The 551,863-nt window shown below is 43.3% G+C and overlaps 3 protein-coding genes, 1 non-coding gene and 1 pseudogene across 8 annotated transcripts; 3 read left to right on the plus strand and 2 right to left on the minus strand.

The window, feature by feature from the left end:
• Nucleotides 1-4,537: 4,537 nt before the first annotated feature.
• Nucleotides 4,538-470,205, plus strand: Palm2akap2 (PALM2 and AKAP2 fusion). 5 transcript variants are annotated; one of them, XM_071600827.1, is made up of 11 exons: nt 4,538-4,575; nt 129,002-129,047; nt 199,663-199,743; nt 207,905-208,035; nt 251,472-251,586; nt 252,650-252,671; nt 268,241-268,936; nt 324,868-324,953; nt 438,421-440,833; nt 455,721-455,899; nt 466,257-470,205. In XM_071600827.1, the coding sequence occupies exons 1-11, from the start codon at nt 4,571-4,573 to the stop codon at nt 466,353-466,355; spliced, it is 3,873 nt and encodes a 1,290-aa protein (XP_071456928.1). In that variant the 5' UTR covers nt 4,538-4,570; the 3' UTR covers nt 466,356-470,205. The 5 variants fall into 5 exon arrangements, with proteins under 5 accessions (XP_071456928.1, XP_071456930.1, XP_071456929.1 ...); XM_071600829.1 differs by lacking the exon at nt 268,241-268,936; XM_071600828.1 differs by lacking the exon at nt 455,721-455,899 and having other exon boundaries at nt 466,257-466,347.
• On the plus strand, nt 198,235-198,307 carry Trnaa-ugc (transfer RNA alanine (anticodon UGC)). The gene has a single exon. It is a non-coding gene; the product is annotated as a tRNA-Ala (tRNA).
• A 13,542-nt stretch (nt 470,206-483,747) lies between the features above and the next one.
• On the minus strand, nt 483,748-489,096 carry C13H9orf152 (chromosome 13 C9orf152 homolog). The gene is made up of 2 exons (XM_027943030.3): nt 488,901-489,096; nt 483,748-484,989 (listed from the first exon to the last, which is right to left on the minus strand). The coding sequence occupies exons 1-2, from the start codon at nt 489,094-489,096 to the stop codon at nt 484,466-484,468; spliced, it is 720 nt and encodes a 239-aa protein (XP_027798831.1). The 3' UTR covers nt 483,748-484,465.
• Nucleotides 489,097-510,818: 21,722 nt separating this feature from the next.
• Txn (thioredoxin) lies at nt 510,819-522,408 on the minus strand. The gene is made up of 5 exons (XM_027943037.3): nt 522,274-522,408; nt 516,396-516,500; nt 515,889-515,948; nt 511,537-511,602; nt 510,819-511,030 (listed from the first exon to the last, which is right to left on the minus strand). Exons 1-5 carry the CDS (start codon nt 522,295-522,297, stop codon nt 510,968-510,970), a joined length of 318 nt encoding a protein of 105 aa, XP_027798838.1. The 5' UTR covers nt 522,298-522,408; the 3' UTR covers nt 510,819-510,967.
• An 11,642-nt stretch (nt 522,409-534,050) lies between these two features.
• Nucleotides 534,051-537,771, plus strand: LOC114098765 (cAMP-regulated phosphoprotein 19 pseudogene; annotated as a pseudogene).
• Nucleotides 537,772-551,863: the final 14,092 nt, after the last annotated feature.

The raw sequence follows: 551,863 nt of genomic DNA on the forward strand, positions 1-551,863 counted from the left end.
AGACTGTGAAGCAGAGAGATAACCTTCATCCGTGTTTAACTAAAGGAAAGATCTATTTGTATCTTGCCAATGTCCTTCCTGTCAAAACCCAGGAGCTACTTTTCCCCAGAGTCAGTAGAACTATAAGCAAGTATCTGAGGTCACATGTTTCAGAGGGCACTTAGGGCTAGTCACAGAAGATCAGACATGAAAGCTAAAAGTGACGCCATGATATGAATCCCAGCTCTGTAAACCAAACGGAAATCTAAAGATCAACAAAACTCAGTAAATTATTCAGTTACACAATCAAACCCCTAGTTCTAGATGAACAAATATCTAGTTTCTGTTAGAAATATGTTTCTTTCCTACATGGCTCTAATAATATTACTTACCTGGAAGTATAAAAAGAAAGCGGAGTATGTTATAAAATCTTTAAAATATGGAAAGTGACTGGCGTGGTGGCCCACGCTTGTAATCCCAGCAGCTCGGGAGGCTGAGACTGGAGGATTGCAAGTTCAAAGCCAGCCATGGCAATGGTGAGATGCTAAGCAACTCAGTGAGACCCTGTCTCTAAATAAAATACAAAATAGGGCTGGGGATGTGGCTCAGTAGTTGAGTGCCCCTGAGTTCAATCCTGGCACCAAAATAAAAAAAGGAAAGCTTTTTAGACATAATGTTTCTGGTTGAAGGCGTATAATTGAAATCCAGTCATGACCAGCAATGACAACACTGTACCTGTTATGATACTTTAATTATCAACCCAATGGTTTGCTTTTGGCTTGTTAGTGTGTTGGGATGGTGCCTTAGTCATGACCCTGGGCTTGTTTTGCTCCCTTGTTCTTCAGTTAGACATTTAAAATTATAGTAAAATCTCCATGTATCCAGCACTGACAAGGGACACAGTGCCACACGAACACTGAAGACATTTTCCAGATAGCTAAACTTCAGCCTTGCCGAGTACAGACACCAAAGCCTACCATGAACAGGGATGTGGAAAACCTATTCAGTCTCCACCACAGGTGCAGAGCAGGCACCCTGGGATGACGGGGTGGGGGGGGTGGGGGGGGTGGGGGGGCAGGCTGTGCCGCTCTTCCAGACCCAGCCCAGACCGGTGTGGGTGGCCATGTTATCTTTGTGTGCCGATTTTCACACTTTTCTGCCTTGCGTGTGGATAGTACTGTCTGAAGTGACCCTTCTCCTGTCTCCCTCCAGCCCCTTCTAATTGTCTGTTTCTATTTATAGCAAACCAGAAAGCCACTGGACCAAACATGCTTCCTAGTCAGTTCAGAGTTGTGTTTGTTTTGACTTAGGGAACACTGAGACCTGGAGAAAGCCAAGAACCCTAATTCTCTACCCACCTCTCCCTACATCATCCCCAGCTGTAGTTCTGCCTAGAATCTCAGGTCAGTCCCTGAAGTCCATCAGTGGCCTCCAGTTTAAGAATTCCTGGTCTAGAGTTTATGCATGACACCTATAGAAACATCCTACCAGGATGTTTCTATAGGTGTCTCTCATTCTGGCTCATTCTTTTTGAGACCAAGGGGTTGAAATTTTTGGTTCTGGTGATGAATTTGACTCTTGCTAACGTATGACCTGGGCAAATTATCATTTGACTACTCTAAGTTCTACTTTCTTCATCTACAGAATGGTGAGAATATTGTAATGACACATATGTAAGAGAGTTGCAAACTCCTCACAGGTTCAATGGCCTGAGGTCCACATACAATGGAGGGGTTTTGGGATCATCAAACGATCTGCTGCTATTGGGGGGGCTGGGGATGTGGCTCAAGTGGTAGCGCGCTCGCCTGGCATGCGTGCGGCCCGGGTTCGATCCTCAGCACCACATATAAACGATCTGCTATTGGAAGCAAAATGTGGGTTGGTGCCACCTGTGTGTTTTTTCTGGAAGATGGGTCATTAAATAATGAGCCAATTAATAGTTGATTAATTGTTATTAATATTTAGTTAGTTATTAACTATTTTAATTATTAATTAGCTATTAACCAGCTAGTTAATAAATTAGCCATTGGACAATGGGCATCAATGTATCTGTATGGGCTTTCCTTGCTATGCTACTTTTATGAATATATCAATATCTTTTAATAAACCTATAATCTAGGTTCATTCTCTCATTTCATCTGTTCTCAGTGTCTGTTATCTGTATTGGTTTCCCTTCTTCAAAGGGATACTATGAAGATAAATAAAAATAATAGCTAGCCAGGCGCGGTGGTGCAAGCCTGTAATCCCAGCAGCTCAGGAGGTAGAGGCAGGATTGTGGTTCAAAGCCAGCCTCAGCAACTTATCGAGACACTAAGCCACTCAGTGAGACCCTGTCTCTAAACAAAATACACAAAAAGGGCTGGGGATGTGATTCAGTGGTTGAGTGCCCCTGAGTTCAATCCCTTGTACCAGAAAAAAAAAAAAAAGCTAGTAAAATGTTTATAATTTCAGAAGAAAGTTCTACTTTGACAACAATGATCATAATAGAACTGCTATTTATTGCGAATCCACTAAATACTGCATTTAATAGGCACTTACTATACATTATATCTAATTTTTTCAGAACAACATTAAAGATAGGCACAATTATAGGGAAAGAAACCTGAGACTTAGGTTAATTAATGGGTTCAAGCTCACAAAGCTAGCAAAGAATATGATGGAATTTTAAACAGTCTGTTGAATCTAAAGCTGTTTTTCCAACAGTTAAAATAGCAGAAGCTATATAAGGTATATAAGGTATAGCCCAGCCCTATAAAATGAACACATTCTTGTTTTTCTGTTGCACTTGAAGACTATTACACTCAATCTATTAACTTAAAAGAACTTAGGATGTACCTAATTAACTTAATTTAACCTTTACTTTTTTTTTTTTTTTTTTGGTGGTGCTGGGTATTGAACCCCAGGCCTCTACCAACTGAGCTATATCCCCAGCCCTTTTAACCTTTAATTTTAATTCAATTTAACCTTTCTCTTAAGGTTAAGTAATGTCCAACTGAAAACTTTTAGGCAAGGAAACAATATGATTAGATCTGTGTCTTTGGAAGCTTGCTGTGCTCTGGGCTTGAGTGAGTTGGAAGAAGATGTGTTTGGAGGCAAGGAGGCCAAGAGGGAGGCTGCTTAAACACTGCAAGTAGGACTGGAGAGAAGTAAAGGGCAGTGTTTCAGAACTGAAAGCGCCACCCCAGGTGTTTTCCCAGAACAACCACAACAGAAAACACTTGTCAACCCAAAGACCTGGACACCAACGTTTATGGTGGTTTTATTTCAATTTGCCACAAACTGGAAACAACTTTTTTGTACTGGGAATAGAACCCAGGGGCACTTAACCACTGAGCCACATCCTCAGCCCCTTTTATATTTTATTTTAAGACAGGATCTTGCTAAGTTGCTTAGGGCCTGCTTAAGCTGTAAGGCTGGCTTTGACCTTGCACTTCTCTGGCCTCAGCCTCCCAGGCTCCTTATTACTTAACTTTTATACCAATATTTTCAGCCTTTGTTTTTCTCCCGTCTGTGCGTTGTCTTTCTACTTTGGCTGGTGAGCTCCACTTTGGGCAGGGACTGTGATGGCTATTCGAATGCTTCGTGCTGCCTCCTCAGCACCCAGTAGATGCCAAGTCAGGGACTGGGCGGTGAGATACAAGGGAAGCTTGAAGCTTGTCCAGGTGCTTTTTATCGCAGCCGCCGGGCACCTGGAGGGGAACAGGTTCCTGCTCTGAAAACTGTTAACACAGGCTTCCCGAGGGTGGGGGTTGCTGTAGGCAGGGAATACACATCCCAGAGGAGATGATTACACGGGCGGGGGCTGCAGTAATTTGGGGAATCGCATTCAATATACCTTTTGTTTTTCAAGAAACAGAGTAGGGAATAGTTACATCGGACAAGCATCTTGCTGGCAGGCGCGAATACGGAGTGCCACGGGGAAGGACGCGGGGTCACCAAAGTGATGAAACACCGCATTAACTTGCCGCCACGCAGCTGGACTTTTCCTTGGGAAACTCAGACAGATGCCCCCGGGGCTGGCCCAGCGGGGCTCCCGAGCCCGTGCCCAGCCCACTGGGGGCCGGCCTTGCTGGTTGCGGAGGCCAGGAGCCTCTTGGCAATTTCCAAGCGGCGAGAGCCGCAACCTTGCCAATGACTCAATCATGTCCCTGCGCCCTCTGGGCTGTGCCACCCGCAGCAGCCGCCCCTCTCCCCCTCCCAGCCCGCTGCTGCCCCCAGGCTCGGCGCAGCGCCGCCTGTCCCAAGGGAACGCCGGGCGCACCTGGCGCCGCGGGCGGGCGCCTGGGCACTGCGCGCGGGTGGCCCCATCGCCTGGCGCGCAGCTGCCGGCGCGCTCCCTCCCGAAACCCCGAAGTGGAGTGGCTTGTCTAGCGCCCGGCGAACAACATTATCCAATTGCTTCCCGTTTTATTCGCAGGCTGGGAGCCGAGAAAGCCTGAGCGTTCACTTTCAACCCTCCCGGGGAGGAGGGTGCGGCGGGCGGGCGGGCGGGGAGGGCAGACGACTCCGGCTCCACCTCGCGCTCGGCTCGGGCAGAGCGAGCAGCGCCGAGAGCCCCGCAGCAGCGCGCCCGGCCTCCCGGAGCCCCGCGATGGAGTGAGTATCCCCGCGCCGCGCGCCGCTCGCTGCCTACTCTCGGCTCGTTGCCATGGTGACCGAGGCAGCAGGCCGATCCGGCTCGGTCCCCGTCCAGCATGGGTGTTTCATTTCAGCCCAGAGTGTACGCCTCGCGTTTCTATAGCAGCCGCCAGGGCGGCAGGAGGCCAGGGGTAGGAGCTCCGGGGTGCGGGGGTTTGGTGCGGCTCCCCTTGGCCGGCAGGGCCTCCCCGGGGAAGATGCTGCTAAGGAGCGAAGCACGTTCTAGGCGTCCCCTAGACTGCTCAGGGAGTTGGCCGCAAGAGCCATTACTTCCGATTCCCACCCTTGTCAGCATTATTGGACTGCAGTTAAAAGGGGGGGGGGGCGGTCACTGCGGATCGGAAGCAAATGTGGCTCCGTGCGAAGCGCGTAATGGAAGGATGATGAGTTAGTGGGTGTAGGAGCCAAGGCTGCAAGGTCCTGGCTACCAGAAACCAGGGGAGGACCCAGAAGAATTGATTTGCTTCTGGGATAATGGAGAAAAGGGACAAGAAATGTACTACCGGCGGCCAGAGGTTCAATTACAAGGTTTGGCACCACGCACACTGACTGCATGGGAGGGGTGGGGAGGAAGTGGCATGAAGACAAGAGAGGCGTCACCCAGAAAAAGACACAATAAAGGGCCCCAGCGGTGGGTCTGGGCTAGGGTTCCCCTCTCCTCTGTCTTTGCATCCCTGCGTTGCTTTTTGGTCAGTCTCCCAGCTGCTGCCGCAGCAGGGCCACTCTGACAGGCGCCAATCCCTCCCAGAAAGGTTCAATTTTGGAGCCAGCTATTAGAGCCCCGCTCACTTGGTCAGCTTCTCCCCTTCCTGATCTCCTCCCACGGATACTCCCTGACATTGGAGCCGCATGAAATCATATTTCACATTGGAGATAATGTCATGTTTTCAGGTATCAGGACCTTCATGCTAAGCCCCATACACCCGAGATGCTGCTTTTATTCTCTGCGTATCTGATCGTGTGGATGCAATTTAATCCTCACCAACAAGCTCGCTAAAGCATGGTGAGAGATGCTGTGGCCTTAGGAGTGGTGGATTTCAGGCCCTACCTGCTACTGGTGCTATTGATGTCCTATGCCAATATTTTAATATCTCTGAGCCTCAGTTTCCCCATTTGTACAATGGAGACAAAGATATTTCTTACTCCCTATTAAGCATGACTAAGAGGATCTGATAATTTTTGTATATCTCCTAAAGGGCTTTGTAAATTATAAGCTATGTGCAAATCTAGAGAGCAGTTAAGAGCTGGGCTCTGGAGTCAGAGTATCTGGGTTTGAGTCCTTGGACACATTGCTGAAGGGGGTTAATCTTTCTGAACCTCATTTGCCCCATCTGGAAAATTAGAATATTAATAGTAACTATTTCATGTGATTTTTGTGAACATTAATTAAGACAAATTAGTGTGTGTGTTGGGGGGGGGGTGATTCTTAGGACAGAGCCTAGCACAAAATATACTTAATATCACCTATTTTCTGTAACTACGATCTGTTATTTATTATCATGACTATTTTTTATTATGACTATGAAATGTCCAGCATTTTCTACTGACATTTTATGGGGAAACAGGTTGGCAGCTAGCTTTTTTTTTTTTTTTTTTTTGAGATTATACAGAAACAGAATGTCCAAAGGGCAGTGAGAATAGCACAGTCCCAAGTCACCATGGTCGTTGTGGGCAGCCAGTCAGAAGCGATAGTGGCATGGTGTACAGGACAGGGACTGGTAACGTGGCCTCTGCCTGCTCCATTCTGGCTCCTCATTTGTTTTCCTAGGCTGTCCGTAACAGGAGATTGACAGTGGCCCTGTCACCTTGCTGTGTGGGGTTAAAGGGCAGTTCCTTTCATCCTCATGCTCTGCTATTCATGTCATGTACGGTGTATTTCCTCTGGGCAGAGCACATGGCCACTTCCTTCTGTGGAACAGTGCTGAGAGCCACGGCTGAGTCTGTATGGCCCCTGTCATTTTGCCAACAGTATTGATTGACAGGCGAGGCATTACTATCCGCCTCTGCCGCAACTTTTGAGTTCTCGCACTATTTTGGAGTTCTCGTGGGGATTTCCGGGGATTCCCCGAGAGTTCCCATTGGTTGGGGAAGTGCAGGAGGAGGGATTTCCAGGAGAGATATTTCCGGCTGGGGGTTCCTGGACAAGCCTCGTGGCGTTCGGGACGATTCCCCGGGAGCTGTGTGGAATGTATAAATACCTCTGTTGTCCTGCAATAAACGGCTCCCACTCCTGCTGTATCAACGTACACAAGTTATTCGTCACCCCCCGGGTTATTTTGCTGCAGCCAGACTGCGGCAGAACAGCATAAGGCTTGCGTTCAGTTTGCCTCCTTGGAACTTTCCACCATTTCTCCTGGACCCCAGCTAAGGTTGCTGCAGGAGGCCTGTCCAGCCCTCTGACTCCTGTGCACACGACTTCTCTCCCCTCTCCGGGTCCAACAGCCTCCTTCTCACCCGATCAACCTGGCCTTGACTTTCCCCATTCCACTTGACATTCCAAAGTCCTCCTGACCTTTCACATAACCTCTCCAATTTCCAGTGGTCCATCTGCTCTTGGCCCCACTTCCTTAATACAAATAGTTCTCCCCACCCCCTTCCGAATAACACCTTTTCTGTCCTTTCTTGGGTCTAACACTAGTCCCCATGTGCCAAGTCCTGTACTTGCCCTCAATCCAAATCCTCACCTCTAATCTCCCCTGTAGCACACAGGTTGCTTTGAATTATAAGTGAGAAAGGGACTTGGTTTCCCTCACTCACTGTGTCTACCTTCTAAATTAATTAGAAGAGGGAATGACATTTACTTTTTATTTTTTTCATTTAACCAACAAATATTTGTTGAGATTAGCAATGGTCAGTAAAACAGTCATGATTCTCATCATCTGGAGTTCAAAGTCTAATAAGGGGTAAACTTCAAACCAGTAAGCCAGGCACAATAACTTCCACAAAAGGAAAGGACACATACACACACACACAAAAAAAAAATTACAAGAAGAGAAAATAGGTTAGATTAGGAGCTCAGAGAAGCTTCTCTGACAATCTGATTGTTTTTATTTGGTACTAGACATTGAACCGAGGGGTGCTCTACCACTGAGCTACAGCCCCAACTTTTTTTTATTATTTACTTTGAGAAAGAGTCTCACTAAGTTGCTGAGGCTGGACTCGAACATGCAATCCTCCTGCCTCAGCCTCCCAAGTCATTGGGATTACAGACATGCAGTGAGAAGCTGATATTTAATTGGAAAACTGAACGATGAGTAGGAATTGTCCAGGTAAGAAGTGAAGGGAGAGACTGGGGTTGTGGCTCAGTAGTAGAGTACTTGCCTAGCATATGAGGCAATGGGTTTGATCCTCAGCACATAAAAATAAACAAATAAAAGTATTGTGTCCATCTATAACTAAAAATATTTTTTTAAAAAAGAAGTGAAGGGAAGAAGCATTCTGGGCTGATACTAAGGCCCTGAGGCAGGAGCTACCTTGGCAAGTTGGATGAATTGAAAGAAGGGTAGTTGCCGGAGCTTGTTGTGTGGCGGAAGATGGGCTCAAGGTGAGACTGAAGAAGGAGGCCAGGTAGATCACAGAGTGTGGAATAGTCCATGCAGGGACTTTGGATTTCACCCTGAGTGCTTCAGAGGGCCACCAAAGAGATTTGTACATGGGCATGATGATCTTTGTGTTCTATAGTACCACAACTCAGAAATTTAAAAAATAAAGAAAACATCTTTTCTTCTGAAGAGATTTAAAATACCTGACATGGAAAACGTATCATAGCTCAAGGAGAGGGGACTATCGATTTTCAAAGCCAGACCTTGGTTGGGCGCCAACATCTGAGAGTTGGGAGTAATCCTAGGTTGTCAATGAAAAGGAAATGAAGTGAAAATAAGAACAGATAGTCATGCATTCCCGAGCATTATTGGTTTTGATAAAAACAAGAGGTTCTTCAGTAAGAAAAGCGTCTGATAATAAATAAGCAACCAGGACACCATGTGACTGGATCTCAACCTTTTCTTGCTGAAGTGTCCTTTTCGGGATGTTTGGATCAGAGAAGACTCACCCCTGGAGAGCCAGAGGCAGGGATGTGTCGCGTTGCGTTCAGTGCCCGTGTTCTGGGGCAGTACCTAAGTATCGGGCAATGGCAGGTCCGTGGCTGGCTCCTTGGTGGGCGGGGTGTGGGGCTGATGTGCTTGGGAGAACACACTTCAGCACATGCAGTTACTAATGAGACACCACTTGGAAGCTTTGCCTCACACTTCTCCGGAGCAGTCTTCCAAACAGCGTGGGCTGAGAAGCCGCACAGAGAGTACAACACAGGGAGCCTTCCATTATTGCCATCCCTGCAGCCCCGGGTGGCAGCCTCAGACTGGAAGTGACATGCCCCACCTGCTGATAGGTACCTGTTTTTCACATGCACCTATGACACAGAACGAGCTCAAGGCATCCAGAAGAGATGGTGAAGCCTCTACGTGGGGTTTTGCAAATGAGCAAAACTGGGCTATGAAAGGGTGTGGTGCGACTTGGGATCACAGATCAACCCAGGTCCTGACCAGAAGCCTTCCTTTGCTCACACAGCTCTCCGCTTGTTCAGCAGGATTTACTGAATATCTTCTATGTACCGGATAAATGGGGGCCATCCCTACCCCTGACCCGATCTTCAAGGACCTTCCCGTTTGGCCTGTGTGACTATGGAGGCGAGGTGCTGTTGAACTGGTTTCTTGCTAACCCTGCCCTGTGGCATTTTGTGTGTTCAGCATATGGTGAGCTTTAAAGAAATGTGTTTAAACACACATGTAGGGGCTGGGGCTGTAGCTCGGGGAGTGGAGCACACACTCAGCATGCTAGAGGCCCTGGGTTCCAGCACCAGCATCCCCCCCAAAAAGTGTGCAAAGCTTTTGAAAGTTAAATTTTATGATAACGTACGGCTTTTAAAAATAGAATGCTTTGGAAGTTTGTAAAGTAAACCTCCCCATTTTCCATTCTTTCCTTCAAATCTCAGTCTTAGAGGTAGTTACCAAGAACAGTTTGAAAATATCCTTCCACAGAGTCTTCCAGCAAACCACAGAGTTGGGAACGCATAATGACATAGGTTAATATGGGTGACACTCTTACCTATGGGATGCCATAGACTGTCTGCAGCTTGCTTTTTCCACTTCTTTTATATTGTGTATACTTTTATGTATCAATATACACATGCCTACTTCATTTGCTTTTATTAACTGCTTAGTGTTTACTTTGGGAATATAGTTAATCAGCCCCTCTTTTTTTTTTTTTGTACTGGGGATTGAACTCAGGGGCATTCGACCACTGAGCCACATTCTCAGCCCTATTTTGTATTTTATTTAGAGTCGGGGTCTCACTGAGTTGCTTAGCACCTTGCTTTTGCTAAGGTTGGCTTTGAACTTGTGATCCTCCTGCCTCAGCCTCCTCAGCCACTGAGATTATAGGTATGTGCTACCATGCCTGGCCCCAATCAGCCCCTCTTTAATGGAAACTTATATGCAATGCTACAACAAACATCCTTGTAAACCTTGAAAATGAATCTGAATACTATTTTCCAGAAATGAAATTGCTGGGTGAGGGCATATACACATTAAAAAATTTTCCAGGTTATTTTCAAGTCTCTAAAAATCTCACATCACCACCTTTAACCTTTGAGAGCACCTATGACCCCCCCAATCCTTGACAGTCCTAGCCACATTATATATTTATGTCTGAAGTTTCTGTTTGGCTAGTCTGGCGTCCTGCATTGGTGCTGTCAGTGGTCACTGGTCCTCACTACTTGTTGGTATCTCAGAGAACACTAGCCAGCCGTAAAATATGAGGATCCAACGGAGCCCGGAGATGATAAAATTCACAAAGGCAAAACTCAAAACATCTCTTCAGCTTTTGAAAGTGGTCAAGGAGGCTTTTCTAGAATCTGTCGGATTCAGACTTGGTAGATAATGATTGCTTACTCTTAAGGTTGAGGAAATCTTTCATCCTGCATTTACCCTCGGTGGCCGTTGTATTGTTGGTTTGACATTTCCAAGGTTTTTAGTATTTGCAGTTTCTAAACATTTATTATTCAATCAACATTTTTTTTGAGTACCTTTTTCATCCTCAGCACAGTTCCAAGCATAGAGAACACAGCAGTGAACCATTAAATACTATTTAATTAGATGAGACAGACAGTACCTGCAAAGTTCAATGTCAGACAGTGGCAAACGTTAAGAATAAAAATAAAGCAGGAGGACGGGGAGAGTCCTTTTTCGTAAAGTTGTCAGGGAACAGGATCCAGGGGTGGAGAGTTTGAGCGGACTTGAACAAAGTGAGGGGCGAGCCTCACTGTAGAAGGAAGAGTCGTCGCAAAGGTCCTGAGGCAGGCCCATGTTTCTGGCTTAGCATCCCTCTTGGATCTAAATGGAATCAGATCACCAGCAGCCCTTTCGTTAACTGTACTCTTTCCTGAATTTCTTATATTGATTCAGTATTTAGCTGGAAGACTCATTTTTAAGCAGAGACCAAAGGTATTCTTTTTGCTTCTATAAACAAACAAATTGTGGATGAAATGATAGAATCCTGTCTTTCCCCCTCATAATTCTGTAAGACACCATTCCATTGTGTTCTGGTATCGACTGCTGCTCTGGAAAAATCTGAGGCTCGCCTGATATCTCCTCTTTGTAGGTGGCTTGCTTTCTACTCTCCCTCCCTGGCCCCTGTGATTTTTATTTTTATTCTTTTGACTCATCATTGATAGAATTATTTTTAAGCACTGAAAGCTTTGTAACTTCTCTGTGATATTTCTCACTGCAATCACTCTGTTGGGTTTTCCTAGACAATGGTCATTTTTTTTTTATCGGAAAGTTGTGTTTTCCTTTATTTTTCATAAAGATATTTTCTTCCTGGTGTTCAGTTTTAAAAAGATCTATTTGTTCTGTTATCTACGCAGGGGCATCTCACGGTTATGGCTGCCATTAACTATTCATTTTAAATTGCTTTCTTTCCCTTCTTGATTTACCCATGAGTTTATTTATCTTTAAAAATCTATAGGTAATTGACTATCTTTTAAAGCAACATTTGTTTGATTTTCATTCTAATGTAGCTTTCATGTCTGAAATAGGTTTTATTTTTAATTTTTTTTGTAGTTGTAGATGGACAGCATGCTTTTTATTTGTGTATTTTTTTTTATGTGGTGCTGAGGATCGAACCCAGTGTTTCCCACGTGTAAGGCAAGCACTTTGCCACTGAGCTATAGCCCCAGCCTGAAATAGTTTTTTTTTTTAAATATTTTTTTAATTGTAGGTGGACATGATATATTTATTTATTTATTTTTATGTGGTGCTGAGGATTGAACCCAGTGCTTCACACCTGCAAGGCAAGTGCTCTACCGCTGAGCTATAGCCACAGCCCTGTAATAGTTTTATTCTTACCTTCAATTTATTTCCTGACTCTGCTAATTCAGTTTGCACTTGTTTATTTTTTTTTAAAGAGTTCATAATTTCAGGACTGGGGTTGTGGCTCAGCAGTAGAGTGCTTGCCTAGCTCGTGTGAGGCCCTGGGTTCAATCCTCAGCACCACATAAAAATAAATAAGTAAAATAAAGATGTTGTGTCCAACTACAACTAAAAAATAAATATTAAAGAAAAGAGTTCATAATTTTTTAACTGCTTTGTATGGAGAAGAATTTATCTGAAAATTTTATGTATTCTTGTGCTTGTTTCCTGAAATATATATATCTGCTTATAAACCTTCCTTAAAAAAAAAAGCAGTAACTATGCAAAATAGAATCTGTACCTATTGAAGGATTTGCATTTGTCACCCATTTGCAAATGGACACAGATCTATCGAGGAAACCTGTTTGCCTGGGAATAAGGTGGAGACTACCATTAGGGGAAGACATTGACATTAGATCAGATATTTTGTCTCATGAATGTTTTTTTTTTTTAAACTCTGCAATGTCTTTTGTTTAAGAAATGCTTCATGAGTGATCGGATTACTCAGGTGACATATCGCTGCTGTGTGTGTGTGTGTGCGTGTGTGTGTATGTGTGTGTGTATGTGTGTGTTGGGATAGACAGATATTGGTGCTTATTTATTATAACTCAGTTGACCTTGATTAGCATCTATGGAGCAGGGTGGGGCAAGTCATCCATCAAGGTAATTGTGATTCCCCATTTCTTTCCCTATCTCTTGTCTCCGGACTATTCTTCCATGTTACATTTTAAGTTTTAGGGTTTCATGGATAACAAAGATGCAGAGTGCACACGGAGCCCAGTTGCTGTCACTTCCTGCATCTCTGTGGGGTGGAACCAGTCTCTCCACATAGATTACCCCATGACTTACCTGTTCCCTACCTCCCAATCAACCCTGGTACCCCCTGTATTCTCTCCTTACTTGGAGAGAAATTTTAAAATCAATGGAGATCTGTGGAAGTGCATAGCACTTTTTAGGGTTGTTCACTGATTTAATTAAAAAATTTTAGTTACTCTTTTTGGCAGATGATTGTCATAGCCTGTGATATGAGACTCTTAGTTCTTTGCTACTTTCAAAAGTAACACACTTTTTTTTCATTTTTTATTTATATATGACAGTGGAATGCATTACAATTCTTATTACACATATAGAGCACAATTTCTCATATCTCTGGTTGTATACACAGTATATTCACACCAATTCATGTCTTTATACATGTACTTTGGATAATAATGTCCATCACATTCCACCATCATTGCTAACCCCATGCCCCATCCTGTCCCCTCCCACCCCTCTGCCCTATCTAGAGTTCATCTATTCCTCCCATGATCCCCCTCCCTACCCTACTATGAGTCAGCCTCCTTATATCAAAGAAAAATTGGGCATTTGATTTTTTTTCTAAATCTTTATTCATTAGTTCATCTCTTCACGTTTCAAGCAGATGGAAGACTTCCCTTTACCATATCTTTGAGCGAATGAATCCATGAATCTTGCTTTCCTATAATGATAGGAGCTATCAAATATTGTTTTTGACAGAGTAATTCTGTCTTTTTTTCCCTCTCAATTCTTAGGAATACACATGGCATAAAAGCTCATGAATGAGACAGTAAATGCTTTGCAGAAGTTTTGGGGAGGGGTGTGGATATTCTCCATCTCACACGCCCCTCTCTGCCCACCTCAGCTCTGTGCCCAGCGAGGCTGACCTCTACGCATTGCATCAGCTTGGCTTTCTTGCCTTTGGACTTCCTGATGGGCCTGTCAGTGGAGGGCACCAGCAGGAGAGCCAGGTCTGGGGACAGTGAGGTCACTGCACTTATTGTACAGTCTCCCTTCCTGTAGGGTAGTGGGTGGGCAGCTGCGGCTCTCCTCTTCTGAGGGCCAGAGCACCTGCCTGAAGCCCTCCCTACAGTTTTTGCTGTAGTTCTCTCTCTGACCACTTCCTTCCTGGGCTCCTTTAGGATGATGTGTGGCAGGGGCTCCTCCTGATGCTGGGTTAGCCCCTGAACTCTCCCCCATCCCTGTTGATTTCCTTTAGCTCCCCACGGCCTTGGGAAGCCATCCCCTTGTGAAACTCATCTCAGTTACCCAATCTGACTCTACCAGCTCTTTCTAGCTGGGGTCCTAACAGAACATAAGAAGGCTGGGAGTATTTGAAGACTTACGGTAACATGTTTTGTATTACTGAGATGGAACTTGGGAACTTTTGCTTGTGTACATGTTCTGATCACCAGTTTTCCAGGCTCCAATGGTGGAAAGAGATACTTGAGCATTGATTGTTAGGAGCACACTTACAGGCTACCAATGAGTTCATTTGCTTCTCATTGAAGATGTCATTTTTCTTATAATAAAAATTTCCCCTAATTTGATTCCTAAGAGGGAAATCCTGTCTCAGTTATGAGGAGGCTTAATTAGAATTTTGTTTTATTTAAGGAATTTTTATTTTATTTCTTTTTGTTAAAGGAAGGAATTTTCTTAGTCAAAATTCTGCTTTTGTGAAGGGACCTTCAAAGTGTTTGACCTACTGTTTGAACAGAGGTGACAATTTAACCTTTCCATAGTGTCCATGAATGCTTCCTAAATTGCTGCCATGTCAATTAAATCTGCACCATCTTATTTAATCTTCTTTTTCACAGATAGTGAAAAAGCATAAAATTCAGTTTAATCAAAAGCTATTTTATAACTTCTGAATTAATATGCTCTAAATTAAGGATATTACAGTCCATCTATTTTAATCTAGCATTTCACACTTGGATAGTTAAGTTGTTATTTAGGCTGCTTGTTCTGCTTTCAGAACCTCCATTTCTCTGTCAATTATGTTATTCCATTCATTCCTTCAACCTGCAATTATTATGTACCTACTATGTTCTGGACACTGCACTGGGTACCTGTAATATAAACATAAATAAAACAAAGTCCCTGATATTACAGGGGCCACATTCTAGGGAGGACCAAATTACTCTAAGTAATTGCAATGAGATATTCTGTGTTTGGTGTCAGGGGAAGGTTTGACAGGCTACTGTCTGTGAGAAGCACAGAGCAGGGGGGAGAGGAGCCACGCTGGATTTTAGGAGTCCAGATATTCTAAGAGGGGATAAAATTCCAAGCTTGTCCTTAGATTACTTCAGCATCAAAGCATTGTGCTTAATGTCTACACTAGTTATCTTACCCCTGGCTAAGCCACTTTCTAGAAAGAAGAATCCAAGTCAATTCCAACATTAAAACTGGCTTGAACAATTGACCTAACCTTTGCATGTTTCTGTCTGCACTGCTGAGTCTGAGTGACAGTTCCCCGTGGTCCCTGGTGCTGCAGCACTGTGGGGCTTGTCTGCCCCCCTGGAGGAGTCAGAAGCTGTTTTTCAGATGACAGTGCAAAGTGGGATCACCAGTGAGACAAAATAAAGAACAAAAAGCAAACAAAACAAAATAACAAAGCAGAAGAAAATGTTGCCTACACATGTGGCTTTGTTCTCTATAATTCATATGTGCTAATAAATAAAAATAAAAACCAAACAACAACAGACATGAAGATTTGTTGGGCACTGCAGAACCTTGTTAGACGCTTGGTTTGTTTTAGCATCTTTGATAAAATCACATCAAAAGTCTCTGGACTTTTAGGAGTCCAGATATTCTAAAAGCGGATAAAATTCCAAGCTTGTCCTTAGACTGTCCGGGGTTGTGGCTCAGTGGTAGAGTGCTTGCCTAGCACGTGTGAGGCACTGGGTTTGATCCTCGGCACCACATAAAAATAAATAAATAAATAAAATAAAAAGATATTGTGTCCATCTACAACTTAAAAAAAAAAGTCTCTGGACCATTGAAAGACATTAAAATCTGCCAAACTGTAGCTATAACCCATTACGAGAAGCACTGAAGAAGTGGGTCTGGAAACGATTTTGAAGTCCCTTTAATGCCTGTCTCACCTCTTCTCTTCCAGAGGGAGGTGCACAGCTTTGAAAATTAAGGACATCAATAATAAGGTCTCATTTCCTAAGACAGCCCCTCTCACGCTGCAGTGTGCACAGGGATCAGCTGGATCTTGAATGCGCAGGTCTGGGTGGGGTTCTGTTTCCAGGCTCTCAGTGAAGGTCGCCCAGGGTGCTGCTGCTACTGCTGCGGCTGGTTGGCGACCACATTTTGACCATGCATGTTCACAGGGCAGATGGTGCAAGGCTGGATAGAAAGCTATAAGTGGGGTCTCCTCCTTTTACACTTCCCCCAAACAACTCTCCTGGTAGGGAATTTTGCCCATGAACTAGAATTTAGCAATCCTTGGTCAACCAGGTAAATAAATATACAAAGCAAAACCTACTTCATTTTATTTGGCGTAACTCAGCAGTTCCAAAAGAATGAGTTAAGAAAAACAGATTTAAAAATAATTAAAGCAGGATGGGGATGTGTAAATGCTTATAAGGTAGATACAGGTAATCTTATATTTTAAAATACAAATCTGAAAAATTTTGTGGTCATAAATTATTTAGAATCTAAGCATATTTTCCCTTGGGTAGATTTTTTGACATTAAAAAAAAAAAAACAACAACTGCTGAATCTAATTATCTGTGGCCTCATGTGCCTGAAAATCAGTAAGAAAACACTTGGTGTAACTGTGAAGTTGTAATTACATGACTGTGGTGGTTAGATGAATAGGATGTGCTAGACCAGGAAGCTTATGATATTCTCTTTTCTGAATAAGATGAACAAATGTGGAGATCCTTCCGATTAAGTGCAAGGGAAAGGCAGCCTACTATATAAAGGATAATTCAAACATGTTATGGTTTTAAGTTGTGTTTTCATTTATGTAAGATGGGATTCACTACTCAAATTCTTTCATTTTCAATGTTTCAAGCTAAACATTCTAAAGATATTTGAGAGGTAAGCGTCATGAAACAAAGTTCAGGTATAGGTCCTCGATTGCCTAATGAAATGATGGTTCTTAGGATGTGGGCAAATTAAAGCAGAGTTTCTCAGGATGCCCAGCGTGTCTTCCCTTCGTCTTGTCAGTTATCATTACAAGTGTGTTACTGTATCAGGTGGTATGTGTCTGAATTCAGTACAGTAGAGCAGTAGTGACCATGCTTGGGAGAACAAAAAACGTGTGTGTGTGTGTGTGTGTGTGTGTGTGTGTATGAGACTCTCTACTTTGAAAAAAAATCATCTAAAGATTTTATTTTTATTTATTTTATTTTTTAACATTTTTTAAATTGTAACACAACATCAACATCCACCTTGACATAATCACCAAAGCATGGAACCCAACCTGCTCCAATTCAGTCCCCAGTACTTGCTCCCTGCTGGCCCCCAACCCGCTTCCCTCCCTTCACTCCACCAATCCTTCTTGAACTCCACCAATCCTTCTTGAATCCATGTACAGTTTACTTAAAAAAAAAATACTGTCCCGTGGACACACCTGTTGCTGGACCCAGCTTGTCCCATCCATGCACATACAGAAAGTTCGGTCAGATCATCCCACCGCTCTTCCCTTTCCCCATCCCCTCTCCTGCCTCAGTCTCCTTGTCTGCTCTATTCACCTTTCCTCTGTTTTGATGAAGTCCCCCTCCCCTCTTTGTTTTCTTCCTTTCTCTCTTTTTATTGGCCCTCACCCCTCCGCCCCCGACCCTGGCCCCAGCAGGCCTCGTTTTGGATTAGCTTCCACTTATCAGAGAAAACATTTGACCTTGGTCTTTTGGGGTCTGGCTTGTTTCACTGAGTGCGATAGTCTCCACTGAGACTCTTTTAAAAGCTTCCTTCTTAAATGCCACCCTTCCAATATGCATCTCTTTGTCCTATTTTGGCACTTCCCTCCCAACTTTTTTCCACATTTATCCTTCTCTTGGGAATTAGAAAAGGATTCTGAAGACCAAAATCCCAGGTTGTTGGAAAAACTTTGACACTTGTCAATCTCAGCCCATATTTTCCAACTGAATGAGATTGGCCCAAGGTATTCATGGACCCTCTGGGTAACCAAGACCAGAGTTTTCTTTCTTTTTTTTTTTGGTAGTGCTGGGGATCAAACTCAGGGCCTCATGCATGCTAGACAAGTGCTATACCATTGAACTACATCCCCAGTCCCCAAAGAGAGACTTTTAATAGTCTATTTCACAAAATAGGTTATTGTATATAGAGAGAATATATCTATACAATAAGTATATGTACAGAAATATAGGTGGCATAAAATTTAACATTGTAACCATTTACATAAGTGGCATAATTTACCATGTTGCACAGCTACTACTTTTCCAGTGTGCTTTTATTATCCCAAACTGAAACTCTATATTCATTAAATAATAACTTCTTATTCCCCCTTCCCCAGTCCTCTCTTCTACTTTGCTATGAATTTGCCTAATCTTGGTACCTCATGTAAAGAGCTTTGTACAGTATTGTCTGTTTGTGTCTGATTGATTTCACTTAGTATAATGTTTTCAAGGTTCATCCATCTTTAGCATATGTCAGAATTCTACTCCTTTTAAAGGCTGAATAATATTCCATTGTAGACTATACTACATTTATCTGTTCATTGGTTAATGGACATTTGGGATGCTTAGACCTTTGGGCTCTTGTGAATAATGCTTCCATGAATATGAATGTACAAACATCTGTTTGAATCCCTGCTTTCAATTCCTTTTTTGGAGGTGGATACCAGGGATTGAACCCAGGGGCACACCAGTGAGCCACATCCCCAGACTTTTTCTCATTTTTTATTTTGAGACAGGGTCTTGCTACGTTGCTTAAGGCCTGGCTAGATTGCCTTCAGCTTGTGATCTTATTGTCTCAGCCTCCCCAGCCTCTGGGATTACAGGTGCATACCACTGTGCCTGGTCCTGCTTTCAGTTCTTTGGGATACAGGGGTCATGAATCATTCTTGAATGCCTATTATGACTCAAATATAGTATTTTCTAGAAGCTCAAGTCACAGAGGAACTGGACAGAGTCCCAGCCATCATGTGCACACATGAATGATACAAGAACAATTTTGTATACCAATAAGTGGTACTGAAAAAAAAAATTGAGGACCTGATTAGGTTATCTTGGGATGCAGCAAGAGGTAGATTTGGGCAGCCTCACTTAAGATAGAGCAGAAGCAGCTGGTGCTATATGCACACCTGTAACCCAGTACTGAGTCCCAGTGTGAAGCTGGTGATGGAAATGAGCACATGGTGGTGGATGAAGATGAGGTCAGAGACGAGGTCAGGGGGACCTTCCAAGCCACTCATGGGTGTGTATGGGTGTCATGAGGCCTTAAGCTCATGCAATTTTGGAGACCCTTTCTAAGAGAAAGGACACAAAAATCTCTCCCTTTTGCAAGTTTTACCAACACACCTTGGACCATATAAATACCAAGTTCCTTCCAGAGCTTGAAGGGACTGCATAAGAGAGGGGCTGTGACCTCAAGCATCAGCAACGCCACAGCGACCTGCTTCTGAGTCCTGAGAGAGAGGGGTTGGGTTTTTGTTTTTGCCTTCAACTATTTTCTGTTGCTATAACAGAATATCTGGCACTGGGTAATTTATAAAGGAAAGAAGTTTGTTTTGGCTCATGGTTCTGGAGGCTGAAAAATCCAAGAGCAGGTTCTGGCAGCTACGGTGTTTCTGGTGAAGGACTTCTCACTGCTTCACAGCACAGTGGAAGGAAAGAGCCACACAAGTGGAACTCACTTTCGTGACAACCCCCTCTCGTGAGAATGTCCCCACTCCCATGAGAACTCCCTCCCTTGGGAAGAACGGTATCATCCAGTCATGTGGGCAGGGTGTGGTTAGAGGCTGTTCTGGTGCAGCAAGTGATATTCGATGGTGCCTGAGTTGAGGGCTACGGCAGCCCCGACAGCAGGAAGTGGTTAGATTTCCTAAGGTCTCAGAGGAGAATTCCAAGCTGGGATCCCTGAGGACAGCCGGCATCATTAACTCACTGTTTCTTCTCCGCCTCCTGGAGCCCGGGTCTCAGCACAGCACTGCAGCCATATTCAGCCGAGTTAGGAGCTCACTGGGCCCTCCAACTTTCTCCACGCTGTATGACATTAACCTAGACCAGAGCCGCCTGCTCTTTCTCTTCTCAGGTTTCATTGTCTCATGACGGAACGCCTGGGACATTGAAAGATGAATTCTCTGTAAGGGAGATGCCCATATATCACACCAAAGGTCAGAGGCCCCGGGGCCAGGATCTTTGTGGTCCACTATCCACACATTTTTCAACACTATGAGATGGCTTCAGATTCAGGAGGAGAGCTGCTATTTGTCATTTGCAATTTATGACTGTTCACTTCTTCAGCCACCAGAGGATGGCCTTTCGTCTGGGCTGTGAAACATCATGACTGATTGGTTTTCTAAGGCGGGAGAATGCTCCCACTTTCTAAACCAGCACATCCGGGAGCTGAGGAAAAGCTTTGCCTGTGAGGAATCCGCCTGTTGCTTAGCGTAGTGTATTTATGTTTGGTGAAAGTAAAAGTGATATGGTGTGTGTGTGTGTGTGTGTGTGTGTGTGTGTGTATGTGTGTGTGTGTGTGTGTGTGAGAGAGAGAGAGAGAGAGAGAGAGAGAGAGAGAACAGGAGAGAAGACAAAAAAGCAGAGACTTTCCCTGCTCAGAGCAGCTTTTCTGTGGGTCTCAAGAAGTCCAGTGAACTGTGGGGACACGGGACTAAATCAATCAGGGTCACTCCAAGTGAATTTGGGCTGACTAAATAAAGACACAGACACAGAAAGTACCTTTTTCTTTGAGTTCAGTGACTGCTCCTCAGCCACAGCTCCCACATGGCGGGCAAAGCAGGCAAGAAAGAGGAGGAACACACCTCGAACCTGAGTTTTATTAATGGGAGGACCTAATGCATGGAGCATTCTATTAAAAAAAAATGGGCAGAAGGGCAGGATTACAACAAACAGGTGGGTATAATTCAACCCCTTCAGGTGACCCCCACTCCCAGAGCTGCACCTTTCTTTTCCCAGTGGAGGTAAGGTCCAGCTGCATCGCAAGGTGCAGTACCTGCTCAGCACCGCTTTACTCAGGACTTAAAGGTGTGTGCAAAGCTCCTGAACAGGGCGGCCCCGACAGTAAACAGTGACGATGGTTGGCAGCCAGGGCGTGGCAGTGGCCTCGATGAGAAAGGTATATGCTTTGAAGACTGACTCACAGAGAAACTTTTTTTGGCAGATTCTTTGTGTATTGTGGCAGGAAAAGAGAACTCAGGACGAAGGCCAAGGTGTTTGGCTTTGAGTGGCAGATAAATGATGTGCCATTTGTTCAGAGAGGGAACCCCTGTTTGGGGGTGGGGAGGCAAGGTTGGGTCCGGGCCAAGTTTTGTTTGAGATGCTTGTTAACATCCAAATAGAAATGTCAGGCAGGCAATCAGCTGTATGAGTCCCGTGTTCAGGGAGGATAAGGCATTCAGCTGGGGAGTCTTCAGGCCATAGATGGTGTTGAAGGTCATAAGAATAGATGGGGTCATGTTGGTAGAGTGTAGACAAAGATAAGACTCCCGTTGATAGTCAGAACTTTCCAGTGTTCCATCATCAATAGTTTTTATGTCCTTTATCAATCTGACCATTTTCATAAATATCTCTTCTGACTATTTAAAAAATCTTATTTAAAAGCATGCATATGGCACATATATAAATAATGCCTGCATATCTCAAGAGAATATATGGAAATGGGTTTAGCACCTCTGTGCCCATTCATATTGAAACCCTTTGGTAGACCAGAAGTAGAAGAATTTTGTATTAAAACCTTACAGCAAACACAATACTTAAGGGAAACAGTCCCTTCAAAGGAACTTTAATTAATTAATTCATGTTTAATAGATTTCCCTATTCTGGAAATAAGGGGAAAAATACAATATGTGGTGCTGTGTGTCTGGCTCTTTGACAAGCATCAAGTTTTCAAGGTTCATTCACATTGTAGCATGTATCAGATTTCATTTCATTTTTATTGCTGAATAATATATCATAGTTAAGCTTTTAACACTTGAATCAGCTCTAGGCAGAATTATGTCATCCATAATTATAAATCATATTTTATTCTAACTCAAAGTATGTTGTCCCATTAAAACACTTTTTTGTAGAAAATTCAGAGAAAAACTTACATAAAAGAATTGTACATTAACAAATAAAATGAATTCACAAGGGAAGAAAACTTCTAGAGGAATGAGTTTATTTTAACAGTGTTATCACTGACTTCTTGATACGTGAATCCCAGCAAAGTATCTTTCGAATGTAATGGGAGATGCCGCTTCTGGGTGAATCTCAATTTAGAAAACAAACGCTGTATTTTCTGTATTTTCTCTGTATTTTCCATGGGCTAGAAGGGTACGGGCCCAGGTGAATGAATGGGAGTGCTCTTACATTCTTGTTTTGAACAGAACTTAGACGTGACATCACAAACACACACCTTCCACCTTGGTTGGTGGTAGTAGATCTCACTTTTCTCCCCTCTCACTGGGAGGCTGACGCCATACTTCATCTTCCTGGTTCCAAAAGTGCGTGCTCCCATTGGCCATTTGGATTTGTCCTTGCGGGTGTCTGTTCCCTTCACGTCTATCATCCTCATTAACAGAACCCTCCAAATCAATAGCCAGTCTGGGTTTCCATCGAGAAGTGACAACTGGACAAGGGTGGTGTCCTCAAGGAGAACTGTGTGTAAAAGGCAGCCCAAGGAAGAAGCCCAACAGGGATTCTCAGTTGGGTGGACCCTCTGTGTGCAAGCAACAGAAGCCAGTTCTGACTATGCAGGAAAGAAATGTTTGGGAAGGATGTGCGGATATCTAGGAGACTGAAGGAAGAGCGGAAGCACAGTCTCTGGGAAGGACCGAAGCCAAGGCAGCTCCTGGTCTCCAGCACAGGGTGCAATGGACAGGCCAGCAGCTGGGAGGAACAACTTCCAACCCCATTCAGACTCTGAGCCACTCAATTCAAGAGTCATAGGTCCACCCTGGAATCAGAGGGAGAGTGGAAGAGAAAATAGGAGAATAAGGAAATGTGGGCTGTGTTGCCAGAAGAGAGAAGGATGATGGATAGATCAAAGGAACAGCTGTCCCCAAGGGAGGACCCAGACTCCATTCTACCAACACCAGGGGTGACCTGAGTGAGTTCCTGTGGGCGAATCCAAGAGTCTCCTTCGGAGTTACTTTGGATTTTCTCTAAAATATAAAGCCATGGATGATCCAGGCTCAAAGTTTTACTCCAACTGGGTGTGGTGGTGCATGCTGGACATGGTGGCACATGCTTGTAATCCCAGTGGCTCAGGAGGCTGAGGCAGGAGGATTGTAAGTTCGATGCCAGCCTCAGCAACTTAGCAAGGCACTAAGAAACCCAGTGAGACCCTGTCTCTGAATAAAATACAAAATAGGGCTGGGGATGTGGCTCAGTGGTCGAGTGCCCCTGAGTTCAATTCCCAGTAGCCCCCTAAAAAAGTTTTATCCCAGAGAACCTGGATCAGTGCAGAGCCAACCTATCAACCAAGCAAAGCCTTTAAAACACATGAAACAAGAAAGTTATAACTCAGGATAAGTTAGCTGTAAAATATAAACGAATGAGGTAATATACAGGGAATTATTGGGAACATGGTTTTTTAAATGATGGCTTTGGTTTTAGAATAATTGAGTGACACATCTTTTTTGCCAGTTGTTGGGAGCTGCCACATAGGAGTTGAACGCCCCCTAGCTTTGAGTGATGGAAAAGCAGAGACTGGTTTCTACTGCACAGGGAAGCAGGTGGATCCCCATCTCCCCATCTCCACTCAGCAGGGGAGTAGACGGTACCCAATGGGAGTGGGCTGCCTTCTTGCTCCTTTATAATACTACCCCTTACGTTTTTTGGATGGAATGTTCTATGGAACATGGTCTCAGGCATGCGCTCTCTCTTTTATCTGCCTCTCTTGCTTCCCTTGTGGGAGCTGGAGCTGAGGAGCCGTAACTGAACCCCAAGAAAAATGTACTCTCTGTGTCTGTGTGATTATTCAGTGTCAGCCCAGTTTATCTGGCGTGATCCCATCTGATTTAGTCACGTGTAGCGACAGCCAATAACTACAGAGAAAAATTTAGAAACTCACTATTAATCTGTTTATAAAACTATCATTTGCATAGAGAGGAAATTTTGGTTTGCTGTTCTTTCTAGCAGGAGGGCTTACAATCAGCTCTTGCAAAAGAGGAAGGGCCAAAACACATCCTTGTTTTATCCAGGAGGCAAATATCATGATATCTATTAAGTGTAACTCAGACTTTTAATCAAAGCACAGCTGGGGCTTAATCATATATGGGGGAGATTAATTAGGCATAGGTTGTGTTTGTGGGCAAAGGCAGAGATGGGATGTATGGAAGGGAAATCATGGTCTGGGGGGGGGATGGCTAAGCAATCCCCAAGGGGTGTGTTGTGAGGGATGGGATTTCAGTTCTCTGAGGGCTTCTGGGAACGCTGTGATTTCATATGTGGAGGGTATGTGAGGTGCAGTGGCCCTTCCCTGACACAGTGCCTCCACCTCCACCTTAGTTAGACCTGATGGACTTTAGGACCATCTTAAGGCTTATATATCCCCAGACCTTGACTTTGCAGGTGACATTAAGATGCAGGTTCCATGTGAGCCTCGACAGCAGGGGCCTTGTCTTGATACTCTCAGGATTTGGGGTCATTGCTCATTTTTGTTCCTTGAATGAAAGGTCTGTGGGATAGAAAATCATAAACCAGAAATCAGAGATAATACTATTGCCTGAAGTCTGCCTAGTAATGCAGAGGAAGCCAAAACCTCACCAACGTGGAACGCTTATAAATAGATCTACATTTGGAGTAAAAGATTGTCCCCTTTTCACCAGTACGTGTGATTTTAGTCACAGGCTTTTTTTCATAGATGCCCTTTTTACCAAATCCTGTATGTTTCTTTCTTTTCTTTGTTTGCCGACAGTGGTTTTTTCCCATTTACATTTTTAAAAGAATAAGTATTACATTTGCTAAATCCACTTTTCTAGATCCAATGAACTACATGGATTCTCCTTGCTAATATTTTGTAGAGGCTTTTGTATCTATGTTTATGAAAGGTATTGCCTGTGATTTTCTTTTCTCCTAATCCTTTTGTCAGGTTTTGGTGTCAGTGTGGTGTGGCCTCATAAAACCAGCAGGGAGGGGAGTCTTCCTTCTCTCTTTTCTTGAAGAGTACATTTAGATGGGGTGTTATTGTTTCTTCTTGAAATGTTTGTTGAAATTCAAAAGCAAAATGGACCCCATTGAATTTTCCTTGATGGAAGATTATAAGTGCAATTTCTTTTCTTTTTTTTTTAATTTTTATTATTGGTTGTTCAACACATTATAAGTGCAATTTCAATTTCCTTAATAGATAAAGGTGTACTCAGACTTTAAAATTTCTCTTCATGTTAGTTTTAGTAAGTTGCATTTTCCAAGAGATTGGTCCATATCATCCAAGTTGTTACATTTGACAAAAGTTTTTCATAATAATTTTTATCTTTTTAATGTGCCCATGAATCTAGGCTGATGTACCGTCTCTCATTAGTTTTTTTCAGATATAATTAACTTTATCAATTTTTCTAACATACCATCTTCTGTTTTTATTGATCACTTTATCGTTTGTTTTCCATTTCATTTATTTCCGTTTTTTTTCTTTTTCATTTCCTTTTCTTACATGTACTTTGGGTTGAATTCATTCTAAAGCATCTTAAAATGAAAACTTAGATGATTGATTTGCACAACTGTTGATTGTTGTGATTTTGTTGTCATTCAGTTTGAAACATGTAAGAGTTTCTATTGTGATTTCTTTTGTGACTTATGAGATACCATTCGGTATTTTTTTCCTCTCCTGCAGAATTTCTTTAGCATGTTTCTATGTCACATGTCTATGCTGGTGACCACTTCTCTGGGATTTTGCTTATACACGAATGTCTTTATTTCACCTTCATTTTTAAGGAATATTTTTGCCGTACATACAATTTTAGGTGGACAGTTCTTTTTCTTTAAGCATTTTCAGCAGCGTTTTATGTGATTCTGTTGGTCTTCATTTTCATTAATTCTGGTGAGAAGTCACTCATCATTCATGTCATTGTTCCCTTGTATATGTCTTTTTTCTTTGATTACTTTTAAGATTTTCTTGTGTTTCAGTAGTTTGACTCTGGTGTGTCTAATCATCATCTTGTGATTTTTTTTTTTTTTTTGCCTGGGGTTTAGAGAGCTCTTAATGCTTTTTTTTTTTCTTTTTTCTTTCAAATGCCTTTTCCACCTCTCCTCTATCCTTTTGTCTGGAACTCCAATCATTCATATATTAGAATTTTTGACAGAAATTCAAATAAATATTTAAATTTTAGAATAGTTTCAGATTTATAGAAAAACTGGAAAGATAGTTCAGATAGTACCCCTGTTTATTATGTTAACATTTATTATAAAAAGGAACTAATAGTGGTATATTTTGATTATCTAAACTACACAGTAGATTCAGATTTTACTAATTGTTCTCTACTGTTCTCTTTTCTGTTCTAAGATCCCATCCAGGATACCACATTGCCTTTAGTCACCACGGCTCCTTAGTCTCCTCTGGTCTGTGACAGTTTCTCAGACTTTTCCTGGTTTTTATCATCTTGACAATTTTGAGGAATACAGTTCAGGTGTTTTTTAGAATTTCTTTGCATTTGGGTCTGTCTTGTGTTTTCTTCATGGTGAGAGTGGAGTTATGGGTTTGGGGGTGGAAGACCACAGATGTGGAGAACCAGTCCCATGGCACCACCTCAATGGTACAAGCTAAAAGCATGACTTACTCCATTACCTGCCCAGTTCACTGTTTGCCAGTTTCTCCATTGTGAAGCTACAAGAAGGGGCAAGAAGTTAAATTCTATCTCTTAAGATGGGGACTATCTAGATAATTTATTTGAATCTTTTCTGTATGGGAAATTTCTCTCTCCTCCCCATTTATTCAATCATTGATTTATATCAATGTGGACTCATGGGCATTTATTTTATACTGTAGGGTATAATTAAGTGCTACCTTTTTCATTTTGTTGCTCAGAATCTTCTGTTTTGATCAGTGGGGGCTCTATCAGGTTGGCTGTTATCTGCCTAGGTTTTTCTATATTTTTACTTTTGGGAACTTTGGGAAACTCTTCACTTATGTTTTTTTCAAATGTGTTTCCATTTCTTTATTATTTTCTTGTAGGACTCCAATTTTTTATACTTTAGAGTGCTCAATATTATCCCATAACGCAGTATGAGGTGATGCTCATTTTTTCTATTTTTTTTCCTGTTTGTACTTCCACTTTGATAATTTCTCTTGACCTATCTTTAGGTTCAGTAGTTTTTTTTCTTCTGTATTTTCCAATCTGCCATTGAAATTTTGTTGCCAGATATTTATTTTTAGTTCCAGGGTTTTTTTATTTTTTTATTCTCTGTTTCCACATTTCTACTGAATTTTATTATCTTTTCTTGTTCAAGTTACATCAATATGCTTGTAGATTCTTTGACATATTTTTCATAAGGTCCTGATGTATTAATTTCAATATTTATCATCTGTAGGTCTATTTCAGTTGACTATATTTTCCTCATGACTCTGGGTCACATTTTCCCCATGTCCAGTAATTTTTGAATTATGTACTATAAATGAAAGATAATCCATATAAGAGGTTCTGGGTTCAGTTACGTTTTTCTGAAGACTGCTATACTAACAAGCAGTTAATTACTGTTGGCTTCCCTTAACTTTGTTGAAGGTTGATTTTAGGATTTGTGAGGAGGTGTTGCCCTTTGGCTTAGGGAGGACCCACTCTTAAGAAAGACCCTCCTGAGATTTTGGTGGCATGTCCAAGGTGTTTAACAAGCCCCTTTATGTAAGTAATTGTTTAAATAATATATTTAAACAAATTGGTGGGTGTCTTCTAAGAAAATCTGGCCTGCTTCTATTCTGTATAGACTCTGGGCCTGGTTTGTTTGTTTTAATCATACATGTGTGTGTGTGTGTGTGTGTGTGTGTGTATGAAATATAAATAAATAAATATATATATATATATATATATTTATGAAAATATGAATAAAGGAAAAATATCTGAATAGAGGAACTCCTATGCTCTGTGTTCTTTTTTTTACTGTTATGCAAATGACATCCATTATATTCTGATTATTTCCTAAAGCTTTTTCTGAACCTCTAATCATAGTTAAAGTCATACCAATAAAATAATATGACAATTTATTTAACTAATCCCTTATTAATGCACATTTAGGTTGTTCCTAGATTTTTTCGTTACTACAAACAACATTACAATTCTTGACACACACCTTTGTATATGTATTCAAATTCCTAGAAGCAGCATCGCTTAGCCAAGAATTTGTGCTTATACAATTTTATGATTTTTGCTAGTATGCTTTCTTTTTTTTTTCTTTATTAAATTATTTATTTACTCTAATTTGTTATATATGATGGCAGAATGCAATTCATTTCATAGTACACATATAGAGCACATTTTTTCAAGTCACCGGTTGTACCCAAAGTATTTTCATACCATTCGGGTCTTCATACATGTACTTAGAGTCATGATGTCTAACTCAGAGCTCTATGTTCTTTTAAACACTTTGTTTTGCTTGTAACATTTCCAAATGCCCCAAGCCTATCATCTATTAAAAAACACTAGGACACTTAAATTTTATTTTGAAAAATGTACCTATATCTTTCTAGCAGTGGCCATCAGTTAATCACCAATTTGGGTGACTATGTATTGATAGGCTACATGCTACTCTGCTAATCTAATAATGGGAAAAGCTCTAATTAACCAAAATGCTCCCCCATACTTTGTTTGGCCATCATGGTTTACATGTTGATTCTTTTTTTGATTTTTAAGCATCTCTGATCTTTACTACATATTGACAAAATATCTTATTATTATGTTGGCATAATTAGAAGCACAGAACAATTTGATTTCAGCTTCTCAGTCATCCTGGGCAAAGTTCACTCTTAGCAACTTGCCATCATTGTTTTAATTTAATATATGAGGACAGCTTGTGGTTTACAGGACCCAATTTAGTTCTCCTTATCAGCAATATTTTGCCATCAGTCTTTGCTCAATCAATACTTTTTCTTTCCAGTCTTACCTGGACGCAAGTGGGTGGGCAATTGGTACCCCTCTTGTCCAGTTGACTGTTCAGCACTCACGTATGCCTTGCCTCCCTGTCATGGTGGTCTTCACTTTTACTATATCTATAGAGACATTTGGAATGACAAAGGAAAACTCCCCATTAATTGGTATTCTAAAAGCATTTAAGTCCACCTGCCATGCTAAATTTCTTTAAAAAAAAAAACTCAGAAGAGATAAAAAAGATGAAAATTTTTAGTCCATAAAATTGAGACAAATGACCTCTGGAAGCAATTCTCACTAATTATAGAGTTTGGCAGAAGAGCAGTCAGTGTCTTGTTTATGCTTTGCTTTGGGAAAGATCAACTTCACCTCCCTAAAAGAGGGAGCGAGATCTCCTCCCTCCCTCCCTCTCTGCCCCGTCACCTGTACCATTCAAAAAACTGGGCAGCTTTATGTCTGTTCATTTCAGGGCACAAATTCTTTGACTGCTATGCCAAGGAAACAGGGAAGAAGATAGGGAGGAATTACTTTTTGTCCACTGTAGTCTTGGTGTTTAGCTACGAGAAAGTAGAAGAAGACAAGGGAGAGACAGTTGGGTCCACGGTGGTGTCTTTGTTGAGACAGCGACTGTAGGAGGGAGGGCAAGTTTCCTTGAACAACGATGAATTCAGTTTTGTACCTGCTCAATTTGAGGCTCAGATTGTTAAGATTTGAGGTGCTGTCATTTCATTATAATCATTGAGACATTTCAAAGAGACTCAGGGGAAATGACTGGGAGGAACTTGGACATGGGATCAGAGTTTTAAGACAGAATTGATATGGATTTGTAAAGCATATAGTAGCTGAAGCCATGGATGTAGAAAAGAGAAAAGGGCCCCTGAATAAATCACCACGGAGAACCAACATGTGAAGCACAGGCAAAGGGAAAGAAATAAGCGAAGTTGGGGTGACATAGAAAGAGAGATGGAAAGAATTCAAGGACAGAATGATGGCATTATGGAGAACCGCTTTTCTTAATTTCGACACTTGAGAGACATTTCTCTCTCGTGTTTTCTCTACATTTCTACAATAAATACACAAGCAGATTTTGTAGGAATTTCCTTACAATGACCCTCATTGAAAAAAAAAATGGTAAAATAACTGTAGGATCATCTTTTGTAGATGGAAGGCTTAGCAGGGATCATTTAATAGGTGCTAAATACTTAAAAGATTTTGGCCATTTTCATTGGTCTGAAGTACTTCTCAAACATCTGTCCAGTGTCCACTCTTAATTTTCATTCCTCAATAAGCCCCTAAATTAAGATGGTTTCCATTTAATTTCAGAATGGATTAAATGTATTATCTCCATTTCTAAAGTTGCCTTTTTCAATGTTCACCATAGTTTACACTCAAGGTAAGATAAACAAAGCACTTGGTAGTAGGAGTAGAGGAGAAGGTTGGGTTTCATTTATAATCATTAAGATTTTCAAACAGATTGCCATTTCTCAGGACACATACTTATCTAGGAGAGGTGATCGATGGGCTCTTCCCAGTGTCCAACAGAGACAAGGTACAAACAGAGGAAATTAAAGCTCTGGAAAGAGGAAATCACTGTTAGCCAACTGTTATAGTGGCTTTTTTTTCCCAATGAGAGGTAAGTCAAAATTTAATTATATCGCTGATGGCTTGGGTTTGATAAGTGTAATGGATGGTAAGTCATAGATGGCTTGAAATCGATTTTTTTTTGTTCAGTGAGTAATAACATGTTTGCTTTGAAATATGTTATCTATATAAGATTCAATGGGTAAAGCTGTCCACCCGTCTCTGAGGAGAGAACTCTTGAGAATTGCAATATGGCAGCATCAAAAATATATGAAAAATATAAAATATATCTTAAAAAGGAGAAATCTATGCCAGGAACCCCTCCAGATGCCATGTCTCTGGTTACTGGAGACAAGCTCTCTGTTTGTCTGGACCTTTATTGGCTCTCCACTTGCTGCTGCTTCCCACAAATATTCCACACCACATATTGCCAAACTGTGGCTGCAAAGGGCTTCGTATGGAGAGTGCTAACTTAAATGGAAATGCTCTCACTTTGGAGCTGGGCCAGAGTAGAGGAAAGACAGTCTTAAAGACAATTGTTTCAGAAGTGAGAAGAGCAAAGCAAGAGATAAAGTGGGACGAGATGGGGAGGGAGAGTGTGGAGCCAGAAGCCGTGAGAAGAGCCCCATGTGTCTCCTTCACCAGCCAGATGGCCACAGTCTCTTCTGTGCCGCAGACACAGGCCTTGTCCTTCACCAGGAGTGAGAGCCTCACAGGGGAAGAGAGATTCTTGTATTTATGTTATTTTATATTTCATTGATATTTATTCTGGGAACTATCCAGTTTTCATCGATGACTCACATTTGCTTTATGATCCACCAAGATGCTCAGGTGCTTCTGGCTGCACCTGGGTTGTCAACTTCCTCTCACCTGGGATTTATGTGGTTTGGTTTGGAACAAATGGTGCAGATGCTATTTAAATGCTGTTCTCTGGTAATGAAACCCAGGTATACTCAGACAGCCGCAGACTCAGGTGCACATGGGTCCATTTTTTCTCACTGGTGGTCATGGTGGGATAGGCATGGGTGCAAAGACAGGCAGTGTCTCACCTGCTCCCAACATGTGCTGTTCCACATCAGGTGAATGGTCCACATTTAGCTTAAGCCTCATAGCTCAACCCTGTCTTTGAACGTTACCTTAGAGAAGATTTCAACTGTGTGCTAAGAATAACCACTATCAGGACAGAGATCAAAAGCCTCGCTTTCTTCATGCCACATATCACTTTGCCAGTTAGGTGAAGGCTTATGGACTCCTTAAAAAAAAAAAAACCCTACAAATATATAGGATTATAACTTTTAAAAATCATATTGATATGTAGTTATTACCATTTTCTAAAAAATAATCTGTGATGTTGTAAGGCAGGTGGTTTTTATTCATGCACTAAATACAAAGCCTAACGGAGGATCAAATAACTAGAAGTTGTGATGTGGGTAACAGTTAGTTCAACCTATCTGCAACAAGTGTAATAGAATACAAAAGAGGCTTTGACTTCATGGGTAAAAAAGCCACTGGTGCTGCTAATCCCACTGTGGTTTATTATCTACATTCATTATTGAAAAAAGCAAAATTTCAGTTAGAGATTAGTGAAAATACGTAGCTTTTTTTTCTCTCCAAGTTCAAGGATCCCCTGAATTCTATCCAGGGTTAAGAATTCTAGATTTAAACAATAAAGAAAATGGGAGAGAAGAGAAGAACAGAAGAAAACAGTGGGAGACCAACCTTACACGTGACTGAGTCACACTCCCCGGCTGGGTGCTGAGGCGCTCAGTCGCAGAAGTGTGGCAGAGTTTTCCCCACCCTTTTGGGTCCGAGAGTCGGGGTCTCGTGCATGAGTGTGTCTTGCTACAGCCCCATGGGTGAAGCTACGCTCACCTGTTCCTTTCTATTATAACCCCTTGCCCTGTTTAGGGTAGAATTTTCCATGGAAGTGCCTTGTGTGTGTCCCCTCCTCTTACTGTGCCCTTGGGTGTGGCCTACCCAGATGTCAGTCAACCTGCTGACAGTGGACATCATGAAGATAGACTCAGCCCCCTGAAACCTGACCCCTTGCCTCATTTGAATAGCTTCTCCTCAATAAAAGGGGTCAGCGTGTGCTCTCGCTCTCTCTCTTTCTGCAGACCCTTAAGGTCAGAGAAGCCATCACAGCGACCCCAAAGAAAAAGGTATTTGTGTCTCTTGTGTGGTTATTTCATGCAGCCCAATTAGCCCAGTTTAACTGGAGTGACCCCTGAGCCTTTTAGCTGTGAGAACAGAAACCCGGCAATTACCTTATATTTCAATGTACAGTTATCAGAACTTTTAATTGTATTTCAAACCAATGCAATAATGTGACCCAGCTTAGTGATTGGCACAGCTTTTTTTGCATACAGTCATCTCTCAATAAATATCTGTTGATGGGACTAAGAAAAATATTGCTTTGCTACTGCAATTTACCCACAGACATGTCTTGGTCTTCCACTGAACTCTGAGCTCTTCAAGGGCACGTTAATAGTATTGTGGCACAGGAACTTAGTAAATGTTTGTTAAATAAAAAAATTCGTGTCATTCATATTAAGAATTATACATGTAATTTATATCCAAATGGTATGTTGTGATTGTTTGTATAATTGTGATAGAATGCTTGGATTGTCAGAACATCTTCAAAATGTCACCTTTGTAATATCTGTCAGCTAGGAAAGGGAGCTCTCACTAATTTCTGGCAGAATTCTGTTTCATAGCCCCCATTTATTATATGTCAGAGCTATACTGACATTTAACACAATAAGCTTGCAGGTGTGCGTCATCCGTTTTCAACAGTGCAATTCAAATGCCATTGAGGGCTCACGCAATGATCCATGGCAGGCATTGCGCTAAGCGCAGTGGCACAATGTGGTAGAAATGAGAGACAATTCTCGTCTGCAGATGGCATGCAGTCCAGTAGGGTGGAATGACATGTCTAAGCCCAGGTATGAGACAAGGCACACAGGGCAGACTGAGGGATCCGAATGACAAAAGACACTGAGGCAATATAGGGTATTTTTTTTTTTCTGGAAATGGAAGACTTTTCAAATTGCTGAATTGTAGACCTAAGTGTTTTAGACTTATGTAAATAGTTCTTAAATAGAAGGTACCTCTGCTACCTTCAAACTATCTCCCAATTCCATGTCTCACTCCGAGTCTTGTTATCTCAGACGATAAAGGTTTTGTAGGAACTTCTCAGAATTTTGATGTTCTCAGGTTAAGTTTAATCAATACCTATGTCACCATCCCCGATGGAAGGATTGCTCAAAGAATTTAGGCAACTTCAGATGTCTGCATGTAAATGCTTTCTTTCCATTACCAACCCAACAATGCTATTCTGAAGCTCTGCTTTGCTGTCAGACACTCAGTGGTGAAGCAATATAGTAGGTGTTTGTAGTAATTTTCACAAATCAAAAATTTAAGACAACATCACAATTTAATCTGGCTTTGTTCTCTTGGATTAAGTGAAGCAATTAAGAAGCTGTCATCTGTGCCATGCACTCTCGCTGGAGTACCCCGAGAAGCTCCCTGATCCATACTGGACACTGGCAGCTTAATGTAGATCAAAACATCATTTGTAAACTCTAATGACCAGAGTGTTAGCCATAAGAATGGTATAAAGGGAACCATTCCAGAGGATATTTTGTGTGTTAATGTTTCTGGATTACTTTGCTTTGCCCACACTAGGAAAAATGTCTTGTATACAGGTCACTAGATAGTCAGTCATATCTTCTCCTGAAAATACATTTCTCATAGAATCATTTGCCTGTACATCTTTGACCTTTGAATGCATAGAGTCATGGAATATTTGATTAGGAAGGGGCTTAAAAGTTCTCCAATGCAATTGCTTTATTTTTACAAATGAAGATTCTGAGGCCCAGGGAAAGAAAAGACTTGCCTAACATCAAATGATCTGTTACCAGTAGATCTGGGATAGAACCCAGGCCAATGCATTTGCCCTCACATGTGGGCAGATTTTATAAGGCACTTGATTTTTTTTTGTTTATTTTTGGAGTACCTTTCGCTGTGTGATACCATTAATTCTCTGTCATGTTGCTAGGCCTTCTGACCAAGTACCATTTTGTAGTTTGAACTAAGTGGGGAAGTGATCTCATTGATAAAGAAGGCTCCTTTCCTTTCCTCTGATTTCTTGCCTTTGTTTCTGAATTTATTTCCTGGGTGGATTGAATAGATGGCTTTCCAAAAAGATATAGCCACGTCCTAACCCCCAGAACCAGTGAATGTCACTGTATTTGGTAAAAGGGCCTTCACAGGTATAATTAAGGATCTCAAGGTGCAGTTATTCTTGATTTAGGGTGGATCTAAATCCAATGCCAGTGTCCTCATAAGAGAAAGGCAGAGAGAGTTTTGAAACACAGCGAGCCATAAGAGAAAGCAGAGATTGAAGTTCTGCAGCAACAAAGCAAGGAACACAAAGGATTGCCCACCGCCACCAGAAGTTAGGAGAGAAGCCTGGAACAGATTCTCTCTCAGAAACTCCAAAAAGAATCCACCTGGCAGACACCTTGATTTCAGACTTCTGGCCTTCAGAACCGTGAGAGTCAAGTTCTAGTGTTTTGAGCCATCTAGTTTATAGTTATTTGTTATGGCAGTTTTAGGAAGCCAATACACTTCCCAAGCCCTTTTCCTTGGGCTTCTCTGAGGTCAAGAGTGTGAGTCCTGAGGGGAACCGGCTCGTGTTTACACTCTCTCTCCCACAATGGCTGGGTGCAAGACCCTGAGTTGGTTGAATTACTGCTCTGTGACTCAGGTTTTTCTACTGTAAAATGGGGATAGTATCAGTTATAGTGGCTCAATGAAATGCAGTGATCTCACTTACCCACAGGAATACATTCCAAGACCCACAGCAGATCTCTGGAACGGCAGATAGTGCTGAACCCTGTTGTATACTATGTTTTCCTCTCTACAAACATAAGTACGATGAAGTTTCTGAAATAGCACAGTATGAGATTAACAATAATAAAATAGAAAACTTATAACAATACACTGTGAAAAAAATCACATGACTACATGCCTTCTTTCTCTCATAATATATTACTTCCTTATTGCACTATAGTAAATTTTCAGACTGCAGTTGACCATGAATAACTGAAACCGTGGAAAGCAAATCCACAATAAGGAAGGACTAGTGAATATACACAAAGTTCTTATCCTAGGGCCGGGAATGCACTCAATGCTTCAGAATGTGAACTGATATTGTAATGTGCCCAACCTCCTCTGCTGGCTCCTTGGCTTGTGCAAAGGAGATGTCTAAGCATTTCCTAGGCAGATGAGCTGTGGATGTGTTGCTGCGTGTTTGTGTGTCAAGCTCTGCGTGGGGAGGAAGACTTCTCTGACATGTGGGCCCTTCCCTCTTATCTGCTGGGGGCTTCTCATAGCCCCAACACGTCTTCAGAACTGATGGGCCTCCTCAAGAGCATCTCTCCTTGCCATACCTAGGGCAGTGGTTCTCAGCTCTGGGTACATGCTGGAACTATCTGCAGGGGTTTCAATGTGCCAATGCACAGGCCCCACTTCAGAACCCCCGAATTATATGTATATCTGTTGTTTATAGGACAGGTTTAGTGTCTACAGTGAGGAGGACTTGGTTACATTTTAGGCACCACCTCTTTGGAGTTTCTAATCTGAGACAGGAAGTAGGAAAGACAAGTGAGTTGTCACCCAGAGTAGAGGTTTGCCAACTGTGGTGAGTAATCAACATATAAAACATTTCTCATCTCTCAGAGCCAATGTTTTAGTAAAATACAATAAAAAGTGAATTGCACATCCTATAAGATACTTGGCCAGTTCTCATCATTGAATGAAAACAAAATGAAATTTGTTTATTTCTCAAACATGAAATTTTAAAGATATACTCAATAAAACCTGTAAATTTTTTATTATTAAAGAGATGTAAATCATTTTGTCAAATTGCTAAAATCAGATTTAAATGTATACTTACCATACGATCTAGCAATCCCATTTCTGGTATTTACCTAAAGGAATAGAAATATAAGCATAGACAGAATTGCCCATGAATGATCATGGCAGCTTCTTTTGTATCAGCCGTAAACTTGGAGGAATCCAAATGTCCGTCAGCAGATGAGTGGCTAAGCAAACTATGGCATATCTATACAACAAAATAGCCTTTATCAATAAAGACATAAATTACTGACCCACACAAAATGTGGATGAATCTTAATGCTATTGTACTAAGTAGATAAGCTAGACTCCAAAGACTATAGTCTGTATGATCCATTTATGTGGGTTTAGAAACAGCAAAAATTTAGTGATGAAGAGCAAATTGGTGATTACCTGAGTCCAAGAATTGGTCACAGGGAATGGACTGCAAAGATGCAGAAAAAACTTTTTGCATGGATAGAAATGTTCCATATTTTAACAATAAGGAAAACCCTGTGACTACATATATTTGTCAAACTTACTGAATTGTACACTTAAATGGATGAATTTTATTGTACCTAAATTGTATCTTAATGAAGCCGATTTTACATTTCCTATAAAGCTTTCTAAACATGTATTCTTGATTTTTGCACATATCTTGTTGCTGTTGAGCAATAAATAGTTTGGCACCACTTGTTGGACCAAACTTTGTGAAGCATTGTCCTGGGAGGTAGGGCCCCTAAAGGCTGACATGCACAGTCTTGCTGTCTCGAGGCCCAGTGTCTTAGGAGCTTATTATCAGAAACTTGAGAATGAGGGGCAAGATAGTTGCCTGATCCTTTAAGATGGTCCTGCAAAGAGTTCAAAAGAGCTGCTTGGGTGGATCCTTGGAAACACCACATTGGGTATTGCTTGAGTTAGGAGGAGGTCTTTGGACCCTCATTTTAAGAAGGTGATTAAATTTTGACCTCCCTGAAAAGGGGCAGCAAGATCAAGCCTGCAGCAGAGACTAGACGATACTTTATGGAAAGTAGATGCTAGTAAATATTTATGGGTTGAATAAAAGGCTAATAAATGCCTTCTTCTGAAGGGCACAAAATGGCCCAATTCATCAGGTTGCCAAGAAATTAGGCACTGCAGAGAAGATAATAAAAGGTTGAAACTCAAAGGAGAGGCAAATTCCATTAGAGCCTTTGGGATTCCAAATAATTCGTAATGATTGGTGATGTGAGTTTGAGGCTGCAGTTGCTATTGTCATCTCTGCAACAGCCCATGTTTTTCCACACCTGTCCGCTATCAGTCAGTTGCGGGATTCATGAATGTCCCCTCCTCAAGGCGGAGTAAGTGCTGCAGAATCACGTTCCCACGAGAAGGCTACTGGTGATATGAAAAAAGTTCTTTCTGCATCTTTGCAGTCCATCTCCTGTGACCAATTCTTGGACTCAGGTAATCAGCAAAACTAAATGAACTCAGTGAGTGGTTGGTGCTGGGTCCCTTGGTCCTTCTAATCTTCAAATTTTCACCAATAAAATGGACAAAAATAATACCCTCCTATGTGCATGTATGAATATGATATAACCAATCCCACTATTATGTATAATTATAATTCAATAATAAAACAAATTTAAATAAATGAAAACAAAACCCTCCTGAAAGTCTTGTTGAGGTTACAACATGAAATCAATGTGCTGTGTGTCCTCTGGAGGGCACAGAAATAGCGTTCCTGTTACTCACCTGAGTTATGAAAAATAAGACAGTGAATCAGTAAATGCAAGACAAAAGTATCTCCTTTGTGGTCAGTGAAGGCTAAGCTGGAGTCCACAGCTAGGGCGAGACTCACGTGAGCTGCTATGCCCCAGCATGGAGAGACCTTACCTTCCAGCCTTGGGTCACTCTGGGCCCTGCTGTGGAGCAGAACCGGTCCCTGGCAGAGCTGTAGCTCTTTCTTCTTGATAGTCTGAGCAGAAAAGGCGTGTTACACAGGTTCAATTCACCACTTACCTGAGAGACTCCCAAGGGGAAGAGTGAGAGACAGGTGGACCAAGGACAGCCAGAGTGTCCTGGAAATGGCACCTCTTCCACATGCAAAGGAGAGCTTACCCACCAGGCCTACCCTAAGCCTGTACTCCCTTGTGGCCTGGCCACCCCCTGCTGCAGGGGTATCCTGGGTCAGCAGGAACCTCCTGCTCCCACCCTCCCAAGGTTTTTCCCCTCACCAGCTTCTGCTCACTGGCTCCCCATCCTGGCCCATTATATGCCCACAGTAATATTTTTAGTTTACTTTGCAATCTAGAAACATGAACTTTGAAATTCTGGAGTCGTTGGTTGCCGCAGTCTGCCTGGGCACAAATCAGAGCCACTGAAGCAGGAACAAACTTTATTTTTGAACTCCACCAGCAACTCCTCCCACACGCCATGCAGCTGGTCCAGGAACCAGCCACCGGAAATGTCTCCTCTGGAAATCCCTCCTCCGGAAATCCCTCCTCCTGCACTTCCCCAACCAATGAGAACTCTCGGGGAATCCCCAGGAATCCCCAGGAGAACTCCAAAGTAGCTGGAGAACTCAAAAGTAGCGACCGAGGCGGATAGTAATGCCTCGCCTGTCAACCAATACTGTTGGCAAAATGCCAGGGGCCATACCAACTGGGCTGTGGCTCTTAGCAGTTGGTAAAAGATCTTGAAATCAGTTGCAGGTAAATATACCTTGATAATTACAAAGTTCAGAAGAGTACATCTTTTCTGGATGTTGGCTAAAAAATAGAGGCTGGGAATTTTCTCTCCCTTTCTCTTCTTTCTCCAAAGACCCATCTGATTTCCACTCCAACTTTTTATCTACCAATCTCAAAGAATCCAGTTGGTTTTAAAATGCTTCATAATTTTGAAATGGTTTATTTTCCTTTAGTTGTTATAGCTCAATAATCCATAATCAGGAAGACCACCTAAAATTCATGATTTGTAATAGATATGCAATTATAATTGAGCTTACATCTGAATGTAGAGTTCTCTCTTCTCTGAACGGAATTCAAAGATAAAAACCAACATAGGGATGTATGGACACCTGGGATGGAATGTTCCAGATAATTAAATATATATTTGTTCAATAAGTACAGCTTACAAGTGTGTAAATTGCAAAAATTCTCATCATGCATGTTGTACATACATGGGAACTGGTTATACAGTTGTGATCACACCCTATACCATCCCGAGATGCAGCAAGATCTTAGGGTTTTCTATTATTTATTCTACAACAGCAATTCTGCCCCACCTGACAATTCTCTCACTTCAGTGTGGGCACCCTGGCCACTTCTCAGCATGAAGAATGGATGTATATGTTTCAACACAAAGACTGTAAAAATGGCTTTTAAGAGACTTCAGGAGGGGCCTGGAAAATTTTGAAAGAAGCAGAGAGGGTAGAAACTGAAAAGGGAATGGGAGAATTGGCATAAAATCCGAGAAAGTTAAAACATGACCATAGTATACAATATACAAATGTTCTCCAGAGTATTTCGATCTCTAGACGTATGTGTGTTCGTACTCTGAATATTACACACACACACACAAACAAACACACACGGTGATTCATATGTTCTGCAGCTAACTATAATCTGTTAGCACAGAGGCAGAGTTAGAGAGAGAATGAGATTGGATCAGTATCTGATTGCATAGTGGAGGATAAAAATTCCTCCCCATCTTCTTTTGAATTCCACTGTGAATATTTTAGTTATGTATATTAACAACATTGCTTTATGGATCTTGGAAGGTGGAAGGAACCTTACTTAGAAATATTCGAGTCTTATTTTCCATCAAATTTTGGAATTATCTCACTAGCATTCCAAATTCTGGTCTTCCTACTTCTACTTAAGAAAATCCAGGAATGGGAGCTCTAAGTCATAAGGACACAGGTGCTGTATGTAGACAGGCTACCGTTGGAAAGTGCTTTTACATCCAAGTTGACATTCCCTCCCCGCCCCCACAGTGTCCATTCTCGGCTCTTCATTCAGACTTTTGTAAATAAGGAATTTGGAAGAATAAATTTAGTTCCTCCTCCTCTCTCCTTCTTACAACACTCGGAAGTTAGACGAAATCCTCATATTGCAATGACCACCCCAACTTACATTCCAGTCTTGGCAGTTCTAGGGGAAAATTAACATCTTTTTTTAAAAATTTTTTATTGTTGGCTGTTCAAAACATTACATAGTTCTTGATATATCATATTTCACACTTTGATTCAAGTGGGTTATGAGCTCCCATTTTTACCCCATATACAGATTGCAGAATCACATCAGTTACACATCCATTGATTTACATATTGCCATACTAGTGTCTGTTGTGTTCTGCTGCCTTTCCTATCCTCTACTATCCCCCCTCCCCTCCCAAAGACATACATAGGCTGAAGGTGAAAGGTTGGGAAAAATCATATCACTCATATGGACTTTGGAAACAAGTAGGAGTGTCCATACTCATATCAAATAAAATAGATTTCAAGCCAAAGTTAATCAAAAGGGATAAAGAGGGACACTACATACTGCTTAAGGGAACCATTCACCAACAAGATATAACAATCATAAATATATATGCCCCAAACAATGGTGCAGCTATGTTCGTCAAACAAACTCTTCTCAAGTTCAAGAGTCTAATAGACCACCATACAATAATCATGGGAGACTTCAACACACCTCTCTCGCCACTGGACAGATCTTCCAAACAAAAGTTGAATAAGGAAACTATAGAACTCAATAACACAATTAATAACCTAGACTTAATTGACATATATAGAATATACCACCCAACATCAAGCAGTTACACTTTTTTCTCAGCAGCACATGAATCCTTCTCAAAAATAGATCATATATTATGTCACAGGGAAACTCTTAGACAATATAAAGGAGTAGAGATAATACCATGCATCCTATCTGATCATAATGGAATGGAACTGAAAATCAACGATAAAAGAAGGAAGGAAAAAGAATACATCACTTGGAGAATGAACAATAGGTTACTGAATGATCAATGGGTTATAGAAGACATCAAGGAGGAAATTAAAAAATTCTTAGAGATTAATGAAAACACAGACACAACATATTGGAATCTATGGGACACATTGAAAGCAGTTCTAAGAGGAAAATTCATTGCTTGGAGTTCATTCCTTAAAAAAAGAAAAAACCAACAAATAAATGATCTCATACTTCATCTCAAAATCCTAGAAAAAGAAGAGCAAAACAACAGCAAAAGAAGTAGAAGGCAAGAAAATTAACATCTTAACAATACTGAGTCTTCAAATTCACAGATTATCCATCTCTCCTTTACCCCTCAGTATTATTTAGTTTGTCTCAACAATAATTTTTAAAGCTTTCCGGTGTTCAGGTTTTGCACAATTTTGTTAAATTAATCTCTATGCATTTCATAGGTTTTAGATATAATTCAGATATAATTCACATTTCATAATATTTACTCCCATTAAAATGTGTCAGTATATTCACAAAGTTGTGCAAAATTACCATTCCATAGTTTTTTTTTTACATTTTTTTTTGTAATTATAGAAGGACAAGAATGTCTTTATTTTATTTCTTTATTTTTTTATGCAGTACTGAGTATCGAACCTGTGCCTCACACATGCCAGGCAAGCGCTCTACCACTGAGCTAAAGCCCCAGCCCCATTCCATAGTTTTTAAGTGCTTTTTAAAATTTTATTCCCTACTATTTATATATAGTACATATAGTTGCTACTACATAGGTATTCAATTGATTTTTGCATTTCTACTTTGTGTCTTTTTCTTGGTAAACATTATTAGTGTTAATAAGAAATTTAAATATTATTAGTGCTAATAAGGATTTTCTACATAAATTATCATGTCATCTTTGAAAACAGCAGTTTTAATTCTTCTTTTTCTATCCTTACCTTTTACTTCCTTTTCTTAAACTGCCAGGAAACTGTTGAATATTGGTGGTGAGAGTAGACGTCCTTACCTTGTTCCTGATACTAGGAGGAGCCACTCAGTTTTTTCCAGTAGGTATCATGTGGTTTTCAGGTTTTCAAAAAAACACTGTTGGTCTGGTTTATGGTTTTTCTTTCATTGATTTCTGATTTCATTTTTATTATTCCTTCCTTCTGCTTACTCTAGTTTTAATTTGATTTTTTTCTGTCCCCATAAGATGGAAGCTTAGATCATTGATTTAAACTTATCTTCCCTAATATTGATATTTTGTGCTATAAATTTCCTCTAATCATTGATTTTGATGTATTGCACTTTCATTTTCATACACTTTTAAGCATTTTGCAACTTACTTTTATTATTTTTGACCCATGCATTATTTACAAACGTGTTGTTTAATTTCCAAATATTGGGGGACTTTTCCAGATATTCTTCTAATGTCAATTTCTAGTTTAATTCTATTATGGTCAAATGTCTGTCTTTAAGTTGATTCAGACATGTTTTATGGACTAGAATGTAGCTTTATATATGTGTGAAAAAACTTATTCTGCCAATACTGAGTAGTGTGTTCCATAAAAATTATTTAAGTCAAGGTGGTTGATAATGTTGTTGTGGTATTCTATATCCTTAATGATTTTATTTAGTTACTTCTATCAATTATTGAGAAGGGAGCATTTGAATAACCAGTTACAATTGTGGATTTGTCTGTTTCTCTTATTATTTCAGTTTTAGGTTTATGTACTTTGGAGCTCTGTATTTTGGTGCATATACATTTAGTATTGCTATGCTCTTTTGTTGAATTCATTCCTTAATCTTTGTGAAATATCCCCCTTTCCTCCATGGTAATAAATTCCTTGCTTTAAAGTCTCCTCCATTTGATTTTAATATAACCATTTTAGCTTTCTTTAGGTTAGTGTTTTTAGGTTATAATATTTCCATTATTCAACTTTTAATTTATATCTGTCTTTATACTATAGTAGGGATTTGGGGCAAGCAAAATAAAAATTTTATTTTAATCCAGTGAAACAGTCTCTGCCTTTTATTGGGATATTTAGATTGTTAGTCTTTGATGTAATTATTGATTTGGTTTGGTGTAAATATATCATTTTTGTTTTCTATTTGAACCATAAGTTTTTCTTTATTTTTCTCTTTTCCTGCTTTCTTTTGCATTAACAGATATTTTTATTATTCTATTTTATCTTCTGTATTGATTTGTTAGCTATATGTTTTACTTTTTTTCATGTGATTGTTCTAGTGGTTTCAATATACATTTTTAACTTATTACATTCTACTTCAAATATTATACCTCTTTAAAAATAATGCAACTCCTCAGATAATTAATTATACTACCAGTTTCTCCTAATATTTAAGCTATTATTGTCATTCATCTTATTTTATATATGATACAAACCCCTTATTATATTATTATTATTATTCTCCAAGGAGTTGATTAAAGAGATTATTAAAATGAGAAAAAAAATCTTTTATATTTATTCACATCTTTACAATTTCTGTCATTTTTCACCCCTTGTGTAGATCCAAATTTCCACACAATGTGTTTTGTTTCTACCCAAAGAACTTCCTTTAGCAATTCTTTTTTTTTTTTTTTTTTTTTTGATGGGGAGTGGGATTGGAGATTGAACTCAGGAGCCACTGAACCACATCCCCAGCCCTATTTTGTATTTTATTTCAGTACAGGGTCTCACGAAGTTGCTTAGCACCTCACTTTTGCTGAGGCTGGCTTTGAACTCAAGATCCTCCCACCTCACCTTCCCAAGCTGCTGGGATTACAGGTGTGAGGCACCATACCCTGCTTCTGTTAGCAATTCTTGTCATTCAGGTCTGCTGCCAATGAATTTTCTTAGCTTTTATTTTCTGAAAAATATTTATTTTAACTTCATTTTTCAAAGAGTTTTCAATATTTAAGAATTCTAAAATGGCTATTTTTTTCCTTCGGGTACTTTTTTTTTTTCTTTCTTTTTGGTACCGGGGATTGAACTCAGGGGCACTCAGCCACTGAGCCACATTCTCAGCCCTATTTTGGTATTTTATTTAGAGACAGGGTCTCACTGAGTTTTTTAGTGCCTCACCATTGCTGAGGCTGGTTTTGAACTCGTGATCTTCCTTGTCTCAGCCTCCTGAGCCGCTCGGCCTTCGGGTATTCTAAAGATTGAATGTCACTATCTTCTTGCATAGTTTCTGATGACATGTCAGTCATCTCTGTGATCCTCTATATATGTGTCTTTCTAAATGGTTTAATGGTTTCTCTTTAGAATCTGGTTTCAACAATTTGGTCCTGATTGCCTTGGCCTGGTTTTATTTTTATGCTACTTGGGGTTGATTGAGACTTTTGAATCTATAAGCTTTCAGGGTTTTGTTGTTGTTGTTGTTATTTTGGTCTTTGTACCAGAGATTGAACCCAGGGGTGCTTAACCATCGAATACATCTCCAGCCTTTTATAATTTTTTGTTTTGAGACAGGGTCTCATTTAGTACCTGGATAAATTGCTGAGGCTGGTTTTAAACTTGTGATCCTCTTGCCTCAGCTGCTGGGATTATAGGCTTATAGTTTTGATTGAACGAATAAATGGGATCATGTAATTTTCCTTAAAACAGCAAGGTAATTTGTATGTTAGAAATTATATACAGGCTACCCTAAGTACATGTATGAAGACACAAACGGTGTGACTCTACTTTGTGTATAACCAGAGACATGAAAAATTGTGCTGTGTATGTGTAATATGAATTGAATTGCATTCTGCTGTCATAAATAACAAATTAGACTATAAAGCTTAGATGAATATTTTAAAACTTTTTCTCTTGAATTAGAATTAAAAAATGTGAACACTTCTGTCATGCATATATTTACCTGAAAATAATTTACCAAGAAAATATATTTTATGTATCATATACAGTTGCCTCCTAAATTACTTCTAGATGATCTTTATGTCATACACAATTACTTTTTAAATGTAAGAGTCAAGAAAATCACGATCCACTTTGTTTACAGAAACTTATTTATAGAATTAGAAGGAAAAATGTAGATATAAACCAGCTATACAATATAATGTTAAAATTATAACAGCAACATGTAAAATCAAATATTCAGTAATAAACTTAACCAAATTGTTTGACATACATGTGAAAAATTTTCAAAATACTATTAAGAGATACAACACTTAAACTAAATAAATGCCTATTCTTAGGGAAAAAATCTCAATATCAGAAATATATTTACACTAAATTAATCAATACATTTAAAATAATAACAAAAGAAATACTAAATATTTTTCAAGTGTCTAAAGAAAAATAAATCTGCCAGAGTGAGTAGGAAAATTCTGAAAAAGAATACCAATAATGACTAGCTCTTCACAAATTAAAATTTATGACTGTTGCGATTAAAACTGTATCGTACCGAGGCAAACTTGGCCAATGAAGAGATCACTGGAAAACGGAGAGTCTAGAAATATGTCCCAACACTTACAGAAAACTTGCTTTTTTCATTTTAGTGAACATATAAGAATTAATTAATGCATGGTATTAGAACAAGTGGCGTGTGCCATCTGGAAAAAAAATATTCCAAAAAGTTGGATGCCTACTTTTTATCCTTATACCACAAGAAGTTCCAGCTGGATCAAACATTTCAGTGTAAAAAATGAAACCTTAAACATCAAGAAAAAAATTACTGAAGATATTTTTATAATCCTGGAGGCTGGGAAGCATAAAGCAAAATGTAATGCCATCAAAAAAGAATAACAGCAACAAAAATAATAACACACTCAGTTATCAAAATGTTTTAAATTTTCTTATAAAATTCTACAAGGAAAATCAAAGGTTTCTTTGGAAAAACATCTTTTTTTTTTTTTCATCAAATGAAAAAATATTGGTAATGTAAAGTAGGTTTCTGAGCTGGGCTGGGTAGGCATTTGCCTGGAATCCCACTCTGGAGGCTGAGGCAGGAGAATCGTAAACTGCCTGGGCAGTTTAATGAGACCCTCTCTCAAAACAAAACAAAACAACAAAACAAAACAAAAACCACATGAATCAAAGAAAAAGCCAAGAGCCAAATTTTCAAAATGGGAAAAGGGCATAAACAAGCAGTTCTTTTAAAAGGAAATAAAAATCCCTTTGGAACATATTAAAAGACTTTCAAAACATCTCATAGTAAGAGAAACATGAATTAAAGTGGCAGCAAGATGCCATTTTCTACTAGATTGGTAGAGATTAAAAAGTTTGGTAAATTATGTTTCAGCAGGGTGAGAGAAGGCAGAAATTCCCATATGTTTGCATAGAAGTATAAATTGGAGAGCAATTTGGCAATATCTACCCGATTTTTTAGTGCTTATAGCTTTTGCCCCCTTACTCTATCTACCTCTAGGCATTGATCCCTTCAGTGGCACAGGCACATGTGTCCCAAGGCATATTTCTACAGGGACATCAGCATTGTTTATACTTGCACAATGGAATGGACTTAATGACCAATGGAGTGCTCCACCCATCCCTTCCCTGGCCCACTACATGCTCTTCAGCCCCCTTGAGTGCTGGCTGCTAATGACTGACAGTTCACTCTTCTCCAGAGAATCATCCTCAGTTAAGTACCCTTTTTACCTGGAAAGGGCTGGGTGTTTACCCCAAGGTGGCCCAAAGCCAGGGCTTGTAGTAATTGTGGTTCAAAAGCCTGTCCTGTGCATGCTGCCAAGCTCCCCATGGGACCCAGAGAAGGTCAGACTTAACTAAAACCACGTATTGGCTTAGCTTCTCCCCAGCCCATCTTTACTTTCTGGCTTCTGTATAGGACTCTCTTGAAAGCACTTCTCAATAAATCACTTGCCTAAGAATCTCTCTGGCTCTGCTTCTAGAAGATTCAATGTAACACATACATCAGTAAGACGGGTTAAATAAATTATAGTATTATAGTATTCCGTGTAGTGGAGTAATACCTAGAAGAGGGGCCATAGTTCTCTCTTTTCTGGTATAGCATGCTTCTCCAAAATAGAGTGGAAAAAGCAATTGCAGTTTAATGTGTGAAAACAAAAGGCAATTTACAGTATGGTTGAATAAGCATAGAATGTCTCTAAAAGTATAGCCAAGAAGTAGCAGCGTTTGCTCATGCAGCAAGGAGCCCAAAGCGGGTGTGTAGGATGAGCTGGAAGTAGACAGCATGCTTTGCACTGTATTCTTATCTCTGCCTCTTTAATAGTCCATCATGTAAACAAGTTACCCATTAAATAATATTTCAATAGTATCAAAGCAAAAATCATTAGTGCTAATCAAATAACTGAGGGTTCAGAGAAAGTTACTTATCAGAAGTCTTCTGACCCCAGGAATTGGTCAGTATTTTTACAAATTAACATATCAGTACTCTAAATGGAAACATGTGTGTTTGGAGTCCCTGGAGTGTGCAAAAATTATCTAATTATCTGTATCTTAAGGATTCTCTTTGCAATTTTGTTAATTTGCTTGGTAAACACTCTCCTTACAGTTAATGCCATGGCAACTTCCAACTGGCCCTCTCCAAATTATCACAAATTGCCACTTGTCTTCATTCAAATGAATGTGCTTTTTCTGAACCCAAATTTAATTACTGTTCATTTTATTGAATTAATTATAGTAGATTTCCTGCTGCCTTCATACCTGTGGTCACATAGATATTACTCTGTTATTAGTTACTGCTGACCTTTGGTTACAAATTATACACACATCTGCTGTGAAGTGTATGTTATATTAAGGATCAAGCATCCTGGACTTAGGTTATATACACAAAGTGATGTCAATGCACAGCCCCGAATCCTGAGTCTACACACTGTCTCTGCCTCATAAAACAGAGGTCATGACTGACTATATAGAAAGCCTTTTAGCAGCTGAAATGTTGTCAAAAAGATTTCAGATTTCTCTCCCTGTCTATTCCTTGAAACCAGAGTTTATACACCCCCAATGACCTTCTCCTTCACCTGCATGGGTGTTATTTTTCTGAGGCAGGCAGATGTTCTTGTAAAATGCCTCACCTTACCACCTCCCTTCCCCATCTCTCGCCCCATCTTGTTTTGTATCCATCTGGACATGGCACAGGAAATGCAAGACAGGAAGCTGGTGTGACTGTGTCACTTGTTGGTTCATTTGTTTTCTCATTCAGTGACATTTAATGGATCCTTATGCTGAGCCTTGCACTGTGCTAAAGTCTGGGAAAACAGGAGCAAATGTGGTCTTCAGCTTTGAGGATGTGGGAGTTACTTTGAAAGTCAGACAATAGGCAAATGTCTTTCCCCCCCCCCCCACCTATTAAGCAGTGAAGTTTATTTCTTTCCTGATTTTTATTTGTTCTAATTAGTTATAATGACAGTAGGATGCATTTGGACACCATTGTACACAAATGGTGCATAACTTTTCATTCCTCTGGCTGTATTGGTGCTGAGTCCCCCAGTAGTGTAATCCTACATGTATATAGGGTAACAATGTCTGTCTCCTTCTACCGTCCTTCCCACCCCCCGCCACCCCACCCTTCCCCTCACTCCCCTCTGCACAGTACAAAGTTCCTTCATTCTTTCCTACCCTGCCCCCCCCCCCCACACACACACACACATACACTATGGATCAGCATCCACTTATCAAAAAAAACATTTGGCCTTTGGTTTTTGGGGATTGGTTTATTTCACTTAGCATGATATTCTCTAGTTCCTTCCAGGCAAATGTCTTTTTAACATACAAAAGGAAAGAGAGAGGGCTGGGATTGTGGCTCACTGGTAGAGTGCTTGCCTCACATGGGTGAGGCACTGGGTTCGATTTTCAGCACCATATATAAATAAATGAATAAAATAAAAGTTCATCAACAACCAAACAAAGGAAAGAGGGAAACATTATAAAATTAAACACTATATATATACATATACATATATATATATATGTATATATATATATATATATATATATATATATATATATATATATATATATATATATATATATTATTGGAGAAATATGGTAGGGTCTGTAAACAAGTCAGGATGGCGCCTGGCATTTTGCCAGAGGGAGTGGTTTGTGAAGTAACACCAGCGAGCGATTAAGTGTGGAGATTCCTTATTGGTTGACTGCTGTATCTAGTTTATGTTAATTAAGATAAGCTGTGTGGAATGTATATATACCCCTCCTGTCCTACAATAAACGGCTCCCACTCCTGCTGTATCAGTGTACACAAGTTGCTCGTCACCCCCCGGTTATTTTGCTGCAGCCAGACTGTGGCAGAAATATATAATTATGTATAATGTATATAATTATATATAATTTGAGAACATAAAAATTTAAACTTTTGTGCATTGGAAATAACAAAATTGAAAGGCTAAAGATGACACCTGATGTGTCACATAGGACACAAAGGGTGAGTGGTTCTTAAAAATAGAGGAAAGAGAGCCTAGTAGAAAAATGAACAAAATGCAGCAATGGGAAATTCAGGGGAAGGACCACCTTAAGTCAGCACTAAAATACTGATTTCATCCACTAGACTGGCAGAATGTTGTAACTGTGTTTCCTCACAAGGCAAGAATGTGGTTGACCAGACAGCACAGCTGTCAATAATAGATAATTGGTACCTCTTTTCTGTGACCTGTCTGGTGGACAATTATATAGTATAAATCAAAAACTGAAACCAGTTCTTGCTATTTGACTCTAATTCCACTTTCAGAATTTTATCTTGAGGGAATTATCAGAGGTGTAAGTTAAGACTTTTTGTACAAGGATGTTTATTGTAACATTTACTTATAATCATGAAAACTGGCCAACATTCTATTTCAAAATTGGATGGCTAAATTTACTCACAAAATTATAGAATGGAAAATTATTTCACCATTAAAATCTGTATTTTCAAAGAGTAAGGATATGGAAAAGCACATAAGACACATTATTAAGTGAAAATAACATGAAAACCCAGTAAGAATCCAAATGGTTAGCAATGTGCATGTGGACAGGAAGTCAGCAAAGTGCATGTGGACAGGAAGTCTCAATGTGCACATGGACAGGAAGTCAGCAAAGTGCACGTGGACAGGAAGTCTCAATGTGCACATGATAGGAATCAGCAATGTGCACGTGGACAGGAAGGATGGAGCCAGAATATTGAGTGGTTCTTTATATCTGATGGAAAAGGGAGTGATTTTAATATCTATTTTGTGCTGTATTTTCCAGTCTCACCTGTGAATAGTCATTATTACTTTGATGATATTTTAAAAGATCATACCAAATGGGAAGAAAGAGACCTGAATACCACCAAATTCCTTCTTCTCTCAATCCAGTTATTTACACACAAAAGTGTTCTAAATAACTTTTTGCTCAAACTCTTTGAAGATTCTTGATGTACTTCAAAATAAAACTGTCCCACAACTTCTCAAAATTCCCCTAGAATATGATTTCTTGTTCACAACGACACCTCCAGAGCTTCCCTGGAAATCTTTCCTAAAAACTTACTCTAAAGAGTTCTTAGCATCCTCCCTCAATACTGATTTGAAAATGTTTGCTGGCTGCTCTGTCTCTTTTGAGGTTCTTTGAAGTTCAGGGTGCTTTAATCCAGGAAGGCAGATGTATGATTCCTTTATTTCCTTTTTCTCCACTCTCCCATCTTATGTTTTCAGACTTTGCATTTTAACACCAAATAAAATCATCCTTTCACCGGAAAATCAAAACATGAATACAGCTGGCAAAAATTTATTGAGTCAATAATATGGAGTTATAACAAGGATAAAGTATGGGACATTACAGATGGTAGACGTGGAAATTGAAATAAGCATTTTATAGCTGGAAAGAGGGAAGGTTTAAAAGAAGATTTTTGCACTAAGTATTAAATTTTAAGAGATAATGTAAGGTTGGGATATAAAAATGATAGCTGGAGACAACAAAACGTTCTACAGCATTTTATGGCTATAAAAAAATCCTTGGACATGATAATGGAATAGTTTTTACTCTCTCTTAAAACCATTTATCATGTGGTTGAATTTAGAAATTCAAATGTACACATAGAGAACTTTTAGTTCTTTTTTTTTATAGTGTTATAGGTATTCAGGTCAATATTCCCAGTAAAATGTATTCAGCACAATATAACTTAACATAAAAATATTTTCCAGGCTTTGTCTGGAAGGAACAGCTTCAGTTTGGCATGTGTTTGTGTTGTGACTAAAAAGGACAACTTTTCTTATGATCTAAGTTTTGATATATAATATTTTAGAGTGATTCTCATTTATTAAAAATGAATATATTTCAGGCGATGTTTTTATGATAATCCTAATATGTCTTAAAAATGTCTTAAAATGGCCAGGCATGGCGGCACATGCCTATAATCTCAGCTACTCAGGAGATTGAGGCAGGAGGATTACTGCAGGGTTAAAGCCAGCCCGAGAAAGACCTTGTCTCAAAATAAAAAGGGCTTTGGATGTAGCTCAGTGTGACAGTGCTGGCCTAGCATGTGCAATATCCTGAGTTCAATCCCCAGTACCTCAAAAAAGAAAAAGGTCTTAAAATGATATTGAATAATGGCAAAAATTTTGGCTAAATTCACATGTATGTACTTTCTCAGAATAGCATCTTTATTCTATGCCAAAAAAGAAAGAATTGAACAAACCCTCTTGTCAATTTTAGTGACTAATTTAGAATCACTGAGAATAATCATGCTTATTTATTCAAATCAGAAATAAAAACATTATTGAAAAGAAAGGAAGATGGTGTCAGTGTGAAAGATTCTGCAGTTTGGTTCATGGAATGGATATAAACTATGTATGTGTACACACACACACACACACACACACATATATATATATATATATTCATTATGAATTAGGATGATAGATGGCAAAGATCTTTTATAGCACTCACAGAAGGGGAAAAATCTTTGCCTGACTGATAGATTGAAAATAATTAATCTATAGAAGACATTAACTTAATTACATAACCGTTGGATATTAAAAATTCCATATTCTTTTATTTCCTAAGACTATATTAATCTGCTCTGAGCCTCTACACCTGTCTGGGGGAAATTTGATCTTAGTTTGTTTTGGAGCTAGTCTCCACTCCCCTTGACAAAGGGTCACACTAAATGTCCTGTTCTCCTGTAGCCCAGACCACTGGAGAAGGAGCCACCTGGCTCCAGTTCACACTGGTCACTTTAGAAAAGCTCCTTGGCCAAGCCAAGAACCTCAATCCAGAGTCTTCCAGCTTTGGGACAGTGGTGAGGTGACATCTCTCACAGAACAGAGCGAGGACTTCCTGTTTTGAGATGTAGCTGGAGCAGAAGGTACAAGTGCCCAGGGCCAGAAGGAAGAACAGAAGGTGTTGTTCCTGGGGAGAACAACTCAGCTGGACTGGAGAGCTGGTGCCCAGATGTAGCAGGTCCTCCGTCATGACCATGAAGCCCTCAGATGTGGGTTTCTTCCAAATTTCCCCACTTTTTAGCCCCGAAAACCACAGTAAAGTGAGCCCATGGCTCTGAATTAGCTCCCTAAGTGCAATCTGTAAATGATTGAAATCAGATGAGCCGTGACTGTGAATTCACTGGTACAAATGTGTAAATTATCAACATGGATCTGATTAAGTGTGGAAAGGCAGCAAAAGGTAGTCCCTGGTGCTTCAATGCAGGGAGAGGAGGGTCCAGAGAGCACATAGTGCACAATGGGATGCCGATAGAATGTTCCTGCCCTCATGGATCTTACGTTCAGGAACACCATACTCTTCTTTAGAGAGACCAGTGAGCCCCAGGGAGCTTGGTGAGGTCTAGCAGGTGGCCCTGGTGACCGTTTCAAGGTTGCTCTTTCCATCAACTTGTGCCGTTTACCCATCAGTCCCCTTTTACACGTGTTATAATATCCAAACCCAGTTCTGTCACCATCTACCTACCCCATTCCTTTCCCTCTGTCCCCAAAGGATCTGGGACCATAAAGACCCAGCTTCCCATGAGCTGCCTGTAATCCCATCTACTCAGGAGACTGAGCCAGCCTCTCACCAGTGTTGGACAAGTCTCCTCTCCATTTCTGCTTAACAAGTCTCCAAACACTGGTTTTAAACCATTCCTTCTCCTCAATCCCCCAGTCCCAGCTGCTGAGAGTCCAGAGAGGTAAATGTGTGAGAATGTGGTGTGGGCATCAGACAGAGCCTGCACGCACCAGGGGCAGGACGTTGGCGGGTTTCCTAACGCCATCTGGAAAATGACAGTGATAACGCTTAGAACTTAACTGTTGAGAGCTTCATGAGCCTAAAGAAATCACATGTCTGGGAAGAACTCAGCCCATGAGGGCAGGGCCTGATGAGTGTCATTTATGATCATGATTACCTTCTCTTCAAATGAGAGACCAACTTCCTTTCTCACTTGGAAAAGGAAGTGTCCATAGCTTGTTGTCCTTCAGCTACTTGATATTAATTCCCCACACCATTGTCAACAATGCTTTCCAAAATGCACCTCCAGACCTGTTTTCTTGATGCCATTGTTCATGCTTCAGCTTTCTGGTTATCCTTACCTGTACCTTCTCTGGGATCTTCTTGGCCTCCTGGCAAACTTTCTTCTCTGAAGCAAATGTCTCAGAATGCTGTCCTCCCATGGATTTTCTTGTACTGCACACTGCCATGTGCCACTGTGTCCCCCACTTCTTCCTGTGTCACCTTTCATGGTTCAGTGCTCACCATTTTGGTCTTTGCTTTTGTAACAATTCATTCGGAGGGCTTCCAGAGAGTGTTGAGTCGGACCAGACATTACTATGTGTCCCACATTCTAAGAAGAGCCAAAGAGTTGAAACTAGATACCATCCATGCTGACCAGGGGCAGGGAGAACTGTCCAAGCAAGTAAGGCGAGAGTTGTCATTTTCTAAATATAGTCTAGTGGTTAACAGCATAGGTTTTTGGAGCCAGATTACCTAGGTTTGAATCCCTGTCTCTGATACTTAAAATTGTATGCCTTCAGTTGAGTTACATAACCCAGTTGAATTATTTAACCTCTGTGTTTTGGATTTCTTATCTGTAAAATAAAGATAATAATAGTGCCTACTCCATAGGGTAATTGAACTAAATGAATTCATTATTAAGAACAGTCATAGTGGGCAGAGGTTGTAGCTCAGTGGTAGAGCACTTGCCTAGCATGTGTGAGGCACTGGGTTGTAGTCTCAGCACCACATATAAATAAATAAATAAATAAATAAATAAATAAATAAAATAAAGGTCCATCGGCAACTAAAAATAAAATGTTTTTTAGAAAAAATTGATAGTATCATTATAATTCTCCTAACTATCCAATCCTTCTGACCTGCCCTACTCCCACTGGAGTAAGAAAGGAGGAAAGGATTAAACCACTTCTGTCCTCAATTGGAGTCTTTTCAGCAAGGGGTCAAACCTGTTTTGAAGGGCAGGGGCGGGAGGAGATGAGATTTGAATCACACTGGAGATAGAAAGTTTAACTGGCTTGAAATTTTAATACCTTTTCAGAAAATGGAAATCTATGGGTTTGGTCCAAGATGTTATTAAGATTTTTTTAATAAAAGACTTTATTGCAATTTTTTGAGAAAATGAACTATTTCATATTTTTTCTCTACAAGTTGACTCCTTGATGATGATGAGGGATATGCATTGGGTCAGGCTTTCTGGCATATTCACTACGATGGCAAATTATCAAGCTTAAAATCCAGTTTAGCATTCAGACATACTAAGATGGCTATATTAAAAAGCACAGACAAGAGCAAATATTGGCAAAGGTGCAGAGAAGCTGGAACATTCATTCATTACTGGTGGCAATGTAAAATGGTGCAGCCACTTTGGAAAACAGTTTGACAATTTCTCAAAATGTTAAACATGGAGTTACCAAATGACCTGGCAATTTTACTACTAGGTATCTTTCCAAGAGAAATGAAAACTTATGTCCACACAAAAATTTGTCTACCAATGTGCATAGCAGCATTGTTCATGATAGCCATAAAGCAGGAACTATAAAAAATGTCCATTAATGGATAAATGGCTAAAGCATGGTATAGTCACACAATGGAATACTATTCCGCCATAAAAAGAATGAGGTACTGATATATGCTACAGCGTGCTCCTAATGCTCAGAAACATGTTAAATGGAAAAAGCAAGTCCTAAAACTTTATGTATTATATTCATTCCCATTTATTTGAAATGTCCTGAATAGGTAAATCTTGAGACACACAGGTAGATGAGTGGCTTCTGTAACTTGATATGATTAGGGTGGGAAGTGACTACTAACAGCACCAGCTTTCCTTTTGGGGTGACGAAAACAGATCACATTTGGATTTGATGGTGGTTGTATGATTCTTAAATATGCTAAAACCATTGGATACAACACTTCAAACAAGTGAGCTTTATCATACATAATTTCTTTCTGAATAAAGCTGCTAAAATCAGTTTATTATTTTCAACCTTTTGAAAATAGAGCCATAGTTTCCATAACCTTGGGTTTTTCACTTTAGGATAAATGATTTTTTCCTTCTCTTAGTAATCAGTGATACCAATGCACAGTTGTCATTTTTCTAGCTTCCCAGATTTTGAATCCATTTCCATGTTTTGGGAGACTTTATTATGATCTTGGAAGGAAGGCAGCAACTACTTCTGCCATAGTCTGAATGTGTTGCTCCCCCTCTTTCAAATTCCTATGTTGAAATATAATTACTAATTAGGAGGTGGGGCCATTTCAGGGAAGTTGTTAAGTCATGGATTAGTGCCCTTAAAAAGGGTTGAAGAGAGTATTCTAGTGTCTTTGCCCTTCTGCCATGAGAGGAGGCAGAAAGAAGGCCCTTACAACTCTCCAAATGCTGGTGCTGTGATCTCAGACTTCCCATTCTCCAGAAATGTGAGAAATTCTTTTCTTCAGGTAATTTGTGATAGGCAGCATAAATGAACTAAGACAATCTCTCATTGGAGAAAATACCAGATACTTTCTTGTAGCAGGGTAAGAGACACCCATTCCAACCTAGGCTAGGCCAGCCTACCCCAGAGTTGGAATCAGGCAGGAGGAATAGATGAGAAGAATCAGGAATGGTGGGGCATCTGTTCTGGCAATGGAAGCAATGGAAGGCAAAGGATGCAGCCCTGAGCAGTGGTGGTGATCTCACTGGATTGACTCATGGCTTGATTTGATCTGTGATCAAATGCTGCTAATCTTCTGCCTGTTCTGCAAGCCTGGTTATCCAAACTTCAGCAGTTGTATGAGCCAACAAATGTTCCTTCCAGTCAATTCCTTTCCTTCCATGATCAATTTCTCTGGTTGCAACTAAGAATCCTGTTTGATAGACTCAGCAGATGGGATGATTTTCATCCCACAGTGTCTCCAGGACCCTTCAGACACCGTCAGGTCTATTCATCCAGTGACGACTTTGTGCCATTCATGATCTTATTTATTCCTCATACTGACTTAGTGATGTAGATACCAATAGTTCCTGTTTTACAGATGGGGATCCTTCCAGTTAGCTCCACTGCTTCTGTATTTTGCCCATTTGTGGAATAAAAGGTCTCATTCCTCTCCCCTCCCACTGTTCTCCTCCTCCTTTAAATCATTGCATGCATTACTGTCATATTTCTTTATAAAATTATTATTGATCCCTCTGTACAAGAGCCCATAAGAGCTCCCCATTGTCTATGTTGAAATGCCACAGGAGGCATTCACTGCTGCTTTCTGATGCCTCCTACACGGTCCACATCTCTTACTAATTCTAAAAGAGTCCATCAAGGTTGAGCTCTGTTTTTTCTTAGTCTGGCTTTATTTACTAGAGACAGTAAGCCCTCAGTAAATATCCTTAATCTTGAGACAGACTGAAGACAAAATATTGAATTCACTCCTCATGTTTCCATCGTAAACTCCAAATTCTGTGGCAGTGATGATGGGGGGAACAATAAAATAAGCATCAAGCATCATATGGCAGAATGTATTGGAATGTGATATTCTTGGCAGGAAATCATTTCAGAGTGGAAAATGTTTGCTAAATATAAACACTGTAAAAAACATGTGCAACCTCCAGACTTTATTATTAGATTCCCAGGGATTCTTATTTAGAAGCCGAAGAACTTGTGAAGCTATACAATTCCTGGAATGGAATTTAGGTTTGCTTTCTGAAATCAATCCGGGCAAGCCTTTTTGCACATGAGCATTCTTAGAAAGTCTTTGAACATCTATTCTTACTCACTTAACTGGTGGCAAAAAGTCCAAAAATAAAATCACCACCAAGTTCTGCTTGCTTCCTGCTTTAGTTGTACTGGAAATTTTCCAAGGAAAGCTCACGAGCTTTAGAAGTTCTCCTTTGCCTCTCCTATTGCCAGCACCATGTCATTGAAGCCTAGGCTCAGGGAAACATCTGGAATGGTATGAACCAAAGTGAGTCAAGGAGACTGAGAAGGAAAACACAGAGGACTGGCCCATACCTGCCAGGGGCAGATCTAGAAGGCAAGGGCAACTGTGGAGGGTTACTCAAGAGGGACAGGGTACTGTGTCTGTCAAGGGTCTGAGCAGAGAGGCCTCACCTGGCTCTTGCCTTGTTCTACTTCTATTCCTCCAAATGGGACTATAAGGGGCCAAATGGATCCTGGCCACCAGCAGAAGATATTGAACAGACTGCAGCCCACACTCTGGGACACTACAACATGTCTCTTTTTTTGATATGTCTGGCCATACTTTTTATCACTGAATGTGATACTCTGTGAAAGTTTCTTATTAAATCAGTCTCCCTTGCAAGACCCAGCCTAGGGCCTCGAAGCCCAACTCCCTTCTCTCATTACACTTCCTACCGCCTCCCATGTGATTTTGCAAGACGGCAATTACTCCATTTTTGCAGCTATGAGCTTTGAGCCCATTGGGAGACTCTCCTAGAAGCCGCTTGCTCACCTGGGCCACTTCCTATTGTTAAGGTCATGGCTTTCCATCAACTGTCTGTTACAGCCTGGGTCCTCAGGCTTATCTTCCTTCATATGATCCTGCAGCAATTCCAGAGGCTGAGCACATTCTAATTGTCACTAGGCTCTACTCTTTACACAGGTATCAGTGGCTGTCAGTGGCCCAGCTATAGCTTAAATGTTTTGAACGGAAAGAATGGGTTAAAACCCTAGACTGATGCGCTGCAGAAATCAGGTAACACACAAAGGAGACCAGGGCTCCCTTAGCCTATATAGATGTCTTTGTGCTAAAGATAAAATTGTGTCCCCTTTGGGTAGAACAGTTTTTAAAAGGTGCTTCTCCTCTGAGTGTTATAAATGGTAGCCCCAAGAAAATAGGTGCAATTTTTAACCCCCAGTATCTATGCATTTGTCTTACTTGGAAAAAGGCTCTTTGAAGAGGTAATTAAGTTAAGGATCTTGAGATGCCATCATCGTGGGTGACTCAGATGAGCCCTAAATCCAATGACAAGTGTCCTTATAAAAAGAAGAGGAAGACAGAGATGGAAACAGAGACTGCAGTGGTGTAACTATAAGCCAAGCAACTCCAAGGATTGATGGCACCTTGTAGCCTCCAGCACTGTGAGGATAAATATCTGTTACTTTAAGTCACTTTGCAGTAATGTGTTACAGCAGACCTAGGCAACTAATATACAGCCCTGAGAAGGAGACATAATTTTCTGGGCAGAATGCAGACTGGCTTCCAGCCTCTTCCTCCCCTTAGCCTGTTTTTCTGTGCAAGGCACAAGCTACACAATGACTGCCCAAGGCTGTGATAGAGTTAAGGAAGTAAAGCCCAAATCCATATAAACATTAAAGAGAGACTTTGTATAGCAGGTGGAAAACTATGGATTCTGGAGGCAGATGGAAGCACGGGATTCTGGCACTGTCACAAATTAGTAGGACTTTGAGCACCATTTTCTCATCTAAAATGGGAGTAGGGAGAGAATTGGTACTTATTGATCACCTGCTGAAAATTAATACTCCTCTGACTTCACTGAATGGTTGGCAGAACTGGATGACAGTGCACAGTGCTGTCCTCAAGAGCTATTTGCTTCCTTTCCTCTCCCCACCTTGGGTAACTGGTGTCAGCACTGTGGGAGCAAGAAGGCTGCTTGGACCTGTGGTGTAAGTTTGGGGTTTCTTGAAGTGGTATCTTCCCATGGTTTCTTGGGCCTTACGGGAGAAAGAAATGAACATACCTACTGGAGAGAAGAAGAAAGAGATAAAGTAGGAGCTAAAGTTTATCAATATTGTTTCCCTAACATAGCCACAATTTGAGTCTATCCTGTATATTTATTTTATATTCAGCTCTAAGTACATTAGAAAGTGGTTTAAGACAATTTCCATGATGAACACAAGTATTATAGTTGCCAGGTAGATCTCAATAAGAATTTGAGTGGAAAAAAGAGTTTTTTATTCCAGGAGGCCCAGTTTGGATCTTGTTACTTTTGCAAGGCAAGAGAAAATGACTTTTATTTTCATTAAAAAAAAGTAAAGTTGGTGGTGGAAACCTGGGATTAAAAGAGAATGAGTTCATATCTACCATGTGGAGTCAGTCTGGCCATTCTGAAGCTTAGGGACAGTTCGAATCTTCTGAACCTGCACAGAAGAGTGTATTAAAATGCCAGTAGTAATATGCACTATGAAGAGGATTTTGGTGGTTCATAAAACTCTTGTGAAGCTTGTATGAGAATGAGTTACTGATGAGTCTTCATAGATCAAGTCATAAAATATACAAAACAGGTCCATTTTTCATTTGATTATACTTTGTTGTTACAGATATTTGATGGGTAATGCAAATATTTTTTAAAATGACTCTAGTATGACACTGGAGGATAGTTTGTGTGTCTGAGTTGGAGGATTTTGAGAGCCTCAAGACTAGTCCTGAGTGCTCTGGTCATAGAGATACTCGGGCAACCACCACGGCAGAGCTATGATCTGGAAATGGTCAGGAGAGGAATGGCCACACCTCATGCCTCCATGAATCTATAGCAAAGCTAAAGCTCCACCTATGGTGGAGCCAAGGGTGGCTGAGGAGAAAGCTAAGCAGACATTGGCTTTTCCATCCTGGGAAATCCTTAGAGGCCTCTGAGAGAGCCCTCAGATTCATCAGGCCCTGTCTGAGATGATGTTAGACTCTCCAGCAACTGGAGCCTTGCAAGTCCTTTCATAGCAGAAGATAGCAAAACCATGACCTTTTTTTTACCTTGATGTATGTAGTTATTGATGAAAACTGATTACAAATGAGTGGTGGTTTACTGAGCTGTGACAAATGCCTGTCCTTTGTGCACGCTTGGGTGTGTATGCATGTGTGTGAGCTACTCACATTAAAAGTAAGCTCTACAGGATGCAGTTCTTCTGTTTAAATTGGCACAGACATATTTTAGAACTGTGAACTTGATCACTCAATGAAGCAGGGTTAATTAATATAAGAGTCTTTTATGTTGGGGCTGGGGTTGTAGCTCAATGGTAGAGTGTTTGCCTTGCACGTGTGAGGCACTGGGTTCGATCCTCAACACCATATAAAAATAAATAAATAAAGATATGGTGTCCATCTGCAACCAAAAAAAATATATTTTTTTTAAAAAAAAGAATTTTTATGTCTTTATGTTCCATGTCAGCATTATCAGGAACTCTCAGGGAAAGTTCATTGCTAAAAGATAGTTAAATAAAGATTCAAAAGGGTTAGGTAAAATATTAGTCATGTGGTATCCCCAATTCAGTGGTAATATCTACTGGCAAAAGAGAAGATTAATCTCAGGGTCTTTTGCTAAACAGCATGCTGATACCCAAATCACATTTTAACATGTTTCTTTGCAGGAAGGATGTTTTATCTCCATCCAAGGTGGGATTGATAGACTCATGAAATGAATTTTCCTGGTCTGCAGAAGCATGTCGACATCCAGTGACATGTTTTTTCAAATAATTCAACTAATCAGGCCCATCTGGAAATAGTTGTTTTGATGCCTCCTGTCTTTCATGTGACCCCCTACTTAAAGGCTGCAGAAAGAATATGGTTTGCAGAAAAACTGAGATGTCCCAAAGTAGTATTTAGTGCCCCGCTGACAGTCAAACAAGCCAGCAGCTTCTTTGGAAGTTCAATATTGGCAAAAGGAGCCACAGGAGCTTGGGGGTATGGAATGTTTAGCCCAGAGGGGCTGATAGGCCCCATGCATACCTTCACAGTTGTGAGATGTGCCTTCTGTGGCTTCCTGTGTAGGTGGTCTCCAGCCATGGTCTCTGCATACTCAGGGGAAAGCAAGCTCCTGCTTCCCAAAGCCACTGAGTTTTTAAGGAAAGTTCTTCTGTAAAGCTGAAATATGCTTATGTAATACTTGGTCCTAGTTCTGCTTTCTAAAGCAACAAAGAATAAATCCCTCTCTCTATGATGGGCCATACAGTGTAGATAAATGGATGGAGATGTTGGGTTTGACCCTGCACCATCACTTACATAGCTGGGCAATTTAGAATCCTGCAGCAGCTTGGCTTCCTGATATCTTAGATCAGAATCCCCATCACCTGGGCTGTTGTGGGGTTTGAACCAGATAATGTAATTTAACCATCCATCATAGTGCTTGGCACTTGGTGGGCATGTATTGAATGCTCCCCTCCTCCCTCTGCTTGGCAGCTCTTCAGACACTTGGAGGCACCAGGCCTGTTTCCTTTGGTGTTGTTTTCCCAGCCACTGTGCTGCAGATCAAAGGGAGGGAGATGAAACTGGGGGCTGGGGAACAGCTAAGTCAATGTCTTCTCAAGTATGGGCACCAACAGGTGGTAAGAAAGACTATTTTTAGTTGGCACATGGATCATCATTTCATAATTAAATTTACATCTATCTATCTAAATGATATATTTGTAGATGTCCTCTATTACGATGTAAATGTCCTCTATTATGCCCTCGCCTTCCCATGTATGATACTGTCTGCTTTAAAAATAAGCTTACTTGAGAATAAAGGCGAATCAAGTACAAAAAAAGGCTCTTATTATTATCCTGTTTAAAATCAGCCACGTGTGGCGGCATATGTCTGTAATCCCAGCGACTCCAAAGGCTGAGGCAGGAGGATTAAAAGTTCGAGGCCAGCCTCAGCAATTTAAGGAGATTCTGTCTCAACATGAAAAGGGCTGTGGATGTAGCTCAGTGGTAAAGTATCCCTGGGTTCAATCCCTAGTACCAACAAACAAATAAAATGAATTCCCAAGCAAATCAAATTCTATTTCAAAATCTCATTAGCAAGGCAATCTGAAAGGCTACCGACAATATGACTCTAACTATATGACATTCTGAAAAAGGCAAAACAGAGAGACAGTAAAATAAATGATCAGTGGTTGCCAGGGGATTGGGAGAAGGTGGGGGATGAATGGAGGATTTTGAGGGCAGTGAAACTTGCCGGTATAATACTCTGAGTTGGATATTTTTACATATTACATTGTTGAAAATCCATGGAATATTCAACATAGTGTGTACATTAATGCAAAACATAGAGCTTAGTAATGTATTGATATTGGCTCATCAGTTGTAACAAATGTGCCATGCTAATGAGAGATGTTAATAGGAGTAACTGGAGTAAAGGGCTATGGAAACTCTGCACTTTCTGTTCAATTTTCCTGTAAGCCTAAAACTATATAAAAAAAAACTATTAATTAAAAAAAATCTCATTAGTTTTTCAAAGTACCAATTTGATTATTTGCTTCCATTTTACCATCTGTCTGGAGGACATTTCATGTCAAAAACCAAATTAGTCATATTTCTCATTTCACATTAAAAGTGGTACCCAGTTACACCAGTGGCCAGCCACTGAGATGTTCAGACCCATGGTCTCAGAGGATACAGCGCTCCTCTTCCTCCTTAATTTGCCACCTTGCATTCCGTGCCAACTCCTGCTGTCCCTCCTCTCCCTCCCTTTGCTCCTGTGGACTCTGAGCCTCTTTAATTTACATGACTGCTAACATGGACCGGGAGCTCCCCTCACTCCATGCCTGGGCTACTCTGACAGCCTCCTGGGTGGTCCTCTTATCTCTAATTTCTCCCCCACTCCAAGATCATCCACCCAGATCTGTTAAAAAATCATGTTTTAATTCCAATTTCATTCCATTCCTTCTTTGAGGACATCCAAACCTCGGTTTCCAATCATCCAGGTGAGTGGAATGATCATAGGCCTGGTGTTACCTGTCTGAAGTCAGGACAAGCACTGGGATGAAGATCAGCATCCGCTGATCCACACAGACAATTAACAAAGATGATCATAATTATTTATTGAGCACCGTAGTGGATCTGTGGTGTGAACCCAGGCCAGGGTACTCACTCCCCTGCCCCTGGTTTGTTTATCCCCTATTATTCACATATTGGAGACTTAATTCCCAGTTCATATGTTAGTGGTATTTGGACGTAGGGTCTTTGGGAGGTAATTAGGATTACATAAGGTCCTGAGGTGGGGGTCCCCTAATTAATGGCTTCATAAGACGAGTCAGAGAGCCAAACTAGCACACCTGTTTTGTCTCACCATGTGATGTCTTCTGCCGTGTTATGATGCTGCCAGAAGGCCCTCACCAGATACTGGTAGCATGTTCTTGGACTTCCAGCCTCCAGAACCATAAGCTAAATAAACTTCTCTTCTTTATAAATGACCCAGGCTGTGGTATTCAGTTACAGTAACAGCAAGTGGACAAAGACACTCACTCACTACTGGGAGTGTTGATGGTCAGCAGCACTCAGGAGAATTCCTCTCTAGAAATTGCTCTCACCTGAAGACAGCCACCCCCAGGGACAGCCTGCCCCTGAAGACTGAGGATAAGGTATACAAAGGCTTATCTCCTTGCCTTTAATCTGGCATTTCAGAAAGATCACCTGAGTACTAAAACGCCTATTGTTGTGCTGTATCAAAACTCAGCCTTCACCTCCTCCCAGCTCTTGCTCCCCAGCGTACCCGCCAATAATCTTCCTGCACACAAATCTCTGTCTTGGCATCTGCTTCCTAGAGAAGGAGGCCTATGACAGCATCACACCCTGAGCCATCTCTCCTTCATCATTCAGATCAGTGTCCAGTGGTCTACGCTTTTTAAAGTAATAATAATTATCTGTTGTTAAATACTTTCTAGATTCCGGGTGCTTTAGGATATTTTATTTTTGTGAGTTTTCTAATCTTTACATCAACCCTGTGACATGGATAGGTCTGCTTTCCAGATGAAAATATTGGCAATTAAAGAATTTGAAAATAAGCAGAATTGATTCACAGAAGCGAAGCCCATACTGTGGCCCCAGGGAGGCCTGGAACAGGCCTTGACTTGAGATTGAATTACTCACCTAAGGCTCCTTGACGTCTCCCTGCTCAGGGGCAGACATGGTGCATGGGCCAGGAGACGAGCTCCGCGGGGTGAGAGGGCTGGCAGGGGTCCCCTACACCCTCATTGCCGTCTCTCTTCCAGGGACACAGCCTGGCTCACTCGTACTTCTTTCTGCACACAAGGCCTCTGTCCTAAGCCAGCTACTCTGCTTTCCCTCCCCTTCCTTAACGTGACCCAGCCTTTTGTCCATGCTGGGTCACTTTTGTATTTGGAAATGCTCATTCTTTCAGTTGATTATTATAAACAAAACAAACAAACAAACAAACAAAAGTCTATCTCCTTCAACAAGGTTTTCCTAACACTCCTCAAGTCCTTCAGCGGGCAGAGTGCTCCTAGTTCTGTCCTCTTTCGCATCCCATAGGAGCTTGTCCTCAGAATTGGGAATGCTTCCTCTGGTGAGGTCGAGGATTTGCTTGAGTGGAGGGGGCTCTAATCTTCTAAATCCATTGAGAAAAAGCAAAATAAGATAATTACAGCACAAATTTGTTATGCTAAAATTCCGAGTTTTGGAATACTGGCTTAGAGAAGGAGGCCCTGGTCTCTTTCTCATTCCTCAAATCTGGCCCCAGGACCCAATGCAGGTGCAGCTATCACAGTGAGCATGAGCAGGAGTCCAGCCCCTGTGAGATCCAGCGGGTCCAAAAGAGAACAAGTGGTTAGGGAAGGAAACACAGCCAGGAGGGGGCGGGAGTCTGAAGTGTTCCTGGGGGGAGGCTGGGGGAGGCTTCTCTCTTCTGTAGAAATAGAGGAAAGGGGTAAAACACCCTTTTAGCCTGCTTCAGAGCAGCAGTGGGCTCTGATGAATGGACCAGGGTGTGTGCTCCCGGTGGGCAGCTGGGGTCATCCTCCATTTCTGAGCTCTTGTTGCCCAGCCTAGAAGGTTGGGAGCATCTCAAGAATGGTGTCACCACGTGTCACTTTCATCCAGTGCCAGTGCTCCTTTGAAAAATAGACCCCAGAATGCCAATCTTAACCCACTCTGCTAAGCACATGAGCTCGTCTCTAGGTATTCCCACTTCTAGGGTGCCTGGTGAGTTCTCTTGTGTTTTTCAAATGCTGCCAGGCCAGGACTCTCCTGCCGGGGTGACTGGAATGGCTAGAGCATTCAACACTAGCAGCTGAGGAAGCAAGGAAGAACCGTCTGAATGTTTTCCCACATGAGCGGCTCTTACATCACCCAAGGCAGAAGGAAGATTTTAAATAAGCCGAAACTGTTCCATGATGTGATTCTAGGAGTGAGAATTGTGCAAATGTGGAGAAGAAAAGTTCCGTGTTGTGATAAGGCGGCTTGGCAGAACGAACGCTCTGCCCTTTATGTCAAGCCATTTGTGAGGAAGTCTTAAGGTGTCTTCTTATATTTACAACATTATCAAGAATAAAAATGCGTAAAGCAAGGCATGAATCTTTTGAGCCATCCAATCCCCAATGGACAGATGAATCCTAACATCCAGAGCCAAAAAGAATGTTTTAGTTACCTGTTGTCTGGGTCCCACTCATTAGGCTGGACAAGGGTAGGTAAGATGCAGGATGCCCAGTGACATCTGAATTACTAGTAACTAGATATTTGTTGTTGTCTGGAATCCAAGTATCACTGGACATTCTGGGTCTCCCCCTGCCCCGCCCCCAAATCTGACAATGTAGGCTGTCAAGAGGGATCAGAAGGACTCCAAGGAGAAAATATGGTGGGTGAAGACTTTAGTCTGGGAAAGCAGGGAAGACTATGCTTTCAGTAGTAGCCAGGATCTAAGTCATGCGTGTCTCCTTTCTCCCTTTCAGAAACAGAGGCAATTTTCAGGAAGGTGGGCATAGCCACAGTTCTGGAAGGCGGAGAGCAACACCTGCGGGCACTTCTAGGAAGTCAGTTGGCTGATGAGGATGGGTTTGGCCATGAGTTGTTCTGAGATTCCAACCATGTGCTGGGGAATCGAGGGAAGATGGACTCCTAGGGAGCTTGGATAGCAGATCTGGCTGGATTGGGGGCTGGTTCCTGGTGAGTTGTCTGATTATTTAGTATCCATTGTTCAAAGTTATAGGTCAAGCTTGGCCTTGATTTGGTGGCACTGAAATCCAACGAGATCCAACGTGGCAGCCCAGTTTTGAGAGAAAGCCCCCGTTCCTATAGGGAGAGGGCTGTCAAGAGTTAGGATCAGAGTCAGGACTTCTGACCCAGTTGGGTCCTGGAGGACATGGCAGGTAACCTTGAAAGAGACGGAGTGTTAGATAATGAACTTACTAGTGTGGGCTCATGGGCTCTTGGATTTCTCCCCACACCAAGGACCCTGCCAGGGGAGACTTCCTGACTGTGGGCCCAGCCCAGTGGTTGAACTGGGGCAGCTCATAACCTGTCTTTTTTAGCCGAGTTGACTCAGGGTCCAGGAGAGGGCAGGCCTGTGGAATGGGGTGGAGGAGCCAAGATCTGAATTGCTTACAGGAGGCTGGGGTAACAGCCTCCAAATTGCCTTCCCTGGTGCTCAGAAGGTGTGCAGGGCAGGGAGCAGGCTGTGTACCAGGTGCCACATGAAGAGCTGCAGAAACAGAGGGAGAGGCAGGTCGGACTGAAGCAGGAAAGTGAGTCATGGTACAAAGATAGCATCAGGTGCCACGAAAGGTCTTCCTCTGGAAAACAGAGATGGGATAGGCTACTGTAGTCTGAATGCAAGCGCTGGCTGGACTCAGGAGCCCAGCAGGAACCTGTCCTAAAGAGGCTGCCCCTGGAGAGAGCCTGCAGGTTGAGCAGCCCGTGCCCTCAGCAGAAAAGCACATCTCCATTGGGTCTGAAGTCTCAGCTGCTTGCATGGAATGCAATTTGCCTTATGCAAAGACCCAGAAAGAAATCCAGGTGCACCGTGGGCACTGGGCACTGAAGCTGAGAAAGAAGAGGGTTTGCCGAAGGGAAAGAGAGAAAGCGAGGAGATCAAAGGAGAGATGAGAAAAGACAGAAAGAGGCCGCACAAACACGATGGTATTTTTTTGTTTTGTTTTGTTTTTTTGCCTTTGATCCACTCATTTAGGCATTTTGACTGATGATTCTGAAGATGAGTGTTTGCTAGATCTTCTGTTACCTAAATTTTCAGTTTAAAAAAAAATTTTTGTTTTTCAGTTGTAGATGGACACAATACCTTTATTTTACTTTCTTTTATGTGGTGCTAAGGATCGAATGTGGTGCCTCACATGTGCTAGGTGAGCGCTCTATCACTGTCACCACCCCAGCCCGATTTTTCAGTTTTTAGTTTTCCATTTTTACATAAAAAATGTGTGCAATGCAATTAACTTCTGTAAGGTATTTCATACTCATGTAACTTTCCACTACGTTGATTTATATTAAAATGTTGAAAAGTTCACTGGTTGAAAGTGTTGGCCCTGAGTACTTCCTGGCCTAACTCCTCCATGAACTTCCAATTGCCCAAGTTTTCAGGAGTGGAGAAACCCTCAGCCCACGCCGATGTTTTCCCTCGCCCTGGGAGCCTGGATTTGCCCACCCTTGGCTTTGGTATCAGTGTGTGGTCCCTGGGCAAGCGGTGTTTTCTTTTCACTTATTTGATTTTTGTATTTACTACATCTCCACTTACATTCTCAAATGTAAAATAAACTATTTCAAAATGATTTTTTCACACTTCTGGAGTTGAAACCAAGGCAAAAAAAAATGCATTGTTCTAGCAAGGAAAAATATTATCGACAGGGGTAAAATAAAAACACCCACTTTCCAAAGATCAGGCCAAACTCTGGAATTTAATCATCTCTTATAAAAATAAGCCATTTTTGAAAATTACTTCATGTAACACTGATTTAGTCTGGAAATTGGATATCAAGAAGCAAAGACAATAAAAGCTCTGTTAGTGAGCATGGACAGACAGAGCATGTTAGTCTAAGTGTGTTTAGGCTAATAGACAGTCTCTGTGTGCACATTCTCCGCAAAAGTTCAGTTCTCAAGGCGGCTCTAGCGGGCGTGTCAGCAAGGTGTGAGACTTGAGAACGCAGCCTGGGAATCCACTTCTGCCTCTTGGCCTGACCTGCCCTGAAGGCTTTGCCGTCATCTGAGGCAAGTGATTTAGCTGAGGCAAGTGACTTCACCTCTGGGCCTAATATCTTTGTCTGTAAGTGTGATAGTGAGAGAGGTGGTTTAGGTTTTCTCCAAATTCTAGACTCTGATCCCTTCGTGAAGACAATTAAAATTCCATAAACCCCGAGGAGTCCAATGGAGTATTATGGATGGTTCATGAGGCAGTTAGGCTCTTGCTGTGGATGAGGTCACCCATATAAAGAAGGTTCCCTGAGGGGCTGGTGAAATGTGTTGATGAGAATTCATGGGGATTTGGGGGACAGAAGACAAGGTCAGTGCTTTTGGACCTCTTCACGAGGTGGCACCCATGGAAACCAGGGAAACAGATGAGGATGCTGAAGCCCAAGGCACCTGGTCTAGGACCTCGAATCCCGAGGCTCTACCCGGATGCCCCAAGCTCTGAGAAGATTGATGCCGTGGGCACCAATCCACAATCCAGTCATAGCATACACGAGCACAATAGTCAGGAAGCTCAGACTAGAAAACAGAATTTATTCTAAAATAGAAAATGACGTTTTCCACAATAAACATGACCACTGCTAGGGATAACACTCTCTTGTTTTTTATTCTGTAGTTTTTGTTTTTAAAAATACAGCATGAATAAGAAGGAACAGATTTGAAAGGGGTGAGAGAATAAATCAGTTGATAATACCTTGATTCTGAGGCACCTCTCAAACATCTGAGTAGAGATATTGAGATGATAGGTAGAGATCCAGATCTGGAAGCCGTGAGGGAATTCTGGGATAGAGAGGGTTTTGGAAGTCAGTAGCCTACTAGTTGAGAGTTGAATCCACCATGAGAGTTAAGACGAGAAGGCAAAGATAAAACTCAAGGGAGCACTAATATTTAAGGGGGAGGCAAAGGCAGGGAACCAGTGAAATCTATAGAGCTCGTGTGGAGCTTATAATGAACTGATTTTAATTGTTTCATAAGCAAAAAGCACAAGACAAATTGACATGATTTGTATTACATAATGATACGTGTAAATATCGGCAAGGTCCCACACCTTTGGAATTGTTCATTCATTCACTTGTTCACAGTGAAAGCATTCATTCTTTCAACCAATGTTTATTGAGCACCTACTATGTTCCCAGCATTACTGTAACCATTGAGAATACAGCAATGAGAAAAAAATAAGTTCTTTCTCTTGGGGAGATTTATTGTAGTCACACACACACACACACACACACACACACACACACACATACACACACAGGCACAATACTTTAGAACCAAATCCCCAAGACATAGACCATAATGTCCTATACTCTTACAGGGCAAGAATACTCTCTCATCCTGAAGAATTGCCTGTCATTACCCCCAACACATAACTTTGGCTCCATTCTTATTTTTGTCTTTTATCCACTTAAAAGGTTAACCGGATGGTTAAGTTGCAGGATTCTAGCCAAAGCATGCTCCCAGCTAGTCAGGAAGCTGAGCAGATCTGGCATCTGTCTCACATTATTACTCAGGAGCTGGGCATCTGTAGGCTGAGCTCATGCTGCGGAGGCCTCGGCAGGACCTTGATCTCCCTCCACATGGTCCTTGCTCGATGACAGAGAGTGGCAGAGGTCATGGTTCAAACCTGAGATGATGGGTTCTGAGGACAAAACTTTCAAGGATCACTTTTATTGAAAACACTTTCATTTTAGTCTATTGGAATTCTGCGACTTCAAGTCTTCCAAAGGTAGAAAAAGTGAAGGCATATCTTTCTGCCATTGTATTTCTTACAGATCAATATTTTTATCATTATCAATTTTTTATTTATACATGACAGTGGAATGAATTACAATTCTTATTTCACAGATAGAGCACAATTTTTCTTATCTCTGGTTGTATACAAAGTATATTCACACCAATTCGTGTCTTTGTATCTGTACTTTGGATAATATTGTCCATCACATTTCACCATCATTAATAACCCCATGCTCCCTCCCTTCTCCTAAGATTAATATCTTTAATAGGTTTTTTAGTTGTAGATGGACACAATACCATTATTTTATTCATTCATTTCTATGTGATGCTGAGGATTGAACTCAGCACCTTGTACGTGCTAGATGAGTGCTCTACCGCTGAGCCAGAACCCTGGCCCACAGATTAATATTTTTATTAAAAATTTCTTAGATAAGTAGGAGACCAGAGATTTTCTTCATTTGGGGGTCAGTATATTTGGGGTTTTCGTTAGCTGTTCAGTTAATCCCATGTTTAAAACATTTTACCAGTAGCTATCCCATAATAACCTCTAATCTCTGTGGTTCTTTAAAGTAATTCCCATACAGGACACTCCCTGCCTTTCACCTACCCACCCCACCTGCCCTCTTTCCATCGTCTGGTTGAGACCTGGTGGAGGTTTACATGGTGGTGGAGATGGGACCATTTAGTTTACAGGCAGGTTGGATGTCCTGATTTTAATTGATGAACTTGGAGTAGCCACACACTCCTTCCTCTTCCATCATCTATCATGTGAATTTTATTTCTTTTCTCTTTTTACCCACCCTTCCTTCCTTCCTTCCTTCCTTCCTTCCTTCCTTCCTTCTTTCCTTCCTTCCCTCCCTCCTTCCTGTGCTGGGGATGGAACCCAGGGTCTCACACATTCTAGGCAAGTGCCCTACTGCTGAACTACATCCCCCATCCTGAAGTCTATGCTTAAAATACTGTATGAGCACACATTCTTTGGCCAGTAACTTTAAATGCATCCCTATCACAAATCAGAATAAAAATTCATTAGCCCATCCTTTGACTTAATGATGAAAGAACACTTTTAGGAGTTTTGTTTGTTTGTTTGTTTGTTTTACAAATATGATCATACACATGCACAGTGACCAGTTTGCAGTTATTTACTATAGCATTGCATATAATAGTAAAATATAAGAAAGCACTTGAGTTTTCTATATTTTTTTCTCTATCTAATATTAAATTTCCATTCATTAGGAACTGATAAAATTGAATCATGATTAATCCATACAGTGGCTTTACCATGTTAAAAGAAACGTCTATGTTTTGATGGTAATAATCTCTAACCTATATTGAAAAATTTAAAAGTCTACATTTGTGAGAAAAGTATATACCCACACATCCACATGTGCACATATTCTCTTGTACACATTTACTGTCTCTGCATGTAGAGGAAACATCAGTTGTCCCTGTCCCAAGGGAGCCTTTTGATTTTTGAGTGATGTGGACTATTATAAATAAATATGTAAACAAATAAAAATTTCAAATTTAAACTTTAAACTCTTTCAACTGACCCCTCACAATCATGGCCTTTGACGACATTTCAAGTGTATTTCCCAAACGCCCATCTTCCCTTTGCAAGCCGTCTGCTCTTGCCAAATTGATCTTCCCGCCAAAAGACTTCCTAATTGGAGATCCATCTAGATCCCTTCAGGGTCAAGTGGCCAGGTTCCAAGTTGTCAGGCTCAGTTCCTTTTCCATCCAACCCGCATCTTCTAGGATCTCAGTGAGATGCGCCCTGTCTCAGCCACATGCTATTCTTTCAACTTAGATTCTGTACAGCCTTTGGGTTCCCCAGGCTGGGGACATTCGTAGGACAGCATGCATCCCACCTTCCTTTCCTTAAGGTGGCACATCCTGACTTAGAGAAGATAAATGAGGTAGGAGAGCAGAACTTATGCTGTAAGAGGTGGCTCCTGAGTCCAGATGCCCACCCAACCCAGCTCTGTGCCAATGCCACTTTGTCTTCCCCCGAGGATGACATGCACGTGAGGGACTACTGCCCCTGTGGGTGAGGGGCCTTAGTTCTCAGGGAGGAAGTCCTGTCTTTCCCCACCAGGGACAATGTTGCTCAGCAGGTCTGAAGGTACACTTGTCCCTTTTGGAACTTGCCTTGACCCATAAGTGGCCCCCCTGCTCCAGTTAATGGCATATCCAGTGTCTCTCTCTCTTGTTGGGTCTGTAGTGACACTCACTTTTAATACGATCTCAGAGAAATTTTATGATCTTCACATGGGACTTAACCTATAAAATGGCAAAACTCTGTGTATGCTCTTGGTCCACCAAAAACAACACCAGACGAAAGGTAATATTGGGATGAAGATGAGGACGAGGATGAGGATGACGCAGTAATAGGTGACAAATATTTAAGTGCTCACTCTGTGCCAGGCACTGGACCAGGCACTTAATATGCATTAGCTCATCTGATCCTCCCCATAACCCTGTGGAGTAGGCAACAGATACAAAATCGAGACTCATAGAGGTTAAGTCCAAGGTCACACAGCTATTTTACAAATCAAATATTGAGACTCCTAGAGGTTAAGTCACTTGCCCCCAAAACTGGAAATCCATATGCAACAAAATGAAACTGAATCCCCTCCTCTCGCCATGCACAAAAGTTAACTCAAAATGGATCAAGGAGCTTGTTATCAAATCAGAGACTCTGCGTCTGATAGAAGAAAAAGTTGGCTCCGATCTACATATTGTGGGGTCGGGCTCCAAATTCCTTAATAGGACGCCCATAGCACAAGAGTTAATAACTAGAATCAACAAATGGGACTTACTCAAACTAAAAAGTTTTTTCTCAGCAAGAGAAACAATAAGAGAGGTAAATAGGGAGCCTACATCATGGGAACAAATTTTTACTCCTCACACTTCAGATAGAGCCCTAATATCCAGAGTATACAAAGAACTCAAAAAATTAAACAATAAGATAACAAATAACCCAATCAACAAATGGGCCAAGGACCTGAACAGACACTTCTCAGAGGAGGACATACAATCAATCAACAAGTACATGAAAAAATGCTCACCATCTCTAGCAGTCAGAGAAATGCAAATCAAAACCACCCTAAGATACCATCTCACTCCAGTAAGATTGGCAGCCATTATGAAGTCAAACAACAACAAGTGCTGGCGAGGATGTGGGGAAAAGGGTACTCTTGTACATTGCTGGTGGGACTGCAAATTGGTGAGGCCAATTTGGAAAGCAGTATGGAGATTCCTGGGAAAGCTGGGAATGGAGCCACCATTTGACCCAGCTATTCCCCTTCTCGGACTATTCCCTGAAGACCTTAAAAGAGCGTACTACAGAGATACTGCCACATCGATGTTCATAGCAGCACAATTCACAATAGCTAGACTGTGGAACCAACCCAGATGCCCTTCAATAGATGAATGGATAAAAAAAAATGTGGCATTTATACACAATGGAGTATTACGCAGCACTAAAAAAATGACAAAATCGTGGAATTTGCAGGGAAATGGATGGCACTAGAGCAGATTATGCTAAGTGAAGCTAGCCAATCCCTAAAAAACAAATGCCAAATGTCTTCTTTGATATAATGAGAGCAACTAAGAACAGAGCAGGGAGGAAGAGCAGGAGGAAAAGATTAACATTAAACAGAGACATGAGGTGGGAGGGAAAGGGAGAGAAAAGGGAAATTCCATGGAATTGGAAGGAGACCCTCATTGTTACACAAAATTACATCTAAGAGGTTATGAGGGGAATGGGGAAAAAAACAAGGAGAGAAATGAATTGCAGTAGATGGGGTAGAGAGAGAGGATGGGAGGGGAGGGGAGGGGGGATAGTAGAGGATAGGAAAGGTAGCAGAATACAACAGTCACTAATAGGGCATTATGTAAAAATGTGGATGTGTAACCGATGTGATTCTGCAATCTGTATTTGGGGTAAAAATGGGAGTTCATAACCCACTTGAATCTAATGTATGAAATATGAGATGTCAAGAGCTTTGTAATGTTTTGAACAACCAATAAAAAAAAAGTCACTTGCCCAAGGTCACACAACCACTAGGTAGAGAAGCTAGGATCTGAACACATAAAGTGTCTCCCATGCCCTTTAAACACTGTGCATGTTATACCCAATGCTTTGTAAGCTGTTAACAATTCAGTGATCTTCTTGGGGTGATTTTTTCCATCTTTGTCAAACATCCCCCTCTTTGAGGGCACTCTTTTGTTCAAGACTTCACACACCTAGTAAGTGGAGGACCCAGGGCGTGGACCCAGCTAGTCTAGACCCCAAGACCAAGAACTTGCTCCCTCTGCTCTTCTGCCTCTCTGGAGTGAGAATGGCATGGTGGTGTTGACCACCCAAACCCCGTGTAGAGTTGGAGTGATGTCGCGTCCGAGGAGCACAATGTGAGAACTTTGGCAATCGCAAGTCTGGCTTCATCCACTTCCTCCTGAAAGAGCACTCATGAAGCGAGTATCTTGTTGAGAGCGGTGCTATGGTTTCCCCACATAGGTATGTCAATGCCCCTTGCTGTGGCCCCAAATTCAGACCCCAGAGTTGTGGTAGGAGGACGTGGGCTTTGGGGAGGTGATTAGGTCAAAAGGGTGGTGCCCCCAGGAAATGGATTGCAGAAGGACATGAGAGAGTTTCTTTCTTCTCTCTCTTTGCTTTTCACTATCTGAGGATACACAGAGAAGATGGCTTTCTGCAAACCAGAGAGAAGGCCCTCACCAGACACCAGGTCTGCTGGGATCTTGGTCTTCTACTCCAGCCTCCCAGAAGTAAACGTGAGAAATAAATGTTTGTGATTTAAGCTACCCCATCTCTGGGATATTTGTCATAGTATGCCCAGCAGACTAAGATACCCTTCTGACTTCGCCCCTGTTCCAGTCCTACACATGTGTCCCACTAGTGACCTCAGACATAGGCATAGCCATCCCTTTCTTAGGTGGGAGTGGGAGGTCTTGTCTTTGATTCTAGCCACATTTCTGGGGGAAAGGAGAAAGAGTAGGGTGGAAAGAGCTGACAGAAGCCTCCAGCTTCTTCAGTGGCTGTTTAAAGGCTCATCTCCCACAGGCACCCAAGCCTGCCCACCCAGCCACGGTGATCTCTTCCCCTGAGCAACTGTCAGTCTAGCTTTGACAGCCCATACCAGGCCCAGAGCCAACACAGATGATGATGATGTCAGGGTGCTCACCTGTCTATACGCGTAAGCCTTCAACAGACACTTATTGAACACCACCTGGAACCGTGTCAAGGTAGCAGAACAATGATCTCTACCCCATACCTGCCCTCTAGGAACTCAAAGACCAATAAAGGAATAATCATACTTTAAGAAGTCATTGCTGAGACCAGTGGGACACGAGACCTCTGTCGTGTGTCACAGGATATTGACTATTCTGGAAGGCTCCAATAGAAACGTGTTTGGGGAGAATTACCACCAATTCAGTACAGCTGAAGAACAACAGTGTCTACAAAGAAGCAAAGGCAGAGAGAATGGACCCCTAGACATAGTGGATGCTCAGCAGTAATTCCTTCTAAATGTAGGTCATAATAACCAGGATTTTTATCTGTTTATGGATGGATCTCTGGTATTCCACAGTGTCTGGAAAGGAAGAGGCCCTAAACATGTATTTGTCATCTGGAAAAAAAAAAAAAGAATGTTGGAGATAGATTAATGAATGTATGTTGGGCAAAGTTGGAACTTTGTCCTGAAGGGTTATTGAAGGACCTTAGGCAAGGGGACGATGGATGGGTTAGATATGCATTTTGCATAAGCACATAATCAACTGCAAAAACAAAAGTGATGAAAGGGCTCAATCTGAAGGCTGAAATAAAATGTGCAAACATCATCTGTTTATAATATGTAATTGTTAATAAAATAAATAGCAGTGAAAAATTTAAGAGACCAAGAATAAGAATATGTGAGAGGCACATTTTTAAAAATTGTGAACTTGATAGAAGAATGAGAAGACTTAACAGATTGGAGTAACACCATGTTTCTGGGCAGGAAATTTCATATTGTTAAGATGTCATGCTTCCCCATTAAATTAATATATAAGTTTAATACAGTTTCAATGGAAATCCCAGTGAGATTTTGTGGTACTTGACAAATAGCCTTTAAAATTCATTTGTATGCATAAATGAATGAGGATAGCCAAGAAAAATGTTAAAAACCAAGAAAAATGAGAAGGGAGCATGTTTAACCAGATCAAAAGACACTATATAAATTTACAGTAACGAAGACAGTATGGAATGGATTAAAGAATCTAAAACCAGACTCTTGTGTATATATAGTTAGCATGTGAGGCTAGCTAGCATCGAGTGTTTACTGTGTGCCTGGCCCTGTTCTAAGCATTTTGTATTACTCATTTAATTCTCACAAAACCCTCTGAAGTAGGTCCTAGTATTGTCCCCATTTTTTTAATGTGATAAAGCACATACGTGTTTTGATACATGTCTATGGTTACAGAGCTAGTGGATAGCATCCAGGCTATCTGACCCAAAAGTCTTCATTTAAATCACACACAAAAATGGTCCTTCTGCAGATAAAAAAAAATGGAGAATTCAAAAAAGTACTAGAGATTGGATGAATTTAACTATACAACATTTAGAGCATCTATTCCGAAAGAGCAATTTTAAAATGGAAAATAAAAATCTAGGAAAACGTTTGCAAAACATATGATAGCAAAGAGTTACTAGCCTTAATATACAAAGAGTTCTTACATATCAATAAAATATGAACACCCAAATAGAAAAGGCAAAGGATCAAAATGAACAAGCCAATTCATAAAAGAAGTGATGAAATGGCCAATAAGCATATAAGATGCTCAATCTGAATAATAACCACAGAATGAATTAAAATGAGATATTTTCCTCCTCTCAGAATGACAAAGAGTAAAAATACTTAAAAATGCCAAGGGTTGGCAAGATCACATTGTTGTGAATAGCAATGTTAGAGCTTGAGTTGAAAGGAAAACTGCACTAATATTGATCCTGCCTATATTTAAACTTTTGACATTTTGTTCAGTTTATGAGTCTGCTCTCCTCTCTAGAAACCAATCCTGTTATTCTAACGTCCCTTTCAGCTAGACCATAGGTATGTGGTCTGGCCCAATCTGCTGTCCCTGCCCCAGATGTGGAATCAGAAGCTGGTGACTCAGAGCAGCTGGAACTACCCAGGGTCCAGTCTGGCCATGGTGGTAACAAAACCATCAGTTTTCAGACGCAGCAGTGGAAGGGGACCCTTTGGAGATACCCAGTGCCCAGCATCTGTAGGTCTCTTCTAGGCCGGTTTTGCAGTGTTGTGGTGACTGATATCTGATTACACAGCTTCTAAGCCCAGGTTGCTGACCCTCCCAGAAATTCTATGAGTGACCTGACATTCTTTAATAAATCCTTCTTCTGCTCACATTAGCTAAATTTGCTTTCCATTGGTTGCTATGAACAATCCTGATGGATACTCATTTATGTTGGGCGTGGCCATATTTTGTGGAAAAACCTGATTTCGATACACATTATTACACACTCCTCCCCCCCAAAAAACAAGTTTATAGGTCATGTTATGTTGACAAGATGTTTGGGTCAGCTTCCTTCACCTAGACCTCGTAATCTGATACAGTAGCTCCTGGGCACACATAGCTATTTAAACTTAAATTAACTAAATGTAAATAAAATAAAAAGTTCAGGCACCCTGCAAGCATTCAGCCACACCTGGCTAGTGGATGTCCTATTGGGCAGTGATATTTAGAACATTCCCATTATCACAGAAAATTCTGTTGGACAGCAGAGTCTGGAAGGATCTTAAGGTCTCACCAGCCTACCACACCGAACCATCACAGAGAGTAGATCGCTTTGGGATACACTCATTGAACTATCTGACCATATTACAAAGATTTTATGTTAACCTAACATGCATATGTTATGTTTTATTTCACCATTTAAATCGATCTTTCTTGCTCTCTGCCTTCCAACCTCCCATCCTCCCTCTCTCTCTTTGCTAAGTCTGTTGGTGAATTCATTCAAGTTATTTGGGCCTATGCTCTTTGTCTTCTCTACAGTACCTGTCTTGCCAACTTCATGGGATTGCTATGAGTATGATAAAGGGATCCAGGAGGGGACTTCATGTTCATGATTGGTCTGGAATGAGCCTTAATATCAGGTGAATCTAAGATTGTAGCCATCTGACTTTGAGCAAGTCATTCAACCGCTCTGGATTCCAGTTTCCTTATCAGTCAATTGAAAAGATCAAATGGGATCATTTACGTTATGTCACCAACATTGAAAAGTTCTATGATCCCATAGAAAACCCCAAAGACATTATTTAAAATGACTTCAGGGGAGCTGAGAATAGAAGCTGGTGGGCGATAGTCGGGGAGGTAGAGACAATAACCAAGGCCTCTTTATGCGAGATTGGATGGGCACTAGCCCATTTTACTGTTAGCAAAGCTTAAACCATGAGAAGGAGAATGATAAAGCAAAGAATTTATACCACAACCTCTATCCCTCTGAAATCACTCCCCGGTCATATTTTAATGTACTGTTAATGTTTAAATGTTCAGAAGCAACTTGCAAATAAGTTTTAAATCTGCACTTTTCTTTTTGGGTGGCCCAGTCATGCTTGGCAATTCATCGCTTGCTTTGGGAACACAGTCTACCCGAAAAAGATGAAACTGGTCCAAATAACTAACTGTGTGTTCTTCTAAAAAAAAATCTCAAACTCACATTTCAAAGTCACCACTTTAGATCAGCCACCTGGTGCATCCCAGAGAAAGACAGCTCGAGGCCCTTCCTATTCAGGAATTCAAATGCCCATAACACAGTCAGCCTATTGAGTCTCCCGCCCTGACAGTTTCTAATAACAGATTACAATGTTAGTCCAAAGGTTTTTGAGAAGCAAGTTTATTCTAGGTCAAAGAGTGTTAAGCCCTAGCAGATCTGATAGCTTACAGTGTCTTGTTAGAACTTTCTACCAGGAAAATGGACATTCCGTTGATCTCCAGTAGACAATCAACCGTGCTACGGATACAACAGTGACACTCATTAAGCATTTTCTACATGTTAAGCACTTTGTATGCCTTGCAGTGTTTGCTCACAAGCTCTACCCCATTTTATAGATATGGAAACAGAGGCTCTGAGAGGTTTAGCAACTTGTCTTGTTTGATACCTCACCGTTAATCAATGGCGTAAAGATGGGAGGATTCAAAGCTCAGAGCTGCTGTCAACAACTTGACCCCCACACAGATGGAAAATGATCATAGCACACAGAAGAAGAGACTGGGAAAAATCTTGTCCTGATGACAGCAACTGACTCCTGAAGTCCGCTGTGCCCGAAGCCACCTGGCACCTTGAAACTCTGGAGTGGGTCAAGTCCCATCTAACCTCAGCTTTTCTGGGTCAATTTTTCTTTCACATGTACTTCAAGAATCACAAGTTCTGCTTTGATTATTGTTGCCAATACAAATATATATATATATCACCTCATCAAAGGAATACATTTTAATGCAGGAATGTGTAGGGAAATAACTCAGGGTTTTCCCCTGGGTACGGCATGGGAAGCACATCACCCTCATGGTGGCCTCCAGTGCCTGCTGGACGTGGAGGTGTGTCAGACCCGCCATTTCCTCATTCTGGAACTTAAGTCCTGAATTGCACCGGAGGGATAATTTAATGTGGCAATTCGCTGAAACATCCTGTAGATATTTTAGGTATTTGTGCAGGGAATTTTTTGACCTTTGAATAATATATGTGCTGAGAAAGGTCTTGGGATATTTTAACATGTTAAACTGAGATAGACCCAAAGGGGGTTTATTTTGGTCTCTGTGGCTCCTACTTTTATTTTTTATTTTTTTCCCCAAATCCTATTGGATTTTTAGTTTCTATGAGGATGGTTACACAGTTTTTTTTTTTCCTTAACTACAGAAAGTTTCATGCTATTTGGTAGACACTTTTTCAAAGGGGACAGTCAGTTGCTAAGCTCTCCTTATCTCCTGGGAAGGCCTTTTCTCCATTAATACTCCAGGTGTATTACTACTGACCTGCTGTGGACACTTGGGCCTCCAGTAATCACCTCCAACTTAACATGTTCCAGACTGGGGAGCTGGATACAAATTTTTCTAACATTTAAAGCTGCTGCTCAGTTCTTTGAAAATATAAGTACAGGTGATCACAGGCATCAATAAGCCAGTGTAGCCAAAAGCACCGTGAAGGCTGGATCTCTTACATAGAAAGTTTATGAATGAGGAATAAATATGATCAAACCTACCTTATTAGCCCTTTGGCAGAGGAGATGGGAAGTACTTCCGCTCAGTGTGATAGAACACAGCTGAAAGTGGGGATTAATTAGCAGCATGCATTTTGATGATTCTGCCCAAACTACAAGGGGACTGAATCTCCCAGAGTATAACATGGTTCCTAGCGAGGGTTTGGCATCTTTGGAGAACCTGTTAATCTTTCTCTGTAATTAGGCTGCCAAAACACAAGACTTCCCAGAGGACATTTTATGTCCTCAAAAAGAATAATGTGCATTGTGGAAATTTGTGGGTGAGAGAGCAATGATTTGATGAGTTATGTTGTTTGATTTTCTTCCGGATTACTAAAAGGATATGGACTGAACCTCCCTTGCTCATGACTGAATTTCTAGAATCTGTTATACTGATTGCATACATCAGATATCCAGCAGTTATTTATTGAATAAATAAATGCACTAAAGTAGTGAGCACACGCCTTGAGAAGATGGAAGCCACCTGGCAGAGGAGACTTTGGGACCAGAGTATTAAAAAATGAGCAGCAGTTCTCTTGGTGAAAGGAGGGAGAAGAAGAACCGTAGTCCAAGGATACAGAACGCACAAAGGAATGGAGACCTGGATTTTAAGCATCTGATCATTCTTAACAGGAACCCATGAATAAAATCTTGCACCATGTAATAAATGACAAACTTTCACAATAAAAACGCAAACAAGATCCTAATTCATAAATTGGCCTGCTGTGAGTATTGGCCAGAAGTCGGACTGCAGCTAAAACATAAGTATTGTATTAGGACAATTGCTTTTGGGAGGTGAGGAACCATTTCTAGAAGGTGGTGGGTTCCTCCCTGCTGGTTTTATAAGGCTATTACATAGTACGGACTTTCCAGAATTTTGCCTGGGGCTGCATCACAGAGAGTAATGACAACTTGAGGATTCATCAGGAAAATGCACTAACTGGCTGCATCGGGTACCGTGGGAAGTTCTTCCATACTTGGTCTTTGGCTGACTGCTGTGCTGTTGTTAGTACTTCTGAGACTTTGGATTTGACTTAAGCCATCGAAGACCATTTTTAGATATCGCCAGGTCTTAGATAACACCTTCATCTCCTTTTGTAGAGCTAGTATATGCAGATTAGGAGTCCTTAAGGAAAGACATCATCCTTTTCTCTGCCCAGTGGGATGCTTTGCAGAAGGGAATGGGGATGAACTCATTTCCAAAGGTGTCAGGCTAATGGGCTTACCAGATGATGGGTCCTACTTGTGCAAGTATAGAGAAATCTGTAATCTTTCTAACCCACAACATATCTCAAATAGCACTCATTTGCCAATGGAAAAAAGAAGTGTAACGTAACATCCCTTACACTAATTAACAAACCATCTGGCGCAGATTTAGATAGCTAGTCTTAAAGTGCTTGACTCTGTTTTCCAATTAGGGACAATCAAATGCTAACCAAACATCCTGGAATTTGGATTTCATATTAGGTACTACAGATGATAATCGATTATACCTACAGTATGTATTGAAGTTAACTTGGGAGTAGTTTAGTTTCCAGCAAATTTATCCATTATCCTCTCTGTCCCATCTTCTTGCTCGCCCTAAAATAAAGATATATAAATTTAAGAAAAAAAAATTACTCATGGTTCTAATATCCAAACACTATCACCTTTTGAAATTCAGTGAAGATTATGGTGAACTACAATGTTTAAATTAAAGTGAAACTAAATTTGAATAGAATTTTCTTTGCATAATCGGACTGCCTAATTGTCTTTTCTCCCACTAGACCTCAGGTGTAGTTATATTACATCTAATTTATTACTAGTGGTAATTAAATACTGAAGATTGTGAAAAAAAAATTTATGATATAAAATATAATAAATCACAGCCTCAGCAAAAGCAAGGCACTAAGCAACTCAGTGAGATCCTGTCTCTAAATAAAATACAAAATAGGGCTGGGGATGTGACTCAGTGGGCGAGTACCCCTGAGTTCAATCCCCTTCACCCCCCAAATATATATTGTGCAAAGACTAATGTACAGATCAGTGGAAGAGCTATTACACATAAGACTAGCTGTCCTTCACTTCCTCAAAAGACTAGGCATGGAACCACTATATGACTTAGCTATCCCATTCCTTGGTGTTAATCCTAAAGAACTGAAATCATCATACTATGGCAATACATGTGTACCCATGTTTATATTCACAATTCATAATAGCCAAAATATGGAACCAGCCTAGGTGTCCACCAACAGAGGAATGGATAAAGAAAATGTTATACACAATGGGGTTTTATTCAGCCATAAAAAAAAAATGAACTATGTCAGAAGATCAAGTGTTGTATGTTTTCTGTCATATGTAGAGAGGAAAAAGGAAAAGAAAGGTGTGTGTGATTGGGGGATCTCATGAAAATAGAAAAGAGATCAGCAGAATACAGGAAAAGGACCATGGGGAGGAAGGAAGAAAGACAGGGGAAATACTGAGAGTGACATTGGCCAAATTATATTGGTAGGTTGTGTGCATGTACAAACCTAACAACAAATCCCACCATTACGTACAACTGTGATGTAACAATTTTAAAAATGGGAGAAAAAAATTAGTTGTCCTTCCATGTAAACCCTGCTCCAGGATCCCCTAAAGCTCTTTGGTACATTGCCTCAGAAGAATGGGAACAAGGCCAGCATTGGGGTCAAAAAGTCAGAAATCCCATAGCAGCTCCCTCCCACAATGACCTCCCCCATGTCCTCATGAGTTCATCAAATATGAGAATATCTTCATGACAAGGTTTCTGTGATGACTAATGAGATAATTTGGGGGGGGGGTAAAGAGATTTTTATCCAGTGGTCAAACAATAAAATATATTTATTAATGAAACCTTGTACATAATTTATTGCTAATTATCCATATTTATTCATTCAGCTATACTTGTCACTTTGGGGACAAGGCTTGACCTGAGGTTTTTGGACTGTGGTCTGATACTCATTTTGAACTCTATTGTCCGTGCACTTTATTTCTTTTTTAGCACATTATAGTTATATATAATAGGTTCATTTTGACATATTTATAAATGCACATCACATAGTTTTCTCCATTTAATCCCCAGTATTTCCTCTTCTCCTCCCAGTTTCTCTTCCCACAATTCCTTCCTCTACCCTATTGGTCTTCCTTCTATTGATTGATTGATTGATTTTAATTGGTGCATTATAGTTATATATATATATATATATATATATATATATATATATATGACTGGAATACATTGTGATATATTCATGCACATAGCATAATTTGGTCAGCTTCATTCCCCAATGCTTCCCCTTTCCTCCCCTTTGATTCCCTGTTCCTACTCTACTGCTCTCCCTTCTATTTTCATGAGATCTCCCTTTTTTCTCCCTTGCTTTTGCATCTGAGAGAAAACATTCAAGCCTTGACTTTCTTTTTTGGGGGAAAAGGGTTACCAGGGATTGAACTCAGGAGCACTCGGCCACTTCAGCTCTATTGTGTATTTTATTTAGAGACAGGGTCTCACTGAGTTGCTTAGCACCTCACTTTTGCTGAGGCTGGCTTTGAATTCACGATCCTCCTGCCTCAGCCTCCCGAGCCACTGGGATTACAGGTGTGTGCCACCGTGCCAGGCGAGCCTTGACTTTCTGAGTCTGGCTTATTTCACTTAACATGGTGTTCTCCAGTTCCATCCATTTATCAGAAATTATATAATCTCATTCTTCTTTATGGCTATATAGAACTCCATTGTGTATATATACCACATTTTCTTTATCCATTTGTTAATGATGGGCATCTGGGCTGATTCCATAACCTGGCTCTGGTAGACTGTGCTGCCATAAACATCGGTGTGCATGTGCTGGGGATAGCATTAAGTCAAAAAGATTCTGTGCAACAAAGAAACAATTAAGAGCATGAAGAGAGAGACTACAGAATGAGAAAGAAATCTATGCCAGCTATTCTTCCAACAGGGGATTAATAGCAATAATATATAAAGAACTTAAAGTACCAAAAAAAAAAAAAAAACAAATAAAACCATCAATAAATGGATGAAACATATAAAAATACATTTCCCCAAATGAGGTATAAATGACCAACAAATATATGAAAAAATGTTCAACATCCTTAGCAATCAGGAAGTTGCAAACCAAAACTACACTGAGATTTCAATTTACCTCAGTTGGAATGGCAGTCATCAAGAATACAAATAATGTCATTGCTGGCACAGAGGTGGGGGAGAGGTAGGTACACTTACATTGTTGGACTGCAAATTAAATACAACCATTTTGGAAGGCTATATGGACATTAAAAAAAAAGTAGGAATGACTCAAATACCCTACTTCTTCATATTTATCCAAAAGAATAAAAATAAGCATACTCTACATAAAAAAGGAGCTTTTATTTATCACTGATTGCTATCATCTGAGGATAGTGGATGATAATAATCGGGGGACTTTGTTTGCTAATCAGATGGATAAATGGAAGAACTAGGAAAGGGCTAAGTTGCTCCCACTCATTCATCCAGCACAGGGATGTTTGGGATACAGGCCAGGAAAACAACCTGATCATACAGTTGACCTGCTAGTGGGGGCAGGAAGATAATAAATAGGTAAATGGAAAAATAATATAATGTGGGTAATGATGGGTCTAGAGAGAAAAAGAAAGCTGGGGAAGGGGTTAGAGAATGACTGGAAGAGGAGGAGTAAAGGGGGAAGGTGACTGTTTCAGGATGCTTAGAACTCCCAACTCACTGTTGGGAGGGCAAGTCCTGCACCCCTCGGGGCTGAAGAGTGTACCAGACAGAGAGCGCTGAGGGGCGAAGACCCCACAGTGGTAAATTCTCAGGGACGAGCTACGGACCAGGAACAGAGCGAGGGATACGTGCTAGGAGGTGAAGTCTGAGAGAGTGAGTCAGGGCCCAGATAAGGTAGAGCCTCTGGCAAGGAGTTCAGATTTTATCCTAAGTGGAATGGGAAGCCACTGAAGGGTGTTGAAAAGAATGCTCCCCTGTACGTGTATAAGAAACCAGGAGGGATTTAGTGGCCTGGAAGGGGAGATGAGGGAATTAGCGACAGGAAATAGGGTGATTTTGATGCAGCCTGGAGAAGGATTGAGGGAAATACATCCTGAACCTTATCTTCCCACTGTCTTGACCAAAGAGGGATATTGAGGAGGAGAGAGATGGACAGGGAACCCTTGTTAGATTGTTCAAAGTATAGTGCATGGTGTGACTTCTCACTGCCACCCCACCTGTCCTACAAACATGGAGGACAGTGCTCTAGGGTGAATGGATCTTGGATGGCAAGGCAGGAAGAAGTGCCAAGTCTGGCTTAATGCCTAAGCAGGGCGGGTGAGGAGAGAGCCTGGGACCCACGTAGAAACCCTGGTGTGGCACATGGTGGAAACTCATGGTGTGCCTTTCTTTCTCCTTCCCTCGACCTTGCTTTGTTTCCAATTAGTGTGTTGGGTCATTTCCTCGTTTGTGGAAAGACATGAGCCAGCCTGAGTCCCTTTCAAGGCTGACAGTTTACAACCCTATGGCTTTTATCTCCCACAGAAGGGAACTCACTATGTGTAAGACTTCCCTTAATTTTCATCAGAGCATTTAACACAGTCCTTTGGGGAATCAATCTGGAAACCATCAGGGATTCTTTTTGCTTTTGACTGCTACCACAGATAGCGATTGTGTAATGGAAAGGGGGAAAGATTTTTTTTGCTTTTGATGTAGCAATAGCAGGAAATGGAAAGTTGCTGCTGTCAGCTACTTGATCAGAATCACAGATTTCTTTTGCACCACAAAAGAGGGCTCGTAGGAGACTGGAACGTGGTTCCAAGTAGCACAACCATACATCCAATGATGGATGCGCCATTGCATGGGGGAGGTACAGCCATGTTTGCATAATTTGATTAAAGAGCAACTATAACAGATTCTAGATGATTTAACCTTGAGTTAAAATAAGCCCAAGGGGAAGACTGCAATTAGAACCAACTTCCCTTTTCTTGGCAGAGAAAAGTCCATTTTGTTTTCATTTCACTTAAGGTACCCCTGGTACTCAATTATCTCCTTTTTAGGTAAACAATCACCTCTCTCCCCCTGCAGTAGTTTTAAATGTTTTAAGAATCTTGTAGTCATTTTTCCTTTCAGCTATATCCTGAGGAATCAATCTAGACTAACGTTTAGATATAAGCAATATATCATAACTGGCATCTTGGAGCTAGCAAAAAAAAAGAGTAGATTCCAAATGAATATTGAAAATAAAATAGAACTGTATTAACAGGTCGCCGTTCAGCACATGCATCTATTTAAATTTAAATTAATTATAGTAAGCAATATTAAATTTTATTTATAATAAAATTTATTTCTTCAGACATACAAGCTACTTTTCAGATACTCAGATAGCCCCATATTGCTAGTGTCTACCATATTGATAGAATATTTCCCTTTTCAGAGATAAATCTACTGGACAGACTTATTTAGAAATTTTAACCGTTGGAGTCAAGAGAAGAATTCTTTAGGATGTATAAAGCGGCAGGGGGGGATTGTGAAATGGTTTCCATGACATTTTAATTTCCTATACTTTAGCCACAGACATCTTTAGCAATAGATTTAGGTACTAGAATCAATTAGTTACCCAGAGGAAGAAAAGTGAAACTAACTTTTCTGAAATTTCCAATGTAATGAGATACCCCAGATCTTAGGGTAGTTTTCAAAGTGGCCAGCAACATTTGCAGCAGGTGGAAAGAAGACCCATCTGCCACACCTTCACAAAGCTCTGTCGCAATGAATTCAGTTATCCCCATCCCCAGAGAAGCAGACCAAAGCCCTCCATCTTGTCAAACTGATATGGGAAGCAAACAGCTTTCCCAGTACGAGACTCTGGTGTCCCCAGCTGTATATGGAACATAGAGAAATGATAACAAGGCCACTCAAATATTACTTCCGGTGACACAAGGCAAATGGTAACATAACCTTGTTTTCCATGGTTTAAAGAATGTGTTCTTTCTAGCTGCCTGGGTTTTTCTCTCGACTAGGGCTGAAGGCCCACTCAGGGCTATTGCCTTGCACATGAGACCCGTTGCCAATTTCCTGAAGCTCCTGGGTGACTCAGGCTGACCTTGATCTCCAGCAACTCGAGGTCATGGAGAACTTTGGCCTCTTCTCCTGCACAATCTCTTTGTGCCGTGGGAAGGGTGCAGCGGGGTGTAGGAAGCATGCTCTCTGACGGATGTGGGAGGCATGTTCCGGAGGCTTCCTGCCTCTGGTGAGTCTGGATTAAAGACAGCTTCATGGGACAGTATCCCAGCTGAAACCATGTGGCACAGGGAGTTGCAAGGCTGAAGTACAGTGGTTTCCATTTTTAAGCTGTGGAATTGAGTCCAGAAAGGCTAAATGAAATTGCCTGTAGTCACATAGCAAGTTAATTATGGAACCAGGCAATGACTTTTTAAATCAAACGTTTCTTCTCTTCGCTTGGCCCTGCTCTTTATAAAGGTGCTTTGTGTGCTGAGGGGGAAAGAAAAGAAAGTGTTGATGTTGATTTTTGCTTAACAGAATTTCCTTGGGGCGTTTTTAGTTTTTTTCAAAGCATCAGTAAAAAGGTGGCCTTCATGCACTTTTCCACCCTGCTAAAGGCAGGAAGAAGAGACGCAGAAAAAAGAATGGTTCTTTCTCTGCTTTTCAGCACGGCACTTGGGTTTGCTTTCTGTTTGTAGGCCACAGGCTTGGGAAGATAGGCCTTCCCTCTGCTTCTCCAGTGTTAAGACTGGGGCCAAGTGTGAAGAAAGCCAAGGAGACATTTCTCCCACGGTGGTTATCTTTAGTCTCTGCTGAGGTCATTGCCTGCTCATGGGCTGTGAGCCAAATTCACACTGATTCTGTGGATCTGGGAAATCAGCAACCATCCCAGCATCCAGGACCAGGCTTCTTCACAGGCAGAGAAGGGTTAAAATCCCCTTCATTTTGTTCTTGCCTTTGAATATCTATGTGGAAGTTGGACCCAGGGGGCAAGTCCTGTACAAAGCAAAATGAATGATCATAAATGCATACCTATTTGTGAATGTATGTATGGATAAACACCCTCCAGAAGCAATCTTTTTTTTTTTCTACAGTGACTATGAACATGAATGCAATAAATCACTGACATTTGAATTGGATGGATTGATCATGTATTGAAAGACATATATTCCAGAATGGTCTAGGTGTTAGGACAGTGGTTAGTCTTCCTGACAAAACAAAGTCAGACCTCCACTAGTCACCCTGGCCAACAAGAATGCAAGCAAGATGAGTGACCCATTCTCTTAGTAGATGGCAGTGACCACACAGCCACTTTTGCTTCATAGTTTAAAAGCTTTGGCTGGCACTTCCTGAAGTCTGGAGAAAGCATTTTTCCCGCTTGACCAAAGCTAAACCATTAGTGTGAATGTGTAGCCCCTGAGCAGTCCACAGGAAAGGGTTAAATAGCCTCCAAGAGTGTAATCACTGCCCAGTGTGGTCATATCTTTCACATATTGAGTTGCTCACTAATGTTTAACATCCTTGTGAACCAGAAAGCATTTGACAGTCTGTTAGGAGGAGAGCATAGCACAAGATTTCGTTTCTCTAGGGAAACATCAATTGGGAAAGTTTGCTGAGAAGTGTTCTTTCTCATTCTGAATCCTAGAAGATACAGGAGGAAGGTCGGGGACAACTGTTGTGGATCAGAAGAATCCAAAAGGATCCCGGGAACGCTAGGGTCAGAGTGGCTTACGGAGCTGTGGTAGGAAGGACGGAAGGACCAGTGGGAAGTAGGACCACCCAGGGGCCAGCACACTGCGTAGCCTGAGTGATCATCACTACTGGGAAGAAGTGACCAGGATCCATTTGTCCTGTGACAGCAAGCAAGCACTGTGTCCTTGAAAATCTTGAGGAAGTAACTGATGAATCACTGACTCCCTGGCCATAAGGCCAAGGGTGACCTCTGGCTGGATTGTGCAGAGAAGTGTCACTCCCCTGAGAGTATATTTGAAAAAAGACAGAAACCAATGAAACAGAGACAGCAGCAGCCACTATAAACTGGAAAGAAGCGCCCCCGGAGGCCTGTCAGAGCAGAAGGAAGCCAGGTCCACGGAAGGAAAGTTTGAAGGAAGACAGGACCCAGACTGAAACCGGGACTGTGCTAATTTTAGCGGGATGCATTAACTGACCTCGTTATTGCAGCAACTGACAATCCAACAGGAATGATACCAGTTAGCTCACGATACAGTGAGTTCCTCTTGACTCCACATGGTTCTGCCAGGCTTCTAGAAGTCTACCCACTGGGTTCCAAAACTTAGGCTTTCAAAGAACCCAATGGAAGAGCCCCATTCAAACGTGATTATTTATGTTAAGATGGGCAGTCTCTGTCAAGCTTGCAGGTTTTACTCTAATTGTGCATTCCTGAAACCTTTACGATATTTAGGTGAAGGAACCAGGAAAAGTCTGAGTCCTGGTACATCGACACCAACCTGTAGAGCATGGCTTTGATACCTTGGAGTGGAAATCTCGGTTGAGTCTTCCTTCAACGTGAGAGACACTGACAAATATCATGAAATTTTCTTGCGGTTGTCTCCAGAGCCCCCTGCTCAGCACTTGGAGTTTGCAAAACTCCCATTAGGGTCTTGCTACTTGATCCCCTCTTTTTGAAAAACGAACAGAAGTAAGACATAGTTAGAAACAGAGAACATTGTCTTCATTCACAGAATAATGATTGTCAATTGAGAAAATTCAAGAAATCTACAAAAAAAAAAGTTGTTAGAATGAAGAAGTGAATTTAGCAAGGTTAAGATTGATCTACAAACATCCACTGCATTTCTAGACACTAGAAATGAATACTTAGAAAATGACACTTTAAAATGTTCTATTCAGCAGGACTGGGGATGTAGCTCAGTGGTGGAACACTTCCCGACCATGTGCAAGGCCCTCGGTTCAATTTTCACCACTGCAAAAACAAACAAATAAATGAATAGACAAAATGTTCTCCCTTATGAAAACAGAATTCCTGGAAAACATTAAGATCTGATTGACTTATTATGAAGGGAGTCCGTTCTCCAGAAGGAAAAGAAGGTCAACAGAATAGTTGTTAGGAAAACAAAAAGTCGTTCATATTTTATTTCCAAGGAGTTGGGCTCCCTCCATTAAGCCCTTTACACAGACCTAGGAATACTGGATCACTTGCCCAGTCACACAGTGATTAGGGTCCCAAACTAGCCTTTGAATTTTGGTCTCTTTAACTGAAAAATATTTTTCTCTCTCTCTTCTTCCATAACACCTCTGCCAATTAACAGAATTCTTGCCCTGTGTTTGATGAGTGGTGCAACATGGGCTATCTTCTATTCCAGGTGCCCAAAGGTTCAAATCTTCTCTTTGAATCCCCAGCATTTCCACTTGGCTTTCAAAATCCGATTGTAAAAAGTACCATTTCATATTTGAGTAACTTGTTTTACTTAAGCTTTCCCAGGTATTATCTCATTTGATTCTCACAAAAAAAAAAAAAAAAAAAACTTGGAAATAAGGAGCCTAGAATTATTATCTCAGTTTTATAGCTACATATAGATAAGCTCAGATAGGTGTTTTAATTTTTTATTTGTTCTTTTTAGTTATACATGACAGTAGAGTGTATTTTATCATATTACACATACATGGAGTATGAATTCCCATTTTTGTGGTTGTACATGATGTGGAGTTACACTGGTTGTGTATTCATATGTGAATATAGTCAAATGTTTCTTATTCCCTTCCTCCTTCCCTTCATTCCCCTTTTTCTAATCCAGTGAACTTCTATTCTTTACCCTCCTGTCCCGCCCCCACTTACTGTGAGTGAGCATTCACATATCGGAGGGAACATTTGGCCTTTGTTTTTTTTCGGGATTGGCTTATTTCACTTAGCATGATAGTCTCTAGTTCCATCCACTTACCAGCAAATACCATAATTTCGTTCTTCTTGATGGCTGAGTAATATTCCATTGTGTATATGTAACATATTTTCTTTGTCCATCCATCTGTTGAAGGGCACCTAGGTTGGTTCCATAGCTTAGCTATTATGAATTGAGCTGCTATAAACATTGATGTGACCGTGTCATTGTAGTATGTTGATTTTAAGTCCTTTGGGTATATGCCAAGGAGTGGGATAACTGGGTCAAATGGGGTTCCATTCCAAGTTTTCAGGTAGGTTTTTGTATCAACCAAGATCACTACTTTTATGTGACAGAGCTAGGAATGGAACCAAAATCTACCTAAAACTATAAATTTACAAAAAGTACCAGACTTGATTGACACCGATAAAAATTTCATTAGTTGAAGTAGTCACATTTCCAACTTGGACAATGTCTGACACCGGAAGTATTTGAGGAAATGCACATTGTTACAGCCACTCGCTTAGAGCAATAGCCTAACAAAGATGGGCAAAGAGACGCAAGGCCTCCTGGGTAGAGAATGCCATCCATTTTTTTAAAGAAACAGCAACAGAGATGTTGTAACTGTAGGCTTAGCTCATAAAAAGTTGAACTCTTCCTTGGTTTATAGGTGCAGAGATTATGGATTCTAAAACCAGAGATGGAGGGGGTCTTGGAGGTCTTCCAGTTGAACTCCCTCTTTTCTAGTTGAGGAAGCGGAAACTCCAAGTTTTGAGTTGGTCTTAGAATCCAGAACCAGATTTCAGTACAGTGCTGCGACACCATATCCCAAGCCTGGGAATTACCTCCCCGCAACCCCCATTTTTAGTTATATGGGACCATTTTTTTTTTAAGAGAAAGAGAGAGAGAGAGGGAGAGAGAATTTTTTAATATTTTTTTTTTTAGTTTTCGGTGGACACAACATCTTTGTTTGTATGTGGTGCTGAGGATTGAACCCGGGCCACATGCATGCCAGGCGAGCGCGCTACCGCTTGAGCCACATCCCCAGCCCCAATGTATGGGACCATTTTAATAACCTTCAGGTCTCCAGTTCTGATTGGCTGTGACTTTGAAATGCCAATGATGGCCACTCAGAAATTCTCTGACTGACCCTCTGCAGAGACCTGTGTGAAGGGCTACAGAGTGAAGGTCACTCCCAGGGGCTCATCGGCCCTGAACGCAAAAGACTCTTCTGGATCCTCTCGCCCCGTGACTTCTCATCTTAAAAGCTTTGTCAAAGCTGGCTGCGTAGGCCCTAGAAAATATCATGGAGTACTTTGAAATAGGTTGTTTATTTTTTCGGAAACACATCTGCTCTTCATCTTATTTGTGTTTTAAAATGCAAATGTTGTTGGTCAGCAATTTGAAAGAGAAGTCTAATTTTTTAAAAAAGCACAAAGCCATGGTTTTCCTCTGATCTACCACCACCTTCTATTCATTTGTTCATTTATTCATTCAACAACTACCTAACGGGCTTCACTACATGCCGGAAACTATTCTAGCTGTTTAGGAAACAGTGGCCAGCAGGACAAAGTCACCACTGTCCAAAAACTTTCTTTGCGGGAAAGAGACCAATAGTAGGCTCAATCTTGTACCCACCAGACATTGGTGAGTGCTGTGGCTGGGTGAGTGGGGAGGGGGCCCGGAATTTCATACAGGATGGTTAAGGAAAGCTTCTGTGCTGGGGTGGCTGGCACTTGTGCAGAGACCTGATGGAGGTGGGAAGCAAGCCATGTAGCTAAAGAATGGAAGAACGTTCTAGAAAGAGCCAACAGCAAGGACTCATCCCTGAGTTGGGAGACTGCCTGATATGGTAAGTAGCAAAAAGTTCTGCATGGCTGGATCGGAGTGAGGTGAGGTCTAGGAGACAGCAGGACCAGGTCACGTTAGACCTTATAAAAAAATGAGGACTTTGGTGGCTTTTAAAAAAATTTAATTGAGATAAGATAAAACGTACAGATATTAAACATTCATTTTGCAGAACTTGGGCAATTATATACACGCTGTACCCATCATGAAAGACCAGATGTAGGTTTTGAGCTGTTTCCATCATCTCAGAAAGTTCCTTCCAGTCAATTCTCCTCTCAACCCAAAGATAACCATTTCTATTAGTATTCTAGAACCTTCTAAGAATGGAATCATGCAGTAGGTATGATTCTGAGTCTGGATTCTTTCACTCAATGCATTCTTTTGGAGACTCATGCATACTGGATCACCAGTCTTTTACTGAGCACTATTCCATGGTGTAACTGTGTTACTGTTACGTTACCCATTTTCCTGTTGTAGGGCAGTTAGGCTGTGTCTTGTTTTGGCTATTTTGAATATTCTTCAACCAGTCTTTTTGTGCATTTATGTTCCTATTTTTCTTGGGTACATACCCTGGAGTGGAACTCCTGAGCCATAAGTAATATCTGTTTAGCTCCATAGGAAACTGCAAACAATTTCCCCAGGTGATGGGACCATTTTACACTCCTACCAGCGGATGAGAACGTTCCTGCTCCACATTCTCACAGGCATCTGGGATTGTCTGGTTGGTTTGAGTTGGTTTGGTTTTGTTCTAATCACTCTGGGCAGTTTGAAATACACCTTGTTGTGGTTTTAATTTGCATTTCCCGGCTGACTTCTGACATTGAATGTTGTTGTCCGCTCTTTTGGTATCCATATATCCTTTTCTGGTGTAGTGTCTTTCATGTGATTTGCTCAGGCTTTTAAAATGGGGCTGTTTGTATTTTTATTGTTTGTGGGAGTTTTTTTAAAATATACATTCTTTTTATGAGTCTTTTAACAGATCTACATCTGTATTTACCTATCTTTTTACTTTATATATATATATATATGTACATATATATAATATATAATGTATTATACATATTATATAAGTAACATATAATATATACTATCAGTGATGTTTATGTTATATAATATTATGTATAATATATAGTATTTTACCCAAGTCTGCCACTTAGATATTTATTGCCTTAATGTAACTTTTTAAAAAAATATTTATTTTTAATGGAACACAATACCTTTATTTTATTTATTTATTTTTAAGTGGTGCTGAGGATCAAACCCAGGGCTTCGCTCATGCTAGGCAAGCACTCTATTACTGAGCCACAGCCCCCGCCCTTAATGTAACTTTTGATGGGCAGAAATTTTTAATTGGGATGATTTGATTAGTCTACTTTTTTCTTTTGTGATTAGTACATTTTGTGTCCATACCAGAATTGCTTGTCTACTCCAAGGCCATGAAAGTATTTTCTTCTTGAAGTGTGTGTGCTCTTACCATTTAGGTTTAGTTCTAAGATCCATCTTGAATTAATTTTTGTGAAGGCAGGAAGGTGGGGGGAACATGTAGACACCCAATGCCACATCATTTGTCCAAAACATTTTCTTATTAAATCATCTCAGCAAAAGGAATCGACTTTTACTCCAAGTGAGAAGAAAGCCACTGGAGAGTCTGAAGCCTTTCTTAAGGCAATTAACACTTTCTATCCTGCGTAATAGTTGAGTGCGCTCTTAATACACCCACATTTATACACACTGACAGGACAAGGACCATGTCTTGTTGCATTTTTATCCCTAGCTTCAGCACCTGGCACAGTGTTTGGCACCCAAGAGATGCTCAATGAAAGAAAGAATGAATGAATCCCAGCAACTGACAAAGTCAGCTTTCTTTTCCTTTTTTCCAGATGTACTCCTCTGTCTGTTCTATATGGCTCTCACACGGGCCACGACCGTTTCCATTTAGGGCTGTGAGTCTCAGATTTACAGGGCATTATAATGTGTGTGCAGGATTATATATTTCTTTGACCCACACCACATAAACATATGGTGGGCCCTTGCTTGGTTAGCCTAGCTTCTATTTTTGTTTTCATTTCTGCTTGTCATATTTGGGGTAGAGAAGATTAAAAAGCATATGTGAGCAGCAGGGAAACAGCATCTGGAGAGCAGCCCTGGTGCAGCTCTTCCAGCATTCCTTAAAAATGCCCAGATAGATTCAGGAACGAGAGGAAAGGGTCACCCCTGCATTTACTAAAAAGCGTGATTTTCAGATGGCCTATGGTCTTGATCCAGGAGTGGCCTCCCTGAGAGAATCACAGAAGTGGGAAGGGCTGGAGAGGGGCTTATATGTCAATTCCAGCCAGAAAGTGAAGTACCCTCCTCCTACTTCCAGGAAGCTGCTTCCTTTTAAGGCAGCCAAAAGCTTTCTCATTCACCCTTCCTTCTCTCTCTAACCTCCAACCTCAGATTCTGCAAACCGACAGGATGAAAGAAGAGAGGGATCTTTCCACCTCCCATGAAGCCTGTGTGGGGGGGGGGTGTGCAGTTGCATCCTGGGAAGTGTAGTTTCATAAATTCATCCCAGAGATGGATCCAAGAAGGAAGATTGATGGCAGAAATACTCTGTCAGCTGGAGTTGTGGTTTTTCATGTAGGGTGGGTCAGAATCTCAAAGAATCCGAGCTGCATTAGAATCGGGAGTCTGGATAGAAGCTGCGTATCCACCTGTCCTCCAGCTGCTAGGGTGAGATCATTGTGCAAGTGACAGGTGGGTAGTAACAAGCCAACCCATCCCATGCATGGCTGCTGACACCAAGCCTAGAGAGCGCTCACCTTATTGAAATAATTATATTGGAAAAAGTTACATAAAAGACTACTGTATTTGGAATCGGTGAAAAAAAATTTTGCTAGAGATCTTAGAAAAAAGGAGCATTTATCTTAAAAGTTTAGAAGAAAATGAAACTTCTGAAAATATCTATTGCAGGAATCAAAAGAAAACATTTTAAGGATATATTACATTCAAAACACCCTCTGAGGTTTAAGCCATACTCAAGGAAAGTAGCACTTTCTACCTTACATTGTGATTGTTTATTTTTATTTTTTAATTTTTTGACAGTACTGGGGATTGAACCCAGGGCCTTAGGCATGCTAAGCAAGAACTCTACCACTAAGCTACATCCCCAGCCCATGTGTTGTGGTTGTTAATGTGACCTTCTTAATATACATGCACTTGGATAACAGGAAACAAGTCCTTTTGCCTTTCTACCCCCAACATCAAAATTGAGCAGAGTGCTTGTCATGTCATAAATACTCAGTTAATGAATTCCAGCAAATGACAAAATTTGCTCTTTGGGTCTTATTGAGTGTGTGGATGTATCTTTTGTCTGTGTTTCTCCAAAAGCAGAAAACCACAAGGTCACAGGGATGACGGGAGGAAATGAGGTAGAAATAGAAATGCAAGATGGATAAGATGAGCCTGGAAGCAAAAACCTCAAGAGCAGAATTAAAATTCTTATTAGATGCAGTAAATAACTGAACCGAACCACTAGGAGATCAAATCATTATTGGAGAAGATAAATCTGAAATTTCCCTTCGAGTGGAAAGAAAAAGGAAAAAGATATGCAAATAATAGGAGAGATGTTTAGATATACAGAATAGAGAATGGAGTTTCTACCTACAAATTAAAGGGTGCTTCGAGTTAGTCACAACAACAAGGATCAATATAGACTTTTAAGAAACAATTTTCTATACTGAAACACAGAACATGGGTGTCACACTCCAAGCAAAGTGAATGACAATATTTCTCAGTTATGAGGATGAAGAACAATATCTTGCAGATCTCAGTGGACACTGTCTAGCTGCATAGCCTGGGGCCCTTTGCTGAGCCTCAGTTTTGCTTCTTTAAAGCAGGAGGTTATCAGAGGGTGCTGGGCCTCTGCTAGACCTGAATGTTTAATGATTTCATAAATGTTTTGAAAACTATAAGGGCTAAGACAGTCACTGACTACTTAACATCTCATTTGAGATAAATCGGGCAAACAGTGGTTGGAAGTCTCCCCCAGTAAATCTTTATTGTCCCTTAATATTATTTGCTCCAGTATGTTAATTTGGATTCCAGGAGTGTCCTAAGCAGGCCAGATGTGCTTGTACTCGCATCAGGACCTCACAGCTCTGGCCACGTTGCCTGCCTGCATCCTCAGGTGAGTAAAACCCTGCTGATCACGACGACTCCTGCCAAGTCCAGCATTAACACTTTGGACTCATGGAGCCCAACCGTCTATCAGATTTTTGGTCCACTTCTTGTTCTTTTTCTCTTCCATAATACTCTAGGAGCAGGCATCTTCTCCATCAGCTCCCTCAGTCCTTGCAATGCCCTTAGCCACTATTGTTTTTTTGGCTCCCAAAGCCCCTTCCTCTCAGCCCAGGCACCAAACACCTTTTCCAATGATTTATTCAGCATTTAAATCAAGCCTCGACAATGAGCACAGGTTTAATTTTTGCTCATTTTTGGAGCCCAACAATTTCCTAGAATGGTGGATCCAAAAACCATTTAGACCTCGCCATGACCACAGATAGACACGGGCTCAGGTTCCTTCCCAGTCCTGGCTTCCTCTGGGGCATGACTCTGTGGTTGTAGGGTGCTCATTTCTCTTCTTCCCTGATCCCTTGATTTGGCTCCACTGACTCTGAGTGTGTAAGTGTGTATGTGAGAGGGAGAATCAGACAGGGACAGACAGACAGTTGCAGACACACATGCTTAGCTCCAAGATGGAACAGACAGGAATTGCAGAACAGACTCCCACACCCCCTCCTGTCTTACCACATCCTACTTTAGGTCATCCAAAATGTTATTCTGCAGCCAAACTTTTAGCAACAACAAAAACGTGCAGAAACCATCAACCCTGTGAGCAATAAACATGTTTAGGGGGAAAAAAATGGTAGACCGTAAGGAGTGCTGGGAAGCGTCTCCAGATTCTTTTCCTCACAGGAGCAAGCTGCCAGACCCCTTGGCTTCTGCATTTGATTTATGCAGAGGTCTGGGTGCCGCAGTTGTGACCATGCAGACTGGCTCTGGCTTCATAAATTCAGACCCTAGAATATAGTTTATTTGTGTTATGGCTCCATCCAAAACATGGCACAGAAACCGACGCCCCTCATTCCATTAAAAGGGTGGATTGCGTGTTTTTACTAGCCCACAGGGCTCAGCACGCAGGGGCAACAATATTCACTTTGTTGCTGCCCAAGCTGGCCATGATGGGAGCTGTCATCCTTGCCAGGGGTGTGCTGCTCTTTCCCAAGAGGGGTCGCAGCCCCAGGAACACTTCAGACTGCTTAACGGCCTGCTCAGGACTGGCCTTATATGGAATTTTCACTTCTGCACAAAGGAATGACAGCCACTTAGAGTGTCAGCCAGCAGGGAACAGATGACAGCAAAAATTCCCCTCTGCTCTTAGTCCCAGGAAATCCTATCTGCCCTGAACTATTGCTCTTTGGACCCACTCTCTGATAATGAATTTGGAAATGCCAACTGGTTTGAAGGGAAATACTAATCACTTCCAGAAGGTAGCCCCATAATTCCATGTCAGAAAGCACAGAGAAATGTCCCTTCGGCACTGATAAGTTCTTTAATAAGCACGAGAGGCCTCCAAGAAATAGAAAGAATGCAGCAAAATACAAGCCACAGAGTAGGTGCGTGGCCACATTCGTTAATATTTAATCATGTGATTAATCTTCAGGTCAAAGTTAACAGAAGTAACTATTAATTGTTACTTATTTTAATTAGTGCAACCATACAGAAGTGGCCTCCCACTCACAAAGTCTAGTGTGCCATTCCCATAGAAAGAAGCACTAGCAATATCCCCAGGAGGTTGAAGGAAGTTGAGGCTCTGTCCCAGGCACTGTTTTAGTGTTTCACATCAGTATTTCATCTCAACATCACAGCAACCTATAAGGGAGTACTATTTTTATCTTCTATTTTGCAGATGAGGAAACCAAAACACAGAGAGGTTAAGAAACTTTCCCCAAGCCACACGACTCATTTGTGGCAGCTTAGAGTTCAAACCCAGGGAGTCTGGTTCTATCAGGATTTTAACAGGCACAGATAGGAGGGGGGCATGGGCATGGCAGAGATGGCAAAAAGAACATGAGCAAAAGCAAGGTGGAGGGAGGGGAGACAAGTCCATTTGTACTGGAGCATGTGTAAGAGCATTGTAGGCCTTGAATACAGATGTAATTGTATTACTACTATTAATGAAAGTCGGCATTGTAGTAGGGTTTTTATTGTTTATATCATCTATAGTAGTCTAGCTTTGCTTTTGCAGGTGCCTAAAGAGGCCCTAGTGATAGATTCAACAGCCTCATTCTCTGTGCCTTTGTTTAACAAGTGGCTGATGTCAAGCCAGCACCCTGGCCACCACCCCAATTTACAGTTAAAAAGCCTCAGGTATTGGGCCTGTTGTCATAATTGCCTCCTTAAATAGGTGTTTTACTCTAGAGATGTTTAAAAAAATGTTATTCTAGTTCATTTCTCATAATGGCTAACAAATTTGCCTGGGTAGTAATGTCTTGGGGGTCTCAGAATTGGGTATAAAATCATACACCACAATGCAGAATCATAAGAACCAAACTATTCTTCTTGCCAGTCATTTGCATCTTACAAAGGAGCATTTCTGAGTAGAAAGTATCATGGGACACGATTTCACTAAACATTGCTCATGTGAGTAGGGGTCACAAATATTAGATCAAATGTCATGCTTTTCTCATTTCTCAAATACTGTCACTGCATAATTCTAAACACCACTAGTTTCCAAATTATTCTTTTGACCAGTGTCATAAAAATATTCATCAGTTGAAAGTGATTTTTATGCTGTTAGAAGCTAGTGGCCTTGTTCTCAGTTACACGCTCAAATCATTTTAGGACACTTATTTGATTCATTGGAATGAAGTAGGATTGTGTTTTTTCACCTTAATGTAGTGTCCAGAGGGAAAGGGGATCTGACTATGACAAGCACCAGCCTTGTGCTCTTTCCACTTGGGCTTGGAGAACTGGGCTGCCCTTCTGCAGGGGGTACACATCACCAACCGTCCTCCCGTTTCCTATGGGGATGCTTGATTGGCTTCTTCCAAGTCCTCTTTCTGTGGCTTGTTGATGGCCACCTTCCCCCGGTGTCTTTACTGATCTTCCTTCTGCTCAGTCATATTGGAGTGGTGCCTACTGTGATAACTTCCATTTTAACTTAATTGCCTCTTTCAAGACCGTATCTCCAAACACAATCACATTCAGAGATGCTAGGAATTAGGGCTTCAACATACGGATTTGGGGAGGACACAAATCAGCCCCTACCAGGTATATTCTCCCTTTGGGCCTCCAACACAACTGAGGCATTAAATATGAGGTGATAGGAGCTGCTCTTGTATTTATGCCTTTATTTTTCTGGCTTGCCAACTAGACTTTCTAGAGGGTATCCACCCGTCAAGCCACAACGCCTTTCAAAAGTACTGGCTCTTTCATAGTGTGTAGCAGGACATCTGCAGGCCACTACAACAGGCTACTGGAGTTGGTCATGCACCTGCCATGTTAGAACCACTTTCTAGCCTGGAGCAAGTCCCTAGTACTGGGAAATAATCACTGGACCAAGAACCAAGAAATTGGTTCTCATATAGACTGCCACCAGCCTCCTTTTGGCAAATCTTTTACTCTTCTTGGACTGGTTGCCTTACCTACAAAATTATAAGCTTTGCAATTTCTAAGCCTGGCTATATGTGAGTTGCCCTAATGTAAGCAAATACGTTTTCATATATATATATAGTTTTCATATATATGTATTCTAAAACTTGAGTTTTTGAGAACTTGCAATTTTATAAAATACTTTCATTATAAAAGTTCAAATATTAGGTAATCTTGTAGAATAGATGTAGGACCATTTTGCTCTTGTCTAGAATGGAGCATATGATCTCCATCTTAGTTTGACAGATATCTGCTGGAAGCCAATTCCATGCAAGGCTCAGTGCTGAGCATTGTAACCAGAATGTAGGAACTGAGAGGTGAGTAAGTCTTGATTCCCTGTTCCCAAGGAGCTCAGAATCAAAATGGACCTGTTTTCATCTTTCAATGTTTTGGAGTCTTGGTTAGTATCAAAGGTCTCCATGTTAGAGAACAAGGGCTTTAATTCCTGGCTGGCCTTTGCCATTTTAGAGGCTAAACAGCTCCAGGCTGGTAAACATCACCAACACTACTTTATTGCTCCCAAAAGTGAAAATTGTACCCTTCAAGTTGCATGAGTGCAGGAGTGGTGATTTCTGGGTGGCCAAAATTGAAAAGGTCAGAAATCAAGATTATAGGTAAACCCCTAGAGGGTTATACTTAAGGACAGAAAGATAAGGAGCTGAAAAACCTGCATGGTCGGGCTGGGGATGTGGCTCAAGCGGTAGCACGCTCTCGTGGCATGCATGCGGCCCGGGTTCGATCCTCAGCACCACATACAAACAAAGATGTTGTGTCCGCCAAGAACTGAAAAATAAATATTAAAAAATTCTCTCTCTCTCTCTCTCCTTAAAAAAAAAAAAACCTGCATGAAATAGGAAATGCCAATAAAAGACCTGTAGCTTCTCAAACTCAAGAGAAGGCTGTTCACAAAAATGTTCCCTGGTCGGCATGTTTGTATTCTAGAGGAAGAAGGAGGAGGGAGAAGAGGAGGAGGAGGAGGAGGAGAAGGAGGAGAAGTATAGTGTGTGTGTGTGTGTGTGTGTGTGTGTGTGTGTGTAGCATTCATATAGTTCTGCAAAAGTAATGTAAAGAAAGTAGAAGTTCTACCATGTTGTAAAAGGAAAAATTACACAGTACCAAGTAGGGTACCTGAATGAGAATGGCCAAGGTGACTGGCCAAGAAAGACAAACTCTTTTGCTTTCTGCACTCCAGGCTGTGTCCTGGAATGTGTATACGTGCACCCCAGAAAGCTAGCCTGAATGAATTAATTGCCTGGGCTAGATGAAAGGAAGTGTTTGAACCTGGAATAATCTAGAATGTGGGTCTTTTCTAAAGGTGTCGATGGCTACCAGGATCCAACCAACTGTTGATATGCAGAATGTCTTCAATGTTGGCAACTGAATTGAGGCCTTCTTTTTTGAGACGTAGTGTGGCCCAGACAAAACAGCCGCTAATTTGCAATCCGTGTTCTAGAGTATTAGTCCTATCTATGTATTTTCCATTGAGGATCTAAAACAACAAGTGCAATCTAAGACAAGTTTCCACCAAAGAAACTCTGGACAGAAGCCAGAGACTTCTACCTCCTGGCCCTTCCCCAACCTCACTTCTGGCTTCCTCGGCAAACTGTGTAATCCACTCAAGGTGCGGTGTTCCTGTGTGTCTTTCAAAATAAACCAGGATCTAGCCAGGCAACCCTGGGTTTTTGCTGGCAGTTCATGTGCTTTCAAATGTTTCTCTCTTGGTACTGCACTCAGAAAATGTCTAAACAGAGGGGGGACCTGTGGAGAGCTGGACATACACAAGGATATCCTCGGTTCTGCGTCTTCACTAATATCCATGGGGGGGAAAACCACTTTAATAATAAATTATTCAAATGCGTATTCATTCTCAAAGCATTTTAAGGATGTTTACATTGAAACCAGATGCTGGCTGCACAGACCAGGGGGGCCCCCATTTCTGTTGATTTTACAGCTTGACTGCTCCTTGAGTTTTCTCAGTAGGGTCTTTGTTTCACTCACAAGTAGAAAGAATGTTCCTTTTGTTTGCTTTTCTTTGCCATCAGGGCTGGCCAGCCTCTGGAGGGAACCCCAGCCATGCTGCACTTTGGCGAGCACCCCTTAGGCTTCGCTCCTGAAAGTGACATGTGCCCAGGATGGGTGACCATTTCTGAGGCACTGGGTGCCTGGGCTTTTGCGAGCTCTTTTTACCTCCATGTGGTTGGGATTTTGCAGTAGCTTGAGCAACAGTTAGCTAATGCTCCTAAATAGAGGCGTTGAAGCACTTCAGGAAACCCATCTCAGAGCAAGGTGAGGCAAGGATTTCTAGGGAATTTCTGGGCTTTCAAAAATGTCATCTGAACCCAAAGGTTTTATTTCTAAACTGAGCTGAATCCAGAGCTGGAAGACTCACTTGTTCAAACGCCTGCAGCTATTGGCCTGAGGGAGTATGTGCAGGATGCCCTTGATCTTGGCTGGCAGTTGAACCTGTAACAAGAATCAGAAAGGAGAACCATCTAAGTCTAGGAGAAAGTAAAAGGCAGAAAGACAACCGAGCAAAACTTTTCAGCTCACACTTTCATTTGGCCTGGTTGGTCCTTTCATTTATTCAAAGGAGGTTTATGGAGTGCCTACCATGTTCTGTCAGGCTCTTTGCCGAGTACTGTGAGTACAGGAGCACATATCTCCTGATGGCGTGACAGAAGATTCTAGAAGAGTATAATGTGGAAAGTGATATGCGGAGAACACATAAGAGAACTGGAAACTAGAGAAAGGCATTCACCGTAGACGAGACAGACAGAATTGAGAGAAGACTTTGGGACCAAGATGGAACCTCAAGTGACCACGAGTGAGAATTAGCCGGGCCACAGCTGGTCAAACTTGGATGCGTTTAGCAATCCTTTAGGAATCTTGATTTATTGACGATTCTGACCCAGGAGGTCTAAGGTAGTGCCTGAGAATTGGCATTTCTAAGGAGCTCCCTTGTGACACCATGGGTCTTAGTATTGAGGAGATAAGTGATGAGATAAAGCGCCCCCACCCCACCCCGAGGAAAACCTTCCGGGCAAAGGAATGGTGTGTCAGGAAACGTGGAGGTCCAGGAGCACTTAGGAACAGGCAGGAAACCTCAAAAAAGAGGGGGAATGTCACAAGATGAACTTGCTACTAGAAGCAGCAGTCAGATCACCAGGGGCCTTGATGGCAGTGCTGAGGGCTGGGGGCTTTCCCCCCAAGGGCAAGAGGAAACCCCAGAAGAGTTCTAAGCAAAGGAATGACCAGAACCACTTCACTGGAGAAAGGTCACCCTGACTGCAGTGTGACAGATGGGCTGGGGGCAGGAGGTCCATCTCAGGGCAATGGTATCTATCCACTTGAGAAAAGATAAGGTCCAGAACCCTAGCAGCACTGTGGGTAGACAGCAAAAGCCACCAAGCTTGGAGGGTGACAGTGATGGCATCACAACGTGGAGACGGTCAAGGGAGGGAGAGGCGAGCTGAAGACCTGCCTGAAGTTCACCCATCCTCCATCTCATACTTCCACAAAGTAATGATGGGTGAACCAAGATGCCACTTGGAGTTTCCAAGATAAAACATGAGAGCCAAGATTTGCACCCAGGACTCCTTGACTCACAGCCCATGTTCTTTTGCCATACCTTCTGCTTCTCAGAGGGCTTAACTCAAAGCCAAAGAAGAGAAAGTAGGACGTCTTCATTTCAAATTCAGCCATGGAGACCCTGCTGGATGCAACAAGGCTTGGGTGAGAGCAGGCTCCAGAGTACAGGAGGACCTGAGCTATGCATGTTATAGGTGCTCCCAAAGCATTCAGCTTCTGCTCTCACAGATGGAGAGGGGAAGAGGGGAGGCCCTTCTTCCCTCAGTTTGTCCAGAGTCTTCCTTTTCCCGCTTCCAAAAACATATTAGATAAATAAGGCCCTATTATTTGGAGACCATTTGTGACAAAACATGAATTTCTGCTTCTTGGTGCTTTCTGTGAGTTTCTGGAGGTGTCTGCATTGAGGATCTGGCTGAAGCAAGCCAAGTCTGCAGTTTCTAACATGTTTCAAACTGCTTTGAAGGGCTGGGGTGTGGCTCAGTGGTAGAGCATTTGCCTAGCATGCCCAAGGCCCTGGTTTCAATCGCCAGCACCACAAAGAAAAAAGCCAACCCTGCTTCATGAATTTCTCAGATGTATTTTGGATGTTTTTCTATAAATGATGGGAACTTTGATCTGCATACACCAAAGTCATTTAAAGTTAATTCACCAGGGCATGTGGAAGTCTTTCCCATGCCTTATTAAATGATGAAAGGTCATCCAGATCGCAGGGTCTTCAAATGATGCAACATCATTGAGTCTTTAACTTTTCAAAAGTCTAAGATAGTATTTTTTTTCTGATTTCAAAAATAATACCAAAAATATAAAAACATGTATAACTTTAAAAAACCAATTAAAAAAAATATTTATTATTTTTTACTTATAGTTGGACACAATACCTTTATTTATTTATTTATTTATTTATTTTTATGTACTGCTAAGGATCAAACCCAGGGCTTCGCACGTGCTAGGCAAGCACTCTACTGCTGAGCCACAACCCCAGCCCTAAAAAGAACCAGTTTAAAAAAGATTACTGTGTATACTTATACCACTAAAAAGAAAAAAAAAAAAAAACAAGTTTAGGGTGGAAATTTCAAAGAAGAGTACAGAAAAGACAAAAGAAGTAAAAAAGTACTATATAATTTCACAGCCATGGTGCAGCCACTATCAACACAGTGACATGTACCCATTCATCTTGTGGTTTACTCATGTTGACATGCTTATCTTTTCAATGATTGATATCATACTCTCCATACCGATCATTCACTTACAGTATGTGTAAATGTTTTCTCTTGATCTTTTTAAATTAGATTTTATTGGAATATCAAGTATAAAACACATGACGTAAGAGATGATGCAGAAAGGATATCTTCCAAGATATGAAAAACAGCTTGAACTCTAATTTACAAAATTAGGGCCAGTTAGGCTACTACTTCTCTAAATACGTTAAAATGAATTAGGGACAGGGCAGAACAATGATCTAGGTACTTATATTAGCCAATTTTTTCATTATTACAATGAAACATCTGAGTCAGGCTAACTTGATTTATTTACTTTTTAAATAGGGCTATTTGGCTCCTAGTTTTGGGTGCTATAAGTCCAAACAGCTTGGTGCTGGCTCTGACCCCATCTTAGTGCTGCCACAGTGGGCATGTATGTGGGGGAAGAGATCACAACAGGAAGCCAGAGACTGACCGAGGTTCCACAAGACGTTCCAAGGGCACATCCCACTTGCCTGTGAACCTTTCAACACTCGACCTCCTAAAATTCTCACTTCCCAACACCACAACCCATGGAACTTTGGGCCTTAGTAATATTCTTCAAATAAGTCTGGTGTCTGGTCTACTACAAATCCCATAGCAGAGTCCAGGAGCTGAGAATTGAAAGGACTTTGAGAAATCATCATATTTCAGCTCTCCTCATCCCCATTTTCCCTTCCTTCCATCTTTCCCTCCTCCTTTCCCTTTCCTATGGTGGTAAGAATACTGTGGATGGCCATCTTCTGGTGTGTTCTCACATGACTGAGTATAGACAGAGGAACTAAGCTCTCTGGCATGTCTTCCTTTCAGGACACTAACCCCACCAGGATAGCACTACCTTCATGATCTAAATACTGCCCCCAATGCCCCGTCTCGTTCAGGATTGGGATTTAAACTTGTGAATTTGTGGGGGACACCAACATTCCATCCATAGCATCATCTTCATAAATGGCACCACCATGCCACCCCAAACCTAGACCTTACCCCTGACTCTTATCCCTCTTGTTCCATGGGAATCCCTTCTGCCTCTCCTGTCAAAGCCAGTGCCCCTCAGCACTCACACCTCCACCACCTTCACCCTGCAGCTGCACAAATCCACCAGCCTCCTCACTCTTCCTTCCCCTGCCTCCAGTCCCCACTCCCAGGTGCACAGCAGCCAGGAGCATCTTTAAAATGTAAACCAGTTAATGTGTCTTCTCTTCTCACCCTTCCAATGGCTTCTCATCCAGAAAAATGCAAACTCCCAATCAAGACCAAGGCTCTTTAGAATTGGCCCTGCCAACTTTTATCCCTCACCTCTCACACTTCCCCTCCATTCATGTTGCTCTGGCCACAGTGGTCTTCAGGCTCCTCCTCCAAGATGCCGAGCCCATTCTGCCCAGGCTCTTGGTCTCGTTGTTCCCTCCGTCTTCCCCCAGATCTTTGCAAGGCTGACCTCCTCACACCATTCAGACCTTTGCTTGTCATTAGAAGACTTAACTTCTAACTGAGCTGAATCCAGAGCCACATAAAGAGCTGGAAGACTCATTTGTTCAAACGCCTGCAGCTATTGGCCTGAGGGAGTGTGTGCAGGATGCCCTTGATCTTGACTGGCAGTTGAACCTGTAACAAGAATCAGAAAGGAGAACCATCTAAGTCTAGGAGAAAGTAAAAGGCAGAAAGACAACCAAGCAAAACTTTTCTGCTCACACTTTCATTTGGCCTGGTTGGTCCTTTCATTTATTCAAGGGAGGTTTATTGAATGCCTACCATATTCTGTCAGGCTCTATGCTAACCCTGAAAATATCATCTAGCCCCCACATCCACTCCTGAATATCCCCTTACTATGCTTTACTTTTCTGTAAAGTCCTCAAGCAAATATTCATTATTTATTTATTTTTCTATAAAGAGAGCCCCACTCGAATGAAAACTTCACGAGCACTTCAATCCACAATTTGCTGAACCCATGACAAATTGCAGCACCATCTTTGATCACATTAGCATTTCATCAGGAGCCTCAGGCTGATGTGAATTTCTCACTACTGCAGACAATGCCTGGATGACCTTCTCAGACACGAATCCTTGCATCCTGAAATCAGTTTCTTTAGCTATTCCTAAATACAGAATCACCTACATCAATGGGTATTTATTACATGTCAGGTTGCACCACCAAATAGACCCTCAAAAGCTTGTACTGATTTATATCCACACTCATACCAATAGGCTATGGGACAGTGTAGAATCACTTCTGAAATCTGGTCAAAAGAGATGGTAGTCAACACAACAGCATCACATGATTGCATCTTTGAATACCTGTGCAATGAACGTTTCCCTCATGTCTGCTTGCCATATGTATGTAGGATTTTTAATGCGGGGGATTGGACCCAGGGCCTTGCACATGCTAAGTATGCACCACATATATTTATTTTTATGAGTTGGTGATTGGACCCTTCATCTACTATTAATCTTCATTTTTTCTTGTTAATTTGTAAGGATTTATGCAGTTGATCTGTTACACATAGATGTTGTAGATATGTTTTTCTAATTTGTTATTTGCTTTCTAATTTTGATTGTGGTACTATTTCTTTGACAGACATTTTAACTGGTTTTGGACCAATTTTATCTATTTGTTTTTTTTAATATATCCTGTTTTTTATTATACTTACAAAAATCTCTTTCATCATGAAATTAAATAGTCACTATTTATGCTTAGCTCTCCAATGCACATGGAATGTAATCTGAGTGTTGATGGTGGGACATGAATCCCGAATGTAGTAAATTTGTCCCAAAGGTGAGCCATATCTTTTACAAATTTTAGTGGATTTTCCATCATTTTGCCACAAATTGAAATTTCAACTTTCATCACACACTAATTGCTTTGAACCATTTGAGATTGTTTCAGACCTGGTTAGCCTTGGGTAATTTTGAGCACCTTTAAATTTTTTAAACATTTCAGAGCAAAGGATACTATATAAGAATGCCATACTGTAGGTCCTTTTTTCACAACCCATGAATACTTTAATATATAATAAACTTGCTTAAAATAAAAAGACTTTGATCTGGTGCCTTTCCCACATCGTAAAGTAACCATTGATTCTCAGTGCTAACAGTCTCTTATGGTCAGAAAGTTCTTTGTGAAAACCTAAAGGCAAAGAAAGAAGGAGGACAACGCCACATAGAAATTCAAATAGTGCCCTGCACAACTCCAAGTAGTGTCTGTCATGTAGCAAGTTATATAAATGGGCCTCTGAGTTTTATATTCTACTGTCTATACAGTTGTAGGTAGTGATACTGAAAAGATGATCCCTGTTCTCATCCCCACTCAACTCTAGAAAAAAACACCACAGATCCTACGAGATCTTTGAGATCACTTCATCATTTTATATAAAAGCATGCCAAGGCCCATAAAAAAAAAAAAAAAGAATGGACTTGTCTATGGTCACAAAACTTAGTGATAGAACAGGAATAGATTCCAGACTTTTCTTCCTTTGCATGATTTAGTTCTTTTGTTTTTGGTTTATTTAAGATTTCTATTTATTTCTGAGTAGGTAGCATATTCACATTGCTCAAATTTCAAAAGACAAAAGATCACAGACTCACAAAAGTATCCCACTCATTACCCCCTCATCCCTCTAAAATCCCTATAAGTAAACCCTAATGCCACTTCCTGACACCTCTTTCCAGAGAGCATCCATACATAGTCAAGAAAACAGGAACCAGTCCCCCTATTTTGCCCTTAATGCTAACAGACTGTACACTCATCTGCATTTCAACTTTTGATTTCCAATATAGCCTGATGATTATTCCTTATCAGCAGGTGAAGAGTTCTCTCAGCCTCTCTTACTGTAAGTGAAGCATATTCTACAGAATGGTATAAACAGCTCATCTAACTCTATTGAGGGACATTAATCTGCTATCACAAACAGTACTACAGTACACAGTGTACTCACGTCGTTTTGCATACAGGTGACCTGTAAGAAAAGTCTCATGTAAGTGGGATTGCTGGGTCAAAATCATTGTGCATTTGTAAACCTACTGGACACTGCCAATGGTCTCCACAAGGGGTGTCCCAAGGGTACCTGACTGTCGTACACCCTCACTAACACCATGTTCACAAATGTGGTCCACTTTGCCCATCTGATGCATACAGTGTAGTTTCCATTTGTCTTCCTCTTAGTGGGGGTGAGTTTAAGAAACTTTTCCTGCATTAAAGGTTATCTGTGGTTTCTCTTCTGGGTTTCTTCTAGCCCATTCCTTTGCTTACTTTTTTTTATTGGAGTGCTGGCCTTTTGTCTTACCACTTCATAGAAAAAAGAAGAAATTCTCACTGGTTGTATTAAAATGGAACATCTTTTCATGTATTTGAGAGCCCCTGTGTTTTCTCCTCTGAACTCTGTGTTCTTTGGGGAGTTGTTAGAGATCTTTTTCTTCTCAGTTCGTCAAGTCACTTTTGAATGATAGAACCTGGATCCTTGGGCCCCTACTCCTAATCTCCCACACTGAAGTGTGTTATATTCTCTAATGACACTGCACTTTCTTTTATTTCGTAGAATGGAAGAATATTTCATAAGTGTATATGTAAAAACTAATCAATTTTCTAAACACCACCAGTTCAGAAAACCTGGTCTTCACACTGCGGTCACTCACTCATTCAAGGCGAAAGATAATGCGAATCATGTAATCCCTGGCAAATGCATCATTATATAAGAACTTTTAGAATTAAAAAAAATGATCAAACTTGTAACAAATTTTGCAAACAATTTATAAACAGTTCTTGATTTCCCTGGATGGATGTTTCTCTTGCCTCTGAATTCCCACAGAAGCTTGTGCCTGTCTTAGGGGGCTTATCAATGTCTGTCTTTTGTTCTAGTTAGTTACACACATGAGTATTCCTAAGAGCGCTGTTGATTTGCTGTACTGATCATAGATTTTTTCCAAAAGGAAACTTCAAAGGTCCCAAACCACAGTCTTTTTTTTTAAGAATTACTGAGGTATAATTTACATACAGTAAAATCCACCCTTGTCAAGTGTGTAGGTCAATGAGTTCTGACAAATGCATATATAGGTGTGTAATCACCTCCCAAATCAACACACAGAACATTTCCCGTCACCACACAGTGTTCTCTTGGTCCTTTGTTTGTCCATCTCCACTCTCCACCATTAGCCTCTGCCAATCACTGATCTGATTTCTGTCCCAGCGGTTTTGCCTTTTGCAGAATGACTTATAAAATGCGTCATGCATTCTGTAGCTTTTTGCATCTATTTTTACTCTCAAGCCACAGTACTTTGCAATTAAACCCAGGGGAAATAATTTACTCGTGGCTCTGTGGAATGTAGGCTGGGTAGACTTGCTCACCAAAATCATGCCAGTGGTTAGACAGCGAGTGGAGGAAGGGGAGGGAGGACAGAAACTGAGGCAGAAATAGAAGAAAACCTTAACATTTCTTATAACATTCTTTTCTCTTTACAAATTGTTATATTCTCTCTGCCACAGAGGACAATGAGGTTCATGTTGTTTAAATGGCTTATCCTCAGACAGACCCAACTCTGATTTGAAGGACTTTGTTCTGTGGACTTTTTCAGGCTCCCTCTTTCCCGAAGTCTAGTGAGGGGGCATTAAGGAAAACACCTGTACACTCATGAAAGAAGTGGTCTCTTTCTCACTCACCCTGTAAACCGGAAATTTACACAAAAGATTGTTAAAGGGATCAACAAGAGAGGCATCTTTTCTTTTGGTCCTTCCAAGACAAATGCATTTCATTTTCCTTCCCAATACCTCACTGGGAACATTTCAACTCTCACATTTTTCTTATTTTCCTTTTTTTTTACACAAATTATTTTTGAATTCCTGTGATTTTTGTAATAGAACATGTTATTCCAACACATGCCACAAAAAAAAAAAAAAAAAAAACTGTGAATGAGTTCCACGTACCTCCTTTTGGACTGTCGTTTGAATGGATAGTATAGGTCAGGTTCATTCAAGACCACTCTGGAGGCAGTATTCTGTTCGCCATTTCTTCCTGTGTTCCCTGTGTAGACCACAGGAGTAAGAATCAACATTTAGTAAAGGAACTAAATGAGAATGCCTAGGAACAATTTTAAGAAATATTTTATGTCTTGGGTCTGTTTGGATATAAAATAAGCTAAATATACAACAGTACTAAAATGAATGGAAACTCTAGTCTTATGGCATTTTAGAATGTCAATAAATCAATAAGGTTACATGGCAAATTTCTTTCCCAATAATGTTATTGCTTTTCTACAAACAATCTGAGTGTTTGAAGGAAGATGGTTAGGAATGATGATAGTAGGCATCACTTTATAGGATGTTGTGAAATGAGACCCAAGAACCAAGATAAAATAGTGTGAAAGAAATCATATTCTATCATATAAACCCAGGTACTTCCCAAAAGAGGTTTCCAGAGTATTCCAGGTCTGTGGGACGTTTATCCTTTGAATTTCTCATGATTCCTTTTTATAATTATGTCTCTGAAAATGGCTCCTTTTTTGACAATGAACTTTGGGCCATGGAAGGAGAGTGGCATCTGGATTGTAAGTGTAAGTTTCTTTCTTTTTTTTTTTTAATTTAAAATATTTACCTATTTAATATTCTGGAAATTTGTAATAAAATTTCTTCCTAAAGTATAAAAAAGTTCTGTTTAATACTGGATGTGTGGAACAGTATTTATACTCACCTTTAATCAATTTTTGGTGCTCACTGGCAAATATGCTACCCCAGACCCACAGAGGGATTGCAGGAACTGCCAAGTCTTAAAAGAGCTGTGTCTCATCACAGAGCAGTAATAGACAGACGCGGCTTTAGCAGGGCAAACCAGGACAGAAAAGGCCCTAAATCATCACAAAGGGGCAAAAATGACCTTTGTGTGGCTTTTGTTTAGTTTGTTGTGCTTTGAGAGAATCACACATTTTCAAAGAAGAAAGAGGAAGACAACACAGAGGAAGTGACCTGTTTTCCTACCAGCCAGGGACAGGGGCAGGGAGAGGACAGGGATGCCAAGGGCAGGAACCAGAGTGAATGTTAGGATTTTAGGTCCAGAAACATTTGAGTATTGGAGAAAGATCAAAGATGGAACAGTGTGCAACCTGCACAGGACCATGGTCAGAACAAGGCCCCTTGGGCCCCAGGGGACACAGAAGCCAAGAGAGAATAGAGTGGAGTGCTGTTCAGACAAGGGAAGGCCACCTCAAGGACAGACTTGTGGAGAGAAGAGGGTTCCTTGTAAAGCAGGTTCCGAGTGTGGCTTGAGGGCTGACATCTAGCACGCCTGAGGGTCAGCATGGCATAGAAAACAGAGGCTGGTGGGTCTCAGGAGGGCAAAGGCACCTTGCAAGCTTGAAATCCAGAAGGCTAGACTTCTCCTGTCTACCCTGCAGGTGCCCAGTTAACAGCCATGTCCTATTAATTCTACCACCTGCTCAAACCTGCACCTTCTTCTCCATCACAGGTCTGATGAAAGAGTCTGGAGTAGGCACCACCGGTCTCCTTGCCTGTTGCCCCGTGTAGAACCCTGCTCTGCCTCCTACCTGTTTTGTAATCCTGGGGGAAAATACTCTTCCTCCCATGCCTCAATTTTCTCATCTGAAATATGGAAGTGATAATTCTGCACCCTCCTGAGGACCTGTCAGGGATGGTAAACAAGCTAACACGCATGCAACACTCACACGTGTACAGTGCTCCATGTCATGGGTATGTCCATTTCCTAGGACTGTCATAATAAACCACCACAAACTGCGGGACTTCAAACAATGGAAATGTACTCTCTCATTGCTCTGGAAGCCAGAAGTCTAAAATTAAGGACTCAACAGGGTTGGTTCCTTCTGGAATCACTGAGACTCTGTTCCGCGCTTTCCTCCTGCCTTTTGCTGGCTGCTGGGGTCCTTGGCATTCCTTGGCCTGTAGACATAGTTCTCCAGTCCCTCCTCCTCTCCCCATGTGGCCTTCTCTCCAGGTCTGTGTGTCTCCAATCTCTATTTCCTTTCTCTTATAAGGAGACCAGTCATTGGATTTAGGGTCCACCCTAAATTTTGGGGGAAAAAAATCTCATTTTAAAATCCTTAGTTTATATCTGCAGATCCTTATCTCCAAATTAGGTTGTATTCACAGGTCCTGGGGTTAGGAATTGGACTTATCTTTTGGGGACCCACTATCTAACTCATAACAGCTGTCATGATTATTTCCCACCTCCACCCCCCAACTGTCATGATTTTTTATTTTATTTTATTTTATTTTTTGTGGTGCTGGGGATTGAACCCAGAGCCTTGTGCACTCTACCAGCTGAGCTCTGTCCCCAGCCCTGTCATGATTATTTTTGATTCAAGATCTTACTGTCTCTGACTGTGCAATTAAAACAGGCTCCCTGCGCATAGTCAGCCCTTAGCCACTCATTCTCAGTAAAGTAGCCCCAGTGATCTTTCCAAAATGACCCCCTGCTTCCCTCCTTCAGTGCTTCCCAGCACCCACAGAACAGGTGGCAGCTGAACGAGGCTGTGATCTGGGGCCAGCCTCCCCTTCACAGTGCCATTCCCCACACCCCTCCACCTCACACATCTTTCTCCCAAGCAGGATGGCTTCCAGTGCCCCCGACACACAGCATGCTTCCCTGCCACCTGGCCTTTGCACAGCTGGCTCCTTCTGCCTGATCACATTCCCTCACCACCACTGAAGGCCTGCGCATTCTTGGAGATTCAGTTCTTATTTCATTTCCTTCCTAGACACCCCCAGGAGCTCCTCCAGACCCAAGAATTGGCTTTCCCCTCTATACACCTACAGCATTTTGGACTGATCCCTGTCGCCAAATTGTGCCCATTTCCTTAAAGGTCTGTTAATGTTTGGGTTGCTCCTTGAAGGCTGTGCCTTTTTCAACTCTGTATCTCCAGTGCTGGTGAAGTAATGGAAGGTCTTGAATGATGAGGGAATTGGTTGATGGGTGGGCGGGTGGATGGATGGAATGAGATGGGATGGATGGATGGAAGAGAGGTGGGGGATGGGGGAGTAGATGGGTCTATAGTTGAATAATAAGTGGAAAGAAGATGATTCAGAGTCAGGGATCCTGTGGAACCACAAAGTGAAGGCCGGACAAAAGCTGGAGTCGTCTGTGGTTAGATAAACTGACCAGTTATTACTGAGGAGGGAATGTGGCTGCTCAGAATTCCTATCTGTAGAGCACAAAGTAGTTCAGCCATGCATCCAAACAGTCCCAGATGCGATGCCCACAGTAACTTGGAAGAACTCGTTATTGCTCTCCAGGCTACATTCTGCTTCAGTAGGTCCAGGGTGGGCCCCTAAAGACCCATTGGATTTAGATTCCATCCTAAATTTGGAAAAAATCTCACTTGAAGATCCTTAGTGTCTATTTGCAGATCCTCATCTCTGTCCACAGACCACAATGGGAGCAGCCAGGCTTTGGGGGGTTCTGGTGTGAGGAAGACCCACAGGCCCAAGAGACACAAACCACAGCTGGGTCAGGAGCTTGGTGTCCACGCCGTGACTGATGGAGGCCTGTGGTTCCTGTGACGCACGGGCTTGTCTCACACCTAGTGCCACTCTCTGCCTGGAAGCTCCTCCAGGCCCTCGCTGAACGGTCACACCCTGGGAGGAGATGCAGGCAGGCGCTCTGACTTCCTGTTAAGATTTGTCAAGTGTCCATCCATCTCGTTCCGGGAGTCCTTTCAGAAAGCACACTTAGCACTTAGCTCTTCAGAGGTGGGGCTCGGGGTCACCATTTTTGCCCATAAAAGGGCCATTTGTGTTTCAAAATGTGGAGTCGATGACCCTGCCAAGTGAGAACAGCTTTGTCGGCCTGGTTTTTGGCACAAATGACTTGAGTGTTTTCCAAACACCATTAAATGCCAAAGCCCCTGGCTTCCATTTGGTCCAGGTGTAGCAGCTCAGAGTCCCACAGCCAAACAGGGTGAGGGAGGGGGTGGAATATGAGAGCAGCCAACAGATGTCCGGCTATTCCTTCCCGGAGGCGGATCTGCATCTTCTTGCAAACTTGTGGTGATTTCCCCCAAGCAGCCTTCCCCGACGGTCAAGCCGGTCAAGCCATAAGCAAAGGCCCTCCCTTGCTGCCCGGGCCTACAGTGTGGACTTGACCTCATCACAAGATCACCCTCAAGGCAGAGCTGTCGGGGGGTTTCATGCCTCATCCTTTAAAGAGCTGCTCACAAAGGCTCTGGCTTTCCACATAGTGGACTTGTCCTTTAGGGTTTCATTTCATATTTTTAATTCCTAAAATCTAGAACAACACTGCTTCATTTTAAAATCCACACATGGATTAGTTATCATCCTCATCACCAGAATAATAAGAGCCGGCCCAGATCCTCTCGTGGATCAAGTGGACGTTGTTATTAGCCTCAGTTTACCCAGGATGACATTGAGGAATGAGAGGTTAATAAGAGGGAGGCCAGTTTTGGACCCAGAGCTTTCTGGCACCAGCACCTTTGGCCACTGCTGATTGCTGTTAACTAGCTTTGTGAGAGTGACCGTACCTGCCAGTACCGATGTGCCATGGGCTTTACATGGCTTACCTCCTTCTACCCCCGAAATGCTCTTAAAGACAACACTATTAACTCCATTTTCTGATGGAGAGAACCAATGTGAGAGAAGTGACGTAATGTCCCCGAGTTTCTGCTCCATCTCAGAGCTGCGGTGTGAATCCCTCTCTGATTCTGTGGCTTCCTCAGTGGACTTTGGCTCTGTGCCTGGCTGTTCCTCTCCTCCAACCAGCGTGGAGGGTCTGTCTGCCTGCTCATCCCATTGGCACACACCCGGCCTGTGCCCACTGTGACACTCCTCCCTGGAAGTCCTTTTTACCATGGAAAGTAACAATCAGGTTCCAGGGTGAGCATCTGTGGGGCCATTTTTCTGTCTACCACTACCATAGAAGTCCAGGGGTGGCACATGAATCCTGAAGGATCCTTCAGCAGGTGTCCCCGCTCACACCTTCTTCCCTTCCTCATCCCTGTCAGCCACAGGGTTGTAAATACATCCCTTCACAGCTCACTTGGCCAAGGCTAACCTCCCAAGGCCTCTGTTGGTCCAGCTTCTCCCCGGCCTTCTCCTTGTTCCCTCTGCCCCCGCCACACTGGCCTCCTTGCTGCTCACACTAAGCTGAGCACAGTCACATGCCAAAGTCTGGCCTCTCAGCCTGGAAAACTTCCCTGGATATTTGCATAACTCTGTGGCTCACTCCATTCAAGTCTCTGGCGGAACGTCATTTCCTCCTTCCATACCCAACCCAGCACCCCACGCCGCTTCTTAGTGGGCTTGGTTTTCTGTAGAACGTTTCTGCAGTTATTGTGGAGATCTCCCTATTTTTAGTTGTCTCTCTCTCTGTCTTAAGTGCAAAATGATGGCTCATCTCCAGCACAAGAGACAATGCTTCTTTCAAAGCATGAGCCCAAAGCGTGTGCCAGAATGGGAGAGGGAAGGAAAGGAGGAAGGAGGGAGCAAGGTGGGGAGGAAAAAGGGGGAACAGAGGAGGGAAGGAGGAAGGAAGACGAGAAATGAAGGAAGGCATTAAGGAAGAAGTTGGCTCAGTTGACTGTCCTTTTTGTGGTTGTTATCTGAGCCCTCATCCCTTAGAAAAGATCATATTCTAAGTACTTCAAAGGAAAAGGAATCACTTTTACCTTTTCTAGGTGCATTTTTTTATGATATTTCTTAATGCTCTCCGTATTTAAATAGTCTCACAAAGGCCCATCCTTCAAGCAAGTTCTCATCAGTTGCCATTGTACCTAACACTTAGAAACTCTGTGACTAGAGGTTCTCTGTGCCTCAGTTTCCTTCTCTGTAACTGAAGGTAATAATACTGTCACCCTCATAGGGCTGTTACGAAGCTTACCTAAGGTGCTTATGAAGCACTTAGAATGGATTCAGGGACCCTAGAAAGCACCATCTGCTTATTAAATTACAAAACATTTATACTTAAATTCAAACTATTATCTCTGATCCTCGCTTCAAAACTTCATTCGGGAAGACACTGGCAAACTTTCAGACTTTTACTTGAGCCTGTTTTTCTCTTTCATATCATAACTCATGGGAATACTAGTTTTGTACTCCTTATTAATATAAAATAGCAAATATGTAATATTTTCTCCACTCATCAGTGGTGATATTCCTACCAAACAAATGTTTTCTCTGTGGGCTAGGGCTCTTACCGTGTTTTTTTAAATAGAGATTATCAGATTTAGGATTTTATTTGCTCAGCAGGCAAGTGTGAAATCTTGAGACCGCTCTGAAGTCCGTGGGTGCTGTGGGAGGCAGGGGGGCTGAAAGCAGATTCTCATTTGTCGCTTGCCTCATTGGGTCACCATGATGGAAGTGCTCAGGCCCCTGGCTGCCGCACCCCCTCATTAATGACACGCCTGCTCCATTTGTTTTGGCTTGAACCAACCTAACAGCATTTTTAATTCAGCGACAGACTGTTTTCCTTGGAAGCTACAGAATTCAATGGTTTTGGATCCAGCTCAGATTCTGGCTCAAAGTTCCCAACTGGAAGTAAAATGACTTCTGTAGTCGGGGACGAAGCTGGACAGGCCTTTGGAAACAGGGTCTAGGATGTTGGAGGATTTTGTACTGGTGCCTAATGAGGCAGGACCCGATGCTGTTTGAGGGTGATGTGGATAAATCTAGCTGATGAGTCTGTTTCAACACTGTGCTGGGATTATTTGTTTTAAATGTTTCAAGTACAGGGTCTTAATAATTGGTTTTGCTTTTGTTGCTACCTGGAATAGAAGCAATTTCAAGCTCACCCTGGGAGGCAAGGATGAATTGGAAGGACACCTACTGGATATAGATGCAAGGTGGGGGAGACTGAGAAAAGTCACCCTCCAGGACTAAAGGGTGGGTAGACACTGAGTCACAGGAAGCCCTACTTGGGAGGAAGACAGTGGAGGTAGCTTAAGCCAGGGAAGGATTCGCTGTTGCTGGCATCTTTGCTCTGCCAGCAGCTGGGCGTGGGAACTAGGGAAGGGCAGCCCTTGGAGTGCAGAGGATGAATGGGAATCTCAAACAGTCATTGGCTGGCTAGATCTGGGGCTGCAGGAGTTTCTCACAATTCTGTCATTCTTGCATTAACAACCAAGGTGAGCTTCCTAGCTCATGGAGATCAATCCTGTCTCTTGTCACTCAGTTTTTCTGATGCTCAAAGTTCCAGAACAGAGACTTTTATTTTATTTTTTTTAACCAAAGATTCATGGGTCTTCTAAGAGTACTCTTGGAAGACTTCAAGGAATTCCTGAAACCCCCCAAATTATATACAGAATGCTATATGCATGTGTATTGGCTGTGGAAAGGAGTCCATCATTTTACCAGATTTTCAAAAGGATTTTGTAACCTACCTTCTCCCCAGAGCTCAGAATCACTGTTCTTGGATGGTAGCAAAAATCCACACAGCAGAACACTTTGAACTTTTGACTTTTTCAGTCTTTCCTGATGAATGCAGGATTTGGCATAGCCTACACATTGCAAAAAGGTTTGCACAGCATCAAAAGACCTTGGATTGCAGCCTCTGAAGGTGAGAGGCGATGAACAGGTTAGCAGGAGTCATGAGCAGTCACGAGCAATGCTGGTCTAGGCTGGAGGGCCACGTTGGGGACATGGGGGCATCCCTAGTGCTGGACCAGACTTGCCACTCAGGAGCTTCCTCTGGAACATTGGCACACCTACATGGATACCTATCCAGAGTGACACAGATATCGATCAACAAATAATATTATGTGCATAATTATGAAATAGAATTTGTTAAGCACCTGCCATATGCCAGGAGCTTTGGGTACATTGCCTCATTTGTCACAAAAATCTTATGAAATGGATACAATTATCCTTTCCATTTACAGAGAGAGTAACTTAAACTAAGAGAAGCCACATGAATTGCTCAGAGTCATGGAGTGGGTGGAAATGGCCGTGCTTCCTCCCAGCCTGCGGAGCTTCATCACATACAAGCAGCCATCATGGGGACAGGGAGCCCTCCTTCAAGGCTATGGATTTCTGCTTTTTTGAGTTAACTGAGAGAATGACAAGCCAAGCAATCAATTTGCAAGTCACACAGGACGCTAGGAATTGGGAGGGACAACCACTTTTCCTTCCCTGGGGAGACAGGCCTACCCCGAGGGGGTGGGATTTCTGGAACTCTGTGAAGTTAACAAGAGGAGACTTGGAAAGTTCCAGAGGGAGGGGGAGGCTGCATTCCAGGCATAGCTCATGGTATGAGAAATCACCAAATTTGGAGTGGGACAAACAGATGAGGAAGGTGTCAAGTTCTCTAGGGAGGAGTAGAGGGTGCTGGAGGCCAATTATAGAGTAAAGCTCTAGCAAGATGCTGAGGCAACTTAGCGGAGCCTGAAACAAAGGAGAGCCATCCCACAACCCTAGGACCCCTCCCCCATCCTAACAAAGGGATGGGAATTTCATACAGCTGATGGGGACTGAGTCCCAGATAGAAATCAACTGCCTGTTCCATAGGGAGGTCTTCAACTCCTTCAGAGAATTCTCTGGTCACAGGAGAGGCTGCATCAATTGCCATGACTTTCCATTTGCAAAGATAACATAACAAGGATTGGCTTTAGGGTGAGTGAGAGGAAGAGGCAATAACTCTAGGGGAGGAAGGGAGACCCTGAAAGACCAAGAGAAGGCACATGAGTGCCAGCAGGGCACCACCAACCATCCTCCATCCAGCTGTGGGTACGCAGCACTTAATCCCACCAGAAGAGTGGAACGTGGCCACCGCCCTCTCCTCCGCCCCACCCCTAGGAGCTGCCCCAACAGAGACACAATGGCTGTGACACCCTAATAGGAAGCCAGCTCAATTCTGTACCAGCAGTGGCCCTGCCAGCCGCTCTTCTCTCCATGGCGACAGACACTGCTGTCACCAGGGAGCTGATGAGCTGCTGAGTCTCCATTTCCCAAAGGCTTGGGCCAGACCTGGGAGCTCAGGGGAGTCAGGGAACCGCTTCCTCTAATCCACAGCTCTGAAAGAGCGCCTGCTCACACCCTTCCCAGAAAGAAGGGTACACACGCAGCTTGGTGAGAGCATCCTTCCATGTGGGGCCAGCGCAGGATCCCTGCTTGGAGCCTCCAGACTGGCTACCTTCCCTGTGGGCTCCCACGCCTTCCGGGGAGCCCCACCGAGCTCCTGGCTTCCTGCCTAAGCGTCTACTGTTGTCCCACCTCCTCAACTATGCCTTCCCCTCTGCTGGGATAAATTTAGCTCTGAATGAATGCAGAAAGCACACATGGAAGCAAACACAGACCAAACAGTCTTCAAATATAGGTTTGGCACACACACAGCTGACCCAAAAAAGATCCAAGCCTTCCCATTTCCTTATCTTTTGCTCTTCTCTCCTTCTCCCTTCTCATCCTTGGATGGCTCTCCCCTTTTCAGCATCTACTTAAGCTAATTAAACGTGTAGATCACAATGTGAGGCTGTTTACCTTCAGAAACCTTGGAGTAGAAATCCTTGGGGGACTAAGGAAAACCAAGGCGTCAAGGAAAGCCCTTGGGGGCTCTGGTCATTTTCATTGCTGGTTTGATTCTCTTAGAAACCCGTCTGTAAGTCAGAAGCACCTTTTGTCTTATACACATGGCACAGGATTTTCTCCTGGTGGGCTGAGCCCGTGGAGTCCCACAAACATGCCCGCCAGCCACCCCCCTCCACTCATCATATCCCTAAGTCCCTAAATTTAAAGCCTTGTCTTTCATAATAGCCTTTCATAATCAGAACACTTATTTATTAAAACACTCTCATTCCTGAGCTCCTTTATTTCTAACAAGAATCCTGTTGGGGTAACTAGCAAACTCTATTCCACACAGAAAAACCTATCTCTGAGTCACAAATAAAAAAGTTCAGCTCAGAGCAGTAAAATGACTTTTCTGAGGTCACACAGCAAGTGGCAGAGTTAGAATTAGGACCTAGAATTGAGCTTTTTGTCTTGTGTTCTTTTTATTGGACCTTGAACTACTTTGGGGAAAGGCAACTTGTCTGAAGAGCCCCAGCTGAAGTAGGGGTGGGGGGTTACACATGAGGAAGGAGCAAATTTTGAGACTGGCCGGCTGTCACCTCTTAGGGAAACAGACTTGGTTTTGCCAGGATATGGAGGGTCGGCAGGGGGTGAGCATATGAGGTCCAGAGCACTGGATTTCAAAGGGCATCAGGAGGACACGGCTTTCCCGATCTCTTTTTTCATTCCTCAGCCAGCAGGGTGGACGGGATTTAGTTGATAGGCCACCATCGCACCACTGCCAGCCCCACAGGAAATCTCCCTCTTGTCAGCAGTGCTGACTGGCAGAATGTGCCTGGCATTATCGAGTCACGGCGAACAATGAAAGTGTCGATGGCCACACTACAGAAAGGGATTCCACGCTGACGGGGCACATCGTGGTCATTGTACTAAGGCAAACTAGAACGGCCCGTAAGCTCTCCGCGAAGCCAGTGACCCAACCGTGTCTGCTGGCATCAGATCACCAGGCTGGGGTGGAACCTAGCCTTCCCAAAGACTTTTCTGGTTTGTAGCTGATTCATGCATGAGCCTAGAATCAACTCTACCACAGAGCACTTTCAATAACTAGGCAAGTAATGCTTTTCCTGATGCTCAAAGGTAAGTTTTTCTTTCCATCTGCTAGGACTTATCTGTCTCCTCTTAAGAAATTATAATTATTAAATTATTATTTATTATTAAGAAATTATAATTATTAAATTATTATTTATTAAATTATTAAATAATCCTCCATAAGATAAGATTGTAGGTGTCTGTGAATCATGAAAATGACACAGAGTAGAATCCTTCCCTTAAAAAGATGCAAACCCCCCCCCCCACAAGAAACAACACAATAGAAATACCTGCAATGCTGGGCATGGTGGTGCACACCTGCAATCCCAGCGGCTCCGGCTCAGGAGGCTGAGGCAGGAGGATCTGAGTTCAAAGCCAGCCTCAGCAAGGCGAGGCGCTAAGCAACTCAGTGAGACCCTTCTGTAAATAAAATGCAAAATAGGGCTGGGGATGTGGGTCAGTGGTCGAGTGCTCCTGAATTCAATCCCTTGTACCAAAAAAGAAAGAAAGGAAAAAAGAAATACCTACTAACATGGGGCATTTTAAGAATATTAACAGCTCACTACTTTAAAAAAAAAAAAGACTACATCAAAGGGTGGATAAAATCAAGCCATTTACTTAATTTGGTCTATGGCACTTATAATGAAGCAACAATTGCCTCAAGTAATTCGCATCCACTGTGGCCAATCATAAGCACTTTGCATCTGTTTTCCTTATTCTCATAATATCCTCTCAGGGGGCCGAGATTTTAATCTGTCTTCAGAGCTCATGTCATTTCTGTGTCACAACCACCTCCCATGTCCTGATTCCACTTTTCAAAACTTTTATCATGAACAAAATTATTCTGAACCAACATTCAACTAACATAGTATTGTCCCCAGGAGCCCCTGATATAACAACCCAGTGAGACTGGACATCATGTTTTTTTATTTCTGTTTATAACTGAGAGAACTGCAGTTCTGATCTATCATGTGATTTGTCCAGGGCATCACCACAAAAGTAAATGTGGAACCATCTCGAAAAATCCAGCTGCGATGCCGGAACACTCTTCCACCACTGTGATCCCTCCTGCAACTCACATCAATCAAGTGACATTGAGATAGCAACCAAGGGGAAAGTTAACCTACTGAAATGCTAATGTTCATTTCTAGCCAGATTTCCAATCATTCATTTTGAATCACTATGTAGAGACCTTAGTCAACATGTACCTTAAGCAACATACAGACTAATTTATTTCCCATGCTGGTATTCTACTTTCTAACTCCTTTCTCTATCTCCTTGCTCCACGGGGACTCCCTATATGGATGTGTTATTGGAATCCCATAGAGAAAAACAGCACATACTTGAAATCCCATCAACTTCTCCAAAGATCTAGTAACCACGTGAGCCAAGAAGACCCCAGGCACTGTTCTCCTTCTTTAGAGACTGTATATTATCAAACAATTCCAAGCAAAAGATAGCTGATAAAAACTTTTTTGGGGACTCTGGCATTCCTTTCAAAAGTCACTTTTTTCAAAGAAAAGCTTCACACTCTTACCTACCATTCCATATTACATTAAATTTTACTCCTGTAATGGGCCTTGGTGAGTCATTTCCCTCTTGGTTTGCTGAGCTCCTGTTTCTCCCACAAGGGAATAAATTCTGATCATTTTGTGGTTCCCAAAGGGCTCATGTCCTAAAATAGATTCTGAAATTTTTATTAATGAAACATTTATTTTGCATATCTACCATTCTGTATTCTCTCCATATAATGCTTTACAACATAGCATCCATCAGAAAAACCATAAACTGCTTGAATGGTGCTTACATGCAACACAATTTAATATCCCTGCAAGAACTAGTGATTTGTGATGCACATTATTCACCATGGTCGTGTATCATTCCAGATTTTAATGTTTGGAGGGCAGATGGTAACCAATATAGTGGTGAGACTAGACTGACTCCTTTGGAATACCAGTCCATAGCCTAACGTCTAGTATGGACTAACTACAAAATAAGTTTATTAAAGAAATGGCAAAATGTGAGGTATAAATGTCTGTGTTTGTAATGGATTCAATGATTTTACAATGTTAAAATTTAGAGATTTGAAGGGAGAAAGGTTGGAAGAGGAAATATTTTCCCTCTACCCCTTGGCTAAGCCTTGGCCACTCTTTTTGCAGGTCTTCTGGTTTCACTTAGGGTACTTAATCACAAGCAACAGAAATGGATTCTAGTTGGTAGTATCTGAAAAGGAATGACTCATGCTGTACTCTGTAGCTCACAGAATAGAGGGGAAGTCTGAAGGAGGAGGCTTGGGCAATGGGCAAGACCAAAGGTAAGCCACCAGCCTGAAATCAAGTGACATTGCAAAGTTAACCAAGGGAAAAGCCATCCTCCTGGGATACTTACTAGTGCATTTATAGAAAGAATCCTCTAAAATACTGTCTTCCAGTTTCTTGCTAGCTCTTGTGCCTAACCGAGCCCAAGTTGCACACCATGCCATACCCTCCAGGGGCACTGGGGAAATGAGTACCTGGCATTTCCCAGCTTTTATGATATAAGGTGTGGCTCTGTCTCTCACTATGGCTTGTAATGTGAGAACTCCCCAAAGGTGGGGAGGGGTTCACAAGTTGGGAAGCCAAAAAAAGATCTGCGTTTGCTACACTTCCTAACTGGCCCAGAAAATGGCACCCAGCATCCTGCATTTTCCTCTCTTCTTTGACTTCTTGTCACACCTGCAGCGACCAGCTCAATGCTGAATAAACACAACTGTTGCTTATCATCTGTCTCAGACACTTTGAAATCACCAAGGAAGTACCCACCGTCACAAATCTTTGGTCTATTCCTAGTAAATTCCATAAGTACAATGATTCCAAAGCCATCCTCTAACCCTCACTGTACCCCGTAGAATTTAATTCTGTGCATGTATTCAGGAAAGTCTAACACAAACTTCTGGTTAAGAACCATGTTTTAATTTTCCCCATTTCTCCCAGCTCCTTTATAAGCCATGTCTATTTTCTGAAGGCCCAGCCTGACCGTTATCAGTGTCAACCAATGACCCTTCCTTCAAAGTCAACCAAGGGAAAAGCCATCCTACTGGAATACTGGGAAAACCAAGGCAACAGATGTAAATCCACTCAATGGCTCTCTCCTGAGACTTCAACTGGAAATTCTTGTCTTTACCCATTCCATCCCTGTGCCCTGCTTCATTCTTCTTCCTTTCCAAGGCTAAACAGCCTGTGATGCTAACCTAGATGCCTTCTGGTCTAATCCAAGACTTTGCCTAACGCTTGTTTTCCCTTTTGACTGATTTTGGCCTTACTTCTGTGTTATCTAATACCTTTTGACCGCACCCTATATCACTTTAGTCTCTAGCTTGACCTAAAATCCTTCAGCTAGGCTCTGCTTCCCAAAGACTACCTTCCTATTGCCATCTTCGTCTTTCACAAAAATCTGAAAGGAGGAGTCTGTACTCTCTCTTCTTCCCCTTCTCTCCTAAGTGTTTCCAGGCATACCCTCTGGACCTGCTGCTCTCCAATGTCACCCTGGCTTCCTGATTTCTGGAGCCAGTGGGTTCCTCTTAGTCTGTACCCTCCTTGGCCTCTTAGAAGCATGTGACTCTGTTGAAATCCCCTGTCCTCCTGCTGTGGCTTTTGGTGTAAATCCCTCCTGATTTTTCCTCCTGCTTCTCAGGTGATCCTTTATCAATCTCCTTTGCTGGACTTTGTGCTCTTCTTCTCTGTTTTCTCATCCTGCCCATTCTCATTTCTTCAGCTATAATTGTGAAGTGACTGGCACTTAGATACATGGCCCAAGCCTGGTTCTTCTATTCTGAAGTCCAGATCTTTCCAACAGTGCTGCAGTCCGGCTGCAGCAAAATAACCGAGGGGTGACGAGCAACTTGTGTACATTGATACAGCAGGAGTGGAAGCCGTTTATTGTAGGACAGGAGCAGTATTTATACATTCCACACCAGCTTATCTAATTAGCATAAGCTAGATACATCAGTCAACCAATCAGGAATCTCCACACTTAATGGCTTGCTTTTGTTACTTCTCAAACCACTCCCTCTGGCATTTTGCCAGGCACCATCCAGACTTGTTTACGAACTCTAACATTCCCCTGGCAAAATGCCAGGTGTTATTTTGACTTGTTTACAGACTCTAACACAACAGATCACATCTAAAGGGTGCCCAGGCCCTTTTCCTTCCCATCTCCCTTTCCATCCCATCTTTTAAAAATTTATTGAGGCTAAATATACATGATATAAAATTTACTATTTTCTCCATTTTTAAGTGTACAGTTTAGCAATATTAAGTACATTCACATCATGTGCCCCATCATTCCTTTTTGATGCCTATAGAGCTGAGGGGGAAAGGACCATTTCTTGTTTGTTTCTTCCTGGGGCCTGCCACACCTCCCTGTCACTGGCGACCCTGGTGTTTAATGGCTAAGAACATAGGCTCTGGGAGTTCTGCTCAGAGTTTGAATCCCACATCTATGACCCTGGCTGAGGTTCCAGCCTCAGAGTGGCCTCACTTCTGCATCTTGGTATTCTCTGCTTTTGTTTGTTATACATTCTCCTGAAATAACAGCTTTGTTTATTTGTGAGGAACTCCCTGCCACAAATAACTTGTCCTGCAAGGGCTCAGGCTGGAAACAAAGAGAAAATGCAACATTTGAAGAAACTTACCCAGAAAGTACAAGTTCCTGATACATTGGAGCGGGATGTCACACTTTGGCATTAGCTTAGATTTATGACACAAACAGCTCCACCAACACACTTTATGAAGAAGAGAAAACAATCCCTCATTTAAAATGCTTAGGTGAGGGCTTTCATCCTCAGATCTCCCAGTGATTGCTCATCAAGTGACAGTTAAAAATCTCTGAAAGTTGAAAGGGCGATTCATTTGAAATGGAAAGAATTTGCCCAGAAAACAGATGATTGGGGGCTGAAATTTCATGTGCATATCTTCTAAAATGCTTTCTTAACTGCTGCACTTATAGAATCATATGGATCCAAAGAGGCCATGTTGGGTTTTTTTTTTTTTTCTTCTTCTTCTTCTTCACAGTATTTATTTCATTCTATAGGGGAAAGTTTTCTTATGAATGTTGGGGATTCTAGCAAGTCCTTACTGATTGTTGAGAGGCATTTTGTTTGCTTTCAGCTTTTCTTTCTTTTTAGTTTTTTTTTTTTAGTTGTAAATAGACACAATATCTTTATTTATTTATTTTTAGGTGGTTGGTGCTGAGGATTGAACCCAATGCCTCACACGTGCAAGGCATGTGCTTTACCACTGAGCTACAGCCCCAGGCCTGCATTTATTTCTTTTATGGATCAAGTCTTATCCATCCGCATAATCACCCCAGGAAATGTCACAAAAGACTCACTTTAGTATAGAAGACCCTCAAAGGTTACCAATACAGAATGTCACAGGATAATAATAAAAGCAGATTTCTGTAACGCCTTTTACAATATACTTTATTCCTTTGTAAGGATACTTCTTTGAGGTAATTCTGGGATCCTCCATGTTTTTTCCAGATGAGAAAACTGAGGTTCAGAGTGGTTAAGTGAGTTGCCCAAGCTTTCACAGCTGTCAAACTGCCCAACCCAGCCTAGCCAGCACTCCAGGACTGCAAACTCTCTGCTTAAGCCACATTTGACCTCACCAGAAGGGTAACTGGACCATTTGGAGATATACCCTGCCCTCAGCTGACTAGATGCTTGAGGACCCTGCCATCTACAGCATGTGGGCGAGGCAGCTCTTCCCTGTTGGATACTTCCCAGCAAGGAGCCCAAGCATCTGGCGTGAGCCAGAAGGCGCCCAGAATACTCGGCGGCCGCAGCCCCCACGTAAGGGCACGTGCTGGGGCCCCGCATTCTGCCAGAGTCCCTTCCACTGGCGTCTGCTCAGCGGAGGCGCCACCTTGGTGGGCTGCGGCCCCAGCGCGCGCGTATCCACCGAGTCGCGAGCCGTGCGCCCTGGAGGCTGGTGGAGCGGCGCGTCCCAGGTGCCCAATCTCGCGCGCGTCGCCTATTCGCGTCCTAGGGACCCTCCGCGGCGGCTGTCCCGGCTTCTGCTGCCTGCCTGGAGCCGCCCGGGCCGCGGCCACGGGTCCCCCACACTCCAGGGGCGGAGCGAGGCGCCGAGACGTCAGGGCGGAGGACGAGCGCGGGGCGAGCGCGCCCTCCCGGCGGCTGCCCGCAGCCCACGTCCCCGGCTGGCGCTGCCGGCGGCGACCGTGAGATGCAGTTAGCGGCGGCGCTGGGGCGCAGCCAGGCGGCCGCGCGGGCGGGGACCAGGGGCTGAGCCCGAAAGACAGCCGTGCGCACAGCTCTGCCCGCTGCCCCAAGCGACCCCGCTGCCTGGGCTCTCCTGGGTTCTAGCTAAGCCCCCCGGGGTGCACGTCAATTTCCTTGGGTGACTACAGCGTGTGTTTTGTTTTTCTTTCCTCTTTCTCCTGCCTGGGTGCCCTTCTCCAGGATGGCAGAAGCGGAATTGCACAAGGAGAGGCTGCAAGCCATAGCAGTAAGTCCACTTTCATTTTATTTTCTTGCTCTATTGTCTGGGGTGGACGGGGACCCGGAGGGTTTTGGGGTGACCGGCATGCCAGCGTGGAAGCCTCGGGCCATATGTTCCCGGGTAAAGTCTGTCAACCCTCAGCGACGTTGTCTTTTCCTTCATAGATCTGTAGACCTAACCCCCCAGGGCGCATTTAGGACTGGGGATTTGAACGTGAAAGATTGGCTTAGAAATAAGATTCTTGACGCTGGGCTTTGGGGACAGACTACTCAGGCTTGGGGGACGACTCCTGGAATATTATCTCCCAGTGCTCAGGAATTCACTGGCTTCGTATGCTGGAGAAGGGAGAGAAGGATGACCTGAACGGAGGCTGCCTTCCTCTGCGGAAGCCGTTGGCCTGTTAAGTGGAAAACCAGGAGTCAGCTACTGGGTCAGCCAGCCACGCGGTGAACCTCCTCCCAGAAACCGGGAGTGTTACTCTCCCCTTCTCTATTTGATATTGACAAGGCCCTGGCCCAAGCCACCACCCTAGAGGGGTCTGAGGACTTCTAACAACTGCTGGATCCTGAGAATAATATTCCAGGGGAACCTCTTCTCTGTGGGGTGTGGATTATCTGCAGACCTCCTTTCGGCATGCAAAAGAGCAACTGGGTTTGGCAAAGTTCATATGCACTCTCAGAAAAGTGCACTCATGTGCATCTTGGGTACAAAAAATAACTCTCTGAGACTGCCTAGATTTGAGCAGTCTTGCCAGAGTGTTGCCAATGATCCACAGATGTGGTATTTTTACTGGAGCCACCACAGCTGGATTATATATTTCCTTTGTGGATGAGGGAATGATTATGGCTGTTATTTGAAATAAGAACAATTAAAAGAGAGGTCTGTTAACGTAGAAGACTCTCCACATATTCTTATACCTAAGTCCTTTTCTTTCCTTTTTTTTTTTTTTCCAGTCTAGGAGTTCCCTGGAAACACTTATAAATTTGTTGGAGAAATACTGTGTATACTGTGTAATGTTTTGGAAGTGAAGTACATGAAAGTATTTTCAAAAGCCTTTGGGCAGATTCTTCTTTGGGAAAATGCACAAAGGCCCAACTTTTTAATTTTTTTTTTATTTTAAAGAAGCATTTGATGTGGTCTTGGTGGCTCTGAGACCTCCTTTCTCAAACTCTTCAAATCTGAAGGGTTCTGGGGACTTTCTCCCTGGAGGCTGAGAGCTGTCTGTCAGCAATGCTGAAATGCTATGGTTTGCCTGTGAGGCTGTCTTCTCTCCCTTTCCCCCTTGCATGTGGATTTGGATGGTTAATGAAATTGTTCATGGTTTCTACAGTTATTGGCAAAGCAGTGTGGCAGTTTGTCATGAACTTGATAAGAATGGGGATATTCAGCTATTGGTGCCATGGAGCTGGTGGGTGTTTTGTATAAACTGGATAATAGGCTGCTTTAACTGTTGACCAAGTGGCTGCTCCAGAGAATGCTCAGTCGCTCCCATGGGCTGCTGTTGACCATTTGCAACAGTTGTCACATTTTCTGCCTTTGCATGGGCAGCTTCCCCGGATGCCTGAGGGACAGCTGAACCCCATGAAAGGACTTACTTTCTAAACACAGAGCCAGCAGCAGCTAATTCTGGGGCCACCCCCTTTCAAGTGGAGTTGAAGAATCCCAGCAGAGGCCAAGCAGATTTTCAAGAAAGATCTAGGCCATCTTTTAGAAATCTCTTGAGTGTGTGAGAAGATAAATACCCACTCGTGCCTATTCAGTGGGGGGATTGAGTTTGTCCTGAGGACCTGTGGAGCTGTTGATGATTCTCATGAGTGGGTCAACATCGGTGAACATGAATGTGGTCAGTAAAGATTTTCTAACAGTGACATCATTGTGTGTAGGGGGGAGGGGATTAAGAGACAGAAGGGTCTGGGGGAACCTGTGGTCACATGAGTAGATGGTTTTATGCCACACTTTGACCTAGAGCACGCTTTCCAGATTGGGCGAACCCTGCCTCTCTCTGCCATTTTCCTAGAGTTCTCAGGGGACCCTGAGGAGCTCATAAGTCTCTCCCAGAGCCTAGCAGGCCTGAAGTCTCTGAGGACATAGGAGGGAAGATAAGAATGAGTTCCTCACATCTTCGCCTGCTTCTGGGCAGTCCTGAGTCTGGGCCTCAGTTCTATGACACGGGCCATGGGTTTTGCCTCCTGGGCTGGCTTAAGGGCCATGAAGAGGCAGGTGAAGCACCTGGCATGCAGCTGCCATTACTTGATGCTGACTGAGGCGCAGCCCTCGGTTCCTGTCTCCTCTGCTGCCTGGTCCTGAAAGTTTAGGAGCAACAACTCTGAAGTGGGAAAACCAGGGACATCCTTTTTTTTTTTTTTTTTCTCTTCTTGTCTTCAATTCTAAGTGAAGGCCAGGGAATCGCCCAGCGTCACTTTCTCTAAGTGCTTCAGGCAAGGGGTGGCGCTTAGGACGTGAGGGTTCATTCACCTATTCATTCAGCAGGTATTTACCGAGTGCCTCCTCCTGGATGATAGGCTGCTTTAACTGTTGACCCAGTGGCTGCTCCAGAGAATGCTCCACGGGCTGCTGATGACCATTTGCAACAGTTGTCCCCCCCGGGAGGGGACTGGCAACACTGAGAAGATGTGTCCCCAAATTTCAGCCATAAGAAGGAAGATTTCACCCTTTGAACACTTAGTTTTCGAAAGGCCGAGGTGTCCCGTGTCCTGAGGTATATGTTACATGATCATGTGTGGGATTCCCCCCGCAAAGGGAATTAAATACTTAGAAACTACAGAACCTTAACTGAACCTTCCAACTGAGTCCAGAGACAATCAATGAGAGAAGATGGCTTTTGTCTTATTTCCTTACAAAAGACAAGCAAGCTCATCTGACGACTGTCTCCACTCCCACCCTGTATGCCCCTTTCATCTCTTGGCACACTCCAAGAGCTGTAAATTTATAATATACAGAACGTCTCTGCCACCGAACAAACATGAATGGTGATTCCAGGGAATAAGAATAATTGCCATTTGTTGAACCTCAAACATTCAGCAAGGCACTGAGTGAAGTTCTTTATTTTTTAACCCACACTTGTTTAGCATCTCATGGAGATAAAAGAAAAGTGCATAAACAATTGCTGTACCTTACACATCTGTGAGCCCTTGAGCACACTTGTGGGACATGCCAGCCAACTTCAAGGACTCTTCCTGAAGAAGCAGCATTTGAGCACATCCTGAAAATTGGGCAAAATAACACAGAACTAATGTCAGAACCTCCCCAATTACTAGAGGGCATTGGTTGATTTGTTGTTTGTTGATTATTTATTTGAAAGGGAAAGCCCAAAGCACTGAGTCAGTAGCTAGTGGCACAAACTCAGTGACAGGGCTGACATGCTTTTCATCTCATATTTTCTTGCTTTAGCCTATGAGCAGGCTGATGAAGTGGGCCTGATTCTGTTCTGCTGTTCTAAGGATGAGGAGGTTGTAGAACTGGCCCAGCATTAAGCAGGTACCATCCAGGATTCAAACCCACCCACACCGCAGGCCACTGGAGCCTGTATTTTGACTACTCCCCTGAACAACCACCCACTTTTGGTAGTAGCACCTCACTTTTCCTGTGAGCCCACCCTCCAGGTGGTTCCCCAGCCCCAGTGAGAGCCCACGAGACAGCAGCAGCCTGCTTTCGTAGCATTGGCAGAACCTGAGGTAAACCAGGAGGCCCCCATCTTTTTTGAGAGTCTTCCAAGCCTGGGTTCACTGCGCAGAAACACCCAACGTAAACCAACCAAATGAGTAACACTCTCTAGGGGAAGGAGCTGTGGAGTCTCTGTGGAAGCCAACTTCGGGGGAGGGTGTTGTTATGTCTACACATCCAAGGAAGGGATAATTTTTCTTGAGCATGAGTGAAAATAGTGAAATGTTATAGAGGTCCTTTTGGGTAAAAGCCCTAAAAACCACAAGGACAAGGCCACAGGCCAGCCCCAGGGACCCACATGGGTGTGTTTATGTGTGCTGAAATATGAAATGTAAATCTAACCTACACTTGTTCTTTAGGGAATTTGGTTATTTACTCAGAACCCACAAGTAGAATAGTAAAAAAGTACTTTTGCTTTTGGACGGTGCTTCTCAGTTTGCATAAGCCTCGCACAGGCACCCTTTGCTCTGAGGTGCGTAGGGCAAACCTTGTTTTCTCCACTGTACAGTGGAGTGTCCAGAGATGTCCACGCTCACACAGTGAGAGATGGAAGCATAGCAAGTCCCAGTCTCTCCTGACTCCCGATTCCCTGTGTTGGTGACACATTCAGCCTTGGTAGGGTGCTTGGACCTAGGCTGGACCTGCCACAGATACTCCTGACCTGAAGTTCACTGGCTGGAGGAGAGGGGTGGGCCTGAATGTGCCTCTGTGAAATCAGTCTTTCTATGGCTCTCACTTTGAGTATCTCTTCATTGAAACTCTCACCTAAAGGGGGCAGTGAGTGAACTCTCACCAGGTTCAGAGCTCTGTCCTGAGTGGGTCTGGGTGTAGGTGGTTGATTTAGGTTGGCTGTGCCCTGGACTCCCAGAGAAATATTTGTGGGCTTCTGCTTGGATTCATCTTTTCATGCCTCTTCTTACCTTGGGGGTGATTATATCTTGGGTTCCAGGTTTGAAGTGGGGACACAGGGACCCAGGAGGCTACCAGCTTGATCCATGCCATTGAGATTGGCCTGCATTGGCTGGGCACAGGTCCTTGCTACCATTTTCCTATAACTAAGCCCAGCATCCCAAGTCAGGGATTTCTCAGAGAGGTTAGAGAGCCACAACCCAGCCCTAGTAACAAGTGTGTATTGTGTGGGGAGCATCTCCATATATGTCCCATGTGGCATTGGTGAACTGCTGACAAAGGACTAGAAAATTTACCATCCTAGTCATTAATCTGTTACCTACTTCCATTTCAAAAACATAGATGTCACTGTATTTCTAAGTTCCATGTGAAGGCCTAAGAAATGGTTTTCTGGGGATATTGGTACTTGTCATATGATCAGGTTCCCCCTGGCTGAGTCAACAGGACTGCCAAGTGGATAGGGGACACTTTGGGCCCTGGCAGGGTCATTGCTGGGTCTGGGAGTGCCAAGGCAACCTTACACAAACATGGTCAAGGGCCATACACATCTCTGGCCACTTATTTATACCTCTGAGCATTTTAGTCTCTTGAGACAAAGATCAGCTTCTCTGGCAAACTTGAAAGTGCTCTGAGGAATAGAGCAGTTATTTAAAACAAACAAAAAAAGTTATTATTACAAAAGCCAAGCCACGGGAGTTGTGGGTTATGATTCGTCAGCATCTCAAGGAAAACCAGAGCTCACTAGAGAGTCTAGTACACTCTGATGGGATCTGTGCAACACTTTTGAGACCCCTGCTCATGTTTCATCACTGATCCCTTTTGGGGATGTTGATTAACTTGCTTGGCAGTAAGAGCTGGTTTTTATGTGGCATCACCTTGGCTAAGACACCAAATAAGCATTGGTGCACAGAAACTGTGGTCCCAAAAGCTGTGAGTGTGTTGCACAACCTGACAGGGTAGTTATGAACGTGGATTCTGGAGTCAAAAAGACTGGGCTAAAGTTCTGGTGTTTTCATTAGCATCTGAATGATGGCATTATCCCTTGGCTTCCTCATCAGTAAAATGGGTGTAATGGTAATGTCTACTTCAGGGACATTGTTGTGAGGTTTTGAGGGATTTCATGGGAAATGCTCTGAGCTGGTCTACAGGAAGCACTCACAGAATTTTCTATTTATAATAGGGGAATAAACAGTTCTTAATGCATGTATCTTTAAATAGAAATGAACACAAAGGGAGAAAGATGAATTCTGCAGTATTTTGCCAAAGAAATTTCAGGTGAACAGAAGAAGTACTAAGAGTTTTCAATGCATGGGGATAGTAATAACAACAACAATAAAAGTCGAGATAATGGAGGATTGTTTGCAGTAGACGGAAGTTGGAAACTTAAAGGGTTGGGGGTGGGGGGCAGTATACAACTTAAATGAGGGACACAGAGAGTGGAAAGTGTGAGGTCTTGGAGAACAGATGCTACTTCATGGTTAAGAGGCAGTTAATTTATGCTGCGCGAGGACGTGGGTCCTATGTTACTACATCAACTCATTTTCAAGAGAAGCCAGAAATCTGATTTTTAAAAATGTAGGATCTCCTGGGTTTTTTTTTAGAAAAAGCACAATATAAATTAGTTTAAAAACTTTCAAAAGATTTGTGGTCAGAGTGCAATTCCTGTTGGTCATCAGGTGGACGTTTTGTGACCTTTATGCATAGGTGGAGCTTTGACCTTGACATTATGCTTTCCATATGCATCGGCTCATTTGGATTTCACAACAATGCTGGTGAAGTAGTCCTCCCAGCGTCCCCTAGGTCTTTCATAATGTTGCAAAATCAGGCTGCTTTCCACCAGGGCTTTGAGAGTTTGGCCTCCAACTCAGAATACTCACATCTAGGTAGGTGACTGTTTTCTAAATTAACAGAAGAATCTGAAAAACAATTAGTACCTTAATGTGTGAAATTTTCATTATTATAGAACAATCTTTAAGAATATTTACCCAAGGTATGCAAATCCTACTCTCAAATTTGAGTCTATCTTGTGTCTGCCAAGATGCGTGAGGTGATCCTGATTTATAATCAGTTTCAAGTAACAATATAGGGTGGCCTTGTTGGCATCAGCACCTATAATGTCAGCAACAGGCAGTTGATATAGACTTTTCATTTTTCAGCCAGATAAATCAGCATAGAACAGCCATTCACAGACTTTTTAGAATCACCTAGAACACTCTTTGCAACACACTCCCAGTGGGTCTGAATCAGGAGAACTGCATTTTTGCCAAGTTCCTGGGTAATGCTCTTCTCAGCTACAATTGCTGGGCTGGGGAACACACTTTGAGAAACACTGGTAAACTAGTAGGAGACCAATAAGAAAAAGAGACTATGGCCTGCGTTTTGATAAGTATCACATGCCCATTGGGACATGCCCAGGAGTTTGTGTGGGGTGTATAGTTTGAAGATATGACATAGAATAAAAGATCAGCACAGCCCCGTTTGACAGTGATGCGGATGAATTCTTCACACGTCAGTTGGCTGATCAAGAAGAGGTCTTTCTTGGGTACTTGTTTTAATCTATTTAAGTAAGTGTAATTTCTGTCTATTGGTCACCTGAAGACACCTGTTGGGAAAGTTGGCCTGGGATTGGCTAGACTGGTTGAGAGGGGTTGCTTGTGATTGGCTGAGCAGATTGGGAGGGTTTGCTTGTGATTGGCTAAGCCAGTTGGGAGGGTTTGCTTGGGGTCCTCTGACCAAAACTGTGGGCTCCAACCGGCCCTTGGGAAGGTCTTAGTGGGCAGCTCTGTGAGATAAGTTGTGTGGTGAAGAAGACTTCCATCAGTGCAATGGAGGGTGATATGACGGTGCTGTAGATGTAGATGTCCTATTGCAGATGAGCCAGAGAAGTCTCATGGAACCTTCTTCAACCTGCAGGTACTGATTCACAGTATGGCGGCGTCTCGGTGGGCAGCTCTACTAGGACACCAGGATGAGCAGAAACTGAGATTCACTTACTTACTGATGGCTAATGATTCTCCTAAGTCGATCTGTGTGTACACAAGTAGGGCTTGTCATTGACGTACCCAAGAGGAGTTTATTCTCCCAACGATGTCATGCTGGCCTCCCTCCTCCTTGTGTGTAGCATCCATTGTTTGAGCCAGTACTTCATTTTTTGAAGGATTCAGCCTCACCCAGTCTCTTATTTGTCTTAAAACACAAAGCACAGAGGCCTGTGGCCCAAGAGAACAAGACTGTGGGTGATGAGCCAGACAGCATAGGGCACTTTGTAGAGGAAAGGTCGCTCATGAGCACTCTGGGTTTGGGAGAATACCACCCAGCTGAGACCTATTTCTGACAGGAAATGCCAGTAGGAACAGAGGTTGGTATGGGGTGGCACATCTCAGAGCTACGTGTGTCCTTGCTTAATTATTGTCAGTATTTTTCAGTAGTCTCATGTTGAGCTAAAATGTTGGTAAGGAGATTATTAAATATAAAACTAGGGGTGAGAGAGACAAACAGAGACAAGACTATAGCTTATTTGCACAATGCTTGAACATGTATTAAAAATATTTGGGGCTAGTCTTTGACACCATTATCAGAGCTTCTGAAGCATCATATGAGCTTAGCCAAAAGAAAGGAACAGGGCGGCTGGTACTTCTCCCTTGCACATGTGGAAGAGGAAAGAAAAGCCACCTGAGTCCCAAGATTAAAACAAACAAACAAACAAAAAAGCCCCTTCTGGAGATGGAGAGGCCTTGAGTCAGACCTCAGAGCACATCTTTCTGTCCCTTCTTTCCCTGCAACAGCCAATTTCATTACCATGTGGGGTTCTTGACAGTCTGTGCTTGACCAAATATCTTCAAGGGCCTTGTAAAACCTGCCCTTACTTTTTTGCAAGCGGGGAGTGGAAAAGAAGCCCTTTCACTGGTTGATTTACTATTCTAGGTGGGTGGGATTTTTTCCCCCCTCTGCTAAACTATAACCAGTCATATAAGGATTCTCTTTATTTTTAAATTCAGGGCTGAAATGTAAAACTTTGAGGGTTACCAAAAAATGTAATTCTTAAGAGAAAAACATGCCTGGAAACTTAACCCCTTGGGTGCTAGGTAGGCGATTTTGTTTCTCCGAGTTCAGTGCTAATGTTGACAATTTTGAGGCTGGTGAATAGCGGCTGCGGCTTCAGGATTTGGGTTGCTGTGATGTTCTGCTTGTCTCCTGTGGGATGTGACAGCAAGGCTGAGATTCAAGGGAGGTGCCTCTTGGCAGAGTGGCATGGACTTGGTGCATCAGTATCCCCCAGGCCTCTGCTTGGTCTGAAACACTGGGTTTCTACTGCCTGGCTTGTCATCTCGGGCTAGTGATGCTTGCTGCCTTTAATGCAGTGGGAAGTACTTCGAAATTTTCTTGTCCCAGTGGAACTGTGAGACATATCTGAAAACTCAAGGTTGACCTGAGTGAGACTTCAGTGGGTGGTTATCCAGGTTAACAAAACCTACTCTAGGATGGTTAGGCTCCCATCCTATTTCTAGGTGGTTTGCAGTCTGAGCACAACGTGTTCAAAACCCAGTGTCGTTGCCATTAGTCAAACACAACAGCAAAACTCATTCCAGGTATTAACAATATATGGCATGAGTTTGGTGGGCCTGGGTGAGAAGATCCTGGAGTCTGGAGGTAGAAGACACTCTCATCCTTCCCAGTACCAGCAGTATGACACTAGTCTCCTGATCACTCCCATCCTTATTCACAGTGAGAATGAAGGATATCAAGCCAGTGTTGGATCTGACAATGAGAATGAAGAAAGAGTGGCGGCTCTGGGAAACACAGAGGAGACGGGGCAAAGGTGAAAGCAGCTTCAGTTTCCCGGCAGGCATCACCTCTGTCTTGACCTGTCTCAACTACTGCCTCTGGCTGGCTGCAGCTCTGCACCCCACTAAGTCTGGGTCTATAGTGAAAAAACTGGAAGCACAGCTGGGTGTGGTGGTGCATGCCTGTGATCCCAGTGGCTCAGGAGGTTGAGGCAGGAGGATCGCGAGTTCAAAGCCAGCCTCAGCAATGGCGAAGCACTAAGCAACTCAGACCCTGTCTCTAAATAAAATACAAAATAGGGCTGGGGATGTGGCTTAGTGGTTGAGTAGTTGAGTTCAATCCCTGGTACCCTCTCTCCTCCCCCCACCAAAAAACCCCAAAAACTGGAAGCAGCCTGTCTTAACGGTGGAGGGTCCCTTCCAGGCCTCTCCTGGCAGAGTGGGTCACCTCCTCTATAGGACTTGGGGTACCCTCATGGTTGCAAAAGCTGTTCCAAAGATGGTTGCTTCATCTTGTAGCTCCTTTTAAGGGCAGGGAGGGAAGCTCCCAGTTCCTGAGAGCATCCATATGGCAGACACCCTGCAGAATACCTTACTTTAAGGAGTGAAACCCAGACACACCAGGTGCCGGGTTGACCTGACTGAGCTTGGGGGGTGTTAATGATCCAAGAGATCAGGCTCCTGAGGGGCAGTTCCCGAACTGCCAACTCATGCTGATTGGTACTTAGTAGGAATACAAGCCTAGGATCTTCTACTTTTACAAGAGAACCTGGGAATCCAGCTTTTGAAAGAAATCTGTTGCTATTTAAATGTTCACCATGATTTAAACTCTATATGGGCCAAACCAAACACAATGAGAGTTTAACGCAGTGTGCGCTGGATTCATTCCCTGCCCCTGTCCCCCTCCCCCTAGGCCCCCAGCCTGAGCCGTTACTTTTCCACTTTTGACTTTCACAGAATATTTTATTTAATTGTAAAGCCAATACTATGTGGGGGTGGGGTGAAGGGGTATTATAGCTTGGAGTTAAGTGAGATGTAGATACATGTTTGTTGGGCAGATCGTGGGATGGAAGCCCATTTTTTGTTTTGTTCTGTGTTGGTTTTGGTACTAGAGATTGAACCTGGGGTGCTTTTCTACTGAACTACATCCCCAGCCCTTTTTATTTTTTATTTTAAGATAGGGTCTTGCTAAGTTGCTGAGGCTGACCTCGAACTTACCATCCTCCTGCCTCAGCCTCCTGAGTTGCAGAACCCCATTTGTCATAGAATTGAGGACCCTCTGGGAACTGGACCTTGTAAGAAACTATAGGTTGGGATCAGAGTTACAGCTACCACTGAAATCAGTTCTTTATCTGGCATGATGTAAGAACTCATGAGTTCTAAGAATTAAAACCTGCAAGCACCTTTTCAAAATAAAAAAAAAAAAAAGTTAATGAACAGAGATCAAAACTGACTTCAACTTTTTTTTTTTTTTTGTACTGGGGATTGAACTCATGGGCACTCAACCACTGAGCCGCATCCCCAGCCATATGTTGTATTTGATTTAGAGACAGGGTCTCACTGAGTTGCTTAGCACCTTTCTGTTGCTGAGGTTGGCTTTGAACTCTCCATCCTCCTGCCTCAGCCTTCCGAACCACTGGTATTACAGGCGTGCGTCACGGTGCCCGGCCTGACTTCAATTTTTGATGTCTGAATTTTAACACATGTATACCTTGTGCTACTACCAGGATGCACAGCGATTCCATCACATCCAAAATTCTGCAGGAAGCACTGCTTTTTAAACTACCACTGGAATGTAAGCAGTTCTGCTCAGCCCCCACCTTGCACCCTGCTTTGAGGGCATAAGAATCAGGAGTGGGAGGACTGACCACAACAGGAAACTGTCCTTCCCGGCCACTGGGAACTGATTCATCGTGAATACACCCCCGTCCTCAGATGACAAGTTTTTGCGTCACCCTAATAAATATCTAAGTATCTTCCCCTCCATCCTGGCTCATCTGTTTATTGTCTTCTACTAGGGTTGTCACATTTAGCAGTTTATGACACAGAGTGTATAGTTATGCCTGGGATATATTAAGCCATCATTTGTCATCTGAAATTCACACTTACCTGGACGTTCTTTATTTTATCAGGAAAGTCCATCTCCATCCCATGCCAACTTCAACACCAGGTTCAGAACCTACTTCTTCTGAGTCTGTGCTCAACTCCTCTGTTGTGGGAGTGAATGAACTTTTTAAATTTTAAATAGCATGCTCTGTGGAGCCAAAGGAGGCGTTGGAAGGGCCGGAGTGCCTCCTCCCGATATGGATGTGTTTTCAAGAAGCTTTTTGTGACCAACTAATCCTATCTTTTCTGAAGAATGAGAAACAGTCCCATGTGTGTTGGAGGAGGGAAGACAACTGGATTTGAGACCTTAGTACATTTCCTAGCTCCCTTCTCTCCCTCTTTTCAGGTCCAACATTTGAATAACATAAAACTGCAAAGACTAAACTAGGAGATTATTCACACCGAGTGAATTTAAAAATAACATTGGAACTCTAGCCTTCAGCAAGCCATAGATCTTCCACTGCGTCGGGCAAGACAGTTTCTTGGGGTGTGTTGGGATGAGTCACATGGCCCAACCAGATCCTTCCCAGCCTGGTTGCTGTGGTGAGGTTGGTACTGTGGTTGATTTGGTTGTCTTGTTTGCTTTGTTTTTCACTCACTCATTTTACTACTGTGATTTCAGAATCACATTGAGACAAGGAGGAAAGTCCATTTCAGATAGCAGCTTCGGAATGACGAATGAATGAAAATGGCCAATTTTTAATCTGGCACACAATAGCCCATGGGCCCAATCTGGCTCACAGCCTCTTTTTATAAGGCCTGAGAGCCAGGCAATGCTTTTCATATTTTTTGAGTGATAGAAAAAAAATTTTTTTTAATTTTGTGACCCCTGAAAACTATGTGAAATTCATATTGTGGTGTCCATAAAGAAAGCTTTGCCGGAACACAGCTGTGCCATTTGCTTGTGTGTTGTCTGTGGCTTGAGTTTGTGCTGTCGCAGTCATTGCAGCAAAGACCATATGGCCTGCAAGGCCGAAAATGTTTACTCTCTGACCGTTTACAGAAAAACTTTGCTGACCTCTGCTCTCTAGACAGCACATTTGCTGTGGTTGTGTTTGTGATTAAGGCTCTAAGAATCTTTTTTCTAAAGAAATAACTGTTGTCTCGTTGCTGGCAGTGTGGAACAATAAAACATCTCAGACATCCTTTCTGCTGTGTTCTGGGCACTATGAGGAGAGGCATTTATTGGAGAGCAAGTATGTGAGCTTTTCCACTATAGAATTTTCCCATTGTGTCCTCACTGCCTAAGCCAATTGCTTGTTGTTTTCTTTTGAAAACCAGAAAAAATCTGATCTCTTAGAGGGAATGGCTTGGCCCATCTAACAATAAGGTAGGACACTTTCTATTGACAAGGACGGAGAGTAGAGATCTTCTGAGTGAATTTTCTTTATTCCCTGGAATTTGCCAGAATCCTCACTTTCCCCTTAAGGGAAAGCAGCCACATTCCCTGAGATTGAGCAAGGAGCCCTAGAGGAGTGGTTTGCAGCCAGCCACGCCTGTGGGTCATTGGCCCTTCACTGAGATCCGTCCCTTCCTGGAACCCACAGGGCCAGGGCCTTGAATTGCTAATAAATTGACCACCAGGTAAAAGCTGCTGGTGTCCAGCAGTGACAGGGTCCATCCTGGCCTCCCTGAATGATACTTCCTTTGTGCCCACTTCCATTTCTCACTTGAAAAGGCCAGCTGTGACTTTGAATCTGGTCTCCTGGAAATTTCCAAAGGGACTTTGATGGATTAGTGATATTTTTGAATTGCCCAAGGTTTTGAGAGACAGCAGAGCCACAGTTGTGAAATCAGGTTAAATAAAAGGTTAATACAGGACTTGGGCTGGCTGCCTGAGCATGGCGGAGTGAGCAGGGCAGACAGTTGCAGTTGCTTTTTCTAGATACGAATGGCTTTTGCCTCTCTGGTCATACATGCATTTGACCCTAAAGTTCTCAAATGGGCTGCTTCCTAGTAGCTGCTTGGAGAATGGGAAGCCACCCACGGTGTGTGAGCACTGTGGACACTGGGACCAGATAATTCTCTGCTGTGAGGGACTGTCCCATGTATTGTGTGAAGTTTAGTAGCATCCCTGGTCTCTCTCCATTAGATGCCAGTAGCATCTCTCACTCCTCACCATGGCAATTACAGAGGTCTCTGGACATTGCCAAGTGACCTCTGGGTAACAAAATAACACCTTTGAGAACCACTGATGTGGTATAACACGATCTGTTACCTGACCAAATGAATTCTCCATATTGTCACCATTAGGGATTCATTCCTTTGAGTCTTGACTTTCATCATAAAGGATTGATTCCTTTAAACTTTAGAGGTTTTTTACATTTTTACAAATGTTTTTACATTTTTCCATAGTCCCTCAGGAGAATACAAATTTCTCAAAAAGAATAAGAAAGGCTTCAAGCTGGGGGCACAAATAGTTTTCATCTCTGATGTCAACTCTGATAGGCATGGTGGCCTGTCGTGCTGTTTGGGGAAGGTCTTTGAAGCTGCATTTTGGTGTTGAGAAAAGGACACCAGATAGATTGGAGTTGTGTTCCAAGGGCAGGAGATGAGGAGGCCACCAAGTGTGTGTATAGAGCCTTCTAACTGACTTCTCTGTAGAGGTTTGTTACATCAGGCCTCAGCCGGGCATTGTAACTTGGCCTCACTGCGGTCAGGGCCCCTGTTCACATGAGGTCCCTGTAATCTGCTGTATTTATTAGGCCAATTTTCCAGCAGGTGCCAGAGGGTAGCTTGAGGAAGGGGCACTTCACACAGTGCCCTGTGGGCTCGTGGAGGTGCTATAGTCTTTGATGGGGCTTTGATGGTCAGGGAACATAAAGAGGTGCAAAGAATTTAACTTCCTGTCTGTTTCCTCCCCTGCCACTTAGCAGCTCAGAGTTCTGGAGATCGCCACAGAGGCAGTGGCAGGGATGGTTTCTTCTGAAGGCAATGAGGTAGGGAATGTTCTAGGCCTCTCCCCTGGGCTTGTAGCATCTTCCCTCTATATGCTGTGTCCATCTCTGTGTCCAGATTTCCCTTTTCCGCCAGGTCCCAGTCATACTGGGACCTGCCCTAATGACATCACTTTGACTTGATGACGTCTGTGAAGACCATCTCCAAGTCGGGTCACCTTCTGAGGAGCTGGGAGTTAGGACTTCAGCCTGTGTATTCTGAGGAGACACAGTTCAACCCATGACGGGGTCCCTGCCTTGTGGTCAGGTGGTCTCTGCATCTCATAGTAAAGGACGTCTGTACCCTGCCCTGCCTCCGACTATGGCAGTGGACATTGGGCCCCAGGGAAATGGTGCAGTGGGGGGTGCTGCCCAACGGGTGCCATTTGCTTCAGGCCTCAGCCCTGTTTTCGTGTTTGTTCCTTCCCTTTAGCCCAGAGCTCTCAGCACTCCATGGCCCTGTCTCCAGCCAAAGCCTTTTATCTGGAAGGTGAAAGCAGGACAGTATTTCACACTAAGGTGTCACGGATATTACACATCCCAAGATTGTTTAGAAATAGTGAGAAAAGCTGTGAACGGCCTCAGCTGCCCAGGCCATCTGCTTTGTTCAGGACCCTGGGCGGTTCCCCTTCTCACCATTAATAATGAACCAAACACTCCTTGGGGTCACAGCTGTCTCCAGTTCACCCAGTTCTCACTTCCCTTGATGTGAGCGTCAGTGAGCAGGACAGGTATTATTTTCCATAGAGAGAGCAGGAGCCCAGCTGAGGGGTTTGTCCGGGGTCACTCAGGTTGTGGCTAGAGCCCACGCCCTCCTCTCTCTGTGCCAACTCTTTCTGCTGCTCCAGTCTACCTGCCCTGCCACCCTCCCTTGCTCCTCCTGTCCCATCCTGCAGTGCAGAGGCTCAGGATCCCCTTGCCCTGATTCAGAGCCCAATCTGGGGCCCTCTGGCCTTCCCCAAGGGGGCAAAAAGCAGCTTAGCTGGGTGGAGTGGGGCCGGGGAGAGGGTATCCTTTGTTCCCACAAGGGAAAGCATGAGCTGTCACAGGGGGGTCAGGGAGCAGAAGTGGTTAGAATGTCCTGAAGTCTGGTGTGGCTGGAGCCTGGGAAGGGAGAGAAGGGCAGGGGTGCTGGGTCGTGGAAGTCTTGTGTACCAGGAAGGGGCTGTGTACCCGGGTGCCACGGGGCCCCTGGAGATGTGAGGCTTCTCAGGTGCTGCTCATGACAGAATGGAGGCAGGATGAGGTGGGGAGCTTCTCTGAGCCCTTTAGTGCCCATTGTGCCAATGCTGGAATATTCCTGGAGGCTTCTAGGTGGCTCTCCATACCATGGTCATCTTGAATTTTTTTCTTTTCTTATTTATTTATTTATTTTTTTGTACTAGTGGGTATTGTTGAACCCAGGCTAGTCTACTACTGAGCTACATTCAGACTTCTTTATTTTATTTTAAGACAGAGTCTCACTAAGTTGCCCAGGCTGGCCTCAAACTTGTGATCCTCCTACCTCACACTGCAGGGATGACAGTGTGCAGCACTGTGCCCGACCACCTCTAGCTCTTATGACCATCCCAATCATTCTCTGTGTACTGCAACTCAGAAACAGCATCTTCACCAACGTCGGCTAGAGGCCTTCGAGTCTTCGGAGAGCCAATTTAGAGATGGAATGTGAGGCTATTTCTGGACAATATGACATCCTGTTCAACTTTCAGAGGAGCCTGGGAATAAAGGGGTGACTCAGCCTGTGTGCTTATTTTTAGGGAAAGCTCAGAAATGGGTCTGGAGCCACTCAGATTCCCCATTGCCCGCCAGTGCAGTGTGCTATTGGAGGAGACTGCTGGGCAGAAGTGCTGTATTTATCATCAGCTGATGGTTACCCGGCACCTCCCACGCACCAGCATCAGGTTTATGGATGTGAAGAGAGGATGAGGAATCCACGTAAACAAACCTTTCGATCAGAGGAGAATATGGCAGGGCAATTACATTTGAGAGAACTAACTTTAGAGCTAAAGAATTGATATCGCAATTACGTGCTTTTGTTATTGGGCACTTAATACATATTACGCATTATAAGTGTTTTTGCAAAGTGACTTCATTTAATGAGAACATCAGTGCTCTGTTAGAGCATTGTTACCAGTGTTTTAATAGGTAAGGAAGGGGGCTGGGGTTGTAGCTCAGTGGAAGAGTGCTTGCCTAACACGTACGAGGCATAGAGTTTGATCTTTAGCACCACATATAAATAAATAAATAAATATCCGCCAACAAGTAAAAAAAAAAAATTAAAAAAATATTTGTGGGAATGTTCATTTCAGAGGTTAAACATAGACCTAAGACCAGGAATGCAAATCCAGATTTGCACTTCCAAGGCCATGCACATGACCCTGCCCAGTTTGTCAAACAGATATCTCGCTTGCCCTTGGGTCCTGTGTGTCACTAATTGATCATGGAAGTATTTCCTGCTCAGCTCAGATTTGGCCTCAGGATCCTTCTCAACGCAGTGCTACAGGTTGCTACTACTCCCAACATAGCAATGGTCATACTTGAAGCCTATCTGCTATCTTTCTTTGAATTTGCTCAAAATAGCAACTTTAAATCTGCAGGTTTATTTTATTTATTTATTTATTTTTTGCTGATTTCTGTAGCTCTGTTTATAATCTGTTTCTTAAATACTTATAGGAAATGGACCATTTGATACATTTTTTTGTTTTATTTTGTTGTTCACTCCGTGGAGACTCTGTGTTGTTTAGTAGGCGGTCCTAACTGCCTTGGACTGAAGAATGTCATTTTAGGAACCAAGGCCTTGATGTGGACAATCAGCTCAGGGGTCAGTGTCTGTGGGCATGAGTGAGGCATGGGGAGTGAGCTGTAAGAACTCAGGCTGTTTAAGGCAGTAAAGCTTTCAAGTGGTCTGTCTGATTAATTACGGCAGGATAACAAGGTGGGACCAGGGAGGTGATGGGGAGGATGAGAATGCAAGATGACGTTGGGGCCGACCCTGGGAACACACATAGCTTCTGCTGCTGTGGAAAATGTCTGCTCAGCAGGCAATTGCTTCGGCCCTGTTCAAGCAAGCCCAGACAAGACAACAGGGAGACAGTCCCCAGGACGGGGGCAAAATGGGGACTTAGGATCCAGCTTTGCTGCAGGATGAGCTAGTACTCAGTCCAGGAGGAAGCCTGTGGACATAACTAACACCCGAACATCAAGAGATGGCAATAGAAGTGTTTGCAAAGAAGCATGGGAGCTACAATGATTCCTTCAGATTCCAAAAAAATGACCAGAAACAGGGTTGAAATGGGTGCACAGTGGCTTTTTTGGATCACCCATGCAGTGTGCATTCAATAAAAATAAAACCATTTTGCTTTACTTTAAAAAAAAAAAAAAAAGAAAGGCAAGCTCAGGTCAGGAGCCTCTGGAAGCCTGTTAGCAGGGAGCAGGACATCACCATGGACCTGGGCTGTGGGGCCAGAGCTCCAGCCCCAGGAATGGGATAAGAAGAGTAGGGCCAAGCTCACTCTGAAATCTAGTCAAGCCGGGGCTGGACTAGTTGCCCAGGTATTGACGTGGAATGTTGGACCATGTGTGTGAACATGCGTATCTGCACGTGTTCATGCACGCACATAGAGGGCAGGCAGGAAACTGCATCTACTTACCTATTCCTTATGCGTTGTTAGGGTTAGCAGATTGACCTGGTGTGGTACATGGCCTGGGCTGCATGCAGCCTTCCTCTGGACTAATAGGAGGGAAGAGATGATACCCATCTGGGAGGGATGATACCCCCAAATCAAGATGGTACCTGTTGGGAGAGATGATACCCCCAAATTAATTAGAATTCCTGATAACTGGGTTATTTGTGGCTGACCTGCTGATCATCCCAATGCCAATGAATATCCCCCAAAGGATGAGAGGGGTTACAGTGCTACTTTGGAGGGTCCATATGTAGACATATCCCTTACATTTTTCTCACTATGGGCAAGAAGGTGCTGAATGTGTTTTCCCAAAATGACATAGTATTCCAGTCTTAATTTTAGCTTCTTCTGACCATTTAGGTTGGGTTGCTACTGGTAACATAATGCTGTGTGCTTAATGTGATGTTGGGTACTCAGGAAAGAGCAGAGCAGGCTTTGTGGGTGTGTGACCTCAGCAAGTCTCATGGGTCCATAGTCCTCGACACCAGACCTTTGTTGAAATTATAAAGAGAATTTTAAATATAACACAGCATACAAATAAGCCCAAATTTTAGTGGGTTTACTCTTTTGAAAGCATTTCCCACCACTTCAGAGTCTTCAATAACAGCTTTCTTCCACGTGGTGATTCAGGTTCCTAATACTGGTGATTTTGTTATTGCTCAGAACCTCAGGATCCTTTGCCTGTAGCCTGTCACAGGAGGAAGAGAGGATGGAGAGGGTGTCCTCACTTCTTAACTGCCTTTGCCTGGAAGTGAATCACATCACTTCCAGTCATGATTGGGAGAACTAGTCACATGGCCACAGCGAGGCACACTGGAGCGGGGAAACACGGGACCTAGCTGCTGAGTGGTGGCTTCCAGAAAGGCGGTGTCCTATGGAAGGAACACAAATTTAGGTGGATCAGTAGCTTTCCATGCCAAGTAGAGTCTTCCTGACAGGGTCCCTAGTGCAAAAGCAGCCACCTGAAAGCAGAGCATTGCGAACTGAAGAGGAAACATGGGAATCCAGGTCTTGTTTCAGCTCCATCAGATAAGAGTTATCACTGCAGTTTCAATAAGAGAGAGAAACAGGAATTGGAGTGGCCCAGGCTTGCCTGCTTGCTTATTTATTTGTATATTTCCAATTATAGGTTTTCAAAAATGAAGGCGCGACACTAACACTCTGCCGTGTACCCAGAAACTCTAAGATGCCTTGCTACTTCACCAATCTACTGTGCTGAAAAACATAAAAGCTTATCACAGAATTAAGGACATGTAGGAAATGTCACCATGGATTGTTGGGTTAGTTATTTTCCACAAACCCTTTTGCTAGCCTCGTGATGTCCCTTGGTAACCATGCTCATAGGCGGATGGCCAGGTACTGGTGCCTCAATCTGGTAGATTCTGCCTGACCATTTGAATTAAAATGCTGATAACCAGAGTAGGCACCCCCTGGAACGTTATCCCCTGCTTGCTGAATTTGTGTCATTGAGCCTTTTGTCTGGATGTGTGTTATGCAAGCTCAGGATCCCTCAAAACTGTTTGGATCCAAACCAGAGAGAGGGCTACTTTGGAAATGGTTTTACCTGCTTTCCTGAAGTGCTGGTGATTTAGCAAGCAGTGGTCAGAGACCAGGCCTCCCAAGCTCTCTGATAAATGCAGCCCATTTGGTGCTTTTGTCATCTCAGCAACTTGATGCAGGTGCTGAGGTGACTGTGGGTGTGTCTGTGAGCTGTACCAAAGGGGTGGGGAAGGGAACATGCAAATTTGCAGCAATGTGAGGAAACAGGTAATCCCTTCTTTTGCCCTGCTTCTCCCTCTCTCCCCAGTAGACAGTGTGAAAGGAGGGGATGGTGGCTTGGAATTCCTAGTGTCTGCTTGGGATGGGTATGTGCACTTTGGGAGTGAAGATGTAAATTAGGTTAACTGTGTAAACAAAGGCAGTGGCTATAAATATGCTCCAGGAAGTGTCCCAAGCCAGGCCCACAGAGTCCAAAGAAAATCAAAGGCTGTGTCACATAATACTTTTTCTGGGTACCCTGGAAGCCCTGCCTTCTCTGAGACATCTCCAGAGAAAGATAATGCCCAGCTCAGCTCTGTTAGCTGAACTGAATGACCGAGTTGTGGCATTGCTGTGACCAAAGCCACTTAGATGATTTCCCCAAGGAGCTTCCAGATGCAGCCAAGTTTCCTGCTTTTCCCTGAGTTAAGGGAAATCTCCACTTGCCTGGATGTTATGTCTGTCGTCTCATCATCGGAGAAAATATATTACAGTCTCCTGGAGTTGCTTTCATGAAATGGAGCATGGCATCGAGGAAATAAGATAGCCAGCATGCCATCACAGCAGGTCGGGCATAGTATCCTCTATGTATTTTGATTACATTTTAAAATTCAGTTTGCACACAATCAGGGTGCATTTAATTAACTGCAAGGCATATTATCAGTCTTGGTTTGAATGCATCTGCATTTTAATAGCTTCTTCCTTCCAAATAATAGAATGATGGCCAATATTAGCCCATCACCCCGATGCTAAAATCATAGGAACTTGGTTGTTTTCTGCTCATTTTAAAAAATATCATTATTTATGCAGTAGTAATGAAATCAAACAGTTATCATTTGGCTTTTGGTTAACAAGTTGAGGCTCATTTGTTAATTTTCCGCTAGACTTCTGTTGTGAGTTGAATGAATACTCCCCAGAGGCCCATGTGTTTGAGGCCTGGTCACCAACATGTGGTGGATGCTATGGGAGGTGGGGCCTGGGGGAAGGAAGTGAGATCCTTGGAGGCATCCGCTTAAAAGAACCATCACCCCTTCCTGTTTCTCTGCTTCTTGGCCATTGTGAGCTAAACAGTTCCCTCCAGCATGTGCTCCCACCATGATGTTCTGCCTCACCACAGGCCCAAAAGCAATGAAGCTAACGGACCAGGGACTGAAACTAAGAGCCAAATAAACTTGTCTCCTTATAAGTTATCCCAGATACTTTATGACATTCATGAAAAGCTAACACAGCTTCCTTTATGTGCATATTTTTTCTAATTAGCTGATGAATCAAAATGCTAACGATAGGAGAGCAAAGAACACTGGCAAAGTTTACTTTGTAGATTTTTACCCAAATCATAATTAGTTGATCTTTTTCTCCTTTAGATTTTCCAGGATAAAGTATTTTACAATTTTCCAATTTTTTTTAAAGTTTTAAACAAAATGAGAAATGTTACAAAAAATGTGGAAGGAATAAAGTAATTTAAAAGTGCCCAGAATGAGGTATCATACTCAATAAATATTTTAACATTTTAAAAGGGAAAAAAAGGCTATAATCTCATCACCAAACAAATGGCAGGAGATTTTCCCTTGTACAGATTTTATAAAGTTGTAATTACACTCTATTTAAATTTTACATCAAGCTTTTTTTTTCCATTTAACACGTTCATAAACATTTTCTCATGCTGTTATAAACTCTTCGTAAATACAATTTTAATTGACTGTGTAATTGCTTATTAGGGATACGTTTGGCTGGGAATACCAGAAACCTGAAGAACAAAAGCTTAAGTGGATTTTTAGTTTCATGGAAGAAGAAATTGGGACAAGAGTGGAGGCTTTTGGGACAAGGGACTGCTCATAGAGGGCATTAGGGAACCAGCTCTTGCAGCTGTGCCATCCCTAATGGTGGCAGCTGCACATAAATCCCAGGGCCCTCCCAGAGGAATCAGGAAGTCCTGCTTCATGATCACCCTAGCTCAAAAAAGAAATTCCAGGTGGGTAACTTTCCCATCTCTGTATTGGAGGACAACAGGTACCTTAGAATAGAGTGAATTAGTACTGTATCAAAGGGCAGTTGGTTTTTAATTTTTCTTTTCTTTCTTTCTTTTTTTTTTTTTCAAAATTCCAATATATTTGCTTACCTGTAAGCTGCAGGGTTTAAAGGCCTGTCTTTTACATACTACCCTCTAACTTGGCACTGGAAGCACAAATGTACAACCGGCCATGAAAGAAAGATCAAAACCAGCAGATACCAATTTCAGGGAGGCAGCTGTCAAAAAAAGAGGGGAAAATTTCTCTAATCTGAGAGCTACCCTGATTTGGGATTAACTACTTCATGGGATTGTGGGTCCCTGGCCTAAGATGCAGGGACTGAATAGTTATTTGGTAAATTGCAAAAGAGGTAATTCATGATCTGGTCTAGTGAACCAGGTGACCTATAAGTTCTGTGTGTCTCTATGATTTTAGATTAGGGTATATTTGCTGCAGTACTTCCCCAGCACACAGGATATGTGTTGTGTGGCAGAACCTCTTGCTAAGATTGCTTTGGATTGAACATAGTTGTGTGACATGCAGATGCTTAGAGTAATTGCCTAAAACAGACACAGTTCACCTCTTAGGCTCCTGGCTCCAATATGGTGGAAGAGCTCTCTCTCGGATTTGGGCACACCTGTGATCTGGGTCAAGCCCTATCTTAAGTGACATACCTTGTTCCTTGATACCTGTTAGTAAGACTTCTTTCTTTCCTAATACCGTAAATTTCCCTTTGTGTGCCAAAGAACATGTGCATGTTCCTTATGTGATGGAAATGGAGGCTCTGTCTTTGGCATCACTCAATTATAAGGCAAGGAGAAACATTAAAATATTGTCCCTTGATTCATTTGCAAAAGAGGTCCTATGGAAATGAAGTTTCACTAATGTAACTCCTTTTATCTGAACTCTTGACTTACTGCTATGAAATCACACACGGTCAGTAAACCTGTGAGTTTGAGTCTGTGTAAGGCAGTAATGATTTTTTTTTTTAAAATATCTATGCTGTAGACACATTTGTGAGTGCTGAGGATGTCAGAGTAAATATGACAGTCTCTGCCTTCATGAAGCTTGCATTCCAGTTGGGCTGTGGGGAGGAACGATTTACAAATAAATAAATGACTCTGTATAATGTGTTGGTTTGTGGTGCAGAGTTGGGGAGTGCTGAGGACAGGGATACCTTTGTGGGATGCTCAGGGAAGGCCTTATGGCAAGGTGATATTTGAGGTATGATGGAAAGCAGGGCAGGGAGTATGCAGGTATCTGGAGGACACAGGGGCAGCAGGTGCTGGCCCTGAGCCAAGAGTATGCTTGATGTGTTCAGGAAGCAAGCAGAAGGCTGTTGGGGCAGGAGTGGAGTGGGTGAAGAATGTGACCACAGGAGTGCTGACTGGCGCTGGATTACGAAGCCACCTGTATACCCGTACAAGGACTTTGCTTTTAACTTTAAGTGAGCTCAAAATCTAGTGGAGGGTGGGGAACACTGGAATTCTACAATCCAACCTTTTTTAAAAAAGATGCCTCTGACTCATGTGGTGAGAATGTGGGGGGAGTAGTTAGTAAGGAGGGGGCAAGAGAGGAAGTGGGAGATCACTTGGGAGGATGCTGTGGTAGTGGGGGAGGGGTGGGCGGGGGCCCTGAGCTGTGAGGGCCAAGCTGGTAGCATTGGATGGACGGACGTAGTGAGGCCTGGGTGCGTCTTGTTTGTACAGCTCAGGTGAACTCTTCATCAGGAAGACGAGTGTGAAGGGGAAAAGTCAAGGATGCGCCAAAGATTTTGCTTAAACATCTAGGAGGATGGAGTTCCATGGTAATGAGATGGGGTGAGCTCTGGGAAGGCCTATTGAGGAAGGAAAATATCTTGGAAATGTTGAGCAAGAGATTCTGATTTGATGCTCAAGCAGAAGTGTTGACTGGCAGTGTCTTGGACTATTTAATCCACTGTGACAGACTTCCATAAACTGGGAGACTCATAACCTACAAAAATTTATTTCAGACAGTTCTGCAGAGTGGGGAGCCCTGGATCAAGGGACCAGCAGATTTGGTGCCTGGTGTGGTCTGTTTCCAGGTTCACAGTGGCACCTTCTCTCTGTGTCCTCACATAGTGGACGTGCAGGGCAGTTCTGTGAGGCTTCCCTTCTTGCCTTTTTTTTTTTTTTTTTTAATTTTTGGAGAGAATCCCAGTGTGTATGAGAATTTAATAAAGACAAAAGTAGTAGTTTAATTCATTGGGAAGGTGATGAATTGTTTAAACACCAGCAATGGACAAAGGAAGAAAATCAACATGGGCTACTGAGACCTCTATAAGGGCAAAGTACATTCATGAGGACTCTACCTTTGCAATCTAATCACCCCAAACACCCCATCTAATACTATCATATTAGGTTTTCAACATATGAATTTTGGAGGTCATAAACCTTCAGACCACAGCAGGCAGGTAGATATGAATCTGAAGTTCTGAAGAGCCCTGAATTGATGGGACTCATCAACATTTCCAGCCAGGAGGTTGGGTAAGATCACCAAAGGGGTGAAGGTAGATGGAGAAGAGGTCTGAGCCTGGTGTGCTAGACTGTTGGGGGAGATGACAAGGAACTAGCAAATGAAAATAAGGAAGAGTAACCAGTGAATTAGGAGAGAACTAACTGGAGACTTGGAATTTAAGAAATAATTTTTCACGTCTATATCAAAGGCTGCTGATATGCCAAGAAATTTGGGGCCTGGGGATTGTCCACTGGATTTAGCAACATGGAGGTTACTCTTGGTGGAAAGGTGGAGGTGGCCCTGTATGGGCTGAATTTAAGTGAGAGAGAGGTGAGATTACCTGGGGACAGCAGGAGTGTTGACTTTTCAAGGAGCTTGGCTACAAAGGGGAGAAGGAAAGGTATCGGAGATGAAGGGGAATGGACCCAGGAGAGACTACTTTTAGATCATAGTTCGTGTGAGAATTGTTGAGGGTGATCCGGAGCCTGGGAAACAGTGATGAGGCAGAGAGAGAGCAGCCTACAGCTGGTAGACAGTCCTTGCACGGGGGTGAGGACACACGTGGAGGTGTGTTCTCCTGCAGGAGCCTGGGAACCGAGGCGGGATGCTGCGGCTGAGCCCTGCTGACTGCTGGTTTTTTGAGTGGAATGGGGAGCAAGGTCATCTGCTGGCAGTGAGGCAGGGGAAAGAGGTGTTAGAAATTTGAGGAGAGAGGAGAAGGTGTGAAGTAATCCTCTTGGACAGTTCAAGAGTTATTGGTCTAGGGAAACGCAGTCAGACTTTGGGATACCTCCAGTGACTTCCATGCTGTTGGGGATCCTGAACTCAAAGTAAGAGCAGACAGTAAAACACAGGTTCTTGTTTGTCTTCCCAGCGTTTTCAACTGAATATGTGCAGGTGCAGTAGGCAGAGACCTGGATTTAATTTGAGCTGGGCTCCTGCCAGATGAGGATGGCAAAGGGAGAGGGGCCAAGGACATTGACAGTGTGTATAGGGTGGGGTGAGAGTTATTGATCATGAACCTGAGAGGTGGCCAAAGAGGGAAGCAAGCGTATGAGGTGGGTTAGGGGCAGTAAAAGGATAATCGGATTATAAAAATAACATCGTGCTTTGTTTTCATTAACTGGATTCCCTTTTATAAATAAAATCATTTCTATGGCACGATGGAAAGTTACTTTGTTAAAAAAAAAACGATAGTAATTTTTTATAGATGAAACCCTGCTATATAATAGTGATATTTATTGCATTTTCTCAACACGTTACGGTCTGCCTGGAAGAATTAAGTGTGAGGCATTATGGACAGATCCTAGTGCTTCAGCAGACAGGGTGCTGCTGCCACACGGGAGCACAAGGTCACTGGCCCAACCCCAAAGGCTGGATTTGAACATGCAGCTGGTGCTCCCTGGCCAAGGGAGCAATCATCTTGGTCACAGTGATAGAGCTAATGATCAATGGGGTGTCTGGTCAAAGGGCAGAGGTTACTAACAGGGAGGCAGGACAGAGCAGCTGGCCATTGGGAGCCAGGATCTGTCTAGTCCAGAAGAGGAAAATTGGCAGCAATTGAGGGTGTCTCACCACAGGGAGATGCTCTTTGAGAAGGAACAGGGGAGTAGACATGTACCAGACACAACCACCCAAGAGGGACAGCAAGTGTGTTGGTGAGCTTTTTATCACTATAATGATATACCAGAGATAAATAACTTATTAAGAGAAAAGGTTTATTTTGGTTTAGTTTTGGAGGTTTCTGCCCATGATTGATTGGCCCTGTTGCTTTACGTCTGTGGTGGAGCACCATGGTGACGTCATGGCAAAGAGCAACTGGCACAAGAGCAAATTTGCTCACCCAATGGCTAGGAAGCTAAGAGGAAGGGGCCTGGGTCCCCAAATCCCTCTAGGGGACATGCCTTTGATGACCTTAGGACCTCCCAACAGGTCCCAACTCCTAAATGTTCCAAAACCTCCCAATAGTGCCTCCCTGGGGACCAAGCCTTCAGCACATGGGCCTTTAGGGGACATTCAGCATTAACTATGGCAACATGGAATCCTGATCTTTCCTCCTGAGTCCTCAGGTCTGAGTCTGGGTCCGTTGATGGCAGAAGTAGCTCAGGTAAAAAGGAAGAATTTGAGTTGATCATTTTGTTGGGGGCACTTCCTACCATAGTCTGGGATGGCTCAGGCATTGGGTAGGACTGAGCCCAGGGGTGGAACCACTGATGGACCCAGCTGCAGGGTCTGGGAAAGGCAGGGGCAGAAGAAGCCAGGAGCGGCTGAGGAGGAACATCTACTGTCTTCCTACAGCACAGATGGAAGTCCTAAATACTAGCACACCATTTATTCCATCCTAGGAAAAATCCATGTTTAGCCCCCTTGTCTGGGTCTCATATGAACCAGGACAGGCTGTAGGGAAAGCACAGGTCCTCTTGTCGGCATCTTTATTCTTCCCTAGGGTAGGTGTGTAAGCCACATTAGTGTCCTGAGAGGCGTGGGGGCTCTACTGGACTGTGAGTCCTCATCCTAATCCAGTAACATCACTACTGTATGATGTCAACTTCCCGTGCTTGAGTCTCCTCATCCCTGATATGGAAACCACAGCCCCCTTTCCCTCAGTAGTGTGAGATAAGAGGTTTGGGAAATGCAACACAGGCTCAGCTGGAAGGCTGCTGTGGTCGGTTGGGATACAGAGGACTTGGTCTTGCAAGATAAAGTGAGGTCAGCGAGGATTAATCAGGCCAAATCAAGTCTGTGATGGTTGAGTGATTTTTTAGAAATGATTACAGGTCTGCACCATTTAACAGGACTGCCTGTCGTGGCTGAAAATATTTTCTAGAGCAGATCAGATAAAGCCAAGTTAAAAAATTGGTTATTGCTATAAATCTGATGGTAGACTATCAATGACCTAGATTTCCCCGGAAGTTTTCCCACAGGGAATGAAAGAAGAACCACTGTGTGGCTGCTGCGGCTTGATTGGTCAATACCTAAGAGATCTCCACAACACTAAAAGATCGCCCGTCACTCAGCTTGCTGTCACAGATCAGGACTCACCTAATTCAGAAGCCAGTGAGATGTGTGAACCACATCTATAGATTAAATGGTCAAATTTCAACTCCAGCTGACAGCAGTACAGAACAGACTCTGGTTGCATTGTTCTTTTCCTAGTTCATAATGCTTGGTTCATTGCTAAAGCTGCTTTTTTATTTATTTTTTTTTTTATTTTACTTGTTGATGGACTTTTATTTTATTTATTTGTATGTGGTGCTGAGAATCGAACCCAGGACCTCACGCATGCTAGGCAAGCGCGCTACCACTGAGCCACAACCCCAGCCCCCCCATTTTTTTAATATATATATTTTATAGTTGTAGTTGGACACAATACCTTTATTTTATTTGTTTATTTTTATGTGGTGCTGAGGATCAAACCCAGTGCCTCACACATGTAGGTGAGCGCTCTACAGCTGAGCCACAACCCCAGTCCCTGAAACTGCTCTTTTTAATGCCTAAAACCATTCAGTCAGGATTCCCCCATTTTCTGCCCTCCATTTAAGTAGGTAGAGTTGGTGAATGGTATTAAAGAGAGGGCTCACTGTGGGCCCAGACCTGGAGGGCCCAGAGCCCTGGACCTGAAGTAGAGACCTAGAGCAGAGCTGAGAATAGGGGTCATTCAGAGTGGCCCAGGGCCATGGGAGCTGTTCCAAGGCATCCTGGAGTTTTCAAGAGGCATATAACTCCTAGGAAGAACCAGGAGCCTGACTTTCTCATCTGTCCTAGATGAGATCTGCAGAGCAGTGTGACACACCTGATAACCCTGTACCCCAACTGATGAAAATCATCCATGTCACGACAAGATGGTTCATAATGGTCCCTGGATCCTTCTTATTGGTTCCCAACTGACTTTTGTGCCAGCCTATCACTCATTCCTGCATCCTGAACTCTTGGCCCTGAAGTTGACTTTAACCTTACCTTTGGCTCTTTGGATTTGTGTGAATATTAGTACTGTGCTGACTCATTTTCCAACTCCCACCACCTTGTGAGGTGGGAGGTTGGAGTGTCCTTGGTGACAATATCACAAAGCTCCCAATATTGCATTAAGACATAGTGGGTAAGCATGTGCACACAAAAGGAGACACCTAAAAGTGCGTGGTTCTGCATCACTGTGCTGTCTCCTTCCTGTGCTCATAGAAGTGTAAATGCGTGTGTGCTGAAGTGTACACCTGTTGCACAAGCATCAATGATAAAATGTTCCAGTGAAGAAAATCTAGAATCATCCAAGTACAGGTCTAGACATATTATATGAGTCTGAACATGATTCTGGGGAGGGTTCTAAGGCTCTAGCTGACCTGTCTGAAGAACTTCGTAGCAAACAGAGGCAAAGATGCAATATTTGGCCCTAGGATGAAATAAGCCTCCTATCATGGAAGAACTCATTTATTCCCCTTGTTGGCTCATGTGTTGAACAAATGTTAGCCTACTGTGTTCTATGAATTCAAGGACAGCCCAGTGGGAAAATGGACTAATTAAAAGAATTTCCAGGTTGATGAAGGGCACTGAGCACTCTGAGCTGAGGGAAGTACGCAGTGTTCCTAGAAGTTGGGTATTTATCCATGGAAACAAACTAGTAAGTGGCAACTTGATTTTGAATACATGTCTCTCTGACACCAAGCCTCATCCATCAACCACTAGGCAATATTACTTCAGATAGTAACTGGATTGAGGGTCTGAGATAAGAATGGTGAACAAGGATGATGGAGAGGCAGACCACGGCTTGTGTGTCTGCTAGGAAGTGGATTTTACACTATGGGTGATGGGACTCTCTCAAGAAGTGGTCTAGTTGGATATGCATTTTTGAAAGAGCAATTTCATTGTGGCATAGAAAGTAATTTGAATTGGGAGACACCAAGCGTGGAGGCAAGAGGATCATTCAGAGGTGATTCTACTAATAGTGATCCAGAAGGGGAGAGGGATAGGCTCAGCAGGAGAGGGTCTGTGGAGATGTTGAAGAAGCCTAGTTGTGACAGGTAGAAGGTTGAATTGATGGGTCTTGGTACCCTTGAATAAAGGGTGAGAAACATGGAGGAATAAAGTTGGTAGCCAGGTTTCTGGCATAGATGAGGAGATGGTTGATGTTAAACACCGGAAAAGGAACATATTTTAGGGAAAGGTGATCAATTTTGTTTGGACATGTTGAGATCCTCGTGCCTTTGGAAATGTATTTGAGATGCCTGGTAGACCACCGGACATACGGGTGGGGGCTCAGTCCAGAGGGTTCAGTAGGTTCAGTAGAGTGAAGGAAGTACCAGTTTTCCTGCAGGTGGTACCAGTGCTTCCCTCACAGCAACACAAACTGTAGGGTGTATCCAACCAGAATTGTTCACCCCTGTTGAGTTTTCCAAATCAGTAAGTTAGTAATTCAGCAAATAAATCTTAGGCACATAAAACGATAGGAATAAAATGACATGCACCACAAGCTCCTCTAATCAATATATACTAAGCTTATAAATCTTTGGTTAAAATTTAGATTGCAGTGGGCACTTAAAATGTGAAAACATTTCAGTTGGCACTCCTCTGGCTGTTTCACTGAGATGAGAGCACAGTTGCTGGTCTTGGACTGATCGGAGGCCAGTTTTGAACTAGAAGTACCCCATACTTAGGCATGACATCCTTCTAGCTCTAACAATGCTTAGCTTTCAAGCCTGCCTGTTGTGCTGAGAATTATCAGATCAGAGAAATGTAAGTAGCTATGAATCAGAGAGGTAGCAAATGTAATCTGAAACATTCAAACCTCTGCAATTAAATAATTCCGATGTCTTCATAGCTGTATTCCCCAGATTTTTAAAATCTGAAAAACAAAACCAAAAACAAAATAAAAATAAAATAAAACCAGATTGTGTGGATTTGCCTTTCTGATGAGCTGTACAGTGTATATGGGTCAAAAAATGAAATCCAGAAAGCAAGTAGTTGGTGGCCTCAGAGCCCGCAGGGATGCTCAGAATTCCTTAGCATCACAGTGGTGACCACTGAAAGTTTCGTTCTGTTTTGTGACTTGACATGCAGCAAAGAAGGTAGCGCAGCTGTAAACCAGCTGTATTTCATTTAGACTTGGAAACAGGGCCCCTTTGTCTGTTCCAAATGTTCTTGGCCCCATCCCTCAATTTCATGGACTTTGGTTGTTGGTGGAAAAGTAGTTGTTGAAATATAGGTTCACTCTTGGAACCTGCCACTCACCAGGACTTCTGGCAACCTTTGGGGATTGAATTTAAGCCTGTGAACCATTTTGTGATATGCAACAAGGTACAGAAGTTAATTAAGTGGGTTTCCCACATGTTCTTCTGTGACTTCATTCATAGAAACGCGTTGACAACTGAACTACAAACCTGCCATCTTCCTAGTGACCTGCGAACATAAAGGATGCAGCGCCCCCTAGTGTAAGAAATTATTTAATGTGTGTTCATTCCACACTTTTTTTTTTTTTTTAAATAAGGCAAGGTATTAAGGAATGCACTAATGGATGTGTTTATTGAACGTGGGTAGCAGTAAAATAGAAAAGGTATAAATAAGCCTTTCAAATTTTTTATTTACTACACAATCCTTTAATGGTGCAGATAATGGCTGAGCCACAGCATCTTATAACTACTAGGGCTATAGAGATTCGTAATATGGAAACAGGTTGTGGTTACTTTTAAGTGGACGGAGAGGGGTTGGAGTTGGCATGAGCACATGGAGAGGCTTCTGGAAGTGGCTGGCAATTTCTGTTTATTTTTAATTGAGTGGTAGTTGTAAAGGTGTTTGCTTCTTGGGAACTCATTTTGCTAAACATTAATTTTATTGTTTTCTGCATTTGTACATAATAAAAATGTTTGGAAAATGAAAATTTTGATTAACCATATCACCTCTTAAGTTTGTAGTCCTTTTGAGAAAAACCTCAAAAATGCTAAGGCATGTATGGTTTTGACACTTTATTTTATCATACTTTCAAATAAGACTTAGGTACCAATGGACACGTATATTGACAGGCCAGATAGCATCATTAAAACTTGAGTTTTATGTTCTGTGTGATGTACACTTTATGTTCTCTGTGAGGCTCTGTGGAGAAGCCCAAATTTAGTTTTGCACTAATATTTAGTTTCTCTGGAAATGGCCATTTACGTTATAAGTTCATTGTTATAAACAGCCAAAGGAAGAAACTAAGATTTACATAAGAAAGGCTCTTACTATTAGAAAAAAGAGTTCCAAATTTAAAAAAAAAAAAAAGGATTTTGCTTTAGAATTGAGAGGCAAACAGATGCTTTACTCTTTATTGGAGCTGAAATATTTGACTGTTTCCTACAAAGTTGAAAATTTCTGCAGAGCATTCTACAGGACACATTATTTAAGAGCAAATCTACATTGGATTGTAACACTGGATCCAACGTAGTTTAATTCCAAGGTATTTAATTGTAACTAATTTTCTTCAAGATATATAAATGCATTCAACATTTTACTGTGAAGGAAATATCAAAAAGGCTTTCACATTTGTGCAATCCAGATGAAAAGTGAGAAAGAAAAAGAAAAAAAAAAAACAATGAAGTTGAAAGACCTAAGTTAATTTCAGGTGCACTTGCCAATTTTCATCTCATTAGTTGTTTGGGAGACGTGGGAATACTGAGGACTCTTTTCCATGTTCTCAGGTTGGGAAATGAGACTATGATCTGGTCAGTCTGGTCTTATATCTCCATTCCTGTCTTTTAACTTGTCATGGACAGATTCCCCCTTCAGAAGCATGAAGTGCAAGGGAAACCTCCCTGAGTGGCCACTCCCTCTATACCTTCCTGAACTCTGCCAGCCTCCCAGTGGCTGGAGTGCTTGCTCACTCTCTCCTGAATCACAGCTGAATCATACATGGGTGTCATGTGTGTTCAATTTTTTTTTTTTTGCTTTTGTCTTTTTTCATTCTCCATCACATTGCATATAGAGAGATCAACCACTCTGAATTGGAATTAACTGTCATGATTGTTTGGTGTCATACCAAACACCAGAATAAAAAAGCCTTTTAAAATGTGCAAATGAGCCAGTCATGGTAAGCACACCCTTGTAATCCTAGCTACTCTGGAGGCTGGGGCAGGAGGATCTCAGGTTCTCAAAATAAAAAATAAAAAGGGCTAGGGATGTGGCTTAGTGGTAAAACATCCATGAGTCCAATTTCCCAGTGCCAATCAACAAACAAACAAAAATTTAAAAAATAAAAAATTCTTAAAATTGAAGTGAGAACATATGTACAAAAAAACGTGGACTTGAAAATTTAGTTTAGAATTGGTGGAACTGTAAATTAATGCAACCATTATGGAAATCAGTGGAGGTTCTTCAAAAGACTAGGCATGGAACCACCACATGACCCGGCTGTTGTATTTATCCAAAAGAATTAAAGTCATCATGCTATGGGGACACATTTATACCCATGTTTACAGCAGCACAATTCACAATAGCCAAACTGTGAACCAGCCTAGGTGTCCATCAGTGGGTGGTTTGGATAAGGAAAAATTAGTGTCTATATACACAATGGAGTTTTACTCAGCCTTAAAGAAAAATGAAATTATGTCATTTTCAGGAAAATGGATGGAACTTGAGAATATTATATTAAGGAAATAAGCTAAACTCGGAAGGTCAGTGGTCGTATGTTTTCCCTGTTTGGTGGAAGATAGAGAGGAAAAAGGAAACGAAAGGTGGGAGGTGATCACATGGAAGGCAAGGGGAAGTCAGTAGAACAGAGGAAGGCGTCCAGGGTGGGAGGAGGGGAGGGAGGGGGGTGAGTGCTAGGAAGTGATATTGGCCAAATTATATTGTTACATCGTGTGCATGTTCGACTATGTAATCACAAATCCCACCATTATGAAAACTATAGTGCACCAATAATAAAAAAAAAACTCTTTAATTTAAAAAAAAAAAAGCTGGGACAATTCAATAGAAAAATGGTTGAATATGACATATCCAGTGTGTATATGGAGCAGTTACAAATGACAAAGTAAGCCAATACGACTGATAGGAAAAAATACACATATACACATACCTTACACAAATGAACCAAGAGGGTCTGGGTGGGATGTTTAGAGGAGGTGGAGAAAAAGAACTTTGATCTTTTCAGTAACCTTAAGTTAGCCAAATTTACACCTTGTGGACATCTCCTTTTGAAAGGTTATTTTATACCACTTGGTAGTAGATATACAGACATGATTGGAGTTTCTATGGTGACCTAAATCCTCAGCCTTGCTGGATGTTTAATCTGAAGATTTTCCAAAGAGTTAGGGAGGAAGTCCATTTGGGGAGTGTCCTCTTGTGTGTGTGTGTGTGTGTGTGTGTGTGTGTGTGTGTGTGATCTCAGCTGTGTTGTTTTAGGGCCTTCTTCTCACTGTGTGCTCAAAGCCCCAGGGCAATGGAAGTGAAATTGTTAAGGACCAGCAGATCCCCAAGTTTCTTGGAACCTTAGAGGAAGATGCTGTCCTGCTCCAGTATTTCTTAGTCAAGAGGTCACCAGCCCCGGACAGTCGATGGAGTGACTTGCCACACAGAGGCTGGGCACGTTAGCTGCTCCCTTGGCATTTGAATTGTGCCTCATGAACAGATCTTCCGCCCCAGACATAAGACAGCCCAGGCCTCCTTCAGTGGTCGACCTTGGAGGAACCCATGGAAGGACTGAAGAAGCAGGTCTGACCTTTTTCTTTGAACATCACTGTGCACGGCACCATCAGTGGCCTTGAAGTCTGGCTTCATGACAGAAATGTAGCATCCTGGGCAGCCACGGAGGTGCTGGCTGTTTCCCTGAGAGCAGTGTGCTGGAACTTGTAGCCTTGAGAGCTCACTGCCTGAGGCTCGTCCTGCTGGCTCCCCACTGCCCCAACTCAGATAAAACACAGCATCCCAGCTGCACTCTAAGGTATGCGTCTGTTTCAGTCTCCAACATTTCAAATCATTTTTAAAGAGCTCCCCTATCCCCATGCCAGGCCTGGATTCCACTTCCACTTTCTATCACCCTCAAGGGAGGTGACAGCCTTGGGAGCTGTAGGAGGGACCAGGTAAATCCCACAGCAGGGGCCACCTGTTATCTCAGCCTGTAGAGTAGGTGCTTAATAATTTCCCCCAAAAAGGCTGAGTGAATGAGCACTCATACAATCTGATCAGATGAATGGACCACCCACTCCTCCGTAGAGCAGCTCCTGGGGTCCACCTCATCCAGGAATCCCACAGAGGTCGCTCTGTACTTATTCTCTCATGCATTCATTCAACAAACATTAAGTTCTTACTCTGTGTTAGATAAAGTTCTAAGTGGTGGGCATGGGGCAGTGGAAAAGACGTGTTACTGCCCACCTGGGCTTTACAATATGGAAGAAAAGATGTTCTGGGATAGATATAGGATGTCGAATAACCCCAATAAGTGGACAGTGATGCTTCCTCTGTGTTCCCTGTTTGGAAAAGGACTGGTGGCTCCAAGCAGCATGGAGCTTTCTTGTGCCCACCGTGGGCCTCAGGCTAGCTCTGTCTTCCTCTCCCGCCTGGACATTACTCCACCAGGCTCCCAGGGACCTTTGTAAAATGAGCTTCTCATGTCAAAAACACAAAATGCCTCAGATTCCATTGCTTACAATAGGCACTTTGGGACCAAAGGCATTTTATTTATTTTTTAAGTGAAAAAAAAAAAGTTTTTCATAAGTGAATGTTTTTCCTTGTAGACCTGGGTGCCTTTCTCTTATTCATCCCCTGCTCATGCAGCTAATCAGATTTGAAGGGTAAAATAATACCAGACTCACAGTTGTATGTGACATGAGAAATGTATTAGTGAAGAGCCTGGGGTTCTAAGAAATAAAGACCAGCTTGAGCTGGCTCGAGGCAGAAGGGGAGGGGTTATTATAAGGGTTCAGGGGTGTCTCACAGAATCAGAAACAAATGTGACTGGGCCTAAGAAAAACACCAATTTAGTGACCAAATGTTTAAAAGAGTCACTATCCCTGCTCAACTTCCTTACATTCCTTCCCTCCCCTTCCTTCTCTCTTTCCCTCCCACTTCCATTCTCCACTTGGCTTCTCTGCTTTTCTGGCATTGGGCCAATCCAATATGGCTGCCCCATAGTTTCTTAAATTCTGTGTCCCAAGCCCAGTCATATCAGAGATTCCCTTCAAATCAGCTGTGGCCAGAGGCCTGGGTCACATTGTTCCAGAATTGCTCCTGGAGGTCATTCTTCTGAAGCACGTTAGCATCTAGACAAGGGGCTAGCAGGGCAGACAGGTGTGAAAGTATACCTAGGTCTGCACTCAGGACATACCTACAGCCCAAACACCCAAATCCTTTGCATGGCTCCACGTCTAACTGGAGATGGTCAGGGGGGCCTACCCTGAATTCTTACGGGAACATGTGCTTCTGACGAGCTGTAGGGTTCAAAAGGTTCATGGGAACAGCCCTGGACCTAAACAGAACACATGGTTCCAGTCCTGGCTCCTCCAGTAGAGAACTCTGTATCTTAGGCAAGTCCCTATCCTGGCAGAGCCTTCATTTTCTGTTTAAACTGGAAGGCACAGGGGCAGCCTTTAATTACTTGAAGGGCCATGTGGAGACAGGGGACAGGTGAGCTGCCTCTCTAGAGTCATAACTTGTGGCTGAAGATCCTGAAGTACCTTCTCCAAGTCAGGCTGCTTAACTGTGGAACTGATGTTCCATGGAGGGTTGACACCTCCTGGCTCTATGAGAAAGAAGCACGAAAAATATCTCCAAAATGGAGATGCTGCCCTGTTTCCTGACAGGATTATTTTTATGTGTTGGGGAGAGATAATGGGAATTTTGAGGGCTGTATGCACATGAATATTTCTTGCATTATGATCTTCACAAAAAAAAAAAAACTATTTTGCTCCAATTTGTACATTCTTCCAAAGCCTTTGAAGCACAGTTTTTAATACTTGTGTCATGGTGTACAAGGCCACTAGGCTGAGAAAGGATAAGGTGGGAATGTAAGTGGCATGCTCCTCTCCTAATGAAGATGATGATCTCTGGCTCTAAATGAGCTGTGGCTCAGAACCTCACCAGTGAAAGGCTTTCCCTTCCCAGGCCAGTGCACAGTGATCTGTTGAACACATGGGGAATTAGCAAACACTTCCAAAGAACTTAGGAAGACGATGCCTTGCAAATCTAGCAAAGGAATTAGACAGAACTCTGAAATTGAATTGAAAATAGTTTTGCTTTGTTTGTGATTTTTTTATTACGACTGTTAGTGCTTGGTGGAGCACATGTTTAATAGGGCACTAACGGGTCCTGAAATGTCTCATTGAACTTCTCCACGGGATCCTTGGACCCCTCAAGAGTTTGAGAAGATAATGGCCCTGGAATTTTATTATGCATCATTATGCTAGAAAATACTTTTTGATATGGTTATAATTATTTCAGTGTACTTTATAATTTGGGGAGTTTTGCCTTGCAAAGTGGAGATAGGGAAGGCAATGTCTCTGAAATAATTGGAAGAAAAGGGAGAATTAGGAGAAAGCTGAAGATGTGTATTTTTGTGAGAACAATTGCCTAAGGTACAAATAGGGTAAGAATGGAGAGGGGAGGAACCTGGCAGCACCACCTGGCCTTCCTGTTAGGGGTGTTTGAAGTTGATCTCGTGTAATTTTTCACATCTTTTGTAAGTGGGCATAATTGATTCAAAACAGCATGATTGGGTTCTAATGCAGTGATTCTCAAAATGCAGCCTTGTCAAAGGAGTGCATCTCTTGACTGCTTATGAACTGAGATATAAATACAAGTCCTTGCCTTGATGGACGAGGAGCAATCCCATAAAATACTAGTTTTCACTTACGATTAAAGGTTGCTGGAGTAACCTACTGAGCAAGATGCAAAGGTTCTTTCTGAACCCAAATTGGCCTGTTACTATAGATGCTCATTAGTCCAAGGACTCTAATTAGTTGTATTGAAAAGTCTGGCTGTGATTCAGTAACAGAGTCCGCATTATGTGACATGCATGCAAACAGCTGGAATTTCCAAAAGGGAGAGGAGCAAGTGGGACATAGAACGTCCAAAGTGAGTAATGACCAGAAAAACTCTGGAGTTGAGAGTGGTTGGTCTAGAAAAGTTGTCTTCACTCCTGGTTGGGCATCACAGTTGTAGTGCTTTAAAGAACTATGTGTTGCTGGACTCCATGATGGCCTTCTGAACGAGAACCATGCTGTCCCCTGGGGACTTGGCCTTTATCTCCTCCATCAACCCAGTCACATGTCCACCCCAGACTAGTCACAAGCAAAGGGAAACAGGATTGTGAAGGTGCATCCCCTGGAGCTCAATTCATTGCTGACAGAAACAACTGAAACAAACAAAAAAACACCATAGCTGTATTTTCAGTGTGGTGGCATGTTAAGATTCAGTTTAAAAACAAAAACAGAAAAAGATTTCTGCCCTCAAAAATTGTTATGGCTTAGATTTGAGATGTCCCCCCAAAGCTCATGTGTGAGACAATACTAGAACATTCAGTGGTGAAATGATTGGGTGATGAGAGCCTTAACCTAATCAGTGCATTACTCCATTGATAGGGATTAACTGGGTGCTAACTGTGGGCAGGTAGGGTGTGGCTGGAAAATGCAGGTCACTGTGGACATGCCTTTGGGGTTTATATTTTGTCCCTGGTGAGGGTATGTCTTTCTCTGCTTGCTTGCTGTCTTGTCCTGAGCTGCTTTCCTCGCCACACCCTTCTTCCATGATGTTCTGTCTTACCCTGGGCCCAGAGCAAGGGAATTGGCCATTGCTATGGTTTAGATGTGAGGTGTCCCCCAAAAGCTCATTTGTAAAACAATGCAAGAAAGTTCAGAGGAGAAATGATTGGGTTGTGAGAGTCTTAACCCAGTTAGTGAACTAATCCCCTAGTAGGGATTAACTGAGTGGTAACTAAAGTGGTAGGTAGGGTGTGGCTGGAGGAGATGGGAACTGGGAGCATAGCTTAGGTATATATTTGTATCTGGCAAGTGGAGACACCTGTGTGTGTGTGTGTGTGTGTGTCTTGATCACCATGTGAGCTGCTTCCCTCTGCCACACTCTTCCACTATGATGTTGTGCCTTACCTCAAGCCTTGAGGAATGGAGCCAGCCTTCTATGGACTAAGACTTCTGAAACCATGAGCCCTCTAATAAATCTTTCCTCCTAAAATTGTTCTGGCCACAGTGGTGTAAAAGCTGACTAAAACAGACATCTTTGGACTGAGACCTCTGAAACTGTGAACCCCAAATGAATTTTTCCCTCTCTACATCATTCTTGTCGGGTCTTTGGGTCACAGCAGTGAAGAAGCTGACTAAAACAAAGATCATATGATTCATTTAGAAAGACTAAAGGTTGTAAGAAATAACTAGACAACTAATCCATACAGGGCAGGAGTAGAACCAACCTGAATTGAGAAGCTGCCCACCTGTGTGCTAAGTACATTTTGTGCCATCTCTAATCTTTAGTCTTCTGAGGTCTGTAATGTGACCTGCACTTAACAAGAGAAGAAAGAGAAGAAGAAATGGAGGTTAAAGAATTTAGTGGATTTGAATTGGATTCTCTCTCTGAAATCGAATAAGCCAGAATTGGTGTCTTTTTTTCATGGTACCTACATTTGGTTTTTGTTTCTTGGTTGTTTGCCTTGTTGTGGCAGCGTAGTGTGCTGCCTCTTAATTAATAAGAAAATGCATCATAACCTCACTCCAGTTTTCTAAAATGTAAGTTGGCCCAATGTATGCTTTCCTGTTCTTTGAGTTTGTGTGCTGGATGGGGAGGGGGCTTGTGTTTCTGTCAGGTTTGACCATGCACCTCTTTGCCTCAGCACAGTATTGTACAGCCTCATTCTCTTTCACTCATCAAATGTTGGTCAGCGACTTATTGACAGTGCCAATAAGTGATCCATTCACAATGCTACTCTCCCCAGCCTAGCTTCTACATCATTCAAGGGTGCTCTGTGATAGAGAAATGATGGGTGTATTGCCAGCTCTTATATATTGGCCTGAAGCTGTATCACTAGCCAGAGATGTTTGTTTGACTTTCACTATTATTTCACAAAATGGGAATTCATTTTGTAAAGAAGACAGGTGTACACAGATACAATACACGCTGGCTTTTCTCAAGAGATGGTGAGTACCACGACACTAGAATAAACAAGTAAGTTCATAGTGTCTGATCCTGTAGAGGAGAAAGAATAATACCAGCATATGAATCTAATAATGGGAGGGAATAAAGTGAGTCTTCAGAAAATACAGACCTTATTGGAGCTCAATTTACTGATTAGAAAATGGATCTTGAAAAGGCCTTGCCAGAAGGTCATGATGTGGGGATAGAGTGTAGAGATTTTCTGGGAATGGACTCCTTAATGACCAATAATCAAGTGAGGTGAAAGAAATAGGATTCATTTAATAATGCTTTAGTTGTTGATATCATAGGAGTTTGCTTTGTAGTTAAGCTCTGGTTCACAGGTGTTAACTGGCATACAGAGGAAATATTGCTTTCTTATGTAAAGATAGTGAATGTTCCCTACAGTTGATGTGGGGGCATTAAGGACAGAGAAAGCAACATATATATCTCAGTTTCTCCAGTACGGTGGAGCAAAGATCACAGCTCATAGGTGACTGTGGCAAATGTGACTCAGGGGATCTTGAGACGGGCCTGCTGGATGTGAGTACAGGAAACAATTGAGGTTTCTAAGCTCTCCAACTGCCCCAAAGTTCTGGGATGAAAAGGTATGAATATTCCTTTCAGCATACAAATCAGTCTTCCATTTTCCATCCACTCTACTGTCTGCTGTCTTCTTGTCAGAGCACACATCCTCTATTCTGGCCAGAGCATCCTTTGAGGTGAGCTGTCTCTAATTAAGGTTTGGGACTGAGATAACTAGTTATGCTTGGTAATTCTGTTCATTTACTAAAAAAAAAAAAATTGAGCAATCATTCATTTTTATGAAAAGCATCAATACAAGAACATTGGTTTAGAATTTGATCATGTAGGCATTAAATAAATGAGATTAATTAGATAAACAGAAAACAAAGACCAGCAGGACAGAGAAGGGCAAGAATGGCCTATTTATGTAAATGGTGGGGTTGACCCCTCCTGAGCATATGCCCCAAGTAAGACAAGATGGGAGACTCAGGAATTTGCGGAAACCTCTTTTGGCCTCTGTTGAGGATTTTAGTGCTCAAAGATACAGACGTGACCAGGCCAGGTGGTGCATGCCTGGAATCCAGCAGCTCAGGAGGCTGAGGCAGGAGGATGGCGAGTTCAAATCCCACTTCAGCAACAGGGAGGTGCTAATAAGCAACTCAGTGAGACCCTGTATCTAAATAAAATACAAAATAGGGCTGGGGATGTGGCTCAGTGGTTGAATGCCCCTGAATCCAATCCCTGGTACCCCTCCCCCCAAAAAGATGTAGATATGTCTTTCATACCTCATAGCCTCTAAACACAGCCATCTTTCCTTACCTGATTACCAGGTAAGGACCTCATGGTAGTGGGAGAAAAAGATGGCTGCAGGGACTCCTGTGAGACAGAGCTGTGGGGCACCTGAGGGACATTTTGAGGAATCTTAAGGGTGCTGTTGACTAAAGCTGATTTTACCTTATACATCAACTAGAAAACATGCAAATGTTTTCTAGTCAATGTATTGAGACTAGAAATTTGTGGTCTGGCCAGACTCTCAGGTTGGCCAGCTGTGTAAATGTGCTATGTATGTGTGTGGAGGACTGTGGGGAGCCAGGGAGGATCTGCCCAGTTCCTGGGACCAGGGCCTGGTACTGATGTTTGATCAACAGAACACATTCATCTAGGCCTAAAACTCTGATCTTGGTCCCACTGCCAAGTGAGGCTGCTTTTCATGCCTGCTTTCCCTGCCTTGGTCAGAGGAAGAAAAGAGCTGTTGAGAAAAAGGCAAGAGCGACATTCGCCCAAGCAGTGGTTCCATTCACTGAGCAGAATGGAGTGTGTTTGTTTAATTTTCACTGAAAGGACTGGGCCAGCAGTTCTGAACCTGGTTTGAAAGAATGGCCTTGGGGGAGGAAGGAGAGGGAGAATACCGGGATCTTTGAGTCCTCTGTACACTGTGTGCTGTGTTTAATGATCAGGATGGTCCTCCATGGATTGTCACCTTTTCACTAGTGATGCACCTGCAACTCGACCATAAGGCTACCTAGTGACAGGTGCGCTTGAGGAACCGAAGTCAGAATCACGCAGGCCCCACGTGGTTGGTTGTAACTGGCATGTCCGGCACTCCTTGATAATTTCTGGGAAATATTGAACTTGATGATGCTTAAAGGAATCGGCCCCCCTTTTTTTTTTTTTTTTTGGTGAACCAATTCTTTATCAGTAAAGAACTCTGTTTTGATTGCTGAATTAATCCTTTGCTTTGTTTTTCTTCTGAATAGAAAAAGATGATCTAAAAGTTTCTCTTTGGGGGTAACTAGAGCTGTCAGTTAAATTTAAAAAGCCAATTATTTTGAAGCAGTAGAGCCTTACGAATTCTAAAGTCACAACCTGCAGCCAACTATCCAGAGTATAAACATTTCATTCTGGGGGAAATACTGACAGACTCTTGTATTTCATTCCAATTCCAGTGGCTCTTGTCCACTAGTGACAAGGGAAAGCATGGCTAATTGGCGGGCTGAGCAGGTGCAAAGGACTGAGAGCCCCAAGAAGCAAGATCCAGAGCCTCTCAAGGGGTCAAACACTGAGTGACCTTGTGCCATGGGAGTTTCCACCACACAGAAGGTGCTAGAAGTTCTCTAGGCTAAGGATTGGCAAGTCTCACTGCCTGGGTTCAAATTCCAGCTCAGTCGCTCACTAGAGTGTGACCATAGTCAAGTTATATACTTTCTAAGCCTCTGGTTCACTATCTGTAAAGTGGGAGCAGTGATACTCATACCTGGGTCATAAGGATTCCATGTTGCCAGGAAGAAAGGAGCCGTCCATGTTAGGCCACAGCACCGTGTGGCCCACACCAGGCACTCAGTGGTGTGAGTGGTTCTTTGGAACTTTCTCACTTTGGTTTTTAGGGTTACATTAATCTCTTTCTTGCCAATGAGGTTGATTGCCATATTCCAAAGAAAAACGTTCTTATACATTGTTGGTGGCCTGGAAATTAGTACAGCTGCTTTAGAAAGCAGTACAGACATTCCTCAAAAGACGAGAAATGGAACCCCCACATAAGTCAGCTGTCCCACTCCTTGGTATTTATCCAAAAGATCTAAAGTCATATACAATAGAGGTACCCACATTTATAGCAGCATAATTCACAATAGCCAAGTTATGGAACCAGCTTAGGTGCCTGTCAAAAGACAAATGGATTTTTTAAAAAGTGGTATACACACACACACACACACACACACACACACACACACACACAATGGGGTTTTACTCAGCCATAAAGAAGAATGAAGTTATGGCATCTGCTGGTGAATGGGTGGAAATGGAGAATATCATGCTAAGTGAAATAAGCCAGACTCAGGAAATCAAGAGTAGAATGTTTTCTCATATGCAGAAGCTGGGAGGGGAGAGATTTTAAAAAGTGGGGGAGCTCATGAAAATAGAAAAAAGATGAATAGGGTAGAGCAAGGGGATTGAAAGGTAGGGAGGAAGGGAGAGCTTGAGGAAGTAATGGTGAATGAAATTTTCAAATTATTCTACGTCCATGTATGAATATACCACATTGAAGCTCATATATATGTATATGAAATTATAACACACTAATTAATAATAATAATATAATAATAATAATAAAAGGGAGATCAGTAAAGTAGAGCAAGTGGATCAGGAGAAGGGAGGAGAGGGAGTGAAATTGATCAAATTATTATTATTTTTTTTTAAAGAGAGAGAGAGAGAATTTTAATATTTATTTTTTTAGTTTTGGAAGGAAACAACATCTTTTGTTTGTATGTGGTGCTGAGGATCGAACCCGGGCCACATGCATGCCAGGCGAGCGCGCTACCGCTTGAGCCACATCCCCAACTCAAATTATATACCTTGGGCTGGAGCTGTAGCTCAGTGACAGAGCACTTGCCTAGCATGTGTGAGGCACTGGGTTCAATCTGCAGCACCACAATAAATAAATAAATAAATAAATAAAGTTATGCTGTTCATCTACAACTATATAAAAAATTTTTAAATTATGTGCATTTATGAATATGGCATAATGAATCCCACTATTGTATGTAATTACGATGCACCAATGAAAATCAATTTTTTAAATTACTTTAAAAATGAAGAAAAGCATGCCTAGAAATCGCATTTCTAATTTAATTGCCATACCTTAACAGAATATCCAGACATCTTAAAAGATTTTCATAAAGTACAGATTTCTGATCTAGAAAATTCGTCAGGAAGCGTGCAGATGTTTTTGCTAGCCCCCCGGCTTTCCTTTTTCCCAGTGGAACCACTCCATTATGCATTGAGCAATTTCAGACTAACTCTGATGGCGGCAGTTGAATTGACGGTGCACTGCGATAGGCCTTCTGCTTCCTTTCATCTCTGCAGCACCTGCTCTTCTTGGGACAGGTGCCTTCTTGTGTTCCTCATGCTAGAACCATTGCCCAATAGCTACGCCACTGAAGACACAGACAGTTGCAACCAGGTTCTAAGCACCTGCTGTATCACAATGACTATGATGGCCTTGGAGTAAAGATGTGTGTGACAAGGCCATCTGGCTGAGTGTGCCTTTCATAAAGGGGCTTCCATGCATAAGGAAGATATCATAAAGCACTGTGATCAGCATTGGTGCGACCACCCTGCTGCCTAAGGCCCACCCAGTGATGACAGCCTCTGGGACCCCTGTGCATCCAGGAATATTCCAAGCATGGTCAGTGGGGAGTGTTGGTCTTCACCACGTAGGACTGGTCTCCATATTGCAGGATATTTAGCATCTCTGTCCTCCCAACACTAAATGCCAATGGTGTCCCCTAGTCATGTGACAAACAAGTAAATACTATCACACATTCCAACCCCACCCCCGCAGACCTGAGAAGATACTGCCCCAGGTTTCAGTCCTCAGTCTGTAACTCTGCTGGGCAGCTCCTCTCAGGGGCCGCTTTCTCATAACCGTAGTTGATGGAGTATGAGGTTGATATATATATATATATATATTTTTTTTTTTAGAAAGAATTTTTTTTTAATATTTATTTTTTAGTTATCGGCGGACACAACATCTTTGTATGTGGTGCTGAGGATCGAACCCGGGCCGCACGCATGCCAGGCAAGCACGCTACCGCTTGAGCCACATCCCAGCCCAAGGTTGATATATTTTAACACACAAATGAAGTTGACATAATATCAGAGAAGGGTAAAAAAGAGTCATTTCACTATAGCAAGAAACTAGTAGAGAGGTACGAAGCCACTTCATTGTTCTTAACCCTTTTTATCTATAATGGAAGGGGTCTTTCCAGTGATGTGCGGGTGAGAGTCTTAGCACGGTTGCCTTAGTAAATAAATCTCATGATTTGTTACTGGCAGATATTGAGGTACAAAGTGGGGAGTCTGCGGGTGACCCTTTGTGGGGTGTGCTCCTGGGGGAAGCTGCCTGGGGAGCAAAGGGAGGAGCCTGAGGCCCTGATTTACAGGGAAGGGGGTTCAGATGACTGTCTTGGTTATGCCTGGAGACACTGCCCTTGGAAGTCCAATAGAGGTCTGATTGCTGAATCATGACGTATGCCAGATGCTGAACGGGGTCCTGTGAGGGGCCTCTTAAGTCCTCACAGCCACCGAAGTGTTAGTATTTTATAGTTGGTGACAATGAGGCTTAACAACCAACCATCAGGAAAGTTAGAGCTGGGATTTTCATACAGTATCTCCAAACAGGAGGGATTCTTTTTGTGTTGTAATGTTTCTGTTGCAATACAGAGGAGCAAACCCGGGCCCTCACACCGGCTAGGCACGTGCTGTACCTCTGGGCTACACCCCAGCCCTTGGAGCCACAATTCTTGACCACTGCATGCCCAGAGTCTTACCCATCTTTTGCTAGATTTGTCCCTTTTAAAAGTTCAGGTTAGGGGCTGGGATTGTGGCTCAGTGGTGGAGCACTCGCCTAGCCCAGGCAGGACCCGGGTTCGATCCTCAGCACCACATAAAAATAAAGGCATTATGTTGTGTCCACATGCACCTAAAAAATAAATATTAAAAAAAAATCAGGTTAGGTGCACTGTGATTTCCCCATTTTTCAAATTCCTCAGAGGTGAGCAAATATTGTCACAGTCACTTTCTACTTAGTGCTGGAAGGAGTCTCTGCTTAGGTTCCTCCATGTCACGGTGCCATGGTGTCTGGGGCTCCTTCACTGCTCAGCTTGTGGCCTCTGGTGCTTTTTTCCCAAGAGCCCTAATGGGTGGCAAGAAGAGGGAGCCACACTGGCAGAGATAAAGGACTAAAAGGAGTGGGTGGAATAAGAGAGGCTGGGCTGGCATTAGGATGCCTGGTTTAGACCCTATTGGAAACTTCCCCGCTGGGCAACATACACAGAGCCTCCAGGCTGCAGTCTCCCATTCACATGTAAGATTATCCAGGGTAAATGGAGGTGCAGCCACAATTCAGAGCAATGTTACAACACAATCCAATGAGCACTGAGGGCCTCCAGGGGGAGCAAAGGACTGTCCTTTGGAGTATGGGTAGAAAATGTTAGCATTTCTATTTTTAAAATTTAATCAGAAGTTAAGTTTTATTAATATTCAATATATGGATGGACCCTGGTCCCCCTTCGGTGTCCTACATGTTCTGAGCATTTCCTCAAAGAAAAGAGGGCTTCTGGAACTGAAAGGGCTTGATAGTTCTCTTCTCATTCAGTCATTTTCAGCATGTTGTGATGTTTTATTGCATATTCTCTCTTCAGGTTTAAGAAGGTATTATCTAGTTTAAACTGAACACACTCTGCCAAATTGAAGTGGTTTAAAAAGGGTTTGCACAGAATCCAAGAACTGGAAGCTAGTAACAAGATAAAATGATACATATGAAATGGAATATTGTTTGGGCATAAGAAAGAACAAGGTCCTCTCATTTGTGTCAACCTGATTGGAACTGGAGGATGTCGTGTTAAGTGAAATAGGCCAGGCACAGAAAGACAAGTAGCACGTGTTCTCACTCATCTGTGAAAACTGAACAAATCAATGTCATGGAAGAGAATGGAATAATAGTCACTAGAGATTGGGAAGTGGGGTGGAATGAGGAACAGAGGGGTCAGGAAAAAGGGCATCAAAACAGGAGGAGGACCGATCTCTGGGTTCTGCACTACAGTGGGGTAACTCGAGTCTGCAGTAATCTGATATATTCCAAAATAGCCAGGGGAGTACAGAGGTCCAAGCACATAGAAATGATTAACAATTGAGGAGATGAAAACACATATTACCCTGATTTGATCACTGCACAGTGCATCTGCGTATAGAATTGTCATGGTGTATTCTGGGGACTACGTAGAGCTCAGTGTTAGAGTGTGTGCCTAGCATGCACTAGACCTTGGGTTTCTGCCCCAGTGTCCCTCCCCCAAATTATCATATTGTGCCCCATAAATATGTACAAATATATCTCAATAAAATAAAATTGCATTATCTATTTAAATAAATGACTCTGTGTTTCCTTGTGATGCCCCTGCCATGTCATGACCCAGGAGGAAGGCCCTCAGCAGACACCAAGAAGATTGCCAGCACTCTACTCTTGGACTGCCCAACCTGTAGACCCATAAGCTAAATAAACTTCTATTCTTTATAAGTTTAAGTAAATAAATGGTAATCACCACACCCACAAAAACCCAAAACCACTGCCATCACCCCAAAACCCTAAGCTAAAATGAACACGGATCACACTCACCAGACAGTGCCAGGGCTGACACTTCTCTCTGGGAAGAAAGTTCTGTGTCAGCCCCAGCAAACTGTGACAGCAAAGACAGGTTCATTATAGTGGACGGGAGGTTGGTCCAAGAAGCTCAAAATTGTCAAGACTGTGTGAACTTGACACCCATGTGCTCTCATTGATAGTTCTATTGGTTTTAAATAACATATTGTTTATTTCATCTGAAGATTATTCCATTTTGGTACAAATTCTTTAACATACAGGTTAGTTCCATAGTACATGTATGTTACTTGTCTGTTTCTGTGGAGTGGGGGAATATATATGGGCAAAATATTTTATGCATGGGGATGTGTGAAAATAATTGAAGACCACTGTGCAGGGCCTGGCATGAGGGACTCTCAATAGATGTTCCTTTGTATCCTCTTTTTTTTTTTTCCTTTGTATCCTCTTTTGTCCAGGAATAGAATTGGCAGGACTCATGTGGACCTCTCTGGTGAAAGGAGGGGGCCGATTTGATTTCTAGAACAAGGTGCATCTATAGCTAACTGGCAGCACTCACTCGCCTGGGTCTGGCCCCATCCCAGCCATTCACTCTGAGCTCCAGACTAATGTGAGAGCAAGATGAGGCCAGCTGGCTGCCTATCAGTGGTCCTCTTCTGTCACCACTCCACAGTTGTCGTAGCCCTGGCATCTGACCACTAGACACAGCCAAGAAGGAGAAGCCAGGATTCCAATCTGTAGCTAGTGACCCAAGCAGCCACACCCAATTCTTTGGCTGTACACAGGAAATACCGTCTTGTAGATTTGAGGGTTACTTCTTAAACCAGTGCCAGCCTATTCATTTATTGGTGAATCTAAACACAGGACATGATAGCTCTTGTTAATAAAAGCTGATTGCAGTAGCTAACATTTATTGAGCTGGGAGTCTGCCCAGCCTTCCACTAAGCACTTTCCAGAATTGTTTTATTTAATTTTCACAACAATCTTGTGAAGCAATTTCTTTGACTGCCCCATTTTACAGAGAAGCAAACTGAGACATGGGTCAAATGACTTTATGCAAAGAAAGTCAACTCAACATGGAAGTAAGAAACCTTGGTATCTCGTTGATCTGAGAGCCATTTTCTGTATCCAAAATCTACTTTCTAAGGAACAGAGGGAGCGTGCCATCCTAGATCTTTAAAACAGAAATGCGGTATGGGGCCCTGGATTGGATTCTGGATCAGAAAATGGACATTCATGGGAGAAAAAAAAAAAAAAAGGCAGAACCCAGAATCTATAATCTGATTAACAGGCCCATGTCAATGTTAAACTCTCTGTTTTGGCAAAGGCAACTTAGTTGCAGGAAATGTTAGCATTGGGAAAAGCTGGGTAACTTTTGTATGATTTTTATAACATTTTTGTAAACGCTAAATTATTCCCAAAATAAAGCTATACTTCAGAAACGGAAATGCCAAACTTGTGTACGTGCCCCTGCACATGGACCTGTCCTTGGTACGTGTCCTGAGCCCACCCCTGCACAGCCCTGCTGCTCCCTGCATGTTGTGTGACTCCAGCAGCAGGACAGTCCCATACCCACCTGGGGCTACAAGATGCCAGTGAGAGAGAAGCCCACACCATTCACATGTGACATGTCTGCCACTCTCCCAACATGCCTCACCTGTGCTGTAGAATTCCTGTGTCACAGATGGGAGTCTTATCCCCCAAAATCAGATGCTAGGAAAGTGTGTGCATATGTGTGTGCATGTGCCCTAGTGAGAGGAATTGAGGAGGTCAGTCTTGAAGATGGATGTAACTAGCATCCACTAGAATAAAATACCCATTTACACTGTGTACTCCTCCCCTGTGGGGCCTCTGAACAGCACCCCTTGCAAGTGCATTGAGGGTTCCTCTGCTTTACCCCTTCTTCACCTCCCAAAAGGAGGCAAAGGGATCCCTTGGGTCACCCATCTGAAAGGCACGCCTGGTAGCTGCTGGCCACTGCCTTTGGCTGTCTCCTTCTGTTGTGTCCATGATCTAATGGCTGTCTCCTGGGTAGTGGCAGAAGGCTGCTCTAAAGACACTCAGCAATGTAGGAGAGAGCATTCACTTCCCAAAATTGCTCTCAGGCAACCACAGAAGTGCTTGGCTTGCTAAAAAATACTGGATTAACTAGACTCAGGGATTTTCAGGATTTATGGGCCAAACTCTGCTGATTTCAATATGCTTCTTGGTGTAATTGCAGAGGCAATGTGGATTCAGCCTGTCCCGCAATGGCCCTTACTGTGCAGGGAAAAAGAGGAAACCCATTCAGCTGAGTGCTTCCAGAGCAACACAGAAATAACGTGTTCTGAGATCTCAGTGGGGACCTGGTCTGTCACCTCAGGGAGAACGCCAGCTGGGCTCAGTTCCTGGCTGGAAACGACTCGCTGGTGTGTGTTTATGTTCATTCATTCTCTCGTTTATTTATTGAGTGGTTGCCATTCACCAGACACCATTCCAGGAATTAAGGACACGGTGCAGGACAATCAGACCCACCCAGGCTCAGGAAGTCCCATCCTAAAGAGAGCAGTAAACATCAACTAGATAACTTCAGACTGTGACTAGTACCTAGAAGGAAAATAAGTGTAAATATAACAGAGCAGGCTGGGGGTGGGGCAGGGCGAGTACGTTAGACTAACTGGGTGCAGCAGGTTGGTAGCTAAAGATGAGAAGATGGAAGAAGCAGCCACCCGAGGATGGCAGGTTCCTTCCCACCTCACTCTGAGGTGCTGCCCAGAAATGGGAAGTGGAGCAGTGGAGAATTCCAGGCTGGGCAGGGAAAGTCACCAGGTCAGGCCAGAAGAGAAGCTCATGGCACCAGGATTAGGGCCTGCGATAATAGGAACCTGCCCCTAGGCTAGGGAAATGGGCAGCAGATTGGTGTCATGGCTGCCCCCCAGATAATTCTAAAGGGCTTCCAAAGGCAGGGCAGTTACCCTGCCAAGGGCTCAGCATGATGAGGGGAGTCTCTGGTGGCTGTGGTTCCTGCAGGAGTGCCCCACATTGGCGCTCACCATCTTTGTGATCTAAGATGCAGGTGTGAGAATAAAGAGCAGCAGGCCCTCTCATCCTATACCCCTGAAGCCTTGGCCTTGGGGAAAATATGGTGTGGGCCCAGAGCCAGGCAGAGCTGGTGCAAATACCAGCCCCACCGGCTCCCTGCACGGTGCACCAGGGAATCCCACCCATTGAGCTTCAGTTTCTTCATCTGCAAAGTAGGGACAGTGCAGCCACCCTCTGGAGCTGTGAGACTCAAAATGATAACTGACAATTCCAGGTGCGTGTAGCCCTCAGTGAGGGTCCTCCCTCCACATCCTCCCCACTCCCTCCTCCTCCAGGAAGAAGAAATGCACTGGGCCGGACTGGTCCTTGTCGTTCTTCCGTGGAGCTCTGTTCTGTAAGCACAGTGCACATCAAATGGGCTCTTTCTGTTTCAGGTTTACAGTCTCTGTTGAGGGCTGGCCGGGACAGCATTTCAGCGTTTAGATGATTTCTGTTTTCCACAGGCTCTGTGATTGATGATCTCACTGGGCATATGGCATTCAGTTCCACCAGCAATGTGGCCAATGGGGAGGAGGCTGTGTTGGTGCCACTTGTTTGTAGTAGGCAAAAAAAAAAAAAAAAAAAAGCCTTCCCTTCCCACCAAGTTGTATCTTTGTCAGATCCCTGGAACCTGTGAATGCGACCTTATTCACAAGGGTCTTTTGAAAATGTCATAAAGTTAGGGATCTTGAGATGCAGAGAACATCCTGGATTATCCAGGCGAGCCTTAAATCCAGGGACAAATGTCCTGGTAAGAGACACACGAGAGATTCCGCAGATAAGACATGAAGGAGGCAGTGTGACCACAGAGGCAGAGATTGGAGTGACGCTGCCACAAGTCAAGGAGTGCCTGCAGCCACCAGAAGCTTGCAGGGGCAGAGAGTGAATTGTTCCCTGGAACTCTCAAAGGGAGTGTCCTGCCCACCCCTTGATGTCAGACATCTGGCCTCCAGAACTGTGAGGAATTAAGATTCTTTGGCTTCCAAGCCACCAATTTGTGATCATTTGTGATGTAGCCATAAAAGGAATACAGCTTGCCAGTACCCTGCCCCACCTGGCTCTCGGTGGCTTCCAGGGCCACCATTTGGCATTTCTTTATGAAAAATTGATTCAGGATCATGGTTCTAAAAATTGTAAACTCCACCCACCTCCTCCTGTGTTACATGCTCCACAAACCAGCACATGCCTGCCCATGTGTCACCAACCTGCTCTGAAAAGCCCCTGTACTGATGACACTTTTCAATCCCTTGTCACCTTTTTTGTTATTGTTCACCTCCTTTTACAGATCTGCCACCTGAGGCCCTGATATGTCCAGGAACTTGCCAAAGTTGCCAGGGGCTATGTGTTGAAACTGGGGCTCAGACCCAGCACCCCCTGCTCTTGGCTGTGGGAAATGGGGAGCAGTGATCCTAGGGAGATACTTTCTCTGCCACATGTGGTGGAGCAGGGAGTGTGTAGTGTCACTTAGGACTTGTGAGTCTTGATGGTTTTTCTCGTGTCTGCTTTCCTGGTGACTTAGCTGTGTGTGCCCACTCAGGGCCTCCACCACCTCCAAACACACACACACACCTCAGTGGCCAGACTGCAGCCTCCTGGAGCCCGTGTCGATAGCAGTTTATGATGCTCTGTAGTGGGGTCTGCAGCTGCAGCCTGGGCTGCGTCTGCTCGCTATGCATGGCCTGTAGCTGATCTCAAGCTATTAGAGCTTGACAGGACGAGAAGTTGAATCATGTACAGAGCTCAGCAGTTGTGACAGAGACTGTAAAGCAGAACATATGTGCTCTGTGAACTTATGGAATAAGTGTGCCAACCCCTGTGATAGAGAATAGATGTGGACTCCTTATAGAGGACATGAAGAGAGAGAGGGAGACACAGAGGGAGGGGAAGAGGAAGATGAGGTGATGAAGGGAAAGGGGGAGAAGATGATGGAGGGAGGGGGAGGAGATGGTGGTGGGAGGGGAAATAGGTGGAGGGAGAGGGAAAAAGATGATGGAGAGGAGATGGTGGAGAGAGGGGGGGAAAGATGATGGAGGAAAGAGGGAGGAGACGATGGAGGGAGAGGAGAGAAGGTGGTGGAGGAAGGAGATGAGAGGGAAAGGAAATGATGGAGGGAAAGTGGGGGCGGGGAGAGAGGGAGAGGGACTGACTTAAAGTTTCACAAAGTACTTAATTTCTTAAAAATGTAATTCCTTTGTGCTTCGTGGAGGCTAAGGAATTAGGCTGGTGTAAGAAGTGGCCATCCAGCTGTGGCAAAGAACGGCCTTCATTGGAGGTGTCCATTGGACTCTATCGGTGTATATTGAGCTTAAAGGTTGTGTCCTTATGGGTATGATGTATGGCACATCCAGGTGGAATAAAGTGATTCAGAAACACTGTAAAAGGTGTTTCGTACTTGACAGTGTCGGGGAAGCCTGCCACCTGCCATGTATTTGACTTCCCATTTTTGCCATCTTTCAAACTTCTCACCAGAGTGGACCTTTGTCAGATATCAGCAGTGGTTCTTCGGTCTTCACCCTGATGGGGAACTTGCCTGAAATAAATACTGGCGAGATCACAGAAAGCGCCTAGGACAGGGATAGAACAGCTCCCCTTGCTCATTCTGCTCTCCTACCCAGGGGAGGCTGAGCGAGAACAGAGACCCCTGTGCTGCAGCCCGGCTGGCTGGGCAAAATAACTGGGGGGGGGGGGTGACGAACAATTTGTGTAGATTGATACAGCAGGAGTGGAAGCCATTTATTGTAGGACAGGAGGGGTATATATACATTCCACACAGCTTATCTTAATTAACATAAACTAGATACAGCAGTCAACCAATAAGGAATCTCCACACTTAATGGCTCGCTTTTGTTACTTCTCAAACCACTCCCTCTGGCATTTTGCCAGGCACCATCTAGACTTGTTTACAGACTCTAACATTTCTCTGGCAAAATGCCAGGCGCCATCCTGACTTGTTTACAGACTCTAACACCCCTGGATCTCGCAGGTCTTTGGTAGAACCAGTTCCTTCTCCTTGTCTCAGATTGTCATCAGCCATGGACGGAGACGGATAGGGAGCTCCTTGAGGCTTTGGAGGTGTTTGCAGGATCTGTTGTCTGTGAACCCAAATTTGCCTGAACTTATTGGTTTTCTCAGGTCCCACCAGGTGTTCTCCTTGGAGATTGCATAGAAGAAGCCCATTCTCAGAGATGAACTGTTTCTTAAATATTGTCTTTTCTGAGTTTTGAAATTTAGTAGAGCATTAAGGCATTTAAATAAAGAATATTTACTGTAATTCAAAACCAGATTCGGTTTCCCCCGTTATTGGTGTTTTTAGCCCCGCCCCTACTTTGTCTCTCCAACCTGGTTTATTACCCCTAACCTGAGTAGTAAGTCTAATGTAAACTAATCCTCAGAAAAGGAGGCTCAAGGGGCTGGGATTGTGGCTCAATGGTAGAGCGCTCGCCTAGCATGGGCGGGACCCGGGCTCGATCCTAAGCACCACATAAAAATAAATGCATTGTGTTGTGTCCATCTACGCCTAAAAAAAATAAATATTAAAAAAAAAGAAAAGGAGGCTCAAGGAAGAGAAGAGAAATCAGACACCCATTGCAATATTGAGGACTCCTGCAATGAGAAGCAGCACCCCTCCAGGTGCTCCCAGACTAGCTCAGGACAGAGCATGGTGACAGTGCCTTGGTGTCTAAGTCCCATTGTCCTGCAGCTCAGACCCAGACTTTGAAGAGCAAAGAAGGCCAGGACTTAGGCTGGGGGTGTAGCTCCGTGGTAGAGTGCTTGCCTAGCATGCAGGAGGCCCAGAGTTCAGTCCTCAGTACTGCAAAAAATAAAAATAAATAAAAAGCCGGAACTTAGGTACAAAAATAGAAAATTGACTGCCCAGTACCGAGTCTTCTAAAAAAATTTACCAAATAGTGAATTTCAGACTGATGAAGGAAGAGTTCAGACACACGTAAGCAAGAGCAGATGCTTATCAGCCTGGACCACGAGACTGTCCCATGACAGGGGTGATTTTCCACCTCAGCTGACATTGAGACTACCTGGTGGCATTTACAGCCTCCCAGTGCCAAGCCAGTGAGAGCCAGATTCCTGGAGGTGGGGCCCGCTGTGGTGCTTTTTAATGTTCCTCAGGTGATCTTAATGGTCTCCTGAAGTTATATGCCGTGGAGAGACTTAAAGTCAAGGTGAGGAGGCATCAAACTGGCTCATGTGTGTTAAGAACTGGATGAGGCTGGAAGCCAGATGTTAGAAGTAGTGGGGTGAGGGTACCCCTTACATGGCATTAATAGCCAGTGGTCTTGAAGCTTGCCTCGGATTGCAGCCGTAACTCTAGAGAGCTCCCCAAGGGAAAGGGGCCCCTGGGGAATAACAGCAGAGAACAGCAAAGTCTCACCACCTTCTTTTTTTTTAATTGATTTTTAAAAAATAAATGACAGCTGAATGCATTACAATTCTTATTACACATATACAACATAATTTTTCATATCTCTGGTTGTATATAAAGTATCTTCACCCCAAATCGTGTCTTCATACCTGTACTTTGGATAATGATGTCCATCACATTCCACCATCTTTGCTAATCCCCTGCCCTCTTCCTTCCCCTCCCACCCCTCTGCCCAGTCTAGAGTTCGTCTCACTTTATTGTAAGCCAGACCTGGCACGGATCTCCACCTGCCTGCCCACCCGCCATGCCTCTCCTGGGGCCGATCTCTGGTTAGCTGCTGTGTGGGAGGGCAGAAGATCAATGAGGGTCAGCCCCAGGCTCGGCTGGCTGCTCTAGTGGCACAGGTTGAAGAGGAAGACACAGAGAACTGCCCTTGTGGGCTTGTCCTTCTGAAGCAGGGTCTGGTCCCCTTCTGTGTGCTAGGGATTCTCCAGTAAGTGATTAATTGAATTAGCAGCTCCTCGGGGGCAGGGAGCATTTGAGGATGATGAGAAAAAAATCACAGAGTTCCCCTCTGCTAGACCCCCGCAGTAGAGTTTCATAAGGCATTTCCACGTCATGTCAACATGCCCAGAGTCTCTGCGGGAGATCCCGCCTGACAATTCTTGATCACCCAAACTTGGACCTGGAACATGGGAAAAGACTGGAAGGAAGATTGGAGAAGATCTGGCCATTGGGCAGTAGGTGCTCACAAGAGGAAGGCGAGCAGGAATGAAGCTCCTTTCACACTTCCTTTTGGAGGGGAGCTCGTTTCTGCCACCTCAGAAGTTTGTGGAATGGGGGCCTATTGGCTCTTTGCTGCTTGCTCTGAACTGGACAGCACTGATGGACACACTTGTCTAGTCCATGAGTCCAACTTTCTGGGAACACTAGAGATGGCTAGCATGGCTGAATGCTACAGAGACACAGACCATGAAGTGACTGCCCCTTCCTTGAGTGGACAATAGAGATGAAGACGGTGCTTTTCCTAAGATTCACCGTGGCCAGAGTAAAAGCCAGGGTTAACAGTGGTGATAATGGCACTCACACCGTAAGTGGAGTCCCATGCCATCTTCTGAGTGTCCTGAACCCTGAGATCAAGAAAAGTAAATCCCCAAAGCAGCCAGCCATTGCTAGTTTCTCCAACTTCAGCATCCTGAAATTAAAGGAACGAGTACTTTAACTGGGCCACCTCTATTAATGGGTAAAAAACTGTGTGGAGATTCACTTCCCCAAAAAAATAGCACATGGTGACAACCAACAGCTGTCTAAGAAGTAGCCATGGGCAGCAAAATGGAAATTACTGAAGATGTCATTCTACCTGGCTCCCTGTGACAAAAAAAAAAAGTGATTATGATCACAAGCTCAGAAGCCACACTGCCGGGTTTGAATTATGTTTGTGCCGCTTACTAACGGAGGGGGGAGGGGACCTTGGAGCAAGTTACTTAGTCTCTCTATGCCTCAATGTCCTCATCTATAAGGAGACAATAGAAGCTACCTCCTATGCTGTGATGAGCGTGGATGAGTTAACTGTGTCAAGCACTCAGATCTGGGTCTGACACTTGTAAGCCCCCCCATACCTTTTTGTGGTCATGATGAGGGTCATGCTGTTTAAAGCACATTGAGACGCAAGTCACACAGCTAGTGACAAAACCTTTGACATTTTCATGTACATCTTTCCACTCTTGTCCATGCCTGTTATTTTTCTTAAAAATAAAAATGAGATCATAACCACACGTGCTCTTTGCTTTTTAAACTGGCTATGTGAGACCATCTTTCTGTCTCATTTATTCTTCTACAGCATCATTTTAAGTGACTGCATAATATCGTGGATATTTATAGTTTCACCAAACACCTATGGTTGAATGCTTAACTAACTTTCCCTTTTTAAAAACCAATGCTGCAGAAATATCATTGAGCAAAAACATTTCTCAAAGCTACAATCCCACACCCTTAGAATAAATACCTAGCAGTCAATTTCTTGTCATATGCTTGGCTACCTTTTCCTCCTGAAGGATTATACCACCTCCGATAAGGAATAAAAAGCCACTTTCCCCTCCGTCTACCCAACACCACACTGTAGTTTTTTTTATTTCGTGCTTGTACTTAACCTAAAGCTGAGCTCTGCTGTTTGGGACTTGGCTTCTCTGAACATGGTGTGATCCTGGCTTTCCATGGAGCCTCCTTCTGGAACATCCCAGGTGGACCCTCCAAGAACAACTCTGAGAGGCTCTTCCTTAGTCTTCCAGGACAAGAGAAGAGCTCAGCCAAGCTGTCCCTACGCCAGCAGCCATCTCGGTCTTGCTTATTTCATCGCCTTATCCAAAAATATGTCTATGCTAGAAATTCTTTGCCCTCAGGGACTTTCCAGGAGCAGATTAGTGAGAACCTGCGCCTTTCCTTTGTTCCCTGATGGACCACCAGGGTTACAACTGGCAGGTATTTCGGCCACTTCCTCATCCCTAGGTGCATCTTCTTAGACTTGAGTGATGACCAGAGAGAAGATATGTAAGGAAAAAAGCAGGAAGAAGCTGCAGTGAGAAAGGACTCAGGATAAGCTAGTCATTAGCAGAGGATTCTGAATTAGAAAACATTTTTTATTTAGGTTTAAACTAAAAATATGCAAAGGATCCTGTTACTAGCCTCTTGGGAACAGCTTTCTAGCCCATGACAGCTCTCACTGGTGGTGCTTTCTCTTGGCTTCCACTTGCCCCCTCATTGGATGCTGAGGACCAGGGCATCTAAGGAGTAGTTTGGGTGGCTGTGGTTTAATCTGCGCTTGGCAAATTATATTGCCTGTGTTAACCTACTGTCGCAAGACGGGTTCATGTAGGAGTACTAGAAAACACAGAAGAACACAAAGAGAAGAGTTAAAAACACTCCAAATCCTACCATCCAGACATAATCTGGTAACATTTAGCACCTCTCTAGACTGAGCTGTGGCATTGACATTCATTTATCTATATGTGTAAGCACACATATTCATATTTAATTTTCACAAAAATGCCATGATACTGAGCGTGCTGTTCTATGGCTGACTTTTAAAAGAGTTTATTTTTGATGATTGTTTTATTTGCTTTTTATTCATTCATTCATCAATAGATGCTTATTCAAAACCATTATGTGTTAGGCTTGGTTCTAAGCATGCAGGTTAAAGCCAAGAGAGGTGGCCCCTGCTCACGTGCAGTAGGCATTTTGTCCATGAAGACAGACAATGAACAAATAAGACTGGGAGAAGAAAATTTCAGGGGCTTGAGATGTGGCTCAAGCGGTAGCACGCTCGCCTGGCATGCATGCGGTCCGAGTTCGATCCTCAGCACCACATACAAACAAAGATGTTGTGTCCGTCGAGAACTAAAAAATAAATATTAAAAAATTCTCTCTCTCTCTCTCTCTTTAAAAAGAAAATAAAGAAAATTTCAGGGGGTGATAAGTTCTGTGAAGGAAATAAAATGGGTGTATGGAGATGTGAGGGGAAGAATGAATGCCATTAAGCTTGGTGACAGGAAGTCAACCAATCAGGCACAGCATTCCAAATGGAAGGACTAGCAATGCACAGACCCCAGAGTCTGGATGAGCTTGTTAGGCTTAAAAAAGTAGCCAAGAGCAGCATGGCTGCTGTGGGGAGTGGAGGGGGCCAGAGGACCAATAGGAGGTGGCTGGGACAGGCAGCCCTGGGATCACAGAGGGGCTTGGTTTTGATTTTATCCCAAGTGGAAAAGGGAGTTTGGGGATGGTTTATAAGATGCCACCTTATTTAAGTTATCATTTACCATTAGATTATTTTTGTGTGTTGCATAGATCTCTGCCTTGAATATTCTTTTACATAATTCATTGAGTATATCAAAGATGATTTTCTCTGGATGAATTCTTTATGATAAAGTCAACAAAAACTTTTAATACGGCCTCACAGAAAGATGGATCTTATAATTCTGTCAGGGATTAAAGAGAAAGTCTTTTTGTCCCACACCGTCCCCAGAAGAAGTGCACATTTCATGTGGGGGTGGCTTTGCAGCTTTTATTTGACATTTCTCTGGTTATTAAAAACACTGAGCATTTTCCTTATGTTTTGTTCTTTTTATGTATGGAAGTATTCATATTTTTCTTTATAGATCACATGATAAGAATCTTTACTTACTTAAGGTCTTAGCCCTTTCACATATATGTTGCAAATATTTTTTCCAAGTTGGTACGTGCCTTTGACATGCGGTGTTCAGTTGGCACCATAAAAACCAGAGTTTTAAATTTTATGTAATGAAGTTTACTAGTTGGATTTTGTGGATTCCTTTCTATGCATTATGTTTTTGGAGTTCTTTCTCATCCTGAAATCAGATAATCACTGTATTTTCTCATGTTTTCACTATATATGTGACCTGAGTCCATCCAGAAGTTATTTTGGTGCGTGGAAACATTTCTCCTTTTAAACCATGAAGGACAGTGACAACAGAAGGGACAAGCTTTTTTTACTATAGACAAGTGGGCACAATTTGGCTGTGAGATCATGCTAACATTAATAGCACAAAGAAAAGAGGCGCAGATTCAGTTTCTCTTGAAAAACCAATAGAGTCCTGGTAGACTTCTGTTCATAAGGTAGCAGATCATCATTTTTTTAACCTAAAAAGTACTTTTTTAACCTGAAAAGACAAAGTAATAGTCTATGATAAGAACAAATAATCCAAGCACATTTTAAGAAAATTGCTGTTATTAACAAAGGAGTAGGCATTTTCTTTTATTTAAAATCTCCTTCATCCTCAAGCTATGGCTAACTAGGGTGAACATGGTTAAAACTCTTATTAGTTGCTCGAGTTTTATTTTCTCCTCAGAATAACTTCTTTAAAAACATTAAAAAAAAATGTTTTGTGGAGGATAGTTTGACCCTATTAAGTTCTAAAGGTTCAAATCTGTCCACTTAGCAGTTCTCCTGTTTGATTCACCGTCCGGATATAGTCACAAAAGTACATCTAAGGTGTACAGAGGGCAAGATTCAGTGCCTCCCTTTTTATGATAACAAAGAAAACAGTGGGAGCCACTTAAATACTCAATTAGCAGTGGACCGTGGGAGAATTACAGTGCATCTGTGCACTGCCACGCCCCAGCTACATGAGGTGGGGTCCCCTGTGCTGAAGCAGAAAACCTCCGAGCCCGTCGCTAAGTGAAGAGGGCCAGCAGCAGAGCCGATCTGTGCTTTAAAAAGACCAGCCTACAGCATGTTGCTGGGTTCATTTTTTTTTTCCTGGTGGGAAACAGAAAGAATGGGAATTGCTGTGCATAGGGACAATGTGGAGTGCGATTCAACCATGCATTTTATTTTATTTTTGCATGTGTTGTGTGAATTTTTTCACCATGTATGTTTATTACTTCCATTTATATTTTTCAGGGCTAACTGTATTTATCTGGGCATATTATGGATTGTTGTATTTTTTTTTAAACTGGGAATTGAACCTAGGGGCACTTAACCTCTGAGCCATATCCCCAGCCCTTTTTTTAATATTTTATTTAGAGACAGGGTCTCAATAAGTTGCATAGTGCCTTGCTACGTTGCTGAGGCTGGCTTTGAACTCATGATCCTCCTGCCTCAGCCTCCAGAGCTGCTGGGATTAAAGGTGTGTGCCACCCCGCCCAGGTTGGTATGTCCTTCTTTACACTTTTCTGTATTAAAAAAGAAGGAGAAGGATATATATCAGTTATATTCATCAGGCATGCACAAGGCCCTGGATTCAATCCCCAACACCCCACTCCCCCCAAAAAAGAAATATTCATCAGGTACTGGTATTTAAGAAACACAAATGTGCCAGGCGTGGTGGTGGCGGATGCCTGTAATTTCAGCAGCTCGGGAGGCTGAGGTGGGAGGATCTAAGGTGCAGAGTCAGCCTTAGCAACTTATCGAGGCCCTAAGCAACTAAGTGAGACTCTGCCTGAAATAAAAAATAAAAATGGGGTGGGGGAAGCACCCCTGGGTTCAATCCCTGATACAAGAAAGAAGGAAGGAGGGAAGGACGAAGGAAAGAAGGACAGATGGACGTGATGGATAAAAGAGAAGGTGTGTACTCTCTGGAAGGATGCTCATTTCAGGGAGTCTGCATTCCTTTGTCATTTTGTCATTCATTTGAGTACCACGCATTGTGTTGTCCACTGTCATGCACATGATTTTGTTCTGCCCCAGGACAGCTATGTCCAGGCGCCTAGTGCCTCTACTGCTCACTGTGAAATCCGTGTAGGGCCTGCTCCACTTCCTGCCCTGAGACTTCTCCAGGATTTACACATCTTCCTAAGACAGGATTGCCAGCGTAGTGGGTCTCTCTGCCCCTTGCTCTTCCTGTCATCTAGTTTTAGGGAGATATTTGCTGATACCCAGAAAGTCTCCTCCATTCTTGGCAAGTGACAGCCCTCCCAGCTGCTGCCCCATCTGCAGCAGTCCCTTTTGGAAGAAACTTTCAAATGGAAGAGAAATATTTTGCATTTGCTCTCGTTATTAGGACATTGAATCCCCTGGCAATATCTCCCACAGGGATTAAAGTAAATGAATATATTGGTTCACCAGGATTTGCTGAAGGTTCCAACACAGCCTTGACTTATTTTTGTTCAAAATTGAGAGATGCTCACAGATGTGGTAAGAGGCCCCACTGTGGTAAGAGGCCTCGTTTTGGGGTGGGGTGGAAGGACTTGACATCAGAATGTTTTGTATTGTCAACATCTCATTTGCTCTGGGAGGCTTAAGGCATATGAATGTGAAGTTGCTGCAGTAATTTGCCTGTGTCCAGAGTGGAGTCCACTCTTGAGAGCTAAACAGAGTTCAGTAGCACTGCACCATGGAAAAATGCTGGAGGGCCAGGCTGTTCACCTTTCAGATCCTGTTTGGCCACTTCTTAGCTTATGACCTTGGGCACTTCACTCATTCTAGCTAAACTTTGGTTTTTTTTTTTTTTAATCAATAAGATGGGGAACATTAAAGGTCCATACCTCAAAGTTTTAAAAGGTTAAAGTGAAAAGCTGAAAGGAACTCCTTACTATAATGCCCAACACATTACAAGATCAATAAATTTAGCTGCCATGATTATATAATTGTCTCTCAGCATCCAGCGGGTATTCGTTCTTGGACCCCTGCAGATACCAAAATCTGTGAGTGCTCAATTTTCTTATATAAAATGGCTCAGGATTTGCATATAACCTATGTACATCCTCTAGTACTTTAAATAGGCTCTAGATGACTTACAATATCTAGTACAATGTTAATGCTATGTAAACAGTTGTTATGCCCTATTGTTTAGGGAATAATGGCAAGAGAAAAAGGTATGCACTTGTTCAGTTCAGACAAAATTTTTCTCCCAAACATTTTCCATCTGTGGTTGGCGGGATCCGAGGATGTGGACCCTCCCTATATGGATGACCAGATGTACTATTAAGGTTTTTACCACCATTGTCATTGCTATTCTTAGGTTCAACCACTAGAAAACTGAATTTTAGTTCCAGGAATAAATTACAATGTGTCATCAAAATCCTAAGTCAAAACCAGGGTTCTAGGTACAAAGGAAACAGCTTTATTTACTGAGTTGCTGCCCTCTATCAGGTGATATGCTTGGTGCCATCTCTGTTTTCCCTTATTTCAGCCCTGCAATGGCATCCTAAGACATTTCTGTTTCCATATTCCATGTAGGGTTATAATTCTGCCTCACACTCATTAGTCATGTGACCCTATATTGTTGTCTCCCTTGGTGTCTCCTCTTTGAAGTGAGGATAAAGATGGAAGCTAACTCATTGAGTTGTTGGGAAGATGAAAAGAATCAATTTATAAAGCACACAGGACATTACCTGGCATACAGTAAGTGAATGCTTGCTGGTATCACAGGTACTTGATAGGTGAGGAAGGACAGCTGTGACAATACAGGACACATTGTGTTCTCCATGGCCTGGTAGAATGTGAGATATGGGAGGAACCTTAGGGCTAAGCTGGTCCAACTCAAGGCCCAAGTCTCCCAGGGAGCTAGTAGCAGAGCCTCTGTCTGAAGTCAGATCTCTTGACCCCAGGTCAGTGCTCAGGAGGCTTCATAGGAGAGGGTGATGTGCCAGTTACATGCTGTGGCTGAATTGAATTGTTACTTCTGGCATTTGGGACTTCCTTGGAGTTCTCTGCCATTCTCCCTCCCTGGATGGAAGATGCTTAGTTTTTTCATCACTAAGTACTTATCAATATGATGTCATAGCAGATATTACCTCCTCATCAGACTATATCAGACTGCTTTCCTTTTCAGTGGTTAGTGAGGAGAGTAAAGGAAGCTTTTGTGGCAAAGAATTTGGTGTTAGGACCAGGAAAGCAAAAGTACAGCTGTATGGCTTAATACTTACTTAAAGAGTAACACTGTGAATAGACCTTATGAAGTAGACTTCAGAGATAATCCATATGGTCTATAAAGTGTCTCCTAAAGACCTTAAATTAAAACTCTGACATCTTGTGTATTTGGCTTGGCATTAATAAGCTACATATATTAACTGTTGTAATTACTAACAGTGTTGCCTGTAACCTCTACAGAATATTTACTCAAATTTCAAGTTTAAAAGTACCCTTTCAAAAGTCAGTTTTAAAATTTGAACCAATTGATGTTGTCAACAGCCATACCGCCCTGAATGTGCCTGATCTCCTCTGAACTAATTGATGTCTATTTAAAAGCCTTCTCTTGACCTTATAATTTCCATTAAAAGTGAAACAAAGCAGGCAGTTTCTTCATTTACCAATAGATGGCAAGCTCAAGGTCAGAATACATGGGATAAAAGAGAAGTTGAGTAAATAGAAATGCTGGTCAAAATTAAGCCAAGAGAAATGAATAGAGAAGTGGAATTCTCCACGTGGTAATGGTGCAGGTTGAGTGGTCGCATGGCTCCGGAGAAAGATGTGATAGTAGGAAATCCAGCTCACTTGTCCTGCTGGTCAGGTCTTTTAAAGTTTCCATTTGAACTAGCCCAGGGTTCTAGTCTTCAGTTGTGTGGGATCAGAAAATCACATACTAACTCAGTTTTCACTATACTCATCTGCAAATCCAAGTGCCATTTCACATTGGATGGACATTGCGGGGCAGGGGCAGGATATGACAAGTGCCATCTCTCTGTTTAGCTAACTGCTTGGGAAGCCTGACTGTAATCAGGATCATGATTGGTGACCTTGACTTTAGAGCCTGGAGAGTGCATTTTAATGCCTAATAGCACTGAGATGAGATAAATGATAGGGACATGACTGCCAAGCAAACTCAATGTTCACTGATAACTGGACAAGACAGCTGGACGAAGCTGTGTGGGTACCTGCTGGATTTTTCTATGCTTGATCACCATGCTTCTCAGTTTTCAGACAATACACCCTCCTTTTCTGTCCTCAGATATAAATAGCTCTGACTCTGCAGCAGCATTAAACAGGTAATTATAATTCAACCATGTCTGAGATGGTGTTCTGACTCCTTAATAGATAAAGCTCCTTGGGTCCATGTTTGCAAGTTGGTTTTCTATCATTTAATTCTCAAAAATGTCAATTCATGCGTTAACATAACCTATATAAAACCTGGGTGCCCTAGTGATCCAGTTGTAGCAAGAAGTCACAGAGGAGCACGGTCTCATTAGCAAAAAGTCATCCCAGTGTCCTTCCTGGATTCTTCTGGACAACATTAGAGGGTTTCATTAACCACAGAAAAATTACCTAAGATTCTCTCTCCCTGATCTTTTAATCTTAATCTCTCAGCCTTTCATTTTCACTCTTGACCTTCAAACTATCTCCACGCCATTTCAGTTCTTTGCTTTTTCATACCTTCCTTTCTTTTGTCTCCTCCCTGCCCTCCCGGATTCCCTTTCCAAGTGCAAACTGTTTAAAATGGCCTGTTGATTGTCATTCTTCATTACTCTTCCCTTTCTCTGATTCTGTTTTGCAAAAGCCTGGGAACTAGCTGGCAGAGAAAGTCACTTAAAATATCAGTGCATTGGGGAGGGACACACAGTCAGTCCCTTCTGGTTCACCCTGGGAAGAGTCAAAGTAGAGTTCTCTTCGTCTAGCAATAGGAAGAAGTAAGATGGCAGCATTTACCATTTCATGTATTTTTCTTTTTCCTCCTCTTACCTAAATTCCAAGCTCTTACTGGCAATTAGTGCCTGGAGTAGGTCCTCTGGTTTCTGCTGTCTGCTGTGCCCTGGGACCCTAGGTATCAGCTCAGGTCGGAATGGAGCTTCGGGAAGGAAGGGAAAAGCCACTTCTCTGCCTCGTTTTGCCCTCCCTGCTTAGCCTCTTCCATGCTCTCCCTTTTTCTCACAAGCTCAGCTGGAGCAACCCCCACCCTATGCCCATTCACCACCTTGCACTTCCCAATGCCCAGGTGACAGCAGGAGAGGGAGTCTCACCAGCCCAAAGGTGGAGACAGCTCCCTGAACTCCTGGGACACCTGTCTTCCATCAGAGTTTTCAACCATCTGAACAGTGTGTGCTCCTTACTATACTAATAGTTTGCAGGTTTATAGTGTTGCAGTGCTTCCAGAAAATGCTTGCCAGGAAAATACATGATTTACAGAAAGACAACGAGAGTGGCTTGCTCGGCCTCCCAGATCGTGGAGGGATCTGGAAACCTTCCTAATGGATTGAGATCACTTCATTCCAGATGTCTCTAGAGGGACGTGTTCCCCCTCCCAGTGGTCTGCTACTGTCAGGGACTTACACTCTTCCCTGCAATGTTCACTTCCCCCACCTTTCATCCCACAATGAGCTTTCCATGATTTTTTCCCCCCAGAAGTAGCTTTTCCAACTCTGTTCTTGTACGCATAGCAACAGTGATGATCTATCTATTCCATGTTGGTTAATGTCTTCATCATGAGGACTCTTCTGGTTTCATGGATGGATGGCTAATGTGTTTTCAATAATATATTTTGCCACCATTGAAATCATGAGTGTCGATGAAGTTAGTTCCATCGCTCAGCTTCCTAAATTATCTATATTAATAAATCTCCTTTTTGCTTGAACTAATTTGACTAAATGTCTGTATTACTTTACAACTGAAAGTGTACCGATAAATAGTGAAGCCTTTTCTGCTCCATCCAAAGAGACCTCCATGACTTCCCCTTTCTCCCTGCTCTGCATGGGCTGTAGATTTGCATTTGAAAGAGGGATACAGACACACACACACACACCACACACAATTAATTTAGAAATACACATGAGTTCATTATGCAATACTCTCTCTAGGCTTTAGAGACGTATCAGCCCAGATTCTGGTCCTCCAGGAGCTTATGGTTTGATTGATGGAGAAGATGTGTAACTGTGAAGTACTCAAGATACTAACGTGGAAAATCTATAGCCCATGCAGAGCAGGGAGAAAGGGGGGGGGGGGCGTGGAGCTCTTTTTGAAGGGAGCAGAAAAAGGCTTCACTATTTATCGGTACCCTTTCAGTTGTAAGTGATAAAGACATTAGTCAAATTAGTTCAAGCAAAAAGGAGATTTATTAATATAGATAATTTAGGAAGCTGAGCGATGGAACTAACTTCATGCGTGACTAGATCTTGGGTCCAAATAATGTATTAGGATCCTGTTTTCTCTGTCTTGAAACTTTACTTCTCTCTTTGCGTTGACCATATTTTCTCCAACATAGGTTCTTTTTTCTATGTGGCTTGGGAAAATTGCCATTCAGATGCATATCATCTCAGCTTAACCCTAGTAAGAAGGGAGAGTTTTTTAAATGCAAATATTTATGCATCTGACCCTAGAATATCTCTTGTTGGTCCCACTTGGGTCACTGAGCCTCTCCTTAGAGCAGTCACTATTGCAAGGGGATAAGGTAGTATGATTGGCCTAAACTGGTACAGGTGCAAGTCCCGGTGACAAGGATGAGCTGGGGTATTTGTGACTGATCATAACTAGCATTCCCACTAACTCCATTTACAGTGAGTGTAGAAGTGTTCCCAGGGGAAGGAAGACTGGACTGATCAAAACTGACAGGTGGTCACTATAACTTCATTGATATTTAAGCTGTGCTGTCAGAGATGAATAGTGTGTGTCAAATGAAGCAGTAAGAGGTATCCATTAGTGTTAGGAGAAACAGTAAGAGTAAAGGCAGAAAACATGAGCCCAGCCTAGCAAGTCTCGATACTTGCAAGCTCTTATTGAGCTTGGAGCATATGGCTCAGGGGTCACAGCTGGAGATGAGGCTGTGAGATAGGAGCCTCAATGGCCATTGCTTTGTCTTATAGGCAGTGGGGAGACACCTGGGCTTTAGGCAAAGGATGCAGATGGTCAGACTTCAGTATTAAAATGTCACTCTGGCAGTAGTGTGGGAAATGGCTTAGAGAAAGCAAGGCATGGAGGCAAGATGAGTGAGGAAATGCCTTCAGTAATCCAGATGAAGATGAAATGCAAGCAGCTGAATTCACTGGGGAGTAAAAGGTCCTGATGAGGAACAGTTCCAATGGGCAGGTAAGGAGATAAAGGGGAACGTTAGGGCAGTGTGGAGGCAAAAGATGAGGAAAATGGCAAGCAGAATCAATGGACGCTGACTTTCAGTAGGATGAATGTCTAGGGTGACAGATATCTGAGTTGAGTAGGGTCAGTTGCTGAGATGAAGAACGTAGAAAGAGGAATGGGCCTGAAGGTAGCCAGCGAGGGATGACTGAGAGAGCGATTGCATGTGTTGAATTGGAGGGATGCCCTGAAAGGTTGCTAGTTCAATACGGGGACCTGGGCCTCAAAGTGGAGATGGAACCCAAGAGCTTTGGAGTGGATGGGAAAGAAGGGTCCAAGAGTCACTGGGTTTGTCTTAGTTAAGGGAGGGAGAAGTCTGAGAGGTGAGGAGCACAGCTAGCCAGGTGAGGAGCACAGCTCAGACCTCAGCCATCCATCAGGCCAATGTCAAGGACCAAAGGTGTGTTCCTCAGTGGGGTCCTACTCAAGTTTACCATGATTTGACTTAAACATAATCCTTTTTTTTTTTGGACTTGTACCTAATTCTGAACAGAGGCTGATTGCATTCTTACCTCTTACCCAATTAGGAATGGCTTCGGGACCTAACCCCATCACTGTGCAAGGGACTCATCTAGAAAAGAATCCTCTTCTGCTGTTGATGCCAAACCCAAGGTCTCACTCAGTCAAACACAGATGGTAACATGCCAATGGCACGGTCTGGTTGTGTATGTTGACAATTCTTTTGTTTAGAACTTGAATCCAGTTAGGTGCTTCCTTAGGGGAAATATTAATACAGCCTACGTGTTTACTTTTCTTTTACAGGAAAAGTATCCCAACCCCTATTCATCCTTCCTTTACACCAACGCCAGATTAATGTTTCTAAAATACAATATCATATCAATGCTCTTGCTGAGAACCTTACAAAGATAGGGCAGTGTCTGTACAATACAATTCAGACTTCGTGGTCTAATCATCAATGGCCTAGTCTTAGTTAATCTTTTGATTCCCTCCCAGTTAGATTTTCCTCCTCATTCTTTCTGGAACATGCATAGCACTTCTACTCTTGCTCACATAGTTCTTTTTGCCTTGAATGAGCTGCCCATTGGTCGACATGTACCTATACCCTACCCATTCTTCAAGGACTAACTTGCAACCTATGTCCACCTTGACCATATCAGTTTACAGGGATCCCTGATGAGTCTACTGCTTGAGCATGTACAGGTCCACTACAGAGTCCAGCTGGTGATATTGTTCCCACTCGGATTCACCATTCCAATGGGCAACTCTGGAGTGAGAACTTTGCATATGAGTGAATGCACAGAGGTGGGAATGCCGGGGAAAGTCTTGGAAGTGACAAGATGTGTAGTTAGCACTCAGTCAACATTTGTGATCTGCATCTTGTATTGTAACACACTATATCTTGTTCTGGATTTAAATGTAGGAAAACTGTATATCTTGATAGTCAATAGCGATGAGCGATAAGGTCCAGTAAACTCATCTAGAGAATTTCTGGGACTGGAGATGGCAGCTGGTCCTGGACATTCTTGCCTTGTCATGTGGTGCCTTTCAGATGCTGGTCAGGTGTGCTCTTCCCACTGGGCCTTACTTTCCCCATTTACTGTCATATTATTATCTGTTTTTGGACATGCTCTGAGATTAAGTAGCATCAATTATGCACCATTGGTTGGAGTCCCTTGGTGAATGATAAGTTCCTAAGATAGGTCTCACTTTGGCAGGGAGATTCTATCCCTGACTTAGGTATTATATTCTAGTGACTCAAGTTTATGAGCTAATATTTCTTTTTTGTTGTTGTTTTGCAGATTTTTTTATTTGTTCTAATTAGTTATACATGACAGCAGAGTGCATTTTGATTCATTGTACACAAATGAAGCACAACTTTTCATTTCTCTGGTTGTACACAATGTAGAGTCGCACTATATATGCAGTCATACATGTACCTAGGGTAAGGATGTCTGTCTCATTCCACCATCTTTCCTGCCCCCATCCCCCCTCCTCTCCACTCCTTCCCCTTTGCCCAATCAAAGTTCCTCCATTCTTCCCATGCGCTGCCCCACCCCCCATTATGGATCAGCATCCACTTATCAGAGAAAACATTCAGCCTTTGGTTTTTTGGGATTGGCTTACTTCAGCATCCATTTTCCTGCAAATGCTGGGCTGGGGATATAGCTCAGTTGGTAGAGTGCCTGCCTTGCATGCACAAGGCCCTGGGTTCAATTCCCAGCATCTCCCCCCACCCAAAAAAAGAGCTAATATTTCTTAAAGTCTCTTCATTGCGTGGAAAACGTTGGCTTTAACACACATGATTAGGACATTGATTTCAACAGCTGTGGTGCAGTCACATCTCAGAAACATGGCGTTCCATGAAAGAAAAGCTTCCATCCATGGAATGGGTGGCCAGACTTTGGCATCCTTGTCTTCCCCAGGAATACAGTGCTGTAATGTCTTCCTGCATCTGTGAGCAAAGGAGAATGGTCCAGTGCTGTACATGGCTCAATAAATCCTCCTGTACACGTTAGAAGACAAATATAAACAAGCAAGCTCTCATAGGGGAAGGCCTTTCTATTCTTATGAACCACATTCCTGTGATGTTTGTTGTCTGCACTGGAGAAGGGTGGAGGAAAAAAAAATATGCAGTATATGCTGTAGTGGAAAGGATGTGGGAATGCCAGGGAAACACATCCCTTTAAAACCAGTTTCTAGGCAATAATTACCTCCCTGGAAGCAAACGTGCAATAGGAATATTAGCAAATAACGATGATTGAGTGCTTACGGTGTGCCAGGCCTTGTTCTAGTCCTTTTGCATATATCCTCTCATTTAATCCACATCCCAACCGTATGGCTTGGGTAGATTTGTTATCTCTACTTGATGTAGAAGAAGACTGAGACCCAGGGAAGTGAAAGAACTTACCAGAAGCCACACAGGTAGCAAATATAGAGCTGGAGGCATGCAGTCAGGTTTCAGATTCATACTTACCAAAATCTCAGGGAGCCCCACCCCCAAGAAACGTTCCCCCCCATGGCTCCTTTAAGCAAAGATCAAAGATAACTTCTCTCATTTACATTGTTTGGTATGCCTCACTGGATAATCTGTCCTACCAAATTTGAAATTGCAGCATATTATTTATGTATATGATTTTGCTAAAAGAAATCTGACCCTGGGGTCCTCCTGCCCTTGTTTAATTCCCTCCTGTTCCCAGTTTGTAACAACCTGTGTCTTTTGGATTGAGATTTTTATTCTTTGTCTCCAAATTAACACTGCACAGCACAGGGCTGTGTGCGTGTGCGTGTGCGTGTGTGGAAACCGCCTTTTCTTCTGGATTAAATCGTTGCAGTCTGGCTGAGTGAGGAGAATTTCTCCCACTGGCCGAGCCCACCGCAGACATGTTAGGAGAAGGCTGCTGCCTGCAACACACCCAGCAACGGTGGGGCAGGTGACGCTGCGTGTGTGCCCAGCATCTCTTGGAAGTGTCTGCACAGATGTGTGCCGCTCCTGCTCCTGCTCCCTGCCTTCACATTCCTAGAGCCAACACCCACCCACTCTGACAGCCTCTCTCTCTCTTTCTCTCTCTCTTTTTATTTTCAAGGAAAAAAGAAAGCGACAGACGGAAATAGAAGGCAAACGACAGCAGCTCGACGAGCAGGTACTCCTGCTGCAGCATTCCAAGGTAAGCGGCTGATCCCAGGAACCTGTGCCATTATTAGCCATGCAGATCACACTCGGGAGAGCTGGGCAGAGCCTGCCCTGCCGCCAAGGCGCTGCAACGGCTGAACCAGCCTTTTTCATTCAATCGGGAAACCATCTCTTGGCTTTTCTTGTGGATTTCTGAGATTCAGGGCATCGTCACAGCATTCTGATTTCTGCAAGCCTCAGATCACAGTGTGCATGTGGATAGGGTGCAGGGTGGTGTGTGCCTGTGAAATGTGGTGGCTATATATAGACATTGGAAGAGCAGACTCCACATGGTCCGGGGCTGCTTCTCCTGTGCCTTTGCTCAGAGGTTCCAAATGCACTTTTTTAAAAAATTAAAAATGTTAATATCTTTCTTGACACGGAGCAAAGGGAGATAAAGCCCTGGGATCTGAGAAAAGAACAACACTGTGCATTGCAGATTACTCTTCTATTTTATTTCTACTTTAGCAATTTTACAAGTGTTCTGTTAAAATGAGCAGTTGGCCAAAAATGGATTTTTGATTTATTTGTCTGGATTGGGTCTCCCTTGCACCGTAATAAAAAGAAAGAGAGAGAGAAAGAGCTGTTTTATTTATTTATTTCTCTCTAAAACATAATGCTCTTAAGCATCATAATTGATTACAGCCCAGGAGAAAGCTCTGTCACTGTCACAGGGACTCCACTGGTGGCTGAATGTTGCTTTGCTCATGTTCAGAGGATAAAGTGACCACATTCCATGGCCATCTACAAGTGGATGCTTGCTTTTGACTGCTCCTGGGCTTTTTTTAAGGAAGATCTTCTGCTCCAGAGAAGTTGCCATGACCTTTGTGTACATAGAATTTCTTTGCTTGGGGGCTGGTTGGGAAGGTGGTGCTGAGTCTCTGGGCGATGCAAAGTAGGGATTATTTGGACATTTTTAAAACAAAGTGAACCTTCATGGTTGCATTTCCTATTCCTCTCTAGAAAACAGGGTTGTGCTAAATGAATCCTCAAAATGAGAATCATGAGCAAGCTGGTGGGTGATTTCAAAGAGCAGCATGACCTATATCTGCTTTGCATGCTTATCAGTTTACCAGTAACTTGAACCAGAGAATTGTGCTTAAAAGGGAGAAACGCAGCATGATACTGAGAATGCTGTCCATTGTGAAAATCCATTTTCAAGTAAGGGCCTGACAAGATCCATATGTTGTTACTCTTTCCTGACAACATTCCCAAGGGAAGATTGAGACTAAAATTAGTATCCTCTTCTTCCAGAGAGGGGGACTTAAAACACTGATAGAACAGAGTGAGTTGCTCAAGGTCAGTCTGGACAGGGCAGGATCTGTAGTTCAGAATACAGTCAATTAGTCAATTCACTTCGGTAAGAGGCTAACATGTACTAAAACCTCTGTGAACTCTTGGTGAAAAGGTGAGCTGAGCCCAATGGGTCAGAGAGGCTGATTTGACTAGACAGCCTCTCTCCCCTCCAGCTTCAGGCTCATCTCTGCTCTCGCATTCTTTGAATCCAAAAATCAGGCAGTGAACATATGTCATAAGACCAGGTTCCTTTTATCCCATTCTCATCTTTCTGGGTGCCAAACGAGATACCAAAGACTCATTCATTGCCTATGTCCATCACAGTGTTAGAATGTTCTATCCATTCTTCATCTGTGCCTCCATTGATCTGTTGATCCGTCAGCTACCCATCCATCCAGTCAACAGAAAGAATAGTAAAAAGGCCTGAGTTTTGTGTGAGTAAGCAATGAGGTTCTTCCAGGGGCTTGGAAACAAGGGAATCCGATAGTTCTTCCTGAGTTTGGCTATCTAGGGGTGCACCCAGCACGTTATCAAGAAGTCTGGAGTGGGAGGACTAGAGGTGACTGAATCCAGTTAAGTGGAAACGAGTGCATTGTCTTGTCTTCTCTCTGGGGAAAGCTTGTGTGGACATAATGAGGATGGATTGTTAGCCTTGAACAATAAAAAGGAGAGCTTAGAGGTTCCAAAGGTGACAGTGTGTCTTGTACCAGCTGGAGAGAGACCCCCAGCTCTGAAAGGTCTTGGGCTTCCGTGCCTGGGGAGGAAGGGTTGCTGGCAAGGCCAGAGGTGTCATAGGCCTCACTGTGGCCCAGGGGACGCCTCCCTCCTGGTTCTGCCACTCTTTGATCTGAGTCCATCCTCCTTAAAATAGTTGCATTATTTTGATAGAAGGAAGAGAGGGCCTGATGGAGGGATGAGGTCACTTCAGACACCAGAAAGGAATGGGTTCCATTTCAAATCATTTGACTGTTGACTGAACTTGACTAGTATGAGTCATCTTCCCTGGAATCGTTAGGTTTCCAGCTTGGTGGCCTCACCCCTGGATGGAAGGAGATTCTCTGGGGTTGTATTTCCTCCTCCGGGAGCCTCAGAGGAGAGCCAGCCAGCTCTGTCCTGGCAGTACAGCAGCCTGGGAACCTCTTATCTATCCTCTATGGTAGTATTTTTTGAATACCCAGCATGTGCCTGATACTTTAAATGCCTGTCCTCAATAGTGACCACCAGGTGGATGTTGGTCTCCCCATTCCACAAGTACAGAAATACATCCATGAGGTCAAGTAATTGGCTCAAGGACACAGAGACTGTAAGCAAGGGAGCCCAGGCTGAACCCCAGGACTGTCTGCTTCCAAAGATCAGGTTCTTCCCAGGACACTCTTCTCTTCCAACTGTTTCCTTATGATGATTTGCTTAGAAAGATGCCAATGGCTGTCACCACTGTCTTTTCACTCTAACTATATTTCTGTGGGCTCCAGAAAGTTTAGACCGTGTGGAGACTTGTCACAGTGATTATTGTAGGTTTCTTAAGTAGAAAATATTAGGAAATATGTCAGTAATTACTACTAATTTCACTAATTTTGTAAAATCCCAGATGCTCTTGAAGGGAAAAAAAAAATATTCAAGTACAAAGAAAAATGGAAAACCATTAGAGTTTGGTTTCCTTTTTATTTAGACGTAATTCTTATATTCTTCATATAATTCTCATATTCCATATATGTAAATCACATATGAGAATTATATATGAGAATCAAGTAGTCTATGGACACTTCTTGTCATGCAGTGAGATATGAATTATTTAGAAAGATTCACTGGTCTCTTGTCAAAGCAAATAAATAGAATACAAGGCACATAGTTTTGATATTTTGATGTTTGTTTTATATATTTGCTCATTGCAATATTTAGGCATATACAGTAGCTTCAAGGAGTGGAATATCATTACTTTATACATGTGAGCAAACTCCTTAATGCAAAGAAGGACCAAAGTATGAAATGTTAAAACATGAGCTGCTACACCACAGTGATTAGGAAGCCTTGAAAATATTTTAGTTTCTGGCCAAATTAAACTTAAGACTTTTTTCCCTTTCCTTCTCCTTCATTCCTTCTTTTCTTTTTCTTTTAGTGGTGCTAGAGATTGAACACAGGGCCTCCTACCTGCTAAGCAAAAACTCTGCCACAGAGCTATATCCCCAGCCCTTTTTATTTTATTTTGCAACACGGTCTTGCTAAGTTACCCAGACTGGCCTCATTCTCTTGAGTAACTGGGATGACAGGCATGCACTATTGTACCCAGCCTCAGATTTCTTTTTAGAAGATGCCTAGCTCTGTTTAGTAACTAATACTTATGATGTAGGAATTCCCAAGAAACACAAATAGAACCAGTAAGCAATTTTGATTGCTGGATTGTTCTTGCTTATTGTAAAAGGAAGAAATGTGTGGTCATTGCAAAAACTCAATTTAAACGTATAAGAACATACCTAGATGAAAATATCAACTGCATCTTCCCCACCTAGATATAACCCACATGGGGTGTATGCTGCTATCCTTTCCCTGCAAGGTACCTTTATAGATTAAGATATGTAACCCTTGTCTACAGGCCTTACCAGCCATTAGTAAAATGAGATCATATTAACATCAGAGTCCTCGTTACATTAACCTTTACCTCTATTTTGATTTTTGCATGTGGATTCCTTTAAATTCCCATACAAAAATTTATGATTTTTTTGTGAAATCACAACAAACCTTGTTTTACTTCATGCTTTCTGACTTGGACGTCATCCTTGGAAGATTTTCCATCTCAAACATTTACCTATGAGATTTCTTATACTTCAGTAGTTTTAACCCACCTAGAACTTATTTCCCCATAAGGTATGAGGTAAGAATCTACATTTCCCTCATCATGAGCCACTTGTCTCAACTTGATTTACTGATTAATTCATCCTTTCCTTCCCTGATTTAAATGTCGTCTATATCACATACTCCCTTACTCTCAAGTCCACTGTTTATGGATTCCTTTGTTCTCTCCCTGTGCCCATCCGGGGGCCGGTGCCATTCTTGCTTAATCCCACGGCTCTTTAATATTGAGATATTTCATAAGGCAAGAGCCATCAACATTCTTCTTTTGAAAAACTGTCTTGGTTTTTTATTCCATGGAAACAATTATTTATTGTTTATTGTTTTCATAATAAGACTTGTGATCATGTGAGTTTTTTTTAATAAATCAACTACAGTGTTACATTAGAGAAGACTGAATTTAATATTCCCTTTTGCCTCTTGGTTGAAGGGCCAGAGATTTGTCTATTTTATTGGGCTGTTTAAAGTCCCAGCACAGAGTGTGAGCTCTGTAGTGCTGCAACCTGTGCTCCGTGGGGACTTTCACGTTTGTAAAGGTTTGTCTGACACCGTCAGAACTGTCAGAATCAAATTGCTAATATTGCAGCTTCAATACATAAGCTGCCTTTGAATGATTTATTCATGAGCAGGGAACCCCAACTAGAGTTTTCTCCTAACCCAAGCTATGAAAATGGTGGTTATATTTTAAAGGCCACAGTCTTTTCTGTAGAGACAACTGAATGGGAAAAAGATGAAGGGCTGAATCATGACCCTGTGAAATATTTATTGTCAGCCCACCAAGGTCATTTGCTGAGCTGGCCTAAGGCATCGGGAACATTGCTGCAAAGAGTCTTTTGCTATTTTGAACTTTTGGCACTAATTTGAGACTTTTCTTGGTTATTAGTACATGTGAAAGAATGATTTTGAATGTAAATATTCAACAGATAAGCATAGCTCACCATATAAAGGAACTTTACATCTTTTCCTTTTTCCCATCAGGTGTCCTCTGGCCCCACAAACAGTTTGAGGGGAGGTGAAACTCTCTTTCTTCTTTCAGGAGTCTTGGGTTGGCATCTCCCTATGTCAAGGGAATCATTTAACAAAATTGCAGAACTAAACCAAGATCATATAAGGTGGCACAAAGGAGGAAGAAAAGAATAAAAGGGTTAGGAGAGAAGGGGAAGAGGTAGGGGCACAAGAAAATGATTGAAAATGCAAACACAACTTTTGCCTCACCCTGAGTTTAACCCGATTAACCCGATTCCAGCCATCATCCACTGTGGCAGCCGATGTTAGCTTTAGCCAGATTACAGGTGAATGGTGGGGTGAAAGGCAAAACATGAAAGTTCCAGAATGAAACACAGATGAATATTTTTATAGTGCAGCGGTGAGGAAGTCTTAACGCCTGACATCAATGCCAGAATTATGAAAGATGGATTGCTAAACTTGATCAAAAAATAGACACTTGTGAGTCCTGATTTGTCTCTGACCTTCACACCTGCCCCACCCACCTGCTCCAGATACTTCTCACTGTTTGCTTAGGTCACCTTCAAAAGTGGCTTCAGGCTGGGCAAGGTGGCACATGCCTGTAATCCCCGTGGCTCGGGAGGCTGAAGCCAGAGGATCACGAGTTCAAAATCGGCCTCAGCAAAAGCTGTCTGTAAATAAAATACAAAAATAAGGCTGGGGATGTGGCTCAGTGGTCAGATACCCCTGATTCATTCCCCCATACCCCACCCCCAAAAAAGTGGCTTTACATCAGTTACCTTATCCGTACATGAGAAAGATTGGGTTAATTCATCTCAAAGGCCTTTTTTAGGTGTATTAGTTGAGGATTTTTATGTTTGTTAAAATGCAGCGTGAAGGCATGGCTGTTCAGAGTCATTCCTTCAGCAGGTGCTTATGACCAGCTGCAGCCTCACATGTCAGTCTCACAGATGAATGAAAAATGCATCACTGACTGCAAGGGACTGAGGGATGGGGTTGGTTATCAAGAAGGAAATGCTATTGGAGAAGCTGGAAAGTAGTTATCCAGGTTAGGGAGAAAGGCAGTGGTGCCTCCCAATTTTGTTAATCTTATTTGGGTGCTTTTTGGCGCTGAGGATTGAACCCAGGGCCTCATACATACTAAGCATATGTTTTACCACTTAACTACACCCCACCCCTACACACACACACAAACACACGTGATTCCTGGGTGAGGCAGGATAGTAAAGTACACCCTGTGGCCAATCACTTTAGCAGTACAGTTAGCAATCACTTATATATGAACAAATTACATGTCTTTAAATCTGTATTGGAAAATTACAGGTCAGTTGCTATAAATTTGTCTCTCTGTGCTGTAAGAATGACCAACAGATCTCTGTAATGATTTATAATGAAATGATTTATAATTAAATAGCAACACACACACACCCCAGTAAAAGCCATGGCTGGCTTTACACCCTCTGCTGATGCATTGCTAACAAAGGGTCCATTCTGGACATGCAGGGTTTCTAGACCAAACTGTGCATCTGGCAGGGTCACCACGGTGATGAATGAGTGGCATCTGGACTTCTCTGTAGAATAGTGAATCAGAACCATTAGGGAACTGTAAATTACTGTTACTAAATACTGGTAATTTAAAAAACTCCTTGCATAGGCTCATAATAAGCAGCCTGCAGTCCAACAGAAATATGAGAGTCTATGGAATTGTGCAAGGTTTGCTCACTAGAGCTACAAAAAGTTTGCTCTGAGTCTGCCTGCCCTGACTGTTGGCCTTTACCCTGCTCATCCTACTTAATCAGACTAAAAAAAAATTTTTGAAAATTTTTTAGTTTTCAATGGACCTCTATTTTATTTGTCTGTTTTTATGTGGGGCTGAGAATCAAACCCAGTGCCTCACACATGCTAGGCAAGTGCTCTGCCACTGAGCTATAATCCTATCCCCTCCCCCACCACCGCAAATTTCTTGACAGAAGTGATGCTAAGGAATTAGGGAAGCTAGTCCTCACTCTGCCTTGACTGATCTCTTAGCTTTTACTCCTTTTGTTCCTTCACTGGCCTCTGTTACTGGGAAGAATCTGTCATGTGCCCTGAGTCCTCATAGGGACTGCATAATATATTATGCAAGGTGAGGTATGTTTTTAATAATGTTGGGGACCACTGCTAGGGAGGTTTTGGAGTCATTAAAAAGTTTTTAAGAAGAGACACAACATAGGTTAATTTTTTAAAAGAACACTTTAACTTGGACTAGACAGTGGATGATTTAGGAAATTTTACAATGAAGTTGTAATTGCATAGAAAAAAAGGTCCTTTTTTTAGAGACTCATACTGAAATATTGATGGGTGAAATGTCATGGTGTTTGATATTTACTTTAAAATGCTTTGGTGAAAAACATGTGGGAAAATATGGCATAATGTTTATAATTCTTTAATCTAGATGAGATCACATGGGTATTTATTATACAGTTCACTTGATTTTTCTTTTTAATAATAGAAAATAGACACCACTCAGGGCCACACTTTCTCCAGATTAGAGTGTGGATGGTTCTGTACTGTGTCCCTGCTCAAATGTAACCTATCAATAAGCCTTTTGGACCCACCCTATAAATATAGCAACACCCTCCATATCCCTCCCCAACCCTTGCATTCCCCAGCAGCCCCATCTGGGGGAAAGTAGGTACACTGATGTGTGTGTGGGTGTGTGTAAGTGTCTATTATGTGTATATAAAATGTTTGTTGTCTCCTGACTAAAGTAGAAGCTGCAAAAGGACAGAGATTTGTTTTGTTTTAGCAGCCAGAATAATGCTGGGCATGTGGTGGGTTCTTAGCAAATATTTAACAGAATTTTTTAAATGTGGAAATAAATCTCTCTGGCGACCCGCTGGAGGTTGGGCTGGAGGGAAATGGGGAGCCAAGTCAGTGAGGAGGTGAAGGCAGCGATCCAGGTGGAGCTGATGAGGGGCGGAGCTAAAACGCCATGCCCTGCTATGGAGAGCAGGATGTGGATGGAAAGGTGTCATCTTGTCTGTTATCCTCCCTCATTCCCACAGTCCAAAGTGCTTCGGGAAAAATGGCTGCTGCAGGGTATCCCCGCTGGAACTGCCGAAGAGGAGGAAGCCAGGCGGCGGCAGTCTGAGGAGGATGAGTTCAGAGTCAAGCAGCTGGAGGATAACATCCAGAGGTAGGTGGTTTGCAGCCCTGGGGCCCCAGGCTGAGGTTGGCCGTGCAGGGACCACTTCTTGCCTCTAGGGGGCCTTTCCCAATGCGGTCACTTTTCCCAGCGCTTTAGAATTACCTTGCTTCAGAGTTCGTAGGGTGTCCCTCAACTTCCCCCATGACCCAGTGTTACTGCTCAGAGTACTGAGTATTGTATTGGGGTGCAATACGGTAAGTACAGTGATGTCTTCCTGGGCCAGTGAGGTGTTGCAAGTACCTTGCCCTTTTGCAGATTGCCCCATTTTGAGTTCTTTTATCAGCTTTTGTCTTTTTCCTCCTGGGATGAGGCTGTCAGCAGTTATTGCCCCAGCAGGGGGTCTGTTTATCAATTTGAAATGGGAAAATGGTAGCTAAGGGTCTTGGGGTTGAAATGAAGACTACCTAGGGCAGGGCAAGTGAGGGTGCATCTGTAGGTAGGTTGTGTGCCTGGGCTCCTCCAGTCCGTTTTGCATTATCCACTTGTGCTACTCCGAGGGCTGGTTGCTTTCTTTATGGATCTCATTTCATTCTGGGAGACAGGTGACCTGCTTGTGACTTCTGGGTATCCATGAGTTGAAATGTACGCTTGCACTTGGGAACTGTTGCAATCATGGGTCTCGATAGAGAACCCCAAAGACATACTTCAGCTTCTGTCCCCATTTTGCCTGATCCTAATGTCCCCTAAACAGCTTTCAGAGTAGCTTGGCTAAACTTTATATGTGTGGGAAATAGGCCAAGAAAAAGTTGGTGTGTACATGTATGCACATACACACAAGCATATATACACACATGATACATATATACACATTTTCTTAGAATACAAAAAAGGTTATGGCTGAACTGTTACCAGCCATTTATGCAATATGTACTTATATATAAGAGAAAGAGTAGGTGTTGTTATTGGCAGAAGGCAGGGGGAAAAAAATGAAGACAGATTTGTGAAATAGGAATAAAATTAGTTTTATGAACTTTTCGAACAAAATTAGCCACTTCATTGTGGCCTGAGCCTGAATATGTTGTCATCATGGTCCAGTAGGTATTAAATCTTATCTGCAAACTGAGCCATGCCATATGGAGGCCAGATTCTTAAAATGACTCAGTTTTGGCTGAATGACCATTGAAATGAGGTGTAATATTAGGGACAGGTTTACTATTCGGGTGGGCATGATCATACTCAGAAAGATAAAGGAAATCTCTTTTTACCTTTGAGGATAAGAACTCACTCAGTGCATGAAGACAAACTGTTTGAGCTCATTTAAGAGTTGGATGTCCAGGCCAGAAGGAATTAGATCACAATAAACTAAAGGGGTGGGTGCTTAGGCCCAGATTCAGGGAACATTTTAGCCCCTGTACTGGCCTTGCCAGGCATTAGCCAAACAGGAATTGGGTGCTCGGGATGAGCTGTGTGCCCAGAGCAGGGCCGCTGTGGGCATCATCTCCTGAGGACTTTCTTCCTACCTCAGAGTCAGTTTTTGCTTCCCCTCGTCTTGCATCTTCTCTACCACAGGCCCAATAATCCTTATCCAAAATGCTTACCCAGAAGTGTTCAGATTTGGGATTTTTTAAAGTTCTGAAATATTTGCATATACATAATGAGATATCTAGAGGATGGGACCCAAGTCTAAACTCAAATTTTATTTATGTTTTGTTTATATACCTTATACTCATAGACTGAAGGTGATTCCATACAATATTTTTAATAATTTTGTGCATGAAACAGTTTAGTGTACATTGAGTCACCAGAGGTCAGGTATGGAATTTTCCACTTGTGATGTCATCTTGGTGTTGAAAATGATTCAGATGCTGGAGCATTTTCAATTTTAGATTTTCAGATTAGAGATGCTCAACCTGTACAGCCTTCAGCATCTTTAGTCCCAAGGGAAGAAAGGATCTCCTCTCCCTCTTCCTGTAGAGGTCACTTGGTCCCCTATGACACCTGCCTAGAGTGGGGCAGAGTTGACTGTAGGGCTCATGGTAAACGTAGACACCCTGCAGTTACAGAATCTGTGGGATTGGCTGCAGACCCTGCAGGCTTCCAATTTTAGCTAAGTGGCTCTAAACTGCAGGTTGGATGTGTCTACTCTTATTTTCTCTTCATTGATAGGTTGCTGTTATTCTGTTTTTATGGCAACAGAAGCAAGGCCTATGCTCAGAACAGTCTATACACCCTTAGCTAACGCAAGTCCATGGTCAAGCCCACAATCCAGGGAAGGAGACAGACAGCTTTTAGTGGAAGAAACACAGATCAGAAAAGGGTGAAGAATGGGGGTGAATATTTCTGCCTTTGATACATGATGGTTGAAGTGAAAACTGTTAGGGAGAACCGAGCAGCCTGAGGGAACTGTAGAAAAGCCAGTTAATAAGAAAGAAGACACACTCAAACAACTCAATAGTACAGAGGGAAGGAAGAGGAAAGTAGACAGAAAATGAGTGGCTTTGGGATCAGTTTCAGAATTTGATCATTATATAATGGGAATTTCAGAAACTATCTAATTGGATGTGGCAAGATCACTAAATAAAGGAATTTCAAAGGAAACTTTCTTTGTTTGAAGCAAAATATTAATTGGTAGATGTTTTGGTTGGGGCCTGCTGGTCTAAGTCACTTGCAAGCAATAAATTAAATACTCCTAAAGAGACATAAACTGCTTTCAAACTGTAAAGTATCTGAGTCCAGTTATTCCCTGAAGGTATTTCAGTCCTCATTGTTGAACCAACAGTAGATTGAAGAAACTGAAGGAAGAACAGAGAATAGTAATCAAAGAACAGGTAAAATTCCCACATGGAAAGATTAAAGGAAATTTTTGCATGAAATCATTTAGAAAAAGAAAAGATGATAGTTACCTAATGCAGAACTTCCAGTACATCTGGGGTTTGTCTTTATCTCTGGACCATTTCAAATATGATAAAGATAAATTTGCATGCTTTCAAATAAAGTATGCGAATTTTCACTAAGACGTATGTCTGTTTCCCTAAATACCTTTAAGAAAAAAGAACATAACCACCTTTCTAATTCTAAGATGCCTTACAATTAATCAATAGCTGCTCCAGAAGAGCCAGGTTCACGGACCTGTTCTCTTCTGAAATGTCATTCCTACCTGGGTGTTTGCCTTGATGTAGAGAATGTTGTCTCTCTTCCAGAACTATTGTTTGTGATTCTTGGATTTTCAGGGCAACCCAAGAAGAAAGATAGAAGGAAAAGAGGAAGGAAGGAGGGAAGGAAAATATAACTAGAATATTAAAGCCCGGGCATTGGAATTACCTGGGGAGCTTTTAAAACATAAGGATTCCCAGGTCTCATTCAGTGACCCATGTAAGGAGACCTAGAATCCGTGCTTTTTTTAAAAGAGTACTCTGATAATTCTGATGTGCATTCAGGTTCAAGAACAATTGCTGCCAAAAAAAAAAAGAATAAGCTGTAAAGGAAATCCCATCTTAATACTTAAGTAAAACCCTGAAGGAGAGGAAGTAAGTAGTATTTATAAGGAAATCAATAACACACACAGGATAAAGAAGGACAACCCTGACCCTTGATTTCAAACTGATTGTGGGCCTTCCTGCTTTGATTCAAGGAAATTTGAAACCCACTCTGGGAATTCCTGGAGGTGAGAAGAGTTCTGGCAGAGAGCTAAGTCCCCTCCTCCCCACGATGGAGCCCAGCTTCCATTTGAACTTGATAAGAAGCAGCCTTGGTTTACCAGGCTCAAAATGATACAGGTCAGGAAAGCTGGTCACTCACCAAAGTCCAAAAACCTCTTACCATTTTTTGGAGATTTTTGGCTGAAATTCAAAGCAGTTTCCAAAGTGGCTGGAAATGCAGAAGAGAAGCTGGTCACCACAGTGGAGTAATAGATCATGATTCTTCTGCTCCGTTTTCTCCTGAGTAATGTCAGCAGTATATTTTTGGCTTGCTGGAAACCAGAGGTAAGAGAGGCTAAATTAGATCCAAATTGTTGAAAGCCTCTGGGCGTGATGGCATACACCTATAAAATCCCAGAGGTCTGGGAGGCTGAGGCAGGAGGATTGCAAGTTCAAAGCCAGTCTTGGCAACTTATCAAATCCCTAAGCAACTTAGTGAGATCCTGTCTCAAAAAATATAAAGGTTTAGGGATGTGACTCAGTGTTTAAGTGCCCCTGGGTTCAATCCCTGGCACCAAAAAAAAAAAAAGAAAGAAAGAAAGAATTATTGAAAGCAAAATCTATTTACCTTAAAAAAATTTTTTATTTTTTGTATGTTGACATCTATTGTATTTCCCGTTGGTGGACTACTATATTGAGAAAGTCCAAGGGGTCATTTCTGGATTGGGCCCATTGCCTACCATTATCCATGTCCTCAGTGTATGTGATGGAGCCCTGGGGGCTGCACACAAGCTCATAGTGATGCTCTTGGAGGCTTTAGCAATCAGATCCACACAAACCTTGTCTAATTCACATCTGCTCCAATCAGCACATCTTATTGCTCATCTTGTGATATTCTTCACTTAAGATTCTATTTCTAATTTCTTCAGGTTTCTTTTTGGAGGGTGGGTCCTGGGAATTGAACTTAGGGCCACTGGGCCACTGAGCCACATCCCCAGCTCTATTTTATATTTTATTTAGAAACAGCGTCTTACTGCGTTGCTTAGTGTCTAGCTTTTGCTAAGGCTGAGTTTGAACTCTCAATCTTCCTGCCTCAGCCTCCCGAGCTGCTGGGATTACAGGCGTGTGCCACCACCCCCTGTTTTTCATTAGTTTTTATTCAAGCATTTAACATATAGTTTTCTTAACTTTCTTTGTTTAGTAACAAATATGGGAAAAATTTGTCCCCCTACTTTGCCTTTTGAAATTACCCTAGTGAAGATAAGAAACCTCATAGAGTACTAAGTTAAAATGAAATGAGCAGTCACAAAGCCAGGGTGTTAATTCTAGCTCTGCCTGTAATTTACTGTGTGACCTTGGGCCCAGGTCTCACTCTCTCTGATCTCGGTTTCCTCATCTCTCAGAATCTTCTAGGCCTCATATTCTGAGGTTCTCTAATTTGAGGACTTGACTGGAAATCTCTTCTCTGAACAAATACCCTGTCGTAGAAGGCAGTGGTTTAGGATGCAGGTCAAAATTGGGGAAAAAGTTGGCTTCTTGGAGAAACAAAAGCCCCATGTGTAAGGAACTGATTCCTCACAGAGATGGCTGATTCATCTGAACAGCTGTCAGTTCTAAAATATGTCACATCAAATATTCATTGAATAGAATACAGAAGTCCCCGTTGTTAACCCAGAGAAGAACATGCAGCATTTTTATTCAAATTTAAGATACAAGTGGACTGGTCCATTTCTGCTTCTGATTTCAGACTGTCTGAGGGCCTCTGTTGGCCTCTGGTGGATATCAAAATTCACTCAATTTTCTACATTATTAAGAGGCTCACAGCAGAAGACAGATGACATCGGGCATACTCATGTGTATGTTATTTTATGGGATTTGGTCACTCACAACTGTTCTAGAAAAATCAGCCATGGAAATCACAGAAGACACTGCTTGGGAGTCATTGTGTTCCTTGCACTGGCTATTTTTAACTCCATAATATGCTGTTCTCTCACAGCAGGGCGTGGAGAAGTCCAGGCTGACATCCCACATCTGTGCACTCCCAGCTTGGGTCCCCATCCCACACTCAATTTGGCAATCCAGCCTAGTTATAGTTTCCACTTTCCCTCTATCAAAATAAAACTGTGTGTACTGTATACACTATAAACTGTGCAGTGATATCACTGTACTGTATGATATTTATTGGTCTCTTATTCTGTACTGGGTACTGGCCTAGATTCTTTGCCTCCATTTAATTCATAATGTTCTCAGTGAAGCCTCATAACCCTCCCCCAAGGTGGGGATTGATGATGATGGTGGCGGTGACAATGATGATGGCAATTATGAAATATGGGACGGACCCCTAGTAACCCTACTAATAAGTAAAAGAAAAATACTTGAACTCAGTTCTGCCTAATTCCAAAGCACGTTCTCAAAACTCCCAACAGACATTATTTTAAGCTAAGTGTTTGGGGACCTGTGATATTCAGTGAAATGACACCAGAGTTCACTCCTTGGTCCCTATGAATCCCTGGTTTTTTTTTTTTTTTTTTGTACCAGGGATTGAACTCAGGAGCACTCAACCACTGAGCACCATCCCCAGCCCTATTTTGTAATTAAATTATTTAGAGACAGGGTCTTACTGAGTTGCTTAGTGCCTCACTTTTGCTGAGGCTTGCTTTAAACTCCAGATCCTCCTGCCTCAGCCTCCAGAGCCGCTGGGATTACAGGCATGTACCACTGCACCTAGCTCGCAAATCCCTCTTTATGAAACAGTGCAACGTAGGCACCATGACCTGGGAGGTGGAGGCATCAGCCTATTGTGGTTGTTTTCATGACTGGTAAGACTGCCTCCTTCAGGTTCTTTCAGGAAATGCATGTTCCATTTTAGATTTGGTTCTCTTCTGTCTCTTTCCAAAGCCCTTTGCTCCCAAATGCACTTTCTTGGGTGGATGCAGCCTGTCTCCTGGAGATGGCATGTGGCCATGTGAAGAACTCCTCATCACACTGATGAGGAACCTGGTCCTCAGAGTTCTACTGAGCTTGGTTTGGGTCCTAGTTTGATTTTGAACAAGCCATAGAAGTTGACTTTCTCCACAGTGCCCACTTTGCAGTCTTTTCGTGATGTGTAAAGGTCATGTGCATTTGTGAAGCACCAAGTACAACAGGTTGTGTGGCTGTTGTTTTGTCCCTCCATCCCTCTAGTGCGAGTTTTCTCAGTAGCAGCACTGTTGTCATCTTGGGCTGGATAATTATCTGTTGCTGGAGCTGTCTTGTGCATGGCAAGCTGTTCAGTAGCGTCCATTGGCTCTACCCATTGCTTTCCAGTACCAGCATCTCCCACCCTCAGTCATGATAATAAAAAAATGTCTCCAGACAATGCTAAGTGTCCTCTGGGGAACAAAATCAATCCCAACTGGGAACCACTGCACTAAAGCCTGTTTCTAACAGGTGTTGATGCTAAGATAAAAATCTCACCATCAAGTAGTGATATACAGACACTAAGAAGACTTATGAAGATAACATTCATGATTCTCAGCGTAGACTGACAGTGTTTCAGTTGCTTGAAAACATAAGGCTTCTCTACAGCACCAAAGCATGCAAGTCAGCTCTGATTGAAAAGAAATGGTGACTTTTTTTTTTTTGCATCCAATGTTGTGCTCATTTTGCAAAGGCAGTAATTTTATGACAGCTCACAAAAGCCATAGAATATTAGCGTATGCATAACTGAGACAGTTATCAGATCAACTCCCCTCTGAAGCTTGAATCTGTAATGAACCCTGTGAGTGGGAGGCAGTAGGCTGTCTCTCCCTGAATGCTGAAAGTGACAGGAAACTCACTTTTATTTGCAAAGTAAAACTCAAGTCCATATCAGAACAACTCTCATTATTACAAAGGATCCTCCTTTGGGAGGAAAGTTTTGTTCCCTGTACTTTCCACCCTCTCTCTGGTTCTGTACCCTCCCCTCCTGGGACCACACAGAAAAGCCCTTTTTATAGTTCATAGACTAAAAATCTGGATGCTTGTGGTTTGTGGTCAGCTTTGGAAGCTGTCACAGATCAGGAAGGAAGCATCTTAAACTGCACTTGGGCAGTTCAACGTTGCACGTCTGTTTCTTGGTGACAGTAGCAGATCTGTCAGATAGAGCCCAACCATTGTGCCTCACTTGGGATTAGTAGAATCCATTATAATCACCTGGTTTGGTCTAGTGAATTGGCTTACTGTTCAGAACTATGAAAGTAATTAGGATTTCACCCATAAACCAAGCCCATGTAAGAGCCATAATTGGGAATTGCTTGCATTTTTCTGTCCTTGGAACAGTTGCTGCAATTGAAGCAGTTGTAATAAAGTCCACAGCTAGCTCCAAGCTTTTGGGCCTATGTTTGCTATGCCCCAAGTCTCACCTCTAGGAAAAGCTTTGAACAGAATACTTTTCTGATTTAAAAATCACTGTGTATAGCTCCTCTAGCTTATAATGTGGCCATTTCTAACCTCTCTATGATCTTAATGGAATGAAAACACTGTGCCTCGTGTTGGTACTCTTCTGTCTTGGTTTTCACTAACTGTGCCTTCTGAACATGGTGTATGAGATAGTGTGTTAGTCAGTTTTCTGTTGCTATAATAAAATACCTGAGGCTGGGAACTTCATAAAATTTATTTAATTTGCAGAAAATCCAAACAACATGGCGTCAGTTCTGGTTAGGGCCCCCCAACTACATCACATCATGGTGGATGGCATTATGGCAGAAGCAGAAGGGAGAGATTACATGTTGAGACAGGAAGCCAGAGAGTGATCACGATGAGGCTCAGTCTCTTATAACAACTTGCCCTTGGAAGAACTCACATAGAGTTCCACATAAATGAGTTCAATCCTTTCCAGGGGCAATGCCCCCAATCACTTGAACCATCTTCTCTAGGTTGCTCCTTTTTTTTCCTTTCAACCTTTATTATTGGTGCATTATAGTTGTACATAATATGGGACTTGGTGTTACATATTCGTACATGCACACAATAGAACAATATACTTTGTAGGCCCCACCTCTTAAAGGTCTCAGCACCCCTCAAGATTGTCACACTAAGGACCTAGTCTCCAACACATGGACCCAAACCACAGCAGATAGTTTTCCAGTGATCCAACAACATGGAGGTCTTATAGTTAGGTCTGGTGGCTGAAGTCTAGTGTCCATTGGAGGCTAGTGCAGGCTTTGAAAGGGAGCAGACCTCCTGGATCTGCTGGGCAGGCATCCTAGTATCTCCACCACAAAGGTCCAGAGCCAGGTTATCTCTTGAGTGCAACTGCTTTCACTGTGGATGCCCCAGAGAAGTGTTCAGTGGGACCCACAACTGCTCAAGGTTCCCACTGCAAGGCAGAAACTCTTCTAGGCTCCCCACTTTCTCCTTCATTTGAGGAACTTGGAGTTCTCCAGGACAGCAAGGGACATACAAGATGCACAACCCCCTTCCATTGTAGGATTCCAGTCCCTTAGCAAGCTCGTGCAAGGACACTAGAAGAAGCACTCCTTTTTCTCCCACTCCAAGAGCAACTGCAGTCATTGAGGATCCTCTGGATCTCCCACCCAAAACTATAAACCTTACCTGGGGGAAATCCAGGCCAGGTGGGAGGAAAAGTGAGTTAGGCTTGGCGCAGGTTTATCAGGAGGGGGCTGACTATATCCTAGGACCCATCTCCTTTTGGAGAAACCATTTTTAGCCCACCTGCAGTACATGTTTAATCATATTTGCAAAGTGAAATATTAAAGCATGGAGGCCTAAGCGTGACTCACCCAGAGCCACAGGTGGAGTGGTGAGACCACTTGCCTCCTGCTGACCAGAGGCAACTCCCTCCTTGCTGCCAAACCTCTTCATCTTCTTTGAAACAAAATCTCTATTGGAATAAAACCCAGTCCAGGAATCCTAAAGGCAAAGGGGAAGAAGAGAATAATGTCTGAATATTGCTGATGCACAGAGGACTGTGAGTTACAGGGACATTTCAGCAAGCAAAGAATGTCACTGTGCCATGCTGGGTAGTATGAGAGCTGCCACCTTAGCTGGATGGATTGTACCTGGATGGACCAGGTATCTCTAAAGACCAGTGGTATTTAGCCATTCTGGATGGGCCATCTGGCTTTTTTGTGCAGGGGACAGTGTAGTTCCATGTGGGGGCCACTGCTTGGGGAGACCCCTGCTTGCACTTCAGCCCCCCTTGCTCCCTCCGCCAGCATCCTTGGGTAGCCGCGGACTGTTCAAGCATGCACAGAGGCCCTGCCCATCTCCTGGCCTCCTGGCCTCCTTGTTGGTCATTAAGGATCCACCCCACACCACCCCATTCTTAACTAGTCTCAGGTAAGGCCTGAGGAGAGGGAGATGGGGCTCTTTTACAGGTCACTAGGGAACACGGACAAGTAACCCATCAATTGGGAGATGGTGGATGAGTTCCTTTGATGGACATGAGAAGGGCCCCAGGAGGGTACTTGACACTGAGGTTAGGCGTTGGGTGGGACTTCCCGGGGGCCTGAGGAGAGGGTGTGTCTGAACTGTTAGGCAGAAGCCTTTTCTTTTTCATGACATGACATGACATCACATTCTTTCACATTCTGTTCATCCCTCCTGGAGTCTAGGAGAGCAAGGACTCTTTGGGACACTGTGTAGTTTCCTGAGGCTGCCGTAACAAATTCCCCACAAGCGTGGTGCCTTCAAACAGCAGAAACGTTCTCTCACAGTTCTGGAGACCTGAGTCCAAAGCCAAAGTGTCAGTAGGGCTGTGCTCTCTCTATGGGCTCCTGGCCTCTCCCAGCTCTGGTTGCTTCTGGCATTCTGTGGCCGGGGGCTGTATCACTCCAGTCTCTGCATCATTTCTTCTGTCTCTCTTTTTTTTTTTTAATTTTAATATTTATTTTTTAGTTTTCGGCGGACACAACATCTTTGTTTGTATGTGGTGCTGAGGATCGAACCTGGGCCACACGCATGCCAGGCAAGCGCGCTACTGCTTGAGCCACATCCCCAGCCCATTTCTTCTGTCTCTTTAAGGACCCTTGTCATTGGATTTAGGGATCTCCAAATGATCCAGGACAATCTTGAGATTATTAAATTCATTATACCTGTAAAGACTTTTGTTGCTGTTGTTGTTATCCAAATAAAGTTGTTTTCATTAGTACCAAGGGTTAGAATGTGGGCTTAGTTTTTATTTTTATTGGTTGGGAGGCAACATCAACACGCTTAAGCTCCTAGACTGTTGGTACCAGTTGGTGCTCAATAAATGTTTTCAAATTTAGTTGGTCCACATTACCCTTAGGTAGTCCATAGAATTGTCATTAAGTTAAAAAGAAAAATCATTTACATCCAGAGATAGTACAGGGCTCTAATTAAAGGTGTGAGCGTCAACCTAACACTTGGTGGGGTCAAATCCAAGGTCTCCACTTGCACCTGTGTGATCTTAAGTAAGTCTTCTAGCTCCTTTCTTGTTTCTTCCATGAAAAGAAGACAGTTGGTCTGAGGGTATAGGTCAGTGGTAGAGCACATTCTTAGCATGCATGGGGACAAAACAAAGACACTAATATTGAGATCCACTTTATCAGGTAATGATAAGTCAATATATGCAGTGTGCTTAGAATAGGTCTTAGCTATGGCCAGGTGCGGTGGCACACGTCTGTAATCCCAGCAGCTTGGGAGGCTGAGATAGGAGGATTTCGAGTTCAACATCAGCCTCAGCAAAAGCACAGTGCTAAGCAACTCAGTGAGACCCTCTTTCTAAATAAACTACAAAATATGGCTGGGGATGTGGCTCAGTGGTCGCGCGACCCCAAGTTCAATCCCCCGTACTTACCCCCACAAAAGAAAAGGTCTTAGCTTTTATTATAAAGGTTAAAATGACACAGCAGTGTATAATAGGCACATAACCCACAATTGTTGGATTTTGCCAGAATCCCTCTGCACTTCAGAACAGCTGAGAGCCATGCCACTGCCCTTAGCTTAGCACTCCACACCCAGAGTCACCTGGAGCTAGGTACAGAGGTCGGGGGCCACCTGTGAAGCACTGGTCCTCACCTCTGTGGTAACACAAGGCTGAAAGAGGGGGAGCAGCAGCCTCGTGGCTCCTGATGGCTTCTTGACTATGGAAGAGGCAGGTGTGGGTGTTGTCACCCTCGAGTGGCGAGTTGCATGTGTCATGAGCCGACTGCTAGTATTGTTCTGCTGTGGACCAGAACAAAGCCTGATCCAGAATACTTAAGAACATTGCTATAAACCAGATGGCAGAGAGACAGATGTATGCCCCTAAATCACATTTTTCCCTAAAAATACTGTCATTGCCATAGTTTTGTACCACTTTATTCTTAGATCTGGCTGGGGGGGGGGGGGACTTGGAGACTCTTTCCGCTTAACCTCTCCCCATACTGCTCATCTTAAAGGTGGAAGAACCTGAGGCCAGAATAGCCCGCAGGACTCTCAGTACAGCCCCACCAGCCATGCTCCTTCTGGAACTCAGCTCAGGTTCTCAGTGTTCTTTCAGAGTCACGGTTCTTTTTCTGTAACAAATGCCAAAGAACATCTTAGGTCCTGAGAAGAAAATCACAAATTCCAAATTAGTGCCTCAGAATGATTGGTTCGAGCAGCTTTTTCAAAAGTACATCCTGGGGGCATCTCAGGCTACTTACTGTACCAGGGCTGGGGTCTGCTATGGACCGCAAACGATGGGAACCTAAGCCACCAGCATTTAATCTTAGCTGCACAGATGTCTTAGTTTGTGATCTTGAGAAAAATCAGTTTAATGTCCCAGCTGAATCTGTAAATAGGAACAAAAAACAAAATCTGCTCTCCCCGGGGACATCCTAAGAATGTTTGTCAGACTACAAGAGGAGGCTTGGAGAGATAATTTGGTTTGGGAAAACAGAAGTGAAACTTGACTCTTCATTCTGTAAGACCCCCCCCCCATGCTTAAAAATGTATCAGGGGACTTATAAAGTCCTCTGCCTTCAGGTAGGACTGTGCTTATACTTTTTCTGAGTGATGCACATTTCTCTGACTTTCAAGGAGAGAAGAGAGATTCTACGACAGTGTCTATTCTTTTGTCCTGTGCTGTTACAATATAAATGGAGTCACAGAGTTGATCAGGGAGGAAGCCTGACTTCCTCAAGGCACTCTCCCTCAGGTGGTGAGTCAGAAGGGACCTCCTCAGATATCAGGGACAGTGGTGCTTAAATTCCAAGTGTGCCCTGTGGCCAGTGGGCTCTGATACTCAGATGTTCCTCAGCTTCTCTGCATTGGGTGAAATCTCACTGGCTTTTACATATTCTAACGGGAGTTTTCTCCACACATCTTTTGCTTCACTCAATAATCAGCCCCTCCTTGGATATGAATCCCATGCTAGATACAGAATTCTAGTAACAGGAAAATGTGGATTTTCCACAAAGTTTTAGTATCCATCACTCCACCTTCTAGCAGGGAGAACCGAGGCCATCCTGGCCTGATTATTATAGGGATGATTGTTCTTCACTTCACCACTTCCGTGCCCTCGAATTGGTTACCCAAGGTTTTGTGCCTCGGTTTCCACATCTGTGAAATGGAAATAACCATAGTATGCACTTAGAGGATCATTGTGAGGAGTAAATGAGTTAACACATGGAGGTTGGTTAATTCAAGAGTCTGAAGTGATGAGAGATGCTGAGATCTGTCGTGATCTAAACCTGTGTCTGCTTCAAGCATATGGAATGATCCTCAGGCCAGATTTTTCACTATTTATTAGTGAAATTCTGAAATGTTTCAAATCATATTCACTTTGTTCAATCTAAAAAACAAGTGTAGTTATATGGCTTTGGGAGAGTGAGGATGATTTGTTGCCATTTTTATAAAATGACCTTTGTTTCTCACACTGTGCATCTTCTGTCACCAAGATTCCACTGCCTGGGCTGGGGATGTGGTGCAGCGGTTGAGCACTCACCTAGCATGAGCAAGGTCCTGTGTTCAATCCCCCGCCGTGCAAAAAGAAAAAAGAAAAAAAAAAACCCACCTAGTTTGTTCAGTAAGAAAAGGAGCGCAGAGAAGCCCGCCTACTGTTTACAGTCAGTGTTATTTAACCACTAGAGCATGAGGAATTGCAATAAAATAAATCATAGGTAATCACATTTACAAGCCAAGAAGACATGATTTAATAAAAAGAAATGATTTACATAAGTGCTCTATGAAATCCATTTGTGGGTTTCTTTATTCTCTTGAGAATTAATAAGCATATACTTTTCAACAAGAAAGAATTTTAACAAATGTCACCTAAAAGCAATGCTACCCTGCTTCCTCACAACAGTTGTGCCCCTCAGGTTGACCCTAGCCAGAGCAGTGTCAAGGTCAAGGTCCTGACCCTTCAAGTGCAGGTACAACTTCATCTTGCACACACCTGTTGTGCACCCACACTCTGGTTCTCCTAGATGTTCTCTCCAGACCGTCTACAGATCAGGAAACATCTAAAAAACAAAACAACAACAACAACAAAAAACCTCTTTCCCAACATTTTTCAGGGTGCTGTATTCATAGTCCTGCTTTTCTGTATGTTAGAAACAAACTCGCCTGGGCTAGTCCATGTTCACACGCGTAGGAGCCAAAAGTCCTTTACTTGGGTCTCCTCCGCCCTTGCTTGTTGAATTACTGCCCCTTTTAAAAAATCAATCTCAAGGTTAGGAATCTCGGTAAGAACAAAACTATTTTGTGAAGATCAAATAGTGATGTCTGACTCTGGAATGGCCATTTGTTAAACCACAACAACTACAACAAAAACCTTTCCTGTCCTTGAGACAAACTGCACCGACTCCATGCCCTTCCCCTGGAGCCCTCCTCTCCCCTCCCTTCGCCCCACACAGCTTGGAGCAGTTGTCTCTGCTGAGCGGCTCCACCCCCCATTCACTGTCCTACACTTGCCACCAAGCAGTGGCCGGTTAGGAGCTCAGCTCAGGGGAGACATTTGGATCCTTACCTGAGTGGACTGTGGAATCCCAGTGGAAGCTGCTGACCGCTCCCTATTTCTTCATGAAACACTCTCCTTGGTTGACCTGACGTCACACTGTCCTTGACTTCTGTCTCCTCTTCCTTGTTCCATCCTTGAAATGCTGGCCCTGAGTCCCCTCCTTTCCTCCCCACGTCTCACACTCAGTCCGAGGGCAGTCACTGGCTGCCGTGGCTTCTTCACGGTGACCATTCGTCCCTCCCTGTTTCACTTTCTGGCTACACATACAGCCACTGTCTCCTGACCGTTGCCATTTGAATGTCCCCCAGAAACCTAGAGCTCAGCCCGGCAGAGCTGGGCTCCTTCCTTCTCCAGCTGCTCCCTTGTCTTGGGTTCTCAAGCTCCTTGAGAAGGCATCACCATGTCCCCCGTTGTTCAAGTCTAAAGCCAGGCACTGTCCTTGATTCCCCTCGCTCGCGAGCTGCCGTCCTCGTCACTTGTGCTATATGGTTCATATTTCTTGAAATCTCCCACTTTTCCCCTCCCGCTGCCGTGGCGCTAACCCAGCCCATCGTTACCGTCCATGTGGATTGTTGCAATGGCCACTCACCTGCCTCAGCTCCATCAGCATTGTGTCTAACTCAAACCCTCCCCAGCCTCCAGGAGCATCTTTCAACCCTTTTATCTAATGATGTTGCTCTTCAGCTGAAAACCCCGTCCCCATTCCCCTTGGACTCTAAGATAAAGTCCTCTCCCTACTGTGACTTAGAAAGCCACTTACGATATGGCACCTGCTGACTAAATTGGCCTTGTTTTCCTTCTTTGCGTCCTGCTGTTACAGGCCCTCCTAGTAACTGCCTGCATTTCTTTGGATACAGCTGTGTGTCCTGTTCTTTGGACATATGTCCCTTCTTCTAGGAATGTTCATCGGCTCCTCTTTATTTGGTTGACCCCTTCAAGCCTCTGTTAACACACTCCTAAGATCCTGCTTCCCTGATCTCCAGGGTTTTGTTGTTGTTATTGTTGTTTTTGTGTTTTGTTTTGTTGGCTTTTGGTGGTGGGTATTAAACATACTGAACCATATCCCCAGCCCTTTTTCTTTTTTATCTTGAGACAGTCTCACTAAGTTGCTGAAGCTGCCCTCCAACTTGTGATCCTCCTGCCTCAGCCTCCTGAGTTGCTGGGATTACAGGCATGTGCCACCACACCCGGCAGTGAGCCCCAATATTTTAATGTTCTGCATGGGCAATTTTAGCCTAGAATTTTAGCCTAGAACACATAAGGAACTGTTTATCTTTCTTTTCTCCTCTAGTCTCAGCTCCCTGGAGCCAGGGAGGGTATAGAATTCACCTGTGTATTCTCAGATCCTGGTACACTGCCTGGCTCTGAGGGCTTTCCTATGTATTTACAAAAAGAAGGAAGAAAAGAATGAAGAACAAGTGATACACCCACAGTAACCCTAGGTATAAATGCTGGTGAGATTTCTCTATATAGATGTCTTCAGCCAAACGTCTGGGCCTTTGTCTCTATTACTCTGATTGAGATGTAATCATGATAGAAACTAATGGAAGGAGACTATTTCCTGGATGTGGCTTTCACTAGCCCAGAAATATGGACAAGTACTGCCACAAACCATCCACACTTACAACTTATTGCTCTGAAGTGACTGATAGACATTCATTTGGATCAGGATTATTAAATGAGTGTCCACTGAGCATCATGCATGTGGCTAGATGTTGGAGTTATGGAAGTCAATATCTTTTCCTCTGCTCTTGAGGGTTGAACAACCTAGGCATCCAGTGGATGGAGTATGCATATAGTAGGTGCTGACAGGTGTCCTATTATTCTCAAGGTAGAAATTCAAAGAAAGGGAGAATCATGGAGGACCTTAGGATTTAGGTTTTATCGCAGTGAGGTTCGACTGAGGTTAACCTTTGTAAGAGTTATTCACCCGCGTTGAAAGCCAGGTGAGGTTAGAGAGGCTGAGATGAGAATGATGTACATAGTCATTACCCTCAAGAGACCTATCATTCACCCAATAATTATGGGAGACAACTCTTCACAGTTTCTTAACTTTGAGTTTTCAGAGGTCTCCTGAAGCTTCTGGACTTTAGGTTTCTATTGCATGTGCATCCCATCATTTAATGTTCGATGGTTCCTTTCTAAGAAAAAATTCTTGCCACCAAGAGAGTTAACTTTGACTCCAGACAGATGTTCTGGTCCCCACCCAGAACCGTCTATTGGAAGATTAATACCTGAATGCTTTAAAACTGTGATGGACCCATTCCAAAAAAAGATTCAAAAAAAAATATCCAGAGTCAGGTTCAATGTGTCTTAATTAATTGGAAGGAAATTTCGGGCTCATAGGAAATGAACTGTGAAGGCTGTGCTGGGACCTGAGCTGTCATTGAGTTGGAGCAAATTGACCCGGATATCACGAGATGCAACCAGAATGGAAATGAAAGCCCTTCCTGGACCAGAGTGTAGCCATGACTCCTTTCAGCCTCCAGCAGGATCCTGTCTCTAGAGCTGGACTTGACTTACCAGATGACGCCATCGTGAGGAAACCGTGGCCACGTGGGTGTTGGAACGGAGCTTAACTGGCAGTGCCATGGAGACTTCGTGCAGACCAACCTCATTTGGCTCTTCTCGGCTCAACCGCCTGTTGTGAACAGCTGGCAGGACTCAGCTCCCCTCGGCTGTCACTGTCTCTGGTATATTAGCTCTTCTTGGAAAGGGAGGGGAGCGTGGACACAGAGAGGAGGATGAACAGCAGATCGCTGCTCTCCAAGAGTCACTTCCTCCATCGGGAGCCTCGGCATGGCCAGCCATGGGATGGGCCTTCTTCCCAGGGGCTGCTGCTCTGGGATAATCTCAGGCCTAATCACAGAAGCAGCTCTGGAGAAAAGACCAGCGTAGCTAATGGACCCAGGTTGTGGAGGGCTTTGAATGCTAATTGGAGGGACTTAGAACTTATTCTGGAGGCTGTGGAGCACTCTTAAAAGTTGCAGTAAACGCAGGGGTGAAGCTAGGATGCTGGTTCCATGCTACAGTTAGAGCAGAAGGGAGGGAGAGAATTTAAAGGCAGACAGTGAACCAGGTGGGCATGTGGCCAGCTTAAGTTGAATCTGGTGCAGTGGAGGAAGACACTCTACCAATCCAGGATACCAGAAAATGAATACAAAAACGGGTCATTCAAAAATCCCAAGGTCATTGGGCATGGTGGTGCCACAGGCAGCAATTTGGGAGACTAGGGCAGGAGGATTGCAAGTTCAAAGTCAGCCTGGGCAATTTAGGGAGACTAATTCTAGGCCTGCTTAATTGTGTTTTCTTTTTAATATCAGCAATATCTTGGGCCCTAAAGGACTTCTACCATGAATTAGAGGTTCTTCTTCCCCAGTAGTTCCCAAAGCTAAACAAGATCTTATTGTAAATGCAACTTTGTTACCAGAGTTCTAGGCCAGAAGCCTGATTCTGGGGGGTTCCAGCAAACCACATTCAGCCACTCATCCCAAAAACCAAGTAGAAAAAGAAATGGTGAAGTCCAGGAAAGGAACTTTAATCGGTATAGCCATATTGGGAAGACAAAGTGAGATCCAGCATCTTGGCCCTGTCTGCAGGGTGCTGACATGAGCTTTGGAGGAAGAATCCTAGCCAGGGCAAGAGGTAAACGTGATTAAGTGATCTTGGTCAGACTGTGGTCTGGTTGATCATTCTCTCAGTTCTGGCTCTCCAAGGTGGCTGTGGAGAAGTCCTTGTCACTTCATAGGGCAATCTCCATTTGCTGCTCAGGATGTATATCTGTCAGACCTGTGACCCTGAAAGGGGGCAATGTGGTTTCTGTGAGAGGACGGCTGCTTAGGGGGCCAGTCTCATCATGGGGTGATCTGCCTGCAAGTCTCCGCTGTTCCTGGAAGGTGTAGGGCAATTACTAGAGACTTCTTGGACCCACGCTAGGGGCCTGAAACAGGATGCTGTAAATATCCTTACAAACTTGCCTTAGTCTTGAAGGGGGACAAGATACACTAGGTAAATTTAGGTCTAAGAAACGTTGTACTATCAGTTTTTAGGTGAACACTCCTTAAATTATTAACATGCTTACATATAGAGAAGTGACTGAGTTTAAGGTCACAAAGTTTAAGGTTATGAAGGACACAGAAACAAAATGAAGGTAGAGGTGCCAAGCTTTATCCTGGTTTTAGTTACCTCTTATCCTTAGGCCTAAGAGTCACTGCTGTTAGCAAAGGCAGCTTTGCTTTTCTTCTTTCTTTTTTTTGCAGGGGTACTGGAGATTGAACTCAGGGGCACTCAACCACTGAGCCACATCCCCATCCCTATTTTGTATTTTATTTTGAGACAGGGTCTCACTGAGTTGCTTAGCACCTCGCCATTGCTGAGACTGGCTTTGAACTTGTGATCCTCCTGTCTCAGCCTCCCAAACTGCTGGGATTACAGGCGCATGTCACTGAACCTGGCCAAAGGCAGCTTTTCTAAGTTCCTATCAGAATGTGGTTTTAGCATCAGCCTGACTTTCCTCTGAATTTCAGTTCCACGCCTTGTTAACTACAGGAGACCTTGGGTAAGCTACTTAACCCATTTTCAAATCAGGAATCAATGATGTGCATCTCATTTGGCTGTGGCAAAGCTTAATTTAGTTAATGTAAGTAGGGGGTCTAATCAATGCTTAGCATAGAGTGCGCCCGCTCACCTTGTTGTTTTCCTCTTATGTTTTTCTCCTTATGCATCAGACAGTTCATCCTCTGTGGATCCTGTTTTCTCTGGCCGGAGGCAAAGCCTTCATGGGAGAGATGTGGTCAGAACAGCAGCATTCTCTCATTGTGTAGTCAGTAGTTCAGTTGCCCTTCATTTGGCATTGCTTTGGGCCCCTGAAAGGCAGTGCCAGGAAGCTGCTTGTCCATTGTCAGGGGCCAGGCCACCAATGACTTCTTCTATAGTGGTTGTTTCTTTTGGGTTCAGTTCTTTTACAGATGGAGTGCATTTATGAACTTGTTTAGCTCCTCAGCCACTTCTCAGCACTCAGAGTGGAGGACACCACAGCCACATTGCAGAACCTCTGTTCCCAGAGATTTAGTATGCTGTCAGCCCTGGCTGGACTTTGGAAATCCAAAGATGCAGAGGACCCATTCATGCTCCAGGAGGAACTCCCTATTCAAGAGGGGACATGGCAGTACCCTTACTGTGGTCCAGATAGGAGGAGAGCATGGGGAGGCAATGTGCACCCCCCTCCATCCCCCAGGCACTCAGGTTGACTTGGTGCAAGTCTGTGCTAGGTGCTAGGATTGCAGAGATAAATGCCCCCGCTCTGCATCAGAGCCCCCTAGCCTTCACGAACCTCCTCTCATGTTTGACCTCACAAGCCAGTTATCACTCCTGGCCCAGGTCAGTGGGTTCCCAGACATATGGGTGAAGGAGCTGCTCCTTAAGCAAAAGACCAGGCACACGTGTTCTGGCGAAGCATACAGAGCCAGCTTCAGGGAGGAGAGGGCTGAGTGGGAGCATGTCCTGTAGAAGGAGCCATGGGGTCCCTGTCAGCACTGTATCTGGTCTTTGTGGCGGGGAGTGTCAGAGGTGTTGGGTCATTGGTTGGGTGGTTCATTATTGCCTTTGTGTAGCCCGTTTGTCACATGGTCCCTGTAAAGGCAAGGTCTCAGTGAAGATAGTTTGCATATTCCCAGGCTCAACCCTCAGGGGGCCCTCTCGGCAGGTTTTACAGAGCATGTGGCAAATAAGGTTTACTGGCTCTGTGGCTCAGCTGGAGGTTTCTGTGTGCAACGCTAGGGGCCAGCGCACTAATCCTGTGAGAACAAGTTTACGAAGTGTTTAGGGCTGTGGACGTGTTAACATCCATATGATGAACTCTCTCTTCCCAGGGAACCTCACAACACCACATTCACAGAAGGACAGCCATTGCAACCAGACACTACCCAAATCCCCAGTCCCTCTGTTTGTGGAGTGACTTTACCTGCCACTAGATGGCTCCCCAAGTGAATATAAGCCTCTCCAGCACAGAGGATTTCACTTTGATTTTCTGGATGAATTTTCTGGTTTATTATTATCATGTTTATATTTTTTTCTTTTTGTAGTTGTAGATGGACAGCATGCATTTATTTTATTTGCTTATTTTTCTAATGTGGTGCTTAGGATTATTTTACTTGCTTATTGTTTTTAATGTGGTGCTGAGGATCGAACCCAGTGCCTCACACATGCTAGGCAAGCGCTCTGCCACTGAGCTACAGCCCCAGCCCTGAATTATTTTTAACACATAGAAGGACACACAATCTTAACTTTTACGATTCTTGAAGCCAATAATTAGTTATTTAATTATTCTTTAAGCATTCAAATGATGGAATTTATTCACATTCTCTGAAAAATTGTTTTAACTTAAAAATCTATAGGTGTTCCTGAATCTTCCCAGCCACCTCCCAATCCTCTTTCAGGATTAAGAAGATGAATTTGAATTTATTTTACTAATAGCATGTTCTGTTTGTCTTGTAAAGTAATGCATGCAGTGTTTAAGATACTAGTCTTTAACTTTTTAACTTTCGTTTTTTTGGTACTAGGGATTGAACCAAGAGACACTTAACCACGGAGCCACATCTCCAGCCCTTTTTATATTTTATTCAGCGACAGGGTCTCACTGAATTGATTACTACCTTGCTAAGTGGCTGAGGCTGGCTTTGAACTTGATATCCTCCTGCCTCAGCCACCAAAGCAGCTGAGATTATAGGCATGCGCCACTGCCCCAGGCTTTTTTTTTTTTTAAAGAACTGAAAGAGGAGGAATAAACATTAAATACTGCCTCCATGGCAAGCAGTATTCTGAGATGTTTTAAACATTCACTCACTTAATCTTCATAATTTTGCAGTTACTCTTCCACATGATTCATTGTAACCATCTTGTATTAGGAAAAGGAGCAAGAAGCTGACCCCAGTGTCCAGCCAGGAAGAGGCAAAGCTGTGTTCAAAAACTCAGATCAGTCAAACTCTTAAGTGCGACTGGTTTGCAGGTACCCTGTTGCTTCCACTGGGCTAAAACAATCAAGGAGACTTAACACAAATCAGATTATAACATAAAAGGTATTTGGATGCTGATTTCTCTGTTCCCCCCCACAACCAATTTTCTTCTCAATAACACAGGAATAAAATAATTCCCAATTGTTGTGAAAGGCCATTGTGAACTCCAAAGCATTGTGCAAATGTTTGCCATTATTGTTGTTGTTGTTAGTAGTAGTAGTAGTAGTAGTAGTAGTAGTAGTAGTAGTAGTATAGGTTTGGATTTTGTGGAAATATGAGGATTCTCATATGTGTCCTGGAAGTATGCAATCATTCATTTGTTCACACAAAATTATTTACTTCTGGTCCCAGGTCATAGCCTCAGTGAGCAACCTCCCATACTAAAGTTTCTGCCCTAGTTCCAAACTAAGTGTAGCCTGCCCTGGAGTTCTGATGGTCAAAGGTAATGGTGAGTTGTCCCTATGCTTTTCAGAAGGTAATTATCCTTTAGTCTCAGGATCCAGAAATGTCAAATATGGTAGAGCAACTTGAGGAGCAGAACCCCTGCTGAATATGGAGATGCCTGGTGCTAATCTTGTGCAAGCCAAACTAGCAGGAAGAGGCAGTCATTTTTTAAAAGAATTATTTGGGCCATCCCTAATCTGAAAATCCAAAATCTGAAGTGCTACAAAATCTCTTTTTGAATGCTGACATGATGCTACAGGTGGGAGATCTCATACCAATGGACTTTGTTTCATGCACAAAAGTATTTAAAATATTTTCAAAAATTACCTGGGGTTGTGGCTCAGAGGTAGAGCACTCACCTTGCATGTGTGAGGCACTGGGTTCTATCCTCAGCACTGATAAAAATAAAAATAAAAGATACTGTGTCCACCTATAACTAAAAAATAAATATTTAAAAAAGATTGGCTGTTTAAAAAAACTTACTTTCATGCTATGTGTATGTGGTATATATGAGATATAAGTGAATTTAATGTTTAACTTGAGGCTCATCTCCAAGATATCTCATTATGCATATACAAATATTTCAAAATTTTAAAATCCCAAAACTTCTGGTGGTCCCAAGCATTTCAGAAAAGGAGTATTCAACCTATCTCTAAGATTTATATTTTAAATGGTCCATAACAGTGGGCCTCAATTAAAAGTGAAAATCTCTGGATAAATTTTGAGAGTGACATTTTTTTCCTTTGGATCTAACATGTTGCTAAAAGCTACTCTAATTTGGCTTTACCCTTTTGCTTTGATCCTTACCAATGAATTATTTTGTACCTGGAAGTTTTTATTGGCAGGCTCCTGATGTAAGGGAACTCTTACAGAGAGCATTTTGGGCTGGAAACCTCAGAATTCTATATTATTCTCAGTGCAACATTCTCAGCATAATAGCTGTGACTATGAATCCAGCTATCTTTTTTACTGAATTAGGGTAAAGTTTATAGGGATGAAGTTCACTAAGGAATATTTTAAACATTATTTTTAGTTTCTAAAGTTTTTGCCTAAAAACTCCATAATAAATGTGGTGGGACATTGGCCCACTCAGCTTGCCATAGCCTCAGAACACTTGGCAGCCTGGACTCCTCCCCTGAGGCTATTCCATCTCTGGGCCTGTGCAGCCTCCAAGCCACAAGGGTGCGCCCAAGAGCCAGAGCCAGGATGGTTCTGCTTCTGCCTCAAAACCAGCAGAGCCCCTGGAAAAGGATCCTTTAGGGCCTTCTCACTGACTTTTTTTTTTTTTTTAATTGAACCCAGAGGCTCTTAACCACTGGCCACATTCCCAGTCCTTTTTATATTTTATTTGGAGACAGAGTCTCAAGAAGTTGTTTAGGGCCTTGCTAAATTGCTGAGGTTGGCTTTGAACTCACGATCCTCCTGCCTCAGCCTCCTTAGTTGCTGGGATTATATCCAGCTATGATTGACATTTTAAAGACCGAATGTCTTATTGTGAAAGAATGGCAGGGGAATGAGAGAGAGGCTTCGTTGCTTGTGCTAAGGGGAAACCAACAGTTCAGGGTTGCAATGTGTAGCACAGGATGCTGATGTAGCCTCCTGACTCTAAGGAAGAGAAGTCTTAGCAATTGCCAGACCCCATAATAATCCTGGAGTCTGTTCCTCCAAACCATCTCTTTCTGTGGCCATGATATAACCCTTGAGGCTGGGGTTGCCCTTGCAGTGGGAACTCATGGGTTTGAGACACTTTCAGTCCTTTATTAGGGCTTGAGGTTCAAGTTCATGCCCTGGCCAAACCTTTACCGTAGACTACCCACGGGAGCAGAAATACCTTTTCTTCAAGAATAGGAGCCTTGTGTGCCTTAGGCAGCTGGGCTGCCAGGGAAGTAGCTGAGAGGTGGGTGAGATGGGGAGGAGGGAAATCCTGGGGTCTCTCTAACCTCATGCAAATTCTAACTACTGGGCAACCTCATCTTTTTTCTTTTGATTATAGTTTCGCAATGTATTGTTGCTTAATTCTTTTCAGCCCAGCCTTTGGGACCACACCACTACCAAAAGATTGACTTAGAGAATCCTCAAAGGTATTATAATGTCAACATCAATAAATGGAACCTTCTTGCTCCCCACTGTAGACCAGGCTATGTGTGGCTTTACCGTCTCTTGCCTGGACAACTTCTAATTGGTCTTTATGCTTTCTGTGCCTCTCTTACACATCCAAATCCATTCTCCTCCCAGACATAGTCTTTCTAGAAGGTAGCTGATCCCCTTACTCCTTTAAAATGAACAAACAGGAAACTCAGATGGCTTCCTGTTGCCTTTAGGATCAGACTCCTTAGGATGGCTTTCATGAGCCATCACATAGGGGACCTGACCCTCCCCATCATGAGTACATTCCAGTCCTCATTCCTTCCCAGATCCTCCTCACTCATTAGGACCCTTCTTGCACATTCTGACTCAGAGCCCGTCATCCATGCTGTCACCTGACCAGACATGCCTTCCAAAGGTGTCAGTGGTTTGTCTCATCCTTCAAGATCTTACAGAAAAGTGTCAAGCTCCTGAAATCCTACCAGGCCCATTCCCTAAGCAGAGTTAGTGAACACTGAAGGATCTTTCTTCCCATCCCACGGGACTTCCAATTAGAGCTTCACTGAGTCCTTTTTCTTCCTTTTGGCACTGGAGATGGGTTCAATCCCAGGCTGGGGTGTTTACCACTGAGTTATCTTCCCCATCCTGATTATTTTTTATTTTGAGACAGGGTCTCTCTAAGTTGCTAAGGGTCTTGCCAAGTTGCTGAGATTAGCCTCGAACTTGCAGTCCTCTTGCCTCAGCCCCCTGAGTCTCTGGGATTACAGAAATGTGCCACCACATCTGGTGATGAGTTTCCCAAAAGAGAGACCCGGCACCACTCTCTGCCCCTAGCTCAACGCTTGCTTGATAAATATTACTAAATGACCCAGAACACTTCATACTTCTCCTTCAAGTTCACAGAGACCAGAGACAGGTGCTTCCCAAGCATTTTAAGTGCTGTGGCTTCTTCCCTGGCCACCTGGGCCCGGAACCCGCCCCCCCCCACACACACCATTTTCACTTCAGGCCCTGGTCTCCCTGCTAGGTTCCCAATCTCTGAGCCTGGTAGACCTTGACCCACAGCAGGGTGGCAGCCCTCCACTCTGGGGAGAGGAAGGGACAGGCTGAGCAGCCTGGCCTCTGAGAACACCACCCAGAACAATAGCAGGAAGCACCCAAGAGGAAACAATCCGCTGGGCTGAGCCCCTGCTGAGGAGCTTCCTGATTGGCTTGATCTCTTCTGAGCAGGAACTCTGAGAATAACTTTGGAATTATCCCAGTGGGGTGACACATTTCTCCTCTGAAAAGGACTTGTCACCTGGTAATGTCAAACATGGAAAACACAGATAGGAAAAAAAAAAAAAAAAACAGAACCAAAACCCAGGATGGAGTTTCCTTCAGGGAGAATCCTTTGGATTCACCAAGCCTCCAGGCCCTGCCATAGGCCCTGCCTCCAACCTCCTTCTGAGTCTGGGTCCCAGGTACAGTTAAGCTGTCATTTGTACCTTCCAGATGAAAAAATCCTCCCCTCCAGGGCTCACAGGCCAGAAGGGCTGTTGGTTCTCTAGTAGCCTGTTGAGCAGCTCATGGAAACCCACAGTGCAGGTGGCTGCAGGAGAAAATGCTCCCTTTCAGAACCCGGGTCCTGCAGTAGACGTGAGCTCTGGCGTTGCAGGAGCCATGGCCATACCTGAGTTGCTGGCTTCCTTTCCTGGAGCCCCTGTTCGGTTCCGAGCTGAGGTGGGAGATGGTGTGGGTGGAGCTTCTAGTCAGTTCTCTGCTAAACCACAGCACCTCTGTTTGATCAAGATGTTGGAAAAGAAAATTTTGTCCCTGTCCAACCCCCACCCCCACAAAAAAGGAAATACTGAAAACTTCTGGTGTCAAAGCTCTTTCATGTGCAGGAAGGAGGCAGCACCATCTGGCAGTCGGTTTCCCAGTCTTTGCCACGTACTAGTGGTGGGTCATATGTGGCACGACCTTCCTTGACCTCAAGTTCTTCATCTGTCAAGAGTAGGATTATTGTAGTAGTTATTTTGAGGAGTGCAGAGGAATGAATAATGCTTATAAACTACTACATTGTCTGGCTCCTGGTAAATGCTCAATAAATGTTAGCTATTTTTACCCTTAATTTTGTGGGACATGAAATAATCTTTTTCAATGAATGACTCATTGAGATGCTAACTCAAGCATCTTGAAAGCAACGAGTGACCCCTAGTACAGACAGCAAGCAAAAATATGTTGGTAATTGCCACTTTGGGCAATTATAAGAGCCGTGACTGAAGCCATCTGGGGGTACATGCACGCACAGAGAGGCTAATGGGAATTAGCCTTACTCATCAGGAAAGCTATCACAGAATGCTGGGTTTAGGTGAAAACAATGAGTAAACAGGGTAAAAACAATGAGGAAACAGAGAGGGATGCACCCCGTAAACAAATTTCACAATCTGGTATGGAAGCCCCATGCTTCCTGCATGAAGGGGTGAACTCAATGAGAATCACAGGGTGGAACAGAGTAAAGGCCAGGAGTCTCCACATTGTTCTGACCCAATTCCTGAGTATCTGGATGTCTTCCACCTCTGATCTTATTTAGGTGAGCTCCCGAATGAATAGAATGTATAACAATAGCAATTACATATACACACAGCCATGCACACCTGGAATCCAATGAAATTGTATGTTTGGGGTATTTGTTGCCTTCTAAATTACCTTATCTCAGAGAAGGCAAATAAGAAAAGTTGCTTTTTTTTTTTTTTTTTTGATGGGGGGGTGGTTACTGGGTATTGAACCTAGGGTTGCTTAACCACTGAGCCACATCCCCAGCCATTTTTATTTATTTTGAGACAGGGTCTCACTAAGGAGCTTAGGGTCTCACTAAGTTGCTGAGTCTGCCTTTGAATTTGTGATCCTTGTGCCTTAGCCTCCTGGGTCACTGGGTCCAGAGGTGTGCACCACCATGCCCAAGTTTCTTTCAAATCAGTTGTTTATACTGAGTCCAGAGTCCAGAGTTGCTGTTATTTTGAATTTGTTCTTTTAAGAAATCATTTTCTGCTGAAGAAATTGAGCCAATGAATCTGTCTTGAAGCTACCTCCAGTTGAGAAACTATTTATGTGTTCACTGAAACATTCATCTGCTTAGCTAACATTTATTGGAAACTTTTTTAAAAAATCTTTTTTAGTTGTAGGTGGACACGATACCTTCATTTTATTTTATTTATGTATTTTTGTGGTGCTGGGGATTGAACCCAGGGCCTTATTACGCGAGGCAAGCACTTTACCAACTGAGCTATATCCTCAGCCCACTTGAGAAATTTTAATGAGCTAGTTCCTCATTCCAGCCAAGGCAGCTGGATGCTAGAAGCCATATTCAAAGAAAGAGAAGAAATGGCACTTACTGTCACAGTGTTGATGAGCTTCAGTGAGAGCTTCAATTCCATAAACCAGTGATTAAAATACAATGGGATATGGGATGGGGTGTGGCTCAGTGGTAGAGAATTTGCCTAGCATACTTGAGGCACTGGGTTTGATCCCCAGTATCACATACATAACAAAATAAAGGTATTGTGTCCATCTACAACTAAAAAAAATTTTTTTAGATACACTGGGATAAATTTGCAGATAGAAATATGTCCCTGAGATAAGATGGCAAATAAGAAAGGCACCAAGAAGTGTGTGTGTGTGTGTGTGTGTGTGTGTGTGTGTGTGTGAGAGATACTGGGGATTGAACTCTGAGGCACTCGACTACTGAGCTACATCCCCAGCTATATTTTGTATTTTATTTAGAGACGAAGTCTCACTCAGTTGCTTAGTGCCTTACTTTTGCTGAGGCTGAGATCCTCCTGCCTTAGCCTCCAGAGCTGCTGAGATCACAGGCCTGTGAAGAGTTTAAGGCTTATTTAAAAAAAAAAAAAAAAAAAATTTTCCCTCTCTTCTCCTTTTCCTCCTCCCTAACAAGATTAGGGAGACAGTGCTATCTTTTCTTCCCCTAATTATTTGCCCTTGAATGAAGACACCCACTACTGGAAGGAGATGCCTGCAGAAGGTCTGGGAAGTGAATCCCTCCCAAATTAACCAGTGAATCCTAACAGCCACCAGGACGCCCAGGGACCCCCTACCAGAGCACACCTGGAATGTAACTCTTGAAGTTCCTTTAAAACCCCCTGTCCCTGATCTGGAGAGTTATAATAGCCTTTGGGACAGGAGTCCCCTGTGTTTCTCCTTTGCTAGCAAAGCAATAAACCTTAAATTGTCATTGATTGTCACTGGGGATGGGGATGGAGCTTTCGGTTACTAGACCACAGCAAATTCTTTTTTTTTTTAATATTTTTATTTTTTTAGGTGTAGATCTACACAACACAATGCCTTTATTTTTATGTGGTGCTGAGGATCGAACCGGGTCCCACCTGTGCTGGGCGAGCACTCTACTGCTGAGCCACAATCCCAGCCCCCAGAGCAGATTCTTAAAGAATACATCCTGTTTACCCAGGGGAAGGCTATGGGAGAGATCAAGGTCAATTGAGGCAAAGGAGTGTTCAGAGCTAAGGCACTGAGTGAAAAAAAAAAAGGACATCCGGTGTGCAGGGATCCATCCTCCCTGGAGGCTTGGGAGTGTGTGTCCTGTGAAGGGGCAGAAGGCCCTGTGGGGTTTCCACCAGGCAATCATCACCATTGTGTCCAGGCACAGTCTGGATTTGAAGGAGATGAGCCTGGTGAGAGGCAGAGAGATTGTTGGGAGGGTCGTTGCATTTACGGGAAAGAAGGAGAGAGCCTGTACCAGGGCTGGAAGAGGAGCAGGTGTGAGATTTGTAAGTTAAATCAGCAAGACTTGGTGGCTCATAAGATATATAGAACGTGCCTAACTTTATGATACCTACTTAGAATTTTTCAGCTTTCTGATGGTGCAAAGCAATACATATTCAGTAGAAACCACACTTTAAACTTGAATTTGATCTTTTCCCAGGCTAGTGATAGGTGGTACGATCTCTCCATGCTGGGCTGTGGCAGCAAGTTGTGTTCCTATCAGCCATAATTGTGAGAGGAAACAGCCCATACTCTGCTGTGTACTGTGTTGCTAAACTGTGGCTGGAGTGTGGCAGATTAGGTGCATTAAATATATATATATATATATATATATATATATATATATATATATATATATATATATATATATTGTGTGTGTGTGTGTGTGGTGCTGGGGATTGAATCCAGGTCCTTGTGGATGCTAGGCAAGCGCTCTACATATCCCCAGCCCCTAAATGCATTTTTGTTTCATGATATTTTCAACTCATGATTGTAAGGGTCCGGCGAAGCGTCGGAGAAAGAGACCACCAAGTGACCACTCATGCAATTGGCAGAAGGGGATTTATTGAGGATCCGATTCAGCGTGCTGAGGCTCCAGGCTCACCCAGGAAGGGAAAGCAGCCCAGAGCCCCGAGCAGGGGCTGAGCACTGCTTAAGTACACTTTTTTTGGGGAGGGCGGGGATTTTACATACATCACAGTCTCCTTTAACAAATCATCATACACCGCGGGAAAGTCAAACAACAATTCTTAGACTTGATTAGTACATACATTGGCGGGAATAGGTCGGGCGGGGGTGATAGGTCAGTTCTAAACGGGGTACACATTCAAACTGATTGGTCCAGGCCCTGCAATGCCTACTTGCAACATCATACAGAGCCCTGAGTTATTAAACAACCAAGCAGTCAGGGGGAATATTTACTGGGCGGTTCCAAGCATTGTCTTAACAGCTACAGGAATTTCAGGTTTTGCATGTTTGCATGTAGCATAGGAACTTAACAATACCTAATCCTTTACATTTTAACTCAGGCCTCGCAGCTTAGAAACTTTACAATGCCTGGTCTTTTACCCTTTAACTTTTACACTTTAACTTCAATTTCTTTTACCCTTACAATGATGAGTTTATTGGAATACACTTCCATTGTAATTCAAGCTGCAAGTGTGTAATGATTGCTGGAGGGGGGCAGGTCAGAGGTCAGCATAACATCCTGGTTATATGATTGATAGAATGACTGGCATTGGTAGCAGCCACTAAGCTCAAGAGTACCAGAGGAGGACAGCTTTATGGAGAACAATGAGCTTGGTCTTGCTTGCATATGATGGGTTTTAGATACCTGAGATCCATAGGGACAGGGAGGGATTAAAAAATGGAAATGTATATCAAAGCTAGAATTCAGGAGAGATGCTGGAGGTGGAGGTGGTTGGGTAGATGTCGGACTTCCTTAGGAATTACAGCATAAGGCTGCACCTGATTAACTAGGCTTCAGGTGTTGTACAGTGAACCAGTAAACCAACTAGACCATTGAACCAACAAGAGCAATGAAAGAAATAAACACTTAAAAAAGAATAAGAGGGACTCATATCAAGAATATAGCGGGCTGGGGATATGGCTCAAGCGGTAGCGCGCTCGCGTGGCATGCGTGCGACCCGGGTTCGATCGGGTTCGATCCTCAGCACCACATACAAACAAAGATGTTGTGTCTGCCGAAAACAAAAAAATAAATATTAAAAAAATTTCTCTCTCTCTCTCTCTCAGTTGGTAGAGTGCTTGCCTAACAAAAACAGACTATAGCATCCTGGCCTCCACAGGGGAAGAAGAATGTCAACAGTGTATTTTTTTTTTTTTGGAGGGGGGAGTACTGGGGATTGAACGTAGGGGCACTTAACCACTGAGCCACATCCCCAGCATTTTGTATTTTATTTAGCGACAGGGTCTCACTAAGTTGCTTTGCACCTCACCGTTGCTGAGACTAGCTTTGAACTCCTGATCCTCCTTTGTCAGCCTCCTGAGCTGCTGGGATTTCAGGTGTGTGCCAATGTACCCAGCTGTCAACAGAGTATTTAAAGTTGAAGAAGTTGGGGTTGTGGGGAGTAGTTCAGAGCTCCTGGGTTCCATCTCCAGCAAATACGTGAATGAAAATAAAATGGAAGAATTCAGATAGTCACACTGCAGAGGGTTAGAGATTACCTGGCATCAGTTAGGATGTCATGGGATTTATCAAGAGTAGATAAAACAACAGGGGAGCGAGGGGGCACAAGGCTGAGGACATGAGATGTTGAGGCAGCAGGCAGTGACTGCCCTTGGAGGAATCTGGAAGCGTGATCGGGTAGTCATTAGAACAAGATGGAGAAGTTTGCCTATTTTTAGTGTGGAGAGATTTTTTTTTTGGTGGACTATTGAAAGGAGACATCTTGGAGAGAGGCTGAAGACACAGGGGAGAGGGGATGATTGATAGAGTGTCATCTCAAAGGGACCTGCCCAGGGGCACAGGTGGCAACATTGATCTCCAACGGGAAAGTCCAAGTGAGAGGCTGGAGGTAAGAAGGTGAGGCTGGACAGGACTTCCTCTCTTCCTGGAAAAAGAGACAGTGGGGGGAAACCAAAGCTTAAATGAATCACTGAGAAAAGCAGGGCTTCGAAAGGAGATCATTCCACTTTCCTGTAATCAAAACTCTTTATTTCTGATGAAACAGACTCAAGTAAGAATTACACCCAAGAAATCAAAACTCAGCTCCCGCTTGGAAATGATTTCCTGAAGCAGAAATCAACTTGCACATGCTCTGAGGGTGGGAGCCGTGTGAGTCCAGATGGAAGAAACACTTAGGAAGAGGGGAGAAGGGTTGGCCCCGTGAGCTGAAGAAAACTTAGAGGGAAACAGGTTTTCACTTATACTTCTCTGGGGTTCAACTGGATAGCATCACAATCAGTAACAAAAAGTGCTTCTAAGTTCCAGTTACATACTGAGATGGAGATATAAATCAATCTGATATTGACGTTCTTTTTTTCCCCTCACTATCTGGATATTTAAATTTGTTATTCAGAGGGGAAAGTAAGCCAGGCATGGTGGCACACACCTATAATCCCAATGACTCAGGAGGCTGAGGCAGGAGGACCACGGGTTCAAAGGCAGCCTCAGCAAACTTAGTGAGGCCCTAAGTAATTCAGTGAGACTCTATCTCTAAATTTAAAAAATATAAAAAAGGGCTTGGGATGTGTGGCTTTGTGGTTAAGCACCCCTGGGTTCAATCCCTGGTACCAAAAAAAGAGAAAAAAATTAAAAATTAAAAAAAAAATAGAGGGGAAAGTAGTGAAACCATGCCAAGACTTAAATATATATATATATATATATGTTTAATATTACCATCTCCAAGTCAGTTTTACTGTCAAACACTTTAAAAATATATGTGTGTGTTGCCCTTGCTTTTCATTCACTCAGTAAACTTCCTGAGCATCTGTCTGTACGGGGCAGAACATGAGGTATAGTGATAGAATATGTAGTCCTAGCTCTCAACAAGTGTCCACTTGGGAAACAGGTGGGACCAGTAGGTCTGGGAAGATGCTTAGGGTTTTAGCTCAGTTCAAGGTACCTGGTGCCTAAAAGGCTCAAAATGCTATGAAGATTTAGAAAAGGGGAGTCAATCCAGTTGGAGGAACTTAAGGAGCACATTACTAAAGCGTCACAAGTCAACCTGGGCTTCTGTGATTGTTTCCAGCAAGTACAGTTGGGAGCAGGGAGGTGCTCCTTGGCTTTTGTACCCAGCAGTCAGTTTCAGCAGAGGACAGTGTCAGGCTGGAACAGGGTTGGAGCAGAATGTGGAGCTGTGAGCATCCAGCTTGGGAAGTCTGGTTGGATTTGGGAAGGAGGTGATAGGAAGTCACTAGGAGTTTTTGAACAGGGAAAGGACATGAGCTATACCTATTAAAGGGACTTTATCTTCTCAACCATGTTTCTGTCTCAGGGATGATGTGGGAAAAAAATAAAAAATGATGAAAAGGGTTTGAATTTCCACAGTCACCTTGCAGTCAGGGAGGTCCTGTTCTTTTACAAGGAGAAGTGGAAATCCTCTGTTTATTTAAGAGCCACAGACAATTTTTCATTATAAAGTGTCAAACAATCTGCCGTGACTCCAGATACACTCATCTAAATAAAAGGAAGCTGTTTCCTTATGAATTGAGTCACAATGAAAATATTTGGGGACTGCCATAGAAACAAATGTACCATCTTCCCGAAAGGTGGAAAAGGGATATTGTAGCGTCCACTAGTGCGAAAACAAACAGTATTTTTCCAAGTGCTCTAACTGGAATATAGAAACTGATATTAAGATAGAGGCAGAGAAAGGGGTAAAAAAAAGGAGGCTTAACAGTCTTAGAATGGAATGAAGAGATTCCCTGGCATCAGGTCTCAGGCTGGCCTGGAGATCCAAGCAGCAGGTACTAAAGGGACAATGTCTTCAGAGTCCTTTTGTAGGAGCAGTTTGCCCTTGATTCAAGCCCCAGATTTCTGGGCAAGTGACTAGTTGGCTTGGGTTAGATAGATTGCCACTCCTTGGCCAAGGATATGAACTCTCTGATCAGTCGTTTCACCAAATCCAATAGGAATCCTAGAGATTTTTTTTTTCCCCCAGCAAAGAAGCTGGATATTGTTCTCCCAAGGAAAGGGTGGGGGAAAACCTAGGCAGGTGAAACTCCGAGCTGCTTACCACCTTCGCTTCTGTCTCTACCCTCACGTCTGAACTACATATTTTCTGGCTTCTGTTTCCACCATGTAACTGGAACTTCAGGGTCATGGGTGAGTTCCATGTGGTTAGATCTTACATGCAGGGTGATTGGTTGGTTGCACTGCAAGGCTGCAGTGGTTTTTAAAATGCATAGATAACCACACCTTGGCTCTTCCTGATATTATTCAGCTGGCAAAGACTCTTGGAGTCTGATTGACACACAGCACACCAAAGAGATGCTAAGACATGGATGATTATAATTGTGCAGTGAGTCGAAACTTCCCTACTAAGGCTTTGGATGCAGCAAGGATTTGGGGGGCTGAGGGAAAGGACAAAGCACAGTTGGAGCCAAGCCCCATTTACAAAGATTGATTAGCAGTAATTAATTCCAAGCCTTGCAATGGCTGATTTTTTTCCCCTTCTGCTGAGTTACTGATAAGACTCTGGGCTGTGACTAGCTGTGGCCCCAGATTCTCAGCAGACTCCTTAGAATACTCATTCAAAATTCAACAATATGTGCAGTATGTGGCAAGTGTCTTGTATTAATTAGGATTTGATGTAGAAGCAGGTGACAGAGACCCAGAATGCTTAAACACATTGTTTATTTCTGCCTCCAGTAAAAATCCACGGGTACTGAGCCAAAGCTGTCTGGTAGCATTGCTCTATGAATTCCTCAGGGACCCAACTTTCTTTCAACTTGTCCCTTTCTGTCTATAAGGATTGGTCCTTGTTCATAGGGTTCAAGGTGGGAGCTGGAACTCCACATGCACACATATGCATTTCAAGAAGGGTAAAGGAAGGGCTAAAGAAAATAAGGCTAAGGAAGATTCTAGAAGCTGCCCTACAACACTTTCACCTACATCCTTTTGGCCAGAACAGGGTACCTGCAGCTACAAAGGATGCTGGGAAATGTGAACTTTCTTCTGTGGGGCAGTGCACCTGGTTCAGCTGTAGAGTTAGTTGCATGGCTGTGAAAAAAAAGGGCAGATGGACATGGAATGACCAACAGTCTCCTCTGCATTCTTATGCTAAATACAAAGCCCTGGGACTTTCCTCTCCTCTGAGCATCTTCCTGAGATTCTTGTTTTGGCAAGTGGGTCAGACAGGCACCCCACTTGATTGCTCAACTGTGAAACTGCAGTTCAAGAAGAGAGAAGAGGTTTGAATTAAGCACCTTCAGCCCCGTCAGCACCTCCTTGTATTCAGGGAGTATTTTCTGAGATTCAAATTCATGTCAACTACACAGCAGGGCGTTTGGCCAAGGGTGGGGTAGACCTGCCTTGTGTCCCTTAACCATGGTGGGAAGGGTGCAAAGGCTCATCAGGAAAATGCTGGGCTTGGGGGTTGGGATACAGCTCCATAGTAAAGAGTTACTTGCTTGGGAATATACCAAGGGTCCCTGGATTTTATGAACATTTCTCTGGTATTGCTTGTGGAAGTTGGTGCTGAGTTTCCTCCAAGAGGGAGCTTGGAAATCCATGCACCCCCTGGTCTTTCCACCTTTTCTCTTTTACTTTGCCTTCTGTTTCTACCCGACTCCTGAGCCTCAATTCATATCTGTGCTCTGCCATGGAGGATGGGTTCCATTTGCCATAGATCTTCCCATTTTCCAGAGTGGAGCTCTGACAAATCATGGTGTGCACTTACCTCAATCTCAGCACTTCCCAGGGAGACAACTCAGATAAGTAGTGAAAGCAGTAGAGAGACAAACTTGGCCAAGTCTGTAAGTGAACATTCTGATGATCAGTGCAGTCCAAAGAGGGAATGGGTTTCCCTGGGGGGTGGCGTACACCATAGACATGGAGGATTTGGGGTTTTTTGTTGTTGTTGTTTGTTTTTGTTTGGCGGTACTGGAGCTTGGCACATTTTAGGCATGCACTCTGCTACTTTAGCTACTGCATGGAGGATTTTAAGCATAGGTAAGATCCCTGTTTGGTGGGATACAGTTCATGGACTTCATATTATGAGGAGACTTTAGGTGAAGTGACTTCCATTCCCAGTGTGTGGGTCAGCTTTCTGTCATTGTGCATAGTACCTGAGTACTGACAAAGTACCTGAGATATCAACCCTCAAGGAGGGAAGGCTTATTTTGGTTCAGAGTTTTAGGAGTTTCAGTCCATGGTCAGCTGTGTTGATTTTGGACCCGGACGAGCCGGAGCATGATGGCAGGGAGCATCTGGGGAAGAAACTGCTACCTGTGGCTGCCAGGAGGCAAAGAGAGAGAAAGAGGAGGTGCCAGGGTCCCAGTCTCCCCTCCAAGGGCACACCCACCAGGACCTAACTTCCCTTCCACTAGATCCCACCTCCTGAAAGTTCTGCAGCCTCCCAATGGCACCATGGGCTGGGGACACATGGCATTTGGGGGACATTCAGGATCCAAACTGTAGCACCCAGTGTGACCCTCTGTGGTCTGGTGAGCCTGGAAAGCATGTTGTATTGCTCTGTGCCTTCTTGTGGGAATGAGAAGTCAAGAGGAAGTGGTCCTGGGAGGTGGTCAAGAGTAGTGACAAAAATTTCTGTTTCTCCAGCCAGAACCCCAGGGTCCAGATCCTGGCCCGTCATCATGCCTGTGACCCAGGGCAAGTCAGTGACCTGCCTGAGTCTGAGACCCTTCGTCTGTATAATGGGAGTTGACTATTCTCTCTCTTCACAGGACACTGTGAAGATTAATGTGTATGGCACTTAACACAGGGCCAAGGATCTTCATTGTTATAATTATTATCACACATTTCACTACATATAAAACAAAAGCAGTATCAGAACTGTTGGCATTATAAACGTTGTCACTGAAGTGAAGCCCAGCTGAGTTTACAGGCAAAAACCTCTCCAAGCCGAGTTTGTATGAGACTGTACTCTTTTGGATTCAACAGAAAGACCCCAGGCAAAGGAAACATTTATTGGTTCTTGTAGGTGAGAGGACAATAGCAAAGGGTTATGGGAAGCAGGGAGAATCCTGGCCCAGCATCTCACCAGCCAGCCTTTCCTACCTCCTTTTGTCTTCGTTTGGACCTTGAGGGAAGCTTGCTTCCCAGCCAAGTCTTGAAGACCCATTTTATGGGGTCTAGGCAAGGCACAGCAAAAGGAAAGCACAAGATGAGCCATTGGGAAGGAGGACAGGGGTACTGGGGCCTCTCTGAGGCCTATGCTGAGCCACAAAACTAGAGCACGGTGTGGCTGACAAGGCCACTCAAGGCCACATGCTCCTGGGTGAAAGTAGGGACATAGGATATTTGGAGCCATGGACCATGCTTTTCTCTCTGCTTTGGCATGTTCCCTTCTCATTTCCACCTGGCGAAGGCATCCTTCAAAACCAGCTAATGTATCACCTACTCACTCAAGGTTTTTCTTACCACCTGGTGTCAGTTGGAAGTTGCATTCAGTTGTGATCATAACAGTGGTTTAAACTCATAATAAGAAATCTGGGGCCAGACACTCCAGACATGGTGTAGTTGTTCCATTATGCCATCTGGGACCCAGGTAGTTTCTCTCTTTTTGCACATCCGGCCATCCTTACCATCCTCTGAAGGCACAAGATGACTCTTCTACTTCTAGCACCATATTCCTTATGATAGAAAGAATGGTGGACCACCAGAGATGTTTGCATTCTAGTCCCCAAAACTGTTAAGTTAAATGGCAGGGGGGGATTATGGTTTGTATTAGTATGTTTTTTGTTGCTATAAGAAAATACCTGAGACTGGACACTTTATGGGAAAAAAAAAAACAAGGTTTATTTAGCTCACAGTTTTGGAGGCCAAAAGTCCATCATCAGGCAGCTCCATCAGTTCAGCCTCTGGTGAGGGCCTCCTTAGCTATATCACATCATGATAGATTGCATCATGTGGCAGAAAGTGCAAGAGACAGAGATCCCATGATAAGAGAAGAAGCAAAAGGGATTCATGGGCCATTTTGCTCTTTTTATAACAACCTGCTCTTGCAGGAACTAACTGCAATCCCTTGAAAACTACATTAATTTCTTTTGAGGGCAGTTCCCCCAGTGACCTAACCACTTTCCACTAGGCTCCACCTCTTAAAGGTCTTACCACCTCAACATTGCCACACCGGGAGCCAAGCTTCTAGCACATGAAACTTTGGGGGATGTACTCAAATCACGTTCAAACCATAGCAAAGTTTCGAAATAGCTGACTTTAAAATAGGGAGATGAAGGGCTAGGGACATAGCTCTGTAGCAGATTGCTTGCTTAACATGTGCAAGGTCCTGAGTTCAATCCTCAGTACTGTTAAGTAAATAAATGGAGATGATTATCCTGGGTTGTCTGGACGAGACTGTTGTAATAACAGGAATCTTTAGAAGTAGAGAAGGGAGGCAGAACAGGAATGTCAGAGGGTGAGGTGACAATAGAAGAATGCTCAAAGAGATGCAGCATGTTGGCTTCAAAGATGAAAGAAGACTAAGGCAAGGAGTATGAATGACCTCAGGGATCTGGAAAAAAGGCAAGGAAGTGACTTTCTCTGAGAGCCTCCAGAAAGGGACACAATTCTGCCAACACCTTCACTGTAGCCTGGTGACTCCCATGTCAGACTGACTTGCACAAGGGTAACATAATATATACATTTTGTAAATATATTTATTCAATTTTGTGGTGGGTGTTATAGCAGCAACTAGAAACTAATACATCTCTGTAGCATGAGGTCCCTGCAGCAGGCAGGAAGAAAGGAAAGAGGAGCAAAGGTGCTTGCCACTTACATAAACTCTTCCTTTCTTTAGAGAGCTTTCTCAGTAATCCCTCCTAACAATTTTACTTATATCTCATTAGCCAGCTCTGTGCCATGGCTGTCTTTATCTTCAGAAGAAGCTGGGCTCATTGCCCCAGAAAAATACAGATTCTGTTAGTGTAAAAAAAAAAAGGGGGAGAAGAGATCACAGGGCATACTACTTGGAGTTTCTACCACATGGGTCTAGGCAGAACTGACGATTCCACAACTCATCATTCTTCCCTGGTACCACCTTTTGGGGTTGTAATGTAATTTATATGTTTATGTGAAAGTGTTTGATTTTTCTCTCTGTCCCTGAAGCTCTGCAGAGTCTGGTGCAAAGAAAGTGTTGGCATAAAGTTTAATGGATGAATATGAGAATAAGTTTTGAAATAGAGAACAATGGAGCCAAAGGCCCTTTGTATTTTCCTGTGACAATGTTCTGTGGCGGTTAGGGACGTTTTATAAGGCCATTTGACCCCGACGGGAAACTCATCTCCAGTAAATTAAACCTCCGCAGCTGCAGTATGTCACCTTTCCTTACAGTTTATTACAATCTACTTTTTGCTCAGAAGAAACTGAGCACAGCCAGTCAGAGACTGTTGGTACACCTGTCACAGGCCACAGAGCCTCCATTAACCTTACGTATAAATTACACTTCCTGCCCGTTCTTTATTTTTAGCTTGGCAATATCTATTTGGCACCTCCAGAGAAGACTGAATTAGGTTTCAGACATGAAACTACCGGGCAGCAGCATGTCCAGCCCGGCTGGGATGACAGTTATTAACCCTATGACGCTGTCTCTTGGGAGGCTCCTCAGCCCCAAGACTCAATTTTCCTGAGAAACATCATGGCCTGGGCTATCCAGAGCTCCCAGACCCTGGCCCGAGGCCACCTGTGCATTTGTAGGAAAATCTGCTCCTTGGATCTGACCTCCTGAGACTTGCATAGGCGGCCTGTTTCCCTCAATCATCCCCTTTAGGGCGAAACTCAGTTGTTATCACCAGGGTTTGGTTTCACCCCCTCCCTCCTTCTCAGTTACGCAGCACAGTATCACGACCCAAATCTTTAGTGCCTGAACTGTATAGCCCAGTGCCCTGAAACCCATAGGGCAGGGGCTGGCTGTGGCAGCAGGGAGGCCAGCCAGTGGGCATCGGGTCCCAGGGAAGTCTTAACCACTTGGGGCTGTCGCACCGGAAGTGAGTTACTTGGAGACAGCCATTTTTTTTTGTCAGCCATTTTTAACTGTCTCTTGTTTGTTTTAGAATCCTCTGCAGTTCTGTACAGCAGCCAAACAAGCTCGGTAAATGTTAGTTTTAAATTTAAACAGATGTTAGGGGGTGCCATTTAACCTCTTCACTTCAAACAGAGAAGCTCTCAGGATGAGGCCTCAGGAGGTATTTTTTTGTAAGTGAAACAACTCATTAGTTAAGTAATATGTGAATTTTTCATTGTGAAAATTATAAAAACAAAATTAAGATAATCTATAATCCTATTACCCGGAGACAACTCCTGTTTTCTCAGTCCTGATCCTCATGAAGGAGTGCCCTATTTCCTTCCAGATTTCTCTGAGGATTAGGAAATAGGGGGACAGGGTAGTTTATTTTCTTTCTAACCTTGTAGCTTCAGATATTATTGGGCATATAAATATGCACATGCTATAAAAACACACACATATTATACATATGATTGATGTATATCATTGGAATATACATTAACATGTGTATACATACACACATTTGTCTTGTCTCAGTGAATGGTTACCATAATAATGCTATATAACAAACTCCCTTAAGTTCATTGGCTTAAACTGAAAGTCATTTGTTCTTGCTGACACTTCTTTGAGCAGGCTGGGTGTTTGCTGATCCATGCTGGGCTCTGCCAAGTGGCTGACTTATGGTCAGTCCTGCCTGCACTTGCCTGAGCTCAGGTCTGCTCCATGTGTGTTCTTTTTGAGGCCTGGGCTAAAGAGGGAGCAGTGGCCCGGAGAAGGTCTTTTCTTGGTGCTAGTAAAAAGTACAAGGGGTCAAACTTGGAAAGCCCAGCCAAGCCTCGGTGTCATGTCTGCTATCATCTCATTGGCTACAGCAGGCCACGTGGCTGAGCCCAAAGTCAAGAGGGAAATGTGTCCCCCACCATGAGGCTAACATCAATGAATCTGGGAAATATGTACTTTTCCCAAAGAGGCACAGGGGAAGAGAGGGAATATTTTTGAGAATAATATAACCTGCACATCCCAAATGTTTGTTGAAGTGCTCTGCCCTTTGAGATTTCAATAAAATCTGCTCAGAATTCACCCTCAGTAGTGTCATCCAGGCTGTTCAGGAGACCTCTAGCTTAGAGCTGCTCCACCCATTGAATCAGGCCAATTTATGGGTCTTTGATGGTCTTGTATTCTCCCCGTTCAACACTCACATCCCTTTCCTAGGTTCTCTTCAAAATAGTTCACACAGACGTGTGTAGAAGATTTTGCTGAACATTCGGAATAGCAAAGGAGTGTTATACCTCTGTGTAGAGTGTTATACCTCTGTGTAGAGGCTCCTCCTGCCTCTAGATTCAGTGTGCATCTCAGCCCACACCCTGGCCTCTCCAGCTTGCTGAAGATTCACCCTGTCTCAGAAATTCCCACAGTCTTGTCCTGGCTAGGCCTCACCTTTGTGTAATTTGGTTTGGCTTCTTTTTTATTCATTTGACACATGCATACAGAGTGTTTGTGATCTCCCCTTGGTGTATTGTAGTATAGATGGGGAAGTTAATAATGTAGTTACTGTTGGGGGGCTAGGTAATCCTTCCTCGTGGGGGACTGTCCTGTGGATGGCAGGATATTTAGCAGCATCCCTGGTTTCTCATTAGATGCCAGTAACGACAGTCCTACTCCTCTTGAGTTATGGGCAACCAAGATATCTCTAGACATTGCCGCATCTCCTCTAGGGGACAAAGCCACCTCAGTTGAAAACCATGCTCTAATATACAATAGATTTCATGAAAAAAATATATACCTGATAAACCAAAATAATACTCTGAGGAGCATTCAAAGGAGGGTGACATTACTTTCTTGGGGTGAATCTCTGAGAACCTCAGGGGGCCCAGGGCCATCTGAACTTAGACTTCAAGAATGGCTAGGGTTTGAGACAAGTTTCCTGGAGGAGGGGAACAGAGGGTCCATATGAGTGAACAGGTAGTAGCCATTTTTGAGTAAAGGCTGAAGAGGAATAGGCATGTTGGTGAGAGAGGGGGCCCAGTGGATCCTGAGAGGCTACGTAATATGCGGCCTTATGAGTTGTCGCAAGACTTCCACTTTTACTCTCAATGAAATGATGAATGTATTTGCATTATGTTCATTTGGAGGAGGAGCCTTCAGACTTAGGGCTTATGGTCATCACCTGAAGTAATTGCTACGAAGTCTCCTCCTTCCAGTGTTCCTTTTTTTGACATCCAAGAAGGACACAGAAAAGTTCTCCAAGGGGCCTGGGGATATAGCTCAGGTGGGAGAGTGCTTGCCTAGCATTCACAAGACCCTGGGTTCCATTCCCCCCCGCCCAGCACCCCCAAAAAACAAAAACAATAAAAGAAAAGTTCTCCAAGGGGCACAGCATATTCCTAAACAAAGCCATGCCTATCCATACCTCTCAGAAGATCTCACTCTTTAGTTCTAAATCTAATTGGTAGTCAGTTCCCAAGGAAGATGGAAGAAGGGGAGAGCAAGGGAGAGGATTCGTACAGGCAGGATGGCCTCTGTAGCAAAGCTTCCTGCACAGCAAGGGCAAGGGCCAGAAGCAGAAGTGGACACGTGAGTGGTTGGATGGATGAATGAATGAATGAATGAATGAATGAATGAACAAATGAACCAAAGAATTAATTCAGACCAATAAATTCAAGAGGCGCAGCAGTCTGGAGTCCTTTAGGCAGAGGATCATCTCCCTCACTACCCCCAAGGACATTGCTGCCTCACAGCACACCCTCACATGACAATATATGCAGTGTTTAACTAGGCAGGGACTTCGTGAGACACCAGAGAACCCATGTGGCAGGAGTTTGGCATAGTGGTTAGGAGCAGAGCTGGAATTGTATTTCCTGGCTCATGTCCTTGGGTCAAGGCTCTGTATCAACAAACTGGTTACTTAATCTTGCCAAGCCTTATTGATCTCATATGCAAAATGGGGATTCCCTACTCATAGGGTCATTGGGAAGGTCAAATAAAGTAGCCCATGTGCTTCCTTAGCTCTTGGCACAGAATAAGTTCTCACTAAAAGCTAAAAGCTAATGATTATTCTTTTTTTTTTTACATTTTTTTTTTGAGAGAGAGAGAGAGAATTTTAATATTTATTGTTTAGTTTTCAGCGGACACAACATCTTTGTTTGTATGTGGTGCTGAGGATCGAACCCAGGCTGCACGCATGCCAGGCGAGCGCCCTACCGCTTGAGCCACATCCCCAGCCCTAATGATTATTCTTATCATTTCACTGGAAGAACACGGTTGCTGAGACTTCCCCCAAACCATGGCTGTAGTTGCTCTTCTGTAATATTCTCAGAGTCTCCTGGAAGTGCTGAAATTTCCCTTTTGGAAAATATATAGGAGGCTGCGTGAAAAACGAGGAAAGTTCCAGAAGAGCAGGGGGGCAGTTACATCTGTTCCTTCCATCTTCCTTCTTTTTGGCAATAAAAGCTGTATCACTAAGGGAGAGGACAGCAGCCTCCCATGGGTTTTGGGCACCAGCCATTTCTTAACAGTGTTATTTCCTTTTAGCAAGACTGACCCTTCACCTTTTGGCCATCCTGAGAGCAGGGCAGTTATTTTGAAATCACTAGAATATGAAGCTACTTCCTTCAGATATTATGCTCTGTTCTAGTAAACATTGTCCATCTACAAATAAGAAACATGCCCAGGAGTTGGGCTGGAGGGGAGCTACCAAAGCACATTGCACAGTAATGACTTTGAACTTGTGGAGGTAGCCCTGGGTTGTGTTCCTTTAACCAATATCTACCCAGTGACAAAACTGGAAACAGAGGGCACTCTGTAATATAAAACCTTGGCCTGGCTCCTCAGCAAAATGTAAAGACTGCTAGGAAGGTCCAAGTCACCCCACAGGAAGGACGGAGCTGCTCTCTTGCCCGTGGACAGCAGGACAATAAAGCAACTTGTCCTCTGTTTGTTTGTCTTCCAGGCTGGAGCAGGAAATCCAAGCGCTCGAAAGTGAAGAATCCCAGATATCTGCCAAAGAGCAAATCATCCTGGAGAAGCTAAAAGAGACAGAAAAATCCTTCAAGGACTTTCAGAAGGTGAAGAAACCAAATATGATTTCTCTAAGTCCTGTCCATGGGGAAGCAAGCCCTAGGAAGATGTCACCAAAGAGGCCAGTGGGTGTTGAAAAGTCCGAGCCACACACTCTGTGAAATTAGGGACAAGGGTGTGAGGATCACATGCCATCCCTAAAGCTGAGTGGCCTGCCTGTCTTTGGGCGTGGACCACGTGGTCTGCAGGGAGGCCTTGAAAAGAGTCATTAGTTAACCCCTTCCACCTGCTGTCCATACCTTTTTCTGCCTAATGCCTTAAAATCTTCCCCTATTGGACTCCAGAACTATGAAACCAATTCCTGCTCAGCAGATTAAACACTCTCTCTGGGGCTTTGCTTATGGAGTCTCTGCTTTATAAAAGGGCCAGAGACAGTACTGTTATCAAATGGACATGAATTTCAAATACAGAGTGAAATCTAACGACGTAAAAACAAATGACGTTGTGTAGAAAAGAGCAGAGAATCCAGAAGGCCAGTGGGCCCTGAGTATCTCAGGACCTTCCCTCCATTCTGTCCCTGCTGTTTCCGCAGTACCTCGGTGAGAGACAACCAAACTAATGAAATGGATTTTAAGATGAGATTTTTCTAATATCACTTCTTCAGCACAACCCAGGATGTTTTCTAAATCATTAATAAAATCAATATGATAATGAATTGATCAAAATTTGGTATAAGATGGGGATGGAGTGGGGCGTGGTGGCAGCTGCCTGTAAACCCAGCGATTCAGGAGGCTGTGGCAGGAGGATTGAGAGTTCAAGGCCAGCCTGCGCAACTTAGTGAGACCCCGTCTTGTGATAAAAAATAAAAAGGGCTGAGGATGTAATGTGCCCTTGGGTTCAATCCCAGTACCAAAAACATAAACAAAAGTTGGGGTTGATAAACCTTAACAATTCCCTTAGTTTTGTGGATAATTTCTCAGAAGAAAAGAGAGCATAGGGTTCGCCCGCCACAGTCACATTCTGAGCCTGGGCCTGGGAAGGAGTGGCTGAGGGCTGAGAGATGGCACCCCACACGCGTAGTAATGCTCTGCCCTGCTTTTGTTTCCACAGAGCTTCTCCACTACGGATGGAGGTAAGTTCCGCTGCCCCTCTGTAGATGGATGCTTTTCTCCTGCTTAGGGGTCTCTTAACCCAGGCCCACCAGGAGACGCAACATGTGGCTTTGCCAGGGTGTCAGATGGAAGGACAGCCCTGTGGGCAGGGCCCCGAGAAGGTCCACATTCCCCGTCTTTACCGCCTCCCTTCTTTAAGGACGTTTCTCTGCCTCCTGCTTCTGTTATAAAGTCGGCCATTAGTTCTCAAAGGCTCACTGCCTGGGCCTTTCATAAAAGAAACTCAGCAAAGAAGCGAGCTAATGTCAGGACCAGGTCCCTGCAGGAAGGGCCCATTTGTCCTGATTAAACCACACATCAGAAGGTCATTTGGCATTGAGGAAGCCTGTCTAAAGCCCCTGGTGTTTCTTTTCTTCCTTCCCTCCCTCCCTCCCTGCCTCCCTCCCTCCCTTCCTCTCTCTCTCTCTCTCTTTCTTTCCCTTTCCTTCCTTCCTTTCCTTCCCCTCCTTCCCTCCCTCCTTCCTTTGAATCAGAACACTGCAGTTCCTCCACACTTCTAGGGAAACGGAGCTGGGCAGAACTTCCCTCCCTGTGGAGAGAGCTGGCCAAGAGCACAGCAAAGGTGCCCTGGCTTTCTGACCCCATGGTAGCAGGTCTTTCTCCTCCTGTCCTTTTTGATGCCCTGTTCTCTCCTCTGCCCTGTTCTGCCCTCTCCTGAGCCGTGAGGATGAATATGGGCTTCTGGTCCTTCACTGGCCTCCCCTGACCTCAGCTGCAAGCCTGTGATTCCCACTCTGACTTTAGTCCTCAACTAGATCTGCTTAAAAATATGAGGACTTGTTGAAGGCTCGCTCATAAGCCACCTGCTCACCTGGCTCTTGTGAGGTCAGCCTCTAGACCAGGAAGGTGATCAGGAGCTGGAAGAGTTGGATCCAAAAGTGTTCCCAGTGCCATTTGGAAAAATGTGAGGAAAAATTTTAAAATGCAGTGATATATAGTGCATTTTCCTGAATCAGCCAAAGGCCAAGGACATTCGTGATAAGAATAGTTCTGACTTGGTGTCGGGGGTGGTGGGAGGGTAAAGATATGATTTTTTCCCCCCTCAGCACAAAAAGGCAAGAGATCTGGATCTTTGGCTTCTGGGTAATCTTTGGGAAGATATTAAATTAAACTTCCTGCTCGCAGGTGTGTAGGCAGGACAAGCCAGCAGGGACTCTGGGAGAAGAGGACCTACCTATGACAGTTGTAGGAAGAGAAGCTGAGCTCTTGCTCAGGTGTGACCCAGTGGGGGCCCTTGTTCTGTGCTTTGCAGGTGGGGCATGGACTGAGGAGGTGGCCTTGGTGAATTGGGGTTGCTGCATGAGAAGAGAGCCAATCCTACATGATCTGCAAGAATGCAGGACGTGTCAGGCTAGGCTGGGCTGGGACACTGACCCATAGACACCCACTTACCTAAAGAACATAAGTTGTTCTACACTTTGACTTTGTTTCTTCCTTTCTCAAACCAGGTCCTTCCCTGAATTTCTCTCTGATAATTGGTGAAGGGGAGGGCCTGCACATCTTGTCCCCAAGGCTGGAGCCTCTCTAGTCTGTGACTTAATAAGCAGAAATAAGGCCATGTTATAAGCTCTCGCTGTGTGTCTCTTTTGCACCCTGAACTTCTGCTTTCCTCCCGCGTTCCACCCCACTGTTCCCACCCATTCCCCTATGGGCTCATAGAGCTGGGAGGCATCCTGAGCAGGACTGAAAAGAGGGCCTGCAAGAAAGTGGCCCTTGACTCCGTCCTCCATCACCTTTGCCAGGGTGGGTGAGCTCAGGCTTGGGAGGGTGTGAAAGTCTGAGGCATCCCAGGAAGGAGTTTCCATGTTCTCAGTGTCACTCTGGATTGTGATTCCTGCCATCGATGGTTCTAACAAGCCTAGTGCCTTCTCCATCACACCACACCTACTAGCCAAGGAGGAAGTTTGGAGGGGGGAGCGCAGGCTTGGAAACACGTGATCAAGGTACAGGTCATGTTTGGCCGGCGGGGAAGAACTGAATGAAGCATGTCGTCACACTTGAGGGATTTGGGGATGTCTGTTTTCTCATTCTGTGTTTCAAAGGCTCTGAGTTACCCAGACCCTCTTAGAAAGAGCCAATTTTTGTTACTAAGAACTAACAAGAAACTATTGTAGAACAACAATACCTTAAGAAAACCCTAAATTTCTGAGATACACTGTTTACAGAATCTTATATCCAGTATGGATTTTGTTAACTGTATGGATGCTGCACCTCATCAACAAAAGCACCCTCTATGTTTGAGGTGTCAAGGGGACAGCTGGTGATGTGTGTTCATGTGGTAACCCTTCTTCTGGTACCCTGTATGCGTCACCCTCCATGTGTCAGAGGAAATGGCCTAATGCACTGCAGGGTCACCAATGGCTTTTGATGCCATGGTAGCCCTGGTAATCAAGAGCAGTTTATTCCAGACTTCAGTAGAGTTTCCTGGTCATGTATATTCTGATCCCCCCACCGCAACTTTTATCACATAGCAGACCCCTCAGCAAGTGGGTGGGTTATTTTTACTGCCCTACACAGACACAGTGTCTTATGTAACTGTAAACTGCAAACAGTATGTGTCTCCTGTTGTCTCAGCTCTTTACCCACTAAGAAGCTGGTATGATGCCCTTGGCCAGAACAGGTAAAGGAAATTGTCAACCCTGGGATCATCTCAGTCCTTGCTATGAGACATGGATCTAGGGTTCCCAGCCCATCCCAGTCTTTGGTGGCCTGGAGCCTTCCCTGCATCAGAACCTTTATACCAATGATTTAGAAATCTCAGTCTTTAGTTGCTTGTAAGTCGTATTTTAAGGAAAATTTTTAATTTTGTTTCTCTAGTCTGTGTTCTTTATAGCTACTGTAAGTGGCAGTGCTGGAACCAAAGGCATCCTAAGTTTCTGTTCTTTTAAGTGATTGCTCTCTACCTTCTCTGAAAATGGGGAGATAACTGATGGACCTCCTTGACTTTGTAAGGAAGAGGGCAGTTATTGATGGAGGCCACCTAGAATAATGGAGGCCCTGTTCATTATCCCTTGGCTGCATAACTGCTTAATGATAGCTAGGCGTGGGGCCTGGCACGGTGACACATGCCTGTAATCCTAGTGGCTTGGGAGGCTGAGGCAAGAGGATCACAAGTTCAAAGCCAGTCTCAGCAAAAGCAAGGCACTAAGCAACTCAGTGAGACCCTGTCTCTAAAAAAAATACAAAATAAGGCTGGGGATGTGGCTCAGTGGCTGAGTGAGTTCAATTCCTGGTACCTCCCCCCAAAAAATAAAATATTTAATGATGTCCCCTTCTGTGTCCCCTCCCATACCCCACTCTCCACTCCCTTGTCTTAGCAGAAGCCATGCAGCCCCAGTCCTCAAGAAGTATAACTCCTGAGCTTGTAGCCAGTGAACATTAGGTAAGGGTACCTCTGTCACCAACTCGTATCTGGCTGGGTGCCTCCTAGAGGAAGCTGAGACATGAGTCCTGGGATCTACAAGCTCTTTAAGAGGCAGAATCCTCTATCTTCAAGTGGATTTTGTTTCTAGCTGCTAAAACTTGGAGCATGCAGAGTGCCCTAGATGTTGTATATTTAGCATAGAACTTCTAGATACACATGTGACCCGTATGGGAGCTCTCACCTGATCATGACTTGAACTTCCATCTCATTCAAATGCAAGAAGTCAGATTTACTGAGATCCCATTCCACATATTTCTGGAAATCCTCAGTGAAACTCGGAAGTTCTGCAGATCTGCTCTGGCCATCTCTTTGCTCCTGAACTGTCCCTCTGGTCCCAGATTTCCATGGACCATCATTACCAATTGGCCCCGATGCCTCAAGACCAGTTTACTTCAAGTGCTGTTCTCTCTGGTCCTGCCTTGGGCTGGTTTGGAGCACTGGTCCTTCCCACAGCTCCTCACAGTGAGAGCTGAGAGATGTCTGCAGTCAAAGTTCAGGAATAACGGAAGCACAGCTCAGCATGGAAAAGGTGCAACTTCAGACACATGGCTACTCTCAGAGCCCCTGGCTCAAATCCTGCCTATCCTCGGAGGGCCCCACAGCCTGTTTCACAGCCATCTCCCAGCCCACTGTCACCTCAAAGGCTCAGTTCCCTTCCTTGCGGTGAAAGGAACTTCAACCATGTCTGCCCTGCAGGATCCAAGCTCCAGCATACATAGACCCCAGAGAGAGAGAAAGAGAGAGAGGGCACCGTGAGGCTGACTCCAACCTAAGACTGCCCACCTGATCCTTATCTTCTGTCCTGTTCCTTCTTCCCTTGTGCTTGATGGGGAGGAGGGTACTATTCTCTTAGAGAAACAACCCCACCTTTGCCCTAAGAACATAGAACAGTGTAATATCGGTACATTCTGGATTGTTCAGACTCGCACACAAATCAGCAAATGGTCTGGTTGGTGTAGAATACAACTAATCCTCACTCAGTGTCTGTTGATAGCATGAAATTTAAGAAAGAAGAAACCTGCCAGAACTAACGCGATATCAGTGGGGAGAAAGAGGGGAAGCAGGTAGGAGATGTGGAAGAGGCAGAGGTGACAGGGGCTGAATGGATGCTGGGAGTGGCCAGCAAGCCCAGAGACAGTGCAGGTGAAGCAGCAGCTACGATACAGGTTCCATTTTAATGGACATTTTGAGTTTGAGATGATTGGGGGATATTTAGTGGAGATGCATAGTAAGCAGTTAGAAATAATCATGAATGAGTGATTGATGTTCTGGGATTAGCATCACACGGAGCCCAGCTTTCTAGAATCTTCCTGCCTTTGCTTTTCCACTTCTCTCTGGGAATACCCAGATTCTTCTTGTCTCACGCCAGTGGTTGCGTTTTCTCTTCTGATAGCTTGGCAAACCTGTAATATTCATGGCCTCCAAGTCATACCTTCTAAATGGGCTTGTCAATTTGCTTGTCCGTACACCACTGAGGGTCTCTCTCCTTTCATAGCCACACTTAACTGTTACTGGGCTAACAGGGAGTTCCCTGGGTGGTATGATTGGAATCTCAGAATTTTTTTGCCTGAAATTCCAGCCTGGAGTTTAAAAATCATGGAATAAAATTCTGGAGTTTGTTTTAATGCATATGAAATCAGTCTTTTGAATAAATAAGGCACATGAATTTAGCTGTATTTTCCTGTACCGTGTAGTGCCCCCATTTTTATTGTGACGATCCATGTTTGGTCAATCCCGCCAAGTTGATAATGGCTTTCACTGGCCCGTCTCTGATTCTTTTTTGGCCCCTGAATTCGTCCTAGACTCTAGAACTTTCTGATGACTCTTCCAATACACAGAGCAGTCCTGGGGCTTGAGCTCTCTGGCCAGGATCCCTCCTACCTCAGCTACTCTGCTGAATACCAGTCACTGGGCAAATGCTTGGCTTTGTTTACTCTGATCCTCTTGTCCAGTGGCCATCGCAGCGGTCCATTATGTAGGGCAGACAAGCTGCTGTCTCGGCAGTGAACCCATTGGGCCTCCCGACACTGTGCCTAATTGTATTCCCTGTTCTCTGCTACCAGATGCAGTAAATTACATTTCCTCCCAGCTCCCCAACCTGCCAATCCTCTGTTCACGAACAGCAGAACCGTAACCTGGGCAGGAGGGGACCAGCAGAACATCTGGTAAGTCCTGGGGAGTGCTTTGGTTTGGCACCAGGACTGTCCAAGGGGCTTGCGTTTCTCTCAACTTGATAGCGAGATGGGTGCCCTGATGCCTTTACATAGGGGATCCCCTCCTTCAGCCCAACTTCAGACACAGCATGTACAGTGGCCACACAGGTAGGCACTGGCCCCTGATGGGTGATTGAAGAGCAAATGGGAGGGAATTTGAGGAAATCAGAATTTTGCCTCCGGCTCCATGGGAACCTTTCTTTGGTATTTGTGGTCTTTATATCTGTCTTTACTCTTAATCTGTAGTGTACCTCCAGGGAATTTTATTTCCCTCATTCAAATTGCACAAATTGAAAGCACTCTGATAGAAGCTGGGTAGAAAGTATTTTCAAAGCATATGAGACCATTGCAGGAACCCCTGGGGAATTGAACTGTCTTATAATTTGAATCTGTAGTTCCAAGTCTTCCCAGTTCTGGAGTTATTTAGATTTGCGGGGGTGGAGAGAAGTAGCAATTTAAAGATTAAATGTTTCTTACTAATATTTCTGACAATGGTAAAGATTCTAAAACAAGATGTTGATGAGCGTAGAGTCTACAGAGAGCCATGCTTTGTTTCTTGTGAATGTGCCTCAGAAATCAGAACCAGAAGGATGCGAATAATAAACCCCTACACCAACCCATTTGCTTCACACAGAAATGCACCAAGGGCTGGGGATTCAGTGAAAACATGAATTTCCCAGAGTTGCAGTTAGTGACAAGGTAGGCAAATTCAAATAGGAGCAACAGGTTTCACACTGTCTCCTCTAGGTAAGTCTGTTTAAAACAAAGCATGTAATGGCATCTTGTAAAGCACAATGATCATGTACTTTTAAGCCAGAAGTCTTTTATATAGGCCTAATCTGAATATTTTATGACATAAGCAAAATATAAAAATAATATAAAAAGTTTTAATGTAAAAGTGAAAGGAAAATAAGAATTGACATAACTGCCATGTCCACTGGCTAAATCTAAATGCCTACTGGGCATCTCTGTAGACACCTCAGGATACTATTTTTACATACAGACTCAAAGAGTTCTAGAACTAGATGGGACTGTAAGTGATGTCTGGCTAAACCTGGACCAGGTCCACATATCCCTGGACAATTAGAGGATGGATATGCCAGAATCTATAAAGGAACCACTGGCAGTCACTTAAACTGTGGGCTCTTTTGGGTGCTCCGAGACACACTTCTGAGATCAACATGCATACCAAATGTTGAAAAGTCACACGCCTCCCTGCTTGTTATTAGAGACTTGGGGGATTGATTGTTTCCTCCCAACTCCTCTCTGTAAGTTCCTGCCCCTCAAAGGATGGGTAATATGATCCAGCTAATGGATCAGCTCATGGATGGGGTAGGACATGTATATGGGACTTAATTTTAAGAGCTAGGGAAAGGATTTGCACACTGTTGGTGATCAAGGAACATGAAGTTCAAGAATAACAATGTGCTTTGTAAGTGGGGAATTCATGTGCGACCACAGCCTGGCATCCTTCATGTTTGAAGATACTGCAGAACCATAATCACCTAAGTAGTAAGTGCATTTTTAAAAGCATCTGTGATCAGAATGTTTTTAAAAATAAGTTTTCATCTGCTTTTGTTTATTAGTTGAGAAGTAATTTGCATAAATGCTTTACTCTGGGAATACATATAAGGGAAGGTGTGGAAGGAATCAAATTTCATGTGGTTGACTCCTTTGTCTGGGCTGCTTCTAGAATGAGCAAACTATCCATTGTAGTTAACAGTGGCCACACAGAGCCCATGTGGCATGCCAACCAGTGGCACTCATCAGTAGAATTCTAGACACAATCCATCCTACGTTAAGGACATCCTTTTGGAGATTTGCAAGATCCTAGAGCCATTTTTGTAAGTGTCATCTGTCATGATGGCATGATGCAGACATTCTGGTTGTTTGGTATTAGAAGGTTTCAGACTCTGTATAATTAGAATTTATTTAGAACCGTTGCTCTTCGGAACTGGGAGGCATGGAGGTATAAGGAGTCCCTTATCCTAACGCTTGAATCCCTGCTATAATGGCCCTCCGCAAAGAGGTCCTCAAACAACAGTCACACACTTCAGTGATTGCAGCCTGATCTCCTCCAGGTTGTCCATTCTGTCTCTAGATGGTTCTGACTGTTGGAAAATTCATCCTCTGATGGAGCTATCATTTATCTGCCTTCATCTTCCATCTGTTGTTCCTTCTCCTTCCCCCTGGAGCTGCTCAGAACAAATCCAAGTTGGTGTTCTTTCAAGCATTTGAAAATGACAATCCCTTCCTGTCTTTCCCAGATCCTCACTTTAAATGTCCTTTCTGCCACTGTCCCAGCCCCTGGTCCCTAGATGATGAGACTGTTTGGCAACACCCTCTGCCATCTCTGCCCCTCTCCTCTGCACACTCCCCATTTTGTCTCTAGTCTTCTTGAAACAAGGTGGGCAGAGCTGTCCAATGCACCCTGAGAGAGGCTGACCAACCCCTGCCATGAAGCAGGATGCCACACACCAGTGGCTGCCTCTGTGGCGTCTGGCCTGTCAGCTTCTCTTTCTACAGTAAAGCTTCACCTGCCTGCTCAGCCTTGCCTGATGCCTTTTCTGGGTGAGGCCTCATTCTGAATCCTTTCAGTGGAAACCTGTAGTCTACCACCTCCCTCCTGTTCACACACCATGTCACCTGCTCAACACGTAGAAGCACCTACAAAAATCATTCCTTCATCTCAAAAGACAAAAATAAGAATGAGCTATGAACCTTTCTGCCCTTTGTCGATTTGATATGACTTATATTTCTTTTTGTAAGCTTGTCTCTAGCAGATGTTGGGGATTCCACGGAGCCAAGGCAGGGAGGTGGAGGGGAAAGTTACAGGACGTGACAATCGGGGCTCTGGTGTTCTCTCTCATCTCAAACATAGCGGCTTCCCCTCCTTGTATTTCCATTGTATTTTCATTTCTGCATCAAATTCCATTTGAATCAAGGGTTTGGAAGTTTTGAAAGTAGAAAAAAAAACTTTATTATTTATTGTTAGAGTCTTTGTAACTCATGATTATGGTACTTGATAGCCTCATTCTTCTTCAGTTGAGTACCACCTTGAATCTGAAATGCAATCTTCCATTATTTTTCATCATTTCACATTGAAAAAATATTGCACGTTGAAAGCAAAGTTAGAGCCTGCGGCACACCACAGGGTCCCAGTTTGTAGTTAACAGCACCTTTCCTGATGTTCAAGATTCCTGAGACAAAGTCAGGGAGAAGGAAACTGGGAACCTGAGCCCAAAGCACCGAGGACCTTTCTGACTGGTGCTTGGTTGGTTTCAGTCTTCTCATCAGAGCTTTGATCTCAGTGGTATTCTTGCTGGTAATTTTCAGACTAGCATCTGTTTTTCTTTACCAAAAAGATAAACACAAAATCAGAGATGAGAAACTGACTTTTGCCTTTGCTATCCAAGGACATCACACCCATGCTAATTTTGTTTCAGCAATGAAAATCTATTCTGTCACAGTCTTGGAGGCTAGAAGCCTGAAATCAATGTCTGCAGGACTGGTTCCTTGTGAGGGCTGTGAGAATCCGTTTCATGCCTCTTCCCTAGCTCTTTAAAGGGTCATTTATGCATAGACACTTGGATTTCTTTTCACTGACTCATGGCAGTTGTACATATCTCTAGGGAACAGTGTAATCAATCAGTGTATGAATACAACGTGAAATGATCAAATCAGATGATTAGCATTTCCATCTCTGTTCTTTGTGCTGGGAACTCCTGTCCTCTCAATCTTTATGAAACATGTAATTAAATGTTGTAAACTGTACTCACCCCACTATGCTGTAAAATAGTAAGGTATCTTGGGAAGACAAATAATTCAAAGAAAAAGTTTAGGATGAGAGGGAGACTCCACTGTGAATTAATCTCCTCATTTTCATTGTCGTCAGTATCATAAGAGCTGATTTCACATTTCCAACCTCGAGAGAGACAGGTGTGCACACATATGTGCTCTGAGGGTGAAAACTACACATAGGTGTGTTCCTTCAGTCAGCCAAGCACACTCATCACTTGTTAATCACATGTCAGGTTGCAGTGCCGGCTCCTGAATGTTTCTTGTACTGGGGGACCCTAGCTAGGCGCCCCTGGTGGGTGACGGTCACCATCTGCCTGTCTGCTGCTCTCCTGATGTACTCTGCACATCACTGACTCGCGAGCCACACAGCTGTCCACAGCACCATGACACAGCAGAGCTGCTAGTTTTCATCATACAAATGAGAAAAACGAGGCCCAGAGATGTGGAGTGACCCCGAGTCGGAAGCTGATCCACTGTGTTTCTGCCTCCCCCTGACTAACGACAGCAGACGTGTGGTACCTGTACTTTCCGTGTGAACCTCCGACTTATTCTTCCTCCCATGATCCCGGAAGGGCAAAGGAAGTGAGTTGGGAGAAGCCCCAGTCAAGGGATTCAGCACTGATGGAATTCTCTACCCTCCAGGAAGATGGTCTTGTTTTGTGTGTTCTTGGATTTATTTCTCAAAAGAAGTCACTTGCTCCCCGGCCTCCCTGTGTCAGATGACCTCGTTCCTCTTCTCTCAGCTCCCGACAGCCTTTACAGTTGCTTGCTGTTTGCTCGAGGTGGAGGAAACAGGCAACAGGTAGTGGATGGGGCCAGGGGAATGGGCTGGAACCTGGACCCGGCTGATCTGCTCCTCATACCCATCCCATCTCCGGGCCCCTGAGCCTCAGGCCCCAGTGGCTTCTGTCCTGAAGCCCTCACCTTGGCTTTTAGGTAGGTGACTTCCCAGGGGCCTCCCTGTCTCCTCCACACCTAGGTGTCTTCAGAACCCAGACCCTAGAATTATCACCACCCCCCCCCCCCATTGAGGTGAGTCTCCTCCTTCAGGGAGGGTCTTCTACTGATGGAAGAACTAGGGGGAGCAAGAACCAAGAAAACCGTACACAGAGGCGCAAAATCAAAGCACTTAAGCGCTGTTCGTTCGCATCCCTCTGAAGAAGCCAGCCATATCTTGTTTTGTTTTTGCTTCAGAGATTGAACCTAGGATGCTTAACCACTGAGCCACATCCCCAACCCCTTCTTCATTTTTTATCTTGAGACCATGTCTCGCTGAGTTGCTTAAGGCCTCACTAAGTTTCCAAGATCGGCTTTGAAACTTGCAATCCTCCCGCCTCCGCCTCCAGAGCCGGTGGGATGATAGGCCTGCGCCACCCTGCCCGACTGCCACAGTGGTTCTGATTCTTCACTCATAGTGCTCAGCTGTCTCCCTGGATTGTTGGAAAGATTAGTGAAAGTGCTTTATCTACTCCATCAGTATGTAATGTTTGGAAATCCATAGTTAAATATGTTGTTGAATAAAAGTGTACTTCCATACCCCAGTCAACCTGTGAGTGAAATGTTCTTTGAACTTTCTTGTATCTCATATGTTTCGCTTCTTGCCCAAGTTCTTCCTCCAGGAAGTTTTGGAGAACTGTTACTTTTGCATATGTCTATGGGGCTCTTTTGGAATCTCTTTCAGGGGCTCCCCAGAAAGCCCCTCCCATCAAGAATACTTTTTCTTCCTCACCTCTCCAAGATGAACAAAAGCACCAGGCCCCTCTGACCCTCACCACTGTACAAACTGCAGGCACTTCCAGCATGGGGAAGCTTGGGGGCAGCCAGGGGCAGACTGGAGGGCATTCTTGGTGGTGAGAGACGAAGGCCTGCCAGGGGTGAGAGGCTTGGAATAAACTACTTGGCAGCAGTCAGAAGCAAAAGAGGATTGAAAATTGGGTGCATTAGGCTAGGTATGGTGGGCCAATCCTGTAATCCCAGCTGCTTGGGAGACTGAGGTAGGAGAATCCCAAGTTCGAGGCCCCATTAGCAACTTAGTGAGACCCTATCTCAAAATAAAAATATATAAATAAATAAAAAGAGCTAATAGAACACATGCTTAGCAGGTGCCATGGGTTCAGTCCCCAGTACCAAAAGAGAAAGAAACAGAACAAAACCCCCAAAATGTTGAATTTAAAAGTCTTATTATTCTACTTGTTCATATCTACCATCATTCATAGTTTGTGCATTTTGGAGAACTGAAGCAAAATCTAAGTGCTTACTCATACAGAATACATTTAAGATAAATCTTCACACCTCCTGTGCAATTTTCTGAATGTCTAAATAACATCTCATGTTATTCTCCAGGAGGACCAAATATTGTTCTTGGGGTAAGCCAGACATTCTTGAAGGGTTCAAGAGTAAGTGCAGGAAGGAATTGGGAGCATATCCTTGAGGAACCTGCTAAAAATCTGATTCCTTTAAAGGCTTGTGTTTTATCTGAGGGAAAAAATATGAATATTGCATTTTATTGCATAACATATCTTAAATTTGTCTTATTATAAAAGTATGCTAAAAGGCTTAAAATATTCTACACTCAGATTCTAGAAATATTGAAAGAAACATGCATAACATGTAAACATAGATGCACTATGTAACCCTAATAAAACATGTCACATGTGGTTCATTGGTGTGGCTGCGTCATTACCTCACCCCTTTATGTGTGGATCTACTTAACCTTCCTAGCAAAGAGCTCATCATACCTTTGTTCTTTCCAGTCTCTGATTCTAGGAGCAGAACAAGGTAAAGTGAGGTTGGAGGGTTGGGGAGGGATTGAAACGACAATAACATGTCCTCATTGGCACCAAAGGAAGAGGGACATTTCTAAACATTTCCGTGCTAATAATTTGTATCCTTCACATACGTATGCGAAAATAAAAATATTTTGTTCTATATTTTGTATTGATGGTGGGTCAATGCATCATTTTGTTCACCTGTCTCTGGATGATTGGGGATAATTCAATATTGTACCTGCAAACTGACAACCTATGTCTCTTGAGTGTGTTAATGGTAGTAGGGTAGAACATTTTGGCCCAAGACTGTGCTTTTTAATATAACTGTAATATTTCAAGAACAGGCTTTTGGAGACCATGCAAAATTTTAAATTCATATTTCACTTCCCTGATGGCATCATGTGGAAAATCAGGAAATAACTGAGATGAATTTTTCTTTTGACATCACAATCTTTGTATGTGAGCTCATGTACCTCAGTGACAAATAATGGCCGGTCTTCCATTGTGTCACTTGAGAAAACTCAAAATCCTAATACAAAACAAGTGAAACCTTTAAGGCAGTAATGGTGAAAATTGGGCATTGGCTTTTGCTCCTTAATCTTGTTGGTGAAGTGTGAACTGTTAAAAGACTGTCTTATTATGCAAGCAGACAGAACAATATCATTGCTGTTTTTTAAAATCAGTTTAAACATTAATTACTGTATGTAACTTCTTATTGGTGTCATATTATTATACAAAGTACTTGTGACTACGTTAAGACCATCAAATTAGACTCTTTAGTTAGTAGCATTTGTTTCATGGGTGTGAATGTCTGGAACCTTCTATACAAAAGGTTCTAAGGTGGGTGCTGGCAGAGTGGGACAGTCATAGAAAGGTGGCAGGCAGCAAGTTTACTTTTAAGGATCCTAAAACTCTATGAAGGTGATAAAACATTCCCACAAACAGTTATACTGCTGGGTGGAAATTGTTAAGTGCCCTCAGATAAGTTTAGAAAAGGTGTTCAGAGAATCTAAAGGAGAGAAGGATGACTTAGAGATGGGAGGACCCAAGAAAGCTCATGGGAGAGGGGCAGTTGACCTTGACATTGATGGATGGGTCCTATTTGGTTGGGTAGAAAGTCAAAAGAAGGACATTTCAGAAGGGAATCATAAAAACAGGAAATACCTAGATATGGAAAGGTGTTACATGGTTGTGCTCAAGGAAAAGGGGGTGATAGAATATATGTTTGGAAAGATAGTTTGGATCTTCTTAGCAGGTAGATATTCAGAAAGGCGGGGACTCAAACCATGATAAGCAAGGCTCTAGAAGTCTGCCATTGGACAGGGACAAGGGGCAGGCTAGGCCAAAGGACAACAGGCACAGGGGATGCTGGGCTGTGTCCTGCGAACAGTGAGAGGTTTATTGTGGCCAGAGTATGTGGAGCACAGAGAGCTGGGAGACAAGGCGAGAAAGGAAGGTCGCAGGCCACTTCTGAAGGGAGCTGGCCAAGTGGTGGAGTTTGGTGTTTATCCTCTATTGACAAGAAGCAGCAGAGGGTTTCCCAGTAAGGTGACTTCATGGGCAAGATGGTGAACAGGCATGGCACAGGCTTGGCAAACTTTTCCTACAAATGGCCAGATGGTCAATGTTTTAGACTTTGTGGACCACATAGGATCTCTATTGCATATTCTTTATATTTTTTTCTTCCTTTCCTCCTCCTCCTCCTCCTCCTCCTCCTCCTCCTCATATTCTTTATATTTTTTCTTCCTTTTCTTACCCTCCTCCTCACCCTCTTCCACACCCCACCCTCCTCCTCCCTTTTAAAACTGTGAAAACCTCTGGTCATGCAGAAAGAGGCCCCAGGCTGCCTTTGGCTCTCTGGCAATAGCCACTGTCCCTGAGACAGTGGAAGAGAGAAGAGTCAGGAAACTCTGGAAGAAGGCTGTCGCGCGGGGTGAGGCTGTGGGGGCGTGGAAGGGGTGGTGAGGAGATGCAAGGGGCGGTCTGAAGCAGGTCTCCCTTGCAGTGATTGTTTGGCTGTGAGGTGAGAAGTTAGGAAGAAAACATGAATCATGTGTGACTCTGACTTGAGAGACGGAGTGAGTAGTGGTGCTGGGGGTTTTAACACCAAGACTGTGGAAGAGTTTCATGAGAAGGTGGGATCACGTTGAGGCTGCTGAGTCAGACGTGTCAGTGCATCATCCAGGTAAAGAGGGCCCCCACAGGTGGCTCTGTGGGCCTGGGACCCAGCTTCCTCCCATCCAAAAAGTGTGCCTCACAGGGAGCCTATGAGGGAAAGGACTTGAAAGGATAAGGTGTCCTGAGAGTGTCTATAGGACAGGAAAGAGTTGATCCTCAGGAATACCAGATTGGCAGCAGGTGCGGGGTGAGTCGGAGGGGACAAGACTAGAGAGTCCGCTTCCCCAGTAGGAAGTTCTTCCAACAATCCAGGGAAGAGGAAAGGAGTCTCATGTTGGGTCATGAAAGAATACGACAGAAAAGGTATTAAGGGGCAGGATGGCAGGGACTTGGCGCTGTGTACATGGAAGAAGAAAGAGCCTTCTGCGATTTCATCCTTAGACTGTAGTGTCATAGGACGCCACTGCGTCTGTCTTATTCTTTTCCTAGTTCTTGTTTTGGAAACCTCCCTAGTGACTGAAGTACTTACAAAGCATGTGACATGAATAACTTCACACCTTGTAATTTTTGCAAACACCCTGTTTTATAGCATAGTAGAGGATATCCATGTCTCTCCTAGAAAAGCCTGGGCATATTCACCCTCATAGCAAAAGGAAATCGAGAGGGATAGAGATGTGGCTCAGTGGTGGAGACCTTGCCTAGCACGTGCAAGTCCCTGGGTTTGAAAAGAAAAGCAGGAGGGGAAAAAACAGGAAATGAGAACACTTGAGGAAAGAGTTGACAAAAGATTTAAGGTTTTGGAACCGGGACACATCTTAACCAAGGGCTTTTAGATTGTCTGTAAACCTAGGGAAGCCCACAACCAAGGTAAATGTTCAGGCTGTCAGCCTTCCTGTAATTCTTTCCGCCTAAATCTAAAGTCTCGTGTGAACTTATTTTATCAGTTCTTCTTTGAAAGTCTCAGTGTCATTGAGATACAGTAACTGTGTACTTCTGTCTTCCCAGTGCATTAAGCTGCTGTGTTAAAATGCACACGTAACCGCCTCTGTCCACGATGTGCACCTCACTCTAACACTCAGGATGCTTGGCGGTTAGAATAGAGAGGGCACAGAGCCATTTTTTTTTTTTCTGTCTGTTTGGCAATTAACCAATCACTGGCTTTTTTTGTTGTAACATGCACTTCCTTTCTCTTGTTTTCATTCAAGCTGTGTACGCCATGGAAATTAATGTGGAGAAAGACAAACAAACAGGAGAGACCAAGATTCTCTCTGCATCTACCATTGGCCCAGAGGGGGTCCATCAAAGAGGAGTCAAAGTCTATGATGATGGTACCAAAGTAGTGTATGAGGTGCACTCGGGAGGCACCGTGGTAGAAAACGGAGTGCACAAATTAAGCGCAAAGGATGTGGAAGAGCTTATTCAGAAGGCTGGACAATCAAGCTTGAGAGGAGACCACGTGTCAGAAAGGACTGTGATTGCGGACGGGAGCCTCGGCCACCCCAAGGAACACATGCTCTGCAAAGAAGCCAAGTTAGAAATGGTCCATAAATCTAGGAAAGATCACTCTCCTGGGAACCCAGGGCAGCAGACCCAAGCCCCCAGCACGGAAGGGCCAGAAGCAAGCTTGGATCAGCCCGTCACCATGATTTTTATGGGCTACCAAAATATCGAAGATGAAGAGGAGACGAAAAAGGTGCTAGGCTACGACGAAACCATCAAGGCTGAGTTGGTCCTCATCGACGAAGATGATGAGAAGTCATTGAGAGAGAAGACAGTGACGGACGTGTCCACCATTGATGGGAACGCAGCCGAGCTTGTGTCCGGGAGGCCAGTCTCAGATACCACAGAACCCTCGTCCCCAGAAGGGAAGGAAGAGAGCCTGGCCACAGAGCCAGCCCCAGGTACCCAAAAGAAAAAGCGCTGTCAATGCTGTGTTGTCATGTGACCACTTCTTTCTTCCCTCTTCCTCTGGGCAGCCTCTCTACTCTCCACCACTTACATAGACCTCACTCCACCACTAACTGCAATACTGTGAACCGGGAGCAGACACCTGCCTTGCCTTGCAGTTGGATTGCTTTGATCTCTCTTAATTTTTTTTTTCCTTCTTCTCACCTGAGAAACAACGTGCATGTGTGTGCTCCATTTTTTTCCCTCCCAAGAACTTGCTTTTCTTCTCAACCTTTCTTTTGTGTCTTCGAGAGTGAATCGGTTCCTTTCTGCTCGATTGGAATGGACTCTTCATCTCAGCCAATTATCTAGTAGCCTTAATTTACTTGACTGGAATTGAACCTATTGGCACCGGGGCTTTCATTTTTCTAGAGTGTTCCTCTAACATAGTCACACACACACGCCACCACGTCCCTGACTTCTCACTGCCTCCCTCGCTGTGGATCTTGTTTTTCTGTCTCATGTGGCAAAATGCTGTGGGCTCCAGCTGGTTGCTAGTGTAGTCAAAAGTGGACCTTCCTTAATCTGTCCATTCTAGGGTGATGCTTTTTGCTGCCTTATGTATGCTTCCAGATTACAGTATTGTGTGTCTATGGCTTTCCTTCTGTTAAAACCGAAACAAAGTTCATGGGAAAGGAAAGAACCCAGTGTGTGTCACAGATGAAGTATAGGCCTGAGTCTAACCACTGCCCATCAGCAGCTGTGTCTCTTTCTATGGCTTAACCGATGAACCCTTTATACAAGAAGCACCATTTTAAATTTTCTAAGGACATGAGACGACCAATGTTCTAAGCCTCAGTCGAGATCTCTAAGCTCAGACAGGCCAAATCCATGAGCCTTGTTTCTATTCTTTAAAAAAAAAAAAAGTAAATTTTTATATTGTTTTTCTTTTTCATGGATATTTTCTGATCATGTTAATCTACTTTCAACGAGAGGATCATTTTGAGAAGTATCTCTGCAGTGACCACATTTCTAGAACAGTCTTTCTGACCTACAGTGGTTGCTTCCGTGCTCCCACTTCATCTAGGATGGTGCTGTCAGCATTAACTGTCCATCTCCTGTGCCCGGTTGATTCGAGTCTTGCATCTGTACTCTTTTCTTTCTGTTCCCATGAGAATGTTTCAGGTAACTTCGACATATAGGTTTACCTGCCCTTCAAAAACCCTCTTTAAGATGTTATAAAAAAAAAAAAAAAGTTGAAAGATGAAGAAAGACTTATCTTCTCAGTGTCAAGTACTTAAATTCATTCATCATAGGCACACTGACTGAGCTCCTTAGAGCTCTGTTTCTTAAACTTCTGGAGATTCTGAACATCAGGAATACTTTTTATCTAGAACGTGATGGAGTCCTTGAAATAAATTCTTAGTGCTGCCCCAAAGTGAACAGCCGCATGTATAGTAAAACCAAAGGGAAGGAATTTTAAAAAGAATAATAATAGAGTAATTAAATAAAAGTGTATTATTTACCTAATTTTAATAAAAGATAGCGTCACTTTAAGTTATGTGCCCAGATGCTTGTAGCATCATGCACAGCATTCACAGAATTATCTATATTGCCATAGAACCTGACTTCAAAAACAGCATGACATATTACTTAAAGTCTTAACTCCTGCAGAAAGGAGCTCAGAAAAAAATCAAGGTAGTCTTGAGGATGTGTTACAGAAAATGTAATTTGTCCTATTTAGTTGGCTCAGTGCTAAATCAATTATTATTTTTAAATGTCTTGGCTTGTAACTGTATTTATTCCAATTGAAGAGGAAAAACTGGCATTTTTAATTTCTCACAGTTATTTTTCTCAAATAATTAAGTTTTTAATGAGCACAAAATGATTCATTTCACCTCTAATAGGGAAACAGAAAAAAACAAAAAGGTAAAGGAAGGAAAAAACAAAGGAGTTAAGTTCTGCTTTCTAAAATGATTCCCTCCACAGCTTTGTTTTGGATAACTGAGAGAATTATCTCTAAGTCTCAGGTTCACCAAAGTAGCTTCAATGGAGTGAAACTGCTCTATTATCTAGAAACCTGGTTTTAATGTCTATAAGTCTCACTACTCTGAATTTCATCTTCCTCAAGAAATGATCATTTAAATATTTCAATATTAAATAAAATAAAAAGTCGATAAACCTATTTCCCTAGAAGGAGAAAATGGTTTTAATGTTTTGGACAATCTATTATTTTAAGAATTTACTTAGGAAAGAAACAATCTAAAGGTTTGCCATAGTTTTATCTTTTTTACTCACTTGGGGATTAAATCTGTTCGATGAAAGTTGTTAAAAAGCACAGTTAGTGAATAGAATGGCAGAGCCAGTTCTTTCTGATGAACAGTCTTGAGGGTAGATGACTCCCTGAAACGATCTGCCTTTTCCTAAGTGAATGATTTACCCATGAAGAAAACGGTCTGCACCCCTTCCTACAACACAGCTCCTAAGATGAGAAAGACCAGTGATAATCCACCCGCGTTCATCACTTGCTATGGGGAATTGTGACTGGCAAATTCTATGAATTAGACCTCTCTATACTTTTATGATTAAAGCTTATCATTTAATGGGTTTCAGGAAGATGTGTTGCCTTTCTTAAATTTATTTGTGGCCACAGTAAATGAAGGTGTGTTTGAATATGGCATCTATATATTTGTCTATTTTCTATGATTTTCCTGTCTTAATGGGGGATGCAGGCTCGGCCAGCCCTTTTACGGGATGCGACCTACAATCCCACCTACAGCAGCAAGTTACCCTCTTAATGATGCAAATGTAAATGGAGTTCTGATTGTAAGCATTCTGCCTTTCCTGCTGCTATTGACATTCTCTCTCTGAAAATTGTATTATGCATGGTATGGCCCCCTTTAAGGATGCAGGGTATTTGGTTACATAACCAGACTAACTAAAGAATCAGTAATAGAGCTCCAAAACCATGATTCCCAATTAAACTAATGTTTAGCTGAGCTTTCTTTTAGAATTTTAGGATCAGCTCCCTTTTTAAATAAAAAGAGGAACTGGATGCTTGGTGTACACCTATAATCCCAGAGACTTTGGAGGCTGATTTAGGAGATTTGCAAATTTGAGACCAACCTCTGCAATTTAGGGAAACCCTCAGCAATTTAGAGACATGCTGTCTAAAAATAAAAATAAAAAGGATTGGAGGTCTGGGGGGGATATAGCTCAGTTGGTATAGTACTTGCCTCGCATGCACAAGACCCTGGTAAAGGGCCCTTGGGTTTAATTCCTAGTGCTGGGAATTAATTAATTAATTTTTGATGACTTAGTATCTTTGACTTTTTTTTCTTTGTCTTCCTTTTTTTGTTTTGTTTTATTTTTAAGACAAAATTTAAGGATTTTTTTTACCTTGTACCTCTTTCACCCATGATAATATTATTTTCCTTAATAACCAAAAAATAATTGCCTCTAAAAGTGATTTGCTAGTGTCCAGTGATATCACTTAATATCGGGGGTCAAGAGGAAAAGAGCTAGGGAATTCCCTCCTGGACAAACCCAAAACATAATTTCCTAAAACCTCCTGAGCAATCTTAAAAATTATTCAAAGGCTTTTAGGAAACTCAAATTCTAGAGTTAATTTGTTTTATTAAGTTACTTTTTGAAATGTTATTATACATGTATTTGCTTCAAATAACCATCTTCTCCAGTTTGCTTTCTGGTGATAAATGTGTTTCTCTACATTCAAGTAGAGTATCTTATTTCTATTAGGGTCAGATTTTTATAAAAGGGGGAAAATGATACGTAGAGAGTTTCCTGGATATATGTTATCATTTCTGGAACAAAACATTGGAGTCACATGGGAGCATCTTATTTTCCTTAACTTCTTGCAGAATTTCATGTCAAGGGATTATTGAAAACTGCCATTTATTTAATGCCAATGTACCAATGAATATCAATGTCCTCAAAAGAGGAGGAAAGAGTATATGTTGATAGAGGCAGAAATCAAACTACCATACCCATCTTCCTTTTTAAAAAGCATTGACCTTGTCCATTTAAAAACAGAGATAATGCACTGAGTAATGTTCCAACATAAGATCTAGAAACTCAGTCATCTCTGTTCATCACAGAACCAACCAGAAAGTTCAACTCGCTAATGAACGCTCTTTTTGTAGATGTCTTTTCATTTCCTGCAATGTTAGATTACAACAGTAACCATTCCAAGGCAGGCAGTCTCCTGTTGTATTTCTGCATCATGCACATTAGTAATCAAAACTACGAATTCTCTGCATATTTAAGAATAGGTTTCAAAATTTTATAAATATGCAATCTTTGGGAAGCTCCTCGATTTCTTAAACAACATCTATTGAACTCTACTGATGAGGATAGAACCAAAAAGTACCCTTTGTCCTCTGGGTTAGAAAAACACAACGAGACCTTGGAGTTGCTGGTATGTATCATAAAATAGTTCAAAGTAATGAGGAAGATGGAATCTTTGATTCCTGCTACCTGTTCGCCGTCATTGGGTAGCCTTCTTCTGGACTTATCAGGAAAATCTTCCAGCATTTTCTAGGGAAAAAAGGAAAGTCACTAATTAGGAGCACAGTGCAATTTTGCGTCTATATTTTTATAGCTTCAGCAAATTTCTTCATATAATTCCCATTTAAACAATAAAAAATGCTTCTTGTTTGAACGTAGAAAGGTATAGAATAAAGATGATATTTGGAAAGTTTCAAAGGGAAATTTCCCTGGGAAGTCCTTAGACCAGCTCTCTCAGCTGCATGTTCATCTAGCTTATATCAGCCTCTGCTTCCCCTCTCCCCTCCTGTGCAACATCGGAAGGTCGGAATTGTTGCCCAGAAAGCTTGCTGTCAGTGTGAAATTGTGTCATTTGGGGGACTGCAGGACTTTCTGTGTCAAAGATCTGGACAGCCTTAACTTTTGTAAAAAAAAATTAATTTTTCAATGTTCTCTTTTACTAAGCAGGAAAACAAAATGTTTTCTGAAATCAATAACTTTTGTATACTTTGTGACTATTTTCTAAGTTTCTACAGGTTGAGGTGTGAATGGTCATCTTCTCCCCATATTGCCTCTTAGTGGTCACCTGGGGCTATTTTTTTTTTTTTTTTTTTGCAATTCACTGCATTTTTTATCAAAAGCTCACGAACCATACAACTCTCCCTAGACATTAGGCAGTCCTTCTGATGTGAAAGAACAGAATACAGAAAGAAAAGAAATACAGGGTGGCTTTCTTTTCGTTTTCCTCTGGTTAATGTACTGTATAGCATATATGTTTACAGAATGTATCTGCCTTGTGATGTCAACAAAATGAATGACAAAAAAGAGTTCTGATGTGCCATTTGATAGTTTGCCTTAGCATCACTGTTTATGTTCTCAATTTCTGTCCTGTTTAAAACAAACAAACAAAAAAACACAGGTTGTATTCCAAAGCTGTATCCACACAACATTCTCTTCCCCACTCCAACCCAGCCTTTTTCAGAGCTGTGAATTCCATCACAGGAGCCTTCAGGCAGAACCTTGCAGGTGTGGCCTGGAGGGGCTGAAGAGGGCATAGCTTGGGCCTTACCTCTGCCCTTCTACCAATGACCAACTGACCATGTTTTTGTGTTTCCATCTGAGTCTGCAAAATCACACTCACATTCCTGGGGCAGGCCCATGGGGCACAAGACAAGACCTCTCACCCTCATTTCCTCACAGTCCTTCCCACTGAGAGAGAGAGGTGAACTTGTGGACCCCCTCTTTGGCTCTGCAAGCACAGTTTAAGCACAATTGCATAGCTAGAAAAAGCAAGAGAGATGGACTCAAATGGAGCCATCGCCGAGGAGTGTGTCTATTCATTGTGGCCTAGATGAGTAGCAGGATACGGGTGAGAAGAAGGAGTGGCTATAGAAATGGAATATTTTACATTTATGTATTTTTTTGAGGAATAATATTTTTTATAATGAGATCTGTATGCATTATGGAGCTTGAGTTTGCAAACACCCTCGATCGACTAAGTTATTTCTCCATTCCATTAAGGTTACTTTCTGGTGAGTTCTACAGCACTATCCCAGATCTCGAGACACAGGTAATGGTCTCATACCCTGCCCTTGCACTGCCATTGCATGTTTCCAAGATTGTAGACCAAGATTGTAAGTTTGAGCTTGCTATATCTGCTATTAGATAAACCACATTATGTGGTTTGACAGCTCTCTAGTCTACACCTTGAATAATGCATAACAATCTTTTGGAAGGAAATAGCTCTTTTTAAAGCAAGCCAACTTTAGCAGTTACCAAAATCCAACTCTTCTACATATTTAATGAATAATTCCTATGTTTATGGTTAAGGGACCACTTTTAATGACACATTGACATGGTGGGTCAGAAGCATCTGGCCATCTGTAGTCCACATGTAAATGTAAAAACCAGCAAGATATAACTTAGCAGGCATTGGCCTTGTTCACATCACTGAGGCTGAATCGTTCTTTCAGAGTTCAGTAGAAATGGGAAAGATTGTCTTTATCCATCATCCATGAAGGAGCTTCTGAATTTTTAGAGTTCTTGAATTTTTGTCCCAATTTTCTGCCAAATTTCTGAGTTCTCATCTGATCACAGTCAGTTTCATGAAGATCTTTGCCCACTCCTGTTCCTACAGCTCTTTGACGGAGTAAGTCAGACCTCAGAGTCTGCCCACCACCTTGGGTTAGACTCTCTACCCAAGGTAGCATCCTTCCCCACCCCGGGAACCCAGGATCCTCCTCACATCAAGGCAAAGTCCTGAGAGCTCTTTCCATTTCAAGAAAAACAGCCCCTGTGGTTCCCATGCAAATAATGTTTGTTTCTTCATCACCAGAATCCCTCCAACAAGCCAGCTCAATCTCTTCTGTGAATATTGCTGTCATGGAGACAACAGCAAAAATTGAGATGCAATTGCCTGAAGGTGCTTAGGGAGAGCCAATTTAATCAAAACAGGAAACCTACCGGTTTTGAGATTAGGTGGGCAGGAGATATCCAGTCACTTAATTTTGCAATGACAAGTCTTTCTATACAAAGAGGCCACCAGGCAATAGCTGATCTGCACTGTTCTGCATGTTGCTCCAACTCTTAATTCTCTGATATCCTATTCTGGCAAGTGGGAAGAGTTCTGTCCTTCACAGGGTTCTGGAAACATTCTTTCCTCCTCCTCCAGCTCCTGATTTGGGAGAGTCAAAAAATCATACAGGGGTTCCAGAAAATGTTGTGTCTGATGCAGCTTTTCGGTGAATGTAGGTTGCCGATGGAATTTTCAGCTTTAGCAGCTCCCTCGGGGCGAGTGACATCTCTGTAAATACACCCATTTGTGGTTGGTTGGTGGGGGTGGGGGGGGGTGGGAGCCTGTTGTGCTTACTCTGAATTAGACTTGCTGGGCTAGCTGCTGTACTTTGTAACCTGAAGTGTACTTTGACTGTTCTGTTTCCTTCAGATGAAAAAATACACAACAAAAACCGACTTCAGAAAAAAAACACACACACTGCCAGCAACAACTGATGCTGTACTTGTAGCTTCTCTCTGTTCCTCTGTACAGTATTAATAGACAATAAACTGCCTTTTCACTGCATCTACCTCTGCGTGTCTGTGCCCTAATTCTTTTCCCTTCTCACTTGCTATGCGTGGGCTCTGGCCTTGGCTCTGCTGGGTGCGCCTTCAACCACTCACTAAAACCTAATGCTCAGCCGGCGGCAGCTCTCCAACTTAAGCATGCTGCAGAATCACCTGGGGGTCCCTGGGAACAGTATGGAGGCTCAGTCTGGCCTCTGAGACTCAGATTCAGATTCCTGGGGTGGGGGGCCAGTAATCTGCATGTTTTAAGATGTTCCAGGCGATTCTGAAACATGTGACACCTGACCCATGGGTTTGGGTGCCCCTTGGTGGGGCTCTTGACAGCCTGTCTGTCCCAGCCTATTTCTACATTAACTAATCCAATCTCCCCACATTTCCTCTCTCCATCTCCTTTTCACCCATCTCTCTCCACACCTGTCATACCTGGTCTTTTTCCTTGCAAGTCCCAGCAGCAACCCAGACTGTGATCCCCTGGGTGAACTCAGATTGCCCCTAAAATAGGGTCCACCCCGTAGTGCAGTGTTTTATACAGGAGCACCCAAAGACATGGGGACTTTGCTTCACTTGGTCACCATTGTATCCTCTTTACCTGGAACAGGGTCAGCACACTTTTTCTGTAAATAATAATAATAAAAAAAAATTCTTGGCTCTATGGGCCAAATGATCTCTGTCACAGCTACTTAGCTCTACCAAAAAGCAGTCTTAACACAATATGTAAATGAGAGGATATGGCTATGTTCCAGTAAATTATTTACAAAGCAGGTACTAGGGCTGATTGCTCTGTGGGCTTGTAGTTATGAACTCCTGGCTTATATCAGGGCCTGGCACATAGTAGGTGCTCAGTAAAAAGCCAAACGGTTAAGGATTGATAGAATAAACAACAGATGGGACACCACCTGCAGAGCTGTCACAGGGCATTGTATTCCTGGAGCATAACAAGTAAATGGATTCAGTTGAGGAGTTCTCTTCTGCTTGGGTTTCATGGTGAATTTTTTTGATGTCTTTATGTCTGGAAGTTAACTTTGAAGATGGAAACAGGAATGATGTCTTGCAGACTGTTCAAGCAGCCAGGTTGATTGACAAGACTTTCAACCAATACAAAGAGGAGGAAATATGAGGACATCTTGTCCTTGTGAAAAGTGCTGGAGACGCGATGACTGGCTTGCCTCCAGGTGCCAAAGCATTTGGTCCAAGTGTTTGTGGAATGGCTTTCTCTAATCCATCCTACACTGTGGGTGGCAGCGCTTTTATTTTTTAAAAAAATTAAACATTATTCTCCCTGTTAATGGAAATACTCTTCAATGTGTGCACATGTAACTAAGAACCATGATAGCACATATACACCCCACAGCTCTACGGCATACCAATGAGGACAAATGTAGGAGCTTGCCCCCTATTGTTGTGGAGTGAAAGAAAACTTAATGTATGCAAAGCCTGGAGTAAGTGGAAGTAGATGACAAATAGGTAACTTGTGATGGGAAAGTATCTGTCCCCACCAAAGATCTCACCCTTCTTGAATGTGAAGATTATCAGCTGTTCAGGTATGGCTTAGAACGGGTCAAAAGGGAAAGTGCCCAGCCCACCTTCAGGTGGTGACTGCTTTTGTGGTGCACTGAATCTTCACCCTGTTAGGTTGACATTGCTATGACTCTGTTTTTATACATGAGAACGTTGAATCATGGAGACAGTAGGTGTAACAGGGCTAGAAATTGGTGTGGAGTCTAGGTAGGGGATGCACTTTCTACTTCTTATCACACAGAAGGCACTATGTCATGAAAGTGGTATTGGAATGCCAGTGGGATTGGATACAGAATGATTTGGTGTCCTTTATGCAAAAAATAATAACAATGGCACTAGTTCTTATTTCTTTACCTTCCAAAGGAAATGCTCTTAATGGCATAGCCTCCTAGAGGCTGGGAGGTGTTTCTGTGGACCCATTGCCAAGGTAACGGTGAAGTTACCAGTTGTTCTTTTACCTGTTCTTTAGGAGTCTTGTTGGCAGTTTTTTCTTCCTTGGTTATAAAAAAGATTCACAGAATCGCCCAAGTTCTGGGAAGTCTAGTCCAGATTCAATAAGTCTAGGGAAGACAAGGACTGGGGGTATAGTTCAGTGGTAGAGCATTTGCTTAGCACGCTTGAGGCCCTGTGTTTGATCCCTAGCATTGGGAAAAAAAAAAAAAGTCTAGGAGTGGCATGTGGATCTTGGAGTAAACAGGTGGTTTGGTTGTCCATGGTGGCAGTTGTCATTGTTATTATTTTTCCTGTGTCATAACAGTCAAGAAGAACAGTGTGCCTATGGCAGCCAGCACCGTTTGAGCTAAGATCTAGCACCTTCACACAGCCACTGGTAGATGACACTGCCCCCCCAACCCCCAAGACTCAGCTCTTCTGCTTCTTTCAGAGTCAAATCCTCCACTTTATTGTCAATACAGAAGAGCAAACATTTGCTACCTGGCAGTTAAGTTTACAAGATCTCTAAGGGATCCTCTAGGGCAGAAGTCACACAATAGTTATCCACAGGCTCAGTCTGCCTACAGTTATGTCAGTCACCTGCCAATATTTCAAACTTAATTTAAATGCATTGTCAATAATTAACAGAATTCTTATTTTAAAAGTATGGCTTACCAACTTTTCTTGATAACTCAGTCTCTAACAACAATAGTGCTGTTTTCCTAGCTGACATTTTCTGGGGCTGAAGGTGGCTGCCCCTTTGCGGGGGCGGGGGGGACACCATACTCTCTATCCACCGCCATCACTTTGTCTTATTTTACTCCTGGCCAGCTTCCTGGCCCCTGCAGGCGTTTAACGTGTGACCCTTAATCTACAATAATCCACTCATTTCATGGCTGGATCAAACAAGTCCTACATGGACATGGGAATCACTCAGAGCAAGGTAATGGCAGAACCAGGACCAACGTCCCCTGAACTCGCTGGAAAAATGAAGCCTGATACTGTGTTTGATTTGAATCTGCTGGTGGCACTTTTAGTTTTGAACAGGCCATAAGCAAAAAACTAATACCAGGATCAGGTACCTTTTGCTACAGAAGAACTCACTTGATTGATGTGATAATAGATTAACGTAGGCTAGTGGGCTCAGGCTTACAACTCCAGTGGGGGAAAAAATACATTTTCTACATTAGTCAATAGCCTGGGAACGATTTTTCTCTATATTCTTTTTTTTAAATTTGTTTTTTATTTATATATGACAGTGGAATGCATTACAATTCATATTACACATATGGAGCATAATCTATATTTTTTAGAGTAAGTGAACAGTATAGTGTTCTAAGGAAATCTGTGGTATCATGTGCTTCATGGTAAAAAGTTTCATTCCTAGGAAAATGTTATCAATGGTTGAATAGTTCTGGGGGCTCCTTATTCCTTCTTAGTAAAAATAATAGAAGGCAAAACCCATCTGTACTTAAATATGATCTTTCTTCCCCTTCTAATTTGTAGTCTTTTGTTGTGTTCTTGAAATCTTGTGTCCACAGAAGAGTAATATTCTCCATAATGTTCACTTCCTTCTTTTACATAGAATAATAATAATAATCAGCACCAAGTGTCGCAGTTTAATAAAAGATAAAAACAGAGACCTTTCTTTTCAAGGTCTGTCATCAAAGACCCAATGGGATCCACTGATTTTTTGTTGTTGTTGTTGTTTGTTCTTTTTAGACATACATTATAGTAGAGTGTATTTGGACACATTATACATACATGGAGTATAATCTATTCTAACTGGGAACCCATTCTTGTGGTTGTACATGATGAGGAGTCTCACTGGGCATTTTATTCATACATGAGCATAGGAAGGTTATGTCTGATTCATTCTACTGTCTTTCTTGTTCTCATCCCCTCTTACTTGGGATCCACTGTCTGTTCTAACTTTAAAGGCTCATCAAATTCAAGATGATAATTATATTTCTCATCTTTTTTTTTTCACTTCTAAGTCATTGAGTATTGAAAACAAGAGCCACAGACCAGGGTCCTTAGGTCCATCCCAAGGACATCCTGGAGGCAGAATGAATTCTTCATCAGTGTGAATTGTCTGCACTGTGTAGAGTCAGCTAACTTTAATTCCATTTCATAGATTGTTACAAGCAAAGTGTTAAGAATGGGGTCTGTTTTCCCTGTTCATAGCTTAGAGACTCAACATTCCTTAACTCAGTTTTTTTCGAACTTTTGGACTTTGGGGTATCACTTTATTTTGTCCTGTGTGTAGACCGACCTATGTATACTATTACTTAACATTTTAACCCACTTCTCTGACTTAAACTTACTTAAAAGGCAACTCTGTGCTTAAGTAATATGTCATTATTATTAAATAATAATGCCATAAAAGCAACACAAAACCATTGTGAATCAGCATTATTAATTTCCAGCTGCATATGGGTGGCTGGCTGTTACCTGAGACTAGCTCTCTCATGTTAAAAGGAGGAAAGGGTTAGAGAAGGATCAGAACTATACTTTCATCTCTTTACTTTGGATGAAATGAAAGGGAATCAAAATGGCAATAACTTGGGGCTGGGGTGATGGCTCAGCGGTAGAGCGCTCGCCTTGCACATGTGAGACCCTGGGTTCTATCCTCAGCACTACATAAAAAATAAATAAATAAATGAAATAAAGGTGTTGTGTCCGACTACTACTAAAAAAAAAAAAAAGGCAATAACTTTGTTGGTATGGGATTCAGTGTTATGTGACCACAGAACCCTTAAACTTGGGAAACACCACCTTACCTTCTGTATTTTTTTTTTAAATTCCAGTTCTTCATTTTGAAGATGAGGGTGAGAAAAGCAGAGTGATTTGCTCAAAGTGACAGGAAGAGCAGAGACGGAGCCCAAATTCAGATCCTGGCCAGGGTGACTTCAGAGTCTTTCTGCGGCACCAGGTGCCTGTCACGCAGATCCTTTTATGAGAAATGAAGTGAACATATCAGCAGCAAATTTAAGCTCCAGTAAGATCCTGATCATTTAAACCAACAAAAGTAGCATCTGCTCATGTGGAAGAGCTGTCTTTGGCATAAGCAGTTTTTCACCCACAGAGTCTGATCTGATTGGGCTCCAGCTACGTGACTTGAGAGAAGTGAGTGGCAGATGTGAATTTCCAGAGAGGGGGAAGGTGACACAGGGTACAGGCACTCAGGGCCACTGGTGGTCCTTATAGCCAGCTCCACCATACGCCTGTGCCTTCTGTTCAGTATGCCAGGGGCTCCAGCCAGCTGACACCTCATCACAAGACTTCTTGGTTGACTCTTTTTTTGGTGAGGGGGAGTACAGGGATGGAACTCAGGGGCATTCAACCACTGAGCCATATCCCCAGCCTATTCTGTATTTAGAGACAGGGTCTCACTGAGTTGCTTAGCACCTTGCTTTTGCTGCGGCTGGCTTTGAACTCACGATCCTCCTGCCTCAGCCTCCCGAGCTGCTGGGATTATAGGCTTGCACCACCGTGCCCAGCTTGGTTGACTTTTAAAGTATCAGAGATTTAGTGAGCAAGCTGTAAACAGGCTTAACACGAGAGAATAAGCAGACCTTAATGGGAAAAGAACCGAGGGCCTTTCAACCTCACTCTTCTCTTCTCCCTTCCCTTCTCTCTTCGCTCTTTATTTTCTTCTGTTTTCTACTGAATAAGCCCGTTTTTCACCTGAGATGCATTCCTACCTATCTCAGTCCCTTTTTGGTTGCTATAACAAAGTACATGAGATTCAGCAGTTTATAAAGGAAAGAAGTTTATTTAGCTGTCAGTCTGGAGGTTGGAGAGCCCAGGGGCATGGCAACAGCATTGGTGAGGATGTCGTAATATGACGGAAGGTGAAAGGACAAGTAGCACATGCAGAGAGGTGAACATAAGGGGCAGCATCCTTGATAAGAGCCCAATGTAACTGGCCCAGTCCCATGTGAAAGGCATCAGTCCTTCTTAACACCCCTTAAAAGCCACCTCCTAACCCACCGCAATGGCAACACATTTCAACATGAGTTCTGGGGGGGACAAACCATTTTCCAAACATGGCCCCACCTTCTAGGGTTGCTGGAGCTCTACTTGTTGCAAGAAATGAGAACATTTAGAATTAGAATCCAAACATTTCTTAAGAATATGATATGAGCCCCCCTCCACCCACCTCCCATCCCCAGAGATCCTGATTTAATTGGTGCAGGTGAAGCCAGAGGCATTTATGACATGCTCCAGCTGACTCTAGTGGGTAGCCAGGGTTGTACGTAAAAGCACAGAAGGGACAGGGGATCCAGGCAAGAATCTGTGGCTCAGTTCTGCCAGCATGGTGGGGGGCATCCCTGGGTCCTCTTGGAACTCCCATTAGCAAGTTCCAGGCAAGTTTAACAGCTGAAGCAGAGATAGGGAATTTTCCTGGACCTAAAAGAACAAGGTGGATTTTACTAGTTTTTTCAGAAGTGGCTAAAGGCAAGCAGACACTCTGAGAGTGACCAGTCATTTAAGAATCAGGCCGCTGAACTGTACCAATTCTGGCTGGCGCGAATGGAACTGGAGATCCCTAGCAGGGCTGCCAGGTATGATGTTCACGTTGTATACTGCAAAATACTCTAAGGACTCCATCACACCATTTTCTATGTGAATGGCATCCTTAGAGATGTGCAGTGCACACCACAGTGTGCACATTTGGGCAAAGATATCCTATTAGTTCTTCAGAACAAATAGCTTAAAATCAGTAAGAAGCCTCCATTGCAATCTGAGCACTGCAGCTAGGTTAAACTCACCACAGTATGCCAAGTTGAGGGAGCCACTTTTAACTCTGGTGAATATCTTCCAGGGACCAATAACCAGGTCACATTCACAGGAGCTGGACACACTCTTCCTCATTTTCTGCAGTTAAGTCTAGCGTGTATACAATACATGGTATAAGATGGACGCTTCATGTGTTAGAACTGGGATCAGGGGCCAGAATGCAAAGGGCAGGCCGAGTAGAGCAACATTGCCCAGGCATGACAGGTTCACCAGGGGCTACTAACTCTGTGACCAGAGTGACCATACTGGGGTCTCTGCTTTGCCACCCCTCCCACACTTGAGGCCAGCCTTTCCTTTTATCTATGTCTTGGAAGTTCCCCATGATGTATAAGCAGTGCTCAGGGCACAGCAAGACCCCTTTACCCAAAGAGACCGCTTTGAAGGACTGGGCAGAGTCTTATATGACAGCCACTTCATTTCAAATCGTTTCATTTGTTTCTTTTCCATTTTTGACCAGTTTCTTATTCTTATGGGTACTATAGGAATAGGATCCATTAAAGCAAGAAAGCAGGATCACTATCACACCTGGTGCTTACTAGGCAGGTAGAGACCCACAGAGGACCTGGGCTTTTGGCCTGTGCCACTCATGTGGTGCCCACTGTTGGTATTAGAGGAGATCGCTGTTGGATGTGTTAGTAGTTAGGATTACCACCAACCATGCACAGGACGGAGGAGAGGGGCTTAAGGTTCCTTGCAAATGCACATTCATGCAGGGAAACCAAGAAACACACCCAGGTCTATGCAGATGCTCCCCAAGGTCTGACCCCAAGCTCGGCAGTGGCTTAGAGTTATGGTTCTCAAATCCAACTGCATTTTCCTTTGTACCTCAGCTTCTTCATGCATAGAATGGTGATGAGGGTTAACTATTTTATAAAGAGTTTGGGACACTTCCTGATAAATGTTGGCAGAATTAAAATGTTAGGTATTAGTAGGAATCCTGATAGTGGCTTGGAGAGCCAGGGAGCAAAGCCCTTAGACTGGTCAGCAACTCTAGTCTTCGGGGCCCTCTGCCTGGTTTTGTAAATAAAGTTTTATTAGAACACAATTGCATGTATTTATTTATGTGTAGTCTATAGATGCTTCATGGAATAGTCAGAAAGGAAACCATGTGGTCCAAAAAACCTAAAATATTTGTTGTCTGGTACTTTACTTTTGCTTGTCCCTGGTGAAAGCATAGGTCATAGTTTGAACCAGTGAGAACAAGAGAGGAAGGAACAAAGGCAAGAGTGGCCCCACCCTGCCCCACACAATGCTCTGTAGGTTGAAGTGCCAGTGGGTCCCAGTTTGCCTGGGACTTCCATAGTTTTAGCTCTAATAGTTCATGTCCCAAGAACCCCCTCCAGTTATGGTCGCACTGGGAAGCTTGGTTTTCCTGTCTTCCACTTAAACATCAGCCATGTTACATGGTGACCTTCCTGTTCTGAGCTTGCACTGAATCAGGGGCTTTCGACCTAAGTACAACTTTGCTTCTGGAAGAAAACTGTACAGCTATTTCTATTCCTTAACCCTAAAAAAAAAAAAAAAAGTTCTCCTGACCAGGACAGTAACTTTCAGGCTGTAGAGTCAGGTGTATTGAAGACCCAATTATTCATCCAGAGGCTTATGATCCAGATTTATGCTGGAAGAGAAGAAGGTGTTCATCCCAGTGCACCTTTGCTAGACACAAGGATGTCATTTCTTCATCTGTTTCTTGCCATTGTTATCATTACCAACATTAACAGAGGCAGAGCCTCAAGTTCCAGGTAGCTACTCATCTGTTCTAGAAGTAAATGTGTATTAATAAAACCAGAGTCCTTGGAAAAATAATATTTAAGCCATAGACACATAACCTTGGACAAGTGACTTGACTTCACTGAACCTCCTTTTCCTCATCTATGAAGTGGAACTTCAATAGATTTGTGTTGAAAATAAAACTGGAAATGGCCTGGCATGGTGGTACCCACCTGTGATCCTAGCAGCTCCGGAGCCCAAGGCAGGAGGATCGTGAGTTCAAAGCCAACCTCAGCAACTTAGTGAGGGCCTAAGAAACTTAGTGAGACCCTATCTCTAAATAAAATATAAAAAGGACTGAGGATGTGGCTTGATGGTTAAGCATCCCTGGGTTCATTCCTTGGTACCAAAAAAAAAAAAAAAAAAAAAAACCACTGGAAATGCCTTCTGTGAAAAGAATTGAAAGCAGAGACTTGAGCAGATACTTTACACCACTGTTTATTGAAGCACTGATCCCAATACCTGAAAGGTAGGGGAAAAAAACCAATGTCAGATGTCTAGGTAATAAAATGTGGTATAGTCATATGATGGACTATTATTCAACCATAAAAGGGAATGAGATTTTGATATATGCTACAACATGGATGGACTTTGAAACAGTGTGTTAAGTAATCAGATAGGAAAGAGTCAAATATTGTATTATTCTACTTGTATGAGATTCCTGAACTAGTCAAATGCATGGAGACAGAAAGTAGGGTAAATTTAACCAGGGGCTGGGGGATGGGGAGTTATTGTTTAATGAGTATAGACATAGAGTTTGGTATGATGGAAACATTCTAGAAATGAGTAGTAGGATGGACATGGTTGTACAACAATGTGAATGTATTTAATGTTACTGAATGATACACATAAAAATAGTTGCAATGGTAAATTTTGTAAAATATGATTTACTGAAAAAAAAAAAAGTGTCTCAAGTTCAGGTAATAGCTTGTCTATCATGCACCAGGCCCTGGGTTCCATCCCCAGAACCACAACAAAACAAAAAAACCTCTTGTAACACCCGGCCACTGACAATACAAAAAACAGAAATTCCTAAGGTATGCTGAAAACCAGGTACAGGACTCCTAGCTGCTTGGGAGGTCAAGGCAAAAGATCAAAACATCACTTGAGCTTCGGAGTTGGAGACCAGCCTGGGCAACAGTAGAAAACCCCATCTCAGCAACAATAACAAAAAACAATGCTGCTGTTAACTGAGTGGAGAGATGATGAGTTCATACTTTGAACTAAAATGGGTCAAGGAAGAATTTGCCAAGGAGCTGGCATTTGGGATGGACTTTGTAGGATGAGGAGATGAGGCGAGGAAGGAGGCAGCCCCAGGAGGAGGATGTGTGAGCACACCTCGAGGTGCGTGTGTCGTCAGGCAGACCTGCTGCTGCTGCTGTGCCCTGTGGGTTTCTGGTGGACACTAGAGGTGGGGGCCATGTTTCAAGGCACGTTGGTCTGTTTGGTTGCCAGGCAGAGCAAAGTCCTGAAGATGTGTGGGCAGGAAGGATGGCAAGAGTGGTGTTTGCAGTAAGACTAACCTGAGGCATTGTAAAAAAGGAACTGAGGTGACCAGAGGCTAAACACCAGCCAGGTCACTGCTGCAGGAGCCTTGGCTAAATGAGGATGGTGGCCATGATGCAAAGAAAGCAAAGGATGGAGACTGATATTAAAGGACACTTGATGCACTTCAGATTCGGGGAGATGGAAACGAGGTATCGAAATGTCTAGAAGCAGAATAGCTAAACTCTGGAGCCAGGTCCCCTGAATTGTTACCAGTTCTGTTGTTTATGACCTTGTGTGACTTTGGGTTACATTATATAATATCTCTGTCCTCAATTTCCTCTTCTATAACATAGGATCAATGACATGACCGAACTTCTCTCACCAGGTTGTCGCGAAGGTTAAGTGAGTTAATATTTGTGAAGTACTTTAAATAGTGTTCAGCACAGGATATGTGCTTGCTATTTTTATCTATTAAATCTGGGGAGTTGGTATACTGACATTGGTTATGTTATTTTTATTTTTTATTTTTTGCACTTGAATTTTTTGGTACTGCCAAGGAGTGCTTCTCATGCATGTGAAATACTTGGCAGTCTCGTTCAAATGCAGGTTCTTGGCTCAACAGGTCAAAGGTGGGCCCACAGTTCTGCATCCCTAACAGGTTTCCAGGTGGTTTGATGCTGCCAGGCCGTTGACCACATCCTGTCGTTGAGGACTGGAGGTCCCCGTGTTTCAGGACTGGGTGCTGTTCTTATTATCTGATGCTGCATAACAAATCATCCACACACATAGTGGCTTCGAACAAAAACAGTTGTATTCAACCCTTTACATCCATGAGTTCCACATCCACATATTCAACCAACCTTAGGTGGAAGATATTGGGGGAAAATTGCATCTGTACTGATCATGCGCAGACTTTTTTTTTTCTCTCGTCATTATTCCTTAGATAACACAATAGAAAAACTATTTACATAACATTTATGTAGTATTAGGTATTGTATTAGTTATTAATAGAGATGATTTAAAGTATGTGGGAGAGGCAGGCACCGTGGTGCACACCTATAATCCCAGCAACTCCAGAGGCTGAGGCATAAGGATTGCAAGTTAGAGGCCAACCTTGTCCACTTAGCGAGGCCCTACCTTAAAATAAAAAATAAAATAGCTAGGATGTAGCTCAATGGTAGAACATTCCTGGATTCAATCCCAAGTACTGAAATAAATAAATAAATAAAAGTAAAAATGTACCAAAAGATGTATGTAGTCTATATGCAAATATTATGCCATTTTATATAAAGAACTTAACATTTATAGATTTTGATATCTTCTGGGGGTCCTAGAGCCATTCCCCCATGGATTCTTTGGGATGACTATATTATTGGCATTGCTGTCATTATGACATCTCATAGTTCCACATGCAGTTCCCGCTCAGATCTCTCCTGAGGTGGTGGTCAGACTATAGCAGGGGGAGGAGCACCTTGAAGGCTCCCTTGTTCTCAAGTCTGGCAGTTGGTGCTGGCCATCACCTGGGACCTCACCTGGGACTGTCAGCTAGAACACCTAACCGTTATACCCATGGCTTCTCCATGTGGCAAGGAGCCCTTCACAGCTCAGCAGCTAGGTTCCAAGAGAAACTAGGCTTTGCCTAGCCTGGCCTCCACAGTTTCTATTTGAGAGAAGCGGGTCACCAAGACCACCCATATGCAAGGGAAGGGCAATTAGACTACATGTGTTGAAAGGAGATGAGTCAGAGAACTTGCAGGCATGTCTTAGAGCCATCACCCGGGCTTGTGTTGAGGTGGCTCTGACAAGGGAAGGTTGACAGGGTTGTTTCAGAGGGTCTGAGCTGTTGTGGAGGACCAGGTGGCTCTTCAACAGGCAGGGTGGGGTGTGAATATCTGGGTCTCTAGCTCCCCCACTAGGCTTTAAGGTCCATGAAAGCAGGACTTGGTCTGTCTCTGCAATAGTCTGATGTCCAGCAATGTGCTTGGCACCAAAGGAGACCCAATAAATACTTGTTGGACTTGTAAATGAATGAAAAAGGAGATAGGACCAGTGCTCTGGGGTCTGAGAGGATGCTAGAATTTGGGTAACCTGCCCAGAACAAGCCTCTTGGTAAGAGAGACTCCTGCATTTGCTCAGAGGCCCCTGGGGCCTTCACGGTCCAGCTGGTCCAGCAGCTTTGTGCCCTCTCAGGACCGGTGACTGTGAGAGGCCTGGATCTAAGAGGAAACCTCTCCACTTGCACAAAATGGAAAGTGAAACTGGGATTTCAGGAGAAAATGAAAACTGACAGCGGCTAGCCTGATCATAATGAGATCTTGTTTGGAAGTGGCTCTCTCCATTTCCTGTTTATAGCCTCAACTGAGAGCAGAAGCGAGCAGAGCTTGCAGGGGCAGATTTTCTCTCAGGATTTGGAGCTAGATCAGTAACAGGAAGCCCTCAGCATTCTCCCAAGACAGAAGCCCCTCTCTTGGGTGGGCTTCTGATAGCCCTCCGTGGCAATCACTTTAGGCCCCCACTGTCCACCACTCGTGTCCAGCTTCCAGCCTCCAAATTACTGGGGACTCCGTGTGATGCCTATGTAAAGGAATTAGGGAAGGAGGCCCAGAGGCGTGGCAAGGTGATTGTCAGGGCTGACTGTGGGTTCTGCTTCACGACGCCCAGTGAGTCTGTCAGTTAGACTCAGGGACAGACTGTCTTGCCAGGGATTTCCTAGGATAGCTGTCTATCAAAATGTCTACCATGGGATTTCTTCCAGGGACTGAGCGTGTGATCCCCCTATTTTCCGAGAGTGACCCAGTTCATGTGCTGTCTCTGGAACTGTGGAGTTTGACACAGGCAGAAGGATGTGGGTTACTGGAGCTGAGACGGCAGTGTCAGAAAGCAGCCGAGCAATAGGAGTGTGAAGTGTAAGGACTTCTGATCTGACAGCTCCTCCCTGCACACTTGCAGGCACTCGGGGGCACACAGACACACAGATACACACACACGCACACATACATATGTATACACATACACACATACATGCATGCACACACACCTCCCAGAAAGGCCTCTCTGAAGACGGGACACCTCCGCTGAGGGGAAGCGGGGAGGCTCAGAGTGTTCCAGGCTGAAGGAACTGTTGTCGTGAGGGCCAGAGGTTGGTTTGTGGCTCCTCTGCGTTTGCTGTCTGGCTTCTGGGACTGTGAGCCTCCCTTACTTGAACCCCCGCCCCCTGCCCCATCTAGCCTTCCAGCGCCTCTGGCCTTCTCTCTTGCTCCTAAGCATCACTCACAAGGGGTAGCGAGTGCCCATCTTAGTTCATGCAGTCATGGCAAGAAATACCCCTTCATTCTCTCGTGATCAGACTCTGAGCCCCGTGCTGCCGGCCTGGCAGGCAATTCAAGCTCAGGTATTTGTGGGGCTCTCCCCAGCCTCGCTTTGTGCAGAGGTGCTGTGCTCATCTTGGGCAAGGCCCACCATCACTGGTCCTTGTTGGGATGTCATTGTCCTGGCCATCACAACCCCTTCAGGGCTGGAGTGTGGGTGACTTCTGAGCCAAACGTGGGGACAGAAGCTTTGGCAGAGGCTGGGAGCCTCTGGCCTTGGCATCGGGTTCCCCCACATACCACGGTGTTGCTCTCCCAGACTCCTCCCCCTGGGGCAGCCCAGAGCCTCCCCTGCCAGCACACCCCACCAGCAGGCAGAGCTTAATTTCGGAATTCTGGCTTTTGCAAAAGACCTGAAGGCCCACTGACCAAAAGCGACTTCTGTCACACTCTCTCCTTCCCCAAGGCAAGGGATCACAAAACCCACCCACCTGCTAGAAACGGAGAGGAGGGAGAAATACAGGAAGCGCCACACAGATGTTTCCTAGACCTTGCCTCTAGGGCCTGTCTGTTCCCAGGGATGCAATCCATCAGCCAGGGAACTTGAGCTCCCTGAGAAGAAACCCCTCTCTGTGGTGAAGGATCAGACTTGGCTTTCTTCTAAAATTGCGAATTCATCTCAACAGTGCTTTGTAAAGTGCAACAAAAATGAATTATTAGGAAAAAATGAGACAAAAATAAGAGTACAGGTGCCCATTTTGTTGTTATTTTAGATTCAACAAACTGTACACAGATTCCTAAACCTATTCTCTCCATTTCCTTACCCACTTCGTCACAGACCAGTAACCAGTTAGGGAGGGGCACAAATTGGTGGCCTGCACACTTTGAGGAACATTGCCTTAGAGCAGTCAGGAGGGAGGATGGAGCCACATCACTTCTGAAAGTGTGGGGCTTAGGCCTGTGGAGACTCTTCAAGAGGTGAACATAGAAGCCAGAAGCAGGGTAGTCATTACTTGGTGAGCTGAGAAACTAGAATTCAGCCTTCTCTTATTATAGCTGCTGACAGGGCAGAGAGACAAGTACTGGGGAAGGGACCAGAACCATCTCTGAGCAGGATGCCTGTGACACAGCCCAGCTCTGCCACTTGGTGCCTTGTCTGAGGATGAGTGAACAGTTCTGAGCCTTAGTTTACTCGTTTTCATAGAGTCTTTGCAAAGACTGGCTGAGTTAACAAGTGTCACATTGAGTTGTGCCTTTGGCAAATAGTAAGTACCTGCCAATATTAAAATTTCCTAGACGGGTGTGGTGGCACACACCTGTAATCCCAGCAGCTCAGGAGGCTGAGACAGGAGGATCACAAGTTCAAAGCCAGCCTCAGCAACAGTGAGGCACTAAGCAACTCAGTGAGACCCTGTTTCTAAATAAAATTAAAAATAAGGCTGGAGATCTGACTCAGTGGTCTAGTGCCCCTGAGTTCATTCCCTGGTACCCTTTACCCCAAAAAATATTTTCCTTAGGAGGAAAGATGCACAAGGGTGGGAATTTTTACTGTGGTGTTTACTAAATGTTTAGAATCAAGTGTGGTACATAGTAGGTGCTCAGTAAATATCTGAGAAATGAATGAATCCATCTCCTTATCCATGCTGAGCTTCAGACTTTCATGTTTATTCTGTTCTTCACTGTTCTTTAACAGAGAAGGGAATGCCTCTTTGCTCTCTGGGCTAATATCCTAGTTAATGTCCACAGTATATTTTCTAAGACTCAGGTCATTTGGAGACTTTTGTCTTCAAAACCCCATACATTCCCAAAAGATGTGACTTAAGCCAGACGTGGTGACTCACAACTATAATCCTGACTATTCAGGAGACTGAGGCTGGACAGATCGCCAAGTTTGAGGCCAGCCTCAGCAACTTACTGAGACCCTATCTCAAAATTGTAAAAGGGGTGGGGATGTGGTTCAGTGGTAGAGTGCCTGCGGGTTCAATCCCCAGGACTTAAATTGCCTCTCAGATGCGAACTTCCTTGGGCAGGGTATTTTAAGACCAGGCTCAAGGCAGACTTTATATTACAGAGTATAAAAACAGATCTCCTTGGGCTGGGATTTTTCAACTCACGCTTCTAGGCATATGACTCACTGCATGCCTGCTGCCCCAGCAGGGCCATGTCCCCTGCCCTGAGCATGTTGTTCTTCCAAGATGTTCTTTGCAATGCCGGCCTGTTGAGATCACTCATTCTACTGAGCCAGCTTAAATGCTGAAGCCATTTTGGATACTCAGTCAGAGGTAATGTCTCTCCTTCACATCTAATAACTCTTTTCTATGGCCTCTTTGGACATGGACAATGTTGAAGAGTGTGGGTGCTTCCTGCAGGTCCTGGCATATAAACACAGGTTCAGTGGGTGGAAGTTGGGGTTTGGCTCCACCATGGGAAGCCAAGTGTAGGCGTCAATGAGAAAGAGAGGAAGCCCCATGACAGCTTCCCCAATTCCCCTTTCCTGTTAGTACCCCTTAGCCTTGGGCAGTTTGGGGTAACTTGCTGATGAGCAGGAACAGTAGCTCCAATCTGAAGCACTGTGCCAGTGTAGGGTGAGGATTATTCAGTTTGGAACCAGCAGAAGGGTGGATGAACCTGGCTTGTGGATGAACATCGGCGACAGCCTGGCACCTCTGGCTCTGCTGCTGGCTGACTGCATGACCCTTGGCGTGCTTTGCATTTCTCAAAGCCTCTGTATCCTCATCCGTATAGTGTGGACAGTGTTGGCAACTTCCCTACCCACCCCTGCCACTAGGTATATAGCAAAGGGGAAGTAGAGGGGCCATATGACCCACTACTGTCTACACCGAGTGCCACCAAGATAACAGCCTGCAAATTCTGGTTTGGTGTTATGGGGACAGAAGGTTCACAAACATTACATCACCCTTGGGTGCCATGTGCTTTGCTATCTCACTGTATTTGGAACAAAATTGTGAGCATTAAACACGTCTAAGGGACTTAGCATACCGTTCTCTAGTAAGGACTCAATAAACATTAGCAAAAATGTTTAAATTTAACTCAATAAATTCTCAGTTGAAATGAATGCTATGTACACTGCTGTACCCTAGTAGCATCCGGTTTTGTGTTTTTGTTTTTAAATTCCACTTCCCTTTGATGTCACCTTGAATTCATTCTAGTAATTAAATGTCTCACCCACAAAATCATACAGGAACAGTTGATGCAAGAGAGATCTTAGTATTTATTTGTTCATCCTGCCAAGATTGACTAGATCCCTGCTTTGTGGAAGGCACTATGTATCAGCCAGCTTTGTCTCTGGGTTCTGCTGCTGTAATGAGCATTATTGAGGAGGAAGAAAATAATTGGAAGGGGACTGGGGTTGGTGGAGTGCTTGCCTCCCATGCACAAGGTCCTGGGTTCAATCCCCAGCAACACCAAAAAAAAAAAAAAAAAGAATTGCAAATAATAATATGGTCTGCCTCATGCTGTCACAAGTGCTATCTCATAGTGACTCTATGGAGTAGGTATTATTATTCTCATTTTAAAGAATGGAAAACTGAGGACTGATATGGCTAACTTGCTCAAGATAGAGCCAATAATTAGCTCAATTGCCCAGCATAGAGTGTATAACTGGCATTGTGCTGGATGTCAGCTTCTTGCATGATGACGTTTAAGACAGGGACTGCTCCTGTTCTACTGGAATTTGTGTTAAATGAGAAGCAGATAAGTCCCACCCATGAGTGGGTTGATGTAGGTCATAGCCTCCGTCCATGGTGGCGTATCCAGCCAAACTCAGGGCACAAGACACAGACACATCTTGATGACATCAGAGAGGCTGAGAGCTGAAGGACAGGGGCGCATGGCTCTTGTCAAGGCCCTTCCTGGTGGGTTGAGTGCCAAGGACAGTTTCCAAGTCTGAATTCTAAAGGGCACTCACAGAGGTCAGCGCAGATGGTCACGTGCCCAGCCTGTGGTAACAGGACGTGCTGAACCCCTGGTAGTATGGTGGGGTCCTTCCATGCCCTTCCTACTGTCTTCTCTGATCCTATCTCTGATCCCATTTTCTCTGATTCTCAGTCCTCTCCTGGGGCTTTGCCTCTGCCTTAGACACACTCAGAGCCACTGAAAAACAGACCCAGAGACTTCAGCATCAGCCTGAAAGAGAAAGAGAAACCCAGATTTGATCCGATTTTGAGTCAGCCCAGTGTCACCGCCTTGCTTAGACTACCAGAGCACGCCACTCTAGCTTCCCCAGATGGTTTCCATTTTAATGGCATGACATTAAAAAGAAGAAGGCGAGAAACCCCCTGCCGTGGCCTGTAAAGTGGGCAATAACGTAAGACAAACCAGCTCTTGATCGTGGCTGCTTCTGTACCAGAGCCCAGGCCAGCCCCGGGCCTGTCTGCAGCACAGTGGATGGGGGAGGAAGCAGTTGCTTCTCAAACACAGGCGGCTTCTCAGTGAAGTGGGGCCCTAGCAAAAAAGTAGGCTCAGTGTCAAACTTTCCCTCTTGGGATACAGAAGATACCTGAAATGAGAGCACATGAGCCCCACAGCAGAGTCTCTGGCCAAAGAGGGGAGAGGGGAGCCTACCTTCTGCTTGGTTATGGTCACACAAATCTTTAAACATTTCAGAAGATATCACAAAAAAATCAGATATGTGTATACATGCACACACACACACTTGTATGTGTGTATGAGAATTAGGGTTCTCCAGAAAAAAAAAATAGGATAGATATAGATATGGAGGAAGAGATTTATTATGAGGCATTGGCTCCTCAGTGGAGGCTGAGAAGTCCCGATGGAGGCTGAGGAGGGGCTACACATTGCTGGTCAGCTGTCCACAAGCTGTAATTCCAATCCAAGCTTAAAGGCCAGAAAACAGGGCAGTAAGTCGCAGCCCAAGTCCAGAAGTCCAAGAACAAGGAGCACTAGGAGAAATGGATATCCCAACTCAAGCAGAGATGGCAAATTGGCCCTGCCTTCTCCTCTTTGTTCTATCCCAGCCCTCTACAGGTTGGATGATGCCCACCCACATTAGTGAGGGAAGATCTGCTTTACTCAGTCTACCTGTGCAAATGCTAATCTCTTCGGGGACACTCAGTCAGACATATCCAGTGATGATGTTCTCTCAGCTATCTGGGCAACCTTTAGCCCAATCAAGTTGACATAGAAAGTTAACCATCACAGTATATATACACGCATGTGTGTAAATAATTTTATTACTGTTGACTTTATCTGAAAACTGCAGATGAACACTAATGTGTTTTGAGTTTACACTCCTTTCAAAAGTTCTGTCTCAAAAAGGAGCTCATTCTTGGAGAGACCAGCAGACTGACTCAGCCCCATGCCATGGGCAGGGAGCCTGCAGAATATGTGCCTGGGAGCCTCCACGGCACATTCCTTGCTGACTGTGACAGAGGGTAAAACAAAAGGGCTACACATTGCTGGGTACCATAGGGCCTACGTTTTCAGGGTCAGTCAAGGGGGAATGAGTAGCTGAAGCAATTGTGTACCATGCCCCATACCTCACTAATCCAGATAAATCATATTTTAATGCAACAGTTTTAAAAGTTAAATTAGCAACTTACAGCCATGGACCATTTACCTGTACTTATAAAGTTTTATTGAAACCATTTTTTATTGAAACTAAGTTTTATTGGAACCAGGTTTATTTTGCCTACATTTTATACCCAATACAAGTCCTTGCTTGTCTTGCCTTAGTCCTGGCCCTGTGCCAACTCATTCACTTATCATTCTTTCCTCAATCCTGCCCCCAGGAAAACAGGAAACAGAGCTAATAGTTGATAAGTTTACTTTATGCCAAGCACTATTGTAAACACTTTGCAGATATTGCCTCTTTTAATCCCCCCAACAACCCTACAGGTAAAGCATAATTATTCATCCCACTTTGCACATGAGGAAACTGAGGCATAGAAAGGTGAAGAATCTCTCCCAAGATCAAATGACTAGGAAGAGGTAGAGCCAGAGTTGATAAGCAGGTTGTTTGAGGCTTCAATAGAGGATCTCTGGAGGAAGGAATCCTCAGTTCTGGAAAACCATCATAGAGGACATGACCTTGAGCAGTGTGTTGAAGGATGAGTAGAGGTTTGCTGAGGAGAAAGAATAAATACAGGCCACTGTAGTGTTTCAGAAGAGCACATCCTTCTGGAGAGGTGACATCTGGCTTCCCTAGGCCCAGGTGCTGCCCAGGAATCAGAACAGCAGCAAAATAATGTAAAGAACCAGCTTTTATTGAGTGCTTTTACTGTATTGCTAGGTGCTGAGTTAAGTATTTTACACATATCATGTCATTAAATCTTTAAATCAACCTGTGATATGGCTACTATTCTCTCTGTTTTACAGGTTAAGAATTTAAGGCTCAAAGAGATCAAGTAACTTACCCACAGCCTTATAGATAATAAGCAGCTCATCTAGTGCAAATCCAGTAGGCACAGTTCACATTATAGTTCATATGAAACCCAAGAAGCTAGAGCCAGAGCTACAAGTTTAGCCAAAATACTGTGCCAGGTTTTCTCAAACTTCATAATGTATCTGAGTCACCCAGAGAACTGGTTAAAATTTAGGCCCCCGGAATCAGACATTGTGATTGTGCAGGCCTGGTATGAAGCTGAGAATTTGCATTTCCAGAAGTTCCCAAGTGAGGCTAACGCTGCTGGTCCGAGAACCAGACATTGAGAGCCAGGCATGGACTCAGTCCAGTGCAGTGGTTCTCAGTGAGGGTGTTGCCCTCCAAGGCTGCACTGGGAAACAGGAGGCAGTCGATAAGCAAAGCAGATCCTTCCTGGTATAGAGACCAGAATCTCCCTGCTGAAGACTCTCCCACCGCACAGCTTTGTATCCCGGGTGCCCTTCTTCTCTTTGATGCCTGCATCCATTTTCTTGATCATCTAGGCTCTTATTACTTTCTGTTCACATGGACTTTAATGATCTGTCACACATGCTGGTGCTTCTGAGGATTAGGCAACCCATGTCCCACCACCTCTGTTCCAAGCCTCACATGGTTCCTGGATCGACGCAGACTTCACCAATGTGAGGGAGGTGCAGAATGATCATGTGTTTCCTGGTGGTTCTCTGGGCTCCTCAGAGGCCCAATTATACCAATCATAATTTGTTCCCTGTATTAGTCAGGAGCCTTTGGGTTGCAAGTGACAAAACCCAATTTGAACTGGTCTGGAAAAATTGGGTGCTTATTGACTCACATAGCCTGATCACAGGAAGGGCGAGAGCACAGCTGGGCTGCAGGCGTGACTAACCAGGGACTCCAGTGCCCCCGTGCTCTGCTCTCCACCTCCTGCCTCTTCTGATTGTCAGCATCATCCGTCAGGCAGGCCCTCCCCACCAGCTAGAGTCATGGCTGCCTTCAAGTCCCACACTCCATTTTTCACCTCAAAATAAGGACAAGGAAGTTGGGCACCGTGGCACATGCCTGTAATCCCAGCAACTTAGGAGGCCAAGGTAGGAGGATCACAAGTTCGAGGACAGCCTCAGCAGCTTAGGGAGGCCTTAAGCAACTTAACAAACCCCTGTTTCAAAATTGGATAAAATAAGAAAATAAAAGGACCGGTGGCATAGCTCCTTGGTTCAATCCCCAGTACAAAAAAAAAAAAAAACATGCATACAAGAAGACACTTGACATAGTTCCTGGATTCTGCAGAAGGACTCTGAGTGGCCCGACTTGGATATTGTCTCTCCTGGACCACAGCCCTTAGCCATTTCAGATGCCCCACCCAGATGGGTTAGGAAAGGGTTTGCAGATGTTAGCTCTCCCTCACAACAATGTTGGAATGAGTCAAGAAGCATCATCCAGAACACAGAGGAGGAGATGCTGGGTAAAAAGCAAAGCCCCAGAGGTGAGGGGGCGAGTGAATAGTGGACACCTACCTCGTCATTGGCAAGTACTGAGTTGGCAGCTAAAGGGGGTACAGAGGGTGGAGGAGGAAATTCCCCACCCCCACCGCCACCCCAGAGCGCATGGTCCAGAGCAGACCTACACATGCCATAGAAGTCAGTGGAACTTGGCAGGAATTTCTGTGGATCACAGCAAGAGTGGTCAAACATTTTGAGAAAAACCTGGGTTCTCATGGGCTCCTTTCTTCACCCGACTTCTGAGCTCCTACCATGTGTTAAAGAACAAATCTGCACACAAACTTGGTGGATGGAATGCCTAAAGGTGGCATCGAACCTTGTCCCCAGTTGATCAGCTGCTCCCAAAGATGTATATGAAGTTCCCTGGGGAGGAGCGTCTACATCATAACTAGTTACCATCCTCTCCTTCTTACGGACTCTGCCTTCACCACTTCCATGTCCCATGGCCCAAGGCGTCTCTTCATCCTTGCCGGCTCGTCTCATTGAGGATCATTTCTCTCACCTGTGTCCCTGTATCTCCCCACTCTGGATCCTTCAGTGGAGATTATTTTTCCTTTACGTCATCTTCCTTGAATTCTCCCTGAGATTCCTTGGCCATTTTAAGGTGAGGCTTCCAGAACGTGTTAAGGAAGTGGAGCAATCACTGCAGAAGCCCCCAGGTCATTCGGCTGGGTCCATGTGGACACACTTGACGGCATTCCTCTGACAAAGTGGTGAGCTGGCCAATGGCGACACAGAGAGAGGACAGCAGGCTCTTGTTTTCTTTCTCCACATCCCTCTCCGCTCTGGTCCTCGTTTTGGTCAAGAGTTGAGCTGTGAGGGTAGAGGGAGGACACAGCCCTTCCTCAAGCCCCCTCCTGGGTCACAGTCTGAGGACCAGTGTAGCTTCAGGAGAAGATGTGTGGCCATGAGGGGTCCAGTCCCCTGTCTGTCTCTTATTCTCCTGAGAATGCCACTAGCCCCTGCCTCTACCTTTGCAGAAAATGTAGTAAACTGGGCCTAAAGTTGTTTAGGGTTGTCTTTGTACTTTCCATATTGCCGATACCTTTCTCTGTGCCTGTCTTCCCGGGACCTTCTGCGGGCCATTGTCTTGTCTTTATTCCCTCCATGTCTAGAACAGTGGTTGGAATACAACCATCACTCAGCAGATGAACAATCCATCGGCAGAGCTCACCAGGGAGCTCGCTCAGCTATTAAAGAGGAAGGGGTGAGGTAGGAACATTGATTGTGCAATTTTCTATCATGTTGTTGGGTTTAGTGAGTGATAATTCAGAACACCCTTGAGGTTCCCTTTAAATTCAGAACAGACTGAAAAACAAGATGTCATAAGTTGTTGTTTTTTGTTTTTTTTTTTGGGGGGGTGGTATTTTTACTTTTTATCTTGTGTGTGTGTATGTGTGTGTGTGTGTGTGTGCAGCTGATTGGAAAAGATGGTTTAGATCTTGGGTTGAATGCCTCCCTCAGCTCAGTTAAAGCCTCTCACCTAATGGCAGATAGGTCTGCATGACCACAGGCCTCTCCTCGGAGCAGGCTGCTTTTCAGAGAACAGCTGTTTTCAGAATATTCCTAAGGAGAGGAAAGGCTACCCACACGAGTGCAGGCCCCTGTTCTTGATTTCTGTGTCCTGGGAGCTGAGTTCTAGTGTTCCTGAAGCCCTCGCTGATACCCTGTCTCGGTAGAAAGCCACTCCATCCTTACTTTTTTCTTAAGTTCCAGGAGCTTGGCCAACAGCAGACACACCCCTAGAATAAAGGAAAGAACAAGACTTGGGCCAGGAACACCATCCCCTGTGTCCCCCTCTGCCATCTTAGTCTCCTTGGATAAAGCCACCTGCTAGCTCTGAGCCTTGTTCTCTTCAGAGAATGGGGATGGTATCATCTGCCCTTGAGGCTAAGGTGACCTTCAAAAACTTAACTAAACTGCCCAGATTCTTTATGTAAAGGGTTCTTCTTCTCAAGGCATTTAGGGAGTCCAAGTGAGAGAACTTACACAAGTTCTCTGGAAAGGACTCTGCAGGCTCCTATTGGAAACTGAGGCTCAAGAGGCCTAAGTAATGTGCCCAAGGCCTCAGAGTACGTCAGCTAGGATTTGGCCTCCAGTTATATGTTGTGGGCTCAGGTCTGCTCGTGCTTGGCCTCCAAAAGCCAGACCTCTCACTAGTGCAGGGCTTCTGAGAACGACTGTCTGGGCCACTTGATAAAATGAGCTTGGAAGTGTCACTCCAGACGTGTAAAATCAGAATGTCTGGAACCAAGGCCTAGAAACCTGCCTTTTAATTGGTTCCTCAGGACACTTACAGCAGGAGCTCAGGCTGCCTGATTGCAATGCAGTGGAGCTACCCCCACACAGCAATTGTCTAATCAGTTATTTTCACTTCAGTAGTGACTTAGCATTCGGACCCCTCTGTAATGTACAAGGGTACTCTTCTAAACGTGGCTTCATTCAATTAAGGAGAAGAACCTCAGAGTGGTCAAGAACCTAATTTCTGGTACCACGCCATTTCGGTTCCAACCCCAGCTCAGGTGCTTGCTAGCAACCTGATCTTATGCCTCTCTTTCCCTCCCTGTACAATGGGTTGAGCTTGACTTCCTGCCTCTAGGACTGTTAGGAATAGACTTCTAAGCCTGCACAGACTTAACTCCGGTTTTCTGGCTCCACTTCCAGACTTTTAGAAATTTAATCTTTGCTTGTTTTTCAAAGTCACTTAAAATTTAAGGGCTGGGGTTGTGGCTCAGTGGTAGAGCACTTGCCTAGCATGTGTGAGGCCCTGGGTTCTATTCTCAGCACCACATATGAATAAATGAATAAAATAAAGGTCCATCAACAACTAAAAGAAAAAAGAAAAATTAGAGCAGTAAAAGTATCTTGAACCCAGTCAACCAATAAATACGTGCTGTGTGTGCAGGACACTATGGGAAGGCCCAAATGGACATTACTGGCCACACCTAAGCTGCTGGCATGAACTTGAAGGATTGAGATGGCAGAAAAGTGACAGAAGACAGTGGTGTTGCATGGCAGGGGCTGTCAGGGAACTGAGACCAGGGCCAGATGCTAGATCTGGCTGAGCTGCCTCTTGGTCCCTATCGACCACAGAACTTTAATAATTAAGGCATTTTCCTGGGTGTGGAGGTGCACACCTGTAATCCCAGCTACTTAGGAAGCTGAGGCAGGAGGATCATAAATTCGAGACTAGCGTGGGCAACTTATCAAGACCTTGTCTAAAAATAAAATGGGCTTGGATATAACTCAATAGTAAAGCACTCAGGCCTAGGTTCAATCCCCAGTAACCCTGCCAAAAAAAAAAGTTTTGATTGGACTAATCAGACAAATGCCTCTAAGCAAGTTAATGAGTCATTAGCATAATATGGTTTAGCAAACTTCTCTGTGAAGTCAGGCTGAGACAAAACAGATTGGGGCGGGGGGTGCAGGGGCTGTTTTGTCTTGGTTTGGTTAACAGGGTAGAGCCAGCTGGCTGGCTGCCCATCAGACTCTGTTAGCTTTGGGGAGGGGTCAGTAAAATACAGAAAACTGGTACAGAATTGGAAGTGGCCCCACCTACTTCAAAAGTTTTCCCTAGCTGGGCACAGTGGTGCACGCCTATAATCCCAGTGGCTCTGGAGGCTAAGGCAGGAGGATTGCAAGTTCAAAGCCTCAGTAATGGTGAGGCACTAAGCAACTCAGTGAGACCCGGTTTCTAAATAAAATACAAAATAGGGCTGGGATGTGGCTCAGTGGTCTAGAGCCCCTGAGTTCAATCTCCCATACCACCCCCCAAAAAAAATTTTCCCTAAAATCCTTAAAACATATGGGAATTATTGAGAAGGGGTCTTCTCCCTTTGATGAGAGACAACCTCAACAAAGTCCCCTGCTCTCAGGCTGGGTTACAGGCTTCTGTGAGCTAGCCAGGAGGCCTGGATTCATTCCTTTGCAAAGTGTGTCATCGTTCTGAACACCTGGTTGATGAGCTGGTTTTGTTTATGAAATAGCACCTGTTTCCCTCTTGCTCTCTCTTTCCCCACACCATCTCTCCTCTCTCAGGCTCCCTCTATTCATGCTCTCTTCTTTTTCTTCTCTTTCTTCTTCTTCCTTCCCCCTTTATCCTCACCTTCTTCTTCATCATTCCCCATCCCTGTCTCTCCTCTCCACCTATCTGTTCTTATTTTCTAACCCATGTCCATAGCCCACAAAGTAGAGTAGCTTGCAGAAATGGAAACTGACATTGTAAAATTTAAGTAGAACCTACAAGAACCAAATGATGTTAACTGTAACATAAAATGGGCTTCCAGGACTGCCTGGATCTGTATTTTCCCTCAATGGTTTGATGTTCCCAGCTGTGTCACTGCTAAGCGTCAGTGAGGGCCTTTGGCTGATTTGGCTGCCTGCTGGTTAAGAATCCATTCAGTCCAAGAGTGAGTTGGAAAAGACAAGTGATCAAGGCACTCGGCTAACTTGGCAGAGCTCAGCTTACTCAGGAATGGCCATTCTGACTCTGGGAGCCTATTCCTGAGCCTGCATTCAGTGGTCCTCAAAGTAGCCATGCTGAGGAACAGCTTTAAAATAGCTACAAACTAGAAAAATCAGGCCCGGGATATTTCAACAAATTTTTACTACAGTCTGCAGTATGGAAAGAGCATTGTCGAACGTGTTTCTTATTTAGTGAGTTGTTCTTTTACTACTTGATGATGGCAGGATTCAAAAACCAAAATGATATAAAAAGCTGGGCATGGTGGCACACACCTGTAATCCCAGCAGCTCAGGAGGCTGAGGCAGGAGGATCATGAGTTCAAAGCTAGCTTCAGCAAAAGCAAGGTGCTAAACAACTCAGTGAGACCCTGTCTCTAAATATAAACTACAAAATAGGGCTGTGGGTGTGGCTCAGTGGCTGAGTGCCTCTGAGTTCACTCCCTGGTTAAAAAAAAAAAAAAAAAAAAAAAAAAAAAAAAATATATATATATATATATATATATATATATATATATATACACACACACACACACACACACACTGAGATGTCACATTTTAAATGTATGGCCCTATTTCCTCCTCTGCCACCCCCAAAAGTAACCACTTTTAATTGATCTATTATGAATACTTCTGATGTACAGGTGATCAAAATTAAAAAATAATCTTATTACGTTCCCTTTTTTATACAAAGGACATGATATGCCGGGCATGGTGGTGTACACCGTAATCCCAGCAGCTTGGGAGGCTGAAGCAAGAGGATCATGAGTTCAAAGCCAGCCTTAGCAACTAAGCAAGGCTCTGAGCAAATTAGCAAGACCCTGTCTCCAAATGGAAAATAAAAAGGGCTGGGGTATGGCTCAGTGGTTAAGCACCCCTGGGTTTAATTCCCAGTATCCAAAAAAAGGACATGATATTACATACACTATTGGGCACCTTCTTTTTATTATTATTTTTTAAATTAGTGACATTCTGAAGAGCTTTCCATGTCAATACACATGAACTTGATACACACACACACACACACACATATAAATACACACATGTACACATATATATGTGAACACACACACATATATAAAAGAATAAAGTACACATGATGGAATATCTCGTTGGCAGTACACATCATGGCATCGTTCCATCATGCGGATATAAATATTCCTTATTTCATCTTCCAACTCTCTGCTTCACTGATAGTGCACTGTGGGCTCTGATCTCCCTGAGGGGTTTGGCTGTGTCCTAATGCATGTAGGGACCAGTCAGAACAATGTGGTAGCAAAGTCAGCCCCTAGACCAGGAGACACCCCTTGTTGCTAGGATATTCAGTTTGATCTGAGGCCAAGCACTGCAAGCTCTCGAGATATCCCCCAACAAGTTATTTTGAATGAAACCATGAGCCAGGGTACTTGGTGGCATCAGGAGATGATTTATACCAAAAAAAAAAAAAAAAAAAACACAAAAAACAAAACAATTATTTGTTGAATAAATCACCATAATTAACATCTTCTCAGTATCAAAAAGTGAAAAATTATTTAGGAACAAATAATTCTGATGGGATGCTAAAAATCCTCCTAAGGGGTAGATTGACTTCATCTTTCTTTTTAGTCTTGACCATTTTTTTGGAGCTAACTGTTCCATTGCCTTTGAAATCCTTAATCCCATGTATTCTTTTATTTCTTTGGTACCAGCAATTGAGTTCAGGGGTACTTAGCCACAGAGCCACATCCCCAGCCCTTTTTTGTATTTTACTTAGAGACAGGGTCTCACTGAGTTGCTTAGGGCCTTGCTATGTTGCTGAGGCTGGCTCTGAACTCATGATCCTCCTGCCTCAGCCTCCTGAGCTGCTGGGATTACAGGTGTATGCCACCACATTTGGCCTCCATGTATTCTTAATAACCCTATTGAGGTAGCTAAAATAAACTAATATTGTTAAATAGATCTCTACTCTCTTAAATGGATCTCTAAGTATCAAATACATTCCTGAAAAATCTCCTTGTAACCATTGCAATTCAAATGTTCACTTCCATAGAAAACTTACATCTTAAAGATTATATGAGGGTAAAGTTGTGGCTCAGTGGTAGAATGCTCGCCTAGCATGAGCCAAGCCCTAGGTTCTACCTGCAACTCTGCAAAAACAAACAAATGAACAAATAAATAAATTAAATAAAGATCATACATAACAACAGCTTTGAGGGACTGGGAGTGTAGCTCAGTGGTGGCGCACCCACTCAGCATGCATGAGCAAGAGGTCCTGGGTTCAAAATATCTTATCATTGATGATGTAAGGTGAGTTCCATTAGTACTAAAGAATTTATGCTTTATAACTTTGGAAAATATATATATATTAATGGTTTAGAAAGCAGGAGACCTCTGTATATGATATTTCTGAACTAGGCATTTGCTGTCTATATTGTGGTAAAATGTATTTGGGACTTTTTTCCCCATGTGAAATCTGCTTAATGGTCTTGTAAAACTCTCTTGAGTTTTCTTTTATCCTGCTACACACCTCCCAGTTAATTTGACACCTCCTCTCTCTCCTCATTAAACTGGCTCCAATTGGTAATTCCTCATCAAATTCAAAAGAAATGTACGCCCACCCCCTGCCCTACACCAGAATCCAAATCCTAAAACAACCTTAGGTTGTACTTCAAAATACAAAGAAAGCTAATCTCCAATAAAGCCTGGGTATAATGTGTTACTTTAAGTCAACACTTGAGAAATTCAATGGCATAAAACTGTGTGAAAGCTTAGGAGGGGGAGTGTATTTGATTAAATGTTATTAAATGTGTTTTCTTGAATTATTTTTGCTACAGTTCATAGCAAACCCCCCAATTTTGCAGTAATTTTCTTGGCCTTGATTTTCTGATTGGTCTTAATTTAGCTGTCAATGCTATGAATAGAATTCCATTTCACGGTGACCCTTAAAAGTGGAATTCTGAAAATAAAGGGCTATAAGTGCCTCCTACAAAAAGATGCCTGCAGCCTTCCCATGTGATCTGAATTGGGTAGGTTTCCTTTATGTCCAGTTTTCTCCTTCTCAACATTTCCTCTGATATCCAGACAGACCCGGACAGTCTTCTCAAAGCACTGGTCGCTCTGCCTTAGATTTTCTATTTCCCTTGTGTTTGTGCCAATTAAAACAGGCCTCAGGCTGTGCCTGTGACATATTTTCGGAAATTCGTTGTGTAAGAAATGTTGATGCACTCTCTCTGGAACTGTTTTCCTTAAGTCTTGTCCCCGTACTTCTTTCTAGTTCTTTCCTCGCTCTTCTTTGAAGTCTGTGCGTGGTTTTTTGAAAAGATCCCTCATATGTTTTGGTTATTGTGATGGGTGATTGCATCAAAGCAAAGCTGCAAATCACAGGCATGGAATGACTAGTTCTAGAAGCATTTCCTAATGCACATGCCACCCCTCCTCTGGAGACGTTTCTCTGCCATTTATGATGCTGTCTCCTTTCTCAGAAACTTCTTTTTATAGTGCTATGGATTGAACCCAGAGCCTCGTGCATATAAGCACACGCTGTACCACTGCGCTAGGCTCCTGCCCCTTGCCCCCTCTGAAACTTTAAAATAAACACTTCAATTTAAGTAATTATTTGTTAATTCCAGATACATTTACTAAATTTATTTACTCTAGGTATCCAAATATCTTTAGTGTTTTCCCTCCATCAAATTTGAAAATCCCACTTTAACCAATTTTATATAATAATTTTATGAGATGTTTCCTGCAACTCATCATCTTTTTTTTTTTTTTTTTTGGTAGTACTGAGTATTGAACCCAGGGCCTTGTGTTTCATGTGCTCTGCCACTGACTTACATCCCCCACCAAGCCCTTATCTTTTATTTTGAGACAGGGTCTTGCTAAATTGCCCAGGCTAGCCTCAAACTTTTGACCCTCCTGCCTTGGTCTCCTAAGTAGCTGGGATTTCAAGCGTGCACACCGTGCCTGACTTTCTATAACATTTTTGAGTCACATCCCAGATCTACTAAGAAGGTCCAAGTTATAAAACTCTTCTCTGTAGGCTGGGAAAGTAGTTCCATGATGGAAAACTAGCCTCGTGTACACAAGGCCCTGGTTTTAGTCCCCAGCATGGAAGGAAGGAAGGGAAAGGAAAGAAAGGAAGAAGGGAGGGAAAGAAGGTTTTCCTCATAAGATGTTAAAATTTAAAAGCAGGGGAATGAAGGAGAAAGAGAGTAAGTGAGGAAGGGAAGGGAAGAGAAAGCAAGCAAAGAGGTAGAGGGGTGTGTGGGGAGGTAGAGGGGTGTGTGGGGAGGTAGAGGGGTGTGTGGGGAGGTAGAGGGGTATGTGGGGAAGTAAAAAATTCTGGATACTTTGGGACTGAAGGACAGATTGAGTCTGCAGCAAAAAAAGATCGCCCCTTGGCGTGCCCCAGTGCCCCTCCCAGCAGACCCCTCTACTCACCTTATCTGAACACCAGATTGTGCTTCCGGCCATCTGGCCCCTTGGTGACTGGAAAGGCAAACAGTGGAGGTCATCTACTGGTAGCTCATCACCAATGTTCTCCGACTCCCTTTTTCTATCTGGTTACACTCACTGCTTTCCAAAATCCCTGTCTTGTGGTCAAACTAGTACAAGTGCTGTCTCAGGCTGTCACGCTCTGGTAATATTGCCCCCAAATTCCATTTGCTTTGAATACACACTTTCTTCGGAATGGCACACCTTAATCAAAATTATGCCTGTAGGGGCTGGGGTTGTGGCTCAGTGGTAGAGTGCTTGCCTAGCACACATGAAACACTGGGTTTGATCCTCAGCACCACATAAATGTAAAAAGATATTGTGTCCACCTAAAACTTTTAAGAATAAATATTTCTTAAAAATATGCCTGTAATACCAGGCTCTGGAGGAAGATCGCAAGTTCAAAGCCAGGCTTAATAATTTAACAAGGACCTAAGCAACTCAGCAAGACCCTATCTCTAAAATAAAATATTAAAAAGGACTGGGGATGTGGCTTAGTGGTTAAGTACCTCTGAATTCAATCCCCACTTAAAAAAATAAAGGATTGGGGATGTGGCTCAAGCGATAACGCGCTCACCTGGCATGCGTGGGGCACTGGGTTCGATCCTCAGCACCACATAAAAATAAAATAAAGATGTTGTGTCCACCAAAAACTGAAAAATAAATATTAAAAAAATTCTCTCTCTCTCTCTCTCTCTCTCTCTCTCTCTCTCTTTAAAAAATAAATACATAATAAATAACAAAGCATCTTTCTTTAATATTTATCACTCCTAATAGGTCATCTTCAGTACATTATTCTGGTAAGAGATCCTTCTCAGGGGTGCTTACTGCTCCTGGGGATAACATGAAGGACGAGAGAGCTCTGTGAGCCAGTCTCCACCGGTGGAGTGCAAACGCCTAGAGAAGCCCTGCAAACATATTGCCAGTCCAATCCAGTCCACCCTTCCCTGTCCTGCTGAGGTTGTAAGTCAGTGGGCTGCTTCTTCACACCATGTGCCCACAGAAGCACTTTCTTTCCATAAATGACACTATATGTGAGACTACCCCCAGATTGACCCCAATCTAAAGGTGAGCCCTGAGGGACAGTGCTGGTTGCAACCAGCTCTTCAGATTCTTCGTCCTTGCTGCAAGAGCCTCCTTTAAAATGGCTCCAAAATTAACTCTCCATCAAAGCAACAAAGACGGCTTCCCTTGACCCCATAGGCCTCAGCCTAATGCTACAAGGCACTCAGGTGCAGGAGGGTCCTTTGGAGACAGTGACACTGGCAGAAATTGTCACCTTTGTCAGAGCACCTTGACTTTTGCTCACTGTGAGATCAGCATGAACCCCAAATCCTGTAATTCTGTGTTCATATTTTACTCTTGGAGAAAGTATAAGACAGTAACATTGATAAACTTTCTCTGTATTTTCCAAATTTCCCCTCAGTGCTGAGGAATTTGTTTTCAACTAATGTGGGACTTTATCTTTGGCTAGTGGGGACTTTCTTAGTTAAGCTCCAGGATATGCTCCCTGAGGGCATTTATTTCTCCCTTCTCTTCTGACTGTAGGGACTGGGAACACAGCCCCAGGTGGGGCTGCTCTAAGAGGGACGTCCCTGCTGCCTTTTGAAAACCTCTGTGTGTCTCCCACTTTTGCTTCTTCCTCTGATAGTTGGTCATTGCAGTTTTAACTCTCGCCATGTTTCCTTAACGTTTTGAATGGAAGGTGGCACTCTGGGGGACCATCAGAGGGAGCAGCCACTCTTCTAATACTGGCTTCAGTCCATCTCCAAGCTTTGTTAGCCCGAAGATGCTAAAGGGCCTTGTTCAGCGCGGCTCTGGTGGCCACTGGAGAAGCAGCCCACAGCTCTATGGCTGTAGCCGCCAGACTCCAAGAGGCACCAGGATGGTGAATGTCCTAGGCATCTAAGCAAACAGAGGTCTCCATCAGGACATGGCTGAAGCCTAGAATATTCCTACGCCACTCTGTAGACAAACAAAAGACGTGTGTTTGACTCCAGAAGGCCGAGCTAGGGACTAGTAGTTGCATGGAGTTAAATTTTAGCTCAATATCAAGAGGTACATTGGGACATGAAAACTGCTAAAAAAGAGAATAGGTTGAAACAGGTAACTTAAAACAACCCTGTTTTCTAGGTTGATATTTTTGCTCTCATACTTCTAGAGGCTGGAATTCAAGATCAAGGTGTTTTTAGGGCTGTGCTGTCTCTGAAGTCTCTAGGGATAGATCCTCTGTGGCCTCTCTCAGCTTCTGGTGGCCCCAAAGCATTGTGTAGCTCCAGGCAGCCTCGCTCCAGGCTCTGCCTGTGTCTACAGAGGGCCATCTTCCCGGGTTGCCTCTCTCTCTTCTTGTAAGGGCCAGCCTTACCGCCCCTACCTTAAATTGGTTCCATCTTCAAAAACCCTATTTTCAAATAAGGTCATATTCTGAGATTCTCAGGGTAAGGACTTTAATTTAACCCATAACAGGCTGCCTCTATGGAAGTGAGTTCCTATCCCTGGAAGTGGGCAAATAGAATTTCCTTTTCATTTTTTTTCCCCCCTCCAGTACTGCGGATTGAACTTAGGGATGCTCTACCACTGACCTCCATCCCCAGCCCTTTCTTTTATTTTTTGTTTTGAGACAGGGTCTTGCTAAGTTCCTTGTCCTGAGACTGGCTTCAAACTTGCAGTCCTCCTGCTTCAACCTCCTGAGTCCTGGGGTTACAGGAGTGTACCACCATGCCAGGCTAAGAATTGGAATTTTTCATGATGCTTAAATTGAAATAGAGAATGAGGGCTGGGGTTGTGGCTCAGTGGTAGAGCGCTGACCTAGCATGTGTGAGGCACTGGGTTTGATCCTCAGCACCACATATAAATAAATAAAAATAAAGTTCTATCAACAACTAAAAAAATGAATTAAAAAATTAAATTAATTAATTTAAAAATTTTAAATAGAGAATGAAATTTGATGACTTTTAGTATTTCTTCCTCTTTTTCTTCTTCTTCCTCTTCTTCTTCTCCTCCTTCACCTCCTCCTCTTCCTTCTTTTTAAAAAATCTTTGCCTTCCTGGCGATGGGCTAGGCAAGCGCTGTACCACTGAGCTACACCCCCAGCCCCCAGCAGCTCTCCTGACCATTAGTATTTCCTGATGCTCTGAGTCCCGTTGTAAACACTCTAGCAACTCTTAGGACCATTTTTGGTGCAATGTCACATGCACAGAAACTCAGTCCCACTCAGAATCTGCCAAAGGAGGCCAATCTTTCCCTTTAATCCCTGAAGAACATCAGTGGAGATCCCCTTTTCTGTCCCCTGCAGCTTCCCCTCTTGCAGGTCTCTTTTCGTTGTTGTGCTTTGGGTCACAGCTGACAGAATGTTAATTCAAAGTGGCTTTTTTAAAAAATCACATTTCCTCCGCTGGATGCAGTAGTGCATCCCTGTAATTCCAGTGGCTCAGGAGGCAGAGGCAGGAGGATCGCCAGCCTCAGCAACTTGATGAGGCCCTAAGCAACTTAATGAAACTCTTTCTCAAAATTAAAAAAAAAATAAAATAAAAAGAGCTGGGGGTGTGGCTCAGCGGTCAAGCGCCCCTGAGTTCAATCTCTTTGGGCCAGCTCTGTCCCTTTCACCTCACTACATTTGCCAGTGGAATTCTGACCACCTCCTGAGGAAGGAATTGAGCCTCATGTGAGTTGAATGGACTAGGAAAGGAGGACAGTATCCAAAGGGAAACAGGCAAGGGAGGGCGCTTTTAGCAGGATAAGAGGAAGCCAATGGCCCAAACCACCTCTGCACACCAATTCTCTCTCCTCCTCCTCCTCTTGCTCCCCACCCCCTTCCTCTTCTTCCTCCTCTCTCCCCAACCAGGCAGCTTTGCATTTGTTTCCCCCCCCTCCCCCTCCCTCCTTCCTCTCACCTTCTCTTCCTACTGATTTCCCCAATTTTGTATTATAAAAGCTCAGCTACTGGGCTGGGAAATACTCTTTAAAGGGCCTAGAAGGGAGAGAAATGAAGCGGATGCTGAGTGCTTTCAGCACCCGAGAGGAGGAGGGAGGGAGGGAAGGAGCTCACATTCATCATTTTTCCCCATCATTTATCAAATCACCAGAGTGAGCCTCTGTTATTTTGAACTTGTGGGTATTTTTAAAAGTTTGCATCTGTGCCCAGGAAAGACATGAACTTGAACATGGCAGTGAAGGAAGGATGGGGGTGCCAGTACTCTGGCGCTAAGTTGTGGGTTCCTCCCAAAGGTCTCCTGGAACCGTCTGTGCCTCTGCTCCCGGACTACGCCAGTGGGTCAAGTCTGACTCCCAAAGGGGACTTGAAGCTTGAGAATCATCAGATTTCCAATGGCTCAAATATTCTGGAATTCAAAACAACTCTGGGGTCATAAAACATAAAGACTAACTTTTATCTTTTATTCTTTTGCCTTCAGCACAATCAGTCCCATGGCAGCTTCAACTCAAATGCTTTAAACAGACCACCCCTGCCCCCAGCACAATTAGCCTGCTAAGAGCATTAGTGTCCCAGCCAAGGGACTTGGTCCTGTGTCCGGAATCCACCCTGACCACATCCTGCTTTCCTATCCTCTATCACTGATCTTGCTTGTCTCTCTGTTGTGACTCCCATCTGCCAATCCCCACCCACAGGCTTTGTAAGCTAGCTGCTGGTACTCACACCCCGACTCTCTGGGGGTGCCCCTTCCTTAGGCTGCTTGTTCCCAGACCCTGATGGGATACTCTGATCAGGAGCCCTGCCCTGGTCCTGGTTCTGCAGGTTGACCTCTACCCACTTCTCTTAGCTGCAAGTCAAGGACTGTCCTGTTTTATACCCTGACCTGAGGGTATCAGGTGAATTCATTTATTAGGCCCGCCTTCATAATATACTGCAGCGTCTACAAGGAAGAAAGCTGCCACTTATAACTTCTGGGCTGAGGATTACCCTCAGACCCTTCCTGAACTTTCCAGAGGGTTCTTTAAAAAATATCCTTTTTCTGTTTCTCCTTGATTGAGGTAGGTTTTCTGAATGACTGGGAAGCTCCTCACAGGCCATCTAACACCTCTGAAATGCCACACCCACCCCCCAAGAGCAGGAGAGGAAGCTCTGGCAGGACTCCCAGAACTCAGGGCGGAAATGTAACATCCTGGCCACCTACCCCTGGGAGGCCTTGTTCAGGGGGGGAAGGAAGGGGACTGAGCAGCTGGAAATGGGATTGCCCGGGAGAGAACCGCCTCCCACACTGGCTGTCTGCTTAGCTCCCTGTGGGCTGCTCAACAGCTGGTCTTTCTACCTGGGGGCCCCATGGCTGGTGCACCACAGATGCGAGGTGTGTGGCTGAAGAGGGAGCACTGTGACCAAAGCTGCATTTCTGAAAAAAATGATGCTGGTCATGAGGGGGGACAGATCTGAGCTGGGGGTCGTCACAGTGGGGATGGAGAGAGGCATGGGGGGAGCCTGCAGAGCCCAGCTTCTTCATGTCCCTTCAGGTCCTTCAGCACAGTGGCACCCTTTCCAGGACAAGAGAGGGAACATCATAGCACACCAACTGGGTGGTTGACCCTTCAGAGTCCAGACCCCTAAATTTGCCCCCATCACCGCCTTCCATTCTGTTTTAATTATGTACTGGTGGACATGTCTTCTCTGAAGGGAGATTGGATCCAAGATGGTAGCTTGGGTTTTTGTTTAATTTCATATCACATTTTTAGGGAACACATAGCAAGGGTCTTTCCAGCCTAGTGAAATCTGGTTGACAGATTGTGTGGAAAATATAACTATAGCCTTTGTTGGACCTGGGAAGGGCCCCTCCCCACTACATGATAATAACTACAGAATAACTTGAGAAGAAACCAGGTTGTTGTTTTTTGTTGTTGTTGTTGTTGTTTTTTGTTTGTTTGTTTTGTTTTGTTTTTGTTTTTGTTTTGCAGGGAGATACTGGGGATTTAACTCAGGGGCACTCAACCACTGAGCCATATCCCCAGTCCTATTTAGAGACAGGGTCTCACTGAGTTGCTTAGCACCTCACTTTTGCTGAGGCTGGCTTTGAATTCACGATCCTCCTGCCTCAGCCTCCTGATCTGCTGGGATTACAGACGTGCGCCACTGCACTCGGCTGAAACCAGGTCTTAAGCTGTTAGTTTTCTAACTCCTGAGTCAGGACCCTATTTGGGAACAGTCCCTTGAGTTGCTGTTAGTAGGTACAGTTGCCTAAAAAGTCTTTCATTTCTGGGGACCGGCTCAGACCAGCCCAAACAAACCATCTTCAAAATTAGTTTGGGCCACAAGGGTCTTATAAAACTCATTTTAAACTGCACCAGGATCCTCTTCTGCTCTCATTTTCATGGAATTGGAGTCTGCTTTCCCCTTCCTAAACAGAAGGAAGCTTGAAATGCACCTCTGAGACTAGGACAGGCGATAACACACCCAGTTTTCTGACCCACTCTCAGATGCTGTGACGAAGAAGAACCGTAGAAAGAGAAAGGTAAAAAAGCTGCATTGATAACTTCTGGGCTGATGATTACCCTCAGACCCTTCCTTTCTTTTCTCCTTCAAGGGAGGCCCAAGACTCCTGGGCAGACAGCAGTCCCTGGAAAACTGTTACAGGCTCATGCCCAGATATGCGCAGTGTGTGCTTGCACACGTGGCTATGTGTATGGGCTAGGCACGTGTGCATGTGTGCATCTGTATGTTATACACCAGAGTGCATAGGGGTGTCTGTGCACATGTGTACACATAGGAGCATTTGTACGCGAAGGCCAGGAACATGTGAGCAAGTCTGCTTTATCTCCAGAGGGGTGTTCCCTCTGGTCCTTCTAACCAAGGCCACATCCATTTGCAGAGTGCTTAGGGGCAGTGAGTTGCAGCATAAGCAGCCAAGTGAGACAGCCTCATCCAGATCCCAGATCCACATCTTACTCATGTGTTCTTGGCCAAATGATGTACCTCTCAAAGCCTTGTTTTTGCGGTCTGGAAAATGAGCATTTAAAATAGTGCCTACACTTCACCTGGAAATTTTAAAATTATTATTAATGAGATAATATGTGTGAAATACAGCACAAGGAAGAGCACATGATAAGCACTCGAGAAATGAAAGCTGACGGTAGGCACGGTGATGCACGCTGTAATCCCAGCAACTCAGGAGGTGGAGGCAGAGGGATTGCAAGTGTAAAGCCAGCCTCAGCAACTTAGCAAGACTCTGTCTCAAAGTAAAAAAATAAATGGGGCTGGATTTGATCCCCAGTAATGAGAAAAAGAAAAGAAGAGGTGGAGGGAAGACAAGGAAGGAAGGAAGGAAGGAAGGAAGGAAGGGAGGGAGGGAGGGAGGGAGGGAGGGAGGGAGGGAGGGAGGGAGGAGGAAGGAGAAAAGAAATGCTAGCTATTATTATTATGATTCCTTTTTAACTCATGGTTGCAAAGAGAGGCTCAAAGGGAAACAGCTGGCTGTCTTCTAGCCCTGGGTGCTATACGGTTTCACTTTTTCTCCTGTGAGGCCTCTGGCTCTTTGGGGGGTTTCTAAACCCAAGTTGGAGGTCTGAGGCTCTGGGTGCTTTCATATTCTTCCTCATCTTTTATCTCTCAAAAGTCCGGCTGCTCAGGTTACCTCGCACCACTAGACTGTCCTGGGATCCCCGAGGACCCTGTGTTTGGGCTGTCTTTGCTTCACAGGAGAACTGCCCAGATCCTAGTTGCCATCCAGCAGCCCCAGGATCCCCCAGGGTTGGCTAAATCCCAGTGGACTAGGTCTGGGGCCAGTCGTGCGCAGCTCCGGGAGTCCCACCACAAAACCTTCCTTTGACCTGGGCCTTGTGAGCTCAGAGATCAGCCTGAGTGGAAATCTCAGGGAAGAAAGATCCCCCTCTGGGAATCTTCTTCATTCAATTATGCCCTCAAGGCTTCCTGTCCCATCTCCAAAAACAAATAAAACACTTACCTTTTGGGTTGTTGTGAAGTAGTTCAGGGTCAAATAGCCAGAGTTTAGAGCGTTTGGGAGTTAAATATTGATTCCACCCCTCACTTCTTCAGTGGTTCTAGCCTTTTTTTTTTTTTTTTGGTAGTGGCCAGGGCCTTGTGCATGCAAGGCAAGCACTTTACCAACTGAGCTATATCCCCATACTCCCTGATTCCAGCTTTTTTAAGTAATGGGGATAGGATACTATTGTGCCTGCCTTGTGTGATTGTATAAGGATTGAATGAGACACCTCCCACACAGGCCTGGTGCTTGGCCCACCGTCTGTCCTCAGTACTGTTTCGCTTCACTATTACTAAGATGGCAGCCACATTGCATAGAGAGAGCAGTGGGCTTGGGAAGTCATGGAGGCACACGTGGCCAGACATTGAGGTTTTTCTCTGTGCATCTTTGGGATCTCTGAACATGCCTCCTCATAGGCACCCAGAGAGGCTTCCCTGACTCAAGGAGGTCTAGATAGAAGGCGGAGTCCAATGCCTTCCAAGTGAGTTTGAGGAAAATTCCTTGTCATACAAAGGTGGACCTCTTTCCCAAAGAGCTCTCCTGGGGGAGGGGGGAATGTCCCTGCCACCATTGCTTCTAGAGTCCTCTGGGTCTGGCCTTCTATCTGTCCCAAGTAAAAGAAAGCTGGGGCTCTGGGTCAAGTATGAGCCACTACCTGGAGTAGGGTGGACTGGGGCAGGATGACACCCTGCCCTTCTCCTCCAAAGCCCTGGGCAGGGCTTCCCATCCAGAGGAAGCAGGCCCCATCAGCTTATCCTTGGGTGGAGTTTCCCGAAGGCAACTGTTTAAAGGCAAAACATTGTTCCCAAGTTCCGCTGGGTTTTCATATCCACCCGGCTGAGAACTCCTCCAAGAACAAAGTGAGATTTTAAAAAGCCCACAGAGTTACTTGGAGCCAAAGCCAATTAAAAGGAAGAGAAATATCTGGCCCAGTCCCAATTCCAAGGTGGTCTGTGCCTGGGTAAGAGCAGGGAGAAACGGTGGGACACAGACCCCAGCCCGGTTCTTTCTATTGTGTTCGGACAAAATACTTTCATAATGGGCCAATATTTTGTCTGTAAAATGAGTTGATAAAGTTTGGGCCCCAGAAAGAAGCCTGGTATAGGGAGGACAAGAAGACATTCTTGTCCCTTTTGGTCCCAGCTTCGCAACTACTGCCTGTGAGACCTTGACAAGTTCTTGTCCACCTCAGAGCCTCGCTTCTTTTATGGAGACACACAAGCTGGGCTCTAGCCATCCTTGCAGTCCACACCTGTGTCAAGGTCATGGCTGCGGGGAGTTGAGATGGGTATGAAGAGCAGGACATGCTGGATGGATCCGAAGGATGGAAGCCTCTAAAAAGGCTTCCAGAAAGTCGAAGCAAACAAAGCTGTGCGCTCGTAGCGACATCCTCTATTCTGTTCATCAGCCAGGCTACATGGATCATAACTGTCTGTCGTTCAAATTTTAAGACAGCTGTCACATAAGCATGGCTCTGTAAGGTGGTGAGAAAAATGACCAGGGAAAGGCCACGTGGAGGCCAAGGGGCACTCATCACTGTACAAGAAACTTCTACCCTAAAGAGAAAGTGGCGTAGGTGATCTCAGGTCCCTTCCACTCCAGTTCAATGTGGGAAATATATAATGAGCCCCTACTGTGTGCTGGACCCACTGTGCTGACTGGGGCTGAGGTGGGCCTAGAGCTGGGGCTGGTGAAGGAACAGCCCTGTCTTCAAAGCACTCAAGGTCTCCCCACCCAGATGGTTCATGTCTGCTAACTACATCTCCATGTGGTTCCTTCCCGGGTCCCTTGCTGGTCCTGGAGCACAGGCCCAACCACAGCCTGTTATTTCTTCAATCTAGACTGGATAGCTGAGACATGGGACTTGACTCCGTGGCCTTCCCCTTTCCCCTTTAGATTCCTCCTTTTTCCTTTGAGTACTGTCAAGATCCTATCTCCCAAACCTGGCTGCCCCAAACCAATACTTCTCATTTAACAGACACTTGGAGGAAACTAACTATATCAGGCCTGGTCTCTGCCCACAGGTGTTTACAGCCCAGTCAATAAGGGCCCACTGACGCAGCCTTGATCAACAAACGCTTTTGGACACACTTAGGGCTCTCTCTGCCCAGGTTCTATTTAGTCCCTACAAGTGGGGCTAATGACCAGCATTGTGAGTTCCCTGTGACCATGGAGGCTTAAGATGTCACTCTGGGATGAGCTAAGACCCCACAGTGGAAGAACTTTCCCTAGAGGCAAGAATGAATTCCAGTACCACCTGGGTACTTAACTTATATGCCTTCAAGGATATATTTCTAACCAAATAAATGAGAAAAATAGGAATTGAAAATGAGATTCTGCATGCTGTTCCATTCTCTGTGTGTGTCCTTTTGTGACTGACCCTACTGATGGTCATCAACCTTCCCAATTCTTTCTTGCTGGCCAAGATCCTGTTTTTCCCTTTGTTCATTTTCCAGGTTTCCCATGTGTTCAGAGAAAGTTGAGACCCTCCCCAACCATGGGGCAAATCTTGATTAGTTAACCTTCAAGACAACTTTGATAATTCCGTGCTCTTTTTCCATGAATGATTTAGGAATAGGGTTTTGGCTTTTTGTTTTTGAGATGGGATCACTGTGTTGTGAGTTGGCCCCTGAGCTTAAGAGATCTTTCTGCCTCAGTCTCCTGAGTAGCTGGGGCTACAGGTAAATACCACTGTGTCAGGTTTATGTTGCATTTTGACCAATGGAATTTTGGGGGTCAGATTGAATGAGTGTTTCGGTGAGGGTGCTTTTGTGGAAGGCGTCTTTATTCTTAAAAATAGGTAAAGGAGCTGGGCATGGTGGCACATGCCTGTAATCCCAGCAGCTTGGGAAGCTAAAGCAATAGGATCATGAGTTCAAAGTCAGCCTCAGCAACTTAGCAAGGCACTAAGCAATTTAATGAGGCCCTGTCTCAAAAACTGGGGATGTGGCTCAGTGGCTAAGCACTTTTGGGTTTGATCCATAGTTTGGGGAAAAAAAAAACAAGTAAGGGAAGAGAATCATCCCTTTCCCTGCTTCTGGACATTATTTTGATGCATGGAATGGCAGTGTCCATTTTGGTATCATAGAGGAAAAACAAGAGAATTACAGCTGAGGCCACTGGACCACTGAATTAGCCACTTGCCACCCTGTCTTTGGACTTCCTGTTCCATGAACCAATCAGTCCTCTGCTGTTTAAGGCACCATTAAATGGTCTTTACATTTCCTGTGACCAAAAGCATCCTCAACCATGTACCCCAGTATGAGGGCGACTAGGGAGATGCTAATCTGCGTTTCCCACAGTTGGGCTCAGCTCCTGTGTCTCTCACAGCCTGAGTGTCAACAAACCGTGCGAAATCTCGAGTTTGGAGATGTGTATTTTTTATACAGCGTGATCCCGCGTACAAGCCAACAGCAGCATCTGGTCCATAACAGAAGAAGGAGGTCTGTTTTGAGACTAGAACAAACAGTGACTCCACTGGGCGCACTGATGGTACTCCTGGGAGACTTAAGGAATGTGCAGGGCGGTTTTGCTCATGCAGCCTTTTGCCTTTTGTCTACAGAAACTAAACCCTTCATGGGATGCACATGGACTGTGCAGTGGAAGCAGAGAGTGGTCCCCAAGGAGAAGGAAGTAGGGACCATTGTAACCCAATTGAAGAGATAAAACTTAAATGGCAGGATAGAGCACAGAAGATTAATCCAGAGAACTCTCTATAATGGGAGCTGGAGGCTGATGGAGAAGGCTAGTCTAGGAGGGTTCCTTCCTCTCAAAAGTGGGGTCTAGGTTATGCTCTGTCATGAACAACTCCCAATTCCATGTTTTAAAACAGTGAAGCTTTAGTCCCCACTCATCCTCCATGCCCATTTGTGGGCTGGACTTTGGCTCAGAATTGCCATTATCAGCTGGGCACCTGTAATCCCAGGCTAAGGAGCCAGAGGCAGAAAGATGGAGAATTCAAAGCCAGCTTCAACAACTTTGCAAGGCCCTAAGTAACTCAGCAAGATCCTGTCTCTAAATAGTAAAGTATATATATAAAAAAGGGCTGGGGTGCTGGGGCTATAGCTCAGTTGGTAGAGAGTGCTTGCCTTGCATGCACAAGGTTCTGAGTTCAATTCCTAGCACCACAAAAGGTGGGGAGGGGGCGTGCTGGGATATGGCTCAGTGCCAAAGCACCCCTGGGTTCAATCCCTGATACCAAAAGAATAATAATAATAAGTATTACTACTACCCAGCTAAGCATGGTGTTGCACACCTGAAAACCCAGCAACTTGGGAGGCTGAGGCAGGATGATCACAAGTTTGAGGCCAGCCTCAGCAATTTAGCAAGGCCATCCCCCTGCCTCAGCCTCCCAAGTCACTAGGATTAGAGGCCTGAGCCACCACACCTGGCTCAAAGTGCCTTCTGGTACATTCAGGTCCATTCACAATTTCTTTTCTTTTTGTCTTATTATGCTTTCACCTAGTGACAGACAACTGGCGATTCTAGGGAATCTGAGTCTAACTGGTTCCCTCCCATGCAGGGCTTCCCTCTCCTCCTGGGCCAATTCTTTATTTTTATAATAACTAGGATCAAGGGCTGGGGATGTGGCTCAAGCGGTAGCGTGCTCGCCTGGCATGCATGCGGCCCGGGTTCGATCCTCAGCACCACATACAAAGAAAGATGTTGTGTCCGCCGAAAACTAAAAAAATAAATAAATATTAAAATTCTCTCTCTCTCTCAAAAAAAAAAAAAAAATAACCAGGATCAAAATAAGAATGCCCTCAGTCGATGTCCTGCCAGGCCTCCTTAGCCACCTTGCTGTCTTCACTGTTCAGTCAGTGTGACATTCTGTCTGCTCTTGTTCAAACTCACAAGCTATTTTGTCTATAGATTTCTACACTCCATCCTGTGGCGACCTGCCCTCAGCCAAACCAGTCTCCCTGCAGATCCTTCTGTGTGTCCCTGCTTCTCCACACAGACCCCCCCTAGCTCAGCTCCCACATTCTGTTCATACTGTCCCGTCAACTCTCCAACACTGCTCCCAGCAGCGATCAACAGGAAAGAAAGGAGCTGTGAAAATTAGCAGAGCACAGACAGGGACTACAGACAGAGAGGTCCATGCTAGGGATCTGGAAGCTGAGGCTGAAGGACTTACTCATCTAACTGTGCGTCTAGGTGGGAAGATGTATAAAAATACAAACAACAATAAGTGTTGGTGAGGATGTGGGGGAAAGTCACACTCATACACTGCTGGTGGGACAGCAATGGTGCAGCCAATCTGGAAAGCAGTATGGAGATTCCTTGGGAAACTGGGAATGGAACCACCATTTGACCCAGCTATCCCTCTCCTCAGTCTATACCCAAAGGACTTAAAAACAGCACACTACAGGGACACAGCCACATCAATGTTTATAGCAGCACAATTCACAATAGCTAAACTGTGGAACTAACCTAGATGCCCTTCAATAGATGTATGGATAAAAAAAAAATGTGGCATATATACACAATGGAATATTACTCAGCAATAAAAGAAAATAAAATCATGGCATTTGCAGGTAAATGGATGGAGTTAGAGAAGATAATGCTAAATGAAGTTAGCCAATCCCAAAAAAACAAATATCAAATGTTTTTGATGTAAGGAAGCTGACTCATAGTGGGTTAGGGAGTGGGGGAGCATGGGAGGAATCCACAAACTCTAGATAGGGCAGAGGGGTTGGAGAGGAAGGGAGGGGGGCATGGGGTTAGAAATGATGGTGGAATGTGATGGACATTATTATCCAAAGTATATGTCTGAAGACACAAATTGATGTGAATATTCTTTATATATAACCAGAGATATGAAAAATTGTGCTCTATATGTGTAATAAGAATTTTAATGCATTCCACTGTCATATATAAATTAAAAAATTAATTTAAAAAAGCAATAAGAACATCCTTGTAAGCCCAGGTTGAGGCAGGAGGATTGCAGATTTGAAGCCAGCCTTAGCAATTTAGAGAGGCCCTCATCAATTTACAGAGAGACCCTGTCTCAACATAAAAAATAAAAAGGGCTGGGGATGTGGCTCAGTGGTTGAGTGTCCCCCAGTTCAATCCCCAATACCAAAACAAAACAAAACAAAAATATTTAAAAAAAAAAAACAACAACTTTTCTTTCCTCACAACTTAAGATTAAGGCCATTTTTAGCATTTTTTATTTTGGGGAGCTGTGTACCAGGGATTGAATTCAGGGGCACTCAGCCACTGAGCCACATCCCCAGCCCTATTTTGTACTTTATTTACCGACAGGGTCTCACCGAGTTGCTTAGCCCCTCACTTTTGCTGAGGCTGGTTTTGAACTCAAGATCCTCCTGTCTCAGCCTCCCAAGTCCCAAGCCTCTGGGATTACGGGTGTGGGCCACCTCGCCTGGCTTAAGAACATTTTTAAACCAAAGTGTTATATCTATTTTTTTTTTACTCAAGCTTGCCATAAAGAAGTTAGGCTATCAAATTTGAAGTGTTTTCTTGATTGCAGTCTAAAATTTTGAGAATGCTAATGTTTGTGTCTCTTCTCTCCCTCTCCACGCTCCCCACTCCCTTCCTGTACTGGGGATTGCATCCAGGGCTTCGCATCTGACACCAGGCTACACCCACAACCCTCTTATCTCATTCTTTTGGCTATAAAACTCTTAATAAAGATAGTATTGATTGCAAAAGGCATGATCTTAGCAGAGAGAAATTTTCTCCCAAACTAGAATAATACATTTACGTGACATTTTTATGCTGCAGAGTTAAATTTGCATAATTAAAGATAAAAGTACTTGATCCAGCTTGACACAGTGGTGGGTGCCTGTAGTTCCAGCTATTGGGAGGCTGAAGCAGAAGGATCACTTGAGCCTATGAGTTTGAGGCCAGCCTGGGCAACATAGTCAGACCCCATCTCAAAAGAAAAAGAATGCCTGATAAAAAATGATTTTTATTCATAATTTTTGTTATACATTCTATCTAGTAGCTATTATTATAATAACCCTGCTTCACAATTCATTCTGGTACTACTCAATAGCTTTTATTGTCATATATGTGCAGACCTTGGACTGGGGTTGAGTGACTTAAACTTGGATTGTCTCTGACATGAAGATTGAGTTCAAGTCTTCTCCCCTTGGTTCCCATTCCTTTGTAGGATAGCTGGGACATGTCCTTCTCATGCTAAAGCAGTAGTGCAAGAGGTCAAAGCTCACCATACAAGCCCATTTCCAAACTTTGCTACTCTTAGGCCTATTTACTTCCTATCAAATTTGAAGTGTTTTCTTTTTTTTAACATTTATTTATTTATGTATCTTTAATTTTAGGTGGATACATTAGTTTGTTTTTATGTGGTGCTGAGGTTCGAACCCAGTGTCTCGTGCATGTTAGGCGTGCACTCTACCACTGAGCCACCACTCCAGCACCCATTCTTGATTGCAGTCAAAGAAAACATCAGCAGGACAAGGAAAAAAAAATTCTCCCGTAGTGGGAGGGGAGGGGAATGAATATTTGCAGAACAATTTTATAGACTATCATTTAAATTGAATATGCTAATCACCATGGTGCACTCCTGTAAACCCAGGTACTGGGGAGGCTAAGGCAGGAGGATTGCCAGCCTTGGTAATTTAGTGAGACCCTGTCTCAATAAAAAATTAAAGGGCTGGGGATGTAGGTCAGTAATAGAGCAACCCTGACACTGCAAAAAAAAATTTTTAATTAATTAAATGCCATATGGTTATTCATTATGCCCAATGTGTGTGTCTGTATGGGTCAGACCTACTAACATGGCTTAAACCAAGAGTGATGGTTAGTCTGTTAATGCAAAACACATCAGGGAAATAATCTATTTATGTAGGAGCAGAGATTTCTGTCCCAGAAACTTGAGAATAAGACAAAGCCCGCAATGTCTTCTCAGGAATTTCTAAGGCATGTCACCAAACTCCTCTGACCCAATTTCTGAAACCTGATAGGAGTCTATTTGTGCCTTGCAGTGAATAACAGTCCAAAGATCTTGAGTAATTCATTGTGCAAATATCTAGTAAAACGAGGCTTTTAAGACCCAGCATATAAAATAAGGACATGTAACCAATGCTAATATATTAAAATTTAATTAGTTTCATACTAATTTATTTAAATATCACGTAAGTTCAAATAATTGTTAGTATTTTATCACCTGGTTGGTCGGTTGATTCATATTAGAAACGCTAGTGTAGCAAACTTATTCACCTCTGTATTCCTTTTGTTTTTCTTTTGTTTTGGTGCTGGGGGCCTTGTGTGCTAAGCTGTAAACTACCAACCCCTGGGCTACATCCCCAGCCCTCTGATTTCTTAGCTTAGCACAGTGCTGGTAAGTATGTCTTGTGGGGCAAATCTGGCCCACTGCTTGTTTTGATAAATAAAGTTTTATTGGAATCTAGCTGTGTCTGTTCGTTTATATGTTGTCAATGACTGCTTTTACTCTATAAAGGAGGCTTGAGAATTGGCAACAGAAAAGATAAGACCAAGCCAGGGTGGACATAAGTTAAATTATAAAAACTAAAGATTAAAGGAGAAAAAAGTAGTTTAGCAGTTCATGCTGCCTACTTCTTTTCTTAGGGGTGGGGGTACCAGGGATTGAACTCAGGGGCACTCAACCACTGAGCCACATCCCCAGCCCTATTTTATATTTTATTTAGAGACACATTCTCACTTAGTTGCTTAGCGCCTCGCCATTGCTGAGGCTGGCTTTGAACTTGCGATTCTCCTGCTGGGATTAAAGGCGTGCATCACCATGCCTGGCCTATACTGCCTACTTCTAAGAGAACCTTTTGTTCTTCATAACTAGATAACATTATGTCACTGATTCATAAGGGGTTTAAATTAGTTTTATGGGTTAGAACACCAGAATTATTGGTGTCCATTTTCATCTAAGATATTTATTCTCTTAACGTTCTTGGTCCTATTGAAACATTTCAGTATACAAAAATACTGCAATGTTGATACTCAAGAGAAAAGCCATTATCATGTGTATGCTGGTCATTATGATCTGTGTGGTACAATTTTTTAAACTATCATGTCCTTCAAAAACAAAACAAACAAAATAGACAAGACCACAAAGCCTAAATATTCACTATTTGGCAAACAGTAAAGTTTCTCAGTCCTGAATTAATGTAATATGAGACTGTTGGAATTTTGGAATTTGGGTTATTCACACAGGTCTGTGGGTCTCAGATGAATATTATTCTTGAGTTATCCTTAGGGAAAATTATTTGTTAAAGAAATCAGTGATATAAACAAATAATGCATGCAGTTTTGCCTAAAAAAATAATCTTTTAATATTTCATGTTCTAAGCACTCATTTCTAAAACAGTTATAATACCAGTTATAAATTCATATGGGCTGGGAGTGTAACTCAGTGGTACAGTGCATGCCCAATATGTGAGGTAAGACCCTGGGTTCAATCCCCAGCACTGGGGGAAAAAAAATTATCTTCTTCTTAAAGTAGACCCTGAGAAATTGAAGTAATTCTTTATTAGCCTTTAAGGAGATGACTTTACTTGTAATACATTGAAAGTCATTACTTCAAACTTTTCACTAAGGCCATCCCAGCTCTATCATGTCTGGGTTAGTGCAGCTTTATTAAATTGTGTTCCTAGGTACTTCAGAACAACAGCACCTGATCTCTTCTTTGAGGTCAAATAGAACAAAACCTTGCATTTTTCCAGATATCCCTTCTTGGACAACTTTAAGAAGAAAGAAACACTAGCTCCCCATGAGATGTGCAGGGAAAATGCATGTAGGTTTAAAAGTGATAGTAAACTCTTAAAAGTGACAATAAACTCTCAGACCTTTCCAGGGGGTGTGTGGAATTGAGAACAGGGAATTATCTGGAGTCATTTCTACTGAGTGTTGACGTAGCTATGTATGCTTCTGGTGTTCTGGGATTCACTTTAAGGCCCATGTGAGACCTCAGTATGAGGCCTGGATGTTGGAGGAGTTCATTCCAACCCCTTCTGCAACATCTGGGGTAGGAACAGAATCTGTAAAATTCAGGATTTTTAAAAAATTGTACCATACTGATCATCACATTTTTGATAATGAAGTCCAAAATTGGAGATTAGATAAAAATAGAAGAGGTGCTAACTGACCATACTTCCAGAAGAAAGCTTTCCCAGTAACCCCCAGGTAGGTAAGCGGCCAAGGGTCACCATCTGTTTCCTTTCATACAGTCTTGGAATCTACCAAAGGACATCTATGTGTCTTTCCATGTCTGCTGAATCCACTTGACTCAAATGGACTTATTTTTTCCCCCAGGGGTCGGATGGCAAAGTGTGCTGCTAACAGGAGATGAGACAGGCTCAGGTGCCCCAGAAACATCCAGCCCAGACATGACTCTGAAGGTAAGGGATCTTTCTCAGGTGGATCCTCCAAGTGATCCTTAGAGCGATGGAGGCCTATGCAGGCTTCTCTGGGGCAGAATGAGCCTCACCCTCCACCTGCTGGGCTCTCTGTCTCTATTCACTGATGTCTCTCAGTGAGACACCCAGACATAGAATTTCCTGAATTCTGGTACTGAATTGGGAAACCACTTGAATGCCAGAATCTAAGATGCGATTTCCAATGAGCCCGTTGTGGGGTCTTCAGTGAACATCTGTCTGTACGTTGGCTATTTGCAATTGGTAACCCTGGTTGGGACAGTGAAGCAAATCTGAAAATTCTGAGCTGAGAAATCAGGCCCCACTGTGCATTATGAAGAAAGGTCAGAGAGGCATGAAGTAACTTTGATCTCGACTCAAGATTTCCAGTGATGTCAGCGGGAAGGCAGCTCGTGGGCCATTCCAGCTAGAATGCTAATGTCCAAAGGTTTGCAAAATGACTCATCTGGGAATCAACTAAATTATCACTGCTCAAGTTAAATGCATCAAATTGGTAACCATTGCCTAGATTAAGGAACCCATAGTAAAAGTTATCAGAGCCTCGACCATTTCCCTTCTATTACTGGTTTCAACATAAAAGAGTGGGCCTCCTCTATGGAATTCTGTGTTTTAGTAAACAAAGTCCGGGGGTGGGAGATTTGAATGATTAGAATTTTAATATATGCCACTTCTGAATATTTCTTTGAAAAACAGAAAGTAATGTCCCTTTTGAAATTGGGATAGAACAGGAGATGTTTCTCTCCTGGAATTATTAGAAGTATACAAGATAAATTAAGTTGTTTTTTTTTTTTTTTTTGTAACATGCAGGCCGAACTAGTAATGTTATCTATGTTAGAAAGTTCAAGGCAGAAAGTAAAGGTTACCATAGTGAAATTAAATGAAAAACAGGACAGTAGCCTGATTGGTCAAAAAGGCAAATAACCTATATAACAACCATCCAGTGCTGATAATTCATTTTGCCTGTCATTGTGTTTAGCAGGATTTGCAATATTATAAGTTGCAATGGTATATTGGTGCTGTGTTGACTGTTAAGGCAAATCCTGACTAGTTTGAGTCTAGGATTGGTGTTGGGCAAAAGGCAGATGGGTGCCAACAGTGAAACCTGATGAGATTAGATTTGCTATCTCAGAATCTGTTATCTTTTTGAGAATTTTTTTGGGGGGGTTCTGAGGATTCAAACCAATGATCTTGTGTACCCTTAGAGCGATGGAGGCCTATGCAGGCTTCTCTGGGGCAGAAGGAGCCTCATCCTCCACCTGCTCGGGTTCTCTGTCTCTATTCACTGATATCTTTCAGTGAGACACCCAGATATAGAATTTCCTGAATTCTGGTACTAGATTGGGAGGCAAGCACTCTTCTTGGGCTGTATCTCCAGCCCAAGAATTGGTTTTTGTGAGATGTGTTTCTGGTATAGCTGCAGATGTGGTATGGGTGGGTAAATAAATGATCAGAAAGATGGGAGTTGGTTTTTATAAAAGCAAATGATACTAGGTGTGGAGATGCACACCTGTAATCCCAGCTACTTGGGAGACAGAAGCAGGAGAATCTCAAGTTCAAAGCTAGCCTTGGTGACATAGCAAGACCCTATCTCAAAATAAAAAAAATAAAAAGAACTGGGGCTATATAGCTCAAAGTTGGAGCATTTGCCTAGAATGTGTGAGGCCCTGGGTTCAATCCCCAGCACTGTGAGCCCCAACAAATAACAACAACAAAACATTGATCGCAATACAACTTGGTTTATCAGGGCTGGGAATATAGCTCAGTTGGTAGAATACTTGCTTCACATGCACAAGGCCCTGGGTTCAATCCCCAGCACCACACACACACACACACAAAAAGAACTTGATTTATCGACACTTCTTAAGGGGAAGAATATCCGCAGAAATTATACCTTTACTTCTTCCACATTGATCTTCTTCTGATAGACATATCTATTTTAATGCTAACAATTATTCTTTCTGAAAAAAATTTTACTTTTTTTTTTGGCTTTGTTCTTGTTTTTTTTTTTTTTTTTTTTAAATCATGATCATCTGAGTGAGGTGAGGTAGCACATGCCTGTAATTCCAGTGATTCTGGAAGCTGTGGCAGGAGGATCTCAAGTTCTAGGCCAGCCAGGGCAACCCAGGGAGACCTTCCTTTTTTTTTTTTTTTTTTTTTGGTAGTAATAGTAAGGATTGAACCCAGGGGTACTTAACCACTGAGCCACATACCACCCCTTTTTATTTTTTTTTTAATTTTGAGATAGGGTTTCACTAAATTGCTTAGGATCTTGCTAAGTTGCTGAGTCTGGCCTCAAATTTGTGATCTGCCACTGCCTCCCAAGTTACTGGGATTAGAGTCTTGTGCCCCATTTCCAGCTAACCCTATCTCAAAATAAACTAAAAAGGGCTGGAGGTATATAACTCAGTGGTAAAGTGCCCCTGGGTTCAATCCCCACACCAAACCAAACCAAACCAAATAAACAAAAATATCATAATTAACTGAATGTAGTTTTGGCTACTACTTGTAGTGTTTTAATACCAGGTCTTATTTTGAAATAGCAAAGTCATGCTTCTAAAAATATATACAATGCAGATAAGTGAAATCTTAAGCAAACCTGTCATTCTAATGAATATTAATAATAAGAGTATGTATATATTATTTTTTAGTTGTTGATTAACTTTTATTTTATTCATTTATTCATATGTAGTACTGAGAATCAAACCCAGTGCCTCACACATGTGAAGCAAGCGCTCTACCACTGAGCCACAACCCTGGCACAAGAGTAGTTATATTTAAAACACCTTCTAAACACATTGAAGTAGGTAGGCACACCACATGGGCCTGCCTGACTTTGTTTTTTGAGGTGCTGGGGTCCAATTCAGGGCCTTGCAAGCATTCTGCTACTGAGCTACATCGCAGGCTTCTTGACAGTTTTAAATGATTCGGCTTAGTGAGTTGAATTGCAAAACACCACTCCCCCACCCTCAAAAAGATATGTCCAAGTCCTAACTCCTGGTACCTATGAATGTGACCTTATTTGGAAAAATAGTCTTTGCAGATATAATTAAGAATCTTGAGATGAGATCACTCCACATTAACTGGGTGATGTTAAATCTAATGACTTGTGCCCTAATAAAATAGAAGGAAGTGGATATGCATGGAGAAGGCCTTGTAAGGAGACAGAGACAGAGATTGTAATTCTGCAGCCCAAGCCTAAAACCCAAAAGAGGGTTGGGAGTGTCAGTCAGTGGCAGGGAGCTTGCTCAGTGTATGCAGGGCCCTGGGTTCCATCCCCAGCACCGCCCCCAAACCCCCAAATGAACAAACAAATGGAGTCACCAGTAGCCAGAAGAAGCAAGGAAGAAGTCTCCAGTAGACCTCTTGAGGGAACATAGCTCCGCTCATATTCTGAACTGTTGGCCTCCAGAACTGTGAGAAATAAATTTCTGTTGTGTCAAGTCACCAAGTTGTGCCACTTAGTTATGGCTGCACTAGGAGACTAATACTAGGACTTTTCCAAGAGTCACTCCGACTTTTTTGTGTGTTTGTTTGTTTCAGTTGCTATCTATGTATTTTGAAGTGTTAGGAACGGAACCAGGCCTTGTCCAAGCACTCTACCACTGAGCGCCACCCTGTCCTCACCTACTCTTTCGATTACTAAGATCTCTTGCTACTGTCCGATTTCACCCTGCTCACCTTTTACAAAGCTAATTTTACCTGCTCTTGTTTTAGGAGAACCAGTAGTCTTTTTCAGTTTGTATCATCACCACTCACTAGAAGAAAAAGGTAGTCATATTTCAGGGCAGCTTCTTTTGTATCATATTCTGTTTTGCTGCTTGTTCAGACACTGATAAACTAAATAATGAAGAAATAAAAGGTATGGATCAGTATTTTGTTAAACTTGCCAGACTGTGAAATCACCTGCAGTGAAAGAAGGAAAGAAAGAAGGGGGTGGGGATACAGTTCATTTGGTAGAGTGCTTGCCTCACATGCACAACGCCCTGGGTTCAATCCCCAGAAAAGAAAACTTTCCAGGCTCCTTTCAACAGAAAATCTGAGCTTAAGAATTAGTACCTTTTGGGGGAGAATCAGGGCTGAAGATCACCCCAGGGCCTGCCTCATACTAGGCAAGTGTTACTGCTGAGCTCCATCCTCAGCCCCAAAAATTAGCCAATATTTTTGGACAGCGGGTACCTGGGATTGAACCAGAAGTGCTTCACCACAGCACCACATCTCCAGCCCTTTTTATTTATTAATTTTTATTTTGAGACAGGGTCACACTAAATTGTTTAGACCCTTGCTAAATTGCTAAGGCTCGCTAAATTGAACTTGTGATTCTCCTGCCTCAGCCTCTGAAGTGTTGGGGGCATTACAGGGGAGTACCACTGCACCCAGCTAAAAAGTAGCATTCTCAAATGCTAAGTGTGTCTACAGTTCCAGCTACTTGGGAGGCCGAGGCGCAAGAATCACTTCATCCCAGAAGTTTGAGACCAGACTATGCAATATAGCAAGACCTCATCACAAGAAAGAGAGAGAGAGAGAGAGAGAAAGAGGGAAGGGAGGGAGGAAGGAAGGAAAGGCGAGTTAGCATTTTTTTCTAAGGCTTGATTGCTTCTGGAATAAGCATCCTGCTGACCTTGCCTCTCTAGTTGTCCAACTTATTACCCGAGACAGGATATTTTGAGTCCCCCACCTCCAGTGCCAGGTGACATGCAAATTCCTGAAGCATTCCATATTTAAAACAAAAGACAAGGGCTGGGGTGTAGCTCAGCAGTAGGGTAACTTGCCTGGCCTAGGGCCTATTCAATCCCCAGCATTGCAAAAAAGAAAGAAAGGGGATGGGGGAAAAAATAAAAAAGCATGGCTTTTACTCAGTGCTTCTTGGATCTTCCTCTTCTCCTTCCCTTGGTTAATTTTATTTGGTTCAAATATTCCCTCCTCCATCAGCACTTTCTGACCAGCATTGCTGGTCCTTCTCCTCCATAGCCAGACACATAAAGAACCTAGATGTCATTACATAATATCCAGCCTCTCCCCTGCCAGGAAGCCACTTCCATCAGGGCCAGCGTCCCCAGCGCTTGGCCCGATGTCCAACACATGTGTGCAGTCTTCTCTATTCGGAAAGCAAATGCGCGTCCACCTTCACCTTGGATGCACTAGGCGCATCTCAGGCTTTTCTCAGGCCGGCTGCCTCTGTTCCCACTCAGGGTCTTCCTCTTGCTGCCCACTTCCTGGCTTCCCCTGGAAGGCCACTTTGCTCTGTTTGGTTGTTCACTTAGCAGCTCCAAATTACAGCTCCTTTCTTTTTCTCTCCCTTTTTTCTTTTTACTGCTTTGGTTTTCTTAATACACTTTTATTAATGTATATTGTTTTCATACTGTGAAGTTCCCCCCTGTAAGTGTATGATTCAATCATTTTTAGCAGATTTACCAACCATCACCAGTTCTAGAACATTTAACAAGATCCTTCGGTCCCTACTCCAGCCCCAGGCCGTGGACTCATGCAACCTGTGGTCTTTTGTGTCTGGTTTAGCACATATTTTGTTTTGTTTTGTTTTTTCGAGTTTATCCATGGCATAGCTGCTGTCACTATCCTTTCCATTCCTGTTAATGTTGGCCAATATTTTGTTTCTGAGTATGCCACTATTTGGGTACCCCCAACACTGCTTTTTTTGTGATGCTGGGACTCAAACCCACGGCCTGGCACACGACAGGCAAGTGCTCTACCACTGAACTATGTCCGCAGTTCTGGGTCATCTTTTTATTTATTTATTTAAATTGTTTTTAGTTGTAGATGCACACAATATCTTTATTTTATGTATTTTTTCTTATGCAGTACTGAAGATGGAACCCAGTGCCTCACGCATGTGAGGCAAGTGCTCCGCCACTGAACCACAGCCCCAGCCCCTATCTTTTTATCATTTTTGTCCATTCACAAGTTGATGGACTTTGGGCTGTTTCTACTTTCTGTCAGTAACGCTTCCACGAACAGTTACATGTGGCTCTTTGGGTGAGGTCTCACTGGACTTGAAATTGCTGGGTCATGGGCTGGGGCTGGGGTTCAGTGGTGGAGCACTTGCTTAGCACATGTGAGGCACTGGGTTCAATCCTCAGCACCACATAAAAATAAATAAATAAAAAAAGGTATTGTGTCCACTTACAACTAAAAAATATTAAAAAAAAAAGAAAAGAAAGAAATTGCTGCATCATGTGATAACTCTGTGTTTAATGTTTGAAAAACCATTACTACATTTTCTATTGTGTCTGTACATTTAGACCCTACCAGTAATACATGGGTATAAAGTAACCATCCTGGTGGATATAAAGTATCTCATTGTGGCTTTGATTTGTATTTCTCTGGTGTCTACTTGAATATCTTTTCTCTTTTCATGTGCTTCTTGGCCATTTTGTATGAGGTTAGTTTTTGTGTATGTGTGTGCTAGGGTTGAACTCAGGGCTTCCCACATGCTCAGCAGGTGTTCTACCACTGAGCTCCACACCCACCACCTTTGCAGGTCATTTTTTAAAATGTGTGTATATATATATATTTAAAAATAAATAAATATATATTAGTTGTAGTTGGACACAATACCTTTATTTCATTTATTTATATGTGATGCTGAGGATTGAACCCAGTGCCTCTCACGTGATAGGCAAGCACTCTACCACTGAGCTACAGCCCCATCTGTGGTGAGCCATCCATGGGCTGTGTGTGTGAGCTATGTGAATTTGAGCTATATGAGGGGACAGGCCTGGCATTGCACGCTGATTGGGCTGTGGGACTGAAGTGTGCCTTTCCTCTCTCTGCCTGTGATCCCACATAGCACCTGAGATAGGTGTGACTTACCAAGATGTCAATCAATCTGCTGACCACCAGACATCACAAAGTCCACCTTTGAGTCATTATCCCCTGCCTTATTTGGTGAAGAACATTCCATTGAATCTCCTTTGTGGGCCCTCCCTATAAAATAAAGAGACTCTGGGTGCACACTCTCTTGCCTTCCAGCGTGGAAGAGGTCCCTTGAGGTCACAGAGCAGTCCCATCCTTGATCTGAGAAACTCATGTCCATGATGTCCGTGATTTTTTTGCCGTTTTCTTAGTTTAATGATGTAGCCATCTCTTTTGAACCCAGCTCACTCATCTCGTCCGCGCAGGCAGCTGGCGAGACCCAGCCCCTGCAGATAATTTTTAATGGCTTGATTGCTTTTGTTTGCCATAATTTGTGCATTGTTTTACAGCAAAGCACCCTCTCTTTGTCTCATTGCAAGTTCTCAAAGTTTTCTGCTGGCATGGTGGTGCACACCTGTAATCCCGGCTCAGAAGGCTGAGGCAGGAGGATCCTGAGTGCAAAGCTAACCTCAGAAACAGCGAGGTGCTAAGCAATTTGGTGAGACCCTGTCTCTAAATAAAATACAAAATGGGGGTGAAGATATGGCTCGATGGTCAAGTGCCCCTTAGTTCAATCCCTGGTACCAAAAAAAAAAAAAATTTCTGAGTGAGGTACCTCCTCCTCCTCCTCCTCCTCCTCCTCCTCCTCCTTCTTTCTTTCCTTCTTTCTTTCTTTCTTTCTTTCTTTCTTTCTTTCTTTCTTTCTTTTGGGACTTTGTTCTTGACTAAAGTGGGAGGGGGCACTCAGCTCATCCTTTCCCTGTCTCAAAATAAAATATAAAAAGGGCTGGGGATGTGGCTCAGTGGTGAAGCACCCCTGGGTTCAATGCCCAGTACCCAAAACAAACAAACAAACCTAATACATGTTAAAGAAATACCTGTAGGATTAAAATGTTGTAATTGTGCTGTCATTCTAATCAAATATAGAAAGTAATCCCCTTGTGCCGTCTTTACCTTGCCTTCTTTTTCTGTATACAGTAAGATTAAAAATTGTGTTTGTAAGGAGAAGCACACAAAATCCTAGCACAGCAGAATTTTTCTGGGAAAGGAGCCTGTATTCACATACACTATTTTCTCTCTGGTGCTTAAGCAAGAAGCAAGGTTGATAACCCTTCAGGCACATTGGAGATTCCTCCTGCCATAGAGTCACTGGAAAAGGGCAGGTTTCCTAATCCAGAAGGCAGGAAAGCCACGTTATTTCCTAATATGTTGCTTTCTGTATGTAAAACTTCTTGCTGGGAGAGAGGCTGTTCTCCTGGAAGGACAGATGTTCTCCATTACAAAAGGGGGAAAGCATTTCAGCTCTTCCGGTGGCCATTAGAGGCCACAGGTTAGAGCTTTCTTTGGCTTTTGCTTTAAGAAGCCTTTCTGCTGAGAGCCTTTTGTTGCCAGAGGTGGAGAACTAGTTGCCCTTTGTATTTTATGATGACGGCATTAGGAAGGATTCTTTGGGGCTGGGGCTTTGGACAAAAAGATGCATTTGGGACCAGAAGTCCTTCCTACGCTGGTACTTACATAAAGATTGCTCTAAATTTGCTTCTTGGCCAAAGGAAATATTTTATTGAAGATTCTTTTTTGAAGAAAAGAATACTTAAATCCTTTTAGGTTACTGAATCTCAGAGGAGGTTGCCAATGGTGGCTAAGAGGCAGACCAGTATTATATGGATTAATTTTCAGGATATCCTTTAAAAAATATACCTTTGGGCTGGGATTGTGGCTCAGTGGTAGAGCACTTGCTTAGCACAGGTGGGACCCAGGTTCAATTCTCAGCACCACATTAAAATAAATAAATAAATAAATAAATAAAGGCATTGTGTTGTGTCCATCTACAAAAAAGATTCTCTCTCTCTCTCTCTCTCTCTCTCTCTCTTTTACACTTTTGCTGGGGCTCAGTGGTACAGCGCTCGCCTAGCATGTGTGAGGCATTGAGTTCGATTCTCAGAACCACATAGAAATAAATTCATTAAATAATAAAGGTCCACTGATAATTAAAAAAATATACAAAAAATAAAATACACCTTTGGGGCTGGGGGTGGAGCTTAGTGGAAAAGCACCTGCCTCCCAGGTGAGAGGTGCTAGCTAGGTTCTATCTCCAATATCACAAAACAAAACGAAAACAAATAATTTTTAAACTAAAAGAAAGATTAAAAATACACATTTTAAAGGAAATGGAGATGAAAGTTTCTGTTGTAAACTGTAATATACCGTGTCAACGTTGGTTATTTATTATCCCAATATGCTACATCCTCTTTGTCAAATAAATGAACTCATAGCCATCAGCAACTCTCGATTATTATGTACAGATGGGAATATTGCAGGCAAATGAAAGATCTCAGGTACCTTCTCCCCTGGACCTTTTGTTTTTTCACTGTGTTCCCTTCCCACCGATAAAAGCCAGCCCTGATCAAGTGTTTGCACTGATCGGAGGACTATGCTAGACCCTGACATGCAACACATAATCTTCAAAACAGCCCTGCTAAGGAAGAACTGTTGTGAATCCCATTTTGCAGAAGTGGTGACTGTGGCATGGTAAAGCAAGGTAATTTACTCTAGACCCCAAAGCCAGGTGTGCTGGAGCCAGGTTTTAAACCCAGGTGGAAAGACACTTCTTTTTTCTGTTCAGTAGTGGGGATTGAACTCAGGGGCACTCGACCACTAAGCCACATCCCCAGCCCTGTTTTGTATTTTATTTAGAGACAGGGTCTCACTGAGTTGCTTAGCGCCTCATTTTTGCTGAGACTGTGCCGCAGTCTGGCTGGGCACAAATCACGAGCCACTGAAGCAGGAACAAACTTTATTTTTAAAACGCAGGAAAACACTTCACACAGCTCCCGGGGAAATCCTCCCGAACACGCCACGAGGCTTGTCCAGGAACCCCCAGCCGGAACTATATCTCCCGGAAATCCCTCCTCCTGCACTTCCCCAACCAATGGGAACTCTCTGGGAATCCCCGGAAATCCCCATGAGAACTCCAAAATAGTGCGAGAACTCAAAAGTTGCGGCAGAGGCGGACAGGCAGAGGCGCCTGTCAATCAATACTGTTGGCAAAATGCCAGGGGCCATACAGACTCAGCCGTGGCTCTCAGCAAGACTGGCTTTGAACTCACTATCCTCCTGTCTCATCCTCTCAAGGTGCTGGGATTACAGGTGTGTGCCACTGTGCCCAGCACTGGAAATACACTTCTGTATTTGGGTATTAACATATGCACATCCATGTTTTTATTAGCTAAATCAGGAGAGCTCCAAGGATGGGGCAGGAGTAGCTTAGCTGGATAAAATACTGGTCACCAGTGCCTAAAGGTGTGGCTCAATGGTAAAGTGTGTGTCTAGCATGTGTGAAGTCCTGAGTTCAATCCCCTGTGCTATTAGAAAAATGCTAGACACCAGGTTAAGCTTGAATTCTAGATAATCAATGAAAAAAGTTTTAACTTTAGTATGCCCCTTGTATTGCACCAGACATACTTGTACTAAGAAATTGTTGTTTACCTAAAGTTCCAATTTAACTGGGTGTTGGGTATTTGTATTTGCCAAGTCTAGCAGACACAGAGAGGAGGGGTGAAGGGAACAGATAAATGTGTTCGTATTTTGATCATTGTAGTCTGGTATTATTTGTGAGTTTAGATTCCTTTCTCTCTTTCTCTTTCTTAGCCTGGCTTCCCTCCCCTCCCATTTCAGGGATGACAGTTACTAAAGGACAAGTTACAATTTGGTATCAGGATCTTAGTTGGCTTTATTTCCAGTTCTTCTCAGCCCAGCAACACTCATTCCATAAAGTGGAATAAGTGTTATAGTTGGCTGAGAAGATGGTTTTGTTGACAGAGAAGGGCTAGAAAAAGCAGGAACAGGGGACTAAAGCAGATGGGTCATTTCAGGGATGTTTTTTAAGGTGGGGACGAGAGACAGAACCATTTTGTAAAAATTAAAGCAGAGGGAGATTTCTTGTCATGCTGATGGGCCTTTTAGGGAAATTTGGCCATCTTTTGCTAAGTTTTCTTTTTTGCTATTAGTATGTGCCCCACCCCATATCATGACTTTTCTGAAGCCTGTTCTAGAATCTTTGTTTCAGCTGGGCTATCATTATTGGCCTGATTCATTTTCTGCAGATAGTTAAAATGTTGACGAAACATTCTCATGATTTTACCAGTTCTATGAATTGGTAACATTCCCTGGCTCTCAGCAGTCACCTCCTAAAATAGATGGCACTGGCCTGGATATTCCCAGCAAAAGTTCCGAAACATTCACAAATATTTCCTGAACACATCAGTGTATTTCCTTCTACGCACATTTGGAGCGTTCCAACGGTGGGAATGACTAATGAGGTAAAGCCCTAGAAACTGTCTCACTCTTATCTCACAGGTCAGAGCCCACATTCAAATATTCCTGATGTCTCAGGCTGGGGATATAGCTCAGTTGGTAGAGTGCTTGTCTTGCATGCACAAGGCCCTAGGTTCAATCCCAACACCACAACACACACACACACACACAGACACATACACACACACACACACACACACACTCACACACCTGATTTCTCAAGACTGATTGTCTCCAATCCAGCTGTGTGTGTGTGTGTGTGTGTGTGTGTACCCAGGACTGAACTCAGGGGTACTCAGCCACTGAGCCACAACCCCATCCCTTTTTATTTTTTGAGACAGGATCTCACTAAGTTGCTTAGGGCCTAACTAAGTTGCTGAGGCTGACCTTGAACTCTTGATCCTCCTGCCTCAGCCTACTGAGTTGCTAGAATCATAGATATGAGCCAGAGCTCATTTGTACATACCTGGGTCTACAACTTCTGATGGAACTAAGCCAAGCAAACTAAACACAGGTCCTACTGATGCAAACCACTAGTCTGTAGTGTAATTAAAAGATGGTTTCCATTTAGGTGGGGAACCTGTCTACCTACCCACTTAATATATGAAAAAAAATGATTGTGTCCCTGAGGGTCCCAAATGATCAGAAATGATTTCTGAAAAGCTGGGTAGAACTCAAATAGTCATTTATGATAGGCCTTGTCCTTCTAAAACAAGTCAGGTAGCCAAGGCCTCTTACATCTTTAGCATAATTCTTGGAACTATCTGTTGGATTCCTAGGAAAAATGATCTTGCTTCGTTATGTAAACATTTGAAATTAAGTGAGGATCTAGTTCTCCCATCTCGATAAATTGTCAAGTGCCTTTTCCACCTCTTCTATCCGTTTTCCAATGGCCTTCCCCTTGATTTTTTCTGATGTAGTAAAAACTTATAATTAAAAAATACACTCCATGGAGCTGGAGTTATAACACTCACCTAGCATGCATAAGGCCGGGGGTTCAATCCCCAGCCTTGCCCCCCAAAAAACAAAACAAAAACAACAAAACAACAAAAAAACATTGTAAAAATCATAACACACGTGTAAATTGCATGTAAAAAGACATGTGTTCAGATGGGATGATTGATTTCCTAACCAGGAGAACGGGTTGCAAAACCCTAATAGGTCTAGTACCAAGAGCTGGGCTCTTTTATATCACTTGAGCTTATTACCATTGCAACAGTGGCTACTTCTTCAGACATGAGCCAGCGGAGATGTGACATATATTTTAGCTTGGCATTCTTAAGTCTGTTTTTGAAAAGGAAAAAGGTACCAGGCTGGGGTTGTAGCTCAGTGGTAGAGTGCTTGCTTAGCACTTGTGAGGCACTGGGTTCGATCCTCAGCACCACATAAAAATAAGTAAATAAAATAAAGGTATTGTGAACATATACAACTAAAAAAATATTACAAAAAGAGAGAGAGAGAAAAGTACTAGCAGCTACCATCCCACTAGCTGTCCCAAGGGATCTGGGCTGGAGGGAAGGATACAGAGGGTACAGGGTGGTCACCATAATCTCTATGGGCTCACAGATTGAATTTTGATCTCTAGTACTTTCAGTCTTCTAGTGAATTTCAGTTAAATAAAATGAATACCAAGAATAAAAACGAACATTTATGGAGAACTTTTCGTGTGTCGGCTTTGCTCTGGACACTGGGGGCACTATTTTATTTCATTCTCACCACAACGTTGTGAGGTGAAACTATGAAGATCAATGATCTATTGAGAGCCAGGTGTAGTGGCGCATGCCTGTAATCCCAGTGGCTCTGAACGCTGAGGCAGGAGGATTGCGGGTTCAAAGCCAGCCTCAGCAATGTAGCAAGGCTGTAAGCAACCTAGTGAGACCCTGTCTCAAAATAAAAAGTAAAAATAAAGAGGGGGGGTATGTGTGTGTCTTGGGTATGTGGCTCAGTGGGTAAGCACCCTTGAGTCCAATCCCTGGTACCAAAAAGTAAAAACTAAAAAAAATTGGGGCCAGGCACAGTGGCACACACCTGTAATCCCAGCGGCTCCGGAGGCTGAGGCAAAAGGATCACAAGTTCAAAGCCAGCTTCAGCAAAATTGAGGTGCTAAGCAACTCAGTGAGACCCTGTCTCTAAATAACCTACAAAATAGGGCTGGGGATGTGGCTGAGTGGTCAAGTGCCCCTGAGTTCAATCCCTGATATTTAAAAAAAAAAAAAAAATGGGCTGGGTTGTAGCTCAGTGACAGAGTACTTGCCTTGCATATGTAAGTCACTGGGTTAGATCCTCAGCACCGCATAAAAATAAGTAAAGTAGGGGCTGGGGTTCTGGCTCAGTGGTAAAGTGCTTGCCTAGCATGTGTGAGGCCCTGGGTTTGATCAATTCTCAGCACCACATATAAATAAATGAATAAAATAAAGATCCATCAACATCTAAAAAATATTTTTTTAAAAAAATGAGTAAAGGTGTTGTGTCCATTTACAACTAAAAATAGTTTTGTTTTGGAAAGTATACAGAAAGGGGCTAGGGTTGTAGCTCAGTGGTAGAGGGCTTACATAGCATGTGTGAGGCCCTGGGTTCAATCCCTAGCACCATGTAAAACTAAATAAACAAAATAAAGGTATTGTGTCCATTTGCAACTAAAAAAAAATTAAAAATTACAGAAAAAAGAAACAGCGTGCAGAGACATTAAGTAATTGTGTCAAAGAACAAATTTACAACAATTTAAAGACCAAGAATCGGGCAACACTTCATCCCATAAAATAGAATAAATGGTACAATGATCCAGCAGAGGAGATTGGTTTTTTATTTGTTTGTTTTGCAGGGTAAGGCTTGAACCCAAGGCCTCAGGCTTGGGAGGCCAGTGCTCTACACACCCAGGCCACAAGGTTGGTTTTACAGAGGACTAGAAAAAGCTGAAGCCAGCATGGTGGCACACATCTGTAATCCCAGCAGCTCAGGAGGCTGAGGCAGAAGGATTGTGAGTTCAAAGCCAGCCTCAGCAAAAATGCGTTGCCAAGCAACTCAGTGAGACCCTAAATAAAATGCAAAATAGGACTGGGGGTGTGGCTCAGTGGTCGAGGTCCCCTGAGTTCAATCCCAGGTACTCTCCCTCACAACAAAAATAAAAAAGCTGAAAGAAAGAACAAAAAGCAGATTGGTCATTTCAAAGTTGTTTTCCTCTTTCCTCCAGTGACATGGAGACAGAGCAATAGATATGTAACTGATTTGGTTAACATCAGATTACTTGAGTTTACCTTTAATTTTTTGCAGTACTGTGAATTGAACCAAGGTGTGCTCTACCACTGAGCTGCATCCTCACCCCTTTTTATTTAAAAAATAAATTAATACAGAGTCTTGCTAAATTGTACAGATTGACCTCCACCTTGCAATCCTCCTGCCTCATCCTCCGAAATCACTGAGATTACAGGTGTGCACCACCCTGCCCAGCTTCTGGCTACCTTTTTCTTGTAAGGATCAGGGCAAAGGGAATTTCATGAACCTTCCAGAAGAAACTTGCTGTTTTTTGGAAGTTTAGCTGTTGGCTCACATTTCTCCTGGTTTCTTAGAATATTAGGTAAACAACTTATTTTGGTTCATCAACTTGAAATTTAGGATGGATGACTCCATTTTAATTTTTAGTCGGGTCTGTTGTTTTTTCTTTTTTTGTGTGTGGAGGGGTACCGGGGATTGAACTCAAGGGCTCTCAACCACTGAGCAACATCACCAGCCCTATTTTGTATTTTATTTACATCAGGTTCTCACTGAGTTGCTTAGCGCCTAGCTGTTGCTGAAACTGGCTTTGAACTCGTGATCCTCTGCCTCAGCCTCTGGAGCCTCTGGGATTATGGGAGTGCATCACCACACCTAGCAAGTCTGGTCTGTTAAGACCCAGTGCAGGAACCTGGCTCCAAACAGTGGCCTTCTATCATGTTTATTTAACCCAGAGCCACAGAGTGCCAGACCCCAGAGGTAGCCCAGTAGCCTTTGCTCTTAAAGACCATGTCTACCATTTTGCCTCGTAAAACACAATGGTGATGCTTATGGCAGACCCGTGAGGGAGGTCCTGATCCGTATCAAGCTTTTCTGTAGTTGTGTTTTAACTCAGACATTCTTCAAATGCAGAGCTACAGTTTCTCTGATGGTGAGGTAGGGGAGGTGAAATAAAAGACATAAGTAGAAAAGAGACATAAAGGAAGGACAAGAAAAATGTAATTTTAATTTGAAGTTCCGCATACTTTTCCAGGCCTGTCCCACTCTTAGTTCTTCTCCCAGGTCTGTCACTCCCAAATTTCTGGGAATCTGTAAATCTTATTACAGTTACCACAAAATCACTCATGATAATTACTTTGTACATTATTAATGCACCTACCAGTAGATTAAGCAAAGAGAGATAGAATATTTTAAGAAACTTATAATTTAGGGGACTTTCTAGCATTATCTCTTGATCAGATATGGAGACCAGGTCTGTTCAAGGATCCTGAGAACAAATGGACCATCCTAGATCCCATCACCATAAACTGTCCTGGATAACCAGACTGATGACATCACCACATACCTTCCCCCACACACCCCTCTTCAAGTTTCCTTTAAAAGAGGAGTCAGAATGTCTGTGGATGTGACCCAGTGCTAGAGCACTTGCCTAGCCTGTGTGAGGTCCTGGGTTCAATCCTGAGCATGGCGTAAAGCAAAGTAACAAAAGAAGAGAATGGGCTGGGGCTTTCCTAGCACATGTGAGGCACTGGGTTGGATCCTCAGACTGCATACAAAAATAAGAAAATAAAGGCATGTTATCCATCTATAATTACAAACAATTTAAAAAAAAAACAAAGAAGAAGAAGAGGAGGAGGAGCCAGGAGAAGTCCCTAGAACACATCCTCTCTCTTTCAAGATGGCGCACATCCTCCCTTGAAAAAGTGTTTCTGCTTTCCTGATTAAATCTTTCTGGGCCTCTGACTGACACATGCTGAAATTCTGTGCCATCTGTAGGCCGAGGACCCTGCTGGTTTTGAGTCAGTCCTGCTCCCACCCATACCTTCCGGGAACTCCTGGGACATTTTCCAGCCACATCTCTTCTCTGGTTCTTAAGAACCAGTTGTTTTTCAGCCTTGCCTTTGGGTCTCCTTCCCATCAGCATTCTGACGACATTTTTCATTAGCATTCTATTGCAGTGATTCATGAACATAAGACAGAACCGCCCCAGTATATAAGGGCAGCTGAGACTACAGCGAAAACTAGAGCTTTCATTGAATCTGGAGAAATTCAGCATTCAGAAGTCCAGAATGGATTAGACGTCATGACACCCAACAGACCTGACCTGTGGGCAATTAATTCTTTTAGTTTCTCTAGGATATCTGCATTTCTATGTTATGCCACATGGAACATGGGATTTGTGGATATTTAAGTAAAAAATCACCTTAATGACTGTGGTTTCAGATTAGGGCCCCTAGGTTCAACCCCTGGCAAATAAATAAGTAAATAAAATGATAATAAAGAGCTAACACCTACTGGGAATCTAAAAGGATGGTGCCACGGCCTTTATATGCATTCAGTTACCCAGAGCTCACCATAAACCCATAATTGATACTATGCAGTTGCCCTGATTTTAAAGGCTAGGAAACTGAGGCACAGATGCAAAGCAACATGTGGAAGGCCCACTCCAGAATCAGAGGGGTCAGCTGCGCAGCACACCCCCTCACCATGAGCCCCTCTCACCTGGGACCCACGCTAGCTCTTCTGCCTGCATATTTCTTGGGAAATGCTGGGCCAGTTAACCTCACAACCCAGCTTTCTCTTGGAATTCAGACCCACCGCAAAGAGCCGAGAGTGTGCCTTCCCCATGGAGGGAATCAATAACATTCAAGCCACGCCTTCTTTGTGTAAGTGACATGTCTGAAAATAGCTGTGTTTTGTGATTAAGGAGTTAAAGAGAAAGAATGCCCCGGATAATAGGAGGCAAAAGTGAAAGGCCAGATGAATTCACCCGTGTCTTTTCATAGGAAATACTAAATTCTTTTCTAGAATCACATTGTGGAAAAATCTTCTTGGCTTAGTATTTTAAAAGTGCATTCTCCTCCGAGCCCCCTAAAATCCAAAACCTGTCTTACCCAATAAACTTCAGAAAGCATTTTTTGGTGAGCGGCTTCTTTGCTTTTGCAAAGAAATTTCCTAGAAACCCTGATCAGAGAGGAGTTGTTTTGGACTGCTTAGCAGGAATGTTTCATTGAAATGAGAATAAGAAGTATCAGGCTGTGTGTCTGGTGCCTGTGTGTGGTTAAATGCATGCGAGGAAGGCACAGGAGGAGTTGGTGTGTATCCCGTGCCTCTGGGGACAACGCTTCCCCTTCCAGTCATGCCTGGAGCCTGATCCTTTGGCTGCCATCGCCACTTCACCAGAGGATCTGGTTCAAGCCATTGTTGTCCCTTGCCCAGATGACTACCATAGCTTCTGAGTGGTCTCCCAGCCCCTGCTTTCCTCCTAAGTAATACACACTCCACACAGAGGCAGCCACAGTGATATTTTAAAAGCCCAAACTAAACCAAATCAAATCATTTATGTATTTGAAATAATTTAGTGGCTTCTCATCATACTCAGGAAAAAAAAAAGTACCCAAAGTACTAATTACGGCTTGCAAGGACCTCGTGATCTGGTCCACTGCCAACATCCTCTCATCCACATGCCTTAGCTCTGCAGGCCTCTTAGCTGCTCTAGACACGGCTGCCCAGAGTCTCCACACATGCTGTTCCCTCTGCCAGAATATGGTTCCTCTTCTTTCCCCATGTTTTTCCTCAGGTCTTTTTTTCAGATTTCTGCTCAAATGTTACCTTGTTCAAGAGCCTGTTCTTGACCATGTTATATTACATAGCACCTCTCCTCTACCACCATCAATATGTATCCCTCACCCAGCTTTATTTTCCTTATAACCAATTTCCCCTCTTGAAATATAATGCATTTTTCATATCTATGAGGGTTAATTCAGTGGGCCTTTGATTTTCTTTCCTATTATCTACGGTATTCTTCTCCTTTTTCTTATTCTCCACGTTCTATTAGGATGTAAGCTCTATGAACAGAGAGACTTTTCAGTCATTTTTTCATTTTGTTAACAAATACTTAATGAGCACTTACTTTATGCCAACCTCTGAGCACCTAGAAATTGGCAAATGAGACCACATCCCTGCACCCATGTAGTGCACTCATCTTATTAGTGGAAGATAGATTTAAAAAAAAAAAACCAAAAACTAGCAAGTAAATAGATTATTTGAAGAACAGTGATAAGTGCTGTGGAAAGAAATTAGAGTATTTCAAGATTTCAAGGTATGGGTGACATGGTGATTGCGAAGAGTATTGAGTCTGTCTCCGTCCAGGTGGCAAGTCAGGTTCCAGGAGGAAATTAGGAATTTGCTGTGTACTTGTTAATTTTAAGACGCTTTCTAAACATTCCATTGACAGGGTAAGTATGAGCCTGGAGTTCCAGAGAGAGAGAGCAGGCTGGGATATAAATTTAGGATTCATCAGTACACAGCCATACATTGGTTGAAATCAAAGAGAGAATGGCCTGAGAAAGAAGAGGGGTCTGAGCCCCAAGTTGTGGCTTCTCCCAAATTGAAGTCTGGATAGATGAGAAGGAGCCTGTCAGTTAGCTCTCTGTTACTATATTAAGATACATCAGGCTAGGTGGGCTGGGGCTGTAGCTCAGTGGTAGGGCACTTGCCTGGCATGTGTGAGGCACTGGGTTCCATCCTCAGCACCACATAAAAATAAATAAATAAACAAAGATACTGTGTCCATTTAAATTAAAAAAAAAAAAAAAAGATAATTGAGGCCAGACACGGTGGTGCACGCCCACAATCCCAGCGGCTCAAGAGGCTGAGGCAGGAGGATCCTGAGTTCAAAGCCAGTCTCAGCAATGGCAATGGTGAGGTGCTAAGTAACTCAGTGAGACCTTGTCTGTAAATAAAACACAAAACAGGGCTGGGGATGTGGCTCAGTGGTTGAGTGCCCCTGAGTTCAATCCCCAGTACCAAATATATATATATATATGAATGAGATAGTCAACTTAAAAATACAAAACATTGTCTGGCCCCTGCATGAGGCCCTGTGTTTGATCCCTAGCACTGCAAAAAAAAAAAAGGAAAGATTTATTTTGACTCACAACTTTGGAGATTTTAGTCATGGTTGATTGGTCCTGTTATTTTCGGTCCTGTGGCAAAGCAATACATCATGGCCAGAGCATGTAGTAGAGAAAGCTGTTAACTTCATGACAGCCAGAGAGCAAAGAAAGACCTCCCACTAGGACCCCTCCCTAAGGTTCTACCGCCTCCCATCAGCACCAGGTTAGAGACCAAGTCTTTAACACTTGGGCCTTGGAGGGCATTTAAGATTTGAGCTACAGCGCAACTGGAAACACATACCGAGAAACAATGGCTAGTGGGATCCAAGGGGAACCCAGAGAGTGTTTTGGAAGGCAGATGAAGGAAGCCATTTGAAAAGGAGTGACGGAGACTCTGGACTGGATCCTGCTGAAAGAGCAGGCCAGGTGGGTTCTGAGAGGCGGTCACGGGTCTGGCCACCCTGAGGTCTTGGATGACTTTGACATGTGCTGTTTGGTGGGGTGATGGGGACCAAGGAAGTGAGTGGAGGGTGGGGAAGTAGAGATATCTCCTAAGAGTGCTTGCTTTAAGGAGAACAGAGAGTTGAGGTGAAATAAGGAAGTTGTTTTGAATTTTAATTATTGTGAAAAAACAACATGAGATCTACCAGTTTAAAGTTTTAAATATGCAGTATAGTGGGGTTAATTTAATTATCTGCACATGAGAGATATTTTTTTTAAGTAGAAAACCACAGCATATTTAATGAGATGAGAGAATATTGCAGGGTGGGGGAGGGTACAATTCCTGGGACAGTGTCCTGGAGAAGATAAGACTTGGAGGGATGCAGAGGCTGAGAAACTTTCCGAGGCTGACACAGCCCACCGGTGATGGAGCAGGATTCAAACCCAGCCCCTGGGCTCCGGAGGCCTTGCGAGTCAGTGACATTTTGCTATTTTGTAAAATGAGAAAAGTGCATGGAGTGACATCTAACTTTCATCTCAGCTCTAATGAGTCTCTAGCATTCTGATGTGCCCTCACCCATCCAAGCAAAGAAATAAAAAAGGCCCCAGGGTAGCCCAGGAAAAGCAGCCCCAGGCTGATGTGAACATACAGATGAGATAGGCCTGCATAGGGCCTATCTCATCTCAGCCTGTCCATAAATCACTTTGCCAGTCAGGCACCCCACTCCTCTGAGCCTGAGTCCTTTATTAGAGTCCCAAACTGTGTTGAGATGTCTGGCAGCTTTACTCATTCATATTATCTGTCTGGCTTCTTAAAGTATTTGAATTTGCAATGCTGGCTGCTAAAATTATCTATGCAGTAGCTTAAAAAGAAAAGGAAGGGGGGGCTGGGGATAGAGCTCAGTTGGTGGAGTGCTTGCCTCGAATGCACAAAGTCCTGGGTTCAATCTCCAGCACCACAAAAAAAAAAAAAAAAGAGAGAAAGAAAGAAAAGAGAGAAAAGGAAAGGAAGAAGTGAAGGAGCCAGCCCAAGGAAGGGAAGAATGAAAGAAGGAAGGAAGGCAGGCAAAGAAGAAAGAAAGGGAGGGAGACAGGGAGGAAAGGAGGAGAGGAGGGAAGGGCCTGGGAGCTATGGAGAAAGCACCTACTTGATGAGTTGGAGAATGCACTTGACATCCATGTTTTAGTCAACTCTATTATAAACTATTATAGTTTCTGCAATAATTTTATGTTGGCCAAGGTCCCCAGAGGCTATAAATAATGTTGCAGAAGAGGCTTTTAACATTCTCCATAGCTAAATGATCTTCACACTTTATCATCTTACTGTGACTTAGAGGAGTAATTAACTTACTCTGTGTATATAACTCTTAAAATAAGCTGGGCACGGGGTTGGGGATGTGGCTCAAGCAGTAGCACGCTTGCCTGGCATGCGCAGAGCGCTGGGTTCGATCCTCAGCACCACATAAAAATAAAAAAATAAAGATGTTGTGTCCACCGAAAACTAAAAAATAAATATTTAAAAAAAATTCTCTCTCTCTCTCTTAAAAAAAAAAAAAAAAAAAAAAAAAGCTGGGCACGCTGGGGCACTCTTGTAGTCCCAGCTTCTCAGGAAGCTGAGGCAGGAAGATTGTTTGAACCCAGGAGTCTGAGACCAGCCCGAGCAACATAGTGAGACCCTATCTAAAAACAAACAAACAAACAAATAAAAACAAAGGCCCTTCATCTTTGGTGGACTTACATTCACGCTAGGCTAAGCCATTTGATATGCTCAATAAAGTAGAAGGAAAGGATATTTTCTCATTGGACAGTTGTCAATATTAAAACATTTGACGAGTAAGTTAAAGGCTACTGAAAGATAGCATTATGATAATCAAGATTATTAAAACTTAGAATGTTTATCTTTTCCCTCTGATAAGGCTGAAAATTTGTAAGATTCTTTCCATAAATTCATGGCCTATATGGTAAAAGTTTAGTGGAAGAGAAACACCTAGAAAGAACTAAGCAAATTGTAGAGTCAGTTGGGCATGGTGGTGCTCGCCTATAATCCTAGCGGCTCTGGAGGCTGAGACAGGAGGGTTTCCAGTTCAAAGCCAGCCTCAGCAACATCTAGACACTAAGACTCAGTGAGACCCTGTCTCTAAATAAAATTCAAAATGGGGCCAGGGATGTGGCCCAGTGGCCGAGTGCCCCTGGGTTCAATCCCTGGTACCCGCCACCCAATAACAACAACAACAAAAAATAAAATAGTATGTGTGTGTGTGTGTGTATATATATATATATATATGTGTATATATATATGTATATATATTTTTTTGTAACAGGGATTAAACCCAGGGGTACACCAAGCCATATCTCCAGCTCTTTTTAAATATTTTATTAGAGACAAGATCTTGCTGAGTTGCTCAAGGACTCACTAAATTGCTATGGCTGCATTTGAACTCTCAATCCTCCTGCCTCAGCCTCCCAAGTTGCTGGGATTACAGGCATGTGCCATGTGACTGGCTTGGATAGTCTCATTATAAAATAATAATAATAATAATAAATAATTCTCAAGACTGGTGTAGCTCAGTGGTAGAGCATGTGCTGAGCATGCCTGAGACCCTGTGTTCAATCCCCAGCATTGCAAAAAAAAAAAAAAAATTCTTCGTCCTAGGAGCTGGGGTGTGACTCAGTGGCAGAGCACTTGCCTCGAATTCACAGTGCCCTGGGTTCCATTCCTAGCACAGCTTAAAAAAAAAAAATCTTCATTTTACTTAAAATGGAAGAGGACTTTAAGCACCACTGGAAATGAAGGGCAGATTTGCATTCCCAGGTCACCAATGAGAGGTGAATTTGCTTGGTCAACTGGCTGGATGAAAACTGTCCTCTGAAATTTCATGTTGTGTCACTTTTCCAGCATCCTGGTTGTATACATTCCAAATGTATTAGACATATCTCGTGTTTTCAATGCCATGCTTGATGAATACCTTGTGTTATGCTGTCTCTCCATCAAGGAGTGTTTGCTAGATTTTTTAAATGCTTCAATTGTAAAATGAGATAAAATTCTCAGCCAAGAAACCTAGACCTCATAGGACTTCACAGGACTTTGTTGTTGTTAATTACCAAAGTAATACTTGAATACATTCTTCTCTTTGGTGGGGAGAAGTTCCTGGGAATTGAACCCTGGAGGGTTTTACAACTGAGCTACATCCCCCAGCCCTTTTTATTTTATTTAGAGATAGGGTCTTGCTAAATTACTGAGGCTGGCTCGAATTCGGCAGTCCTCCTGCCTCAGCCTCCTGAGTAACTGGGGTTACAGGCGTGTACCACAGTGCCTGACCTGTTTCTTTTTATCAGAACCATTGAAATGTGTATTTCACTGGACAATCTGGAAAGTGATGTCAAGTAGTGAATAGAGAAGGCACAGTCTAGCTACAGTGTGGGACACAGGGATCAGTTAGATGTGCATGCCTTGCTTGGGTTGCGAGAATTCTATGGGAGGTTTTTAAAGGGCTTAACAGGCTGGAGCAGCTGGGGTGAGTGTACACAGGCCACTTCCGTACCTGAGAGGTTTGGCAGAGGAAAGGCCAAGTGTGAGGAAGCAGGATAAGGAAGTAAACATGGAACAGGCAGGAAAGAAGCAGCCAGCGACCCTGGAGGGGAAGTGAAGGAAAAGCCGGCAGCACAGGCCGGGCCAAGAAGGGAGTGAACACAGCTTGTGGGCCAAGTATTCCACAGGACACTGTCCCCTGGGGTGTCAGGCCAGAAAGAGACTCACACGGAAAACTTAAGCGAATATGGAGTCCTGGGACCCAGATCACCCAGGAAAGGCACAACACACACACACACACACACAGAGTTTTTCAGCTACTTCTTATGAAAGCCAGCAGGTGATCCACTAACTTATAGCATCTCCAGAGTTGACCCCCACTCAGCACCAGTCCTAGCCACAGAGAGGGGAGAACTTTCAGAAGAGTGTTTTTAATCAGACAAACCACAATTGTAAATCAGTACGAGTGTATGGACTGCCAGCTGTGGTGTTGCATGCCTGCAATCCCAGCAGTTTGAGAGGCTGAGACAGGAGGATCATGAGTTCAAAGCCAGCCTCAGCAATGGTGATGTGCAAAGCAACTTAGCAAAACCCTGTTTCTAAATAAAATACAAAATAGTGCTGGGGATGTAGCTCAGTGGTCGAGTGCTCCTGAGTTCAATCCCCAGTACCTCCCTATCAAACAAACAAAAATCAGCCAGGAGCCATGGTGCAGGCCTTTATTCCCAGCTTCTCTGGAGGCTGAGGCAGGAGGATGGTGAATTCAAAGCCAGCCTCAGCAGATTAGTGATTAGTGAGGCCCTAAGCAACTCAGAGAGACCCTGTCTCTAAATTAAAAAAAAGGGCTGGGGGATGTGGCTCAGTAATTAAGTGTTCCTGCTTCAATCCTTGATGAGAGAGAGAGAGAGAATGAATATATCCAAGATCACTGGAGAAATGTGTCAATTGGGGAATCCAAAAGTATACAAAATATCCAGAAGAGTAGTAAAATCCCTATTTGAGTAGAGGATGAGCAAGTGATCAGAGTGAATTCTAGGACTAGTTGACCAGCTGTCTCAGGGGTTTCAGCATACATGGCTAATTCTCTTCTGTTACATTTGTTAAAATTGCTTGGACTCCTTCCAACATGGTGTTGGCGGTCATCCTGTATATACCTCACTATTTTTATATATTTTGAACTTGAGTCAGGTGTCTTAGTCCATTTTCTGTTGTTGAATATCATGCTGTAACTGCATAGATTGGGCTATTTATAAAGAACTTTATTTAGCTTATGGTTCTGGAGACTGGAAAGTCCAAGCATACAGTGCCAATATCTGGTGAGGGCTTTCTTGCTTCTTGGTAGCACAGGGGTGGAGGCATCCTTGGATGAGAGGGCAAACAAGCTAGCTTAGGTCTTTCCTCTCCTTAAAAAGTCACTAATGTTATCATTGGAGGCCCCACCCTGAAGGCCTTATCTAATTCTAATGACTTCCCAAAGGCCCCACCTCCAAATGCCATTAACATAGGATTTGGGGCACTAAATTTCTAACATATGAATTCTGGGGACACACCCAAACCAGAGCACAGTAGGATTATGTTAATTCTCTTGGTCACTTTTGCTCTGAGTTCCTTCTTCTTCTGAATTCTTATCCTCACATCCATCTGGCCTCCCTGTTCCTGATCTCTACCCTGCACCATGCCACGGGAAAGCCCCTTGACTTGGATTCTCCAAACAAATGTTGTTTTCAGATGGTGATGTGTTACCAGGAGAGCCTGGGTCTCAACATAGCACCAAGACAACTTTCCAGGTGCATGTGAAATATTCTTTTGCCCCTCTGCATGATCTGGAATTTCTTTCTTTCTTTCTTTTTTAAATATATCTTTATTTTATTTTTAAGTGGTACTGAGGATTGAACCCAGTGCCTCACATGTGCTAGGCTCTACCACTTGAGCCACAAGCCCAGCCCTGGAATTTCTTATTCACTGACTCCCCTTTATCTTCCCAATCTTTCATCTGACTCCATAGATCTTATAATCTTTTGAATTTCAAAAGTGAATTTCAGGCTTAAGTGCATAAATATTTGTGTGTGTGTGTGTGTGTGTGTGTGTGTGTGTGTGTGTGATGCTGGGGATTGAACCCAGGACTTTGCCTATGTTAGGTGATTGCTCTACCACTGAGCTACATCTCCAGCCCATGTTGGCATTTAAGACCTTTTTTTTTTTTTTAATCTCAAGAGATAGTACCAAATTGTTTTCAGGATTTACCAACTTATTATTACAATAATGATTTTAATTGTTCCCTCAACAACAGTTATTATATATTTTATGTACTTACCTGACTATATAAAAAATATTAGCTTTGTGTTTTTTTTGGGGGGGTGGTAGGGGGAGGTGGATAACTAGGGATTGAACTCAGAGGCACTTGACCACTAAGCCACATCTCCAGCCCTATTTTGTATTTTATTTAGAGACAGGGTCTCACTAAGTTGCTTAGGGCCTTGCTTTTGGTGAAGCTGGCTTTGAACTTGAGATCCTCTTGTTTTAGCCTCCCGAGTCACTGAGATTACAGCCACGTGCCGCTGCACCTGGCCTTATCTCATTTTCACTTGAGCTTCTTTAATAATGAAGAGTGTTATGGGTCAGATATGAAGTGTTATTTGTGTGTGTGTGTGTGTGTGTGTGTGTGTGTGATGGTGGTGGTGGGGATTGAACCCAGGGCCTTGTGCATGCAAGACAAGCACTCTACCAACTGAGCTATATCCTCAGCCGGATATGATATTGAGGTTCTTCAAAAGCTCATGTGTGAGACAATACGAGAACTTTCAGAAATGATTGGATTAATCAGTGCATTAATCCACTTCAGTTGATTAACTGGGTGGTAACTGCAGGCAGGTAGGGGTATGGCTGGAGGAGGTGGATCATTGGGGTGTGTCTTTGGGGCTTATATTTTGTTCTTACTGATCAGAGCTCTCTCTCTACTTTCTGATGCTGCCTTCCTGCACCACTTTTCTACCAGGATGTTTTGCCTCATCTTGGGACCAGAGCAATGGAGCTGGCTGTCTGTGGACTGAGACCTCTGAAACTGTGAATGCCAAATAAGCTTTGCTTTTGTAAAATTGTTCTTATCAGGTCTGTTGGTCACCGTGGTGAAAAAGCGAACTGAAACAGTTTGAGTATTTCTTTACCAGTTCAATAGCCAGTTGCACATATTTAACCATAAACTACCTGTTTGATTTTTCTACTAAGGACCTGGTGATATTTTTCAATTTTCTTATTTGATTTGTAAGAACTGTCTACACATTAGAGACAATACCTATTGTTGTACATGATGCAAATATCTCCTCTAATTTGTTTATTCTTTTAAACTTTCAGGGGTGTGTCTTGTCCCGTGGCGATGCCTTCGGCATGAGATTTTTCCTAGTTTCCAAAGACCTCTCTTGCTACCTTTTTGTTGTTGTTCTAATTCATTGTAATGACAGTAGAACACACTTTGACACGTCATACATATATGAAGTGGAATTTCTCATTCTTCTGGTTGTCCATGATGTAGAATCACGCAGGTCATGAAGTCGTATCTACTTTCTTTTTTTGTGTGTATGTGTGGTGCTAGGGATTGAACCCAGGGCCTTGTCCATGCGAGGCAAGCACTCTACCAACTGAACTATATCCCCAGCCTGGATACTTCTTTTTGATGTAAAGTGTCACTGACCTATAGCTGTTAGTTTGAGGACAGCTAGCCTGTTTATTGTTTTTATGTTCATTTCCCTTTTTCTTACTCTTTTTTTTCCCCCTGTAGCAAACTTTTCTTTTCATGGAATCCATTTAGCCCTTGGGAATCATTCTCAGATGATGCTTCTTGATCTTTTTCCTTGCTAGAAAAAGAGATGGTAAATTCTCTTTCGTGATAAACTAGACCTGGTTCCTCCTTCTGGATTTCAGATCAGCTCCCTGAACCACTCCAGTCTTTTTTCTAGTTTCTTATCTTCTGTAAGCTTTCGGACATCTGTCTACTTATAGGCCATTATTTGTTGGATTTAGTTCATTTGGCCCAGTTTTTTTTTTTTTTCTTTAGTTGTAGTTGGACACAATACCTTTATTTTATTTATTTATTTTTATGTGGTGCTGAGGATCTAACCCAGAGCTTTGTGCATGCTAGGTAAGCGCTACATTGCTGATCCATAACCCCAGCCCTATTTAGTTCATTTTGAAGACAGGCTGAGAAGAGGTTCTGTTGACCTGTCTATAGGCTGACTCTTTTCCCAGACACCTGGCCTTTTTATGTGTCTTTGGTAGATACATCCTATTTTTTGAGTTCCCTGGAGGCTGCTCTTGCTCAGGGCACAGTTTAAAGTGGGTCAGCAGCATAAGAGAGGCCACAGGAACAGTAAATGTACACTTAGGCCACAGCAAAACAATTCCTAATCTTCTCACCCCCTAAGAAAATGCCCATAGGTTTTGTGTCTTAGAGGATGTAGGGCCTTTGAGAGCATGCAACATTTACACCTCTCAGCTACAGTTATTTCATGGAGTTACTAGTCATTTATTTGCTTCAAATGTGCTCCTAAAGAGTATCTAGGAGAAGTCAGGCATGGTGGCACACGCCTGTAATCCCAGAGACTCTGGAGGCTGAGGCAGGAGGATCAAGAGTTCAAAGCCAGCCTCAGCAATTTAGCAAGGCCCTCAGCAACTTAGCAAGATCCTGTCTCTAAATAAAAAATAAAAAGGAAACCAGGCACAGTTGGTGGTGCATGCCTGTAATCCCAGCAGTTTGGGAGGCTGAGGTAGAAGGATGGCGTGTTCAAAGCCAGCCTCAGCAACAGCAAGGTGCTAAGCAACTCAGTGAGACCCTGTCCCTAAATAAAATACAAAACAGGGCTGCGGATGTGGCTCAGTGGCCGAGTGCTCTGAGTTCAATTCCTGGCACAAAAATAAATAAATAAATAGATAGATAGATAGATAGATAGGGCTGGAGATGTGGCTCAGTGGTTAAGCACCCCTGGGTTTAATCCCTGGTAGTTTGGTACCAAAAAAAAAAGAAAAAAAAATCTAGGAAAATAAATGTGCTTGCTTCATAAATTATTCTCAATTTTTTTTTCAATCTTATTTTTTTTGGGGGGTGGGGTTCTTTTTTTTGTCTTCTTTTTTTTTTTTTTTTGGAACTGGGGGTTGAACCCAGGGCTTTGCGAATGCAAGGCAGACGCTTTGCCACTGAGCTACATCCCAGCCCAATTATTCTCAATTTTAATAACTATGTTAAGAAACCTGATGTGATGAACCCAGCCTTAAAGCTAGCCCTGAGTGATGAAGCCAGGCTTTTGAATCTCCACTCTCCTTCAGATTCTCACATTCTTAAGAATCACAGGGGCAGTGGGCACGGTTCTGTACACCTATAATCTCAACTCCTGGGGAGGCACAGATGGAAAGATAGCAAGCTTCAGACCAGCCTGGGCAGAAACCTGTCTCAAGGTAATATAAAAAAGGCTGGGGGTATAACTCAAGGAAGGAAGGAAGGAAGGAAGGGAGGGAGGGAGGGAAGGGAGATCACATGGGAGCTGTTAAATAAAGTTTTATTAGCTCTTTCCCCAGATTCTGATTTAGTTAAAGTTGGACCCAGGAATCTGCATCTTTTTGTTCTGTTTTGCAGTGCTGGGGATTGAGCCAGGGCTTTGAGCATTCTAGAAAAGCACCTACCATTGCCATACATCCCCAGCCCTTTTTAATTTGAGACAGGGTCTTAACACTTTCCCCAACCTGACCTCAAGCTTGCAATCATCCTACCTCAGCTTCCTGAGTAGCTGGATTACAGCTACTCAGGTGAGCCTCCACACCCAGCTATAGAATGATACTTAAAAGTAGTATTTTTTTGGTGGCCCTGGAGATGGAACCCTGGGCCTCTTGCATGCTAGCATAGGCAAGCACTGTACCCTAAGCTTTATTCCCAAACCTAAAATTAATTTAAACAAAACACTGACACTGCTTTAGAAAAGAAGTAATTCAGAGTAAGGATGGTATAATGTGCTTTACTCTTTTTAATAATGAAACAATTTTTATTTGTAAATTTTTACACTTTAACTTATGAACATAAGAGGAGAAAGTGATGAAGTACCGGTCATGGCACTGCTTATAAAATATCACCTCTGCTGTAATTTTAGAATTCTTCCTTGGAGAGTCTGTGGTCCACATGAATAAATAACTGTGATACCTTACATGCTCATTTCAGTGAGTTTTCACATGATATTAAAATGTTAAAAACAGATTAGTAAAGGGCTGGAGCTGTGACTTAGTGGTAAAGTGCATGAGGCCCGGGTTTGATCCCTAGCACTGTAAAAAGAAAAAAGAAAAATCTATCAGATGTAGGGCACCCAAATATTTAACTCATTTAATCAGGGACATGTGGATTGAAAGAAAGAGGAAGAAAGGAAGGAAAGGAGGAAATAAAAAGAGGAAGGAAAGAAGAAAGGGAAGGAGGGAGGAAGAGGGATGGAAGGGAGAAAGGAAGGAAGTCCGTTGAAGGCTGAAGCTCTGGAATCTATAGGCACAGGCCAGAAAATGCTATTGAAATTCAGCAATGTAAAGACAAATAAGCAAAAAGGATAAGAAACAATCTCTAAATGCCAAGAAAAAGGAGTCTGTTGACCTTCAGGAAACTGAGGACAGTTGAAGTCTCCCTTGTAGGCTTTATCCTTGATCTCTGGGTAAAGGTGCAAATAAACCTCAAAGTTTATTGCATCCTTGGTGGATATGGGCTTTTGGGTAGTTTCCAGTGGTATTACTTCTTTGTACTAGAACTCAGGGACCTCTGTGGTTTAGGAAAGTAGAGTTAGGCCCTGGCACTATCTTCCTGTGCCCAAAGCTCAGTCCTTGTCCCTGATGCCAATCCAATAACAAGGACACGACTTTGAGAAAAAAGAAAAAGAAGGTTTATTGCTTTGCTAGCAAAGGAGAAACATAAGGTATTACTGTCCCAAAGGCTGTGATTCTGCCCATCAGTAGGAATAGGGGGCTTTTAAAGAGGTGATTCAAAAGCTAGTTGTAATTCGCTTGTTAATTTGGGAGATAGTCATTTCTGAGATCTTCTGGTACCATCCCCAAAGTCTGGATTACTTTGTTCCTTTGGTGGGTGTGTACTCAAGGGCAGATTTTTTTTTTTAACATTTTTTTTCAGTTGTAGATGGACAAAATACCTCTATTTTATTTATTTATTTTTATGTAGTGCTGAGGGTTGAACCCAGTGCCTCACACATGCTAGGCAAGCACTCTACCATTGAGCCCAGCCCCTTGAGGACAGATTAACTTTACCAAGGATGGGGAAGAATGGTAATCCCATTTCCCCTGAGATTAGGGAGTGGGGGAGATTAGGGAGGAGCAGGGAGAGAGGAAGAGAAAGAAAAATGTCCATTATTAAAAATAAGTTGCAGGGGGCTAAGGATATAGCACAGTTGTATAGTGCTGGCCTCGCATGCACAAAGTCCTGGGTTCAATCCCCAGCATTCTCCCCCAAAAGGGGGCAGAGCAGTAAGGGTTATATTCAAAGCAAAAAGTGGACCACAGTTACCTTCCTGCTGTGTTTGACATGCAAAATTGAGTCCAGGACCTCCTCTAGGGATTGAAAGCTGAAGGCCACTTGAGGCTGAAAACTCAAGGGGTGGGGGAGGGGCTCTGACTTGCAATGCTGGAGAATCACCAAGAAAGCATGCCTAAAGAAATCGGACTTCAGGTGATGTTTTTCAGCATAGAACGTGTGGTAAAGTGGGGCACACAATAGCTTTTTTTCTTTTTCCCTTTTTTTAAAGCTGTTTTCTGTGTAGGGCGTTTGTGTGAACATTTGTGTTCTCTTGGGATTTCTAGATGGTCCATTTTCAAAGGGTCATTAACATTACTTAAATATTCATGGTGGGGGAGGGGATGACAGACTGAAATTTCAGACGCCTCCAGAGGGAGGGATGGCTGGCCACCTGCCTAATCGAGCCCCACGCTGAGTATCAGCTGCCTCCTTCCCCGCCGCTGGCATTGTTAACACGCGCGCTTTGACACCGTAAAGCTACCGGCTGCGGCACTCGGAGGGCAGCAGGAAGATCTGGCAAGCCAGTGATCTTTGAGCATCTGTCCACATCTCAGCCTCAGGACGGCAACAAACGGAACCCCTAAATACACCGGGACAACATGACCGTCACCAAGACGCACTCCCAAACCAGTTCCGGAGATCCCGCTTACACCAGGGCCACTCCTGTGTTGAGTAAGGGACGAGGGGCTCTCTGCCCGCTCGGGTAGGAACGCGCATAGGCAACACACACTCTCACATGCACTCGATCACACGTGTGCATACAGCACACACCCACTGGCTTGTGACCGACGCTCCCACCGGTGCGTTAACACAAGTCCACCTGCTCAGACACAGAGCTCTCCTCAGTTAGGAAATACCCCGCTTCCCGCACCCCATCCATCCCTCCAATCTCCGCTCATTCATTTCTCGGTGTTTGTGCATAGACGGTCCAAGCCGCAGAGCAAAGGTGGGTGGCAGTGTAGGAGATATGGGTGGAGAATTGCAGACCGCCTTCGCTGAGCGCCGGGAAGGGGCGGGGAAGGGGCGGGGCCAGTGAGGGCGGGCGGGGCTCGGTGGTTTCCTGAGCGCCCGGCCGCTGCGCCTCGCGGCAGATGCGCTGGCCCCAGCCTCCGGCTGCCGCGCGCCTTTCCTCGGATTCTCGGGAACGCCCCAAGTAGGAGGCAGCCGCCGCGCGGCTCTGGAGCCGAACTGGAGGACTGCGCCCGCGGGAGCCGGCGCCCAGAGGTGAGTGTTCAAACTGGGGCGCAGCAGTTTCAGTTCCTTGGGCATGGAGAAAGAGTTAACTGGCGAAAGGTTAAAGATCTGGGAGTCTTTGGAAGCACCGCGGGCTTTAAAATGATCCTTGCGTAGCGGATCGTGTGCGGCAAACAGGTCAGTCTGGAAGGATTTTGACCATGTGCTTTTGAGTTCCTAAGTTTGGGGAGGGCAGGCTTTTGGCTGCCTTAAAAATACTTAAAAATAAACGTAGGCCGGGCGCGGTGGCACACGCCTGTAACCCTAGCGACTCCGGAGGCAGAGGCAGGAGGATCGCAGCAGCTCAGCGGGACTGTCTCACAATAAAAAATAAAAAGGACTGGGCATGTAGCTCAGTGGTAAAGCGCCTCTGGGTTCAATCCTTAGTACTAATAAACAAACAAACAAACAAACAAATAATAAAACAAATAGAGGACCCCCCCCCCCAAACACACACACACCCTTTCCCCACAAACGAGATGAACAGGAAAAGCAGTGAAATAAAATGTGGCTGTGGTTGTCTCTCCAGACCCGGCAGGTTGCAGATGGAACCTCTGGTTCCAGCCCGCGAGGAAGGTGCTGGCCCTGCCTTATGGTTTGGGGGTTCGGTGGGCATTTTCGGAAAGGCGTGAGCTTTGTGGGGAGACTGAGGCCTGAGCTGGCCTGGTCCCCAGCCAGCTGGAGCCTTTTCGTACTGAACTCCGGATTCGCTGCAGGGGGAGGGAGCGGCCCTTCTGCCGGCAAGCGAGAGGGTGCTCCTGGTCCTAGCTGAACCCGGAGGTCGGACCTGAGGCTGGACCCTAAGCAGTTAGAATCTGATGTTTTACCCGGGATGAAGCCAGCACACACATCTGTTTGGTCCTTCGTGGGGACACTTTGAGGAATGGAAGGAGGCGATCGTGGAGGGGCAGGGAGAGCCCTGGGCAAGTTGTGCCTGTAAGGTCTGTGGAGGCGACGCGCCCGCAGGGATGAGCGAGGAGAAACTCTGGCGGTCCCGATAAATTCTAGAGAAACCGAGGACCAGAGGGGACTCCAACGAAGCCTGTGGGAGCCGGGAGTCAGCGCCGCTGAGCGGTGGCGCAGGTGGCCGGATGAGGCTGGAGGCTGAGCTGCGTGCACCTTAGCAGCTAACGACACTGATGCCAGACGCCCGCCCTCCCTGGGGATCCCTCCCAACCCACAAAAAGGGGGCGTCTGAAAAGGGGTGGCTCGTTTAGAGGAGCAGTGCATTGTCTCTCCAGACCCGGTACAGCCAGTTTCCCGTGTGGGGCAGTAGCGGTTTGGCTCCGATAGACTTGTACCCTTCCGTGTAGCATTAAGTGCAGTTCCACAACTGGGCAAGACTCTGAAGGGACTTTTCCTCCGCTCGCTCCTGTAACGTTCTTACATCTTTGAATGTATGTGGAAGTTTACTTCTCCCAGGAAGAGCCTCCCTGTCCCAGCACTTGTTCACAGTCAGCCTGGCCGAAGAAGAACAAGCCCACCTGCCATTGTGATTCCAGGGGATCTGTTTCCTTGTCTTTGTTCTGATTAGAGTTCACTTAAGCATCACACTTTCCTTCCTGGAAGTGTTCCCAACTTAATTAGACATTCCCTCTTTCTCCCAGATACAGATCATTTTTGGACATGTTACTATAAAATTTTATTGATCTCAACATTGATCAATAAAATTTTATAGTAACATGTCCAAAAATGATCTGTATCTGGGAAGTTTTACTCTATTTATTTTATTTTTTTAGACATCTAGACTTGTATGTGCTGAATAGCACTCTGCTGCTAGCTGTTTCCTCCCCAGTTTGACCCTTGGCTCTTTAAGAGCATCTTCTACTTTGGGTGAGGGCACTAAGAGTCATGTGGGCCCTGAAATTACTTTGGACCGACCAACAAAATTAATCCTGAGCCAGGAAAAAAAATAAAACCAATACAGCCTAGGTGTCCTGATTCCTCAACTAACAGACAGTGCGGTGAGGTTCATTCCAGTTTCTTTCTGGGATGCTGAGATGCTATCATGAGAGGGATGGTTGGGCATCAAGATGGGACAAACATTTTGAAATCCCCATTATCTCATAGTTCTGGCATGACAGTTGGCACAGCTTCCTGCCTGCAGAGTTCCAAGTAGTGTGGTCAGAATTTATTTCACTTTCATAAGTGGCTTGTTCCGACTCAGTAGCCTCAGGATCTCTGGTAAATAAGGTGAAGCAGGTTGTCTTCATTGTCAAGGGAGGGGAAACATGAACCCCTGGTCATTTTATTTCTAAAACTTTCCATGTTTATTATGGGACTAACCATTAAATGTCATTTTTAAAAAAATGCTAACACTTTGGACTTGGTAGTTATTATTTTAATTATTGTCTAGATGTTGTTCTTACAGATTGGTGGGTTCTTAAAATCCCCATGTCCCAGATTTCTATCACAGTTGTTATTACTGTTCTCTGCTTATTAGGGTAATGAGGAATGTTTCTAATAAAGGTGAAATTGAATTTTGGTGGAGGTGTGTTGAGGGATTTTTAATAGTGAGCATCTTCTCAACACTGGTAGACTTGATGTGCAGTTTTTTGTTTTTGTTTTTCTATTTGTGTGTGTTGGGGGGTGGTAATGGGGATTGAACTCAGGAGCTCTCTACCACTGAGGTACATCTCCAGATAGGGTCTCATGAAGTTGACCATGTTGTCCTTTAACTTTTGATTCTTCTGCCTCAGCCTCCCAAGCAGCTGGGATTATAGGCAGAAGCCCCAGCACCTGGCAGAATTGATACTCTGTCTCCAGTTAACTTCTGGAATGGCCACTCTTTGATCTTAAAAAAAAAAAAAAAAAAAAAGGAGTCTCCACTTTTTTAGATAATTGATCAGGGACCCTGTGCTAGCGACTGGGAATTTAAAGCAATTGGTCAGCATACTTAGGAGGCTTAACAATTTTAGCAAGTCTTGATAGAGATGGTATCATTTTCTTTATGTGCAAATTCATACCCAGAGGTAGATTTCCTGTGAAACTTTAAAAAGAAAAGGTGAAAAAAACAACTTAAGCTTGAGGTCCCTTCAGTGGCACCAGCCTCACCCAGCAATCCTTTGGGTGGCTTATGGCAGAGGGAGGCACAGCTCCATACACTGTGATGGGAGATAAGGTAACCCCTCTTTTTAATATATCCCTTCTGTATAAGATGATCCTCTCTATGAACATATGCGGTTACTATTCAGATTTTGGACATTTACCCTCCAAACACATTTTTTAGGAATACATTATAGGAAAGTTTAAATCATCCCTGTCCTAAAAGGAAGAACTGTCTCAAAGAGAGATAGTTTGTCTGATTTTCCATAGTACGTGATTGACTAGAAGTAGTTAAGAGATGGAGGGCTCGAAGAATACCTGCTCTGAGGTGTAGTGAATGGCCACACGACCTTCCTGCCTTCAGGAGTTTACTGTGGCTAAATTCTGTGGTCTTCCCATAGGCAGTTCAGGATTTTGCCACCAGACCTAAGGGGGTACGACAGTAGAATGTAACTGGAGTTTGTTTCCATCAAATAAACTCAGCAGTCTCATAGTACTGAAGGCCATGTGGGAGATGCCACTCTGTAGGCACATGCTGCTGGCATCCTTGTCCAGGCAGAAGACCCCGATGGTGATGAGAAAATGGATGGAGCTTCCCTTAAGTGGATTTGAGGGGTTGAGTTTTGTTGTCTGTTTTGTCTTCTGTGCTGACCAGAGGGAGTCATGAACGTCAAGGAAGGGGGTGGAGCTGTAGAACACAGTGGGGAATGTCACTTTTATCTTAGGTGTGGGCAGGGGTGTTGTGGATGATTTTGTTGCTTGATTGGAGCAGATCAGGTAAACAGAGCCAAATATATAGATACTGTAGTTATTTATGGCTGTGGTGTTGCCCAAGCTTCTTAACTGCTGGCCAAGTTCTCCCTAAGATCTTGAGCATGTCACAAAATTGGAATCTTAGTTGGGAACAGTGTGACATGCCTGTAATCCTCGTGACTCAGGAGGTGGAGGCAGGAGGATCGCAAGTTCAAAGCCAGCCTCAGCAACTAAATAAGGCCCTAAGCTATTTAGCGAGACCCTGTCTCAAAATAAAACATAAAAAGGACTGCAGTTGTGGCTCAGTGGTTAAGCGTCCCTGGGTTCAGTCCCTAGTATAAAAACCAAACCAAAAAAAATAAAATTAAAAAAAAAAAAGGAATCTTAGTTTACTCATCTATAAAGATGGGGATACCAAAAACATCTCTTTTCCAACACGTGTGTTAAATGAGATGTAGACCAAAGACTGTTGTATGTGTTTGTGCTTTTAAATTAACCAACCTCTTCTTTGATCTTTATGAGTGGTACAAATGATAAGCAAGCTGTTTTTAAAGTTAACATTTTAAATGCCAGCAGTTGAGGAGCAAGTCATTTTTCATCCCTCAGACTGATCCAGCAGCCTTGACTATGGAGGTTCTCCAGGCCTGCACCCCCCACCCCAGTCCTCTCCTATTGACCCCAGTGTATCTGGTGACATCCTCCCTTCCCCTTCCTCTTTTTGTTTTTTTATTTTTGGTGCTGGGGATTGAACACCCAGGGATCCCGCTAAATTGCTGAGCCTGGCCTTGAACTTGGGATCCTCCTACCTCCTGAGTTGTTGGGATTATAGGCGTGTACCACCATGTTCTCTGTTCTTCCCCTTCTTCCCCTTATTCTTAAAGCAGTTGCATTTAAAGCAGTTATGGTAATTTCTTCCACTTTTCTTGCCCCCTATATGAACTTTCAGTGTTCGATATCATTCCTTATTAGGTAAATGGACCCCAGTTTTTAGGACTGTAAACCTGTGCTTTAAGTTCATCAGTGACCCATGGTGTGATGGATGCCATTGTACTCTTCTTCCCATACTAGTGGGGATTTTCTGCAAGTTTTAGTAGCCAGGGATTTGCAAGTTGACTGTTTTCTAAATCAGGAATGTGGATTAAAATATAAAGTAATAACTTGCAATGAAGGTTAAAATGTTTGTTTTTTTTAAAACTGGGGATTGAACCCAGGGGTGCTCTGCCGTTGAGCTATATCTCCAGCCCTTTTTATTTTATTTTGAGATAGGATCTCACTAAATTACTTGAGGCTGGCCTTGAACTTGTGATCCTCTTGCCTTAGCCTTCGACGTAGCTGGAATTACAGGTGTGTACCACTGTGCTGGGCTGAAGGCTGAAGTATAAAAGGTTATAAAAGGTTTTCGGAAGAATCTGAGAAACCTAGTCAATCCAGTCCACTTTGTCTTATCATTTGATTTCTGACAGATTTGCCTAGAATTTGTTCCTGGGATGGATGATTTTTTTTTTTTTTTGGTAGTGCTGGGGATTAGAACCGAGGGCCTTGTATATATGCAAGGCAAGCACCCTACCAACTGAGCTATCTCCCCATCCCGAGGATGGATGATTTTTGTAGCACCATGCTGAGGTGGCTGGACATAGCAGAAACACTGAGTTCATTCTTCAGCATTAGAAGTCATTCTTTAGAAAATAACACAGAAAAACTATCCTCCACTCTTGGCCCAAACCTCTTCACCAAATGGAAGGATCCCGTCAGTGCTGTGGTCCTGGGCTAGGAGAAGTCTGTACATTTAACGATTTTTGTCCAATTGAAAAAGTAGCCAGGGATCTGCAGCAGTGTGATTGAAAAAGTAGAAAACCATAGCGCACAGCCTAGTTCGTGGTGCCTCTGTGCAGAGTTTTCTTTTCAGTTAGTGTCAGGTGGGGGGAAATTCCCCCTCAAAACTTCTGTGGAAAGGGACTGTCCAGCTCAGGTCTAGCACTCCATTGTCTACACCCTGCGCCAGACATTTGGTTTCCTGGGAATCTCCGCTGTTTACTTGGATGTGTGGTTCTGTCAGTCCCAGCGTCACCCAGGGAATCCTGAGCCCTGACACAAATGTCAGGATCACACCTTTGAGGAGCCTGGATTCTGGCTTTAAACCACCTGTCGTGGTGATGCCAAACGGAGCTTGACAACTTCCTGCCTCAAGGCACAAGCCTATAGTGGATCCTGAGTACTTCCCCACCAGCCCACGTGTGCTATCCTGGTAAGGAAATGCACCCTAGACAAAGGTCCCCAGGGGAATTCTTAAGTAAGCTAATAAATCCGGAATTGCCAGCCTTAGGTCTCGAGGGATTTCATATCTGGAACTCAGAGGCAATCCACAACAGGTCTCTGGATACTGCTGAGCTTTCTGCCTTGTGAAAACCCTAAATTCATCATCTGCTACCTGCAATTGGTGAGAAATTGAACGAATGTATGAAGATAGGTAATGCAGGTCCAGAAATATCAGCCTTCCTCTAAACTATGTAAAGACAAATTATTGCTTTGCACATACTTTAGCAAGGAACTGGCTTAATGCATCGGGCTGCTATGACAAAATACCATAGACTGGATAGCTTAAAAACCACAGAAAGTTATGTCTCACAGTTCCCAAGCCTTGGAAAATGTAAGCACTAGGCACTGGCAGGTTTGTTTAGGGTGAGGGCCCACTTTCTGATTCACAGGTGACACCTCATTGTGTCCTCAATAGTAGAAGGGGTAAAGAATCTCTGCAACCTTTTTTTCTTTTTCTTTTTTAAATGAGGGCATTAACCGCAGTTTCTAGGTCTCTACTTATAAAACCTAATCACCTCCCAGGTTCCTCACCTCTTAATTCCATCATTCAGACTACAGTAGGGACCTTAAGACAGTACCTGGAGTTGGTTGGGTGTGGGCTTTAGAAATTTGCCAGGATTTCCAGGTTTTAGTCTTTTGTAGGTTAGAAAAAGAGGGACTTCACATAACCAGAGAGTCCTGCCGTGTGCATGTGGCTGCCACCCATACCACACCAAATTCCAGGGAGAGGGTGAAGGTGAGGAATCTTCAGGAGGCCATCCATGCCCATGGCCCGTTCCTGAGGGACTAGGACTGAGCTAGTGCAGTGCTTCCAGTAGCAGAGACCCCAGTGGAACTTGCTAACCCCAAGGCAAGGGACAGGGGGACACTACCTGCCCTTCCTCCACCCTGCAGCTAGCTGCCAACTCCGTCTCCAATTCAAAGCTCTGCCAGTGTCCGCCTGAGCCCGGCACCTGGGTGAAGTACAAGGAAGGCCAAACCACACTTTCCTGGCAGCAGGTAGCTGCCAGCTTTCAGCCCCTGTCCCAGTGCCTCTGATGGTGTCAGCCCACGTTATCGTGACATCATGTCTTTGGTGGAAGAACGCCGAAACCTACCTTATATGGAGCAGTGCCTCACTCTTTTTTTTTTTTTTTTGGTATAGTGTACAAACAGACAAATACAATACACCATTGTTTAGCTATTTTTATGTGAGGGTTTGGAGGAGTGATTTTCCCCAAAGGAATACATTTTAGTTCATATTCTAAAAAAGTCTAGTATTTAACAACCCTGAATTCAAAAGTTTTTTTTTTTTTTGCATGTGAATTAAAATCAAGGGTCTTTGTGCCATGTGTTGTGTGATTCCAAAGCTATATTTAGCTTGGCAAATTATTGTTTTGCATCAGAACATTTTTACCCTTGCAAAGGATAGCAAGAATTCCCCTCTGATACAATTACAGGTGAGCAGAATTCATTTGAGGAAGAAAATGAACAAACCCTACTGGCAACTTAGATCACATCCAAAGCACTGTGATAATTCCCATTTGGGATCATTTTTCCTTTAGAGAAAAGTTTGGATCAGGGTCAAGTGCAGCTCAGAGATGGCCCTGGAGAGCAGGAGGCCTTGCTTTTGCATGCATTCACAGTGTGTACTGTGTTTTAAAATATTCTTTTCATCTTATGCTTCATTACCAAAGCAATCCACAGCGTCCAAAGGATAACCGATGTTCTGGTGGGAACCGCACAGGGGTGTTGAGATAGGGGAAGGAAAAAGAGAAGTTATCAATTGAAATGGACTGAGTTTTCTCATTGGGGGAGAAGCTATGGGGAAGGAAAAAGGAATAACAATTTTTTGAGTGCCAGATACCAACTTGCCCAGCCCTACCTTCAGCTCCCAGGCAGGTTGTGCCTGTCAGTGCGCCACCTGGAGGCCGGGGAGGAAGGAAAGAAAGTTCCAGGCTGGGCAAGGGAGGTGGCATACACCCTGCCACCTTCCTTTTTGCCCCCCATGGTCCCTGCTTCTCTATTCTTACTCAGATCCTTTGATTCCACCACCCTGGAGGCACCTCTGCCCGCGGACACCTCGCCTGCCTTCCCTCTTCTTCTCTTTTGCTTTAAAGCCTGGTCCAGAACATCTGGAACTATTTTTCTCTTCATCTCCCCTGCCCTTTAGCCTCCTCTTCTTCCTTTGGTGAGCTGAAAATCCAGAAAGTGAAACCAGGCTGCTTATTGTGTATTGAATGCAAAAGAAAAAAAAAAAGTTTCAAAATGAAATTACATCCAATAAAGAATCTCAGTTGTTAACCCCCAGTTCTAAAAGCCCTCTTGAGAATTGCCACAAATATCTCCACCTACTTTCTTGTTTTACTCTGATTAAACTTGCTTTTCTTCAAGGTCCAGAATTCTAACACAAGAGTTGTTTCTTGTTCTTCTTGTGTGCTTCTGCTTTCTTTGATTGTTGCTATTATGACGATCATGTTTATTTTCTTTTATCTTATGGTAATGGGGTTTGGACTCGGAGGTGCTCTACCACTGAGCCACATCCCCAGTCATTTTTATTTTGTATCTTGAGACAGGGTCTCACTAAGTTGCCCAGGCTGGCCTCAAACTTTCAATCCTCTTGCCTCAGCCTCCCATGTCACTAGGATTTCAGTTACGCGCCACCTCACACAGCATGTTCATTACTTGGTACTGGGGATTGAACTCAAGGACACTCAAGCGCTAAAGCCACACCCACAGCCCTGTTTTGTATTTTGAGACAGGGTCTCACTGATTTGCTGAGTACCTTGCTGTTTCTGAGGCTGGCTTTGAACTCACAATCCTCCTGTTTTAGCCTCCCAAGCTGCTGAGATCACAGGTGTGTGCCACTGCACCCAGCTTTACTTTTGAGACAGGCTGTCAGTAAGTAAATTGGCCAGGCTGACCTTGAATTTTTGGATCCTCCTTCCTCAACCTCCTGAGTAGCTGAGATTACAGGCATGTGTACCCATACCCAGCTAAAATGTCAGTCTTAAAGGTATATAAATGACTGAAAGAAAACTGAAGGTCAGGGTACCTGAGAGATGGCCTGCTATGCTATTTGTTATTGTAATCCATGCTTGAATGCTTGCTGTGGGCCAGGTACATCTTATGTTAGCCTCACAACCACTCTGTATTTGGGTAGGTTTAACCCAAAACTTTAAAGATGAAGACATTGCCACTGGGAAAGGTGAGATGAATAGGTCAAGTCCAGGCTTATATTTCGCCCTTACTCTGGTTCTGTGCTGGCTGAGAATAGGTGCAGAGACAGCTGTTAAGAGGAAGGAAGACAGACTGAACCAGGAGTTTTTGCCTCCAGTATGGTTAAGTTATTCATTCTAACTGCCTGAATATCAGTTGCCCCTGGGGCTTAGTTTCTTAATTTGACTTTATGTATTTATTTTGTTTAGAACTGGGGATCCAACCCAGGGCCTGGCAGGTGCTAGGCAAGCTCTCTGCCACTTCTGCAAGGTCCATTAAACCCTCTTTGTCCCAAATGTCACTTCTCAAAATCTGCCTGGAAAAATCATTATACAATGACTCTTGCAAATACCAGTTCCTGAAGCTGAAGGGACAGTGCATCCAAACCAAGCAGAGTCTGTAGGAAGAGAGGAAAAATAATGCAATGGGGGTACAATTTAGTGAAGCCTTGGCTTTAATAGCAGTTCATTTTTATCCACAGATTGTGATTAAACTTCTTTCAATAGGTGTAACTTGGACAAGAGTTACAAATTTGTCTATTTTTTCAGTGAGTTCAATCTTCCATAGAGTAGATACTCTTTGGTTCAAGGTGAGTTTAGGTTGCTTCCTGATGATCATGAATATTTATTGAAAGTCAGGCCCTGTTGTATGTGCCATGTAAGGATGGTCACCTTTAACCCCTGTGACAACCTCAGAGGGAGAAACCCTTATAATTTTTATTGTTACAGATGGAAGACATTGAGGACAGAAATTTAGGACCAGGGGACATAGCTAGTTTGGAAAGCCAGGATTTGAATCCCTTAGTCTGGCTTTTTAATATATTGTCTACATAATTACCCTCTTCATTCTGCCCTCTTGCTACTTAATATAGGCAAAGCTTGCCCTTCCTTCCTTCCTTCCTTCCTTCTTTTTTTCTCTGTGCTGGGGATTGAACCCAGGGCCTTTGTGCATGCAAGGCAAGCACTATACCAACTGAGCTATATCCCAGCCCACCCTTTCCTTTTACTGTGGCTGGAGGTGTGAATCTCTGTCCATAAACAAAAACTACGCTCAGAACCAAATCACACGGCATTTAATAATTTATCTAAATTAATTTTGTCTCTTGGGAGTTTGAGGCAGGAGGATTGCAAGTTGAAGGCTAGCCTTAGCAACTTAGTGAGACCCTAAGCAAATTAACCTGTCTCAAAATAAAAAATAAAAAGAGCTGCAAGAATAGCTCAGTGGCAAAGCATCTCGGAGTTAATACCCAGTACCAAAAAAAAAAAAAAAAAAAAATTTAAAAAGTTTAATTTTTGTCTCCAAGCCTTGAAGCTGTCCAACTAACAGAAAATTTAACCTGAGTAACTTTAAGAACACAACAACTTTGCAAGTATATTCAGGACCTGAGGTTTTGGAAGGTGTGCCGTTGAGAGAGGGGGCATCCATCACCGGTTTGCTGTCCAGTCCTTGATGTGTTAGCTGGCTAGGGTTGTCAGAGCAAAGTGTCACAGCCTGGGTGGTTCACAGAGGCTAGAATACCAAGATCAAGGTATTGGCAGGGCTGGTTCCTTTTCAGGGCTGTGAAGAAAGGATCTGTCTCAGGTCTTTCTCTTTGTCTTTCCTCTGTGTAAGGCTGTGTCCAGAAGTCCTCTTGTTGGAACAACACCAGTCAATTACCAGGCCCACCCCAAAGATCTCAGTGGCCTCACAATTGACGTCTTCACGTTAGGACTTCAGCATAATAAGACTTGGGCTACTGTCATGTATAACTAAAAAGAATAAATTAAAAAAAAGTTTTAAAAAGACAGTAGAATGAATCGGACATAACTTTCCTGTGTTCATGTATGAATACACACCTGTGTAACTCCACATCATGTACAACCACAAGACTGGGAAGTTATATTCCATGTATATGCGGTATGTCAAAATACATTCTACTGTCATGTATAACTAAGAACATATTGAAAAATTAAAAAAACAACTACAACATAAGACTTGGGGGCGAGCCGAGGTACTGGGTTCGTTCCATAACACATGTCTACATTGCCTTGGCCTCCTTCTGTCCACATGGTCAAGTTTGAGGCTCTCTGCTAGCCCTTGCAGATGTGGGTCAAGACATTGGACTCCTTGGGAGGTCTGGGGACCTGGAGCCTCGGCCTCCTCTTTGAAGTCTTGCCAGTTCTCTTAGGAGCCTTCAGGGAACAGAGACAAACACCCTCAGGGGAGGGAGAAAGGACCCTTTCTAGAACACCCTGCATAATCTCATTGGTGGCTTAGATTTTTCATGAAAGCCGGGAAGAACCTGGATTCCTGGATATCAGAGCCCAGAAGTGAGCAGTCAGCAGCTGAGCTGCCTATCTAAGGAGGAAGAAGGTGGAAATAATATGAAGGAAGATAATGTTTATGATAAAAACAACAACAGCTCAGGACAATAATTTTTGAAAGCCAAAGGAGAAAAGTCAGCTCAATCCTCCAGTGGTGAAGGGCCTGTCTTGCCTGACCTCTGAGCCCAACTAGCTCTGGAACACAGTGGCCCTTGAATGCCCTGTGGTGATTGGCTGAGGGTGTCTGAGGGTCCAAGTGGTCCATTCACTTGAAGAGCATTCAGTGGGACAAGGCTGGGTGGTGGGTGGTGTGTCCTCAGTGGAGGCTGTGGGGCTGTCATGTGTAGGAAAGGACATGGGGGAAGGGTTGCTTCCTGCAAGGCAGCTCTGACCCTGGGGCTGGGGCAGTTCCTTCTTTACCACACCCCTCATCCAAGGAATCAATCCCAAGCTGTTCTTCTGGCTCAGCCCTGTCCAGGGTGGAAGCAACCCCTCCCCATATATAGTTTTGCCTCAGTGACTCCGCGATAAGGGACATGGTGGATGCCTGGACTTGTCTTCTGCTATTCCGAGAGCTGGATATGGGAGCCCCCACACAGGACGGGCTTGAGGTCCCAAAGACGTACTTTTCTTGGAGTTTGATGTTTCCTCTTGCTTCCATGGCTGTTGGAAAGGGCATGTCCGGAGAGTGACCTGCGGATTGCGCTGCTGTGAGTGAACCCAGCAGTGACAGCCTCTAAAGGCTTGTTCCCTGCAGAGGGCTGCCGTGTCACACCAGCAGAATGACTTTCTGGTGGAGGATCAGCTTTGGGACATTCGTGACAGCAGTGTGACCTACCTGAAGGATCAACGGAGGGGAGGCGTGGTAGGGAAAAGGCATTCCTATGACAGACATCTGTTCTGGTGTTTTGTTTGTTTGGTTTTCGTGCTGGGGATGGAACCCAGGGCCTCCCACATGCCCAGCGTGTGCTCTACCACTGAGCTGCAGCTCCAACCTCTTCTAGTTTTTGCCTTCTGTTTGCTTGTTTTCTCATTCTAATTGTGGCCAAATACACACGATATAAAATTCATCGTCTAATTTTAAGGGTATAAATCTGTGGCATTGAGTGCATTCACATTGTGGAGCCACTGTCACCACCACTGTCCCCTTACAGAATGCTCTTGGTTTGCAAAACTGAAACTCTTCCCATTGAACAGCTCCCCCTTCCCCCTTCTCCAGCCCCTGGTGACCACCCATCTACTCTGTGTCTCTATGAATTTGTCCACCCTAGAAACCTAACGTAAGTTCGATCACTAGTGCTCGTCCTTTAGAGACTGCCTTCTTTCACTCCACATGATGTCTTGGAGATTTATCCATGGTGTAGCTATGTCAGAATTACTTTCCTTCTAAAAACAGGACAATATGGGTTCTGTCTCTAGCACTGAGGGAAAAAATAGAGAGAAGGAAAGAAAGAAAAGCTGAATAAGATTCCATTTTTGTGTGTGCGTGCGTGTGTGTACACCACATTTTTAAGTCCATTCATCCACTTGTTGGTCAGTTGCGTGCTTCCGTCTTTTGTCTTGCCCTTGTTTTGAGGGGCGTGCTGTATCCATCCCTGAGCTCCTCAGGGGATCAAAAAAATTCTCTGCCGGTGTTTTGAAGGAGTTCACTATTTCTAGGAAAAAACACAAAGTTCAAATAATGAGAAAAAGTAAATTATGGTGCAGAAATTATAGAATGTGAGACGCCAGTTTTGCTAGGATCTAGGTGCAGATTTGGCTTGGAGTTTTGGGGAAGAAGATGGTTTATACAGAGCATAGATTGAAATTCAGGATTCCAGAGTTAGGTAACAAGCTCATACCCTGGCTTTGTCACTTCTATGTATGTTACTGTGAGAACCCTTTGTAAGCCTTGGTTTCCTCATCTGCAAAAGGGGGATGCAGTACTCACATCCTAGAGTTTTGGGGAGGAATAAGTGATAAAATGTAGGTAAAGAGTTTAACAGAGAGCCTGGCACCTGGTTGGCACTCAGTACTTAGAATATAGAGGAAGCAACATTTTGCCTACTTAATGTCATTCTGTATGGCTCTTTTTAATAGCCTTCTTATCCTCATAATATGACCTGAAACATTAGTATCTGTTTTTGCTGCAGTTTTCCAAGTGTTCGGGTTTCCTATTCTTAAAATTATGGTAAGGGTAGTTTTTGAGACTCATTATCAAGTAAAGAGATAGCTCTTTGTTTTTATCATATGACTGATAATCAAAATAAATACAGCCTGACTTTCATATCATTGGGAGGATACAGAATGAGGAAGAAAAACTGTTAGTCTAATGTTCATCTAGTTCATATGACTGACCTGACCGGAAGGGAGCTTGCTTTCTCAAACTCTGTTCAGGCTAGAGAGAGTGAGAGGCTAGGGTCCAGTCTCTTGGGTGGACAGTGACTTCGTGGCTCTTCCTGCAGTAAAGACTTCATATTTAGATTATTTAAAGTTATAAAAGACTCTTTTTTTATTAATAATTAAGAAACATTTTTATCCTACTTTTTTGGGGGGAGGGGGTGCTGGGGATTGAACCCAAGGCCTTATGCATGCTAAGCACATGCTAACCCTGAGCTGTAACCCCAGCCCAAGAAAACTTTTTCAAGTTATAAATAAAGTAAAATTAAATAACTTTGTTGAAGGAGACATTTTGCTGCTAATGCATGCCTTAAAGTATTCTAGAAGTGAAGTGTAAGACACATCATCTGGCTGACGCATTACTTAACCTATTCTTGTTTGTCGGCTTGGTATTTCCCACTGTGGAGTTCATGGACTTTAAGGCAGTTGAGTCCATTATTAGCGAGGAGAAAAAAACATCTGAGTCTCCCCAGCCCCAACAATAGATTAAAAAAAAATGCGTTGTACACAGTCCCCTTTCAAAAGGCACTTGGGGGGTGGGTGGGTGTGAACGGAGGAATTTCCTCCTCCACCCTGCTGTTGCTAAGCTGTAAGCTAATATTGTGAGAGAGAAGAAATACCCAGGTCTCAACTTTCCTGGGGACTAAGCTCTGTATTTTTGTTTACTGGTGTTAGTTGTAGACTTCTTTCTCAATGATGTGTTGAAGCTGAATGGATTGTACCAGAATTGGCAGACTTCTGAGCTTTGCTTAGATTAGTGTGGGGCCCCTCAGACACCTCACTGGGGCCCTTTCTGCACCCCCCGCCCCCACCCCATGGTTTTCTGGCTTTGTCTATTAACATTCTGATCAAGAATTTCTTCTAAGTTGAGGATTGTCCAACCTCTCTGAAGTGGGAAGCGTGATGATGTGCTGCCTTGACATTTATTTTTATATTTGTCGTTAGAAGTGAAAATGAAACTGGGATATCTGTTTTATCTATTTATTTGGATGCTTTTTGCCCAAATCTCCTGACAGTGATGAGGTGGTTAAGGTTGAAACCACTTGTGTGCCCTGTAGGCAAGTGAGGATTTACAAGCTAGAATTTCCCGGATGGGGTTTAAATTCTCATTTGCTTATGTTCCAGACTTTTTGATAAGACCATAACTTAGAGTATCTGTAGAACTTGGCAGGCGGAATTACATGGGATGGCTAATCCTCTTGAGTTTATATTTTCTTCAATACACTTTCGTGATGGGTTGGTTAAGAAGGACAAAGTCTCCAGCAGATTTCACTTGGCTGATTTTTGAGTTTTGGTTCATTTCCTGTTTTCCTGATTAGGCTTCTGTAACTCTCCCATTTAAAGGGGCAGCTGAGGAGCATGGAAAGGGTTTGGGTGGTGGCGGAGTCGCTGAGGGCAATGACAGTGGCCTTGGTAACACTTCCTGGTGATGGTGAGTTGATGGACACACTAGAGCTCCAGCTGCTCTGGTGGTGAGCCTGAGGATTCCTGAAGGGAGAGCTAGGTGGGAATTTTCTTTAAAAACCACAGCTCCTCTCATAATTCAGAGTGACAGAGCATTTACCAAGGAAAGCTCCTATGACGTGGACATGAGAATATAGGATAGGAAGTGGACATTTTTCAGTGTCACCTTGACTTAAAATTTCCAGTAGGTTTTTTTTTTCTTTTCTTTCTTTTTTTTTCTTTTAGAGAGAGAGAGAGAGAATTTTTTAATATTTATTTTTTAGTTTTCAGCAGACACAACATCTTTATTTTATGTGGTGCTGAGGATCGAACTCAGCGCCGTGCACATGCCAGGCGAGCGCGCTACCGCTTGAGCCACATCTCCAGCCCTCTTTCTTTTTTTTTTTTAAATTATTTTTTTACTCGTAGGTGGACACAATGTCTTTATTTTTATGTGGTGCTGAGGATCAAACTCAGGACCTCACATGTGCTAGGCGGGCGCTCTACTGCTGAGCCACAACTCCAGCCCTCCCAGTAGGTTTTTCTTTCTTTTTTGCAGTGCTGGGAATTGAACCCAGGGCCTCATGCATGCTGGGCAAGCACCCTATCACTGAGCCACATCCTCAGCCCAAGATTTGATTTTTTAAAGATATAGAATAAACTACAGTGTTTATATAAACTACAGTGTCAACAAAACCAAATGTAGCCCTCTCTCTAAGAGGAAGAGGTTGTAGGGAAAGAGTCCAGCAGAGGCCGGGAGCCCAGGAGGACCTGATCCAGTGATAATACCTCTTGAAGCCTTGGTTTCGTAAACTGCAGATTGAGTTCAATATTCCCTATGACTGGTTATTGCTGATAAGAAATGAGTGCAATAATAAATCCAAAGTAGCTGGCACATACCAAGTTTTCAATAAAGGTAAATTTCCCTCCCCCAAACACTCAGAATCAAATGCATTGACATGTGTTTTGAAAACGATAACAATTATTAATTATAATTATTATTAATTATAAATCATTATTTGTGGATGCCTCATAGTTGACTTCAGAATATTGGTCCCAGGAACAGAAGAGAAATATCCTCTGGTTATGAGATGGATGTATTTCTAATGTGAGTCCTCTGCATATTGTTCTTGTGGCTTATTAGTGTGTTAATGTGGTTAAATTCTTCCACATTCCATATCATCCCCCACCTCCCAGTACCGGAGATTGAACCCAGGGCCTCGTGCGTGCCGGGCAAGTGATCTACCACTGTGCTACACCCCTAGAAGCCCTCCATTCCATGTTCTTGATGGAGCCGTACTGTGGTAATGACAGCTTCCACCTGATCCAGCTGCTCCTCAGATCTGTGTCTTTGGGGGGACAAATGACTGGAGATATAGCTGTGACCCAGTGACTCCCAGTGGTCACTTCCATGCATCAGTCTCCTCCTGCTCTGATTTTTCAGAAGGATGCAAACATGACTCAGAGGTAATTTTACAAGAACTTTTACTGGTTAAATCATAATCAAGTGACTGTTTCCATTCTCCTAATGTCACTTGATTAAGTCAAGGGTGCCCACCCTTGATTGCCCTGACTCACGGAGGGAGGCTGCCAGCTAAGGAATGGCAAGGCTGGAGAGGAAGAGGGTTGGCCTCATCCTCACCCCACGGGCATCCTGGCAGACTCCAGAGAGGGAAGCACCAGATTGTGACTCCTAGCAGAGTGACTAACCTCGCACAAAACCCACTGCGGAAACACTTTCACCTACTTTAAATCCGTTCATGTTCCCCTAAAAGGACGTTTTTGTACATAAAGAAACTGAGTTTCAGAGAAGCTAAAGGAGTGGCTCAAAGTCACACACTTGCATCTGACAAAATTCCAGAAGGATACAGACTGCCAAATTGGGGGAGCAGAAGAGAGAAACTTTTCACTATTGTTTGAGTAGTTCAGCAAAAATTTGACAATTTTTAAAATAGTAATTTTTTTCCTGGGAACCTAAAATTCTGTTTATTATGTTTGTAATTATTATTCACATTTTAGAAAATGTAAGAAGGACCTTATCAATCCTTTATTGAATCTTCTCATTTTTATAGACCAAAAAATTAAGACACGTGTAATTTGGTCGATGTGATAGCTGGGTGATGGTAGAAAATCTATTTCAAAACTTCATAGAGTATATGGGACGGGTGAAGTTTTGTGTTCTCCTTACTACGTATTTAGCTGCCTGAATGAACTCAGATGACTACAGGCTGTGCTGCTCGGGAGGGTCCTGATATTTGACCTTGGGGTCTGTGACCTCAGGTCAGAACATGCACTTTTTTCATACCTGCTTGAACCTTGGAGGTGTGTGTTCTTCTCTTTCCTTTCCCTTCCTCCTCTCCCTCCCTTCCTTTTTCTTTTTGGTTCCACCCAGCTGCACTCCCAGTCCTACATTCTTACATTTAAGCAGGGGCTGCCTGACTTAGGGAAACCTCTGCTCTCCTTCTCTGGCCTCCCCTCCTCATAGCCCCTGTGGACCCAGTCTGTTTTTTCTCTAATGTCTTTAACAGTCAGTAGCTCAGCTCGCTTTCTCACATTCTGATAGTGCTCACCTGGATGGACCCTAGTCCTCTGTAATTCCTCCTTTTTTACCCACATCAGTTATTTTTAGTTTAGGAATTTTTCTGTCCAGTGACTGCCCTGTTCACTGGTGCTTAGAGAGGGCATATTTTCACATTATTTAGGCACTGTCATGGGTGGTTTGGCTAAAACTTGGTCTGTAAAATTCTCCTAGGATGATCTAGTTTTATCAAATGGTAAAATCTTGGTGTTTTAGAGGCACCCGTGCTCTGTCCATCACTGTTCAAATGGACTTCATGTACATTGCTTATAAATGTACAAGATCTGTAAGATCATTTCAGTAGAAAAATCTGACAACTTGTGATTTTCTTGCTAATATATATATATATATATATTTAGATAGTGCAGACAGCAAGCTTATAAGGACACAGTAAAGGGTGGGTTATCAGTCATTCATTACAGAATTTTTCAATTTTTCCTTCTCAGGAAAATTTTCTGAACCAAATATAACACTAATCTCAGGGAAATACCATGCTTAGGTCAATTGGTGAAATGTCAGATTTTTGCCACGTTCCATTATAGCAGCAAACTTAATGTAGACAGAGGTGATGGTGGAGGCTGAAAAAGAAGTGGAAGAGAGAACGAGGAAAAAAAAAATCCAAGTCTTTATCATTTCCTTAGGACTTTCCCCAGTTGTCTCCTTTCAAAAGTAATAGGCTGAGCCTTTTTATTTGTTGTATTGTGAAATATTAAGAAACAGGGCCTCTAATATTGCGATAACGCTGTACTCACTCAATAGCTTTATATACCAAGTGGCAGCAGCATATCTCACTCTGCATACATTTTTGAGATTTATCTTGTTTCATTAAAACTGCGGATGTGTGTCACCTATTTTAATTGTCTGCATAGTTTCAGCACCAGGCATCTTACGGGTCTTATAATGTAGACAATGGCAGGAAATTGAAGAAATGGAAAAGGGAAATAAATTCCACCACTTCCATGTGTAATGATTTTATTCTATAATAGTCAGGGATGGTGCACATGAGATGCCCTGTTAAGAAACCAGATCGAATGCAGGAAGATTAAAATGTTTTGACAAATTTTGCCACTTATTTGGAAATCTCAGAAACGCAGAGGATGCATCTGGAGGTGGCTGTGGTGGTCCAAGTGCATTGAGGGCTTGGTGGGGGCTGTGGCCGTAAGGACCAGGAGGCTCATTCTCCCCTGACCTTTCATTTGACTTCTGCCTGGCTGTGTTCCCGTCCTTCCTCCTTTTGTCTTTTCTGGGAGGGTAAGATTCCACAGCAGCCTTCCAGGATCAGGCACTTAACATTATGCCCTGAGAATTTACCAGATAAATTCTTGCTTCTCGTAAGCAGTCGCTCAGTAGACAGGGTGGCACAGAAGAGAAACGGGGTAGGGTGTTTCTTTGTGGCACAGGCTGTCAGCGCTGAAGCAGGACTCCTTCAGTACAGCCCATCCTCCTGTGTGTGGAAGACGGGTGAGGGGCCAGCCCAAGCCAGGAAAGCAGAAGGGCTGCGCAAAAGACCCTGAAGTCAAACTTCTGCAGTTGCTGAGGATGGTGGGCCCACCCGCGACCACCTCCATGACTCAGCCTGGCAAGGGGCTGACCAGAATGGGTCAGAAGCCTCCACAAATTGCCTGCTGTTAAGCTTGGATCTTTCTAGAATCAGATGGATGATAAACATTAACCTGTGATGTCATTTGTGGAAAAGGAAGGAAAAACTGAAGCTGGACCTGAGAGAAGTGACTTGTCTTGTGTCCTCTCGTGTCTTGTAGAATTGCAGCAAAGGGCTTGTTGAAAGGATGGGGGTGGAGATGGGGAGACATTGGTCTGAGAGAGGTTTGCAGCTAGGACTCGTAGTCCTGGGGTGCAGGAACAGTGTTTTGCGGGGGAGAAACGCTCTAGAGGAGGGGGCACCACCTGGGGCACAGTCCTTCCGTGTGAGTTTTGCCCTTTAGATGCAGCCAGATAACCCAGCGTCTGGTTGGTTGATTCCCTCACCTCCTGGTTCCTCAGCTTGGCATCACCTCTCTCCTGCATTCTGCCTCCGGTCTCCCTCCATAGGACACCTGAAACGCCCCTTCTGGCTCACCTGGCTTGCTTTCTCCTCTCCTTCCTTGCTTTACTTGGCATACCCACTCCATTTTGATTTTTTAACGAGAACTGTTTAATTAGAAAATGGACATGTGAGGCCATGAGCAAAGGAGAAATACATCACGGTTTATTTCTAGACCCTTCACCCGGCACCACTGAGAAGTATCGCCTCAGGATTGGTTTCCACCAGCGTGCTCGCCAGATACAAGTGAGGAAAATTACAATCGATTCTGCACCTCTCAGTAATAACCTCATTATCAATTCCAGGGCTCTGAATGAGTCTTTCATGTGAAGCCCTGAAGCCTCTATCTGCAAGTTCATCTTCATGACAGTGTTCCCAGCAAGCATGCGTCATCATCATCGTGGGTCTTGTGTTTTCAGACAAAACACAAAGCTTTTGGGAAAAGAAGGCACTTGAGTGAAAAAAAACCAAACAACTACAGGTGGGTTCTCCCATGGGAGTTCCTGGAAGCCCTCTCAATGGGGACACTTGAAGGAAGGGAGCCTCCTGACCTGAACTGAGCATTGCCCCCGGCTGCTAGGACAATGTGACACTTTCTGGATCACTTTGTGCTGGATCCACACACTCAGGCCAGGGTTAGCCCAACTTGTTGTTTTTATCTCAACTAAAAGCCTTTTGTTCAAAAAGCAAACAAGAAAGTTCAGATGAGTCAAGAGTGTATTTCCAATGCCAGCCCCAAGGGTATAACTAGAGGGCAAATCATATTTATGTTTCAGTGTCCCCAGGGATTAAAGGTTCCATAACTAAATGTCACCACTTCTGTGACTTGTGCAGAGGAGAGATTTACCTTTGGCAAAGTGCTGTGTCTACAGTCTGGGACTTCTCCCCGGTATTCTTTTCTCTGCACGTTCTGAAAAACTGTTCTATATTTCTCAGTGTGATTGTTGTGAAGATGTGTTAGTATCGGGCTATTGTGCTCCTTACTATAAACTTCTTAGCTACTATTTTGTTCCAAATGTGGGAGGGGGGGGTCTGACAAAATAACTGGTCTATAATCTTTTAAAGTGTCAAGGTCAGGAAAGAAAAGTACATACAAGAGGAAGTGAGGGGAAGGGGAAAAATAATACAAGGGGGACAAACGAATGTCAGTAGAGGGGGCAGAGAGAGAAGAGGGGAGGGGAGGGGAGGGGTGATAGTAGAGGATAGGAAAGGCAGCAGAATACAACAGACACTAGTATGGCAATATGTAAATCAATGGATGTGTAACTGATGTGATTCTGCAATCTGTATATGGGGTAAAAATGGGAGCTCATAACCCACTTGAATCAAATTGTGAAATATGATATATCAAGAACTATGTAATGTTTTGAACAGCCAACAATAAAAAATTAAAAAGAAAAAAAAAAAAAAAGGTCAGGAAAGATAAGGAAAGACCTAGAAAATGCCCTGAATTGAAGGAGACTGGAGGCATGGAAATGAAATGCTATGTGGGACCCTGGGTATATTCTGTTGGCAAGAACATCATCGGGATGACTTAAAATTTGCATGGGGTCTTTGATTTACGTGGTAGAAAATTCTATCAATGTCAGTGGCAAGATTTTGAGACCAGATTGCGGTTAGGTAGAAAAATGTCTTTGTTTTTAGGAAATTTGCACAGAAGTATTAGAAAAAATGGTCATTACATTTGCAATGGACTCCAGTGGTTCAGAAAATATACATAATATACATACATGTAACTTTCTACATTCGCATGTCGTATTCTAATTTTTAGAATAAATAAGTAAAAAGACATTAATATAAGGAATGGATTAGAAGAATCTGATTTGGAATTCAAGCAGCTTTGATGTCCCTTGGCGATCTTGAGAAGGTTCTGGAAAACCATGAAGTGTCAAGTTTGTATACACCAAACCCTTGCTCTTCTGAGGTTCGAGTGGAAAGACATTCCAGATATGTTGTGAAATTTGCCAAGGTTATAGTGTTGCTGTACACAGGATTTAATCTAAGATTAGATGCCTTATCTTCAAATTCCACTGATGAGAAGTATCAAGCTGGTACAAGTGTTTGAAGACTGAATCAGATGTTTATGTGATTTATAGAAGTATGTAATTTTTCCTTTAAGAGTTCATTTTTCCTGATTAGAAAAGTAGTGCTTAGTTATCAAAAAGATAAATACAAAGCAGTATCAAAACCATGAAAAGAAAACTCAAACAGAATCTTAACACTCGTGAATGACACGCCACTGGTAGCGCCGGGGGCTTATTTCTTTGACTTTTGTACTGAGGATGGGACCCAGAGGTGCGGTACCACGAGCTACATATCCAGCCTTCTTTTACTTTTTATTTTGAGACAGGATCTCACCAAGTTGTTGAGGCTGGCCTTGAACTTGCAATCCTCCTGAGTCATTGTGACTACAGGTGTGCACCATCACACCCAGCTCTAATATACACTTTTTAAATTGCCTCCATTCTTGACATGTGCTGAATGTGTTCTTCTGTATCCTCATGTTTTTGCTCACTTCAACAGAAACTTTTTCCCATATAACAAAATTTCAAGTATATATCTTATTTTTTCATTTTGACAAATTTTTTTCTGGTACCTAGAATTGAACCCAGGGCACTTAACCACTGATCCACATCCCTAGCCCTTTAAAATTTTATTTAGAGACAGGGTCTCGCTCAATTGCTTAGGGCCTCGCTAAATTGCTGAGGCTGGCTTTGAATTTGTGATCCTTCTGCCTCAGCCTCCCGAGCCGCCATTCTGACAATTTTAAACTTAGAAAAGAATCACAAGAATGGTGCAGTTTTTGCATTGCCTTCGCCAACTGTTGATATGTCCCATATTTTCTCTTTCTTCATATTTATGTCTATATGTTATATATACATTGTGCATAATTTTTAATATATTTTTTTCTGAACCATTTAAAATAAGTTGCAGCTACTGTGCCCCTTTATATTACTTTATATAGCTGTGATAGTATTAAAAAAATTCAGAGCTGGGCACCATGGTGCATGCCATTTAATCCCGGTGACTCGTGAGGCTGAGGCAGGAAGATCATGAGTTCGAAAACAGCCTCAGCAAAAGAGAGGCACTAAGCAATGAGACCCTGTCTCTAAATAAATTACAAAATAGGGCTGGGGATGTGGCTCAGTGTTTGAGTGCCCCTGAGCTCAATCCCCAGTACCAAAAAAAAATTCAGGATACTGGACATTTAACATTAATACAATACTGTTATCTAATGTAAACTTTATCTTCAATTCTTTTTAATTTTTTTTTCCCAAAATACCCTTTCTAGCATTTTTTAAAAACTTCCAAACCAGGGTCCAATCTAGGATTACACTTTGCATTCAGATGCTCATTTCTTTAGCCCCCCCTTTAGTCTGGAAAAGTTCTCCAGTTCTTCTTATGTCTTTCAGGACGTGGACATTTGTGAAGAAGACAGGCTAGTTCTGTGTGTAGTGTCCTTCCATGTCAACTGGTCTGTTCCTACATGTAGACTTCTGTAGCTACCATATTGCATCGAATCTTAGTTAGAATCCTAGCTAGGTGTATGTTGGGTGACTTAGTGGTGTCCAGCATCTGACTTTATAGCTAGCAATGCAGCAGGCATCCTGATGTTTAGACTTTTATAAGCATTCTTGGACATTTCTATTTGATAGAATCCTGGAAGTGAAAGTACTGGATTGACATCTTTATATATCCTAAGGCCTATTTTCCTGTTGCTTTATTCAAAGTTGAAACTGGCCGTAGTAAAATCTTACAAGTAGCCACAATGTGTACATGTATGGAAGCATTATTTGGTACCCCAAAATATGTAGGATTTTCATGTTTTTATGTATCAATTAAAATCTGATAGGTTGCCAAATGAAACTCCATTTAAAAACCCGGAGATATAAAATCAAAAGCTATGGGATATAACCTATGTTGTTACTTTTTTTCTATAATGTCTTTGTCAGATGCTTTATCAAGGAACAAGGTAGGGTCTTAGATTATGCACACTTAATATCTAGACGTGTGCAGAGTGGAAATAACAGACACTGCCTCTGAGCTATGAGTGTGTCTCAAGCCACTTTTTATGTGTTACTTAGTAATTTGAAATTGATCCTGGCACCTGTCAAGGTAAGATTACTGTATCCTTGCTTGGGGCTCCCTTTCACCTCCCTGTGTAGATAGAACTTTAATGTTTATTTAATGGGCAATTCCTAACCTCTAGCACTTGAGTGAGGCTGTCACACAGATCATACCATAGCATGCTGGGCCCAGGTCTCAGAAGCAATTCGAATGGGTCTTTTGTTTCATGACATGGCTCAATTTGGGAATTGGAATTCCGGGAATCAGTGCTCTCAATAGTTAATAGACTGTCGCGGTCTTGGATTTGAGCCTTAGGTTAACCACTTATATAGTTATGTGACAATGAGTAAAGATCCCTTAATCTCTCTGATCCTTGATTCATTTATCTATGAAAGTGGATCATAATGGCACCCATCTAATAGGGCAGTTGTGAGGACTGGATGAAGTAACACAAAGAAAGCACCTAGTGTGGCACTTGGTACGTTGCAAACATACGTTCACGGGTTTGTAATTAGTATTAGAGTGCATTCACTTTGAGGTTGGGTTTTCACTGTGGCCAATACACTTTCACCTCTTGGAGGAGGTCCCAAGCTACTGTTGTTCTCCCGCTGGACTGGTGGGAAACCCCAGATGTGGAGAGGTTATGTGAGTGGTCTGGTAACTGGTGAGGCTGGGCATGCCTTTCAGGTCTCTGGCTCTTGGGCCCAGGGGCTCTCTTACAGTGGCCACTGTCTGTCTCATAACCTCAGTCCAAAGCTATCTGGGGAAGTGTCGGCTAGACCCTGCCACACTCTCCTGCAAATACTGCCTTGATTTAGACCAGGCATTAATAAGCACCTTCTGTCAAGGACTGGACAGTAAATACTTCAGTCTTTGCAGCCCTCGTGGTCTGTGTTGCAGCTACTCAGTTGTGCTATTGAAACTTGGAAACAGCCTTAGACATTATGTAGATGAACAGGCTTGGCTGTGTTCCATTACAACTGTGTTTACTAGAACCAGCAGCAGATTTGGCCGAGGGGCTGTCTTTACCCACCAGCCAGTGTATTTCTGGCATGGGCTGTGTGTTCATTTTATTATATTAGCCACATGATGTGCTTCTGTGGGGTTCTTAGACCTACTCAAGAATACTAGTGGCTTAGACCTGGTCAATAGAAGGCTTTCAGTAACTGTCTGCTGAATATTTGAGACCTATGTATTCTCCCATGATGAATTCTTCTGGAGTTATCTATTGCTCTGTTTTGAAAAACATGACTGTTTTATTTGGCACTTATGACATTTTTTTGGGGGGTGCTAAGGATTGAACCCAGGGGTGCTTAATCACTTAGCCTTATCCTCAGCCCTTTGTCATTATTTTTATTTAGAGACAGGATCTTGCTAAGTTGCTTTAGGGCCTCCTCGCCAAGTTGCTGAGGCTGGATTTGAACTTGGGATCCTCCTGCCTCAGCCTCCCAATCACTGGGATTTTAGTCATGTGCCACCATGCCCAGCTAGTGCTTATGAATTTTTAAAAATTTATTTTTGTTGTCTCCCATTGTTTGGGAATGTCATTAAAAGCAGATTGGGAAAAAGAGTTTTTAATCCCCCAATGCAGATGAAATAATATTTTCAGGATTTTCTTAGAGTTTATTATATATCCGTTTGTTATTCTATTTTCATTCCCTTGTGATGAGGTTAATTTTTGATCAAAACTCTCTTTGGGGGACTTTTTTTTTTTTTTGATTAGGAAAACATCTCACTGTGCCCTTGTACTACTGTTGACTCAAGTATTTAAAAATAATGGCTGAGGACACATTTTGCTCTGTAATCTGAGAGAGAATCTGCTGTGACTGAGTGTTTGCTCCAAGAACATCGCTCATGGCCGCGGTGGCCTCCTGACCCTTTGGCCAAAATACATTTAGCTGCACTTCATCTAAAAGGTGTCCAACAATAGCAACTGCATGGAACGACTAATTTTAGGAAACTTGTATAGTTCATTTGAAATATTGCCCTGAGCAGTTCAACCTTGGCTGAATAAAGACATTTGCTTTTAAAATCAGTACTCTGTGCCCTCAGTGATTATCTTACATTAACCTGCCAAGAAGTATTATTTCCCATTTGTAAGATTTGATGAAGTGCCTCAAAATTTCCTCTGGTCAGCTTTTCATCAGAAAGGAAGCAAATATGACACTCTGATGTCTGGTGAAGAGTGGGGACATGGGATGTATGTAACTGAGATGTTAGGAGCCTGGGGATGTAGCCCAGCGGCAGATCCCTTGCCTGGCGTGTACTAGGTCCTGGGTTGAATCCCCAACACCCAAAACCAAAACAAATGAACATCAAAAAAACCCCAAAGAAGCCAGGCGTGGTGGCCCATGCCTATAGTCCCAGCAGTTTGGGAGGCTGAGGCAGGAGGATCGCAAGTTCAAAGCCAGCTTCAGCAACTTAGGGAGGCCCTGTTTCTAAATAAAATAGAAAAAAGGGCTGAGGATGTGGCTCAGTGGTAGAGCATCCCTGGGTTCAATCCCCAGTGCCCCCCCCAAAAAAAAAAATCCCAAACAACAACAATAACAAAACCAAAAACTAAAAATTGCGATGTTAGGTTAATTTTAAGTTTCCTTGGTTTTTCTACAAGGAAAAGACCTGGAGGGAAAATTATTGATTCATCCAGTGGTGAGAGCCGCACGCTCACTTCTTGAGGGTGCAGAGCATGATGCTGTCTCTGTCCCTCTGTTCTAGGTCTATGATTGGAGGCTTGGCCTTCCCTCTCTTACAAAGTGACTGTCCTCTCTTCATCATCCAGTTTGATGCACAGACATCGAGCAGTACTGCATGGTGGGCACAGTGCTAGGCAGCCCCGTGAGAGAAAGGACAGTGAGGAACCGGGAGACGGGCGAGCGAGAAATGGAAGACGGAGGCCAGGCAGAGATACACGAGAGTTTATTACTATTGAGAGTTTATTATTTGTCAGAGCTGACAAATGAAAGCACATCTCTCCATAGAGGAGAGAGGCAATACAAGTTTCGGGTTTGAGACTTTTATGGGGGTGGCTCAGGGATTACAGCTGGGCGGGTCCTCATGTGGGTGATTAAGGGTGGGTTTGGTAGGAGGGAGTTGTGAGCCTTTCTCAGAAAGGCTCTTGGGTGGGAAAGCCTTAAAATGGCAGTTGTCACTTAAGATGGTCACCCAGATGCTTAGCTAGGACCTTACACCCGGGGCATACACACTCCACCTGTCAGCCCCGAACCCAGCTGGTGTCTTGAAAGGTGCAGCTGAGGAGGAGACTCATGCTGGTGATGCCAGTGGGCAGGGAAGGCTGCATTTGGATCCTCGGTGCCTTCTGTTTTCCTAAGAGAAAGAAAACTTTAGAGAGAAAAAGCCACTCATCCTGTCAGATTTCATCTTTATGCATGATGTCATATTATCAGGAGAGGGTTCAATAGAAGTTGCCATTAAGGTCGATAATTCTGGATACCAAAACCACAGAGGTGTGAGGTCAGGTGTGCTGTGACAGGCAGCTCATGAATGTCTGCTTGGCCCACGCTTCCTGGTTATGGGCGGAAGTGAGAAGCCTGTGCTCAGAGTGCTGGGGCAGCAGTAGCTGTTGCTGTCATTCCTGGTGATTTTCCATCTCCTAATGCTGGCAAAAGCTGTGTTAATTTTGTTGATAAGCCGAGTATTTAAAGCTTCTCAGAGAAACCAGTGAACAAAAGTTCAAGAATGCCTGGTTTGTGTGATGTCTTTCCAGAGACTGAATGAAAGATACATAGACATTTAAATGGGTGTAGCTGGGGGTGGTTGTGCACATCTAGAATCCCAGCTGCTTGGGAGGCTGAGGCAGAAGGATCACAAGTTCAAGGCCAGTCTGGGCAATTTAGTGAGATCACTCTCAAAAATTTTAAAAAGAACTGTGGAGGCCTGTGGCTCTAGCTCAGTGGCAGACACTTGCCTAGCCTAACGTGTGTGAGGCACTGGTTCTATCCTTAGCATCACATAAAAATAAACTAATAAAATAAAGGCATGCTGTCCATCTAAAACTACAAAAAAAACAAAAACAAAAAAACAAATAAAAAAAGGACTGTGGGTGTAGCTTATCAATGGAGTGTCCCTGGGCTCAATTTCCCAGTACTGGGTAGGGGGTGGTGGTGGTGGTGGGAAAGTAGGGAGGCCTGTTTAACATGGTAATATGCAGCTATTGCTTTAGGGGTCACATTTAAAAATTTTTTTTTTAATACATTTTTTATGGTCACAATACCTTTTTATGTGGTGCTGAGGTTCGAACCCAGTGCCTCACACATGCTAGGCAAGTGCTCTACCACTGAGCCACAACTCCTATCTCTAGTGGGTCACATTTTAATAAACAGAAGATAATTCTTCTAAGAGTTCACTTACTTGATTTTCCAGAGTCTTCTAAAGACATGAGTATTTTTTGGGGAAAGAAACAGTCAAACAAGTTCAAGTTAAAAGTTTACCTTTGTGAAAAGTGATAAATCCAAAGATATTTTTATTAGGAAGAAACAATTTCAGAACCCAGAGCATTTCATTGAGAATGACTGTTGATGTTTTGGAATTTACGTTTTAAAAAAAGTTGACTTTGGAAAGGCAGGGGTGGGACTGACCTTGTGGCCCGCATATTGCCTCTAATCATGTGTTCCTATTTTGAGGAGTATCTGTTTTTCTGAGTGGATCACATTCTTAAAATAGAGCATCCCTGGTTTCCTCTTGGCTTGGCAGGGTACAGCATTTTGATGACTGCTTGGGCAAACCCTTCATGAAGAACCCCAGGGCAGAAAGGGACCAGCAGCCCTTCCCCAGGGGCTTTTCCTGCCAACAACCCAGCTTCATTCTCCAGTGGTAGTCCAACTCAAGCGACAGAAAATTCTGTTTCTTGTCACTTATTTAATAACTGGAATTACTCACCTGGTGGCTTCTCTTCTTGGACCTAACCTTTATTGGGGCTTCACATCTGTGAGTCTCTCTTTCCTATGAGAGCCCTTCTGATATTAGAGATTTGGGGGCAGGTTTCTCCTACTGTATACGAACCCTCCCCTGCAACTCACCAAAACTTATTTTCCAAGCTAAATATCCCCAGTTCCCCCACCGGTTAAAGCCCTTCATCACTAACTTCAACCCTTGTAATATGTGGAGTTGAGAGCACATACTGTGTGCTGGTCCAGGACCTCACTGCTCTGGTTCTTATGTTTCTGTTAATATAGCCCAAGGTTGTACAGGCAGTGGCATCTACGTGGGAGGGCCGGATTCTAAAAGCTGATGTGGTAAAAAAATCACCCTTGAAATCAGCTATTAAAGTACAGTCTGTAGAAACAACACACAGTGTTATGTCGATAAACAACAACCAACAAAATCTTAGCTGTAAAAGACTTCTGCATAAAGATTGATTATAATCATCTGCTTTTGCCCTCTACCAAAGAAAACTTCATGAAGAATGATTAAAAAAAAGTAGTCTCTTTTCTTTTTTGTTATTCTAATAAAATCTGTGTGACATAGGATTGATCATTTTGTCCATTTTTAAGTGTATAGTTCAGGGGTATTAAGTTCTTCCACACGGTTGTAACCATCACAAACATTCTTGGCTAGAACTTTTTAAAAATTAATTTATTCATTTTAATTAGATATATGACAGCAGAATGCATTTTGATTCATCGTACACAATTGCAGCGCAACTTTACATTTCTGTGGTTGTACTTGGATAGAACTTTTTTATCTTCCCAATCTAAAACTCTGCACCTGTTAAACAGTGATTTTCCACTGCCTGCTTATCCCAGTAACTGGAAACCGCTATCTTTCTTTTTATCACATGGTTTGGCCACTCTAATGTAAGTGCACCACATGTAAGTGTTAAGTGCACCACACAGCATTTGTTCTCTTGTGACTCGTTTATTTCCTGAAGGGAGTTTTTAAAAGGTGGCTGTCCACAAGTGCAGAGGTAACAGGAGAGGAAACAACAGCAGTGAAATTTTGGGCAGCAGGTTGAAGCTGTCCGTGTGAGTAAGTAAGGATGCCTGGTTAGTTTTAAGAAAGTTGACATATTCCCGAGCCTTGTGTACTATGTCATATACATCAGTTGGCTTTTAGCCTTTCCCATTAACAACTTTTTAGGATGTTGCTCTGTTTAGGTTTGCAGAATTACAAAACTTCAACTTTAAAGTCATTTCCTTTAGATATTGTCAGCAGCAGCACCAGCATCAAGAGGGAAATGATTTTAAAGCTGAAGTTTTATACCCAGCAAAACTTTCACCCAAGTGTGCAATAGAATAATGACATTTCAGATATACAAGTTTTCAAGAAGCAGCTAGAGAAGGTAGCCCACTGAGATGGAGTAAAACAGGAAAGGGAATGGGGAGCGATACAGGAAATAGGAGATGTAACATGAAACAGGCAGGGGAAGCTTCTAGATGCTGATGGTAGGAACTGTGCTCCTTGTGTTGTCAGAGGCCCAGGAGGTGATTTTCTTTGTAAGGTAGAATTGATAGAATTGATGCATCTGGATGTCATGGTAAGGGACTTAGAGATATGAGAAGTTTAGATTTAAATTATTAAGACCTATAGATAAAATACCAATCAAAAGAGAGGGGAAATAATGTTCTTAACTCTGAATAAAACAGTAAGATGCTCAGGAAAGTACATCCTAACCCCATTGCTCATCTGGAAGTAATTTTTCATTATTATAATCCTATCTTTGAAAATTTTCATATGATAATATTGGGAAAGTTACCTTCATGTGGTGAGGGCATAGATTGGAAACATCACTAAATTTTCATTTTTCATATTAGGAAGTAATGAATAATGCCAACAATAAATTATCACAAAGAAACAATATAAAGTTTTTGCCAAAAATCACCTAAAAGATGTTAAAGTCTTGGAAGAAGAATTGGAGGGAAGCAGACTGAGTATGGGGACTTGAGGAATTGTTTTCTGTAAAAACCATAGAACTGTTAGGTGCTTTAAACTACTAGTTCAAATTAAACCAAATGTGGGAAAAGGAAAGAGAAAGGTATTGGTGGATATGCTCCAGCAAAATGAGGGAATAAGTTAAAGAAGTGGAAGGTGTAGGTTGCAGAAAACCAGGGATCTAAGCTTGGGAGAGCGTAAAATGAAGTCTTAACAATCCGCTAAGGAAGGCTGAGGTAGGAAGACAAGGATCCATGGGACAAAATGGAATATAGTTTTTTCTACTGTACTGAACTATTTAGAAAATGTCATTAGGAGGTTTCACAGATTTGGAGCTTTGAGAGAAGTTAGTAATATGTACATAGAAAACTAAACAATTGGCATATGAGGTAATTATTAACTTCAGAGAAGAAAAATTTGAAAAGAACATAATTATAATATGCTTCTTAGGTCAGTGGAATACAAAACTTACATAATCCTAATAATAAGTGCAATGAAGAATAAGTAACCATAATTTGTGAAGTTAATAAAAATATTGGGAGAACAAGCAGATGGGAAGTTAACAGATAAATGTCTAAATTTGTATATAACTGAAACATCTTACTTAGAGAAGTGTAGAAATACCCAAAGAAATAAAGAGTTGAAAGTGGTATAAGGCTGAGGAGAGGATGTGGGGCAAATTTAACTATTAAACTACTATTTGATTTTTTTTTTTTTTTTTTTTTTTTTTTGGTACCCGGGATTGGCCACTGAGCCACATCCCCAGCCCTATTTTGTATTTTATTTAGAAACAGAGTCCCACTGAGTTGTGTAACGCCTTGCTTTTGATGAGGCTGGCTTTGAACTCATCCTCCTGCCTCAGACTCCCAAGCCACCCCACCCAGCTATTATTTGATTTTTAAAAACTATGTGCTTGCTATGTGCATTTTTTATTCAGTGAAGGTAAAAATTAATTTAATTATAAAAAGTGAAATGAATTGAAATATACAAAATTAATTGCAGCTTTCTGGGCAATGTAACAACTGTTTAATCTTATCAGTACATGTGTTTATTGCTGTAATTATTGAGGGGATAATGTCTGTGAGTACATCTAGCACAAATGATAAATAAATGTTTACTAGATTTGAATCTAGAGTACCTTAGCCAGACCCACACAGAGGTTCTTGAAAAGCTGCAGAGAACGACTTAGTCACTATTTGCTGGCTGGCTGACTTTCTTCCTTCCTTCTTTTCTTTTCTTTTTTTGTATCAGGGATTTAATCAAGGGGTGCTTAACCACTGACCCACATCCCCCAGAGTCAGGGTCTCAATAAATTCCTCAGGGCCTTGCTTTTCTTTTTTTTAAAATTCTTTTTTAAAGCTCTTTTTTTTAAGAGAGAGAGAGAGAGAAATTTTTTTTTTTAGTATTTATTTTTTAGTTTTCGGCGAGCACAACATCTTTGTTTGTATGTGGTGCTGAGGATCGAACCCGGGCCGCACGCATGCCAGGCGAGCGCGCTACCGCTTGAGCCACATCCCCAGCCCAGGGCCTTGCTTTTCTTGATGTGAGTTTTCTGATTAACGCTGTTGTTCCTGTAGGCATTGGGCTCAGGAGAGGTGTGTGTGTGTGTGTGCATGCGCATATGTGTGCACATGCATTAGCTTGTAAAGTCAGTCCAAATGACACAACTATACCAGCCTGTCTTTGGCAGCCGTATCGCTTTGGGCCATCAGACTTCTGGACGCACAGGTGGCATTTTCTTTTTTTTTTTTTTTTTTTTTTTATTGTTGGCTGTTCAAAACATTACATAGTTCTTGATATATCATATTTCACAATTTGATTCAAGTGGGTTATGAGCTCCCATTTTTACCCCATATACAGATTGCAGAATCACATCAGTTACACATCCATTGATTTACATATTGCCATACTAGTGTCTGTTGTATTCTGCTGTCTTTCCTATCCTCTACTATCCCCCCTCCCCTCCCCTCCCCTCCCCTCCCCTCCCCTCCCCTCCCCTCTTCTCTCTCTGCCCCCTTTACTGACATTCGTTTGTCCCCCTTGTATTATTTTTCCCCTTCCCCTCACTTCCTCTTGTATGTACTTTTGTATACCTCTGAGGGTCTCCTTCCATTTCCATGCATTTTCCCTTCTCTCTCCCTTTCCCTCCCACCTCTCATCCCTGTTTAATGTTAATCTTCTTCTCATGCTCTTCGACCCTACTCTGTTCTTAGCTACTCTCCTTATATCAAAGAAGACATTTGACATTTGTTTTTTAGGGATTGGCTAGCTTCACTTAGCATAATCTGCTCTAATGCCATCCATTTCCCTGTAAATTCTATGATTTTGTCATTTTTTAATGCAGAGTAATACTCCATTGTGTATAAATGCCACATTTTTTTTATCCATTCATCCATTGAAGGGCATCTAGGTTGGTTCCACAGTCTAGCTATTGTGAATTGTGCTGCTATGAACATCGATGTAGCAGTGTCCCTGTAGCATGCTCTTTTTAGGTCTTTAGGGAATAGACCGAGAAGGGGAATAGCTGGGTCAAATGGTGGCTCCATTCCCAGCTTTCCAAGAAATCTCCATACTGCTTTCCAAATTGGCTGCACCAATTTGCAGTCCCACCAGCAGTGTACAAGTGTACCCTTTTCCCCACATCCTCGCCAGCACTTGTTGTTGTTTGACTTCATAATGGCTGCCAATCTAACTGGAGTGAGATGGTATCTTAGGGTGGTTTTGATTTGCATTTCTCTGACTGCTAGAGATGGTGAGCATTTTTTCATGTACTTGTTGATTGACTGTATGTCCTCCTCTGAGAAGTGTCTGTTCAGGTCCTTGGCCCATTTGTTGATTGGGTTGTTTGTTCTCTTATTGTCTAATTTTTTGAGCTCTTTGTATACTCTGGATATTAGGGCTCTATCTGAAGTGTGAGGAGTAAAGATTTGTTCCCAGGTTGTAGGCTCTCTATTTACCTCTCTTATTGTATCTTTTGCTGAGAAAAAACTTTTTAGTTTGAGTAAGTCCCATTTGTTGATTCTAGTTATTAACTTTTGTGCTATGGGTGTCCTATTGAGGAATTTGGAGCCCGACCCCACCGACTGTAGATCGTAGCCAACTTTTTCTTCTATCAGACGGCGCGTCTCTGATTTGATATCAAGCTCCTTGATCCATTTTGAATTAACTTTTGTGCATGGCGAGAGAAAGGGATTCAGTTTCATTTTGTTGCATATGGATTTCCAGTTTTCCCAGCACCATTTGTTGAAGATGCTATCCTTCCTCCATTGCATGCTTTTTGACCCTTTATCAAATATAAGATAGTTGTAGTTTTGTGGATTGGTTTCTGTGTCCTCTATTCTGTACCATTGGTCCACCCGCCTGTTTTGGTACCAGTACCATGCTGTTTTTGTTACTATTGCTCTGTAATATAGTTTGAAGTCTGGTATCGCTATACCGCCTGATTCACACTTCCTGCTTAGCATTGTTTTTGCTATTCTGGGTCTTTTATTTTTCCATATGAATTTCATGATTGCTTTCTCTATTTCTACAAGAAATGCCGTTGGGATTTTGATTGGCATTGCATTAAACCTATAGAGAACTTTTGGTAATATCGCCATTTTGATGATGTTAGTTCTGCCTATCCATGAACAGGGTATATTTTTCCATCTTCTAAGATCTTCTTCTATTTCTCTCTTTAGGGTTCTGTAGTTTTCATTGTATAAGTCTTTCACCTCTTTTGTTAGGTTGATTCCTAAGTATTTTATTTTTTTTGAAGATATTGTGAATGGAGTGGTTGTCCTCATTTCCATTTCAGAGGATTTGTCGCTGATATACAGGAATGCCTTTGATTTATGCGTGTTGATTTTATATCCTGCCACTTTGCTGAATTCATTTATTAGCTCTAATAGTTTCTTTGTAGACCCTTTTGGGTCTGCTAGGTATAGAATCATGTCATCTGCAAATAGTGATAATTTAAGTTCTTCTTTTCCTATTTTGATGCCTTTAATTTCTTTCGTCTGTCTAATTGCTCTGGCCAGTGTTTCGAGAACTATGTTGAACAGAAGTGGTGAGAGAGGGCATCCCTGTCTTGTTCCAGATTTTAGAGGGAATGCCTTCAATTTTTCTCCATTCAGAATGATGCTAGCCTGAGGCTTAGCATAGATTGCTTTTACAATATTGAGGTATGTTCCTGTTATCCCTAGTTTTTCTAGAGTTTTGAACATAAAGGGATGCTGTACTTTGTCGAATGCTTTTTCCGCATCTATCGAGATGATCATATGGTTCTTATTTTTAAGTCTATTGATGTGGTGAATAACATTTATTGATTTCCTTATATTGAACCAGCCTTGCATCCCAGGGATGAATCCTACTTGATCATGGTGCACAATTTTTTTGATGTGCCTTTGTATCCGAGTGGCCAGAATTTTATTGAGGATTTTTGCATCCAAGTTCATTAGAGATATTGGTCTGTAGTTTTCTTTCTTTGAAGTGTCTTTGTCTGGTTTAGGTATCAGGGTGATGTTGGCCTCGTAGAATGAATTTGGAAGTTCTCCCTCTTTTTCTATTTCCCGAAGTAGCTTGAAAAGTATTGGTATTAGTTCCTCTTTAAAGGTTTTGTAAAACTCTGCTGTATACCCATCCGGTCCTGGGCTTTTCTTAGTTGGTAGTCTTTTGATGGTTTCTTCTATTTCCTCAATTGATATTGGTCTGTTTAGGTTGTCTATATCCTCCTGACTCAATCTGGGCAGATCATATGACTTAAGAAATTTATCTATGCCTTCACTATCTTCTAATTTATTGGAGTATAAGGATTCAAAATAATTTTTGATTATCTTCTGTATTTCTGAAGTGTCTGTTGTGATATTGCCTCTTTCATCCCGTATGTTAGTGATTTGAGTTCTCTCTCTTCTTCTCTTCGCTAGCATGGCTAAGGGTCTGTCGATTTTGTTTATTTTTTCAAAGAACCAACTTTTAGTTTTGTCAATTTTTTCAATTGTTTCTTTTGTTTCGATTTCATTGATTTCAGCTCTGATTTTAATTATTTCTTGCCTTCTACTTCTTTTGCTGTTGTTTTGCTCTTCTTTTTCTAGGATTTTGAGATGAAGTATGAGATCATTTATTTGTTGGTTTTTTCTTTTTTTAAGGAATGAACTCCAAGCAATGAATTTTCCTCTTAGAACTGCTTTCAATGTGTCCCATAGATTCCGATATGTTGTGTCTGTGTTTTCATTAATCTCTAAGAATTTTTTAATTTCCTCCTTGATGTCTTCTATAACCCATTGATCATTCAGTAACCTATTGTTCATTCTCCAAGTGATATATTCTTTTTCCTTCCTTCTTTTATCGTTGATTTTCAGTTCCATTCCATTATGATCAGATAGGATGCATGGTATTATCTCTACTCCTTTGTATTGTCTAAGAGTTTCCCTGTGACATAATATATGATCTATTTTTGAGAAGGATCCATGTGCTGCTGAGAAAAAAGTGTAACTGTTTGATGTTGGGTGGTATATTCTATATATGTCAATTAAGTCTAGGTTATTAATTGTGTTATTGAGTTCTATAGTTTCCTTATTCAACTTTTGTTTGGAAGATCTGTCCAGTGGTGAGAGAGGTGTGTTGAAGTCTCCCATGATTATTGTATGGTGGTCTATTAGACTCTTGAACTTGAGAAGAGTTTGTTTGATGAACATAGCTGCACCATTGTTTGGGGCATATATATTTATGATTGTTATGTCTTGTTGGTGTATGGTTCCCTTGAGCAGTATGTAGTGTCCCTCTTTATCCCTTTTGATTAACTTTGGCTTAAAATCTATTTTATTTGATATGAGTATGGATACTCCTGCTTGTTTCCGAAGTCCATATGAGTGATATGATTTTTCCCAACCTTTCACCTTCAGCCTATGTATGTCTTTTCCTATCAAATGCGTCTCCTGTAGGCAGCATATTGTTGGGTCTTGTTTTGTGATCCATTCTACTAGCCTGTGTCTCTTGATTGGTGAGTTTAAGCCATTAACATTTAGGGTTATTATTGAGATATGGGTTGATCTTCCAGCCATATTTGTTTATTTATGTTACTAAACATGGTTTGTTTTCCACTTTGATTATTTTCCCCCCTTTAGTGTCCTACCTCCCACTGTTGGTTTTCATTGTTATTTTCCATTTCCTCTTCCTGTAATGTTTTGCCAAGGATGTTTTGAAGAAATGGTTTTCTAGCTGCAAATTCTTTTAACTTTTGTTTATCGTGGAAGGTTTTAATTTCATCTTCCATCCTGAAGCTTAATTTCGCTGGAAACACAATTCTTGGTTGGAACCCATTTTCTTTCAGTGTTTGAAATATGTTATTCCAGGATCTTCTAGCTTTCAGAGTCTGTGTTGAAAGATCAGCTGTTATCCTGATTGGCTTACCCCTAAATGTGATCTGCTTCCTTTCTCTTGTAGCTTTTAAAATTCTCTCCTTGTTCTGTATGTTGGGCATCTTCATTATAATGTGTCTAGGTGTGGGTCTCTTATGATTTTGCACATTCGGCGTCCTGTAGGCTTCTAGGATTTGGGGTTCTGTCTCATTCTTCAAGTCTGGGAAGTTTTCTCGAATTATTTCATTGAATAGATTGCTCATTCCTTTGGTTTGAAACTCTGTTCCTTCCTGTATCCCAATGACTCTTAAATTTGGTCTCTTGATGTTATCCCATATTTCTTGGATGTTCTGCTCATGGTTTCTTAACAGTCTTGCTGAGCTGTCTATGTTCTTTTCAAGTTGAGATACTTTATCTTCATTGTCTGATGTTCTGTCTTCTAAGTGTTCTACTCTGCTGGTAGTATTCTCAATTGAGTTTTTAAGTTGGCTTATTGCTTCCTGCATTTCTAGGATTTCTGTTTGTTTGTTTTTTATAACCTCTATTTCCCTGTATAGTTGATCTTTTGCTTCTTGGATTTGTTTATGTAATTCATTGTTGAAGTGATCTTTCATTGTCTGATTTTGCTGTCTGATGTCTTCCTTGAGACTCCAGATCATCTGAAGCATGTATATCCTGAATTCTTTATCTGACATTCCATCAGCTGCAGCTATTACCTCTTCTAAAGTTGAGTTGACCTGCAATGCTTGTGGTCCTTTCTTTCCTTGTCTCTTCATACTGTTCGCGTTCCTTTCTTCTTGGTGAAACTGTTGTGCTATTGAATTTTCCCCCTATATATTTATATTGGTCTTGTATAGTTGCAAAGTCTCCCTCGCAGGCACGGGCGGCGGCTCTGCCCCTCCGCCAATTGGGGCAATGTGCCTACCACGCCGGCAGGCCGCTGGGCCTGCTCTGCCAGTCGGTAGCAGGTCCGCCGTCCTTGCAGGCGCGGGCGGCGGCTCTGTCCCTCTGCGGGCCGCTAGGCTTGTTCTGTCGGTGGTCGCCGTTCTGCCTACTTTGCAGGCGCAGGCAGTGGCACTGCCCCTCTGCAGGCCTCTGGGGCTGTACTGCCAGTGGGTCGCAGGTCCGCCTACTTTGCAGGCGTGGGGGGGGGGGCGGCTCTACCCTTCCTCAGGCCACTGGGCCTGTTCTGTCTCTCGGTTGCAGGTCTGACCTGTTCTGATGGTGGTCTCAGTTCCGATTACCTTGCAGGCGCGGGGGGGAGGGGGCGGCTCTGCCTCTCAGCAGGCCGCTACTCCTCTTCTGCCGGTGGGTCGCAGGCCCGCCTACCTTGCAGGAGTGATTGGAAGCTCTGTCCCGCCGCGGGCCACTGGGCCTTTTCTGTCGGTGGTCACCCTTCCCCTACCTGGCAGGCGAGGGGGGTGGGGGGCGGCTCTGCCCCTCAGCAGGCCGCTGGGCCTGCTATGTGTTTGGTCCCAGTTCCCTCTACTATGCCGGCGCAGGGGGAGGGGGCGGCTCAGCCTCTCAGCAGGCGGCTGCTCCTCTTCTGCCGGTGGGTCGCAGGCCCGCCTACCTTGCAGGAGTGATTGGAAGCTCTGTCCCGCAGCGGGCCACTGGGCCTTTTCTGTCTGTGGTCACCCTTCCCCTACCTGGCAGGCGAGGGGGGTGGGGGGCGGCTCTGCCCCTCAGCAGGCCGCTGGGCCCACTCTGTGTTTGGTCCCAGTTCCCTCTACTATGCCGGTGCAGGGGGAGGGGGCGGCTCAGCCTCTCAGCAGGCGGCTGCTCCTCTTCTGCCAGTGGGTCGCAGGCCCGCCTACCTTGCAGGAGTGATTGGAAGCTCTGTCCCGCCGCGGGCCACTGGGCCTTTTCTGTCGGTGGTCACCCTTCCCCTACCTGGCAGGCGAGGGGGGTGGGGGGCGGCTCTGCCCCTCAGCAGGCTGCTGGGCCTGCTCTGTGTTTGGTCGGCATTTTCCATCCCTGTCCTACATACTGTATTTGTCTTAAGTGCAATGCCCTTTTCCTGTTTCTCACCACTAGTCTATCCCTGGGGTCATGAAGTTCATTTAAAAACAGGTAGTCATTACATCTCCTTATTTGAAGTCTCTCTCCCATTGCTCTAAGAATAAAATCCTGAGCCCTTGGCATTCAAGACCTAGGAGTGGGCCCCACCCATGCCTCTGGACTTATTTCTTGCCCTCCCATCCCCTGCTGAGTCAAAGCTAGGCCGTAGTATTATGCCATTTCATGTGTAGGTGTCTGTTTTTGCTGTCCTTGCCTCCAGAAATAGCTACCTCCCTGTCACACTTGACCTCCTCACCACCTTGCCAGTCCTTTCTAGCATGGGTAGCTCTGCCTGGCTTCATCAGCCCTCCCTCAAGGAAGACTTCCGTTCCTGTCCCTGCTGAGTGAAGTGTCCCCTTTTGTGCTTTCATGGAGAGCATGAAAGAGCCTGTCAGCAGAGCCACAGAGCTAATGCCTTACCTTGATGCTACCGATGTGGGTCTCTTTGAGGAGGTGGTACCCTCCATGGGTTGGTGGACCATGTCTGTGTGGGTCAATGTGCTGTGCCTAGTACCTGCCACAACTTGTCCCCACTAGGGCTGGGACTGATCATATGGCCTTCAGGGTTATGGCTATTTGTTCTAACCCACTCCATGAGGGGAACTTCGTGTCTGTCCTTGCAGAATCTTAAGTCTAAGTCTCCAACCTTATGACCCTGGTTTGCAGGGTCCTTACCCTTCTCGCCATTTGGATGTGGGATTAGATGCTGTGAATGAGCTGTGGACCGTGGCTCACTCTGTCAGAGTCCCGGTGAAAGCAGTTCACTAGCCACGCTGGTGGATTTCCCTTGTTTTTCATTCCACCAAGACGGCACTTCAGCCAGATAAGCTGTTTTGTTCATTGATTAACTCAACAAAGATTTCCTAAGTGCTCTGTGCCAAACACGGTTCTAGGTATTGGGATACGCAGGAAGCGAGATGGACAAGGTTTCTGTCCCAGGAAGCAGCTATAGACAACATCATTTCGGGTGGTGGTAAGTGCTAAGAAGGGAGAAAGGGAGTGTATCCAGTAGACAATAGCCAAACGTGTGCTTAGTGGCTACCATCAGGACAGTGTAGGGATAGATAGGACACTGCTGAGCCCAAGGAAGAGCATGGAAGGGGGAGGAAATGGCAAGTAGAAAGGCTTTAGGCAGACCCAGACCCAGACTGTACATAGGAGTGACGGGAGGGAGGCGTTGACAGGCTTGATGTAAGCAGCCGGTGAGCAGGGGAATTGAGATTACTTGTGGAGGAGCACGTGGATGTATTTTGAAGCACTGCCTCCTTAAATTTCACTTGTTGAAATTGGGACTGAAGCCAAGACTAGATATGTCTTATAGAATGAAAATGATCTCTAGAGATAATATAAAGCATTCGAAAAAATGAGAGGATGAGGCCAGGGTCCTAGTAGCCCTTCAAGGGCCTCCTCCAGCGACCTAACTGCTCCCCATTAGATCCCACCCCCTAAAGGTTCCCACCGCCTCTCCCCATACGCCCAGACTGGGACTACAATAAGAGGTCATACTGACAGACTCCAGCAGCCAAGGATGAGGTCACCAGCTTACCCCTCGGCTGTAGCAGGGAGCCAGCCAACGTAACTGATGCCCAAAGCAGAATTTCCCATATCTTTACTCAAATCTCAAAAGAGGATACTGGGAAAACAAAACAAAACACATCAACAACAAAACTTTTAAAACAGTTTTTGATAAAAGTGGGATTGTTTTGGGAGGGGGGTACCAGGGATGGAACTTAGGGGTTGTGTCTGAGGGTCCTAGAATTAGATTCTTATCCCATTAACAGGGGCATCGGTGTCTTGGCTTCATCTTGTGTCCCTTTTCACGAGGTGCCCGTGTCCCTTTTTGCTCCTGCCACTTTGCTAAACAGGTTTTCTTCCTCTCTTTGTAAAGGTGCCTTTGTGTGAACCAATAGAGTTACTTCTCTTTACTGTAAACACAGTGTCCAGTGACTCTTCCTTATTGTGGAGAGCCAGCAGCTTTACAGGAGGAACACTCCTTGAAGGTCACTTTCTGCTGTTTGTATTATAGAATAAGTCATGGTGACTTCATGAAAATAAGAGCAAAATGAACTGCCCGCTGCTTACTCTGGGCTTGCCATCCCCTTACCGTTGAATCCAATTAGCACCTAGCATTTGTTGAATCATAATCGATCTAATAAAAATGTAATCTGATCATTGGTAGCTGTGTAAAAATAAATACAGTCGACTCCTGTTTCATTTGCCCTTGAAGGCTCCAACGTGGTTCCAAACTGCACCTTTGAGTTGGAGAAGTCAGGCCGGTTCACGTTGCAGTCGGTGTGGTTTCTGGGGCAGTGACCGCCAGGTACCTGTGCACAGGTGCAGGATGCGGGCTCAGTCCTGTTTCACCTGAAACGCTGTGACCTGGCTGAGGGCTGTGTCCTTACACTGGAGGTGCAACCGAAGAAAGGGAAACCAGGGCGAAGCTGTAGAGCAGCTGGTTCTCAAGATTAGGTGCAACCGAGGCAGAGTTAGGTCATGATCGCTACCTGGATGCTCTTCTCTCTCTTCACGGTAGGTCACCGCGGTTCTCTATTGTTGAGTTCTGCTGCTGGCTGTTGGGAGAATGTCTGTTCACCTTTCATGCCTCACTCTCCTTAAGACACATTTCCCCTTTGTCCTTTAGGGACATTGCATTTCTGAACTCAAGGTGTTAGGTCACCCAGAGAGCAAAAGCATTTCAGACTGGAAGTTTAAAACAGCTGAGCTGTGCTCCTGCCGGCAGGGTTTCTTTAAGAAAGCAAAAGCAGAATAGCTCAAAGGTTACACAAATGCTGCTGCTCTTTAAATTTCGGTAAATGATTGCTCTTTCCCTGGCAACCACTGTTAACACCTTACGTAGGGCTTTCTTTTCAAGGAGGTAGAGCTTTGGTAGAAGTGTTCTCTGGGATTTTTACCTGATTATTCAGTGCTTCAATGATTCTAAACTAGCTATTAATGATCTTAGATGCACTTCTGGAAGCTAGGCAGATAGCCCCTGAGCCGTGGAACGCATGGAAGGTATATCTGCTCTAGTTATTTGCCATGACCTTGAATGTGCTGCCAAAGTCGGCAGGCATGGGTAAAGCTATGAGTATCCTTCTTAGGGTTTGAAAACGGTGGCATGAATTCCCTCTCAGACCCTCTTCTGGCTAGGTGTCCTGGTCCTTGCAGGGGTTTGGTGGCAGTTTTTATTTCTGTGTTTCCCCGAGCCTGCATCAAGAGTGGGGAAGATAGCTGTGTGACCTGTGTATGTAACCACGGAGTGGTGGTGAAGGAGGGATGGGAAGCATGGAGCCGCCCAGGTGCACGTTTTTAAGCCCACAAAGGCCCTGGTCATAGTCACCAGCAGTGTCTCAAGAGAGGGGACTTAAACTTAGAAGTTTTTCAGATTTACATGTGTTGATTGGTAAAATAATGTGTGTGATCTCTCTTGCTTTTCTGAGTCCACTTGGTTTTGTGTGTGTGTGTGTGTGTGTGTGTGTGTGTGTGTGTGTAAAATGGGTTTTCTTGTCCTTGTTTAAGAATTATTCATTTTCTATTTACACAAAGCAAAATCAAGATTATAGAACAGTTCCAATATCCCCCATATCATATATATATATGTGATTGTGTGTGTCTATATATCTATATATATATCTATATATTTGCAGTACTGAGGATTGAACCTATGACCTCGCACTTGCTAGCCCCAAATATATTTTGTTTTTTCCAAATTTCTGTTGGCCCATTTGGGTATCACATTTACTGTTATTTCTGAAGATAGAGCCGAGCCATTTCATATCCTGGTCGCACAGCCGTGTCTTGACTTTTTTATCCATAAGATTGAGCGAGAGGTCAGAACAGATTTGAGTTGCTGATCCTTCTCTCAGAGAGTTATAAATGGGAAAATACTGTGAACTGACTAGTTGTTTCTTTATATGTGAACTCATGAGTGTTCAATGGTATAGTGTATTATATATATATTACATATATATTTAACAAATTTTTATTGATGCCTTATAATAGTGAGATTCATTGTGATATTTATACATGCACATAATTTGGTCAGTTTCATTCTGTACAATATAATAATTAAAAACCTGAAGAAATTTCTAACAAATAGTATAATTAAACTAAATACTATAAATAATATACTGACAATGAAAAAAAATCAGTTTTTTCAGTTTGTTTTTGTAAGCTTAAACAAGAACTTTATATATATATATATATATATATATATATATATATATATATATATATATATATATTTTTTTTTTAGTTGTCAGTGGATCTGTGTTTTTATTTCTATGCGTGCTGAGAATTGAACCCTGTGCCTCACACATGCTAGGCAAGCGCTCTACCACTGAGCCACAACCCAGCTCAAACATGAACTTTTTATGTAAGTTCTGTGTTGTTTTAAAGTCACTGAAATGCCACTAGAAACAAGAAGTGTGGCTTGCCTAAGTCAACCTGGCTTAAGAAGAGGAATTTAATGGCTCATATTATTTACTGAAAGGTACAAAGATTTATGTACCTTCAGGAACCGTGGGATCCAGGAGTTTAGATGACATCTTCACTGTCCCTCTTTCCCCATTCAGCTGTGTTGATTCTTCCTGTGTTGACTCTAGTCTCTGGCAGACTCTTGTTTGTGGTGTCAAGACAGCAGCTTCAGAATTTTAAATCTGATTTTCTCAATTCCTTGAAGTTCCAACAAGTCTCAGAATGAACTCTCATTGGCTCTGATTGGTCCTCCTGCCCCTGATGGGTATGGTGGGGATAAGCGTTTTGACTGTTGAGGCTTGGGTCATGTACTCATCCTAGAGTGTGTGTGTGTGTGTGTGTGTGTGTGTGTGTGTGTGTGTTTCCCTAGACCACAGGGCAAAAGGCAGAGACTGGCAAAAGGGAGAGTTCTTTAATGGAAATAGTGGGATGTGGGTGTCAGATCAAAACAACACATGTCCTCTACATTCAGGCCATGTTGCCAGATTTTTTTTTCCCCCCTCTAATAATCTTAGAAACATTTACTCTAGGCTGACCTTCCAGAAAGACAAACATTTTCAGGACTGACTGATCAATTGTTTTTTGACTTATTAGAAGATAACCACTTTTTCTATGTGAAGGGCAACATTTTGGAGAATAGTGGAAATCAAGTGGCTGTGGGACTCTGCTAGCTAGGGTGACAGGGCATGCTGGAAGCTGCTCTTGTGCCTGTCAGGGCATCAGTGAGGACGGGAACCTGGCACCTGAGAATAAAGAGCCAAGACATAAAAAGAGAGGAGATCAGATCCGCAGTTGGCACCTGATTTCAGCACTGATTACTGTTGCCAAAAGAGCAGAAATATTGTCTTGGATCTAAACATCAGAAACATGGGATGAGGATTCATGGAGGCTGAAGACTTGGGGCTGGGGATGTAGTTCAGTGGTATAGAGTGCTGGCCAAGCACGTGTGAGGCCCTGGGTTTGATCCTCAGCGCCCACAACAAATAAACACAAAAGCAAAGCCAGCCATAATTAGTCTAATGATGCAAAGGGCGGCTGTCTCTGTGACCTTCATGATCCAGCCCCGCCCTCCTCTCTAGCCTGGGCTCCCCCAGGCCTGCCTTGCACTTGGCCCTGGCCTGCTTGCCATTCAGAGTGGTGTTGCACCACCCTGTCCCATTCACTGCTCATGTTGCCCTGCCTAAGACTCAATTCAGATGGCAGGCTCTCTGGGAAGCATTCTTGAACTAGGCCTTTCTAGCTTACGAATCCCTGTCCTGCGATCTCCTAACACCAGTCAGTGTCTTTCCCACCAGTCTCAAGCAGGAGCCCTTTCATCCCAAAAAGGTAATGCGGCAATGTGGGGAGACATTTTTGTTGATCATGACAGGTGGGTGCTGTTGGCTTAGAGGCCAAGGATGCTGCTAAATATCCTACAAGGCACAGAGTGATCCCCACAGGGAATCATATAGCCCTAAACATCAATGTACCACAGCTGAGGACCCTGGTCACCATTGCATTTGCCACCTTGTTGGATGCTTCTGTCTTGGGGCCTGTCATCACCACACAGTGGGTGTGTGTATGACATCTTTGCATATCTGATACCACAAGGCCTGGCACAGGGGATGTCCTTAGAAAGAGTAGTTTAAAGACAACCGAGCCCAGGAGAAGATGAAATCATTTCCTGGTTTAGTAAAACAAGGAACAAGACAGCCAGAGGCCCTGAGCAGGGCAGCCCTTGTGCTGGGCAGCCCTTATTAAGCCTGAGAGCTTTCCTTTATCTTTTCATGCCTTTGTCCTCTCAAACTTTTTGAAGTTTGGAAGAAATTAAAGAAATGTTGTGCGCAGAATACTTTGACACGGTTGTATTATTAGGATAATATCCCCTGGTAAAGAACGACTTAGGAATGGGCAAACTGTTCAGAATGAATTGATTTTCAAAGATTCAGAATCTGAGGAAAAAAAAAAAACCTACTAAACCCTACACCCCCGAATAGTGGATTCCTAGCACGTGGTAGGTATTCAATAATTGTTAGATAAATAAATCCTTAGGCTTTAGTTGAGGGTTTTGCAATAAATTGCCTCAAAGACCTCATTCAAATGATGTATCTTTAGTAAAATAATGGTGTCTTTGAAGACTCATCAAGAACTATTTTTCTATTCTTGTGCCAAACAGGTGTGTATTTGGGACCACATTAGTGTTCATGACCTAGGTTATCATGCAAACATTCAGTTTCTGCAGACAGAGAAAATCTAAATGAAAGGTCCTAGGCTGATGGGCAGAAAGCTTTCGGAGAAATGAAACCCGATGGATTTTTTTTTCCTTTGTCCTTCTGCAGGTGGGGTCATTTTGGGAATTGTTGGAGTGATGCTTTGATCCTGCAGGATCCCTGCTCTGGCCACTGGGGGTGCATGGTAATCTGGTCAGCATTAACTTCACACCCAACCTCCTGCGAAGAAGTAGCTTTGCAGGGTTTTGGTGGAGTTGCTTCTGTTGAACTAGAGGGTGTAAGGTGCTGGAGCTACAAAGAAGACGTGTGTGTATGTGTGTGTGTGTGTGTGTGTGTGTGTGTGTATGTGTGAAATATACATAACATTAACCAGAAAACTCAGTAGCATTAACTACACTCAAAATGTCATGTAACCATCCTCATTATCTATTTCCAGAATTTTTTTCATCAACCCAAACACAACCAGACAACATCTGTCCTTCTGTGTCTTGGCTTCATTTGTGTAGCACAATCTTTTCAAGGTTTGTCTTTATTGTTCCTTGTGCTAGAATTGGTTCCCCCCTTTTAAAAAAAAAAATATTTTTAGTTGTAGTTATACACAATACTTTTATTCTATTTATTTATTTTTATATGGTGCTGAGGATCGAACCCAGGGCCTCACACGTGCTAGGTGAGCACTCTACCGCTGCGCCACAACCCCAGTCCTTCATTCCCTTTTATGGAGGAATTCTATTCCATTGTCTGTATACACCAAAGTCCGTTAATCCATTCATCCGTGCAGTGGGTGTGGATTTTCCCCTACCTTTTGGCTGTTGTGAATAATGCTGCTGTGAATGTAGGTGGTCTGGTACTTGCTGGAGCCATTGCTGTCCTTTGAATCTAGATCCTAAGTTACTCTCCAGTTGTACATTTTGCACAATGGACTAGGTGGCTTGGCCACACCCTTTAGCTGCTTCTGGCAAAGATTTCTGCTGATATGTATCCTTACTTCTGACTATTGTGTTGTTTTTTTTTTTCCCCTACCAATATTTGGGTGTCTGGTTAGTAAAATTTGATGGGGGGAAAAAAGAGAAAAACCAGAAAGTAACAGTTCTAGGCACAGAAGAAATAATGAGCCTCAAGTTATCTTGGGGCTGCTGGACCTTTTTCTTCTTGTGCCAAGCATCAGTGCGAGGCTGCAGCTCCCTTTTGCCCTGGGATTTTTGCATAGGAGCAAGGCACTGCCAGAAAATCCCCGTGGAGATCTCTCTGAAGACCATATCAATGGGGGACATTGTGTAAAGGGCTCATCCAGAATACATGATGCAGGATGGAAACTTATTTGGTTATTGAATATTAAAACTGGCTGTTTTCCTTTGCACACTCTTGGTAGCTGTGAGTCCTGGGGGGTTGGCCTGCTTTTAACTTGAGCTGTTTGTGTTTGGGCCTGTGATTTGCTTTAGAAACAGAAATGGGCCAGCCCGCCCCTGCAGCCACTCAGGCCTCTGGCTGTGCTTCCTTTTAACCCTGGGATTTCCTTTGGACCCTGAGCTCTGAAAGCAGATCACATCTGGCCTGCTGTCAAGCCTGAGAATTGCCTTTTTGTTCTTGGGGAGCTGTATAAAACAAGTGGGAATTGGGGGAAGAAGACCTTTTTTTTTTAGCATAAAAATACATGACTGTGATTCTTCCCTTCCATCCCCCTCCCCATCTTGAGCTATTTTGGAGCACCAAGGCTTTTGCTGTCCCCCACACCCTCCCATGGCAGGGCACAGTGGTTGTTAAGAGTCTCAGAAGAAGGAGTATTGAGCTTCTAGGATCAGAGCATCTTGGGCAGGCCACTTGTTATCCTGGTTGGGGCTGGGACCAGCAGAGTGTTGAAAATAGTCCATCTCTAAGTCTACCCACCTCTTTGCCTGCTTAAATCTACAGCACTATTCAATCAATCCCCTGAACCAGTGAGTCTGTGATGTCCACAAGTACATGCGTGTGTCTGATTTGCTATTAGAGTGTAGAGAGCTGCCAGTTCCTTGCTATTTCTTCTATGCATAAAAGATGAGGTATTTCTCCTTGGCTTATTCTGACCAATTTATTCTTATCACTCCAAAAAGAAAAAAAAAGCAGCCTTAATATCAGATTCAAAGGCCTCTGGCTCTGCTGATGTGATTTGGGTCTGTTTTCTGTTTGATAACTGTCACAGCCACCTGACTTTTCCTTCTGGCTAGCAGTGACCTTGATGGAGACATCTAAGTGGTCCGTGTGTGGCGCAGTGGCAGGCGATGTTGGTTTGGTGCTGTTCAGACATTGGTTGTGTCGGGTGCTGGGGCCCCCAAATGAGGCAGATGCCTTCCCCCACCTAGGGGTGTATCATCTAGCAGTCTTCTTGCTACTTCCTGGGAAAGAGACATTTTTTTTTTTTTGGCACAGGACAAATTCATCACAAACATGAACAGGAAGCCTGTTGATATTTTGTTTTTATTCATAGCATGAATGATGTCATAAATAAGGAACTTCACTGTGTCAGCGCCTCTTTTAATAGAAGCAGAAATTTCAGGCTGAAGCACAGAATTTTAGAACGCCAGTTCTGCAGCCAAACTGCCTATATCCAAATCTCAGTTGACTTTTCCATAAAATACGCTAATAATAGTACCAGTTTCATAGATTCCGAGGGGTGGGTGGTTACATGAATTAATTCATAGAATGTGTTCAGAATGCAGCCTGGCATTTTAAAGCTGTGTTACGGATAAGCTTGTGATTCATTCCTTCATTGAACGAAAATTACGTAGCGGTGATAGTTGCACAAATCTGTGAATATACTAAAAACCAAAGTATTGCACACCTTAAAAGGGTGGATTTTAGCCTGGCTTGGTGGCACATGCCTGTAATCCCAGTGGCTCAGGAGGCTGAGGCAGAGGGATTGTGAGTTCAAAGCCAGCCTCAGCAAAAGTGAGGTGCTAAGCAACTCAGTGAGACCCTATCTCTAAATAGAATACAAAATAGGGCTGGGAATGTGGCTCATTGGTTGAGTGTCCCTGAGTTCAATCCCTTGAGGCTGGTTTCTGTTCTCATGCAAAATCAAACCTTAATAAAGAATAGTGATATGACCTAAGGACCTCGCCATCCCACCTTCACTAGCTCTTTTCTTACACTTCCCATACTCCCCTCCATGTTCTCCAAGACTTCACATAAATACATTGCAAATACCTAAATAAATACACTTCGAAAAATAGGCCAACATATTCACCACTACCTGCTTCCCTGAGCTTTGGATATAGAATAAGTATTTTTCAGTTAGATTTTCTGGGTATAATATTGATTTCAGTTTCCCAATTTTTGACATTTAAGAATTATAGCTTTCTATTGCAACAGAGAGTCTTTAAAAATCACCTCCCTGAATGAATGCTGGGTGCAGTAATCCTAGTGGCTTGGGAGGCTGAGACAGGATAGCATGTTCAAAGCCAGTCTCAGCAATGGTGAGGCACTAAGCAACTCAGTGAGACTCTGTCTCTAAATAAAATACAAAATAGGGCTGGGGATGTGGCTCAGTGGTTGAGAGTCCCTGTGTTCAGTGCCTAGTACTGCCCTTACCCCCACCCCCATTAGCAAGAACCGATTGGAAATTTTGTCTCCATGGTAAAGAAAAATCTTACTCATTCCCGATTTCCTGGCTAAGTCTAAAAGTCTCAAATATGTAAGAGAGGAGCGCTTTAGAAATAAATAAGGCTGTTGTTTTTTCCTACTGAATCCACGTGTACAGTAATAGAAGCAGAAGTGGATTCAGAGTTGCCCTGCGGCCTTCTGCTCCCATCAGCCTGTGCCATATGCTTTGTTCTGGGATTTCTTCCTTCTGCTGACATCTGGTGCCTAGGAGAGGGGGAAACTGCTTCGCCTGAACTGGTGAAATTACTATCAGGAAAAAATGCTCAAGTTTCTAGGCAGCCAGGAATGGATGTTTTTCTGAGCATCCTGAGCAACTATCTTTCAGAAGGAAGCGTAAGAAGGCTCAAGTTATCAGCCTTAAGTTCCCGAAGATGAACTTGAAGCACGTCTTCCCGCAGGAGTCCAGACAGCACACAGACTTTCCCTAGCAGCTGGGCAACATTACCTCGGTGACATTTAATGAATTGCTTTGCCCCCAGGGAGTGGAATTGTAGCAGGGTCTATTATGAAATCTCATTTGCTTTGTATGAATCAGTTCAGGAGTCCCAAGAAAATAAAATCTGAAAAATGAGAAATGGTCAGATAGAACTCTAACTTCCAGATACTCATTCAAATCAGGTTTGCCCTGAAATTGCTCTGCCTTGGCAGGTTAAAAATTATAGTAATTTTGTATTTCTGTTATGGAGAGGGCTTTTAATTGATTCCCATTTCTTGTGTGAGTAGGAGCAAAACCAGTTGTCAACACCTTTTGGCTTCCTCCCTAGCACTGTGGCACATAATGGAGCTCTGAAAGCCAAGGGCTGGGGGAACAGTAGGGGGAGGGGCAGGCCAGAGGAGAATCACACACAATGCATGTGTGTGTGTGTGTGTGTGTGCGCGCACGCGCATGAAACTGATCGGATCCAAGGTCTTGCATGTGTGAGGCAAGTGTTTTAGCACTGAGCTGCATCCCCAGACCCCTTTTCAAAACACTTAAGCACATTATCAAGAAGATTATTAATAACTGCATGGTATGGTTTGGATCTGGAATGTTCCCCAAAGATTCAGATATTGAAGGCTTGATCAGAGGTGGGGCTCTTGAGAAATGTTTGATGGATCCTGAGGCTCTGATCTCATCTGTGGATTCAAAATTTGGAGGTGGAAACTGTAGGAAGTTCAGCATCCTCGGAGGAAGTAGGTCACTGAGGGGCATGGCCTTGAGGGGTGTATTGGTGTGTCTTGTCCTGGTGCCTAGCACTTTGCCCCCCTACCCCCACCGCTGCCAACTATGGACTGAAACCATGAGGCAAGATAAATCTTCGTCCTCATTTAAGTTGTTCTTCTCAGCTGTTTTGTCATAGTGATGAAAAGCTGACGAGCACTGGGTCATAGATTCATTCTAGCAAACAACCTTCTATAAATCCAAATTAACAAGTGTGAGAAATTTGAGCTTAACCCACACTGAGGTTTGGGAGGACAGGGTGGGCATCATGGGGGTCCATAGAAAGACAGAGGTTGCCTTGCTGCTGTCCTGGAGGTTGAGACAGTGGTCAGGGCCTGTGCAGCAGGCCCAGACCCTTCTAGAAGGAAGTTGGTACTTGGCTGTTTGTTCCAGTGTCCGTCTCTGGACCTAGTCTCTTCCCAGTTATCTCAGGGACACTGAGGCAATGTATCATGACACTGGCCAAGTGGTTGATTTAAAAAAAAAGGGTGGTGGAGGGGACTCAGGTTGTCCTCCAGCAAAGCCTCTGCTTATATAGGGTGAGGCCAGGAGTCTGAGAAAGCTCATGGGAAATGGATGGCTTAATTGTCCCTCTGTTGCTGTGTCCCAGATAGAAAGCACCTGTACCCAGAAGAGGTAGAAAACTGTGTCACCTGGCTTCTGATATGTAGTAACCCCACACCGACCCCTTGAAGACTAGGTGAGCCCTTTTGCAAAAGGGGGATTATATTTAGGCTTTATGTCAAGGAACTTTTTGTAGAACTCCTTCTCGGTTACCACAAAAACTTTCCCAAGTGGACATATGGTGACAAAAATGTGTGGCTGGACCGAGCCCTGAGGGCTGGGAAAGGGGATTCTCCTACCTTACTTGAAACCTGTTTGAGGACTCACCACGCACTGATGGCCTCTGCTGAGTGAGCCAAGGGTCGTTTTCAGGGAGGTGAGTGCCTGGAGAATGTCACTAGGAGCCAAGTCATGATGCTTCCTGACTCAAATAGGTGCTCCATCAGGACTTTTCTGGAAATCTAGCATACAGTAAGTGTAACTAGAGATCATAAAGAATGCTTGATAGGCGTTGAAGCTTCTGAGAGCCAGCGAGTGTCCCTGGTGTATCTGAGGGTGCATGGATGGAGTATGACTGTGAAGTTTTCTACCAGGTTCCATCCTCTGTGTTAGTCAGCTCTCCATCGCGGTAATGAAATGCCTGACATAATCTGCTTGTAAAGAGAAATGGTTTATTTTGCCTAGCAGTTTTGGAGGTGTCTGGTCCATGATCCATTGGTCTCAGTACATGGGGTCTGTGGTGAGGCAGCCCATCATGGCAGGAATGGGTGGTGGAGAAATGCCACTAACATCATGAACTGGGGAGCAAAGAGCAAGGAGGGGCCAGGGTTCCAGAGTCCCCTTCAAGGGCACATCCCCAATACCTCTTCCAATGGCACCACCCTGGGGACCAAGCCTTTAGCACATGAGCATTTGAGGGTTAGTCAAGATCCAAACTGTAGCATCCCCTCTTTTTCTACCTTGTGAGGGAATCAAATCTAGCTAACACAGAAATCTTTAAAAAATAAGGCCTTCAGGACACTGGGCTGCCCCTGGGAGTTTTGCCATGGTGTACTAAGGTCCACACCTTCCACTCCCCATGTGTCCCCAAAGTTCGAGGATAGGTGTCTAGAAATTGAGCCTCCTACTCCCCCCACTGAAGGGTCTCCAGAACATTCACTGGGAGCTAATCCCCCTCTCCTTGTCACTTTCTGGATCATTTGAAAGTCAAATTGAGGGTAGGAAAACTTGCTGCCGACTCTCCAGGCATGAGCTCTGGGACAAGGCTAATGGCTTTGTCCTCTCCCCACTTGACATTTTGGGGTAGCTGTTGCCGTCCTTTTCCGCTCCAGGGAGCACACGGCTGACTTCTGTGGGTCTCAGAAATCACCTACAGCTGCTTGCGTGCTTTTAAAATGTCAGTCCAGGGGTTTTGGCAGGAGGTTCATCTGGGAAATCCTCTGTATGAAATATTTTCCTTTTGTATATAATGCGTGACCTGCTTACTAGGCAGCCTGTTGGATCCATCCGGAGGACCTGTGGCATCCTCAGATTACTTCCACAACCCCCAGTGGCTTTGCCACCATGACAGCCCTGTCAGCCGGGCACTGCACTGTGTGTTACACACACAATCTCCTGTGACAACACACAGTTACACTGCAAGGACCACATCCTGTTCCCCTTTCAGATAAGGAGATTGAGACTCGGAGATCCTACAGTGAGCAGGCGCAAAACTAAGACCCAAAACTGGTTTTGGTTGATACTAATTTCAACTTTTTTTTTTTTCTTTTGGGTACTGGGGGACTTAACCCAGAAGCACTTTACCATTTAGCCATATCCCCAACCCTTTTTATTTTTTGAGACAGAATCTTGCTAAAGTTGCTTAGGGCCTCACTAAGTTGCTGAGGCTGGCCTCAAACTTTCAATCTTCCTACCTCAGCATCCCGAGTGACTGGGATTATAGCATGCGCCACTGTGCCCAGTTCCCCATCCTCTTTCTATCTCTGCGGTACAGTTGTTGTCTTAGCAGCACCTGCAGCCTCAAATGCTTATCCAGTACCTTCTGAGAGCTGTGATAGTCATATTAATGGAACAGTGCTTAGGCTTACTTCTCTATCTAGACAATATTTACTGAGCTGCTAGAAAGACGTAACTTGTTAAGAAATAATACGGGGATTTATTATTATGTATTAAACATCTAAACTTTATCAAATGGAATCTATTTGTCATACAGTGTTATTGGCTTCATAGGTGTTTTGTTGGGGCTAGGGAAAAATCAAATAGTCAAAAGTTGATAGATTATTTCAAGTCTGGCTTCACTGTTTATATAGGGCTTGGAATTGTAATCTCAAAGTCCTCTGACCACTGTCTCTTGGAGACCCAGGGCAGTGTGCGTACAGCCAGGATCCAGGGCACTTGGAGCAGAAGCCAGAGTCTTATCTCTGACCAGACTCTTAGCCTTGGGGTTGGTGGCAGCTAGACCAGCAGGCCACAAGGAGGACTGACTTTTCTACTTTTTCTTGCACTTTTGTCTTGAGGGAAAATGTCCACTTATGTATCCATGTGACATACATAAGTTGCCCTAACAGGTTTATTTGCTTGAGATTTGATCTGTTATCAGTGGAGGCACTGAAACTAAGGCCTCCAGAATTTCATGGGCCCTTGCTTCCAGAGCCTCATTCAATAGAAGAAAGTATTTGCTACATTGGAAAAGATCACACACACACACACACACACACACACACACACACACACACTTTCTTTCTTGCTCAGACTTCTCTCTGGCCACATGAACTTGGATCCATCTGCTCCCTTCTTTCTGGCCTGTTGTTTTAATCCATCTTCTGTTGCTATAAGTGAATATCAAAGGTCGGGTAGGTTATAAAGAGTAGAGGTTTGTTCTTAGGGTTCTTGAGGCTGAGAAGTCTGAGACCATGGCGTTGGTATCTACCCAGCATCCAGAAGAGGGCCTTCCTGCTGTGTCAGGTGTGGAGAAGCATCATGAGGACAGGTTGAGCAGTGCCACAGAGGGGGCTCCGTTTTATGACAGAGCTACTCCTTTGATTAATCCATGAGTGGATGAATCACCTCTTAAAGGCCCCACTCGCAACACCTCATTGTGGGCATGAGATGTCAGCCATGGCACCTGCCTTGTGATCCCTGGAGCACCTCGAGTTGAAGTTCCAGCTGCTGCATTTTTAGGACCACGCAGGGGTCTCCACACCAAAAAACAGTGGAGCCTATTGAATTTCCCACAGGAGGCTGCCCATGTTGGTTTGTCACTTGGCCACCCGGTTCTCCTTCTCCCTCCTTGTCTGTGATTTCAGTGCAGGCTGGGAAACTTACAAGAGTGTTGCTTTTTTTTGGTTTAAAGGGCAAGGCATCCTATTTTAAGTTCATTCCAGCCTCAGACTGGAATCTGTCCAGATTTTTGTTGGGGTTTTAGATATTTACCACCAAACAAATTGAGATTTAAGTTGAAACTGGTCCAGATTAGGTAATGCTTAAAATTTGTCCCAGAACACAAGTCATCGTCCCTTGCTTGACGGTCTGGTAAGTGCGATTCTTGAATCTTTGCATCCTACTCAGGGCAAAACAGTTAACGATTAATCTGCTTGTGTTCCAGTGACTTGAAAAATAAGCATTTAAGCATCAGCACTCCAGAGGCCTCATCTTATCAAGTCCTGAGGAATGGTTTTTATAACTAGTGTAAGCCCTTGATTTATCAGCTTCAGTGGCCTGGAAACTCCTTAGGCCCGAATATTTGGGATGAGCAGAGTAGACCTAGCTTCGGAATTCCAAGAAGGCAGAACCAAGATAGAGAGCTGCCAAAGCTCACAGATGTGGAATGAAATCAATTTCAAAACCTGATTCTTCTGCTTAGTTGGAATGCGCTGGACTCACTTGAGATTTTGTGCACCTGGTTAGAATGTTTCAGACCTTAAATTCTGCTTCTCTGTGTATCATAGAAGTTTCAACCTATCTTCTCTGCAGTGCCATAGAAATGCAAAATAGTAGCAGGTGTGTCTTATGTTCCTGAGGCTATCTTGAGTCTCACTCTCTAGAATGCAAACCCTTAGAGATTTCAGCGAACAGATTGCCAAACTCACTTTTGTTAGTGATATTATCTTGTAAGTTATATACTGTGTCACGAGTCATCCCAAATAAATAGCCCTGATCTTACTACAAGAGAAGAGATAAAGATGGTAGAAGGAGCAAAGCTACAATGCCTTTTTAGACTTTAAATTCAGGCAGGGCTCTGTGTACCTTTCAGTGATGAGCTTTTAGAAGAATTTATCTTGAGGGCTAAGAAATGAGAAGCTTCAGTACACAGGTATTCTGTGCCTTCTTTGGAATCTGGCTTGCAGGAAAGCCCTTGGGTTAATTATACCAGAATGGAGTGTTCAGAATGAATTTGTGACATAATGCATGTCTTGAGGCGCCTATAATAGCATTCATCTATGCTAGGGGTTCCATTATAGCATCTAAATGCTTGTTTTATTGTTACTTAATTGGGTTGCTTTATAGATTCTACTTGGGAATTGAATTAACTTCATTGAACCTAATGGGTATGGCATTTTTCTCTCAAGTTTTGGGCAGATTTTGTCATTGACATCAGGTGGCTATTGATTTACTTCTCCACATGTGTACATGCACTGTGTATTTGTCATTAAAAAATAATTAGGAGTTAATTGTCAATAAGATTCATTTGGTGACTACAAATTAATATGTTTAAACCCCTTGATACTTGACCCTATTCATATCCTGTTCATTGGTGCTAATCCACAGAGTTAATGAGATGCCTATAAGTGTCAACTCACTGTTTATTATTATGTAGGGGACTAGATCTCTCTGTTCACAAGTGGGTGCACAGAAGATTCACCAACAGTCACATCAAGGAAGAATTAACTTTTTTATAAGTATCCTTTGGACTTGCAAGCTCTGTGAGCTAGTTAATTTTGCACAACAGCCTGTGTGTTTGCATTCCAAAGCTTTTTTAGCCTGAACTATGCTGTTAAGAAGCACCTATCCAATAAAGTAAAGCAGTCCGGGCTGCGTCTCTCTAGCGCTCTTATTTTCTTCTTCAGATTCTTTCTATTAGAGCCAAATTTCCCAAGTCTTGTTTTGCATAATACAAATATATAAATCATTAGTCGACACCAAAGTCTTAGTTGTTTTAGAAGTTATCAAGCGGTTATCTCTGCATGTCTTTGCATTGATGAACATTGGCTTCTTTGCAAACATAATTTAGTATTTTTTTAATTGATTTTATTTTTTTAAATACACGACAGCGGAATGCATTACAATTCTTGTTACACATATAGAGCACAATTTTTCATATCTTTGTATATAAAGTATATTTACGCCAGTTCATGTCTTTATACATATACTTTGTTATGATTTAGTATTTTTGATGAGAAAAACCTTGGGTCCATCAGGTTAGCTAGAGGTGGAGACCTGGTTGGACCACCCAGCATCTCAGCATGGTCATGACTCTGACCCAGATGGACAAATATATTTATGACTGTAGGTTGGGAGATTTGACCATGAAGGAGACCTGAAGTCCAAAGAGCTTGTCTCCTCAGAGGAGCAGCTTTGTGGAGTGTGAAATGAAGCTGCTAAATAGGAGGGGCATACTTAAGAGCTGGTCTGGACTTTATTGTTGGGGGGATGTGTAAGACTGCTGGGGCGGGGGTGGGGGAGCCTCCCTCTGTGTATGCATGAAGGACAGTGTTAATGACAGAGTGGTAATGGGTGCCCAGTGATCATGGAGGAACCCTGTGCTGGTCCCAGGAAAAGAGGAAAATGCAGGCCTAGGCTGATCCGGAAAGGCTGGGAGGACAAAGCCTCATGTTGATTTGTGTGTGTGCACAAACGCACGTGGGCATAGGCGTCCATCAACAGCCCAGGAATTGGATTGCCATTTCAGTTCTCAAACAAACCGGCTTTTTTCCTAAACTGAGATCCGCTATCTCCATTAGGAAATACTCAATTCCAGCAATTAGGCCTGAGGGTTAAAGAGCCTCCTTCCCTCCAATCTGGTTTGCTCTGTTCCCAAACAATGCTTTGATGTGCTGGGGGCTCCTAATGGAAGATAATTCATCAATTAACCCAACTGAAGGTTAAACTGAAAACTAACTTTTCAAGAAGGGGATTATCTCTGAGTGTTAGCCACTGATTGACATTATCTATCTGGGGATATCTTCTTATGCAGGATAATCTCCACCCAGGCAGGAGGTTACAAAGATGCAAAAGTATTCTAGTTATTTGGTTTGTTTGAAAAGTGAGTTTAGAAATAGGATCTTAATATCAATTGAGGCCGACGTGGAGATGACCAAAGTTTACTTTTGAAACAACTTATTTTAACTCCTTCAACAATTTTTGGTTATAATTTTTTTTTTAAATTTGCTATTTTTTAAAATTTAAAAGTAAGAAGAACCATATATTTTGTGCTAGGAAGCTGGAATTAACAATAAGCAGCACAGTGCAGATGAAGACAAATTTGTGTGCTTGAGATTTGCAAATTAAATTTCTTTCTTTTTTTAAACTTTCAGATACCTTAAACTAGTAACCAATGAGTATTAATGGCCAAGAGTATAGAAAGTGAATTTTGTGTTTTTTCTTTATTTTTTTAAAGTGATGTAGAAAGTGGGTTTTTTTTTTGAAAATATTTATTTCTCATAATGATATAGCCAACAATCATTTTATTTCCTTTTAGTCATCCCAGCTATGTTTGCTACCAGGTAATCCATTTACCTAGATTCTGTGTCCTAATTAAACTCTGAATATTTCAGAAATCATGACCCACACTGCTGAGTGAGTTCAGAGTTTCTGTGTTGGGTGATGAAAAGTTTTGGAAATAGTGCTAATGATTGCACTATATTGTGAATGTAATTAATACAGTTGCAGTGCACACTCTACATGGTTAAAATGGCAAATATTATGCTGTCTGTATTATAACCCAAAATTTTAAAAGTCTATAAAAATTATTTTCCCCAGTTGTTTTTTTTCTTTTTCAACAAGTAAAACATTTCAGAGTTAACAGGTGTAGTGCAAGGAGAAAATTTTAGAATGGAGTTTATTTTTCATGGGGTTCAAAAGCCAAAGCCTTTAAATACTCTTTTTAGTAATAGCAGTAGTGGGCCTGTAATTAGAAGAAAAAATTTTGGCAGCAGAATAGCCTGTTATTAAAACTTCAGAAACATCCAAAGTAGAGGTCATGTTTTGAGGTTAGAGGTCACGGGCTGAGGTATGTAAAACCCACTAGGAAACACAAAAGCGGTGGTGTCTGCATCCTCTAGGAAAGAGGGCAGTGGTGGTGACAGTCCTTAACTGTGACAGGTGAATGGCTTCCTGAATGCCAACCCTGCCCCCGGGGAGCTCCTGTCATAGCCTGCCAGGAGTGGCAGTTCTCTTCATTCCAGATTTAGGAGTGTTTTTGGTGTAGTTTTTCTTTTTCTTTCTTTCTTCCTTTTTTTTTTTTTTTTTAAAAGCAATGAAAAATAGAACTATCACATTATCCAGCAATCACATTGTCACCAGAGGAGTGCCCAGAAAGGGGGCCCTCAGCTCAGGATGATGGAGTCCTTGACGTACATGATGATAAAGAACTTAAGCACATCTCAGCTATTGAGGCACAGAGATTCATTCAGGAAAGGGAGTGGTACACGTCCAGATTGGGGGTGGGGGTGGTGCAGCCTATCTTGAGAGTAAAGTGCTTTGGGGGCTCTTGGGCTCTTAAAGGAAACTTGGTGAAGGGTGTGGGGGTGTGGGGATAACGTCAGTCTGGTGATCACAGATGGTTTACGGAGGTTTGGCAATTCTTAGGATCCTTAAATTGATGTCTTCTCCATTATCAGATCAATGCGTAACTTTGGGAAAGTATCCAATGTGACAGGATTCTGGGGAAGTACGTATATCACAGGTTTGCTCAATCTGCTCTAAAAATAGATGTGTTAGTGGGCTAATTAATAGTGCACAGGGCAATTTTCCTGAGTGGGTGAATTCCAGTAATTTTAAGATTGTAAGTGAATATTTGAGGGTTTCCCAGAAATGTGGGAGTAGAAAGGCTTGGTAGAGAGAGCTGACATGGGGAGAAAAGGTGGGAGGAACTTGAGCATAAGGCTTTCAGATAATAGTTTCCTTTTTCATTTTTTTAATACCTTTGTTTTATTTATGTGGTGCTGAAGATCAAACCCAGGGCCCCACACATGCAAGGCGAGCACTCTACTGCTGAGCCCCAGCCCCAGCCCCTCTTCTTCCTTTATTTAATATTTATTTTTTATCTTTAGGTGGACACAATATCTTTATTTTATTTTTATGTGGTGCTGAGGATCGAACCCAGTACTTCATGCATGCTAGGCGAGCACGCTATCACTGAGCCACAACCCCAGCCCCCCCCCTTTTTTTGTCTTCTTTTACGTATCTTTTTCATTTCCTTTATCCTACCTCACCAGGTCTGGATCTATAGGCAAAGGAAATGAAATCAGTATGTCCACAAGGTGGCTGCAGTCAAATATTCACGGTGGCTTTATTCACCATAGCACAAATTTGGAGTCACTCTAAGTGTCCATCTGCACATAAATAAAGAAATGTGTCAGCTGAGTATGGTGGCTACACACCTGTAAACCCAGCAACTCAAGAGGCTGAAGCAGGAGGATCCCAAGTTCAAGACCAGCCTGAGCAACTTAGTGAAAATCCTGTTTCAAAATAAAAAGAGCTGGGGATGTGGCTCAGTGATAAAGTGTATCTTGGTTTAATCCCCAGTTTAACCCTCCCCCCACCATAGACAAATGTGGTGTACATACACAATGGAATACTACAAAGTCTTAAAAAGGAAGGGAATCCTGTCACTTGTGACAACATGGATGAAACTGGAGGGCATGTTATTAGGTGAAATAGGTCTACATAGGAAGTCATGCTACATGACCTCACGTGCAATATAAGAAAAGTTGAACTTAGAAGCACCATCAAATGGTGATAACTGGAAGCTACTGGAGAGGGCAATTTGAAGTTTGAAGTATACTCTTGACTGAAGCCCATTGCTTGTACACTATCAAAAAACTCCTAAATTAAACTTTCATATACATTGAAGACCTTCAGTACATCAAAGCACAATCTTGGCTCCTGTCACCCTTTTCCCCCCAGTGCTTCCAGCATCTCACAGCTTGAGATGTTTGCTGGTTGGGTTCCTGAGACATTGAAGCCCCACCATCCCCCAGCCCCTGCTATTTCCTGTTCTTAGATCAGCACCTTCTTCTGTGCTGCTTGTTTGGGGAGGGTCCGTGTCCGGAATGGACTGGCTGCTCTGAGCTCCCTGCTGGAGCCTGTGTACAAGACAAACACAGACCCTTGGGAGTGGCCAGACACTATCTGGAGAATTCCAACCACTCAGCTGAAGAAAAGTCACTCACCTAGAGTGTTAGAGGACGAGGAGAATGCCAGGCATCTTAAGTAGGGGTGCATGGCAGGCACCATCTCTGGACTGTCACCTAGGAGCCCGGTGCATTCTTTGACTCAGCGAGCCCTGCTGGGAAGGCAGGAAAGACCTCAAGATGTGCTTTGGAAAGCCACACAGCTTAGATCTCCACTTGGGTCCTAGCACTGGGTTTGATCCTCAGCACCACATAAAATGAATAAGTAAATTGTGTCCATCTACAACTAAATAAAATATCTCCACTTGGCACTAACTTGCTTTGTGTCTTTGGGCAAATTAAGCTTTGAGCTTCAGTGTTTTCATATACAAAATGGTGATAATCACTATTCTTCAGAGTTGCTGTAAGGTTTTACTGAGACAGTGTATCTAAGGAGCATAGTAAAAATGCCCACAAATCTAGGTAATTGTCCCATTATCATCCGTATATATCCATGAGGGATTGATTCCAGGACCTCCCTTGGGTACCAAAACCAAGTCTCTTATACAAAATGGTATAGTATTTGCACATACATTTAAATACTCTGTAGGTTACTCACAATACCTAACACATATGAATGCTATGTGATTAGTTTGCTACTGTATTACTTAAGGAATAATAAGAAAAAAGTCTGTTTATGTTCGGCACAGACATAATTAAAAAAAAACATGGTGGGTTGAATCTGTGGATGTGGAACCTTCAGATATGGAGGGTTGCTTGTGTATAGTAAGGTAGAAAAAGGATGTAATGATTTTTGCATTGGCCAGAGGCAAGTCAGTGGTTAAAGTCCTTGAGCCAATCTGCCTCAGTTCCAGCTTTGCCACTTACTGCTGGAGCCCCTGAGCAAGCCGAGCTCCCTGAACTTCACCTCCTGAGCTATGCAATTGAGATATCAAGAGCACTAGCCTCACAGGCTTGTTGGAGGAGTCCATGTGAGTGAATGACCTAGACTTAAGCCTGGTCTATCATAAGTATTCAGTAGAGGTCATGATCAACAGGTCACCAGTGCTGGCCAACCCCTAGAAGGACTGTGGACCCTGTGCTCCTTCTCCAGTTAGTGATGAGCCCTCAGCCTTTGCTTTCTTATTCAATTGTTTTGGCTCTTCCTATCTTGTCCCCAAGTTTTAAAACAGCATGAGCCAACCCACCTGTGATAATGCTTGAAATATCCTACCACCAAGAGGGGAGAGCAAGCCTGAACTAGCCAGTGAGGGACATTCTGTGCCGGCCCAGCTGCCTCCCTGCATCTCCCTCACAGCCTTATTAGGAAGCTGTGTTCATTTCCTAGCAAGGGACTAGCAACAGAATGGCTTAAAACAATCACAGTTTATTCTCCCATAGTTCAAGAGGTCATAAATCTGAAATGAAGGATGGCAGGCTCAGTTTCCCCTGCAGACTGGGAAGGAGAATCTGCTCCTTTCCTTTCTCCCGATTTCCTGCTGGTGCTTATAATAAGACTTGGCATTCCTTGGCTTGTAGATTCATCACTCCAATTTCTGCCTCCATCCTTTTGTTTTTGTTTATTTAAATTGGCTACTGGGGACCGAACCCAGGGGTTCTTGACCATTGAGCCACATTCCCCAGCCCTACTTGGTATTTTATTTAGAGACAGGGTCACACTGAGTTGTTTAGCACCTTGCTTTTGCTGAGGCTGGCTTGGACTTGTGATCCTCCTGCCTTAGGCTCCTGAGCTGCTGGGATTACAGGCATATACCACTGTGCCCAGCTTCTGCCTCCATCTTCATTAGAAGTTATCCTCCTCTGTGTAGGTGTCTGTATGTCCTCTCCTTATAAAGGGCACTAGTCCTTCAAGTTAGGGCCACCCTTGCCCATTATGACCTCCTCTTGACACATTACATCTGCAAAGACCCTATTTCCAAGTAAGATCACATTATCAGGTTCCACCAGTACATGAATGGGGGGGGGGCACAACTCAATCCTTGATATCAGACCCATTTCACAGATAAGGAGACCAAGTCTCTGGGGAGGAAATTTCTTCTGTAAGTGTAACACAGTCAATTTGATACCAGAAGTTTCAAACCCTGACTTTTTCTCCAGTGGGTCCTTCCTAACTGGATCATCTTCCCACACACATTGAAGGAGGAGATAGTAAGGTATAAGGCCACAGCAGCAAAATGGTCAGCAGCAGGTGGCCTCAGATCAAAGGGCCCTCTGGAGGGTAAACAGGATGAAGCAGAGGCTGTGTGAGCAGAGGCCCCTTTCTTGTTACTGGGTCTCAGATTTTATCCTGTTTCATTGTTAGTCTCTCTCTCCCATCTGAGCTATATCCCCAGCCTGTTATTGGCTCTAAGACAAGGACAGGTCTGCTGGCATCAGTGATGGGAAGGAGCACATTTCTTTGCGCAATGCTTATTGGCCTCTATTGCTCCCCATATTACTGTACTTGGGCTCATCATGCATCCCCCTGGGGTATGGAGAAATTCCTGTCTTCCTTCTCCTGCAGAGGTTCCTTCCTGGCATTCAGAGCCACAGAAGCAGTTGTCGGAAGCAGGTGACTAGCCCTCAGCTGTCCCCAGAGTTGGGCTGCCTGAACTTCCCAGAGTGTGGTCTGCAGAGCCGGCCCAGGTGCACTTGGGAGCGCAGAGGTGTGGACAGAGGGATGAGACTCTAGGAATTCTCCTGATTTGGGCTAAAAGCAGGGACTGAGGCACACTCGAACCAAGGTCAGGTCCTCAAGGTCAAGGGTACATGTCTACAAGTGTACCCCGGGTACCAGGCTTAGAATCCCCTGCAGACAATGGCTTGAGTCTTCACGGTTGGTGGCTGCCTGCCATGCCCTGTCCTTCATCAGACTGGTGTCCCCAGTGCCAGTCCTGATCTAGAATGGCTGCTCAGTCCCGGCAGAGCAGCACTCTGGACATCTGGACTTTCCTGGAGTTTTCTTTCCTTGCCAAAGTGCGTGGAGTGGATTGGGTCAGACCTCTGCTTGCTGCAGAGTCTGGCTTCACATGTGGCTTTGAGCTTTTGAAGAAAAGGCTGTTCTAGAGCTCACAGAGTGGGAGACAGTTCATGGTGATGTTCCTGCCTGCGTTGGTCGGACAGTGGCTGGAGGGCTAAACCTTCCAGAGCCTTCCACCGGTTTCCTTGTAATCTGTGGGCATTTAAAACACCTTGTCTTTGGGCGGGAAAACACTTGGTGGGCCTGATCCGTTTCCTGGACCTGGCTCAATCTGAGTACCTTGTTGACCTCAATCCTTACCTAAGGACTAGGAACTGGGTGACAGAAAGGCAGGGAATCGCCTGGCAGACTTAGCACTTGGTCCTGGGGTTCGAATTGCTAAAGTGCAGAGTTGTGGTCTAACACCCAGCATTTACTTTAAACATTCATTAGAGGTGTGGTGCTTTTGCTTACAGAAGACTAAATTTAGCAAGCCCAAAATATTATTAACTTTGCTCAAAGCTTTGAAATATTTTAGTTAAACAAAAAATGGACTCCAATTCAGTGGACCTGTGTGTGTGGTATGTGTGTGTTTTGTAGGTGGATCGGGAGTTTGCCAGATTGGCTTACACATACATTTGGGGGTGGGTGGGTACCGTGGATTGAACTCAGGGACACTTGACCACTGAGTCACATCATCAGCCTTATTTTGTATTTTATTTAGAGACAGGGACTCACTGAGTTGCTTAGTGCCTCACTTTTGCTGAGGAGGCTGGCTTTGTTTTTGTTTTTTAAAGAGAGAGAGAATTTTTTTAATATTTATTTTTTTCGGCAGACACAACATCTTTTTTTTTTTTTTTAAATGTGGTGCTGAGGATCAAACCCGGGCCGCATGCATGCCAGGCGAGCGCGCTGCTGCTTGAGCTACATCTCCAGCCCAGGGGGCTGGCTTTGAACACACGATCCTCCTTTCTCAGCCTCCGGAGCCACTGGGATTACAGGTGTGCGCTACCGTGCCTGGCCATACATTTAAGTTGAATAGATTGTAAAAAGTCAGCCCCCAATTTTTGTTCTCTCCTTGGCTGATCAGATCTTGGGAAACTGGTCCATGGGGGTTTCCTATGACATTCTGTCTCTGACATAGTTCATGAAATTCTGTGACATTTGACACACCCCCCCCCCTTCCAAATTTGGTTACTCAGAGTGTTTCACAACTTTTCTGGGAATGGGCGGCTCATGAAAGGGAAATGTCTATGCATCATAGACAGCCAGTGACCTCTCTTCCATGTCCTCCAGTTGTGAGAGTGAGAGCCGGCTCACATAAATGCCTGATATATCCAGCAGCAAAGCAGAATCTTCCAGAGAGAAGGTCAAGCTCTGATGTGCCTTTGTTTGTCATGGCTGAGTGAAGAAGGCCTTTACATTCCTTACGTGGAGATTTGAGAAACCTAACAAGTAGACACACCCTGGCCTATTCAAAGTCTAAATGTATTTAAAAATTCAAATTTGTAACCTTTATTAATGCATGGTTATTTTCAATTATCGCTTCTCTAATTACAATAGTAATATGTTCAGTAGCATAAACCTTTATAAATTACAAGGTATAGGCTTAACTTCACCTTTTCATCCCACCCCCAACATTGGTTTTCCCTATTCCAGCTCTCTGGGGTTAACCAAGGTTAATACGTTGATGTGATTCTTCTAAACAATTTATATACAAAGGATATCCTTTAGACAGTGAATTAATCTCCAGGTGCCTAATTGCCCATTACAGGTGCCGTAAATCCTGTTAGTTCTCACCTACTTAACTATTTATATTTTTATGTGCTTAGTTCTTTTTTTCAGAAGGTAATATTTGCACGAAGTTGAAAATTCAAAAGGTGTAGAAAAGGATACAAAGAAGCTTAGTTTGTTTGGCCTCCCTGCTCCCCGTTCTGGAGAAAACCTTTGCTATAGGTTTCTGAGGACCTCTACCATAACCAGTCTCTCTCTCTCTCTCTCTCTCTCTATATATATATATATATATATATATCCCATATACTTGTAAAAACAGATAAAAATATTCATGAGATTGCATTTATTTTGTTAACATGAAAACTAGTGCACTGTATCCAATGTCCTGGAATACTTGATACTTAAAAGTTGCATAATATTCCACCTCTTGACTATATTAGTCTTCTGTTAATGTAGATTATTTGTAGTCTTTTTATAGTTGCAAGCAGTGTCACCTGGGAGATCCTTGGGTATAGATCATTTTAGACATGTGCCACCATGTCTACTAGATTCTTGAAAATAGAACTACTGGGCCAAAGGCATGGTATATTTGGAAGTTGGGTACATATTGTCAAATTACCATCCAAGTTCCTGAAGCTGGATGAGGGAAACACTTTCCTCACATGCTGATAACTAATTTTACAGGTGGAAAACTTACCATTTCACTTTGTGTCTCTCTTGTATAAGTGAAATTGAATATAAAAAGACAAAATGGAGAGAGACCTCACAAACAAGCAGGCTTCACTCAGCACCAGAGGGCACATCTTCAGAGGGAAAACGGTGGCGGGCCCCCACAGGATCTGGCTTTTTTATATGGCCTTAGAAGACCCAGGTCATGGGAGGAGCTAGTTACTTTTGGCAGCCAGGGTCAGAAAATGAGGAGGAGTTTAGGGTGTGATGGGAGGACAGGTCAGTAACCATACCCTTCAAGTGGGATTGAAGATCTTTAATATGTATAAGAATAATTTATATCTCTTTATGGCCTATATCTTTTTTAAAAAACTTTTTTGAGTTATTGATTTCTTTGGGTTATTGATTTGCAAGATTTAAATTTTAGATGGACACAGTATCTTTATTCTGTTTAGTTGTACGTGGTGCTGGGGATCGAACCCAGGGCCTCACACATGCTAGGCAAGCATTCTACCACTGAGCAACTATGCCAGCTCCTATTCATATATTATTATTGGGTCTTTGGGATGTATGCTGCAAATATATTACCAGTTTATTTTAACTGCTACTCACTGGGTCCTTTTAATATATGGCATGCTCACCATAGGCCAGCACTTCTGAAGTTCTGTCCTTCAAACTTGATGTTTTATGACTGATCTAAGAGAGTGCTGTTAAACCATGTAGAAAGAAGGAAGACCCTGTTGGATACTATTCACTGACACACACTTCTAATTTTTTCCTTGGTACTGTGGATCGAACCCAGGGCACATCCCTAGACCTTTTCATTTTAAATTTTGAGAAAGGGTCTTGCTAAGTAGCAGAATCTAGCCTTGAAGTAGCCTGTCTCAGCCTCCTTAGTCGCTGGGATTACAGGTGTGGGCATACATATTTGTATAGCATCTTTCTAGTTTGCCATGCGGTTATGATAAATATCCTTTCTACAGGTTTCATAGCCTTCTATGGGCTTCACAGATCCTCATTTTTTGAGATTGCTACGCATTTGCGTTGCCTGCAGGTGTTTACTGTTCTGGACCAGATGGCAATGCCTTCTTCTAAAGGTCTGACCTCCGAGATACACTGTGGTGGTGCCAGTGCTCCTGCAGGGGACATGAACATATTGTCTGAGGTAGTGAACAGAGGGATTTTTTGAGCCTAAGATCCTTGACTGAGGGACTTATGAAATGGGGAGCAGGAAAGGGACAGGGCACTGTATGGGCTTGCTAGACGCCTCGCCCCTCCCCCTTAAGTGTCACCACTAGTTTCATCTGCTTCTAGAATGAAGCATACATAGTAGGGCTCCAGGCTCCCTTCCCTCCTGTTGGAGCAGTGATAATGGAGATGGTAAAGGATACAGAGCTAGGGCCTGGGAGTTGGTTTCTCTCGCTGTAGAATAATGCTTCTTACAGAAATAAGGGAGGTGACAATGTCCCACAGAGCTGAGTGGTTCACATAGTTGTACGGCCCCTGTATTCGTCCCAGGCCCCTGCTCTGTGGTTCAGTGTCCTGAGCACCAGAGAGGATGTTCCTTGGGTCTTTCTAAGGAAAGTCCCTGTTCCTAATTGCCTTCTCTCATCCATTTCCCCTTAATACATTAAGGGCTGGCTGTCGAAATGTTTCCCACACTTTATTCAATTAGGGATTCCTCTGGGTAAACAAGTGCCTATTTTAAATTGTAAATAGTCTCTTGGGATTCACATCTAAGTATAAATTGCTTTAAAGATGTGGCTCCATACTGAGATGTCGGGTCTTTGGAAGCCTGGGCCTCTGGGGAGGAGGGGGCAGCTCTGGCCATTCAGAAGAAGCATCTGGAGATGCTCAAGGCTTAGGCTTCCTTCAGCATGTGCTTGAATGGGGTCTTGGAACAGTATAAAAAGCTGCAAAGAAAGCTCCCAGAAACCTTCCCAGAGCCAGCTCTCTCCCTTCCCCCCCACGCCAAGACAGAAGGCCAGGTGTTGCTGGCTGCTTTTGAAGCCAGCCTGCTACATTGCTGGGCTCTGTCCAGTTCCCCCTGACCCCGTCCAATCTGATTTTGGAATATTCTGTCACTCTAAGGTACAAGTGACTGATAACTGCTAGAAATGGGATGGTTACATTCAGTAAATGGCAATCCTTCCTCTAAAAAGAAAGTTCTGGCAAGGGGCATGTCAAAGAATGTTGATCTTATTTCTCAACTCTTGAAATCTCTCTTGGCAGAAGCATCCAGGACTGTTCTGTCCCGGCTCCATTGACACCTGCTGCTTCTCGACTCTGCCCAACAGAACCACTCATGTGCCCAAGGTTCATTCTGAAACCACAGAATTACAGAGACTAGGGGAAGTGAATTTTGAGAGTTTACCTAGTTTAATTCTCTCATTTTGCAGGTCAGAGCACCAAGCCCCAGGCCTTCCCATAGCGCCACAGCAGTGGGCCAAGAGCTCTGCTGCCTTATAGTACATATGCCTTTTAAATTTTCCTTTTGCCTCTTCTGCTTTAATTTAGCCTACTTCCTGGGCCTGCTCTCCCCTGCTCTTCCCAATGGCTTCCCTGGGGGCAGAAGTCTGATCCTGCACAGCTGTGTGCCTGTGGGGAGGGGTTGGCCACCATGGACTGGGGTCTGCTGCTGTGGAGAGGGGGTGAGAATCCCCATTTACTGGGAAGATTAAATAGAAGGTGTGTAACAATAAATAGCACTGACCTGGCACAGAGTAGGTGTGCAATAGATACCAGCTAAACAACAATCATAAGGTTATCAGCTGTTGCAAAACCCCAGCTGCTGGGCCCTTGCCTTGCTTCCCAGCCAATCAGGACCAAGTTTCAAATGGCTTCCTTTCCCCCTAGTGCAAGGCTCCCTCAGAGACTAACCAGAACAGGTTGCAGCAACGGGAGGATCAAGCTGGCACTACAAATTTATGTGCATGAACTAAGAAAACCTCCCCAAGCCCAGAGTCTGTGCCTGGGAGGTGGCAAAAGGACAAGCAGCAGCCAGGTGTTGCTGCAGATTCTGTTCTGCCCATGTCTGCCCAGGGACTCAGGTGTTAGCAGAGGTGGGCTGGCTCTGTGTGCTTTTGCAACCCAAACTTAACCTTGCCGATGTCATGTCTCCCTCTTCCTCTGAGTATGAACCACTGTATTGAAGAACCTAATGGTGACTTTGCTGCAGAATATTTTTTTTAAGCTCTACCGCCCCCCCTTTTTTGGCAGCTGGGCAGGGGTGTGTGTGCATATGCATGCATAAATATGAGTATGAGAGCATGCATTTGTGTATGTATTATTTTTTTCAGGCTGCCCTAACAGAGTTCCACAAATTGAGTAGCCTACAAAACCGAAATGTATTTTGTCTCACGGCTCCAGTTCTTATTCTTCCTCCTCTGTCCTTCTTCCCTTTTTTTTTTTTTTTTTTTTGAGATAGGGTCTTGCTATGTTGCCCAGGTTGGTCTCCAAACTCCTGGACTCAAGCAGTCCTCCAGCCTCAGCCTCCCAAGCAGCTGGGACTCCAGGAGTACTCGTTAGAATGAGGAACTGCACCCAGCCCTGGTTCCTCATCCTTCAGCAGAGCAGTGCCATCCCCCTGGCATGTGATTTTCCCTCCTTGTTTTACTTTAGACGAGCCGACTAAGTCGAAAGTAGATAGACATCTTGAAATGTCTTTGGCTACACCGTAGAACATTCCATTTATTCAGTTATTCCAAAGAGCCACATGAAGTCTGAGTTTCCAAAGAGCTCTCTAGTGACTTGGTCCTACTAGGTTAGTCATTGAGCAATTCCTCGATGTTTCTAAATAAATTGCAGCATATGAAAAATGTTGGTTAGATATTTATCTGCAGAGTTTCAGCTTCCTTTTCAAAGGTTCCGCCTGGGTTCCATCTACTCTGGTTTTTCCTTCCTTGCTCCCTGTGTTCCAGAGCGTCCTGGGAGCTCTGTGTTGCTGGCCAACTCGCAGGCCACAGGGGAACCCTGCTGCTGTCTTTGGCTGTTTATGCCACTTTACCAGAACAAACTGCTCCCAAACTGACCTCAAATCCCCTAGCCCCAGAGGGCCATGCATAGCATTTGTAGTCCTTTCCACATTTAGCTTACTGTAAATCTGTTTTCTGTCTCCTCCAAAATCTTACTGAAGGCAATGAATGTCTCAGTGCACCGAGTTGGTCTGAAATTCTGACTTTCTAGTCAGCTGGACCCTTAGCTATGCCTCCAATTTTCCAGATCATCCTAGAGCTCCAGGGAATGAGGTGGGTAGAACCTGGGGACAGAGATGGAAGCCAGTGGGTGTCTGCAGGTAGGGGACACTGATAAACACCACCTCACGAGACTGAGCGAGACTGTGGTGAACAAGCAAGAGAGGGACATCTTTGTGACACTCATGTCTCTCTTAATTTAAGGCAGACACAGATTTGTTTTCCTGGTGGCAGAAGATTATTGGTTAGCTATGCAGTGGTGGAGCCATCTACCCCAGTGCTCCTTGAAATGGGAGCCTCACCTCTGACTTGAGGCTCACCCGCCCACTCCAGTGTGGGCCTTCATTTAGCCAGTTAAAATACATCGTACAGAAAAGACATTCAATTGCATAAAAAGTGCTTATGAGATAATGTGAAGGAAAAGCAAAAAAGACTACCAAATTGCATATACTGTCTGGCTTCAAATACATTAAATATGTATTTTTAGAAAGAAGCCAGTGGTGGCCCATGCCCGTGACCCCAGCTATCCCAGGAGTCTGGCATGCAGGGATGCTAAGTTTGAAGCCAGCCTGGGCAACTTAATGAGACATTTTTAAAAAAGAAGAATGCAATTAGATATTAACTATTTTTCTCTTTGAGTGGAGATTATAAAAGCTGTCCCGAAAAGTCGGTTTAACTGGAGATTTCTCCAGGATCTTTCAAATTTTTTTTTTTTCAGCCTCAATACCACTGGGATAGTAATTCCTTGCTTGTCCCAAGGCCCATCTCTGAATTTTCAAGAAGCAGTAACTGGTTTATATGGAAACCTGCAAGCTCTTGCTTTGCTGCTCAGCCCCTGAGCTTGACAGAAGCAGGCTGGAGCTGCCCTCCAGGCCTGGCCAGCTAGGGAGGGGCCAGGCCTGGGGGGGGGGGGCGGCGGTTAAAGTCCTTCTTGGTATGAATGGCCTTTTAGGGAGCAGAGGGAGGGCCGATGATGACATCACAGTCTTCAGTCAGGAGACTCCAAAGGAATTTGTCCAGCTCCAGCCAGTGTGTGCCCTGGAATCTGTCTGGAAAAAGAGGCAGTTCTGACCGAGAGACACACACTCTTGGGCTTTTGCCCTGGGCAGGGTAAGCATGTCTGCTGACCTATCTTTTGTCCTTTTCTTTCTCATGTAATAGGAGAGTGTTCTTCTCCTATTTGAGGCCTGTGTCTTTACATGTAGAGGAGGGGTTTTGAGTGGTGTGATGCTGGACCGTGGAGGCCTTCCCTTCTAGAATGTGGGCAGCTGAGCTCGGATTGGCCATTTGGCGTGCTGCTGCTGCTTTTATTATTATTTATTCTTATTATTTTTGCAATCTTGTAAAACTCCTGGCTCTCATGGTAGAAAGCAAAGGAAGCTCTGCATCTTAGTGACAAGCTACACAAATCGTCTGTGCCAGGAGAGGCTTTGAAGACTGTTTGAGAGTGTGTCTGTGACAGAGTTGTGTACGTTTTTCCAAAACAGAATCTGCCTTATGAAGGGACCAGTGACTCTGTGACTAGTTTTCTATTCATCCTCTTGTAGTTGTCCAAGAGATGCGCTGCTACTCTCCATCCCGCCTTCTGCTTCTGTGTTGTGGGGCTCACGGTGTCCACAGGTGGACTTGTGGCTTCAGCCTCGGAGGTCCCGTGGGGATGGAGGAGCACCCCCTCAGCTCTGCTCATGCGCACACAGTCATCTCTGCTCTTGGGCACAGAGGGTTAACACTTGAGCACTCCTCTCTCCTTCCTCTGGGCTCTACCTCAATGTAGTGGGTTCTGGTGGGTCCACAGTGGTGCTCAGCTTCTGTCCCTGCCATTACTGATTGGGCCAGGCAGGAACCCAAGATCCTGAACTATTTTAAAACCAAGAGGGATGTGACTAAGTTACAAAGATCTGGAGGCAGGCTTGTGTTTGCTTTCAGTGGAATCGCCTGCACTAGAAGTTTCAGGCTGCAGGGGCCAGAATTCGCTCTGTGGCCTTGATCTTGGTTTATTCCAGAGGTGGGGACTTTGCTGCAAAGTAGTGTCAGTGCAAAGGGACTTTGGTGACTAGAGCATTGGCAGCCACCCCTAAGGACTCCTGCAAGTCTCACATTGGGGGAAACAATAAACTTGCCTCTCTTTTCATTCAGGGGAATCCAGAAAGCTCCCAGCGCCTCTCAGCCACTCTCTTAGGGGTGGGTCTCCAAGCCGGGAAAGAAATAACCCTTTCACCAGTTGCCACAGCTAAGGCAACAGTTTCCTTCCTTTCTTCCCCTCCCCAGCGCTCACCCCCTCCACACGCACACAGTCTCCAGTTTATTTCACAGAAAGCCCAAGCTGTAAATGTGTTAATCAACTCCTTGACATAGTCCAGATGCACAGCTTGACATTTGCGCTGGCGCCTTTCAGCAGGGGGTGGGGGGGCGTTCTTACCTTAAATGTGAACCACTTTTCTTCATGGGAATGTGAGTCAACATTCTTCATGGGAATGTGAGTCAACATAGGTGAACCCTGTTCCCCATGCAGGGGCTTCCAGAAGGGGGTTCATGTCGAGCTGGGCCTGAGGCACGAGCCGGGGGAATGGCAGGACTTGACCACTGCTCTGGCCAAACCCACAGAAGCTCTCTGAAAAAAGGCAGAGCTTGTCTGAGGGGGAGTGGGACTTTGGCCACCAAAGAGTTGAGGTTTCTTTTTAGAACTGCCCTAGTCATGTTCGCCTGTAATGGCTCCATGACCCAGGAGACATTGTTAGTGTTAGCCGGGGGTCAGGGCGTTGACCCCAGCCAGCCTGGTCTAAATTTAGCCTGCAACTGCCCAGGAAGGCTTGGGGTCTGAAGCCTGGCCGCCTGCCTTCCGTCAGCCAGGAGAGGTCTCTGGCCTCCTTGGGGAGGGGTTGAGCCTGGTTTCCCACAGTCTACACAGGCCCTCAGTTTTATTGGCCGGAAGCAGCTCTGCTGGGGGGTGGAAGAGGAAAGGCTGCCTAGTACTGGAATGTGGCCCGTACTCATTACCACCAGTCCTCTCCTCTGCATGTCCTGCTGGGACGTGGAAAGAGGAAGCCAGCATTCCTGCTCTCTGTGCTTCAGGGGTGGCCGAAGAGGCCACCGAGTCCCACTCCTCTAGCCAGTCTTCTTCAGCAGGGAGGGCCAGAGGAGTGCAGGACAGCCAGCCTGGGGGGACTTTGGTGGGTTCAGCTTTCTCCATGAATTCTGTGTAGCCTGCACTGCCAAACACCATTGAATAGGCCCAGAATCATCTTTCCAGTTATTGCTGAGCTTCCTTCACCTTGTGCTATTTGTTCTTTTTATGTGAATTGGTACTTGTTCCCTCCAAGCCTGGTGAGCTCCATGCTGGGTAGTGGGCAATCACTCAACTCAGCTTTGGGGACACGCATGGCCCCAGGTATAAGACATGATGGAGGTGTCGTGCAGGTTGCTGAGCATCCGCCCCATCCAGTTTCACTCCTTCCTCCCATTGGCCTTTGTGACGGAGACATCTGGGTCCAGAGAGTTAAGAGTCCAGAAGAACCACTCTTGTGGCAGCCACGCAGGGCCTGCCTAGTTCTTTGCTGGATGGTGACTGTGCCCTGTGTGCTAAACAGGGGACTTGAGAAAAAGAAAGAGGGCGGAGGTAAGAAGAGAAAATGGGTGTGCTTTTTGATTTCCCAACTATGAGGAAGTTTTTATTTCCTAGCCTCTGTTCCTAGGCCAAGAGTGAGGGTATATTTCTGATGGAACTTAAAATAACTGGATTAAAGGATCGGGTCACCTATTACCTGGGGAAAGCTTTTCTAATTTAAATATCATGGCTTTAGAAGGAAGTAATCTGGGTTATTCAGAACTGAAAAGCCTGGCTGTGCAGCGGGTACCTGATGTTTGAGTGATTTGGGTCACACGCTGTGCATTTAGGCTAGGAAGCCCGGAGGTGGGGTCCTGGTGGGGAAGAGGGGAAGCTGTGAACCAAGCAGGTATTCAGAGTGGGTAGGAGCTTCAACTTTCTGGTCTGGTGGGGAAAGACACTGTTCTGATGTCTGGACCCAGCCAGACCTGCTAAGAACATTCTTTCTGGTAAAGAGGTGCCTGGCTCAGGCCCAGGTTCCCTGAGGAGAAAGAAAGCACATTGGTGTCCATCGCCCAGCAGAGCAGGGGCCCCGGCTTCTAGAATCTCACTTGTGCCCTTGACTTTGTAGTGTTGGTGGGAAGTCACAGCCCTTTCCCACTGTGATGTGGGATCTTAGTATTTCACCTTTGGGAGGCTGTCAGAGAAATCAGAGCATCCAGTTCCGAGGCTAGCCCACAGGGTGAAATGCCTGAGACTGTGCAGGAAGTTTCTATCTGGAGGACCTGACAGGCGGAAACTGAAACTGTGCCTCTACGGAGTCTCTCTGCCTCAGTCTGAATAAAGAAAGGGGTTATTGACTCTTTAAAGCCAAGTTCTGAGTCTCACATCACCTACAGAAATACAGGAGAGCAAAGGTCAGCCAAAAAGCCAAGTAAATATTCTTTCAATCCATCAATTCTTAACATTTCCCACGTTATTTGGGAAGCCTACTGTCATAGAGAATACCTTTGGACAGACTGAGATAGAGTTAAGGACTGACTTTTCAAATCTGTTATGCCAGTTACTAGCCAGGTGTGATCTTAGGGAAAAGTCTTTTTATTTCTTGAAACTTCTTATTCTGAGTCTTAAAACTGCAGTAAGATCCTTGCCTTTCCCATTTAACAGAGGGGTCCTGTTTTTTTTGTGTGTATGTCAGCTGAGACTGTGTACGTGTGTGTACTGTGGGAGGATAAGCCGTCAGACTTACATCAGCAACTGCATGAGGTATGACATTCAGTGTCCACAGGACAGGCTTGCTATACTGCTTCATTCACTCAGACATGCATGTGGCTACCTGAGTCCTGGGGGTGGCAGCTTCTGTTCCATACTATGTGTGACACCACCTTCCTTCCCATGTGAAGGGACCCCCAGGTCTGGGTGGTTCTTGACTGGCCATAATATTGCATCTTCAGTATTTGACTTTTGAGGACATTTTACAAAATTATTCACTTTACATCTTCCTAACTGAATTTAGCTGCAAGTAAAAGTAACACTTAAGGATCTGGGGTGGGGAAAGATTAGGGAGATTAGAGAGGTACCTTGGGATTTTCCTTTTAGTCTTTCCTGGGTCTTTTTGCCTTTAATCTCCTCATGTTGACTGCTTTTCTTCTTAAAGTTAAAACTTCACCATTACCCATTGCTCTTTCCACAAAAGAAAGTCATTCTGCTCCCAGAAAGAATTTAATATGGGTAATTTACTCCTCTGTGTAAAATCATTTAATAATAATGAATATTCACATTGACCATTTTATCATTTTCATAGTATTTTTAGATACGTTTTCCAATTTAACTCTGAAAAAGATTTGAGATATTAGCCCTGCTTAAAAAGGATTTAAGAGAGATTTTTATTAGCCCTGCTTACAAAGGCTTTCAGAGATACTTATCATTAGCGCTGCTTACAAGTTCTGCTCTCAGAAGAGTTCCATAATTGTCAAAGAACTTTTATAGTAGAACAAAGAAATAACCCCAGATTCTGGTCCTTCAACTCCAAACACTAAATTACCACATTTTCTGCATCACTTAGATGAAGGAGTCCTAGGCATCTGTGTTGTCAATTCACCCAAGCTAATTTGCTTCATATAACTTTTAGGACTTTTAAATAAATTAATAGTGACTTTAGCTGCCAACAGGTTATCAAGTTATATTAAAAGCAGGTCATAGGGCTGGGGAGTGTGGCTCAGTGGTAGAGCACTTGCCTAGCACTTGTGAGGCACTGGTTTCGATCCTCAGCACAACATAAAAATAAACAAATAAAATTAAGGTATTGTGTTTAATCTATAACCACAAAATAATAATAATAATAATAATAATAATAATTTAATAATAATAGATCAAGTTCTGGTACTCACACTTACATTTGTTAAGTAAAACTCTTAAAAATAGGCATAAAAATAATTTTCTGTAACCTCCCTGGTCTCAGCTTTCTGAGATTAAAGAGGCTCTGGTCCCACCTTGAAGGAAGATAGATGTGGCAGTTTTGCAAAGGATGTTATTTACTGGTTATCGGGTGTTAAACCACTTGGGTCCTCTGAACCGCAAACACCAGCCATAAGTCTGTAGAAACCATAACAGGGCTCACCCTCTTTAAATAAAAGGGTGGGGTGTTTGGCTAGTCCACAAATTTGAACTGCATCAGTTTCCGTCCACTTCTGACATTCATTATGCTAATTGACAAGCCACTAATTTCACTAATGGAAACCCATTTCTCACTTTAATTAGCAAAGCTTCAGGGGTCCTGGAGAGTTAAAAGGGAACTGAAATCCTGGAGGAAACAGCACCTATGGAGCCTGGGATTTCTGATTAGATCCATCTATTCCTAGGATGGTTGTCTGTCCCAGAATGTAATTTAAACTAATTTCAGAAACACATAGCTGCCTTATATTGTCTCTACCCAAGTGTTTTAAAGTAAATTTTAGACATCCTAACCAGCGGTTAGCTATTCTGGGAAACCAGGAAGAGGGCAGGTTCTCTGTACCATGGTATTAGGGCTCCACCTGGAGGGGTGGCTGTGGCAGGCAGAGGATCTCCCACAGCCCCCTTGCCACCCTCATTTTTCTTAGCAGCACCCTAGTTTTTTCTTTGACCTTAGAAAACCCAATTTGGTGGTTCTTTCATATCTTCGTCTTCTTTGCATTGGGGCAGTTTATATCAGAAAGGACTTTCCAGTTGATTTGATGAATGCATATTTTATCTGATTCTGGAGTCAGGGTCACTTTATCTGAAGCATGGGGAAAATTCTGGTCCTTCTTATCTTCAAAGGGAGCAATAAGCATTGCTTGGTTTAAACAGGACATCATTTAATGATGCTCAGTCCAGACACATGGGATTTCCAGTTCATTTGCATTTACCTGGTATAGTTTCTGGTGGCTTTGATCACATTGGGTCATCATGCATAAAGGTAAATTCTTCCTGCCCAGAGTAGAACTTAAGAATTCACTCTTGTTAGAATTGTTGCCTAACTTCACCAGAACTCAGGACCTCTGATGCATGACTGTGAATCAGTACAGTTTGTCTCATTAAGTACTTTACTGAGTAGGGCCTAGAGCCAGCGACTCTCAGAAGTAGTTGGAAATTGAGTTATCAGGAAGAATTTTCTAAATTTATAGGAAGTACAGGGCTGGACCCCAGGTAACTCACAGGAAGGGAAACCCCTTTCCTGTTTATACCTTCCAGTGTTTAGATTAGAAGGAGGGAAAAAAAGTACTGGAAAAGAATCATCTCAAATTATAATGGGACACCAGAATTAGATTTTTTGGGGAGGGGGGTTACCAGGGATTGCATTCAGGGGCACTCGACCACTGAGCCACATCTCCAGCCCTATTTTGTATTTTATTTAGAGACAGGGTCTCACTGAGTTGCTTAGTGCCCTGCTTTTGCTGAGGCTGGCTTTGAACTTGGAATCCTCCTGCCTCAGCCTCCCGAGTCACTGGGATTACAGGCGTGTGCACCACCCAGGCTTACATTTTTAACCAGCAACCAGTATTTTTAATATCTTGGGTTGACAGATCACAGAACCTAACTTACTATTTTTTTTTGTTGATGTAATATTTGTACATCTTTACCTGGTATATTTATGGTAATTCAACATGCATCAAATCAGAATCATATACACTTTCATCTTGGGGAATTTCATATACTTGTTATCATTTATGACTCAAATAAAGGCAATATTTTTTAATATTTATTTTTGGGTCATAGTTGGACACAATATCTTTATTTTATTTTTATGTGGTGCTAAGGATCGAACCCAGGGCCTCGCACGTGCTAGGTGAGCGCTCTATTGCTGAGCCACAATCCCAGCCCCAAAGGCAATATGTTTGACACTAAAAACACATACCACCAAATACTCTTTGAAGATTTAAAAAAATTATATCGGGAACAGTTGTTTCTAGTTCAAAAAGGATGCGTTGAAAAAGTCCATATAAACTTTGAATTCTAAAACGAAAAGGCTGACTTGTATCTGCTCATCCATAATGGACCACCTGAACTTCGAGGCCTTTGGCGGGGAAAGGGACAGGGATGACTTGAGGCTCAAGAAGAGAGCTCAGGGAATCCTGTGAAAATGGGCCCCGTCACTGCCACCTCCGATCAGCAAGGAAACACAGAGAGGCAAGTTCTTCACTTTGTCTGACTCTAAGTCAACTCTAGAATAGGGTCTTGCTTCCTGGGAAGCTTGGGAAGTCCAGTTTTTCTTAAGGATCTCTCTTCTGAAGCTTATTGTGGCTATTAATTCCTTTGTGGCCCTGAAGAAGAAGCCTCCTGCATGTTGAATGAATGGACTCATGAATAAATGAACTAGAGAATTATTTGCCTTTTGTCCCTCCACATTTTCCTCCTTCCCTTCCTCAACTATTCTAAAGTGTTTTATGTTTCAGTAGGGCAGTGATTATTGGACCACATTTCAATCCCAGTAGCTTCCTGCTGTTTCCTAACCCCACCTGCCAAAGCTGAAAGGGTTGAGGGAAAACTGCTTTCCCATGAATTAGTGGCCAGATGAAGCTGGAGTTAACGGCAATGTGACCTGTGTGGCTCTTGGTTGGCCTGTTTGTTCCAGTAATAACTGTACACAGAACCGGTTCATTTTGGCCTAGATTGACTTGAAATTGAATGTCAGCCAGTGTGTTTCAGGCATTCAGATTTTTTGTAATTCTTAATGACTTATGAGAAGTTACTGATAATTTTCTTACCAAAACATAGTTTAGCTCAGTGGTTTTATTTTATTTTATTTTTTATATCTTTATTTATTTATTTTTTATGTGGTGCTAAGGATCGATCCCAGTGGGTCACATGTGCCAGGTTTTATTAATTTTTTTTTTCAGTACAAGGGATTGCATTCAGGGGTACTCTATCAATGAGATACATTCCCAGCCCTTTTTATTTTTTATTTGGAGACAGAGTCTCCATAAATTGTAAAGCCTGGCCTCAAATTTGTGAACCTTCCACCTCAGCCTCTTAGGTACCTGGGATTGATTATAGGTGTGTACCACTGTGAACAGCTAGCTCAGTGGTTTTAAAGGGGCAATAAAACGTTCTTTGATATCTTTAGTTCATTCTAAAGATAAAAGAACCGTTAGTTATAATGATCGAAAATGAAGACCTTGGCTGAGGTTATAGCTCAGGGGCGGAACGCTTGTCTAGCATGTGTGAGGCACTGGGTTTGATTCTCAGTACCGTATGTAAGCAAATAAAATATAAAGATCCATCAACCACATATGTGTGTGTGTGTGTGTGTGTGTATACCTTTAAAAAAATAAAGACCTTAATGATTATAGTCATTAAGTACAAGACTTTGACAAAGGCCAAACTAAATCTGGAAGAACATCAAAGATCTAAAGGTGGGCTGGGGATGTAGCTCAGTGGTAGAGTGCTTGCCTAGCATGTGTGAGGCACTGGGTTTGATCCTTAGCACCACATATAAATAAACAAAATAAAGGCATTCTGTCCATCTACAACTACAAAAAAAATTTTTTTAAAAAGATCAAAAGGTATTGACAAAGAAGGAATAGCTGTTATTGTTGCCTGTTACTAGCAAAAAAAAATACATGCTACTTGATTGATTCAAGTTTGAAGGAGAATGTGGTAAGTGAAGGAGGTCCCTAGTTTCCGCATAATTATTAGAGTTTTGCAATCCTGGGCATAGAATGAATGCTCAAGCTCTTAGACCTCATGAAATAAAATTTTAATTTCCATTTCCTTGGAAGAATTTTGTAATCAATCCCTGATAATCATCATAAGGTGGTGTTTTAATATTATATTTTAATCCTCTAAAATTGTTAAAAACTTAAATAAATGAAAATTGTACCATCTGAGAGTTTTGCATTGTACCACATCAGTAGTAGTTCCTGGAACACCCTAGGAAACAAAGCTGACTAAGCTGTTAAGGAAATCCTTGAGGGGAGCTCAATTCAAGTTCATAATTTATTGCTGGAATTCTCTGAGATAAACCCGAGTTCTTTGATATTAAAAAAAAAGAAAAGAAATCCCAGAATATAAAAAGTACTCTTACTAAAACAGTGTCAAATAACCGATTCCATGAGCTCAATAACTGATGGAGAGCTATGACATGTTTAAAAATGCATCAAGAGGGGCTGGAGTTGTGGCTCAGTGGTAAAGCACTTGCCTGGCATGTGTGAGGCCCTGGGTTCCATCCTCAGCATCGCATATAAATAAATAAGATAAAAGATTCATTTATAACTAAAACTGCATCAAGAAGACATGATTTTCTTAACCAACTGCAAATTGGAGATATCAAATACAAAGCATTTTAGAAACCAGAGGGGTGGTGTCAGGGGTGACTGGCTTTTCAAACAACAGTCCACTAAGGAGTATTGTTTTGATGCAGCCCCTGAGAACAGAACTATGTAGACAGTGGCTTTGGTTGTGGTGTTTAATGCACACGGTCAGTTACGGCCATGGCAGTGTGGGGCACTCCAGTGAGAAGGGCCACTGAAGGGATCTACTGTTTTCTAGTATTTTATGATGGAAAGATTTTCCAAAACGTTCCTTGTCTCTGGCAGAGAATGGTGTTTTTAAGACTTGTTCATGCAAAAAGACCTTCTTTTTATAACCGGGGACATGTACAGAGCCCAATGACAAAGCCTTAGTAGTTGGCTATGAACTATTTTGGAAGGCCGTGGTGCATCAATTATGTAACCTCTTCCAAGTTAGGAGATCAGATTTTAAAATGGAGCCAACATCCATTGAGCATCCAATAAACAAGATGGAATCTGTAAATTCGAGAGGGTTAGGCACCTGTTCCCACCACAAAATTAATATTTGAGATATTACTAGGAGGGAGATCTCTACTTAACAACACTTGCTGGTATTGTTTCAGGTTTTCTTCCTGAATGAATGGCTCAGCAGTCACATACCTAAGAGAAGCAACATTTAACCCTGACTTTTGTTTTCTCTTTATTCTAGAAGCCCCCGCAGCTTTCTGAGGATGATATCCAGCTGAAAACCGAGAGAGACAGCTGTCGTGCCCATCTCCTGGAGCCTGCTCCCAGATCTCTTCACTCAGATCACCAAAACATGGAAATTGAGGTGTCTGTTACAGAATGTAAAAGCGTTCCTGGAATCACCTCTACCCCCCATTCCGTGGACCACCCCTCCCCATTCTATTCACCCCCTCACAATGGCCTCCTCCCTGATCACCATGAGTCCCTGGATAATGATGTGGCCAGAGAGATCCGATATCTAGATGAGGTGCTGGAGGCCAACTGCTGTGATTCTTCGGTGGAGGGAACCTACAACGGGACATCCTCCCCAGAGCCTGCTGTGGCCACCCTGGCGGGCAGCCTGAGCCCACCAGCCCACCCAGCCACCCAGCCGGAACCTGCCGAGGGAGCCGCGGGCAGGCAGGCACCCCCGCACATCGAGCTCAGCAGAAGCCCCTCTGACACCATGGCCGAGACGGAAAGAGTGAATGGCCATCCCCCCGACCAGCCCCGGGACACGCTAGGGGACAGCCTGCAGGCCCCTGCGAGCCCCAGCTCCTCCACCAGCTCCCGCTGTTCTTCCCGAGACGGGGAGTTCACGCTCACCACCCTGAAGAAGGAGGCCAAGTTTGAGCTGCGCGCCTTCCACGAAGACAAGAAGCCCTCCAAGCTCTTCGAGGAGGACGAGCGTGACAAGGAGCAGTTCTGTGTGAGGAAGGTGAGGCCCTCGGAGGAGATGCTGGAGCTGGAGAAGGAGAGGAGAGAGCTCATCCGGAGTCAGGCCGTGAAGAAGAATCCCGGCATTGCTGCCAAGTGGTGGAATCCCCCGCAGGAGAAGACCATCGAGGAACAGCTGGACGAGGAACACCTGGAGTCGCACAAAAAGTACAAGGAGCGCAAGGAGAGGAGGGCCCAGCAGGAGCAGCAGCAGCTGCAGCAGCTGTTGCAACAGCAGCAGCAGCAGCAGCCCCCTCCAGAGCTCTGCACAGCCCCTGCTTCCGCTCAAGAACGTCCAGGCGGGACTGAAAAGGAGGACATTGTCACAGAACAGATTGACTTCTCTGCCGCTCGAAAACAGTTCCAGCTGATGGAGAATTCCAGGCAGACGGGGGCCAAGGGCCAGAGTACACCCCGGCTGTTCTCCATCAAGCCTTTCTACAGGCCTCTGGGGTCCATCCACTCGGACAAACCCCCGACCATCCTGAGACCGGCTTCTATTGGGGTAGCTCCAGAGGACAGTGGCGTGTCTGCAGCCAAGGGGCAGAAAGCCCCCTGTACGCTGGAGAGCCAGTTGGCGGGAGGAGGCCCTGGCAGCACCGCCCCTCAGGGAAAGGAAGGGCCCTACAGCGAGCCCTCCAAACGCGGGCCCTTATCTAAACTGTGGGCCGAGGACAGTGAGTTTACCAGCGCCCGGGCCATCCTCACCGTGGTCAAGGATGATGAGCATGGCATTTTGGATCAGTTCTCGAGATCGGTCAATGTCTCTTTGACCCAAGAGGAGCTTGACTCAGGTTTGGATGAGCTGTCGGTGAGGTCCCAGGACACCACGGTCCTGGAGACCTTGTCCAACGACTTCAGCATGGACAACATCAGTGACAGTGGGGCGTCCAACGAGACAACCAATGCCCTCCAGGAAAACTCCCTGGCTGACTTCTCTCTGCCTCAGACTCCACAAACAGACAATCCCTCTGAGGGCCGAGAGGGCGTCTCCAAGTCATTTAGCGATCATGGTTTCTATTCCCCGTCCTCCACACTGGGGGACTCCCCGTCGGTGGATGAGTCCTTGGAATATCAGGCTGGTCTCCTGGTGCAGAATGCCATTCAACAAGCCATAGCCGAGCAGGTGGATAAGGCCACGCCCCAGGCCAGCGAGCCTGGAGCAGAGCAGGGGAGACCTGACACAACCCTCGAGGGAGCTGAAACCAGAGCTGCTGGCCCCGAGAAGCCCCAGAGCATGTTTGAGCCACCTCAAGTGTCCTCTCCTGTTCAAGAGAAAAGGGATGTATTACCAAAGATTCTGCCTGCAGAGGACAGGGCTCTCAGGGAAAGGGGGCCCTCCCAGCTACCACCAACCGTGCAGCCCAGTGGCCCAGTCAACATGGAGGAGACCAGGCCCGAGGGGGGCTATTTCAGCAAGTACTCGGAGGCTGCTGAGCTGAGAAGCACAGCCTCCCTCCTGGCCACTCAAGAATCCGACGTGATGGTTGGGCCCTTCAAGTTGAGGTCAAGGAAGCAGCGGACGTTGTCCATGATCGAAGAAGAGATCCGAGCAGCCCAGGAGAGGGAAGAGGAGCTGAAGCGGCAGAGACAAGTCTTGCAGAGTGCACCGAGCCCCAGGACCAGGAACGCCCCATCGCTGCCCTCCCGAACCACGGCCGGCTACAAAACCGCCCCAGGTAAGTGGAGGCTGCCTCCTGCACTTGGACGCGCGGGAATCTGATTCCAGCATAGGAGTTTCTGTGTGGAGCCTCCGCTGCGCGTGTGGCAGGGGGCACTGGCATGAGGCTCTCGGCGCCAGGAGGGTCAGAGTGCCCTCTGGAGGAACCTGGAGCCCCGATGGTGTCTCCCACTTCCCAGCAGAGGTGGTAGCTCCTCGCCTGTGGTTCCATCTTGTCCTTGGCTTATTACACAAAATCGTTTTCTGTTATCGGAGGGGCGGCCTCTTGGCAGGGATCGAGTCGTGTATGACACAGAACCCATCAGGGTGGGCCCACCTGTGGACTGTATGAAGTCAGTAGCTTGACCTTCAATGAAATCAAACCTATTCGATTTGGGGGGACGTGCTCTGCTAACCCTCAGGGGTGTTGGGTCCCTTCCTAGCAGTCCTAGTCGCGAGTCCGTGTTGCAGACTGACCCATGGAGGACGTCTCTCTCCATCTTCTGGGCTATCGGATTTGACTTCTCTTACGTCACCACACACCAGTTATAGGCGTGAACAGCTTGGTGACGGTCAACAGCAGACTGGTATGTGCCATGGTGGTTCCACGAGTATCTATCACCTGGTGACATTGTAGCCGTTTCTTGGGGTCAGTACCCTCTATGATGTTCATACAGGGATGAGGTGACTTAATAGTGCATTTCTCAGAACGTGTTCCCTGACCCTACGGGATGCATGCCTGTACTTTGGAACCCGGAGGGGTCTCATCCTATTTAGGGGGATTGAGTTAGGGTAAGCAAAGGCTGGCCTTCAGTCTCCTCCTGTTGTTCTCCCCACCCCCACCCTCTGCAGTCCCTGTCTTTAGTAACTGGTGTAGATGGTTGATGTTAGGGTAATTGTTGTTGCTCCTGTTATGGGTAACAGTGCATGTGAATTTGATGGGAATTGGGGACCCATGCAGTTTTTCTTAGAGAAGAGCTGCTCCTATGTCACCAGTCCATGCTGAGATCAGTGCAGACATTGATAGATACAGCATTTGAAAACTCCTGCAGCAATTTTCTATCGTCCTGAAATCCAAATGTGGGGTTTCGTATTTACAAAAATATTGGTCCACAATGGACTGGGGGCGGGAGGGATGGGTCCTTTGCCAGAGATAATTTTAGAAGCATTACTTTATAGTAAGATTGTCCACCCAGATCTTAAGTCATCTTGACGCTTGGCTTCCATTACATCTGTTATGACGCAAAGTCACTCTTCAGTATTGATTTTTAAATTTCGAAACCACTTCAAACCTTAAGAAAAATCCCCAAGTACAAACATGTTTCTGAGAGTGGATTGCCAAACACAATGCCCTATGAACCCCAGTTTTGTAAAATGCCCCTCAGTTTGGGCCTTTCCCATGATGACATTCAGGTTGTGTGCGTCTTTGGTAGGAACATCATATATTTGGTGCTGCATCCTCATTGTCTCCAAACAGGTAGTAGCTGGTATTAGTGTGTCCCATGTCAGGGGCAGCTTTTAGCTCTGATCATTTAATATTATGATTATTATTTTGGTGGTGCTGGGGATCGAACCCAGGGCCTTGTGCATGTGAAGCAAGCACTCTACCAACTGAGCTATCTCTCCAGCCCTCATTTTATATTATTTTTGATCTCTTCAGTGAGGGAGAAGCTGCGAGGCTTCCACACGGTAAAGCTGTCTTTTTCCATTTTCTTTGTGGGAGATACTTTGATTCTTTTCCCCACTCCTCTCAAATGTTAAATCTATTACTTATATGTCAGTATGGTCTTATGGAAAAGTATTACATTCAATAATTCAATAATTTATCATCTGTTTCTTGTTTTGTTTTGGTACCAGGAATTGAACCCAAGGGCACTCTACCACTGAGCCACATTCCCAGCCCTTTTTATTTTTTACTTAGAGACAGTGTCTTACTAAGTTGATTAGGCCCTTGCTAAGTTGCTGAGGCTGGCCTTGAACTTGGAATCCTCCTGCCTCAGCCTCCTGAGTGGCTGAGATTGCAGATGTATGCCAGTATGCTTAGCTCGTCTATTTCTTTTCTTGTTTTTATCCTAGTTTGTTCAGAAAGCTCTCATAGGAGTCCTTTCAGGCTAACTTCAGTTCCTTTTGAGATGTCCTCATTCTTTGAGCATCACTTTTTAAGGATGTTCTAGTTTCATCTTATGCTTTTTCCAACCCTGAAATCATTCATATCTTCAAAGAGCACTTCAAAGAATGGTATTTAGAAACCAAGGTCTGGGTATCAGGTGTGCTCAGCGAATTGTCGCTGCTCCCAGGTACCCTCAGTGGACAGATTTAAAGATCAACCGATCTATCTATCTATCGAACCCTAAGTTAACCCTGAGATATTTTAATTCTATTCTAGTACAAGATTCATTCATGTTTTCTTCCTTTCCATATTTATAGCCTCCTTCGTGATAACAAAATGCCTTGATTATTCCAGTTATCCCCAATATTTCATTACTTGGTTAATTCCCCATCCCCACCATATAGCCAGTCTCCCATTTTCCTCTTCAAACATCGGTACCAACATCACTTTCTGGGTGGCCCCTGCCCACCCCTTCACCACTACCTCCTTAGCCCACTTGGGCTCCAACCCTCCCTAGGGAGTCACTGTTGTGCTCTGCCTACCTGCTTTGGGCACATCCCTCTAGGCCACTGTAGCTTCTCCCACCCCCACTGCAGGCACCACCTGATGACTGTTGGGCTGAATTGTTTGAGAAGAGAAGGGAAGAGGAGGAGGAGGAGCACAGGGATCTCCTTCAGGTCATGGCCACAGAGCCAGCTGAGTGCTTGAAGCAAGGAGAATTTTGAGAGAGGAGTTTTTGCCCAGGCTTGAGAGTGACAAGTCACCTTTTTGCAAAGATTCTTAGTTGTCAGGTTTACTTAAAAATTTTTAATTGTGACCTGGCTTGGTACAGAGATCTGTCGTGCATCCTGTCCTGGAAAAACGTCTTTTGTACCAGCTTGGTTTCAGCCCAAGCTGGAGAGTCAACTACATGAGTAAGTGATACTAAGGGAACTTGAAGTCTCACTGATGGAGGAAAGTTCTTTGGGCACCTGTTCTCCTTCTGCTCACCTGAGAAGCAGGTACATAGATTTCCTACACATACCAGTTAGAGCTGGCTTTTGCCTTCTTTTGTACTATCTTACTGGAGAATCTTCTCTGACGCACGTATGACCAGCACTCTATTAGTCTATTCAGGTTGCTATAACAGAATACCATGGACTGAGTAGCTTATAAACAACAGAAATTCATTTCTCACAGTTCTAGAGGCTGGGAAGTCCAATATTAAGGTGCCAACAGATTGGTGTCTGGTATTTCCTGGTTCATAGATGACATCTTCTCTTGGTGTCCTTACATACTGAAAGGGAAGAAGCAGTCAGCTCTGTATGGCCTCTTTTATAAGAGATCTCATATATGCATAAAGGCTCAGCCTTCAGGGTCTCATCACCTTCGAAGGTCCCCACCCTGTTGGTAATTAGGCTTCAGCATATGAACTGGAAAGGGGAGCACAAACATTCAGACCATAGAGGTGGGTATTTTGGTTTTTTTTCTACTCCATCTCTTAATTGAACACTCACCATATTGCCTCCCAAATTACTTCTAGCATGTAAACAGTTGCCTGATATAAAGACATTTCTTGTCATCAAGATTCACCACCAGGATTGAATTGGCCTTAAAACAAGTCAGGGCTTAATGTTGGCACCTGGCATCCAGCAACCCAGGACTACTTTCCCCACAGCTTCCCTCTGTGCTAATGCTGATCTCCTTTCCCAAGTCTCACCCCCACAGGATAGATTTTGGTCCCTTTAGGAAGATAGTAATTCATCTGTGTGAGTCTTAACTCTGTCCTGGTCTGGTTGTCACATTGAATGCAATCACCATTATGACGTGTGTGCCCCTTATTCCTCCATGCTTATTTCGAGAACATTTAAAGAAGATACCAGTCTTCCCAGAATTACAACATGGATAAAAAGAAACTGAATGCAATTGCAATTTTTTTTTTCTGCCCATGCCTGGAAACCTTTGTAGTTTTGCTTGCCAACCAACCTCCAAGTTTGAGATGAAGGAGGAAGCTGACACATTAGTCTGAGAAGTCAAACTGAACAATCCATGGCCAGGGTCAGGACCGCTGGCTCTGACTTTGGTTTTGTGAGAGGTATTGCTAAGTCCCTACAGCATGCTTTACATTTCCTGCCAGAAGAAGTGACTCAGCTGGTTTTTTGTGACTCAGATTGATGATTCAGTATTAGGTGACGAAAAATATAATTTCTAACTTCTGGTAGAAATATGCTGGAATCTTTAAACATTAAGGCAGATAAAATTTACTGATATCAAGATGCCATATGGAAAAAGAGATGTACTAACCCTTCCCATTGATAAATTATCTAGACACAAACCCTATTCCCTTAGTGTCAAAGAGGTTTGGTTTTGCTTTTAGTTTGTTTTGTTTTGATTCTTAGCTTTAAAGGATGGAGAATGATAGTTCTATTTTGATATAGCCATTTCAAAGACTTACTATCTGGAAAGTCCATGTTGTTGCTCTCATCTGACTTTTAAAGGAAGGAGAGCCATTGAAATAGAATTGGAGTGACATTTGTTCATAAAAGGTAAACAAGGTGGGCAGTCCCTGCTCTCAGGGAAGTTTTGGTTCAGTAAAGGAAATGACAGCAGCACAGCGGCTTTATGTCAGAGAATCGTGGAGACTGGTGAGAACACAGAACAAACAGTATATCCTCATATCCTCATTTGGAGGAAAGGGAAAGTCTTCTTTCCTTGGGGAAATAACCATCTAAGCTGAGAATTGGAGGCAAAGAGGTTGGGCTGAAGGGAGTGGGATAGATTGCTCCTAGAGAGGTTCAAAAGGAACTTGGCACACTTGAAGTATTTAAATCAGGTCAAGGTAGTTTAAAGGAAGAGCTTTGAACAAAACACAGATTGATTTGGAGCCAGGTAACAAAGAGCTACATCAATCACATTAAAGGTTTTAGACTTGAAACTTTATTCTGTGGTCAGTGGAAAGCCAGTGAGAGCTTTCCAAGGGCTAATTGTCTCTGCACATCTCTGAGTTGTCCTGTCTTCATCCATGAATGGGCGGACTAAAAGTGCCCCTGCTTTAATGAGTGCATTATGCAGGGTTGGATCATGCTCTTCCATGTTCCAGTACTTCTGAAGGCATCTTGACAAACTGTTTGCTGAGAGTTTGCACGTGTACGCCCCCTGCTGACAGAGCTTAGAAGTGGAGAATAAAGGAAGCAACTTGGCATCTGCAGGAGCCCTATTTAAAGGGGAGACCCACATACTGCTGTAAAACACTCTTGAGAGAGAATTAGAGGAAGAGGGGGTATCCAAACATTTTTATTGATGTTACATACAGTTAACATCATGTTAGACATGTTTCAAATATCTTTTCGTATTGGGGGTGCCAACAGACAGTTCTTACTTTAGTGCCTGTGTCTATTATTAGATATCCTGGTTTCACTTCCAAGTTCTAAGCATGCCAGAGAAACCCAGGTGACGATTGGTTTTGTTTTTTTGAAACCGTTTCTGTTTTCATACTGGATGTTAAATTGATCTATCAAGTCAGATGATTTTGCCCAGTAGGATGGTACATTATGGTGAATGGTAAGAGGAGGTGTGGATATTGGTCCTGTTAGTGGCATGTCTGCTCTTGTCTTCTAATAGTGGAAAGATGTGATCGCTATACATCTTATAAAAATGAAATTTACAGGGAGTATCGATTGACATTTGAGGTCAGTTTGGATGAAAATTCTTCATGAGTGATCATTATATCACTCTAAAGATTATTAACTGGGTCTTTTCCCCCCTTCCTCATTATCTTTAAATATCCCAAAGGCAAGTCCTAGAAAGAAAGAAAGAAGATGTATATTGTATGTGAATATCAATACAATATTCATGAGGTGGAGCTTGATGGCTCGTTTCATGCTATATTAGAGCTGGACAAGGCCAAGTTCCATTGCTCCACAGTAGAAAACCCTTTATCAGCAACTGGAGGAGGGTTCCATCACAGGCCTAGTGGGAGGGGGCTATCAGCAGTATGCAGTGCCTCCCTCTCCTGCCAGGCAGGCACTTACTTACTGGGCAGCCTGCAGGGGCCCAGCTGGCCAAGTGAAGCTAGCTAAAGCTTAATATGGAATGTCCAACAGATGGCTGTTGTCCACTGCTGCATTTCCTGAATATTCTCTGGTGACACAAGTCTAATCACAATAGCCATGACTCAACAAGACCTTAAAGCTGTGTCCCATACTAGTTATTTCACTCATATTTTTCTCATTTCTCCCAACAGTCCTCTAAAAATGTCACACAAACTCTCTGAGCCCTTGATATATTTCTGGATGCAGACTTTCTCTGATTTTAGAAGGGTCATGATGGTCTATGCTATTATTTAAAATGCAGTACTGATGCCATGGTTTCAATATACCTGGAAAGTTCTAGGGAAGAACCCTGTCATAAAATTAAATGTCTGCTGTAAAACTAAGGAAAAATGAGTTGCATTAAGTGGATAAATAAATACTAAGAAGAGTCTCATGTCATGGTTTGCTGCCAAATAAGTTATGAAAAAAAAAAAACCTTGGTTTTCAGAGCTTTATGAATTTTGGAATGAAGCATAAAAACCTATACTGTTATGCTCTTTCAAAGAATTAATACTAGCTCCCAGAGAGGCTGAATAAATTGTTCAAAGCTACTCAGCCAGAAAGTGGTAAAGCCTGGCATGAACCCAAGCCCACTTGCTCTAGACTCCGTATCTTTTCCCAGCCTCTCCTGTACCTCAGCTGAGCCTGCCCTATGAGTAGCCACTCCCCTCTCCAGCCTTCAGGGACTGTACTGAGCTAAATCTCCCTCTGCCTTCTCCCGGTCACAGGCCCAATTCCTGCATTTTCTGGGTCCTTTCTGAACATCTTTTTTTTTTTTTGAGCCAACATAGCTCTGGAATTCTCTGCTTTCAGTGGCCTGGGCATATGAGTTTGGCTCTCAGAAGCCACAAAACAGCACTAACGTAGTGACTTTGAATGGTTCCTTATTACTTCACAATGGAATTCCAATGCCCCATTTATAAGTAGGCTAAATTGCTGGTTCTATCCCAAGATTCAGGGAGATAGTGAGGGAACTGACATAATCCATGTCAATTGTTTAACTTGGCTATTCTTGTGTTTTCTGGTAGTTCACTGGAAAAGGCTTATTCCCTGAAATCACTGAAAGAACAGGGTACACATGCAAGAAATTGACTTGTCAATTTGAGGACAAGCAGGGATAAATGTTCACTCTGTTAACTTTACATGAACGTGTTAGGTGTAGCGGGGTCAAAATGAACTAATTTAAACCTGTGGCCTAGAATGTCATGATTGCCTGTGATTGTTCTCTTTTCTTTTCCCTGAATCTCCCGGTGTATCTGAACCTCGCAGATATGTTCCTTTAAAAAATACACACCATTAGGAAAGAAATTGGTAGAAAAAGCCTCCATTAAAGCAGCATTTGGTAAAAAGTGAGGGTATTGTAGTAGAGAAATTTTCAGCCTCACTGTTGAAGGCAGAAACTCCCAGATTTTTTTCTCTGACAAGCCTGGGGTCATGGTTCTTGGGCAGTAGAACTTGGGAAAAGGCAGAACATCCCCTGTCAGCTTAATTTCCTGTGTGCAAGCAGGTTCTTCTCTCTTGCTATTTGTGCTAGCTCTTCTGATAGATAGATCCAGGTGTCTGGGTTGGCTTCTGCTGATGCTCCAGCTTGATGGGGTCAATACACATGTCCTTGTTTGCTTGCTCCCCCGCAGCTACTCCATGCTCCAAGTTAGCGGGGAGCTTTCCATGGAATTAGACTCAGCTACATACAAAGAAAGTGCATAGTCTTGAGCTGAGAAAGAGGAAGTGAATCAAAAGACATAATTCTTGCAAGATCCCTGGTAAGAAATGAGCTAATCAAGGCCAGGCTTGGGAGCAGGATGTCCCCAGTGACTGCTAGAATCAGGGCAGGATATGACTGCATCTCTTACTGACCATAGTGACTTGCTCTGTGCTTCCCAGTGAGTTTGACATTTCAGATTCATTTGATAAGAATTACTTAGGAGTTGCTTTCTGCAGTGGCTGTGAACCTGAAATAATAACAGAATGTATGTCATCAAATTGTTTCTATTCCTAGTTTTTAAATTTTTTTTCTAAGTACTTCCGTGGAATTAAAATTACTCTTATAAAACTGGACTTCAGGAATGAGTTTTCAATAGTTACTCTTTTTCAAAAACAAAGGAATGACAAAGTTCATCATTAAATGTATTGGGTGATAGTAAAATTACAAGTATCACCATCAGTTTGCTTCCCTTTTTCTTTTCTTATGGGGAGGTGATGTTCACCCAGCCAAGCCCACCATGTTAGTAGGAATGTGTTTAATAAAAAGATCTGTGGGAAAGTATGCTTTTCACTATAATTGTCATTGTTACTGTTTTAATGAACCTTTTATCTCTTTTTCATCTTAAGCTTGGCTTCCCTGGTTCTATCCCAAGATTCAGGGAGATGGTGGGGGAACTGACGTAGTCCATGTCAACTGTCTAACGTGGCTCTTCTCGTGTTTTCTGCACTCTTGCATTTTATCATCTTCCAGTGACATTCATAGGGTCAGCAGTTCATCAAATAACCTGTCTTACCTTGAAGCAATTGTATTTGACATTTTCTCAGATTAGTTCCACCAGGAAGGGTTATTTCTCATTCCTGAGCTAGGTTTGCGACGCAAGATTCCCATCATTCCATCCTGGGGCCTTCAAAGGAGGAGAAGAAAGAATAAAAATGATCAGCTCCTAGTGTGGGTCACAGCCTCTGTGTGCTCTTGAGCTGACATTCAGGATGTTCCCTTTCACTGAGAGGAAAGGAAATTGCAACTGCCAAGACTGAGCTCCTTACTTCTGTAGAATTGTGAGTTGCTTTAGATGTTTGCAACCTAGTCCTAGCGCAGTGTGAAGAAAGAAGGTCATTGAAGGAGGCCTGGGCCAGGCATGTCATCTGGTGGGTGTTTTTGTTCTGTTTGGTGTGGCTTTTAAATATGAGTGGGTGGTGGCTTTTTCTTTTCTTTTGAGAAATGTAGAAACAAAGGATCTTTGAAGACCTCAGACTCCATGGAGATGGAATCTTTCACAATCACCGAATACTCTAAACTTTTGATTTCCACAAAATACCTCTAAACTTCTGGAATTCACATTTGTTACTTTTTTTGAAGTTAGACCTGTTCCTACAGAAGGAGGATTTGAGCTGTCAGGACTGACAACAGCTCTGTTCGGAATATACACAGCCCTCTCCCAGGTTCCCTTGGGTGGGAGGAATTGCAGATTCTTTTCTCTCCCTCCTGTCAGCACAGCCCACTTCAAGTGCCCCAGGGAAATCCTTTCTTGCTTGGAAAATCCCTAAGTGTGGCCAAGGCACGGCTTGCTTTCTCTGGACTAGAAAATGCTTTATCTCTTTCTCATAAATAAACAGGAAACACAAATTCATGTTTCCCACTTTTCTTTTCCACTCATGGAGAACAGTGCTGGCTAATTTGTAATGAAATCCTGCCTGGTTTTGGTAATGGATTTGTAATGAAATTCTCTCCCTGTTCCTTAGACTGCCTCACAGTGAGACAGCCCCCGAGCCTACCCTCTTAAATGCCAACAATATAACTGCTTTTTCCTCTTAATATATTTTGAGTATTTTTCTATGACTTTTAACTAGTCTGAAACATGATTTGCAATGGCTAAAAACTAGTCATACCTAATGTAACCATTCTCCTGTAGGCAGATACTTTGGTTCAATTATCTTTTTAATTACTAAGGTTGAAGTTCTTGTACATAAGCTTTCTGCTCATTCTTAATTGTCAGCCAAACTAGCTAGTGCCAGAAAGTTCCTTGGAAGCTGGTTAGCCAGTATTATACATCAGAGAAGCATATTTCCTAAACTGCCTTCCTTGAAAGTTTAATAGGCATTCCATGAAGTGAGTTTCTCTGGTTAAATAAATTTGAGAAATGCTGCATTTTTGTTCTTGCATTAGCAATTCATGGTTATGTTAGGACCAGACCCAGAAGTCTTCCCGTAGGACCTTCGTCTCTGTCTCTCTGCCTTTCTCCCCCTCGCCTTCCTCTCCCCTTTCTCCTTATTTAAATCCAAGTTTATTTTTACAATGCTTTTTGGGGGGGTTGTTTTGCTTGTTTACAGCATTGAGGGTACCAGCTCACATAGCCAAGGTAATAGGACACATGTTTAGAAACAGCTTTGAAATCAATCCAGCCGAGCCAAGTTGCTTATCCTCAAACACCTGCAAAACTCTAAGTCTGATATCACTGTAGATGGAGTAGTTTAAACAAAAATCACGTTTATGAAATACACTCAAAAATGTTTCCTATTCTGCACTCAGAATTTCAGTCTGATTTTGTTCTGTTGTTTCCCTATGGCGGATGTAGAGGTCACCTTGCACCTGTCCCCTGCTCTGTTACCATTGGGTCCCCTCTTCAGGCTAAAGCAACCCAGGGCTGCCCTTGGCTCTGCATGGCACAGTCTGTTCTTGTTGTTTCTCAGGACAGTGACTGGGGTCCTTCAGGAGAACTCTTCTGTGGAATGTTAAGTCCAGGTGAGAAACTGGACAGTTAATCGCTGAATTGGAGGCTACTTGGAGGTATTTCAGCTATTGAATCACTCAGCAGGTGGATAAACCTCGGCCAGGGCCAGGTTGGATGGGGTAAGCTGGGAGGGAGGCACCTCTGGAGAAAGAGGGGCGGTGAGATTCACTGTGGGATAACTCACTGTTTGGAGCATAACTCACTGTTTGGCCAGAGAACTTCAGTGGGCCTCATGGTGCCACCGGTAAGGATGTGACTGACCTCGCAGGCCTGCGGCACAGACCATTCACTTCACATTCCTGTGATGATCTCTGAGGTCCAACAGTGGAGGTGTCTGCAGGGTCCACTGCTGGGGGAAGAGCAGCAGAAGTTTCTCACCATCCTCGTTGAGACAGTGGGGGATTACGGGGCCCAGCAGAAAAGTCTGGCCAAGCCAGCTTCCCCTGACACTGACCAGACGCCTGCTGATGAAGCACAGCACCTCCTTTGTCTGGGGACCTGTGACAGCCCCACCTGCCTGAGGCCATGACATGATCTTGGTTGGTTATCTGAACAAAGCCTCTTCTCTCAGGTTGTTGTCAGCCACCTTTCCTCTGGGGGGCAGCTGCTCCAGCCTACTAAGCCAGCCTTCCTTCCTGTGACCTCTGGTGGCTATCACTGGTAACACTGGCTCCAGGGATGGGCTTTGAGTTTCTGGAATGATAGGAAATAAATAAGCAGGAAGTGTCTTTACTGTCTCGAGGCTGACCACGTCTCTGTAGCCACCTTTCACCTCCTCCACAGCTTCCTTGCAGCCTTCATCTCCTCCTAGAGATCAGCTACCAACCACCAGACTATAATAGTGACTATCAACTGTCACTTGTGCAGGAGTTAGCCTCTGGGCCTCCATGGTCTAAGCCATTTCCAGGTGTCAGGACATCCACATTGTAAGACACAAGGATTCAGTGATATGAAGGCCATCTGTGAAATGCCATTGTCATTGCCACAGAGCCATGAGTGTGATTCTGTGGCCGTGGAATGTTTCATCTCGTGTGTTCCAGGGAAGGTATTTGAACTCTTTCTTCTGATTCCTTGTGGGAGGTTCTGTCCCAATCCATAAGCATTTGCTAAGCGGCTAGTACATGTGTTTCCTCGTGGACTTAACTGGTTTTATCAGCTCGTGTCAACTGCCATGTGCCATGTACCACAGCTCCTGCCATGTGCCATGTACCACAGTGACCAGGACCAGCTAGGCCCTCCTCTAAGGGGGGTCTTCATTCAAATGCTTGGGGGGTTCACTGATAGTTGAAGCGGTTCATATCCTCAGGTCATTTTTGCAGTTTGTAACAGATGCTTCAGTAATCAAGTCAGCTTGTGAAAAGGCTGTCACAGGAGGTAAACCAAGTTCTACAAGGCTGGGGGGCCCTGCTGCCTGGTGTGCGAGAGGCAGCAGCTAGAGGCAGTGGATTTCCACTGTGCCTTCTAGACGTTTAGTGCCGGATGAGTGGCCATTGGGAGATTACCTGGACACTTGAGGTCAACAACTGGAGATGACAACAAAGCAACTTGGTATCTATTTCTGGTCCTGGAAGAGCTGCAGGATACTCATGAAACTGTGTGTCCTCACCCTTGGAGTCACATTATCCTTTGAGATAATGGTTAAATGGTAGCTGGACTCATTGGATGCTTTCTGTTCTAAATACTAATTTTATAAATGTTAACTAAGTCTTTCTAACAACTAAGGGCGGGTACTTCTGTCATCATATCCGCTTTACAGATGAGGAAACTGAGGTATAAAAACAGTGGGTTGCCAGCCCAGAATTACTTGGCACCTAAGTAGTGGATTCAGACTCCAGCACGAGGGCTCCAAAACCTGTGTGCTCACCTCTGTGCTGGACCACTTCTCAAGCCATCAATTTAAAAGTCAGTTGTAATTTTTAGAGGTGTATGCTAAGTGTACAGGGGTAAAATGACCCCAGGTCTGGGATTTCTTTAAAAAATGCAACAAGTGGAAGGAAGGACCACAGGTGGTAAAATCTTGATAAATATTTATTGTAGGTTATTTAAAAATGCCTATGGAGTCATTATTAGCAGTTCCTAACTTCTATAATAAAAAATAGAAACGATTTCTTGTGAATTTGGAGATTTTGAAATATTTGTTATTGTTGGTATCAAGAGTTTTAAAATTATCTGGATCATTGCATATGCTTTTTACTAAGTTGATCGGTGCAATTGTGGCTGTGAAGTGGAATCCCTCTTTTGTATGTTAAAAACTACTTTCCTCCAGGTGCCATGGAGCACACCCGTAACCCAGTGGCTTGGGAGGCTGAGGCAGGAGGACCTCAAGTTCAAAACCAGCCTCAGCAGCTTGACAAGGCCCTAAGCAACTTAGTGAATTGACCATGGCACACACCTGTAATCCCAGTGGCTCGGAAGGCTGAGGCAGGAGGATCGTGAGTTCAAAGTCAGCCCCAGCATAAAAGTGAGGCGCTAAGCAACTCAGTGAGACCCTGTCTCTAAATAAAATATAAAATAGGGCTGAGGATGTGGTTCAGTGGTCAAGTGCCCCTGAGTTCAATCTTTGGTACCTCTCCCTAACTCACCCCCCAAAAAAGAGAGAGACGGGGGATGGAGATATGACTCAGTGGTGAAGTGCCCCCTGGGTTCAATCCCTAGTGCCCCAAACAAACAAAACTACTTTCCACCTAGTCAACAAATGTGATGGCCTTGTGCCTTATTTTTTTATATTGATAAGGGTTCCCCTGCTTGCCAAATGTGTTCAGTGGAATAGTATAACATTTGAGTTGGAAGACCTCACAAAGACAGCTCCTTCCCAGACTCATTTGGCAGCTGTGGAAGTGGAAGCTCAGAATTTAAGTGATTGGCTGAAGATTAAAGTGGAACATTAAAAGCATGATCTATTGCCAATCACGTAACCAGTTAATGAGGGCGCAGGAATTAAAATCTGGAGCTTCCAAGCTCTAGGCCTTTCCAGGTCCATCAGAAGGAGCCTGTGCTGGTAAGGGGCCACAACCATCCGCATGGAGACTCAGACTCAGCCTACACTTGGGACTCCTGCTATGTCAGGCAGGTGCCAAGTAAGGAGTCTGGGATGTGAGATGAAGGCAGGGAGTTTCCCCAAGCTTGGGACCAGAAGGGGTCACGTGGGACTTCAACTTCCCCTGGCTCTATTTAGAGGACAAAATGTGGCTTCTTAAATGTGGCTTCTTCTCGCACCCTTTAAGAGCCTCACGTGGATCAGCTGGTGCCCCCAGTGCCACCTACTTTGGGGCTTGAAAGGACCCATTTATTCTGTTTTCTCCACATTCCTTCTTGCAGAGCCCAGCTGTGTCACCCTCAAAGGGCCTGTGTAAAAAAACCATTGCCATTGCACCTTCTCAGAGGTGCACCTGGGTCTCAGTGGCACTAAAGTCTACTCTTTGATGGGCCAGAAGCCAGGGCCCCAGGCTTTTCCCAAGAGAAGAATGAATGCAAATGGTCTTAGCAAAAGTGTCCAGAGTCTCCACACCACTGGCCTCATTTCCTTATCTGAGAACTCCTGGAGAGCATCTCAGATCTAAAATCTCACCACTCTACGTCTGGTGGATACCCCGTGCCCCTCACGTCCCACCACCATACACACTGCCTTCGCTGGCATTCGTCCCTTAAGGTTTGGAGGATCTCAAACTCAAATGCTTTCGGGACCCCAGCAGGTAAGATGAATGAATTAAGCTGACCCATGTAAGTCTGGAGTGACCTGGGAGGAATGGCCACAGTCTCGTTCAAAGGGTCTGCCACACTGTGATGCCCATGTAGAAAACCCCAGGCAGAATAGCCGGCACTTGGCCACCTCTGACATAGAGGACACCAGGAAGGCCAGGTTCCACCCCTGGTCACCCCTGTGACCTCTGCACAGCCTTAATACTGCAGAACCTCAGATTTTCTCTGAGGGCCTCAAAGGCTTCAAGGTGCCACCTCCTCCAAGTCTCATCCTCTGACCTGTAATAGAATACACGTCTCCATAGCAACCAGGGCCAGGATGGTCTGACTAACATATTTGCAAAATGCCCACCAGGCCCGTGTGATCTAACTAACCTTTTAAAACTAGTGTCCTTGAGGTCTCTGATGGATGGGTGTGCACATTCTTTGCAGTGTTTTGTCCCCTGTAACTAAATGGCCCACACTTAACCTTCATTCTGGGGGCGCCCTCGATGTCAGAATTGCCTTTTCTTTTTGCCGGTTTTCTCTTCTTTCTGAAAGCAGCCATGAGCAGATGAGCTTAGAAAGGGTGTTCTCTTCGTATTGTTTCAGGGAAAATAGAGAAAGTCAAACCTCCTCCATCCCCCACAACCGAAGGCCCCAGCTTGCAGCCTGACTTAGCCCCCGAAGAGGCTGCCGGAACCCAGCGGCCCAAGAACCTGATGCAGACCCTCATGGAAGACTATGAGACACACAAATCTAAAAGGCGCGAGAGAATGGATGATAGTAGTGTAAGTTTTTCCTCCTTTCCTTTCACTTTCCGAGGGCGGCCGTCTGTGTGGTATGTGGTGTACCAGTTCAGGTGTGGATGTGTATACAGTTGTCTCTGAATAGCATCGCGGTTCCAAAACCAATTTTCAAATGTGTGGTTTAACATGAGTGGATTGGGTTTGGGTTTCTGCCTTGATTCCCAAACAGTGGCCTTTTCTGGCCAAGGATAGCTTGAGCCCACTGGCAAGGGTGGTGCACAAGATGTTTGGTGTGTGGAAAGACAACACTCATGGGTGATGCTGCAGGCAGGGAGCAGGAGTGAGCGCCAGGGAGCCGCCTGACCTACTTTGTGCACATTCTGTGTTTTTAGAGAACTATGAAATGCTGCTTCTTCAAAATCTACATTGCGAGCAATCACTATAAATATTCCACAGTGCTCAAAAAGACAAGGGTGAGCTGGGAACGATGACACACTCCTGTCATCCCAGTAAATTTGGAGGCTGAGGCAGGATGATTGTCCCAGCAACTCAGCAAGGCCCTAAGCAACTTAGTGAAACACCATCTCAAAATAAAAAGGACAGCAGTCGTTGCTCAGTGGTAAAGCACAAAGCACCCCTTAGTTCAATAACCCGGTTGCCCCCCATACCCCACCCTCCAAAAAAAAAAAAAGGGAAGATATGTGTTTTGGGTTGTTTCCAAGCCTCTTATGCAGTTTGGCAAGAAAGAGCCATTTTAAATGACAGTTGAAAACCACACGACTACCCTGTCCCTGACCCCAGAACTTTGCATGTGGCTTTCACGTGAACTATGAAGGAAGTCATCCACTCTGGTTTCTTTGTCCTGCAAGAGACTTCAGAGTTGTTCCATACGGTCCCAAGGAGCCTGGGATCAGCCTCAAGGTTTCACGCCATCCCCGGGGAGTCTCGGGCATCATAATGATGAATAGCACCCCTTTCCCTTTAAAAGGTATCCTGCTTTAGATAATGAACTACCCGGTCACCTTAAACTTGAGTGCCCTGGGGTTCACAGTGGGAAAGTCCGCACCAATTTACACTTTTCATAACTCTGGCAGGCTCATCCCAGGTTAAAGGACTTCTGGGACGGAAGCCAGGACTGAAAGTTGCTTTCAAAATATGTGGTGAGAAAGAAAGGAAGAAAACGCACACAGGGGGAGCCTATGGTCTGTTCTCTGAATTTCACAGTGGCTTGGGGCCTGGCCTGCGGTGTCTGCTGAGGACATTCCTATTGGGCTTCACTGTGGTGGAGGCAGCAGCTCCTTCCTGAGCCTGTGGGACATTTCCTGCCCACTAAGTCTCTTTAGCCAGCCCTTTTTTGCAGCCCCAGTTTTGGTACAGAGTTCACATTTAGGTATTTTTGGTGGTCTGTGGCTGCTTTGAAAGGTGGGGCAGAAAAGTGTATCCAGAACATACATCAGCAACTTTGGTGGAGGTCAGCCAAGTGGGTCCCTCATGTTACCATGTGGACGGGAAAGAACAAATCGACCCTTTTAGTAGCGACCTGTACGTGCTTATTGTGTTGGAGTATAGATATTAGAAAAGAAACACTGTACACAGAAGGAAAGAGCCAATTCTTAGTCATCTGCTAGGCAGAGGGCTGAAGTCTCCTTCGTACCTGCTCTGATACTCAGGCAGCCACCTCATGAATGCCAGCCAGGTTGGATTTCCTTTTGGCATTAATGAAGCCAAAAGTAAAGTATGGAGTCAGCATTTTAATATTCTAATTGCCCTTCCCTTACACAGCGAAGAGGCAGCTTCCTATCTCTATTTTGCCCAAGTAAATCAACATTTCAGATAAGGAAGAAATCTACGAACAAATCAAGCTGTTGCTATTTCCAGGTCCTGGACGCAAGGCCCAGTGTTTTGAAGTAGAACTGACATTACAATCAAACCAAGTGTGTTTTTGAAAATTCTAAGAATAGGACAAAACTTATTCAACCTGGTGTCTCCTCTTTTCAGAGATCCAATCTCAAAAAAAAATATACTCAGATTGCTTCTAAAGCAATTACATGATTTTCAGCCAGACTAAATTTCTGAGCCACCTCTTAGCATGTCTATTAGCCCTTCCAGTTTAGGGGATCTTTTCTGTTGTATCTATATGAGTCACTGGAAAATGCATTGAAGTTTTCCCCCTAGCTGGTCTGTGGCCCCCTTTCCGTTTTTCTTTAGTTGTCTCTTATATGAGAAGGACCATAACAGAGAGCAGGTGGGTTGCTTGGTAGCCTGGCTTCCTATCCTAGAAGCTAAGGGCAGTTCTTCTAAAAGTAAAATAATTCTGTTCTCCTGCTCAGTGCACATACACTGTTAGCAGGGCAAAATGGCATTGTAGATTGTGTACCCTCAAGTGGCTCACGCTGATGTCCCCAGTGTCACCCAGTGCCATACAGCATCTGCCCTGGCATCTCACCAGCCAACATTTCCTTCCTACAAGCCCCCTGGCAGCATTTCTGCCTGCCCTTTTGGAAATTTGAAACCACGTTTTAAGGATCCTGTGGGTTCTCCCCCAGGATCAAAACCTGAGCCTAGAAAGTAGCAAGTCATTTATAAATTGAATAAAAAGAATCCTTACTTGGTCTGCATTCTCAAGGAAAATGCAGACCTAAAAGCAAAAATGACATATAACTGGGACGTGTCTGTGGTGAGATTAACTCCAGACACATTGATAGCAAAGAGCATGAAGAAAGAGAAGGAGCCCGCATGAACCAAGCCTGCAGTTTCCCTGAGAGAATTCTGCCATCAGAACTGAGAAAAACTGTTGCCATTTAAATCAGGTCCAGGGTCCCTCTAATCACATCAGAGCAGTGGCAGGATGTGGAGCTGTCCACAGCGCGGGGGCCCTGCTGTCTCCAGTTTTCCCACTTAATGAAAAAAAAAATACAAGACAGGCCAGGGGGTCCCTGGCTCAGGGAACCTGCTCATTTTGCAGTTGGTGAGCAAAAACGGTCAGCGACATATGGAACATTGCCCAAAAAAGTTATCCCCAGATGGCTGTACTTACTACTAGAACCTGAGCAAGGCACTCCCTTTGTGGTCAAAGTCCTCACCCACCTGGACGTGCTTCCTTGTTCTGTATGCACATCAGTGGGTGTCTCCATGCTCCATGTTTCTGCCCACTCATTAGTAGAGTCCTTGGCTAATTTTTTGAGGAAGGAGGGTTGTATGGCCACCCCTAAACCCAGGGCAGCGCACCAGCCTACACAGATCCTTGCATGTATTAGAAAAAGACCCTGTTTCCTCAGGGAGGCTGCAGCTCTGCCCCAACCTCACTGTTCATCCTTTTAATCATTCACTCCTTTAACCTGGTAATTTTGCAGTGGGCCCAGATGTAGCCACCTGAATTTAATTGCGGGTTCCTCTTCTCCGGAATTGTTATCTTACTGGAAATGCCCTTTTTCTGAGTCTGATGCCATCTCTGGTCAGTCCTGCAACTCATAATGGACTGATGAGTCATTGTTTCCTAAAGAGCTTCTTGGTGCCTTGCAAAGGAGCTGTCTTGAGGTGGGGATGGAGGAGACCCTGCCCACTGTAGATCTGGAGGACTGTAGGGCTGGCAGGCACAAATCAGGAGCTATTTGGATTGCTTTCCTTCAGGCCTCAAGAAGCCCTTTAGGGAATGGATTCACGAGGCCATTTAGTTAAATGACTGCATTTAGTTAAACAGTATGCTTTTGTTCCCACACCATGACCTGAGCCTAGGAAGGTGAGGGTTCATTGGTTCTCTTGAACATGTTGGTAGATTCCTCCTCCTTTTCCAGTTAAAGGGAGGTGGCCTTAGTCAGCTCAGGGGCATGAGGAATATTGAGCCTTCTGTGTGCTCAGTCCCATCTTCACTTCTAACACAGGATTTACTCAGCAGGGTTTTCCGTCTCCCTCCCTCCCTCCCTTTTCTCCTGGCCTTCCTCCCCTCTCTCTGGCTTTTTTTTTTTTTTTGGTGATGCTGGGGATTGAGCCCAGGTCCCTGTGCATGCAAGGCAAGCACTCCATCAACTGAGTTAGATCCCCAGCCCCCGACACTGTTACTATTGAAAGTTCTTGCAACCACCCTTGCCTGTCTCTGAATAAGAGAACTCATCAGTTCCCTGGACTGTGTCAAAACTGGGGTCTGGAACTTCCTGATTCTCTAGAAGAATTCCCATCTCAACTTTCCCTCTAAATGAAGTCATGCATTGAGATGCCGCTGTACTCTCACTGAGTGGGTGAAGGAAGCCCATCTGCCCCAGCGCCCCTCCCTTCCCCAGGCCCTAGAGGAAGCCCAGCCACAACCAAGGATGCTTCACGTTGTCCATCTCGTTCTAGGGCTGTTATGCCACAGGGAAGGTGCAAAGGAGAGGAGAGCTCCGAGCTCCTCATCTCCCAGCCCTTAGTCTGACCACTTCAGAACTGTAATTTTTTAGTGTTCCATGTAAGAAATTGCTGATGCCCACAGATTTGTAAGCCCATAGTCTCAGGGGAACTAAGTCTATGACTAACAGTACCCCAAACCAGTCAACTCCTCAGATGCCCTATGCAGTGTAAATGCAAGCTCATTACCACAATTCTGGAAGGGGCTGTTCCACATTGGTTCTTTTGTCTCCTTTCCCATAGTTAGATCTACTCGACCCCCAACCCCGTGGATTTTTACAGAGGACTTTTAGTCTTCTAGAAGAACTAAGATTATTTTAGTATTGTAGTGCTCATATTAATTCTAAGTAACCATCCTAACTGGTGATCACAGGACCACCCCACTCCAGGGTACTGATGAGGGTGGCTGTGTATATGGTCACCTAATCTTTAGAGATTAGGGTCTTCTTTGAGTGAACCTCAAGGTTCAGAGAAGCCTACAGGAAGAGTTTTTGAAAAGCTGGCTCCAGAGTCTGGCAAATCCAAAATGGAAGGAATCTCGTTAATTCAAAGTGCAGAAAATTTGAAAGCAACATCTTGAATTAACAAAGTGCAGCTTATCTGATATTTTTATTAAAGGATAATAGGGTATCTACTTGCTCCAAGAGATACAGACTTTGAAATAAACAAATATCAGATGAAGCAAGTCTTGGCGTGGGTGTGTGGTGGCCTCCTGGAGTGACTGCCCCTCCTGCCCTCCCCTGGCGTGGTACGAGTTCCAGCGGTGGGGTGCTCTGTGAGTGTCTGCTTTGTACTAACCCTGGTCTTTTCCCTTCCTGCCAGTACACCTCTAAGTTACTGTCTTGCAAGGTGACCTCTGAGGTACTTTTCAACTTGTCTGTCTTGGTGTCAGTGCATGCTCGATGCAGGTGCATGCTGTTGTGGTTTGCCGTTTCCTGATGTGTTACATGAGAATGGCAAGAAAAACAGCTTGTCTCCACGTGGATTTCCTCCTGCCTTTTCTGAATTGGGGGACTGCCTCACGGTGCTGGAGTCCATGCAACGATGATTCCCTGTGCTGTGCTGTGCGGTGAGGTTGGAGAAGACCTTGCCCACCCGTGGATCTGGAAGACGTTTGAACTAGAGGGCACAAATGATGGGCTGTTTGGCTTCTTTTAGTTTCCTTAGGCATGAGCAGCAAATCTAATCTGGTCTGGTTAGAAAATAGTACAACTCATGCAGATTGAGCTGTTGATTCTAACCGGTCCCTCTTACCTTAACACAAATCCAGAGAGCTCCCCCATTTCATGGATTTAGGATGAGTTATTCCAAATATGAACCAACCCCATGACCCCATCCTTCTGATCTTTCAATTTATACTTTTGTTTTGGAAGCTTCTTCCCAAAGGTCTCTTTCTTTCCTCTCCAACTTACACAGATTTTATAAAGATGTGTGCTATGAGAAAGCACAATGTTTTCCTATTTTTTTTTAATTTATGTTTTACCATATTTTTCTTTGTTGCTATGAGGAAGGACAGTATTTTCATATTTTTATTTCTGTACTAATTTTTATTTTAAAGAGAGTCTTTCATATAGTCATCATTTAGTCACCTGGTTTACGATTTATTAAGGATCTACCATGTGCCAGGCACTGTTCTGTGTTCCTGATGTCGTGGAGCCGGCATGCAAAGTCCCCAATTATAAAATGCAATCTGATAATAAGACCTACTCCTCCAGCTTTGCCCATTCTTATTATTTCATAGCACTTGCTAAATATTTTTAAAAGAAGTTAATGTTGCAAATACAACTCGAGCCCTCTTGTTTCTTCTCCCAGTTCTTATTGCTCAGTCTCTTTGTCACACCTTTTCTCTCCTGAGAGGTAACTGTTCTTGGCATTGGTATTCATTTTCATGCATGCTTTTATACTACACATATATGTACCCAAAACAATATCCTATTTTTTTTGCATGTTTTTGAACTTTCTATAAGTGGTAAGTCATATGGTGGTAGCCTCTGCTGCTGACTATTCAGTCTGCATTGGTTTTAGATATGCTCATGTTAATACCTGTGGCTCTAGAGCATTCAGTATATCTGCTGTATAGTATTCCATTCAATGAATATATCACTATTTATTCACTCCTATGGATGGAAATGCAGGTTGTTTCCAGTTTCTATTTTTGTTTGTCATTATAAACAATGCTTCACTGAATGCTATTGCACATTTCTCCATGCACCTAGGAAAACAATTTTCCTAGTAAGAGAACTGGGTGTAGGGCTACTATGTACTTACATTCCCTAAATATTGCAAATTATTCTTCAAATCAGTTGTGCCAAATCCATGTATCTATGTACACCTAAACAATGTTCTAAACAATCAAGCATGTTTAGGTGTACATGCATGCATGCATGTATGTGTATATATCTCTATGTATCTCACTGTTTAGCAAAATAATTATATTTAACTATAGATTTGAGCTGTCAATTATTTGCAATTTTTGTTCATAACACAAAGTGAATGTTGAGAATACCATTCTGTGTTCCTTCCTCATAGTCCAAGTGTGGTTCTCATCTAGGGAATGACAACTTAGAATTAGACACTAATCTCATCTCCTATTTCAGTGAGTATAGTTTAGAACAGTGACAATCCAGTCAAATGTATGTGAGGAAGATAGAATTGGACACAGTGTAACTTTTACTGAAGGGAAAATAAGAGGAAAAAATATCAATATTTAAGAGGGGTAACTCATTAACATATCTTTTACTTCACATCCCCCCAAACTGCTGTATAGTATTGTCCTATGCTGATTGCCATAGAAGTTAAGCTGTGCACTACACATTACAAAGACAAAAACAATGTTAGAGGATTGCTCGGAGAGAATTGATCTCCCCCGACATCATCATCCTGAATTTGAATTAATTCGTGAGAAAACAAAAACAAATCAGGTCTCGGTATTATTATTATTATTATTATTATTATTATTATTATTATTATTTTAGTTGTAGGTGGACACAATACCTATATTTTATTTATTTTTATGTGGTGCTAAGGATCGAACCCAGTGCCTCACACGTGTTAGGCAAGCATTCTACCACTGAGCCACAACCCCGCCCCTGAGTATTATTTCATATTAATTATTTTTTAGTTTTTATGTTTTCCTCTCTTTATTTCTGTGGAGAGTGTGTGTTGCTCTTTTCCGGTGCTTCTCCCTCCAGGCTCTCACGGCCACGTAGCCTGATGGCTCTGAGCATCAACTCTGCACCTAGAGTTTGCTGGGTTCAAATCTTGGCTTTTCTTCCTACTGACTGGGCAACAATGGGCAAATTACTCGACCTCCCTGTGCTTCAGTCTCCATCATGTAAGATGGGAGTCATGATGGCCTGAATCTCACAGAATGTCCTGAGGATTAAAACAGTAACTGGTTTGTAGTACTTATGATGTGTGTGCTACGATTATAGCCCTAGAGGCATGTGCTTTTAGCCCAGAAAAGAAAAGGATAGATTATAAAAGTAAATATGCAATAATTAAAATAATAACACTAAATTTGCTAGAGATTTACATATATATGTGCACACACACACACACACACACAGATCTGGGTTTTAGTTAAGGAGCAAGTGCTCATCCCCAAGAACTTGACTTTTGAATCTTAAAAGGCCAATTGTAGGATGGCTTTACTCCAACATAGTCCTGGATCACAGGGCCTATGAACCCAACGATGGTTTTATGCTAAGGTCTCAGTTATTTCAATGGTGATTCATTTAGGTGATTCATTTATTGTCTTGTCTGTGCTATTACCAAGGAATTTAGATTTTATCAGAAAATCAGATCATGTTAAGTGGTCATATAAATTAAGAGAAATGAATTAAGAAAGGAGAACTCATCTGATGTAAGTTGACCAGTAGGTGTTCAAACCCAAACTCTGTTAAATGTTCCCCTAATTAGGAGTACTGACGTCTGCCCATCACATTTTTTTGTGACTAAGCTCCATGAGGAAAGGGACTGTTCTGTCCCCAACATGCCAACACTCTGCCTAACCACAGGTAGGACCCCAGTAAATGCTTGTAAGGTGAATGGGCGGACAGATTATAGCATGAGTTCCTGAAGAACATGGCAAGCTAAATCTGCTCAAGTTGATTATTAAATAGGGTTTAAATGACAAGGAACATTTGAAAAGGATGGGGACTCTTATATTCAAAACCTTGGATTTATTTCCAGTTTTTTTAATAAACCTTTCAACGTCAGCTTGTATTGCAGTCCAAAAGGCAGTTGATCATTTTACACAAGACAGAGTCCCTTATATAGATGCTTTGTGCTTATATTCCACTTCATATAGTGCAAATCCTTCCACATGATGATAGAAATAATTTTTGAGACCTTATTATTACGTTTTAAACATTATTATTACTCATTAAATTATTATTCACGTGGAACCATGCTAAAATGCCTTACATACATTGCCTCATTTATTCCTCAGGTCAACTGTGGGTTTTATGATCCTATTTTACATGGGGACACTGAGGTGCAGGGGTGACTTTTCCAAGGTCACACAGTCACTAGAATTTAAACCGAGACCTGCCTGGACTCCAGAGTTCACACTGCCTCCTGAGAAAGTCTGCCAAGTAGGGCAGATGTAGATCGCCAATGGACAGAACTGAAAACAGGGCCCAGGCCTTGCAGGCCCAGTCCAGTTCTGGTTCAGTTCCATGTTATCCCACATTGGCCAGAGAAATGCTCTAGACTGTACCAGTTCTAGAACTATTATTTCTCTTAATTTGTTTTTCTTAGATAATAAGGGAACCTCGGTGTGCTTATCAACAAGACACTTGATGACATGGCTTAGGTGCCTCACAATGCATCATTCATTCAGCAGACATGACTGAGTACATCCCAGCTCTCCCTGCTGGGGGCGAGTAGGGAGGGCTTTGCAGAGGAAAGCACATCAAAGCTCCATTCATTGGACAAAAATGCAGAAAAGCAGGTTGAGATGGACCCCCAGACCTTTAGTCTCCTCAGAATCTGCTTATGCCTATTTTAGCAGCCCTGCCTGTAACCTGCATCTCCTGCTTCTCTGGAGTTGCCAACATCTGTGTCCCCTGCCTAAATGATTATTTTTAGAATAATCAAAGCCTTCATTGCAGTTTGGAAAACCAACCAGTACTGGCTCTAATGAACTTTTCTTTAAAATCAGAAACTCTGCACCCTAAACTAATGCCAGAGTAATTGGTTGGCATGATTGGTCTTGCTTTTACTGCAAGACCTAGGACCTTTTCTCGTATGTTGGCCACCTAAATGCCATTCATCTGCACCTCATCTTAATAAAATTACAGCTGGAACATTTTGGCTAAAGTCTTCCACTCAGGAGTTTACAGATTGTGCTAGTGAACAGGAGGGAAGGAGGACCCATTTCAGTGGTGGCAAGCCCACTTGTCTTTGATGTTGTCACCTTTGATTTTATTAGTACACGTGGTCCGGAAGAAGTTTCATCAAAATGCTGAGATTGCTTTTTGTTGACCCTCAAAAGCTATATTTTTCAGTTACTGATTCTTTGTGTTTAATTATGCCAGAGTAGATTGGTGTGATACAAATATGATCATACCTTACATAGATCCACAAAGCTTGGCTTGTATCCACACTGGTCCAATAGTTAGGGATTCCTTTCTGATCTGCCTATTTATGAAGAGACTTAAGAGGATCTATCCTTGTGCCATCCAATATAATAGTTATTAGCCAAAGGGGCTATTTACAAATTTTAAGTAAGTTAAAATTAAGTTAAATAGTAAAATTAAGTTAAATATTTAGTTTCTCATGCATGTGTTTCAAGTACTTGGTAGCCATGTGGCAACAGTGGCCACCATATTGGATGGCACAGTTCCAGTCTTTCCTCCCTGACCTCTCTACCAACTGCAGTACCAGACACTCCATTACTTTTCATTCATGTTGATGCTGTTGAGGAGGAGAATAGAGGAAAGAAATGGGAAGTTGGCTCATGTACATAATTAGCATCATGAACCCTGGGTAATTTTTTTCCCTTTCTCTTCAGGTCCTTGAGGCCACACGGGTTAATCGAAGGAAGAGCGCACTGGCCTTGCGCTGGGAGGCAGGGATCTACGCCAACCAGGAGGAAGAGGACAATGAATAAACTTCCTTCGGCCCGGGAAACTTCTTTGGTGCTTGGGATACCAAGAAACCAAGAAATGATCACATCAAGCATTTTGATGGACTATTTATTAAAGTGCATACAAACTCAGCAATCCTTCTGTAGACCGGAAACTGCAACACACAACGATGAAGAATAAAGCAAAAAGGGGGTCCACCCGTCGAATTCTGAGACCCAGGAGTCAGAAGAGAAAGGATTTCTTTGTGACTCAAAGAAGCCTCTGGATTTGGACCAGTCCACAATTGATCCAAAAAGACAAAGACATTATAAGATTTGCTGAGGGCAGACCTTTGACCAGCCTTGGTGGGTGATGAGGACAGACAGTGAGGATAAGTCCATTCGTGAGCTGTAGGGCCCAGGCTGTTGCCATCTGTGTGGCACAGGGTATTTCTCTGCTCTGGCTTCCCACCCCTTGCTCGTGGCATCCAAGGTGTTGGATTGGCGCCATTTTCTCCAGCCGCCATACAATGAATGGTGTTCCTCTCTGTGGTTGCCCCAAAGAGGCAGTTATGATAATATTTCTCTTACATTTGATTATTTTTAATTGGGAGCAATTAATGATTGCAATGCATACAATCCATATTTTTAAGACAATATATCTTCATGTTGCAGATGCAATCTCTTCTACACTAGGAGGTTGAGGAATGTGGGGTGAGAAAGCCAAACCAAATGGATTATTTTAGCTTTAGGATCTTGTCCGCTTATACTCTTGACTGATGTGTAGTTTAGAAGAACACATTTTCACAATTATGTTTCTTCACGTGAAAACTATATTTAGTGGGCAACAACTATTTTTATGATGGGATAGGGGAATATAAACATGAATAAAACCTGTACACATTGAACAGCTTGGTTCAAGATGGTAGGGGTATTTTTAGATGGCAATAATTGGGGGGGGAAAGGTCAAACTCTGCCTTAGAGAGGTAGATGGCAAGAAATAAAAGTGTTTATAACTATTTTGTATTATAAAGTGAGCCTTAGAGGTAGTAGGAAGAAGGAAGGGATGTTTGGGGTCAATAGAAAGGAAACATTAAAGTCAATGAAGGTAGGGAGAGAACGAGGGAGGAGGGAGAGGGAGGAGAAGGACGTGAAAGAGATTATTTTTTTGGCTGAGTGCTTTTCAGGATGCTAAAGAGAAAAATATAGAATAGAAATTTTAAGTACAGGCTTGGAATCAACTACAAATCCTAAAGATGGGGTGTGTGTGTGTGTGTGTGTGTGTGTACACCTTTGTGTGTTTGTGTAACGAGTGTATGTTCACGGGTGTGTGTGTGTGTGTGTTAAATTTCAATTGCTCACGACACCTGAGTGTACAGTTATTTCCTCCAAAGCTGTTAGCCAGCATCAGGAGTGAGTGAGAATTTCTTTTTTATGAAAAGGGATATAAAGGCACCGAGCTGATGCAGTATTTGTAATATTAAATTGACCTAACATGGTATTTGCATGAATCACAATTGCAGAGTTTTGAGTAGTTTTGTAATTTGACATTTAGGAACGTATCCTATTTATTCCCATGCTTTGGATTCATGCTTAGTATACACTAGAGGATGCTAGCTTTACTCTTTTCTGTCATTTAAAGCAATATGATAAGGGCATTCAGTAATTGGGTGCCCTAAATTTCTGGATGAGAAAATGTTCTATTTCTGGCCATGAGAAAAATAACTAACCAGCCTTCGTTATTTTTCCTTTGTTTTAAAACTATTTTTTTAAAGCAATAATTAAATTAGATCTCATTAAAATTCTTTTTTTTGGTTTTAATATTGTTATGTCATAAGCTCTGATATGTTATTCTCATAAGTAGCAATTCCACAAAACCCGTATGTAGTGTTACCCACATTATCTTTGCTTTTTTATCTTTGCTAGTGTTGACTTTGAGGGAAAGTTTATTCACAAATGGTGGGCATAAAGTAAAAAGATGGAACTGGCCAATAACCCCTAAAGATCCTTTCAAAGTGCCTCTGGTACCTGTCATATGCACCCACATTCTGCAGATTGTAGCCAACCTTGCATGTGGGCATTTGGCAGTTGGGATGGTTCATTCTCCTGAATGTTCAGCCAAGTGCTAGCCATTGGGGGACACTGAACAAATAAGACCCCTGATACAGGAGTTCATTTTATAGTGGCAGAGGCTGGCATGGAGCCAGGTATTCCCAGGAAGGTGACCTCCATGTTAGAGCAGAGGTCCTGCCCCATTGGAATGGGAGCGCCCAGGAAGGAGGACCACCATTTGTCTAAGGATTTCTGGGCTGAGGACCGAATGGGAGGGGCGTTCTCTAAGGAGACACATGCAGAAGAGCAGAGGAGGCATCAGCACCTGTGGCCCTAAGCACAGTGGCAGTCAGGATGGTGGCCAGTAGGCTACATTTATGGGTTGCTCAGGAAATACACTGTGCTTCATGCTTTGGGACAGACATGGAACTCTTAGAGAGCACAGACATGCTATTGACTAACTCCCCCCATTTTTTCACAAGAGGGAACCATTGTCACCACTTACCTTAAGCTTTTGTTCTGTCTGGAAGGGGATCTTGTACCCACGGGACAGCTGCAATGGAGAAGAGCTGGGGCCGGGAGGAATGTTAGGAAGCCACCCAGTTCATGGAATCACTTTCAAAGCAACCTTGATTGAACAAGAGGCATTGATTGCTCTAGAGCCAGGATCCCTTGGGCCACACTCCACGAATAGATGAGGAAATAAATGTGATTTCTGTGACTGTTTCTCCCAGTCACGGACCTGTTTTTACTGTGTCCCCTACATCTCCAACTTTTACTAGTTCCCCCAAATTGCCTTCTGGATGACTGCTATTTCCTTGCTCTACTCACTGACAATCCCATTGCATTCCTATTAAAAATGTAAATTACGGTTCACTGGGGTAGAGCCAGGTTTTGTCTGTGCTCTTGTTTTTTTTTTTTTTTTTTTTTATTCATTCAAGAAACATTCCCCCTCACTGCCACCCCATGTTTGCACCATGGACACAGCACTGTGCTCTGGGATCCCACATGAACCCCTGTAGCTTCCTGAAGATGGAACAGACCCCTGGAGAAAAGTCATTCCTGCCTAATCCACTGGGAGAAAGAGGCTCAGGAAGCTCTCGGCCTCACCCTTCAATAGCACACAAGCTTGTTAATGTCAACTAGAACAAATTTTGAGATTTTGCAAACGTTAGAGCCTTCCCAGAAGTATTCCTTGCTGCAGAGTTTGTGGATGTTCAGTTTCTTCCAGAACCGATGAACCACTGACACACCTTGGTTCTCTCATCCAGAAATTATGGAAACAGGGTCTGTCAGTGACAGAGGTTGGTTGAATTCTACTTGGATGACAATGCAATTACCCATGCATGCTGCCCACCCTAGGCGATGACATAGAAGCAGTATCTATATCAGTGTCCACACACACACACACACACTCATAACAAGAAACACTAAAGCAGTGTTGACTCTTGTCGCTGAAGACAAACATTTTTTTTTCCGAATGAAGAATGGATTTAATTAAACTATGTATTGGAAAAAAAATAGCCTAAGTATTAGAGAAGGTGACTATATCCAGTTTTAGTTACAGAATCAATTTCCTGAATTTTTAGCATTCAGTGAGCTGCCAATTTTGATTGTGTTGCTCTTTATCCAGATGACATTTTCTTTCTTTTTTTTTATGGAGGAGGGGAAAAAAGCAGCAATACTGTGTTTGAAAATTATACTCTGTATCTGGCTTTCCTGTGTATGTTAACCACTTCGATGTTATTATCCTGCTTCAGTTTTATAGTGATTGTGAGGCATTCAATGCAAGTATACAGTTATTTTCTCATTAAAAACCCGATGTGTGTTGTGTTTTTATAAAGGATGGCTACTTGTTTAACTGAGGGGAGTTGGGAAGACTAGCCTAACCTTGAGTACATGCCTGTGCCCTTGGCCCCTGCTTCTGTTGCAGCACGGATGGGACAAAGGAATGCCATTGTAGCAGACTGTCCCCAAAGCCCCTTCTCGATATACAAGATGGTCGGTGGCAACCAGATTTTGGCACTGCCCGCACCCCCCCCCCCCTTTCTCTCTCCTACTAGGAGTGAATCAGGGCGCACCCTACCACTGAGAAACACCCTCAGCTCAACCCTTATTTTTTATTTTGAGACAGGGTCTCCATAAGTTGCTGTGGCTGGCCTTGAACTTGATCCTCCTAACTGCTGGATTTATAGGCGTGGGTTATGTGCCTGGCCACTGTATCTCTTGTAAGAACCTCATGGGGTGCAGTGTTTTGGTTTCCATTTTGCATGTGAGGGAACTGAGGCTCTGGTAGGTTAGTTTGTTGATGCCATGTAGCTCGTTGACGGCAACATTTGAATTTGAACCTGGGCATCCTGACTTGAGTGTTGCTCTTAACCCCCGCACCCCAATCCCCCAGAAGCACACGATGGCACTTTCACATATGAAGCCGGAGCAGACCTGCGTGAGCTCTGGGTGGGCTGGCAACGTCTCCTCCTGCTGGCCCTCCAGGCTCAGGTTTGGTGTGAAAATTCGGAGGAGTGGAGTTTGCAGAGGAGCAGCAAAGAAGTTTCTTCCTTTGGATGAACTTTCTCTGGGCTCCTCTCTTCGGGATCATCTCTCCCTGGAGATGGTAAGAGAAGATGGCCTTGGCATTCCCACTGTTGCCAAAGAGGAATCAAATGATTGTGTGACAGAAATACAGCAATGCATTAAAATTAAAATTGTGGTGATGGTTGCGTAACTCCAAATTGACAAAATCATTGAATAGTATATTTGAAACGGGCAAACTGTATTATGCAAATGATACCACAATAAAGCTCCAGCCAAAAAAGAGTGGGGGCTTAAGGGAGGAGTAGGGAAATAAAGGAACCCAGAGTACGAGTTTGGGGAAAAGGGCCAAGGACACCACGTACCTTTAACTGGAGGAAAACATTGCCTTTCATGTCAACAGTTTATGGCCTCCAGTCCACCCACTAATAAGGAAGGAAGCACCCTGTGGGGCACCCTCTAGGAACCAGGGGCTATGGAGACAGTCCCAGATTTGGCGGCCTTAGGCAGAGCCGAGTCAGTCAAGGAACTGCCATTTGGTGGGTGGAGGCACTGGGAGGTCAGGCTGTGACAGGCCAGTTTTCTCAACTGATGGAGAAGGGATGCCGAGTCTGGGGTAGACTGGATGCAAGTCTTTTGGGATTCTTACTAAGCAGGTTCTCATCACGACCCTCCCATGTCAAGGCATCAAGACTTCCCTAGGCCAAGGGCGGGTATGCAAGCTTGTGGGGGTCTGTGATAGAGGCTCAGTGGGAAGGGTCGGGGTCTATGCCCCTTACCCCAGGTTCATCTCCATGTTTTGATGGTGGCAAGATGGCGATCATCATGGCACATGTAAGGTGATGAAGTGACCTTGGAGCACACCCCTCCCTGCACAGAACCCACCCAGAATTCATAATTGAGCTGCTGGGGACACAGAGAATATGGGGGAACTGAAAAGTAGAACTTGGAAGGTTCTAAACGTAGGAGATGATGCCAAAGGAAAGAACAGGGTCCCAGGAGATACCTGGTGATGCCACACTGGCAATTTCTAAAAGTATCCTGCCTTCTCTGTAGGGGAGGAAGAAGAATGTTTGCACAGTGCAGATTTCTTGTACCAAGAAAAAAATGATCTCAAAGCCCACTAACTGTGATAGGAGAGCTCTTCAAACTTCTGAAATTCACAGAGGATGGACTCTGAACCACTGGAATGAAATTGCAAATCTCTATTTTTTTCTACTTTCAGAACATTCTAACTCTTCAGTGTTCTCTAGCAGGTACCATCAATGTGCCTGTTGGGAGCTGTGGTCCTCAGATTTGAGTGGGGCCCATGTCAGCTGGAAGGCTCATTACACCCAGTTGGGGCCCTTCCCCTGAATCTCTGATTCAGTGGGTCTGAAGAGCAGCCCAAGAATTTTCAACAGAGTTCCCTGGAGATGCTGCTCCCACTGGCCCAGAGAACTCATTTTGGGAATCAATGGTCCAGAGTGATTCTCAAGACATGAATAAGTGTGGTCCTACCCCTTAATGTTTGAAAACTAGAGGGTGAAGTTGGAGATGTGGCTTGGTGGTACAGTTGCTTTCCTAGCATGCCCGAGGCCCTGGGTTCAATCCCTAACAACACACACACACACACACACACACACACGCCTGGGAAACAGATTCTTGCCGCAGGTGCATATGGTTCTGGGTGTTCGCGCTGTTTGTGGGAGCTTTGTGCGCTTGCCCAGCACATCAGTTCACCACTTTGTGGGTTTTGGTTAAGCACCACTTCAACTCCGATTATCTGGTGAGGCCCTCTGACAGGGGCTAGGCAGATTAACAGGAAAGAAAACAAAATTTACATCTGTTCGGAGTTTAATTTCAGGTCCCGATCAAGGGATTCATTTGACCATCAGAAATTTTGATGGTGCACAGTGATGACAAAAGTGTAAATTTGGACTTAACATAAGGAGTCGATAGCAAGTTAAGAGGCCGAGCACCGAGATCTCATGCCTCTTTGTTTAACTTTGGCTCGTGTCTTTCACAATCACCAGGTGAAGTATGTTTTCTTTCATTACCGGGTTTTGTGGTCAGCAAGAAGGCCTCAGGGCAGCTACCCCTTTTACCCTGTCCATTGTGTAAGTTAGGAACTGCCTGGCGGGCCAACTAAGCAGTGACAACAATAGCCCAAGCAAATAGTGACCTTTGTTTTTGAGAATGGTAGAACTGGAAATCATCTCTTGATTAGGCCATTAGGATCAGTGGTGCATCATCTGACCACAAATCTCCACCTGTGAGAAGGCGTCTGCCAATCTGCCATCACCTATCTCCTATATAAACCACCCCTGCAAGATGGTTCCTTAGGTAAAAGAATCCCTGACATCTTCCACTTAGCTTAACTTAATAAAATTCTTTCCTTCCCATCACTGTGCCTCTTGACTGATTGGCATTCATGGTGCAGCAAGCATACTGAGCTCGTGCAAAGAAACAGCTGGTTTGAATGGCCCAGATATTCTCAAATTTCCTCTCACTATTGGACCCATAAAATATATATATTATTCCAGACATAGAGGAATCCATGTGCTTTTACTAAAAGCCAGAGAGGTTTCAGAACCCTTTAGTGGAGGGTCACAATGTTCCAGGAACTTGCAAGGAGATATGTAGGAAGGAGCTTCTCAAGATGAAGGTGAAGGCTACAGAAGCATCTTCACCCATAGGGGAAAGTTGCCGTTCCTCAATTTTCTGTTGACTTCAAGATGCCCATCTGTGCCTGCAAGTATGAAATATGGCCACAAGGTGGCAGTGCTCCCTCAGGTAAAACAGCTTCCATGGTCATGGGCCCTCCTTGGGGGTTCAAGGACGAGTTTCACTTTCCACTAGACAGGAATCCATGGAGATGTATACAGAGTCCCTCAAACACTGCAGCAAAATTACCCTGTGTACAATCCTACCTGTTGCTTCGTGCAAAGTAACCTGTTGTCAAATGTGGCACTTCACTGACATTTCAATGGAAAGCTGACCATTGTGGCCAGATGGCAGGGGACACCTGCATGTTTCTACCAATAATAGCTCTCAGTGCTTAAGAGCACTTGGCATGGATTATTTAGTTCAACTCTTAGAACATTCCTTTGAGGTTCGGACTGTTAGTATCCTCTCCTCATTAAATGAAGAGACTCCTGCTCAGAGAATTTGAATAATTTGCTCCAGGTGACAGAGCCAGTGATGACAGGAGGATTCAAAGCCAGACACCTGAGCCCAAGCCTGTGCTCTGCCTTCCCACACTTTCCTTCTCATCTAGTCGATTCAATAGGAAACTCTCCTCCAATCCTGGGCCTGCAGTGCCTTCTCCCAGCACCCAAAGGGCAGATGGTACTATTTTTTTTTTTTTAAAGAGAGAGAGAGAGAGAGAGAGAGAGAGAGAGAGAGAGAGAGAGAGAGAGAGAGAGAGAGAAAATTTTTTAATATTTATTTTTTTTAGTTTTTGACGGACACAACATCTTTGTTTGTATGTGGTGCTGAGGATCGAACCCGGGCCGCATGCATGCCAGGCGAGCGTGCTACCGCTTGAGCTACATCCCCAGCCCCCCAGATGGTACTATTGATAGATGGAAATGGGCCATGTACATTGAATGACTGAGGCATGAGGATGCAGGTGGGAGGGCCACTGTGCCTGCAAAAATCAGCCACCATCCCCAAGAACCAATGCACTAAAATTCTGGCTCTTTCCAGTTGCTTCCCCAAGAGTATATCAGCTTGGGTCTGCCTTCTAAGGTATTGTAGATGCCTATCCAGTTATGAAAATATTCTGACCTACCACAAAAACAACCCCAACTCACCAAAATACAGTATCTGGTGTGTGTGTGTGCGCACACACACACACACACACACACACACTTGATGAAATTATCCCAGTTCTAAGTGCCCGTTTCTGTACTGAATAGAGTAAATCTAGATGGTCAGCAAAGAGGGACAATAAATAATTCAGTGCCTGGAAAAAGCAGAAGTTTCTCTCTCCCGTTACAGTCCAAGGGTAGCACTTGAGGTCTGGGTTTTAAGCACTCATTTAGAGACTTCAGCTCTCTATCTTGTTACTGCCACCCCCAAGATCTTGTTGTCATGGGCATGGCTCAATTTCCTATACCTTAGGAATTTATAAGGTCTAGTAAGCCGTGTTACAAAAAACATAAGTGACTCCATTCCCTGGGGCCCCAATGGCAGTGGTTTCCCTGCATCAATTAAGACAGTTGTTAACCTACTAAAGCTTGGGAAACCATAATTCCAGGAGTTTTGCTGCTTCCATAAAAGCTGTTAAGGAAACAACTCCAAGTAAGCCAAAGGAATAGGCTGTTAAGAGTTGATTGAGGGGGCTGGGATTGTGGCTCAGTGGCAGAGTACTTGCCTAGCACATGTGAGGCCCTGGGTTTGATCTTCAGCACCACATTAAAAAAAAAGAATAAATAAATAAAATAAAGTTATTATTTTTTTTAAAAAAGAGTTGATTGAGTTGCATGACTTCTCTCTTTGCATTTCCATACCTAGTTCACTCTTTCCTGTCGTTACAATAGCACAAACTATGGGAAGATGAATAGCTACAAGGAGAGATGGGAAGAACATAGAAGAACTATCTGATAGTCCTGGAAGGACCTTGTTATGGTTTGGATGCAAGGTGTCCCCCAAAAGCTCACGTGAGACAATGCATGAAGCTTTGGAGGAGACATGATTGGGTTACAGCCTTCACCTAATCAGTGGATTAATCCCTTATGGGATTAACTGAGGGGTAATTGGAGGCAGGTGGAGTGTGGCTGGAGGGCGTGATTCATTGGGGGTGTGGCTATGGGGTACATATTTGAATCTGGCCACTGGAGTCTCTCTCCGCTTCCTGGTCATCATGTGAGCTGCTTCCCTCTGCTACACTCTTCCACCATGATGTTCTGCCTCACCTGAAGCCCCAAGGAATGGAACTGTCCATGGACTGAGACCTCTGAAACCGTGAGTCCCCAAATACAGTTTTTCTCCTTTACAATTGTTCTGGTTGGGTCTTTCAGTCACAGTAGCAAAAAAGCTGCAGCACCACATACAAACAAAGATGTTGTGTCTGCTGAAAAACTAAACAAACAAAACTGACTAAAACAGACCTCTAGCTGAACAGGATACCCCTATATCTTAATGCAAGGATTCTGCACACTTCCTTGTTCCAACACCAATATGACGTGAATACTCACATTCCACAAATTCTGCATATCACTGGACAAGAATTGGTATGCATAAGGCGGGCTCAAAGGGACTGTGACCCCCACAAAGACAACCACACAGGTACAAATAATTGACTTTGTTCAGATACCCTTAGCCCCATTGCCTGTGTCTCACTTTTCATTGCTTCTCAAGGTCATGTAGCTCCTTGTACTCGTATTAGTTTATCTCTGAGCTGCAAGCCTTGAGGATTGACTGGATAAGATTCTTGTGGCTGATGAATATGTCTGTCATGTCGTTCAGTTCTGTTAATCTGGGCTGGTCTGGATTGACGGCATGCTTACCTCCAGACCCTCCTGGAGCTGCTGGAGGCATTAAATAAAGAGAAATGATGTTCTTTAACCATGGGTTCCTGAGTGGTTTCTGGAGGAATGTACCAGCCTACCTGTAATGTTTGGTAATAATAATAGGGTTTATGATATGCATCTGGTTTGGGTGGAGCCTGGAGCTTTTGACATTTAAAGCTGACCACTTTAAGAACCTCCCATCAGGGCTGGGGATGTGGCTCAAGCAGTAACGTGCTCGCCTGGCATGCGTGGGGCGCTGGGTTCGATCCTCAGCACCACATAAAAATAAAATAAAGATGTTGTGTCCACCGAAAACTAAAAAATAAATATTAAAATATTCTCTCTCTCTCTTAAAAAAAAAAAAAAAGAAACTCCCATCACAAGTAAACTTTAGGTTTCTAGTATTTAGGTACTTTGCATGCACTGGTGGTTCTGAGACCTGGAAACCCATGTGGCTCAGCGATGGAAAGACAAAGAAGCCGGGGCCTGAGACCCGCAGACCTCTTTCAATGCACATCTCTCTGTTGTGACTGCTGAATTGTAAGCTTTGCTTGTAATACAGCTGTCTGAGTAGACACTACCTGAGCCCTGTGTACTTCTGATAATTAATGTGCAGTCCAAGCACATCTTCTTCACAAATCTTTACAATCTTTTTTTTTTGGGGGGGGGCAGGGTGAGGGTGAGTACCAGGGATTGAACTCAGGGACACTCAACTACTGAGCCACATCCCCAGCCCTATTCTATATTTTATTTAGAAACAGGATCTCACTGAGTTGCTTAATGCCTCACTTTTGGTGAGGCTGGCTTTGAATTCGAAATCCTCCTGTCTCAGGCTCTCCCACTGCTGGGATTACAGGGGTGCACAACTGTGCCCGGCAACCTTCACAAACTTAATGCCATCTAAATTATCTGTTTGCTATGTGAACTTGGTCCTTGGCCATCAGTCTGGTTAACTGGAGAGATTAACAGGCTGTTATGAAAGGAATGATGAGAGATGATAATTACAACCCTCTGGACTCCATAAACATTGCAAAAGAAATTTCAGGTTATCGCCCCTAGCTGTGTGCAAGATGTAAACAGCAGAAAGCTCACTCCGGGCAGACAGAAGGAAGTGAGGTCTGAGCAGGTTGAGGCATATAGGTTGTCTTGTAGCATCAGATTCTTTTTTCTAAGCTTCATCATTGCAGACTTGAGTCAATTCTGAATCTACAGCAAGAAGAGCAAGAGTGTGGTAGGAATTTGCTCAAGGGGTTCAGAGGAAAGCATAATATCCTAGGAACTCATTTTAAATGAGTCCTGGGTTTCAGAGGAGTGAGTGAGACATAGTCATGGTCCAGCTCTCAGAGGAGGAAGGCAGATGTAGAAAGGGACAAGCACCCAGGACAGGGCCATGTGGATGAGAAAGGAACTGGAGTTTCACCCCCACATGCAAGGAGCTGCAGATGGTTATAGGCAGCCACGGGAGCAGAGAGGCATCATCCCATGTCAAGGAGGACCCATCTGGGAAACACAAAATGCCAGCACTCAGCACCTTCCCAGTCCATTTCATGATAATATGGCTCAAATAAGTTCCTGCCTTATATCCCCCACTCCCAATTTGGCTGAAGAAGACAAAGTTGTGATCTTCCATTATGAACTGAATATTTGCACACATAACACCCAGCTTCATAAGCTGAGGCCTAATCTCCAATCTGGTGGTTTCAGGCGGGTCATTGAGGCAGTGACTAGGTCTTAAGGATGCACCCCCCCCCCCCATGAATGAGATTAATGCTCTTATAAGAGATCCAAAGAGATCCCTTGCACCCACCACCATGTGGGGACACTACACGCAGTCAGCCCTCTATGAACCAGGAAGCAGGCATCCACCCGACATCAAATTTACCACTGAATTAGTCTTGGATTTCCAGGTTCCCAAATGGTACAAAATAAATTTTGTTGTTGATGAGCCCCCCAGTTGAAGGTACTTAATTATGGCAACCTGAACTAAGACCTACCCCATGAGTTCTGCCTTTTCCGTGTATTCAAACGTCCTTGCTCACCCTCAAGAACAAAGTGCATGACTTTCCATGTTTCTGTCCCATTCATCCCAGACAGAATCTGGCATGCAGGAGCTACTTGGTGTTCAGGAAAGGCACAAAGTCTCTCTACATAGATTCTGCCTGCTCTTCGCCACCACCCCAAGCAGGTACACATAAATCAAATGCACCTGGGGCTTCACAGCCACAGGCCCAGGGACTTCTAGAGCAAAGGGAAGGATGCTTAGTACCTTTCCTATGGAGGCTGGCAGGGCATGACTTTTCTTCCCTGTCACCTCCCTTTCCTCTTCAGTATAGGCTATTAGGACTGCTTCTTCTTCGTGTGTGTGTGTGTGTGTGTGTGTGTGTGTGTATGTATACAGATATATTTTGTTTATGTGTTGCTAAGGATCAAAGCCAGGGCCTCGCATGTGCTAGCACCATGTAAAAATAAATAAAATAAAATAAAGGTATTGGTCCATTTTAAACTAAAAAAAAAAAAAAGTTAAAAATAATAAGTTAAGGTCCGTCTTTCATTCCCTGTTTGTTTCCTTCTACCTGTCCTCATTTCTTCTCTCCTGCCTCCGAAGGCCCACTCATTATCCTCTCGCTGAATGACTGCTCAGCCACTAGACTTGGCACAAGAGAATGGGGAGACTTTGGAGGGGAAAACCACGGTGTGGGACGGTTGGGAAGAGAAGGTGCAGAAATTGCCTGCTGCCTGTGACCACCGGTTGGGTCAGCAGAGGTAGGTGGAAGAATCCAGGCAAAGGTCAAGAACGGAGCTTCAGTGCAGCCGAGGTGGGGAGGCGGCTGGATCTGGCCTAACCTTTCTCCCCACGGACTCCCAGGGCCACGGAGTTGCTGGGGGCTGAGTCCCTCAATAGCAGGAGCCTGTTGTCGCCGCCACGGGTCCGCATTTAGCCTGCAGAGGAAGAGCGAGGCCCGTGTAACCGGCCAAGGAAAAAGACCGTGACCACAGGCAGTCACATAAAGGACGTGCCCACTCCCTACCTGTGCCCCCAAGTGGCGTGATCGCGAGAGGAAAAGCGCGGGCTAGTGAGCTGGAAGACCACGCCCCTCCCTTAAAGGTACAAATCGAGACTGTTCTGGGCGGGGTACTTGGGAGCAGTAGATAGAATCTGACTTGACTATGAGGTGGACTTTTAAATTCAGGCAGTTTCAAATCTTAAGAACTGGAACGAACAGCTTTAATAACGGAGTGACTCAAAAGTTAGGAACTCAGCCTGCGACAGCATGGGGGAGCCTGGCCCCTAGCGGGGGAGGAGAGGTTGCACGGGTTGGGTAGCTCTGCCCATCTCCCCGCAGCCCCAGGGCATGTTATCCTCTAGGGCTCTTGGAGGTAACTCAAGTTCAGTGTCTACAACAGCAAGGAGGAGACTGGATGCATGCCTCCGAGTTTGCCTGGTGCCACGCAAGTTGAAGGTGTGGCAGCCACCTGGGGGAGCCTTCTCTGGGAACTAGGAGGCTGGGGCCCTCTAAGCAAGTCACCTGCCTGGTCCAGGATTTAGGGCACCAGGTGAGCTGGTTCTCTACCTTAGGAAAGCCGCCTTGGGCTAACACTGTGCAGAGGGTGGAGAGAGCTCTGACCAGCACAGGAAAGAAAATCAGAGGCCTGGGTTATGTGCCTGCCAAGCTAGTAACCTGAGCCCTTGCCCCAGCAGGTTTGACAGCTCAGGAGTTGGTAGGGGGTAAGTGTAAGTGTGTGTGTATGTGACTGACAAGCAGATCGTTCTGGTCTAATGCTCTTGGCAGGAGCAGCCTTGTGGGAAAGGATTGAAAGAACACAAACATGAGCCCTTCCCCCAGTCTCCTCTCCCTTCAAGCTCTGCCACCGGAATACCCAATCCTCTGCCCACATTGCTTAGGGATGAGCCTGTTCCCCAGGAAAGGGAAAGGCAAAGGCACCCTCAGGCCAGCCTTGGTGGCAGTCCCTCAAGTCTGACCCGATCTTTCTGACGATTTGTCCTGCCCTTGGATGCAGAGGTTCATCCAACAGCATCACCTCTGGGACCCTGGCATCTCAAACCCCTGCTCAAGAAAACACAGCTGCAGGCTGAAGGATGGGGCTGTAGAAAAAGGGGATTCGTGGTGGGTTTTCGGTTAGGAAAGTGTCTGGCACTAACTCTTGCCTCTTGAGTTCTGAAGGTTCACACCTCCTGGCTCTCCTTTCTCCCTGGTCACTCTTTCTCAATTTCCCTCATTGTCTCCTCCTTTCCTCCCATTTCTTCTAAGTAAGGGTTAGGGATTTTTCTCCTAAGCAAAATGGGAGTTTGCGTGACTCATTCCAGACCATTCTCTCTGTACAGTCTGTGCAGGGGACTCCTCCTTTCTCATTCTCTGAAGTATCTCTACATACTAATGACTCTTAAACTCATGATCTCTAGCCCCAAACTCTAGTCTTCTATATCCACCTGACTACTCTAGACCTTTGTTTCTCATGAACACCTCAAACTCGATATCCTTTAAACTGAACTTGTACATGTCCTCTAGTAAATCCTACTGATTCTAGTCCCAAAATATATATCAAATGTTTTTACCTTTTCTCCATCTCTTCTACTTCCTCCCTCACCTAAACCGACAGTATCCCTCCCACTAAACTGGCCCTGCCCACTTCTTTCCTGACACTGTCTCTTAAATTGACCCTCAATTCATTGTTACTACAACAACCTGAGTGATCTGGTTAAACTACTAATCAAATCATTTTAGTTTCGTAGTTAAACCTCTCAATGGCTGCTTATTGTATTCAGAATGAAATCTAATACTGTGGATGCCTATGAGGCCCTTAGCAACCTGGCCTGTTATCAGCCTGGCCCTTAGCAATCTACCTGTGTTAGCCTGTAATGCTGCTCAGCCATGTTTCTATTTCTTCTCTCCTTCTAGGCACATGGGATGACCATACTTCCTCTTACAGACATGACTGTTTAGGACAGTGAAGTGTGAGCAAAAGTGATTTGAGAGCCAGTATATGACTTTTATGCACTTTCTCCTTCTGCTATGCTGATTAGGGAAACCATTGATATGGTGGTGCCAGAAAAGTAGAGATACAATGTGGAAATGTGAGTTGCTGATAACACTGTACATGGAGAAAAGCTGCCCTGGAAGTTTGCCTACTGCATATAGTAGACTTTTCATAAGTGAAAAATATGTTTATATTGTGAGATTTGGGGTTGCTTGTTACTGAAGCAAAACATAGCCTGTCTTGATTGATACATTGCCTTAGCATCTGTTCCTGCCCTTGTTTACTGTACTAGAATCACACTAGCCTTCTTTCAGCTCCTCAAACAAAGCAGGATCTTTTGTCCTTCAGGGTCATTACACATCCTGTTCTTTCTCCTTAGAATGATCTTACTTCTACTAGTTGTTCCACTTTTACTCCTAACCGAGAATTCATTAAAGAAAAAATAATCAAATCCTGAAAGAATCTATAAATTAAGGGGAATAGAGAGATTGGTGCCATTGAGCAGGAGGGTAAGAATGGACATGGTTTTGTGCCACAGTCTGGCTGGACACAAAATAACCGAGCCACCACATAGCCTTGTAGATTCCAACAGCAACTCTTTATTCCCGAACTCTCACCGACACTCTCCCACACTTTTCTTGAACCCACTGCCTCCACTCGGCTGCGCACCACTTCTCTCAGAACCCCGCGAGAACTCAAAGGAACTCCAAAGGAGCGGGCGCCTGAGGCAGCAGGATACGCCCTAATCCCAGCAGGATCCACTCTAAACCCGGAGCCACCCTAATCTCTGAGCAGGGTCACCTTTCAACCCAAAATGCCATGTGTCATTCCTACTTGGCTATGGCTCTCAGCAGTTTTGATTTTCTAACTCATTCATTTGAACATTTACCAAACACCCTCTCCATGTGCTGGAGCAATAAGAAAAAATGAGGCATTGTTCTTGACCTAAAGGAGCTCATAGACTTCTATGAGCTAGGACATCCCAAAACTATAGGAAGAATGGGGGAGGAGACACAGGAAATCACTGCTAATTGTCACGAATGCTGAAGAAGTAAAAGAGAAGAAAATTTTTAAAGAAGTCATTGAATTTGGGCAGAAGCTCATGGCTAAAGATCTTCAGAACAGAAGCAGTCTGCAGGAGGTTGATAGCTGAGAGAGAAGTGAAGAGGGAGATGTAATGAACTTAAAATAATAACCACTGCCTCTTATTGAGAATGCCAGGAACTTTTGCACACATTATTTTCTTTCTTTCTTTTTTGGGGGGTACCGGGGATTGAACTCGGGGGCACTTGACCACTGAGCCACATCTCCAGCCCTATTTTGAATTTGTTTAGAGACAGGGTCTCACTGAGTTGCTTAGCACCTTGCTTAAGCTGAGGCTGGCTTTGAACTCACGATTCTCCTGCCTCAGCTTCCCAAGCCACTGGGGTTACAGGCGTGTGCCATCATGCCCAGCTGAACACATTATTTTCAATCTTTCAAAAGTGGGCATTTTCTCTCTTATTTTTACAGAAACTGAAACTGAGAGATTTAAGTGGTCCAAATCCTACATCAAGAGCAGCTGGATTAAAACCCAGGTGTGCTGACTCCACATCCATGAAGTCTCCATCATCCTGTATGCAGGACGGAGGTGTCCTGCACGTACTGCCAGATCTGCAGGAGCCTTTGGAACAATGAGGAGAGAGAGAAATGAAAAAACAACAAACAAACAAAAAAACTCAGAGAGGTTGCCTGTGAGACCCTTTAAAAAACAAAAGCAAAGAACAAAGTTTTTTGGTTTTGGTTTTTAAAAGAATGCTTCCTGGGCTGGGGCTGTAGCTTAGTGGTAGAGCACTTGCCTGGCATGTGTGAGGCACTGAGTTCTATCCTCAGCACCACATAGAAATGAAGAAATAAAATGGGGCATTCTGTCCATCTACAACTACAAAAAAATTTTAAAACGAAAGAATGTTTCCTTCATTTTCATTAGAGTATAAGAAACAACTGTATCTTATTAATCGTCCACGAAAGGAATCACAATGAATTCTCAAATGGGAGTACATTTCTGGACAGAGGTATCCGAGCAGATGCATAGAGAGAGAATCTGAGATAAAAGAGAAAGGCACCTTAGGAGTGTTTAAATGTCATTGCTAAAGTTAAACAGTGACCATTCACATCACCCACAGCACCTACTTGACTCTTGGGTTTAAAAACACGAATTGGATCTAAGGAAGGACACGAGGGATCCAAGTTAGGCTAAAAATGGGGCAGACTGTGGAAAAATTTTCCAAGAAAGAGTATTTATTTTTTTTGTTGTTTTTTTCTTGGTCTTCTATCACTATATATTTTCAATGATTGGAAGTTTTTAATATGCCGTTAATTTGTAAGGAGAGAAGAGAGAAAGATGAAAGGAAAAAAGGAAGAGAGGAAAGGATGGAAGGAGCTTAGTCTGTGACGAGGCTGGCATGTCTCAGTGACAGGTGACAGATGGCCACCTTTCCTGTGGACCCCTTAAACATACAAAATAGTCAGTTTGGCCCTGATCTGACCCTGTTTACTCAGGGTGACCATGTCCTATGGGAGGCTACAAATGAAATTGTGTGGTTGCTACAAATGGGTGTAATGACTTCTAAGTGACACAGCCCCCAAGATATAGCAGCCAGGAAAAGATTCTGAACGCTCAGACTCGTATTATTCAGAATATATTGAGGGAGGACTCAGAAAATATTGAGAACAAGATTGTCTATGCCCCTTGAGCCCTGGGCAATACTCAGGTACTCCATTGGCTAAAGTCCCCACTCTGTTTCAGAATTCTCCTCTTTCAGGGTGTCCTACTGGATCCCCCAAAGAATGGACATCCAGGGCTCCATAGTGAACTCTTCTTACAGAAGCAGATGCTTGATCCGACAGTACTATCTGATCCTAAATGGTGAGCAATCTGACCTCTTGGTGTTTTGAAGGTCAAGATCATTCATGTTCCCACTATTCATTTCCCACAGTTCTTACATTTGGGATAGTCCAGCTGTTGCTGGGAGCTAGAGACTCTTCCTTGCTGGCTTTTTGATGAGACAGATCTGTGTGGCTCAGCAGAAAACTTCAGGTTGGGCCATATAAGCCCAGGTTCCGGGCAGCTTCGGAAATCCTGGGTGTTTTCCTCCGGGGAAATGGATAGTAAGCAGGTCTGCCAGACCTGTGGGAGTCCTTTATGGAAGGAAGAAACTGAATGTTGGTTTTTAAGCTGGGTCCCACGATCTTTGTTAGGGAACCGCCCACCTGACATTGACCCTGGGCTGCCTCTGGGAGTTTGGTTCCTGGCAGAGTCGGGTGACGGTTTTCAAACAAGTGTGGGTCTCCTTCTGGACGGAGCCTTTGGTCTGATCCCACAGGCTGGCCCTTGGGCTTCACTTGACTGGTTTCATGGTGGAAGGTTTGGACTAAGCGATGCATCTCTAGATGCGTGTGCCATGGAGACTCAGGAGTCTGAAGACCGCCTCGGTCAGCTTCTTCCAGAACCCCCTCCACCTTAGAATCTGCCTCTTCCAGAGATAGGGAGCTCCTTGCCTCCTTGTTAATCCAAACAGGGCTGATCATGGATTCAGCAGAATTATGCGTGTGTCCTCCTGAGAAAAGAAGGCGTCAGCAGCGTCATCAAAGGAAGATACACAGGCAGCTCTCTCATTTAGGGGGCTCAGAGCTTTCAGGATAAAGAAAGGCCATACCCAGAATGTCCAGTGCACGTGTGCAGATACACAGAGACACACATGGTCCCACTTGCTCAGGCACACATGTACCCCCCACCCAAGGCACACATACTCACATACAATTACATTGTTATTCAATAAATAGTCATTGAGGACTGAATATGTGCCAGGCCTCATTTTTCTAGGTCCCAGGAATATAGCAGGGGACATTGAGACAAAAACCCACACCTTCATCTGGATTTGTCCTTGAAAAGCAGAAAGACAATAAGCAAATTAATTATGGAAAAATTCAAGCATAGTGGAGGGTTAAAAGTGAAGGGTGTGAGCTCTGGGAAGAGATGGGAATCAGCATTTGAGGTCAGAAAAATAGTAGGAGCAAGAGATAACACATACGCTGTTGTAATTTGGCTTTGGAGTGTCCTCCAAATGTCCCTGTGTTAGAGGGTTGGCTCCCAACCTGGGGTGCTATCGGAAGATGGTGGAATCTTTAAAAGGTGAAGCACTTTTAAAGGAAGGAAGTTGGGTCATTGAGCTGCCCTTGAAGGGACTACTGGGGCAGCAGCTTCTTTCTCTCTTTTGGTTTACCGGCTACCATTAAGTGAGTAACCTTTTCCACCACACACTTCCATCATGATGTACTATATTGCCACAGGTCCAAAGCAATGACTGTGGATTGAAACCTATGAAACTGTGAGCCAAAATAAGTCTTTCCTCCTTTTAAGTTGATTTTCTCAGGCATTTTTGTCATAGTAGCAGCACACTGACTCACACACTCACATGCATGTAGATACATATACACTCTCCATGGGAAAAGTTTGTTTCTATTTATTTTTTTATTTTTTACAGTGCTAGGGATCAAATCCAGGGCCTTGTACTTGCTAGACAAGTACTCTACCACTGAGGTACAACCCAGTCCTTTTTATTTTGAGTCAGAGTCTCACTAAGTTGCCCAGGCTGGCCTGGAACTTGTGATCCTCCTGCCTTAGCATCCCAAGTAGCTGGTATTACAGGTGTGTACCACCATGTCTGATAGAAATTTATGGGGTTTGTATCTTTCCTGAGATTCTGATAATGAGTTTACAGAGGAAGGAGGAGCCATGTTCTGAAGTACCTCCTTGTAGAGAACTGGCAATTGTCCTTCTCCTAGACTACAGACACTGTTTTGGGAAGACATCTGAGCAGCTTTGCTTTTCCAAACTGGTTTCAGAGGTGAGGATGCAGACTGATGTCTCCCTTCTTTCTCAAGAATATTACTATTACTTTTTTTGGGTGGAGGCAGTTACTAGGGATTGAACCCAGGGGCACTTAAACACTGAGCCACATCCCCAGCCTGTTTTTGTATTTTATTTACAGACAGGGTCTCAGTGAGTTGCTTAGAGCCTTGATAAATTGCTGAGGCTGGCTTTGAACTCCTGATCCTCCTGCCTTATCCTCCTGAGCTGCTGGGATTACAGGCATGTGCCACCCCACCTGGCCACTATTACTCCCCCCCCCCCCAACACACACACACCATTTTGTTGAAAATGGTAATTCCTTGTGAACTCTCTCTGGCCACGGGGATTGAAGGGATGGCAGAAAGGCATTTTCTTATAGAAAGCTAGTCAGTGACTGGTCTGGGGGTCCTCTGAGATGTCAGTTAAGTTTTCTTGAGTGTCCTGGCCCCTCTTACCTTAAAGAGGCCCCAAAGATGACAAAGTACACAGCAAGAGTGGGGAGGAGATTGTGTTGGAGGAAGAAAATCAGAAGGAAACCCTTGAGCCCCGATTCTAGGAGTCCCAAAGAAATGGAAGGAACAGAAGATCAAAGGCGTCCATCTCTATAGAAGCCACAGTCCTGCCTACAGAATTCTATTTAGAGACATAGTCTCACTGAGTTGCTTAGTGCCTCACCACTGCTGAGGCTGGCTTTGAACTCACAACCTCCTGCCTCAGCCCCCCATGAGCTTCTGGGATTACAGGCATGTGCCACAGCAGCTGCACTATATTCTTAAAGTGACAAGCACGAAAACCTTTACAGATATTCTGAAGCCTATGTGCTTATGGGAGAACAAGGAAGGACAGGGATATAATGGGAGAAGCTAGGAACTGGTCTCCAGCAGGAAAGGGCCCACGGTAGACAGGCAGGTCTTCAGAGGAGGACCTGCTGAACTGTCCGTCCCAGCCTGCAGTCCAAAGTGGACAAAGGAGAGAATGTAGCATAGCCAAATCCCTGGACTTGACCCCAGAGCAGAACCTTTGTTGCAATTTCCCCCATACTTTGGAAATAGTGCTGCTTCTGCTCTGTCCAAGCAAAAAAGAATTAAGGCAATTGAAGAGCATAGAACAATTTCATACCATTTTTGTTCTTTAAATCTGTTTTGTTTTGTTTGGATCTGCAGGGGAGTGGGAATGGCAAACTTGGGCTCTGCTCTAAGACCTCATGCATGACCGCCACTTCATTATATAGCACGCTACCTGTCACAATTATATAAAGATTGTAGCACCACAAACTGCTACAAGTGTCCTGAGAGACCCTGACCTGCCTGGGGGACCTGAGCACTCTTTGCATTAACCTGCCATGAAGTATCACATGGTCGTGTTGGAAAAGGAAGTGTTGTTACCAAGTGCAGGAGAAAGGACCAGCAGGGAGGGTGGGCTGGGGAGGGTGGATTCTATGGGAAATGACAAGTATGAGGTGTTTTTAATATTTTTGAATCATGCCCTTAAGAAATTGGATTTGTGAGTCTGAATTGCAGGTGTGTTAAACACGGTTTTCATTGCATGTGGGTGTAATTTTGTAAATGTCTGCTGAATGCCTGAAGGGGTATACTCCTGAGAGTGCGATAGGGCATTAGAATTTTGCAGCTTATGCCCTGCTGAGGTGGGGCCTTTGGCTGTGCCAGTTCCATCCAGATGGATCCCACTGGTTGGCAACAGCCCGAGTAATGAGAGCTGGGCTCCTTCCATTCAGAGGTGCCCTATTTGTCTCCCAAAGCTTTCCTTTGGTGGCCTTTTGCAGAGCCTTCTTTTGAAGGGCACTTCCTGCCCTGGACAATGAGGTCCCTCTGGGCCCTGATTCCATCTTAGGCTGACTTGACAAAAGGCAGACCACTCCAGCTTTGTTTTGTTCTCCTTTCTTTCTCCCCACTGAACTGAACTAATACCTGCAGAAACTCTGAGGGTGTGACTTTGACCTCTTGGAGGCTCTTCCCTCCTCCCTTGGCCTGTTCCACTCTGTTGGAGGATAAGGGCTGGGATTTATCAACCACTTACTTTCTGAGCCTCTGTGTCCTTAACTTCATCCTGGAATGAAATCTGAGTTCCTAAAGGGGCTGGGGGTCTCCCCATGAGGAGGGGGCTTTGTGCCTGATCATACTGCCCTGGCTGCTGTTTGAGGCTAGATGAGCCTGGGGTGCTTCATGGACCCCGAGTCCTATACTTCCTCTGGCCCAGGATTGTGGGAATACCATGTTTTCTTTCTCCAGAGCCAGTTTCTTGGGTCTGCAGTTGGTGCCTCTGTTAAATCCAGGCAGGAAGCAGAGTGTCTGTCACCCCAGCTGGCTGAGCAAGGGGGCAAACCTGGTTCACCAGGCTGACCAGTCTAGCAAGCTCAGTACCCAGGTGCACAGGCCAGGAACTGCTCTACTGGTCAGATGCCTGGCTGAGGCCCTTGGCTTACTTGGGCTGGGGGAAGATGGTGTGGAGCTGTCCTGCCCAGGTCTCCCCTGATCTGGATCTGACTGGACCAGCAGCAACTCTGCTGTTCTCTAGCAAGAGACTGGCAGAGCAGGGCCCTGCCCTCCATTTTGCCCACAGATAAGTCTTCCTCCCCCAGCACTTGCCCAGCTTTACCTTTGGGGAGCACCAGGAGGTGGATCTGGGTCCTCTGCTGCCTCTTCAGGCCTTCATACTGGGCTCGCAGGAGCTGGATGCTGATGGGGGGTCCTTGCCCCGGGGCCTGAGTGCAAGAGGAGCCTTCAGCCATGAAGCAGGACCCCGGGTGCCCAAAGCCAGGCAGGGCAGGCCACGGGCAGGCCAATCCCTTCATCCGGATCCGGGAGAAAAACAAACACTGAGGGGTGAGGCAGGGGGAAGGGGAGGGGGAGAGAGGGAGGGGGATAGGCAGAGGGGGGCGGTGGGTGCAAAGGGAGGGTGGAGAGCAGAGCAGGAAGTGAGGAGAAAAGGTGGAAGGAGAAAGGGGAGGAGAGAAATGAAGGGCAGGGAAAGGTGGGGGGAAACTGAAGGGAGGGGAGAAGGAGGGAGGTTGGAGGTGGGAAGCAAGAGGAGAAAGAGAAGTCCTAGGGAGAAGGAAGATTTGGAGAGGGGAAAGGAAAGGGCAGCAGAAGGGGAAAAGAAAGGAGGAGGAAAGAGGTGATGGTGACAAGGAGGGATTGATGGGACGAGAGAAGAGCAAGAAGATGGTGCAGGCAGGAACAGGGACGAGGGGTGGGGGCGGAAGGGAAAGGCAAGCTCAGCTGCTGGGGTCCTCTGTGAGGCCCAGGAGGTCTCTTACTCCAAGTCCTCCACTGCTTGATCCTGAAGTTTAGAATCCAATTCCAAGAGCTATAGGGAGCTCCCCCATTTCCTGCAGCGCTGGAGCCCGAGCTGAGGAACGCAGGTGCCTGCCCAGCTCACACACCTCAGGCTGACCTCAGGCTGGACACTGTTGGCTCATCAAAACCTGCTGGCTCCGTTTGTAGCTGTCAAAAGCAACACCGCACCGGGCGCACTGGTGCACTCCTGTAATCTCAGCCTCTCTGGAGGCTGAGGCAGGAGGATCAGGAATTCAAAGCCAGCCTCAGCAACAGCGAGGTGCTAAGCAACTCAGGGAGACCCTGTCTCTAAATAAAATACAAAATAGGGCTGAGGATGTGGCTCAGTGGTTGGGTGACCCTGAGTTCAATCCCCGGGACCAAAAAAAAAAAAATTAAAAAGCAACTTGGCAGCAGCCCCATAGAGCTGGTGCTGGAGACACTGCACTATGGCCGTGCATTAGGGGAATTCACAGCAAAGACCAACGTTAAGATCTCCTGTCAGATCCTGACACGCACACCCTGGGCAAAAGCCCAGCCCCAAAGTCTGCCATGGGACAGAGCCCAGGGGAGCCCTGGCCTTGAGCCAGCCCCACCCCTTTGACATTCTATGCAGCCTCTGTGGTCTTGGTATTTGCCAACCAAGCAGTACGTTGGTGTTTCTCTCACCCACAGCCAGGTGCCACCTCACGCTCTGCTTGCCAGCTCCACCATCTCTACATCCCCTTCGAATGCCAGATGGCCCCTCTGTGTTACCGCAGCTGTGATCTATCCTGTTCCACTTGGTCAACTAAGTCCTTTTCTGTCTTCTTCTAATATGATGCTCACAGATTGCCAGTTACCCAATATCCTTGCAGAGACAAGGCGAAGGGAACAGGACACTTTCATGTTCAGAGATGAGACAGACAGGATCCAGCAGGGACCGGGGAGATGGAGGGCAAATCTTCATTGGATGACATATTTGTTTCCTGGGGCTGTCATAACAAAGGCCCACAACCTGGGTGGCTTTAGCAATAGATTTTTCTTTTTGTCCCACAGTTCCGGAGGCTACAAGTCTAAGATCAAGGCGTCAGCAGGTTCAGTTCCTTCTGGGGGCTGTGAGGGAGACTCGGTTCTGTGCCTCTTACTTCAGGTGGTGGACTGCCAGTCCTTGGGGTTGTTGACTTATAAAAGAATCACCTGATCTTTGTCTTCACATGATGTTCTCCCTGCAAGTCTTAGTGTCCCAATTTCTCTTTTTTATAAGGTCACCAGTCATTGGATTAGGGCCCAACTTAATGACCTCATCTTAACTTAGAACTAATGAAATTTACAATGAACTTATTTCCAAATAAGGTCATGCTGTGGGATTCCAGGCTTAGGAATTCAACATGTGAACCAGGGGGACACAATTTGACTCATGTTAGGTAGAGGGATGACAGTCCCTTCACGGAGATAGACTCAGGGGAGGAGCAGGTTAGGGGAAGCAAGAAGAAGGGGGTTTGTTTTAGATGGTATATTTGAGGTGCCTATGGTCATCTGGAGGGTGTTGGACACTTGATAGAAAGACCTGAGCTGGAAATGCAGATGTCATTATTTGTGAAAATGTTGCAAAACTTCTACCATGAGTCAGGAACACATAAAATCAAGATATGGCCCCAAGGGTTCTTTCTTTTTTCTTTTTGGTGTCCCCACTAGTTTCAAGTTCATGTTCACTGGGCAGTGAAGTCATCCTTTATGCTCTCCTGATTTCATCTTTCTCCTCTCTTTTCCCAGATCTAACTTCTTTCTCTTGGGCCCTGGTTCATGATGATATTCTAACTATTTGAGGAGGGGTGAATGGTTCAGGATGGATGGGTCTTCTCCAAGATGACTTTTAACATACCCTCTGTGTTATTATGTTTTAAATAAAGTTGCCATATTTACCTCATCAAGGCCCCTTCCTAGTATCCCAGCTTGAGTTGAACAGCCCTCCCTTAATGGGGGAGGTGTGAGCTTTTGGAAGAGGGCTCTGGAGGAGAAAATACCCACTCTACCTCCTAGGGATGGAAGTCTTCTGTTTGATGTGCCAACTGAAGGCTTGGAATTGGATGAGGTTTTTAACTGAGGATATTTTAAGAGACCACATGCTGGAGAAGACCAGTATTTAAGAAGTAAGAAGGAAATGTTGGAAACTAAAAAAAGTGTAGACACAATGATAGGAGAAACAGTGAGGAGGGGCTTCCCAGACTATAAGGGTGGTCAGAATGGCCCAGGACGATCTCCTGGTCTCCCTATCTGCCCTATGGAAGAGCATCTGAGCTCTTTGTGCGCATGGTTGGTTATCTGCCTGGCTACATGGTAAAAACTCCACTGCTCAACTGCTTCCTCGGAATATTCTGATTCAATTAATCTGAGGGGAGAATGTTGGAAGATTAGTATATTTCTTTTTTGGTGTGGGGAGGGTACTGGGAATTGAACTCGGGGGCACTTGACCCCTGAGCCACATCCCCAGCCCTATTTTGTATTTTATTTAGAGACAGAGTCTCACTGAGTTGCTTAGTGCCTCGCCGCTGCTGAGGCTGGCTTTGAACTTGCAATCCTCCTGTCTCAGCCTCCAGAGCCTCTGGGATTACAGGCATGCACCACTGTGCCTGGTTGGAAGATTGGTATATTTCTAAAGTTCTCCACTGCACTAGTTTTCTGGTTCCCTGGGTCCCTGGATAAGGAAAAGGTAGTGGGAGATGGCCAAAGCTGTTTCATTTCTTTTTATCGTTGGGTCTCTCCACCATGAACATGGGACCTTTCCATGCTGGTCCAGCTGCACCTGCCGTAAAATTGGGCTCACTTTCTACTGTATTTTAGCATTTTCTGTCAGCACTTATCTTTTGGTATTAACAGTTTTTGTCTTTTCATTGTGTTTGTCATTTCCATGAGAATTAGACAGAGGCTGCTATTCTAATATTATCATTATCATTTTGCAGTGCTGCAGATCAAATGTAGGGCCTTTCACATCTTAGACAAATGTTCTACCACTGAGCAACATTCACAAGTTCCTTTTTTTTTTTTTTTTAGTTCATATGGTTTCTCTATTTTAACATCAATATCTTTAATCCATTTGAAATTGATTTTATTGGTAGAGTATTAGGTATAAGGCAAGAATCTAGCTCTTCTTTTCCTTCAAATAATCATCAACTGTCATAATACCACTTATTGAATAAGACTTCCTTTCCTTGTCCTTTGGGATAACAGTAATGATAGTGTGAGGGGGGAAGTGGCAACGGTATCCCATCCTGAAGAGTCTTTAGAAATAATTTAAAAATATGATTGAGGCCGGAGCCCTTGCTGGAAAATGACGGCGACCACTGCCACCATAGGGTGGTAGACCCCCCTGGGGTAGACCCCCCAGGGAAGCAGGAAGTAAATTACAAGGATGCTCATGGTTCAAGATTTTGGAGTAGAAATGAAATACTATGTTATTTGAGGGAATCTTTTCTTTCTATATGTATTTATATTTTACCTGCTACATGATGTCTGATTGAAAAAGAGTCACGTGCTTCATCTAGCAAGTTGGCTCATGAAAGGAACCCACTCTTCCCATGGCTCTTGCTGGAGCTTATGGTAGTGCAAATTGGACCTAGAGGACCCAGGACCACTGGGTGCAAGGGATCCAGCTGCTCAATGAAACCTGGGTGGCGACAGATGCCATTCACCCCTGGGGCACCACTCCTGAGACAGCACTTGCACTGGAGACCCTGTAATGCAAAGGTCAGCCTCAGTGGGTGGAGATTCAGAGACTTGAAGAGGAAACCTTAGGGGAAATGGTTTGAGAGCCAAAATTTGGGAGGGCCAGGTGATCAGTGGGGACAGGCAGGAGAGAGTCCTGCCCTTGTGAAGAACTTCAGCTTGGGTTTCTTTTTACTGGTGACTCCAGGAGTGCTTAAGTTACTTGGATTCTTAGCTTTTCCTCTTCCTACAATAATTTCAATCAGAGGTAATCCCACCCCTACAGCTAGTGAGGTAGGCTTAGACAAACCCACAGGGCAGGTTGGTAAGGAAAGGAAGTCTTCTCTCTGGTTCTACTGAAGGGGACCTCATCCTATGGAGTGGACTGTAATTTGGGGGTCTGTGTGGTAACAGGCAGTGTCCACAGGACAGCCAGGTGCGAAGGAGAAGGACTCAGGTATCAAGAAGTGTTCCAGGTCAAACTTATAAAATCCAAGTTCTCAGTCTTATAGAGTAAGGGAGATTCCTCTGAAAAAAGGAGAAAGTAGACAAGACATACGAAAACAGTTATATTTCCTGAGCCCAAACTGCAATGGACCAAGTAGGTACTAATTGCTCTGTGCATATTCAAAAATTTTTATTATGATAAAGTATGCATAACCCCAAATTTACTCTTGTTAACTATTTTTAAGTGTACAATTCAGTGGCACTAAGTATATCCACAATGTTGTGCAACAATCACCAATATCCATTTCCAGAGCATTTTCAACATCCCAGATGGAAATTCTATACTCATTAGCTAATAGACTTCCCCATTACCATCTCATTGAAGGCCTGCTAACCTCTGGTATACTTTCTGTATCTACAATTTTGTCTATTTTAGGGACTTCACATGGGAAGAATCATTCAGTGTTTGTTTTAGTGTGTGTGTGTGGTGTTTGGATTATTTCACTTAGCATGATGTCTTCGAGGTCCATACATGTTGTGGCATGTATCATAATTTCATTCCTTTTCATAGTGGGATAATTTCCCATTGTAAGGACATATCACATTTTATTTGTCTATTCATCTGTGGATGACTAAGTTGCTTCTACCTTTTTGGTATGTGAACGCTGCTATGAAGATTGGTGTATGCTTATTTATTTGAGTCCCTCATTTCAATTTCGTTGGAAGTCCTGGATCATGGTGATTGTATGTTTAACTTTTAGAGGAACATTACAAAGTCAAATTTAATTCCCCATGAGAACACTGGGGGAGAAGCAATGTCACTATCTTTTATCCTTCATTTTTACATGAAATCCATTTCTAAGCTGTAGAGATTCTAGCTCTAGAAATATCTTGTATCCATACACCTGTCTCCACCTCCACCACCACCAACCCAGTCTCTGCTGTCATCGTTTCTAAGACACAGACACAGCCTCTTAACGGTGCTCCCCGCTTCCCTTCCTGTCCTTCCCTATCCATTCTCCTTGCAGCGGTTAGTATTCCCCCAAAGGCACAAAAGAAATTGAACCTCGTGGCTTCCCCTGGTTCAGGTCCTTCGGAGGCTGGAGGCTTCTCAATCCACTCAAGCTAGTGTTCAAATCCTTCTTGTGGCCCATGAGGTTGTGCCTGCCCTGGGCTCCCTCACTCTCCAGTCTCTGGGTCAAGTTTCCCCAAATTTCAAGTTTTCTTGCAAGCAGATTATAGATAGGCCCAAGATCGAGACCCACAGACCCTGGGACAGGTACTTCCTCCTGCAAACAGCTCATCCATTTACTCTAGTGGCCCCACAAATTGTACCCTTTCCTAAGTGTGCCATGATGGGAACGAGGGGAGCAAGCTCTCTGGGCACTTCGGCCTTCTCTTGTTTTACTGAATGCCCTCGGTGTCTTTCCTCATTGGAGCTCTGGTATGTGCTGCTCTCTGTCTTCTAGAACATTCTTCTACTTACCTTCACCTCCAGCTCTATCGGCACTGCATCCCCAACCTTGGCAGCAGGCACATCTGTCCTGGCTTCCTTGAAACCACCTTCAATTCTTAGCTTAAACAGAGGTGTAATGTAAGAGTCAAGACCATGGACTATGGAGACTTCGACCTTCCTTACTGCTAGCAGGTAACTTTGGGCCAGTTACTTAATTTCATTGTGCCTCCATGTGGAGCAGTTCCCCAAAAGGGGGAGGCAGCCCCAGCTGAGCAGACAAGCAAAACAGACTTCATCAAGCATGACCTTCCAGGTGCTAGGCACGGTGGCAAAATTGCTTTTGTACTGTCCATTTGGTCGTCACAGTTCTGTGAGGCAGGTGCCATCGTGTTGTTATTCTCGTCCCTTGTTCTCCAGATGGGGAACTGGGAGCTCTGCAACGGTACGTGGCTTAGTTGAGGCCAGGGCTCTCCAAATTCCAAATGCTGCCCATCTCCAGCGTGTCAACGTTCTCTTGCAGTTACATAGAGAATACTATGTCAGGATGCTGTTGCCCAGAGCAGAGAAGTCAGGACCACCAAGACTGATGAGAATCCAGCTGTAGACAACCCATCCCAGTCTGGCCCGTTGATGTAGAAGATTTCGTACAGGGCAGTAGGTGCTGATAAAGGACTGGGAAAGCAGAAAGAGCAACACAGGCCTTCCAGATCATTCTGCCTCTATCCTTACATATTTTTCCAAGTGTAACAGGGGTCCACTTTATGCTCTGAATATAAACCTTGCTGCTCGGCCACTGGTGGCTTATTTTAAAAATGATATTTAAAAAAAATTTTTCCTCTTCTCTCCTGAGGGGAACAGGTTAACAGTCTTCCTGTCCTAAGCCAAGCTGGTTGCCCTCCCCCTCACTGTTCATGAGAGTAAAGAACCTCCGGACCTGGAAACTGGAACAATAGCTCTTTCAGAGATGAGTTAAATATTAATTAGATCTATTGATAATGATGCTTGAAAAATAGCCTTTGTATCCCCCTTTCACTTTTATTTGTTCATTTGTTTTCTGTGGTACTGGGAGTTGGACTCCGGGGTACTCTACCACTGATCTACACCCCCACCCCTTTTTACTTTTTATTTTGAGAAAGGATCTCATTAAGTTGCCCAGGCTGGCCTCAAACTTGTGATCCTCCTGCCTTAGCCTCCTGAGTTGCTGGGATTACAGGTGTGCACCATCACACTGACTGTATCTGTCCCCCTTTGGAAAGCCCTCTCTTCTCCCTAGCCGTTGTTAGAACGATGGCCTCTGTGATGTCAGTGGGTGCCTTTCTCCTTTGCTAGCAAAGCAAACACAAAGCAATACAACTTTTCCCCCAAAGCTTGTCCTCATTATTAAACCAGCATCAGGGGAAAGGAATGAGCTTTGGGTACAATGAGGCCGGCATAAACACTGCTTCCCATCCACAAACTCTTGCCACTGAATTTGCCGTTCTCTCAGCTTGAGGTGGAGCCTCCTTTACCCTCCTGGATCTGGGCTTGCTGAATGGAATCTCTGCTCAGGAAAGTCTGGTAGACGGGAAGCTATGCTATTCCTGGGGTAGCTCCTTGTGTTTTTTTTTAAAAATTATTTTTTTATTAAATTTTTTTTTGTAGTTGGAGATAGACAGCATGCCTTTATTTGTTTATTTTTTTATGTAGTGCTGAAGATCAAACCCAGTGCCTCCCATGTCCAAGGTAAGCGCTCTGCCACTGAGCTACAGCCCCAGCCCCCAAATTTTTTATATTTTGAGTTTTACATGATAGTAGAATGTATTTTGGCAGAATATGCATACATAAACTATAACTTACTTTATTTAAGTTCCCACTCTTGTGGACGTACATGATGTAGAGTTACCCTGGTTATGTATACAAATACAAGGGTAGGAAAGTTCTGACCAATTACTTCTACTGTCTTTCCTATTCCCCTCCCCACTCTCTTCCCTTTATTCCCTTTGTCTAGTCCAGTAGATTCTATAATTCCCCTCCCCGTCCTCCTTTGTTTGGGGTTAGCATCCACAAATCAGAGAGAATATTCAGCATTTGGTTTTTGGGGATTGGCTTATCTCACTTAGCATGGTATTTTCCAGTTCCACCAGTTTACTGGCAAATGCCATAATTTCATTCTTTTTCCTGTCTGAGGAATATTCCATTGTGTATATATACCACATTCTCTTTATCCATTCATATGGGGTAGCTCTGACCTGTGGCTTCTGACAGCTTTTTGGAACGCTTCTTCTTATAATTTGCCTTTTTTGAGTCTACACACTATATTGTGAGCAGTCTGAGCAGCGTGGAGAGGCTGCATGTAGTTGCTTCAGTCAATAACCTCAGAGGGCAGCTTCCGTCAATAGCCAGCATCAACTGCCAGCATCCACTGCAAAGTCAGTGAGCCCTGGGCTGGAGACATCCAGCCAAGCAGAGCTCCAGATGACTGCAGCCCACCAACATCAGAATGTAACCTCATTAGAAACCCCAAGGAGAGCTGCCTACCTGAGCCCGGACAGCAGAGGGACCAGAGAAATCATAATAAATTGTCATTTTAAGTAACTGTGTTTCAGGATGGCCCATTACACAGCCATGGGTAACTGGCATGCTCCTGACCACGAGAGCAGTACCACTGCTTCCGGAACTGCTGAACAGAGGAACCACCTGCTAAGTTGGGAAACTTCCAGAACAACTCCTGGCACCCAAATCACATTGTCTCTGCCACGAATCAAACCTACAGATATACCCCAATCCTGCATCTACCCATAAACCTTATGAAAGTGCATCCAGTTGGATGAGCTGAACCGTGTGCACTATCCTAGCTGCAAGGAAATCTGGGAAATATAATTATAAAAAGCTTCCCAGCCTTTGTAAGATAATTATAGCAGGTATTGAAGAAAGAAATGCATGGTGTCAGCCACCCATCCCAACTCCTAAATGACCAGGCAATTGCATCACCCAAGAAAGAGAATGTTCTAGAATTTTATAGTGCATAATTCAGACTGATTTCACCCCAAACACCTTTTGGACTCATTACTCTATAGATTTTGGGGACATAGCTTATCACATTCAATTATTATAATGTTCAAAGAGATCTTATCTGTATTCAGCTGAATATCTGTATCTCACTCTGAAAGTTCTTTGATGTTTGCTATCCTTTTAGCAAATAGAGCAATTGAAACAAATGACAGTACTTTGGTGATTAGTTATATTTTAACCTAAGAATGGAGCAGCCTTGATAGGCTGGACTCATTGTACTTGAAAATGGAATAGTTGACAGACTTAAACATGGGTCAATTTTATTTTTAAATTTGTTCCATCTTTAGCTTTTTTTGAAATAAACGTAAAACTCAAATACTATAAAAGTTACTCTTCTCATTTTTAAATGAACAATTGAAGGGCATCTAGTACATTCATAGTGTTGTTCAACTGCCGTCTCTATTTTCTTCCAAAACATTTTCATCATCCCAAACAGAAACCTTATACCAGTTAAACAGTCTTTCTCCCTTCCCCTCTATGGCTAGTCTCCAGGAATCACTAAGCTGCTTTCTGTTTTTATGGATTTGCCTCTTCTGGGTATTTCATATAAATGAGGGTGTACAGTGTGACTGGCTTCGCTCAGCATAATGTCTTCAAGTTTTTCTAGGTGGTTGTATGTATCAGTTCTTGATTCCTTTTTATTGTTGAGCAATGCTCCATTGTATAGATTGTCACTTTTTAAAACCCCGTTCACCCATTGATAAACATCTGGGTTGTTTCCACCTTTTGGCCATTGTGCTGCTATAAATACTCCTGGATAGGTTTTGGTTTGAATACCTGTTTTCAGTCTTTGGGATGTACACCTAGGAGTAGAATTACTGGGTTGTCCGTTTCTTGTATGTTATTTTCATTGCAAATTGCAAAAATTCCTTGAGTGAAAATTCAATGATATAGAAAGATTTTTGCATTCTATGCTTTGGCTTTTCTGTTGATAATCAAAGATCTCTGCCCCATGGCAGGCTAGCCTTTTGTGTTAGTTGGTGAATGTTTTTTATTTTGTTTTGTTTTTTTAAAATAACCAGCAAAATAACTCTCTGGCTAAAAAGAGTTTGATTGAAAATGACACCTTCTTATCTGTTTGTACTCCCATCCCCCATTCCTATTATTTCAGATGGATTAAAAATTGATTGTGAAAAATGCACAAAAATTCTCCCAAATTTGTTTTTTATGTGACCTACTCAAATTATTATTTGGTGTAAAAATTGTGTAAAATCTGTAAGTAAAATTTCGAAACAATGTAGTGATTATATATCTGGAGTCTGCAGCCAGAATTTCTGGGTTTGAATTCTAGATGTTCCACATACTACTGGTGATATGCAGGAAAAGCTTCTTACTCTATCTGTTCCTCAGTTTCCCCATATGTAAAATGGGGCCAATAATAGCACTGTTGTAAGGATGCAAAATCCTTAGAACAGTGCCTGGCCCGAGATTAGCTTTTATCGAATAGAAGTTCACAAATTCATCTAGGTAAATACAATACCTATAATCAAGGTAATTAATAGTACAACTTCTAGAGGAAGTTCTTACTGATTTTAGATTCAATAATGCTCATCACTTTCTATGAAAGAACAGGGTTTTTTTCTCCCTAACATAAAACATGAAAGCTATTGATAGAACATTAGGGGAAAACATAATGTAATAATTTATCTAAAATACCCAAAGAGTGGTACTATGAAATTTGAAAATAATTTCACCAATGACAAAACACAATGTTCTATAATAACTGTCCCTACCTCTTGGTTTTGTAGTCGGGATTCTTCCATTCATTCAGCAAGTTCTTATTCAGCTCTTACAAGGCACAGTACTAAGTATAGACTAAGGAATAAAATAAATGTTATACTCATAGAACTTCCAGTCTAGTGGTGGGGACAAAAATGAAAAACAAGTTATCAATTTTATAACTACAATTTATGATAAGAGCTAGAAGAGAATGCAATAAATAAATGAAATAATATATGAAGTGTCTGGTAGAGTTCTTGGACCTTAGAAAGTGTGCAATAAATGTTATATAACCATTTATTATTGCAATTATTATCACAATTTATCCAATTCACTCACCTGTAAAAAAAAAAAAAAAAAAAAAAATAGTCCATTATCTTTAGTGTAAATTTTCTGCCCTCTAGTGGGAACTTCAAGTCATAACTGCACAAAAAAACAGGTCTATTGTTTGATGTTACAGCAGCTGTTATAACGAGGGCCTGATGGTTGGGATGCCTAGCATGGTACCTCTCAGGCCCTGCGAGACACTTGCCTGCTCTAGGACCCCATCTGGGGAGCTCAGAGGGCTTCCCTATACATCTCAGTGCCATGTGACCCCACCACTCTTCCTGGATAGCCACCCAAGGTTAGCCAACAGTCTGTGTGAATTGGCTTGGGGGTGGAAGCTCTACTAGGTAGGGATCCTCATGTTGAAGGGTAGCAGACCTTTAAAACAGGACAAGAAAGAGCTGCTTAATTCATAATCAAAGAAAATGCATGAAAACATTTGAACCATGGTTTTAGCAGAACATCAGAGAGAAGCGGGTCTGGCTGGGCCAGGACTGCCTCCCACCCAAAGAGGCTGCAGTAGCCCCACTTCACGTGGGGCTCATGACTGTTGTCTTTTTTCTATCTTCTCTGAACATCTTTACTTTAACTCAAAATTACATCAACAAGTCTAACCAACAGGGGCTGGGGTTGTGGCTCAGTGGTAGAGTGCTCACCTAGCATGCATGAGGCACTGGGTTCAATCTTCAGAACCACATAAATGTAAAATAAAGATGAATATTTATTTAAAAAAAAACAAGTCTAACCAACAAAGTTGCTTTAATATGCCATCCTATTTCAACCTTATGAACCCTCTGAGGAAAAGATGATATTATCCCCCCTTTTAACACTTCTCTGAGGCACTCAAGGCTCAGAGAAGTCGGGTGAGACCCCCTAAGGTCCTGAAGCTAATGGTGGGCTGGCCAGGATTTATACCCACTACTCCCTGTTGAGCATAAAGCTTGTGCTCAAGCCACGACCCCACATACTGTGGTATCAAATCCTGAGTTTATTACAGTTACAAGATGAGATGTTTTACTATAATAAAACCCTCTTTAAAAATGACTAGTTTCGACGACTTTAATCTGGTTACCATGTTTTGTCCAAGCCTTGAACATCAGGAGCACCTAAGAGCAACCGGACCCTTGCTGCATAAATTTTATTTTCTTTTAATCATTTCATTCTGAATTTGATCACTGACTGAGAAGTCTTCCCCAGAAGTCTGAGCCCACATTCTGGGAAACCGTTCTTGAGACAGATGAGTGCTGTCTCAAGGTCCTTAACCTAATTCAGGGTCTCCCATCAGCACCACCCACTCAGAATGCCTTGAGTAGGCGCCATCATGGAAGTCCTCACCAGACACCAACCTGCTGTAGCCTTGATCTTGGACTTCACAGCCTCCAGAACCGTGAGAAGGAAAGTTCTGTTGTTTAAAACACACACGCGTGCACACACACACACACACACACCCCACAATCACCTGAGTAACTTAAAAAAAATTACTTATGTTGGGGGTTCAGCTTAAATCAATGGAATCTAAATCATAGGAGGAGGAGCCTGGGCTTCCATACTTTTCAAACTTGCTTGCTTGTTGGGGTGCAGCCCAAACCCGCAATTGCTGAACTCTTTAAGTGGTTGCTGGTCAATCTACTTCTTCCAGAGAAACCCTTTTTCTGTTCACATTCCTGGCTAATCTGTGTGTGGAGCTGCAGCTACGTGGCAATGGTGGTGAAAGGGGAGGCACCTGCTTCTAGTCTCATCTTCCTCTGAGTCCTCTGCCCGGTCTGAACATGAGCAGGACTTGGACCCTCGGCACTGCTCCCTGAACTCTGATCCTGTCACCCAGACTCGGGCAAGTCAAGCAAATCTAATTTCAGCCACTTTAGCCTGAACTTTACCCACAGCTATCTGACCTGTGGGTTTGCCTTATCTTGTTATTCAGGCCTTGAGCTTCTGCTCAGCATGTCGTCCAAGTCTTCCAAGTCGCAGGCCTTTGCTCTGTGTTTACTTACACTGGGAGCATCTGAAGAGCTTGTTAATTGAGCATAGATCCAGATGGGTGCACTGAACGGGAAATATATTGAAAACCCTACTGTTTCCTGCTTTTTGTTTTGTTTTGGTACTGGGGGTTGATCCCAGGGGCACTTAATCACTGAGCCACATCTCCAGTCCTCTTTTTTTTTTTTTTGTATTTTATTTAGAGACAGGGTCTAGCTGAGTTGCTTAGAGCCTTGATAAATTGCTGAGGCTGGCTTTGATCTTGCAATTCTCCTGCTGTGGCCTCAGAGCCTCTGGGATTACAGGCATCTGCCACCACGCCCAGCTTCCTACTTTTGTTTTTAACCAGAGATTTCAGTTGCATTTGTGTCTACTGGAAAAATGACTTTTTAAAAGTATAACTTTATTTGAAAATTGGTGGTTAGTTCTTACCCACATTGACTGTAGGATTTTGAAAGTGGTCACCAGTACCTAGGTAACGAAGGTATAGGAGCTTGCTTGGTGATTCTTTATCCTCAACTGCATTTTCTGGCAATTACACACAGATACGACATGGGGGACATTCCTTATTCCTTTGGCCCAGACAGCTTTGTTGACCCTGGCATTGATGTGTACATCTGGGGTCCCCACCTCCTTCATGGAAAATTTCTGGATCACTTTGAGTGCCCAAGGGGCACTTTTGAAGCCCAGTCTCTGGATGCACTTGTGAATGTTGGCAGTATACTCCCAGGTTACCACCTCACTGATGGCAGAACATCTCATCTGCTTCTTGCCACCCTTCTTTGAGGGAGGCACTGTGGAGGGCTCAAGTTAAAATGGAAGGTGGATAATGAATGACTTTTGGATTCTAGAAGGTTTTGCTAATAACTCTTGGGCTTCCCAAATTTGCCCAACTTGAACTCGCCAGGTAAGTTGCTCAAATTTGGCATACTTTTCTTCTTGAGTTTTGATATTTAACTTAGCCCTTTCTGATATTCTAATAAGCCATTTTTGTCTTTTGGTGGACTTGGGGGTGTGGTAAGCCCAAGAGCAACTGACTCTTTGACAATCTAAATCAAGTTAGGTGTTTACTGGCCTTTCAACCTCTTAGAAGTTCTTTGCATTTGTCTTTAATTGTTTGATTCTCCTTGGAAACTCTCTGCACATGGGCCTGGATGGCCTCATTTTCTCACTGGAGAGTGTAAAAGGAATATGTTTATTCAACTTGAATGTCCCCAAATTTGGCCCAGCACTTCTAGGAGAGCACTATAGACATTCTTTTGAATGCACAAAGGAGAAAGAAAGTAGCAGGAAACTATCTGTGACAAAGGATAAACAAACTGGGCCTTTGGGAAGTTTGTGAGCCTGGAGGAGATGGCAACCATGTTTCTGTTCATCCTGGCTGCACTTGCATGTTTTGCACAAGCAAGGAGGTATGGAGGGAAGTGGGTTTTTTTTTTTTTTGGTACCAGGGATTGAACCCAGGTGTGCGCTTTACCACTGAGCCACATCCCTAGCCCTCCTCCCGCTTTTAAAATTAATTTTTTTTTGAGTCAGGGCCTTGCTAGGTTGCTGAGGCTGGCTTTGAACTTGTGATTCTCTTGCCTCAGCCTCCCGAGTTGCTGGGATTACAGGCATGCACCACCATCCCTGGCTGGAGTAAGAATTTAAAGAAAGTATTGATCCATTCAGAAATTGGAATTTATACTTTATCCCGAAAGCTAATTGATACAATCCCAGGAGACTTTCTCTGATAGTCTATTGACAACAATAAAATCCTCCAACAGTTTCTATGTTGAATTTATGTAGGGGCCCAAGTGGAGAGTGAATCTAAATCAAAGAGAAGTTAATTTTCAAGTCACACACAAATTTATACAGATACAGAAAAACCCCTTGACATAAACAGCATAAAATGCTCATGACAAAGGTGGCACTGTAGAGCATCACAAAGAAGAAATGACCTTTTCAATAAGCAGTGTTTAGTCTAATGCATATTCATGAGGAAAAATACACCTTGACCTCTACCTTGCATCACATACTAAAATCAGGATGAACTCTAGGTTCACATGTAAAAAGATAGTACATCTTCCTTCTAGAAGGAATCATTGCATGTTTTACTTACTGAGGGAAGGCTAAGGTTGCTTCTGGAAAGACAAAAAAACCCACCAATGAAGGATATGATTGATAAAATGGTCTACATTAAAATTAAGAAATTCCTTGCAGGCTGTGGTGGTGCTACTCAGGAGGCTGAGGGAGGATTACAAATTGAGGACCATCTAGACAATTTATCAAGACCCTGTCTCAAAAAAACAAAAAAAATTAAAAAGGGCTAAGAATATAGGTAGAGTACTCACCTCACATGTGAGAGGCCCTGGGTTCAATCCCCAGCACCACACACATATACACACCCCAAAATTTTAATTTCTTATAAAAAAATACTAGTAAGAGTAAAAACGCAAGTCACAGAATGGATATAAAAATGCTCATCAATGGACTTATACTAGAATATGTAGAGAATCCCACAAAGCAATACCGAAACAGTCAAAAACTTTAATATTAGTTTTTTCACAAAAGAGGCCAGTAAGCCCGTGGAAAGGAATTCAGCAGCACTTTTTACGAAAGATAGGAAGTGAGCAAAATAGCCACATCACCTTCCTTGTTTTCTTCTTCTTCTAGTACAACAATATGTCTAATAATTTTTAGTTGAAACGACATTTATCCCTGATATCCTAATTAAACTGAATATCAATTTACTGTTTGAATATATTTGACCCCTTTTTTGTATCCATAAATTCCATTTTGAATTCTCCATCCTGGCCAATAGTCCTTCATTTGTCTTATTGTTTTTATGTATTTGGCCATTCTACCCCAAATTCCAAAATAGTTTTTTTTTTTTTCCCCTACATTCCATTGCTTTTTGCAGATATTGTATGGTCTGTTAAGCAAAGATTGCTTACACAGGACTCACATGCTTCACTTACTACTGTTATTTAGAAGAACCTCAAGCCTACTCAGTATTGACTTTTTCTTGCTCAACATATTTAATAGTTTACTCACTCTTTTTTCAGTTCTAGTAATTGCATAAACACTTTGTGTGTGTGTGTACAAGTGGTGTTCATATTCCTTTCATGAAGAATCTAGTTACTAGCATCTAACTTAGACATAGTTTAGGTAGTAATCAATCAATACCTACCTTGGCCCAAGGTAATCTTGAAGACTAGTTGCAGAACACAAAATAGTAACAACAAATTACTTTTCCTTGAATTTAGAATATAAGAGCCAGCCTCTGTAGTTTCTGTTTTAAAATGAAGATTTGATTCTTCAGGTGTAGGGACGTCAGCCGATTAGATGATTGCCATTGAAGGAATGGTTGGTTACTCACAGTTCCAGGAGGAGGGAACAGCACACAGATTAAGTGCCAGATTGGTCAGGAAGGAGAGGAGGGGGGGGGGGGGAATGTGAGCAAAGCCCTTTACTGTGGCTTCTGCAGAAAGTAACAGGTGATGCAGAGAAAGCTCGTTTTATCAATAGCTGGTTTGAATAATTTCATTGGGCTCTGGGGCAAAGGCACTGTTTGCCTGGTACCTGGCTTTGGGGAGAGTCAGGCAGGTGGAGAGACCCTGAATATAAGAGCCCCTATCCACCTGCCTTACTCCAGGGCTCTGAATTGGTGGGTTTGCATATGAAAGACAGCCCACAAGTGAGTCCAGTTACCATCTGTAGGAATTGGCTAGCCCTGGGAGAATCAGATGTCAACACATCAGAAAAGAAAGGCACGCTTTATACACCTTTTTGGGGAAAGAACTGGTGTTAAACAAAATACTATTATTTTCTGTTTTGTTCATCCAGTGGAAAATCATTAACTTGAAGCAATTGTGTTTTGCTAGAAACAATCTCGTGTTACCCAAAGGATTAGGGTCACTTTCTAGTATGATTAGCCAACAAACATACTAACATCCCAGAGGGTTGTCCTTTTGGGTCAATTTGCTGACTTCACAGATGGAATTTTTCTGTGTCTTACAAGGTACAGAGTTACATTTATTCCTTCTGAATTATGCATTCAATATGAATAATTCTCTTTTCTGTTTCAGCGTTTTAATTAGTAGCTAACGAATCATTTAGCAAATATGAAGTTGCAAGAAGTTAATCTCACTTGAAATTCAAGTTGTGGATTTGTTAAGAATAATTATCTTGTTCATTTTCACCATAAATTAAATCTCCATTAATAATTTATAATGCCCCATTCTGAATTTTACAAAAATTAGGCTCAAAAAGTCTACTAATTTTCAGCATTGCCAGTCTTAAATTAAGTCTTCTTATTTGAAAAATTTCCATTTTTTTTTTCCCCCTCTCTTGAGCTTCACCCCCCACCTTGAGGTACCAGGGCTGCACTCAACTACTGAGCCACATCTTCAGCCCTATTTTGTATTTTATTAGAGACAGGGTCTCACTGAGTTGCTTAGTGCCTTGTTAAATTGCTGAGGCTGGCTTTGAACTCTTGATCCTCCTGCCTCTGCCTCTTGAGCTGCTGGGATTACAAATGTGTGCCACTGTGCCTGGCATGGAGATTTTTTAAAAACCTGTTTATTATGATCTTGACTTGTACTCAATGATCTAAAGGATTAAAAAGTGATGGGTAGTTGTTTCAAACATTTAACATTTGAATATACATTTATCTAAAAATAAAAATTAGATGTTAGAAAAATTTAAAAATTAGAATAGTCTCATGTTTTCAAAAGACAGTTTTTCTTTCTTTTTTTGGGTGGAGGGGCGGATGTTCCAGGGATTGAACTCAGAGACACTCAACCACTGAGCCACATCCCCAGCCCTATTTTGTATTTTATTTAGAGACAGGGTCTTGCTGAGCACCTGGCCATTGCTGAGGCTGTCTTTGAACTCCTGATCCTCCTGTCTCAGCCTCCCGAGCTGCTGGGATCAAGGCGTGTGCCATTGTGCCCAGCTCAATTTTTCTTTTTAATTATTCAATATTGTCCTAAAAGTCAAAGGACAAAAGTATAATTAGTCAATAAAGCCAAAGTATTTTGTTTCTGTTTTTGTTTCGAATGGAGCACAGGGCCTCATACGTGTTAGGCAAGCACTCTACCACTGAACTACAATCCCTGGCAAAGCCAAAATTTTAAACATGTTAAATATAAATTAAATCTTCCTAAGTGTTTTTATAAAAAATAAAATGATTCAATTTTAGTATTCGAAGTCCATCGTCATACCAACGTGATGAATTATCATTAGTATCAGGTTTCACATGTTCCATCTAGGCCTATATTTATATACAAGTCCAAAAGTGAGATGAATTTTGTAATATGGGAAATGTTCCTAGCTGTCATGTGTGTGCAACTGTTGCAACATGTCACTAGCTTGTGAGTTCCTAGGAAGTGAGAATTGAAACAAAAAGGAAAGAAAGAAAATGGATCATCCTGATTCCAGGGAAATATTTGTAATACAAATATAAACTACCTGCCAAGGGAAAGAAGAAAAAATGGAAAAGTGAATTGTTCTACCTGCCAGGGAAAGAAGAGAGGGAAAGTTCATTGTCCATTTCTCTTACTTGTTGCTCCTTCCACTCATTTCCTTCTTGCACTCCAGTTCCTACACGGACAGCAACCAAATACCACCACAGCTGGATCAGTCCTGTAGAGCTATGCACCAAACAAGGTCAAAAACAACGCTTGAAAGAACGCTGGTGTACTAATTCTCTGAAAACTGGCCTAATATGTTCTTTTGTTGGTTTTGCCAAGGCTCCTTCTAACACGTGTCTTTTTCTGCAGATACACACAAGTTTCATTGGGGGTATATTCCACACTGAATAATTCTTAAAATCAATTTTCCATCTTTATAGTATACTTGTAGGGAATGATAGAATGCTGGCGGTCCTTCCTCCAGGACATCTATGTCTTAAACTTCAGTGTTCTAGAAATCACCTGGGGAGCTTGTCTAAAATGTGGACCACTGCGTCCCCTCCCCAGAAATTTTAACTATGTAGAAGTCCAGGAAACTGCATCTGCTAGAGGCTTCCAGGACTATAGTTAAGATATACTGGACTATGCCAGGAACCTACCTTTGACTCCACGGTAACAGTACAGGTCCTGTTTCTCAATGCAGAGTCTCTGCTGATATCCCTGCCCTTCTGCACATTGATCCAGCAATTCTCCTTATCAGCTATACATTTAAATCACTTGAAAAACCTTCTAAAAAATGATTGGTGGCTGTGCCTCATCTAAGGCAATGAAGTCAGACTCTCTGGAAGTGAGGCCCAAGCTACCAGTGACATTTTAAAGCAACCCAGTAGATTTGACTGTGCAATCAAAGCTGAGGACAACTGTTCCAATCCATCTTCTGTCTCCAGTGGTCTTTCTTAGCATGGATTAAAGTATTTTAAAATTCCTTCTTTACTAGAACATATTCCAGCCTCTATTACAGAGAAGGCAAACTGGATACAGGCGCAGCATAAATTATTGATCTTCCATTGATCCAGCCTGCCTAAACCTGAGGCTCCAGCTACAAGCACTTGGGTGGTGTACTGAGCAGCCAACTTTGCCCTGTTTTGCTGCCCACTGTAGATGAAGCACTCTGAGATGTAAAAGGAAAATGGCCCACATGCCCAGTAAGCTCAATAAAGGTGTGGCTGGTTGGGAAAGAGGATGCTGCGGCATCTGTCCAAGCAATAGCCCCAAAGCTCTGTCTTCACATATAATTTTTCTTTTGATCAATTGTCACTGATGTGACCTCTACATGGCTATGACATGATTGTTCAAATAGCAACTTTGCATTCTCAGAATTAGTTATCATTTTGAAAAACTGGAAGACATGAAATTGGATTTGAAACCTACCATTATCACAATAAATATCAAGTACACTGAGCAATAAAAGAAAAGGAAGAACTGCTGTTTCACTTAACTAAAACTTCAATGCTCATCTAACAGCCCAATAGTGGATATTATTTTTTTTTCAAACTTTCAGCACTTACTTGTGTGATTAAAGTTTTCTTTTATTGGTTACTAACTAAAATATGAGGGAAACAATTAAAACTTGAGTAGGAATTGTGTGTGCCATAAACTATTGCAAAAAATGTTTATAGTTTTAAAGGCTACAATCCACTTGACCTCAAGGTTTCATCAATAGCAAAATAAGAGTTTCCATTTACTCAAAAACCCCATGAAGTGGTTGAAAAGACAAGCTCCATGTGGAGAATGTTTGCAACAACAACAACAACAACAAAAAACCAACAATAAAGAACTGGTATCCAGAATGGATAAAGGATGCCTGAAAATTATAAGGACAGAAGTCAGATCCCCAGAACTTACTTTATAATTGCAAATTCTTTTCCTTGGAGCAACATCTCCCCATTCCTGTCAATTACTCGGTCCAGTCTTTTGGTTCCCTTTGCCTCATAGAATACACAGCAACCTATCATCCACTCGCTTGCCTCCTAGCTAGAACGTAAGCTGCAGGAGGACAGGCAGAGGTCTTGATTACAGTCATATTCCAAGCCCAGTACAGAGCTTGGCATCTTATGGGCATTTCTTCAGTTTTGAGAGATCACCTACGTTCATCACTGATTTTAGATAAGGCAAGAAAGCCAGGTAGGCGCCATCATTTTACTACACACTCTGATCCCTACACCGAGAGGTACATGTTTGGTGTTGAACTAGTTGTGTCCTGGGGGAGTTACTTAAGCTCTCCTGTCTTCACTGGCACCTGGGGATGACAGAATTTACACCCAACAGGATTGTTACATACATCAAATTAACAGAAGGCAGATGCCTAGCATATTTTCAATTCTAAAATGATCTCCATTATTAAACTTGAAAAACATGTCTTCCAGCAGGCCCCCAGACCCTTGCTGTTTAGGACACAACAGTCTTCTTTAAGTAACTAGCAGTTTACACTTTACCACTCAGGTTGGAGCCTCTATCTGGCCTAAGTCTTTCTTAGAACCCAAACCCTCATGGTAATGTCTGGGGCAACTCCCCTTTGATTGGACTATGAAAAATTTCTAATCAATGTAATAAAACTCTTATTACCATTAACATAATTAGCGTTGGACTGTGACCTTTGGCACAGGAATCTTATACTAGACATACACACTTCCATTCTGGGTGGACGCCCATGTTCATGCTGACTGCAGAGTAGATTTACCTGCTAGAACAGAGAATACTATCTTCTCTGTTCAGAAAAGTCACAGGATAATAAATTCTAACATACTATTCTGTTTCCTGTATTGCCTTTAATAAGATTTTTCCAGAAACACATTGATAGTAATGATTTTTTAAAATCTTCTTAAAATAATCGTTGGCTATTAGGTTACTAAAACAGAATACATAAAAATCGATGGATGGTATATACATTCCAGCTACTTGGGAGACTGGGAGACTGAAGCAGAAGGATTGCAAGTTCAAGGCCAGCTGGAGCAACTTTGTGAGACTCTTATCTTTTAAAAAAAAACAAAGCCTGGGGCTGAGGATGTAGCTTAGTGGCTGGTAACTGTGAAGCCCTGGGTTCAATCCCCAGAAGTGGGGAAAAATAAAGACATCTAATGGTCCTTATTTATTTTGAAGACTATTCAGACACACCAGGCAGTTTTAAAAAGGGTAGAATTAATATTTTATTGTCATTTATAATCAGATGGCAATTGGGTATATAGCTTCCATACTTCATACTTTTTGTAAATTAAAAAAATTACAAGTTTTAAACAGCTGATGGCTGGTTACGTTTTTCAGAAAACACGATTAGACAAATTCATTGATGGTGGCTTCGAGCTTTTCCTTATTAGCTCCAGAAAACTCACCCACCTGTGAAGGGAATATTGAATTGACGTTAGATGTGGCATTACATCTCTACTTTGTACATATGATCACAGAATGAGGGAAGGATGGGGGAAGAAAAAGAAGCTTATTTAAATAAACTTCAATGAATAACAGTTCTTTTAAATTAAAAAGTCGAAAACAAACAACAAAAGAATAATCTTCAAAGTCAAAAGGCTCAAGTACAAGTTTCTAGCAGAACTATCTCTTAACAATGATGAACGACCTGTTCATGTTTAAGAAATCCTACATACTTTATGATATAAATATAAAGCACCAATCACAGAGATTTAGAGTCTAGTTCTATCAAAGATCAATTATCAGTTAGATATCACATTATGTGAGTCAATGAAAAATGGCCTATTGGATACTCTTGAATGAAGAAATTAGTGACATGCTTCACCCTAAGAAGGGAAAGTCACTTCCATCGTTTCATTCATACCACACGCCCTCCTTTTGTCCTGCGAGTCTTCTTAAAGGTCAGATGTACATACCTTTTGACCCTTCTTAAAAAACTGGAAGGTAGGCATGCATTTGACTTCACACTCTGCAGCAACGTCCTAGGGGGGAAAGGCAGGTAGCAGGGGAGAAGATTAAAACAAGACTGAGGATTGAGCATTGATGAAACAGTCCCAAATCAGATTCCTTCTCATTATACACTCCATGTCTCTGCATTAAGACAATTTTAGCGATTGTCATGAATGCAACGGCAGCACAAAAGCCAAACTGGTTCTTCTTCAGAATTAGCAGTTCTTGCTTCTTATTTAGTCTCTCTAGTCTTATTATGGGGTTCCTACTTATATACATACCTGTGCTAACTGATTCAATTTTCTCATCAACTCTAGAATTGCTGAAATAGCATGCTTATTTTAAAGCCTCCAGTTTATTATAAACTATTTTCCAGGGAACTTCTATCAGTTTACCAGTATTTATCTTGACTTTTGCCAGCTAGCTTAAGACCTTGCTTTAACCAGATCCACTGGCCCTAATCTACCCCATCCTTTGAAAGCACAGGATTTATAGATTTTTGCATCAATCAAATATTTACTGATATTTAAATAATGTTGAATTATTAAATTATTAAAATAATGTTGAATTACTAAAAACTGTGAGCTTTTCCAGGTCTATTTGCTCAATGGCCAAAGAGGGGTTATAATTGTCACCGAAGATTACATAAGATAGAGTACTCACAATGGCTATCATTTCTTCATGTTCAATATTTCCTACAATTTTTATTTTTATATTTCTTCTAGATTTATTTGAAAATAAATAATGATACAACATTTTAATTCTATGATTAATTATTAATATGTGGATACATAGACTTGGTTCTATTTTTTTGGGGGCTTTCTAGTTTTTTTCCTATGGATCAATGTACTGTGTTACAGGATCACAATGTTTTAATTAATGCAGTTAATATATATGCTATATTTATGAAGCTGAGGCTAACTTGTCTCCCTAGTTTGTTTTGTAAAAAAAAACTTCCCAGAATTTTCCTAGCAATACTGTTTCAGGACATCATGATGTGTTTTTGTTGAAAGTGGGTTAAAGGGCTGGGGATGTGGCTCAAGCGGTAGCGCGCTCGCCTGACATGCGCGAGGCGCTGGGTTCGATCCTCAGCACCACATACAAATAAAATAAAGATGTTGTGTCCACTGAAAACTAAAAAATAAATAAATATTAAAAAAAAAGAAAGTGGGTTAAAGTTAGATAAATTTGGGAGTACTGATATTTTAATAATGTCAAATCAATGTCCATGAACACGGCATTATCATCTACTAAAATTATTTTATGGATCCCAGTAAAGTTTGATAGTTCTATTAACTATACTGAATCTTTATTGTCTATTGTTAATGTCTTATTTTTAATTTATTTCGTTGTCCAGTGTTTGTTTTTGCAGTATTGGGGACCCAGGGTCTCATGCTTGCTAAGCAAATGCTCTACCATTGAGCCACACACATGAGCCACACACACCCCAGACCCACGTCTTATTTTTGTACTGGAGATTGAACCCAGAGGTGCTGTACTACTGAAATCATCCCCAGCCTTTTTTTTTTTTAATATTTATTTTTTAGTTTTCGGCGGACACAACATCTTTGTTTGTATGTGGTGCTGAGGATTGAACCTGGGCCGCATGCATGCCAGGCGAGCGCACTACCTCTTGAGCCATTTCCCCAGCCATTTTTAAATTTTATTTATTTTACGTGAGACAGATTCTCACTAAGTTGCCCAGCTCCAGCCTCACTTTTTATTTTATAGACTACTTGGCTATCCTTATAGTGATTGGAAAGGCATGCACACTGTAGAAAAATTTTCCTTTGAGCTTTAAAAAAAATTCTTAATCCTAAATTGTTTTTTTTTTTCTTTTTTAAAACACCACTCCTTTCTTTAAAAACAGAAACCTGGCCTGGTTCCAATACTACCGTGTTGGAATTTGACAATCTGATAAACGCAACTTTCCACCAGCTGCCCCTGTAGTCAGCATTAAAGTCTGACTACCTGGCAACCCTGGCAACCATCGACCCATTGTCCAGTTATGGTTTTGCCCAATCTTAGATTTTTATTAGTAAATAGAATAGGACTCTGCTTAACCTTATGAAATTTAATTTCACTGGCTTCTAGGCTAACACTCCACCTCTATCCTTAACTCATTGCTGACTCTTGTTCCAACCAAAATCAAAACACATGGCATTCCAAAAGGTTGCAAAATATTCAGGTCTAAGCTACTTTGTTTCTTGTTTAATTTACAAAATAAGTAACACACCCTGTTGGCTGTCAAAGAAATAGGATCTATTCAAAGGGGGTAGTCCTCATATCTTTTTGTGAACATAAAATTATTTTCCTTGTGTATCACTTTACACATCCCAAGTCAGTCTTCTAACTGTCCGTTATAAGATAATTTCTTCCTAAGAGTTTAGGGAACTATAAAAACCCCTGTGCTGCTCAACTTTTAGAATAGTGAAGCAAAATTAAAAGGCCCCAATTTGTCAGAGGGTCATTTCAAGTTTTGAAAGACACTTTCAGGGTGATGGCAAGTGTGCCCCAAGCAGACATGAAGGACTTCATGGGAAGTCCCCGCCTGTTCTACGCATCCTACTTCCCAAAGGTTCAAGATGGAGGCAGGAAGAGCGCCTGTCTTTGGTAGAGTCTAGGGTGCTGCTCTGCTCGTACGTTATATGTCAGCCCACATGCTGCAGTCCTCTCACCTATGCAATGGTGAGTCACTGTGAGCATTTTATGACAATGCATGTGAAGGACCTACCATGGCATCTGGCACATATTATTACTTTCTAATAAAAATTATGTTTTTATGTGATAGTCATTAGCATTCAGTTTATGTAGTCCAGTGCCAATAACTTCTGGCTAAAGTGACCATATAGGAAAAAAATGACTAAAAAAAAAAAAAAATAGGGAATAAGAATCCTCCCCCCCACCTATAAACATGAGCAATTATGCTAACCCGCCCCCACACACACAAAAAAGAAAAATTCTGCAATACATCTAGAGCAAAAACTGTACTGAACCATAACATATATTCATTCATTCATTCATTTATTCTATATCTGGTCCCAAAACAGCCTGTTCACAGACAGAGATTGGTACAGTTGAGCATCCGTTATCCAAAATGCTTGGGACCAGAAATGTTTCAGGTATCCGCTTTTTGGACTTTGTTCAACATGTTTTGGCCTTTCAAGCAGAATGTGTGCTTAGGGATATGGAATCAGTCTAACAATAGACAAGATTCACTGGACATCTATGTGCCGGGAAGTATTCTAAGCATTTTATAGAATCCTGATGACGATGATGTTGACCTGACACTGCCATTTTACAGAGGATGAAACTGAGGCACAGAAAAGATAAATAACTTAACTATGTCTCCATTTCAATGAGGGTCAGAAGTGGGAAATAAAGCAAGCAAGTCTGGGTGGAGGATCCATCCCGTATTGCTACCATAAATGCAAAAGGAAAGATAAATCAGGGGGATACCTAGGAAGGGAAAAATGTAGTCCAGGGAACAAAAATGGGTAACTGGAGAAGAGTTCATGGAGAAAAGGGGAAGCCTGTGACTGGGGCAGGTGATCTGCTGTAGGCAGACAGCCGAGGCTCCAAGAAGGTGAGAGATGAGCTTGAAGCAGAAGCTGATGAACCAGGATGAGAACCTAGGTCTAGCACCTTTGTTGCTACATCACACCCTCCCAACTCCGCCTGCCTAAAATGCTCCCACATCTGTAAAGATGTCCAAAGTTGCTGCATCCTGAACAGGCTTTCCAAGTTCAGTGTACCGTGTGAGCAGCAAGGGCCACGTGCTAAAACCTCCATCTGTATCCACCACAAGGCAGCATCCTCTACAGTGCGGTGGAAAGGCAGGGGAGTCAGATGACCTCACTTTCAATCTGACCTCTGCCACATACTCTTTTCAACTCCAAAGACAACCTCTCTGTGTGTTTTTTCATTTGTAAAATGGGGATGACATCAGCACAAAGAACTAAATGAATCAATACTTATAAAGCCTATGGATTTAATTATTGTAATCAATTTCTATTTACTGAGCATTACAGAATGGCAGGTAGAATGTAGGGTTTTAGAAAGTGGGTGAGTGATATGATTCAGAAGCCTTAATCATACACCTCATCTGTTTTTATGTTTACTTTAGGATATGATGTACTTAGCTCCTTATCTAGGATTAAGCCCATAATCATCACCATCACCTATTCTGAAATACAATATTTTAGATAGAATTACAGTTCTACCATTGCTTGATACTTTTTTTTTTAAAGCATTATGCTATTCAGAGAAAAAGGCCAACATGAAAAGCTCAGTAGTGTCTTGAATTTCAGCTACGTACCTGACAGTCGTCCACATCTACTTCAAGGAACAACACGTTGGAATACTTTTCAGAGAGGGACTGGAAAATTTAAAATGCAAAATCCAAAAAAATTTAGAACTGGATAATGGCGATTGATATACTCAACTTTCTTTTGGAAAGTTAATGAAAGTAGAGACTAATTAAAGATCTAAAAATTTAGCTTAAGAACCAGGTCAGCATAAATAAAATACATTTTCTGAACCAAGATTTTCCTCATGTAAAATAATCTGGCACATCAACTTTGAGCCAAATTGGGCCTATGTTTCAACTTGAAAAAAAGCTAAACAATTTCAGATAAACAAAATTAACTTCTGAGAGTTGTCTATAACAGGATACATGCATTGAACCTATATTATTTAAGTTATTATGATTATTTTTTGCTGCTACTTTTAGACTATTGATCCAGCAAAACAAAAACTACCACCCCCAAACACCTCTTCTAGCTTGATGACTTCTGACCCCAAAATACCAAGGGCTCATACTCACATGAAAGAAAGGCTTGATCATTTTGCAAGGGCCGCACCACGTGGCAGAGAAGTCAACTACTACAAGCTTGTCTCCTGCAGAGTTCAAGGCTTCCTGAAAAGCTTCCTACAAAGGGTGGAAGAAAAACAGGCTGAATAGTTTCATTTCCAAAAATTTTGGAGACTCGATGACACAAGGTACAACTCAGAGGTCCTGCTTTCAGCAAAATCCAATAAGTCAAAGAAACCAGCTATGAAGGAATCCTACAGCCTTACTGTCACTTGAGAAGATGAAACAAGATACAATGCATAGAGTTCCTGATACTTATGTCTTCACTTTTTTTTTTTGTTTAATAAAGTATCGTGAACTGGCTAACTTATATTCAAACTAAGTAAATGAAAGGAAAATAAAAATAACATTTTTATGCACAGTGTTTCCATATCAAATCTAGGTATGTGACAGACGGTCACTAAATTCTTATGGACTGACAGAGAGTCACTGCAATTGAAGAGGTCACAAGGACACAGATTTTTTTATTGATTTATTTTTAATATAATGATAGTGGGATGTATCACAATTCATATTATACATATAGAGCACAACTTTTCATATCTCTGGTTGTACATAAAGTATATTCACACCAATTCGTGTCTTCATACATGTACTTTGGATATGATGTTCATCACATTCCACCATCATTTCTAACCCCCTGCCCCCTCCTTCCCCTCCCACCCCTTTGCCTATCCAGAGTTCGTCTGTTCCTCCCATGCTCTCCCTCCCTACCCTACTATGAATCAGTCTCCTTATATCAGAAAAAACATTTGGCATTTGTTTTTTGGGGGGGATTGGCTAACTTAACTTAGCATTATCTTCTCCAACTCCATCTATTTACCTGAAAATGCCATGATTTTATTCTCTTACATTGCTCAGTAATATTCCATTGTGTTTATAAGCCACATTTTTTATCCATTCATCTATTGGAGGGCATCTACTTTGGTTTCACAGTTTAACTATTGTGAATTGTGCTGCTATAAACATTGATGTGGCTGTGTCCCTATAGTATGTTGTTTTAAAGTCCTTTGGGTATAGACTGAGGAGAGGGACAGTTGGGTCAAATGGTGGTTCCATTCCCAATTTTCCAAGAAATCTCCATACTGCTTTCCAATTTGCAGTCCCACCAGCAATATATGAGTGTGCCTCCCCCCACCCCCCACATCCTTGCTGACACTTATTGTTGTTTGTCTTCATAATAGCTACCATTGTGACAGGAGATGAATCTTAGATTAGTTTTGATTTGCTTTTCTCTAATTGCTAGAGATGACGAACATTTTTTCATATATTTGTTGACTGATTGCATATCATCATCTGAGAAGTGTCTGTTCAGGTCCTTGGCCCATTTATTGATTGGGTTATTTGTTTTTTGTGTGTGTGTGTTTAGCCTTTTGAGTTCTTTATGTACCCTAGAGATTAGTACTTATCTGAAGGGTGAGGAGTAAAAATTTGCTCCCAAGATGTAGGCTTTCTATTCACCTCACAGATTGTTTCTTTTCTGAGAAGAAACTTTTTAGTTTTAATCCATCCCATTTATTGATTCTTATTAAGGAAGTTGGGGCCTGATCCCACATGATGGAGATTAGGGCCTACTTTTTTTTCTATTAGATGCAGGATCTCTGGTGTAATTCCTAGGTCCTTGATCTACTTTGAGTTGAGTTTTATGCATGGTGAGAGATAGGGGTTTAATTTCATTTTGTTGCATATGGATTTCCAGTTTTTTCAGCATCATTTGTTGAAGAGACTATCTTTTCTCAAATGTATGTTTCTGTCACCTTTGTCTAATATAAGATAATTGTAATTTCGTGGGTTACTCTCTAAAGGACACAGATTTTAACAATTGAAAATTCACAAGCTACTCCAAAAGAAAAGCTAAGATTTCTGATTAATTTGTCTATGAAAGAATATGCAAAAAGCTAAAAATAAACAAACAGCCCTGAAAACTAACCCCCTAACAGTCATTTTCTGTTGGTGTAAGCATATTTTCATGTTTGTGTGCACATGCATGCATGCATATTGGGTTTCCAGAGCTGAGATGACATTGCACATCAACCTTTGATTTTTGCCCTTTAGTTCAAAATAATACCCTCATCATTGCTCATGAAAGGAAATCAGTTTTAATTCCTCATGAAGAAAATTTTCTGTAGATATTATTTTGCATAAAGAATACATATTAAGGGGCTGGGGTTGTGGATCAGCGGTAAAGGGCTCACCTAGCACGTGCGAGGCCCTGGGTTCGATCCTCAGCACAACATATAAATAAATAAAATAAAGGTATCATGTCCAACTACAACTAAAAAATAAACATTAAAAAAAAAGAATACATATTAAACAAAACTCCCAGCAGTGATGATGAAAAGATCGCTTACCACCACCTCCCTGAATTATTTACCAATGGTCTTGATACTGTAACCCTAGGAACCTAACATTCTAGTTATAAGGGACTCATTTTAACAATAGTCAGTGTTGACCAAAACCAAAACTGGGGCAAGGAAGATAAATCAAAGCACAAACCTCTGTATCTGAAGTCTAGATTTTCTTCAATTTGCAGGTCAAACTGGGTTTAATAAAAAATTAATAACACTCCCTTCCCCCATAAGAATTATATTAGATCTGGTTCAATAAAGAAGGAAAGTAAATGAATAAAACACTGCAAGGTAAAAACACACACCCAAAACAAAAGCCTAAGGTGGGTTCCTATAAACTACAGTTATTTTCCTAGATTTTAAATTTCCTCCTCATGTTTTTGGAATGGTGTGCTTCCGTAACTTTTTTAGTTACGCAGGCCCATCTACCCCACTTTTGGATATGGAGAAATCTGGGCATGTGGGGTGGGGGATAGGGATGCAGCAGAGAGTAGAAGTAAGAAATCATTTTTCCAAGCCATTACTAATTGTTCCAGATAAAATTACTTCAGAGACTTTCCTAGGATGATTTTCAGGTCTAACAAGGTTTCTTTTTTGGGCAATAATTTGGTTCACTATACCACATCCATACATGCACATAACACAATCTGATCAACTCATTCTTTTTTTTTTTAAATGTTTTAAAGTTGTGGATGGACACAACACCTTTATTTTGTTTATTTACTTGTACGTGTCGCTGAGGATTGAACCCCATGCTTCACACATACTAGGTATAAATGCTCTACCAACTGAGCTACAATCCCAGCCCTGATCAACTCATTCTTTACTGCAAGAATCTGGTAAGACAGTACAAAAGATGAAGAAGCGACCTTGATCAAAAACTTGATGAGATTAACTTTCAAGATGGAAAGTACCATATTTTAAACATCCTCAAGGATATCCCCAAACAGTTCTGAATCCAATTCAAGCAAAACTACCTAAAATTCTGACAAGAGCTTCTGGCTTAAGTGAACATAAGCTACAGAGCCAGGTATATGTAGATTTCTCATTAAGATTCTCTTCTTACCTAACTTTGCCTAAAATAGATTCAGCTTGAAAATTATTCAAGATTACCTTATGAAAAAGCAAATCACAAATTTTAGCTCCCAGAAACTAACAATCATGATTGATAAATGTTCCCATCACTGACACAAATAACCTGGAAATAAAACATAAGGTACATAAAACAAAAGTAGAGTCTAACACCTCTTTTCCTAAACACATTCAATTCCAAAAGTGATAAGCATGAGAAGTTTGAAAAGCATTTAGTGAAGTGCTTTATGTGTAGGAGTTCAAGAAAGGGTAGTTGTCATTTTCAAAAAAAAAAAAAACAAAAAAACAAAAAAAAAATTGTGGGTAAACTACAACTTCTGATTTCTTCTTCCTCATTGCATCTACGGCCCATTATTGCACTCATGTCTGGAACAGGCCCCATACTACCTACACAGTGCCTCAGAAACAGTTGCTCTGGATGGCCAATGGAACCGACTTTAACCCACCAGGATGAAAAAATTTAGAGTTGGGTATGGTGGTACATGCCTGTAATCTCAATGACTCAAGAAGCGGAGGCAGGAGGATTGAAAGTTTGAGGACAGCCACAGCAACTTAGTGAGGCTCTAAGCTACTGAGCAAGACCCTGTCTCAAAATACAAAAAGGACTGAGGGTGTAGCTCAGTGGTTAAGTATCCCTGGTTCCAATCCCCAGTACCAAGATAAATAAGTTGTTTAAAAAAACAAAAACAAAAACCCTGATTGCCATGCCCTTGGACTCAAGCTGTGGTGCTTTCTTAAGTAACAAATGTCTTGTCACCTTTGTACACCTTTCTTAACTGGACAGAGAGGAGGGTCATAGCTACCATGGTTACAACAGGGAAGGTCAGAGCAGGTATTCCCCAGGAACCAAAAGCAACTTCCTGTTCCTAGTGGGTGGGTTTGTGAGCAAACTAACCCAGGCCACTCCAAGGTCTTCTGGCTCCATAATGAGTTCCACCAGCTTGGTTATACTGAGGTTGCCAGACGCTTAAGAACAAACTCTGCCTTCCCTTCCTTTCCCAGGCACAGGCTGTGTTACACAGATATTGAAAAATATACATGGAACAAAATGCACTATTAAGGATCTCTTATCTACAAATGGGGGGAAGGTTGCTGTATTTTAAAAAAGGATTATAATAATAAAAAATTAAAGACAAGATGACAAACAATAACCAAAGGAAGCTGAGATTTACTAATAACCAAAGTAACAAATGGATCAGAGACCATCACACACATTGCATGTAACAACTTCTGTTTCTGAGGCCCATCTGCACCAAACAGGTACTCGGAGCGCCAAGATTGCCTTCCTCTGCCTTTTCAGGGTGCGCGGGTGTGGGGAGAGTACCTCAGGGTAAATGATCTCGAGGGCTCTGCCATCTATCAAACTTCTCCCACTCACATTCTGTCTCTCCTTTTAACAAACAGTTCCGATTGGCTACAGTACAGACAATATATGTCAGGCTCCGGGTTTTCCAATCAGGAGGATATTCAGCTCGCAATAACTTTCGAATACGGGAACACTTTTTCCCTTGGGTATGTTTAAAAGGACAGTACCACTAGCTGGTACCCGAAGGCCGATGGGCACACAGCCGGACGCAGCTACTCCAGGTTCCGGCAAAACCTGAAGGTGGGCGAACCACTGCTGGGTAGGGCAATCGAGGCCCCTGGGCCCAGCCTTGGGGACTGAGTCATTCCAAAGCCAGCGCTGCCGGAAACACGCCCTGCGCCGCAGGAGGAGGAGTCCCGCGGGCGCGGCCTGGACCTCACTTCCTTGGAGCCACCTGGGGCACGCTCCTGAGGGTCTCCAGCAGGGATCGGTCTGTCCACTTTGCGTGGAAGAGGAACGCGTCCTACTTGGGGCCGGACACTGATGTAACAGATGGGGTCTCCGGCCTAGACCTGCTTTCAAGGGGGCTCACCGCACCCACGAGGGTGGATTACACTGCATACGGAGAGTGTGGTGACCAGCGACCTCGCGCCTTCTCCAATGGCCCCTCCATCTCCTTGCCTGGATCCGTATCTGGACGCAGATAGGGGCTAAGAGCGGACCCTGTCCATCCCCTCTCCTTCCTCCCATCGGGGTTTTCAGGGTTTGCGGGTGCAAGAGGTGCAGTATGGGTACCCCCAGGCGCTGCACGCGCGCTTGTTACCTCCACAGTGCCCAGGGTACAGACCGGGCTGGGCACCCAATCCCGCCCTCCAGGGGGCCTTCGCCCCTCTCCTCCCCTCCCCCAAGGCATGTTCGGCAATCTCGGGCGCGCCTAGGGCCCGGCTACTCTCAGTCCCAGGCCGAGCCACCGCGTCCCCTTTCCCCAAGGATGAGGAGAGGCGGCCTCCCCACCTCCCGGCGCAGCGCCTTCCCCAGCTACAGAGGCTGCGCTTGCGTGCTGGCCTTTCCCGGGCGCACGTACCTTGCTTTCGATCTGTTTCACCATTTTGGCTGTTGGGGGATCTGACAAGAGACGGCTGCAAACGAGGTAAACGAATGCAAGGCGCCGGACAGAGCTGGGAGGCGAGCGCGCAGCCCGCCTTCGCTTTATAGCGACAGGGCGGGGCGCCGCGGGGCGGAGCGCGCGCGCGCCTTGCGTGTAGCGGGGGCGCGCCCGCTTTGGCCTCCCGCGCTTGCCAAGCCGCCGCGGCCGGCCCCGCCCTCGTCCCCGTCTCCCGGAGCCGGGCGGGGGCGGGGCCTCGGCTGGCGCAGGCGCCGAGCGGAGCTTCTGGGCCCGCCCCCCAGCTCGGATCCTGAGACCTAGGCGCCACGCTTCCCTTGCCCGGCTGAAAATGATCTGCGGAACTGGTGGAGCGACCTAGAGGGACTTGCGCTGCGCACGGCGGTGGGAGGCGGTTGGCTATCCCAGAGCCACAGGGTCCCTCCGTGGCCACTTGGGAAGGCGTCATTAATCCTAAATTGAACACGCCCAGGCTGGAAATATGTCCAGTCCTGGGACCGCCCAGGCAGGGCTGGATTCCTCGAAAAGGCTGGCTTTGCTTGGGCTCCCCAGCACCGAGTGCCCCATAAAGTGCTGAGTAACGATGACTAGGAAGTGTCTGTGTGAGCGCCCTTGCCTCCTTTCCGGATTTTACCGCGACAGTTCTCTTCTTTTCCTCTTCTTTCACTTTCACCGATGAACCCACTGCTCCAGAGTGACACATCAGTTTAGTACTCTAGACGGCCGGGCGACTGGCTGGGCTCTTGACCAGCAGACAGTTGCGTGGTGGTGAGATGTAAGTGCAGCCGGAATGAGCTCTGCAATTTTGTTATACAGTTGTAACGCCGGGCAGGGCCTGATCTCAGGGGGTCACAGTTTTGCTTTTTGTAAAATGCGAATCATGATGGTGGTGGTGTTCTGAGGGATTAAGTGCTCATAAAGCGATTAGGACAGTGCTTGGCACATAGTAAGCACTCAGTGAATCGTTCTAATGATAGCCGTTGTGCATACTAATTAGGCTTGCTTGGTATCTTGAGCCGCCTGACTTGGCTACCTTATATTTACACAGTTGCCTGAGTATTTTCTAATCCAGGACCACTGAAATAGTTTGTATTGATACAGGGATGCATGTGCAGGCTGGGTCTGGGGATCTGGGGGTTGTGTAAGATAAGTCTGTTAGCTGGTGTTGTGAAGCTGGGAGTGCCTGTCAAGAGCCGGAAGTAGAGGTGGAGCAGCTGTTGTGCTGGAGAAGAATGAGAGCCAGAAGCCTGGGAGGGAAATCCTTGAGGGCTTTTCAGAGCTGAGCAGCTGTGGATGAAGCTACAGCTAGGTGCCCTTGGATGGGGGTGGTGAAAACAACTCCTGGATTCCCCCTCCCTGCTCTTTCAAACAGAAAGGAAGGAAGAAAACCAGAGTTTTTGAACCAGTTTTGCAAAATTTATAGAAGGCTGAGTAGTTTGGGGTCATAGGTGAAGATATGCACCAGGGACACATACTAAGGACTGTCCTACACACAGGGAGAACGAACTGCCCTGAATGCAGCAACCATTACAAACAGAGTATGGACTGCTGTGGCAGGAGGAGTCCCATGGAGCACTAGGGGAGCCGAATCTGTAACTTTCCCTTGTACCACTGGGTTCTCAGTCCAGCTGCAGTCCCCTTCTCTGGCTTATCTATTAGTTGGTGAATTTGTATATGCAATGACAACAAATCGCTGAGCTCTAGGAGAGGAGCTGTAGAGATCTCTGATGGCATCCAGGACACCCTCAGCTGACATCTCTATGGCGACTTCCCACATGCCCGGTGACTCAGTTGCAGGAAGTGCTGACTCCCTCTCACCTCCACAGAACCAATATAAACTGGAGTAGATGAGGCAACAAATAATAGAGAATAAGGAACTGGGAGTCTGGACTGCAATTAACTCTCATTCTCATCCTCACTTGGGTAACTCTAGGCCAGTGCAAATAGCCTTTCTGTGTCTCAGCTTCCTCATCTGTGATGGGGATAATAGCACCTTGTGCTGTTACAAGGGTTGAGTGAGCTAAAATACTGTATATGTACTTTGAACTGGGCCTGGTGGGTAGTGTATGCCACATACAAGCTGTTGAGCAGGGGAACCCAACTGGAATGATGTCAGAGCTCGGGTGAAATGGGAGACTAAAACAGGTGTTACTCCTGAGTAAATTAAGTGATCAGGAAATTTGTAATGAACAGTGAGCTCTGTAACATGATTCTCAAAGGAAGAAGAGAATCATGTCTCCAAGGGTGGAAGAAAAGGGCTAGATCTGGTCCTAAGAAGGAAGTGCCCCTTCCCCCAGGGCCATGGGAAACTGAGTCCTTAGGATTTAATTTGTAGGCACGGGAAACTTGTTTGGGACAGCCCAGAGTGGAACCCATTTGGGCAGAGAAGTTATAGGGGCAAGAGGAGGAAGAAATGGGAAGGGGAATAAAAAGGTCCTTACTTGGGGAATTGGCTTCATATATGAATCAGAACTCCGAGTTGCAAGGAAATCTAGCTAAAACTGTCATAAACCCAAAAGAGAATTAGGAACTCCTATTGTCAGGAGCTCCAGTTGCCTAAAACTATCATGTTTTATTCTCAGGTAGGCTGTCGGCCTTACCCAAGAGTGGCCCAGTCAGTGCCAGGCTTCAGTTCCTTTGATTGGGCATCTCTGCAGGAATAACATCCTTCTCATTCTAAATGTCCCAAAGGTTGATCTTCATTGATTGGCATGGGGGGGGGGGTGCGCAGAACAAGGTGGAGTTAACCTTGCTTGAAATGTTGGATCAGTAGAGAAAATCTAGGGGATTACCAGTGAAGGGGAGATGGATACTAGAGGAGCAAAAAGGATGTTTTCATGTTGTCAAGAAGAGCAGAAATAAGCCAGGCGCAGTAGCACATGCCTGTAATCACAGCAGCTTGGGAGGCTGAGGCAGGAGGATCGCGAAAGATCGTCAAAAAAGACTCAGCAAAAGTTAGGCGCTAGGCTATGCAACTCAAGTGAGACCCTGTCTTTAAATAAAATACAAAATAGGGCTGGGTGGGGCTGGGCTTGTGGCTCAGTGGCAGAGCGCTTGCCTCACACGTGAGGCACTGGGTTCTGTCCTCAGCACCACATAAAAATAAGTAAACAAAATAAAGATATTAAAAAAAAATAGGGCTGGGACATGTGGCCCCGTGGTCAAATGCCCCTGAATTTAATCCCCAGTACCAAAAAGGAGGAGGAGGAGGAGGAGGAGGAGGAGGAGGATGGGTGATGAGCTTGCTTCAGGTTTCTGAGTCAGCTCAGTTGAGGCTCCATGAGAGACAGGAGAACTAGATTGGCTATCTTTGTTTGGGGACTCAGCCTAGTTTGAAGGGAACACAACCACAGGGCTTCTGAAGCAAGCTTTTCTCAGATCTCAGATTTCTTTTTTTGGGGGGTTGGGGGGTGGGTACCAGGGATTGAACTCAGGGGCACTCAACCATTGAGCCACATCCCCAGCCCAATTTTGTATTTTATTAGAACTGGGTCTCACTGAGTTGCTTAACCCCTCGCTGTTGCTGAGGTTGGCTTGAACTCGAGATCCTTCTGTCTCAGCCTCCCAGACTGCTGGGATTACAGGCGTGTGCCATCACGACCAGCTCAGGTCTCAGATTTCTTTGACCACTTAATTTGACGTACCTGGAATTGATGGATGATACTAGAGAGTCCTGGAGCACACCCAGACAGACCTGGGGAGATCACAGTGTTTTGAAGTAGATTTTGGAACCATATTTAAAAGAGTTGAGATGAGGACATAAAATAAGAGACATGAAATAAGTTCAAAGTATTATGATAAAACGGTAGAAGGAAAAGCAACAAATAAATACTTGAGGGAAAATCCTTATGTCAGTTCAGAGCCAGAGCCAGGTGTGTCTCCTTCTGCTCAAGGTCCCCTTAGGAGATAGATACTATGTTCCCCATTTTGCAGGGAAGAAAATGAAGTTCAAAGAGGTCATTTCATCATACCAAGAGCTCATTGATTTTTTTTGTTGTTGTTGTTGGTACCAGGGATTAAAATCAGGGGTGCTTAACCTCTGAGCTTCATCCCCCACCTTTTTATTTTTTAATTTTGAGACAGGATCTCCTTAAGTTGCATGGGTCTTTGATGACTTGCTGAGGCTGGCTTTGAACTTGCAATCCTTTGGTTTCAGCCTCCCCAGCTACTGGGATTACAGGCATGCACCACCACCACACCTGGTTTTGCCAATTCTGCTCTATTCATGGAGAAAAAGAAGAACCAGGACGATCTTCCAGCTCATTCACAAATCTCTAATTCCCTTCATTTCACCAGTTAAAAAACACCTAACATCCTTTATGCTAGTTTCTGACCACCATAGATTACAATAGTCTAAATATAAACTGTTTGGATTTTAAAAAGTAGTTGACACATAAATATATATCACACTTTCCATGCAGAGTATGTTTTTCCTTTCCTTTCCTTTTGGGGTGCTGAGAATAGAACCCAGAGCCCTGTGCATGCTAGCCAAGTGCTCTATCACTGAACTACATCCAGCCCCTCAATGCTATTTTATTTTTTTTAATTAGAACATTATAGTTATACATAATAGTTGGGTTCATTTTGACAAAAATCATATATGTGTGGAATTTGATTTACTCTAATTGGTCCCTGGTGCCTCCTCTTTCCCTTTCCTTCTCTGTCCCCCAGTTCTCCTCTACTGATCTCCCTTTTGCTCATTTATTTATTTATTTTTGATTGGTGCTTTATGCATATACATAAAGGTGGAATTCACTGTGATATATTTATATATGCACATAATGCTAAGTATTTTAATCAAGTTTCAGATAATATAATAACCCCTGTGAATAATTGATCTACACACTACTGCTTGTTGTATTCCACTGTGCACCTTAGAACCCTCTGGGTTTGGTAAGCACCATTGTATTCTCAGATTTTTTTTTTTTTTTACTTTAAACTTTTGCTTATCTCATCTCAGTGTATGTCACAGTATGACCACCCCCCCACCACCACCACCACCCATACCACGGCCAGAAAGTCTGGAAAATGCTTTCTATTGCTGCTTCCAGACTCCTTCAAAAATCCCACAGAGGCCATCCATGGTGACATAACCCTGTAATCCCACAGACTCAGGAGACTTAGGCAGGAGAATGGCTAGTTCAAGGCCAGCCTTGGCAAATTAGTGAGACCCTGTCAAAATAAAAACTAAATAAAAAGGACTGGGGATGTAGCTTAGTGGTAGAGTGTTGCTGGGTTCAATCCCTAGTATCACAAAAAATAAAAACAAAACATTAAAAGATAAAAAACAGAGGGAAAAGGAGGGAGAAGGGGAATAGCAAGGATGGTGGAAGGAGACGGTCATCATTATACAAAATACATGTATGAAGATGTGAAAAAAAATAAAAGATAAAAAACAATTTCATGAACTTTAGGGGAAAACTTCATTATTGTTGTTGTTGTTATTATTTCATCTTATTTTTTTGGACCAAGAATTGAAAATGGGTGGTTATCCACCGAGCCATATCCCCAGCCTCTTTATTATTATTATCATTATCATCATCATCATCATCATTGTAATTTGTTATATATGACAGCAGAATGCATTACAATTCATATTATACATATAGAGCACAATTTTTCATGTCTCTGGTTGTATGCAAAGTAGAGCCACACCATTCATGTCTTTATACATGTGCTTAGGGTAATGAAGTCCATCTCATTCCACCATCTTTTCTACCCTTATTCCCCCCTCCCTTCCCCAACCTCCCCTTTGCTCTATCTAGAGTTTGTCTAATCCTCCCATGCTCCCCGCCAACCCCACTATGAATCAGCTTCCTTATATCAGAGAAAACATTTAGCATTTGTTTTTTTTGGATTGGCTTACTTCACTTAGCATTATATTCTCCAACTCCATCCACTTACTTGCAAATGCCATGATTTTATTCTCTTTTAATGCTGAATAGTATTCCATTGTTTATATATACCACATTTTCTTTATCCATTCATCAACTGAAGGGCATGTAGGTTGATTCCACAGTTGAGCTATTGTGAATTGTCCCAGCCCTTTTTTAAAATATATTTTATTAGAGACAGGGTCTTACTGAGTTGCTTAGGGCCTCACTAAGTTGCTGAGGCTGGATTTGAACTTGTGATCCTCCTGTCTCAGCCTTCTGAGTTGCTGGGATTACAATTATTATTATTCTTATTTTGAAAAAAAAAGTGTAACTTGACTGTTGGTCATCACACAGTATGCAACAAAATTAATTAAAATTTACTGTGCAACTTCTATTACAATCTTGGGGTAGACAATTTATTTATTTATTTTTAAGGAAGACACAAATCACCAATTATGAAAGGAAAAAAATTAATAAATTGACTTTACCTCACCTCAAAAAAAAATGTTAAGGATATGTCAAGCATGATGTTGTATGCCTGTAATCCCATTGACTTGTGAGGCTGAGACAGGAGGACCAAAAGTACCAGACTAGCCCCAGCAACTTAGTAAGACTTTGACTCAAAATAAAAAAATTGGAAAAAAAAAAAAGACAGGGGAGTTGGGAGATCTAGTTCAGGAGTAGAATGCCACTATGTTCAATCCCCAGGACCAAAAAATAAAAAATAAAGAAATTAGGGGCAGAACTCTTGCCTAGCTATGAACTACTACTGTGTACCCCCTAAACTGATAAAGTTTAACAAAAACAAAAACCAAACCACCAAATGTTGGTCAGATTGTGGATTCACTAGAGATTATTCATATATTACTGATTGGAATGTAAAATTGTACAATCACTTTGAAAACAGTTTAGTAAATAAAATAAAATAAACTTAGACAAACATTACCATATGACCCAGTAATTTTACTTCTAGGTACTTACCCCAAATAATTTAAAAATATGTATTCACACCAAGAATTACATAAGAATTCCCACAGCAGCTTTATTCACAATAGCCTCACACTATTAATAACCCAAATGTCCCTCAACAGATGAAATGATAAATGTGGTAGGTGAATTCAATAGAGTACTTTTATTTATTTATTTTTTTTTCAAATTTTCAACATTTTGATATTTTAATAATGATGTCTTTTAGAATACCTAGTATATATCAGATTTTGTTTAAACATATCCTGATAACTAAATCCTATGAAGTTAGAAATTACACTGCTTTATATTACTAACTGTTAATAACATAAAATGTAAGATACAATAATTACATCATTGATACAAAATAAAAAAAATCTGAATAATTGAGTCCTCATAGGTGAAACTTTACAAGGATCACTGATTGCAATTTGAAAACGAGAAGCCCCTTTCTAAGAGTATGCCATGGTTCACAACACTTTTGAGGTTGGAAGGTTCAGGGCTGTATCTTCAGGCAGGAACCAATCATAGCATGACTGCTGTCATTTTCTGAGACGATCGAATGATCAACATATTTATTTTGCCATAGGTTGATAATGAAATCTGTTAAGTTATGGTTATACAATCTCTTCTTGTAAATCGCATAATCACTATATATAAATGCATATTATATATCCCATGTTATACCTGTTTAAAATTGTTTTCAATTCAGCAAAGATTAAATAACTTTTTATAGGCATAGTATTGGACAAGTCCCCAACAAAAAATGTCTTTGTGTTCTAGTTTACAATAGAGTACTTTTAAACAACACACACAATAACATGAATGATTATAAATACATGGCTGAGCGGAAGAAGTCAGACCCTAAAGATTGTAAGAATCCATTCATATGAGATTCTAGAATAGGTAGGTTTATAGTGACAGAAAGAGTCCAAGGTACTTGGGTGGGAGGACCTATGTAGAAAGAGGAATAGGAAAACTTTTTTGTGGTATATAGCTCATTACATTTCCACAATCAAGGAAAAATGCACTAAAGTGGGTATATTTTATTTATTATGGGTACAACTATACTTCCAATAAAGTTGATTTAAATAGTAAAAACGTGTAGTCTCTGAATAATCCTTCCTAGGGACAAGAGCCATCCTTAAGGACACAAAAATACATTTACAATGCAATATAGATGAAATAAATTGAAACATTTAGATTGTGCTCTGATTTGTGCCTTGCAAGTTGTAAGAATGTCTAAAGCAAGAGTGGGTATAAAAGTAGCTTTTAAATAGGATGTAGCTGCTAAACAAGACAATCTAACTGGGTGCCTTTCTAAGCTCATCCTAAATTCAGAGACTTTGAGAACTACCATATCAGTCTGATTTGTCACTGTGGCAATATGCCTGAGATAAACATATGAGGAGGAAAGGTTTATTTTGGCTTGTGGTTTCAGAAGTTTCAGTCCATGGTCAGTTTTGGGCAAGGCAGAACATCATGATGGAGAGTGCACGGTGGAGCAAAGCTGCTCCCCTTCTGGCAGCCAGGAAATGCATGAACGCATGCACATGTGTGCAAAAGAAGGGAAGAGAGAGAGAGAGAAAGGGGCCGGGGTCCTAATATCCCCTTCAAGTCCACATCATGATAACCCAACTTCCTTTGAACTAGGCCCCACTTTCTAAAGGTTCCACCAGCTCCCTACACCACCATGGGCTGGGGACCAAGTCATCAACACATGGACCTTTAGGGGGCATTTAAGATCCAAACTATAGTAAAACACAGAGGGAAAACTACAAGGAAACAGATCTGATGGATTCATTACAAAGGACCACCCAGCAAGATCCAAGCCATCCACAGTAATGCTTCAAGACTGCACATAGCTCAGAAATGTAGGGTAAGAATATGCACAACCTCAGATCAGGTAAATTACAAGGATATCTGCTCTCACCACTTCAAGTCAATATTATACTGCAGAATCTCATGAGAGCAATTAGTCAAGAAAAAACGAGTAAAAGACATCCAGATTGGAAGGGAAGAAAACTTTCTCTTTGTAGATGACATGATTCTGGATAGAGAAAATCTTGAGGGACAAATACTATTAAAACTAATAGTTTCAGCAAGGATGCGGGATATAATCTCCATATACAAAATTCACAAAGAATTTCTAGGGTATACATTCAATAAAAGAAGTACATGATTTATACAATGAACCTACCATTAAATGGAGTTTAATGGTCCTGGGGCACATGCAAAAGGATAAAGTTGGTCCCAATCTCACACCATTTACAAAAAATTAACTCAATTTATCAAAGATCTAGAACTATAAAACTCCTAGGAGGAAACATTGAGTATCAATTTTTGTGACCTCAGGTTAGGCAAAGATTTCTTAGACATGATGCCTAAAGATTACGCAACATACAAGAAATAGATGTGTTGGCTTTCTTCAAAATTAAAACATTTTGTGCCTCAAAGAGCATCATCAAGGAAATGAAAAAAAAAATAACCCACAGAATAGGAGAAAATATTTGTAAGTCGTATGTCTGATAAAGGACTTGCCTTTAGAATATATAAAGAAATCTCAACATAAAAGACAAGCCATTTAAATAAAATAAGCAAAGGATTTGAAAAGACATTTTTCCGGGCTGGGGATGTGGCTCGAGTGGTAGCGCGCTCGCCTGGCACGCATGCGGCCTGGGTTCGATCCTCAGCACCACATACAAACAAAGATGTTGTGTCCGCCAAAAAACTAAAAAAAAAAAAGTAAAAATATAATAAAAAAGAAAAGACATTTTTCTAAAGAAGGTTTGCCAGTGGCTAATAAGCACATGAAAATATGGCCAACACCAGTAGCCATGTGGAAGTGCATCACAAAACCAGAAAAAGATACTACTTTACTAAGATGGCTATAATAAAAAAAGGCAGACAAGTATTGGGCAGGATGTGGGGAAATTCTAACCCTTAGACATTGTTGGTGGGAATGAAAAATGGTCAAAACTGCTGTGGAAAGCAGTTTGATAGTTCCTCAGTAGTCAAAACCAGTCACCATATGAGCTAGCAATCATATTCCCAGATATATACCCAAGACGAAAACACGTGAGCACACAAAAACTTGCATGAATATTTAGAGTAGCATCATTCTCAATAGTCAAAATGTAGAAATAACCCAAATGTCCATTCACCGAGGAAGGGATAACAAAAGTAGGAAACTCATACAATGGAAAATTATTTGGCCATAATAAAATATCATAGATCTCATGATAATACAGTTCTGATATATGCCACAACATGGATGAACTTGGAAAACATTATGCTAAGTGAACGGACTAGACAGAAAAGACCACATAGTATATTATTCCATTTACATGAAATGTACAAAATAGGCAAATCCATACTGTCAGTAAGTACCTTAGTTTTTTTTCTAGGAACTACGGGGAGTAAGAGTGGGCAATGACTACTAATGGGTCTGTAGGAGTTTCTTTGTTTTTATTTTTTTGTTTGTTTGTTTTTTTAAAAAACATCTTTTTTAGGTCTTGAAAATATTCTGAAATTTGATAATTGTGAGGATTGTATAACTTTGGAATATACTGAAAACAACTGAACTGTTAAAAAAAAAGTGTGGGGGGGCGGTAGGGAATAAGGATATCCATTCAGCTTTCACCAATTATTCCAATGCATATAATTATTCTTTGTAAAACATAAAAAGAGAAATGGAAAAGAAAGAAACTATTTCCAATAGAAGTGAGTCCGGTTCCTGCCATCACATTTGGGAACTTCTCCCTCCTAAGGGCATGGGTAGACACAGGAGGAATGTCCTTGCCCAGTACCATTAACAACTGGTCTTCAGCCAAGAATCAACCTGGCTCTTGCAGGGAAGAAAACTTGCTTAACTCTATCCACTAGTCAGAAAGTATGTATTTTTTATTTACCTGACCCTTAATTATAAAGACATTGGTGTGCCAAATCATTCCGTGGCCCTCAACAACCCAGCTATGCACAATTCTTCTTGTGAATAGGTTTAGCTTTTAGGGAAAGAGATAGATCTCATGAGAGAGTTATGTGATTGGATTTTTTTTTTTTAGACATAAAAGAAGTACAAGTTCAATTGTATTATATGGCTCTCCAGGATCTGAGTCCTGGAACAATTTAGAAATCCCTTGACTATAAAGAAGTAATTAAATGCTTGTTTCTGACCATGGCAACTCTGAGGATACAGTCAAGGTGACACAGGTCAAAATGTAACTCATTGTTATTGGATTTTTATGCTGTTATGGCCTTTAGCTTCTGTTTATCACTGTTAAGTTGGCACAAGTATGTGAAGCCTAGAGTCCCTGATAACACTCCTCCTAGGGGAACAGGGTCAGTCCTTGATTAAGTCCTTGATTTTTTAAATATTAATTCATCTAAAATTCATTAGCAAAGAGGAATTGAAGAGACAACATGATTTAAAAATGTATGGTGCATAGCACTCCTCAGACATGAGGTTGTCTTCATTTTGCTGTTAAAAAATACCGTGGGGAACCTGATTCATGTAAAATTGTTGTTAAAAAATGGTTATTGTTATTATTGAATTAACAAATTTATTTCTGAGAATTCACAAACGGTGGTCTGGAAAGTCACTTTTCAGATAAAAATGGAAAAAAAAATATAAAGTATATTTATATAACTTAGGCTAGTGGTGTAGTTCAATGGTAGAGTTCTTGCCTTGCAAATGTGAGGCTCGGCACTGCAAAAAGATAAGAAAACAAACAAAACTATAAATGGCCAAAAAGGAAGAACTTGTAGTGGAATCACAGTATTTCAGCTAAAATAATTATGAAATCTAATATTATTTGGATTAATTGTGTTTAAACCACAAATTTTGTTTTCCATCATAGCTTCACTTCTATGCTGATCAAAATTAACTATAATCAAATAATAGATAAGAAGCATAAATGCATTTAAGTATTTAAAGTATGAATAAAAGAAGGAGAGGACTAATTGGGCAATTTTCCATCTTGATTTGCAAACTGTTTTCTTTGATTAAAAAAAAAAAAAAAAAGTTTAACTTCAGCCGGATGTGGTGACGCATTCCTTTTAATCCCAGCAGCTTGGGAGGCTGAGACAGGAGGATCCAGAGTTCAAAGTCAGCCTCAGCAAAAGTGAGGTACAAAGCAACTCAGTGAGACCCTGACTCTAAATAGAATACAAAAAAATGGGCTGGGGTTGTGGCTCAGTGGTAGGATGCCCTGAGTTCAATCCCCAGAACCGCCCCCCACAAAAATGTTTAACTTCAAATTTAAGAATTTTTTATATTAACTCATCTAAACTTCAGGTCTGATAAAAATTTTAAATAATAAAACCGGGAAATTTAATTTAAATATTAAAGAATCTAATGTTGTGTTTGGTGTGGTTCATGCAGGCGGTTGGCTGGAGTGCATGGGTCTCCTGGGCACAACCCTTCATCTGCCAATAGGTCAGACGAGGTCTCTTTATGTGGTGGTATCTAGACAGTGTTGGGAGATGGTGAGGGTGGAAACTTCCAGGCTTCTTGAGGTTTAGGTTCGAAAGTCTCACAGCATCCCTTCTGCGGAATCTACTGGCCAAAGAAAGTAAGGACCAGTGAGATTTCTAGGGATGTAGGAAAAAACTCCACCCTTGGAGGAAGAAATATCAAACTTATATTGCAAATTGGTGTACTTATAGGGAGGGATTGGAGGACTCTCTGTGACCAGCCTTGGTAAGCCATGTGCCCCAGTCCTTATTTTCATGGTTCAAGAGACAGTTTTGTCATAAATTCCTTGTGCTGAGCATCAGGATGGGAGGAGAAAAGGAACTAGAGCTCTGTCCCAGAAGTTGTACATGTCACACCCTCATCATGGATTAGAATTTAGTTATAAGGCTGGATCTAGCTAGAAGAGGGGCTAGGAAGTATAACCTTTGTTCCAGGTAGCCATGTGCCCAGGTAACATGCATGGATTCTGTGTATTATAGAGAAGAATGGATTGTGGTGGGACATAACCAGTAGTATCTGCCAGATAGAATACATAATGTTTTGTGCCCATCCCATATGACAAAATGTTTTCAACTAATCCACATTTCTTAATTTCTACTTTCACTGTCACCACCCCAGTTCTGACTACTTCATCTCGGATCTAGATCACAGCCACACCCTTTTAATCCATCTTTCTGCCTCTGCTTGCATTTCTTTAACCCATTCTGCAGACAACCAGGATGTAAGCTTGAGCTTGTCACTAGTTTACTTGAAACCCCCGAGTGATTTGTTTTTCCACTGGTCTCTGAATAAAAACTCAGATACTGACGAAGACCCGTGACAAGACCACAGGTGATCTGGTCCTTACCTGTTCCATGACCTCATCTCATGCTGCTTTCCACCTGTAACCTGCTCTCTCTCCAGGCATATCACATTTTTCTCAGTTCCTCTCTCAAGCACTGTCTGATTTGGGGGGGCCATAGTAGAGGTAACTCACCACACCCCCATCTTCTTCAAGAGCTTGTAATCAATTGGGAAGAAGACTCATGGGTCAGACCACAGAGATCCAAGTATCCGATTTTTCTTCAAGACACTGGACTGAGAACAAGATTATATGTGCAGCTATAATCGTACTTTCTTGGAAGCCAAAATTTTCTTGTAGAAATACAAGGACTAAGGAATAGGGGTTTCATCTCTACTTACATCAGGTTCCTTTCTGTTTTATTTCTTGATGATTCCAGAAACTACTAAATAATTCGCCTAATGATAAAATGTCATATTTTATAGTACCAGTTTCTTTGTTACTATAGTTCCTAAAGAAGTGTGGAAACACTGAGGGTTTTTTTTTTTTTTTTCTCCCTTTCAATAGCACTTTTACAACTTATGGGAAGTTTATTACTTTTTCAGTTTACAGGAAATTTATTGTTGTCACAAAAAATAATGTCACACTGAGTCATTTTCTCAGGAAATCATTAGCTTTTTCAGGAGAAATCTGATAGTTGAAACATATAGCCAAATGAATACCAGTCCCTCCCAAGAAAAATAAACAAACCTACAGTGCAGCAGGATTCAATCTTGAGTTCAGGGTTAGATTTTGTTAAGTTATACTTTTGAACGTTTATTCATCGAATACAAACAAATTTGAGTTTTAACTTCTAATCATTTCTCCCTGAAAAAAAGCCATGAGCTCTTCAATGAAAAATGTGGTTTGACTATCCAAGGCTTAAATATGTAGCAAAAAGTGAATTGATCTGCTATTTGCACTGTGACCATATGAGTCTCTAGGGCAGGTAGGGATGTTCCTGAGCCAGGGAAGGAGACAGAGGCACCCACGTGGGATGACTTGTCATACCCTAATACTGCTCCAAAAGTGAACTCTGCCTCTCGCCTGAGACCACATTTGATTCTGGATGGTCTCATTTGGGCACATGGGGAGAACCCATATCGACAGTTAGAGCTGTGTTCCATGTGACAGCAATCAAATTGACCTAGAAGAGGAAATTTCAGAGGGAGGGCTGGCTTCAGTAATGTCTTGATGAAGGAGGTCAAGCAGTGTCACCAGGACCCATCTTTCTTTTTTGGTCTTTTGGTTGTACATTCTCCGATTTGCCTTATTTTCAAACAGGCTTCTTGGTTGTGGTAGTCATTTAGTCACTTCAAATCCAATGATAAAGAGCAGAGATAGTCCGTGCCTAAGTCTTATTGTATCCTATTGGTTCCGGGTGAGTCACTAGGTTGCCATGGCTACATATTATACCATACCTTGGTCACGTGCTCCACTACTGGGGTAGGCTGGAGGCAATTCTCCAGAACCCAGGATTCTGTAGGAGCCCACAGGGGCACCTTCAGCTTCTCCGGCAGATGGTGGCTTTGGTTTTACTGTCCTGGTAAGCTTTCACATAGTGTGGGAGAAACATGCCTATAGGAAGAAATCAGGCTGAGTGGGAAAAGAAGGACAGATGCTGGGTGGGGAAAAACATGCCCCACATGCCTGTATTTTAGTAGCCTGTTCATATTTGCAATTCACGATTGTTAAGAGAATCTTCAGATTTTTCTTCCAGAGCCAGGCCAGCAGCTCCAGATGTGGGGGATGAAGTTGGAAAAGTCTGGAGCAGCTGTGTCCACTTTATAAGCACCTCAGCAACCAATCTTTATCAGCATTGGATCAGCTGGGAGCCCAAGAGACCCACCAGTCCTGGCAGCCATTCTGAAGAGCAAAGTTCAAGATCTAAACCCAACACGCTTCCTTCGTGACCTAGAGAAGACCCAAGGGGGCTGGGCAGAGGGAACGCTCTGTCCTTGGAAGTCCCGGAGGCAGCCTCGGCGGAGGAGCAGAAGGAAATGGAAGATAAAGTGACTAGTCCAGAGAAAGCTGAAGAAGCAAAATTAAAAGCAAGGTATCCCTCACCTGGGGCAAAAGCCTGGAGGTTCAGATTTTTTAAGGAAACGATTGCAGAAAGGGCAAAAATATTTTGATTCTGGGGATTACAACATGCTTTCTGCAAAAGCAAAGATGAAGAATAAGCAACTTGCTACTGCAGCCCCGGATAAGACAGAGGTCACTGGTGACCATATTCCCACTCCACAGGACCTTCCTCAACGGAAACCATCCCTTGTTGCTAGCAAGCTGGCTGGCTGATTAAAAGAGCTGACCTGCATGAATGTTCTAATTCCCATTATTTCTCCTCATATGTTACTTATCCACTTTTTATTCCTTTCATTCACTAAGTCATTTAAATGAGACTGACGGCTTTGCAGGTAGCGATAGTGTGTGCTGCTGTTGTAAGGGAATATACATGTGTAGAGGTTTTGATTAGTTTTAACAGTGCACTGATGAAAAGGACGTGTTAGAGCAACATAAGTAATCTACTTGAAAATATTTGTATATATCACCTAACTCCTAATATAGGTTCCAACAAGTAATAAGCAAATTTTACGATTTTAATGTTTTGCCTTCCTCGCTTATCTTAATTATAGCTGTGTATGTTACTCTTATTTAATGTAACCTCTGTATTGATTTCTTCTGTATTTTCCTTCTGGATTTTATCAAACAGAAGTTTAAGCCACAAGTTTGAAGAAAGATCACAAATTCAAATGAAAATAGGAGGGGCTTTGAAAGATTTGTATAACTGTGCTTGAACTTGTATGGCCTTAAACCTGTTTCAGCTTTAACAATAGAATTTTACTTGGGCAAGATTTGCCCATTCTGGTGTAACTTATGTGACTTCAGTGCTTAACAGCTGCCATTGAAGCTAGTATTTTTATTTAGTTTTGTAGTGTTAAGTGCCTTTCATTGTTGAAGATGTGAATGAAGTATGCATGTGCATCAACTGTTGAATTAACTTTTGTGCCATTTTTGTAAATACAGTAGTTTTGCACACACACACACACACACACACACAAAGACAGAAGGGCAGTGTTTCCAGTCTGTGGCCCTCAGCTTCATTAAGTTGCTCTATCACATCACCAATGACAACTGGTATATTAGCATCAACCCTTGATTCAAAGGAAATTCAAATTGTAGAAATGGAGTATTCTGGGGAAGTAAGAGAGTTAATAAGAATTCAATATAATTTAGAAGCCAAAAATATTAATAATGCTTTTTACACTATAGGTTTTCAATGTGCTCATATTCTTTAAAAATTTTTTTTAATTGTAGATGGACACAAACCTTAATTTTATTTATTTATTTTTATGTGATGCTGAGGATCAAATCCAGTGCCTCACCTGTGCTAGGCAAGTGCTCTACCTCTGAACTATAACCCTGGCCCTGTTTATATTCTTAATAGTAGTAATGTCATTGTGTATGAGAAGAATTTAGTTTTATTAGTCAGGATTGGCCAAAAGAAGTAAGGGAGAGAGTTTTTTTTTTTTCCCCCAAGGCTGGAGCTTTGTAACCCTTAACCTTAAAGCTATCTAACCTTCTAGAATTGTTTTCATTTTACACTTAGCTCAGTTGGAGCAGGAAGTATTGTATAAACTTCCTTCAACCACTGACAAAGCAGAAACCTGCAAAGAACTCTATTCTTTTTAAGGCCCAGACTTTAGTAGAAGATAGAACTATACTATTTCTGCTTTAAAAGAAAAATGTTCTTTTTCATATTTAATAGTTTATAATGATTTCAATGCTAGAGGCCAGGTTCAAGTTTTAGTAGGGGATGCTGAGGTATGTATAACCAGGGTCCATAGTTGCAAGCTTATAACATGTATGGTGTAGTCTTACGGGATTTCTGGTACTAATGCAAAACGAGGCTTGGAAACCAGGCAGAAGAAAGGGAGGATGGTAGCAGCATGAAAAATAAGTCCTAAGCCCAGTCTGATGATAACTTTCCTGACTTGGCCACTCAGTACTGCTGCCACTGGACACTGGATACCATTGGATTTGGTCTGTCAAATGCAATACTTAGTTATACTGGAATTTCAAACAAATGAAGCTTTTTAGTGCCAATATGTCCCATGCAATATTTGGGGCATACTTATACTCAAAAAAATTACACAGAAAATGATTTGTTGTTTATCTGAAATTCTAATTTCACTGGGCTGCCTGTATTTTCACGTTAAATCTGACAGTTCTGTTCTGGATGTCCCATTGCCATTGCCACCCTTGTCCTTGGAAACTAGCCATCACCTGCCACTCAAATGAATTTCCAGGTGGTCCCTGGCTTTTTGGTTCATGGGTTCTGAAATGAACTTGACTGAGACAGATATGTGTCCTCAGAGGAGCATCTGCTACAAGCCCCTGCTCCAACTGTGAGGGAGGTCAGAGAGCTCACAGGGCTGTTAGTGGGAAGTGGCCTCTGTCCTCCCCTGTGTCTTAAATTTTTCAAAGATGGAGGGGGGAACAGCAGGGAGGTTTAGATATGAGGGCAGAGGGATACCAATGCCGCATTCCTCCTCTTTATTATTATTCAGTATCCTATGAGTTGGGGGCCAGGAATGGTTAATATAATTCTCTTTTCCGGTGGCTGGTTTAAGAATCCAAACCTAAGGCAGCTAGCAGGTGGCATCACTCTGGCCAAGGTTATTTCAGAATTATAAACATGATCTAAACTGGGCCAATGAGCTATGAGTCTGTTAAAAGGGTCTAGGGAAATTTAACTTTATTACTGACAACCTGCATAAAGAAAAGATCTCGTTTTCCTATCACATATTGTTTTATGTCCTGTTGAATCCAGGAAATCCTTGTCGTCTTGTTTCCAGTTTGAGATGAAGAACAAAGAGAGAAAATAAGGGCAGAAAGCATCTGAGTATTTACTGAGAATGGAGCTGGAACCATTGAAATATACAAAAGCATCTCAATGATAGAATGTTTTCTAGTCCTGAAGCCTGTCCTACATCTGGACATCAGCTCTGTGCACTGACATGTTTTGATTTGGCTCACACAACTTCAATTTGGGTGCTCCGGTGCTTATAGCCAAAGACAGCTCCACAGAAAAAAGGATTCGTGAATGTATGAGGCAGCTTCAAAACTTATCATTTATTAAACGCTGAAAGTGTAGCCTAATGTTGTTTTGATTGAATTGGAAATTGTTATTATGAAATGGTGAGACAAAGATTAGTATTTAAATTAATGCAACACAAACAACAGGAGATCTGCTTCATTAAGTCAGGGAAAAGAAGCAGTTTATAATTATTGCCAGATTCTTGCTCTTTTTGCCTGAATGCCCAGAGGATGATGCAGCCTCTCAGGGAGAAAGTACCCCCTGAGAGGAGAGACATATTTAAATTCCTGGAAAGGCCTACAGTGCAAATATAAACAGGATTTTGAGAACCCTGCCCTCCCCCTCCTCCATCTTCATGTGGCAGACAGCTGTGCTTTGGCCGGCCTCACAGCCATTCCTACGTTTTTGGTCCTAGCATCTGCCTTTCCTTTGGATCACCCTGGCCTCCACCATTCTCCACCATCTTGTCAGGACCAGCCATCCAGACACACATGTGCTCCCCACCACTGAGCACCAAAGGTGGGCATGTGGCTTCAGGCCTCTCAACTCTCCCAAGAATTCAGATCTCTAGGGAGTGATGCAAGAAGGAAAATCCTTAGAGTCAGATTCCCAGAAATACCTGGTTCCTGTCCTTTCTGAGGTTTGATTCTAAGATCCCCCATTGGCTCTGCTGAAGGTAGCTTAGCTGAGTGCTTAGCTGGGGTAGGGGTTTAGAGTGTGTCTTTTGAAGTTTCAGGTTTTGAAGTTTGGCTCTCAGTGTGGTGAGGTCAGGAAGTGATGGAACCTTGAAGAGATGGAGCCTAGTACAAGGTGGTTGGGATGTTAGGGGAATCACACTTGGAAGGGACTAGGTGGTTCTTGGTGGTGGACCCCCAGTAGCTCCACAAGAGGAATGGATGTAGAAGAGAAAGACTGACTCCTCCCCACTTTCTATGTTAGCTCTCTCTTGTGTGATTATTCCCCTCTTGCACAACCCCCCACCATGATTTCATCTGCCATGACATAGTCATACAATGGGACCCTCACTAGAGTCAAACTAGTGTCATGTGCTTGGACCCCCAAAAAACTATGAGTTAAATAAACCCTTCTCTATGAAGTACCCAGCTAATCAGGTGCTTTGTTATGTACCCAGTTAATCAGGTGCTTTGTTATAGCAGTGGAAATGGACTTATACAGTATGCCAGCAGAAGTTTCTGTTGCATGGTGCCAAAAATCTTAGCCAATATTCTCTACCAACAATCCTTGAGCAAAACCAAATCTAAAGATGTAGGAGGTGTTCTCTAAGCATATGCAAATACAAGCCTCACGTACACCTGCTTATAGTAACTTCTATCATGTGTCTAAGCTATCAAGTAATCAATTATTAGAAAAAAACTTATTGAGAACTAAGGTAAATTTTGTTTAAAATTTATGGAGCACTTATTGTGTATAGAGGCATTGCTCATTTGCTTAATCCACATTGCAATATAGCGGTGTGAATATCATTATTATGCTCATTTTACAGATTTCAAAACTGAACCACAGAAAAGTTAAGTAATGCACTCAAGATCACACAGCTGGTAAACAACAGAGCCATGATTCAAACTGTGACAGTCTAACTTGAGTCTGTCCACTTCTGTCTTGTCTACTTGGTAGAACTTGATCTTCAGAAGACTGAGACAAACTATAAAATCAACTCCTAACAAATAAGATTAGAAATATACAAAAGCATCTCAATGATAGAATGTTTTCTAGTTCAGAAGCAAGAAAGTTTAACAAAGGTGTCTGAAAGTCTCTGGGTTCCAACTACCTTTTTTTTTTTTTTGGCGGGGGGGAGCTAAATAAAAACTGCTTAGGATTTCCAAGGGGAAAAATGTCCATCTAATTAGTTAGCAAGTGTGTACCAAGCCCAAACACCTGCTACTGTTTTTCTTTCACGGTTGCCAGGTGATCCATGAGCAGTCCTGGATCAAAAAGTAATGGTAATTGACACCCAGTATAATTAATTATATAATTTTAACTTCTTAAGTTCATTTCCATTAAAATGGGCCCGTAAAACTGGGATATTCTCAAGACTACCATGGAAAAGGGGGATAATAGGGGACCAGAGCCTTATTTATAGTTGACTCAGCTGTGAGTCATGTCCTCCACAGTGTGAATTCTCTCACCCTACCATCATTAATGCTAATAAATGTCTATGGGATTATGAACTCACTCATTCAAATTCATGTATTGAGTACCTACTAAGTGCTGAGTACTGAGGATGTGATAGTGGATAAGCAGACAGAATACTGTCTTCAAGAGGTTGCTATTCTAGAGGGGAGTTGTAATCCCACCACTGCTCCATTGGAAAAGCCTGAATTCTCCAGGCTCCTGATTATTATCATCACTATGTAGAATAAACGAATGAGGCTGGGCATGGTGCACATGCCCAGCAACTGGGGAGACAGGAGGATATCAAGTTCAAGGGCATCCTGGGCAACTTAGTGAGACTCTGTCTCCAAATGAAAAATACAAAGCTGTGGGGGTATAGCTCAGTAGCAGAGTACCCCTGGGTTCAATCTCTAGAACCATAAAAGAAAAAAAAAAAAAGGAAGGAAGGGAGGGAGGGAGGGAGGGAGGATTGAGCTGTCTTTGGGGAGACATCAGTTGGCTTGGTCTTTCCAGAGGCGTCCAAGGAGAGGGCACTGTGGCCAAAGACTGCTTTGTAGAGATGGTCATATCTGCTGGGTGATCATGAAGATTTATTATTATGTGTCCAAGATTTCATATGAACAAGTTGTGTGCTTCATATGTGCCCACGTACTTAATTCTCACAACAAACGAAGATCTACTAAATTCTACAAATTTGTTGATGTGCCTATTTTTATATCTTTGATTCTCTGAAATTGAGATGTGTCTCACAAACCATGGCCTCTTATTATTGCTGTCAATGGGGCACTGGTGTTAATGGGGTTGTTGCCTGCCAATGTTGCATCTGATCATAGCTGTTCACGGGGTGTGTGCATACATATGCAAGTGTGTGTTTGTGTGTGTGTATGTTCATATTTGTGGTGCTGGGGATTGAAATCAGGGCCTCACACATACTAGGCAATCACTCTACCACTTAGTCACATTCCTAGCCCCTGTTCCTATCTTTACATTTCAATTAAATTATGAACATTGCTGATACTGCATGTGTTTGGCTTATTTGTTGATTACGATATTATCCTGATTCTTGTCTGAATCCTTCTGTTGACACCTACTGGTAAAATCATCTTACAGAACAGGGTGTCCATGTCATGGAAGAAAGTCTCCTAGATGGGGCAGGGAGTCAGGAGAGGTAGCATCATGGAGCACTTTAAAGAATGGTAATTCACTAACCCTATTGATGGAAAGAGGGTAGTTTTGTTTGGAAAAATGTTGAGGGCCACAGCCGAGTCGGGATGACGCAAGGCATTTTTGCCAGAAGTAGTGGTTGAGAGGTGACGCCAGCGAGCCATTAAGATGATGACTTTTGAGTTCTGGCGGAGTTCCCGTTGAGTTCCGCTTGAGCTCTCCTGGGGATTCCCAGAGAGTTCCCATTGGTTGGGGAAGTGCCTGAGGAGGGATTTTCCAGTTGTTGGTTCCTGGAGGAGCCGCATGGCGTTCGGGGGAGTTCCTGGGAGCGTGTGTGGAGTGTGCTGGTGGAGTTCAGAAATAAAGTTTGTTCCTGCTTCAGTGGCTCGTGATTTGTGCCCAGCCAGACTGCGGCAGAAAAATTCCAAGCAAGCATTGTATTCTAGTTTGATAGGTTTGTTTTTCTTTTAGGATAGATGATGTATATTACCATAAAGAGCATCTTAGATTCAATGAGATTGCAGATTATGTCCAGGAAGCTGATGCACGATAATGTGAATTAAGTTACCTCAAATCCCACAGCTAGAAATGGCAGGGCCACGATTTAATCCTGAACTTGTGGTTTCAGTCTTGAAACTCCGTTAACCATTGTCTCATATTGCCTCTCAGTATGGATGTGGCTGGTTATCACAGCCTGATTTACCTAGTCAATCGGTATTCATTGAGTGCCTACTGTATACCAGACATTGGCATATACAAAAGTACAGTGGTGAGACAGAATTTGGAACTATCCCCGTGAAGTGCATAGATTAATCAGGGAATAATCAAATAATTGCGGGAATAGATGTCAATTTGCAACTGTGCAATAAAAGGCAGGAAGCCTGTTGTAAGGGTCCTTTTACAATCTGGAAAGTCAAGGAAGTCTTCCTGAAAGAAGACTCTTTTGAGTTAAAGTGAAATGGGCAATGAGTGGGCAGGGAAGAACACCCCAGAAAGAGTAAGTGGTATGTTAAGAAGGCCCAGTGGTGGGAAAGAATTTGGAGTGTTTTCAAAATGGAAAAAAGCCAGTCTGGTGTGTGTGTGTGTGTGTGTGTGTGTGTGGAGGTTAGAGAGTTATAAGATGATGGTAGAGAGCTAGCTGGGGGTAAGATCACACATGGCTCTGGAGTCTTGTTAAGATTATAGACTTCATCCTGAAAGCAATGGTACTCCCCCAAAGTTTGATGGTCACCATTATTGCTCCCTGGATCTCATTCCATTTCAATAAATCTGAAACTACTCCAAGGCTGATTGACACTCTATGGAAAGGAATAATTTTCCTGAAAGACCTTGATAGGCAGCTATTTATTTATAAGGCATTATTATTTCCCCTACTACTACCTTCTCTGACTGAATATATGATGAAACTTACCCATAAATAAGAGATGTTTATATAATTCTCAGATTTCTAAATTACTATGCATAAAAAGATAGTTTAAACAAAGCTTATTTGACTATGTGTAACAGGTGGAAAGTATGCAGCGCAGCAAGATCATCTATATTTATATTATATATATATATAAAAATATGGAATGCTAAAGGAAAAAGTCAAATATGCCTCTTTGAAATAATTAAATATGGAATGCTAAAGGCCTGTCACATTTTAATTGATTATACATAATTAATACATATTATGTAGCTTGATGATACATAAAATAGTAAATTTATAGTTGGTATGATCTCAGATTTAATGATGTAGAATGTGAACAAGTCACGTTCCTAGAAGCGGAGCCTAACACAGATATTGGGGTTTTGTGTTAGTTTATTCTCTGTTACCATAACAAAATACCTGAGGCTGAATTCTTTACTTACAAAAGGTTTATTTAGGTCACAGTTCTGGAGGTTCCAGGGCATGCTGCTGATTTCTGCTCTGCTCTGGTGAAGGTCTCATTGTGGATGTCATCACAGTGCAAAAGTGCATGTGAGAGGAGAGACCACAAGGAGAGAAAAGAAGCCAGAGCTTCTTATCTGGGAAGGGGCTGGTCCTGTGACCTCTCTCTAGGCCCACTCCCTCTTCACATTGCCACACGGAGGACCAAGCTCCCAACACATGAACCTCTGGGGGACACACTCAAACCATGTCTAAGCCATGTAAGTTCATAAAATGTGTGGCCTTCTGAAAAAGCCTGTGAGAGAGGGTCTGAAACAGGAGATAGGAAGACAAAGAGCCAAGCAAGGTCTTGCTCAAGACTGACCTCTGGTAAACTCATAGAAGTTGGTTCTGAAGCCTGAGCTACATCACGGCTTCTCCATTTAGGCAATAGGTCTTCTATAGCCCTCCAATTCAGGCACTGACCATGGACTGCCTTTGGAAAGGTTGTGGCCCCCAGGGCCAAGCATTCTGGTCAGCAGAGGGTCAGCTTCCTGGGAGAAGGGGGCAGCTGGGAACCACCAGGAGGCAGTAGTCACAGCAACCAGTTGTTGGCTCCGGACTTGGTTCAGAGGGTGTGGAGGGCCGTCACAGCATCTAGGACCACAACCTTGTTCAGCTTCGTGGTTCAGAGAGTCCACAAAGTAAAAAACAGCTACCCTGAGAAATGTAGTCGTTCCTCATGCTAAAACCAGGAGAAATATGTCCTCAATAATATCCTTAGAGTAGCCTTGGCCACCAAGTGTCCTAGGGCTGACACCTCCAGCTCTCTTGATGACAGGGCTGTCAGAGACTATGAGAAGTCACACCTGCCAGAGGCAGAGCTATTCTGATATGTATGTGGCAGATTTGGCTCTTGGAATAACCCAAAATTTCAGATTCTATCCAGGGGGCAGCCCAGAGGTGAAACCATAGAGTGGTTTCCCATCTCCTCCGGTCCCTGCTTTACCTTTCTAGAATCTTCTCTCTCCTCTTAGCGGCCTTTCCTCTATACAACAACTCTCCTCTTGCTCGGATTTCTGACGTTGAATCTTTTCCAGGATGTTTCTTCTTTCTTTCTCTCCCACCCCCCATCTCCTCAAGGAATTTACTTTAAAAAATTTTTAAATCTGGGGGGGATTTAATATGATGCACCTGGGCATATTTGCCCTTTGAAGACCACTGGTGATTGAAGGTATCTGGAATATTTTAAATCATGTAATATAGATAACCTTTTCATACAAACAGCATACACAAGAAGGTCAGATAAGGAAACAGCAGAGAAAAGTCTGGAAGATCTATTTCTGCCAGCTCAGTTTGCCTACCAACCAATCTGGACCCTCATTCTTAGGTAATTCTTCCTCTTTCTTCCTGTGTCTTCATTTTCTTTTTATAAAACAAAGAGTGGCTGGGTGGATGGCATTTCCAGGCCAGGTCAAGGACACAGAGAAGGGTGCAATAATTATATTAATTTTCCTCTTTGTACTGATAACGAGAGAAACAGTAATGACACAACCAAGCATTACTGAATGTTGCCAGGCCCCTTTTAGCTCCAAGCCTTTTAGAAAGGGAGATGTCAGTTGCCTTTCTGGTTAATAAGAGCTAAACATCAATCTTTGGATCCTTCTTGACAGGATCAGTTTGAACACACATCTGTACTGACCTAGAATAAGTGCTATGCTTAGAAAAATCATAATATGACTAAAGTAGACTTTCATAGACCTGGTGAGCACTGGAGAGACTGTGGCTTAATTAAAAAAAAATGTATCACAGTAAATTTTCCAATGCTACTGATTTCAAAAAGAGGCTTTGGGGCAAGAGTGACGTGGTTATAAAGGCAGGTGCCAATGAGGACTTTGCTAGGTTCAAGTTAAGGTATTTTAATAAGAAAAAACAAGTTTAATGATAACTGCAGTTAAATTAAGCAAGAATGAATAAGGGCTAAGCTTGGAGAATGGCTTCTACCTGGTGAGAGTTCACTTGCTAAAAGTAGATTATCAACAACTGCTGTGGTTTGGATTTGGAATGCCCTGCCTGCAACTCATGTTTGAAAACATGATGATCTTCAATGCAATTTCGCTCAGAGGTGGAACTTTTAGACAATGATTAGGGCTGCAACTTCCCAGTAGATTAATCCATTTGATGGATAAATAATTTGAATGGACAACTGGGTAGTAACTATAGGCAGGTGGGATGTGGCTGGAAGAAGCAGCTCACTGGGAATGTAGCCTTCAAAACGGTGTCTGTGCCTGACCCTTCTTGTCTTTCTTTGCTTCCTGGATACCATGACTTGAGCAGTTTTCCCTCACCACATCCTTCCACCATGATGTTCTGCCTTACCTCAGGGCCAGGGCAATGGAGCCAGATGGATTGAGCCATGGATTGAGATTTCTGAAACCAGGAGCCTGAAATACATTTTCCCCCCTCTAAGTTCTTGTCAGTTATTTTGGTCACAGCAATGAAAAGCTGACTAACACAATCAGTTTGAATTTGTACCTGGGCAACTGTTGAGAAGGACAGCTACCATCTTTGTTCAGGTGTGATCACAATGGTGAGTGTCTGTGATCAGAGCACATATTCAATAGGACATCGTTTTTTTTGGGGGGGGGGGCGGGTACTAGGGATTGAACTCAGGAGCACTCAGCCACTGAGCCACATCCCCAGCTCTATTTGATATTTTATCTAGAGACAGAGTCTCACTGAGTTGCTTAGTGCCTCGCTAAGTTGCTGAGGCTGGCTTTGAACTTGCGATCCTCCTGCCTCAGCCTCCCGAGCAGCTGGGATTACAGGTATGCAACACTGCACCTGGCTCAATAGGACATCTTGATGGGAAATGTAGGAAGATCAGGTTTTATGCCCAAACAAACAATTCTTTGCTATTTTAATAAGTGATTACTTCCTTTTCTTTATTTTCTTATTTGTCCAAACTTAATTTATCAATGATTTATGAAAGACAGTACAGAATTTACTAGTCATCTACACAGTTTGATTTTTTGCCACACTTTACCCTACCTTGGTTAAACATTGTCAGGTTTATGAAAAGCACTAAAACACTGAGCATTTAAACACTTCAGTTTCTTTGGCTGTCTTTGGGATGCCCAACCACTTTATTATACTTTAAACCAGAGACTGTTGGGGAATATAAAAGAAGAAAGGAGGGAAAGAAGGAAGGAAGGAAGGAGGAAGAGAATAAAGAGAGAAAGAAGAAAGTTAATGTGTTCAGTAAGATTATAATCTGGTAGGAAAGGTTGAAATGAAAAGACAATCTTCCTCATCACCCCCATCATTACCACTCTTGAATACCTGTTAGGGGCGGGTACCACACAAAACACTGCACATTATCTCATTTAATGCTCTTGATGATGTTTTTGGAGGTAGCCATCGTAACCTGGCTTACAAATGAGAAAACTGAGCCCTGGGAGGCCTCTGGCTCTGCAGTGACTGAGTCACAGCTGCATCCTGAGCTCTTTCTGATTTCAGAGCTTGTGATTCTTCCATTCCTGCATGCTGCCCCCACAGGAAGGCTTCAAAACCAAAGACAGTGATTAATTGCCAGCTTGATTAATAGAGACAGAGCCAGTCCCAACATGGAGTAGATTCATTCCTGGCTGCTGCTGATGTTTATTGTGTCTGCATTTGGGCTGACTATTGGTTCTCACCCTCCTAATGTGATCCGTGTGGGGGCAGATTAGAGCCTTGTAAAGTGCACAGAAGCCATGCAGTGTGTGAGTTGTTATTATGTGTTACAGGCAAGATAATGAGACCTATAGACAGTTTTGCTCCTTCCCATAGGACCAGTTTATAGATTATAGATCATAGAATCTGAGCACATTATCTTTTCTCCTTCCATCTCTATCTGCATTTCTAGGTAGTAACAGAAATGGATTCCTGATTGCATTTGGAATCCTGGAGTCATTCATTCAGTCATTCATCTAACCCATATTTACAAGTCTTCACAAAGTACCTGCTAATATCCTAGGCACCGCACACACAAAGGAAAACCACAGCCTTGGTCCTTAGGAAGTTGTCTCAATGGGAATAGACCTACAGTTTCCCAATTTAGAAATAACAAGCCCAGGAGGCACACTTAATCTATTCACTTTTGGAATAGAGATTCTTCTTACAACACAATTTTTTAAAATTATCACATCTTAAATAGAAGATGAATACTTACAAATACAGGTGGAATTGGAAGGGGAAAAGATAATGGGCTCAGATTTAGTGTATTCTATAATCTATAATGTTCTCAGAAGTAGAAATAATCTCCCCAAAGGATTACAATGAAAAAAAAATGGTTTTTATTTTGAATTCTTACTTGGTATGAGGCTTAGCCAAGACTCAAAGGCCAACCACTCTCTTCTCTTGCCCTATCCTGCCAATCTCTCCAGCAGGAGGAGCAACTATTAGAGAGATGTTAAAGAGAATAAAAAGAAATGTAGAGGTGGGTACAAGGGAACTCTATAGTTTCTGCTCAGTTTTTCTGTAAACCTACAACTGTTCTAAAAATAACATTTTAATTTTCTAAAGTATACATATAAGAGTCAAATTAAGACTTTCAATTGTTCTTAAAGAAATTCCTGACTGGGCTCAGTGGTGCTGGCCTGTAATCTCAGCGGCTCTGGAGGCTGAGGCAGGAGGATCTTGAGTTCAAAGCTAGCCTCAGCAATGGCGAGGCACTAAGCAACTCAGTGAGACCCTGTCTCTAAATAAAATACAAAATAGGGCTGGGGATGTGGCTCAGTGGTCAAGTGCCCCTCAGTATGCCCCTCTCCCTGCAAAAGAAATTCCTATTACCCTGAAATGGTCTCTCACGGTACCATTAGTTCACAGGCCACATTTTGTGAAACACTGTTTAGTCCAAGTTTTGATTATCAGAAAGAAGAAGTGTCAAAAGAAGGAAGATGTGTCAACTCTGCCCCTTGAATTGTCTCCTGTCCATGGCAGGAGGATGAAGTTTTGAGTCATTCCTCTTCCTGCCAAACCCCTTCATGCTCAGGCTCTCACATTCATTTCCCCCTCCCCGCATTGCTCATGCACCCCAGGCATTATTTGCAAACTCTCTACTCTTCCCTGCATCTGGAAGTTCTTCCCCGTCTCTGCCTGTCAGACTACACTCATCCATCATGTGCATCACCAGCAAGCTCATCATCCCTCCACGTCAGCCCACACAGTCTTCTGTGAAGCTTCCTTTGGTCCTTCCAGACAGAGGAAAGTGTTCCTTCCCTGGTACAGCCACAAAGCCCTGTGTGCACGGCCACTGGGGAAGCCATTTTTTTTGTTTGTTTGTTGGTTGTGGTGGGTTTTCAGGTCTACCTGAAGTTTCCAGATAAAATACATGGTACCTAGTTGTATTTAAATGTCAGTTCAACCAAGGGTGATTTTTAGTCTACCTCATGTAATATTGCCATTATTACAGGGTGCCTAGCTCTAGATATGACACCAATAAAAAAATTGATGGGGCATATTTTATTTGCTTTGAGAGAATTTTGTCATAATCATTTATCATGCCTTGAATTTTCTTCAGCACATCTGTGCTTCCATTTGGGCTCGACCATTTCCTAGTGGTGTGACTGTGAACCAAGTACCTCATCTCTGTGCCTTTCCCTACCTCTTCCGAGGAGAATGGGTTATGACTGATGTCCTGGAGTTTGGGGAGGACTTAATAAGATGACGTTTGTGTGTGCATATGTGTGGACGCCTGTGTCCCTTTAGAAGAGGGAAAGCTTACCAAGTGGATCTTAGTGGAAGTCTAATTGCTTAATTTTTTGATAAGAGTTTTGAATCTGCTTTTCTAATTGTTTATCTGGGATTCTTATCAAAAGTGTTGCCAATTGTTTTTGTCATTACTCTTTTGTTCTAATGCTTCATCAATGTTTTTAATCAGTCTTCTATTATACTTTACCTGTGGGGCTCAAGCATGAATGTGCACCAGAGTCACCTGGATTTCCCACATGTCCCCCACACCTGCACCCCTCAGGTTCTGGTTCAGGATGTCTGGATTGGGTCTGATGTTTGCATTTCCCAGGCAATGCTCCTGCTCTTGGTCCCAGATGCTCACTTAGAGATTCCCTGTACTAGGCCATCCCTGACAAAAATGAGGCCCCTTATATCAAGGGCTTTCAAACTC

Source organism: Marmota flaviventris, chromosome 13 (assembly GCF_047511675.1).
Source record: "Marmota flaviventris isolate mMarFla1 chromosome 13, mMarFla1.hap1, whole genome shotgun sequence".
In the NCBI taxonomy this organism is placed as follows: Eukaryota; Metazoa; Chordata; class Mammalia; order Rodentia; family Sciuridae; genus Marmota; species Marmota flaviventris.

Excerpts from the sequence above, each read along its gene's own strand:
- Palm2akap2 (XM_071600827.1), top strand. Across the intron at positions 129,048-199,662 it reads AGAGGCTGCAAGCCATAGCA|GAAAAAAGAAAGCGACAGAC; the intron begins GTAAGTCCACTT and ends TTTATTTTCAAG. Across the intron at positions 251,587-252,649 it reads CCTTCAAGGACTTTCAGAAG|AGCTTCTCCACTACGGATGG; the intron begins GTGAAGAAACCA and ends TTGTTTCCACAG.
- C13H9orf152 (XM_027943030.3), bottom strand. The coding sequence starts at position 489,096 with ATGAAGGGATTGGCCTGCCCGTGGCCTGCCCTGCCTGGCTTTGGGCAC. Across the intron at positions 484,990-488,900 it reads CCTCCTGGTGCTCCCCAAAG|GAGGACACACGCATAATTCT; the intron begins GTAAAGCTGGGC and ends TTCTTTTCTCAG.
- Txn (XM_027943037.3), bottom strand. The coding sequence starts at position 522,297 with ATGGTGAAACAGATCGAAAGCAAG. Across the intron at positions 511,603-515,888 it reads TAGATGTGGACGACTGTCAG|GACGTTGCTGCAGAGTGTGA; the intron begins GTACGTAGCTGA and ends TTTCCCCCCTAG. Across the intron at positions 511,031-511,536 it reads TTTTTAAGAAGGGTCAAAAG|GTGGGTGAGTTTTCTGGAGC; the intron begins GTATGTACATCT and ends TTCCCTTCACAG.